This window comes from Camelus bactrianus, chromosome 35 (genome assembly GCF_048773025.1).
Source record: "Camelus bactrianus isolate YW-2024 breed Bactrian camel chromosome 35, ASM4877302v1, whole genome shotgun sequence".
Taxonomy (NCBI): domain Eukaryota; kingdom Metazoa; phylum Chordata; class Mammalia; order Artiodactyla; family Camelidae; genus Camelus; species Camelus bactrianus.
This window is the reverse complement of record NC_133573.1, coordinates 28,006,537-28,473,650: the sequence shown is the minus strand read 5'-3', so window position 1 is coordinate 28,473,650 and position 467,114 is coordinate 28,006,537. Positions and strand designations below refer to the sequence as shown.

Here is a 467,114-nt window from a genome sequence, read left to right as displayed (position 1 = left end):
TTTTATATTATTATTATTATTATTATTATTATTATTATTATTATTATTATTATTATTATTATTATTATTATTAATTTATTTTTTTAATGGAGGTACTGGTAATTGAGCCCAGGACCTCGCGCACGCTAAGCACGCGCTCTAGAGTGGGTTCAATCCCCAGTGCCCCTGCGAAGGGGGAAATATAGTACCCTTGTCTGTAAGGACTCCAGCACGCAGTCTGGCGATTAAGATGACTGAGACATCTCTAGGGAGGCACCTGTTGGAGAAAAGGAAAGGAAAAGCCGGTAAAGCCCACAGGTGTGGCTTCAGGGAGCACGGATGCCATCTGATCCCTCCAGCTGGGGTGAGCAGACAGTGGCCCCCGCAGGACCCCGGTGGCAAAAGCATTTCGAGTCATGACAATCATTTCTGATTCTAAACCTCTGTCTGACCTGCCGGGTGCCTCCCGTCCCACCTCTCCCAGCCCATGCTTTCCCCCGTCCCCTTTAGGAAGCTTTCAGGTCAATTATTAACTCACTTAGAGCCGAGTGTAAACTCTTGCCCTAGGGGTCCATCACCCTCTTCATCAGGGATGCTGTCCGGGCTCCGGCGGCCACGGGCCAGGGGGGGATGTCTTTCTTCCATTTCTGTCCCGGTCGTCTCCAGGTGCTGAGGGAGGATTTCCTGTTCCAGACCTGGCCGGTGATGACCTGCAGGTCTGTGGGAGCTACCAGGTCCTGGCCAGAGGTCCACCCAAGTTCTTGGCCGCACCTCCCTCCCTGTGCCCAGGACCTTCCTTACTGAGGCCTGGAGTGTGTGCCCGGCCCTGCCTGCCGTCCACCTCTTGTCCCCACGTGGACACCCGGGGACATTTGGGTCTCGTTCAGGCCACGTTCGCCCTGAGCGTCTCTGGACGCTTTCTCTGGCTCTCCCCACTTCTGCTGGTGCAGGATTTGTTTGCCTGACTGCTGCTCTCAGAACAGCCAGACTCCCCTAGGCTCTTCATTGTTTCTTTTTAAGTTTTATTCAGATATCTTCGACATATAAAAATTATATACACTTAAGATGTACAACTTGCTGTCTTGATAGGTGTCTGCATCATGAAAAGCTCACCACGACCGTGCTAGTTAACATCTCCACCACCCGACACAGCTGCCTTTAGGTTCTCAGTGTCTCAGCTTAACAGGGTGCTTGACCCCGGAGCAGGGGAAGGTGGAGGGGCTGGGCTCGACCCCCTCCCCTCTCCTCTCCTCATCCTTCTCAGTGAGAGTGGGCCTGGGGAAGGAAACCAGTTCTCCTGGTTGTCCCGTGCGCCCCCATCGTTTTTGCCCCACACTGTGTTTTCCTGAGGCTGAGTGAAGGTGGTGGCCGGGGCACAGAGCATGGTTTGGTGTCTTAGTATCTGACTCTGCCACAACGCAGTCCTGGACACATCATCCTGTCACACCGGCTTGGGGCCTTCTGTTGGCAGGAGGTGCTGCAGACCTGTAAGGTGAATGCACGGGGAACCTGAACGCCAGGGGCCGTCACAGACGTTTCCACCCCATCACCTTCATCTGCCTAGGCTGGAAGTCCCGCTCCCGAGTTCAGCACCGGAATCCGCACCTCTCTGGGCACGTCTGGGGAACCTGTGGGGCAGGACGCGGGAATCTGTTTGCAGTTTGGGATGAGTGAGCCCCGGGGACATTCTGGTATCTGTCTCAGATGGTTCCGTTGGTCTGGCCCCTGAGTGAGAACCTGGTGGCAAGAGGACCTACAGGCAGAAGCCGAGGACACAGGTTCGTGGAGGCCGTGGGGAGACTCTAGGGCACACGTAGCTTGTTTCAGTGCAAATACAGTCCTGCTGGTTGCGTCCTGGGGGCCCCCAAAGGTGTCTGAATGAGATGAGCTGTGTGTGTGTTGCCTGCAGGTTTGGGTAGGGCTGAAGTTCTGCACCAGCAGGTGGGGCAAGAACAGAGAATTATGAGTTATTGCCAGTTTACTTCTTATGGGGCCAGAGGGTGTTTCAGTCAGAGATCAGCCTCACTCACCCACAAAAGCAAAACAAACAAAACCCCACAACCCAGCCAGGAATGGCAAACAGAGCTGAAGTGTTTTAGCAAGCATTCCATCGGGGGTTTAATTGGCATACAGACACTGAACTTATTTCAAGTACACAATTTGATAGGTTTTGACATGGCTTCATCTGATAAACCCCAATCATACAATGTCCTTTGTAATCCTCACTCTGCCCCTCCCCTGACAGTCTGCTGTCACTGTACATTACTTTGCATTTTGTAGAAATTTATATAAAATAAATGGAATCATATGATAAATATGCTTTAAAAATTGTGACAGAAAAACATATAATACAAAATGGACCGTTTTAACACTTTTTAAGTGTGTAATTCGTGGCATTAATTACATTCAGAATATCGTGTGGCCATCACCACCACCCACCTTCAGAACTCTTTTCACCTTGCAAAATTGAAACTTTGTACCCATTAAGTAACTCACCATTCCTCACTCCCAGCAGCCCTGACAACCCGCATTCTACTTTCTGTCTCTGTGATTTTGACTACACCAAGTACGTCATGTTAGTGGAATCAGACAGTGTTCGTCTTTTTGTGATTGGCTTATTTTACTAGCACAGTGTCCTCAAGATTCACCCATGTTGTCACATATTGCAAAACTCCCTTCCTTTTCATGGCTGAGTAATATTCCATTGTGTATATACACCACATCTTTTTTATCCATTCACATGTTGATGGACACTTGGGTTGCTTCTATGTTTTAGCTCTTTTGAATGCTGCCGCTATGAACGTGGGAGTGCAATATCTTTTTGAGACCCTGCTTTCAATTCTTTGTGGTATGTACCCAGAAGTGTAATTCCTGGATCATGGGGTAGTTCTATCTTTAGTTTTTGGAGGAACCTCCATATTATTCTCTATAGTCGCTGCACCATTTCACATTCCCACCAACAGTAGTCAAGGGCTCCAATTTCTCCACCTCTTTGCCACCACTTGTTATTTTCTGTGTTTCTGGATAGTAGCCATCCTGATGGGTGTGCGGTGGCATCTCATTGTACCACTGATTTGCATTTCCCTAAGATTAGGGATGTTAACTATGTCTTCATGTGCTGCTTTTTTCCCCTCTGTGTTTTATTTCAGATGGTTTCTTTTTAATTTTTCCCAGAGGTCACAGATGTGGCTATTTTTTCCCAAGTCTTTTTTTCCCCTCTGTATTTTATTTTGGTCAGTTTCTATTGCTGTCTTCAAGTTCACCAATCTTCTCTTCCGCAGTGTCTAATCTGCCGTTAATCCCATCAAATGGATTTTTAGTCCTAGATATTATAGTTTCACATGCAGAAGTTTGATTTGAACTTACGGTTACCAGGTGGGGAAGGGGAAGGGGAGGGATAAATAGGGAGTTTGGGAATTGCAGATAATAACTATCATATATAAAATAGATAAACAACAAGGTCCTACTGTAGAGCACAGGGATCTATATTCAATAGTTTGTAATAACCTATAATGAAAAAGAATATGAAAAAGTATATATATATTTATATATACATACAAAACAGAATCACTATGTTGTACAGAAGAAACTCACAAAACATTGTAAATCGACTATACTTCAATTAAAAAAACCCCAGAAATTTGATTTAGGTCTTTAAAAAAATACCTTTCATGTTTCCACTTAGCATGTATAATCTTTACTCTAGCTTAAAAAAAATGGAATAAAGTTCTAGTTACTGTCTGAATGAGCTTGCCTGCTAACGCTAATGTCTCTTTCAGTTCCACTTTGGTTTTGATTGACTGCCCCTTACTCATGAGTCATATGTTCCTGCTTGTTTGCATGGCTGGTAAGTCTTGCCTGGGCTGTGGGCTCTGTCTTGCTGGCTGTTGGATATTTTTGCATTCCTGCAGACGTCCTCGAGCTTGGTTCAGGGAGGCAGCTGACGGCTTGGGTACACTTCGACCCCTTTGGGTCTTCCTTTCAAGGTGTGTCAGGCAGGATTAGAGCAGCTTGAGGTCTCGGAGTAGCTGCTCCCCCTGCTGAGGCAAGGCCCCTCCACGCCCTCTGCCCCGTGCCCACGAGGAAAGGCATTAGAGGTGCTTCAGCCTGGCGGAGGGGGGAACGGGCGTTACTCTCGACCCCGTGTGAGTGGGGTGAGAGGAGTGCTGCCCCTCCCGTCTCTTCCGGGACTTGAGCACTTTCCTCCCCCACGTCCGGTGGTCAGCGCTCTCCGGAAATAAAGGGCACTCATGCGGTCCTTCCGGAGCCTGCGGGTCCCCGGGCTTCCTCTCTGTGCTGCCCCCTGGGAGCTGCGTGGCCTGGGTCTCCCCGGACCCCTGCTCCATCTCCAGATCAGCGTGTCTGGTCCCCGCCTGGCTCCTCCTCCCCGCCCCACGCCTGGAACTTCCTCAAGACAGCAAGCTGGGGCCGGCGTGGGCGCAGCCCATGTGTTCCTCAAGCCTCAGGGGCTAGTACCCTTCACGGCCTCACATCCAGTGTCCTGACAACTGTCATCTCATATATTTAACCCCACTTTTCAGTTGTTTCAGGCCTGAGGGTAAATTCAGCCCCTAACCTTCCATCTTGGCCAGCAATGGAATCCTAGCCGGAGCTTATTTGATACAGGGATCCCTTCACTAAAGTGTCTGAAGGGCTTAAAGGGGCAAAATGGGAAAGGTCTGTGCTGCAGGAAGCAAGGCTTGGAGGAGCAGAGGGAGGAGGTGGCGCGGCAGGAGCCCAGCAGCGCGAGCGGCTGGCGCTGGAGGGCACGTCAGTGCTGCTGGGATGGCGGCAGATTTGGGGAGGCTGTACTGGCAGCCGGCTGCTGCTCTTTTTACTGGGGCTGCTGGAGCCCAGAACCACCCCTTGCTGATGGAGAAAGGAAGGACTGAGGTTGCTCTTTTTAAAATCTGCCTTCCAAACTCTTTCTGGGAGTTCCCATCGGCCACCTAGCCCGCAGCTGGGGCAGGAGCCTCTGGGAAGCGTAGTCTGCGAAGCTCCAGCCCCTAGCGGTGGAGAACAGGGCACGGAAGGGCAGGGAGGCACCTGCTTTGCAACACCATAGGGAAGTGGGCTCTGCCCTGCACGCCTTCAGAGGAGGAGCGGGGACAGCAGGGGCTGGTGTCGGAGATCTCTGCAGCTCTCTCCTCTGGCTCCTGACTTGGCCAGAAAGCACCGTCTTCCGGGAGCATCCCCTTGGGGGCCCATGTTTTTGGACAAGCCTTCAGGGACGCTGGCAGCTAACTGCAGTCATTCTCTGGAGATGAGTCAGGGAGCAGCCAAGTCAGCACAGAGAACTGGTGCTGCTCTGCCTGAGATACTTGTTTACCTCCTGGAGGGAAAAAGTGTTCTGTCTCTTTGGAGCCGCCCGCTGGACATTTCATGTAAGAGGAATCGTATGACATGGGACCTTTCTCGTCACGCTTTCACTCAGCGCAGTGTCTGTGAGGCTCGTCACACTGCAGCCTTCCTCAGGACTGACTGCTTTCTTCTGGCTGAGTCAGACTGCTGTCGGTTGCAGTGTGTGGAGAGACCACAATTTGCTTATCCATTCATCACTGGCGGACATTTGGGTCGTTCCCATCTCTTGACTCTCTGGCTATCAGGCTGCTATAAATGGCCGTGTGTAAGTTTCTGTGTGGACATAGGCCTTCATCTTTCTTGGGTGACATACCCGGGAGGGAAATTGCTGGCGATGCTGGGTTTAACTTTTTGAGGAATCACCAGCCTGTGTCCCACAGTGGCTGCACCACTTCACATTCCCACCAGCCACGTGTGAGGATTCCTGTTTCTCCAAATGCCTGTCGAGAGGTGCTGTTTCTCTTTCTCCCCCTAAAGTCTTTTCAGTGGGTCTGAAGTGCTATCTCACTGTGGTTTTGGTTTGCATTTCTGAAATGACCCGTGATACTTGTGAGCCATCTGTCAAGACCACTTTTTAAAAATTAAAATATAGTCAGTTTACAATGTTGCGTCAGTTTCTGCTGCACAGCACGGTGCTCCAGGCACACATGTACATACACATATTTGTTTTCGTATTATTTTTCATTCTAGGTTACTACAAAATATGGAGTATAGCTCCCTGTGCTGTACAGAGGGAACTGTATATCTATGTTATATACAGTAGTTAGTAGCTGCAAATCTCAAACCCCCAATTTATCCCTTCCCACCTCCTTCCCCGCCGGTAACCATGTTTGTTCTCTATGTCTGTGAGTCTGTTTGTTTCTATTTTGTAAACAAGCTCATTTGAATCTTTTTTTCCCCTAGATTCCAGATATAATCCTATGGTATTTTTCTTTCTCTTTCTGGCTTAACTTCAAGACCTCTTTATATTATTAAAAAGTATTGAGACGCTCCAAAACCTTTTGTTTATGTACTTACATTTAGTGATATTTGCCATCCTTAGACATTAAAACCAAGCAATTAAAAAATATGTATTAATTATTTTATAAACAACAGTAACAAACTCATTATATGTTAACACCAGAGTGATGACAGCATCACATATGTAGCTTCTGGCACCGCTCCCCACCCCGTACACTGGTAAGAGAAGGATCATGAAAAAAAGTAAATAGCATTGTGATTACAATGGGGGGTTAGGGCACCGCCCCTCCCTGCAGTAAAAAGTCCACGTGTAAGTTATAATCGGCCCTCTGTATCCCCAGTGTCTACGTATCGATGGTTCCTCTGTATCTGCAGTTCTGCCTCTGTGGATTCAACCAACCATGGATCGTGTAGTACTAGAGGATTGACTATTGAAAAAAAAATCCACATATAGGTGAACCCTCGCAGTTCAAACCTGTGTTTTCCAAGGCTCAACTGTATTATGAAAAAAATTTGGCTCCCATAGACCACCCCCTTCCCCAAAATGAGTAATGATAATTCAGCTTTACTCAAGTAAGATAGATAAGATTAAATTTTTTTTTCTAATCTGAGATTTCTCTCAATGTTAGTTTGCCCAGAAAACATATATACTCGGGGGAATGCTGGCAGTGGAATCTGATTGTACTTGGTTCAAGGTCACAGAAAGGACAGAAAAGAGTTCTTTAATCTGGAATATGGACCTGCTGACATTTGCCCTTTTTTTTTTTAAGTTACGCTTTCCTGCTTTCCTGCCCTTTCAGAAATGAAAACTGGCTGCTAGTTAAAAATTTTCCTTAATCTCATTATCAGGTGATTTTATTCAACCAGGACATCTGAGTCAACTGATTGGAGAACTAAGATCTTACACAAGAGTCTGAACAAGAACCTTCACTGACATCTCAGCACCTGACGCTGAGTTTTCCAGTAGGAGAGGAGGGCGGGTGGGCCTGGGGAGGTATAAACCCAGCGGTTCTCAAAGTGTGGTCCCAGGACCAGCTATCACCAGCAGCAGGTGAATTCTCGGGCACCACCCCAGACCTGTTGACTCAGAACCTGGAGATGGGCCGCGCCGTCTGCATTTTATCAAGGCCTCAGGTGACTTTGATTTGCTCAACGTTTGGCTAATGGTGTGAGGACCACTGGTGTGACCTCTTCCATAATTACCTTCTGTCAGGATAATCTCTGTGGCTTTCCTTACTTCCTTCTTTCTCTCCTTTCTTAAAACACTGAATGTATTGCTCCCTCATCAGTGTTTTTACAGCACTTCTTTGGCAATGTGCACGTTTGTGTCTGTCTGTAAACGTCAAATTCTTGCAGGTTAGAGGCAGAGTAACATTTATAGCCATCCCCAAGAAACTAGTTCTTAAAGAGGCCCCCGGTCATGTTCAGCCAAAGCTCTCCGACAGGAATCACCCATCATTTATCCTTCTCCCAACATTAACGCCTGTGAAATCCTTTCAAATGCTGAAGTCTGCAGTCCCAAGGCCTTGGCTGCGCTCGGTGGGTGTCACCCAGAGATGATCCCACCACGGCCTCTGTTCTGCAGAAACTCCACATTGAAGGTTCAGTGCAAGGCAGCTAGTTTAGAGGCCTGAGCTAAGGACAAAAGGTTCCCTAGTTCCCAGTCCGAGTTCTTAGAGGGCATTCCTGAAAGGGTGTGACCAGGAGGACAACCTAGTTACCCGGAGGCGGGGAAAGGATCCACAAAGATCGAGGGACGCGGTCCAGTGACGCGGGGCAGAGCCTGTGCCTATCTATTTACATTAGTGCGAGGGCTCTCCTTGGGATTTCTAAACAGGGAAGGTGGGAAAACCTTAGCATGAAGTGACTTTTCTTTATACTGTGTGTGGTGTGGAGGGACTTCCACGCTGGCTGTGCTTGAATTAACACGTATACATGAAATAAGACCAAGACTTCAAGGGTTCTTGCCCGTTCCTCCAGCAGCCTGGGACTTGCTGCCTGGACACAGGTCAGGCTCACTCGCTGATGCTACAGAGCTGGCGCCGATGGGGCTTCAGGTGCCTGGTGTTCTGTGATGTGGCTTCAGGGCTTTCCGAAACTCCCGGCACCGCAGGAGGTGCCTCTTGGATGAGTGTTCAGCATCTTCGATTTGGGTTGTGGTCCATGGCTTCGGTGGGCTGTTCTTGGCTTCTCAGCACTCTTCGTTTTCTAGATGGCTCCTCTACTCTTCTTCCTGTAGTGATGCAATCAAGTCATAATCACAAGAGTAATGTGGCCCCGAGGAAAACGTGGTCCCCACCCTACACGGACAGGGTAGAACATTCAACATAAGCCCCCATTGATTCACCTGCTAACTTAATTTTTTTAGTTGAAATACTGTCAGTTACAATGTGTCACTTTCTGGTGTACAACACAGCATCCCTGATCTGCTAACTTTAAAGTCCCAGGATATGGTGACCTTCCCACACGCTGACCTCAAGGCCTCGCCATCCCTCCAGAAGCCAAGAACAGCAGCCCCGTGGCTCTCACAGCATGTTAATTCAATCACAGTGCAGTGACGGCGCTGAGGAAGAGCCTGGGAGCTGGACGGTTATGGGTGTGGAGGCCGTGGTCTCAGGGAAGGGACTAGAGGACAGGCTCTGCCTTGGGGTGACTCCCCTCAGGGCACACTACTCCATCCTCACTTCCCGTTTCATCCTCGTGCGCAGTGACTACAGCCCCACCGTCAACACTCTAAAGCCCAGAGTCGCCCCACGTCCTAGACTTTGCCCAGCCCTTACTTAGCCTGCGGGAACATCTGGTTACCTCCTGCCTTGTGCAGGGCGCCCATGGGAGCCCCAAGAACTGCTGTGCTCTGAAATGCTTAACAACCTTCTCTGAAGTTTGCCCGTCTCCATGGTTTCCCGTTACGCCCAGTTTCAGGCTGCCAATCCCTGAACACAGAACTGGGGAGAGATGTGCAGGATGAAACCAGCACACATCGAGTACTTCCTCGATAGGGATACATGGATGCAAATCATGCTGAGATCACAGAAAGCAGCAAAATGTAGTGAAATAATTAGAAAGTGATGAATTTTGAAGACTGAAAATTTTGAAATTTTGAAAACTTTGTTTTAATATAACTTATTTAACTTCAAGTTTATGTACTTTAATTTTTAATAGTGGCTATGCTTAAGAACAGTTTGCAGAATTTCAGAAGATCTAACTTTCGGCTCTCAGGAGCCGGTGTAAGCCTGCCAGCTCTGGCCCTTTGCGGGCTCCCGGTAATTGCTCATAATGAAACCCTAACATGTAGGACTTCTGTTGGGCCACAAGAGGGCAGCCTCAGATGAAATTCGATGCTAGGAAGGATTTTGGACCAGCTCTTCCATAGAGGGGTCAATCTGAGTGTCCGTTTGTGTCTCCTGGAGATTGCAGTTCTGGGAGATCTTGTGGGAACTCACGGTTTCAGGAGTTCTTTGTTTGACAACATTAACTCCAAACCTTTACCTCTCCCAGATAGCTTCATCCCCTCTGTGTCTGAAGGCTTTGGGTCTTTAAGCTCACAAATAGAAAGATTTTTGACAGGTATCAAGTCCTGTCAGTGAAGCAAGGAGAGGAACTAAGTATTGAGTCCTGACAGCCTTGGGCACTTTACCGCATCACCTCACATAATCCTGAAATACATCCCACGAGTCAGCAGCACGCAGAGAGTGTGGTAGGCTGCCAGGGATGTGAACAGTTCCTACTCTCATAACCTAGAGGGCTTATATTTTGCATGGCAATAATCTGTGCTTTTAAATTCACATAAAACCAAGAGTCTATTGTGGGCCTGACAATCAGCATAAGAATGGAAGGAGGAGGGAGGGTACAGCTCAGTGGTAGACTGCATGCTTAGCATGCACAAGGTCCTGAGTTCAATCCCTAGTACCGTCACCTAAAAAACAAATAAATAAACCTAATTACCTCCCCTCCTCAATACATAAATGAATGTAGTTCTGCTTCTTAAAAAAAAAAAAAGAATGGAAGGACTCTGATGGTTTCTCTCTGGGTAGGCAAGATTGAGGGTCAAAGAGCTTTGGGATTTTGGGGGGTGAATCTGTGTCTTCTCAAGGTCTTCCTGGGGGTTTATGCCAGGGTTGGCAGAGTGCACTGGGGGGGGGGGTAGGGGATTCCCTGGGTAGTGGGGAGAGTCACATAGTAGGTCCTTACAGTCCTCGTCTAAACGGAGGGAGAGACTGGCCGTGTGTGTGTGTGTGTGTGTGTGTGTGTGTGTGTGTGTGTGTGTGTGAGAGTGATGATTTCACTCTATTGATTCGTCACAGTCAGTGCAGGGTCCTCCAAATTGGTCCCTGGAAACGTGCGCCAGCATCACCTGGGGATCTGTTAGAAAGTGCTTTCTCAGGCCCCTCCCTGAGCCCGCTGGGTCAGAGACTCTGGGCCGGCCCACTGGGAGAGGCTGATGCACTCAACTTTCAGAACCACCCGCCTTTCGTGGTGAGGTGGGAAGCCCCATAAAAAAGACTGGCAGGACCCCCAGGCAGGGCCACTGCTCTCCTCCAGCACCACCTGGTTCCCTAGCCCAGAGGCTCTATCTCGCTTTTTGCCGCTGAAACGGCTTACTCCTAGGAAAGTGGAACTTACCCCTAAAATTCTATTGGTTCCCTGAGCTCACTCCTGATTGGTTATTTCTCTCCCTCCTGATTGGTCCATTTCTACAAAGCTTGTTCCTAATTAGTCAACTTTTGTTATGCCTTATTTGCATATGATGTTGCAAAGTGTAAACTGGCAGCCTATAAAAGCCTGTGTAAACCTACAGACGGGGTCCGGAGTTTAGAGTGTTAACTCCGCTGGGCCCCTTGGCGTAATCAACCTGAGTTCTCCAGCTCTCCCAGTGCTGCTTAGTCGCCGGGCGGGATGCAGGTTGCTGTCACAACTGAGCTGTACCACGTTTTTCTGCAGCAGTGGGGCTACCTAAACTGATGTGTGCGTACTAGATGCGTTGGAGGAGCTTTTTAAGAAGTACTTTTTTTTTGACTGCGAATTAGTATATTTTAAACAATCTCTTTTCTTGCATCTTAAATATCATTGTGTTTGTCATCACAGGGCCACTTTTTGACTTGTCTAAGTTTCCCCGAGTACATCACTTTCATTCCTGTACCCTTTGAATCCATGTGTCATGAAGACACTGGAAATTTTATCCCAAATCACAAATATCACATTTGTAACATTTTGTTTTGTTCTCATTGGTCCCGTTAATGCTACACATGATTTCCCCAACATGACCACAAAAACACTAACTTGTAAAAAAGTCCCAGGCACAGAAGGTCAGAGGGTGTATGACTCTAGTCACGCAAACTGTCCGGACCAGGCAAGCCCGTGGAGGTGGGGGGTAAATCACGGGCGGTCAGGGAAGGGACCTGGGGAATTGGGAAGTGTGGGCTTCTTTCTGGGGTGATGGAAAGGTTCTGGAATTAGGTAGTGGTGGTGCACACGCAACATTGCTAAAAACCACTGAATTATGCACTTTAAAATGGTTAAAATGATGAATTTTATCTCAATTAAAAAAAAAAAAAGCACCGTTGTCGGGGTCCCGCTCAAGCATTGGTGTTTTTATGCTCTCTCCGGTGGCTCTCAGCCTGGGCTGAGAATCCGAGTTCCCGTAAACGAGGTCACGCAGGGGCCACGCGGGTCAGGTTCCTGGTGCAGGGGGCGCAGGTGTGCGCGTCTGGGGGGCACGCGTGGGGGACGGAAGTCGTGGATTCTGCCACCCTGTTTGCTTGGCTTAACCTGCCTAAGCGGTGGCTGTTCCAAAGGCTTCTGAGAAGACAGGTCGCTACACTATTCGGAAGGTCAGCCCCCAGCCTGGCATACAGTAGGTGCTCAATGGATGGTCGTTTCCTTGGCTTTCCCCTTTCCCCGCGGCTTTAAGTCTCTGGGTTGACTCTGGGAATTCGAGCCTGGCTGTTTGCCCTCTGCTTCTCCCCAAACGCAGGCGGTTGGCGGAGGAGGGGGAGGGGTGGGGGAGGGGTGGGGGAGGGGAGCCCTGCCCAGGTGCGTCCCAGGGCGGGGCCTCCGGGATCACGCGGGACTCACCATCTCCGCTGCCAGGTGAGGCCGCTCAGGAGGAGGATGCTGATGAGCAGGAGAACGCAGCCGGCCACTGTCCGACAGAGAGGCGGTTCAGCGCAGACCCCGAGCCCAGGGCTGAGAAAGCCAGTCCCCCGTGAGCCCGTCCCCCCACCCTCGGCAAAGGGCTCCCGGGCCGGTGAGCGCTGCGGGGTCCTTCCGTCCATCTGCCGCCCCTTTTCAGAATGCAGCTCCCGCCCCCGCAGGGTTTCTGTGGAGGCGCCCCCAGAACTGGGGTCTGGGGACTGAAAGGGCACAAGCCTTTCTTCAGGGGGCTCCGCTCTTTCTGGAGGGAGCGAGCTGACAGGCACTTTCTTTAAAAAGGTTCAGAGGCCCGGCCTCAGTTGGAGAGGCCTTGAGTGAGGCTGGCGATGGGTGCAAGAAATGTTGAAATATAAAGAGAAACGGTACACACGTTATAGCGCCTTCCGAAAGTGTTCGTATTTCTCAGATGCTACTTTCCTGTGGTCCTGGAACTGTCGAGTTGTCTGTCTGTCTGTCTGTCTAAACATCCATCACGTCTGTCTGTCTGTCTGTCTATCTTAGATGTGCCTCAAAGCCTGTTTTTCTCCTCTCCCCGCTTCACTGAGAGAGAATTGACGTGTAACATTGTCTCCGCTTAGCATGTTAGAGTTGCTTTGAAATACTTGTAAGTTGCAAAGTGAGGGCACCACAGAGTTAGCTAAAACCTCCATCAGGTCACAAAATTACCATTTCTTTTACCATTCCTTCTCTTAGCAACTTTCCAGTCTACGGGGCAGCATGGTTAACTAGTCACCACGCTGAACATTCGACCCAGAACTTACTCATCTTCTGACTGGAAGTGTGTGTCTTCTGACCAACATCTTCTCATTTGCCAGCCCCCCTCCCCCACCAGGTCCCTGGTGACCGGCATTCTACTCTGTTTCTGTGTTTTCTCTCTCTCCCTGGTTCTACCACGTCCCTCCAGCCTGGCCTCACCCCTCACAGCCAGGCGCTGGCTATTTTGTCCTTTAGCATCTGGTCAGGAGGATGGTTTGAGACCATACAACTACCTACAACCGAGTCCTGTGATTCCAAGTTATGTTACTATCTGGACTGGTCTTATATAGTGTAAAAAATTAGTTTAAACTAATTAAGCAACCAGCTCACCAACCCACCAAGTACTAGTCCCATGGTCTCTATCTGGGGCACGTTTGCTCACTACCCACCTGCGATCTGATACTCAGTTGTAAGTATGAACGACGTCATGGTGGCAGCCATGTCTGTGTGTTCTTCAAAATCTGTGCAAAAGACGGAGGGGAAGACGCTAGTTTATTCTAGTTATGGGACTGCTCGGGGCTGGGGAGGCCCTGGCTTCCCGGGAGGCTAGACCCTTGGAGGCGGATGGAGAGACTGGGGGAGTGCTGGGCAAGCTCTTCATTCTTCCGCCTTGAGGAGCCCCCCCATCCCGTCTTGTTTCTCCGCTGACACCTGCCGCATGGGAGGCCTGGGAGGTCGGATGCGGATGTGTGACCATCTCTGGCACCTGCTGGCAACTCTGACCCCTCTGCTGGGGGGAACTGTTCTGCTCTGGGTGGACTTCTTCCCTTCCCCACATGATGATTTAATGGCCAAGCTTCACCTTCAAAGAAACCCTAGTGGAACCTGCAGTACCTGTCCTCTGGGTTGTTAAGGGACGGGAAGTTTCGCTCCCAGGAGGGGCCTCGGTGCTGAGCGGAGGATCTTCATCACCTGGGGGAGAGAGTAAGGATGCTTGTGGAACTGAAGGTGGTGGGGGGTGGGGAGCTCACACCCACCCCTCCCCCCCACCTCAGCTGACCCGAGACGCACTAGCTGAGGTGTGACGCTTGGTTCTGGGCACATTATCTGGGGGTGCCACACACACAGCTCTCCATCAGGGCCCCAGGGAGGTGGGTCAGTGGCCCCAGGAGAGCAGGAGAGAGGGACCTGTGACCCCGACCCCGGCTTTCCACGGAACTCTGAGCAGCTTTCATCCTGACTTCCTACTCAACCCTGGTTTCCTTCTGCAGTTTGGAAACAGGTCGTCAGAATACAAATACCACTGAACTGTCAAACAAAGCAGAGATGCACAAAAGGATAGCTTTTCTCTGTGAAAGGTTCCCCGTTGTTGGTGGGCACGGCCAGCAGGCCACGTGGCTCACTGAGGGCGGGAAAGAAACACAGCCTCCCCAGAGGATCCAAGAAGGAGGCACGGGGTCCGGGGACCCGGGGTGAGAGAAGACTCCGCTGACAGTGTCACGTGTAAGGGACTTGCCCGGAGAAATGGTAACACGGCTTCAGAATGAAAGTAGCAGAAGACCTCAAGTTAGGCGGCTTGTCTGTGTGTGTGAATGAGTGTGTTGCTGGTGGGAAGTCCTTTGTCTGCACATTTGCACTGCGTCCAAGCTCAGGTGGGACTTGCACCGGAGGCAGGGGCGTGCTGGTGGCTGCGCAAATACTGCGCTCAAGTTGGTGCCAGGAGGTTAGAAGGGGGTGCGCGGCGCGCTGGGCTTTCCTTTTTGAAGGCAAGGAAGCCTTGGGAGTTTAGAGGAAGAAGGGGCGTCTCAGGACCAGCTAGAAAAGGGGGCAGCATTACTGCTGGGGAGGGGGCACCCGGGGTCCTCGGAAGCCCTTTCTTCCTCTTCCATCTCCTGCTACTTTTCCCTGTTCAGGGTCCGGGGTACCTCAGGTGATGGAAATCTTGCAGTTTATCTAGTCTATTTTCTAGAGTGAGAAAAACAGCGGCCCCAGGAGGTGAAGAGCCTTGCCCAAGATCACGTGGCCGGTTGTTCAGGAATTCCAGCCTGGTCTGCCGGAGGGAAGCGGCGGGGGGGGGGGGGGGGCACGGGAGCAGCCCCGAACCTGGGAACTGACTGTTCTCTGTTTCACTTCTGCACTTGAGCTGCGGCTGTGTCCACCTCATCTTCCCTCTGATCATCTCACAGATGCTCTTGGCAAGGCCTCTCCGCGGGTCCCTGAATCCCTGGGCGCACTGGTAGTGAACCGTCTGCCCCACCACAAAATGATAAATTCTCTTCAAAGATCCATGTTCCCAGGGTGGAGGCTCCTCGCAGTGACCTGGAAGAAGGAAAGGAAGTTCCAAAGGCAAGTTGGGGAGGTGCTGAGAGTGAATCCAAGGTGCCTCTTTCTAGAGACTGGACCTTGGTTCTTTGTCCTTCCCCCCTCCCTCCCTCCTTTCCTTCCTTCCTTCCTACCAACCAATGAGTATTGGTAACATCTTCATGTCAGGCACTCTGTGGAAAGGCACAAAGACCCAGTCCCCCACAAGGAGCAGACAGTGGATTGGGCGGGGCAGCGTGTGCAGGCAGAACGTGGGGAGGGTGACAGCTGAGAAACAGCTTGCTCTGTGAACACAGAGGAATGAGCAGTTACTTCTGCCAGTGGCGAGGGATTTGCTAAATGGACGGATGTGGAAAGAGTCATCTCAGCTGAGGGCTGAGGGCGGGCTCAAGCCAACTTGTGGAGACCACCTGGGTCCCCAGTGCTAAGTGAGGAAGCACACCCTCGAACTGCAGCTAGTGGTCATCTTGGGACCATGGGGAAGGACTGGGGACAAATCCAAAGCCAGGAGGAGGGGAGCACCAAGGTCGTCTTGGACAAATGGAGCCTGATCTCTGATCAAGCCATGCCTGAAGCCGCCCCATGTGAGCCCTTTTAAGGCCTCTGAAAATTCCCCATGCTCAGTAACTTTCCACTCACACAACTAAAACCAAGCCTGGGTGACCTTTAACCCCAGAGATTGTGTCCTGTTCTAATTTAATCTCAGAGTCCATGCTCTCCCCGCCCCCCAATCTAGACATGTGGAAACACGTATCTCCTCCAACCCCAGACACGGGAGGCTGCGTGTATGCTCTGACCTTCCACAACCTCCAGCACCCAACATACCTTCTAACAGCAGGAGCCCTATAACCTGTAACCCCTATAACCCCTCTGCAGCAGGAACCGAGGGTCCCGGCCCCAGCAGTCTGCTCTACCGCAGTGCCTTGCAAATCACCACCGAACCTGTGCGTTAGTCTCAGACTCAGACTGCCTGACAGCCGGCAAAATTCATAGCCATCCAAACCCATCTGAATTGGGTTTGCTGCTTCCAAGAGAAAACCTCCAAATTAAGACAGTCTGTGAAGCATCCTTTAGCCAGAGTGAGCTGGTTATCTCTTGAGTAAGGACGGCACACGCTGACCTCTTGAGAAAACTTTCAGTAATTGTGGAGGGAAATGTGGGGGAAGCAGAGACAAAGAAGCCCCTAGACGTGTCCTGAAACCTCGTTCCAGCGCAAAGTTGGAGTGGAAAGGGCTGGAAACTTCATGCTGCCCACAGCCCCTGAAATAGTCATTGTGTCTTTTTGTTTTTTAATTAGTAGAGGCTGAAGGTAAATTCAAACTAGTTTAAATAATCAGCAATATCCCTACTGGAATTTGGGAGGCCCGAAGCCTGCTTTCAGTCCTCTTACATGAGTTTGGCCAAGTCTTTAAATGTCTCTGTGCTTCAGTTTCTTCAGTGAATTGAAGTAATATTTCCTGCTCCCCGACTCACTGGGCTTTGAGGTTTGAATGCAGGCATGTATAATGTGGTGAAGTGCTTTCTAAAGTTATAAAATGAGCGTCAGACCACAGGGTCTTTGTAAGGTCAGCTGGTCCCCGCAAAGCTCAGCTCTTCCTAATGGCCTCTCTTTCTCCCTGATGTTATGTCTTGACTTCGACATCATTAATTTTGGAACATTGGGGCAGCCACTGGGTAACAGGGCACTTGCTTGCCCGCTGCCCATCGGCGGGGAGAGGTGTACCCGCAGCTTCGAGACTCACCGGTGTGGCATCGCACACTTTTCAGCCCTGTCCTGTAAGAAACATCTGGAAGTAAATTGCTTTGCTTGGAGGACACTGTCTGGTACTTAAAGGGAAAACAGAGCATTTCCTCGAGGGCAGGGACCACTGTCTACTGGGTTTGCATCTTCTGGCCGCAGTGCCTGGCACAGCGAATCCCCAGATGCACTTTTTGAAGTGAAGTGAGTTGAATTCTATCTGGCCAGCTCCCAAATCTGGAGGAAGCCCAGAGCCCAGGTTGGCTGCTGTAAGAGGCTTGAAATGCTGGGCAAACAGCCTGCAAACACTGCACACAGTGTCCTTAGAAAAGGGGACAGTGGGACAGACTCTCCTCCTTTGGGGAACGCATCCTATGCCTGCAAGGGGATGGTTGGCTCGTCCAGAGTCACCTCTTACCTGGCAGCTTAACCTGGTCTGTGGGCTGCATTTGGCCTTGCGTTTCGGTAGGTGTTTGTTCCTTCTGTTCTTCGGGTCTGGGGGTGACTTGTTTTACTGGGGAGGCTGGAGAGTATGGATGGAAGGAGGGAGATAACGTCACAAATGCGTCGAAGAGAAACTGCTCTCCCTGCGTTCAGTCACTCAGAAAGGGTGCCTTTCCAGCACCTGTGATGTGCCTGGCCACACGGGGGGGCTGGGGTTATGAAGATGAACCCGGGGGGCGGGTGTCTCAGTGGGGCACGTGCATGGCCAGCCCAGCACTGGCCTGTCAGTCAGGATTTGTGTACATAATGACAATGGCCTATACATATTTCTGAAAGAACAGAGATTTTTCTGGTGGAATTCTTTTTGTGTGTGTCTCCCCTAAAAGGACTCCTTTTTGGCCACTGACCCATCAACACTGGGCTTGGGAGTGAGTGTGACTATGATGAGGGTGATAACTCCACAGGCCACCCACCCACCCCTCTGTGTCCCCAAAGCAGTTCATTTAAAAGTTAGAGAGAAGCCATCCCAAAGCAATGACAAAAAAACCTGTCCTGTAACACGCCTCTTTGTTGTAAAGATTTTGTCAAAAAGATACCTGCACCCCAATGTTCACAGCAGCACTGTTTACAACAGCCAAGACATGGAAACAACCTAAATGTCCATGGACAAATGACTGGATAAAGAAGCTGTGGTATATTTGTACAGTGGAATACTACCCAGCCATAAAAAAGAATAAAATAATGCCATTTGCAGCAACATGGATGGACCTGGAGATTGTCGTACTAAGTGAAGTAAGCCAGAAAGAGAAAGAAAAATACCGTATGATACCACTCATATGTGGAATCTAAAAAAAAAAAACGACACAAATGAACTTATTTACAAAACAAACAGACTCATAGACAGAGAGAACAAACTTACGGATACCAAAGGGGAAAGGAGGGGAGGGACAAATCAGGAGTTTGGGGTTAACAGATACACCCCACTATACATAAAACAGATAGACAACAAGAATTTACTATTAAATATCTTGTAATGACCTATAATGGAAAAAAATCTAAAAAAGAATGTGTGTGTATATATGTGTATATATATATAAAAAGCTGAATCACTTTGCTATACACCTGAAACTAACACAACATTGTAAATCAACTATACTTCAATTAAAATATTGTGATAAAAGACTCATAACATAAACTTCACCATATTGACCATTTTTAAGTGTACAGTTCAGTACCCTTAGCTGTAGTCACATCACTGTGAACTAGAATTATTTTTAATTGTTTAGTAACTATTAGCACCGTGTCTGTCCCTCCCTCCCCCTAAAGTGTAAGTTCTCTGGGGGCCGGGTCTGTCATATCCCCTGTGCCTAGAACAGTCCTTGGAACTAGGAGGCTCTCATGACATATTTGCTCAGTGGATGACTATTCCAAGAACCACTAAGATTAGTTGTCACGTTGATGGGGCTGGCCGATTTTTGTCTGTAGGGCGGAGGGAAGAAAAGTTGAAGCTGTGTCTCCCCGTTTGCTACAGTGTTTGTCTCTCCCTCCTCGGTTACGAATGGAAACACTTACAAATCCGGTCGCACTGACATCTGTTTTCCCAGAAAGAGTGGTTGGAGTTCCCTGTGCAGAGCATGTAGGGCCGCCTGCTGCTCGTTCTGCGGAAGCCTTTCTCGCAGTCACAGTTTAACGTGGTGCCGACCTCGTACCTGAGGATCTTGAACGTGGCATTTCTGATATTTGGTGGGTCCTGAAGACAAACCCCTGCCAAAACAACAAAACAAAACAAAAAGCGAATTAAGAGTGCAGGAGCTTCCCAGCATGGGCATAGTCACCACGCAATAATCTAATCACACGTTTCCTCGCTTCATAGAAGGGGCTTACAGGTACCCAACTTTTTCCTGGAAAGAAACTAAGGCTGTCACCGCATTTCTTTAGAAACCTTCCTATCAGAGATCACTCACAATTCAACTTCAGCCAAGTTCACCTCCAAACTACAATGTGTTTCAAACTAAATGAATGGAAATGAATGAGGCTTTATTCTAAATATGCTTCATGCTGAGCGAATTTAGAAAGAGAAGGACCGAGGGCTATGAAGAAAGGAAGAGAGGAAAGCCGTGTAGATTTGATTGAGGGACAACGTGTGCCTGTGAGAGATACTTTGCAGGAGATAAAGATTGTCCAACTTTCTGCAATGAATGCTTCTGTAGGGCTTTTTCCTTTTTTTGGAGAAATATGTGTGAAGTGCTTCACTCAATGTCTGGCGAGTAGGAAATGTGTGTTTCTCACCCACCTACGCACCTCTGAGTTTACCAGATTCCTCCTCATACCACGAAGACCTGACTCTCCCTTGGCCCAAAAAAAGGTCACTGGTTTCCCACTAAAAGTACTCAAAGAAACGGCCGAGCGCTCAGCTACTGAGGGGGAAGAGGTACTGGTCTCATCAGAACGACGATTCCACTGTATATCTGATGACAAGTTCTCCTGCTTTAAGAGATGAGATTTTACGGAAAAGCCACAGGTAGGATAAGAGAAGTGGACAGGAAGGACCACAGGAAACAGGAGAGAGTGAGAATCAGGGGCCTCGCCACCCAGCACAACAGGCACCAGGTCCAGGCTGATATGAAAGCTTTATGTAAGTCTTCAGTGGCCAAGACAGTATATATGGGCAAAAGGACAGACACATAGAATAATGAAACGGAATAGAGAATCTAGAAATAGACTCACACATGTTGGGTTTTTTTTTTTTAAGAAACATACCATGGCAATTCAATGAGGGAAGGAAAAATCTCCACAAATTCTTCTGGAATAAATGACAAATGTATAGGGAAAAAAGAACCTCACTCCATGTACAAAAATTAATTTGATTACATTTCTAAACATAAAAGATCCATATACCAGATCTATACATTATAGATGTAAACATACAAGGTTAAACTATTAAGCCTCTAAAAGAAAGGCAAACAGCTTTGCAAGCTACAGACATGCCAAGATTTCCTAGAGAAGACACCAAAAGCGCTAACCATAAAAGAATATTAAATTAAAAACTTCTGCTCGTCCTAAGACATTAAGGAACTGGAAAAAAAATGAGTGACAGTGATAGACTGGGAGAGAATCTTGGCGACACGTAATCAGACAAAAAGACTTGTGTCCACATTATACAGAGAGCTACAAATTAAGACTAAAAGTCAAATAACCCAATAATTAAATGGGCAAAGACTTGAAAGTTCCCTTCACCAAAGAAGGTATTTAATTATCAGTAAGCACTTGAAAAGACGCTAAACATCATTAGACATCAAGAAAAAGCAAGTTGGAAACCACCATGAAATAGTCCTTTAGAATGGTTACGATGGATCAAAGACTGACATCACCAAATGTTGCAGAGGACACAGAGCTACTAGAATGCACATTACTGGTAGGAGTGCAAAAGAAAACCATTACTTTGGAAAACTCACTTTTTTTTTAAATGAAGTTAAATATATACCCGCCCTGCGACCCAGCCATTCCATTCCTCAGGATTTATCTAGGGGGTGTGAAAGCATGTGTCTACAAAAAGGCTAAAACAAAACATTTATAGCAGCTTTGAATAATCTCAAACATTACGTTGAACAAACGAAGACGGACGCAGAATACACACACTGATTCCGTTTACATGAAGTTCAAGAGAAGACAAAGCTAGGGTACAGAGCAGCGGGGGTTGACGGGAAGGAGGTGATGGAGACGTTGGTTACGTGGGTGGACATATGTGCCCTGATGACAAGTTGAAATGGTAATGGACTAATCATGGTTCATGGACATAAAGAAACGGAGTCAGGACTTGGTCTTGGACACGGCCCTGCACCACTGAGAACCGGAATTTTCCCTGAACTGTGTCAAACTTAAGGACACCGCCAGCTGTTTCTGACACAACATGTGCTAGCAGCTGCATCTTATGGTTTCAAGGTCTCCCCCTGTAACTGGCAACCATTTCAGACCCCAACCAACCCTTACTTAACAAGCACCCTCATTTCTTGCCAGCTCTCATGGAATTCTTGACGAACAAATCATGTCACTAACTGGAACCTTACTTATTTTGTCTTTATAAGCCTCCCCTAGTTTGTAGCTGCTGGGGATGGGGACGCAGTTCAAGGGCTTCTTAAATCTGTGTCTCCTGGGCAGTCCTGATAAACCCAAACAGATGCCTTCTTATATTTTAATCAGGTCTCCATTTCTGAAATTTTGGTTAACAGCCCAAACTTATCAAATTGTACCCTTCAGATCTGTGTGTTTTACTACAAGTAATTTTACTTCCCCAAAAAACAAAAAACAAACAAACAAAAAAAACTCAGTAAGAAGTACACTGAGCAATTCTCATGATTGTCCATGAGCACAAATAATTAAGGTTTGACCTCAGATGCCTTTGGAATCTGACAATTCAACCACAAGCCAAGAGGGTTTCTAAACATAGAAATTTGAAAAGGAAGCAGACAGATTGTCTTTTGGGCAGCTTTGTGTCCTTAACAACTATTTACGTGGTGATAGGCTAAATGAGGCCGTGGAAATTCCCAGGACCATCATAAATTAGCCTGAGCATCTCTGGAGGTCATGTGGGGACAAGGGAAATCTCCAGAACCTCTTAGTCCAACAGACTTTCCCTTCATGAAAGCATCTTTCCTGGAATTTAGAAACACTGGAACTTCCCTGGCCTGTAGCTCAGAACCGGAGAAGAGCTTGGCTGTGACCCTTTTCCCTAGAACCGTGCCGAGGGGGTTCCAAACATCTGAAGAAAGTGGGGGTCGGAGAGTGTGTGGGAGTGGTACCCCGGCGGGGGGGGGTGTTTCTTTTTAATCTAATGGGAATAAATCTGGGATTTTTTAAAAAGTGCTTCTCAGCACAGTGTCAGAAACAGCAGTACATCTTTAAAACAGGATGATGAAACACTTTTTCCCTCCTGAAATCTTGCAGCGGAGGACTGAAGGACAACTCCGTAGGTGTGACTCAGCAGGACATCTTTGCATCCTCTTTCCCTACATTGCCACCTAGGAGTTTCCTTCCCCTGCAGCCGGGCAGCTGCCCCAGTTCCCTAAGTTCCCTCTCTGAAAACTCTGAAAAGTCTTGAAATTCAGGGACAGAGGCTTTTCCTCCTCTCTCTTGCACCCAGCTTCCCAGCTCTGTCTCTGGCTTCCACGGCTGGCTCTGACTTTCTAGCGGAAACTGTCCTCCGCTCTCAGCTCTGCCCACCCCCTCGCTCACCCCCCACCCTGCGCCCCCACCCCCCCAGCTCACACCACAGTGGGTCTGGAAGCTCAAGGGGCAAACACAGCAATTTATTTTTGAAGGTGGGAAGGGAAGGGTTTTTCTCTCTGTAATTTTTAACTATTGGTATGTTTTTGGATTGGATGTCATTTTGTCTTCTGAGAGTCTTTGATGTGCGTGCCGCCTATGGAGGGGAGGAAATACTTTAGGTTACTAACCTGGAGCTGGGACTTGGGATAAATGCTCAGAGCTTGGACGGCGGGGCCCCAGGAGGGGATCCTACCACAGGCTCAGAGGAACATGGATGCAGTCTTTCTACCTTTCATGTAGCAGAGGGGAAGGAGAGCCTTATTAATCCTGACAATCCCCAGGGCTTCCACTCACACTGAGAGTTAAATTGAGCTCTTCTGAGGTTGAAACTGTTTCTCATCTTATTTTGGATTTTTGCTAGGAATTTTAATTGGGAAGACACAGGTGGGACCCCATGTGTCCCACTCCCTGCGCCCACCCCGCCTCCATCACTGTCCCTGAAACACTGTCCCCAGGTGCATCTTCCTTTGGGATAGTTGTAGGTTTGTTGCCTCCAGGAATTCATTGCTCAACCAAAGGGCAGGAACCTGTGTCTGCTTCTGGCTTCTTCAGCTGACATCAGCGACCGTAACTGAGAGCCACCTCGGTCTGGGCTGTGTCTGGGGGGAAGGTGAGTGAGGGCGAGGGACCCTAGGACTCTCTTGGCTTCTTTTTCTCTGCTGTTTTGCTTTACACTTTTCCTCCAGCGGATTGCTGGAGACACGACTTCTCCATCTCACTGCCCCCATGCTAGGGAGGGGAAGCTTAGGCATCTGTAGGACGCACAGCAACAGAGTTAGGGATTCAAACCAGCTTTCCTGCCTCCCAGGCATGTGCTCTCTCCTTTTGAGTATTAGACCAGACCATCACCACCTGCCACCATTCCCAGAGGGGCCTCTGGGCAGCTTCTGCTGCTCGGGCTTCTAGCAGGAGAGGAGCAGTGCGCTGGAACGAGGTACTCTCTTCTCTCCCTCCACGGGGCCACGTCCCACAGCAGAGAGACGGAGCAGGAGACGCAGACCAGGGGACCCCCACTGGAGCTGGAACCCTGACAGCCTTTATCTTGTGTCTCCATCTGCCCTCGACTCCACTGCCGCATAGATGGCCACCCCTCCGTGTTCTGCTGTTTTGTTTTTAGAAGGAATTAGAGCTGAGGTGAGTTTTGTGCTGAGAGATTGTGTCCCCTGAGTTACCAGACATGCCAACACCTGGAGGCCGTCAGTCCCTGAGCCAGGAGGAGGCCAGAGCCTCCACAACAGGTAGGACCCCGCTTCAGTTGTTCAGAAGCTGAGCTTCTCAAACTTTGTGTCTACGCGTCGCCTGGGGGTCTTGGTGAAATGCACATTTGGGTTCCATCGGGCGAGTGTGGAGGCTAAGACCTCCCTCACGAGCTCCCCGAGGCTGCTGGCGCGGCAGCCAGTCAGCACACAGCCCAGGCCCCACGTCCCCCGCCCTGCTCTGCCCCTTCCCAGAGGCCTGCCTCCCCCGCACTCTGTTCCCCCGCAAAGCATCTGAGAGGGTGCAGTGAAAACTTGCCCCTTGGCTGGAGGAAAGGTGGGGGGTGAAAACGGTTGTGGGCTTGGTGACTTTTTTTTTTTTTTCTTTTCTGATGTTGTTCAAAACAAGAGAGTGCTCATCAGGCCCTGGTGGCCCATGTAAGTGACACAAAAGATAAGGAAAAGGAAGGGGCTTCAAAAGGATGTGGACAGAGGCTGAGACAAGTCTTTGCTCTGTGGGTGAATCCAGGTCAAATTATGTTTACCTGTACTAGCCAGCCAGCACTGCACACATGGCCTCATCCCTAGGTCCTTCCTCTTCACCATCCACGCAGGAGAGATTGGGGATGAACATTAGACTGACTCTCCAAGCGCAGAAACTTCTAGGGGATGCTTTCCTAAGCTTTATGCATGGGACGCAGGAATCCATCAACAGCTTGGGGCACCTGATAAAGAAATGGTTCTTGACCTAAAGCCATGTGTCTTCTGTGTCAGACCTAAGAGAACCCCAAGATGTACCTAATGGCAAAGACAGTCTCCATGTTCCTTGGGGAACCCAACCAGCAGTCTGAGCCTTATAGAAAACAGGTGTTTTTGGTGCAAAAAAAACAAAAAACAAAAAACAAAAACCATAGGACATGTTGATTATTCTTCTTAATAGATTCCTAGGATCTGAGAGCTGGGAGAGACCCCTGAGATAATCTAGGTTGATCTCCCATTTTGCTGATAAGGAAACTGAGGCTGCATGTCGATCCTTGAATTCCCAAACCCGGGAATAAGACGGACCCCTGACTCCCAGTTTGTGCTTCTCCGTCCGGTAGAATTGTTGTCTTCAGGAACAAGTGTGCGTTTCACTCAGCTTTGGAAGGGTCTCTGTGGCTAGGAGGCAGAGCTATGGCTGACCTATCTGGGTCACTGGGAAGTGTTTGTGAAATGTTGTGGTTTAATTCAGATCATTATCTTTGAAGTCAGAGAACTCGGGCCCTCCATTTGGGGTTATCTATATAATAGTAACTCTGATACCTGAGTCCCGCCTGGGTGCTGCTCCTTTGTGCAGATCACCTTCAGGGCTCACTACACCCTGAAAGGTAGACATTGTCACTATGGCTTCCACAGCAGGAGACTGAGGTTCAGAGACATTCAGTAAACTGCCCCGAGTAACACAGCCCGAGGTGACGGGACAGGCACCACGAGGAAGCCCACAATTGCTGCCTTTTACAAAAATCTCACTTTAGCTTTCAGGAAATTCTTTCAAATAGCAAACTTAACTGTGTCAGGAAAGATCGAGGATGAAGAGGACCAAAGTGTAGAGAGAAGGTTTGCGTTGACCTCAGATCACCACAGAAGCTCAGAGGGTGGTGCGGTTGGTTTCCCTGCAGGAGTGAGATTCAGAATACTGAGCAAGCAGGACCGCAGGGGCAGGAACCAGTGAGAAGGATTCCAGTGTGGGATGTAGCTGAGGGTGTGTGTGTGGGGTGGGATCCCTGTGTGCCACGTGTTAACACTTCAGTTGCTGATATATGGGAGGAACCAGGGAATGAGAAGGGCCATTTGAGAGGTTCAAAGTAGCAGACATTCACCAACAAGCTTGGAAGTATTTCAGTTTTTTAACAACCAATACGGTGAAGGCAGTGATTCTCAAAGCTTTTGGTATCAGGACCCTTTTACACTTCCCCCAAATTACTGAGGACCGCCCCCCCCCCGCCCCAAGCTTTTGTTTTTATGGGTTATATCAATTGTTATTTACCATCATTATAAATTTAAACTGAGAAAGTTCAAAAGTACATATTTATTAATTCAGTTTAGGATAACAGTAGCAAGCCAGTACACTAACATAAATAATTTTTGTGAAAAATGATATTTTCTAAAACAAACAAACAAAAAACCGTAGTGAGATGAGAGGCATTTTTTTTTTTACATTTTTGCAAACTTTTAAAACGGCTGGCTCACTAGAAGAAGGTGGATTCTCACATTTCTTTCTGTGTTCAAGCCGTTCAGTATGTTGTTCTGATTAAAGTAAATGAAGAAGATCCAGCCTCTCACTGTTAGAAAAGGGAGAGGCATTTTAACAGCCCTTCAGAGAGCTGTGGGTGCTCTTTGACACCAGCTGCACAGGTGGGTGTCCCTCCGTTGTTATTTGCAGGTCAGTGACCTGTTAGACTGAAATCATCTGCTTAGCTCTTTGAGAGGATCTTGCGCCCACACCTCCCCTCTTAGCACCATGTATCAGTCATTTGGGAAAGAAATGGTTCACTGAGTTGTGCTGATCTTCCAAGTACTGACACATTCATTACATATCATAAAAAAAGTCAGATTTGTTCGTGTCACCTCTGATCTCATCAGAAAAATTTTTGAGTATTGGGAACTGATCAAGTTCATACTGGCAACACAGGTTTCCAAAATTCTCAACTTGCTCCAGTTTGATCATTTAATCAAAATTTATCATTTGTCATTGTCAAGCCTCAAAATTTACCACAGTACATCATACTGTGAGTTATTTTCCTTGAAGAGAGAGGCTCACTGTTCAATTTCAAGAAATGCTTGCAGACTATATACTTTGAGAACACAGAGGCTCAGATTGTAACCACAGACCCCTCTAGCCAAGAATGTCTTACCTTCTCCTAATTCCAAACTCACCAGCTGGCCGCATCTGGGGCCAGCCTGCAGCTCTTCTCCTAGGACATTTGGGTTCATATTCCCAGGGGGAATGATCTCAAAAGGGAAAAATAATAAACCAGTGAGGAAAGCTCCCATTAAGAAAGAAAGAACAGCAAATTGAAAAGCCGACACCTGCCAAAGAAGAAACAAAAGACCAGAAATGATATGAATTTTTAATAAGCTTTTAGTGTCCTAAAAGGGATGAGGAAGAATATGGGAAATACGAGGCAGGGATAAGAAAACCTAGAGTTTGGTTAAAGCAGCTGAAATAAAGGACTCAGCAGCTGGATTGAACACAAATATAGCAGGAGTACAAATTAAGAATTTGGCAGACTAGGCTGAGAAACTTTCCAAAAAGAATCAGGTAGGAGTAATGCCAAGTCAGGTGATGTCAAGGCTAGAAAAACGTATCTTAGTTTTGTCAATTTTTGTTTTATATATTTTGAGGCCATGTTATTGGATACATACAAGTGTATATCTTCCTGGTGTATTGAATTGTTATCAACATTACATGACCTTTGGATTTCTATAAATTTTTTTAAACTACGGAGTTTGGTCCATTTACATAGATTATAAGTACTAATGCATTTGGATTACATTGGATTATTTTGTTCGAATGATGTATTTCAAAAAGAAAGGTAATGAGCCCAGTAGGAAAGTGTGGGTGGCAAGAAGAGATGGTGAGCAAAGTTAAACTTGTGAGGGACTCTAACCCCATACTGACTGTGTAAAACCATCAAAACGTCTTTTTTGTAGGGTTAAAAAGGTATCAAGATAGAACTAAAATCCTGGAAGTCAGGAAGGTGAGTGGAATTAAAGAATACTAAGGTTATTTATTGTTTGGAAGGAGGGTTATAATTCTAATTAAATTTGGACTTTGTAAAATCTAGGTTCATGTTAAAATTTTGAAAATGACATGTAAAATGACAGAGTAAAGTGAATGCCTTACAAACTAGTAAAGAGAAAAGAATGGAATTGAATAAAAACCTCTAAGTCGAAAGAAGGGAGAAAAATGCATAGAAAGAAAAGAGAAAAATAAGCTAGTGGGAATCAATCCAAATATATTATCATATATTGATATATGTGATAGCCAATGTAATGGACTAACTCTGCAGTTAAACAAAACAGAATTTTTTCAAAAAATAAAGGAATATGATGTTTGTAAGAGACATTCTTAAAGCATGAGGGCTCTGATAGCTTGAAACTAAAAGAATGGCCATTACAATCCAAAAGAATGTTACATATTAATTAATATCAGACTTCAAGGCAAAAGCATTAGTAGAAATCCAGAACCTTGTTAAAGTTTTGATTTACCAGAAGAATATAAAAATTCTTTACTTCTATGCACCCACTAACAGCTTCCAAACATACAAAGCAAATACCAAGAAAACATAAAAACTCTTTACTTATATGTACCTAACAACATAACTTCAAAATATATAAAGCAATTGTTGACAGAACGAGGATAAATTTACAAAGCTACCATCATAATGAGAGATTTTAACAAAGCCTTTCTTTATGATGGATAGATGAAGCAGACGAGACAAAATCGGTAGCAATGTACAAAACCTGACAGACCTAATGAACAAAGTTGATATGGTGGGTAACTAAAGAGAACTACTCCAACAAGAGCAGAATCCACTTTACTTTCAAGCACACATGGGACATTAATATGGTAAGAGTGGAGCTGAAGGTTACAGAGGGGGGTGTTTTTGGGGAAATGAAAGTCTAGATCAAGAATAAAGAGAAAGAAAAAACCAACAAGAGAGGCATGTTGTGTAGACCCATGAGGACAGTGCACCATGGACAGATTACAATGACTAACTCAACTCTGGGCCTAAACATGAAATGAATAAACAAATAAGTTAAATAAAGTGAAAACCAAAGCAAAGTTTTAATGTAAAATCAACAGGTCTCCAGGGCACAGTAAGAGCAGCTCAAAAAACAGGGAGGGGTTACCTACTCTGGCATCAAAGGACGGCTCCCTGTGATGCTTTGCTCCAGCTTCCACTTAACATTGCCACTGGGGTTCTCGTCAAGTCCATCGGATGAAAGAATGCAGAGGCATGAGAACCAGAGAGCAGAGAAGTAAAGCTACGTTTGCCTGCAGATCATGTGACGGTGTATCTAGTAAACCCAAGGAAGTCAATGGTGGAAGTCATGAAATAATGAAATGCATTTAAAAGCTAGCAGTCAGCCGTGACACTGAAGAAGGGTGGCAGGGGCGGGGGAGGGAAGGAGGCACTCTTTACAGGATAATGCCTGCCAAGGGATGTAGAAAGCTGGATGGCATGGGAATTAAGTGTGGAAAGATAGGGTTGCAAGGGAATTCCTTTGAGTGAAAAAAGCCAATTTCAAAGGTTACGTATTGTGTGATTCCATTCACATAGCAGTCTTAAAACAACAAAATATGGAGATGGAGAGCCGCTTGGTGGTTGCCCAGGATGAGGAAGGAGGGAGGCAGTAACCCTGTGGCTGCATAAGGGTAGCAGGAGGAATCCTTGTGATCAGAACCGCTGTGTGTCTCGGTGATGGTGGTGAATTTACACATGGGATAAAGTTGCATAGAACTAAAGCCACACGTGCACTAATGAGTTCATATGAAATTGGTGAGATCTGAATGAGACTGATGGAGCGTATCAATGTCAACTTCCTGGTTGGGATATCATGCTGTAATGACAGGGGACACTGAACGATGTCTCTGTCGGATCTCTATGTTATTATTTACACCTGCCCATGAGTCTGTGATTATCTCAAAAAGTTAAAGTCCAACAAACACACGAACCATCCTCTGCTCGTCTTCTTTTCCTTGTTTCTCTTGACGACCCTCGCATTTCCGTGCTGTGACACTTCAGCGTCCCCCTTAAATCCCACCTCCCCTTTGCTGTCCTGTTGAATCCCTTCCCAAGAGTCGTCAGCGGGACGGACCTCTGTGGTCCGCTTGCCCTCGCCTCCTCTCGTCTCCTCTGACGCTCGCCGCTCACCTGCAGCCTTCCCAGCTGCACACCTGCCGTGGCCGTAGCATCTTAGCATTTCCCTCTACCTCCCGTCTCTCCCTGCCCCAGTATGTCTTTAAAATATTGTCAAGGCAAGCATCACTGGGTCCGTGGCACAGAACTGATGGCACTAGTGACATAGTGAGTGGCTGCAGGTGAGCTGTTCTGCACCTCTGTGACTGACCTCTGGTTACGACAACGACCACCCTCCCCCTTTTTCCTTTGATCCAGGAGGCGGGTTTGTCAAACACAGACTCAGTTTTTGTTGAGAGGTATTGACAGCATTTCTTTGCTTTACTCTGGGGATCGAGTCTGCCCATCAAATAGCAGGTGGCAGATTCCTCAGAGCCGTTAAGGATCACATGACCACAGGAGCTCCTAAGATATTCCAAGACACTGTCTTTGCCTTGCTGACTGGTCCTCAGGGCCTCCTGCGTGGTGCCGTGGTGGGGAATCCTGCCCCGCCCTGAGCCAGGGGAGGGGTCAGCCAGCTCTTGACTGTTCTGCATTTCAGGGATGAACAGGGGGTCACCTGGCATGCTCGGCAGAACAGGTCACCCAGGCCGAGGGACTGTTACGTTCAGGGGACTGTAAGTGGACAGTTTCGCTGGAGTTTGAGTTGCAAGGGTGTGACTGACAGAAATGTATCAGTGAAAATGACATAGCGAAAGCATCCTGATATCTGTAAAAATGCCCACGAATCCTGTCACCATTACGATTTACGAGCATTGTTGTTTTAGGACCAAATGATAAAATATGCAAGGTTCCTTTGTGAGGGGGAAAAATACTTAAAAATGTTAACTACTTAAAGCTTGATCGTGTCAGAAACAAGGAAATGGAGTTTCTTTTGAATTCCTCTTCTGAGAACTATTTATGAGAAGTCTGCATTAGTTCCTTCCTCTCACCTGCGTTCACGTGAACCCTTTGTCATGGATGTCACATTTATTAAAATACCGTCGACTTCCTGATCACTGCCAACCAGCTCCGCACGGTTTAGCCTGAAGATGTCCAGTCCTTTCTGCCTGTTGTTGGCCGTCCACATCACCTGCTATTTATTTAAACCATTTCCTCAACGTGGACAGCTGTAGGCACTGAGTGAGTGCTGGGGTGTATTGTCAGTCACGTCGATACTATTGTCTATGAATTCATTCGTTCGAACACACATCCATCTTTGTTTGGCATAAATGCTGAGTGGCAGAGAAAAGTTCGGGGTGACAGGGCTGTGGGCTGGGGGGATGGGGCTGGGGACATTAATGTCATCAAAGGAAGGGCACCTGCTTCCCAGGGTGGGGCTAGGAGGGGAGGCTGTGTGCTCTGGGGGAGACAGTCTCAGTGCACCTGAGCACGTTCTGCACTACAGTCTCATCCGTCATCTGTGAGTTCTGTCTGTTGTCTGACCTAGGGTTTCTGAGGCCCGGCTGAGCCTGGCGGGCCCAAAAGTCAGAGTTTCCACAGCCCAAATGAGTGACTCACGGCGGGTAAGACCCTCTGGGAGAACAGCTTTTGTCTTCATCAACACTTGTTACCAAAGAAAAAACAAGAGGTGGGGGGAACTGGTGGGGATTCAGTTATTTCCTCTTTACCTCGGAAAGGAAAAAGGGGGCTGGGAACCAAAAATATTTCTCCCAGCAGTTGTGCCCGAATCAAAACTCTCACGTTTCAGGGTCTCGAACGCTTCTGGGAGTGACAAGTTGGGCCAGGCTGTATTTTGCCCCTGGGAGTCTAGCTGACAACAAGCTTCTGCATGTGAAGGAGTTAACCACAGGCTTACCACAGAATGTCAACCTGATGAAAATTAAAGGGTTGTCAGATAAGGAAAACAAGAGGGGGAGAAACACACTCGTGTTCTTTCTCTGAAATCTAAAAGCCATTTTCCTTCGACTCTTTCAAACCTGTTTCTTGGGACAGAATAATGTTTTTAGTAGAAATGTGCTACGTTGGTGAACCCCTCCCCGCAACCCTGTCTCCCACAAGGGGAATCTTCTGCAGAATTAGAACGTGGAGTGAGATTGTCACCTGGATAGCCATGGAATTCCCACTGAGACTGTAAGGGATATCAGACGGGTAAGTGTGATGGCGGGTAGAAACTTAAGTCCCGAAGGGAAACATAGGGAAAGGGAAAAAGTCCCACGAAATGATGGAGATCTGGGGGACAAAGAGTTTCTCCTCAGAACCATTGCCCAGCCTGGGTGTCGAGCAGGGGCTGGCCACGGTGACAGGGGCCGGCCACGGTGACAGGGGCCCTAACTGTGTCAGGCACCCAAACCCACCTGGACAGAGCCTGGGGAGACCAGGGTCAGGTGTTGCCGGCAGCTGCCCCAACCTCCCCTCTCACACCCACCTCCGGGGGGCCTCCCGGGCCCCTCACTCTGGGTCCCTCTTCCTCCTGCCTCCTCTCCAGAGCCACGCTCAGTTATAAACAAGACACAAGTGTGCGCTGTCCAGATTAAAGGTCTGAGTCCCACCATCCCCAAATTCAGGTGGGAACCTGACTGTGATGGCGTTAGGGGGTGGGGCCTCTGGGATGCGACGGGCTCCTCGGGCTTGAGAGAGGAGAGAGCCGCCTCCCCTCTGCTCTCAGCCATGAGAACACAACACGGTAAGAAGGCAGCCATCTGCAACCCTGGAGGGCGCTCACCCCGCCCAGCCCTGCTGCGCTGGCCCCCTGGTCTCCCAGCCTCCCAGGCGGTGAGGAATGACGTTCTGTTGTTATGAGCCCCCCATCTTTGCAGCCTGCCTAGACTAAGACATAGGGAGACGCAATGCATTTTTGACGGGAATCAAGCCCTTCCATGGAGAATGCCCATCAGGACGTGGAAATGTGGGCCCCGCGCTGACAGAAGGGGAGATGCTGATGTAGGTTCTGGGGCTCTTGGTGCATCTGGGGCAGCCCTGATCGGCTTGTCTGCTGGGACTCGCTTAGACAAACAGCGATCAGCCTGAAGGTATCCCCCAGATCCACATGTGGGCAGGAGCTACCCCACAGGTAGAAAGAGGATAAGGACATTTCCGCATGGGTGGGTGGCAGGGTGGCTGACACAGGGTTGGGAACAGCTGATGTTGAGGGTGTCGATTAGGGTCACAAAGGTAGGGTAGGGAGGGATAAATTAGGGGTTAGGGATGAACAGACACACGTTACTATATATAAAGTAGATAAACAGCAAGGTCCTACCGTAGAGCACAGGGGGCTATATTCAGTTTCTTGCAATAACCTATAATGGAAAAGAATCTGAAAAGAAAATATGTACATATATGTATGTATATGTATAACTGAGTCACTTCGCTGCACACCTGAAATTAACATTGTAAATCAACTACACGTCCATAAAAAATTAAGAAAAAAAAGACTGTCGATTAAATGATACCCAACGCCCTCTCCTGGGCCCCAAGGACTGGCCTCCGAAAAGCAGACTCAACTGAAAGGGTTCTAATGGGTTCAGTCTGTGGGCTCAGCCTGGGCCCGTCTCCCGCAGCCAGCCCTGAAGGAAACACAGCCTTCCGTGTCCCCCAGAGCGCCCTTTAGCAGATCGGCTCTACGCCATTCCGGCCTTACCTCCACTCCCAGGTAGCGCCGGAATCATGGTGTCTGCTCATGGCGGTAGGAGGGCGCTATGTCTTTCAAAAGGCACCTCAGACTTAGAAGTATGACCACAGGGAACGGTCCTGCCAGGGGCACTCCTGCTGGGCTTCTTCTTGGATTTAAATCCAAGGTGGCTGCATTTTCCAAGGACGTGGGGACTTAAGATCTGTTATCATGACTCACCGAGAATTGCTTTGTGCTTAAGAGGACAAGTGGGGCCCATCAAGCAGGGAGCGGCTGCAGTGCGAACTAGCTAGACTGCCTTCCTTGGCGAGGACCCATGCCTCTGGCCCTGCTCGCGGGTGGGTGGGGCGCAGGCAGGGGAGCCTGGGGGGCTCAGGCAGCTCGGACAGCGCGGGGTTGAAGCGATTTTTTTGGTTATATATATACGTACTTTATTCAAGTGGAGTCAGTTTACAATGTGATGTCAATTTCTGGCTCACAGCACATGCTTCAGTCGTACATGAACATACATATATCCCTTTTCATATTCTTTTTTACCACAAATTACTACAAGATATTGAATATAGTCCCCTGTGCTGTACAGTATGAACTTGTTGTTTATCTACCTTATATACAGTAGTTAAAATTTGCAAATCTTGAACTCCCAATTTATCCCTTCCCACCCCCTTCCTGCCCTCGTAACCGTAAGTTTGTTTCCTCTGTCTGTGAGTCTGTTTCTGTTTTTTAAATAAGTTCATTTGTCACTTTTTTAGATTCCATATGTAAGTGGTATCATTTGGTATTTTTCTTTCTCTTTCTGGCTTACTTCACTTCGAATGACAATGAAGGGGTTATTTTTTACTCCATAGGATGTCAGGATGGAAAGGGGCTTCAAGACCCTCTCTACAAATCTCCTCGTGTGCGTAGAGAGTGCCCACTTTGTCCAAGGTGTGTGAGTGCCAGGCGCCGTCCAGGGCACCATGTGCATAACAAGTGGCCTCTGCTGGCCTCACAGTCACCGGGGAAGTGGGCGATTATGAATATTTATGATAATTAATACAGTGATCATTGTATATCATAACATAATTAAAATAGTAAATATATGATAAACTAAGATATATTAACAAAATCTTATAGTCTGATTAATATAATTATAAGTAAGAATCATCTAATAATTATTAGATAGTCGTTCTTATTGGCTCCACATTATAAATGATGTCAGTGAGGCCCCGACAGAGTCAGTGACCTTCCTGGAGTCACACAGCCGGTGGGCCTGAAGCTAGTGTCTAGACCCGAGGCCTCGCAGGTGGAGGCGCTCTTGACCCCCGGGCCCCCATCTTTCCTCCCTGTGTCTCGGCTGCTTCCTGTTCCTGCGGCCCCTGTAGCCTCTGACGTCCCACCACACCGTCCTGCACGTGTCCTGTGTGGTGGGAGGGCTGTCGTGGTGTCTCGAGGGTGGGGCGGGGCAATGAGCCGGAGCTCGGAGAGTGGGTCTAACCTTCAGAGAAGGTCCGGGCTGGACCCTCCGGGTACCGGGGCTTGACTCGGGGTGTGGGACCAGTGAAGGGAAAGGAAGGAGGGTCTTGCCCAGGTTTCCTGGGCAGCTGGGTGGATGGTGGCGTCTCACTGGAACAGGAAGTGGAGGAGAAAGAGCTGCAGGTCTGGGTGACCGGAGCGAGAAGCCTACGAGGTGTCCCCACGGAAAGGCGCTCTGGGCCCGGGCTGTGCAGATCAGAGGTCCAGCAAGCCATGTGTTTGGAGCGCCTGCTATGGGTACCCTCAGCAGGCTGTGCCGGTCACCCGGGGCGGGGTGGTGTGTCATTGCCACCTTATACCTGCAGTAACTGAGGCCCACAGAGGTTTGAAGAGCCTGCCTACCACCAGCTCTCACCTGGATTACTCGGCACCTGCTCCCATCCCACCGGCTGTCAGTCATACGTGTGGACGCCAGTACCAACACTCTAAAGCCCAGATCACATCCATCCTGGCCTAAGATGCTCTGTGGTACCCGCTCCTCCCAGGATGCAGTCCAGGCCTCTGTATATGGCAAAGCTCTAGACATAGCTCATGCCCAGTTTCAAAAGCCTCCACCTTTGCCCCCCACCTGAGCTCTCCAGCCTGGTGGGACATGCCGCGTCTTTTGTCATTAACCTTGCCCATCACTTAGCTTCTACCTTCTTAACTTCTGCTTGTCCTGCTGGCCTCCCTCATCATTATTTTAATCTGGAAAGGGTCTCCCAGACCCTTCTCTTTAGTTTTGGGCATTCCTCTGCCCTCCCAGGCCACCTGCCATTTCTTTACACAGTGCTTCCCACACGGTGCCATGAGATGCCACCAGCCTGCTAATGCCTGTGGAGAATGGTACCCAACAATTGTTTTAAGAGAAAGTAAAGCCATACAAGGTCAAGCCAGGATCTGAATTCACACCTGTCGAATCCCAAACTCATGAGCCCTTTCCACCCTTCCAAGATGCTTTCTAGTTGGGAAGAATTCCAAGTAGGCATGTGAGACACGGAAGATTATTCCAGTAAGAGGGTGGGTACCTCTAGGCACCAAGCTTTGAAAATGCAGATGAAGGAGCTGTGTTTGCAGGACAGGAGGAGACCTGTGGGCCAGGGGCCTGGCACTGGGGGGCCCTGTGCGCAGAGGACATGTGGACAGACCAGGGCAGAAAGAACATGGGACGCCAGGCAGAGGAAATGTGCCACATAGGCAGCGGGGAATGATTTGAGCTTTTTGGTCAGGGAAAAGGCATCATGTAAGTTGCTTCCAGTGGGGATGGGTCAAAGAAGGCTGGCATGGGAATCGATGAGAACTGTTGACCGCTTGCTTCCTTTGTACAAGGATGGAGCAGGTAGCCAGGCTCCAGTGAGGATGATCACAGTGGTGCCTGACCCGTAGGGTGGCTGTGAGGCCTCTGTGAGGCAGTAAGTGCGGAGCAGGCAGCTGGGTGCCCCTGCTGGTCCGCAGCTCCTCTCCCACGAGGAGGTGGCGGAGGGCGGGATGCTCAGGTGGCCTGGCTACTCTGGTCACAGCTCCTCTCACAAGTGCATTGCAAACTCAGGCTAGAGGAGTGAGATTTAAGAAGCCCTGGGAGAGGGAAAGTGAAACTTGATGGCCTGGTGAGTGAAAGGCATTGAAAGCCAAAAGTGAAAAATAGGCAACGGCTTGAATGCACATCAGAGCTGAGATGCTCACACTTTGCGGTCTCCCTGCTCCCCGGGGTGTCAGCAGGATGTCTGGGGAAACTGCCCTTTTGTTTTATAAAGGTTTTGGGGTTTGTAAATTTTTTTTGTAGCTGTTTGTTTTGCTTTCCACTTAAAATAAGGAGTCTGCTCTTCACAGAGATCCTTTTATTCTAAATCAAGCTCTGAAAAGAGGTGTCACTACCACAGGGGCCGGAAATAGAGACCACACTCAGCTGGGTCTGAAGGCTCTTGCCGGGCTTCATGAGCCGGGGAAGCCGCTTTGACAGCCGTGGCCGCAGCCAGGAAAGATGTCAGACGCGCAGCCTCCCCTGAAACTCCCGGGAAACTCACAGAGCCCCGCGGCAGGAAGAAGCTGACGTCAACCTAGGCTTCGGGGATTTCAAGCAAAACTCTTAGAAACGATTCTTTTGCCCTTTGCTTGCTATCACGATCTTCCTCTCTGGAGATGGACCAGTTTGCTCTAAGGTCCTCATTTTATGAAAAAATATATATATACACACACATACATATTCATAGGATATATGTACACACACATAATACATACGTACATTTGTGTATACACGTATATGATACGTATGTACTATGTATATACATATATTCATGCACATATGTATATATACACATAGTATATACGTATATTTGTGTGTACAAGTATATAGACACATACATATACATATACATAGTGTGTATATGTATATATATTTTCAAAAAGAAACATTATTGCTTTGCTTTTAAGCACATAATGACATAAGCCAGACTGACTAGGTCTGCTCCCTCCCTTCCTCCGAGAGGAAGGTCCTTCCTGGACGTCAAGAACTGGGGAATGGCTCCCACACGGATGAGGGTGAGGCTGTGCCGCTGGCCAGCACTGTGCAGGAAGGGTACTTCTATGATACTTGGGGGCTGTGGGAGCAGCCCGTTTCCTCTTCAAGAAATGTAACTCCTCCCACCTGGAATGTTCCCATTTCCTCTGTCAGGGAGTTTCTTGAGCCAAAGAAGACTTCTGCACACCCTCAGTCTGTATTATTCTGGACTTACCATCTGCAGTGTTTGATTTTAATAACTTTAGTTGCCAGTGATGACAGAGCAAAGCTCTCAGTCCTGCCTTCTGTCCCAAACACTAGTGTAAACATGAGGCTGTTCTCGACTCAAGATGTAGGGGGACTCGCGTGAGGATGAACATCTGTGTGTTCCGTTCCCTGTCCCTTTGCACTTGCATTTTAGATCTTAACTGGGGTTGGCATTATCTGTGTGATTTATTTCTGTCCTGCTGGACGGTGGGTTCCTGGAGGGAAGGACTGGGTCACATTCATCTCCTAACCCTTTACCTGATGCGTACTAGTTACTCAGTAAGTATCTGCCGAATAAAGGAGTAAACAGAGGAATGAACCGGTAACTGAAAGTGATGTTGCAGGCAACACTGTCCCCAGCGAACCTCCTGGGTCCCTCCTCCACCTGTTACACCCGTCCTGTCTGTCGATGCTACCTCGGCAGCAGTGTTTTCACTCTGAAAAACCTCACAGCAGAGAAAACTCCCACCATCACCCTTAGAGGCTCACCTATCCCCGCCGCCTTTTTGAAAAATTATTGCTGAGAATACAAAAAGCAGGCAGGCTTCTGAAGGAGGTATCTATTTTGGGCCCAAACAGAAAAGAGTGGGTGATTCTGTGGGCAGAAATTCCTGAACACGGTGGGGTTGACTCATGCCTGGAGGTGCTCAGAATTTCCTCTGTTCCGTGGGCGGCTGGGGCAGACTTGGCTTGACTCAAGCGCTTTCTTTGAAGCGCAGTCAGATGCAGGAAAGACAGCCCTCTGCTGTCTCGGGGGAGGGGGAGGGGAACGCAGGATTCAGAGAATGTAAGATGCCAAGGGCCCAATGGGCCCTAAGAGGTCAGCCCCTGAGTAGACTCAGCGCAGCTCCTGGGCATTGGGGTCGGATTCTGTCGGAACAGGGGTGTTAATTTATGCCCAACCTCAGGAGCAGCGGGACATCCTCAGAGTAGACATTCTTCAGTTTTTTAAAATGTGAAAATAAACTTCTTTATGGAGAGCAGTTTAGGAAAAGCGTCAAGAAGGCAGGTGCTGCATGGAGCCTGCCTGGCTCCAATCCTAGCGCCCTCCTAGTTGGGAACCGCGGGACAACTTATTAACTCAGGTACAAAAATGGGGATGAGATGGGGGAGGGTAGAGCTCAGTGGTAGAGCGCATGCTTAGCATGCACGAGATCCTGGGTTCAGTTCCCAGTACCTCCATTAGAAAAACAAAAAAAGGATGAGAAAAAGAAAGGGGGATGAGGAAACAGCCAACCTGATTTTTAGGATTTATGGAAGTGACGCCGCGTTTTCACATAATGCCTGTAAGAGAGCACGCGGGCCATGAATATTAGCTCCTGTAATTATCATTTGCGTTTAAAATGCTTCTTGGAACAAGACAGAAAGCGAATAAGCCTCAAAGGAAAACCTGGGGACTGGCATCAGTGTCTGGGCCGGGCCTGCCCTCGCCAGCTGCCTGTTCTCCAGGGCACAGCTCCGCCCAGCCCTCCTCTGTCTCCCGGCCTCCTGGGGACCAGCGGGCTTCCCACGCTCTTGAGGGTGAAGGAATCAGTCCTCCCGCTCCGGCCCCGAGCACTGACTTTGTATTCTTTAGAAACCTGTTTCTCTTTCTTCTTTTGGGGAAAAAGTATGAAACTGTTCTGGTCTCCGGACACCCATGTGCTGCATCTGGAGAAAGGCGGGGGTGGGGACAGCTTGGAAAGGGGGAGACAGTGACCCAGGGAGCAGGTCTGGCTGATCAGACTCACGCTGCCCACCTTCCTCCTTCCCTTGTGACCTTCTGGTCACCCCCACCAGGACATCCACACTCTGGTGCCTTGGAGTTCGCTGCTACCCGAAATCTTCCTGCACTCAGGGTGCCTGGCACTGGGCTGAGAGCTGCGGGCAGAGCGGTGGGTTGAAAGCCGCGTGAGTTGGGTGGGTGGGCGCTCAGGATGCAGCCCCTGGGGCTGTGGCCTTGTGTTGTGTGTTCAGCTGGGGCTAGGACGGGGGCAAAATTGGGGTGTAGGGGGAAAAAAGACCCTGGACTTCCTGACTATTAACCAGAGCTGTCCTGTGGTCCCGGTGACGCTGATCCTGGGACCCACTGTGTGGACCAAGTCATGTGGGTAAACACGAGAGGATGAAAACGTGACCAGGGGACTCCGGTGCTTTTTGTCAGAGCAAAAGTATTAGTTTTTAATCAGATAATCACTAGTCATTTGAGCCTCAGTTTTCTTAGCATCCACACAAAAATGAAACGTGAAATTTTTGAAGTGTGGGTCATTTGTTTCGTTGCCCTCGTGAACCCCTCAGTCTTCAGTCCGCTCCTCAAGGAGCCTGATCAGTGTACAGCTTTCGCAAAATCATTAGGAAACAGCCCCCTCCAGCCACCTCCTGATGTTTACAAGCGCAAGTTCAGAGCCACCTTCTCCACGAAGCCTTTCTGCACGCCGCCGACCACTCTGCCATATTTGATCTGTGTCTTTCCCAGATTTGGTCTTCCCATCTGAGTCGCAAGTTCTGTGTGGGCGGACGTGACACGGATTTCTTCTCTCCCATGACAGCCTGGCTACTCCAAAATGGGGTTCAGGCGCCTACAACACGGGCCTCACGCAGGACCCCGTGTGAACCAGAATCTCAGTCCCCTCCCTGACATCGTGAATCGGATCTGGGGACGTGCTGCGCTGGGGACCTACTCCGAGGGAACGGAAATAAAATAATGCAATCAGACCGGCCATGGAATCATTCTTCTGTGGATTTCAATACCAACCACATCTTGAATCATTTGAGGAGCTTCAAAATAATGTTGCTGTTATGTCCAATTCTCATCCCCAGAGAGTCTGACCTAATGGGCCGTCACGGGCCTTGGGCGGGGCTGGAACGTTGTCTGTTAAAGTTCCCCAGATGCACACTGAATGCGCACTTGGTGCTGGAACCCCTGCTCTGAAAACACTGCCTGGCCAGACTTGTGTTTTCTCATTGATGGAAGCAAATCCCAGAGGAATCTCCAAACAAGTCAAACAGCCCAAAACTTCCTGAGTAATCTCAGGGTGGAAGATACCTAAAGCACCCAGCAACGCGTACATCGTTGTTTTCCCCTAAATGGGTGGCTTATCTGAAAGCCAGGTGGGGACTCAGTGATGGCTGTTGACTCATTGACAAGCACTGCTGGCTTCCCTTGGCAAGTCTTCAGGGTAGGAGTTGCTCAGATATTTCGTCTCCGTGGTTAGGCTGTCAGCAGTTTGAGAGCAAAGACTAAAACGTTTAACATCTCAGTAATCTTAACGCATGGATGGATGAATGGATGGATGGATGGATGGAGGGATGGGTGTGAGTCACTGGGAGTCGATGGGAAGCCATGCAGGGAATACTGGACTGGAATTTGGGGGGCCTGGGTTCTAGTCCTGGCTCCCCACTTTTCTGGCTTGCCTGGTGTCCTTGATTTGCCCTTGGTACCTTTTTCTTACTATCTTCTCTAGGCACCCGGCCCCTTAGGGTGCCTTTGCCAAGCCAGCTACGGCTCCCTCAGCAGGGAGGGTAACTTCCTGTGTCTCATCCTCTGGGTTCCTGACTGCGGCAGTTCAGCTAGTAAAGGACCCGATCGGAGGTCTTATCTGGGGATTGCTAGGGGGGCTGTAACCCTGAACACGATGCTCACAACTTCATATGGGATATGTGCAGTTTTCAAAGGAGCCCCTTAACAGTGCTCATCAAATTTTCTCGAGGACTCATCACTCGAGAGAGATTAAGCTAGGTGGAGTCTTGTGCTCACATTGCTCTTCCTGTTGAGAGATTCGGGAGGTGTGTATAGCAGTGATAAGTGAGGTCTGTCTGTCTGTGGTGAGGTTCTCTGGGCCATTTTCTCTCCCCTTTGGGCTACCTGGGGGGGTGGCCGGCTCCATCTAAGCAGAGTCTCCTGGAAAAGCTATTAGAAAGGGGAGCCAAAGAGGAAGGCAGGCGATGAGGAGGCTCGTTAAGGGCCTCCAGCCTTATCAGGTACCTGCCTACATGCAGAACAAGAGGGGAGGGGCTCAGGAAGTTTAGAGACCCCCAGCCTCCCCTGGGTGGGCTGTGACGGATGCCAGGGCGACACACTCGGTCAGCGCAGAGAGAAGGACTCCTAGGTTCTAAGTCCAGAGGGCTCAGGGGCTATCCCTTCGGCCTCCTGCCCAGTTTGGGAAATCTCTACACCACCTTTGACAAAATTTCAGTAGGCTCTGCTTAAACACTCCCAGAGGAGGGGAGTCCAGGACCTCGTGGAGAGGAAAAGGGCGACGGAACTCTTGACGCCGAGCGTTTGGCTGCTGGATGCTCACCAAACGCAAAGAAACCCGTGGTTCAGCTTCTACCTTCTCAGCGGAGCCCTCACCCGGCCTCCGTCCCCTCGATGCCCCTTCCTTTTCTGCTTCTCACTGCTGCCCAAAGTTTGGGGCCGGAGAGCCGACAGTGAACACAGGCCAAGAGTCCCTCTTGAAGCCAAGAACCCACACTGGGTGCTCTTGCCTTTGAAAAGTCTGCATGTCATTTATCCCCAGTGTCATCTTCTGGGAGGGGATTAAAGACATAGAAGCTGGAGGGCAGCAGAGAATAGCCAGAATTCCACCCCGTCCATCTTCCCAGCCAGCAGGTGCCCCCTCTGTGGCCCCCCGGAGGGTCTGACGGCCCGTACTGGACCACTTTCAGGGATGAAGGGCTTAGAGCTTTTTGAAGCAATCAATTGAATTAAGGTCATATTTCCTTTTCTCAGGGAATGGCGTGGGGTAGAGAGAAGAGAAATAGGTTCCCACACAAGCAAGACCTCCCCTGTGAGGAACAAGGACATGGTTTGAGGGCAGAAATTCCCAAAGAGGAAAGAGCAGAAGCCTCACCAGCAGTGAGCGGTGTTTCTGCCTTGCAGTTGACGACTGCAACCAAGTCACAGAAGCGTGGATCACGCTTCAGCGCAACGTAGTAGCCTTCAGGAGTTGGAAATAACCTTCGGGGAGATGTCAGCCTCGGCCCTCGAAGGCCTTCAAAGGTCTTAACCCAGACCCTGCTGTGTGTGTCTGCAGTTTGGACACTTTTTCATCCAAAAGTACCCCAGCGTGAAAAGACCTTTAAGCAGAGCTGATTGCACTTCCCGTTCAGAATGCTTGACACAGAGCAACAGGACTGGAAGGCAGTCTCAAGGTCATCTCTGTCAACCTCATCGTGTAGAGCAACTGAGGCCCAGGGACGTACAGCAATTTGCCCCAAATCACGCCATTCCCCTCCTCCAGCAACGGTCGTTCAGAGGCGCCTCGGCCTGCTTTCTGTTCCCTGCGAAGTTCCCTTTCCTCCTAATTCTTCTCTCCACTGACCTCGCGCACGTGCCCCACTTCCAAAGGGACCTCTGTTCATTTTTAAGGCTTCTGCTGATCATCCGGCAAAGAGGGGAGCAGGAAGCGACCTTGAACGGCCACCGTGCTGAGGGCCAGCCTGACTCAAGGGTGCCTGTGGCTATTAAAGGGGCGACTTCAACAAGGAACAACACAGGAGTGTCCAGACTACTCAACACTTTATCCAATGACACTAAGAAGGCTTCTCTTTGAGGTGAATGGGGTCAAACGCTAGGGCTGTACCGCTGGTACATTGGTACCCTGCTCTGGAGCAACTCCAGCTGACCGTTAATGAAATCAACTCTGTTTTGTGCCTCAGTTTTCTCAGATCTGAAAAGGAGCAGATGCACAGGTGGCAAACAGCGCTGCCTGCTTACGACACGCGGCTCTAAAGAAAGTTGCAGCTGGTGTATGAATGACTCCCTAAGTTCACCAAAGCCCTGCCCCTCCCAGGCGCCTCTTAACTCCGAGCAAGGAAACAGTGGTGATAACACTTTGGGACCTAGAGAGACTGAATGATGAAATGTGAAGGGTTAATTTAAACATTTGGTGTCTTAATGACAAACGTGTCGGTGGAAATTCCAGTGTGGGCAGCAGTCTTTACAAGAAGGGACAATTACACAAAAATACCGTCTTACTGGGTTTCCGCGCTGTGTGTCTGTCTGTGTGTGTGTTTTTTTGAGTCTAGGGGATAAAGATTTGATCACAGAATTCCTAGAATGAAAGAAAGATTATCAAGGCGTAGATAAACTCTCAGAATTTCCACAGTTCTGAGAAGGGCCCCTTGGATAACGTGCCTGCTAGCAATGTCAGGAGAATTCTCTCTTTAACCACATCCCAGGACCCAGTCATACAGAAACAGAAAACACCCACATTGACTAATGCAGCCCCTGTAACCCATCACAGTTTTAAATGGTGGCTTTGGAAATTTTCAGAATGAAAATCTGCCTTATGAATCAGCTAGAAATTGCATCTGTTGACAGTCTGATTTTGTTGGCGACCTCCCCCTTCTGAGGAATGAAAAGATTTTTTAAGACTGAGTTCCTCCCGGAGGAAGAAGTCTGAGATGAGATTATTTCTAACCCGGGAGTGGTTCCTAATCCATCTGTGGATCCCGGAAACTCAGCCCAGTTTATTTTCTTTGGCCGCCAAGCCCCCATCTGCCTCTGGACTGGCCTGTTTCCAGAGCCTCACGGCCTGTCTGCGGCACCTGTCTCTCCCTGCTCTCTGCCAGATTCCTCTCTGTGGCGCCCAGACCCTGTCTGCAGTGAGTAGGAAGGGCACAAGCCAGAGAGAGCTGGGTTTGAGTCCCAGCTCTGCCCCTGCCTGTGTGACCTGAGTCTGGGGTTCTTCTTCATCTGGTGGGTTTGTGACATCCAGGTTGAAAGCGAGGATCAGAGTCCTCACTCACCCCACTGCCACCCCAAGACCATTCGTAGCTTCAGAGAAGTCACCAACGGCTGGCGAGAACACAAGTTTACTTGAAACGTGTTTCCCAGAGATGGAGAGCATGATTAATTGGGAAGACTTTTTCTATTCTGGCCTGGGTGGACCTCCCACTTGGCCGAGGCCCTGCAGGGGCAGAAACCACGTTATAAGCCTTCCGAAAATCACGCCCGCTTTCACTCTAAAGTGAGGAAGATCCTGCACCTGGGTCAGTTCACAGCTCAGTGACTCGGTCATTTCCCCTAAGCAAGCAAAAAAGATTCCTTGTGTGCATCGCCGCATTTCACGTCTTAACACCTCTTTCTGTGGCCGCGTAGCGTAATTACACATCTAGAAATTAAGGATGTGAAATTATAGACTCTGCTATCTTATCTGCCTTCCTGCCTAAGCAGGGGAAGAAGTTACTAGAAAATTCACACTCAGTTAGGAAAGGGGTTTGAGGTAGAAGTTAGTGGTTTATTTCTAAAATAACTCTGACAAAACCCATTTGAAAGGATGAATGAAACTCAATACTTTCACATATGTATATACAGACACACACATACACGCATACATGTGTATATACACATAAGAACATAAAAAGAATTAAGGTTCCAAAAGCGATATGCTTATGTTTTCTAAAATTTCTGAAAAGTTGCACAGATAAGGAGCTTTGTAGGTATTATTTCCCAAGGCAGTAACAACGTATACATCCTTGACACTAAAGTTTTCTAAGATCTTAGATGACCCCAGTGTTTTTTTGTAGGAGTTGATGGCATCTCAGGTGCATTAGCCTGGCCCTAGAGAGATTGCTAATAGATTTTTAGCATTATCTTGCAGTGCAAAACTGCGTTCACTGGAAAATAAAATTTCTTGACAAATCTGCTCATTAGTACCCTGTTCACAAATAGCACACCACTCTATTCTTCCCGGAATCAACTGTCCAAGACTTTGAGTGACAGGCGGGCCCATCATTCCAAGTTCTCTTGATAGGCCGGTGACGATTGTGGCCCCAGTGGGTCATGGACGAAGTGGCAGAACCCAGGATTCAAGCCCCTTCTTGAAAGACCTCTTTCTACTGAGGTCCCTCTCTGATTCTGTGACCAGGGAGGGTTGACACCCTTAGCCTTCCCAAGACTCCGAGGGCACCCGTGACCCCTTACCTGTCACGCAGCCTGGTACCATGAGGACTATGAAGAGCCCCCACATCCGCAAGCGTGGCTCCATCTTCCCAGCACCTGGGGTCAGCTGCCTGTGAGGGGGTCGAGAAGAGAAGGTGTTTCTTTGCAGAATGCTGGGTTTGCTGTCAGCCTCTTGTCTGCATCGTGCTGGGAGGGTGGAGGAGGAAGAGACAGGTCCGCTCAGGTTGCCCTGCCTGCTGGTCCATCCAGTCTGAATGCCAGCCAGCCCTGGCTCTGTATAAGTATTAGCCTGGTTGGTTCAGCCAGGAAACCGTGCCTAGCACGCTCTTGTGTCATCTCAAATATAGGAAGTGGTTTCAACCAGGGTTTTTTTTTTTTTTTTTTATTTCAAGTTCAGTTGCTGGGAGGTGTGGGCTGGGGTTGGTGAGAAGGATTGAAGTTCGTTTATGAATCCTTCGTTCAGCTTCGCGCAGAAGAGGAGAGGGAGATTCCGCCTGCCGTGGAGGAGAGCTGAGCAAGTGCTTCTTGGCAGTTGTCTCATCAGGGGTTTCACCAGCTGATGTCACCGTGAGACTGAGGTCCTTCCCTGGACTCGCCGCTCCCTGAGGAGTCCGCAGGTGCCCCGTGAGACAGGGGAGCAAAGCCACACCAAGGGTGTGGAAGAGCAGTCATGGCCATAGATGGGAACTTCCTAAAGCTGTCTGACCACAGATGCCTTTAAAAAGTCTAGTGGAAAAAAAAATTAAAAATTAAAAAAAAAATTAAAAAAAAAAAGTCTGGTGGGCATCGGAGTGGGGTCTCCAAAATTCAGGTAACTGAAAAGGAAGCAGCAGACTGACCCATGCTCAGAATTCATGAATAATCTCCCAAGATTTATAATCAGTACTTGCCATAATTATTTCACCATGATGTCCTGGGTTCCTAAATGTGAGCTGTGATTTTATAAGACATTTTGCCACCAGATTTGTCTTTCTCTTAAAGGATCATTACTAAAAGTGGACTTTGGTTTTAAACTTTGGGCTTTTTTTTTTTTTCTTGAAGTACCATCAGTTACAATGTGTCAGTTTCTGGTGTACAGCACCATGTCCCAGTCATGCATACGCAGACATATATTCATTTTCATTAAAGGTATTACAAGGTATTGAATGTAGTTCCCTGTACTAGACAGAAGAAATTTTTAAAATCTATTTTTATATGTACTGGTTATTATTTGCAAATCTCAAGCTACCAAATTTATCCCTTCCCACCCCTCGCCTTTTTTTTTTTTCCAAAATTGCATAGTGCTTCCTTGTTTAATGGTCAGAGCTACCTTCTGATTTTCACGCAATGGTTGACTAGGTTTTCCTCTCTGGAAATTCATGTCCACTAGCAATCATCTAGTTATAGTCAAATACAATTTAAAAATATTAGAAAGCAAGCAAAAATATTGACAAAAGAAAGACCGTCTGGGCAAGCCAGAAGCAGTCGCTGGTTCTCGTATGTGTTACCTCTACCCCTGAAAGAACGGCAACTGGCACCTCTGGAAAGAGCCTTGGAATGCTGCACAGGAACTAAGAGTGGTTTCCAGACTCAGTACCAGAGTTTGCAGAGGAAAACACGAACCGATCTCTTTCTGGGAGTGGAATGCTTACCAAAATGTGGCAAGATCACCTTTGCAGATTCCAGAGCAGGCGCTCCCGGCAGGCGGAGCTGGGGAAGACAGGCGTGCACACCCACGCCTTCACACCTGTATTTGCTTCTGTATCGATCTGTACATATTGGAACTTTGAGTTCGCACTGATACATCCCAACACCCCAGTTCCAATCCAACTCCACAGGGCTGAGTCCTAGTTTTCCCCTTGTCTGTGTGTGTCTGTAATCCCCTTCTCTGACAGCGGGAGATCTGGCTTCCGCTGGCCCTAGTCTGTTTATGTTTGGTTGGTCCCCCTGTGTGTTACCAGTCACTCATCTCTGCCACCAGCCCTTCCCCAGTGGGAACATCTTCTTCCTTCTCAGGCTCTGACTCCCTGTTCTGAGCCCTCCCTGTTCTGAGCCCATCCCAGACCCTGAGAGCACGGCCCCCTCACTGGGGTCAGGCTTTGACACCCCTTACCAGGTCGCCCTCCACCCACCGTGAATGTCCTTCGGACCCTGCCTGGATGCTGCACCCCATCCCGTGCCGCTCCACTTGGGGGTGGCCTCCTCCCCTTGCTTGAGTTCTGACCCTCTTGCACCAGCCCCAGGCGTGAGCCCCCTCCCCACCCACGTGGGCTCGGATGGCGTCTGCCTGTCTCTGTGGACCCCTCTCACCCTGGGCAGGTTCTGACTTCCTCCCCTGGGCTGCTCCCAGTGGGGACCCCAGCGGGGACCCCTGCTCCACTCTGCTTCACCCTGACTCCCCTCCTAGGTGGGTATGAAATCCAGCCAGGCTCAGAGAACAAGCACATACGTGGTGAGGAAGCAAATAAACCACAATGACCCCCAAGCGTTTAAGGGGCTTCATATTTTTCTAAACTCTGTTGGGCGAGGGGTTCTTAGGAATTAATACTGCTTCTTGGAAAGTAACAGTGACCTAAAGTTTACTAATATGATGTAAGTTTCTTTTTTTTTCTATGAAGTTAAAGTAAAATTAACTTTAATGATCTGTATTTAAAAATTTCTTGAAGATCAAAGAAATATTAACCAGGATTCATAAGGTGCACTTGAATTGAAGTAGATAGCAAACATTAATCTCATAGGTTAATTCACTGCTATATAAAATAATGGCAATTTGAATGTGACTTTTTTTGCTCTACAACAGGACCTCCCTCAACCACCCCCCACGTAATTAGAAGAGTTAAATCCACTTTATTAGTAGCAGAGAAAATAAAATGATAGCAAATAGATTAAGTATCTCTTACTTTACATTTTTATTATTAAATATAATATTCAAACCATGAAAACAAAAATAGTGGTTGGAGAGTCTTTTTAAGCAAATAGCTTTAAGTTTTACGAGTGGTGTTGCTGAATTAGTGTCATATCAGAGGCCGCATCTGATGTCCCATCCTGCACTGGAATCCTGGGGAAAAGGAGGAACGTGGAAATGGCACCCTTGCTCGAAAAATGAGCAATTGATTTACCTCGGGGACCTCACTTCTCCATTTTTAAGAAATTTCAGGTTGGAATTTTTCATTTTCACTTGGAAATGTTAGGACTTGTTGCTTGTTTAAGTCAATCCCAGTTGGACAACCATGAAAAAAATCTTCAGTCAGCCCCATTGGGAGAGCCACGTAAAGCTGTTTTAGTCACAGAGCCAAGTCAACATGACTGTGGGATATAAATGTGGAGATTCATTAACTTGAATAATATCAAACACATGATGGGATGAAAGCTGTGGTTGCAGGGCAGAGAGCGGAGAACAATAAGTAAGTCAACAACCACGCAGGACAGCTGGTGTGATGGAGACAGCCAGCAGGCCCCCAAAGTCACCCTTCCTGTCGTTTCTGGGTGAATGGGAAGAACGCGTTCCCAGGCCTCCCGGAGCAAAGCATGGTTATGTGCTGACGCGCTTGCCGAGAAATGTTAGCGGAAGTGACCATTAGTGCTTCTGCCTCGGCTGTTTGACTCAGGAGACCCTGGCGTCCCTTCTTACCTGCCGGTGGACTGCTGGGACCAGGGTGACCCTGGAAGCTGGGTGCGGACGTGGGAGCCCTGCGCTCCCCGCGAATGCCCAGAGCACCGCTCCCTGGGGCCCTGAACGTGTGCCTCAAGTTGCAGAACACTTTGTACATTCTTGTTGGGTTTTTTGTTACCGCAGCTTAGCTGACCCTGACTAATTTAATTGGTCCCAAGGGACAGATCAAACACGACGTGTTCCTGTATCAGTGATTCCCCTTGGAGCAGCAGGCTTTCTTGGGGACAGCTCAACAATTCTCAAACCTCCTAAGAACAAACATCATAATACAATAGCTTCAGTCTGACTCAATACAGATGGGGAGGGGGGAACCTCAGCCTTTTGTGAGCTTCTAACCAATAATGTTTTACCTTACCTTTTCAAAATATGGGGCTCTAAACACTAAAGCTAGCTAAATGATTCAGCATGCTATTCAAGGTTTCTCCCTAACATTGTTTTAAAGTTTCACACAAACATACCTTGACATCTGAGCCAAAACACTGCTGAGGTTCAGGTAGTTAAGCCACACCTAGCTCACTTGTTCAGCGGCAGGAAAACATTCTTTACGTATTTAATTGATGGGAACTACAAAATATTTGAATTCATATTCATGAAAAGCTTTAAGAATACCATACCACACAGCCCCCAGAGTTTTCCTGACAAAGTAAGAGGACCAGTCCTCAGAGCTAAGATGGACTCACTAAGACAAACAACTTGCTTGACTTTTACAGCTTGCACCGGCCTGAGCTTTCAGTCTTACTCTCCTGACCACCGTGAGCCTTCCCACTGAAGGCTCACGGCAGAGGCAGAGATGGAGGGAGCGGGGAGGGCCGAGCAGACTCATTTTGCCGTGAACTGTGTATAATCTACGAGGCCCCACGGGGCAGAGCTGCTGCCCTCAGGGGACTGACGACTGAGAAGGAAGGACGCTTGAGTTCCACTTCCTCCAGGAGGCCTTTGGCGATCCTTTTGACCTGAAACCCTGGGTTTAATCCATTTCACGTACCTTCACTCATCAAGGTCGTTTTAAGACGTGCACGTCCTCCGAGCACCGTGAAGCCTGAACAGTAAGATGTTCGCCTGGGCTGTTTTCCAGGAACGTGGAGTCAGCTGTGTCTGCTTCAGGCTGAGCTGGTCAGGACTGGACGGGCCCCGGACCCCTCACCTGGGCAGGAGCGGGAGTCCGCCTGCTGAACCTGTGAACTTGCAGGCGCCTGTAGCTCCGTTACACCCGCACAGAACGGTGATTCCTACACCCTCTTCCAATCACTTCCCCCCACGTTCCACACACTCCCCGCCCTTCAGACTGCCCTGCTTCTTCATTCGTTATCCCATAAGTACCCCAAGCCTTCCTGCCTTTGAGGGGCTGGATTTGTTCTCCAGCCTCCTCGTGTGGCTGCCTTGCGAATAAGCCCTTTCTTGGCTGCGAATGTGGCATCTCAGTGATTTGTCTTACTGTGTGTCGGGCAGGATGAACCCGTCTGGGTAACAGACTCACTCGATCATAGCACCTGCTCCGCTGTATCGCCGTCCACCTTTGGTCTGCCTTCTTTCTTCCCCTGCTCTGGTCATTAATCTTTTGGAGGCAGTTAGGAACACTTGAAAAGCTGATGGAATCTGTGATTTCTTCAGCACACCCCCAGCAAGTTGGTAGACGGTTTCAGGAGAGTCATGGGAACTTCAAGGACTGCAGATTAAAGATCTTTAGCCAAACCCTGGGCCTCTAGGAAGCTGACCTCATGTGACCTAATGCAGTGGGTAACATATGTGGGGTGTCCAACTGCTATTTGTTAAGACACATAAAAATGTAACCAGCATATATTAAAGCGACTTCAGGCGATTCATTGTGAGCACAGGTCAAAATTTTGTTTCAAGCCTGCTGCAAGGAGGTAATTTCCAATCAGTTCAGGTCAAAGATTTTTTTTTTTCCTGGTAGAGATTCTTTTATGAGGAAAAGGTGGCTAGATAACCTTGATAGATTGTGTTCAGGAAGGAAAATTTGGTTAAAGGTAACCGGTTCCTCCCAGGAGAGACGGTCAGCTGTGTGTGCAGAGTCTCCGTTTGTCAGGAAGTTGCTCAACACTATGATCAGAAAGGCTTGGTACTTCCCAGAAGAGACTGTTCGTCACATCAGACAACAAATTTCTGACCCAGACCGCCTTACCTTAGGTTTGAGACAATTTTGTAACAGTAAAAGGTGACAAGTACTAACGATCTGACAAGAGCAAGGGAAGTTCAGGAAGAGAGAAGCTACTGGGTTGGCGTGGTCAGGAACGGTCTAAGAAGGATGTCTCTGAAGGAGGGGTGTAGCCTTGGAGGGTGGATACAGAGATAGCAAGACACAGTCTATGGTTGAACAGGTAGACAAGGTGGTGGGAGCAAAGGGTAGAAAAGTCAATGAGATTTGGAGCGAGGTGGACCCTGAAGGACAGAACGAGATGTTTGGACTTCAGCCACCAATGATGTCTAAACAGGGGTGGGCCGTAATCCAAGTGACATCATAATTAGCCAGGCTGGTGCAGAAGAGACTGGAGGGGTGGAGATGCTGCGACGCTCTTCAGGTGTGAGATAATAAGGACCTGAATGAGGTGATACAAACTGGAACGGTGAGGAGGAATGACGCCAGACTATCTTGCAAAGGAAAAATGCAATTTTTAATACCTGGTATTTGGAGGCGAGAGGTGGAGGGTGGAAGTTGTGAGCTTTGGCAGAGGTGAAATTCATTGATGTGAGTTATATGGTTATATGTTTTCGACCCATTGAGCACTCCCTGGTGAAGATACTAGTAAACGGGAAAGAAAGAGGCCAGCAGGGGGAGACGGGAGAGGCCAGCAGAAGATGGAATCCAGGTGCACGAGGCGGAGGTTAGGTGAGCGGCTAAACGCTGGCCTGATGGATAGGAGTTAGGTGTTCACTTTTGGTGGTTCTCTCCTTCCCACTGTATTGTTGGGTCCTTGAGGGCGGGAGCTTTTTGGCATTTGTTACCCAGACTGTCCTAAGCCTCAGCTCTCCAATCGCTCCCTCCACCCGACTAACGAATAGCTTCTAGCAGAAACGGTTTCTATTTATTCAAATCTAGACTGGGCAGAGGGGGTAAAGGGGGAGCAGATGAACAAGGAAGAGATGGTGAGAAATCGACCACCTCCTTTCACTTTCCCTTCATTTACCATGGTGGCTTGCCAGTGGTCATTGCAACAATGCCCCAAGTCCCAAGTGGCACAGGTTCTCCTGCGAAAGGAAGAAGGAAATGGATCCTGAGTGATTGAGTGCAGAATTGACAAGGATGAGGGTGACATAAGAGAAAGAACGGGATAAGGAAGAAAGAGATGAGAAAGAAGGGAGCAGTGTCATCGGGGATGGGGTCATACCGGAGACTGAAGGTGCTAAGGTGAGCTTTCTATTGAATGCACATATTACTGTTTTCAAGTGCTAACACCCTGGTTCTCCAAGGCATGCTTGAAAGGATGGACATGCTTGTGCACATCAGAGAAGCCAAGGGTGAGAAAAATTGCTCCACAGAAAAAAAGAAGCAGTGAACGAATGAAGAAGTAGGGCTGAAAGAGAGTGGCAGAGAAGGGATTCAGATAGAGTGAAAAATTAGGGGGAACTCTGTGGAGAGAATAGAGAGCTCAGAAGAGATTTTAAAAAATCATTGGGAGGTAATAGTTTGCAGTTTGCTTTGAGATGTTAACCCTTTACCCCAACATTCCACAAACTCCCTGAGTAAAATTCCCATTTCTCGCTCAGGCCTTGTCGTGTTGAATTAGCTTTGAGGATGTGTTGAGACGCTGAACACGGCTTCCTCTGTGAGACTGGGGCAAGAGGAAAGCCTGTTTAGGTCAGAATCGCATGGTTTCTCTCTTTTCCTTCCTGCCGCCGTCCTGTATCCCATTTCATTTTTCCTAGCGTCTTCAAGGGAGGTCCGAGAAAGAGAAAAGGTGAGGCTTGGATCAAAGCATTTCACGTCTGCCAGGTAACCCATCAGCAGACGGTGCCTGAGCACCTACAGTTAAACAAGCACCACGCCAGGATCTGGGGGAAACCAAGAAAGGAGGGCACGTCCCCGCTCCGGGAAGGTTCGCCCTCTACTCACAGAGGAAGAGAGATGAACCCGTGACGGGAAACGCCTGACGGGCTCTGCAGGGGTCCTTACTCGCCCGGCCTGCCCCGCCCTCCCGGGTGCCCCGCGTAAACGCAGCTCCTTCCTCTAGCAGGGAGATGCGCTGAGCCGCGGTCTCGGCCAGAATCCGAGGGAGGAGAACCTTGGCGCTCTCGGACGGCGGCAGTCTCACGACCAGAGGGGGTGCAGAGGGCCTGCTGGTGACTCGCCGACGTTCCCATTCGGTTCAGTAAAGACGTTGTTGCCCCAGGCCTGCGGTAACCCAGGCCTTTCTGTCCTTAAACCCTCAGCTATGGACCTGAAATCTCCACTTGGGGTTCCGCAATTTGCTCTTTTTCATAGCTCATGCACTCTGGGGAGCATTCTTTTTTTTTTTTTTTTTTAGATTCATTCATTTTATTTTTCAGACTCCAAGTAGAAGTGAAAACATACAGTATTTGTCTTTCTCTGTTTACCTTACTTCGCTAAACATAATATCCTCCAGGTCCATCCATGTTGTTGCAAATGGCAAAGCTTCATCCTTTTTTGCGGCTGAGCAGTTTTCCATTATATATCTATACACCTGTATCTCTACTTTATCCATTCGTCTGCTGATGGACACGTAGGCTGCTTGGCTGTTGTAAATAATGCTGCTCTGAACACTGGGCTGCATGTGTCTTTTTGAATTACCGCCCTCATTTCCTTCAGCTATTCTACCCAGGAATGGAACTGCTGGATCAGATGGTAGTGCCATAGTTAACTTTTTGAGGTGTCCCATCCTGTTTTCCACAGTGGCTGCATCAGTTCGTATTCCTACCAGAGTGCATTAGGGATCCCTTCTCGCCACATCCTCACCAACATTCACTATTTGTAGTTTTTTGTTGATGGCCATTCTGACAGGTGTGAGGTGACATCACATTGCAGTTTTGACGTGCATTTCCCTGAGGATTAGTGCTGCTGAGCATCTTTTCATGTGGGGAGCATTCTTTAGTATAATTCAATTCTTTTAAAACATTTTTTTTATTGAGTTATAGTCATTTTACAATGTGTCAAATTCCAGTGTAGAGCACAATTTTTTCAGTTATACATGAACATACATACATTCATTGTCACATTTTTTTTCCACTGTGAGATACCACAAGATCTTGTATATGTTTCCCTGTGCTATACAGTATAATCTTGTTTATCTATTCTACATTTTAAAATCCCAGTCTGTCCCTTCCACCCCCACCCCCTGGGCAACCATAAGTTTGTATTCTACGTCAATGAGTCTGTTTCTGTTTCGTATTTTTTTTTTTAGATTCCGCATATGAGCGATCTCATATGGTATTTTTCTTTCTCTTTCTGGCTTACTTCACTTAGAATGACATTCTCCAGGAGCATCCCTGTTGCTGCAAATGGCGTTATGTTGTTGGTTTTTATGGCTGAGTAGTATTCCATTGTATAAATATACCACTTCTTCTTTATCCAGTCATCTGTTGATGGACATTTAGGTTGCTTCCATGTCTTGGCTATTGGAAATAGTGCTGCTATGAACATTGGGGTGCATGTATCTTTTCAAATTCGAGTTCCCTCTGGATATATGCCCAGGAGTGGGATTGTGGGTCATATGGTAAGTCTATGTTTAGTCTTTTGAGGAATCTCCATATTGTTTTCCACAGTGGCTGCACCAAACTGCACTCCCACCAGCAGTGCAGGAGGGTTCTCTTTTCTCCACAGCCTCTCCAGCATTTGTCATAGTATAACTCAATTCAATGTATACTGACTGCAGACCGAGGCGCTCTACCCAGAGTCTGGGAGATGTAAAAACAGATTTAAAAGCGTTCTTGCTCTCAAAGAGCCCACAGTCTAATTATGGGGGTTGGGGATCAGAAACGCCCCCAGTTAAGTGTAACCTTTTGTCAAATTGATAATCCCCCAAACAGCGAATCAACCAATGCAAGAGAGGCTGGAGCCCTGAGGGCTTCGATCCGTGTGTGTGAGGCGGGTGGACAGTATCTGCTGTGATTGACAGCCTCCCTCGCTGAGAGAGATGTAACACCGCTTCACCTTTTGCCCCCGTTGGGGCTATGCAAACAGTCTAATTTATCTCAAACGGTGTCGAGAGAATGCTGCTACAGATTCTATGAAATCTACAGGTGCATCCTGTTATTGTGACAGAATTGAATTTCTACCGTTTGTAATTACCACCAGATTTTTACCAGTAGAAGGGTAGTGCGGAAAACCAAAATCCGCGATGAATCAAATCCCTCTTCCCGACTCGCACGTCTAGTTTCCAAGGAGCTGGCTGCTGCGAGTTGCCTCTTCCATAAAATACTGGGAGAGAACAGCTCATGGGTATGAATGAAAAACTGAGTCCTCCCTCCCTAATGGTTAAAAGTGGACTTCGCTGTGTCACTTGGCAGCTTCTGGTGACTATTCCTGTTGGATCCCAGAGAGACTGTCGGAAGCTCAGATTCCTTTTCTCCCTTTCTCCTTGAGAGCAGGATGTGTTCGCTGGATGGAAATCAGTGAAAGGCCCCCTCACCCCTTCCGCTGGGCTCTAGTTCAGGGATGGATAAGAATGCGCTCATCTCTGAAGCCAGTGAGGATCCATTGCCAGGGGTTGCCTGGGCGGGTTCTGGGGCTCCGTCTGAGCTCTGCGGGCTATGGGTATTTGGAGAGGCCACGTAGGAACACCTGTACCTTTTTTTGCCTGGACCTCTCTCTAGCTTTCCAAGTGGCTTCCCTGACTCCAGGGGATGTCTCCACTCCCCCATAATTCATACTCACTACTTTCAGTTTAATCTTTCTGAAGAACACTGTATTTTTACCCTTCTTCTATACAAAACTTAGAATCTGAGGAATGTCCATAATGTCTGTGAATTTAAGCCCAGATTCCTTTAGCCTGGCTTTCAAAATCCTTCATAGCCTGCCCTAGCCTCCCTCTTCAACATCCGTCCGTCCTCCACGATTCTCCTTCGTGCTGTCTTTGCTACTGGGAAAAAACAAAACAAAACAAAACAAGAAAACAAAACAAAAATCATCAACCGCTCACTAATCCCCCCAAACGGCCCCCTCTTTTCTTGGTTCTCTCTGCCAAATCCATAAATTGAAACTTAACTCACTCTTTAAGATCCAGCTCCATTATTGCCTCCTAAACGAATCTCACCCAATCTCTCCACCTGGAGGTGCCCCCTTCCCCACGGCTTGGTGTTTTCCTTAATAATCACCAACGCAGATTAAACACATGTCACATGGCAGGTGAGGCACAGCATACGTATCCTCTCGCCTTCTCACAGAAAGTGGATGAGGTCTGAGCACCATCCCAATTCCGTTTTACAAAAGAAGACATGGAGTCTCACTGCGGTTCTGGAACAGCCATGCTCACAATCAGTTAAAAGTGGTGTCATGTCTGGGTCCCCAGGCCCACCTACCTCTTAAAAGGATGCCACCATCCCATCACTCACTGGCCTCTCCCGTTTATAACTGTGTCCCAGATCCCTGGAGCCACGTCTGACCATCCCCACTAGACCCTGCATGTCTTCGGGGTGAGAAACGCCTCTGTCCTCTTTCGTTCCCGGTGCTCAGTGCGGTGTCTGGCCCAGAACAGACACCCTGTAAGAATTCATTGAAAGAATGATTGCACGGGGAACGCTTTTGGAGCTCTGGTTTTGCGACACAAGATGAATACGGTACCAGTCTTAACTGGTTTTCATCAGGATAGTTCTTTGTGGAATGGGGTCTGAGGAGAAGTCATTCGGTTGTGGCGTACCATCTGAGTCCACAGTTACTCCAAGGGTTTGATTTACACTCATGCCTTCAGTTTCAGGAGGCAGGATGGTCAGTATTCTCAAGCAAGAATCCAGAGAACTGGATGCAGTTAGCCAGCTGGTGTAAGGGGCTGAGTGTGTTCTCTTCTTAAGAGCAGATGGTGAGGGAGGGGGCAGCTCAGTGGCAGAGCACATGCTTAGCAAGCACGAGGCCCTGGGTTCAATCCCCGGCACTTCCATTAAAAAAAAAATACAATAAATAAACCTAATTGTCCCCCCCAATTTTTAAAAAAACATTAAAAATAAAAAGAGAGAGAGAAAGAGTGCAGATGCACCTCCAGGAACTGAGCTGAGACCTTGTCTTCTGCGTAAGCGGGCCAAGGGTGGGGGCGAGGAGAGAGGAGGGTAACGTTCTGCTTATTAAACCTCTGAGCAGCTTGGCTCCTGCATTACAAACTCACGGTTTTCCCCACAGTTCTTTCCAGCAACTCCTAGTTTCGGAGTTTGAGACAACAAAATGAAACAAAACAAAAACAAAATAACAAAAACAAAACAGGGACTTTCTGGGTAATGAGGCCAGATTATTTCATAATAGGGAAACTTTCTTTTTTAAATGACACTTGGAGGTTTAAAATAGAACAAAGAAAGCCATCTGAAGCATCTAGCAGTGACATTAGCAAGTGGGTAAGTTCATGGAACCCAAATATCTGTTTCATCAGCCATGGCCAGATGGGGTATTAACAATACCTCGAACTGATGAAATTATTTTTTTCTGAGAAGTGCAAAACGTTTTGAGTAACCCTCCCATTTTCCCTCCCGGAACTACGGTGACATATTCTATTTCTTGTTTGAGAAATGAGATTGAGATCTGTTGAGGCTAGGTTAATTTCATCCATGGTAGAGACAGGACTAATTTCTAATTTACTCACCTTTCTGTCTCTTTCTGAAGAACCCGTGTCTTTTCTATGGTTCCCCCGTTCTCCCCCACGTGGATGACTCGTCTGTTTTATGCAAAGGAGGGAATTCTTCATTTTCTGCTGAGCTCAGTTTTTGAGCTTGTTTGCTGTTACCCCTGCTGTTTATTGAGGACCCACTCTGTACCAGACACATTGTACCGGCCTCATGGCGAGAACAAAAAAGACAAAATCCTTGCCGTTACTGCGGTGCTTCGGTTCTGGTGAGGCGGACAGACGAGAAGCAGATAAACCAATGAACCTGTGGTGTAATATCCCACGGTGGTCAGCGTTATAAGGAAAAACAAAGCAGGTGAGGAAAGCATGCTGGGGCTGGGGATGGAGAGGACGCTTCTTATGTGGAGAGGTCGAGAAGAGCCCCTCTGAGAAGGTGACACGTGGCCAGAGACCGGGAGGAAGGGTGGGAACAAGGCTGTGACTTGTGACTGTTTGGGGGAGGAGCAGGACTGAGCTCGACGTCTGGGAACAGGAGACAGGTTGCTGCGGTGGGAGAGGCAGAAGACGGAGGGAAGACGCCCTTGGAAAAGTCAGGGGGCGCTGCAGGCCAGGGCAGGGGTTTGGGATTTTATTCTGAGTTGACTGGGAAGCCACGGGAAGGTTGAGCGCAGAGGAGGGAAGCGACCAGATTAGCGCTGTAGTCCGAGTGAGATCGTGGTGGCTTGGTCTGGAGACGGTGAGAAGTGCCCACTTTGGGGGTCTGTTTTAAAAGTAGGGCCCACAGGACTTGACTGACTGATTGGATGAGGATGTCAAAAAGTAGAAGAATCAAGGATGACTCAGATCTTTGGCTTGAGTGCTCGGTGGAAGGTGTTGCCATTTACTGAGACGAAGTTGGTTTAGGGTTTGAGGGGGAGCTGGAGTCAAGAATTCTGCTTTGGTCATGCCAAGTGCTGTCTATGTGGAGGGATTGCGTGGGTGGTGCTGTAAAGGCAGAGAATGTAAGGCAGTAGCTGGAAGGAGTGATGGGGGCTACTGAGGGTTTTTTGCGGGGGGGAAATCTTTATTTGTCAGAGCAGTTATAGGTTCACAGAAAACCCAAGTGGTAGGTACGGAGATTTCCCATTTTACCCTCTGCTGTCACACAGGCACTGACAACCCCCCACCAGAGTGGGGCCTGGTTACAGGGGATGAACCTGTACAGACAGACGGACACGTCATCATCACCCAATGGCCATAGCTGACACTAGGGTTCTCTCTCGGTGTTGTAAATTCTGTGGGCTTGGACAAATGTATAATGGCATGTACCTGCCATTATAGTGTCACACAGAGCAGTGTGTCAGGCCACACTTCATATCTCCAAGGCTTTTCTCATGCTCCCTCTGTCTGAGAAGTTCCTCCACCCCTCGTCTGTCCAAGTCAGCTCATCCTTCTTTTCATGACCTTCACCCCCAGATGGAGTAGACCATTCTCTTCTCGACCTGTTGTGCCTTTCTTGAGATCACCTACAAAACACTGTGCGTCTGTCTCCCGGCTTGGGGGGGGGGGTTGCTCCCGCCCTTCCCCTGGCCTCACGTGTTCACGTGGAGGGTCTCCTGCTGGAGCGCACGGTCAGCCTCGGGTCCCACCCCCGGCTTACCCCTCTCCAAGGAGAACGGGCCCGCCTGCTGAGTGACGTCCACCCACCTCTGTTCCTTGGTTGGGTGGAGCTGACCTACTGAAGCTTCAAGAGCGCTAAAGATCCACTCTTGTTCTCTTCATTACCATTCTCTGAGCCAGCAACCTCGGGAAGACTGCAGAGTGGACTGGGTGTACTCTGCAGCAATCTTAAGCCGGAAATCCTTTCCCCTCCGGTTTTATTAAGAGAGAATTCCCTACAGCTGGGCCAGGAGGGCGGCGCAGGGAGACAGCTCGCTCCCCCTCTCCCACGAACACGGCAAAAGCTACACCTACGCACGGAGCAGACCACACGGCTGCGCGCTGAGCTCTGACGGAGCGTCTCTTACATCGCCAACACCAGGAAACCCCCACAAAACTGGACAAACAGGGAGTTTATACCATATGGCGCAGGCAGCTGTATCCAACACCTTGTAGCAACTTATAATGAAATCAAGTCTGGAGAAGAATGTGTGTACGTGTATGTGTGACTAGGACATGACGCTGTACACGAGAAGCTGACACGTTGTAAACTGACTATGCTTCCATTACAAGAGGAGCTGATTCGCAAACACATTGTGTATGTTTAAGGTGCAGAATGTGCTAATTTGATACACTAATATATTGCAGAACAATGACCACCATAGCGTTAGCTGAAAACCTCCAGTCACGTCACGTAGTTACCATTTCTTTTTTTTTTAATTTAACTTTTTGATTGGGTTATAGTCCGTTTACAATGTTGTGTCAATGTCTGGTGTACAGCACAATTTTTCAGTCATACGTGAACGTACATATATTCATTTTCATATTCTACCATTTCTTTTTTTGTGGCAAGAGCATCTGAGAGTTACTCACTTAGCAACTTTCAAGTATATAATGCAGTATTATTAACTATAATCACCAAGCTGTTCGTCGAATCCGCAGGCCTTACTCAGCTTATGACTGGAAGTTTGCACCCTCTGACCAACAGCTCCCCCACTTTCCCACCCCAGAGCCCTGCAACCAGCACTCCGCTCCCTGTTTCTATGAGTTCAGGGTTTTAGATGCCACATATAACTGAGATCATTCAGCACTTGTCTTTCTCTGTTTGACTTATATCACTTAGCATAATGCCCTCAAGTTTCATCCATGTTGTCACAAAAGTCAGGATGGGAAGCATCAGTCTTGGGAAGTAGGTCTGGTCTGTAGACCCAGCCTCCTTGGATGCACTCTTGGGAATCTAAGGACTGCCAAATCACGTCTAGATTTGGGGGATAAATCTAAAGCCACGTTCTCCAGTCCCTGCGTCAGTAATGATGCTGACAGTCTGATACCTGTAAGTCCTTTTGCCTTTTTTTTTTTTTTGATTAATTGTAAACCAAGGAGGGAAACAGAAGATTATTGTCTATTATTTATGGATTGTCTAAAATTTCACCAACTCCCTTCTAGAGGGAAATTTCCTTGAGATCTTGTTCATCTTTGAATCCTAAATGCCTAGCACAGGTCACGGCGTGTAACAAAGGCTCCTCTTTCTATTGATTTTCTTAGAAGTTTTGATAACCACAGTGGGAAAGCCTGAGAGTCATCAGACATGTACGTTTTCCGTTAGAAAGAGATATTGCAAAAAGTTCATTAAAAGGCAGGCAAAATTAGGTGGCCTAAGATTTGGAGAAGAAAGGTGGCTTTGGAAAGTTGAAAAGCTAAGACATTTAATTTCTGATGTTATCATGGCCAATAATGATGCCAAGGAGGAAGAAAATTACATGACTGAAAAAAATTACATGACTAAACAGGGATTTCTGATTTCAAAAGTACATGATAGAAAAAGAAAAACCAAACAGTGGTGAATGGAAGATGAGGCACAGGTCTGTAGAATAGTGTAGTAAAGCTAAAATCCAAACGGAGCTGAAGTTTGAAAGAAAAAAAAAAATGAGAGAGAGAAGTGCAACCAAAACAGCCTTGTAATAAATAGTTAATAGTACAGGACGTACAATGAGCCTAATTCTCTTGTTGCTTTTCTTTTTTTCTTCTGTCAAGGAAAAAGGGTATTTGTAATTTTAAGAGGAAGAGATGGCACCTAGCATCTCTTAACGAGGTCAAATCTTCTGGAGTGCGGCAAGAACTAGTAAAAAAATTTTCAAAACAGTATCACAGATCTTTAATAAATCATAGATGTTTCTCTAGCCATATAAGGATCTCATCTGTAGATTAAAATAATTGTGTCTTATTTCCAAGATTTATGCCATTCATTTCATTCTCTTATCTTACTGCTTAGTCAGAATTTTCCAAAACAATATTTAATGACAGTAATGAAAATGGGCTTCCCTGCCCAATTACTGAATGTTGATGAGAGATTTTATTATTTCATTGTTTAATGTAATAGTTTGTTATTTTTCTAAGTTTTCTTTCCATACTTATTTTTTCCTATTTCTATTTTATTTAGACGCCTTCTTGATATTTTTTTGTCCTCATAAATGAATGATGTTTTAACATATCAGTACTATCTAAAAAGCAGACCAAGATGGTGAATGGACCAAAAGCTGTTCATTTGAGCATGTACAGATGTTCAACTAAGAGAAGATGGGCTATGATACAGTCAAAAAGTGTATCTCAAAGTTTTTTAAGGGCTGTTATGTAGAAAAGGAATTGGTCTTATTCTAAAAAGTACCCGCCCCCGCCCCCCAAAAAAACCAGAATAGGAGCTGTAGGCAGAAGCTGCAGCAACATGGATTTTAGTTTTACATAAGAAACTTTCTTGAAGTCGTAACTGTCCAGAAATGGACAGTTTCTGGATAATGGGTTTCCATCTACTGGAATTACTGGGTAGAAATTGCTCCCTTCTCTCCACCTCTCACTGCCTTTTCCCCCTAAATGAGGCAGAATTACCTACCTGACTGGTGAGACGGCAAGTCTAGTAGAGGTTGTCTGTGGTCGGCGCTTCTGTGATCAACAAGGGAGTGTGTCCAGGGTTGTCTTCAGGCCCTGAAAGGGCACAAGGCAGAGCACTCCCAGAGGGCCGGGCAGTGTCTCCTGGGCACACCCCACTCTCCCCAAGTGGCCGCGGACTGGGCTTAAGCCTCAGATCTGCTGAGCTCTCCAGCTTGGCTTCACCATCAGCAAAGCTAGCATGTTGGTCCCTGTGTTCCTCCTTATTTGTATTCTGATCATCAGTTCCAGCGTGGAGGGTGAGGGTGGGGGAGGTCCCCACACCAACAGACAATTCTCAGACACCAGCTGGGTGTCCTACAGCTCAACTCAGTTCTGACACTGTCGACCCCAAGATAGTGTCAGATCCCACAGGTTAAGGGTTCAGTCCGATTTAAGACTGCCCCTCCCCAACTCAGACACCAGCCACAAGCCCAGGCTGTTACCCGTACTTCTGACCGACTGGTTATAGATCAGAGGTTCCAAAGACCCTCCTGTGGTTTGATTCCTTTGCTCAAGTGGCTCAAGGAACTCAGAGAAACAGTTTACTTAGCAGATCACTGGTTTATTTTAGAAAGATATGTCAGGAACAGCCAGATGGAAGAGCTGCACAAGGCAAGGTGCGGGGAAAGGACGTGGAGACTCCATGCTCTCCGGGTGCCACTCTCCCCGAATCTCCACGTGTCCATCAACCCTGAAGCTCTCTGAACCCCGCCCTCTTGAGTTCTTAGGGATGTGTCACTGTATTGGCATGGCTGATTAAACCATTGGCCACTGGCAATTGAACTCAATCTCCAGCCCCTCTCCCCTCCCCAAAGGTGTGGGGGAGAGGACGTGACACTGAAATTTCCAACCCTCAAATCACATGTTTGGTTCCCCTGGTCACCAGTCTCCATTCTTGGATGCTTTCCAAAAGTCACCTCATCATGATAACAAAAGACAACTTTATCACTCTCATCACTTCGGGAATTCCAAAGGTTTTAGGAGCTCTGTCCCAGAAACGAGGACAAATACCAAAAATAAGTATCTTATTGTAAATCACAATATCACACTCCCTCTTTGCTTTCTCAACAGGTTCAGAACTCAGAAGAGAGAGACATGAAATTAATTAGCACCGAAATCCCAACATGGTGGGTACAATAGAAAAGACTGAAGCACTGAATAAGGTGGCAGGGCCTGCAGTCTGTTTCAGCCCTAAGTTGGTGTCACCTTCTATAGACTGTTCAATCCGACCCGTCTCTCGCTCAGGAAAGCACAGTGGCACGAACGTGAGTCGCTTTATGAACTTTGACAGGAGATCAACCCAAGTCAGGTTTCAAGAAGGTAAGTTTTAGATTTGCTTTCTTTTCTGGAACGGTGTCCAGGAACAGAACAGAATGATGTTCAGGAACAGAACATCTCGTCTTAGAGCGGAGAAGACCATCGATCCTAGAAGAGGAAAGCAAACGGATGGAAACAAATTAAATTCTGTTTTTCAACTTTTTTTTTGTAACAGAGAGAAACTATGTTTTTGCTTAAGGAAGAGGTCTTAGCTTTTTACTTGTGAAAAAAACAATTCACTAAGCACTTCTTGTTCTGTTTCTTTGAAGGTCACAATTACAGATACTGTGATAAAGACATCCTCTTTAATGCTTGTGGTCTTTCCACTCGATGGGGGAGAAACAGCTGGCACTGTTCAGTCACAGAGCTGCCGCCTCACCTTGAAATATGGTGGAAGATAGGAGGAGGGTGGGGAACAGGAGAAACGTCTTTTTTCGTTTTCCCCAAGGTCATCTTCATCTTTCTCTAACCATAGATCTGTGCGCCACACTTTCATTTTGGTCCCCATGTTCCCTGTCAGGTAACAACCCTCTGATTTAAGAATGTGTGTTTTGGAATACGAAAGTGGACGGTGGGGAGTCCTTACTTGGAATTAAAAGCCTAGAAAAAGAATTTGCAATGCATCCTGCATTCAAGTGGGATCATAAACAAACCACTGACTAAATCAATAATCCGTCACTGAGTTTGCAATTGAATCAAGAATTAAGAGAAATTTTCCTGAAATCTTTGTCACAAAGAACATTTTTATATAAGATACTAAATAGTATTCAGGTGGTCAGTACACAAAACCCGAGAGCTTGGAAATAAATTATCTTCTGAAATAGAATTTAACAGGAGAATATAAGGCCCCCCTGGAAGTAAAATCAGAAACTACTGCCTTGAATGTCTTCGAGAATCTGGGAACACACGTCCAAGGAAGATAGTGTGTGTGTAAGCGGTGGGCAGACCTGGAATATGAATGTAGTTTTTAAAAACTTAAATCTGATAAATTTTTGGTTGCCTGTTGAAAGAATACACTAGCAGGAGGAAGGCTGTTTTAAGAGAATTTCTTAAAGAGCCCAAAGAGCAAGACTTTGCTGTCCATCCAACGTGTGTGCTTCCTTTGTGGCCGAGGACGGACACAGATCGCATTACAGGATACCTGGCCACTGACTGGCCTTACCAAAACCTCCTGGGTTCCAAATGTCTCTGCTCTAAACCCTCCTCTCATTTCCTGTCCCTTAAAAGGAAATCAGAAGGAGAGCCTCAGAAGTAGACGGAGTCTTAAGGGCATCTGGCCCATGATTTGAAACGGTGCTATCCTGACACACTCGTGCATCTTCACCTGTGATGAGGAATGGGGCAGGTGCCTAGTTACAGAATTCCTTCACCAGTTTCATAAATTAAGCTGCAGTTACCTTTAGAACTTCATTCCAACTGACTGATGTACAGCTATTCTTTTGAAAGAAAAGTGAGTGAAATGGCAGCTGGCACCCATTCCTGGAAAACCGTCTGGGTGTATTTTGGCATATTTCATGCGTGTCGTGACAGCCCCTTCAGTGACCCATATGATGCCCTTGGGTTTCTCCGCCCCACAAACCCCCTTTGTGCACCTCATTCCCATTTGCAAGTCCCCCCTTTGTCCTCAGCCCAGAGCTGAGTCATATGCTCAGTGCAGATGAGTTACTCCCGATGAGGATGGAATCCTGGATAGCTGGAATGTGCGCACACTTGTCTTTAAGTGGCCATGGCAGTGTGAGCCATCACAACAGCACCAGAAGCCATTTAAAGTCCCACCGCCGGCCACCAGGAGGGCTCAGAAGTGAGAGTCCTCAGCTCTCTTCTACTAGTTCTTAAATATTTCCAACACCCTGACCTTTGAAGCTTTAAAAAATTAGATCAAAAGTCTTCCAACTCCATGTTGTCTATGAGAAATCCATTTTAAATATAAAGACACACACAGATAAAAAGTAAAAGGTGAATTTAGTGGAAGTATGATGGGGACCACCAGCCTGGATCATTTAGATCAGGGGTCCACAAACTATGGCCCATGGGCCAACTCCATCTGGCTGCCTGTTTTTTTAAAAAACATTTTATTTATTCATTATTTTATTTTGGTGGGGGTGCAGGAAGTAATTAGGTTTATCTGTCTTTAGAGGAGGTGCGGGGGGCTGAACCCAGGACCCCATGCGTGCTAAGCATGCGCTCCACCACTTGAGCTGCACCCTCCCCCCGGCTGCCTATTTTTGTCCGTGTGAGCTAAGAATGGTTTTCACATTCTTTTTTTTAAAGGTTGGGGGAAAGAAAATCAAAAGAAGAATAATATTTGGGGATATATGGAGATTATATGAAACTCAGATTTCAGTGTCCATACATTTTATTCCAATTAGACATGTCATTTCATGTGCGTATTTCCTCTGGCTGCTTTTGCGCTGCTGCGGCGAAACTAAGCGGCTGCTTAGCGACGACGGCCTTCAAAGCCTGAAATGCGCACCAGCTCTGCTCTGACCCTTCAGCGCTTCTCTGATCTTTGCTGCTCGGCCCGCTCGCTGGGGCGCCATCTTGTTTTTGATTTTCTGTCTTGACTTGGGAGGAGGGAGCTTCAGGAGCTTCCCTTTGGCCTTTCCCACTATAAAAGCCCTCACCCAGAAGGCAACGAGCCAAGGATGCCAGTCTCGGTGACACACTCAGAGAAGATGGACCCCTGGGCCGGTCTGTGGAAGTGGAGCTTGGCTGGGACTCGATTTATTGCCTGTCCTCTTATGTCCCAGCTTGGACAAGGGGGCCATGATAACCATTCAGATCTCCAGGTGTCAGTGTCAGCAAGGATCCTCCACATTTTTTGTTGTTTCTCTCTCCCCAGTACAGCGGCCCAAGTGCCACCGGTTCCTTGGCTGAAGGGCTGGCAGGATGACTAGCATGTAGGCTGCTGGCGGTGTTGCCGGAGGAAACCAGCCTCCTCTTTTCTCAGTGGGTTCTGGGTCTGATCACTGGCTCAGATCAGGAAGTTGAGCAAGGGATCATGACTTTTAATGGGGGGGGTGATGTCTCTCATCCTCCTGGTCAACCATCCTTCATCTCTGATGGTGCAAGCTGAGTAGGACTCTTGTTCGCTGCCCACCTAGGCTCACTGATAGGAATGGGGACAATGCCCCTGTAAAAGAGGAAGGTGCCAGCTCTTAGTCACCAGATGACAGTGAGTGGAGGGTGGGAGGAGTGGGGGTGCAACTATCACAATGAGCCGCAGGTGCTGGAGAGGCAGCCAGGAAGGCCTGGCCTGCAGAGTGATGGAGATGGTTGTTGGAACACGCATCCGTAGGGGAAGTCCCTGGCCGATGATGCTGGTCCTCAACACTAGCTGGAGTCTAAAGGCTGGGGCTGGTGGCAGTGGGGAGAGTGTCCTAACTTGTGCAGAAGAGGTCTTTGCATTGGCTTGAAACAAGGCGGATGCTGGCTGGGCATGGTTCTCAGTGTTTTCCGCCTCCCACTTACTCAGGAGTGAGACCCTTTATAAGCTTCTGGGGAATTCCTCTGGCTCTCAAACCTGCCTTTCAGTTGCCCACAGATTTTTATTTCCTTTTTGTGAAACATTAGTGGAACCTAGCAATGGCCATATGCTGCGGTCTAAATGTTTGTGCCCCCCACCCCCAATTCATCTGTTAGAATCCTAACCCCCAAAGTGATGGTGTTAGGAGGTGGGGCCTCTGGAAGGAGATAAAGTCATGAGAGTGAAGCCCCCATGAAGGGCATTAGTGCCCTTATAAGGTCCCAGAGAGCATCCTCGCCCCTTCCACCATGTGAGGACACAGTGAAAAGACTGCTGTCCATGAACCGGGAGGGGGTCCTTACCAGACATTGAGTCAGCCAACAGCTTGGTCTTGGTTTTACTTACCAACCTCCAGAGCGGTGAGGAATAAGTTTCTCTGGTTGAAGACCTACCCAGTCCCTGGTGTTGTGTTACACTAGCACACCAAACTCAGACAGAGTCAGATGGATCCGGGTTCTCACCATGGTCCAGCCACTTACTAACTGTGTCACTTCAGCAAATTGTCTGACCTGTCTGAGCCTCAGTTCCTGTTCATAATCGCACCTGGCCCACAGGGGGTTTAGGGATAAATGAGATGATTGACGTTAAAATTCCCAGCACTAAGTGTCCTCTACTGATCTGTGAATGTTTTACCTCTGTGCTAAACCATCATCACTGCTCTCTGCAAAGCTTTTGCTCCACAGAGGCAGAGACTGTAACTTGAAAGGGTTACTAATCCCTCGAAACCCTCTGATCACAGATAAACTCATTTCCCGATCCTGCCACGTAAGCCACCGATCTGGCTTTGATGACCCCGATCACACACTGAGGACCACATTAAGGTTACCACTCAAAGCTGTACTCATGATCAAAGTTCTGGAGCAAGGCTTGCTTCTGCCTACGCACTCCGGGGATGGCACCAAACAGCAGGATGGAAAAAATAGCAGCCCCCCCTCCCCACCACCGCCAGCCGTCACTCACAGATCGAGTTCGTGGTCCCACTGCTCAGAGTGGAAACCTCACTGCTGGAAAGTGATAGAAGCATTTTATAACCCATTGGCCAATTTAGTGTGCATGTCTGAACTCAGCTTCTAAAAAATACCCACGTTAAAGTCATAAAACCGCCACAAAAATCATGTTTTCTGAAAAAGTATATTTCTTATTGGAAGGATTAGTTTTCAACTAATCAAAGCAATTAAAAAATTATGGAGGAGAGAAGGTATAGCTCGGTGACAATGTGTGCTTAGCATGCACGAGGTCCTGGTTTCAATCCCCAGTACCTCTGCTAAATAAATAACTAAATCTAATTACCTCTTCTCCATGCCAAAAAGGTTAAAATTTTTAAAAAGTTAGAATAAAAAATCAAAATAAATAAATAAATAAACTTAATTACCTCCCCCCAAAATAAATAAATAAAAACAAAATAAACTAAAAAAGAATTAAAAAAAGAAAATCATACTTAAAAAAAGTTATGGAAAATTTTGTGAACAAGTAGAACAGACATCCATTAGAAAACGAATTAAAACTTTTTAAAAAACTCAGAAAATTCTACATACTTAAAAAATTTACTGGTCATAAATTCAAGCAAAACAAAAAGAAAGAAAGAAAGAACGGCTATAATCCTATCTGTCTGGAGAAAACCGTATCGGTAAATATTGGTTAGAAAACTTCTCTATTTTTAGGTATTCCTAAAACAAAAATGGGATCTTTCTAAATAAACTGCGACCCAACAGAGTTCAATTTCACTGTTTTTATTATTGGGCCACTTGGTTTGTTTTAAATGTTTGCTATTATAAATATTACAGAGCAGGAATACTGTAGAGAATGACTTAGAAAGGAAAAAATGCAGGGGGAAAAATTTTTTTTTTCTGAAAGGTGGACAAAACTGCTTTGCGATACCTGAAACAAAAATCGTCCTCTGTGGAAGATCAAACGCATCACTACACACAGGGCCCCCGGGAATGACCAGTTTTGACCCGATATGCTAGCTCCACGCGAGAAGCGTGAAGCGCTTTCCTTTGCTCTGCCCTGGAGCAACACGGCGGGAGCCACTGGCCCGAGGGTCTGGGGCCACTCCCCTGTGGAAACGCGTGGACCGGGTGCTGTTCGACAGTAGCTCATGCCCCCCCCTCTTCCCCACGTTTCCTGTGACAGTTGGTCTGCTTAAGTTGAATAACTCGCCCATTTCGAGAAATTATCCAGTCCTAAAAATTATCTCTTTTGTCTAGATTTGGCCACTTCTTTGCTAAAACTGAACAATGTCATCTCAAGCTAATTTTATTTTCCTCTGTATCTGGAGTTAATCCGCCTTACTCCATGTATTGTATGTTTGTGCTTTCTTTTTTTAAAATTCCTTTTCTTTTCTTCTTCTTCCTTTTTTTTTTTTTTTTTTTTGCAAGGGGGAGGTTGTTAGTTTTGTTAGTTTTTTGATGGAAGTACTGGGGATTGAACCCAGGACCTCTTGCATGCTAAGCACACCCTCTACCACTTGAACTATATGCCTCCCCTCCCCCGTGCTTTCTTTTTCAAGCATCATCAACTTTCTGGTTTCAGCCGGCCTGGGGTCTAGTACTTGTGGTCTGCAGTCTTCACCTGGGCCCGGGGGGCGGGGGGGCGGGGCGGGGGTGTGTGTCTGTTTCCTGTAAAAACAACCGGGGAATGTGTGTCAACCCTTAAACCGAATCTTTCAGGGAACTGGGAGTGAGTCTGCCCTGGGACGGATTTACAGTCTGAATTGTGACCAGGTCCCCGGCCCAACAGCTTTTCTTTCTTTCTACATCTTCACGTTGCCCAGTCATTCAGTCTTGAACCGCCTTTTGAGACTCAGGGGAGGCCTGGGAGACTAAAGGAAAGTGCTTTTATGTCAAAGGACAGGGACCCAGGGGCTTGTATACGGTTTCAAATGTAGATGTGAAAATCCCATTTCCTCTCCCCTCCCAACCTCTGTTACACCGACTTTAAACTGTGAGGCTGTGTAACACGCCCTTCTTTCCTGTCACCTGCACGCCGCTCCTACGGTTCCTACGTCCTGCGCTTCATCCAGCGCGCCCCGCCCTCTCTTCTGCAGCATCTTCCCCCTTCATCTCTCCTGTTGTGATTTATTTGTGCTTTTGTGCATCTCGATGAACGGTTCTGAACTCGACCTCTGCAGCCCTGGATCAGTTCTCCTCCTGCCACCTGGGGACACAGCCAGGCTCCCCCGAGTCTGAAATGTCACAGCCTTGCCCCACCGCGACCCCTTCTGGCGGGAGAGGACGACACGGGCGGAGGGGCGGTGCGGGCGCAGTCCTCCCGCCGGCAGGGGGCGCGGCGGCAGGCGGGGCGCCGTAGACGCAAGCGCAGGGCGCCTCTCTTCCCGCCGCACGCGCCGTGACCCCGCGCCGCCGCGCGCCGCTCCGAGTCTGCGTAGAGGTTGGCGCCGGAGTGGTCCGGCAGTCGGAGGCTGACGCCGAGCGCGCCCTGCCCGCCGTCTCCGCGGCGCGTCGGCCCCGCTGCGCCGCCGCGGCCCGGGAGCGTCGGCCGGGCGGGCCGGGTAAGTGGCGCCCGGACCGGCGGGCGGGGGCCGGGGCGGGCGCGCCTCCTCGGGCGGCGCTGGAGGCGAGGCCGCGGCTCTAGGCCGCGCGGCGAGGGCGGGGGTCCTGGACCAGCCCCCGAGGCCCTGGCGCCTTCGCCTTAGGGGGCCCGGTGCCGGACCACCATCCGCAGCTCCCTTCGCGCCCCGCCGCCCCTTTCCTTTATCTGCCTCGGGTCACCGGAATCTCAAAGTCCTCCTCTCCTCTCCTTTTCTTCCCCGTCTGTTTGTTCCCGTTTCTTCTGGGCCGGAAGGTGTGTTTTTCCTCCCCTCCGTAGGTCATGTTTGGAAAAAGTTGCGGGGTCCTTTGGCAGGCCTGGATCGCTCGTGGCCATTTGCAGACCTCCGGGGTCGCGGGTGCAGAGGAAGGAAGCCGTTTCCTTCCCGGGCTGCAGAACGGGGAAGCCAGGTGTTGACATCTCTCAGAGATGGAGGTTTACCTGGACAGGCGAAGGGAGATGTGACTCTGGCATTACCTCGATCCTTTTCCTTTTGTTATGGAAACGACAGGCCAGCCAAGAAACTAGCACCACTTGAAGGGCTGGAGCACTCAGATTTATTATGCCTGCAGGCTCACAGGGGCTTCTGCTCCGAAGCTCTGAGCCCCTCCAAGACGTGTGCGTGCGGTTTTATAGGGTTAATTACAAGCTTGGGGTATTCGGCCAATAGGCATTGTACAGCTTTCGTAGCATCATTATCACAAAAGCAGAGGCAGGAAGGCAGCAGACTGACGTTCCAAGGACAGATATGTCTCTCTGAAAATTTAGCTGGCTAGCAAAAAAAAAAAACATGAGCAGGGAATCAGCAAACCCACACTTACTAACTTAAATTTAGGAGTTAGCCTAGCAGAACTCAGATTAGTAATCTGACACTTGTTAAACTTAGATTTACGAGTAGGCCCAGCCCGGCTTTTCCTTCACACTTTTAAAGCGGTGTTTTAGCTCTGACGTCCAATCACCAGGCATTTTTTTTTAGCATCTCCCTTTGCCCAGACGAGGTGTTAGGAACAGCGGGTGCTAGATAAATAAGCTTCTGTCCCTATGCTCTGTAAGTTTAGTTTGCAGGGGAGCAAGCATGAAAACCTGTACTGGGGTTGACCCGAGGGACTTGAATGGGGTCTGGAAAGGCTTCCAAGGGCCAATGAGGCTTATGACTAAGTCCTGGTGGTGTTTTGTTAGATGTGCAAGATGGGGGAAAGGTTCCCTGCAGAGGGAATGGGTGTAAAGATAGCAGGGGTGAAGCACCGTAGTGCATTCTGGAAATTGCAGGAAAGGCAGAGAGGTTTGAAGAGGGGTAGTCGGGTCAGATCAAGAAGGTTCTTGGGGGAGTCAGTAGAGCCGTGGAAGGTGCTTATCACTAGAGCCAGGCAGATGCGGGGAAAATAGGATATTCCGGGCAAAGGCCAAGTCCCATACATACTCAGGTGGACGAGGACTGTGTCTCCGGCAACAGGTGGGGTTTTTAAGGAATGCAGCTCAGTTTCCACGATTTGAGGGGATAAAGGCCCCAGACAGTTTGATTATAATAAGGAATTCTAAGGAATATTGGGTATTAGTAACTTAAACTGAGAGTGTTTTGTTTTTAGAACTTTTATTAAGAAAGGCGTGGTGCACAGGTTGGAATAGAGAGCGTAGGTTGTGAGTGAGGCAGCAGCAGAACAAGGTGTAATGGGAGCGTTGACCCTAAAGAGGTGTTCTGATTGTGGGGTTCTGTGAGCGCCAAGGGTAGCCTTTATGGAAAATAGGAACCTGGAAAATTGCCGTGTGTCCCCAAAGGTAATGTTATACAGTGGGTTTCTTTTTACCGGCTTGTTTAAAATTACCTTCCGGGAGCAAATGACGGAAGGCTAGTATTCATCCCCCAGGTTTTCCGTGATAGTGCAAAGTGAAGTTCTCTCACCTGCCTAGCCCGCAGGGGACTCGCGGGCTTTGTGTCCAGTGCACTCCAGCCTGTGGCGCTTTGGTAGCAATAGAGTGTGTGAGAATGGATGGAGACACTGACCTGTGACGAGGTGTTAGAGCTGGGGGCACAGGGAAACATTTAAGTTCTTCAGGAAGTCACGAATGTTGCGCATGAAGCAGGTGCCTCGTATCACCTGTGTATTTTGTGGACATCGACGAGCACCGCTCTCATGGTTCCCTTCCCGTTCCTTTCTGTATGTGCAGCGCTTCACATGTTCTGTAGGCTCATTTTTGATTTATGAGACATGAATATCTATTTAGTGATTAAAAAGTCCTTTTCTTGCCAAGCCTCCTTCCTCAGGTGCTCAGAACTCAGACCTTGACTCATTTTCAGTTGTATGATGGAAGTAGTTTTTCTCCCATTGATTGTGTATAAAAAGTTTGCCATGCTTATCTCAAATCTGCCCACCACAAGTTAAGTCCCTGAAAGGCAGATCTGCAGATCGTACTGTTCTGTAATAATGTGACTTGGGTAGGTGCTTTAACGTTTTCCACTCACTCACTGATGCATTTAGAAAATACTTACGAAGCACTTCCAGTGTTCCAGGCATGATGCTAAGCTAAGGATATAAAGATGAAGGCAGAAATGGCCCGTACCTGTGAGGGGCTTACGACACAGGAAGAGATGGAGGTGCCAGCCAGACAGCGTAACATGCGAGTGTGTTCAGGGGAGACAAGCCGGAGGTAGTTTAATGTGGGGGAGTAGTCACCGAAGGCTTCAGAGATGCACTTGAGAGATGAGTGGGTGGGCTGCTTCTGCAAAGACACCTTCCATGTTCTTTTTCTGCCAGTTCCATGTGTTTTAAAAAATACTTTGCCAGCTTATGTAGAATCTTGAAAAGTCATCATTTTTCTGGCAGAAACATGTTCGCTGTGTTTCTTTTTAAGAAAAATAAAAACACATACATGGAAAATGTGTTAATCAAAGGACGGTGTGACCATAAAAAAGAAGTAAATAGAAGGTATTTTAAAGATGTTACAAAAATCGGTTGTTTGTATTTGTATCATTTGATTCTGGCTTCTTAAGGTATATGCAAATGTTGGAAATAGTGCTACTTTTTTACTACCTGGCACCAGACTTCATGAAATAAATGTGTTATATCATCTGAAAGCATCTCAGCATTGATTAAGCTGAGGTCCTAACAGAGTCTTGTCAATGCACTTGTTACATTTCAGTGTTTGCTGTGGAGAAAATGAATGAATCGACGGCGGTATGTTTATGACGCTTAAGGCAGCTAAAATAAAGTTGTACGCACCTTTTAAGGAATAGATGTAATAAAACTGTGAAATAAGGTTATATAATAGGAGGAAAGCAAAGAGTTAATGCAAATGGGCTTTCGGGTTGTTGCTCACCCCTGGCGAGATCATGTGACTGGAACGGGGCCACGTGGGTTGAGTGTGGTTTCTTCTCCAGATCCTGTGGTGTTTTGGGTGGTGAATTCACTGGTGCTTGTAGCATTGTAGTAATTAATCAAAGCAGGCCCTCCATGTGCAGATGGATGACAAGGGTGTCGTTGCTGTGGTTAATCCAGGTCTCTGAATTTGGAGGTCAGTGACAAGGAGAAACATGAAGAAAGCTCTTCTGCATCCCCGTGGTGCGGAGACCTGATTTATAGGCTCTACGTTCCGGAAGGCGAGCAGGTGCAGCTACGGTGACGTCAGCTCCTAATATTTAAAAGTGTTTTTGAGGGTTTTGAGAACAGGAACAAGGAACTTTAAATGAACATTAGATTTTGCTGCATAATGACTTCCAGAGCTCACAGAGCCAGGCAGATCGAAGGAATTGTTGGCAAACCAGCTTCAGTCTAGACTGGAGTCAGAGAAGTGTGGTCTCGTGAGGCGTCAGCAGCTCAGCGGTGACAGCTTTGTGAGGTGGTGGTTCTCTGCTGGAGTTCGCAGTTTGTGGCACTGCTTGATGGTTTAGCCCTGACGCTTGGGAAGACGTTTCTATCAAAGTTTGCCCTTCCAGGTAGGGCCACGTCCTAGCAGCCTGTTACCTCACATGCCTCCCCCAGTGCTGCTTCTCCCCGCCTTTTACTTTTTCTTTTCTTTTTCTTTACTTTTTATTGTGGTAAAATACACTTTGCATTTTTAGCTGTTGTTAAGTGTGCGGCACTGTTTGTGACCACTAGCATCTTCCAGCTCCCAGACCTCTTGCCTCCTCTTTCCCTTCCTAGTGGAACCCGTGGGCGTGCTGTGGTCTTGCTGTGATTTGTGTGGCTAAATAGAATTTATTTAATAGTAATATTTCAGCAAATGTCTATTAAATGCTTACTCTGTGCCAGAAGTTGGAATTGCAGAAATGAATAAGCTGGTGTTTTCCCTTCATAGTTTAGTGGGCGTTTGGTTACTCTGTTTCCAGTGGTACTAATGTTATTTGTAAATATCTTTTTTGATAAGTCCTCAAACTTCTTATGAAGAAATTTAGGGGGACGTACTGTGGAGGTAGGTTTGCAGACAAACTTTGATAATTTATGTTTGTAATTTCTCAGAGGCTTTGATGTTTATACTTGTTTCCCAGAATGTGTCGTTCTTTTGCTTTCAAAAGAATAAAGATAAAGCAAATGAACCATAGTTTGTTTACTGGCTTTGGCTTGGTGACCAGTTGAATGAAGAGGGCCCCAAAAAATTAAACTAGGAAAGATGAAAGATGCATGGCCATTTCTGAAGTTCTGTTTTGAGACTCGTAATGCAGGTGACCTGTAAACGACGTGTGGGTTTGGGGCCCCCTCCCTCTCGGTGTGGTTGAAAACCCAAATAGAACTTTTCGGTTGGCCCTCCGTATCCACAGGTCCACATCCACAGATCCAGCCAACGCGGGTGCTGTACTTCCGGGGTACTTGCTGTTGGGAAAAGCCACATACGAGTGGACTTGTGCGCTTCAGACTGGGTTGCTCAAGGGCCGGCTGTGCTAAGCTGGGCGTTCGGCCTTGCTCCTCTTCGCTGTTGCTGTGAGTTTTTCAGCTAATGTGAACTTTAAGGGTATGCCTCTAGACAGGAAGGAGTCGTTCTGAACACCAGGTAGGCTGGGGGCAGGAGCGTGAAAGCCTTGGGGCTCTTTGGTGCAGCTCTTCCAAAGCTTCGTCGATCAGAAATTTCTGAGGGGATGAATGGGAGGGGTTTGCAGATGGAGCTTAACTATGCAGTCGGCTCAGTTTCCTCTTCTGCTCTAGGGCGATCATTGATCTTAGTTCTGGGGTGGAGCAGTGACCTTGACCAGCTGGAGCTAGGTTTTCATGGGGTTTACAGTGTGCATTAAAATAGTAGCATCTGATGTGGACGCCAGGGCATTCCCTACAAAACTTTGGAGACGTGATCGTTTTTTCAGCCATGCTTGGTTAAGAAATGGAATTCGTGCATTTTTCTTCATTTAGCCTCAGCGACTTGAGTTTAACGGGACAAGGTGTGGCCGGGGTCCTGAGTGAAGTGCTCACGTTGTCTGGCACTGGAGGTGGTGGCCGTCCCCGTGGGCCTCACTCTAGGAAAGCCTCTGTCCTTCCCGCCGCGCCGTGGGGGTGGGGGCCGGGAGTGGTCACAGGAGCCTTGAGGAGAGGGTGGAGGCTCCTTGAGCTTCCAGGGACTCATTGGAGCCGTCAGCCCTGTACCCTGGGCTCTGCTTCCCTCCGCCCTGCTTCTGTGCCGCCTTGGGGCCTTTCATTTAGAAATCAGAACTGAGCTTGTAGGCAGTCTGGGGGTTCAAACGTTAAGGAAGGGAAGAAACTACGAGAAGCGGCCGCAGCTTCGTGGGGCCGACTTCCAGGCCGAGAGCTGCTCTGTTCAAAACCAGAACAGCTGTTCTGAGGGAGTGAGGTGACACCGCCCTTCGCCCAGTCCCCCTCTGCCCTGGTCTGGGCTGTAACGGGGGCCTGGTCCTCAGCTTCTGCAGCAGATACGGCATTAACAGTAGATTGTTGATTATCTCTTTGTAATCAGCGTCATTAGGTTACACATTTCTGCTTGTTGGGATCAAGGAAGGGTATTAATAAGATCAAGCCCTCGACTCTCCTGCCAGCAATCATAATTTATGAAAATACGCCATCTGTGAGATCATTTCTTTTTCTTCCTATTTGTAGGCATATATTTAAATTTTTTGTTATTAAAGGGCAGTCAAAGAAAGTTAATTAACAGTACTAAGTCAGCCTGGTAATTGGTGTTTTTGTCAGGCATCTCCTTTTTGCTACTGACAAAAAAGAGACCTTTTAAAAAATCAGTTATGTGTAATAACAATGCCCTGAGTCCAGAACTTCTATCTTACCTCATTCTGTACCATCGAACGGAATGGTCTCCCTCATGAGTTACTTGACCACATGATTTATATACAGGAAAATTCATTCAAGAGGTGTATTTTTAAAATAATACACCGCTGTAGCTCTGTGTACTAGAAAGGACGCTGACGGTGATATCAGGCGTCTTGGCTTCTGTCACTGAATGCTCCTGGACCAGGTGATCTCTTCAGAAACCGTTTACCTCTAAAATTCCGTGATGCTGCATTATTTTAACATGGAAAGGTTGGAAATTTACTGCATTTTTGCATTCTTTAAACCCTCCCCACTCTGCCTCTCAGCATTAAACCGAGAAGATGTCGCTGTACGATGACTTGGGAGTGGAGACCAGCGATTCAAAAACGGAAGGCTGGTCCAAAAACTTCAAACTCCTCCAGTCTCAGCTGCAGGTGAAGAAGGCAGCGCTCACCCAGGCCAAGGTAAGATGAGGGCCCGTGTAGAGCAGGCGCCTCCCCGGGGTGGAGCGGAGTTGGGCTTAGCCCGCTCCCCTGCCTCTTTCTTGGACGGGTGGGGTTAAACATTTATGGACGGAGAGGCTGGGGTCCTGGAGGGAGACCACTTCCTTCTCCCAGCTCCTGGGACTGGGCCTGTTGCCGGGGGTCGGGGGAGAAGAGCAGGTCTCTCTGTTTCCGGCGGTGATGCTGGTTTTCAAACTCCAGTGTGCCTAAGGCTGAGGGTTCGGTTAACACGCCATGTAATACCTAGTGTTCTGGTAGATTCTGTTTCTGGGTTGGGGCCTGGGGAGTCTGCATTTTTAGGGAGCAGTCCTGCTGTTTGCTGTTGGTCTGGAAGCCGCGCTGTGAGAAGGAAGCTCCGCGGTAATTCCTGAGCTGTCATCACGGGCGCAGGTTATGCAGGCTCGGAGGGGCTGAGACTGGGTCAGGGTGTGTGGGCTGGGCTGGTGGTCTTTGTTCCTGCTGTATCATGTTGGGCGCAGGCAGCATCCTTGACCTCATTCACCGTGTAAAGCATTAAAAATACGGTTGTCCACTGGGTATTTGATGTTAAAATATTACTGTCCAGTCTTCAGGGATGAGAATGATGCTGTGGTTTGCTGATTGTTTCGGAGCACATGTCCCTGCTGGAGGCTGTATCCCCCTAAATGGGGCAAGTACTGCTTCTAAGTGGTGAAAAAAACTCTTGCACTTCTGATGTATAAAGCACAGGTATACATAAAGTACATCAACAGTTACAGAGTGAACATTGGTATTAAAATTTCACAGTTAGAGAAAAAATGTAAAAGGTTCCTCGAAGGAGGAAGTAATAATGAAAAAAAGTTGAGAAGAACTGCTTTAGAGATACATATTGAAATATTTACTGATAAAATGATAGAATTTCGGGGATTTACCTTAAAATACTCCAGGCTGGGGCGGGGGGGTTAGGGATGGGCGTGAAACAGAATTTGCTGAGAGTCCGTGGTTATTGGAGCTGAGTTACAGCGGCTTAAGAATTAATTGAGGATTCTCCTTAATGTAATGTTGAAAATTTCCATAATAAATGTTTTCTTAAAGTTGGAATGTTTTCTTTCCCTTCACTCCGTACAACATAAATACTGGAGTGTTTACCTCTGATTTCTCAGTACTGTAGAAGGTTCTTAGGGTCAGGATGCCCCCAGGTAGAGCAACACTGCCGTAAAGTTTAAATTTGTCTTGTCAGTTCTGTTGATTAGGGTTTTTGTCTTTTTCATCTATCATTACCAGATTTGAATTTTTTTATGTCAATACTGTTTCTTTTTAAAGAGAGAGAATTTTGTCTTTTTAAAACAAACTCATCCTACATGAAAGGAAGATTAACAAAACCCCTTTTTTTGTTTGTTTGTTTTAATTTTGTTAAGTTGGTTTAATTTTTTAAATCTTTCATAGGTTTCATGTAACTTTTGCTTTGCACATAAGGTATATAAATAAGGCTTTATTTTCTAATGCTGACACCACTTCATCTATTTTATCCTTGAAGGCCTGATATTCTCTTGTAAAATAACTGGCTCCTGGAAACAGTTCTCATACTTACTAATGTAAGCTCAGTTAGACTGTGAGTGGACGTAACTAGTGGGCAGCCTTTGTTCAAAGGAAGATAAAACAGGAAAGCGGAAGGGAGAACACAGAGGACATACACAGCTTGGCTGTCCTGCACCGCAAGCGTGTGCCCAGGGCATGGAGCCACAGCACTCCCTGTGAACCACCCCCACGAGGCAGCGTGTGACATGCTGCCACCGACCGGCTCTCCTGGGGTCAGAGTCAAGATCTGGCGCTTTTTTCATGTTATTTCACGTGCAAATTTAAATAAAAGTGACCAAGCTTTCTGTAAACCTTTTACAGAAATGGAAGAAATTTGTTTTGTAAAAACAAAAAGACTGAGGAAACTAGTATATGATTATTGTAATAAGTGAATTAAAAAGCTGTTGTTGTAAGATGATTTTACTTATATCTGAAAGATTTATTATAGAAATCCCCCCAGAAGCTTTGTTACAAACAGTATGAGTTTTAATTTGAAGCCCCAGTATAGCTTTGTTGTTTTTTGATGATTTTAGAGTCAGAGGACAAAGCAGAGTACAGTCCTTGCCCCCGTAATTGACCTGAAGCGGGGCGGCTCTTCAGATGAGCGGCAGATCGTGGACACCCCGCCGCACGTGGCTGCTGGCCTCAAGGTACGTGGGCCGCCCTCCTCCCGCCGCCCCCGACCTGGGTGGGATCTGTGGCTTCCCCCAGGTCGTGCTTTGCACCTGTCACTCCCAACACTTCTCCTCAGTGGGCCTTTGCAATCTAGTCAGTATCGTTTTCAATTTAAGTTTTACTTTTATTTTATCAAATTTAAAACATTTATCTGTTTAAAGTAAAATGGTTAATTATAGAAAAATCAGGAGCTGGAGATACGCAAAAAGAAAAACAAACGATTTCAATCCTACCCTCCAGAACTTAAAGACTTTCTGTTCTGGAGTGCCTTTCCATCCTTTCCCTCCTCTGCCTCTGTTCCCTGACCTGCTTTTCTAAGTATGTGTGACTGTCCGTCTGTGTCAGGAAGTGTAGGACCACGTGCCCATTGTGACGGCTTCGCTGCGCCTGTTGTAGGTGTGCTCGCTTTAGTTCGCGTAATGCTGAATCTGTGTGGTTTCTCGTTTCTAGCTATCAAAAAGAATTTTAGTGCTTATTGTTTTTATTGTGGATTAGAGTGGAGAAAGGGGTTTTAAAAAACAACAGCAACAATTCTGCCCCTCTGGCCTCTTTTATCCCAGTGATTGTACAAAAGCTTGAAAACAACAGACAGACGCGGTCAGCTCTGTCAGTGGTTAGTGAGGGTGAGGAGGATCCGGACAAGGGTAGCTCAGAATCGTGGTTAAAAGTATACAAAACGAGGCAGAAAGGAATTCAATATGAACTGTAGTTAAGGTCACACCCACTCTTCAGGCACATCTCCGAGTCCCCGGGACACTCATGTCACAGGCAGAATAGTAACTAACACACAGCACCACGCGCACGAACTGCTTGGTGAGAAATGACCGGAAGGTTAGTGATGGGTAGCATGCGCTAGTGCTCCTCCTCCTTAGCAAGGCACTCCCCCTCCCCGACCCCACCCCCAGGCAGGGCCCCTCCCTCCTCATTTAGGGGCTCTGTCCTCACGCCCTGGCTGCTCGCCCAGCAGGCGTTGGCTCTGAAGCATGCGGGGCGGGCGCAGCTGAAGCTCTTGGTGGGGTTTCTTGGCCCGAGGCGCTGGTGCTGCTCCTGCAGCTGGTCGTCCCGAGGGGAAGTTTTTTGAGGATTCTTAGTCATTTGACATTTCCCCCCGCAGATTCTCTGCCTAATTTCTTCTTGCTCCATCTAATCAGAAACTGGTTAATCGTCTTCTGTTGCTGTGTGTTGACTCTGGAACCTATAATATTGCCCTCTGCATTTAATCAGTAAGCATTTTTCTTGTTATGAAGCCAGTTTTTAATTGTAAAGTCCTCCCATCAGGTGAGCACGTGGTGATTTGCACAAGTATTTCCTCACTGGAGCCAGTGACGCTCTCATGAAACCTCTACAGGCAGCTTCCTCTGCGTTTAGTTGTTTTGTTAGGCCAGGTTTCCCGAGGTGGCACTAGGAGGGTCGCTCACTTCTGCGACCAGTTTGTTCCGGTGCTGGCCTGCTTCCGGCAGAGCTGTGTCAGGGAGCAGTTTCCCTTGCAGCGTGGGAGCCTTTGGGTTTTCCCGCCCTCCCCAGCACTGGGGATTAACATTCAGTCTAATAAAGTGAAGCAGGCTGCTTTATTCTCCATAGCATGTGGAAGAGGATGCTTCATTGTTGAACTCAGCAGGGTTTAATACAGTGAAAGTTGTTTGTTAGATTCTGATATGACAGAGTGTTAACCTCCATGCTGCTGGGGTGTTCTCTGATTTAGAACCTTTGTGATGGCAGTGTTCTGTAAATTGTATAGAAGAGAAACACAGAATGTTGTCATCTTATCCTGACTTAGTGGACCTTAAAAAAATGAATGACGATGTGGGGGAAATTACATTCCCCTGCGCCAGACTCGGCATCTGATATGCAGCCTGCCCGGGAGGGGCGTGTATTCCAGAGGACCCAGAGGGTTTTGCAGGGCCCAGGAGGATGCTTTCTGCCTTTTTTCTCTTTTTTTTTTTTTAAGTCTTAATATGTCATGTCTACATGTAATCAGAACCTAAAGTTACTCTGTTAAATGATCACGAGAATGATTGAGTTATTCATGAGTTTTTTGATAAGTTTTCATAGATGTGTGTAAAAACATTCAGTGTTTACTATAAACAATCAAATTAACTGCTTAAAATTTTAGGTGGTGGCAGCTTGTTTAAGAATTCCAGGAAAATGCTATAGGGTGTTTATGGGATTAATACTGAACTAAGAGGTGGAATTCCTGATCATGTTCTGCTGCTCCCGGGGTAGGCGTGTGGCCACGTCAAGCCACTACACCTCCCCAGGCATCGTTCCCACACCTGTGAAACAGGAGCAGACAGGTGGTCTTCAGGGCCCTGCTAACCCTCATATTCGTTGACCTTAATTCTGTGAATAAAATTCTAAGACAGAAGATGACACTTACTTTGGCGTTCTTTTCCCTCCTCAGGACCCCGTTCCCAGTGGGTTTTCTGCAGGAGAAGTTTTGATTCCCTTAGCCGATGAGTATGATCCCATGTTCCCTAACGATTATGAGAAAGTAGTGAAGCGCCAAAGAGAGGAGCGGCAGAGACAGCGGGAGCTGGAGAGACAGAAGGAAATAGAAGAGAGAGAGAAGTAAGCCTCGTGTGGGCGTGGGGATGTTTTGTGTTGGGAGAATTCACTCTCTGTGAATGAATGAGCTTTCGCGCTCTCTGGAAGGCCGAGTGAGTTTGGTGGCTGATCTGAGCTGTCATCAGGAGTCAGATGTGCAGCCGTGACATCCCGCCACCAACACAGGCTCGAGAGCGCGCTTCACGTGTAGATGAAGAAAACCTAGCGTGTACATTTTGGGTGAGTTCTTGGAAAAGTAACTTAGAAACTGATATTGAATAATAGGGCTTTTTCCCTATGCTATGACTATTAGAATCATAACTATTTAAAATTCTTAAGCCAAGAGAAATAAAAATGCCATATGATATTGCTTGTATGTGGAATCTAAAAAAAAAACCCACGCAAATGAACTTACCTATAAAACAAACAGACTCACAGCATAGAGGACAAACATGGCTACCATGGTAAAGAGGGTGGGAAGGGATAAATTGGGAATTGGAAAATTGCACCTCCTGGGGAGTGATGGAAAGGTTAGCTGTCTTGATTGTTATAGTGGTTTCATCGGTGTGTACATCTATCAAAATTCATCAAACTGTACATTTGAAATATGTGTAGTTTACCATACAGGAACCATACCACAACGAAGGTGTTAAAAAAAAAGCTACCCCCCCAAAAAGGAAAGATAGGTTAAAACATTTTTTTTAAATAAAATACTTGAAACGTTATTCGTAACTCTTACTGCTTTTGGGCCAGAGAGAGTTTTAAAAAATTCATATACATCCTTCATGTTCTTTGAAAGTACGAGTCACAAGGATTTATACAAAAAAATTTGTATTTCTTCTTTTAAAAATACTGAAGGGGGGAGGGTATAGCTCAAGTGGTAGAGCGCATGCTTAGCATACACGGGGTCCTGGGTTCAATCCCCAGTACCTCCTCCAAAATTAAATAAACCTAATACCCCCCACACTCCCCCCAATATATTGAATACTAGTTACTAGTTATATAAAATACTAATATATTGTTCCTCATTATTTATTGAATCATTTCATGAAATGAAATCATGTTCTAGGGAATTAAAATTACTTAATTAACTATTACCTATGTTGACTTGCTTTAAAATTGAAAGGTAAATATCAAGGAAACCTTTTTCTTGCTATTTACATTCATATATTCATTATATTAATATTTGCAAATTCATGTTAAATTTGTTCAGTTTATCTTGCGGGTTTTTCTCACTTCTCATACTTCTGCTACTTTAGTCTTTAACCGTTGTTTGCATGGGGCACCCCCCCACCCCGCAAAAAAAAAAAACCGGGTCAAGGTGACGACCCTGCGTTGGTCTGTGATGAACTTTGTTTTCTTGGTTGTCACAGGAGGCGTAAGGACAGGCATGAAGCTAGCGGGTTTTCAAGGCGCCCAGACCCAGACTCTGATGAAGATGAAGATTACGAGCGAGAGAGGAGGAAAAGAAGTAAGGCATGAACGTGGATACTGTGTCTCAGACCCGGGCCAGTTCTGCCATTTACTGTCATGCTCGTTTAGATCAGCAGTTCAGTTGCCACTGATTTGGGTAGTTTTTTCTCTGGAATCCCAGCCCCCTGTATTTGCATAACAGTTTTAATTTACATTAGGTTTTCACATATATTCTCCTTTGGGTTTCCCAACCACTTTCTAACATTTCCTTATTGGACACTTTGAGCACCTTAAAATAGACACACAGGCTTGTCTTTACCCGCAGCCTAGTCACTTGCACCTGTTCTCTGAACCTAGCTGCGTTTCTGTGAAGAACAGCTCTGAACTGAGAGTCAGGGCGCTTGTTTCCTGTTAACCTCGATGCTTGTACACTGGCCTTAGGGGAATTTCTTCTGTGAAACAGTTCATGCTGGTGCAGCGGGGTTTTGTAATTGGTTTTTTAATTTACATTTTATTGTTTTTGGATTGTTTTGTTGGCGATTAGGTTATAATACATATGTTAGGGCTTTTACTTAGTGAAAAATTCCCTCTGTGCTCTGCTCAGGTTTTCCCTGGTTGTCAGGGAGCAGATGGAGTCTCTACTCTGGCTCGTCTTTGTCCACCATTCTGTGTCCCGGAAACGCTAAACAGGGGTGGTGCTAACACAGAACGTTTCTAAACAGACCTTCAGTTCCAGTGGTGCGCAGCTTGGAAAGGAGCGTGCCGTGCCGCAGGGCGCTTTGGCGCCGCGGGGAGCTGGGTTTGCTGGGTCCCTGCCTGCTAGCTCTCCTCTGTTGGTTTCTCAGCTGGAAAGTGGAAGCAGTCCTACCTGCGGCTACATTTTTAATCCTGGGTTCAGATGCTGAACTTTTCCGATGTCAGCGGCGGGGTGGAGTAGCAGAAGTCTTTCCTTTTTTCTTTCTTTGGGGGTTGGTGCGATGTCACAGTCCTCGAGAGTCTGGAGCTTGAACATTTTGCCTCCTTTAATCGTGGGATTTATTTTCACAGGTATGGGCGGAGCTGCCATCGCACCCCCCACCTCTCTCGTAGAGAAGGACAAGGAGCGTACGTACCTGTTTCTTGCCCTTGCGTTCAGAGACACAGCCTTAGCCCAGTCAAGGGACCCTCTGGAACCTCTGACCACGCCTTGTGCTTCACAAGTTTTTATGCCAGGCTCTGAGGCATGGGTTTTTCTACAGTGCAATGCTTCTTTTGTTTGTTTTTTAACATAACTTACTTCATTTTCTCCAACATTTCGTATTTGGAGTTCGGTTAAAACAAACAATAGCTTGGTTTACTATTTTTGTGCTCAGCAGTCTAGAGGCTGTTAGGTCCGTGACCGTCCACAAGGTGGCAGCACCTCCCCGGGTTAGATGTGTTTCAGGGCACAGTGTGCATTTACGAGGTTGCCCCATGGGTCTTCTCCCGTGATCCCTTCCGGAGTCTTGGGGTTGGGTTTGGACGTTGATAAATCATTTGGCTCGTTTTCCTGCCCACGGGGTTCAGCCATCCCTGAACTGCCCCAGGAAATGTGCGTTTTACCTGTTGCCCTGTGTGCTGTCCTTTTAGAAGGAAGATGAATCAGAAACCCCGGGAGGGATGTAAGGGGGGGGGCAGCTCAGGGATGCAGCGCGCGCTCAGCATGCACTGGGGCCTGGGTTCAACCCCAGCGCCTCCTCTAAAAAGCACTAATAAACAAAGAGCCAACATTTAAAACCTGTTGGCCAGTGTCTTCTGCGTGAAAATACCTGGCAGACCGCGATCCCTGCCGTCCTGGGGGCGGGGCCCCGTCTGGGTCTTCTTCAGCCTCCCTCGCTGGCTCTGGTGTGTAGCGAGGGTTACAGATCGCTGCGCTGGCGTTTGGCCCCTCCCCTCAGAGGCCTTTACGGTCTGCTAGGCAAACGGGGTCATGAGATTAGCATCTTAAGACAGACGCACAGACTGCTGTGGGAGTCGGAAGGGGTGGATGGGATCTGCCGGGGTACACAGAAAAATCTGAGTGCAGCTCAGGACTCGCTTGTAGCGTTGTGCTGACCTGTTCTGTTCCATCCCGCAGTGCCCCGAGACTTCCCTTACGAAGAGGACTCCAGACCTCGCTCGCAGTCTTCCAAAGCTGCCATCCCTCCCCCCGTGTACGAGGAGCAGGACAGACCCAGGTCCCCGACTGGCCCCGGCAACTCCTTCCTCGCCAACATGGGGTAATTAACGGTCCAGGTGCTCTCACCTCGGCAGGTTCAGGAAGGACGGAACCCCGCGTGAGGCGCTGTCAGCCCCCTGAGGCGACGCGCTGTGTCTGACAGCGCGTGCAGGTCAGGTTTGTGTGTCCCGCACACACACAGCCTCCCTGAGGGCCAGGGCTTGAGTTGCAGGGAGCGACCGCAGCGTGACACTGTTATGTTTTGTGCAAGACGTAAGGCCTTGTGATGGACGTGTTGAGTGATGTAAGTGCTGCACGTTATATTCTCCAGGTAGGAACAGCTTTTGATAATCGTGTGTGTTTGCTTTCACAACACGCGAGGGCAAAGTTGCTCCCTGTGAAGTGGAGCTGATTTGCTCTGTGGTCAAAGGTGGAAGGCGTCTCACTCCCTTGATGAACGGCCTTTGCTTTGAGGTCATGGCTCTGCGCCTCTAGGCCCAAAACTCAGCCATTTTAACTATAATTAGACGTTTGTTTGCTGGCATATGAAGATCAGTTTCAAGGTTGACTTTCAGTTGGGGCTTGTAATTTTTTTAGGCCTCACTGGATTTGGCCTGCGTTTTGATTGCAAGAGTGCTTTATGTTGTTACTCTGACCTTCTCGGGCTGCGAGGGGCTGTCGGGTGAAGCAGTGCTGTGCTGAGGCCTCCGTCCTGTGTCCTCCAGGGGGACTTAGAAGGACGCTGCCGGTGGGGGAGCTGCTGTGACCTGGCAGTCACGCGGGCCTGCCCTCCCTGCGCTCGCGCGTCGGTCCTTCGCGCCCTCAGTGAGGTCGGGTTGGAGGAGGGACCACAGGACCGTTTGAGTTTCTCGCCTTCTCAGGAGCCACTGTCTAGGCCTGCGCTGGTCTCCGGTCGCTGCTGGCTGCGGGTGGCTGTTAAATTAACTGAAAATGAATACAATTTAACATGCATTTCCTCAGTCACACTAGTCTCATCTCATATGCTCAGTAACCTCACAAGGCTAACAGCTGCTGTCCTGGACAGTGCGGGACAGTGCGGGCAGGGACCGTTTCCCTTGGCGTGGAGAGGTCTGCGGGCTGCCCCAGGGTGTGTGCTGGAGGGCACACAGATGTGAAGCCATTGGTGTTTTGTTTTTGTCTTTTTCTGCTAATGAAAAACTGACTTTTTTCTGAATCCCCTTTTAAATAGAAGTTAAATCTTTTTTATGCCCAAGGAAGATGCATTTGTAGTACAGCTCATTAGTTTTCAGTCTTTTCTTTTTATCCCTAGAGCAGCTTCTTCAAAAGAAGTTTTTAAGGAAATAACAAACGTGAAGCTGTGTAGGAGCAGTTCTGGCTGAAGCTGGGTTTGTGGTCTGGGCGCTGAGGCGCAGTGGTCGCTGGGGGGCAGCCTTGAGGCTAGGGGGGCTGCTCGCCGGGCGGTCTGGAAGCTGTGGGGGTTAGAGGAGGAGCTCCTCTGCTCACAGGCACAGGAGGAATTCTCCTTGGTGCTTAAGCCCGTTGGCCAATCTGGGCCTCAGTTTCTTAATCTCCATCTGTTAAGTGCATGGTCCCTAAGCGTCCTTTCATTTTTGAAGCTAGTTGTTGGAAACTCTGCCGTCCTATTTAGGAAAATGCAGGCATCTTCATTATATGAAACCATACTTGTTTTCTCACAGGCTCAGTTTTCAGTAGACTAGTTGTGAGCGCCGCCCCCGAGCAGACACTGGCGCCCGCGGGAAGCCTGGTGTCTCCTGAGAGGCCCTCGGGAGCCGCGGCGCTGTGGCTGGTGCCCCCGTCCTCAGAGAGTCCCGGGATGCCGGGGTTTCAGCATTCCCTTCTGTCTTCCTCCCGAACCTCCCACAATGTCCACCTCATTATATGTGGCCTCATTGGAGCCCTTGTGGAATTTACACTCTCTCTTTCCAGAAGGAGAGTATTGTGATGTGAAACCCAGTTTGTGCTCTAGCCAGCGACCTCAGGTGCAAGGCTCTGTCTCCCTCCCCCCGCAGTGGCACTGTGGCGCATAAAATCATGCAGAAGTACGGCTTCCGGGAAGGCCAGGGCCTCGGGAAGCACGAGCAGGGCCTGAGCACCGCGCTGTCGGTGGAGAAGACCAGCAAGCGGGGAGGCAAGATCATCGTGGGCGACGCCACTGAGAAAGGTGGGCCCCCTGGGGGTTCCCGGGCGGGAGCCGGGCGCGGAGGCCGTCCTGGGTGAGAGGACTCCTGACCATGAGCGTTCCAGCTCAGGGTGGTGGGCACCGGGGACCCTGAGGCTTGTCTTCATAAATAGCTCAGCTGGAGAGACAGGGAGATGAGGAGAGGCCCGGGGGAGAGAAGGACGACAAGAGACTCGGTAGGAATGAACAGCACTCGGGGAGACACCCTCACGCCCGCTGCTCCCAGGCCAGGAGCCTGGCACATGGATGAGTCGTGGTTATGTCTTCAGAGCAGGAAAGGAAGGGCCATGGGCAGTGCGTCAGCGACTGTCTGCTGCGTCTCCGTCCTGCAGCAGTTCTGGTTTTCAGCCCTTTCATTCTAAGTGTGATTTCTGATTTTCCCACTGATCGATTAGTCTGTGAGACTGATGTTACTTTGCAGTCTGTTGGTAGGTGATGCCTGCTTGGTGTTTTATTTTCATTTGATGGTTACAGTCTGTTCTGTGCTGAGGGCATATTGGAATGAGTCAAACGTGACTTGACATTTTAAGCAGCAGAACTGAGTTCGCACTGAGTCAGCTTGGCTGAACGCCTTTCCCTAAAGGAGGAGGAAGACTTTCCAGGCAGCCACGTGCACGCACAGCTTAGGAGGCAGCAGCGAGCCTCACAGACTGGTACCCAAAACCGGCAGCTGCCCTGGTTTGTGGGAGTATCTGAAATTGGTCAGCGGTGGCTGCCTAGTTAACTGCTTGTTACCCTGGACTAGTGACCTTCGGCCACTGCCCGAGCCAGGACTCACTTCTGAGGGTTGTGGTCAGTGTGCTCCGTCAGCTCCTTAGGAAGTGAACCAAAGCAAAATGCAGATAATTGGGGGTATTAAAAACGTCTAGAAATTACGGTAAATATCTACACCAAAACAAAGTGATGCTTTCATCCAGATAAGGCTGCGCTTTTGCTCAGAGGCTTGTCGGTGCTTGTAGATGACCCGAGGATGTGGGTGGCGGGGACTGCTGCTGAAATCGAATTACTCATTGTAACTCGGGCTCCGTGCTCTGGCACACCTGTGTCTGACGATGTTTTCTTGTCTCAACAGATGCAGCCAAGAAGTCGGATTCAAATCCATTAACTGAAATACTTAAGTGTCCTACTAAAGTGGTCCTTCTGAGGGTAAGAAACGGGGAGAAACCTGTTTGCCTCGCTTGGATTGTGTGTCACCCACCCTGACCTGCCCCGCACGTTTCAGCCCCACCGATGACAGAACAGTTACAGGAAACTGAAGATGGGAGTGTGGGGTCGACTCCATCGAAGACTGATGTTTTACAGGCCTCTTTGACTCATGTTTCTTTGCTAAACACAATATTTAGGACTACAGTGAGAAATCACTTTAAAATACTTGAAATTGTTAGAAATTCAGCGTGGTTTATACATTTTGATGCTTGCATAGTTGCTCTTGTAATGCTTATAAAGCTTACAGTGCATTTTTGTTTATTTTTAAGAAATAGCAAGTTTGGGGTCCTGCGGGGATGAAAATTCTCTTTGTGTTATTTGGGATTGAGAACACTTGCTATCACGAGAGAAAGTTACTTGTGCATCTCTTTTGTTGTGCATTGGCAAATCGCCCTTGATACTGTGTTTCTGTTTCTAGAACATGGTTGGCGCAGGAGAGGTAGATGAAGACTTGGAAGTTGAAACCAAGGAAGAGTGTGAGAAATACGGCAAAGTTGGAAAATGCGTGATATTTGAAGTAAGAGGGGCTTCTTTTGATGTTTATAACCCAAGTGACGATGGATGGTGTACAGAGCGTTTCCTCCGGACAGAGGCAGTGTGCTGCAGGTAGCATCTTGTCCTACTGCAGAAGGTGGCAGATGCTTGTCCTCAGTGACAGCAATTTCAGACATAAAGGCGAGCAGGGCCTCACGTTTTACTTGGCGAGGAGGCGTTTCATCTTGTGACTGAGGTTTAGACTCCGTGGCAGTGTGCTCAGTACTGCAGTGCCTTGGCTGTGCCTTTGGTTTCACTCATTTGGCAGGTGTTCACTGAGAGCCTCCCACATACCCAGGACCAAATCGAGAGCATTTGGGATCCAGGAAGCGTGTTGTGTGCTCGTGGTGACACGTTCAGTTGAAGAAACAACAAAGCAAACACGTGGACATAGAGCATATCTGGTTGTTAGACTCAGCGGTGTTGACTGTCTTGCAGGAGGCAAGAAAGGCCTAGGGCAGCACAAGACAGAGAAGCTCTGTGAACAGCGTCGGATGCGAGCTGGGCTGTGGAGTGCGGGGGTGGGACCTGGGCGGGAGGGGGCAGGTTTTCAGAGCGGGGTCCCTGCTTCCGGGAGACTGAGGAGGGTGCCGGTGGCCCAGTCGGGCGCGGTGGGCGTACGGGCGCTCCTGCAGCTGTGGGGGGCTCTGACAGCGCGGCTGAGGACGTCAGCTCCACCCGGGGGACGGAGGGCAGCCCTTCCATCTCCGCTTCTCCTCTCACTTCAGCTTCTCCTCCGTTTTATGGTGCAGCTTGTTGACCGCATAATGATTTATTTACCTGTCAGATGGCATCCGACCTCCAGAGGTCAGAGACGCTCTGCTTAGGTGTGTGTTCCCCGCACTTAACGTGGGGGCCTGTCACAAGCAGGTGTTCAACAGATGTTGGTGACAAACAAATCATGCTTATTTCCTTGGTATTTGACCACTCCCTGTGTGCGTATGAGGATAATTGGAATACTGACTCTGACAGAAACCACCTGTGGAGGAAAACTCACATCCCGCGACCGCTCAGGCGATGACGCCACCTGTTACGCTTTCCTTTCTTTTCCAGATTCCTGGTGCCCCTGATGATGAAGCAGTACGAATATTTTTAGAATTTGAAAGGGTTGAATCAGCAATTAAAGGTATGTTGAATTTAAAAGTTGAATTTACGATCTTAATCTTCAAAATGTGTTCTTGCCATGCTTTACAGAATACCCATCTTAACTGTCCTTTTGTTTGCCTTTTAGCTGTTGTTGATCTGAATGGGAGGTATTTTGGTGGACGGGTGGTCAAAGCGTGTTTCTACAATTTGGATAAATTCAGGGTCTTGGATTTGGCGGAACAAGTTTGACTTTAAGAACCAGAGCCCAAGTAACCCAGCAGTCCGTCGGTGCCTTGCAGGCGGAGCAGAGAAGAGCAAGAGGACAGCCGGCCTGCATGGCTGTGGGGCGCAGAGACTCTGGGAAGGACTTCTGAGATGTGTGCTGATTGGTCCCTTTTTTATTTTGTGTTTTTTTTTTTTAATATAGTATAAAAATCCTTCAAAACAAAACAAAACAAAACAAAAAAACAATCTGTGTGCCTCTCTGGTTGTTCTCTTTTTTACGGCCACTCCTGAGGTGATTACATTTTGCTAGGATTTCATGATCATTCTCAAGTGCTTCAGTGATACAGCATTTCTTGCACTAAAAAGTCTAGAAAGTTTTGGGGTATGGGGTTGTGTTACCCTTTAGTTTTCCTTTTTTTTGAGTCATTTTAATAAAACCTGCAAGTTACTGAACTGTAGCTTCATAAATTCTATAATAAAGTATCATCTTGGCGGTCTGCCAAAGGTGAAAATGTCTGCTTTCTCTAACAGAGAAATTCTTCTTATTGACTCCAGTCATAGAAAAAGCTCTTCACGACCTGAACCAAGGCCCAAGAACTGTAAACCTACCATGACCAGTTTGGATGGATCATTTTCAGTTAGGCTAAGTCGGACTGTAGAATTTGTGGTGAATTTTGGGGTATTCGGATATAGAAATCATGAATATAGCGTTTGTTTTCAGAGATTCAAGGCTAGTCATTAGCGTAGGTCAGAAATGACAGGTTAACTCAGAACCTTGAGGGTGTATCGTAAGTGTGCGCCCAACTGTGTTTTGGAAATGGTGGGTGTTATTTTGGGGTCACATTTCTATTGGCAAAATTTGCAGTAGTGTTAGTTCTCATACGTAAGTTTAAACTTTATAAAATTCAGCCACATCAGCTACTTTAAACTGTGCTGCCACTTAATAGAGTTCTGGAATTGTGAAACATCACATCGTTGAAATGCAGTGGGATATGTGGCTTAAACATTCAGCAGGGCCACAGAACAGAAACAGATGAAAATGCTCAGTGCTAACGTTTGTTGTCAGAGCAGGAGGTGTCTCCAGAATATGCCTGTGCCCTGTCCCTTGCTTGCCCGAATGTTGCATGTGACTTACCTGAAGTGGCACCTGCAGGACATGCGCCCGCGTTGTCTCTTTGGGTCCTTATGACTTTATTAAAAGCGTGTTGTGACCCTCCACGGGGAGAAAGCTCTCGGCATTTCTTTGCACCCATGGACTTGGTTTGGAGACATAAGGAATATTCTGACCCTTTTTAAAAAAGGATTTTCTCATGTTTTTATTTAACATAAATAAAAGAATAACATTTTCTCTTCTGTGGTTTTATTTTACTGAGTAAAATTGAATCACGACTCTGCATTTGTGATAAAAGTGCGTATGTTCTGTAAAATAAGCGTGGGTTAAAGAACATTAGGTTAAAGAATCAGATAATTGAACATTTCATGGGACGTGAGAATCAACAGTCGGCCTGAAACATAAACAGGTGGACTTAGCTCCTGAGCACCAGTGAGAGCGCCGCGTCGGGCTTCAGGTGCCTGAGTGTTCACGTGACGGCGTGGTTCAGTTCGCACGCGCCCCGGTGCCCTGCAGTGTGCTGTCCAGCTGCCCTGGTGCCTCTCGCGCTCTTGTTATGCTTCATAGCTTCATTGTTCATTTGCGTGTGGTGGCTTTTCCCACCATTCTCATGATCGACAGCCAGAGAAGTGCAGGTGACTGCCCTAGCGAGGGCACGACCGAGTGAGCGTCTCTCTCCCCAGTCCCTCTAATTAGTACTTACAGTTGCCCACGGCTGCTGCAGGCACTTGGTGCGTTGTTTGCCGTGAGTTTCCAGCATGGGAACAATTTTAAATCTGCAATGTAGTGCTTGAAAAACCTGAAATTAATTTTCAGTGTTAACTAAAATTCAAATTAACTTCAATATAAATTGAAAATTAATTAAGCTATGATATAGCCAGAAAGGTTCGGTATAATAGACATCTGGCCCACCTGAGATCTGAAAGCCCTTCCTGTGTTGGAGGGTCTCCCGTGTTCACCTGCCTCCCAACAGCCGTCCTCACACTGGTGACAATGGGCCCCACGCTGTCCAGCCTTGGGGGGGGGGTGCGTGTGTGTGGTGGGGCCACTTGTCAGGCATGGCGGTATTGGGAGCAGTTTCTGGGTGTGATTTGGGAATGTCTTTATAGAACGCCTCCACGCAGGACTGGGGCCTGTCTGGAGATTCTGTTTGCTACCTGGATTTTTGGTTTTTTTGTTTTGTTTTTCTTTTTGCTTTTTTAGTAAATTCCTTTTCTGCTTAAAGAAGCCAGAGAGTTCTCATTTGCAGCCAAGAACTGGTAAGCACGTTGGTGTCTGGAATTGCAGGTGACAAATCCTAACGGAGGAAGGAGGGCCCAGTCTCCCAGGTTCACTGGTGAAAAGTTGATGAACCTTGTTATTTGGTGGCAAAACATTTTGCCAACCTGTTACTGTACCTTAGGGTCCAGACCAGACTGGTGCTGAGGGACGGGTCAGGGAGTCTGCAGGGTCACTTCTCAGGCAGCTGTGGAGGTGCTGCCGGGCTGCGTGGGTTCAAACCCCAGTTCTGCTTACTCGCTGTGTGACCAGGTGCCTCCGCTGAGGACGGACGTGATAGTCACACCTACTTCCTAGGCTCGTCAGGAGGAGGACACATACGTGGGAAGCAGTGTCGTGGCACGGAACACGCGCAGGCTGCGAGGTCCTGCAGAAAAGCCATCATGTCCCACTAACGGGAGCTGATTCAGAAGCAGAGCAGAGCAGAGAAGGAAGCATGGCCTCGCCGAGGGAAGCCTTCTGTGCCCGGCTTGCGGTCTGAGTCGACAGAGTTGCACAATGAGTTCTGCTGGTTTGGGAAAACCTACCATAACGGACTTGCCCGCGGGGCCCGGCAGCAGCCTCAGCGGTGTGGACTGGAGGCTGTGGCCTTGCAAAACGGGATGAAAGGTGTTGCTTTCCCACATCAAGTGATGGTTTGAAGTGCCCCAGGACGGTAGCTGCAGAGGTACAGGAGGGACTGGACCACCTGGAGACCAGCTGCCGCAGGACAGCGCTCAGACCAGAGGCGGCCAGGTAAGGTCAGACGCGCGGGGCTCCGCGGCGTGCTGGGTCCCGGCTGGCCCCGCGTGGCCCGGCGCTTGCCCGAGCGCCTCTCCTTCTTAGGCCTCTGTTTTAAAGGCTGGAGCCAGGGGCGGCCATGCGACACGACTGGCCAACGAGCTCTAAGTGGCAACTGAGGTGGTTTCAGAAGTGCTTCTCACGTTCCCAGGGAGGCCACCGTGCCAAGCCTGCTGGGGACGGGAGCCCCGGTCCCGCGCCGTGGGGCTGCGGCCATGCGGGAGGAGCCCTGTGAGCCACAGGACCGTGCTTTCTGTTGCCTGAAGGCGGCTTCTCCGCTTCCTGACGCAGTCTGTCTGCTTCCCCAAATGTGTGTGATACGTTCACAAGCTGGGGGCGAATTACTTTGCAGATAATTTTTAAAACTCACCTGTTAGTATGAAACCTTGCAGACTGTGATTTTCTCTTAATCTGCCTTTCTGCTAAGTCACCCAAACTGAAGGAGAGTTCAGCTCTTCGTTTTGTTCCAACAAGCACTTCTCTGTGAATTGCCACGTATACATAGGTGGTGTTTTTGGCACTGGGAATGAAAAAATGACAAGGTAGTCATCTTTGCTTTCAAAGAGTTCATAGTTCTTATTTCAGAGACAGAAGCAAAAACAACGCAAGGTGAAACGCGTGAACATAGGCCATGTCCCCTGACTGAGCTCCGTGGGCGTCATGACATCTTCAGTCCCAGCCTTGACACGTATCTCGTACGCAGTAAGTTGGCAGTAAATCTGCTGACTGTGTGCAAAGTACTGAGGTCACGGGTGACTGAGCAGATCTGTTAGGTGTGGCAGAGGGAGGTGGCAGTGAACAAGGGGCCATGTGTGCTGGGTCTTGAAGGAGGAGGAGGCATGGCCTCTGGAGAGGAGGGCCTTCCTGATGGGACTGCAAGGAAGGGCAGTGGAGCGCGGCTGCCCTGCGGCCTTCTGGCCTTGGCCTGGTTCTGATTTGATCCCCAGCTCTATTAGTTTTTAAAATGAACTGTTAATTTGAGATTTACAGATTGCTGTGACCATTGCACAGAGTGCCCTTACGTTGTCCCAGCTTCTTATCTTACCATTAGTATGGTACATTGTTACAGTTAATGACCCATGTTGACACGTCACCACATACTCACAGGACATGTATTATTATTAAGATATTTTGTACTTTATTCAGATTTCTCTAGTTTTTAGCTGAAGTCCTTTTTCTGTTCTAGGACCCCATTCAGGAGACGGAACTACGTTTAGTCTTCTTAGGTTCCTTTTGGTTGTGACTGTTTCTCGGACTTGCCTTGTTTTTTGATGACCCTGACAGTTCTGAGCACTGGGAAAGTATTTTGTAAAATCCCCCTCAGCTGGGACTGGTCTGGTGGTCTTCTTGAGGGTAGACTAGGGTCGTGTTTTAGGGAGAGGAGGGCGGCAGAGGTGAAGTGCGTTCGGATCACATTGAATCAGGGTGCACGCCGCTGATGCCGACCTTGGTCACCTGGCTGAGGCCGTGCTTGTCAGGTCTCCGCTCTTCGGAAGAAAGTCACTGTGCACAGCCCCCACTCAGGGAGCAGGAGGTCTGTTCCACCTCCCCAGGGTGGAGTAGCTACATAAATTATTTGAATTCTGCGTGGAAGATTTATCTGTTCTTCCCCCATTTGATTACTTACTCAGCCATTTACACCAGTATGAGCACATGGTGTTTATGTTACACTTTGGGGTATAATCCAGTATTACTTTAAGTTGCTCAAATTGTTCCATCACTGGCTACTAGAAACTTCTGCAGTGGTTACCTGTGTCCCTTTGGCCTTCGACATCACATTGCTGCGTGGTGTCTGTTTTTTAGGAGAGAGGAGAGAGGAACCACAGGATGCTCCAGGCTCACCTTGTCTGTTTCCTGCGCCATTCCTGGGGTCAGCCATTTCTCCAGGGAGCCATGGTTCCTTTTGCTGGGGAGCCAAGACCTGGCCATTAGGTGAGCTCATTGCTGCGGGGGTGTCATCGTGTCTAGGCCCTCTCAGCTAACAGAGCAAGGAAGACGTGTGTGTAGACGTGTAACTGCCTGAATCCGTGTTAAGGTGAACACGAGTTCATACCGGCGTCTCCATCTCTGATCCACACGAGTCATTCTAGCCTCCTCCCCTCGCTTACCTGTAACTTCCCACCGCCGTGGGGAGAAGCCTGGCGCCACCTTCAGCCACCGTTCCGGACGTTCAGTCCCAGCGCTCCTTCTGAACTGCCAGTGCCTACCCTGTGTGGGAAGCGACTCTGTCAGCTAGAGGGCAGCACTCTGTGGACAGTTTGTCACGCCGCTGGTCCTGCAGGCTCCACTCACTTCCAGTTACTTAGCTCGCACTTTATTCCCTCACCCCAGCCTTCAGGAGTTTGTTTCATATGTCTGCAGTAAATTTAGATTTGTCTGCCACATTCTGCATTTCGTCCTGGGATTCCCCCAACCTCCCATATGAGTTTTAAAGAATTTATTTACATTAAGGCTTACTCCTTGGGCTGTAAAGTTTTATGGGTTTTGGCAAATGCTTAATGTTTTGCAGTCACCATTACACTGTCGTACAGGACGGTTTCACCGCCCTAAGTAACATGCCCTGTGTTGCGTGTGTTCAGATCTCCCCCTCCCTGTGCCCGGTAGCTGCCACTCTCATCGCTGTCTCCACAGTTTTGCCTTTTCCAGGTCACGTACTGAAATCACACAGTCTGCAGGCTGCTCAGACTGCCTGGCCTTTCGTTTCTGCTGTGGCTCCTTCGCTCAGCCCTGTGCTCTTTAGAGTCATCCGAATCTTCTTGCAGCCAGAGAGCTTATTTTTTTTTTATTGGCGACTAATATTCTGTTATCTGGATGTACCAGTTTATTTATCCATTCCCCTACTGAGGGACGTCTCGGCAGCTTCCAGGTTTGGCGACTATGTACAAAGCTGCTATGAACATCTGTGTGCAGGGGTTTTGTGGACTGAGTTTGTTCCTTAGTTGGGTGAATGTGCAGGAGTGCGAACGTTGGACCGCGCCACGCCTCCCCCCGCGGTAGTTACTTTGAACTGTTCTGCTGTTGCTGCTGGTCTTAAGCTGGGGTCTGGGCTCTGCCTCGTATTTCTAAATACACGCCCACGAGGCTGCTCTCTCCTCCCTCCACTGCCCCATTCTTCGTCCTTCTCTGCCCGAGCAAGTGTGTAAGAAGAAGAATCTGAACTCAGTCTTGGCCTCCTTGATTCTCATTCACTCCTCAACCCACTGCAGCTCGAGGAGTAAATCCAGAAAGAGATGACACTGACGTGGGGACACAGGGGGCCCAACTCAGAACAGAGGGAGAAGCCGTTCCCGAGATGATGGAGAGGAAGTCTTGGCCCAGGAGCCGCGACGTGCAGGCAGGAGGCCTGGAGAACTCGGGCCCTCTGGGAGCAGGGGGGTGAGGGCTCTCAGACCGGTGTCTCCACGGGGGAGACGGATTCGATGTATTGCATACTCTGTCTGACTCAATTACGGGAAAAACTTGACCCAGTTAATTCCAGGAAAAGTTGTATAATGATGAAAATTAATCACCTTATGGAGTTGGTTCAGCTGGGAATGATACACACACAGTCTTAAAAATATAAATACCAATGTCTGCTTTGTGGCGAACTTGACGGAGTGGGCAGGGCGGGTGGAGGCGGTGCTGGGAGGCTGGGCTCTCCCGTTCTCTAGGAGGCAGTGGGCAGTTGGAGCCCTGTCCCTCCCGTGGCGGGTCTGGGTCTCCGTTTCCTGACTCCCTGTTTCTGGCGGAGCTTATCCCATAGTAGGTTCCTGAGAAAAGAGACACGGGAGATACAGTTTTTGAAGCCTTGCACCTGAAAACACCTTAATTCTGTCATCATACTTAGTTGATAATTAGACTAAATATGGAGTTCTTGGTTAAAACCCGTTTTCCCTCAGGATTTTGAAGGCGCTGCCACACTGCCCTCTTCCCGCATCACTGCTGAGAAAGTCGGTACTGTCCTCTGTGACCCGTCTTCTTTTCTCTGGAAGGGCCTGCAGCCCCGGGAGCAGTTGCAGGATTGCGCCTCTCTTCACGTGCGTGCGGGGCTCCTTCAGTCTGGATGTTTCTGTCCTTTGAACCCACACCCCAGACGTCTCTCGTGCAGTGTTTCCGTGGTGTCTCCCTCCCCTTCCTTCATGGTCTCTGTCTCCACTCCATCTCCTTCTGGAGCTCGTGCCAATCAGTGTGTCTCTGGGTTGCTCTGACTTTTCCCTCGTTCGCTCTGAGCTGAGGCACTGAGATAGGGAAGTGGTTGAGTCCTGGACTGGAGCCTGGGGTCTGGATGAATCTGAATTACGGAGCTGCATGTGTTTTCTTTTTTAAAGCAAGATATTCTAAAGATTTTTAGATCTTTTGAAGAACAATGAATTAATAATGATGTTTTATAGAAACGCACATATATTGACGATATGGGAAAATTAGCCATTTCCGTCTAGAAGTATATTCTCACTCCTCAACACTTCGTCATTAGGACGTGGGTGTCATTTGCTAAAGGAAGAGCAGCCCGTAGACCCTGTTCTGTGAAAGGCTTAGCGAGTCTTCTTTGTTTTGGTTACCACCTAGACCTTCACAAAATACATTTTTTTTTTTCAAAGTAACCTAGAACCTCTTTTAGGGAAAGACTAGGGCGCTACCTTACATGTAGAATGCCTTGAGTTCACACAACCACGATAACAGAGAACGACAGTATTGTTTCATTATTGTCCCTTTAAAAGTCACGTGTCTGCAGATATTTTTAAATCTGTCTCAGGACACTAGAAACTTCCAGATTTGGTAACAGCTGGGTCTTTTTCTTAGCAGCCACCTTTTTCCCTCCTCCGCACTCTCACGGTATTAGAAATACCTCCTGTTAAATCTCCCGTTATCTGCTTCCTGCTGCACTTTTCTCGCCCCCATGTGTGTCGCATGTGAGCAGCGAACACGTGAAGTCTTCAGAGTTGCGGGAAGTCAGAGCCCTGTCCCCGTGGGTGGCTTTGGAGCAGAGCCTGTGGGCGCGTGTGTGTCTCGCTGAAGCCGGGGCTGGTGATGGGAGGAAACGGACTGACAGGCGGCTAAGGGAATTTCATTGCTGATTTATCTCCGAGAAACAGAAGGAGTAAATGGAATCAAAGCCTGAAAGTTTGGCAAAAAATCTGAAACTGGCAAAGACACACTTTGCGGTTTCTTGCAGTTCTGTTCCTAGGGTCATAATCAAGAACTAAGACACCAGATGGTGCTGTGACACTGTCACTTCGGAAGTGAACGGACAGCAGGTCAGGAAGCCACCCTAGACGTGTGTGCGTATGGGTTTACAATGGACCGACTGTACTCATTCATTCTGAGCTGAATTTTGTGTAATTATTACCAAAACCGAGGTAATTGAAAAGTAAGTTTGGGCTGTTATTCCTCTTTTCAATTTTTAATTTTTGTCTATATGTACGCATAATTTTAAAGCCAACTAAGCTCAAAGGCTGATAGCAAACTAGACCTACCCCTGCCCCAGCCGTCCTGTTCCCCAAAGGAAAACACATTTCACTCTTGTACCTGTCATTTCATGGTATTTATTTCCCTGGTTTTAACTCATTTGCTAATAAAGCTATTTCTTTCTTTATTTTTTTTTGTTTGTTTTTTGGAGGGAGGTAACTAAGTTTATTTACTTATCATTTTAACAGAGGTCCTGGGGATTGAACACAGGACCTCGTGCATGCTAAGCACGCGCTCTACCACTGAGCTGTACCCTCCCCACTTAATAAAGCTATTTCTTGCTTTATTATTTTCAGACATCTTTCTGGTGCTTTTCTGTTACGGAGAGGATTTAGCTCCCTTAGCCCCACTTTTGGCACTTTCTCCTCCCCTGTTCTTCTAATATTACAGCAAAATTCTGTGTTAAAGCAACAGTCACTGCTAACTTCCTAGTACATGAGTGTGATTCACTTATGATCCGGGTAGTATATTATGATTATTTTCTTATGTAACTTTTGGGTTAACAATTGCTCAATTAAAAAAAAAGCTGTTTAGTGTATGTACTTAAGGTTTTCCCCTAGTTCTTCCATTGGTTTTTATGTACCATTCAGTACTCTCTCCCCTGGTCAGGGATACCAATCATTTTCATCGTTTTCCTGGAGACCTCGCCCCCAAGCCCTCTGGCCTCTACCCCAGTCCGGACTGCTCGCTCTGCAGGTCTCTGCCCAGGGCCCCCTGGAGACTTCCCTTGGTGTCTCCTGTCTCAGCACTGGGTCCCTTTTTCTTAGAGTCTCCTAACTTCTGCGTCCTTGCTGTAGCAGAGTATGTGCCCCCGGGAACTTCACGAGAATGTGGTTTGTTTCTGTATGTCTGAAACTGCCTTGACATTCTGCCCCCATCCCTGATTATTATACTTAGATGCGTGGCTGGGTTTTAAACTAATGGTCCGCCGTCAGACTTCTGAGCTATCACTCCATTCTGTTTTAGTTCCTACAGTTGACATTGACAAGTCTAGTGCCATTCTGGTTTTTCTTTCAATGTGACATGTCTCTTTCTCTCTGGAAACACTGAGGGTTTTTTTTTCTTTTTTCCCAGTGTTGAGAAATGTCCTGATGTGGTCGGCCGTTTCAATCTAGAGACTTGTGTCATTAAGGCCTGGGAAATTAATCTTGTTTATGTAGTAGTATTGCTTCATCATTTCGTTTTCTGTTCTCTTTTCCTGAAATTCTGATTAATCAAATGCTGGATCTCAAACTCTTACTGAAATGTCATTTTGATATGCTCTCCCTCCCTCCTTCCTCTCTTCCTCTTTCCCCCTAACTTTATCTCTTTAAGGACATTAATGAGGTTCTCTTCGTTTTATTATTTCAACAACTGTTTTTTGAGCACCTACTATGTACAGACCGCTGTCTAAGCACTTGAAGTGTACGTGGGACAAAACACACAGCAGCACAGTAACTGGACGAGCCTCCTGCCTGCAAAAGGCAGCTGGTCTCCTGCCCTCACACCCCTTCCCTTAGAGACCCCCAAGTTTTAACTGAACACAGAGCTGTCTGGAAAAAAGGCCACCTTCCCGAGCTGGTGTTCTGGGAAGTGAGACGGGATTCCCCTCGCTTCGTTCAGCAAACGTTCTAAAGCTCCCTGGTTCTGTTCTGAGGCCTAGACCGTACCTCCAGTTGAGTTGGTACCTCCAGTTGAGTCGGTGTCAGCAAGCCCAGAGCCACTCTGATTTTCCTCCACGTACCCGACCCAGCCCCTGCTCTCCTGCCCCCGGTGCCCCTCCATCCCCGCCTCACCATCGCCCCCCCCCCCCCCCCGCCTGCTCCCTGGTGGCCACGGAACTTCTCAGTTCTTCCACGTTCCATCACCAGAAGCCAAGAGCAAGGATCTTGCTGGTTGAGGAAAGCACCTCTTCTGCAGCAGTTACCCAGATCAAACCCCGGGGGTTCTGGTTGATTTCTTTTTGGCGTTCACGCAGCTGCATACGAAGTGCGGGTGTGGAAGGCCTGCTGACCACAGCCGCTCTAGACGGGTCTAACTGCTTCCCAGGTAGCACCTGGCCAATTGTTTCTGGGGTGGCCCAAAGCTTCCTTGTCCAGAGTGGGTGGGTCAGGGGGCAGAGAGAAGGGAGGGGCGAGGAGGGAAGATGGAACAAGAGTGAAAGAACCTACTAGGTGTTAGAAAGGGAGCTCTGCGCCATCTTATTAACTAGTTTTCCTGCGCTGCCCCCCTAATTTCAGAGGGTCGGCCCTCTGTCCCTGCGGGGTTGGTTCCAGGAGTCCCTCCCACCCCAGGATACCAAAACCCAGATGTTCAAGCCCCTTATGTAAAATGGCGTAGTACTTGTCTCCTGTCTACTTCGCATCCTCTCCAGATTACTTACAATACCTGATAATGCAAACGCTCTGCAGCTAGTTGTAAACACAACATAAATGCCGTGTGAACAGTCACCAGCACGGGCCGGTGAGGGAGGAAGGTTCTGGGCAGAGCTAACAGCGGAGCTGGTAATACAACTTCCACCTGCTATAAATCAGTGGAAATCGTCAGCCACCTGCCAGCAGATTTTCCAGTTCTGAGTAAACAGTGGCGTGAGTGTCAAGCGGGGAAAGCAGTGGTCCTGCAGGTTAGTACAGAGGGGTGCGCTGGGCCTCGTGCAGCAAGCAGGTAACGGCAGGTGAACCTGCTTCCTGGGGCTGCCTTGGCAAGTCATCCCAAACCGGGGGGCTTGAAACAACAGAGATTTATTCTCTCAAGGTTCTGGAAGCTACAGGCCCGAAGTCAAGGTGTTAATGGGGCCGAGCTCTCTCTGAAGGCCCTAGGGGAGGGCTCTTCCTGGCCTCTTCTTTATCTCCTGGTGGTTACTGGCCAGCCTTGGCATTTTCCAGCCTTTGGATGTACCACTCCAGTCTCCATCCCGTGGTGTTCTGTCTCAGTATCTCTGCTCTTACAAGGACACCAGTCATTGGATTTAGGGTCACCCAACTCCAGTATGGCCTCATGTTGACTAATTTTATCTGCAAAGGCACTTTCCAAATAGGGTCACATTCTGAGGTTCTGGAAAGGACATAAATTTGGGGGACACTATTCAACTTAGTACAGTAACTTATGAGTGCTTTTTGTCTCTCACAGAAAAGTTCCAGGATAAGTAGTCCGAGATGGGCAGGTGATGGTCCTGGGAACCCAGGTGTGCCTCTCTAATTGCTTTTCTGTCCTTACCATGTGCCTTCCACTACATGGTCTGTGAAGGCTGCTGAAGCCCCAGCCATCACATCTGCTTTCCACCTGCAAGAAGGAGAAAGTGGTGGAAGAAGAGCTTATGAGGTGAGTGCCAGCTGTTCTTTAATAACACAATCCAGCATGTCTACTCACGTTGCATCGGACAGGACTTTGTCAAATGCACAGCCAGCTTGAAGGGAGGCTGGGAACGGACCCTTTCTTCAGACAGCCTTGTGTCCTGCTAAACCTTGCAAGTTCTCTTTCTGAGAAAAAGAGGGTGGGTGGCTATTAGGTAGGCAGCCAGCAATCTTCCACAGTCAGGGCGGCTTATTTCCCCCACAGCGTTTATAGAAAGTAGTTTCCTAGATGAATCTCCAAAAGTTGCCGTGCTTGTTAAATGATTTTCTAAATGTCTTGGTAATAAATTCTCTTAAAAAGTGATCTATGTTTGTAGGAACTGGAGATGCCTGAAGAACTCCAAAACTGACTTTGAAAGGTGAGACGCAGGCTGCCGCATCACTGTGGCAGCCCGAGGGCAGTGACGGAGCTGGACGCCCACTCCTCTGCCAGCCCGGGTGTGCGGCTGCGCCCCGCCTCCCACGTCCCGCCCCCGCGCCTTCCCTAGGCTGCGCCTCCTCCCTCCGAGGCCTTCTCTGCGCACCCAGAGGTATGAAAAGAGTTCGGCTTTCTTGCAACAATCTAGTAAATGTGGACGTTACCAGAGAAAAGAAAAGGGAAGACTCAAAATAAAAGCAGTCCCTAAAAATATAAGCTCTGGTCCCGCAGGAAGTCTGCAGGAGGCCGGGCCGAGGATGGAGGAGGAGAGTTTTCTCACATCTCCCGGGTCCAGTGAGTCACCACCTTCACGCTGACTCACGGTCTCTGACTCACTGAGCTCCTGTCAGTGTGTTCCCAGGGCTCCCGCAGAGGGGAGCTTCCTGTCTGCCGAGATCGTGTCCCTCTCAAGGCTGTGCTCACATTTCTGTCCCCTCTTCTGCCTTAGAAGCACGAACAGTTGTCACTGCGCCCCAGGCGGCATACTCCGGCGCGCTTGTCCAGGAGCCGTGGGAAGGGCTCGGTCACGGCTCACTGAGTCCAGCGCTGGGGGCGGACAGGGGCGGGGCGGGACTGGGACAGGTGGGCGCCCCCCTGGCCCCGCTCCTTCCGCTGAGTTCATCCTCACGCCTCTCCGTCTCCTCTGAGGCCCCCGCCGCTGGAGTGTAACCCGCTCTGGGCAGCAGGTGTGGCGCAGGACCCCTGCACTCAGCAGCGTCTGGCCAAAGGCTCCATCCTTCTCCTTGAGATCAAAAGTAACGATTTCTCTTTAAGAAAGACGCGCTGCTTCTCTGCAGCCCCCTCAGTGGGCTGATGAAACTCGTAAGGAATTTGCCTCGGCTGTAAGAGTGCTGTGCAGTTGCCACCTTCGCTCCATTGCACTGGTGGCAGGGGTTTTATAACGACGACCAGGCAGGAATAAAGGCTGCACTTTTCCCTCCGAGCGATGAGACAGATGCTTAGTTCCTGACAACAATAAACCTCCCTCCTCACATATCCTCTCAGGCTTCCCACCAGGCACCCACACGCCCCTCATCCTGAGCCTCTAGTCCCTTCCTGTGAATGACCTTTTGAGCAGACCCAGACGTTGTTTCCCAAGGCTGAAGTGACCTTGCCAGCTGGGCGGTGCCGCCACCGTGCTGTTCCATGGCCCTTCGCGGGCTTATTTGTGTGGAAGTGTTTCATCTTCCCAGGGCTCAGAGGGAAGAAGGGGCTAGAGTAAGATGCTGGACTTCTTTTTGAAACAAGTCCGTTTGAAAATGTTGGGCAGGAGGGAAGGGGTGCCACAGCCGCCTTGTCCAGTGTTAGAGGACGCCGTCTGTCTGCCATCGCGTAGAGTGCTCACTGAAGCCAAATTATGTAATTTATTTCTAGATTGGGGTGGAGTGGAAACATATTCAGGGCAATCATATATTTTTATAGCAGTTAGCCGTCAAAGAAGTATTTCTGAATGCTTACCATTCTGTAGGCACTAAGTGTGAAAAACACATTCAGGGCTTGGAGAAAAGGGTTTTTTTTTTTTTTTCCCTTTTTTCTAGCTCTTAGAGCCACATTAAAACAAAAAATTTCAAAGCATGGACGCTTTGCTTAAGCCACAGAAGGCTCCCACAGACACCAGAACTTCAGGGTTTACCGGGCTCACTGGTCTTCCTTGCACGGCAGGCGGACCCATCCTGCCCAGCCAGAGGTGGACCAAAGTCTAGTTTCCGTGTCCTCATCTGTCTTCAGTTCTTGGTCCACCAGCCGGGGGTGGGTGCTGGGCATCCCTGGTCAGACGGCAAAGCCGTGACCCCAGACTTACCTACAAGACGTCATGTCGACGGTGAACTCCCAGCTAATCTTGGGAATCTGAGACAGTTCATTTTAGTGAAATGTTTTACAAAGCCTTGGCCCAGGATTGGCGCTTGTCTAAGACATCTGCTTTGAACAAGTTCTAAGGACCCGGAATGTCCCTCAGGGGGTGCTTCCCGCAGCTGACGTTGAACAGGACCAGAAAGCCCCCAGACACCACCCCCGCTTGGGAGCCCCGTGGTCACCCGCCGTCCCCAGCCCTCTTCTTCCCACCTGCCCTCTTCTAGGAAACACCTGCTTCCCAGCAGCTGTGTTGTGAGCCTGTCCCATGAGACGAAGCAGGGGTATCTCAGGCCTTTCAGGGAAAGCCTCTGCTTTCCTGGTGGAAGGGAAGGATGAGCTGGAGCTGCCCTTTGTCCCGGCTCAGGCCTGAACGCCGTGGACCCGGGCCTGGAGATGCGGCGGTGGCCGGACTGGACTGTGAGCAGCAAGCCCACTCACTACGGCCGGTGGGACAGAACCTGTAGACTCACCACTGGGCCATGCGCCTCTGGGCTTCCTCCACCAGAAGCAGCTGCCCTTTCTTGTTTAAGCCCCAGCAGACTGAGATTTCTGTGCCTTAAGGGCAGAAACACCCCTGACTGATACAGAATTAGGTGTCTGAAAATGGGTGGCTCCAGGATTTTTAAAAAAATTTAATACAGAGATTAGGAGGTATTGTTTAGTTAGCTGCATTTTGCCAAATGTTTACTGAGCATTTTGTGCACGCCAGGCATTGTGCAAGACCGGTGACGAAGAGGACAGGAGTAATTTAGAGTCCAAGCCACACAGAGATATGTATGGGTCCATATTCAGCAGGAAAGGTAGCCTCGTTGATTGGCTGACTCATTCTTTTAAAAATTATGTGCGTACGGTGAAGCAGGCTCTTGGAGCTGAAGGTACAAAGATGAATGTCTAAGCTTTAGAAGCACAATCTTCCGAACACCCTTCCTTCATCCGCCCGGCAAACGTTCCATGAGGACTTGCTGCGTGCCAGGCGGGCTCAGAGCTCATGATCTGAGGGGGAAAATCAGTAAACAGGGCTGCAAGGTCATTCTGCTTTTGCATAGTATCATAGGTGCCGGAAGCTGGATTCAGGAAGGAATAAAATGAGGGGCAGGGGACCCGGCCGGAGGCACTTCGGTGGGTCTGCTGGCATGGATGGTCGGGGCCCTCCCTGGGCGTGGCCAGGTGCTCCAGTGCCCGCTGGGCTGCAACCTTCTTCCTCTTCCTTGTTTTGCACCTGGCTGCACAGTTTCGCCCGGCCAGCGCCCGCTTTCCTTCAGGGTGTTTGCTGAGCAGTAAGTGCCCGCACCTCCATCCGTCTGCCCAGTGCCCTTATTGCTTCTCCTTGGCCCCCCAATCTGCCTTTCTGCCCCTAATTTAGAGGACTGTAGTCCCGGGCCTGGGAAGCCTCCTTCGAGGTCTTCTGAGTCACTTTAGAGTTGAGAAAACTGAGGCCCAGCAAAGGGAGGGGCTCCTCCAAAGTCAGCAGGTTGGCTGGTGACAGCAGTCAGCACCAGAATCTAGGTCTCCTGATTCCTGGCCCTTCCCATAGATCCGCGCATAGTTGACGAAGCCCAGGGGGATGAGCTGTTCTCCGGAACCAGGTGCGACCCTTCAGTAGAGCCCACCCCATTCCTGGAACCACTCTTCCCCAGCTCGGAGCACACGGCTCCCGCGGGAGCCCCCTCGTTCTTCAGGACCTCCACCACGGAGGGGATGCGGCCCCAAGAGCCACTGCTGTTGCCATCAGCTGTGTCCCCGAACACCGGTTGGGGGGGTGGTGGGGGCCGGTTCAGTGTGAAATAAGGAGACAGCCAGCAGGAGGAGGAGTGAGAGATGGGTGGGGTCCTGGCTGTGTACATGGTCCTTGTGCCCCTTGTCCCTGGAACACTGGCATCTTGTCCCGTGGTTTGGATGTTTTGTCTTTTATCCCGAGTAATACCACCATTCTTCTAGAAAACTGCCATTTTGCCCAGTCTCCTCTGAGTTGGACATCTGTCCCTCAGAGCCAGGCGTCTGGTGACCTTACCCCAGGGGACTGTGATTTTGACGCCAGCTTTTCCTTTAACTGTCTGCAGGCCTGTCCTCTCTCCGTGCACCTCTGCCCCGAGAAAGCTCAGCCCTGGCTCCGCCAGCACATGACACCATGTAGAATTTAATTCCCTGGCTAATTTTGAAGCCATCTTGAAGTAAGCAGCAAAGGCTTGGTAATAGCTTAAAAGCTCTTCTCAGATTCCATCTAGAAACTTCCCAGCAGCAGATCTATAATTTAGCTTTCTTTTTAGTTTTAAAGATTATATTGCAAAAATAATATAGCCCACAATTTAGAAGATACGGAAACCACTATTGTGTATTTTTGGGGGGTCTTTTTGGTCCATAAGTAACTTCAGTGCCTTGGGACAGAACCTTTGACTTCCTAGTAATGACATTCATGTATTAAGTTTCTTTTAACCCTGGAAAATTTCTGTGTAAGCAGAGGAATGTGCAGTAAATTAAACTCATATTTTTGAAAATTTGGGGTTAAGTTTAGGTGATCTGTACCTATTTGATATTTTAAGAACTTGTAATTTTAAGAGAAAGTGGCAAATTAGAGTATTCAATGGAGGAAACTTGTGATTCCAGTTTAAAATACGTAATTGAGTATTTGATGTAGACTTGTGATTTAAGCTAAAACAGTGCAGTACAATTTTATTAAGATTGTGAGGTTATGGGAACATTTCAGTGAACTTCAGATTCACCATATTCAGCTGGTTAAGAACTTGGTAAGGTTGTGAGCAAACTGAAGTCTTGTGAAGTTAATTTCATAAATGAAGGTTTAAATTGTTCAGGCAGTTTAAATCACTAAGTTTCTAAATGGGACCAGTCATCAAAGTTTCTCTTAAGAGTGACTTAAATTTTACTGTATTTTCTAAAATAAAGTTATAAGTAGAATAATCAGTTTTAAGTTAAACATAAAAGCTTAAGGAAAACCTACACTTTTTCATTTGAATAAAATGAATGAATATTACATGAAAATAGAAATAATTCAAGCAGTTTTTTTGTATATATAAAAGCCCCCTCAGTTACAGTAAAATGCTTGTCTAACATTAGAAATTCATGTATCTTTTCTTTTAAGCAGTCATTTCTCCTTACATGCGGCCAACAGCTAATGTCCTCTGTATTTCACAAACATGGCAACAGAGGAGGGGAAGAGGAGGCAGCGGCGGCCGCAGCAGCAGCACCAGCCAGCCCTCGCCTTGGTCACGCGCCCCCCCACCCGCCCCACTCGTCCACGGGTTAGTTTGCCTCTCGAGTGTCCTTATTACAGGTGAAGTGAAATCCCATAAGGAACATGTACCCTTTTTCTCCAGAAGTGATTATGTGACTCACTCCTTTCCCCCTCGGAAGGCAGCATCGTATTCTAGGACCTACTGGGGGTGGAAGGCTGCCACTGGGCCCAAGAAGTCTAGGCTGATTTCTGGGAAAGAGGCAGCTCGGATCCTCAGCCATAAATAGTTTATTAAGATGAAATGCACTGAGACTGAATGGCCCCCATTTCCCAGCTAAGCTAACCCTCAGAGGACCTGCGGGACAATAACCGCAGGAGAGAGCCAGCTCCCTGGAGAAAGGGTGTGGAGCGAGAACAGTGGCCGTGGTCAGCAGCCTCGATGCAGTCCCTGCTCTGTCCTCATCTGGCCCAGGGCAGCCGCCTCCCTGCCGGGGCCAGCTCTGTCATCCGCAGAACGGAGTGAATGCTGGCCTCTGCTTGAATCAAAAACTCGTCAGAGTGCAGTGGAAAAAAAACACATCAAAGCCCTTTGTAACAGGAGAAAAAAGCCTGGTTGTACTGGCACAGGCGTGGCTTCCTAGGGGCAGACTGGTCACGCTCAGGGCCGTTTAGGGCACTGACGTTTCCAGTGGCTCCGTCCTCAACGCAGACCCATCCCTGGGCTCAGTGGGCTTCAGAGGCTCAACTTAAACTCAGTGAACAGCTTGCCAAGGCCGACCACTGACTTTGGAGCTTCGACTTTGGTGCTTACGAAGTGCAGGGACAGTTGAGCAAAAAATACAATTGTTCTCTCCTTCCTGGGGGACATTAATCAAGGATTTGAAAAGGAGCTGTCCCCTAGACATGGAATCTCAATTTCTGAAACCCTAGCTGGAAAGAAAGGAAAGGATAATTGATGACGCTCGGCACAGGCAGGAGTTTAGAAAGAGGAGGGTTGCTAGGAGACAAAGGAGGCCCTCTCTGTGAAGCATCCCATAGCCGAGCCAGGTCAGACCGACGTGGGGGGCCCGGGGAACCCGCATCCTCACTGCAGGTAGCCCATCCCCCCCCCCCCCCAGTAAACCTGCCACCAATCCACAGCCATGTGTTCGGTCTGAGAAATTAGGCTCCGTGGTAGGCAGGATTTTCATCCTGGCCCGCCCCTGTGGACACACACTTCCCCCACTGATTCCAGCAAACAGGAGCCTAGGTACCACTGAGAAGAGAATCTGCAGATGTGATTAAGATCCCAAGTTGGTTGACCTTAAGAGGGAGATTATGTGGGTGGGCCCGAGTCCTCTAAGGCAGCGGACTTTCTCCTGCTGGTCCTAGAAGAAGAGGTCAGAGCATGAGAAGGACTCAGCCCATCCTGACTGACTTGAGCCTGGAGGAACCGCGTGGCCTCTGGTTGCTGAGAGGGGCCCCCACAGACAGCCAGCAGGAAATGGGGACCCCATTCCCACAGCCTCGGGAACTGAACTCTGCCAACGAGAAACCTGGAAGCAGACTTTCGTCCAGCGCCTCCTGATGAGAACTCAGCCTGCCTGACACCTTGAGTTTGGCCTCACGGGATCCTGAGCACAGGACCCGGTTCCGCCATGGGACCTTTGACCTGCAGAACTGCGAGCTAGTAAACTGGCGGTGCTTTAAGCCACTAAATTTGTGGTGACGCTCCTCCCTGTGCCACCTGGCAGCGGGGCAGTTGGTCACACGGCTAAAGTTTGGGGGTTTTCTCATTTAGTGAGCTTACCAGCGTCTATAGTTACTTTTAAATTTTAAAAAACTTCATTTTGAATTAATTTCAGCCTTAACAAAAACGTTGCAAAGAGTACAAAGAGTTCCCGTGCACCCTTCACTCCCGTCCCCCGGTCGTTATCTAAACACAGCACAGTGATTGAAATCTGGAAATTAGCGCTGGCACAGTCCTATTCAGATTTCACCAGCTGCCCTACTGGTGTCTCCTTCCTCGCCCAGGGCGCAGCGCACGCCCCACTTCGTGTCGTGTCTCTTCAGTGCCCTTTCATCTGGAACACGTCCTCAGTCTTTGTCTTTCGTGATTTTGACATTTTTGAAGAAGGGCTGGCAAGCTATTTTGTAGAATGCCCCTTATTTTAGGGTCTCCTGCTTCCCCTAGATTAGATTCCAATTAGGCGTTTTTGGCAAGAGCACTGCAGACGTGGCGCTGTGTCCTTCCCGGTGCGCTGTACCAAGAGGAGCACCACGTGATCCTTTGCTTAAGGCGGCTGCCAGCCTTCTCCACGGTAAAGCTGCCTTTCCCTGCTTTGTAATTGATAATTACCTCGTGGGAGGAACTTTGAAATTGTCAGTTTCCATTTCTCATCATATCTGTGCTCACTAATTTTAGCATCCACTGATGATTCTGCGAAACAGTTGCTACTCTGGTATTTGCCAAATGGTGACTCTCCTAGTCGTGTGATTCCTTCCACATTTATTACCTAGAATTCTAACAATTTCTGTAAATTCTGGGATTTGTGAGAAGGCACGTGCCTCCTCTCCCTCTTACTTGTGCGTCTGTTTATGTCAGTGTGGACTCACAGCGTCTCCCTTTGTTCTCTGGGTCACAGTCCATTTCTACCACGCTTCATCTTGTTGTATCACCACCGGTCACAGGAGTCCGCAAGGGCAGTAGAGATGCCAGCGAGAAGGAAGACACATGCGTCTCAGTGCGTGGCCTCTGGCTTCATTATGACTCATGGCAATCTGAGTCTGAGATGTGCGGTCCTGCACAGTTTATCTGACCTCAGATAAATTTGCCTTCCGTGGCAGCTAAGTCCATGGAGCAAAGTGCAAGTCCATCGGGCATCATGGTGGTGGCAGGGAAAAGGGCAGAGGGAGCTGACAGCGCCCCCAGCACTGGATCTGGGACTCCCAACGTCCGTCACTGCCTGCTCCCCTCAGGCAGACCGACTCCCACTCTTAGGTCACCATCCAGATCTCCAGCTGGGTCAACGCAACAAGTGTCTGTCGAGAAGGCCAGGGCCGTGCTCCCAAGCCAACGGACAATACGCTGTCTGGCCACTTCCTTCTCCGTTCAGCAGCGTGTGGGGGGAGTTCGGACTCTTAACCATCAAAGATAGGAGGCTAGGAAACTGATTCTGATCAAGAAAAGATTAAAAAAAAAAATCCACTGGCTGTGACTTTCCAGCTCACCTGGGTGGTTCTTTTTCCACTGTATAGAAAGTCGGCCAATTTGCATGGGTGCTTTGAATATTAGATCAGGAGATTGTCCTAACAGCATTTCTTCAAACTGCATTGTGAAACAGAACTTTTCGCAGGAACTAACACTCCTGACCGGAAGGGTGACTCGCCTCTGAGACACCTGAGCCCACCAAGTAATGAAGCATCTCTCAGGTGCGGGTCTCACAAAGGCAAAGTGACCGGTGCCGTGAGGGGCCCCTCCTCCGCTTCTCCGGGATACAGCTCTCTAAGTCTCACACTCAGGGTACTTTCTGACATTTATTGAGCTGTGTGGAGCGGCTCCCTCCAGCCCCCATTTGATTTCAGGTCAGCCTGCCACTGAAGCACTCGCCTGTGCCTGAGGACGACCAGAGTAAAGCGGGATGAAGTTCCCCAAACACTTTCGAGCATGATGTCCCGAGTCGCCCGAAGGCTTTGATGAACGAGTTGATTTTCTTCCTGATCAGGAGTTTTCTTTCCGCTCAGTGGTGTCAGGAGAGGCAGGCCCAGCTCCGGGGTCCACGATGGGGGGTCTCGGAACTCCGACCCGGGAGCGGGCGAGGGGAGGCGGCCGGCTCGCGGGCCGGGCCGGGAGCGCAGGGGTTAAGCGGTTTCCGCCAGGCCCGCCCCGGGGCCGCGCTTCCCGCTCCGCGGCGGTTCCTCCCTCCGCCGGTGACGCGCCGGCCTTTGCCCAAATATGTCCCGTTCCCCCTCCCTTGCCCGGCACCCGGCACCCGCAGGCGCCCCCGAGCCGCGGGACTGGCACTCGGACGTCGCCCGGCCTCGGAGTCCCGGGCCGGCCCCGCTGGGAGCGCCCCTCCGCGATGCCCTTCCGGAAAGGTAGGCGGTCCCCGCGGGGCGAGGCGAGGCCGGGCCGGGCCCGAGACCCGCGCGGGCCAGGTGCGCGCGCGGCGCGCAGGCTGCGGCGGTCCCGGGGGCGGCGGGGGGGGGGCGCCGCGGTGTCCCCGCCAGCCCCGCACTGTCCCTCGGATCCCGCATCGCCCCTCTGACCCGGTTCGCTCCCTCCAGCCACTCGGCGGCCGACCGCACGTGCCCGAGCGGGTGCGCAGGGCACGGGCGCGGGTCGTGGTACCCGGGACGCCCCGCGATGGCGCTGCATCAAGTTCTGAGATGCAGGTGGAATCGACGGACTGGTGATTTGGGGCGGGGTGGGGGGGGTGGTTCTACGGTGGCGAGACGTTTGCAGCGTGGAGTCCTGGCTGCGCGCTGATTGCGGTCCGAGTCTCCGAGAGCGACCGGAGGGCGGGGGTTTGAGGGCGACAGACGCCGGTGTGGAAGCAGATCTGAGTGCGAGTCCTGCCTCCGTCCTGTTCTACCCTCTGACTCTCGAGAAGTCATTTAATCTCCCGGAGCCGCAGTTTCCTCCTCTGCAAAACGTGCGCATGGACGGGGACCGCTTTGTGGGGCGGGGTGAGACGGTGCGCCGGGCAGCAGCGTAGGCGAGGTGAAGTGGGCCGGCCTACGCAGGCGAGCGCTTCCTCCCTGCGCCTGGCAGCCTGCCACCTAGCGCCCCACCTGGCCCACCTGCAGGCCCTTCTCCTCTGTCCCGGGTGCTGGGTGCACGAGGCCCGTCGGAAAGTCCCAGATGCTCCCATGGCCCCATTTTCCTGGCAGAGTGATGGAGGCCCTGCTCTGCCCAGGGCCCTGCAGAGCTGGGTCCGGCCCAGGGCCACCCTGAGGTTGGAGCCCAGAGCCACCTTCAGGTCAGAGCCCAGGATACAGAAGGAGGTTCGTTTTACTCTCCATTCAGAGCCGTCCGACTCCTGCTTTTCTTTTATTTGTGTTGCAAGGGACTTGGGCCCAGTGACCCACTGTCACTTAGACCTGGGCACCGGGGACTGGCCGCGTGACTTTCTCCGGCTGTCTCCACCCTGCCTTTCCTGCCATCTCTTCACCCTTCTCCTCATTCAGATGAATCGTCAGGTTAAACTGCAGTTGCCCTGTTACCCTAGTGGCCTCTTAACGGAGGTTGCTAACATGCCATTATGAGGTGCTGGTTGTGAAGGGGCAGGGTCGGCACTCCCCATCCTTTGGGGACATTGAGAAGGCAGGTGACAGCTAAGAGCAGGGACCAGGGGTTCTGTCCGGTCTCAGCTGATGACGTGTCGTCTCCAAGTCACCGTCCTCAATGGCTCCATTATTCCACATATAACGGGGCTGCCTTGTCTCCGGACTTTCTCCCGAGTCCCCACCTGACCTCACTTAGCTGCAGAGTGAATGGTCATTTATCTCCTGTGTCCTTGTGGTCTCTGGTGGCAAACTAGAAGGCGAAGTTGCCGTTTACCTGTCACAGGGCTGGAGGGAGCCTTATGCAGGGAGGAGTAGGTGACTGGGCTGCTAAGTAAGTTCCCCCTCTGTGCTGGCATCATGAGGTCCCCACAGGGCAGGATGTCTGCACGCTGCCAACCACGCTGAGCTTTGATTTTTATTATTATTATTTTTGGTTCTAATCTGAAGAGAACATTGTTGCCTGGAGAGGTAAATCCTGCCCCTCCATCCCGTGACTGCTGATGCCAAAGGGCCCGGGGCGTGAGGAATGGTCCTTGTCGGGTTTTCCGGAAGCTTTGGTGTGAGCCAGGGCAGGGGGCACGGAGGGCTTCCAGTCCCGGGCAGAACGCCACGGCCCCGAGGCTCAGCTTCCTCTGTGGACAGTAGCACAGCAGTGGGGGAACTGTGGGAGACGCTGCCTGGAGGTGGAAAGGCTGGCCCGTGAGGGGGACCCCACGGCACCCCATCTCTGGAAGCGACCGGGTGGTGGAGACGTCAGTGTATATATTTATATTATATATTACATATACACATGTATATACTCTTAATTTTTTGAATTTTGAACCATCTGAATGTATTAACTATTCAAAGAAGTAATTTTTAAAAAATAAGAAAGAAAAGACTTTGCTGCTCTCCCCCCAAAATGAAGAGAAGCCAGAAGGAGGGGTTCTTCTTGTAGCTCACGTCTAGAGGTGAACTGACTGCCCACCCCCTTCCCAGGCGGTGTTTCCATGTGTCCACAAGTCCGATTTAGAAGGAAACACACGGCCCTCTTGTGTCAGGCAGGTTGAGGAGAGTTTAATAAAGGGGCTCTTACAGAGGTGTGGGGAGGGTGGGGGAACCACAAGGGATGTTGCAGAGTGCCAGGCAGTGCCACCCCAGGCCCAGCGGGTCGAGGGCCAAGCAGTCCCTGGAGCCGGCAGCCTGATGGAAGCTGACCCTCTCAGGGGATGCAGAGACCCCACGTTGCTCCCTCCCTCTGACCCCAGGGCATGGCAGCTGAGGGCCCACGGGCCCCTGTGTGCACGCAGGTCAGCCTGCTGGGACCGAGATGGGTGGCTTTTCCGTTCGTGGACAGCGGATCTGGGGGGACAAACAGATCACCAGCTGAGGATTTTAGGTCCTCATCCTGTGCCTCGCCTATGGGAGAGGCTTGATTGATGGCTCTGAGTGTAACTAGGACAGAGTTCAGCGATCGGGCTCCAGTCACTCACTCACTCACTCTCACATTCATTCTCTAGATTGAGCCGCACGCTCGAAGTTCTAGGTGAGTAAGACTTGGCGGTTCCCTCCCTGCAGTCACCCCTCCCCGGCGTGGTCCAGGATGCTGTGATCATGTCCGGCAGACCGTGTGGCCTGACCAGGATGTGGGGCTGGGATGGCCGGCAGCAGCCGACAGGGACCTTCCCCGTGGATGCAATTCGAGCACCGAGTTCATGCTCACATCCACGTGGGCGTCCCTTCCTGACGGCTCCAAGGTGCTGGTGACTATAGTGGGGAACAGAGTCAGACCCTCAGCCAAGCTGATGGCATTTGGAGATGGGTTTGAGTAAGAGGGAGATGCCGTGATGTGGAACGTTAAGGAAATCCGTGAGAACAAAAAGGGGACAGGAAAAAGTTAGGCGGGACCCCTGAGGACGGTAGTGAAAGGGGCAATTAAGTCTGGAGACCAGGCACGGCTCCCTCTGGAGGACTTTAAAGATGGGCTAGATGGTGATTTTCCAGGGGCCTGAGCCATGGTCTCTTCAGAGACTGGGGTCTTAAGTTCCCGAGGTCCCTTTCGGGTGGAGGAGCTGATAAAGATGTCTCAGACGGTGGACTCGTAAGTATTCCTGCACATGCCCCCTTCAGAAGGGACAGGGGAATCTGGTGGAGGTTCTGATAATAGTAACAGTAAGAAAGCAAACGCACACTTACTGGTCACCTTCCAAGCCCGTGCTGAGTGCTTTGCACGTGTTCATTTATTCTCACAACTACCCCGGGGGCTGTTACTTCCCTGGTGAGGAGGAGGGAAGTGAAGCTTAGGAAGCTCTGCAATGAGGTTCCCACATCAGCTCATGTGCTGAGCAGAGCTGGACCGAGGCCTCAGCCTTTCCGGCGTGGACCACGATGACAGGACAGGATGTGACCTGGTGTGGTGTGTGGCAAGCTGAAGCCGTCTAGTAGGGCAGGTCTGCCGCTACGAACCAGCGGTGTCTGCCACGTTATAAACGAGCCGAGAGACAGGCTTGGAGGCTAGACTTCCGCCTCCTTTAGAGACAGACGCCTGGCACGTGTGAACAGTCGGCCTCCACCTCTCTTCTGTGGCCCCAAGGGCACAGCTGTCATGTGCTGGACTCCTAACCCCGCTCCGGTGTCTGGAGATGATAGACCAGCTGGACATCGGGCCACTGCTGTCCAGGGAGCCGGCCCGTCCCCTGCTGGGCACAGAGGCCAAAACAAGTTACACCATCGCAGGAGATGCAGCACCTTAGGGATTCCTGCAGGTGAACTGCTTGTAGCCGGAGGTCCATCGCCGTGATGTCAGTATTTTTGGACTCAAACCCGGGACTTCTCCTTCCTTTCTCTCCTCAGCAGGAGTGCAGGGAGCAGATCCCAGGAGGCTGGGCTGGCCCTTGGTCCTTCCATCCCTGCCCTGAGCTCCCGTGCTGTGCTGGCCCCGCCCTCTGCTCTGTGTCTCTGCAGGCAGGCTGTGTTCTGCGCTCTCCTCCCTTGGGGCCCGGCAGCTTGCTGGATGGGACAGGGCTCCCTGGCCATTTCAGAGGCTCTGCCCCGCACGTCTGCAGTACGATTCCCAGGGAATCACCTGGCAGCCGGGCTGAGCTGGCCCGTTTCCGAGCTGACCTGTCTCCAGGTTCCCCACTGCTGGTTATCATGGGACATCTCTGCCGATGGCGCCTTCCCAGGCCTTTGCTCCATGGGCTGCACCCTTCTAATGCGTTCCCATTACTGTAGAGCACGTCCTCTGCTATGGTCAGTGTCCCCAGCATCCAGTCGTGGCCATCAGGGCCCCTGGGGTTCTCACACCTGTCGCTTCCCCCCCATACCCTCTCCCCTCCTCGGACCCAGCCACCCTTTCTGGGGGCTCACCACCCTTCACAGAACATTTACACACACAGACACACACACTTGCACGTGCACTACTTCTGGTCATTCCTTAAGGCCCTGCTCAAGTTCAAGTCTTCTCTGCACCCCTCTCTACCTGTTCTTGCAGGCATATCCTGCCCCATAGCCGGAGTTCCACACTTACTGGGCCTCTGAAGGCTTCCTGCATGTTCATTTGTCCTCGGCTTGGGGGACAGTCTGTGTCTCATACTTCTGTTGGGCCAGGCGGTAGCAAATGCTTCATAAATCCTTGTGCTCGGTTAATTTGTCAGAAACCCATTTTCTTCAGCAGTGGGTAGTTGCACAGCGCGGACTTCTGTCAAAGCACATGATACCCTCTGTCCTCCAGGCCGGCCTGGGCCCTGCCTCTGACGTCAGGATGCAGGCATCCCTGGTCTGGGTCCTGCTGGGAGCTCCGGCCGCGGACTCCTTGCGGGTCTCCCTAGAGTCTGAAGTAATTACTGGTGGCAGGTCCTTCCAGGGGGAACCTCAGCGAGGGGCGACTGTGCTGGGCGCGGCCACCCAGGCCGCTGGAGATGTAATTCATGTACTTCAGCATCGAAGCCCCAGGGTTTCCCATGTGTGTTCAGTTGTAAACAACTTGGAAAGTGCAGAAAACAGAAGGAACACAAAAAGGGCTCATCATCTCACAGCCTGCAGAGAACAGTTCCAAGGTTTCATCCTGGTGATTCGGCCAGTGGAGGGACACCTGTAAGGGGGGACCCAGGAAGGAGTGCCCTCCACCCAAGCCCGCTGGCCTCAAACAGCACGTGGGGCTCTGAGCTGCATCTGTGCCCCAGGTCTGAGCGAGGGGGGCCCGTCCCAGGGGTATGGACGCCCTGCTCAGGGGCCAGGCAGGGGACGTCCGGAGTGGGAGGGTTTGGGGCTCTCCTGTCTGGATGTGCAGAGATGCCGATGCTTTTGCAGAAACAACCGTGTTCTTCCTGAGGGCCAAACAATACCAATGATTTGGTATTTTGACTGTTGGCTTGACCTACTGAACCCTGTCGAAGGCCTCCCCCTGAGGCCTGGGGACGTGGGCCAGTCCAGTCACAGGAAGAGCAAGATTCTGTCAGTCCATGGGGGATAGACAGGAGCTTAGTGAGATGCTCCCAAGGAAGAGTGGGCTTTGAAGCAGGGACAGAGAAGGATTTGAGGTGCTGAGCATAGAAGGACGCATTTTGATGCAGACAGACGCTTGGGAAAGCCTGGTCTGGGTACCGTGGCCCCTGCTGCTGGGGCCAGACGCACCGTTTCTCTTATTCCTGGCCCCGCACTGGGGTTAACTGGGGAGCTTCTAAAAAAGTCTGATGCGGGAACTATATTCAGTATCTTGTAATAACCTTTAGTGAGAAAGAATATGAAAATGAATGTCTGTATGTGCATGACTGGGACATGGTGCTGTGCACCAGAAATTGACACATTGTAACTGACTTCTTTTAATTAAAAGAAAAATGTAGAGTCAAATTTGGGGGGGAAAAAAAAGTCTGATGCACCAGAAATTCTGATTTAATGGTTCTGGATTGACGCCTGGATAGAAGGATTCATGAAACAATGCTAACCCTTAGGCTACAAGGTACACACTGCCATTTCCAGTCCATTCCATCTCTTTAAAAAGGATTCTGGTCCAGTTCCAAGAAACCAATTTCAAGGCCAGTCACGGGAAGTAACCCACACTCCTGAAAATGCATTTATCAGACCTCGGAGGTGACAAAGCAGTGACCGGCACCTCGCAGGCTCCCTGGCAGCTTGGATTCTGGGTGTGACTGAGCGTCTTGGGCAGGTCTGGGTGGGGCAGGTGAGGCAGGTGCTGCTCAACTCTGGGGTGGGGTGAGGGGTTTTCTGAGCCAGGGTCCTGGGAGGAAGCAGTGAGTCTGTATGAAAGGAGGGAGGCCCCCAACACGCAGCCACCTGCAAGGGCTCATCATAAAGTAAATATTTTGAGAATAGGAAAAGGAGGGTTATGGACTCGCTCGCTGGGGAACTGTAGGAGAAAGGGCAAGAAATGCACCTGGAGCCCTGCCTTGGCTGCCCACCATCTGTGATGTTACCTGTCTCTCCATAAGCCCTTCAGTCACGCAGCAAATAGCAGGTGTGTGTGAAGCGCTGGGGGTGCAGCAGGGAACTAAGCGGACAGAGACGCCTGCCCTCGGGGGCTTACGTTCTGATGTGGGGACAGACAGTAACAGACAAGTGAGTGAGCAGAGTGTGTGTCCAATGGGCATAAGTGCTGGGGAGAAAGATAATGCAGTGGGGGTGGGAGGAGGGGTGCTGTTTCAAACAGGATGATTGGAGGGTCACTGAGATGACATTTGGGCAGAGACTGAATGGAATGAAGGAGTGGACTGTGCCATATCTTAGGAGAGTGTCTGGCAGGGGGATGTGTAGGTGCAAAGGTCCTGTGGCCACAGTGGCCTGAGTATGGAGGCCAGGGAGACTGGAGCGGAGTGCATGTGGGATGTGGTTTAGAAAGGGTGGGTCGTGTAGGTCCTCAAGGCCGTTGGAAAGCCGTGGCCTCTTCCTTAGAGTGAGATGGGAAGTCCTGGGAGGGTTTTGGTGGAGACGAGGCGTGGGTTAACTTTATGTTATAAAACCATCTGGACTGCATGTGGCTGCCCTCCTGGAAACAGATCGCAGGTGAGGGGGGCCGTTGGCTGGGGTCAGGGTGATGGAGCGAGAGGTGGCCGTCAGGGGTCAGATTCTGAACAATTTTGGGAGGCAGAGACGGCAGGGTCTGTCAATGGATTTGACTGGATGGGGGTGGGAGAGCCGGTGAGTCTTGAATGTCTCCTATGACTGCCTCCTCACCAGCCTGTGCAGATCCTGAGAACACGTACTGGTGTTTAACAGCCGCACCACCGGTGGAGTGGCAGGCCCCAGCGGGCTTGGCGGGCCCTGTAACTGTCGGGTAACCTCAGGCGGGGCAGACCTCCTGAGTTGTGGTTCACTCTCTGTCCCTGGTTCAAAAGGATTGGGGCTTGGCAGGCAGCCCGCTGAAAAATCCATTATGCCCTGGGCTGGTCGCCAGGCAGACGCGTCTTTTAAGGAGAAACTGGCTTCCCAAGTCTGGGCGGGTGATTCTTGCCGCTAGCTTCGCTGTGGCACTGGGCATGGATAGTTTCCAAGCTGGGAGGGAAGCGATTGGTAGGTTTTCCATGTGGCCAGTGTTTCCTACCAAGTGATCTGTAGGTTTCCACCAATTAAATTTCTCTCCATTAACCTGGGAAGGCCCCCACCGTGGGGGAGAAAAGGAAAACCCCCCTCCAGGAAGGCTTCCTGGACTAGCTCAGTCCAGCCACCAGCTGACCGAGTGAGCCTCCTAATAGGATGACCAACTCAACCTGGTTCATCCCGGGTTTGAGCACTGACGGTCCCAAGACCCAGCCACCTCCTCATCCCAGGCAAACTGGGACAGCAGGTCACCCTCCCTACCTCCAGCCAACCCTTGTGCCTTGTCTGATGACAGCTAGATAGCCTCATTTTAGAGAAATGGGCTTGAAAACCTCATTCATGTCTGAACAACAAATAGACTCCAAGGTAATTTTATGGCCCTGGGTTCCAGGCTTGAAAGGACAGAAGATGCGTTTCAAAGCCATTCTGCCAACAGACTTATTAGAAAAGTCGAAACAAGAATTTTATCATCGACTTGCAGCCTCATCGTAACAGCAAAGTAATCTGAATCTGCAGATTACCTGGCTTCTCTGTGAAAAATCGAGAACTCAGATGTCACCCCTTTTTCATGAAAGTGAGCCGGCCGGCATCCACTCTGCCATGAATCACGTTTACTTCTGTGACATCATTTCCCAGATACAAACGTGGAACAAAGAATGGAACCGGCTTCCAGCTGAAATCATGTTTGGCACAAATCCTGGATATGATATAAGAGCTTTTCACGTAAAGTCATTTGAATGCAGCAAAAGGTCATGTTGTCACTCCTGCTTTGTGGGAAATTGGTTTCTTAACCTTATAAAACTTTTACAAGTTCATTTTCGAATGCCTACCAATAAGTAATCCACAACGTGACAGCCACATCATAGGAGGGCCAGCTGGGCCCAGCAAGGAGACCGGCCTGTGCCTCTCTGGGGCTGTGGTCCCTTGTCTGGCTTCTGCTAGAAATAACCAGGTGACTGGGAGAGTCTTTAAGAAACCAGGCAGAGAGTGACGTGATAAAGAAAAAAAGAAACGAAACCTCTTCAGGGCTCAGGAGAACGTAGATGGGGGGATCGTGGTGAAAGGCTTCCTTGCTGGCAGAAAGGAAGGCTGACAGCATCAAGTGTGGGAGGGAATGAGGACCAGAAGGGTCTCTGATACGTTGCTCGTGGGCATGTAATTTGGTTCAGTTGTCTCAGAGACAAGTTTGAAATTGTCATGCACAGTTGAAACCCACGCGCCTGCAACCAGGTGTCATCCTAGGTGTTTCCCTGAGGGAGACCTCTGGGCAGCTGGTGTTCACTCATATTCTACTGGAGTGCCTTTAAACAACCCCAAAGCCCCTGGACAGGAGAAGAATGAATTAATTCTTGGTATAGTCCCATGATGGAATATTCTGTGCAGTCTGAATGAGCCACACTTTGAAAGACAGCTACACACAGTACTGTCCATGAGTCTTTAAAAAAACCCCACAACATTGGATACAGTCAGATACTTTTAAAAATAAAATTAAAACAACAAAAGGAAACAATATGCTTTTAAGATACACACATAATAAAACGATATTTCTTTTATACGATTCAGGAGAATGGTTACTTCTGTGTGGGGAGGCAGGACCCCGGGAGAGGGGGACAGACAGACATAATCAGAGTTGGTAATTCAGATGTCGACTGGCTGATGGATTCCTGGTTGTCTGTTATATCATTTAAACAAACAAGTACAAAGGAGGGCCCTCCGGGGAATCAGTGATGGGGGGGTATAGCTCAGTGGTAGAGCTCATGCTTAGCACGCACGAGGTCCTGGGTTCAATCCCCAGTACCCCCATTAAATAAATAAATAAATACATGAATAAATAAGCCTAATTACGCCGCCACCACCACCACCACCGAACAGATGAAAAAAAAAAAACACTCTGATGGGGAGCCGTCAGCCAGGTAGCCGGTCGAGACAGCTCCAGCCCCGATCCGGCCTCGGGGTCTCTTACTGGAAGGCGCCGCCACCGTTCTCCTCGCTCCTCCGGTGCCAGCGTCTTCTGCTGCTGGCTCTCTCCTCCCATGGAGCTCAGTCCTTGGCAGCAGAACGAGAACAAAGTCAGAGATACTGGGGTACGTCCTTGGGGCTGACGCAGCAGTTGTGGACACAGAACGTCTGGTCGTATGGCTGTGTCCTTGGAACCAGGGTTCCAGTCGTGGGGTAAGAGAAACCACCTGTTTTTTTTTTTAACAGCCTGGCACTTTCTTGCCCCTGTTAGTCAGCCAGGGTCAGTAGCGAGCCTGGTCACCTCGAGTCACCGGCTGTTGCATTTCTCAACGTGTTTTGTTGTTGTTTGGCCATTTGAGAATCTGCTGCAGACGTCATGACACTTCATCCCTAAGTACTTCCGCCCGTTCCTCCCAAGATCAGGAACACTCTCTTATGTTATCCCTGTGGATTCGCGGAGTTTTACAATTATGATTGCTCGTGTTAGAATCCATTCCTGATGTGATTCGGTTTTGCTTTTTTTTAGCTGAAGTACAGCCGGTTTACAGTATTGTGTTAACTTCTGTGTTCACGCGCTCGTCGCCCCGGACTTGGCCAAGACCCTGTTGGGACGGCTGCCGAGTCTTTCTGACACATCGCCTCTGCTTTGTGAGCTCTTCCTTATTTTCTGGTACGGCCAGGTGCTCCGGGCTCTGCTCTGCTTCGTTGAGGTCAACCACTTCTCCAAGGGGCCTGGTTACTTCTACATCCTGGAGGGCGGTAGTTAACAACCAAGCCCTGGGCTCTGGTTTGCTTCCTGCTCCTGGGGAGCCACTGTTCCTAGGGCCTTTTCAACGGCCCTAGGAAGGAGATGCTTTAAAAAATCATCAATTTAGGCTCTCTCGTTCCAGCCCCACACCAGAGGGCTCTTCCTCTCCTTTCCCCGCATTCCATATTTTTTTTAAGGTCCTTCTTTATTTTTATTTTTTAAAAACTAAAAAAAAATTTTCACATATTCATTTTCATAAAAGGTTATTGCAAGATATTGACTATAGTTCCCTGTGCTCTACAGAATAAATTTTTTAAAATCTATTTTTATATATAGTGGTTAATATTTGCAAATCTCAAACTCCCAAATTTACCCCTTCCCACCCCCTTTCCCCTGGTAACCATAAGACTGTTTACCATGTCTGCAAGTCTGTTTCTGTTTTGTAGATGAGTTCATTACTGTCCTCTTTTGTTTTTCCCATTCCATATTTGTTTTATATATTTTCCCTAACAGTCTTTTTTTTTTTTTAATCTTGAATCACCTTTACTCCTGGTATTGTTAATTTAGAAAACAAAATTCCTCGTGATGAACGTCTTAATTCCGCATGAGCGGCGGCAGTGAGTAGACCATAAACTCTGCACAGGTTGGGGCTGATACCCAGTCTCCTGGGGCCACAGAAACACCTGCTCAGACAGGAGGGTCTGGAGGAGGCACAACCAGGAATACTTTACGTTCTTTCTATACGTGCCAGTCCTTTCACGATGCATGTATATTACCTGAAGAGTAAGAAACAGGAATTTTTTAAAGTCAAAATTAGGGGGTGGGGTGTAGAAGGCCCCACACCTGCTATCCAAGCCCCCCTCTCAGCTGTGGGCCTCTCCTCACCCACAGTCCCAGGAGCAGATAAGCAACCCAGAGCTCGGACCACCAAGCATTTAAAAAGGAGGAAGGAAAAAAAAAAAACAACAACAACAACAAAAAAAACTTGAGGAAAACCAACACCAGAACAGAGAAGCCGAAAGCTTAACAGCTACAACACGCAAGACACAGAGTTAACAGAAGACACAGAGGAAGACATGTCTGGTTGATGATTAACATCTTGAGAATGATTAAGGCGGAAATCATGCTGGGAAGAGACAGCCGCTAGAGCCTTGCTTCTCAAAGTGTGGTCCCCCATCGCCATGACCCGGGAGTTTATTTAAAATGCAGAATCTCAGAGCGCATCCCAGGATGACTAAAACAGAATCTGCATTTTGAGAAGACCCACGGGGTGATGTGTATGCCCGTTGATGTCAGTGGGTCACTGGAGGGCATGGAGTCTGAAATTTTGATTATTGGGGAAAAAAATAACTGGTGGACTACGAGGCAGAAATGGATTCAGCTGGATTGAAAATTAGTGAGTCGAAAGCTGCAGATGGGGTGGTCTCTCAGTACTGCCTCTGGGTCTGATCTCTCTTGGCAAAATCAGACATCGGGAGGAGAGGAAAAAACATTTTTCTTAGAATTCTATACTTAGTAAATAAACTACCAGTGAAATAAGAGCAAAACAGAGGTGCATTTAGGATGGCAAAGATTCAGAAAAGTTACCCTCGTGCCCTCTGGTGGGGTTGCTGGGGCGTTGAGGGGGGGGATGGATGATGAAGATTATCTGAAAGAATTGCGTGAAGTACAAAGAAAACAAAGAATTAATGTAAGACACAAGAAACAGCGGTGAGTAATGAAGTAGAAAACCTAGGTTAGGTTTCACTAACTCTTGATGCATAATTTAAAAATATTTATATTAAAAATACTAGATAATCTCAAAATGCAAGGTCGCAGAGGGAGGAGAGAGGAAGACCAAAAAAACCCCCAAAAAACCAAAAAACCCTACATAGATTCAATGTCAACACTTTAGTCCTTCATATCGTAGGGGAGGAAAAAGAGTTTTCCTTCTACTCCTTGGCTGAGACATCTCCCCCTCCCCCTCCCTCCCATAAAAAGATGAGCAGGAGGAAAAAAATTTTAAATGATGATAAGGGAGCCCCAGAAAGACGGGATTCAGAAGGCTGCCAGGCAGCTGGGGCCTGTATACCCTCCTGAGCCAGGACTGGGATGGGGGTCGGGGCTCCGCAGGGGAGGAAGACAGTTCCCAGGACGGTGGGGAGGAAAGGTGTGGTCCACTGTCCCCCTCCCCTGCAGATGTCTCTGGCGACAGTGCCTTCTTCCTGGTACAGACGCCCTTTCTAATGTAAATTTCCCTTACAAAAGGTGAACCTCTCCGTTTCCAGAGCTTCTCCTGTGACTGCGGTTTCTCAAAAGCAACCAGCTCAAAATAATCCTTAAGCGGAGAGGCATATTTTGGGGTGGCGCATTCTGCCGCCCTTGATACACCTGGAGCCAGGCCGTGGAGACAGACGGAGGTGGCCAGGGACCGTGGGATAAGGAGAGGCAGGCAGAGGGCAGGACTTTGCGGCGTCTCCACGGCGGCGAGGCCAGGGAGGAGCCTGCAGGTGCCCCACGCCCGACCCCAGCCGCCGCCTCCCCCTCCCGGAGATGTTAGCGGAGCCGCGCGGCCGCGGGGGAGGTCAGCTCAGGACACCCTGCGACGGCAGCGGCGGCGGAGCTGGAGGGGCGGGGGCGGGGGCTGGGGGGGCGAGGGGGCGGGGCGGGCGCGCGGATTGGCTGCCGGCGCGGCGCACGGGCCGATCAGCGCGCGCCCCGCCCCTCCCGGCAGCGCCGCACGCCGCGTTCTCGTGGCGCCGCCCCAGCCTGCCCCGCGGCGCGGCTCCTGCACGTGGGCGCGGCGTGCACCCCGCGCTGCCAGCCCGGCGACCAGTGCCGGCTCTGCGCTTCCCCTCCCCGCGGCGTGGTTTCGTTTTCCGGCCGAGGGCTTTTTCCGAGAAGGCCTGGGAGCGGCCGTGCTTTGTCAAGGCGCCAAAGGAAATAGGTCGGCAGGTGACTTGCCGAATCCCGGGTGGGGCGGGCCGGGGGGCTTGCGCGCCGGAGGAAGGGGGTCGGGGCGGCATTAAAAAGAGCCCTGAACGTGGGAACTTGCGTAAGAGCCTGCGGCGTTTTTATCTTCGGGAAGTAAATGGTGCAAGAGCTCCGTGCTGGTTTTCCCTGCCCGGCAGAAAGACGTACTAAACCCCCTGTTCTGTGGACGCGATGTTCCGTGTAGCATCGTGTAAACAGCTCACACAGCTACCCAAGATTGGGGACCTCAGTGGACCCCAGAAACTGCACCCCTGCGTTGCATGCAGGCCCAGACCCCCAACCTGGAGCTGGGAAGCTCCCCTACTCTCCACAGAGCCTGGAATGAATTGGGACCGTGGCTATATCCAGCTCATCTTTAAGAGGGTCTGGACTTAACTCGCAGAGAATGACTCAGCTTGTGGAGGGTCAGGAAGCCAAGTCATGTGAGGAGTGGTTGAAGAACTGGGGTGTTCAGCCCAGACTAGACAGGCCCTGGGGGTACGTGGGCGCAGCTGCAAGTATGTGAAGGACTCTCACGTGAAGGAGAGATTGCACAGGTCCCCTGCTGCCTGAGGGGACAGAACAGCGCAGTTTATAGCAGATGAATATCAGGTCAGTTACAGAGACAAGAAGGAAGGAGCCTTGATGGAGTTTTCTCCCGCAGTCTGGTACAGCTAGGTGTTTACCTCTGTGGGTGGTGAAACAGCTGGACCCTGTGGGGTCCTACTTGGTACAAATCCTTTCCGTATCTCCCAGTTTCTTGGTTGTAAGAAATAGGCTTCATTTAGCCTCCTAGATCTTCCGAAAGTTCTAGAGGGTAGACTCAAAACAGTTGCTAATCAGGAAAGGGAGGGAGTGCAGAGCCAAATGAGAAACAATTAGGAAGCAATTGTGCAGCCTTGGGGCAGGGTCCTGGTTCCTACTTAAGGAATACACATAACAATATCTTTTGAGTTCTGCAGGAAGCAGGGCCCCCACCCAGGTGGAGGATGGCAGCTTCAGGCCAAGGACAAGATTGCTGAAACATTGCACAATTAACCTCAGCACCAACCAATCAGAAGGAAGTCACACACACTGCAACTCTCAACCCAAATTCTACCTATTGAAATTTATATCCCCCCAAACCATTGGGGAGTTTGGGTTTTGCAAGCTTGAGCCACCGGTCCTTTCTTGGCCCTGCAATAAGCCTTTCTCTGCTCCGAACTCCAGTGGTTCAGTTTGTTTGGCCTCACTTTGTGTCGCGCACACGGACTTTTGTTCGGTAACAGTGGAGCTAAGATTTAAGCAGATCTGCTGCCCTGCAAAGGACTTGCCTTTTCATGACGCGTCTGTTTCAATGGAATGGGTTACTCTGGGAGTAGTGATAGTGCCAAAGGGTTTCTGCATTGATGGAGTGCACTGGACCAGAAGGTTCATCGAACTCCATTTAGCTGTGTCACTAATTCTCTACCTCAGATGAAGAGGGAGGTCGTCCTGGGCCAGACGAATGACAGAGGTGGGGTGTTGGGCTCTGCAGTCAGACTTCTGGGTTCAGACACCAGCTCCACCCCCTTAGCAGCTGCGAGCCCTTCGAGAAGTTTCTCCCCCTCTCTGTGCCTGGTTTTCCCACCTGTCAGTTGTGTGGGGGGGTTGTGAGGATGAAGCACAGAACACTCGGTCCTGGCTTGGCACGTGCTTGGTGCCCCCCCCTCTGCCGGTGCCCTCGGTCCAGTGATGACACCTCTGCATCCTGCCTCCGAATGAGCTTTGCTGGGTGGGAGACTGGAGGATGGGTGGTCAGCGCTGCAGCTGCCCCTGGCTCACTGGTCTTCCTGGCCTGCCCTGCAGAAATGCAGGTGGTCTGCAGTGCTGACTTGTGTCCAGGAAACTCCCTAGTCGTCCATCTGCCGGAGACATCACCTCCCAAAGTGGTCCTCACCGGGACGCCCCTCCTTCCCTCATCCCCAGAGTTCTCCAGCAGGATCCCGATCCGCGGTGGTCCATGCGCCCGGAGAAGAGAAGTTTTCCCATTCTTCCTCACTCTCAGATCTGTGGGATTGTGATGGGGTCTCTGGTGGCTACAAGCAGAGCTGGATCTTAATTTTTATGAGAAGAGGAATGAAGAGGGCTCAAGACTGGGCCACAGTCGTAGCTGTTGGGAGCGTAAATACAGAGCAGACATGCCTTCCCACGGGATCTTTGATTTTGATCTTGGGCCTTTGTGTCTGTTCCTCAGGCTGCCAGGGGGCAAGGTGTTTGTGTGTGTGTACTTGGGTGGGGGTGGGCGAGGAACAGGGAGAAAAGGGTAGTTTTCTGAGCTCCAGAGAGGCTCACACCTGTGAAGACTCTTTAAAAAGCGTTCTAAAAAATTTGGCGTCCTTAAATGCATATACTCTGGGGTGAAATCCGGGTCCCTGAGCTCTGCTACATAATTGGCCGCAGGTATCAGAGGCCCTAGAGAGGACTGGCTGCAGCCTGACTCCCAATTTTATGTCTTTATAAAGGTTTTATTTTGCGGATGTGCATTTCCTCAGCCTTCACGGGCTTCGGGGAGGCTCTGGGTCTGTATGCGAAGACTGAAATACTTGCTGGTAGTAGGTACGGCTTGCTCTCCGGGAAGATGACTTCTCTTCCCTGTTTGCATGAACCTTAATTTAGTAACATTTTGGGAGTCTATTTCTGCATTGAATTTCCTGAACTTCTGTTTGTGGTTGTTTTGAAGTGGCGGGGTTGAGGGGACGTGCCTTGGGGCCCACCCGCTGGTTCTCTAATGAGGAGATGATGGTTTTACTTTCAAGCAGGAGGACGTGTTCACCGTCCACGGAGCCCCAGAAATAGATACCCTGCCCAAGATAGGAGGCGATGTGCCTAGAAGCAGTTAACAAAGCTCTGTAGTTTTAACTCTCTTCAGACTATCTTGGGAGACTTCTTGGATTGTTTGGTGATCTAGAAATGAGAAGGAATATGAATTTTGTTCACATCAAAAGAGAAACCTGTCTTCCACGCTGACTCCCTGTCTGTTCCTTGTTTACCTTTTCTTTCCTGTTCCTCTAACGAATGAGATACACATACAGACGGACGGACATGTGAATGGGACTAGAAGCTCTCAGCCACTGATGGTGCAAATGGGAAAATTAAGCACAAGAGTGGCGGGGGCTGGTGTCAGGGGGTGGTGGTCAGGCAGGAGCGGAGTCGGGGTGGGGGGAAAGGGGAGGGGGAGCTTTCTGAAAAGCAGAGGGGATCACCTCTGCCTGGACCCCACCCATGTCCTTCCTCAGCCCCCAGAGCATGACTTTGCATGCGGGAAGGAAATATTACAACTCTTTCTACTTACTGGTTAAAAAAAAAATTTTTTTTTTTAAATGGAAGTAAGCTGGGGATTGAACCCAGAACCTTGTGCCTGCTAAGTAAGCACGCCCTCTACCCCTCAGCTCTCCCCTCCCCACTCTTTCTACATATGGTTAACTCATCCTTTTTAATTTTGAATTTTCAGGCACGCTTTATAATGTCCCTATCAGGACAGTAGCACGTATATCTAATTTATAGCTAAAGACATATCTTACTGGGAGGTGGTGGTTTGTGGGGAGGAAAGTTCGGAGGCCACTGCTCAAAGAAATGGTGACACAGCAGGGAGAGACGGTGGTGCTTCGGGAACTTGAATGCACGTGACTCATCAGAGATGTCGCTAAAATGTAAATTCCTGTTCAGTCGGTCTGGACTGGAGCCCCAAACTCAGCAGTCGAGGGCTGACTCAGAAGGAGCAAAATGGTGGTGTTCACTGCTGCTGGGTTTTTTTTTGCTACAAGATTTCATTTGGTGTCTTAGTCATAGAGGGAAACCCTGAAAGCCTGCAGGGGGTCAGGGACAGATGCTCTGGAGCCTCCTCTCTGGAATGTCCCGGCCTTACCCCCGACGCAGCAAGGAAGTCCCCATGTGGTGGATGTCAGAGACGTCCCGGCATCTGTGACCACCAGGGATGTCACTGTCCTGTGATATGTGACTTGCTCTGCTACCTTGGTCCAGGTGGCTTCAGGGGCCGCCTTCGCAGGAAGGGAGGGGGCTGGGTGCAGTCAGAGGAAAACGGACATCTCTGAAGCTCGAAGGAGGAGGAGGAGGGCGGACAGGTGCGCCCCTTAGAGCTGGTGCCGCCCCTCCTGCCTTCTGCGCTGGGGGCTCAGGTGCTTCCTTCCCTTGCCTGCCTGTCCCTCCCCTCCACCGCACAGGTGACAGTGTACCTACCCCTGCTGACGTTAACTAACATTTGTAAAGCACATTTCAGCACTGCTGCTTAAAAACGGCAGCTCCCCAAGCCTCGGAGTTTTTTTGATTGAAGTGTACGTTTACAGTGTTGTGCTAGTTTCTGGTGTACAGCATAGCGATTCAGTTAGACGTACGTATGTTCTTTTTCATTATAGGTTATTACAAGCTATTGAATATAGTTCCCTGTGCTCTACATTAGGGCCTTGTTGTTTATCTATTTTATATATGGTAATTTGTATCTGCTAATGTCAAACTCCTAACTTATCCCCACTCCCTTTCCCTTTTGGTAACCATAAGTATGTTTTCTATGTCTGTGAGTCTGTTTCTGATCTGTAAATAATTCATTTGTATTGAGCCCAGTATTCTTTTCACCACTTTGCAAAGGAGGAAACTGAGGCCCTGAGCGGTTGAGGGGCTTATCTGAGACCATGGGGCCTGGAAGCAGTGGAACAGGGCAGACTTTCTCAGCTATGGGCTGGGCTCGCCGTTCCCTGCGTTTAGATAAAAACTGCCTCTGCTCTGGGAGCCCGTGAGAGTTAAGAGGCTTGAGTTTTTGAGGACTTCAGTCCTCACTCATTCATTCATCAGATAAGTATCCATGATGTGTCCAGTCCGAAGTGCTTGTAACTCAGAGACGAACAAGGCAGTGCTGGGTCTGGAGGCAGGAGTCAGAGAAGCAGAGGCAGATCGACCAGATGTCCGGTGATGGGATCAGGTCACTGCGCTACTGGAGGGTCCCGGTGCCCGCGGCAGGGGTGGCAGAGAAGGTTCACTGGCAAAGGGGTTTAGGCTGAGACCTGAGGGTGAGTGACCAGCAGGATGAAGAGCGGGGACGCCGCCCACGGGGACTCAGTGTGCAGAGGTGGGCGGCTCTCTGCAACGTGATCGAAGCAGAAAGGATGGTGATGAATATATTTGAAACTTAAACAAGAATCCTAATGACTTATACTCATGCATCACTCTGTCTTCCTGCCGGACCGGCCCGTTTAATCCTTGTGGAAGGCCCTGCGGATAATGTTGGCTCTGAGATTCCCCTTGCTCTTCATACAGCGGCTCCCTATTCTGTCGACTCGTGTTTGCATGGTGTGCGTGCCCCATCCTTGTACGTCCCACGACCTCCCGTCTTCGTATTTAAGCTGGATTTCTTATCCTGGGGCATGCCTGGGGGGAGAAGCAGCTGGGATGGCCGGAGTGAAGGGGCCGGGAGGGGAGAAAGGCTGCTGGGAGCCCCCTGCACGGGACCTACAGTGAAGACTGAGGAGGTTGAAGGTGGTCTCAGGAGAAGTAGGGAGCCAGTGATAGCTCCCGAGCAGGGGAAGAACCGGGCTGAAGTATTGTTTTTGGAAACGCGTGTGTGAGCGGAGTGTGCCACAGACGGGAATGGGGAGGCTGGAGGAAGGGGCTGGGAAGTGACCCCTATGGTCCAGGTGAGGTCGCAGGGCTTACGTCTGCCGAGACAGAAGGGGTGAGACGAGCACACATCACGTATATGAGCGATGCTACGGGAAGTGGGGTTTGGTGACTCATTAGCCATGGGGATTGGAGAGACCTGAAGCAGGAAGTGAAGTCAGAGGAAGGATCAGTGGTCACCAAGGGGGCCTCACTCCAAAGCCCATGCTCTGTCTGCTAATCTCTCTGAGCCTGAGTTTCCTTATCTGCACAGTACGGGCGCTTGGTCCCGGTGACTCATCCTGGACTCCTGTTAGACCTGGGCTCCTGGCACAGACCTGCTGTTTACGTTGTTTCAGGGACCCAGGTCTGTTTATCAGGAGAAGCCAAGCCCTCCCCAACCTCTTCCCGTCTGGCCACATCACCTACCCTCCCCATCCGGACTGGGGGTTCTTAGAAGAGTCACAGCACCCCCAGCACGTGGCCAGGCTGTGCCCAGGCAGGGCACCTCATGGGCAGCTCAGGTCCCACGGAGCCGGGGCTGCCACGGCCCCGCCTGCCCTCCCGGGCCTGCTGCCTGGAGCTGCCCGCGGTCCCCGGCCAAGGAGGCTGAGACAGAGCCCAGCTGCCAGGCAGATTCTTGTCCCTGCCCTGGACCGCAGGAACCCAGCCCAGGACGAATGGCTTCTCATGTGGTGGGGGGAGCAGGTGGAGCTAGCCTGGCGCTCCATCGGGTCAGGCCTCTTCGGCCCTGGGCTCCGTGTCCTTCTTCTGCAGACTTTGCGGGTGACGCCCGGCCGTGAGGTCCTGGTGAGCCCCACAGATGGGCCTGTTTCTTTTCAGCTGGGATGAATTGGCGCCCAGCCTCAAACATGTGTCACCTCTTCTTCTGTTCCCACGGATGAGGGAAATAACTTCTTTTTCGCTGGGTGAAACAGGAGGCTGCTGTTAAGTGGTGATAAAGTACCGACAGATGTGGAATTTCATCCACACTGTGGAAAATCCACGTCCAGCTCTCTGCCTCAGAAACAAAGGGCTGGTCAGTGACTCCCCCAAGGGCAGGAAATGGACACAGTTTGGACAGAATCAGGACTCAAACCCCTAGTTCTTTTGATTGCACATACTATGGTCTTTAATTGAACACAAACGTTTACTAAGCCTTAGTTAACTTAAAGATCTGTAAAATGCAAATACAGGGACTCTGTTTACTGAAGAAAACCCATTGTAAGTGCACCCACGCAGTTCAAACCCGTTATGGTTCGAGGGTCAACTGTATATCCGTATTTTAGGCAGAATGGCCCAAAAGAAAGAAACCAAAGTACTGGGGAGAATTTGGAGTGACAGGAACTCTCAGGTGGAAGTAAAAATTGATATCACCGTTTTGGAAAACCATTCGGCAGGATTTGCTGAGCTGGGCCCAGCAGTTCCGCTCCCCGGCGCAGACCCGCAGGAGCGCGCGCCAAGGCCCGGGCGAGGGCGTGCCCGGCAGCGCTGCTTCCAACAGCGCCTCAGCGGAAACCACTCAGTGCTCCAGCCAGGTGGACGCACAGACTGTGGTGCGTCGCGCAGCCGAGCAGTGACAACAGAGGAACGAGGGCTGTAAGAGGCGACGTGAAACACTCGTGGTCTCCATGTTGAGTGCGTAACGCCAGCCCCAAGGGAATAGTACAGTGCTGAAGCGCTGATGTAACCTCAGCCAAACAGTCTAGCCCATGTTGTTCTAAGGCAAGGTGCTGGTTACCTCGAGGGCAGTGACTGGCGGGGACTGGGGTTCTGGTAGGTGACCTCGTTCCTGCTCTGGGTGATGCTCACGCAGGTGGGTTCACTGGGAGCTTTACAAAGTCTGCATTTTTGTACGTATGTTACACTTCAATGATGTGTCGATTTAAAAAATGACTTGGCGGGTTGGAAACCTGAATTTTAGCTGCCACTAACTTGTGCCTCAGGCCAGCCGCCTCCTTCTGGATTTTCTGTGAAATCGATGGCTTGGACCAGGTCATGGTTTGCAAATCTCTCAGGGCTGCAGAACCATCTCTTCCAACAAAACTGAACCTGAAATCTAAGTACATGAAGCAGAGCGAGCGGGTTGGGGGAAAATCGGGGATGGCATCAGGATGGGGGTTACAGCTGCTGTCTGGCCAGGGCCCGGGGAAGCAGGTGGGAGCACCGTTTCTGCATGCTCTGGTGGGACTGCAGAGCTGGGAGACGACTCCGAGGGATGCTGCGGGTCTGCGGTCCTTGCGCTTAGCCTGCAGGGAGCTACTCCAGCACTTTGTCCTGCAGTGGCTTCTTACATGACAAACTCCGACAGGGAGGGCTTGACCAACTGCTCTGGTGTTCTTCCTGGTGGACAGAAATCCAGACGCTACCTGGTGACTCAAGTGTAGCCATTCACATCCTAGTATGAATTGCTCTTATCAGATTTCCTTTCCCTACACATGAGAGAGTTCAATAAAACCCAGTTAATGGAAAATTTTGGATGCAGGGATAGGGTGAGGAGGGTTTGGGGAGCTCGGAAAACTACTGGGAGGTGGGGGCACCCGGGAGGGTGGCTGTGTGAGGTGGGGGGTGGTGTGTCGACACCGATGAACTCCCACACTGTTGCGGATGCAGCCTTGATCATAATGGGGAGTGTGAAGAATCTAACATCAGCGATTCCCAGACGTCGGGAAGAGCCCCATTTACTCAGGTCTCGTTGCTTCCGGCCTCTCTGAGTCCGCGGGCGCAGGCAGGCTGCCCGGCATGGCTGTCACCACTCATCCACGGGTCCGGTGTTTACGGGACACCTAGTCTGTGCCAGGCTTGGTTCCAGTATCGGGGCTCATCAGTGGCTGAAACAAACAAGCAAACAGAAGTCTCAGCCCTCACGGGGGACACGAGACAGTAAACAGGATAACAGAACACAGCACGTTCGCTGATGATGAATGCTCAGGGGGAAAATAAAGCAGGAAGGAGGGGACGTGAAGTGTGGGGCGCGTGTGCTAAGTCGTAAGCAGGGGGCCCATGGAGAGACGGTTTCAGCAAGTCCACGAAGTGGTGGGGGAGGGAGGCTGGTGGGGGTGAGGGGAAAGGGGATGGGGGCAAGGGGGCGGCGTGGCAGGAACTGTCTAGTGGGCAGGGCCCCCCTCCCTCCCTCGGGACCTGGCCTGACCCGACACGGGGGCCTTCGGAGGGAGGTTACGCTGGAACGTGGTCAAGTGTTACTTCTCCTGGGAGCAGGGAGTGGGCGTCTTTGCCTTGAATCTGTTTGCTGGGGAAGGGACTTAGGGCTTTGGGAGCCATTCCAGGCCTCGCAGGGCAGGTGGGGAAGTGTCTGTGGGCGGTGAGCCCTTGGGCACCCCTCCGCGTAGGGCACTTGCCTCTGCCTCGCCAGGCACTCTGCAGAGCAGGCTTCATTGCTGCTGGCCCACCTCTGACACGACTGCCTTGGGAAATGGCCTCTCGTCCCCCTTTCCTCCTCCCTCCCCTGGTGATCACTGAGAAAGCCCCCCCCCCAATCCCTGAGGAGAGCAAGGGCACCTCTGGGTTGGGTGGTTCCGAAGATGAGAGAGAATTTGTGCAAAGTGCTTAACACAGTGCCTGGTGCACTGGAGAGAAGGGAGCTGTTAGGAATTTACCGGCTAAGCAGCAGCACAGCTAGTACTCCCTGGGCTCTGTTAGCTCCCCTGATTTACCAGTGAAGCGACTGGGGCACAGAGAGGTTAAGTTCTTGGTTGGCGGTCACACAGCTGGGAAGTGATGAATTTGAACCCAGGCAGTCTGAGCAGCGGATGAAGACAGGCAGAAGCTTGGCATGTGCAGGGCACTAGGCTGCTTTTGGGCTATTTGTCCAAATCTCTTACTCTTTGCCAAAAGCTTTCTGATCATTTATCAGTGAGCAGTTTGTTCGCTTTGGTGTTGAAAGGCCACGTCTACAAGGAGAAGGAATGGGGTGTGGGGAGGAGGCCCCCGGCAGGAGGAATTTTCCTTTTCCTGCTTCTGCTCTGGGATGGCACCATCACTGGGGCCGTCAAAGGACGGTGTGGAGGCCCAGGAAGGCAACGGGCAGGAGGTGGGGGAAAAGAAGGAACCCAGCCCCCTGCTCCCCCCCCGGCAGAGGCTGGGTCTCCTGATGGTGAGCCAGCTGGTGCCCCAGGAGCCCGAGGAGGCGGGAATCCTGTTGTCTGAGCAGGTTGATACGGGAGGACTGGAGTGCAGAGACGTGCTGGATGACCCTGACCGTGAGCTGGAGCTGCCGGCGTCACAGTGTGCGGTGGGGGCACTGAAACCCAGCGTTCCTCTGGGTTTGCTGAGTTATGAGATGACCGCTGAGCCCCCAGGCGTGTGACCAGCTCCAGACAGGGAGTGTCCTTTAACAGGGACAGAGTGAGGTCAACCTAAGCCATAGGTACGACCACGTGGAAAAGATTGGACTCTTGACATTCAGCCAAAGTAACCCACTTTTAGAAATGTCTGCCATTAGCCCGATTTTGAATGAATGAATGATGTGTACATAAGTCAGCGTGGACTCCACGTCCACAGGCAGCACTCAGGCGTTCGGACAGAGGGAAGAACGTGGTCCTGTTTTTTCCCTAATGGTGAGAATAGCACAAGCTCGCTGTGGGGGGCAGGAAGGAAAGGAACCACCTGTGATTCCCTGACACAGAGGTGGCCCGTGTTGTCTCTTCGGGTAGTTTCCTTCTGTCTTTTTCCCCCCAAATAGTTGACCACATGATACGTGCAGTTTGTATTCTGACTGCCTTACTTTTAAGACTCCAAACTCAGATGTTCTACTCGGTGTATTAGTTTGCAGAAAAACAGCCAATTGTTGAATGTGTTCCTAAAATGAAGACGTATCCTGATCATATATTGTAGAGGTTGATGCTGACAGTTTTGAAAAAGAGTTTGGAAGTGGAAGCAGAGACTCGAACAGATATTTATTTGCACACACACGCTTGTAGCAGCGCTATTCGCAGGAGCCAAAAGGTGGGAGCAACCTCAGTGTCCCTTGGCCGGTGACTGGATAAATCCGCACGGTGGGATGTTATGCAGCCTTGAGAAGGAAGGACGTTCTGACACCCACTGCAACACGTGTGAACCCTGAGGACCTCATGCTAAGAGAAATAAGGTAGTCACCAAAGTGCAAACAGGTGATTCCACCTATATGAGGGGTTCAGAGACAGGAGGGGGGACGCGGGTACCAGGGACTGGAGGGGAGTGGGGACCTACCGTTAGGTCGACTCAGAGTTTCAGTTTGGGACGATGAGCATTTCTGGAGGTGATGGGTGTGCTCAGTGTCCCTGGACTACACCCTTAGAAGTGGTTAAATTGGTAAGTTTCAGATTATGTTTATTTCACCACAATGAAACAAAACAGAAAAAAAGATAAAGAGTTTGGAGCGGGGGTGCCGGGCTGCTGGTGACCCCTCCTCCCTCTCCTCCCTGCCTCCTCTAATCCCTCGCCCGTGCTCTGGGGGAGGCCAGCCAGGTTCCCACGACTCCCGCCTCTTGCTTCTCCACCCCATGTCCCCAGTGCATGCGCGCGCACGCACACACACACGCACACACACCCTGGAAGACTGGAGGTCCTGGATGCAGACGGGCCTGAGGCCAGGGTAGCATCTGCGATGTGCGGGGAGACCAAGTAAGACAGGGGAGCACAAGGAGAGGGGAGAGGCAGCTGGCTACACCCCGTGCACAAGTGGTGGGGGCTCTGAATCCTGACGTCACCCCCAGGAGAAGCAGAGCCTCCCAAATACGATCCCTTCCAGGACGGCTGTCCCTGCCGGTGCTCTGTTGGGCTCTGAGGTGCAGCGGGACTGGCAGGGCAGCAGGCTTCTGTCTCGGGGCTGGAAACAGCAATGTAGCGTCCCCCTGCTTGGCACCCCCAGGCCTTGGTCCTCCCCTAGGCTCCTGCCACACAAGGCTGAGGACGTGGAACCTTGGCCAGGGGCCAGTGGGAGCCGGTGGAGGAGGCGGCAAGATGGCCCCAGGCTCTCATTCATGGTCTCAGCTGGACGATGCCCAAAGTGAAGGTGAAGTTTGTCATCCAGTCCAGGGTTGGGGCCAGGATCAGGAGGGCAGAGGGCTGAGTATCCGTCACACAGTGCAATGCCATTGCCCCAGGGACCCCACTGGCTTCGCAGCAGGGTCAGCCAGGGTGTCTGTCTGTCCCCATGAACCCACCCTGTTGACCTCAGGCTCAGAAACTGGACATGGCTGAGCCCTGCAGCGTCTGAAGCACCAGAGCGCTGCATGCACACGTGTACACGTGCACACACGCACACACGTGCACACACACACATGCACACAGCCCCGCCCCAGGTGACTTGGTCTTCACCCGCACCTGCTGCTCTCACAGCAGGGGGTGGGGGCACTTCAGGGGTCTCATCTCTGTGGGTAAATGAGCTCCCAGGGGACTTTTTCAGCCTGGGATGGCAGGTTAGGAGGGAATTTTCTCTGGAAACTACCTAGGAGTTCAGTATCCTAAGAATGTATCCAGCCTTCTTTCAGAAGGACCATCCAGTTCTTCATTCTCAAAAACAAAACAAAACAAACAAGAATAGGTGTCAGGGCTGCTAAGTGGCCATGAACCACATAGAAGAAAACGCTGCCCGTGCGGCAGGGATTCCGACTCCGAGGGGTTCACTGAGTCTGGAGCTTTTGCTCACAAGTCTCCCCAGAGCACCCACAGACTCCGCTGCGATTTTGCTTACCAGCTGCTTGCCATGCATGTGTGTCTTGTTTCCTGGCCATGGGATAAGATACGTAGTCAGACTGTTGGTGGGAATGTAATTTGGTACAGCTACTATGGAAAACACTATGGAGATTTCCTTAAAAAAACTGAACATAGAACTATGCTAGGATCAAGCAGTCCCAGTCCTGGGCACATATCTGGAGAAAACTCTAACTCAGCAAGACACCTATGCCCTAGTGTTCACAGCAACGCTGTGTACAACAGCCAAGACGTGGAAGCAATCTAAGTGTCCATTGACAGACGACTGTATAAAGAAGTTGTGGTATATTTATACAGTGGAATACTACTCGGCCATAAAAAGAATGAAATCGTCATTTGCAGCAACATGGATGGACCTGGAGATGATCATACTAAGTAAGTCAGACAGAGAAAGACAAATATCATATGACATCACCTTATATGTGGGATCTACAATATGATACAAATGTTCTTATTTACAAAACAGAAATAGACTCACAGACATAGAAAACAAACTTATGATTGCCAAAGGGGAAAGGGGGAGGGTAGGGATAAATTTGGAGTTTGGGATCAGCATATAAAACAGATACACATCAAGGACCTACTGTAAAGCACAAGGAACTACGCTCAATATCTTACGTATACCCTATACGTTATAACCTATAATGAAAAAGAACATGAAAAAATATGTGTAATAACTGAGTCAGTATGCTGTACACCAGAAGCTAACACAACATTGTGAGTCAATTATACTTAAATTAAAAAAAAAAAGATCCTTACAGTCAGATGCCCCGTCCTGTACTTCTCCCAGTTTCTGTGTGGTGCAGAATCTTTATTTGGCTGGACACGTGGATCCCTTGAGAGGCTTGTAAAGCATTGCAGAGCCTGAACCCCACCTGGCAGTCCTGAGCGAATCACTCTAGCACAGGGCTTACACGTTGGATGATTTTAAAATGTTCTCTGGACGGTTCTTGCGTGTCCCTGACGTGGCGAATGAGGGACCTGTGTCATGGCTCAGGTTAAGTAAGCAGTTTTGTGTGGTCACTCATTTTTCCCCCCTTAGATTATCCAAGGCGATCATCCCGGGATCTCAAGTTGTTGAAACCCAGGACATAAAAAACCTGATTGAAATAGCCGGGAGGCTTAGCCTTGTTTAACAGGAGGCTCTGGTGGGAGAGTCACTTGGGTGGCCCGGCTGTAGCCACCCAACTTCCTGGTGAAGTTGCGTCACATCTCGTATCGGCCCAGGAGGACTTCCAGTTCTTCCCACGCGTCCTCACTCAACCTCTCATGGCTTTGGGAGGATTATGGAAACTGCTTTAAGTCACGGTCTACTCACGAAGCATCCCAGGTGGAGCTGTTTCTGCAGGGAGCCCACCTCATCCACTCTACCCGAAGCCGCCGCGACCAGACGGGCTGCCACCAGCCCCGGTTCTGGGGGCGCACCGTGTCGGGAGCCTGGGCCCCCGTGCACTACACTGTACGTGTGTGACACCCGGTTTCCAGTCCGGGATGAGTGAGGATAGTCTCCTGCTTGGCAGGCTCATCGCTTTAGGTGAAGTCGTTCAGACTGCACATCTTCAGGGGCCCAGAGGTCATGCTGCGATGTGGGGCCAGGCGGTCTGTTCTGTTTCCAAGGGAGAGGGCTGACCGGGCCTGGGGTGTCCCCACCCGAGACAGCACACAAGGGCCTCTCCGCTGCGGACTCCTTTGGGAGGAAGCCCCTCTTTGTGCGATATGATATGTCAACGCAGCTGAACACGTGGCGGGCAGTGTTGGAATGGTCCCTGGCCAGGCACAGCCTCGCTTGTTCCGGGCTGCCTGACCCAGCTGCCAGGACCCAGGAATTTCTTCTCCTTTCGATGCTGTTCCTCCAGCCTCCAACGTGGGGCCCCTGAGTCCCCCCACCCCCGAAAAGGAGATACTCAGAAGACACCCTCATCTATACTTGCTAATTGCTAACCTGCTAGTTGTCTGCTGTGTCCTGTTGTTTCTGTTCGTGTTATTGAACCCAAATTTGCATCGGAGGTCAGACAAAGAAGTGCGAGCCTTTGTCTTTGTCCAGGATCAGCAAGTAGGTGAGGAGGGGAGGTGAGGGCTGCCGGCCTCAGGCTCCTGCCCCAGACCTCAGGGGCCCCTTCCTCTGGGTGATGCGGGGGCTCCCGCGGCCCCTCCTGCCTGAGGCTCCCTGGCAGACCCCTACCCTCACCCCAGACCTGATGTCTTCCCCCTTTTCTTGCCCCTTTTAACCAGATTCACACGTGCACACAAACACACACTTCCTCAAACAGGGTTTCATTTCGGGAGGCCAGTGGGGCACAGTGGTTAACAGCACGGACTTTCCACCTTGTGGTCAGACACACCTGGCTTCGCATCCCTGTGGTGTGACCTGGTGCGGGGTTTTCACCTCCCAACCTGGATTTCCTTCTCCGAAAACAAGTGACACCATTACTTCCCTGACTGAGTTGTTGAGAAAATGTATGTCAAACTTGAGCACAGAGCTTGGCCCAGGGTAAGTGCTCAATAAATGGTAGCTGTTTTCGTAACGGTGACTAATTTGGCTGTTGGATAGTTAGCATAGATGGTGCTCCAGTTATTATAAAATATTTTAAAATATAGGAAGGCACACACACAAAATGAAAATGAAACTCCCCTGTGTTCAACCACCAAGATCTTTCATTTCTGATGTATAGAAACCTGTAATATATTCTATTCCATTGCATATGTACCACATCTTCCTTTTCCAGTCATCTGTCGATGGACGTTTAGGTTGTTTCCATGTCTTGGCTGCTGTAAACAGTGCTGCTGTGAACACTGGGGTGCATGTATCTTGTTGAATTAGAATTTCCCCTGGATGTATGCCCAGGAGTGGGATTGCTGGATCATAGGGTAATTCTATGTTTAGTTTTTAAAGGAAGAAAGCCCTAATGTATTCTAGAAAATGGAGATTCCACAGCATGACTTTTAGGTATAATTTCCTCGCTGCCATATTCTGCTGTTGGGAGAACACCTGATACACGGCGCACGACAGTGTTCAAGGAATACACCCTCGTTGGCAGTGACACCACCTGGGTCCCGAGACTTCTATGTCCCTGGCTTTTATCCTTTTCGTAATTCCCTGGTGATGAGTTCCTGACGACTCTCTGTGCAGGTGGTCATGGGGCGGGGTCCTCTGCCCTGGCTGTTGGTCTGTGGGGGGTGTATTCCACCTGATTCGTGTATCCCAGGGGGCCTCTTGGGACGGTGGTCCTCCTCCCTGCACGCCTGGCACCTCTGCCTCCTTCTGCGTGTCTTTCCAATACTGAGGCAGCCATCTGGGGCGGCCCAGGCCAGGACGCTGAGTGGCTTGGCCCGGTTTCCTAAAGACCAAAGCCGAGAGAGAGAGAACCCCCTCAGAGGGCGGGTTGTGAAGACCCAGGAAGAGACCAGCCCCTGGCCGCCGCGAGAGGCCACGCCCGAGCCCACCCACCTGACTCAGGGCCTCGGGGTCGGTGCCCGCCTTGCTGCCCCCCCAGCTTCCCCCTTCCCTTGAGGTCTGGGTGTGGGTTAAGTCACGGACGGCGGGAGGGGCTCTGCTCTAAGCCGCCCAGTGATCATTGACAGTTTAATGAGGAGGTGGGTGCAGATTCTTCTCTGAGAGCAAGTTAGATAAGGATGGAATGCACAGGCCGTAAATGCTGGCCACTGAGAGGGTGAGGCGGGCGAGGGAAGAAGACCAGGGCCTCAGATTTGCTCCCTCTGGTCTGTCCGTCTTCCCTCTGGTGTGGCTAGACCAGTGCTCCGTCTGAAAGTCACTCTGTGGGGCTCAGGCCTCACTTGATTTTACTAGATCAAAGTTCCTTCCTCCTTCATTTAAAAAAAAACAAAACCCACTGCGGAACCCCTTTCACAGTGATGTGAAGTGTTGCTGACTCCTGCCAAGAGCAGGAACCCTGTCCGAATTTTCGGGAGTGGCTCCGGGAAAGGGGTTGGGGACCCCTCTTGCTTTCAGGGATGCAAAGATGCCAAAATCAAAGGTGGTTTTTTGTTTGTTTGTTTTGTGGTGGTAAATGATAGAGACATAATTTAAAAATTTTTTTAAACAACTTTTTGTGGTATAATTCCTGTACAGTAAACTACGCATATTTCCGATGCACAATTTGATGAATTTTGATAGATGTACACACCTATGAAACCACCACCAGGATCGAGAGAGCTGACACTTCCATCCCTCTCCAAGGGGAGCAAGGCTCCAGCCCCCGCCTTATCCCTTCCCACCCCCTTCCCCCGGTAACCATAAGTTTGTTCTCTATGCCTGTGAGTCTGTTTCTGTTTTGTAAACAAGTTCATTTGTAAGACGTGATTTTTGGAACTGTTTTGTTCTTGATTACATTATTAGCGCTGTAATCACGTGGCTTGTATTAGTAGAATTTTGATGACGCTCATGGTACGTTTACCAGTAAAGGACTGCTTCTGGCCGTAGCTCACAGAGGACCTGGCCATCAGTGGCTTAAACCTAACGGATGTCATTTATTGTTTTCTGGTGAGAGCTGGCCACATGATTGTATCCCGACAAGTCACCTGCAAGGGAGGTGGGCTGCGGAGGGGATGGGAGGCAGTTTACCCTGAAACTGGAGATTTCCGTGCTGCCCCACAACTACCAAACTGAAGTTCAATCAGATGGAGAGAAACATGGGGGGGTGGGAGGGGCTTAGAGCAAACAGTGGGCTGTGTCTCCACCTAAACTGAAATAAACCTTCCACTTTCTGTATTTGACAACTACCATGTGTGAGTGGACTTACTTTAATTATGGACGGGAAACATGAATTTTCGACAGACGAGTGCAAGAATGGCGTTGTGCATGTGAGAGTCAGAGATGGAGCCTATCAGCATCGTTGGTTTTGTCTAAGGGCAAAGAGTAATATCTTTTCCCACTCTTTTCACGATAGACTGTGTCTCCTGAGAGGTGTTTGTTGAAAAATTGTCATTGGAAAAGGTTGCCACGGCAGAGACTGCTAGCATTCCGCCAGTATCCACGCACCCACCCCCCTTTCCTGAGCAGCAGAATCCTGGGCAGTGGGTCCGGTAAAAGATTGAGTTTCCCTTCTGCCTTTGTGGCTAGTGTGGCCAATTCCACCATGGAGTTCTGGCCAGTGAGATGACGTGGAGGTGTTACGTGGACTTCTGCAAAGTGTTTTAAAAGTGAACAAAAAGCAGAGCATCTTTGTGTCAGTGGCATTTTGGCATCTGTAGTTTTATGGCATTTAAATCGTGCTATGTATCCAACATCGCTTATGTTACACTGTTTAATATAGTGTAATACACGTGACCTAGCTTATGTTACACCATATAAAATATAATAAATGAGGAGAGACATGTTAGAGAAATTACCTGTCTCCCCCGTGGCAGATCTTCTGTTGCCAACAAATGAAAAGTCAAGTTAAATGTCATGGTCATTGCACATTAGCTTTCAACATTAGATTCTGAAATATTAGAGATGCCTTGATTTGATGAGATGTATGCAAATTTCAACCCTGGGGGACGGTCCTTTTGAGGTCATGTGCAGAATTACTACCATTTTGGGTACTAAATGAAATTAATTTTTTTTTGAATTTTCATTTTTTGTTTTGAAACAGTTTCAGAATTACAGGAAAGTTGCAAAAGTAGTGCTAAGCATTGCAGGACCGCTTTCCCCCAGATTTTGCAAATGTTAACATTTACCCTATTTGTTTTCTGTTTCTTTCTTGCTCTCTCTTTCCTCTCCTCTTTCCCTAACTCCTTCTCTGCCTGCCTGCCTGTCTCCATCCATCCATCCATCCATCCACCCTCCCACCCTAGGTGTGTCATATAAGTGGAATCATATGAATTTGTTCTTTTGTGATGGTCTTATTTCACTCAATGTAATCCTCAAGGTTTATCCATGTTGTAGCCTGTGTCAGAATTTCCTGCCTTTTTAAAGGCTGACTAATATTCCACTGTATGGACAGACCAAATTCTGTTCATCCATTCATCTGTGGACAGACATTTGGATTGTTTCCACCTGTTGGCTACCATGAGTAATGCTGTTCTGAAGCTCTCTCCTCAGGTTCCAGGCTATTTATTTCTTAGAATATCCACCCCTCACCCTGCACCGGGTTTGTCTGTTGCATTTTACAATTAGACTCAGTTTCTGCAATTTTGGCAGGAGAACCTGGAGAGTGGTGCCCCATCCTCAGGGCCTCACATCAAGATGCACGTGGCATGTCTTTGTCCCATTCCCGCCGATGTTCACTTAATCCCTCGTGCAGGCTGGCATCTGCCGGCTTCCTCCGCTGGAGGGTTACTCCTCCTTCTTTGTAATTAATAAGTATTTTGTGGGGAAGTACTTTGAGACTCTGCAAATATCCTGTTTCTTGTCAAACTTTCTGCCATTTGCCAACTCTTGTCCAAAGTAATAATAATTATTCCTGTGGTGATTCCCAAGCAGTGCCTTACAAACTCCATCGTTCCTTCTACACTAATGTGCTGGCTTCTGTGTAAGGAGACGCTGTCTCAGGATGAGATTTGAGGATTCTCGTTTTTCTTAGGGCTATCATCTATTACTATTATTCATTTTTTTTGGTCCAGCTTGTACCAGATTTGGCCAGTGGAACCCCTTAAAGTAGGTTCTTGTGTCTTTTTTGACATATTCTTACATTTCCTCATGAGCTCACATGTCAACATCATCGCTTCTTGTGGTGCCTATCTTTAAACAGCGATCAACAAGAGGTATTCATTAAATGCTAAAAAGCTGAGACTTAGTCCATCCAACACTGCAGAAGGACCACCCCCTTCACGTGGCTGGTGAGAATTCACCTGTGTGGTCGGCCAGTGAGCGTTAGGGGTACACTCATCTTGCACCCTAACTTCTGCACCCTCGACACACACTCCGATGCTCTCAAATGACTTTATTTTAAAGGCAGGTGTGTTGGCTGGGTCCTCTGGGAAGCAGGCATGAAGATGGAGTGAGAAGTGCAAAAAGCTTTATTGGGCTAATGCCTGTGAGAAGTAAAGGGAGAGGGCTGCCGGCCAGATACGTGTGCCCGGCGAGCGAGCAGGCAGTGGAAGCGGGCACAGAGGTGTAGGCCACCTACGAGAAGTCTCGGCCGGCCCCGTGGGGAGCCCCAGTGCAAGGCTTGCCCACTGTGGGCAGCACTGGCCAGGCCCTGGTGTCCGGCTGGGCTCGGTCATCGCCTGGGAGCTGCAGGAAGGGCATGGCCTCGACTCAGCTGGAGGTTCGTTTACCTGCAGTCCTCACAGCGGAGAAGCCAGTTCTTTATTAAAGGGACACCCGAGTGGCAAACCGCTAAGACTGCTGTAGGAAAAACATTTAAAGATTGTATTTTTTGATTAAAAAGTTAGGAATTTGAGACAGGACTGCATCTTTTTTTTCCCCCTAATGGAGGTCCTGGGAGTTGAACCCAGGACCCCATACACACTAAGCACGTGCTCCACCATTGAGCTACACCCTCCCCCCAAGACAGAACTATTTCTACTTGGGATGTGAACGTCCACTTGGGGTTCACACGTTCGTGGCTCGCTGAGGTTTCAGTAATCGCTAGGCAGGAAGGGCTGGTCTCAATGTCTGACTGTTCTCGGCTGGAATTCTGAACTAGAGTTTCTGATCCGTTGAGAGGGACCATCGTGGTCTCCAACTGCCCCAACGCACGTGACCAGACAGAGCGAGTCACAGCTCACCTTGTGATGCCAGCAGGGGCCTCCGGGGTGGGGAGCTGTCGCATTCCAAGATGTTTGTCAAAGGAGTGTCTCTCCGAGTCTGCGGCTCCCAGCCCCCTGGCTACCCAGACTGATCAAATGTGTTATTAAAGGCTGGGTCAGCAGCTTCGTACCCAGATTCACTTAGTATTGTGGCTCTAGACTTAGAGACTTTCCACTGAGATGCTGAGGTCAGATGCACAGAACTGTCCTGCCCCAGATCACCAAGTTGGTGTGCTGGGCGGGGGGCTCACTGCGGGGCAGGCACCCGCCACCATTCTGCCCCATTGTTGTCCCCCATCCCCTCCAGCCAGCAATCTGGTTTCTGCTCACGGGAGCAACACCGTGCAAGTCAGCTCCCTGCATTTGTCCGTGGGTGTCATTTTATCATCTTGTTCTTTATCTCACGTGGAGTTCTTTAGCTGTTCCTCCCAGAGCATGGTTTCCATGTGGCCAGAACGTCCTGATGGCCCTTCTCTGGAGATGTATGAGTTTGTTAACGTTCCCTGAAAAGGCTCCCCGCCCCACCTGCCGCCCCCAGAACAGGACGCCGGCTGCAGAGCGGTCTCAGCCCGGGCGATTACAGACCACCCTACTCTCTAACCTGAACACCACGAGTTCGTCCAACCCAGCTGCTGTAGGCGTTCCAACATCTACTTGTTTTCCAAAACCTGCATTTAAACATTTTTTGGCCTGATTTGGCTCTATTTTTAGAATGTTTTTCCAGCAGGAGAAGGAAGAAGTGTGAGGGAGAACAGAGCGGGAAAGGATGCCAGGTCTGATTTGGCAATCACGGAGCTGCACGTACCCGGCGGCGTAAGCAGGCTTGCAACACAGTGCCTGCCAGGTCCTCACTGTTCCCACCGCGGCTCCCGGAGCATCGCGGGCGCAGCAGAACGTGGGCTGGTGTCAGTGTCCGTTCTCACCAGGGTCCTGGGTCGGGAACTTCGTCGCTGCACCTCTGCGTGTGTGTGCATGTGTGTGTGCCTGCGTGTGAGTGTGTGTGTGTGAGTGTGTGTGTGCCGGGAGAGGCAGTCAACCTGTCAAGGAAACCATGGGCTGGAGACCAGATCACGGAGCATCAAAATTGGAGGAATTCTATTCGGACACCTCAACCACCACGGGGAGGGGGAGGGGGTGAGGATGGGGGTGGGGCTGGATGATTCACAAAATGCTACTCTTCATATATTTGTTGAGTACTTTACAGTGTTTCCATGAGCGCTTTTAGTCATATCTGATTTTTAAAAAATTTTTTTGTTTTATTTTGGGAGGGGGAGGTAATTAGGTTTATTTATGTATTTATTTATTTTATTTTAATTTTTTTAAAAAATGGAGGTGCTGAGGGTTGAGCACAGGACCTCAAGCATGCTAAGCGTGCCCTCCACCGCTGAGCCATCCCCTCCCCCCTCGGTCACATCTGATTTGATCCCCGTAACCACCTCTTCAGGTGCACGGGCAGCTACTGTCCTCAGTTGCCAGATGAGCCCACTGCTCGCTGGGGTGAGTGGCTCTCTGTCCCCCTCCGAGCCCTGGGGTTCCTGGAGCAGTTCCCGAGGCTACCTCCAGCCCACGGTGGGAGTGGTACCCAATCACTGCCAGTGTATTCTTTCTTCATCAAACAAACATACTGAGCACCTCCTCAGTGTCTGACGTAACAGTGGTCTCTGGGGACACCCAGATGAACAGCTGTCCCTGTTGCAAGTTGCTTATAGTATAGTAATTACCGTCCAGTTTCTATTTCATTGAGGACAATTTGAATCATTCGAAAAGTGGAGGAGGAACTTTGAGACCATGTAGACAGCTCATGGGTGGACAAGGAAACCAGAGTCCAGAGAGGGAAGTCCTGCGACCTGGGACAGAGAGGTTCAGAGCCAGGTTCAGGCCCCCAGCTCCCAGCCCGCCCTCCCCACACTGTTCTGTCTCTTCTGGGCCCCCATTCCCACCGGGGGAGCTTTGGAGATCAGACATGGCTGGTTCTCAGTAGAATCATGTTTTGCCAGTAGTTTTGAGTGCCTGGCGGTGGTATTTACACTCCACATTAACTTCTCCCTCGATCTGGATTCTTTTACCATCGTGCGTCCTGTTCCGTCTTCCAGTCAGCTTCGGGCTGTGTCATCGAAAGCTGTGTTTCTGCTGCTTTAAAGCCCAGGAGCGGGCTTCTTGCCCTGAAGAGTGCAGGTCCTTACGGGAACACGACGGCTGCACACACATGGCCGAGGACCGGCACCTGCTGTGGGAAGACGCGGCAGGCTGTGTCCGCCGCAGCGGCAGAGAGAGCCAGCGGGGGCGGTTACAGGAAGGGCCGCTTGGCTTCTTGCCCTCAAGTGGCCTTTCCTTTGCAGACACATGTCCCCGGTGTCTCTCTGTGTGTCCAAGTTGCCTCTTCTTATAGAGACATAGTCAGGTTGGATTCAGGCCCACTCTGACAGCTTCACTTAACTTACTTCTTTAAAGACCCTGTGTCCAAATATAATCACATTCTGAGATACCAGGGGTCAAGGCTCCAACGTATGAGTTTTAGGGGAACACAGTTCAGTCCACAGCAGTGATTTATCCGGGCAGCAGCATGTATCCATACCCCATTCCTTTTCATGGCTGAATAATATTCCACAGACCACGTTTTATTTATCCATTCATCTGGGTGGGCACTTTGACTTTTGGCTATTGTGAAAAATGCTGCTCCACCCACTGTCTTTTCACGTAAAGAGGCTGTTGGAGATGGGGCCAGGTGGGAGGTGTACACTGTCCCCAGACAGCAGTGGTAAGTGTCTGGGTGCAGATTCAAGCTCCGGTGTCTGTATCAGGGCGGCGCTGACCCTCGTCAAGCTGGTAGCAGGCATCTGAGAAGCGGCTGTGTTGTGAGCTCACCTTGGGGTGGGGAAGGGCGGCCGGGCCGCTTGAGTGGTTCAGGGATGTTGTCGCCTCCCTGTTGTTTGCACACTCTCCCTGGCCTCTGTCTGGCCTCGATCTATCATGACTGATGGCTGAGTGATAGCCTTCTTCCTGACGAGGAGACAGCTTGAACTAAGCCGAGCAACCGTTCCGGAGCTGACTACCTTGTCCTCAGTGTAAGTAGCCGCGTGCTATGAACGTCTTTCGCCTCCTGGGGCCCCGCAGTCCTTTTCTTATGGCAAAGGTGAGTTTTCTCCTGTTTCTCTTCCGTCTGTGATTCGGGAGAACGTGACATGCGGGACCTGGAGGACCCCCGGCAGCAGGCATCTGGGTGGCTCAGGGTTAGTTGCTGCTGTGGTCTGCCCTGCTCCACAGCGAGTTTTACCCAGAGCCATTCCGTCAGTTAATCTGGGTCTTACTGCAGCTCTGCGTGGTTTCTTCAACCTCTCTTTGTCTTGTGTTTGCATCTATAAAAGACTGTCACTGGGAAACTTTTCTGGCAAGAAACAAAGCCCTAAGTGTTCTCGGGCATGTTTCCACGCTCACAGTGCGAAGAAACAAGATTGGATGTCAGCGAGCAACCAGCCGGCTGCCAGCCGTTCCTCCCCGGATGGCTGGCCCTGTCTGCGTGGGGCCACTGTGGCCCCGGGTCCGGTCCTCAGACTTCCCTCTTTAGAAGGTGGATTTTAGCCATGTAACCAGAGATGGTGGAGCTTAGGGAGACCAAGTCACAAACCAAACTGGTGAGAGAACAGTATTGGAACCAGATTGCCCAGTTGGTGTGTTCCGGGGTGGATCACAACTACTGGTTGGGACAGAACATTCTGGTCTGCTCACCAGCGGTTCTCCGGGAGGGAGGGTCAGCGGTAGTCAGGATTCTGGGCTTGGTGGAGCAGGGAAGGGAGGATGTGATTTACTGTCACGGCCGCGCGCAGAGCCAAGGCCGCTACATCAGTTTCCCACCAGATTACCCATTTATCCATCCTCACTGAGGACGGGTGGAGGGCCTCTGGCCGAGTCATGAGGCACAGGTGCGAGTTCCCGCACCCAGTTACGGGCTCCAGCACCCCGCTCCTTTTCTGCTCACCCCCACCTCTCATTTTCAAACCTCTGAGGGGAATTTTCCAGAATAAAGGTTTCTGGCTTGCCCTCCTCTTAGCTTCTAGGGTAAATGCTGTTGGGGGAGGAGTGGAGGAGAAACCAAGTCCTTTGAAACTGTCCCCGTGCAGGGGCCGGTCTCTAGAGCTTTCCTTCACCCTCTCTTCCTTACAAACCGCGACCGGAGATTCTGGACCTTGCAGTTACTTCCGGGTCCCAAGACCATTGCCTGCCTGGGATAACCTGTTCTTCCTCTTTTTTTTTTTTTTTTTAATTAGTTATTTTTTTGTATAACGTGCTCTTAGCACAGTAAGCAGAGGCCAGTCTTTAAACAAACTGCGTGTTCAGTCAACCAGTGTTCTGGGTCCCTGCCACCAGCCCGGCTCTGTTCCGGGCACTCAGGATGGAAACAGCAGTGAAGACGAAGAAGGTCCCCCCATCCTCTTGCTCGTTCTTCTCAGTGCCCTTTGGAGGCTTCCTGCCCGTTTCAAAACAGGAGCCGGTCATCCTGACGCCTGCAAGGTGCTCCCTGACCACTCCCCCCCGTCTCATCATTCTCTAGCCCTCTCTGTTCCAACCCCATCCCCCTCCCTTCCCTGAATCCAGATCCCACGCTGGTGCCTTCCTTCTTATTTCCTCTTCTGGGACGGCTCTTACTTCCAGTACCTGGGAGGGTGATGGGAGATGCAGGCTAAGAAGTGGATTGTAGACCGTCTCCATGATTTGTTAATAACCCAGCGTGACAGCATTTTGGGTGTATGACGTTAAGGAGACCACGTTGGTGATGTTGGTTTCTCCTGCTTCTTTTTGAGACTGGAAAATCTTAAGCCACGGTCGTAGCTCCTTGGCGACAGCGTCGCCCCGGCACCTGCAGGGATGTCGTGCTGTAGACAGCCTGGCTGGGGCTGCTGCTGTCCACGTGTAACAATAGAAATATGAGGTTTCTCCAACAATCGGAATAGTGTTGCAGACAGAGGAGTATTTCTCTTTTCTTCTTACCCTTTACTAATAAGTTAGTAAAACCTTTGAGAAGTACACAAAAAGCCCAAGGCCCCCTCCGATTCATTTTTTCTTTTCTTTTTTTTAATATATTTTATTTGATCTGGGTATTTGGGGACCACATCATTAAATTAATTGTTACACTGTGGTTGAGTTGTTCAAGGGAGGGTTTTGGTAAGTCATGCGTGGACCACATTGTGAATGACTTGCCAGTTGTACTGTATGGAACTTATTTTAAGAGTTAAAGGACTGTACCGTACGCAGGAGGCACGTCACCTTCTCCTTATGTGTGTGTTTACCATATACTTTGGAATGTTCTGTGCTGGAAAGGCTACTTATATTTCTAGAACTGATGGGATTTTATGCAACCTTTTTTTCTTGAGTTAACAGCAATAAAAAAAAGAAAAGCAACAAAAAATTCAGTTTCATTTCATAAAATGGTTATCTCTTTTTAAATGGACTCTGCTATGGTGGCGACCGCGTGTCTTTTCTGTACCCAAAGGAGGAGGCTTTCCGGGTGTGAGGGCCAGCGCGCAGAGGGCTGTGCCTCTCAGATGCCAGCTCTCTGTCTTCCTGGGTTAAATAGCACTTTACATCATAGGTTTATTTGAATGTTTTTAGTTATTAATCTTCATAATAGTTTCTCAAGATGATTCTTTTTTCCCACATTATAACCACATACTAAGTGATTTAGAGATTGTCATTGAAAACACTTGGATCTGAAATTTTGGTGTTGGCATGGTTATTGGGAAGAGACTGAATGTTCTTGTTGGAAAGGAATTTAATTGGGTGAAACTTGAAAGGATACCAGCCTAGCCGGAGATCTTGTCCTTTATTCCTTGGCTTACTGGCTATGTGAGCACAGGAATTGTAATTTAGAATTACATAGGAATTAAAGTGGCTTAATAGTTCTGAGACGCAGCTTCATTAACTCTAAGGAGGAAAGTGCGTGCGTGTGTGTGTGTGTGTGTGTGTGTGTGTGTGGTGGGAACACCATGAAATTCAAAAATAAGATCATAATTCAGACAAGGACCACATCTCACTTGACTTTCGAGCCCCCAGACAGCCGGTTCTCAGTGAATCCTTATTTGATATATGAAGAAGTTAGAGATACTGACTTTTAGTTCCACGTGTTCTCTTGGACTTAGCAGAGAAACACTGGAAAACAATGAGATGGCTGTGAAATTCCCAGACAATCTGCCCCAGTTACGGGCAAGCTCTCCTTACCCTCCCAACGTGGACTCGCCCGGAGCCCGCATTCGGCATAATCTCACCTTATCTAACGCCTCTCTATTAGTTCCCTACTTTATTCGAATTCGTGTACATTTCCTTCTCTGGTCGCCAATTACAAGCGCGTGGGCTTGGCAGCTGTTTCTCAGGAACACTCGCGTGAGGCAGAGCACGGAGCAGCGCGATGACAGCTAATGTGCTCACCTGCTTCTCCTCCGGGCTCGACCTGAGATCATGGAGATTCCAGTGCAGCCTGTTCCATGCCGTGTCTGACGCGCACTCCCTGCTGTGAGCATCTAATAAATGTACCAGAAGAAGATGGACGGTGAGCTGATCTCTGTGCTCCCTTTGCCTGCGGGGAAACACAGGCTTAGCGTGGCTGTCTGGAGCCCTCAGCTCAACTCTGCAAATGTCTCCTCTTTATTTTGTGTCCTGCATGCAAATTGGTGACAAAGACTACAAACCCACTGATACTCTCCCAAAGATCTGCATTAAGCCCAGAAATAGAATCGTCTCCCCCAAAGTAAAACACAACTGGAGCTTTATTCCGTTTTTCCAAAGGTGCAGGATTCGTGCAAATTCTGTTTGTATATGTGTGTCATTTGCAAGAAGCAAAAGTGTTAGGAACACATGCAAATCATCACAGAGTTCGTGGCTACCTCTGCCAATTTCCTTCTCCCTCAGTGCCTGGATCTATACCATCCATGCTTTTCCCACCCAGAATTTAAGCCAACTGAGATATCATTAATTTTAAAATTTTGGTGTTTTAAAAAAAAACCTTTTATTTTGAAATACAAGAAGTTACGAAACAGTACACAGAGTCCCGTGAACCCTTCACCCAGCTTCCTCTAATGAAGACATCTTATATGACTGATGTAAAATAACAAAACCAGGAATTGAAGTTGGTATAAGACTGTTAACTTGACTATAGAATACTGGGTTTTTAAAAAAGCACAAGTATTCTGAAGTCATAAAATAATACTTTAAACACAGATAACATGTCTTGATATATTCGGTGAGGAGGTTGACAAGGAGTATAAAATACCCTCAAAGCTGTAGCTGGAGGTGAAACACCGAGGGGCGGTTTTAAGAGCGTGGTTCCAAGGTCGGGTTTGTGCAGTAAGGAAGGGAAAGGCCTGCAGGCATGGAGCAGCGGCGGACTGGGCAGAGGGCGATGCAGACTTGGTGGAGAGTCAGCCGGACTTGAGTTGCGACTGTTCACCCAGAGCCAGGCGGCGGTCACTGTAGCTGCCCTTACACCCGGGAGGTGGCTAAGTCCCCTTAGTTGGAGATAAGTAAAGAAAAATGATGATTTGTTTTCAAGCAGACTATTTTCTCGAGCCATTTTAGGTTCACAGCAAAATGGAAAGTGGAGGACTCATAAACCCCTGACTCACACAGGCACACTCCCTCTGTAATCAACGTCGCTCACCAGGTGGTGCATTTTTACTAAGGATGAACCTACAGGGACACATCACCGTCACCCAAAGTCCACGGCTTGCCGTGGGGTTCCCTCTTGGTCTTGTATAGTCAGTGGGTTTGGACAAATGGTTAAAGATGTGTGCCCACCATGATGGTGTCATACAGAGTAGTGTCACTGCCTTAAAAATCCTCTGTGTTCCACTTCTTCCTCCCTCTTTCCCCCCAGCCCCTGGCAACCATTCATCTTTTTACTGTAGTTGTATCTTTTCCAGAATATCCTAGAGTTGGAATCATACAGTCTGTAGCCTTTTCCGACCGGCTTCTTCCACTTAGTAATAGGTACTTCGTGTTCCTCCATGTCTTTTCATGGCTGGATGGCTCATTTCTTTGTAGCACAGAATAATACACCACTCTCTGGAGGTGCCTCAGTTTATTTAGCCTTTCACCTACTTGAAGGACATCTTGGCTGCTTCCATGTTTTGGAGATCAGGAATAAAGCCACTGACCCCCTCCAGGTGCAGGTTTTGAATTGGGTTTTCAATCGGCCGATGTGGCATTAGGTGGACGTCCATACCTGTCTTCCCATTCATGTAGGAGTGACAAACATTTTATTTAAAAAACAAAAAACAAAAGTCGCCTTCTCCCCTTGTCTTCGGACAGGATGGTGAGGTAAGGGTTTATTTCAGCCTTTTATTTGGTGTCTCACTTCATTCTCTCAGACACAGGATTGTTCACAGGAGCAAATGACGACACTTGGTGTCTAATTAGCAACTTCTGATTGCTCTCAGCCTGCCACGGCGTGTTCGCTCTCTCCTTCTCTCACTGGGGAAGAGGTGGGTTCCAGCGTAGTTTCCCTGTTCAGTCTGGCGAGCTGGCCGGGGATCGTGGAAATGGGGTTGCTTTTGGCTGTCATTACAGCCGCATCAGGGAGCAGGGGTGACTGCTGGAGGACCTTGGCTGACAGAGGGACCTGGGAAGAGAGAGGTCATGGAGAAAGCCCATCTCCCCAATCCCTTCTGAGTCCAGCCCTAGCTACCAGCTTCTCCCCTGTAAGTCAGCACCTCCGCCAGGCGCTTCTGCTCAGGAGGCCTTTCTCTGCTCTTTCCGGCCAAACTGTCCAGCTGTTCTGGGTAAGATGGTCTGAGTCACAGTGTGGTCTCTCCACCCCCTCCCCATCAGGACTCCACTCAGCACCCTGGAGTTAGGCTGTGGCCATCATAAGTCCCCTGGGAACTGTCTGCCGTCTGTGTCAAGTCCAGGCTTGTGTAACTGGCTGTGTTCCTTGACCTTTGACCTAGTTCTTCAACTATATTCTCTAAACTTCCATTTACCCATTTAAAAGGATGAGTAGGTTATCTGGAAGATTCCTTCTAGCCTTAATAATGCCTCGGACCATGGGTCATAGAATCTCCCCGCTAGTCCTTGGAGCTGTCCTGTCTGTAAAAATACCACCGTATCAGAGGCGTTTTCACATTCTCTGCTGCCTTTTCTGCAGGATGGCGCTCCTGATCACAGGCTGGGGAGCTGGTGAAAGTACTAGATAGTTGGATATAGATGGGTCATTAGGAAAATTACGGAAAGAAGTGGATGTCTAAACCAGTAATGTCTGAAAAATACACTCCTGGAGTTCAGATGTAGTTGAGTTGTTTGTAAGCGGTTTTGCAATGAAGCAATTTTCTTTTCCCTAAGGATGCTACCCTAATGTACCAAACCTGAGTGTTGTCCTAGCTGCCCCCTCCTTTATTTTAAAGTGTGAATTCATCCTTGTCCCCCACTCATTCCCCGTTTGTTTGCGATTTGATAGCAGAAGTGGGAGGGAGATTACAGGACACTTCTGTGTGCTGGCCCCCATCAGGTGCAGGATGTGGTGCGGGAGAACTTAGTCTCTGCCCTGCAGCGATGGACTGGATGCCCAAGGCCCTGGGGCGTTATTGACACACAGGCAGGGGAAGGTGCCAGGTTTGCACCTGGAGTGCGAGTGCTTAGCTGGAAGTACTGTGGAACCTCAGCTGCCTGTGCCTTCAGACACCTTATCCAGATCAGGAGACTGAAGATGTGCCTTCACCGGTGTGGATGTCTCTACCCTGAGCTGAAACCCACGGTTGTTTGCAAGCTTGGAGGGGGAAAGAATGCAACCTGGCCCTTTGCCCTGCCCCTCAGCGTATGCAGACTCAGTGGGAGAGCAGGCACTCGGGGACAGGGTCTTCCCGCGAGACGGATGTGCAGGCAAGAAGGGGTGCGGCCACCACTCCCGCACCCCAGCGGGCAGGGGGCAGCGACGTTTCTGGCCGCGCAGGCGCTCGCTTGCTGTTATTTTCCTCTTTGGATCAGCCCACTCTTATTTCAAGAGTGGAGTGGGACGCTCCCTAGGGCGTTATAGGGTGTCATCTCTGGCATTTGCTCCCACTGCAGAAAAACAAGTCCAAATGCAATGCACTCGGGTTTCTGAACAGCTGCCCGAGCGCCGAGCTCCGAAACCAGACAGTCAGCAAAGCTGTCAGGAGGGAGAGCAGGGACTCAGGGGAGGGAGGTGGGGGTGGGGGTGGAGGGTGCTCGGGGCAGGGTCGGGGCGTGGGGAGTGGGGGGAGGGGGTCAAGGGCACCCATTTGGTGGGCGACGCCAGCCTGGGTGCGGGCTAGGGTGTGGGAGGGAGAATGCCTAGGCTGGGTGGGGTGCCCGGAGTGGGGGTCGAACGGGGGGGGTGTGTCGGGGTATCTGCTGGGCAAGCCATGCTGGGCGCTCCTCGCCCCTGGGTCTGCTGGGGTGCGAGAAGGGGGGATGCCCAGGCTGGAGGGGGTATTCGGAGTGGGGGGCGGGGCGCGGGGGGAGAGGGTCAAGCGTACCCACCCGGTGGGCGACGCTGGGCTCCCCGGGCCCCTGCGCGGTCTGGGATGCTGGAATGGGAGCGGCCTGGGCAGGGCGGGGCGCCCCGAGGCGGGGGTCGAGGCGCGGGGGTGGGGGTGCTGGGTACCTGCCTGGCGGGCGACACTGGGCGCCGCCGGCACTTGGGCTGGCTGGGGTGCGGGTAAGGAGGAGGCCGGGGAGGGGAGGGGAGGGGAGGGGCGGGGCGGGGCGGGCGGGAGCAGCTTGCCCGCCGCCAGGGAGCGGGCGCCGTCCCAGCCGAGCCATGCGGTACGTGAGCGACGTGTGGCGGCCTCAGCGCCGACTGTTCGGCGGCGGTGTGGGTTTCAACGAGCGCCGCCTCCTTCCAATCACAGCGCAGCGCCGGCGCGAGCTCTGCACCTCTCCAGGGCCGGGCCGCGCTGCGAGCTGAGGCATCGCGTGCTGCAGTCACAGCCACGTAGTGCCCTGTGCCGGCGGCAGTCCCCGCTCAGAGCACCCCAGATCTTCACGGGGCGGCCACTGGCCTGACTAGACGACTGTCACATGTGGCGAGCTGATGCAAAGCTGCGAGGACTGGGGAGGCAGAAGGGACACATATACCAAAAACTGGCGAGGAAGAGATGCAATGGGGCTGTACCGGATAAGTCACGGTCTTAAGGGGTTTGCACAATCAAGGTGCCGCCTCCCAATAGTTATTCTGGGGTTTGCAGGCAGGTAATAAATTGCAGATCGGAATGGGGTCCAGTTTTATTTATTCTTCTACTCGGAGAGATAAAGGTATATCGAAAATATTTTAACTGGTGACCGAGAAAACCAAGTTGCCGCATTCCCTTTCTGTTCGGCCTCCGGGTCTTTCCCGCCCCCTCCTCGTGCCCAGCATTACGGGACCCGGGGTTCTAGGTCTTGGGGGCTAGGTGTTGGGGGAGCAATGTTCAGCACAAGTCAGAGTTTCTAAGGTATTCAGGGAAGTGGGCGGGGTGAGGACGAAGGACCAGGGCAATTCCCTCCCTGCGGGTGGTAGGGGCCATTGTGGGTGAGACTCAGGTATTATCAGGGGGTACCTCTGGCAAGGAGTGACCCCAGAGGCGCTCTCAGCATCCTCCCTGTGACTTCCCTCTAGGGTAGCAAAGACACCCGTTACCCAGTCCCGGCAACCTGTCTCCAACCTTCAACCTAAGTCCGGGTCTTCACCCAGAGCTGACCGGGAGCGCGTGTTAAGAATGAAGAGTATTGGGGTCCCACTCCCGGAGAGGCCGAGTCAGTGGGATGTGTTTTAAAAGCAGCATCCAAGGTGACTCAGCTGCGGGGCCCCACGGATCGGACTGTACGGCACCACCCCTTTCCTCTCAGCACAGCTGAGTGATTATTCTGGGAAGGTTGTGTGGATCGTCTTCAGGGAATGATAGAAGGAAACTCGCGGAGTAGGACTTTAAGCCAGGGCTGGTTTGGGGTGTCAGCTGGTAGACAGCGTTAGCGGGGCGTTTAGCTGTCGCCGGCCTGCAGGGGGCGACAGCACGCTGCCTCCTGGCTTGGCCACCCTCCTCCCACGTGAAAGGGGGCTGGAACCCGAGGAATGCGTCCCCGCCCCGGGCTGACGTGTGCATCGCTGCCGGCCCCGATTCTTAAAAGCCCAGGCGGAGCGCTGGGCATCCCAGCAGATCCGAAGAGGAGGCGAGCGGGCGGGGACCGCGGCGAATTTGAGCCGGCGCACGGGGATCGCGGCTGTCACTGCGCTCGGAGCATCCCGGGGCTTCCCGAGTGGACGAGCTCGGCCCTGCGGGAGCTGCGGGTGCAGCCCCAGTCTCCCGACCTTTTCGCAGCGCTTGTGGAGCCTCACGCCCCGGGCGAGCGTTCGTGACTTAGCACAAAGCACGTTTCCAAAAAGCCGCGCTCTCGCGCACACACTCCCACCCCCTTTTGTTTCGGGGGTCGACAGGCCGCTCTCCTTCCCAAGTCTGAATACCTCACGTGGGGCGGAGGGCCGCCGAGTCTCGGCTGGGAAGATGCCCTTGGAGCTGACTCAGAGCCGGGTGCAGAAGATCTGGATCCCGGTCGACCACCGCCCCTCGCTGCCCAGATGTGAGTGCGGATGCGCGCGGGGCCGGAATGCAGGGGAGGGCGCGCCGCGTGGAGAGCGAGGCCATTGTGTGGCGGGCGCTGGCGGGGTGCTTTTGTGCCGGCTCCCCTCCTCCGGCGCGCTCGGGCTGGCCGGGCACCGCCCTCCACGCCGTCCCCGCGGCCCGGCCCGGGCGCCCCCCGCTCCTCCCCGGCAGCCTCGCGGAGGGGCGGGGACGGCGCGGACAGGACGCCGGTGCTGGCGCTGCGCCTCCCCTGGCCGGCGTCGGGGGCGCTGTGGCCCGGCCCGCGGTCCCCGCGGTGCTCCGCTCGGCTGGCTCCGGGAGCGCAGAGGGACCCGGAAACGGCGAGCGCGCCCGGGGCGGGAGGCGCAGGGCACAGCAGAAAGCCTGTGCTTCGGGGACTCCTGGGAAGGGACGCCGGCGTTTCCCCGGCCCGGGCCACTCTCCCGGTCGCCCGCCGCGTCTCCTCGGGTCTCAACCCCGTTTCTCTGTCCATCGCTATCTCCTCTCCTCTCTGTCCCCCTACCTCCTTTTTACCTCTCTTTCCATCACCTCTTCCCCCCTGTATATTTCTCTCTCCTCTCTCTAGCTCCGTATTTCCACCCCATCTTACTCCACCTTTGTATGTTTCTTTCTATATATTTTCATCCCCTGTTTCCCTCTCCTTGTTCCTATATATAATCTCTCTACTTCTCTTTATATCCCTGTCTTCTCTCTCCATCTGCCTGACCCCCTTTCCTCTCTCTGCTCTAGTTCACTTGCTGGGGGACGACCAGAGAGAGCTGTCTGGAACGAAGCCTCCCCGCGGGTTTTTGGGAGGGTCTGTTGATCCGTGACTGCACAGTTGGCAGCGTTTCCCACGTGCGCGTCCCTGTGTGCGCGCGTCCCCTCCCCCCCAACACCGCTCTCGCCACAGCTTGGAATTTGCTGGCAGTTCACCTCCCCACCCTGTCTGTATGTCGTCGCCCATTAGTGCTTTGGGAAGGTTTACCTTGGGCTCTGTCCCCAGCTAGGGAGAGAGCCACCTCTTAAAAGGGTGGTTCCCGTGGTTTGAAGGAGACACCACTCCTCCAGGGAACCTACCCAGGAGCCCATCAGGTGGACAGTCCGAGACAGTGGTGAGTGTTTAGCTCCAGGTCAACTCAGGTTGCCTGAGAGGTAAACACGGGATTGCAGGTGCAAAACCTCCAGGTGGCTTCTAGGCATCAGCATTGCCCAGGCGCCAGATGGCCTGCTGGCCTTCCCCACTGCCACGTTTCTCAGGGGATGGTCACCAAGGCCACGGTGACAGCTCTTCTCCCCAGGCTTTGCCCAGGTGTGAATCACCTCCCTGTCCCCAGCCCTGTCCCAGAAGGTGGGGAGAGCTGGCCTGGTGCTGCTCCTGCGTCATCCTGGTGATGGGGACCTGGCAAGGTACACCGGGGGCCGCTCCTCCACCAGTCCCACCGCTCAGGTCCGGCGGCCACGGAAGCCTTAGGGAGAACTGGGCTTCTTGGCAAGGTGGCCAAGGGCTGGAAGCCTTGCAGGTCTGTGTCATGCTCCCCAGCCCTTTCAGGTATGCTCTTGCTAAACAGGCTGACCACGGTCTGGTTGTATTTCTGTAAAACCTATTGGCAGCGAGGAATGCAGTGCCTTCAATCTCAAGGGAGATTTAGAGGATGCAGACAAAGCCCCGCCCCTTTTGACTTTTGAATAAAAGGTATTTATGGAGCAAGCACTTTGCAAACTGTAATGGGTCAAATAGAGGTTTGTTCTCTAAATACCTGTATTTGCACTTACGTGGGCGCAAATGCACACACACATTTAGTAGTCCCCTGGGGTTCGTGGCAGGGCGAGGACTGGGAGATCCCGCAGGAGGGCCCTGAGATTGACTGGCATTCGCTCAGTCGCGTGATTCTGAGACACAAGTGTGTAGCTGCGCTTCCCCGCAGGCTCCTGAGACCCATCCATTAGATCCTATCAGTCTGCACGTCTCACACGCAGATGGAGATAAGCTGAAAAATCCCTGTGGGAACAATTCAGAGCGGGGTGGGGGCGGGGGGCGTGGGGGCTGGCTAAAGCTGATGGATTAAGTCTCTGGTCCCCGCCCACTCCTGGAAGCCCTGAGTGTGCTTCTGGGGTTACATTTTTTTCTTACAAAAATACCTGCACCCTGGTATTTATTGCTTACGTGCCCTGATTTTAAATAGTGGTATTACCCTTGGTTTGTATAGTCACGGTTGTCTCTCATCCAAGAGAAAGGAGGGTATTTCTTCCTAGCATCCTTCCTGATTCTCCCCCTCCCACCCCCCACCGTCTTTAAAGGCATTTGGACCATTGGACGGATTTTCTTCCTCCTGGACCTGTTACCATCTTTCTAAGTGATGTCCTAGTTGGAGGTCTACAGCAGACTCCTCTGAGACTTGTCAACTAAGAGAGGGCATGGGAACCACGGCTGTTCACGTACAAAGAACAGTAAAACAACCGGAAGCCCCAGATTGATTAGTTTGGTGGTATTTCTGCCTCTGAAGCATCAGTTGGGTGCCCCGTTGCTGCTCCCTCACGATGGTAACTGCTTCTCACAAAACCTGCGGCTTCCTTCAAGTGCAAACAGTAACTCGGGGAGGCTTACCGAGTTGGTGAATCAGCTAAATAAACAAGGAAGTAAATTATTGGCCAGAAAGAGCTGGTGAGCCTTTCTGTTCACCCTCACATAGCTGAGCGTTCAGCGTGCCCGTCCCTGTGTATTTGGGACGTGTTTTCCCTTCCTCCACGCGCAACCCAGGTTTCTCATCTATAAAGCTGGTTACGTACTGTCTCCTCGTCGAAAGGGTTTCATCCCAGAAAGGGCTTAGACCCCTTGATGGTTTTCCAACTTAAAGAGGGAAGGTCAGGGAATATTCTGGAGAAATCCTGATCTTATCTTTGGGGCGGCATTATAATTTATTGCAGTGATTCTCGGCCCTGTCTGCCCATTAAAATCGTTTGGGGGAGATTCTGGGGGAAAACAATCTGCAGGTGGAGCCTCAGAATCCTGTTTTTCAAAAGCTCGTTAGGTTTAGCCGCTGGTTGAGAAGCACCAGTTGAGGACCGAGTGCGCAAAGGATTTCTGGTGAGAAAGGCCTACGTGAGCCCCAGATGTGCCCCATACAGCTTGCACGGGGGACCTCCTGACATGTCGGTTTCCGCGTGTCTGGGATGATGAAGCTGTCATGACCGACACTGACGGAAGCTGCTGAGGGAAGCGTCTGCTCTTCCCTTGTGGTTGATCCTCCCGAGAGCTGCGTGAAGCACCCCTGCAGTTCAAAGAGCCTGAGAGAGCAAGTCACTCGTCCAAGGCCCGAGGAAGTGCCGGGGCCTGACTTCGAACTCTGCTTGGCTCTAGACCCTCTGGGCCACCATGCTATTGTGTTGTTGACTGATTTGCTAAACTGCCCAGTCCCTCACTGGCTGGCAGAGACCAAGTGCGGTTGGGAGGGCCGTTTGCTGCACAAAGATTCACTAGGCCGTGAGTTAAAATGTGCGTGCGAAGTAATGAACGAGACTGGCGTCCAGCCCATGGTACAGAAGAGCTTTTGAAAGAGGTTTTTGCTTAGCTGGGTCCTCTCCACCCCGCAGACTCTCAGCCCACCCCGCCGGGGCGAGCTCACCTAGACGCTGGTTCTTACCATGAACTAAGCAGACCCTCTGGCCTGGTGTGATCCCAGGAGAGGGTTTGTGTCCAGTGAACCACAGTCAAGTGCCCACCATTGTGTTCTGGGGCTGCACGTGGACCTGTTTCCCAGAGAGCCCTTCCCAGTTGGTGGCATCACCACAGGGTCACAGCAGGGCTTTCTGTGCAGCATTCGGTTTGCCCTTGCCCGCGGGGGAGCAGGTTGCCGTGGTTACTGTAGACATGCAGCCATGAAACTTCCATCGGGCTGTTCTGGGCACTGACTCCACCTACATCTGCAGCTTGGCCGTCTGTCTTCCATGAGTTCCCCCGAAACTTGTCGTTGAAGAAGAGCTTACCTGCTCGTAGAAAACAGTGTGAGTGACGTCTTTTTGAGGTTAACATTTTGGAGCATCTCTGGGTGCAAGAAAGCTTGCAGGAGGTACGGGAGCAACAGCAAAGTCTCTTCCAATGGTTTGTTTTATATTCTGAGCTTGAGTTGTGGAGTCAGGACGGTGGGCGAGAACAGCTGTCCTGCCTGCTGTGTTAGTGGGTGACATCAGTCAGGGAGGATAGCAGCTCAGTCGGGGAGCAGGGCTGGAATTGGAACCCTCGAATGCAGCCTCTGTCCAGGATCTTCAAACAATTGCTTCCTGACCCCTCTGACATCTGTGTATCTCCCTATCCACAAGTGCTGTTTGGGAAGTTTTGTGTTAAACTCCCTACTTACTTTCCCCGATCCCTGTGCTGTCAGGGAAGAAGAGGCAGAGGCAGAACTCCAGGCAGGAAGGTATGGGAGTTGAGAGGGTTTAAAAAGTTCTGCCGAGAAGAAGAAACTGAGGGTCAGAGGAGAACTGAGGCAGGAGCAGGTGATTATAGGATCATGAAGGCACTTGAGATGAGCTGTGGGTTTAAAAAAAAAGGAGGAGGTGGGAGAGGGTATAGCTCAGTGGTAGAGCGAGTGCTTAGCATGCACGAGGTCATGGGTTCAATCCCCAGTACTTCCGTTAAATAAGAACAAATAAATAAATAAACCTAATTACCTACTCCCCCCACCCCACCCCCTCCAGAAAAGGAGGAGGAGGGATGAAAAAGTAATACCCAAGGTTTAGCCACAGGTTTTGTGGTATCCCTGCTCTCCTGGGGACCCCAGAGCGCCTGGGCAGAGGGCCAGCTGCAGTCACTTTTGGGAGACCCCCTGGTAGCTCTTTGAATCTCATGCAAGAAACCAGAGGACTAGGGGGAGTGACTTCTGCTTTGCCAGCTAAGGGAGTAATGCTTTATTTGGGTTTGAGTTTCAATGTGAATTTTTGGCTTAAGATACTTACTCTGTTGTGTCTTTATGGTTTTTTTTTCCCTCCCAAAGTGTCTTCTGCCGGAGGAGATTTGCATATATGACGAGTGGGTAGAGAGTAATGCCCCATTTGATAAATCAGCCAGCCTCTGTCTCCGCTGCCTTGGCATGAGTCCCACAGAACTATTCCATGCATGTGCACAGCTGAGAGTGCGTGCGCGTGTGTGTGGTGTGTGTCTCTGTGCGCATCTGGATGCTCTTGGGAGCAGTGTCACCGTGAGGACATCGGATGAGACCGGGGAAAGCCGGTGGCTTGGGGGAGGGAGTATTGTTTCCAGGCACCAGCGAGGACACTTTTGCTTTCTCATGTGTCACCTGCAGCTGCCACAGTGCACACAGCAGGTGTGTCTTCTGTCCCCACTGGCTTTTGGGGAGGCTGCCTGGGGGACTCAGGAAAGCCTGTTGGTTCTTCCTGGACTGACTCAGGTGCCCACGCTGGGCAGGGAAATGCCTGCGTTTTCTAGGAACTTGTTTGTTCCCGGCCACTGGCAGCTGGGGGATCCCAGCCCAGGGTTTTCGTGGCTCCTAGGTGTCTCCTGGCCTCCCAGTGGCCCTTCTTTCTTCTCCTCACTCTGCATGGAGAAGGTTGCTGATAGTCTAGGGACAGGAGAGGAGGAACAGTCCCTGGATGTTGCGTTGCTTCCTCGTGTCCCCAGCCTGCAGCTCTGGGAGGCAGACCCTAGTAGGGCATGGTGGGGTGTTCGGACACGTGACCTCAGTTTGGTCACCCGGCCCAGGATGGGGCCGTGTTGGGGCATCCAGTTTAAGACGAGGCGCCTCCTTCAAGCCTGTGCCTGTCAGTGGCCGGGTGTCCCCCCCACACCCTCGCGCTCATTTGCTTAGAGGGAGACAGAGCCCCCGTCTAACTGGGGTTTGTGGTGCAGCCTGAGTAGCCACGCGACCCTTGAAGCAAAAGGGAGCTGTGTGACCTGAGGGTTCTGGCCTCCAGGGGCCCAGTCTCACTGGGCTGAGGTGGGAAATTTTTACAGCCTGTTGTTGGCTCTGCTGGGCGCCTCATTCATGACACTTCCCGTGTTGCTCTCCCCAGCCTGTGGGCCCAAGCTCACCAACTCCCCGACGGTGATCGTCATGGTGGGGCTGCCCGCCCGGGGTAAGACCTACATTTCCAAGAAGCTGACCCGCTACCTCAACTGGATTGGTGTCCCCACGAAAGGTGAGGCGAGGCCAGGCCAGGGCTGTCACATCGCTGAGGCTGCCCTCCTGCTTGTCATTCCCTCCATCTCCATCCCCCCCCCCAAAACGGCCCTTCCCTCTCCAGCTGTGGGGACTGGGCTTTCAGGACCACATGAGGGCGGGGCTGGCCCTGTGGGGGGGGGCCGCCTTCCTTTCTGGCTGAGCCGTCCACCACCCTCTACGCACAGCTTGCTTTGTACTGGGGCCTCTGCTCACTAGCTCCTCCCCACTGCCCTGAATCCTGCCCAGCTCAGCCCTCACCTCCTCCAAGAAGCCTTCCCTGACCTCTGCGGTCTGTGTGGATCTTTTCTTTGAAATTCCCAAAGCCCTTAGCAGTGACATTCCCCCACTGACCATTAAAAGGGCTCTGTACTGTTGACTATGTTTTTATGAACCTTCCCAACTACACGGGGGATGTCTTGAGCCTGGGGACTAATTTCTCACATTTCCTGCACCGCTCCCCCGCCCCACCCTGTGCCCAGCGCAGTGCTTTGTGCCCTGAGCACCCAGTCAGTACCCAGCACCCAGTACCCACCCTGGATGCGGGTTGCTGAGCAATGCTGGGTCTGGAGGAGCCAGGCTGCCTTCAGAACGTGGAGCCCACCGTCGGGTTTCCAGGTCTTGCCGGGATCTTGTTCAAGTCAGCGTCCCGTGCCGGCTTGGCTTCCTCTTCTGGAAAGCGCGCTCGTGGCGGGGAGCGGCCCCTTGCCGGCCGCCCGCTCAGGGGCCTCTCTTTCGCACGCAGTGTTCAACGTCGGGGAGTACCGCCGGGAGGCCGTCAAGCAGTTCAGCTCCTACAACTTCTTCCGCCCCGACAACGAGGAGGCCATGAGGGTCCGAAAGTAAGGGCCGGGCTGCTGGGCCTGGCACGGCTTGGGGCTCTTTTGCTTTGCTCTTTAATGCCAGCTTGTGAGAGAGAGGGGGGCAGCCGGCCTGCGGTGTGGCTGCCAGCCACGCACCGCCTACCCCCGCCGGGTAGCGGCAGAGCCTCCCGGCCTCTGAGACACAGCCTTCGTCTGCTCCCAGGTGGTCTGATTCCGCTGATGCGATACAGGCCAACAAGGTCTCATTAAGAATGAACAAAATGGTTTTCTTGGAAAGTCATGTTTACATCTGAAAAGGACTGTGTTTAAGCCCAAGCTGACCAGGGAGCCCCAGTGTGACGGCTGCATTTAGAATCATCTGGGAGCTTGGCACGACCCCGGTGCCGGGCCCCCCTGAGTGGGTGCAGCGGGATCCGTGGGCAGGACCTGGGCATCTGTGTTTTGAAAGCTCCCTGGGGGGATTTCACGACGCAGCCGGCACGAGACCACTTCCGGAGGCTGCAGCTGCGTGTGGGGGGCTCCGGCCTCATGGCGCCACCAGCCCAAGCAGCTTAGCAGTAGAATCGTCAGTCGCCCTGCTAGTGGGGGTGCGTGGGCTTCCCTCTCGGAGGGACCAGCTCTGATGCACTGGTTCTCCTTCCGTGTGTTGCAGGCAGTGTGCACTAGCTGCCCTGAGAGACGTCAAAAGTTACCTGACGAAGGAAAGGGGCCAGATTGCAGTAAGTCTGGGGAATAAGCCCCGTCTCTGATCCCTCCCATAGCGGGATGGGGCCCTGGATGGAGGGGATTGTGGGAGCGCAGACGGAGCCCTGAGGGGAGGCCTCACGTGGGGACAGTGCCTCTGGCCTGAGCGGCGAGGAAACAGGTGGCGAGGGCAGCACAGGGGCCCAGGAGGAAGGTGGGCGGCGGGGCGGGCGGCACGGCCAGCTGGTGCCCTGCACCACCTCTGGTGTGGCCGGCCCCGACCTCCGAGGCAGCTGCAGCCCTGGGAGCCAGTGCCCCTTCCTCCAGCGTCCTCCCTGCTTGTTGCTGTTGTTCGTCTGCTCTGAGGACTGGTCCCATCGCTCCCCTTCGGTCCCTGAGTTTGAGAGGCAGTGGGGGGATGGAGAGGGTGGGTGGGGAGGGCACAGTGTCTCCTGGAGCCCCAGGACCTGGCAGGCCTGACCTCTGGTGGTTCGGTAAATACTGGTAAGCTGGCTGCTCTTCACGGGGCTTCTTTCTCCCTGCCAGGTTTTCGATGCTACCAATACTACTAGAGAGAGGAGACATATGATCCTTCATTTTGCCAAAGAAAATGCTTTCAAGGTGAGCCAGAGGCTCAGGAGCAAGGGAAGCGCCACAGGCACGGGCTGGTCCTGGGTGTCGGGAGCGCCTGCGCTCCGTGCTTGGGCCTCCCCCTCCCGGCTGCCCTCGTGTGGCTGCCTGCAGACCGGGCCTTCCTGGCGGGGGGCCTTAGGGGCCGCTGTGACTGGAAGGGGGGAGCGCATCCCTCTGCTGAGGAGGGTGAGGGTCGGGACTGAGCGGCTGGTTCTTCCCTCTGTATTTGGGGATTTATGAGTGGGGTCCTTCCTCCTCCAGTGTGGTGATGACATCACAGTGACACCAGAGTTGGCCCTCTGTGCCCCCACATTGATTGTTCCCTTACATTTTTGTCTCGCTCCCTCCCAGGTGTTTTTCATCGAGTCTGTGTGCGATGACCCCACGGTTGTAGCCTCAAACATCATGGTAAGACCACGCGGGACCTCCACCAGTGTGGCCATCTGAGACAAATGGCCCAGAGTAGTCACTGGACCCTGAGAACGTGGTTGGTTTTGTCTGGGAAGTCAGATGTGCAGAGCAGTCTTTAAGCAGATTCTATGACCTGGACTGGCTTTATCAAGGCAGAGAGCAGTCTTTGTGGGACATAGGAGAGAAATCGGGGGACCGGGAACAGTTTCTGTGGGTAGCTTGGCAGCTGGCTGGTGATGGGGCTGCCTGGGGCAAAGGATGGCTCACCCCTTCAGATGGGAGAGGAGGTAGCAGGCTGGTCTCTTTTGCTTTTGAGGTCCCTGATGGGTAAGAGTGGTTGTGGGTTGATAGAAGCCCCTGAGACTCAGCAGACGGATGGAAGTTGGAATTCCCAAGTCTGGGAAGAAGAGGGGTGGTAAAACTGTCTTCCTGCTCCTCTCCCCGTGCCAAGGGGGAGTTGCCCAGCTCAGTGGAGGGTCATTGGCCGCTTAACTTGATTAATTCTTAAATGTGACTTGCTAGCAAGAGATCGTACACAGAAATGGTTTCTATGAAGACTTCACCACAAGTCACCTTCTCCTGTTGTAGGTTGGTTTCTCTCCAGCTTAAATACATCAGAGTCAGACGTTACCCACAAAGAAAAGCAGGGCTGACACTTCTGCAGGGGACACTGTGGTTTTGCCCCAGACACGTGTGCATCCTGTAAAGGAATGTGAGGCCTTCACGCCTGGTGTTGGGCCTTCCCTCCAGGCAAGACTGCTTGCAAACATTTCTCAGAAGTGAGTTCATCTCTCAGGAAGGGCTATTGAAATGGTGGAAATCAGTCCAGCGGCCCCAGAGGCTCAAAGTAAGAGGAAACAGGAGTGGTCATGCTCTAAACAAAGGGTTTTTCTATGTTTCTGGGGTGTGCGTCTCCCAAGTCCCCTTTGGTAGTGAAGTGAGATGCAGCTGCAAAATCATTTTTTCCCCGGTGAGCAGTTGCCACGCGCTTGGCCAGAAGCTGACCATCCAGCTCGTACTCTGGGGACACGCGCATCCGTGTGCCCTGACCCTCCGGGTTCAGAAGTCCCTTCCTCTGATTAAGCCTCAGAGCAGCTTTGCAGTTTCCAGGCCTTTCCATTGTGCTCTTTATGTGGGAGGCTGTGCTGGAGAAAGGAATCTGTGAACTTAGATTTTTTTTTAATTATGCTAAAATATATAATTTTGTTGTTGTTGAAATGTAGTCAGTTTACAGCGTTGTGTCAATTTCTGGTGTACAGTATCACATTTCAGTCATACACATACATACATATATTCCTTTTCAAATTCTTTTTCACTGTAGGTTACTACATGGTATTGAATATAGTTCCTTGTGCTCTACAGTAGAAACTTGTTATTTACCTATTTTATACATAGTAGTTAGTATCTGCAAATCTGGAACTCCCAATTTATCCCTTCCCACCCCCTTTCCCCTCTGGTAACCATCAGTTTGTTTTCTATGTCTGTGAGTCTGTCTGTTTTGTAAATAAGTTCATTTTTTTTTTTTTTTTTTTTTGGATTCCACATATAAGTGATATCGTATGGTATTGTTCTTTCTCTTTCTGGCTTACTTTACTTAGAATGATGATCTCCAGGTCCATCCATGGTGCTGCAAATGGCATGGTTTTATTCTTTTTTAGGACTGAGTAGTATTCTGTGGTAAAATATACATAATATAACCTGACCATTATGATTGCTTTTAAGAATTCAGTTCCGTGGTTCCTGGCATATTCACGTTGTTGTGCAACCATCCCCACCACCTGCCTCCGGAACTTTTTCATCTTCCCAGACTGGAAGAGTCCTTGTGCAGAGTCCCTGCCTCTCTCACGGCTGTGGTCATTATTGAGGATGAAAAGAGCACATGCATTTAAAAAATTCTGGGTTTCCCTGAAATCTGTCAGGTTGTCAGGCCTCTTGTTCAGTTACAGGGGATGGCGGGCACAAGAGTCATTTCTCTTCTGTCTGCGGCCCATGAGAGCAAACCTTGGACAGGACTGGGTGTGTGGTCCAGGTAGAGAAGCATCAGCTGGGCACCGCCCGTCTGTGGGCGGTGAAGGAAGCATCGTGCCTGGCACATGGGACCAGGGCATCTCCAGTACCTCCGGAGTGCATCTTTGCTCAAGGATAACCTCCTTTTGGTGGGGGAACTTTACAGATGGTTTAGGGAAACTTGGTTGACTTGCGGGCTGAGCTGTCTGGTGGTGACTTGGCTACTGAATCCTCGTGGGTTTCCTGTCCTGCCATTCCAGGCAGCGAGTCTCTGTCTGCCATGGGTGCCCCCCCCCCCTTCGGGGTATCATCAGGTTATGATTCAGTGCCCGGCCACATCTTTTGTTTTTTTCTCTTAAACGCTGGGTCGGGTCATCGTCACTCTGAGCCCGTCCCAGCTTTTCCCCGTTTGCAAGCCCCAAATCCTGCTTCATCTCAGCAGAAAGCCTTCCAGCGTGATTCATCAGCTGCCTCTTTGTGGTGTTACAGGAAGTGAAAATCTCCAGCCCGGATTACAAAGATTGCAACTCAGCAGAAGCCATGGACGACTTCATGAAGAGAATTAATTGCTATGAAGCCAGCTACCAGCCCCTCGACCCCGATAAATGTGACAGGTAATTCCCAAGAGGTGACGATCTGAACCACCTGCCTTAGGGCTTTGAATGTTTTCTTGACGTTCCCATGAAACGTTTGCTCCTGGATACTTTTACAAACTCTCTTTGAAAATATCTTTGAAAAACTCCTTGACTACCTCTTTGGGGTAAATATTTTAGACCCAACGTACAAGTGTGGCTATTGAACATTGATCCCCGTCTTGCTACTTTCCTTCCATACTTCCTTTGTTTTTTTTTTCCATAATCTTGCTTTTCTCTCCCTCTTTTCTGGGAGGCTGGCCAGCCCCTCTCTGCTGTGGGTACTGCAGACCCAGACCCCTGACTCTAGAGAAAAGAGGTGCGGTCTGTGCTGGAGGAGGCATTGTAGTTCAGCGGGGACTGGGTCTCTGCAGGGATTGGGGTTAGGTCTCTGCAGGGATTGGGGTTAGGTCTCTGCAGGAGGCGGGGCTGGGCCTGCAGGGGGCGGGGCTGGGTCTCTGCAGTGAAGGGATTAGGTCTCTGCAGGGGGCGGGGCTGGGTCTCCACAGGGATGGGGTTAGGTCTGCAGGGGGCTGAGCTGGGTCTCTGTGGGGGGGCGGGGCTGTGCTGTGTCGACTCCAGTGTTCTGATCAGCTGGTTGCCTTCCCGTGCAGGGACCTGTCCCTGATCAAGGTGATCGACGTGGGCCGGCGGTTCCTGGTGAACAGGGTTCAGGACCACATCCAGAGCCGGATCGTCTACTACCTGATGAACATCCACGTGCAGCCCCGCACCATCTACCTGTGTCGGCACGGCGAGAGCGAGCACAACCTCCAGGGGAGGATCGGAGGGGACTCCGGCCTGTCCAGCAGGGGCAGGAAGGTAGGTGGGGCGCGGGCGGGCGGGTAGCCGAGGGTGGGGGCTGCGTGTCCCTGCGCATGTGTCTTTGGGTCTTTGTGTGTAGGTGTATGAGTGTGTGTCCCGGTGCTTGTGTGTCTTTGTTGTATATCTGTGTCCTTGTGTGTACGTGTGTCCTTCTGTGCATATATATGTATGTGTGTAAGTCCGTGTGTGTGTCTACATATGTGTGTGTACGTATGTGTGGGAAGGGGGACTCTCTTGGGCCCGTGGGGAGGGTTAGGTGTGTGTGTATCCGTGTGTGACTGTCCCCGACGTGGGCGGAAGCCAGCTGGGCGCCGCCTCCCCAGGAGGTGCAGCACCGGAGGCCCAGCGCACCCGTGCCTCTCCCCCCAGTTCGCCAACGCCCTGAGCACGTTTGTGGAGGAGCAGAACCTGAAGGACCTCAGGGTGTGGACCAGCCAGCTGAAGAGCACCATCCAGACGGCGGAGGCCTTACAGCTGCCCTACGAGCAGTGGAAGGCGCTCAATGAGATCGACGCTGTGAGTCCGCGTCTGGCGTGGCCGCAGGGCGGGCGCGGGGGTGGGGGCGGGAGGGCAGGGAGGCCGCTCTCTCGGGTCCGCTGCGAATACCGAGAGCCTGCCCCCCCCCCCCCCCCCCGCTCGGGCTGCGCTGACCGCGTCGAGGTGGCCGTGGGGGGCGTGTTCCCGGAGTGACGTCTGGGTGCTTCCGCCAGGGTGTCTGTGAGGAGATGACCTACGAGGAGATCCGGGACACCTACCCCGAGGAGTACGCGCTGCGCGAGCAGGACAAGTACTACTACCGCTACCCGACCGGGGAGGTGCGTGCGACCGCTCGCGTCCCAGTCCCCGTCTCCGGCCGGTGATCGCTGCGCCAGCGAGTGATGGTCGGGGCGGCTGGGCTGGGCTGCGGCCAGGAGCTCCCGGTGGTCCTTCTGAGGCCCCGGGGTCCAGCTGGTGGGGGCGTGGGGGGCGCTGCTGGGGTCCAGAGGGACCTGTTAGCAGTGACTACGGGGAGGTAGGGCCCTTTCCTCCACCTTCCTCCTCTGTCCCGATGCTCGTCCTGGCACTTCTGCCTTTGAATCGAGTTTTCCTGAGCTGAGTCTTATAAACAGCTCTGAGAGGAGCACAGGTGTGTTTTCCCACGAGGAGCGGGGAGAGAGGTGTTTCTCTGATGACGAATGTAATGATGAGGGAAAGACCAGGGGTCCTGAATGGTGATTCACTGGACAGGAGGGCGCCCCCCCCCGCCACTGTGGTGACATGGCAGACACATCATCACATCACTGGTGCTGACTGCATCCCTGCTGGCAGAGGGGAGGGCTGAGTGAGCAGCTGTCCAGGGCACCGGGTCCAGGTGCAGGCAGTGCTCTGGGGTCTGCCTGGTGACACCGTCCTGTCTGTACCAGATCAGCATTTGTCATATGTCAGTTCCCTTGAACCCAGGGCACTGTCCCTAGTTTTGACCCCAGTCCTTGTTCCCTGGGACCTGGTTAGTGAGAGAGGGACCAGTGCAAGTGGGAACCTTGGTGGTCTTAAAAATCCCGCGCCACCCTCTTCTTTTTCAGTTTCCTTTTATTGAGGTAAAATTCACATCCTATAAGAGTCACCATTTTAGCCAGTTCAGTGGGTTTTAGTATATTCACAATATTGTGCAGCCGTCACCATGAATTTTAGAACATCCCTTCGCTCCAAGAAGAAACCCCAGCCTCTTAATGGTCAGTCCGAATCCCCCTCCCCAACCCCGCCCCCCCGCCAGCACGAGTGTGTGTTCCGGACATTTCACATCAGTGGAATCCTACACCCTGTTGTCTTTTGCTCCGTGTAACATGTTCAAGGCTCCTCCATGCCATAGTGTCTGTCAGGACTGGTGCCCTGCTTCCCCTGGTGGCGGACGAGGGTCGGGAGAGAGCGGAGGGCGGGTTTACGTGCGTCTTAGAGGATCACTTCTCCACATCCTTACCAACACAGGACTGTTCCCCGTTCCTCAGAGGGCCGCTGGGGTGGGTCCCCCAGTGCCCATAAGGGATGCAGCACTAACGCACCGACTGGGGGTTGACTGAGGACCAGTCGCTTGTTCTCTGGTTTATAACGATGGGAGAGGTTTGGCTGGGGATACACGGCTTCTGCTCCAACGTGGCGCCCTGTCCCTCTGCCTTGCAGTCCTACCAGGACCTGGTCCAGCGCCTGGAGCCAGTGATCATGGAGCTGGAGCGGCAGGAGAACGTTCTGGTCATCTGCCACCAGGCCGTCCTGCGCTGCCTCCTGGCCTACTTCCTGGATAAGAGCGCAGGTGCCTGGTCCTTCTTCTCCCGGTGGGGCGGGGAGGGCTGGGAGCCATCACTGCCCCGAAAGGAGAACCAGCCTCCGGAAGCCCTGTCTCCCCACATCTCAGGGGCATTGGGTCGGGTGGGGAGGAGGCAGCCCACCTCTGAGGAGCAAACAGTCTAGAAAACTTGTAAAACTTAAGTGCCTGTCTGGCCGAGGACCAGTTGGACCCGGACACACCTACATTGTCTGGGAAATGACCCTTACTCCAGCTCTCTGTGTGGGGGTTTGAGTTTGCTTCGATTCTGTCCTTTCGGGTGTCTTTTGTAGGGCCCCCGGCTCGAGCAGTAGGGCCTGTGCCCAGTGGGAGGGGGGGCGCCCTGCCCAGCCAGGCCTCTGAGGGTCCCCACATGGCAGAAGCTCTCCCTGGGGCCTGGGAATGTTCGTCCCAAGTCTCACGTCTCACTGTGGGCCCTTCCCTCCTTCGCAGAGGAGATGCCTTACCTGAAATGCCCCCTTCATGCCGTCCTGAAGCTGACGCCTGTCGCTTACGGTGAGTGTGGGTCGCAGCCCCTCCGAGACCTGTCCCCTCGCTGGGGTAGGGGTGGGGCCGTGGGCGCTCATCCCCTGTAACCGGACGCCGACCTCTCCCCGCCCCTGCCCAGGCTGCCGTGTCGAATCCATCTACCTGAATGTGGAGTCAGTGAGCACGCACCGGGAGAGGTCAGAGGTGAGTGCGAGCTCACGGCCTCCGCCCTTCACACCGCACCTGCCCTCCGTCTGGGACGGGCCCGCTGAGTGGCGGGGCCCGCGGGCGCCAGCACCTGCGAAGCCCTGAGACTGCGTTGCTTGTCCAGGCTGGCTGTGTCTGTCGGTGGATTCTCAACAGCTCGTTTGGAACTATGGCCCTCGTGACTGTCCCTCCCTTTTCTCCGTCTCTGTGTGCTCCTGCCCTGCCTGTCTGGTGGCTTCTTGGCATCGTCTTCCTTTTCTTTCTTTCCATGCCTTGTCCCCCATTTCCACCTGACCTGAGAAGTGAGCACTGAGGAGGAAGACATTCTGCTCTTTTAGACATAACTGTAGCACAATTACCGCTACCTTTTCCTCTGGGGCAGCTAAATGATTTCAAGTTCCAGAGTCACTGGTGGTAACAGGACCCACCAATCAGCTCAGCGGACCATGTGCACTTAGGTACCGAGTTACCAGGAAGGCGGTAACAGTAGAGCAGGGCATGGGGCTGGGGCAGCCCAGGTAGGGTTTGGGAGTTAGAGACGGGAGCAGTGGCGGATGGGACGTTTTTCCGGGAGACCCCAGTGCCTGGCTGCATCTGACCCCACCTGGGAGTTCTGGAATTCGGTGGTCAGCCTGGCCGGCCCTCCCAACAGCAGCAGGTTTCTGCCCAGGCGTATGTTTCACATTATGAAAGAAAGTTTGAATTTACTTTATATCGACTGTCAAACTCCAGTGCTTTGCCAGCATCAGTCCGGCCCTTTCCTTTATACCGAGTGTAACATTCCCCTCTGTGCAGGAGATGTCCCTGTACCCAAGGAGCTTGGCCAGAAGATTTTGGCGTTAAAATCCCAGCTTACCCGGCAGTTGCCTGGCTGGGTGACCGAAATGAAGGCGGACGGCTTCCCTTGGCTCTAACGGCGCCCTTCTGAGAGGGGGTAGTGGGATGTGCGTTTGCTCTCTCTCTAGGGGCAGTGGCCTCCCCACCAGACCCTCCGGCAGCCTTGTTATTGGGGTTTGACCCGAACTGGTGGCCCCTGAACAACTCACTGTGCAGAAGAGGGCAGGGGATTGATGGAGACAGACCCCAACTCAGGTTCCTGGGCCACAGGCTACAATAGAGTGACAGGCCCCGGGGACTTAGAGGTCCCCACTCCGATGGAGATGTCACTTGATCGGAAGGCTGGCGTTCGGCCCTGGCTGGCGGTTTTCTGCGTCTTTGGTGTCCTGGCAGGTTGAGGCTTGCGTTTCCTGTCCTAAACCGGGTGTAGTCACTGGGAGCAGGAGGTGCTCAGATCCTGGCTCAAGGTCAGCGGGATGGGGTCCGGCACCGACACCCTCTCCCCCCTGCCCCCCTGCCGCCCCCAGTGGTTGCCCCGGCCTCATGCCCAGCCGCTCCCCTGGCCCCGAGTCCTTGGAGGCTGGCAGCAAGGGTCCCCTGACCTCATTACCCGCTGTTGCTGCGTAACTGTCTGTGCAGAACTGTCCTGCTCTTCTTCTCTGCCTGCTTTGCAGTTGTCGCCTTTGTCCGAGTGGGTGTCTTGGAATGATCGGGAAGGGGTTCGGGGGGAGAGGACATCCCTTGTTCTTGCTAACCGCGAGACAGAGGGGAAGACGACAGCCCCGCGGTCCAGGGCCAGTCACTGGGGTCGAGCTTGTGGTCTCAGTCAATTCCAAAAGCAGAGAATGTGTTTGGTGTGGTTTTGGATTTTTTTTTTTTTTTGGCTTATTTACCTCCCCCTCCTCGTAACTGTCGCCTTCTCTCTTTTGTCTTTGTCTTGCTTAGGATGCAAAGAAGGGACCTAACCCGCTCATGAGACGCAATAGTGTCACCCCACTAGCCAGCCCCGAGCCCACCAAAAAGCCTCGTATCAACAGCTTTGAGGAGCATGTGGCCTCCACCTCCGCTGCCCTGCCCAACTGCCTGCCCCCGGAGGTGCCCACGCAGCTGCCCGGACAAGTGCGTTGACCCCTGTCTCCTTCCTGAGTCGAGTCTCATGTCTGGGTGGGGAGAGCTTGCCCGGTGGGGAGGCGTGTGCCCGGTGGGGCGGCGGCGGCGGCCCGAGACCTGAGCCTGCGTGTCGGGGTGGAGGGAGATGGCATGGGGTGCCCCCTCTGAGTGTGGGGCCCCCAGATCTGTCCTTGTCACCATGGCTGTGAGTTCAGAGGAGATGGTCTTACCCGGGGCAGAAGTGGGCAGAGCCAAGAAATGGCCAAATGTCTGTGACCCATTCACACTCGTTAATAGTTTATTTTAAAAGTTGAAGGCAACCCCCAGTTCAGGGGTCTCCATTCAGCTCTGGGCTGTTGGCTTCTGCGTGGCCCAGGGACGTCTTTTCTGTCCCCATGCTGAGCAGTTTTCCTTACTTCCTCCCTTAGCATTGCTCCCGATGGGGAGAAGCTGTTGTCAGATGGGGCCCTTGGAGCGTGTCCGGAGCCGGCTTGGCCGGGCTGGAACCCGGGCTGGAGGATGTGGAAGTAGCCACTTTCTCATATAACAAAGTAAAAAAAAACCCAAAGCAGAGCAGAAACTAGATTTCATTCTTAGACTATTTCATTCGCTATAAGGATGAAAGGCTGAAAGATAAAGGCTATTATTGGGCAGTAAGATTTAGTTTTCAGAAAACCAATTTTTTCCTCTGTGACACCTGAGAATCTTTGCCAGTATGTGAGACGTAGAAATCCCTGGGCCCAAATTTGGGTCCCGCCTGGGGATCTCCCCCATCTCCGCCCACCACACCTGCTCTCTTATACGTAAATCACCGGCAAAAGTTTGAATTAGATTCGTAAATGAGCTGGGTGCTGGCCCACAGACTTCCTGTGTTTCCCCTGAAACTCATTTAAGTCTCTTGCTGGCTGGAAATGTGACAAGTTGGGGAAAAAGGGATGTGCAGCCCCGGGCAAGTCATCAGACCTCTTCAGGCCTCAGTTTTCTTGTCTGTGGAATGGGGGAACAGCACCAAAGGCTGATCAATGAGGTGGTTTGTGCTGAGCGTGTGACGTGGTGGTGTCTACCCTGGCGCTGCCTGTAGGATTTTACTCTCAGGTCCCATCACGTCCCTGGCTTTCAGTCTCTTTATCTTTTAAAACGAGGGAGGTAGACTGACTGGAGGTATCTAATTAATGTTCCTCTCAGGTCAAAAGTCAGATTTTTTTTTTTTTATGAAAACTGAGAGCTGAAGTGTGTCAGTGACATCCTGTTTCCGTGTGAACGGTGGGGTCAGAGTTGGAAGTTTAGAGGCCGAAGTCGCAGACACTGTGGGGACCAGGCAGGGCTGGGTTGGGTGGCCTGCGAGGCCGTGCCGCCCCGGGTGACAGGGGACATTGGGCTCTGACAGGCCAGCCCTGTGGAGGATGTCCTGGTTCCAGACGGCTCGGAGCCTTCACCCTGTCCCTCGACTCACTTCTCTCTCCTGCCTTTTTTCTCTGCAGCCTTTGCTAGGGAAAGCCTGTTTGTAAGTATTTTTCTCTGACTACTTTTGCTGTTTGCATCTCTTTCTCCTTGCTTGCCAGTTTGGCCTCCCGCCTGTTAAAACGTTGACGCTTATGGCAGACAGTTGCTGTGAAATCTGCAGGATGGGGATGGGCAAGGGCGGTGGGGGGGGGGGGCGGATCGGTGAATTTGCAGAAAAGGCTGCAGGAAGTCATGATGGTTTTCAGTGCCCCCTTGTCCTCCTGCTGCCACAGCCACAGCTGCCTTCTCTGCCTCCCTCTCGGGGCCCGAGGTTACTGCGGTGGTCTGCGGCTGGGAGTAAATCTACATTTTCCCCCTTGGAGGCAGGTTTTAGGGGGGAGCTAGGTGTGTGCGCCAGCTGTGGTCTTTGGAGTTCTGGGCTCCTCCCCGCAGGAGGGCCCTTTCATTTTGAAGGGAAAGTTTACCCAGAGCCTAGTCTGCAAAACAGATAGTGGAGGACAGGTGGGGATGGAGCCCTGAGCCTCTCCCTGCTGTCCTGGCCGGGACCCCCCATGGCTCCCCCACACTCCAGGACCCCCACACTCTGGAGAGGCCCTTTGGGATCCGCTGTTCTGCTCGGTTTGTCCTGTATCAGAACCAGTTCCCGTAATGTCATGTGCAGGATGGGGGGCAGCCTTCTCTCTGCACAGAGTGTCCGATTCAGCTGGTGGATAATTCCGCGATTCCTCTGCCCCGGTGGTCCCCGGCCACAGAAGGAACCGAGGCCTTTATATCGCCGTGTTAATAACAACCACCATGAAGTATCGTCACCTCCCTAGCCCCTCAAGTCACACCTACCCCACCTTCCCTTCCACTGGTTAGGTTACCTGGACTAATTCATGCCGAAACTGAAGCCAGCAGATTGAGGCATTCTGCCTGATAAACTTGAAACATGGCTTGTTCTTGGAAAATAGGTTTGCCGGGCTGATACTGTGCTTGGATTAGGTAAAATACACTTCGTCACTTTATGGCTCACGGAGGATGTGTCTGTACACATCCCATGTCTTTGGTCCTTGAGACGACCCCAGGAGGTCGCAGGGCCCCAGATGAGGGCGAGTCTCTTGCCCACTGCCCCCGAGCTGGTCTGTAGCTGAACCAGCCTGGAACGGCTCTTCCAGCCCCGAAGGCTGGCTGCTTTCTGTCCGCCTATTCGAGAACAGCCCGGGTCCTGTTCACCTACCTGTCCCGGGCACCCAGCGTTTGCACCGCGGGGCACAGCCTGGAGCGGTCTGATTTTCTTTTTCGCTCTTGCCGTCTCTCCCTCGCAGCCGCTTCCCTTGGCTGAGATGTGTTTATTTTCATGGTGGCCCTGCCCGTTCAACTCAGCCTTAAGAGTAACAGTCCCGAATCTGTTACCCCTTGAAGCCAGGCGTTGTACCTTCAGGATGAAGAGTTCTCCTTGTGTGAGAACCAGCCTTTGTGTTTGGAACCTTATGGTTTTGCATCTATGCATATCCTGTTCCTTTTGACCTACGACCGATGTGGCCAGGAAAGAAATCTTTCTGCTGGGAGGGGGCCATTCGGGCACGTCTCCCCCATCATCTGAGGTTGAACTTGCCCGGCTCTAAAGCTGAGCATGCCTGTGGCCAGAGTCCCTCCACTTCAGCAAAAATGGATTCTCTGGATCCATCACCCTCTGGGATCCCAGCGTCCAGGTGTTTTGAGAATATGGTTGTAGCACTCAGCAAAATATCTGGCATGTGGCCAGTGCCTGGTGGGCAATAGCTGTTATTGCGGGAGCCATGGTGCCCTGTGCTTTGGTGGGGACATCTGGTGTGCACACCACCCTGTTTCCTCCTGCACAGGCCAGTGGGCTTTCCTCTCGGGAGCAGCAGCAGCACCAGGAGACTGGGGAGTGGGGCGCCCCCGGGGCCTTCGGGTTGTGGCCCGAGGATGCTGGTGATGGTGGTGTCCTGGTAAAACAGGCATGACAGCCGGGTCGGATGCAGAGCCCACCCTGCAGTCCACTCCCCAAGGGGCCGCACTGGTGTTTGCGGCCGCGGGACCCTCTGGCACGCACGATGCATCCTTGAGTTTTAAATTTCAGATGCACACTAAGAAGAGAATGCTACTAAAGATGTTTTGTTTTGTTTTTCTTTCCCAACATGTTTCTTCCTTCCCCTCTTACTATGCTTGAAAGACGAACTGTCTGTCATATTTTCTCAAAGTTTTCTCCTTACTAACCTTGGAAAGGTAAATGGCTCCGTGCATGTCCCCCCCATCCCCCCACATCGTCTCTCCGGGTCATGGCATCTCAGCCCTCCGGGCGCCTCGCTCTGCCTGAGCACTGGCCATTGTGAAGTCTGTGACTCATACACCCTGTGCCCGGGCCTTGTGTGTTTTTTAAGAGCAGCACCATTGTCTGGAGATCCTCTCCCACTTCCTCCTCTCCCTCCATGCGCCCTGAGCCAGGGGCACCATGAGTGAGTGATCTGCTGTGGCCTGTGCCTGTGGTCCCCAGTGTCCTTGCTGCGTTGCCATCATTTGTGGGTGCTCCAGCCTCGGGCGTGAGCTGTCCCGGGGGAGGCGGGCAGCCGCTGCGCAGGGACACGCCAGCGCCTCTGTCTCTGACCCTGGATTGGCTGGGTCCTCTCTGGCTGTGAGGCTGGGGGCTCTCCCAGGAGATGCTGCACCCACGGGGCTGGGCCGTCTGCTCGTGGTCAGAGGGTCAGTTACCTGGGCTCCCGAGTCCAGCTGAGAGAGGACTCAGATCAGTGCTGCCAGCCCCCCGATTCCCCTCTGTTCTGGCGGGAGGGGAGTGGGCCACGGTGACGCTTATCTCTCTGCCTGGGTTCCACTCTCCCTGCCGCCCCTTTAAGAGAGTCTTGGTGGAGACACTAAAGATGGAAGACAACACTTCTAAATACTGTCTCCCTGTTCTGTGGGGCAGATTGAGGAGGGTGGGTAAGCAGACGCCTGCTGTGCCGCGGCAGCCGTCACCTGTCCCCAGCTGACCCAAAACCATTTTTTAAAGGGGTTTGATACTGGCCAGCTTCCTACTGGTGGGGGGCTTCTGAGTGGGATCGCTTTTATTAGAACCGGGTGAGGGCTTGACTGACAGGCCTTCTCTGCCTGGCTCCCTTGCCTGGGTCCTCCCGGGCCACGCCCGGCCACGTCGGCCATCAGGCGGTATCTGAGTTCCAGCATCTGAACTGTGTTCCTAGAATCTGGGCCCCTCGGGCTGTGGTACAGCTCTGCTTGGGGCAGGCTGCGAGGAGAGTTCCCATGCTTCTCCTGAACAGCACCGCCTTTCTCCGCCTGGCGGAGGCCAGCAAGAGTGCCCCGAGTAGGGGCAAGACTCTAAAAAGCCGAGAGTGGGAGGGTCCCTAGGTGCTGGCACACAGTGCTCCCCAGGATAGCTCGGACCCACCAGAGCTGCCCGCTCCCCCACTTCCCCATACCCCCAAAGGCCGCCTCCCGGCCCTTCTCCCTGGGATCCTGGGCTTAACCTCCACCAAGTTCCTGGGCGGCCAGGCACCTTCCACCCATTCGGTAACGATGTTCTTCCGAGCCGTGTTCTTTGTGGGGAGTGGTGGGGGCGTCTCAGTGGATCGCATGGCTTTCCAAACCTCGTCCCCCAGAGTGGTAACCCGCTTCCCCCTCTTTTCTTCTGAAAGCAGAACCTGAAAGGCTCCCCGAGCGGCGCGGACGCCTCCAGGACGCACTGACGCAGCCCCGCCGGCACCGCCCCGTCCCCGCGCCTGCAGCTTAGCTAGTGCCCTTCGCCTGCGACCCCCAGGACGCCCCGCAGCGGGGCGGGCGCGGTGCGCAGGAGCGGCCCCAGCGCGCTCTCCCGGGCCTTCCGGGCCGCTGGCCCCGCGCGCCCCCATGAAGCTTGGCGAGGACCACGCGCAGGGGAGGCGGACGTCGGCGCCTCCGCGCTGCTTTGTTCATTTCTTTTCTGTGCGTTCCCGCTGGGGAGGTGACGCTGGCCCCGGAGTCCTGACCTTAAAGGGGGCCTAGATCCCGGCTGCTGAAGATTAAGGGACATGGGAGACTTTGAGGGGGCTCTTCGTGCATCTTGGTCCGGATGGTGCAGGGAGGACTCCGCACGTGCTGGGCTGGGGTCCGCGGGAGGAGCCCTCCCAGAGGTGGACCTGCTGCTCAGCCAAGCAGCGACCTTTCGGCCACCTTCCCAGGTCTGTGTCCTGCCTCTGAAGATGTTGTGGGACAGTCTGGCCGCAGAGACGAGACGAAACACTTGGCTGAAATAACACCAGGTTCTCCCCTCCCAGGGAACTCTCCCACCTGAGTCAGAGCTCTCCCACCTGGGACGTGGCGCCCTCCGGGCTGCTGGGTTGTGCACTTTTTTGTGGCAGAGCGTGTGACCTGAAAGTCACACCTTGTTCAGGAACTTAGATGTTTGGGTTTTGTGCCCTAGGGGGCTGCAGCTCTGAAACGATGTGGGAGTCGGGCACACCCACGGGGTGGGGAGCTTGGAGGGAACCGCCCCCAAGTAGAATGGCGGGGAACGAGCATTGGGATCATTGCAAGACTGACCCTGGGTGATGGCGTAAAGATGAGGGTCTGGCTTCCTCCTTATTCATCAACTCCTGTGTTTCCCAAGTGGGGACAGTGGCCCAAGCCAGGCCTTTGCTCGCGGCCACCTTCTGCAAGAGGCTGTCCACCATCTCCCGGCAGGATTCAGCTCAGTCCTCTGTTTGTACCGAGCATCTACTGTGTGCCGGGTGTGGCCCTGGGCCGCTTGGGGAATTCGGCGAAGACAATGTCCTAGCTTGCCTTCGTGGCACCTGTGGCGTTTTGGGGGGGTTCAAAGCAGGGCTTGTGGACACGTGGTTCTAAACACCTGGAGTTTCCGCCTGCTGGTTTCCCCTGTTGCCTCCTGGGGGGTGGCGGGGGGAGGATGGGGGTGTGTCTTGAGGCCCAGAAGAAACGATTTGGACTCAGCAGTAGAGTTTGTCCAAATGACCCCTTTCAGCATCTCTGAGAGCTGGTGCCAAAGGTCACCATCCTTTCCTGCCTTCTGCTTTGGGACCCAACATCCTTACCCCTTCTTAGCTTGTGAAATATTCCCTGGGGGTGACGCTGGGGGTGCGTTTAGACAGCTGGAGCTGGGAGAGGAGAGAAGAGCGGTTTTGAGTTTTGTTTTGTTTGAGAGGAGCTTTTAGAAAATGCACGTTTCTCTGGTTGAGATTAAGTGGGAAGTGGGGGTGCGTTTCGGACACCCTCCAACCAGGTTTGTGGGTTTCACACCAAACCATCCAAGTGCCCCCTTCCCTGAATCAGCCATCTGCCTGAGATGATGTCTGTTTGTCTGTCTGTCCATTCAAGACTTGGGTTACTTTCCCGCCGTCATGTCAGACTGTGTGTGTGTGTGTGTGTGTGTGTGTGTGTGTGTGTGTGTGTGTGTGTGTGTGTGTCTGAGGGTTGTGTGTGTTTAGACAGGAGCCTGCTGCTCTGTTTTTGAGAATGACTCTCCTGTGTTCTACCTTCTGGTTCCTTCTCTTTCCGGTTGATGGAGCCAACCCTGAATTTTGAGTCTTTTGGCTGATAGGAGTGGGGGCTGTATGAAGGCGCGTTCCCCCTCCCTCTGACTGCCCCAAATCAGTACACACACCAGGCAGGCTCTGCCTGACCCGGGACATCCGTTTGCAAGGGCCTCGCTGGGGAGACAGCGCATCAGTGGGGGCGGGGACGGGAGGCTGGGGGAGAGCAGAGGGCGGCCTGGCTGGAGGCCAGTGACCTGGCTTGGGGCCGGAGGTGTTGGACGGAGGGTGGGTCTCAGCCACGGTCTCGGGGCTTCTGCTGCTCCGACCATTGACTCTCACTCCCCGACCCCTTGAAAAACATCTGGGACCAATATTTTAAACTTTGCATATTTGTTTATGGGCGGGCTCAGCTCTCTCCTTATTTCTGTCCTGAGACCGTGGGCGAAGCGTTTCGTTGGGGGGGGAGGGGCGAGAAGAAAAACTGAACCACGCCAATGACGTTTTCGTTTCTAATACTTGAAATTTATTTTTTTATTATTTTGATAGCAGATGTGCTATTTATTTATTTAATATGTATAAGGGATCTTGAAGATGGGAAGCTGTATAGACTGGGTCGCGTTGACTGGTTGGCTTTGGGGCCTTTTACGTGTGACTTCTGATTTCTCTGTGATCTGTATAAATTTGTCCGAATTAATTACCTGGGACGAAGCAGTGCGAGCTTTCAAACAGGGGATGCCTGTTGGAAATTTGTATATTTTGCAGCTACCAGAACAATAAAATACCGGGTTGAAATACATGGATGAAGTATGCTTCTGATCCTTTTGGGGGGGGCAAGTGCGGGAGAGAAGAGTTTTTAATTACACTTGGGGTCAGTGCACCATGTTTCTACCACTCCACTCCATCACTTTCCTTTAAACAGAACCACAGTTAACCAGTTGCTCAGTGCCTGCTTTTGCAAAACAGTAAGCTGTGTCACTTTAAAAAAACAAATGAATAGACTATTTTTTGGAGCAGTCTTAGGTTTCCAGAAAAAAGCAGATAGGACAGAGGGTTCTCGGATACCCCACCTCCAGGCGTACGTCTCCCCTATTATTAACATCTTACATTTATGGTGCATTTTTTACATCTGATGAGCCAATATTGACGCGTTCACTGGAAGCCGTGGTTTAGACTAGGCCTCACTGTGGTGTGGTTCTGTGCGTTCTGACAAAGTCAGACAAATGTGTATCCACCATCACAGTATTCAGAATCCCCATCCACTGCCCTTCCCACGCATCCATACCTTCTCCCCAGCCCCTCAGTCCCCCAGCCGCTGTTCTTCCAATCGTTCAGACTGTGTCGGGGCCCCGGGCAGAATCACACGAAGGCATTTGTCTTCCGTTCTTGGCCCCTTTCACTTCCCCGCCCTTCCTCCAGCCCCTTGTAGCCCCTTTCAAGGTTTTGCTGGGAAGAAACTTAATCCAGCCCCTAGGACTACTTTGCCACGACTTGGGCATGTTATTTCACGTCTGCATCTCCACCCCTGCGATGCGGGGACGTCCTCAGGTGGGCACAGGGCCCAGCGAGAGCACGCGTGTGTTCATGGGGCAGTGGCGGGCGCCCCCATCGGCACGGCATTTGTGACCCGCCGGGCTCCAGCCGCGTCTGAGTTCTTGTCCATAGCCCCACTGCTGTGCTCCGGAAACAGCCCTCACTCCCTGATGAGTCTTTCTGCATCGTTTTTGCTTTCCAGCTCTACCTTTGCAAAGAGAGTGGGACTCAGCAGTTTGGCACCTCCGTTGTGACATGACTTCCACGGTTGTCACCTGTCACCTGCATGAGTGGGCTGAGTGAGAGTGCTCATTATGTTCTGGGTGCAGGGCTCAGAGAGGTGGCCTTCACAGACACAGGTCTCTGTCCCCAGATCAGGGCCAGTCTTCCAAGTTACCTACCAAGGAACCTGGGAGGCTTCCCTCGCAGAGGATGCATTCATGTTTTAAAGTCCTGCGTCTGCTTGGAGGTGGGAATCCACAGCTGTTCCCTGGCCTTTGGGCAAGCTGAGATTTATCTGTGTGACGGTGGGCCAGGGCTATTATTATTGAATAAATACTGAAGAATGAGTCACCAGGTGGACCCCTGGGGGGGTGAAGGGGTGCAGAGCACTGCTGGAAGGTGAATCCCAGAAGGACGTTCATTACTGAGACCCTAGATGCGAGTCAGACCCTGTGGCTCTGTATCTGGGACACCAGCTTGGGAACTCACCTGGAGCAGATAAAGTCGTTAGCTCAAACAGGAACAGCTGCAGCGCTGCGGGCTTGGTGATCCTACGGGATCCTCACGTGTGCCCTGAGGGGGGTGAGCTGTTCTTATCAGCCTGCTTTACAGAAGAAGAATTTGAGACTCACCAAAGGTAAGGAATTTACCCAAGGCGGCTTGGCAGGTAAATTTCAAGGTTTCTAATTCAAGTGCCTGGGACTCTACTGTCTGTGGCTTTAGCCAGAGTAAAATTTCGCCTCTGTGTAGCCCTGGTCTCTCCTCAGTAATGTGAGTTAGCAGCAGAACAGGTGAGCGGTCTGCTCAGCTTTAAGCTCCGTGGTCATCCACCTGCCACGTTCAGCTGGTGGTCAGAGGGCCAGGGTCTTCAGGGAAGTCAGCAGCGGTCCCTCGGGAGGAGGTGGGGGCCCTGGCCCAGATTCTGGACCTCTCCAGGTAATGCCTGGAATCCATCTTGGCAGTAGTTCCTCCCAGGAAATTCACTAGCACTTTTAAAAGGGAGCAGGCAGCGCTGTCACAGAGTGGGTGGCAGGTGGGGGCGGGCAGAGGGCCGTGGGGGCTTAGGGAGGTTGTGCCGTGGGAAGCTGAGCTGGTGGCATCCCTCCCGGAGGCGAGGCAGGGCCTGCCTTCTTCATGCCAGGTGCTCCCACCTGCGGGCCAGATCCATCTCACCTTGCCCTCGGCTTACTCTCCGCTTTTCCTACCAGCAAACTTGCAATTACTTAATAAACTGTACTGGGAAAACTGGCCAGCTATTTGGGATGAAAAAGCTAATCAGATCATAGCATTGCACCATCCATTTTGACCTAAGTGTTTTTTTGTTTTGTTTTTTCTTTTTGAGGGGGAAGTAATTAGGTTTATTTATTTACTTAGTGGAGGTACTGGGGACTGAACCCAGGACCTCATGCATGCTAGGCGTGTACTCTACCACTGAGCTATACCCTCCCCTTTGACCTGTTCAAAAAATAAAAGTCAAACTATTAAAAAAGGAGAAGAAAATGTTGGTTGAGTATCTAAATTTTGGGTTGGACAAAGACCAAGCTTAAAAGCAATTAAAGAAACTACAAAGGAAAGACTGAAATTCCACAGTGTAACCACTTTAAGTTCAAGGTCATCAAAAACCTTGAATGTGAGCAAAAGGAAGACAACAGGTTAAGGGATATTTGCAACAACTATGACCCCGCCCCCCCCCCAAATTATCATAAAGTGTAGATTGGAAACACATCCAGAACAGTAAGAAAAACAAGGAGACGCTTCTCTATCCCTGGACAAAGGCTTTTATTTAATCCCTACTGCAAACCTTTGCAGCTTTTAAAGACGTGGCCACTGAAGTTTGGTGGAGTTAACTTCTAACGGTTGTTTGATCAACCTCAGTTGGAGATCACATTTTTCAACCCAGCGGGAGTGGGTTTCACTCAAGTGTTCAGTCCGTGCATTTATGGCTTAGGTACAAAGGCACTGGTTTCAACCTACAGATTTTTAAAAAATTATTGGAATATAGTCAGTTTACAATGTTGTGTCAGTTTCTGGTGCACAGTGTAATGTTTCAGTCATACACACACATACATATATTCGTTTTCATATTCTTTTTCATGATAGGTTACTACAAGATACTGAATGCAGGTCCCTGAACCTACAGGTTTGCACATACACCTAGGACCGTGCTGAAAGAGAACTCCCCAAAAGACAGCAGAAGCCGAGGGGAGTAAGAGGTAGCAGCTCTTATGTAAAAAATAAATAAGCTACAAGGATACATTGTACAACACAGGGAACATAGCCAATCTTTTATAATAACTATAAATGGAGCCTAACCTTTAACAAGTGTGAGTCACTATGTGATACACCATTTTTTTTATAAGATACACCATCAATTTATTAACTTTTCATACGAAAGAGAACAAACCATATGCACAACCGATGCAAGGCAAAATTCGATTTCCGCTGTGTTACATGTAGATAAAAAGTCTCCTTTAGAAGTGAAGCAATACCATAATGACTTTTCAGGATTTTTTGTGGCGATTAAATCTTACAGATGAAGACCCCTGACAGTTCCTGGCACAGAGTGAGCCCTGAAACGGTAGTTATTAATCTAATAATGTGTGTTGGGTCCTTGAAATGCAAAGTAGATGCCGTCATCCCCACTTTACAGCTGTGAAACTGAGGCTAGGAGAACTTAAGGAGCTTGCTTGGTTTTGCCCAGGCATACGTGGGGGTAAGCCTCAGGTGGCAGGCTGCCAGATCACACAGCCTAAGAGCCGCACAGCCGAGCCAGGCCGGGCAGGGTGAGTCACCCACCTCAGGAGTCGAACTGAGTCACACGTTAATTAGCGAACAGGCTTTTGCATCCCTGGGGCTATGGAGAGGTCTGTCTGCATCCAAAAATGAATTGAGAAAATAGGATTTTTAAAAAGAGCCGTGATTCAGGGTGCCCACAGAACCTTAGAGGCCAGATGTCCAGTCTCTAAGAGCCTGCATTTTCCCCGTCCCACCTCTTCCAAACAGGACCTCGGGACCAGCGTCACCATTCCTGCTCCTCTCTCTGCCTGGATCACAAATATTTCCCTCTAAATTCCAAGTCTCACTAATCCTTTAAGACTGAATTTTGGGGGTCAAGCTTCTGGACTATCTCCCCTTCATCCTTGTGATGTGTTAATTTATGTGTTAACTTGATTGGGCCACTGCATACCCAGATATTAGGGCAAACATTATTCTGGGTGTTTCTGTGAGGGTGTTTTTTGGATCAGACTAGCATTTAAATCAGTGGGCTGAGTAAAGCAGATTGCCCTCCCTTGTGTGGGTGGGCCTCGTCCAATCAGCTGAAGGCCTGACTAGAATGAAAAAAACTGACTTCCCCAGATGGAAAGGAACCTTTGAGATGGGACATTGGCCTTTGAATTCAGACTGAAATATCGATTCTTCCCGGGTCTCAAGCTTGCTGACTCATCTTGTAGATCTTGAGATTTGTCAGCCTTTGTAATTGTGTGAGCCAATTTCTTATAATAAATTTCTCTCTTAATATATATATATATATAATATATATATATTATATATATATATATACCCACACACACATACATATACATATATATAATATATATGTACACATACACACACACTCATATGCCCTTTACCCAGCTTCCCCTAATGTTAACATCTTACAAAAACATGGTATGTTCATCAAAACTAAGAATTAACATTAGTGCAATACCATTAACAAAACTGCAGACTTTATTCAAATTCCCCCAGTTTTTCCATTAATATCCTCTTTTGGGTCCAGAGTCCCATTCCGGATCCCACATGGCACTTAACCTCCTTCAGTTTGTGACAGTTTCTCAGTGTTTCCTTTTTTCTTTAAATGCCTTTGGTCTTTTCAAAGTGTGCCAGTCAGGTGTCTCATAGAAGGCTCCTCCATGCGGGTTTGTCTCACATTTTCTCACAATAGGACTAAGATTATGCATTTTAGGGGAGGCGATTTTCTCATCACATCATATCAGGGGGGACAAGACAACAACACGACTCATTGCTGGTGATGTTAACCGGTCATTTGGTTAAGGAGGTGTCTGCCAGTTTCCACGACTGTCAAGTTAGTATTATTGCCTTTCAATCTTCAGCTCTTTGGAAATGTCACAGTTCAGCTCACACTCAGAGGAAGAGTGAACATTAGCTCTGTCTCTTGAAGGGAGGCGTATCAGAGAATTTGCAGACATATGTTCAAAGCACCAGAGTGATTGATAAAGATTTTGGGGGCGTAAACTTTGAGGATATACACATATCCTGTTTCTTCTTAAAGCTTCACGCTCAGACTTGAGCATTCATTCCTTTATTTTCCTCGCAGGTGTTATCCCTGGGGTGTCTAATGGTAACTTTCTGTTTCTCTCCTTTTCACATTTATTGCTTGTAATTCTTCTGTGAGGAAAACTTGCCACTTCTCGCTATTCATTCACGTAGTCAATCATTTATTTCCATCACCATGGCCTCATGGATATTCCTTTGCTGATGAGTTTTTAAGTTTCTTACCTGCTCCACAATTCTGTGATTTCTGGGAACGACTTGCCTTCCACTACCCAGCAAGCTCAGGACTTGATGTTCTTGATGGGAGGGAGGCGGTCATGTCAATTTCCATGCCCTCAAACTCAGCTTCATCCTCCCTTATGGTTTCCCCATGTGTCTTAACTGCTATGGAAGGTTTTTCTCGGTGTTTGGGCGGAGCCTGAAGGATGAAAACATTCTCACTGTTAATGCCCTGCAAAAAGCTTTTGGCTTTTTTCTTTTTTTCCTTCCTTCCTTCCTTTCTCTCTTTCTTTCTTTCTCTCTCTCTAATTGAAGTATAGTTGACTTATAATGTTGTGTTAGTTTCAGATGTACAGCAAAGTGATTCAGTTACATATGTATACATTTATCTTTTTCAGATTCTTTTCCATTATAGGTTATTACAAGACATTGAATATAGTTCCCTGTTCTGTACAGTGAATCCTTTTTGTTTTTCTATTTCACATCTATAGGTTTGTATCTGCTAACCCCAGACTCCTAATGTATCTCCCACCCACCCCTTCCCCTTTGGTAACCATAAATTTTTTATGTCTGAGAGTCTGTTTCTGTTTTGTAAGTAAATTCATTTGTATCACTTTTTTAGAGTCCACATATAAGTGGTATCATCTGATATTTGTTTTTCTCTGTCTGACTTACTTCACTTGGTATGATCATCTCTAGGTCCAACCATGTTGCTGCAAATGGCATTATTTTATTCTTTTTTATGGCTGAAGAGTATTTCATTGTGTGTATATACCACGTCTTTATCCGGTCATCTGTGGATGGACATTTGGGGTGCTCCCAGGTCTTGGCTCCTTCCTATTTTATTTTTAAAAGCAGATTCAGTTACGGTCCAGCCTAGAGGGGCTCATTCACTGGAAAGTGAGGTTTTTGCAGTATGACTGGGAGGGAGGCTATCCCCACCAATAAGTGTCTGTTGAAGGCGTGGGATGTGCAAGTCATTGTTCTAAGTAGCAGAGACAGAAAACGTTTTAAGCCTTGGCAACACCCTTCCTGAGCTGGTGATCTAATGGATTCACTGTGGATGCTCAGGTCCTGAGGCTTCCGGGACGGCCGAGTGGCCGTGTAGAGAAGGCAAGGGCATCAGAGTGTCTCATTTAAGGAAAAAAAAAGAGATTCCTTTACAAACCACATTGCCACTGTTGGAAATGGAGCAGCAGCTGGCCCCAGGGCATTACATCGAGCATCTTTTTGTCCAGCTCCAAGATGCGAGGGAAGCTCAGTCTGAGCCCTCTTTCCTTTGTTATTAAATCCCAGAACGCCTCAGCGGTTGGAGCTGGAGAGGAACCAGAGGCACGGAGAGGGAAACAAGGAAGGAGGCGTAACGGCACCGTGACAGTTTCTGACAAGCCCTGGGGAGCAGGGACACGGCCGTCCACACGGGTGGCCTCTGGGGCCGGATGCTCTGATCTCACCTGCACATCCGTGCCGTCAACCAGGCAGACGCTGTCCTGGGCTGCTCCCCTGGGGCTGGGGGCGTTTTCTTACTGCGGCCTGCTCTTTCTCTAATTCACTTTGCGTCTTCCCAGACAGAGTGGACAAGAGGGTGTGAGACAGATTGTGATGCATCGCTTTGTCACTCTGGGGCTTTGGAGTTAAACGGGTTAGCTGTCTGTTTCCTCAGCCCATCGAGGGGACAGCGTGGCCTCAGCTCAGCTGTTGGGGACTTTCTGGGCCTCGGGTGCCAAATGGAGAGCATGACGGCACCTCACTCACCAGGATAAGGGGGCACGTGCCTGGGGAGCGGGAGTCAGGTGTATTCAGGGAGGCTCGAGCCCTCGTGCTCTGGGGGAGCTGAACCACTGCCAGCCACCGGAAGACGAGTTCCGGCAAGAGGAAGGGAACTTCTGGAGAGACCATGGTCTCCCTGGAGCAATCGTGTTGCTCACTGTGTTTCAGAAAGACACGAACCACATTCCAGTTCAAACCAGGCCTGGGGTGTGGGTACGGTCCCCTCAAAAAGCTGTGCTTAGCAGGTGCTCCGGGTCTAAGGGGGGACTTAGCCCAGTCAAGACTCTGGGCTTTCTTGCACAAGAATAAATTCATTGTGTGGCAAACAGATTATATCTGGACAAGAAATTCTTTTTTTTTCCCGGTTTTGATTTTTTAATTTTAAAATTTAAGTTTTTAACTAAAAATCATAAACTGAGGTTGCTTTAACACCATGCATTGTTTTCCATGAACAAATAAGCTTTCTGTCCTGTTCTGATGTGTTGCATCACATTATGAGCACTTTTAATATTCTGTCATCCCTGTCCTTCTAAGATATAGCCAACCTGGTCATTATTTATTTTCAGCATACACTGCAGATTTCAAATTGCCGACATACATTTTTAGGAGCTTTGTGTATATACGTAATAGGTTCTGGTCCAGCCAACTGTGGACCCAGTAATGCAATAAAAACACAGTGCATTAACAACACAAAGTTGCGGTCACTGTAGGATAACAAGGGATTGCTTTATATAGTGGGAGACAGACCCTTGAATGACAATGTGACGCCTTTCCTTTTGCTGAAGCACACGTGGACGGCAGCTGGTGACTTGGGCTCCTTTGATGTGGTGGGTTTCTCATCCTGCCCTCTCTTCTGTGAAAACAAAACTTAGGAAGTACATCTCTGAGAAACGAGGCCAGAATTGGGAAGCTGCATCCACCTTCTGACTTGTCTTTATCTCAAATATTTTGTCTGTTACTTGTTTACTGATTCAGGGACCTGCAATGCAGGTCGCCGGCTATTAAGACTTCCGGCATCGTTCTTGGCAGTCTTTAAAGTGAAATCAAGCCTTTTTGTTCGAGCCTCCCCCTACATGCAAAGTGAAATTGGCTTATAATTATTGTTTCTTATACTGTTCTTTCCTGATTTTGACTCAAGCGTCTATCAGTCTTATAAAATTACTTGAGCATTTTTCTTTTCTTTCTTTTTCTTGTTTTGGAAGTTTAGTGTACTTTGCTAGTAAAATTACTTGGCCTTGGGGAAGTAATCCTTGCTCTTTAAAATCCACAGCTCACAAAGGACTAGGTGAATGAGAAACTGGAAAGGGCTGTTAAGGACAATATTGTGCTGCTCTTGGGCCCTCCTCACTCAGAGACGGAGCGCTGCGGGGCGAGAAGAGCTGGGTTGAGTCAGCTTCGTCCATTCATTCACTCACTTACTTTATGGACTTCCTGTTATGGTCCAAGACTGTGCTAAACGCCAGGAGGACCTTCCATAGGAGATGAATGAGAAAAGTCAGTGAGAATCGTAAATGCACTATAACATGTGATCATTTTCAGCCTTGGAAGCCTTGATGGCTCAGCCTGGAACCTTCAAGGTCCTCTTATTCCACCCGACACTTTACAGACGAGGAGACCGAGGCTCACGGCGGGGAAGCAATTTCAGGCATAAAGCGGCTGGGTCTACACCTACCTGACTCCCGATCCGGCTCTTTTTTCTGCGAGTTACTTCCCTGGAAAGAATGAGGCAGAAAACAGTGCCCCGGGAGGTGCCAGGAGCTCTGCGCGGCCCTGACAGTCTCTCAGCTGCCAGGAAGAGCTGCTACTGCTAGCTACTAAGGGGGCAACTTCCTTCCTCTCGGGAATGCTGAGCCCTCTCCCCCCAGCTCTCAGAGACGCTGCTCAGGGCCCCCCAGCCTCCTGCTTCCTTCCCTCAGTCCCCGTGCTCTCCTGGGCTCTCTGGTGCTGGCTGTCAGCCCCGCTAGACCCGACTTCCTGAAGAGTCTCCTGTTTAAAGAGTGAACTTGCCACATGACCTGCACTAAGACACTTAGGTAATGTTTCCCAAAGGAGTGACTGAAGCAGTTTACACTCAGATTAAAGCCACGGAACATAATCCTTTCATCTCAAAGCAGGCGATCACTTTAGACAGTGAGACATTCTCACTGGCGCTAGAACATCAGAGGAAAATACATCAGTATGCAAAGCTGGGCACCCGGGGAACCTCCTGAGATGGCAACAGAGAGCACACGGCTGCTGGTGGAGTTACCTTTTCCCCGTGAGGCTGAAATGCAGCACAAAGGAAGGGAGAGGGCCGAGGCCACCGTGTGGACGAACCAAACCAAAGGCGATCTTCGCTCGTGTTGGTTCACTGGGAGGAGAAACAAGACGTCTAAAGGCTTGCCTTCATGCCCTGCTGTGCCTGCGGCGGTCTCGCCTCCTGGTATTGCGACACCCGGACACAGCGGGGTGGGGCCTGCCTTGCTGTCGGGTGCAAAGCTCCGGCTCACCGTCGGCTCAGTGAAAAGCAGGCGATGCTTCTTTCATGGGGGGGGGGGGGCGGTCAAACCCGGATCTAACATGGAGAGGCCTCGTTCTCAGGCAGCCTGCCTTAATTGCTGAGCAAAGCCCTCTTCTTGTGGGGAAGACGACGATGAGGACTCAACAATTAGCCGTCCCAGAGCGCAGTTCTGCGAAAACAATCGGGAGGAAACGGGCGGGGCAGCAGTCGCCCACCCCTCCTGGCTGGCGCGGGGGCGGGCAGGCAAAACAGCGGCAAGCGCAGCCAGCTGGTTCAAGGGTTCAGCGCTGCCTGCAGCAGGGGGAGACCCCAGCCAGGCTCTGTTCCTGTTGCACTGCTCCGACCAGGAGTCTTCCAGACCTGTCCTAACCGAACCCTGTCTAGTCTTGAGCTAGCCTAGCCCTCGCGCTGTTGGTGCTGGAAGGGTCTGGGAATCGGGCCTTCAGGCAAGGGTTTAACTTGATTTTCTTACCAGAGACTATATATATGAAGACATGGCTCCTCCAAAATAAACAGAAGTAATATTTGAATGCCCACTCTGGGCTAGATGTTTAGACTTGGAACATTGCATTGAATCTTCCCCACAATTTTAAGAGTTAGTTATATACATATATATATATATTTTTTTTCTTTTTCTTTTTTCATTTCATATTGTTAAAAACAAGGCAGCGGACCCAAAATGGAATCACTTATGCTAATCTGCACATCACCAAACTCAGACTTAAGTACAGTTCTGGCTTTCCCAGAAATGGGATCTTGAACCAGCCAGTCAGGAATCACCTTCTCTGCACTAAACAGGCCATCTGCCTGATGGACCCCAGCACCCCCCACAGGGAGGTAACCTTGCAATAACCAACCCTCTGTTTGCCGAGAATAACTTTCCTCTTCCCGCTTCCTTCTGGCTGTAAAATCCTTTCATCTTGTACAACAGCTTGGAGCGCCCTTCTGTCTGCTGGATTGGATGCTGCCCAATTCGAGTCAACTTTTGCTCGAGTAAATTCTTAAAAACTTTAGCATGCCTCATTTAATCTTTTAACAATTTATATGAGAAAACTCTGGCTCAGAGGTTAAATAATTTGAGGGGTTAAATAATTTGCCCTGGATCACACAGACTGTCATGGGTAGAGGGGGCATCAAACCAGGTAACCACGGTTACCAGGTGGCCACGCAGCCAAAGTCTTTGTTATTTTGCTGGATCCACCTTGATTAGAGAAAAGTCAATGAGTTTGCAGAAAGAGAAGCAACTCTGTGGGAGGAGTCTTTTGAGATGGGAAAACCGACCTTTCCTTTCATTTGTATTGAGGTGATTTCCTTGGATTTTCCTTTGCTTCCACATTCCTGGGCTGGTATGAAAGTGTAAGGTGTGCCTTTTTCTGGCTTGGAAATGTTTTTCTCTCTCCTATATCCAGAGTGTTCAGTTTGTAGTTGTAAGAGACGCATTTTGTTCCTGGTGCTGAGTTTCTAAATGTTAACTCCCCGGGAGATAATCAGTCACCTTGAGAACCTTGATCAAGTACCTACTACACACAGACCATTATGGAGGATGCCATGAGAGGCACAGAGTTGGCCAAGAAGTAGCCTGCACCCTTAGAAGTGGGAAGGAGATAAGACTGATTAGCACATGAAATTCTAACCTAAAGTCTACGGGCTGATACGAGCGAGTGGGATCAAACCAGTGCTTCTTAATGTTGGCTGCATCCCAGACTCACCTTGGGAACTTCAGAAAGTCCAGGAGTCTGGGCCTTACCTGCAGATCTTCTGTTTTAATTGGTCCGGATGTCCCCTTGCCCTCCCCCACGGCACGTTTTTTTTAAACTTCCCTGCTAAGTCTAACCTGCAGCCAAAATTGAGAACTTTGAACTAGAACAACCTAAGCTGTTTTTCCAATTCTCAGATTGCGTTGAGTCTAAGTGGTTGTGAGTACACCTGGGATGTGCAGGGGCAGGGGTTGGGGTGGAGGAGACCGCTGGATTTATGTATTTGATCTCAGTGAATCTTCACAGGCTTATCCATCACCTCCCCTCAGTCTACGGCAGACTCATCCACCCACCCTTCCCCAGCTCAGCCGTTACCTCCGAAACAGAGCCATCTCCGTCCACAAGAAAGAGCCCCCGGCTGTCTCTATAATTTACTGCCTCTAGACTCTTTTTGAATCCTCAGGCCCCAATAGCTTTTCAAAAAATGTGTTTTTGTTGGTTTATCCAGTTTTCTTTTTCTGGTGTTGTGGGTGGGTGTGATGATCTGTTACAAGTTTCTGTGCTCCAGTCGGAAGCGGAACTCTCTCTCTGGCCTTGCGAGCCCTTCGAAGGGAGGGAGGTGAACTGGTGTGTGGGAAGACGTGTCCGCTGCCAAAGGTGGGATGAGTGAAATGTAGGGGAGCCAGGATGCGGGCAAAGGGAGGCCACGGTAAGGATGGAACAGAAGCTGACAGACCGAGGTGCTGTGAGAGAGCAAGCTTCAGGTGGTAGAGACAGATTCAAATCCGTGTCTAACTCCGAAGCCTCAATCTCTGGTCTACATCTCCTGTGTAACTGGCCTCGGCTGCGTGGCTGGTACAGAAACAGTTCTCTTTGGCTTAAGTTGCTGCCCTGGCGGATCTGAAGGGTATATTTTTGGCTCTTGGGATTCCTATAGTTGACTTCTTTTTATGAGAAAAAATTAGATGCTTCAGAAAACTCGTGCCAAAACTCAGAGTGTAATTGGTAACAGACACCTAGAACGTTCTCTGTAAATTTCCTTTGTGATTTTTTTTTGGGGTGTTGTTTGTGATCAGCAGTAGTGTGTGCTTTCTGACTGGTGAATAATGAAGCATGTAAGACTTTTGGTCTCTTCTAATTCAGTAATTTTAGCTTCTAGAAATCTGTCCTAAGACATAAATGCAGACAAATACTTGCATGGGAAGTTATTTCTAATAAGGATCAATTTAGAAATGATGCAAATGTCTTACATGAAGGCATGATATATATAATACACACACATGTATATACAGAAAAGCATGTGTGTATGATTATAAAGGAGCTGAGACAACTTAAATGGCCATCAATGTGGAACTGGTTAAAAAAATTATAATATGTTCATACTATGGAAAACTGCAACAATTAAAAATAATGAGATAAACATACTACAGATTTGAAAATATTTCTAGTACATATTATTATTAGTATGGTGCCATTTATGTCCTCATTTTTATATATAAATTATACATAATATATAAAATATTTTAGTATTTTATGTATAATTATATCATAAAATTATATATAAATTATATGTATCATAAATATAAAATTATAAATTATGTACATTATATATTATAAAGTATATGTGACATGTAAATTTAAATTTATAATATATAACATAATTTATAATTTTATATATTTTAATATTTTATATATAATACATACACTTCATAAAATATGTTTATATATAAAATTATACATAATAAATATAAAACTATAATTCATATATTATATATAAATCTTATATAACATAATTTATAATGTATGAAATATATAATTTATAAAAATATATAAATTATATATATATTATATACCAATGCATAGAAAAAGATAGAAGGATACTTATCAAGCTGCTAATAGCAGAAAGTTAGTTCTGAAGGTGAATTTGAAGTGGGGGGGTGATAACACAGGACCCTATGTTTTACTCTATGAACATCTATATTTGAATCTTTTACAATGAGAACAATTACCTCTATCACATGTGTAATTATAAATAGTGAAATCTTTAAAAGACTTGACTTTTAGTTTTCTTCCTATGTGCTTTTTCTTAAAGCTTGGCTGCTTATTGCAGGGTTAAACAACAGTGACCCTCTCTTCTGGAAATCTAAAGTGGTCGCATCAGATTTGGCTGCCTGGGCAATTGCTTTCAGGTGAACTGGCTGCCGGGGAGTTGCGCACGCGCTGCACGGAGGTAGATGGCTGTGGGTGCAGGATGTGGTCCTGACTCAGATGGATTTGCCTGGTGAGGGTGACGGTGTGTCCTTGCCCGGCTGCCCGCGGCGAGGTGTGTTCTATGACGAGTTGTCGGCTCAGAAGGGGCTCCCCCTCCTTGTTCCGACCGCCTTCTAGCCTGGTTGCCTGTGGAGAGGAGTCAGAAAAGGCTGCCAGAGCCTGGCGTGGGGGGTCCTGGGAGCAGGAGGGCAGCTGGGGTGCCAGCGAGACAAGAGAAAGAGCACAATCTTGGGCCAGCTGTCATTAAGAAGTGACACGTTTCACTTGGGACGAGGAACAGAGTGTCATTTAATTCACGTACTTTAGATGGTTCGTTTTGCCTCTTTGTTTATCCCCTTCTGGTTATCAACTCAAGCCAATCAGTCCACCACGTGGAATTTCTGGAAAGGACCCTGGGTCACCTCGTTCAAGCCGCTGCCTGGCAGAGCCACACGCGGATACCTGGAGAGGTGGCCTGAGCATCCAGGCCCAGGACTGGCACCCGCACCCAGCACCCGGGAGCCGGGACTGGTGTTTGCTCCTTTGCGGCTCTGGCTCTCTGGAAAGCAGCTCCTAAGGATAACCCAAGACAATCATGAGCCTCCAAGAGAAGGTTTCCTTGTTCCGCCACTTTCTCAGATCAGTGTCAGCTGCGAAAAATGTGAGTTTTAGTGTCTTTACGTCTGTGCTTTTTTGTGCCGGTACAGACCGATTGAAAATGATTGTTTTCCATTAACCTGGCATTGCATGCTGTTTGGGCCCCATTTATAGCATCATGGTAGGGGTTTACACCTATTTCTACTTCTTTCTGACCACCACACAAATGAAATAAAATGCAACCAACCTCTTTTTTAAAAAAATCAGTCAATTTTAATGCAAAAATGCAAGGTGTATATATATATATATATATATATTTTTTTTTTTTCTGGATAAGATCATTTCAACAGGTGTCTCCCTTATCTGATTGCATAAACTTGAGAGACGCAGCACACTTTGGGGTTTACTTTTGTTTTGTGCTCAGATCTCTACTGGGCCAAGCGAGCGATGGTTCTTTTTGGAGAGACCGTCTGGCTTTGTCGCGAGTCAGCTGGGACGGGGCAGGTTTCAGGAGGTGAAGGCTCCGGATTCTGAATGTCATCCGGCTGGCGGTGCTCCGGGTCCTGGCTGGCAGTGCTCCGGGTCCCGGCTGGCGGCGCTCCGGGTCCCGGCTGGCGGTGCTCTGGGTCCTGGCTGGCGGTGCTCTGGGTTCCAGCTCAGAGGGGCGGCCTGGGCAGGCATGATGCTGGGACTGCTGGGGACATGGGATTGCTGCTTCTCCTTTGGAACCTTTATCTTCACTGGGTGTGGGGAAAAAATGACAACAACCTTCAGTAATAATAATAATAATTTAAAAAGTAAGTGTTGGCAAGTGATTGGCGTCTTGACATACCCCTTTCATTCTCTCCTGCGTTCTTCTCGGGTTTCTGATAACATTAGCAATGCAGGATCCCCAGGCCAGACATAGGAAGGCTGCCTGCAGCCTGTGACTTTCCAATAATGAGCCAGTTTGGGGGAAACCACTTAAACTCTGAGACTTTTTTATCCCTCACCCCAGCCCCAGCTCCTTCATAGTCTGGTTCTCTCCTACCTCCAGGATTTAGCACTGGGGCCCTCAGAACTTTGTCTTTTGTTCTTAGCATCAGGACTGAGATGCGTTCCTGGAAAATATTTCCGTCCCCTCCTTGCGGATGGTTTGGCCCGGTAGGTGTTTCTCCAGCCAGAGGCCCTGAATTCCCCAGGACTAATTGAGGATTTTGGGGGGAGGGGAGGGAATGGGAAGAAGTGTGTCAGCAGGAGACTGTGAGAGGTCCAGGTGAGTCAACCTGTTTTAAATCTGTCATCCTTGATGAAAGAGAGAAAGACAGGATCTGTCGTTGCTGGGATGTGAGTGATACCCTACAGAGACGGCTCTGTCTGGACCCAGCTGGCCCTAGGGTTGTGATAATATCACGCAACCCAGAGATTGCAGCCACCCCACCTCTTTATTCACATGATGGTTGTGTATCTCTTAAGTGGACTGACTTCTCCAGTTGCCCTGCAGAGCTTCAAGAATGAGGCGGGGCTACTAGCAGGTGTATTTAATGAGTTGGAGATTTGTCATCCTGAAACTTCCTTTGGAACTATTCCATGAGTGGGAATACAGCGTCAGAGATGAGAGGAGCCTTTCAGACACTGATAGATCAAACTCACACCCACAGGGAGGGAGACGAGAAGGAATCAAACGATTTCTGCCAAGAGAACTGTGCGGAGGAATTACCACGCTGGTGATTCCCCAGAGAGTAAGAGACTTTAGCTTATTTTTAGAGGTTTCCTAAACAAAAAGGTTCCAAATAGATTTCCATATGTCCTAGCTGCTCATTTTAAGAAAGAAATACTCAACCCACCTGGAGCCTTTTCCTTGCAGAAACTCCCAGAAAATTTCACAGTAGCGTCAATAAATGAAGTCTCTCCATCATTAGGGTTTCGTCTTTTTTATTTGGAACCACCCAAGGAGTTAGGAAGAGGTTAGACACTAGGATGTAAGACCCTGTAATTTCTCAGACGAAGGACTCTACCTGTGTCATTGATCTGAAAATATGGACCCAGCCTCTGGGGAGGGTGTGTGATGATAACCATTGATTACTTAGGAGTCTGAGAGCAGGGAAGATGTGTGGGCTGAGCCATCTGATCCTAGCTTAACTCCAGGGAAAATAAACAAGCTTGCTGAGTCATTTATCTGCATGGTGGCTAATAAAGGTAGTGGATTCTTGCTGCCATGTTTACATTCTCATTTTTATGCTCTGACAGCAGGAGACCAGGCAACTGACTTGGCCAGTCCCTAAGAGTAGCCAGGTGGGGGGCGATTCAGGACCCTGTGGTAGGACTAGCGTGCAAACACATGTGCAGTGTGGTCTGGGGTAGGGGAAGCCAGAAATAACACACACATCCACTCATAGGAGACGGTGTAGGTGGATTATGGTGCATCCTATACCAAAAGGACACTTTATGAATAAAAAAAGATATTCCTGTTACTCAGGACATTCTAAAGGTCTTAGGAGCTCTGTGCTAGGAACTGGGACAAAGACTAAATATGATATTATACATATATAGTTTTTTTTTTAAGTAAAAAGAAATGTATGTGCAGGTAAAGGAAAAAGACCGGAAGGTAACAGATCCAACTGTTAGTTGTGTTAACCACGGGAGGGACTGGGGCTGAGGAGGAGGGGTGGAGCGGCAGGTGGAGACCTGCAGAGTTTATGCGTGAGCACGTTATGCTTTATACTCGGAATAAGAGGTAATGCGATGTGCGCAGCCCCTGCCCTGGGACTGAGCGTATGCCTCCGTGTTGAGCGGCTCCTAAGCCTGTGGTTCTAAGAGCCAGGCAGGAGCAGAGTGATGCTTCGTGGGTAGAGTGGGCTTCTTCCTGCAACGGACAAACCTTTGAAGACTACAATTATATACAATCCTAGTCTGGAAATTGTGGCTTCAGTGGTCTCTCTTCCGGATGCCCGGTTGTCATTTTAGGCTGTCTTAGGAAAACATGTTTTTAGCTGAGCGAACCCCTGTCCGCTGGATGTGCGTTCGCTGCACAGCTCTCCGTGGGAGACTGTCTGGGTGGAAAAGTGCTCTCTTCCTCTGCCTTCAGCCCAGATTGATAGCCCTGGCAGGATGCTTAATTTGCAGGTAAAATAAATTACCCGCTTGATGGTAGACATTATAGATCCAGGTTGATAGAAGCCCTTTCCCTGGCTAGTAAACAGGGAAGACCACGAAGGACCATGAAAAGTTCTGCGGAAATGGTCACCAACTCCCCTCTTACCGCAAAGCCTGAAGCCTTACTGTGTATGATGCGTTTTAGGCACTGGGTAAGAGGACTGTGTGGAGAAACTCTCTGTGCTCTTGGAGCTGTAAGATTTGCATCTGATTAACTCTTGTTTTAGTTTATCCATCCTCCATCCATCCATCTTCCATCCATCCGTATTTCTAATAATTACTGAGAGACTGTCATAAGCCAGGCACTGTGGTAGGCACTATTCCTCACCTCCTGGCATTAATTTGTAGCGAACACACTTAAAACTCACCTCCATTTTCTACCTACAGACTAGGTAAGAGTTAGGGGTCTTTGTCATCTCCCCCCCTCTCCACTCCCATATCTCATGGGCTCAGTATCACTTATTGGGAGACTCTTTGCCCCATTGCTCTCTGGGGCTGTTTTGTCATAAACCTAGAGGGTCTGTTTCTAGACTCTCTATTATATTCCATTGACTTATTTGTCTACACACGCACCAGTATCACCTTACTTAAGTCAGTCCCTCGATTTGCTATGCCGTTTTTAATTTGGTATTTAGTGCTATTCTAAACAAAGAAAAATTTAAATTATTGGCTTGAATTCTACTGTTCACCTTTATGTTGTGTGATGCCAACTTGAAATGCAAATATAACTCATCAGCAGAGTCACCAAAGTCACAGGGTTAGGATCTCCCAGTTCGTGCATGCGTATGTATTTTATCTTTTTTCTAAAACAATGGACTCGTCGTACAAAAGTGACTTGACTGTTTTTATTTCACTTCTTGATATGCTCGCACTCTACCAGCATTCTACCTGGGGCTCCCTGATGAGGACGGAAAGACTGAGAGGGAAAGGAGGCCTGGGTTGTCCTTTGCCTCTGTGTCATCATTTCCAGCAGATGTGGTTGGCGGCTAGAGGGGAGTAAGGTTACGATGGGGCTCCTGGGTCCTCAGCTCTCCTTAGAATGACACTGCCTTCTTTCTGCAGTCAGAGCACGTTCTGGGTCAAAGAAAACACGGTCTCTTAGGACCATACGTGTTCTCACCTACCCAGCTGTAGACATAGCACATCTTATTTGCACCTGCTTTGAGCCTTGCTGAATTCTCATGTCTCATGGGGTCAGACTTCATTTCTAAAACATCAATTCAAAGACAAAATTAAGAATTTCAAGACGGCGACAACAGAGCGTTAAACCCAGCATAGCATCTCTCTGAGCACTGCCTCCCGTGTGACTGCAGAGTTCACTGCTCTCTTATTTTTAGTAGATTTTCTTAAGACTTTCCTCTCCCACTCTTTCCTCCCAAGGTCTTGAACCCACAGCAGAACTCCAGCAAGAGCTTTGTTGCAATAAGGTGCATATTTCTCTGCATCATTTGAAGTTCCTCTATATCCTGGTAATGCTGAAAGTCTGTGTGGTTTATTTCTACTCCTTGATAATCTTAGGGGTTTTTTTCTTTTGGAGGTTGCATGGAGAGTTTTAAATTCAAGTACTTGCTGTTATCCCTCAGACTAGGGATGTTTTTGTGGTTTTTATTTGATGTCATTGTAAAAATTATCTTTTTTTAACAACAAAAAATTGTTTGATTACAAACTTTTTTGATAATACATTCATAAAGATCAAACATGAAGAGGTTAAAGGCATCATTAAAAACTTCATTTTCTACTTATTTATTGCTGTTATGTAGAAATAATAATTGTATGTTAAATAATTTCCTTGTACCTTGGGACCTTGTTACATTCACTTACTAGCTCTGATAGTTTTTCTGTAGTTTTTTGTTTGTTTGTTTGACTCTATGTAAACCAATTGTGTGGTCAGAGAATGCTAACAATTTTATTTTCTCTTTCCAATTCTTGTCAATAATATTATGTTTTTTGGTAGATGCTTTTTTAAAAAAAATAAAAGCAAGGAGTTACCTTTTATTGCTAGTCTTCTATGAGTATTTAAAAAAGCTGAATATATGCTGAATTTTATCAAGTGCCTTTTCTGCACCTTTTGAGATCTGAAGAGATTCTGACTAATTTTTGAATGCCAAGCCAATCTGGCATTCCTGGAATGAACCTAACTTGTCTGGGATGTATTAAGTTCTTTATATTTTGTTGCATTTGGTTTACCCTCCTTTTAAGATTTTTATGTCTTTGTTCATGAGTAAGATTGATTTGAAACTTCCCATCCTTGTAATGGCCTTAAGAGGTTTTGGATCATGGTTAGTCTGGCCTCAAAAAAAACCAAAAAAACAAAAAAACACATAAAAACCCCAAAACAAAAAACAAAACCGAGTTGGAAAATACTTCTTTTATCTTTTTGGAAAGAATTTGTTTAAGAGTGACCTCACTTCTCCTCTGAGTGTTTGGTAGAATTCCCAGTGAGCCCGTCTGGATCCGAAGTTTCCTTTTGGAGAGGTTTTAAGTTACAGATTCAGCCGTATTTTTCTGTTTAATTGTGCCAGGTTGGGTAAGTTTCATTTCTCTGGTGATTGACCACGCATCTGAGTTTTCATGATCACTTTCATAGAGTTGTTCACAACACCTTCTTGGCATATCGTCAGTGCCTCTGGGATTTGCAGCGCTGCTTCCCTTTTCACCCCAACACTGTGTGTACGTCCCGGGTCTCTCAGAGCTTTAAAGCTGCCCTTCTATTCTCTCTTGTTGAAAAGTCAGCTGCCATCCTATTTGAGGTCTTTGAAAGGTAATATGCCTTTTTTTTCCCTCTTGCTTGTATTCAAGATGTTACTTTTGTCTTTGATTTTCAGTGGCTTTATTATGATGTGCCTGGGGTGGATTTCTCTGTTTATCCTGCTGGAGTTCTTAGAGTTTTTTGAATTTGAGATTTGATGTTCTTCATTGTTTTCGGAATTTCCTCAGCCATTATTTCTTTCTTTCAGCCATTATTTCTTTTTCTTTTCTTTTCTTTTTTTAAATTGTGTCAGTTTCTGGTGTACAGCACAGTGTATTAGTTTTCATAGTTCATTATTTCTTAAATATTGCATTTCCCCCATCCTCTCCTCTCTCCTTCTAGAATTTCACAAGCATATATACTAGACATTCTTAATGCATACTTTATTTCTGTTACCTTCTGTGCTGTGTTTTCCATCTTTTTGTTGCTCTATGCTTTATTATGCTTTATTTTTTTCCCTCTATATTTTAGTTTACTAATTTTCTCTTAACCTATCCACAGAATTCTTTTTTGTTTTTTTAATTTGTATGTGTGCTTTTTTAAAATTTCAAAAGCTTTGGTCAAGTTGCGAGGCAAGAGAAATTTGGAGCACAGATCAAATACCCAGAAAGCTTTCTATCACACCACGTCCCTGCCAACTAAATTCTCAACGCTGAGGAGGGGCAAGAGCAGGAAGCACCAATCATTGGCTCCATGACTGGATGCCCTGAAGGCCACTTATGCCCCACAGAGGTGTCTGACAATGACATCAGGAAAAGTGGCAGGTGGTATCCAGCCAGATGAGCTTTGTACAGCTTTGGAGCTTTTGCATGCACATCCGAGGATGGAGGCGACAAGATGGAGAAGAGTGGTCATGGAAGGGCTTCACAGATATGAGAAGAGCCCGCCATATGCAAATAGCGTAGACCTTACAACGGAAGCCCAGTATGAAGGGGGCAGTGTCTTGAAATGAGTCGTTCATGTTTGTCAACGTCTAGTGACAGTGCTTAACTTTGTTTTTAATTGAAGTAGAGTTGATTTACAATGTTGTGTTAGTTTCAGGTGTACCACGAAGTGATTCAGTTATGCATGTATGTATGTACATGTGTGTGTTCTTTTTCAGATTCCTTTCCACTATAGGTTATTACAGGATATTGAATATATTTCCCTGTGCTACACAGTAAGTCCTGGTTGTTTATATCATACATACTAGCGTGTATCTGCTAATCCCAAACTCCTAATTTATCCCTCCCCTCAACCCCCACTACTTTCCCCTTTGGTAACCATGTATTTGTTTTCTTTGTCTGTGAGTCTGCCCCTGTTTTGTAAATAAGTTCATTTGAATTACTTTTTTAGATTCGACATATAAATGATATCCTATGATATTTGTCTTTCTCTGTTTGACTTACTTCACTTAGTATGATCATCTCTAGGTCCATCCGTGTTGCTGCAAATGGCATTATTTCATTCTTCTGTATGACTGAGTAATAGTCCATTGAATATACATACCACATGTTCTTTATCCAGTCATCTGTTGATGGACACTTAGGCTGTTTCCATGTCTTGGCTATTGTAAACAGTGCTGCTGTGAACATTGGGGTGCCTGTATCTTTTAGAATTAGAGTTTTTGTCTTTTCTGGATATACCCAGGAGTGGGATTGCTGGATCATATGGGAACTCTGTTTTTAGTTTTTTTGAGGACTATCCATACTGTTATCCATAGTGGCTGCACAAACCTATGTTCCCACCAACAATGTAGGAGGATTGCCTTTTCTCCACATTCTCTCCAGCGTTTTATTATTTGTAGACTTTTTGATGATGGCCATTCTGACTAGTGTGAGGTGATACATTGTAGTTTTGATTTGCATTTCTCTAGTAACTAGCAATGCTGAACATTTTTTTTTCACGTGCTTGTTGGCCATCTGTATGTCTTCTTCGGAGAAGTGTCTATTTAGGTCTTCTGCCCATTTTTTGATTGGTTTTTTTTTTTTAATATCGAACTGTATGAGCTGTTTGTATATTGAAATTAATCCTTCATTGGTTGCATCATTGGCAAGCATTTTTTTCCCATTCCATAGGTTGTCTTTGCATTTTGTTTATGGTTTCCTTTGCTGTGTAAAAACTTGTAAGTTTGATTAGGCCCCATGTAAAAATTTTTGTTTTTATTTCTTTTGCCTTGGGAGACTGACCTAAGGAAGCATTGCTGTGATTTATGTCAGAGAATGTTTTGGCTATGTTCTTCTGTAGGAGTGTTATAGTGTCATGGCTGATATTTAAATCTTTAAGCCATTTTGAGTTTATTTTGTGTATGGTGTGAGGGAGTGCTCTGTTTCACTGACTTACATGGGGCTGTCCAGCTTTCCCAACACCACTTGCCCAAGAAACGGTCTATTCTCCATTGTACATTCTTGCCTCCTTTGTCAAATATTAATTGGCCATAGGCCTGGGGGCTTATTTCTGGGCTCTCGGTTCTGTTCCGTTGATCCATATGTCTGTTTTTGTGCCAGTTCCACCCTGTTTTGATGACTGTAGCTCTGCAGTATGTCTGAAGTCTGGGAGGGTTATGTCTCCAGCTTTGTTCTTTTTCCTCAGGATTGCTTTGGTAATTCTGGGTCTTTTGTGGTTCCATATAAATTTTAGGATTATTTATTCTAGTTCTGTGAAATATGTCCTGGGTAATTTGATCACATTAAATCTGTAGATTGCTTTGGACAATATGGCCATTTTAACAGTATTAATTCTTCCAATCCAAGAGCATGGGCTATCTTTCCATTTCTTTCAATCATCTTCTGCTGACTCTAGGTTTTGTTAGTTCTTCTTTTTCTAATTCTTTCAGGTGGTAGGTTAGGTTGTTTATTTGAGATTTTTTCTTGTTTTTTGAGGAAAGCCCGTATTGCTGTGAACTTCCCTCTTTGGACTCCCTTTGCTGCATCCCCTAGTTTATGTGTGGTTGTGTTTTCATTGTCATTTGCCTCAAGGTATTTAAAAAATTTCCTCTTTCATATAATTGTTGATCCATTGGTTTTTTTAATAGCATGTTGTTTAGTCTTCATATAATGTAGTTAGTTACAAGGGAATCCCCATAAGGCTATCAGGTGATTTCTCTACAGAAACTTTGCAGCCAAAGGGAGTGGCAAGATATATTTAAAGTCCTGAAAGGGAAAAACTTGAAACCTAGTATATTCTACTCAGCAAGGGTATCATTTAGCATAGAAAGAGAGAGGAAAAAATTCTCAGACAAGCAAAAACTAAAAATATACAGTAATACTAAACTTATCTTAAAAGAAATATTGAAAAGTCTTCTCTAAATAGAAAAGAAGCAAGAATCTATAGGAAAGAAAAACTCACAATAGGAAAAGCAAATATATAAAAGGATTGTAGGTAACTTAAATAAGTTAGTTTATAGATTAAAAAATTTTTTTTAAAGTCTGTGAAAGTGATTATAACTACAATGAACAGCAAAAGAATAAACATGAAGATGTCATATAGGACATCAAAACTGCAAAATGTCGGTGAGGGAAGAAAAATTTTGAGCTTATATGAATAACAGTCTAAAGCAAGTAAGTATAGTAATGGGTTAATATACTTGAAAACCAGGGTAACCACAAATCAGAAACATACAATAGATTCACAAAAACCAAAAAGAAGAGAACTCAAGCATAATACAAAAGAAAACCATCAAACCACAAAAGGAAAAACAAAAAGGAAGAGAAAGGAACAGAGAAGAATACAAAATTAATTGGAAAACAAGCTTTAAAATGGTAATGAATACATACCTATCAATAATTACCTTACATATCAGTGGACTGAATGCTCTGATCAAAAAGCATAGAGTGACAGATTGGATCATAAAAGACCCACAATCTGCTGCCTAAAAGAGACACACTTTAGAGCAAAGGACACACACATATTGAAAGTGAAGGGATGGAAAAAGAGATTTCATGCAAGTGGAATTGATAAGAAAGTAGGAGTGGCAATGCTCATATCAGACAAAATAGGCTTTAAAACGAAGGCCATATGGCAAGATAAAAGACACTATATAATGATAAAAGGATCAATACAAGGAGAGGATATTATACTCATTAACATACAGGCGCCCAGTATAGGAGCATGTAAATACATAAAACAAACACTAACAGACATACAGGTCGAATTCTTCATTTTGGTTATTGCCAGCTCTAGAATGTCCCCTGGTTCTTTTTAGAAGAAATAATTTCCATTTCTCTGCTGAAATTCTTAGTTTTGCTTTTTATCTCCTTGAACGTATTAAGCATTTAATAGTTTGTGCTTGTTGACTGGGGTCTGTTTCTACGTTTTATTGTTTCCTGACAATTTTCAGTCATGTGGTTTTGTTTCCTCATGTGCCTTGTTATTTTTGATGGTCTTCAGGGCATTATTCTTATAAAATTCTTTGTGGAAGTAATTCACACGTTGCTGTCTTTCCCCAGAGAGTGACAGTTTCTTCTGCCGGGTGCCTGAGGGCACTAACTGCTCTGGTTGCTTCAATCCAGTGTCAGTGGTTGAGCTTATTTGAAACTGAGCAACAGTTCCATATGGTTACCCTGGGTTTTCTCGCGTGTCCTGTGTGGCTCCAATTCAAAGTGAAGGGCCATGTCCCCCTTCTGTTTCTGTGCCTAGACTCCAATCCCCAACCCCTTGGCCAGGTGAGGCTATCAGAATTACCACTCCGCCTCTTGGCCAACCCCTTTAGAATGAGCAAATGCCTCCAGGAGAAAAGAACTTCTCCACAGCACGGGCTCATCTCCACAGGCCTTCATCTTCCCTGGATGGCAACTCTTTGCTGTATTTTTAGCTTCTTACTATGCCCAAGTCAACGTTTTTCACATTTTCCCAGCCATGCTAACTGTTCTCAGCAGGGTGTTTGGTTGGAGTCACCTGCTCTCCACTGTTGGCAGTGGGGGTCTTATTATTTCCATTTGACAGATGAAAATACTGAGGCTTGGCATAAAGAACGCTCCCTAAACACACGGAAGGCTGAATTATAGCCTCGATGGTCTAGGGTGACTTAGACGTGCCTTGGGGAGTAACACACGACATTTCCTTTTCCCCCTCAAGACCCGGGCGTCTGCCTTCGCTGTGCTGACGAGAGGTTATGCTGCAGGTGCCGTGGCCCAGACTTTGCCACCGGGAAGGCAGCTCAGTTAGGAAGCTGGGAGTGCCATGGTGCAGAGAGATGGGACGGGATAAGGGCTTAGTGTGTGGAGAAAGGAGGTGGCAAAGGGTAAGCATTCCCGGGCTGATCCTTTACTGGCTGGTATTTCTGGCCGCGGGGTGAGTCATTTATACCCCCGCACCTTCAGAAGTCAGCATGTCCGATGCATAAGTGAGGAGGGTCACCTAACGTGACTAGTGATGTATTAAAAAAAATTTTTTTTTGGGTGGGGAAGGGGGTAATCAGGTTTATTTATTATTATTATTTTTTTAATGGAGGTACTGGGGGTTGAACCCAGGACCTTGTGCATCTAAGCACTCACTCTACACTGAGCTGCACCCTCCCCGCTGCTAGTGATGTACTTTTAATCTATGTTTTTGGAAGTGGAAGTCCAGAGACCGGGGAACATGGTTCAGGTGCCCTGTGCTTTAGCCCCCGGTACCTGTGACCTGGGCCGGTGGCCTTCCTTCCCTGTGTGCCCATGTTGTCACCTCTAGAGGAGATACTAATTCATACTGTTTCCTATTTTGTGTGAAAAGTGCAGCATGGCTGGTGTTACATCCTGCCGGGAAACGACGTTTTCGGCGTAGCTCTTTGGCTGTGTCACCCCAGGGATGAAGGCCCTTCGTGGGGCTGTGCTCAGGCCTGTGGATTTTTCTTTTCCTTTGTTCTTGGGCTTCGTGACAAACCCAGTGAGCACGGCTCACGGCGTCCTGGGCGGCCTGGCCCTTGCCCGCCTCCCTGGTCTCATCGTAGACCCTTCACGCCGCCATGGCTCCCCTGACCCTGCACTGCTCCCTTCCCTGGCGAGACCTCTGCACTTGCTCTTGCTCTGGCTGGTTAGTACCCTTTGCACCTGCTGTCATGTCCGCGGGGGAGGCTTCCTACTCTGGGACGAGCTCAGATCCCCGTGAAGTGCATGCAGGGGACCGCATGCCTCTCTCCACAGGACTCCTTGTGTTGGCGTGATGACTCACCAGGCTAAAGCCCCGGGGGCAGGAACGGTGCACTTTTTGCTCCTCACTCTCCCCAGAATTTAGCCCACTGCCTGGGGTTAGTAAACCCCCCAGACATACTGGTCCCATGAAGAAAGAAGAAAGGAAGGAAATCTTATTTGATTTCATCCTAATTAGAGATTTTTTGCCAGTTTATTAACTTGATTTCTGGAAAGAAGGTCGGGACCAGAAGCGTTAGGAACAGATGGTTTAAATCGTGAAGAAAGTGAAAGATGGTCTACAAATGTCCTTGGCTCCAAGTAATTAGTATTCCGCTACTTCCACCGTCTGGACCCTGGCCTGCAGCGCCAAGAGAACACGCGTTTAGAATGTTAACCGATCCTCCTGGAAACACCAGTGACAGTGAGGTTGCCGAGATCTCCAGGCTACACTGTGTGAACAAAGTCTCTGATCTTTGTTCATTTTGTTTTTAAACTGCTGGCAGGGTAGTGAGGACCTACTCGGGTACAGAGGGGACACGGGCATCTTTGAGAAGCGGGGAGAGACACCTCTCCTGCCCTTGCTTGTCAGCCGAGGCCACAGACTGGTCCTGACGCTGCTGCCTCTGGGGCTGGTGCACTTTAAGTGCCCGTGTGTCTGACACCGCAGATAAGATGGGGCTGAGAGTGGAAAAATGGTTTCGCCTCTTCTTTATTTTATTTACTTCCTGGTTCCTGTGTGACAGCCCTGGGAGTCCTTGAGCCACGGAAGGACTTGGAAGGCAGCCTGCTGGGAGCCTGGGAGCCGCGAGGCAAGAAGTCAAACTTCCGACGCGGCTGTGGGGGGGCAGGATGCACAGTGTGGTGATGGTACTGGGAGAAGGGCTGGGAAGCCAAGCATCCTTTTGAGGCAGTGAAGCCACTTCCCAGCAGGCTGCCGCGCGAGCTGGTGGATCACAGCGCTTGGATCAGCCGTGTCTGAGCTCCGGTCCTGGTTCAGCTCTTACCCGTTTCTACAGATCACTTCTGACACCAAATGTGTGGGGGTTTTTTTTGCACCCTAACCCGTCCTCTGACACCAGCTGGGAATCCAGCCTTTCTACTAAATTCTGATACTGTCTGCCGGGGGCCAGAGCAGACCCCACAGGTCCCCCCATTTCAGACACCAGTGGCCAGTCCCAGGTTGTCACCTGTACTTCTGACCCACAGGCTCTAATGCTGGGAGCTGTCTCCCTCCTCTGGTTTGAAAATTTCCTGGAACAGCTCACAGACCTCGGGAAAAACTGTCGACTTGCTATATCACGGGTTTGTTCTAAAGGCTACAATACAGGCTCACGTGGATGGAAGAGATGCCCAGGGCACGGCTGTGGGAGGGCGTGGAGCTCCGTGCCCTCTCCAGGCGCCACCTTCCTGGCGTCTCTACATGCTCGCCAACCAGGAAGTTCATCAAATCTCGTTGTGACGAATTTTTATGGCGCTCCGTCAGCAGCCACACTCCTTTCCCGGAGTAGGGCTGGAAGTTCCCCATCCGGCCACATCTGGGGGCTGCACCTGTCACCTCATTAGCATAACTCAGGTGTGCCCAAACGGGGCTCCTTAGGAATAACAGAAGACATGCCCACTACACAGGAGCCGCCAAGGGTCTTAGGGGCTCTGTCCTAGGAACAGGGACAAAGACAGAATCTGTTTCTTACTAAGCCACAAACCCTCTGAGCTGCATGACCTTGCACAGGAGTCTCCAGAATAAACTGAAACAGTGTACGCACAACCCCGGATGGAAAGTAAATGTCATAAAGGCAGGTGGGATGCTACTGGAGCCCCAGGCAAACTGGGGGCTCCTCCGGTGGTGGGGACGGGGGGCTGCAGTGTGCCCTCTGCTCCCACGCGCTGGGCACACTTTGAGATTTCCAAAGCTGAATTTAGCCGCCCTCGGGCGACCTCGGAGGGGGGACGTGTTGGGAAAGGGCATTAAGCTACCAAAGAGGCAGGTGTGGCGCGGGGAGAGGCTGAGAGCACAGGACCGGCATCTCCTGGGTGAGATCCGTGTAGAGCACCAAGAGCACGGGGTGGTGGGAGGGCAAGATACACAGCGCTCCCTGCCCCTACACTCCTTATGAGCCAGCAGGGGAGACACGTGGGAAGCAGCAATTCCGTGTGTAATTACCACGGCGTGTGAATCTGGTGTGTTGTGAAGACGTACATGTGCCCTGGGTCCCCGGGACACACGGCTGGACCCCAGCTGGTACACTCTGGCGAATGGCCACCATAGGGGCTGCTCAGAGGTGTGATCGCCTCCGATGTCTCTTCAGGGCTTGTAGGCAACTGTCCCACCTGCTGCCTCCTTTGCCTTCAAGTTGCTGACAGGAAGTGCTCATTCTGATCGTCCTGCTAGGACGCAGGGCTGCTGGCTTCTTAACTTTGAGTCATAATCAGATTTATGGATTCTGGCCACATATTGAAATAGGTCTGTCGAGGGGCCCCAGAAACAGTTTCAGCTGGTTTCCCCTGGGCTGGCTGCAGCTCCTGGAGTCAGGCCTGCCAGCAGCGAGGTGCAGATTTCACTTCGTCCCCTTGAGAACAGGGTCAGGTGGAGGAGACGGGATTTCAGATTTGGACAATCAGCCTGAGGTCAAGATGTACCAGAGAGATTCTCAGAGAGAGAGAGAGAGAGTGAGAAAGAGAGAAAGTGGTGAGAGGACCCCTCCCATTTCCCTGGGGGCTCAGTGTCTCCCAGGCCGTGAGCAGCCACAGGTGCGGGCGGCTCCCCCTGCCCCCTCACGTGCGCAAATCAGATGATCATAACTGCTAGAAAAATTAGAGGTGAGGCTGGCGGCAGCTGCCAATGGAAAGTAGAAATATGATACCAGAGTGGTCCTGTTCCTCCTCTTCTGGGGCCAAAGCACTGGCTGCCTCGTGGCCGGAAAGCTTTGCGTTCTGCTCCGGCCTTTGAGAACGCCTGCATGTGGAGAGACTGCTCCCTGCTCTCCAAGGCCTTCTTGCCGCCAATTAACCACCAGCTGTGGGCCCTTTACAGTTTATAAAGCCAGCAAGTCCTGACCGAGGCGGCGTCAGGAAACTATTAGCTCCAACTCTGGGCCTGAGCAAAGATGGAGGTGACCATACTGAGTGCTGTGCGTTGAAGTGTGTTTTGTCGTGTCCCCCTGACCCTGCTTTGCTCTGAGATATGTTGGAGTCCTAACCCCTCTGAACTGCAGAATGTGACCTTATTTGGAGCCAGGGTCTTTGCAGAGGTGATGAGGTTGAGATGAGGCCATTTGAGTGGACTCTAACCCAAAGGACTGAAGTCTTTATCAAAAGGGGAAATTTGGACGCAGACGTGTGCAGAGGGACGATGGTGTGTCCAGACCTAAGGAGAAGATGGCCATGGGCAAGAGGAGAGTGGCCTGGGCACAGGTCCCAGACTTCAGCCTTCAGAACCATGAGACAGTTTCTGTTGCTTAAGTCCCCTGGTCTGTGGTCGTTTGTCACGACAACCCTGGCAAACGATGCTCTTAAGTTTTCTCCGTGGCTGTCTGGGCTGGAATCAGGGTAACTTCTCAGGATAGCTCTTAAATGCAAACATAAATATATCAGCTTGCCCAAGAAAGCATGTTTATTGAAATACAGGTATCAAAATACGAAGCACCAACGTTTGTGATACAGGAGCCAATGTGCCACTTTAAACAGATTTTGCATAATTTTGGAGTGCTGTGGGTTAGTGGGGTGGTGTCTGGGGCCCGCTGGGGTCTGTGATTGGGTGACTCCAGATTGGTTTCACTGGGAGGCGAATGTCTGAGGCTCCACACCCGGGTGGCACTAACCCTCCAGCCCAGGCCTTGTTCAGGACTTGAAGGGCTTTATAAACTGTAAAGGGTGCAGAGTTGGAGGTTAATCGGCAGCAGGAAGGCCTTGGAGAGCAGGGAGCAATCTTTCCACGTGCAGATGATCTCAGAAGCCAGAGAGACTGGATAGAATGCAAAGCTTTTATTGCTGCTTTGGATTAAACGGCAAGAGGTAGGAGCAGGTTGAAAAACATCTGTGATTTCTAAGCAGAGATGAAGGGGGGTTGATATTTCAGGATATTTGCAAAAATCACTGTGTGACATGAGTGTATCATGGCTTTTATTGGTGGTCTGCCTACGTTCAGAATGACGATGCTAGATGCCTGCTGTGGGTTAGTGGAAGTGAGGGGTTTTTATTTTCCACTCAAGTGTACCTATTCCTGAACGATCCCCTCCTGGACGGGGTGGTGTCTGGGGCCCGCTGGGATCTGTGATTGGGTGACTCTAGGTTGATTCCACTGGGAGACCGATGTCTGGGCTCCACGCCTGGGTCGCAGTAACCCTCCAGCCTGGGCCTCGGGGACCTGGGTGGAGGCTGGTGGTCATGACCACCCCCTCCTCTTCTGCCTGTCGTTGGGGCGGCAGGCCTGTTTGGTTTCTCTCAGCTGCTCCCTCCTCAGTCACAGGCCCCGGTGCGTCGCTGCTGCTGCTGGAAATTTTTCTGAATAGTTTGTGACTCAGCAAAGGAAGCCTATTGAAAAGGGGCCGCGAACCTGTTCCTTCAGCAGAGCCACCTTGGTCACTGCTGCGTGACTCAGCCAGGCTTTCCTGATGCCCCGCACAGGCAGGAAGTGGCTGATTACCTACCCCGGCAACTGCATCCCTGCCCTTCTGATCCAGCCAGCTGCGATGAATCACAGACCTGCAGTCAGCTGAGCCCCACGAACGCACTCACACACATAGACACACACACACACGCACACACACACACACACACACACTGGCCTCTGGTCTTTCTGGGAAGTTTCCTGAGCTCTAGTTGCTACAAATAACCACACTCCTCCCTTTCCCCGCACTGGCTCTTATCTTGCAAAAAAGGAAACCTTCCTTTGGAACTTGTGTTTTGAAGGGAAGGATGACATCACCAATACACCGAAACTTATTTTTTTTCTAATGGCCAGAGGGAGCAGCCTGTTCTTCAGATAAATGCAGAGGTTACGTGATCTCAATTTGAAAGTATTTGCATGGAATATTACAGAATTTCATCGATTCTAAGGCGCGCCTTTTCATGCTTGACTATCTCTGAAATCAGGGCGCGTCTTACAATTCCTGGGTTCTAGTATTTGACAAAACGGGGTCAGTAAAGAGAGACCCTGCCAGGCTATCAGAGGACGCTGGTGAAGACAGGACCCAAGCTTCTGCGGCCCCAAGAGGAGGCTGGGGGGCCCTTTTTTGTGGGATTTTTGACCTTTGAATCAGGTTCATGGGTGGCATGTTTGATGGATAACAAATGGGATACCTCTTCAAAAAGGAGCGTTGCGTGTGAACAGAAGGGGCCGTTATTTATTTGTGGGCAGAGTTCATACATATATTTTAGCTCCTACTGTAGAAAATGCCTGAAAGTGCAAACTGTGTGCTTGTGGATCTATTTAATAAAAGGACCATGCTTCATATCTGAAGATGAGACCGTCATTTGACTGCTGGCGGGGCGGTTGCAGGTGATCTGCTGGCTTTACGTAACCATCGGCTACCGCAGTTGGAGTCCGGCCGAGGACCTGTGAGACCTCTGCCTTCGTGGGGCGACGACCGCAGGGCCAGAGCAGGGACGCCGCCGCCGCCGGTGGGGCTGAGGAATCTACAAAAAGAATACTTGTGTAGTAGTCAAACATTTAAAAACAAATTTGAAATAATTACAGATTCAAGAAAGTTCCAAAAATACGCACGGGGAAGTCCTTGTGCTCTTTGCCCAGCTTCCCCCAGTGGTGACGTCTTACATGGCTCTGGTAGCTGGAGTGCAGCGTCACCACCTGCATGTTGACATCGGTCTGCAGAGCTTGTCCAGATGTCCCCTGGCTTATGTGCATGTGCGTGCGTGCGTGCGTGCATGCGTGTGTGTGTGAATAGTTCTATGTGATATTATCACATGTGATGATGCTCAAAACTACCACTCAAATCAACACACAGACTGGTTCCATCACCCCGGGCTCCCTGGTGCTGCTCCTCATGGCCGCATCCCCTCCCCGTCCCATCCCTAGCCCCTGGCAGCCACTCCCCTTTCTCCATCTCTGTAATTTGTTATTTCAAGACTGTTACATAAATGGACTCATACAGCATGTCACCCTTCATTTGGCTTTTTCCACGGGCCACAATTCCGTGGAGGTCCGTCCTTGAGTTGTTCAGCGGCACGTGCTGATGTATGACTAGTGTTGTGCCACGCAATACCTGCGCTAGTGGTGATACCTGTACCGTGTTACCTGTGTTAACAGTTCACGCCTTCCTGTTGAGGGAGGGGGCCCTACCACGTGGCGGGAGGGCGCAGTTTGTTTGTTTATGCCCTGAAGGACATTCGGGTCGCTTCTTGCTTTTGGCTATTGTGAATACAGCTGCTATCTGTGTAGTAATTAAAAAGCGAAAAAAGGACACTGACTATTTGACCAAAGGTTTGCCGAGGACAGACTGCGCTTCATACACATTGTCATCCCCTGGTCCTCGGCGTGGGTGTGCACACAGGTGCTCAGCAACTGCTTCTTCAATGAGTGGGCAGGTGCGCTGCCGCCATTGCAAGGGGACAGTTGGGGTGGGAGGGGGTTAAAATAAAAGACTGAGACTCAGACAGGCTAGAGTGCGAGGCCTGGCTTTATCTCTTGTCCCAGGCCTGTTTCTTATCTGTAAAATGGGATAATGACAGGACGGCCTTTGGAAGGCTCTGGAGAGAACAAAATAAGGAAATGCGTGGCGCTCTTAGTCTCTGATGGGCAGTAATTGCTTAATGAACACGGCTTGTGATCACTGCCATTGGTAAGTCGATCACAGATCTCCATAAGATCATAATAACACAATAGCCAGTAACTTTTTCTTCCTTTTATTCTGAAATGCTTTTATCCTTCAAATGAAGACATACCATCAGACAGTCTACATTTAAGCATGTCTAAATGTTGTGTTCACGTGTATGCAACATTTTAAGTGTCTTAGGTGCCTTCTTTTGGAGATTGTCATTCTAAGTGAAGTCAGCCAGAGAAAGAAAAATACCATATATCGCTCATATGTGGAATCTAAAAAATGACACAAATGAATTTGTTTACAAAACAGAAACAGACTCACAGACATAAAAAAAAAAACAACAAAAAAACTTATGGTTACCAGGGGGAAGGGGGTGGGAAGGGACACACTGGGAGTTTGAGATTTGCAGATATACACTAATATATATAAAATAGATAAACAAGTTCCTTCTGTACAGCACAGGGAGCTATATTCAATATTTTGTAGTAACCTATAATGAAAAAGAATCTGAAAACAAATGTATGTATGTACATGTATGACTGAAACTATGTGCTGTGCACCAGAAATGGACACGACATTGTTAACTGACTCTACTTCAATAAAAAAGAAAGAAAAAGTTAGCACCTAAAAAACAAAACAAAAAAAGACAATTCTGGCTTAACATTACTATATTAAGAACAGTCATGGTCAAGTATCTAGCATGCGTGTGTGTATTTGTAGCAATTTGGAAGGTTCGAAATGTTCTTTCTGTGCAGCCATCTGAGGGTGGAAACGGCGCCTGCTGTCGTAAACGCGGGCTGACCAAATGTTGTCTCCTTTTTCTCATGCTATGAACTCATCTGGAGAAGCAGAAAGTGTCTTGGGTTTTTTTTCCCCTTTTCTTCTTTAGAAATCTGGGTGCTGTATGGACACCCTCCTTCCCCCTCCCCCCCGCTTGAGCGCACAGCCTGAGCGCCCGGAGCCACGCTCAGGGGCCGCATCCCTCCAGCGACCTCCTGGGACATCAGCAGAGCCCTGAGTCACACCGAGCCTCCCACCAGACTGCATGAGGCAGCAGTTAGGGACTGACCATCAACAAGCCATGGGGGCAGGAGGAGAGGGCACAATTTCCAGCTGTTGGACAAAGGCCAGTGGTACCACTGGGTATTGGGTATTTTCCATTACCCAAGCCCAAGTCCAGTGGCTCTGACTTATCAAAGTCTGCCTGCAAGGGAGGCGTTGTGCCTGGAGATGCTGGTTTGTAAAGATTACTTAGACCTTGTTCTGGACCCTGGCAGGACGTGGTATGGGTACGGAAGGTTGTTGGGGGATTCTGGGCTTTGCAGGTGGCTAGAATAGACAGCTATGGGAGAGAAAGGCCTCCAGAACTTTCTGCTCCGTCCACATCACACACTGGCCACACCGACCAGCACTTCCTGCTGTGCCATCTCTGCTCAGCTGAAATGCCCTTCGTTGGAGAAACTCTACTCATTTCTCAAGACCCAGTTCCAGTATGGCTTCCTCCATGATCCCTGCCTTACCTCTGCCAGACAGAATTATTTTATTCTTATTTACTCTGTGGTGGCAGCCCTTTATTATGATACAAAGTATGTTGCTTTATTTTAGTTAATTTGTTTCAACTTTATTAAGATATAATTGACAAATCAAATTCTATATAAAATGTTTACAGTGTGATGATTTGACTTGCTTATACTTTGGGAAATGTTCAGGTTAATTAATCAGGTTAATTAATACATGCACCATCATTTTTCTCCTTTTTGTGGTGAGAACAGAATACTCAAGGTCTACTTTTAGCAAATTTCAAGTACTCAACAGAGTGCTTACCATGCTGTGCATGAGATCCCCAGAGCGTCTTCATCTTATAACTGAAGGCTTGTATCTTTTGACTGGAGTCTTAGCCCCTGGTAACCACCAGTCTATTCTCTATGTCTGTGAGTTTGACTTTTTGTTGTTGTAGTTTAAATTCCACATACAAGTGAGATCATACAGTGTTTGTCTTTCTCTGGCTAATTTCAGCTGGCACAATGTACCCTGGTTTCATCCATGCTGTTGCAAATGGAAGTCTCTTCATTAAATAGTGGCTAATATTCTCAACACCGTTTAATGAAGAGACTGTCCTTTCCTCATTGTGTGTCCTAGTGTTGTTGACTGTATACAGGTGGGTTCATATCTGGGCTCTCTATTTTGTTCTATTGGTCTGTGTGTCTGATTTTATGTCAGAGACATACTGTTTTAATTACTATAGCTTTTCTTTTCTTTCTTTCTTTTTTTTTTTAAATTGAAGTATAGTCAGTTACAGTATAGCCAGTTTCTGGTGTACAGCATAATGGTCCCAGTCGTGTGTGTGTGTGTATTCATTTTCATATTCTTTTTCATTAAAGGCTATTACAAGATACTGAATATAGTTCCCTGTGCTCGACAGAAGAAATTTATCTATTTTTATGTACAGAGGTTAATATTTGCAAATCTCAAATAGATAAATTTGAGATTTGCAAATATCTATTTGCAAATCTATTTACTTTTAATCTGTTTGTGTGTTTATATTTCAAGTGGGTTTCTTGTAGACAACATAAAATTGGGTCTTGTTTTTTAATCTACTCTGACAGCCTCTGTCTTTTAAGTGGTGTATTTAGGCCGTTCACATTTAAAGTGTTTATTGTTATAGTTCGTTTAATATCTACCTTATTTGTAACTGTTTTCTATTCATTGCCTCATTGCCCCCGGTTCTTCGTTTCTTTTTTTTCCCCTTCTGCCCCTTTTCTGCCTTCTGGCTTTAACTGAGCATTGTGTATGGTTTCATTTTCTCTCTTCTCTGAGCATATCAATTATACTTGTTTTTTTTTTTTTTTAACCTTTCTTAGTGGCTGCCCTGGAGTACGCAGTGTACATTTACAACAACTTCAAGCCCACTTTCAATACCACTGTACCGCTTATAGACGTGCAAGTACCTTGCAGCAGAGTGCTCCCGATTCCTCCTTCCTGCCTCTTACAACACTGTTGCCATTCATCTCACTTATCCATAAGCTATAATCACCAAACGTATTGTTGCAATGATTATTTTGAACACGTTGTTGTCTATTGGATCAATTAAGAGTAAGAAAAGTAAAAGATTTCATTTTACCTTCACTTATGTTTTTCTCTAATGCTCTTCCTTTCTTCAGATCTGAGTTTCGAACCACCATCATTTTTCTTCTGTCTGAAGAACTTCTAATATTTCTTGCGAGGCAGTTCTACTGGCAACATATTTCTTCATTATTTGTTTTTCTGCGAAAGTCTTTTACTTCTGCTTCACTTTTGAAGGACAAATTCACGGGAGATAGAGTTGTAGGTGGACTAATTTCCTTGTGACACTTTGAGAGATTTACTTGACTTTTTTCTTGCTTACATGGTTTCTGAAGAGAAGGCCAGTGTCATTCTTACCCTCGTGCCTCTGCAGGTGAGATGGAACTTTTCCTTTTCTCTGACTTCTTTCAAGATTTTATCTTTATCTTTGAGTTTCTGCTTTGAATATGATATGCCTAGGTATAGTGCTTTGTTAATGTTGGTTTTTGTTCTCTTTGATACTTACGCTGCTTAGCGTTCTGAGTTTCCTGGATCTGTGGCTTATTGCATGTCATTAATTTAGGAAAACTCTAAGCCATTATTACATCCAATATTTTTTTCTGTTTCTTTCTTTCATTCTTTTCCATTACATGTGTGTTACACTGTCTGTAATCATCCCACAGTCCTTGGGTATGCTGCCCCATCCTTTCCATTATTTTTTCTCTTTGCTTTTCAGTTTTGGAAGTTACTTTTGACACCTCTTTTGACATCACTGATTCTTTCCTGGGCCACATTCAGTCTATTGATATGCCTGTCAAAGGCATTCTTCATTTCCATTACAGTGTTTTTTATTTTAAGCATTTCCTTCTGACTCTTTTTTTTTTTTTTTTTTACAGCATCTCTCTGGTTACATTACCCATCTGTTCTCGTGTGCTGTCCACCTTTTCCATTAGAACTCTTTTTAATCATTGTTATTCTAAATTCTCGGCCTGATAATTCCAATGTCTCTGCCACATTTGAATGTGGTTCTGATGCTGGCTCTGTCTCTTCAGACTGTGTTTTTTGTCCATATTTTGTCTTGAGATTTTTGTTGTTGAAAGTCAGCTACGATGTAGAAGGAGAAGGAACTGAGGTCGACAGGCCTTTGGGGTGAGGTTTAAGGTGCCTGGCTAGGTGTGAGGCTGGGTCTGCCGTAGCTGTGGTGTAGGAGGCTAAACTTTCCTCCAGTGTTCTTGTTTTTGTCTCCTCTGTTGTCTTAGATTTTCCTAGAGGCTCCTTAAATAGGGTCTGGGTTGTCTTCCATTTCTCTTAGCTGTATTCCCCTGCGATTACACGGGAGCCATGGTGATGAGGCGGGAGGTGCAGGGGAGGGGAAGCGCTCTCCAGGCCTACGATTTCGTCTCCATCTATTTGGGAACCTGCCTGGACAGTTCTCTTTTCGCAGGTCAGCTGGGTTTTGGTAAAGCCCCAGCTGGTTAGATTCTGGTAAATAACTCCTCTTGAGGGCAGTCCTTATTATCGGGAACACAATGATTTTCCTTCTTCCTTCTAAAAACAAGAGGGGATTTTTCTCCGATCTTCACAGTGAGAACCTGGTAGGATTCCTGGAGGCAACATTCACAAAATTGCGAGGACCCCGCTAAGCCTGGGTCCCCTTAGCATTTTTGATTCTCAAACTTAAACCCACTGAGCCTCCAGCAACTCGTCAAATCACAGCTTAATTTATTCCTGCAGATACTGGCTCCGGCTGTGGGCTTCTGCCCCCAGTAAGCTGTTTCTCTGTATCCGCCTGTCTGTCTCTCCAGCTTTTGGGAGCAGCAGTCTGCCCTGCAGCCTCAGTCCTCTGAAGGATCTAACAAGAATTGTCAGGCTTCAGTTTGCTCAGCGGTTTTTCTTGTTGGGAAAGTGATAATGACGCCTTCTGGGCTCTTTACATGTCAAGCTGGAAACTGGACGTTGGTGTTTTTTTATGATGCCTTAGTTTGTGGACTGAAATTGGTGCCCACTACAAACTGACCTCTGCAGGTATTGTCAGCAATGCCTTGGCAGCTCTTCCCATCGTGAAAGGGACTCACAGGGACGGGAAAAACTGGACCTCACCTGTACCTGCCAGAGGTGTCGGGAGAAGAGCAACTCGGCCTCCTGCCGCCAGCAAGGCTGCCAGGCATCACTGGGATCCGGCTTGTTATTTTAGTGCATGGTGACCCTCCTCCATGACCCAGCGAAGCATGAGCTGAGAGTCAGAGTTTGCTGAGTGCTGGAATAGTGGCCCAATTTGCGTCCCCCTCCGCCCCCACCCCCACCCCCAGCTGGCCATACATTTGCAGTGGTTGCTATGCATGGGGTGCAGGGGAGAGCCTTCCTGAGAAATTATTTTGTGCAGTTTCCTGGGAGAAACTGGAATATGCTACTTGTTCCCAAGCAAGGACACAGGGATGCTGTCTGGACTCCAGGGAGAGAGTAGGTAAAATATGGAACGGCTGCATCCGCGTGACCCGCGGATGGGAGCGGGGCTGAGGTGGGAAGCCCCATAAAAAGACCGGCAGGAACCCCAGGCAGGCCCACTGCTCTCCTGCCGGCACCGTCCGGTTCCCTGGCCCAGAGGCTCTACCTCACTTTTTGCCTCTGAAACGGCTTACTTACCCCAAGATTCTATTGGTTCCCTGAGCTCACTCCTGATTGGTTATTTCCTTCACTCCTGATTGGTTATTTCTCTCCCTCCTGATTGGTCCATTTCTACAAAGCTTGTTTCTAATTAGTCAACTTTTGTTATACCTTATTTGCATATGATGTTGCAAAGTGTAAACTGGCAGCCGATAAAAGCCTGTGTAGACCTACAGACGGGGTCGAGCTTGGAGTGTTAACTTCTCTGGGCCCACTGGCGTGATAAACCTGAGTTCTCCACCTCTCCCAGTGCTGCTTGCCCTTTCCCCCGGATACAGGTTGGTGCCACAAATGAGCTGTAACACATTTTTCCTGCAACAGGGTAGCTCCAGGGCCCAGGTGAGAGTGAAATTAGGAATCAGGAGGACAGGTGTGAGTCACTGTGCTTTCTATTCTTCGCAGGCGGTTTCTGGGTGCAGTGCTGTTGGGGGGGGGCCGGCGGGGCCGCGGCAACATCGGAAGGGAAGCAAAGTACTTTCTGCCGCAGGAGCTGTGGCAGGATGCCACCGGGAGGGGCAAGTGGAGGACGGGGTGAAAGCAGACCTGTTTCCCAGCACACGCGGAGACACGCCTCAGGGCCTTTGCGTGTGAGCCGGGGGCTTGTTCTGTGGACGAACAGTCCCTCGATGACGGTGCGTGGGAGGCTGGGGGACGCGGCAGGAGACGCGCTGCGAGCGGGCAGACCTTTCCTCCTCACCTCATCTCAGCGGGGTACTCTTTCACGTCTGTGGGTATTTCTGGCTCTACTACATGCAGCCAGTTTTAACACCTGAGTCGCAGGTGTTTCCAAAGACCAGTCCGTCTTCCCTCTGCAGACAGCGTCCTAGGGACACCGGTCTGTTCACCTGTCAAGAATGTGGATAAACAAGTAAATTACATTTTCAGACTGAAGTGGCTCTTAGTCACCGGGCTGGTACCATAAGCCATTGGGTTCTGTTTGGTTAAGGAATTTACCAGAACCAAACGAAGAGGGGGAGGAAGGAGACTTGTTGGCTAGCCATCCATTTGTCTCGTAGATCAGTGTGACCTCTGAGCAATGCTGAAAGAAACGGTGGGGCCCGTGCTATGACCTGCCTGGGGGTGCACAGGTGGAAGTCAAGCCAAACCCATGTCTGTGTTTTGGCTCCATGAGCTGGGACTGTTTCTTCCAGGGTCACAGTTACAGAAGGCCCTGGGGTGAGGCCCATGGAAGTGGGCTCGAGGAAGCGGGTGGGGGCTGAAGAGGCATGGACCTTCTGTTCATTGGTCAGTGCATCCTTCATCCTCACGTCTTTCTCAGTCTCAGCACATTCCGGCTCTGAGTGGTCCTGAATGACAGAGGTGGTCTTCCAGGTGGATGTCTGTGAGGAACCCCCAAAGCAAGGCTTCCCAAATCTGTCGGTGCCCAAAAAGAGCCCGCCATTTGTTGGCTGTAAGTGATGCTGATCATTTCGAAGCGCTTATTGGACTGAACCGACCGTGGCTCTGACGCTGCGTGCAGTGTCGTCTTCCCTCCCCCCGATTCTAAGCTCCTTGAGGATGTGTTTGTCCATCTCTGTATTCGCCACAGAGCCTGAAACCCATGCTGACGTGCACCTGTTTCATTTCTCGCCCCGATAAAGTGGAAGAACCCAAGTTGCATCTGCTGCCTCCTGGCTGCTTGACACACGTGCCTTTTAAATTCTCTTTTCCCTGGTGCTCTGATTTGTAGGCCTGGAGGTGATGGCCCGGCCAGCACTGCGGTTAGCTGAGAACTCATGGCTCACGCGGCTGGGGGGACACGCTGGCTGATGACCTGCAGGGATGCATCCTGCCTGTAATTTTCCAAGGATGCCTGTGAGACTGCTGTAATGAACCAGCTCTTGCTCTCGTGTATTTGCAGAGGCGGATAGGATTCATACGTGTGTGTCTACACCCTGCCCTGTCTCCCTGACTAGGATTTATAGGCAGGTGTGTCGGCTGATGACAGAGGGCGGCCCTTCCATGGTCAGGGCAGAGGGAGCTTCCTCAGGTCACATGGGGTCACCTCCAGTGCTGACGTGCCTCGCGGGGGTGCTGTGGCCAGGTCACGTACAGCAAGTCAAGGAACTCGAGCCCCTCCCAGCGCTGATCTTTCACAGGGATGTCCTGCCATCTCCATCTGTTACGACAGATAAAGGGTAAAAATTTACTGGCCCCAAGTTCTCTTTGCTTTGATTTCACTGCTTCTGTTTCCTAAGCAGGAATTGCTCAACCTTGGCTTCCCAAGAATTTGCCTGTTTTATCTGCTTAGAATCCCTTCCCTCAACCTTGTTTCTTTGGCTAAACTTTTACCCTCAGCAGAGATGGCACCTCCTTTCTGAAAATGTCCCCAGTTCCCAGGCAAGGTTAAAGCCTGAAAAATGGATCTTTTCTATTGTGGTTGGAAAAAACCCCATAAATGTACCCTCTTCACAATTTAAAATGTACAGTACAGTAGTCCTCACTATATGTGCACTTTCTACAGCAGATCTTTGGAACTTTCTCATCTTGCAACACTGAAACTTAACATCCACCGAGCAGTGGACACCCCCCCTTCCCCCTCCTCCCAGCTTCTGGCAAAAACCATTCTACTTTCTGTTTATGTGGGTTTGGTGACTCTAGGTACCTCATGTAAGTGGGACCATGTGGTATTTGTCTTTTTTGGGACTGGCTTGTTTCACTTAGCGTCATGTCCTCAAGGGTCATCCATGTTGTCACATGTGACGGGGCTTCCTTCTTTCTTAAGGCTGAATAATATTCCATGATATATATACCACAAGCCACACTGTGTTTGTCCATTATTCTTTGATGGCCGTGTAGGGTGCTTCCACGTCTTGGCTATTGCAAATGACACTGCGCGGTGATTAACATAGGTGGGCAAATATCTCTGTGAAGTCTTGTTTTCCACTCTTTTGGATGTATACGCAGAAGAGGAATTGCTGTATGAAATGGTACTTCTGTTTTAATTTTTGTGGTTTCCACAGTGGCTGCGCATTTTACAACCCTGCCGACCCTGAAAATGCTTTGATTTCAGACTGTATCGCATTTTTTGGCAGCTCTGTTTCCTTGGCCTCCCCCTTCACTCTTTGCTGAGCATTTTGAAGCATGAATTTTGACTGTTTTAATGCTTGTATTCCCAGAGCCTGCTTGTAATAGGCACTAAAACTTTTTTTTTTTTTCTTAATGGAGAGAGCAGTGTGAAACCCAGCTCAGGTCTCACCAAGGCTGAGTATTAAGATCACTTTAAAAATGTTCTACCTTTTCCGAATTCCCCTTGTGGTTAGAGTTAGTGCCCCTGGTTTGGCCCTGATGCCTCTCCAGGTGTTTCTGTGCCTTGTTTGCCTCTTCACGTAGGACGTGATCCTCCCCAGGGCAGATCTGTCCCCTCCAACTCTTTCACATCCTTAAGGCCTCTCTTGGGATGTGATAAATCTTTCTGCCTCTGAACCCTTCAAAGGGAAGGCTGTGTCTCCTTCACCTACTTCTTCCAGTCTGACGCAGTGCCCGGCATAGAGTAGCTGTCCAGTAAGTGTTTGTCTTTGTGGAACATGTGGGGGGTCCTAGAGCCGTGGGGTGCCCGCTCAAGGTCAGTTTCACCGGCGAGGTCCAGCCCAGTGCTCCCGGGCCGCTCTCTTTCTCTGTTCCTATCAAATGGTTTTTAGCACGTGCTGACTTGAAATGTCGAACCTGGCATTTCCAGAAAGCAACTCACCGTTACACTCCTAGGGCCAGGGCAGCTCTGAAGCTAGAAGGAAGCTAAGGGTCCTGTCTCTAAACATCTTTTCTTGCTATTGTCTTGCGAACTGCCACCCAGAAGCCCACGCTTTGGCAGAGCCAGCCTGGTGATGCAGAGTGGAAGTCAGGAGCTGTGTACAACTGGGTTTGATTTCTTCTTGGGTTTGGGTCCTAGATTCCTTTTTGGATTTGAGTTCTGGAAGGCCTGGCTTCTTGAGGGGATTATTGCATATGTGGTAGAAAGAACCCATTACCTTTGAAAGAAGGGTAATCACTCAGAAGGGTCAGGAACCTGTGGGTCCCGTGAATGGGGGGACTTCTCTGGAAAGGTGGGAAGACATTGAGGGGAGTGGCCTTGTGGTGCACCATGGAGGCTGGACCCTAGCAACCGAAGACGCCATCCAAGCTTGGCATGGAAGCCACAGTCAGCCAGAGGCCACATGTGTGTGAACAGGAGATGAATGTTTTGCTCTGTGAGCCTTTTCATAACCTTGGAGAAGACGTTGAACAGGCAGAAGTGTCCACAGTTGAACTTCTCGCTGTCTTGGTGACTTGGAGTTGACTGCGGTTTAAGGAAACACAGTGATGCGATGACCCCCGCATACCTAGGTTACGAGATGGAGACTTATTCCCAGCACATATGTGAGACATGTAGCACGGTTCCTGGATGTTCTAGGACTTGATAAAGACGTGTTCTTTCACCTTTTCTTGTTGCTAATGGTCAGTGCCCACTCTGATTGTTTGAGCTACATCGTCAAAAAATATTGAGTGTTGGTCAAAAAATTTAAGATGGACGTTGACTTGTTTTAAGTGTACTGTGTGTGAATCATGTCATTTCTTAAAGTGAAGGATTCTTACTTAAATAGAATTGTGCCAGTCTGGATTTTTCAGACAGGTTCCTTCATGCAATAACGGCTAGATTAAGGAAAGCTCTCTTTTCTTATTTTTTTTGAAAAGCACTGATTGATGTAACTGTGAGTGACCAGTTGACCCAGTGGAGTCTGCCTTAGAGAGCATCTCTGCTCAAATGTCTTGTGTGGGAATTGTCATCTGTGGTGGGGACAAGCCATAGAGGAAACGGAGCTGGTTTGCAAAATGGGCCCGGTACACAGAGGGCCAGCAAAGACCAAAGAAAGAGGCAGCCACTCCAGCTGGGCAGGTGGCAGGTGCAATAAGCAGGGGAACGTGCAAAGCTTGTGTTGGCAACCACTTAGTGACCAGAGTTCTGCCCCCACCATAATCTTAAATGGTCTCAGCAGCACCTCATTCTCTCAAGGCTGTGTCCTTGGAACCGCTCCCTCTGTGGGAGTTGTGAGCACAGTGTACATTCCAAGGACAGGGGAGGGGCGAGGAGCCTCTGATCGTTGGGTTCAGCTCGTGGGTCAACTGGTGGTCACGTCCTCTAGATGACCTCCTCCAGCACAACACAAAGAAACCCAGGAAGATGAATGAGACTTGAGTGAGCAGAGGGAGGAAGTGATGCCGCCCCTCCTGCTTCAGTGCCTCTATTCAGCGTCACAGTTACTTTTCAGGACTTTCCACAGGGAAGGCCCTGTCCTGGGCCAGGAGAACAGGGAAGGTCTCAGGACCGGCCAGAGATGAGGCTCTTCCAGTAGGACGTGGGTTCACTGAGCTGTAACCAGGACAACATTCTCAGCTCCTCAGAGTGATGGTCAAGTTTATGTGTCAACTTGACTGGGCCATGAGATGCCCAGATGTGTGGTCAATATTAAGACTCCCTCTTACCAAGGCGGCTGTCAGATATTCAACGTGCCAGCAACAGAGACCAGTGCCGAGCCCTGGACTAGGATTCTGCCTTGAGGAGACCAGCTGTCCACTTGGTGGCCAGTTTAGTACATTGGGCCCCTCCCATCATGGAAGGAAGTGGTTTGTTCTAATAGGAAGAGACACATATTCCAGGTAACGAGTTTGTCCTTTGTTCTTGCCAGGGCTTCAAGCTCCACCTCTATTAGAGAGTCCCAGGGTACATGGCTATTCCTGTGAACATTTGTGTAGTTTTTTTGTGGGACATACATTTTTTTCCCCATTGTGCCATGAGAGGCGGTGTCTGGCAAGAGATTAAATAGCTGTGTCTTGCTTTGTGCAGGTTGTCAATTTGTTAACACGTCATACTATAAAGGGGTAGCTGGGAGTGGGTGCAAACTGTGGGGAATGTGTGTGCATTGTATAGTGTCTCATGTGAACACCCACGGCCGTGCAGCTGCTCAGCTGAAGGTTAAAACCAGTTCTAAGGGGTGATCTCAGCGTTATTCACACGATCAGGGTGGAGAGACAGAGGCTGGGGTGTTGCCGGTTCACACATGGTACTTTGGGGGAGTGTGTTGACATAAATATTTATTCCTCTGGAATAAATGACCAGAAGTGCAATTTCTAGGTTGTATGGTAGGTGAAAGGTATTGTCGCTGGCTATTGAATTCTTGGTGGACAGTTTTTTTTTTTTAATTTTGGTCATGTCATTTTTAGTAGCCAAGTCGGACTGAGCCCTTAATCATGGGATCTGATGCCACCTCCAGGTAGGTTGTGTCTAAGCTGATTTGGGTTACAGGACAGCCAGCTGGTGTCCAAGAACTGCTTGGTGTGGACTTTTCCCCACCCCCGCCTTCACACACACACACACACACACACACACACACACTCACACACTCATTGGAGCTGGTGTCGGGGTCCGAGTCTGGGTTGTGCTGTAGCCATGCTTAGTACCTCCAGGGCATCACTGGCTTCGGATTTCTCCCGAATTTCCTTGTGCTTAGGTCTGAGATACTGGAGGGTTTTCCCTCTGTGTCCCTGTTTCACTCTCAGATTTCAGCTTTCCCTCTACCCCTGCACCAGGGTCTTCTGTCCCTCCCCAAGTGGCTTAAGATTTTTGCTGTGTAATAGGAGGGAGGGTTCCAGGTGAGACTGTGCCTTTCTGGCAGGTGGCGGCGGCTGAGGGCACGCAGTCCTCAGGGGAGCATCCTGCTCAGGGGCTCCTTCAGCGGGGAAGACCACTGAGGCATCTGGAGGACCCCTCCCTCTCCATCCATGTGCTCCCCGGACAACCTGCCTCTTCTCAAGCCTGGCCCTGGGGGGGGGCAGCTGTGTCTTGCAGTCCCCCACCTGCTTCCTCTTTGTTGGAGCCACATCAGGCAGAGTAGGGGGGTGCGGGGGGCACAACACCTGCTTTCTTTTGGGGGTAGGTACTCCACGATGGCCTCGAGGTTCGAGGACAGTCCGACTGTCTGGCAGTTTTATCTCTTGGATGCTCAGACCCTAACGGGGAGTCAGAAAGATGAGGTTTCCCGCCCGTCTCCGGAGACGTGCTCCAGTGTTCTGCCAGCAGACCATGGCCGGCCACATCCTGCAGCAAGCACTGTGATGCTTTGACAGAGATGCTCGTTCCGCGCTTACGCCTGCCTGCTGCGACTCGTCTGCTGTGGCTCTGTTGTGATGGTGTCACTTACTCCACGGTAGAAAAATCCCAGGAGCCTCCCAGATCAAGGGCCTGAAGGGAAGTATGTGGGAGGCCACTGACAATGAGTGTAAAGGTGGGGATAGTCCCAGCTGGCTGTCCCTCCCCGGGGCCGGGGACTCAGGCCGCTGCACGGGCTCCCGGCTTCACGTGTGTTGTACACAGAGGTTGGGAGGCCAGGGAGGTTTTCCAAGGCCACCTCCATGAGTTCATGGTCACCTTGCTGCTGGCGTGGTCCACAGCTGGCCTCTTGCCTCAGACCTGCCTTTCCCGGCCTTCTCGCAGTGTCCTTCCTACAAAGTGACAAAAGGACACTGACACGGGGTTGTTTTCCTACCTCTGTTCTAGGTATACTGTGGGCACTTAGAACTTGTTTGCCCCTTAAACACCAGTATTAACTGAAGAGCACATGGGACACTGGAAAACCCGAGCCTGTCTGCCTGCTTGTGTGACGCACCCCCGTCCCTGGGAGCGGTCAGGATATGACCCCAAGGGGCCAAGTCAAACAGTTCTGTTCTCAGCAGACAGTGGTGCCTGTGAATGAACAGCCACAACAGCGAAACACCCAATGTGTGTTATTCTGCGTTCTCTGCTTTAAACACAGGTTGCACAGAGCCGCACATCTAAGAAGGCGAGCTGTTTCAGATGTTCAAGCCCGAGACGAGGACCACAGCGTGCGGAGCGAGCTGCACTGTGCCGTGAGCAATCCCGCTGCGCCTGGGCCCACAGGCACGCTCTGGCCCAGAGCCCTTCCCCTCCTCGCGCTGCCGCCCAGCGGGCAGCTCTCCGCGTCTGCGATGCGTAGAGGGGAGTTTTAACAATTTCCGGGAGTGCTTTTTCAGGAGATGGTCTTTGCCATGGATTTTAACGCAGAATGTACAAAAGAGCTTACCAACTCTACTTTTGTCAAGCCACCTCCTTCACATCTGGGAAGATTGGATGCTGTAAAGCGAGGACCCACTCGTCCGTGAGACCCACTGTTTGCACAGCAAAGTGAAACCAAACGCAGACCCACGGGGCGGGGGCCCGTCCGCCCCGCAGCGGACACGCCGCCCGGAGCCCGCTGCGCTCCTCTCCACCTGTCTTCTCTCAAACCACAGCACAAGGGCCCTGGGCTCCAAGGGGCCCTTTGGCCATGCCGTTTCCAAAAGACACTATTTCTTATGGATTTTAGTGGACAAACATTTACAAAACGTGTCAGTGTACCCCCCCCCCCTTTTTTTTTAGCAGTTATCAGGCACTTTGGAACATCAAGAAAGTTGAGCGATCTCAAAAAAGTCCTTCTGGTCAACCATTGACGCTTTAGTGAAAAATAAAATGCACCCAGAATGAAAACACAAAAATGTCTTCCAAATATGAGCAGCCTGGCATAGAACCCTTCTTCTGAACTCTGCCTGAACTGCCTAAAATTGGGGCTACCACAGACCCCCCACCTCCCCCTCAAAGCTCATTCTTGAACCGTCTAGAGATTCACGGAGTCCAGGTTTAAATTAAAGTCCCTCTACTTGAGATTTCTGTGTGCTGCTTACAGACCCCACCACTGAGTCACTGATGGAGAGAAGGCTCTTTTGATGCCTTCCACGTGGGGCTCTGCCTCAGAGGACGGCATTTCCAGTTACTGAGCCGTCATTTCGCCCCGGGTCTCCTCCTGGGAGAGAGAAGCGTTTGACTCCCAAGGCTCCTGGCATTTCTGAAAGAGATCTAGGCCACGGCCAGCGCTCCTTTGGCAAGTCTGCCCTTGCCTTTCTTTTCCTCTTTCCTTTCCCATGGAACCCACTCCTTCCATCCGTCTTTCAAAGTCTGCTTTATAAATAGCAATTCAAGTTTTATTTTCTCTTGAATGCGCGCTCTCTGTGAAAGCCTTTTCACCGAGAAAGTGGTGTCTGAGTGCTGTCTTGCCAGTGGGTTGCACAAAGGTGCCCACGCCGGGTGACATTTTTACCAACGCGCTCGCTCATGCCTGCTCTTCTACGCTTGGCTAAAACCTACAACATCGTCGTGAAAGTAAAAGGGATGAAAAAATCCTTCCCCAAAGGAATGGAGAAATATCTTTGACATCATTTGATACAATTATTTCTATTTTGCTGCTGGTTCCTCTGGAATGTTCTAATTCAGACAGACACATACAAAGGAGGTCCTCCATCTACATGTGTGAAAACCCTACGTGATTGTGTCTGTTCAGGTTGCTGACCTTCAAGTGTTAAATTGTCTGAAGTTCGAGAAACTCAGTTGATAACTTATATGTGCTGAGAACTTTCACAAAGCCAAGAGCATAAATATTAATTGCTCCTTGTCTCCAGAGTAGCCTAAAAGAAACTAGGAAGAGCTTGGTTCTGCTTTCAACTTTTTCCTTAAGGGAATTATAGTGGATTGTTGCCCTTAGCTGTGTGTCCTCACGCCACGAGAAGTCAACAGGAAAAGAAACACACACAGCTACTGTATGTAAAATAGAGCACGGGGAGCTACATTCAATACATTGTAATAGCCTGTAATGAAAAAGAATATGAAAAGGAATATATATATGTGCAGCTGAATCGGTACGCGGTGCACCAGAAACTAACCCAGCATTGTAAATCCACTAGACTTCAACTTATAAAAAATATGCACAAGACCAGCGCCTTAAATACCACAGAGCCGGCCTGCATTCTTGCTCTTGAAACAGCAGCTGCCCAGAGTGCAGGAGCAGGAGACGGCCCGAGCCGGGCAGTTGGCCTGTGTGCATGTTCCTCAGGTCTGGGACTTTGCAGCACCGTAGCGTCAAAGCCAGGGCATGAAACCAGCTATTGTCTTCTGCTGTTCCCTCTGCAGTTCTCTCCTTTCTGTCCCCTCCTTCCATCACCTCCAAGAGAGTTACCCAGAGCTTTACACACAGGTAGAGGGTAGAGGCCGTCATCAGTGTGCTTGGAAGGACTTTGAGAAAGTTCTCCAAGCCCCACTTCTGCTGATGTGACTGAAATTCCCGAAGCTCTGTTCTCCAGAAGAGTCACACGTGCCATTGTTACCAACTACTGAAACACTCGTGAGTTTGTTGATAACTGAGCCTTTTACCAAGCCTCTGAGTCCTTCTCCATCACTCCCATGTTCCCCACATTGTCCCTCCCTTTTCCTCTTCATCACATCATCTTTATACGCAGGTTCTGGAACTTCTCCAGGAAAATCATTTGATGTAAGACTGAGTGGCCTCTGGCTCTTGAGAGGAGCCAGAGATACAGAAATGCATTCAGGAGAGTTTAAAACATAAGTGGAGGGAAGCGTGCAATGGAGACTGGACCTCCTGAGAGATGGTGACATAGGCTGGTGGGGAGGTACGACTGGTGGCTGGGACGCGGGACAAGAGGAAGGCAGCTGTCCAGGTAGGAACACCTGGATGGATGACGTTCACCTGTGCAGTTACATTCTTTCTCTGCCAGTAGTTCTCACTTTGACCACATGGTAGAATCTCAGTGGACTTTATAAGGTCCCATGTATGCCCCACACCCCAATCTCTGGGGGTAGGGCCTCTGTCAGTATATACTGTTGACCCTTGAACAACATGGAGGTTAAAGGTGCTGATCTTCTGTGCAGTCGAAAAATCTCCATATAACTTTATGTCGACCCTGTGTTTCTAACTGCAGATTCAACCAGCTTCAGACTGTGCAGTGCTGTAGTATGCATGCATGTACCAGAAACTCTGCATGTAAGTGGACCCGCGCAGTTCAGACCTAAGGTGTTCAAAACTGTATGTTTTAAGCAGTTCGGATTATTCCAATACGCCAGCGAGGTTGAGAATGACTGTTTGATGCACATTTGTAATTTACTAAGTACCTTCCACATGTCAGGTGCTGTTAAGGTGTTGACTGTGTCCCCTCTGGTGACTAGTGATGCTGGGCACCTTTTCATGCACCTGCTGGCCATGTGTGTGTCATGCTAAGCCTGTTTAACTACAGGCTAGCTTCACGTGGGCGCAGTGTGGAAGGGCCACCAGGCCAATTCCTGTGCACTTCTGCTTAGATCAGAGACCCTCTGTGACGTGGAGAGTTGTATGGGGTCACTTCAGCTGACCAAAATAATTTTCTTGACCTCATTTGATTCCTTGGCCTTAAAACAGGTTATCAGGTTTGAGGCATGGAAAGTTTGGCCCTTGCACATTTTTTTTTGGCTCTTTTCATTTCTGTTTTAATTACAGTTAAGAATATTTTGGCTGCACAGACAGGGCCATCAGGACTAATCTCTGACCTTGTCCTTGAAAATCCCTTCCTAGGCGCCAAACCATCTGAAAGCACCTCATGCCTGCTGGACCCAATTGAAAGGCAGCGCCCTTCCCTGAACTTGGTGTGGGCGAGGCAGGCCTCTGATGGAGGAACCGCAGGCAGAAAGCCCACATTAGCCTTGGCCACCCTGGGCGTGGGGCTGAAGGCGGTGCTGGCTGGTTGTAGGTTGCACAGCGAGTCTTCTGCCCGGCTGCTGGCTCGGCGCACGCTCGGAACCTGGGGTCTGGAGTCCGCAAGGCCTGCTTGCGGTGGGACCCAGGAAAGTCTCATCTCTTTAAACCAGCTTTCCCATCTGCACAGAAGGAGGGTTTTCTAATCTGTTTGCATTAGTCAGGGTTCTCTGGACAGACAGAACCAGTAGGGCAGACACACACACACACACGTATATGTACATATATGGGCACATATACATATATAAATATAATTATAAGGAGTATATATTATAAGAAACATATACATACATGCTACATATGTACACACATATACACGTATGCACACATATGCATATATAATTATAAGAATGTATATTAATTATAAAGTATTATATATACACACTATATACACATATATACGTATATATGCACATACACATATGCAAATATATACTTATAAGGAATACATATTAATTATTTTATATGTATGCATACTATATATACATATATATGGACATGTATATGTAAATATATTTAATTATAAGAAATATAAGAAGTATTTAATGTATATACACACTATATATACACATATACCATATATACATATATACACATGCACATATATAAATATATGCAATTGTAAGATATCTATATTATAAGAAATATTTTATATACATATATGGGTTTGGCTCATACCAGTAATACGGGCTGAGAAGTCTCGAGGTCTGCGTGGCAAGCTGGAGACCCAGACGGCTGACGGGGTAGGTTCTGATCCACATCTGAGCCCTAAGGCAGGGGAAGACCCACGTGCAGCTTGAAGGCAGTCGGACAGAGGGAGCGAGCAAACTACCCCTCACTCGGCCTGCTGTTCTGCTCAGGCTCCCAGTGGGTTGGGTGCGGCCCACCCGCAGTGGGGAGGCGAGCAATCTGCTCAACTAGGCCTGTCAGTTCAAGCGTTAACCTCACCCAGCGCTGCAGACTGGATGTTCGTGTCCCTTCGTAATTCGTGTGCTGAGATGTAGCCCCCAGGGAGCTGGTGTCAGGAGGCAGGGCCTCTGGGAGGTGATGAGGTCGTGAGGGTGGAGCCCCCACGTGGGGTTAGTGCCCTTACTTATCAAAGAGACCCCACAGAGCTCCCTTGTCCCTTCCCTCATGAGGTTGCGTCAGCAGGACAGCCACCTATGACCCAGAAAACAGGACACCAGACAGCGACTCTCCTGGACCTCTGATCTCAGAGCTCCAGCCTCTAGAACTAAGAAATAAAAAGATACATTGAATGCCTCATTAGAGATCTTTAGTGAAGGTACAAGGCCAAAATTTAGTGGTGAAAATGTTTCTAATTTTTGAATCAATGACCATTACTCAGGAAATAAAATGCACGCATATACAGAACAGTCTGTATTTACATTTTGGAAAATCGGTTTCGTTACATTCATGTGATTGTGTTTGTTTAAAAGGCCCCTGTTTCAGACACCTTAAAACATATACACTCTGAATTCTAACTCCTTAGATGACATGTTATATTTTTAAATTTAGAAAAAGTAATTACCATAGTGTTCTGGCAGGAATTGTTGTGGATCTGTGGAATAAAGAACAAAAACGTTCTTGCCAGGTTGAAATAATCTGTTCCTTCCATGGTGGAAAAGAATTCTATGATAGACTGTAATATTGTTCAAAGTGGTAGCTGCTCCTTTCTGGGTAAGGATTATAATATCCATCCACTGCCATCAGACTTGGCCATGAGACTTCGGCCAACAAAATCATGGGTTTTCATGGTTCCCCCTTTTTTTCTCTGTCTGAAGATAGGCAGTGTTTTTGATAGAGGCTGCCACCAGCTTGAGTTCTGGGTGTGGAACTGACCTGTGTTGGGGAGGAAGAAATTTCCTTTCCCCTTCGTGGCTCTTCTCGCTGGCCCAAGAATTAAACCGACATGAGACAGATTAACAGGAGACAATCACACAAAAGTTCAATGCTGTGTATATATGGGAGAGACCCAGAAAACCAACCCACCCAAATGGCCAAAAGCCTCTCCTTAAATACCACCTTCAGCTAAAGACAAAAGAGGATGTTGGGGTAGTGGTTTGGGACCTCAGTGGGAAAGCAAATATTTGCTGGGTCAGGCAGAGACAATGGGACCCAGAGAGGAATTTTAATCAACCAAATCTGCTGGGTTCCTTTCTGTCTCCACACCCAGTTGGGAGACAGCCCCCCAAGTCCTTTGTCTACATCCTTTCAGGCGGTTAGGGGGAAGGTCAAAGGTTCCTCCTGAGTCTTTTGTTCCTTGATTGCTTTCAGCTTGAAATAGCCCGCACGCCAAAGAGACGCATTTCGGGCTGGCAAATTTTGCTCCCCCACACCTACCATGGACGTAATGTAAGCTAGAAACAAACTGTTTTTACTGAAGGTCTTTGGGATTTTGAGGTTGTTTCTCACTGCAGCATGACTTAGCCTGCCCTGACTGTTTGGTATGCAACCCAGTATGTTCCCTAATCTGTACCTTCCATCTTCAATGTGAGGAAGAGGATTGACTCAAAGGCTGTGGTGGTTTTCCAGGGCACTGAGGATGCAGCAAGGAGGAAATGGGCTTAGCCTGGGTTCCAGTGAAGATAAAGCCCATTCGTATTAGTTATGGAAAATACAGAAGGCACAGGATTTGGGACCAGGCAGCCCTGAGTTCAAATCCCGGTGCAACCCCTCACCTGCTGGGTACCTTTTATATATAAATAAATATTTAAATTGAAGTATAGCCAGCTTACAGTGTTGTGTCCATTTCTGGTGTACAGCATAAATGTTTCAGTCATACATATACATACATGTATTCATTTTCATATTCTTTTTCACCATAAGTTACTACAAGATATTGAATATAGTTCCCTGTGCTCTACAGTATCAACTTGTTGTTTATCTATTTTATGTATAGATCAGTATCTGCAGATCTTCAAACACATCCTAAAAAGAATGAAGGGGAAAAACAGAGAGAGGGGGAAAAATCTCTATTTTCTTGTTCCCCTCTCCCGCCTTTTATGAATTGCTGTCCTCTTTTACATCTTCGTGTTTATTCTCTTGCAGCTTGTTGTAGTCATCACATTTCCAATTATGGTTTTCTCACCTCTACAGCTTCCTGCTTCTTTTCTATTTAAAGAGTAGATGTTTCAATATTTCTTTTAGGATAAGTTTGGTATTGATGAATTCTTTTAGTTTTGCTTGTCTGTGAAATTCCTTACCTCTCCTTCTACTCTAAAGGATAGCCTTGCTGGATAGAGTATCCTAGGCTGCAACTTTTTCTCATTCAGGACTTTGACTATATCTTGCCACTCCCTTCTGACCTGCAGTGTTTGTGGAGAGAAATCAGCTGAAGGCCTTATGGGGGTTCCCTTGTAACTAATTCTTTGCTGGGTAGCTTTAGAGAGTTACTCAGTCTTTGTGAGAGTCCATTTTCCTTCCCATAAACCTGGAGTAAAAATACTGATAATACAGGATTATGTGAAGATTAAATTCTATTATATATATAACACTTGGCACAGCATGGGCTTACAAGACCTAAGAGCTCAGCAAAGGCTGGTTGTTGTTACCCTTCGTGTGTGCACACACAGAGGCTTTTCAGTGACTCCGATACCCAGCCTCGATGCCAATAAAACATTTACAGATGTAGAGAGAAATGTCATCGCTCCAACCACTCACTGGTTAGCATAACTGATGTATCATATGTTCTGTTTACAGTATGGCTAGATAGCAATTTAAAATGTTCAGCAGTTATCCAACACTTGAGGAACCAAGTTGATTTGAAACTGTCTTTGGAAAGGAATTATGTTCATAGCCTGTGACATTTCTGGAGATGTTTGGAACCCAAGCCACCAAATCACTGCAGCCAACTTTAAAAAGCACGGCTGATAGGTGTATGGCTCTAGGTTGGGTTATCAACAGGTGAGGTTAAAAAAAAAAACACATGTGGTTCCTACCTCAGCTGGTTTTAATTCTGGTGATGGAAACAGGCAGGTGAGCTGCTGGTTCTGCTACGAGATGGAATGACAGCAGCATGGAGGGGAAGCTGAGGGCTGTGCTACAGCAGTTGAGTGTCATGCCAAGGGTTTACGGGAGATGGTATATTGGTCTGCTCCGGCTGCCATAAAAAATGCCATGGACTTGGTGGCTTATACCAGAGGCATTTTTCTCACAGTTCTGGAAGCTGGAAGTCCCAGATCAGGGGCCAGCGTGGTCCATGTCTGGCGAGAGCCCTCTTCCTGGCTTGCAGTTGACTGCCTTCTCCCTGTGTCCTCGCTCAGCCTTCCTTTGTGCTCTCCGAGAGAGAGAGGACGAGAGCTCAAATTCTCTGGGGCCCCTATTATAGGGCACTAATCCCATCAGATCAGGGCCCCTCCCTCACGGCCTCATCACCTCCCAGAGGCCCGGCTCCAAATGCCATCGCATGGAGGGTCAGGGCTTCAGCAAACGAATTTTTTGTGGGGGAGGGGGACGCACAAAGTTCAGTCCATCACAGATGGCACGGCATATGAACGTGCTTCCACACCAGCAGGAGGAGCTCAGCCATCGTTTTATGAAGACGAGTCCTGTCTTGTTGTCACTCTGATGGGCTTTGGCTCTGCTCCAAAACAACAGCAAGAAAAAGAACAAAAAAAAAACCCCAGAAAATAATGGGGCGCTTTAGTCACTGGGTCACGTGTTCACACTGTGGACAAGAGTGAGAGTCGGGGAGTCAGGACCTCTGACCTCATCGCCTCACACCCATCACCAGGGAGATACAGGCTGTATCATATCAGAGCATCAGGTTTGGATGGGGGGAGGCCTAGGACTTGCTGGGGAAGACTTTCCTGAGCAGGTGACATTTAACCTGAGACCCGGAGGGGAGAGGAGGAGAGCAGAAGGAAGGAAGTTCCTGGCTTGGGGAAAGGCGGCGTGAAGGTTGTGAGGGAGGGAAGAGTGTTGTGCCCTTGATTGATGGGAGGAAGACCCGAGAGGCTGGCACCAGGCTTGAGAAAGGGACTGAGTGAAACGGGAGAAGGCAGAAGGTCAGGCAAAATTCCAACACCTGTTTAACCTGCTTACCAGGCGCGATGGGAAGGCATCAAAGGACTTTAAGGAAAGACGTAATCTGACTAATATCTTTGCAAGTTTCTTATGGTTCCTCAAAAAATTAAATATAAGATTATCATTTGACCCAGCAATTCTTCTCCTGGGTATGTACCCCCAAAACCTGAAAGCAGGGGCTTTGTAGATACATGCACACCTGTGTTCTAAGCAGCATTATTCTCAGTAGCCAGAAGACTGCTACATGCTACCAACAGAAGAAAGGGTAAACTAAGTGCAGTAGATTTGTTCAGTGGAGTATTATTCAGCCATTAAAAGGAACTTCTGACACATGCTGCAGTGTGAATGGACCTTGGAAACATTCTGCTAAATGAACCAAGCCAGATACAAGAGGCCAAACACTGATTCCACTTCTGTGTGTCCTCAGACTAGTCAAATTCATGGAGGCAGAAAGTAGAATGGTGGTTACCAGTGGCTTGGGGGTCGGGGGTAGAATCGGTGTTATGATTATTTAATGGGTCCCGAGTTTCAGCTGGGAAAGACGAAGGAGTTCTGGAGATGGATGGTGGTGATGCTTGCCCAGCAATGCGCTTCTGCCCCTGAACTGTACACTTGAAAATGGTTAAAATGGTAAAGTTTAGGTTATGTGTCTTTTACCACAATAAAAGACAGTTTTTATGGTTGCTGCACAGGGGGGTGGGGGTAGGGCATGAGGGTAAGACACAAAATAGATGGCATGAGAGGCCCCCCCACCGCCCCGCCCAGGCTCCCGTGTGGCCCTGGGAGGACAGCAGGATGCCTTGGATGAGGATGGAGCGGTGGAGCTGAGAGGTGCCACCAGCCTGGGGACAGGATCGAAGGCTGTGTCTCCCATTCCAGGCGCCTGTCCCCGGGGGAGTGGGAAGATGAGTTTGGAGAGTGTGGAGATGATGCCTCATTCAGGCAAAGCAGGGCCTAGCCATATCTCAAGTCAAGCTGTAGAAACGGATCCTGCTGCTAAGCTGCCTCTGAGGAGCTGCTGGTGCTTCTCGTACCAGAGTGGAGAAAAGGAAAGTGCAGTGAAGTGGGCAGGGACACGGGATGCAGAGCCCAGCGCAGGTTGCCTGGGTTTTCAGAGGGCTTTGGGTGAAGGAACTTGGCTTATTCAATATCCGTTTTTATCTCAGACTCAGGGGACTGAAAATGACCTTAAATGTCATCTCATTTGTTTAATTCCTCTTTTAACTCACTCATCATCACATGACCCTGTGAAATTGGCAGGAGATCAACTGATTGGTCCCAAATCATTTAGCAACAGATCCCAGGAGTGGGACTGCTGATGCCAATGAAGAACAAAAACAAGCCGAGTTTGGTTTAAAGATCAATTTGGGGTGGGGGTTGCGGGGGCGGGAGAAGCGGGGGGAGGGCAGACTTGTGCAGGCAGTGTCGTGATATGAAGCTTAGCTGATAACAAGTATGCTGTAAAATGTATTATTGTATGGAGCCAATAGCTCTGTGCAAAAATGATCTAATCTCTCTCTCCAACTGCCCCAATGCATTAGAAAATGTGTTTCTTATAGATGGTGACTAAAGGGAGTTAGGTAAATATAGCAGATGACAGTGTGAAATTGGGTGTCAAAGAGGAAAATTTAGGTCCTCTTGTTTCCTCTGAGTGTTATTTGTTGGGGGGGGGTAGTTTGGGAGGTAATTAGGTTTATTTATTTATTTGTTTTTAGAGGAGGTACTGGGGATTGAACCCAGGACCTTCTGTATGCTAAGCATACAGCTCTACCACTTAAGCTATACCCTCCCCTCTCCTCTGAATGTTATTTACCCCCAAAAGAATTGAATTGTGATCAAGAGTAATGGGGAAAATTATGAGTGTAATTTTAATAAGGAAATGATCAAGTTGGAGCTGAAAATTAGTCATACTTCACAGTGTGAAATGCTGAGAACTATTTACTTTATCACTTGGGTAATTGGATGATTTACCCTAGGAAGAGATTCTGAGAAATACATTCGCTTTTTCCTCCAAAACATTTGAATACCTATTGAGTATTTCAGGCACTGTGCTAGACACTGTGTAGACAGAATCCCCACAAGAACTTTGTGCAGTGTTATTGATTGCCTCTGCTCTACAAATTAAGAAATGAGGCTAAAAATAGTTGAGTATTTGCCTAAGGTCAAAGAGGTAAAAGCAGAGTAAGATTTGATGTGTCTGTCTGATTCTAAACCCTCCACACTGAACCACTTTTCTGGGTTGGCTTATATGTCTGCGTGACAAGAGAGAACTCCCCCATCCAGAGCACACTGATAACACAGACAAAAGGTAGCTTTTATACAGACATTTATTTGATGGCCTTCCAGGTAATGTTTTATGCAGAACCTGTTCTTCATTTATCCTGTGCTCTAAAAACTTCTTTAAAAAGCCCTGTAAAGAGGTGTGATGTTCAGAGTCGTCAAATAAGTTGGATAAAAGGAAGTCATTTTAGTGGCAAGTGACTAATGAAATCACACCTCTGTGGTCAATAGAAGTGGACCCCTGCTAGAATGCGACTTACTCCATCCATTCAAATATATCCCCCTTGAAAGCCTGTCTTCACCGGATGTAACCACATAGAAGAACGCTCAGTGAACCCCTGTCTTTGACCTCAGTCCTCATCCAGATTCTGAGTGATAAAATTTTTTGTAGGGGGAGAGGAGGTAATTAAGTTTATTTTTTTAATGATTATTTTTTAAGTGGAGGTACTGAGGATTGAACCCAGAACTTTGTGCATGCTAAGCACACACTCAACCACTGAGCTATCCCCTCTTCCCTGAATTATACACTGGTTGTACTTCATAAGTTAGCACGCACTGTGGGCCTTTCACAGGATGTCATAGTTTGGTGCTCATCTTCAAATCAACACTGAGGTTCCATAATATGCAGTTATTTTGTTGCAAAAAAATGTGTTACAGCTCAGTTTTGACCACAACCTGGATCTGGGAGAAAGAACAAGCAGCACTCAGAGAGTTGGAGAACTCAGGTTTATTATGCCAGTGGGCCCAGAGGAGTTAACACTCCAAGCTCTGGACCTCGTCTGTAGGTTTACACAGGCTTTTATAGGCTGCCAGTTTACACTTTGCAACATCATATGCAAATAAGGTATAACAAAAGTTGACTAATTAGGAACAGGCTTTGTAGAAATGGACCAATCCGGGAGGGGAAAGAAATAACCAATCAGGAGTGAGGGAAATGGACCAATCAGGAGTGAGGGAAATGGACCAATTAGGAGTCAGCTCCACTTTCCAAAAGTTAGCCGTTTCAGAGGCAAAAAGTGAGATAAAGCCTCTGGGCCAGGGAACCGGATGGTGCTGGCAGGAGAGTAGTGGCCCTACCTGGGGGTCCTGCCGGTCTTTTTATGTGGCTTCCCTCCTGAGTTTCAGTTTTACCAAGGTGCCATTTTGCATGCCTTGTTGCACAGGGATGCTCTGTCCAGTGGACATCTGGGGTTACACATTTAGCTAGTGAGGGGGTGAAGGGCCTAGCAAACCCTGTAAAGCTTTTCTGGTGAGAAAAATCTCTCTTTTTTGTTAGAAATATGGATAGCATTGTAGTCTGGGAGGAAACATTAATGAAAGTTGAGAAGACAAACCGGTGGGATGAAGACGCTTCTAGAGCTATGACTCAGTGGGCATGTGACTGTCGAGAAAGTCGTATTAGTTTGCCTCAGTAACTGGAAGTGTTCTAAAGGCCTGGTGATACATCTTTTACCAGTGGGCAAGGCCCACTGCGCTCTAAGGTGGGAACAAGACAATTCAGAATTGTTGAGGAAATGGTGAGACGCTCTCATAAAAATGACATCTATAGGCATGTCTAAGTATTACCACATCACTTATTACTGTGTTGTAACTTCCTATTTTTTGTTCCTTGTGACCAACCAACATCTAAATACATTGTATATTCCCCCCCCATTTTATTTATTTATTTATTACGCTGTATATTTCTGTGGGTGGCACCTGACCACAATTCATGTCATCTCAGAACAACAAATTCTTCTCCACCAGAAGCAGCAAAAGTGCATAATAGAGTGTATTTAGATGTTAGCTGCTTTCCTCCGATAATGTGCCCACCTGCCCTCCAGCTGCCCACAGCAGAGCAAGGTGGCTCCCTTGTGCCCTGGGCATGTCTTATGTGGGGTCTCACGTAGCAGAGATCAGAGCTGCAAATCAGACAGTCAGCTGGAAAGAGGCAGTCATCTGTGAAAGAGATTCAAATCAAGAGAACAAGACCTGGGGGAACTGAACTGCACCTGGAAATCAGTGAGAAAGAACCCATTTGCTTTGAAATGATGTAGCCATTTCCCATGGCGTTGGCTCCTTCTGCTAAAATGTCTCACCCATTCAAGCAGGAGTGTTCCTTGAAACAGAGGCTTTTCTCCGGTGGTGTGACCACAGATTCCAAAGTGGATTTGCCCAGGTGGCTGGAGAGAGACCACACTCCTGATGCCAAGTCCCCAGTGCGTGGGAAGGGGGCACGTGGGCACCATCTGCCACCTTTCATCCTCGGGCTTCCTATGTACCTGGTTGAGGACCACCCGCCCCTCTCACTGTGATGGCTTGGCATCCCTAATTAAGTAAGAAAGGAAAGTGGGGGCAAGAATTGATCGGGTCAGCCTGGAGTCCTGGGCCGCCTTCTTTTCCTCTCCCTTCCCAGCGTCTGTGCTCTGTTTGAAAGTAAACTTACATTTTCTTCCAAAATGAATGATGGAGAGAGGGGAAAAAAAAGGAAAAGCCACCCAAGGTTGAAAAGTGGCAGCCCCTTACAGCTGACATCCTGCCTTGGCCAAGGAGGCAGCTCCACGTGTCCTCAGCTCACCCCTGAGGGCCGAGCCCTGTGCAGATGAGGCGCTGTTTCCACTCTGCCCGTCTGAGGCTCTCAAGTGAAAAAGAAAGAGAGAAGAGAAAGAAACCGCCGTTACCAACAAAAAAACCCCCAAGACCAATTAATTCCAGTAGATTGCAGCCAAGCAGGGGCCCTGGTGGGGACACATCCTGTTTTGCCATTTAAGCTGTCAACGCTGGTGCCAGGAAGCTCCCTGCTGAACCGTACCCGGTTGTGAAAGAAATCGGGGGCGACGACGGATTCGAAGCACTTGTGGGACAGTTTTTCTAACCTTTGGTCACTTGGAAAGCTATTTTTTTAAGGCTAATTTGCTTTGATGGGAAAACAGGAAAAGCTAACCTGAGTCTTAATGACGCCTGCGGGTCTATTTTAGAGCTGGACTAGACTGACGTTTGGTCTCGCAAGAGCCGCCTAGGCCTCCTCACGGCTGGTGGGGCGGCTGCCTGATCCCGTCACAGGAAGCGCCCCGTCCGTTGCTTCTGCAGCTGGAATACCCCGGTTTGATTTGAAGAGTCACCAGCGAAGCAACACCTGATAATTGCGTAGCCACCCAAGCCCGTGTTTTATGCCAGGGCCAGTCAGAAACTTCAGACCCAGCCAGAAAGCTTTCTTTCAGCTGCGGGCAAAGGTGTATTAAATAGACTGAACTAGTGGACGTAGGACCAGGGGACGCATTTATTTACTTTCACTCTCTGCTGCCAAGCTGACCTCTCGGGCAGATTCCTGGATTCATCCCTTTCCTGTCGCTTTCAGCCCCAAGAATAGTCTTTTCTTCTGAAGATGATTAAGACTCACATTCAGGGTTCGATGATCTGGTCCCGCCTAGCTAAGATGTCACCTCGACTCCAAGCTCCTTCAGTAAATTTGCACGTAGTTCTCTGGTGAGGCTGGTGAGACAACTAACTTGGGGGGGTGGGGGGAGAGTGAGGATGACAGAAAATGTTAGCGCTTTTTTTTCTCATTCTCTTTTATTTTCTCTTTGGCGCATGTTCTAAAATATATCTAAATTTTGGTTCAGTAGGGCGGTGTCAGTTTGTACATAAATAGAAATATACTGAGAGGTGGGCGCCAATTTTTGCACTTTACATTTAGAGGGGGCAAAAAAATGTGTGGGGGACTGTGCAGCAGGGCGGGGCTTGAGGGAACGAGACTATATTGCACAGGAGTAGCCAGGAGAGAGCGCACTAAGTAATCTGGGAGAGAGACCCTCATCACAGGAGAGGAAGCGCTGGGATCGTTGGAGCTGGTCATTGCTGGGCGCGGGGGTCTGGGAAGCGGAGATGCTGGGACGGGGGTTTGGCTTTGGCAGGGAGAGCCCTGTGCTGCTTCTGCGTCCAGGCAGTCCAATTCCACATGTGTCAGAATCTCAGTGCTCTGAGGCCCCATCTGGTTGCCTGGCAGGATGTCCAGCCTTCTCCTGGAGCCCCCTCCTCAGTCGCCCCCTCTTGACTTGTCTTTCACATCAGAGCTGTTGCCGCCCGCTTGCTCTGTGGTCCACAGCTTCGTCCTCCTCCCACGGTGCCTTTCCCGCTCGCCGACTTGGTGTCTGTGCCGCCATCCACACTGTGTCCGCCTGGAAAGCTCTGTACCTTCCGGTGCTTTTCTCCCTGCTACGCCAGCATCGCCAGGGGGCGTCTCAGCGCCGACGGGGCTTTCATACCTCTGCCTCGTCTTCCCGCGATGGGGTCAAAATAAGATCAGACTCAGCTTCCCGCTTCAGGAAACCGTGTCTTCTCCGTCGTCTGCAGTGGTCTGCTCAGACTGCCAGACTTCTCCAAAGAGTTCTTTTCTTATTGGCTCATGCAAATTAAGGGATGTGGCTGGTCGAAGAGTCCTCAACGCGCTTCAGAGGCATCAGATACTTCACGAATGTCGCAAAGCCCAAGATCGCGGCGCACTCTCAGGAGGCCGGTCCAACCTACCGCAGGGCACGGGGAGTTTTATTCGTTTTCTTGTAATGAGCTATAATGGAAAAGAATCTGAAAAAAAAAGTATGTATATGTATAACCGAATCAACTAACATTTCCATAAAACTACACTTCCATAAAAAATAAGAATTAAAAAAAAAATAGAAGACAGGTCCAGACAGAGCATGCAGAGGACCCCTTCACGAGGGTGTGGGCAAAATCCAAGACTCTTCTGACAAAGTCTTGCTCTGACCTGCCTCTCGAGACTGATACCCAAAGACTGATGAGGGCATGATAAAGAGTAGGTGTCGAGGAGAAAGGATGAGTCCAGATCTGAACAAGCTGAATTTGAATGGTGTCTCGTGGATGTCGAGACGGCAGTGTCCAGTCATTGAATTATGCAGATCTGGAGTACAGGAGGAAAATCAGAACAGTAAGGGGAAAAACTTTCCCTCTACTCTCTTAGGTTCAGTCTTTGAGGCCTGCAAATTAAACTCAAACTGACAGCTTAGCAAGAGAAAAAACAGACTTGAATCACATATGAGAGTATACATAGAAATATGACTCAAAAGGCATTTAGAATTTGGGGTTTGTATATCATCTTAATAGATAAAGGGCAGTGGGGAGAAGGTCACTTATGGGAAAATTTTAAATATTTAAACATAAAACAGTTTTCTTTCTTCTTAAAAAGATAAGTGGTCCTGTAAGAGAGTGGATAGGAGATGTGATAATTTTGTGACAGTCTATTTGAGTGTGGTGCTGACTTGGGATTTATGACAATTGAATTCTTTGGGGAGGCTCAGCTTTTAGGGAGATAGGGGATTTCAGGAGCTCAAATGCCTTCAGCTCAAAATAATTTTTATGCCACAGTGGCTTAGTCTGGACTCCTTATGCTGGAGTATTCCATTGGGAGTGATCTGATCATTAAAGGGGGAAACTGAGGCCACAGGTGAATAAAGATGTATGGATGACCAGGCGTCCTTGGATAGATGGTTGATCCAGATTTGGGTCAGAGACTGTACAAGAGGAGCCAAGAGCATCTTGGGAGCCATTAAATACGACTGGGGTCATATCAAAAGGGCACAGAAACTCCCACTGGCCAAAGATGGGACAATTTGAGAGCATCACAAAAGCTAATAACTTCAATGGATTGAAACACATTCACTGGTATAAATCCATGAATTCACACTGATATTTGAAACCACAAAACTAAGCTCATAAGTTTCCTTTGGAGGAGTCTGCCACCTTTGATTATTCTGAAAACTACTAAAATAAAGGAAGAAAAATCAAGCATTTGTTCTGTTTTTCCTCACTGTTACCAAAGAGTGGACCAGGGAAATGTCTTTCTTGTGGAAAATCCAGCTACTAAATTCAGAAGGAAAGATAGAATTAATCACCATTTTGAGACCTTCAATGAGACAGTTGAGTTGGGTAATCATCATCAGTAAGGTGACACCAGAACCAATGGGTGAAAAAGCTGGTGAGGGATTTTGTAATGTATGGATCAAGCTGGAACCACCTGAACTCACTGATTAATTTTTAACATCAAAGAAGGGAGAGCCAGACACCATGAGCTGCCTGGTGTGATATAATAGGAAATACACAGAACTACTTATGAAATGACATTGTCCCCAGAAGTGACATTCAGATCCAGGCAAGAACTACAAGGGCCAGGGGAACATGTTAAGTGACACCTTGGGGGATGCAACTTATGAAATCTACGGTGTGGGAAATTCGATTGGACAATCAACCTTGTTTCTCCAATAAATGAAATTTAAGGAGAACAAGGAGAGTGAACCTATAGGTTAAAGATTTAAAAGATGCACAATCAAACTGATCTGTAGCCCTTATTTGGATCCTAATTTGAACAAGCCAGTTGTTTTAAAAAAAATTTACGAGACACTTGGGGAAATCCTTGTCTTTTTTGTAATACACACTGAAATATTTATGGATGAAATAATATTATCTGGACTTTGCTTCAGAATAATCCAGTGGTGTTGGGAAGGAGAGTGGGGGTGGGGGTATAAGATGGGAAAACAAACAGGCCATGAGTTGGTACTTGCTGAAGGTGGATAGTGGGCATTGGTCTTTTTACTTTTGCGCATGTCCGAACATTTCTGTGATGATTGAGGTTGAGGTGGAAGGAGATCTAGGATGCAGTGCAGGGGATGAGCTGCGGGGAAAACCGGCACAGAACGGTGCCACGGAGAAGTGATGACCCCCAGGGACCTGCCAGTTTGTAAATTTTCAGCAGGAAGAAAAGTTAGCTTGAGTGACAGGACAGAGATCTTAATTTTCACTCCACGTTTGCCTCCGTGTGAGTTGTGTTTGGGAGGCTTCTGCTCCGGCTCTCTGCATCATCGTTACGGTGCATCCTCCTTCCCGTGGTTCTGCTCATTTGTCTTCACTAGTGACGGACAGGGCTGGAGAGACGCACCAGGGCTGCCTACAGCACTCCCTGGTTCTGACTCTTTAAGAGGATTGAGGTCTTGCTCGGGGACCAAAGAGGTATCCAGGCAGCCTTTTCTGTGAAGGTACATCAAGAATTATGCTTGCTGGAAACCAGGGCCACCAAAGGGGAAAGGGAGGGGAGGGACAAAGTCGGGGCTGGGAATTAGCAGACACATGTTACTATATATAAAATAGATAAACAGCAAGGACCTACTGTGTAGCATAGGGAGCTATGTTCAATTTCTCGTAATGAGCAGTGACAGAAAAGAATCTGAAAAAAATATATACCTCTATATATGTATAACTGAATCTCTTTGCTGCATACCTGAAACTAACATTATAAATTGACTATACTTTGATAAGGAATAAGAATTTAAAAAAACAAATAAAAGCACTGGAAGAAAACATTTTAAAAAAGAATTGTTTGTCAGCTTTAGCAAGTCTGAATATGATACCGTCAAGTTAAATTTGAATTTCAGGTAAATAAATGATTCCGTATAAATGTCAGATAATGAATGCATACATTTTAAATATAGTATGGAATAATGAATCATTTCAGATAAATTGGTGTATATTTTATGGGGCAACATTAACCATAATATCAGTATCAGTGCTCAAACGAAAAGAATTTCAGGAAGTTATCAGAGATTCATACAAATATCCATCCGTATCCATTCATCTGTCCGTCCGTCCGTCCATCCGTCCATCCATCCACCCACCTGTTCTCTTATCCATTCTTATTGAACTTCTTCTATGTACGGGACCCTCTTTGGGGGCTGAGGATACTATGATCAATAAGACCAACAAATTCCTTACTTTCAGAATGTTTACATTCTAGGGGCAAAAATGTCATCTTAAGAGTGTTTATGACAAACCCTTTAAGATAACTTTTGTGTCCAAGAATAAAGGAATGAATAAAAAAATGATAATGTGATGGCCTGTCATGGAACCATTACAGAAAGCATGGTTTTGAAGGCTATTACATAGCACAGGGGGATTGTTTCCCATATAAAGCCAAACTAAATAACAGCAGTCCGCCGAACTATGCATGAGGGGTCATGGAATTTTGTCAATTGAAATTACAAGGTGTGGGTACATGCTTGCTGACATCTAGGAGATGACCCAGTGGGACCACTATCTGAGTGCAGGAATTATGGATAACTTTTCATTAAATCTTTATACTTTTATTTTCTCATACACATCTTCTGCAAAAAGGTATGGATCATTTTTGTCTTTGAAGTTTTTTTTTTTTTTTTTTTTGAGGCTCCACAGCAACCGTGGAAAGACTAAAGATCAGAATGCTTTTTGACTCTGGAATTAATCCTCAGGACTGTCTTCAGCATGTCTTGTGACTTACCTGAGCCTCTGTGTGGATTTGAAATGAAGAGACTAAGCTGTGATTTTTTTGGGTGTGTAATTAAGAATGAAACTAAGGTTAACAAAGGTACTCATTATTTATGGAAGGGACCCTCATCACAGTCTTGTATGTCTTTATAAAATCCATCTATCAGCCTTGGATTCTTTTGTTTTATCTAGCTGTTATGTGGTCTGTACAGTTTGCTTTTAACTATTTTACTTTTAAGGTTTACTTTTAACTATTTCACTATAGAGAATGGTGTGTGTGTGTGTGTGTCCGTCCATGTCTGTGTGCGTGTCCGTGTGTGTGTGTTCCTGATCCTCTAAGGGGTTGTTAGGTAATATTCAAAATACCCTAGCTGAACATACCTTTTAGGAGTGCTGGTCATCGTGGAGGGTCTATTGTAAGGCTTTTGTGGTCTGTATCTCTGGTCAGTCCTAGAGGAGCCCCTAAGGAGCCTAACATATGAAGCAATTTTTCACTGGAGAATGGAGTGGAGTTCAAGATGTGTGAGTTGGCTAGAGCTATTTAAAAACACCCTTGCCTTTGCGTGAATAGGGTGTAGGAGTCGGGTGATGCTAGGAAACTGTAAACTCTGGAGTGATGTCTGAGCCAGGTACACCAATCTGTCTGGTGTCCCAGTATTAACAGAGGCTTCTAGCAACTTGGTCCCACTAGCGTGGTTGCTAAATACTGCTGCTGGAACGTGGCTACGTCTGTTTTAAGTTAACATTTCACGGAGCGGTCCGAGCCCTGGTATGTCATTGGGCTGACAGGATCGGCTGTTTTTGTGCCTACTTGCCAAAAAATAAATATTTTTACGTGTGGCAGAATGTGGTCTGGGATTTGCTGTCTGAACCACCGAGCTCCTAGGAGCAGGGTGATGGGTGATGAGACCTGTAGTTTTTGGATGTGCTAACAGTACGATAATTTTGAACAAGTGAATTGATTCAGGTCACTTGGCATGTTAACAGTAAACTTTATTTTCAGAACCCTTTTATTGAGTTTTTAAAAATTGAATTATATAACTAAGACATATTTTAGCAAAAATTAAACAGTAAATAAGAATATAAAGTATCTCACAGCCCAACTCCTGTTCCTACTAATTAGCTGTATGATGTGTCTTTTGTTTTTTGGATAGAGCTATGTCCCCTAACCTCTTTGGGAACTTTTATGTGCAGTAATTTGTTACAAATGGATGCCAGGTTTGTAAAGTGTCACCTGAATGCCGAATATCAACAGGCAGCCGGTTCTGCCTCCCTGGAGCAAGTCGGGGGAGGCTTTGGCGAAAAGTCCTGGAAATAACTGGCTTCTCTTCCTGCTTTCATTTTGATGAGTTAATTTGTGTTTATTCACATATTGGATTTCACTTAAACACATGGAAAATTTTAAATGCCAAAGAAGAGAAAAAATATTACATAGTACACATTTTTAAATGCTAAACTCAAACCACGTGAAAGCGAGGAAGCGTTGATTTTGGAAAATCCAGTTCTAAAATTGGCAGTTAACCCTGGGTAGTCATCCTGGGGGTTAAGCCCTATAATTGCATCCAGGACTGGACCCTGTGCATAAACTGGCCCCTGTAAGGGTGGAGATGTGAGGTCAATGCTGGTGACACACAGGAACTCAGACTGGGACTCAGTTTGCTGCCTGCTGGGAGCTCAGGTAAATCATGACATTTCTGTGTGTGACTCAGTCATCACCTTCAGAGCAGGACATGTCAATCTACTTCACTTGAGGGGCAGGTTCAGCAGAACCTCTCAAGGGACTTTGTAAAGACACAGGCAGTTGTGGAGGGGGTAATGTGGCAGAGTGTCCCCGCTCTGTCAGAATCTGGGCTACAACCAGTGTGACCTTGGACAGGTCACTTATTTTCTCAGCCTTGGTTTCCTCGTCTGCAAAGTGGAGATAAGGATAAATGACCTGCCCCACAGGCGGTTGTGCATTGTAAGTATACAGTCAATTCACTCGCTCATTCCGGACGGCATTCTGAGCAGCACAAACGTGTAGGTGTGTGAGACACAGCTTCTCTCTTTGAAGAGTTTACAGTGGGAAATACAATCTATAAATAAGCAAAGCATCGAGGCATGAGAAGTGTTCTCCCCATTCGCCTAGAGAGGAGTTTTCAGGGCAGGTGAACCCTGAGCTGGTGCTTTAAGGACATATGTCAGGTGGAGGGGGGACAGTATGTGCTCATACCTAATACAAAACCGTGCTGCAGTATTTCTGTCGCTATTGGTGGCGGTGGTATTATAATTGTTGTCTTTGACGGCTAATAGTATTCGGGGGAAACATGACAATTAAACCTAGAAAATGCCACGGAAACAACAACAGCAGAGCAAATCCAAGCTGGTTAGAGCTGTGCACCTGAGGCTACGGGGATGTTAGAGGGACAGTGACAGAACAGAGGACAGCATCTCCTGGACGCTGCCTAGGTGTGATGGAATATAAGATCTTTGACAGGACTTCCCGTTGAGTGTTCTTATAGATAAACCAATTTCTCAGACTGAATCTCATTCTTTGTTAAGGCTAAGCCATGGGGCTGGGGTTGGGGAGAAGGGGCTATGCTGTAGCTGAAGTCCTGGTCATAAATGAAGGGGAATAAGAGGAAGGCTGAACCTTTTCTGTCCCTGAAGATGGTGTGAAGAAGACACGGCTCTTCTAGACCTTGCTGCTAAGAGTGCGGTCTGTGGACCTGCGGCACCAGCAGCTCCGGGGACTTTGTGAGAAATGCGGAGCTTCAGGCCTCGCTCCAGACTGGCCGAGTCAGAATCTGCATCTTAACAAGAGCCCCAAGTAATTGCTATGCATCTTCTAGTTTTAGAAGAACTGCTCTGGCTTGACTGTGTGTTAGAAGGACGTGCTATTGAAGAGCAGTGGTCTGTGTGTCCAGAAGGGCAGGAAGTAGTATTGGTGAACTCGGTCATGACGAAGATGTGCTTTGAGCCCTTTACGGGGCTCTCAGAGCCCCGCCTGCCGCCCATTACAGCAGCACTTCCTTAATCCAGGAGGTGCTCCTTAGAGAAGGAGTTGAGGAAATACTGTGCGTGATATTTGTGATGGTTAATTTTAGGTGTCAACTTTCAGGGTCAGAAAGTGCCCGGATATTAAATCAAACACTATTTTAGGGGTTTCAGTGAGAGTGTTTTTGGATGCAATTTACATTTAAATCAATAGAATGAGTTAAGCAGATTGCCCTCCCTAATGTGGGTGGGCCTCATCCAATCAGTTGAAGGCCTGACTAGAACAAAAGGGCTGATCCTCCCCCAAGTAAGGGATAATTCCTCCTGCTTCATCACTCTAGAACTGGGACATGGGCTTTTTCTTGCTTTCAGACTTGAATTGAAACATTGGCTCTTCCTTGACCTTAAGCCTACCGACCTTTGGATGAAAACTGTACCCTCAGCTGACCTGGGACACCAGCTTGCTGACTCACCTGACAGAACTCAGGTTGTCAGCCCACATAATGATATTAGCCAATTCTTTATAAGAAATATTCTCTGTGTGTATGTGTGAATTTATATATACATCATATTTCCTAGTTCTCTTTCTCTGGGGAACCCTGACCAGTACAGTACTCTTGTTCGCTGCTTGGAGAATCAATGGTTGCTTCTTGCTGTTAGGGAAGCTTGTTGACTTAGTTGAAAGGAAACCAGTGACGTAAGAGCACCCAGTATCTCTTTGCTGTGATTTCGTGTATGTCTGGTTTTTCAAGGAGAAGGAGAAATAGAGTGAGCAGTTTAAGTGAGTTTAACTACTAACTTTTTGACTTTGTCCTTTCTCTAAGAGGAGCATACAGCGTGGGGGTGGGGGAGCGGGACGGCGGTGGTGGATACTTCATCTTGCTTTCCTAGGGCAGCGCCCCGCCGTAAACTTTACTTCAGGCTGTTCTCTAAGGAACCCCAGGCTTACAGGTGGGCTCAGATTGCCTATAATCATGGTGAATTTGTCTAGCTCTGTTAGTTTTTGCCTGGGAGCTAATGAGGCTATATTATTAGGTGTGTACAAATTTATAATGATATATATTCCTGGTGGATTGAACCTTTAACACCCTGGTAATGCTTTCTCCTTAGAGTTTATTTTGTTGGATATTAATATATATTGATATATGGGGGGAGGGTGTAGCTCAAGTGGTAGAGTGCATGCTTAGCACGCATGAGGTCCTGCGTTCAATCCCCAGCACCTCCACTGAAAAATGAAGTGAATAAACATAATTACCCACCCCTACAAAAAATATATATGTATATTGATATATCCATACCAGTCTTCTTGAGCATATATTTCCAACTTTTATCTTTGTATTTCTGTACCCTTAAGATACGTGTCTTGTAACAGCAAATTTTTAAACTTTTGAAAATGACTGAAAGTCTTTTTTTAACTGAAACGTTGAATTCACTTATATTTAGTGTACTAAGTAATAGTTACATGTATTTCTACCACCTAATCTGTTCTCCTTTATTGCCCTGAATTTTCTATGTTCCTTTTTCTCTTTTTTTAACAGGGAGTATTGGTTAGTGTTTTAATCATTCCAATTTTGCCCCCTTAGAGATTTGTATGTTTCCATTCTTTTAGTGCTTTCACTAGAAATTATACCACCTGCACTCGATGTGTCAAAGGCTAAGACATCATCAGCAGCTTTGTCCTCCGGCGTTCCAGATTGCATTTCCTGTTTTAACTGTGTTTGGGATTTGTTAGACACACTGAATCTGTGGATTTATGTCCTTCACCACAACAGGAGAATTCAGGGTCACTCTCTCCTTAAATGCCTCTGTGTCTTTTTTCTCTCTTTTTCTCCTGTTACCTCTGCTCCATTCTCTCCTTCTTTTTTGGAACTGTAATTAGATTAATGCTTTTCTTCTTTATCTGCCATAACATTTGTTCTTTTCTTTACATTTTCATCTTCTTGGACTCTGTGGCCTGTCTTCTGGATAATTTCTTCATATAAAGTTTCCAGTTCACTAATTCTCTTCTTACTGGTGTCCAATTTGCTGTTAAACTAGTTTATTTACCTTTGATTTAAAATATTTTTTATTTCTGGACCCCCCCCCCCCAGCTTGGTTGTTTTAAGCCCCTTGCTCTTTATTCATTTTCAATCCTTTTACTTAATGAATATTAAATATGCTTATTTCATGTTCTAACTCTGATAATTCCATCTCTTATATTTTTGGTCTGTTTCTTCTCCCTCTTCTTTACTGGCTTAATATTTTCCTGTGAGGTTAGGATTACAGAATTCTAGGATTAGAAGAAATCATAAGAGCCTGGTCTCAGGCAAAAAACTGCATCTAAACTAGGCTAAAGCCATTGATTTCCAGGCCTCGTGTCAGAAGACTTTTAGCATCTTGATCTAGAATTTAATTTAACTGCTCTTCAGTTCATTGTGCTGTTGGCAGCCTGAGATTCTATCATGACAAGTTAACAAAGACATGTCTAATGGAAGCTTTCCAGAAGGACATAAGGAATGTGGAATTGATGTTCCGGAGGAACTCAGGCTTAATTGCCTTCAGGGTAAACACATCGACCTCCTGTCCTGGGAGCGCAGTCTGGATGCGCATACCAGAGGAACCTTGGTGTTTTTACCACATCTAGACATTCCTGGATTTTCCCATAGCGGGTAGTCTTTCCTGCCACCTTCAGGAAGTTAACTCCCCAGAGTATAGACTGGTTCCAATAAAATCCAGTCTGGAGCGTGACCTGAATAAGCCTTAATCTCCCTTAATGGAATAAGCCAGTCCTCACGTACACATCCGTCCCAGATCGTCAGACACTGCCTGTCTTCGGCTGGGTAGCGGGGTGAGAGAAAGCAGGAGAACTTTGTACAAAATGCAAAGGACAGTCAGGTTAGGAAGCAGCACATGGGGCGGCCAGCAAGCAGGGCCAGGTGAGCGAGAAATGGAAGAGGAGGACACGTGGAGTCTGGGGAGGATGGCTAATACTTTCACAAGGTGAATATGATAAAATGTGGCTTCTCTGAATTACCGGAAGACTTTCCCTCTCCCCTCTTTATGCTATTTTTAACTTTTTATTTATATTATAACTATTTATATATCAGCCTGTTGCCCTTACTTAGATGCTAAGCCCCTCCCAGGCAGGATCACAACAATCATAGCGTTAACTCAAGTTCACGTGGCCATTTCATGCTCCCGATTATTAAATACACACAAAAGACGTGGCCACGGTATTAGCTACAGCTACTGATATTCACGGTCAAGTAACTATCGCTCAGACTCTCCAATGATTGTCCCAGAGGAAAAGGAATGGAAGGGGGCGAGGTTTACCGGGGAGTGAGTGACCAATGCAATTCAATCAATTTCAACTTACCGTCTTTCCTTGCACATAATAGGATTGTTACTTTTGTCCAGCTCCACTGGAAGAGGGTTTTTGAGGACATACTGTTTTGGTACACGTTTTGGGGTACTTATTCTATGTTCTCGATAAATCATGCTACAGGGACCACATCCACCACCTCAACGCTCGTCTGCTTCTGCAGCTGATTCCAGGAGAGTTCTGCATCCTGGCTGTTACCAGGTCTGATGACTCAGGTCACTGTGAACCAGAGGGGTGTCGAAGTCTCCCACTTCAAGCCTCCTTCTCACTTCCTGCCCTAAGTGACAATAATATGCCACAGTCAGTTGAAATTAATTTATCCATGTTAAAGTGATACTGGCTTAGAAGAAAGCTCCCAGACCCACTTCCTGCCAATCCAGTCTTAACCGTTCTTGGAACAAAGTAGAAACGTTGTCACTAGCCTTAAAAACATCTACTTTTTCTCCATGAAGGGACAAATTTATTTGAAAAAAATGCCGGCCGTCTCTGCTTCCACATTTCCATTTTTGTCGCTGTTTATTTCAGGCCTCTGTTATCTTTTATAGGGACTCCTGCAGGAGATGCCAGATAGACCCCAGCCACCGCTTCCATTAGTTCATGTGCTGTGTTTGACCAGAGCTTGCGCCTGAACACAGCCCCAGGGAAAACCTCCAGGGGCCACGCACAGGCTCAGGCCCAGATGTCCTCGCGTGACGTTCAGTGCTCGTGGTCTCTGGGACCAGAGCCTTTCCTGACTTTTCCTCTGGGACGCCCTCATGATCCAGTGTCCCAGTCACACTTGACATCCCACCAGTTCCCCAAAATGTCATGCTCAGGTTGTGCTTCTGTGACTTTGTCCAACCTGTTTCCTCCACCTGGATTATTACTCTCTCCCCCGTTTGCCTGGTGGAAACTCATTCATGCTTTAAGGCACGACCACGTGGAATGGAATCTGTACAAGCTCTCTTATCTAACTTGATCGACTCCGGCAATGGCTGGTCAACCAAAAGAGTCAAAGAAGGAAATTAAAAAAAAAAAACAAAACAAAAAACCAACCTACATAACCATTCTCACTTAACCATATCAAGAACATTCATTTGTTGACTGTTGGGTGTAAGGCGTTTGGGGTAATGGTTTCAGTGGTCAAAGTTTTCCATTGACATTCCTCATAAGCCACCGTTGGAAAGTTCTATTCTCTAAGTTTGGGTCCGTACAAAGGAACGAGAGTTTCAAGTTGCTTGAAAAGCAATCCGAATGCAGAATTCTTCTAGACTTTTGTGATTTCATCTCCCAGTTTTTTCCCCCAATTGTCTCATTCTTAATTAAACAGCATTAAAAATCAATTTCATCTAACAGTGCAAATGCACTTAGTGCCGCTGAACTGCACAGTGCACGTGGTTAGGAGGGTGCGTTAGTCCTCTTGGGCTGCAGTGACAAGCGCCCGTTTGCACGGCTTAAACAACAGGAGCTTATTTGCTCACAGTTCTGGAGGCAGGCAGTCCATGGGTAAGTTGCTGGCTAATTTGGTTTCTGGTGAAGATCCTCTTTCTGGCTTGTATTAGGTTGCCTTCTGTGTCCTCACATGGCCTTTCTGGGTGGGGGGGGGGAGGGAGAGGGAGAGAAGGCATTCTTTGGTGTCTCTTCTTTTAAGGACACTAACCCTATCATTCAGGGCCCCGCCCTTACGACCTCATTAACTTTAATTCCTTTGAGGCCCCATCTCCAAATGCAGCCACATGGGGTATTAGGGCAGCAATGTATAAATTTGGGGGGATGCAAACATTGAATCCATAACAGATGGTAAATTTGACATTATGTGTATTTTAGCAGTTGGAAACAAACAAACAGAAAGAAACCACCAAATGGTTTTCTAAAGTAAAAAAAAATCAATTTGCATCCTTGAGTCTTTACAAAGCATTCAACTTAGTTTTCATGGAAACAATGCTTTCTTTCTTTCTTTCTTTTTTTTTGTATGTATATATTTTTAATTGAAGTATAGCCAGTTTACAATGTTGTGTCCATTTCTGGTGCACAGCACAGTGCTCCAGTCATACATGAACATACATATATTTGTTTTCATATTCTTTTTCACCCTAAGTTACTACCAGATATTGAGTATAGTTCCCTGTGCTCTACAGTATGAACTTGTTGTTTATTTTATATATAGTAGTTGTATCTGCAAATCTCAAACTCCCAGTTTACCCGCCCGCCCCCCGGTAACCAGGAGTTTGTTTCCTGCGTCTGTGAGTCTGACAGCGCTCTCTCTGGTGCTCGTATTTCCTCACGTGATGTAAGGCTTTACTGAAATGGCCACGACGGGGTGAGAATGGCTGTAGGTGACTGGTCAGTACCCCCTGCGGTGTGGGCCTCTGGCCGTGAACTCTTGCTTGCTCTGATCAGGAGTGTGTCTCGCCAAGGACGTGAAGAGCTGTAGTCAGCCTCGCAAGCCCGTGACCTAGGGCCAGTGGAGAGCCTTCCTGCTGAACTCTTTTGCCCTCCGTGGACTGCGTGCCCCGTAGGTCCACAGACGGCTTTGCGGGCGTGTTTCCCTAACGAAGTCTTGCTTTGCGCTGGAGTCTGATGTGTGGGCACCTGGCTTCCTTAATGCACTGACCTTTTTACAGAAGAATTTAATTTTTTTTTAAAATTGTGCTAGGCTTTTGCTGCGATATTGCTGTGTAACAGAGGGCTCGGAAGCCTGGGAGGCTTTGTAACGATGATCATCTATTTCTTGATCTTGGGTCAGCAGCCATCAGTGTTCTGGCTGACCATGGAACGAGAGCAGAGCTGGGAGGGTGACCTTGAGGGGCGTTCCTTCTGACCACTTGGGGGCCCAGCAGAGATCACTGTCCCCAGATTTCATGGCTTTTCCTGTAACTCCACACCTGCCATCATCTCTGGTGACAGGCAGGACACGGAGACACGAAGCCCTCCCACCGCGGGCCCTCTGCACAGGGCACAAAATGACACGCGCCGGGCCGATTTGGCCCTTTCCTTGCTGACTGGGTGCTGTCCCTGCTGCGGACATGCCACGTGCTCCTCACGCGCGCAGCCCAGAGTGACAGCAGCAGACCCACGCGTCTCTGCAGTGACGCCACTAAGGAAGACCCTCGTCACTGAAAAGAGAAGGCTACTAAAAAAGAGGAAGAGAAAGAATTCTTTACTACCTGCTTCCCCACCTGCCTAAAATGAACACCTCCCTTTTCATAAATGTGGTGAAATGCAAATACCGTGGGGGAGGCGGTTGATACACTGATTTAGCTCCTACTGAAGCCTAAGTGATACACATTTCAGAGTCTAGTTTTCCTCCATCGTGACAAATGGGAGAATGAGGCATCAGGAAACTGAAAGTTCAAAAAAAGCGACTTGTTAAAAGAGGCAGTCTGCAGTCTACATGAAGTAAGCCAGAAAGAGAAAGATACTATATGATGGCACTTATATGTGGAACCTAAAATAAAAAAAAGGACACATTTTTGCTCGGTGCAGTTGTGTCTTGCAAACAGCGACAACCATCCACTTTTGACAGTTTCAGGGAAAAATTTCAGGAACGTTGCGATGCTCATAATTTTAGAATTTAGCAAATGACTTTGGCAAAGAGGCTCCTTCAGAAGCCACGTCGTGACTGGCTCAGTCCTCAGCTTACCGCTTCACGAACCTGCTGCTGGATGACAAACCGCCCCAAAACACAGAGGCTTAAAACAAGCACCTTTATTACCTACTACAAGTCTGCGGGCTGGCTGGGCTCAGCCGGGACGTTCTCTGCTGCTCGCTGGGGGCTCACCTGGGCTGGAACGCGCCCGATGACCCCCTCGCGTGGCTGCCAGCTGGCGTCAGTGCAGAGCCCAGCTGGGGCGGGGACCACACGGCCTTAGCTCCCTCCTCCTCCTGGCATCTCCAAGGGCTGGATCCCATGTGAGAGAATGTCCCCAGAGGCCGAGGCAGAGACTTCAGAGCTCTCTCAGCCCAGCCTCGGAGAGTGGACAGCACTCCCGCCATCCCTCTCGGTGGAAGCAGGTCACAGGCCAGCGTGGGTTCAGGGGGACGGGGAACAGACGTGTTAAAACGCAAGTGCTGATTCAGGGGGTCTGGGGCACGCCTTGGGATTCTGTGTTTCCCACAAGCTCCCAGGCTGTGCGGATGCTGCTCGTCCAGGACCGCCCTTCGGGGCCGGGGGTGGGGGGGGCACCCGCGAAGCTGCTAGAACGCAGGCTGCTTTCTGCCCCGCCCCGCCCCGCCCCCAGCCAGGGTTTCTGATTAAGCAGGTGGGGGGGGGGGCAGAGAAACCCTGCGCAGACTCTAAGTGTAGCTTAAAAAAATGGTTTGTGCTCACCTTGCATCGAATTCAGATTCTTAACAGTTAGCCCTAAGAGCGTCACCAGTCTTCTCCACGAGCTTTCAGACCCTGGCCCTGGCGCCCCTCGGTTTAAGTGGATTCAGCAGAGTCGTTGATCTCCCACGGAGCGCAGAACACTGTGCTGGAGGATGTGGGCGCGCGGGGGAGCCCGGCCTGCTTTCCCTCCCTGCAGAACGTGATGAATAAGATAAGTCAGGCTCAGAAACGCAGATCAGTTCATTCGGGATTTATTACCGCGAGATGTGCTAGGGGACTCGGGGATAGAAATAAAACCTATGCGATTTTTGCTGGGGAATTCAGTGACAGGTAGGATCAGGGAACAGGGGTTATGAAAGTCCTCTTTAAAGAAGGGTGGTTTTGGAAGAGTCAGAGGATGCGTTAGATTTTGCCAGGAGAGGCTGGAGGACGGGAGAAGGGAGTTACCCCGGCAGCCTTGAGCAAGAGGTAAAAGACCAGGCTGAGAGGACAGCGAACAGTCCAGGGGCGCAGGGGCAGAGGCTGGGGCCAGTGGGGGACGTGTGAGAGGGGAGGATGCAGTAGAAAAAAAAAAAAATTGCAGGGCACTGAATCAAGGTGTGTCTTCCATCTGGAAGATGATGGGGGATCTATTGGAATATCACGGGGTAGCATGATTTGAGTCCCGCTTTAGAATTCTGGTGACCTTTTTGTAGGGTGAATTTTGAGAGATTTCAAGTGAGAGGCTGGTCTGGAGGTTACTGCCCACCAGGCAGCCACGGGGGTTTTAAAACCCCGCTGGAAGCACAGCTGCGGTGAACGCGATGCTCCTGTGGGTGTGGGAACAGCTGGCGGGGCTGGGGGCGTGCAGCGTATGTTGATGACAAAAACCATGATTACGAAGGGTTTCCAGGTTACAAAATGCTTTCACGTAAATTGTCTCAGAATGGCCATGAGAGGGCGGTTGTAATATTATCCCCATTTTATAAATGTGTCAACTGAGGCTTGGCAAGACCCAGGCAGGATGTGGCAGAGGCTGGACCCAGACTCCTGGGCTCCGAGGAACAAGGCGGGAGATGGCGGCCTGGAGATGGCACCCGGGGCATGTGCACTCTTCACCCACAGAACCGTTTCCCTGGAGCCGAACCCAGTGTGTTCACTGATTCCTCGAGAATCACCAGTGGGGATTCTTAAACCATCCTCAAAAGCCTCGCACAAGATGGCCGGAAGCGCATCCCTCCATTTCGCTGTTCTCTCCGGCCCTCTTCAATGAAACTGTCTACAGGGAGGTCTTAGGGATGAAGCACGTTGATGCATTTTGGGCTAAACTTTACCTGTAGCAGGTGATCATCACTTTCCTTCCCACATCAGACTTCGCTTTTCTCCTTTCCCCACTCCCTCCTCCTCACTCTCCCAGCTTCGTCTTAGCCCTCCTAAGGAATCTGTGTCTGCTGCCGGGAATCCTTGCGAGGGGTTGCTGCTGGTACCCAGGCTCGTCCTCAAAGTGGCCTCCGAGCCACAGCGCCATCTGGTGGCTTCCAGGGGCTGCGCCGGGGACAATGCCTCCGCGGGGGGCTGGGGTGGGGATGTCCTGGAGGAGCCCGGACCCCTTAAGAGCTCCGGCTTCTTCCCTTGTGCTAAGCTTTAAAATATTTTTTAAAAAATACGGTTGATTTTTTTTAAGAGCAGTTTTAGTTTCACAGTAAAATCGAGGGAAAAGTACAGAGATTTCCTGTCTACCTCCTGTCCTCACAAGCACAGCCCCCTCCGCCCCGCATGAACACCCTCTACCAGACCATGCGTCCGCTACAACTGGTGTACCTACATTGACATGTCACCTTCACCCGAAGTCTGTCACCTGCAGTTGGCATTAGAGGTCACTCGATGTTGTGCATTCTGTGGGTTTGGACAAGTGCATAAGGTCATGTATCCACCATCCTAATATCACACAGAGTAGCTTCAAGGTCCCAAAAAGCCTCTGTGCTCCACCTGGTCATGTCTCTCTCCATCAGTCTGACAACCACTGACCCTTTAACTGTCTCCATAGTTTTGCCTTTTCCAGAATGTCACACAGTTGGAGTCCTATAGCGTGCCATCTTTTCAGATTGGCGTCTTAAGTTTTCTCCACGTCTTTTCTTGGCTTGATGGGCTCATTTCTTGTTTAGTGCTGAATAACATTCCTTTGAATGCACCACAGTTTATTTATCCACTCACCTACTGAAGGACATCTCGACTGCTTCCAAGTTTTGGCAATTATGCATAAAGCTGCTATAAACATCTGTAAGCCGGTTTTTTGTGTGGACATAAGGTTGCAGTTCATTTGGGTAAATACCAAGGAGCACAATTATTGGATTGTATGGCAGGGGTGTGTTTAGTTTTGTAAGAAACTGCCAAACTGTCTTCCAAAGTGGCTGTACCGTTTTGGATCCTCTGCAGCCATGATTGAGACCACATCGTAGCAGCATTTCATGTTGCCAGTGTTCTGGACTTTGGCCACTTTAATAGGTATGTAATGGACTTCTTGATGCTTCTTAAACCATCATTTAAACCATAAAACTAGAATTCCTCGGCTCACTATTTGTGTTATTGGGGAGGAGGAAGGGAACAAGCAATGCTTTTCAAGCAAGGAATTTCTCACCTGGGGGCAATACTGACTGCGCCCTGTCAGACTCGGGGAAACTGACATTCTGCTTAGGACCTGAACTGAACTGCAAATTGCAAGGATAGAGAGGGGTTCTCCATCCTTGCAATTTGCAGAGACGTGGAAGCTGGACTTCTCTGTGCAACTTCAGTGTTCTTTACATGTAAAATCTGCCATGAGGGCTCCAATTTTCCACAGGGCTGAGCCTTCCAAGGCTGGGAGGAGAAGGGAGCGGTGTCAGTCTTTTCTCCCCAGCTAAGCCGAGCAGCTCCTCTCCGTGCTGATCCTGCTGACAGCGATGTCTGCTCTTCCCTCTCCCGACCTTCCTCCCCACCTGACCCCCATCCACCTGCTGAAGACCTACCTATTCTTTAAGGTCCAACCACAGCCTTCCCTGGGCAGCACAGCAGATTGTATTGATTTCTTTCTCAGAATCCCTGGAGCTTTTTAAATTAGAAACTTCTGTGCTTCTACTTACTTTATTCTTTCTGGAATTCTTGGTTCCTCTTTTGCTGCCTGGTGAAATTTCACTCAGCTTTAAATGCACACCCAGTACGTCACCTCCTCTGTAAAAGCTCTACCCCATGCCTTAAAAGTAGGAAAATGTGCTCTCTGTTCTAGCCCCTCAGTCGCACTGTGGTGACAGTGATGTGCTGGTAAATCACCTCAAACAAACAAACAAACACCACACAACAGAAATCAAAGCAGCACTAACAAAACGCTGATCTGAAGTGGTTGCCAATTTCTGTCATGTAAATTCTCCCACGTCACTGATTTCAAGCTACATCTGTGACATTTTCTGAATGCAGAGCTGGGGAGAGATGCGTACAGTTGTTACATAGACTGTCAGAGTCTTTAGGACGTGGAGACAGTGATCACATCTGGTTGGTCCTTGGTGACTTGTGTCTGGTCCGGTGTCTGGCATACAGTGAGTGCACAGTGCATATCTCGTACTGGGTGCTTGCGATGTGAATACCCAGGTGGTCACCACATCCCTCTGTGGGGAATCTTTGCGGGGGGAGCTGTGACTGTCCTGTAGCAGTTGTTAAGCAGAGAGGGTACCCTAAAGAAAGCCACCTGCCTGCCGAGATGCAGGACAAGTGGGTTATATATGATTGTCTTTATTCTGGAGACAGGGCTAGGGGTCTGCAGACTTCCAGAGCGAGACCCTCCTACTTCTCCGCTAGTTTGCTTCTCAGGGTCTAGGATGAACATTAATCCAAAGCGTGGCTACACTGGACACTGTGGGTGCAGGGAGGTCCCACTGGCACTGTGGGAGGTTGTACAAGAGGAGGGAATGAGGGAATGCAGTGGCCACTGCTGCAAAAGTGAGCTGACTGAAAACATATTAGGCCAAACAGGCACATGAAAAGATGCTCAATATTGCTAATTATTAGATAAATGCAAATCAGAACTACAATGAGGTGTCACCTCACACAGGTCAGAATGGTCATCATTAAAAAATCTACAAATAATAAATGCTGGAGAGGGTGTGGAGAAAAAGGAACCCTCCTACACTGCTGGTGGGAATGTAATGTGGTGCAGCCACTGTGGAGGACAATATGCAGATTCCTTAAAAAACTAAAAATTGAGTTACCGTATGATCCAGCAATCCTGCTCCTGGATGTATAAATGTCCAACATTTATTGGACAACAGCAAATGACTGGATCAAGAAGATGTGGTGTATAGATACAATGGAACACTACTCAGCTATAAAAAGAATAAACTAGTGCTATTTGCAGCAACGTGGACGGACCTAGAGAGGATCGCAGTAAGTGCAGCAAGTCAGGCAGAGAAAGGCAAGTATCATATGATGTCACTTACATGTGGACTCTAAAAATAAATGATACAAATGAACTTATTTACAAACCAGAAACAGACTCACAGACATGGAAAACAAACTACGGTTATCAAAGGGGAAAGGGGTGGAGGGGAGGGATAAATCAGGAGTCTGGAATTAGCAGATACACACTACTGTATATAAAATAGGAAACAACAAGGACCTACTGTACAGCACAGGGAACTATATTCAATATCTTATAATAACCTATAATGAAAAAGAATTTTAAAAAGAGTATATACATGTATATGAATAACTGAATTGTTTTGCTGTATACTTGAAACTAACACAACATTGTAAATCAACTCTACTTTAATAAGATAAAAAAAACTTATTAGGCCAGAATCAGGCTTTAGTTCTCTGTGGAGTTTGTGACTTGGTTAACCTGCAGTGCAGCTGAAAATGATATTTTTTTCACCTGAAGTCCTCGGGGGCTGGCAGGGCTGGGGGAGGAAGGGCAGCAGACCGCGCCCCACAGAGGACGTCCGCCTGGCCACTGCCCACTCTGTTCTGCCCACTCCTTTGCTTTTCTCCATCCCTGTTTGGCTTTGGCTCGGGGTTCAGGGCTGAAACTGAGGTTTCAGGATCCTTGGCGGCGGAGCAGACGTTCAACAAGGAGACGCTTCTCCCTGTGCACATGGCCTTTGTCTGAGGCTCCACTGAGGACAAGGTGGCCTCTGGCAGCTACTTTTTTCCTTCCTGGGCACTTACACTGGAAGGGACTTGGTCAGAATTGGTCACGAGGGACAAGGGGCTGCTTTGGACAAACAGCTCAAAGAGGAGGAGGCTGGACATGCTAGCAGGTGAGGTGAGAATCTGGTTCTTGTAACTTGTCATCGTGCAGAATAAACTTGACAGTCAGTGAAGCAGTGTCTGCCTCCGTTTTCCCTTTTCCCCTGAGCCCCTTTCCCTCTATCTCTGTCAACACATTTTTCTGCTCTGGCTCCAATCTTGCCTTATTTCAGAAGCCCAGTCCTCTCAAGGTGTCCCCATGAAAACTTCCTTGCTCTATCAATCATTCACATGCTAGTATGAATTTCAGCTAACGTGTTACCTCCATATGCGACACTACATTTAAAATCTCTAAGCTGGGCACTTTCTCAGGTGCTTCCCTGGAAGCAACAAGGTAAAACCCAGCCACTCGCAGATTCTCTGACCCTGTCCCTCTATAAACGCCAGGGGCAGGAAGGCACTATTTTGAGATGACTGTGTAGAACGCCTTGTTTCTTTTACATGCAGGAAGAATATGTTATTTTCCAACTTCTACTCTTCCTAACTCAAAAAAAAAAGAAAGAAATCCAAACACCAGCATCTCCTTTCTTGAACATTTGAGAGTCTGAGGACTGGGAAGCTGAAATTTTAGCACAGACGTCTCTGCAGCTAGAACCAAGTTTCTAAAAATGTGCCCTGTTATATAATCCAGGGGAAGGGACGGAAAAGTACCAGCGGTGTGAAGCTGGAGACCTTCCTGCTGCTGACTCACTCAGGCAAAAGCTCTTGAATTAAGATGCATCTTAGAAAAGCCAAACAAAACCCATTCACTCTCCAGGGCCACCCGTTCACTAGGGGAGCTGGAGTGTCTCCATTGGACAGAGCCCCCGGGGCACAGCTGTGAAAGTTTAAGAAGATTTTTCTTGTGGTCCTTGAGGCCTGTTCCCAGGGTCTTCTGTTCCCTTTCAGGTGCCAACACCATCCTGCTGTGTCCGGCCCACACCCCTTCCAGCCAGACCGCCTCCCCGGCCCCCACTGGCTGCCCCGCACAGAACTTGCCTCTTTCCTGAGCTGTGGCCTCGGGCCCTGCTCGGGATCGTACTTGCCATGTGTTGCCATTAACGAAACAGTTGGATGGATCCTTGCCATTGGGTCAGCTCACCAAGTATAGCACCTTTTTAAAAATAATGATGTTTTAGCTCAAAACAGTGCATAGGGACTTAGGCAGGATGGAACTGTTTCTCATCTCAGGAATGGTGAGCCTGCGGGGAAGATGTTTTCCGCCCAGGAGAGCCTTTTTAAGGTCCCTTGGATCACACTAACTGGCTGGCTTCTCCACCAACAGAGTTATGGGTTGGAGCCCTGGGGCAAACTTCCCCTCTTCCCAAGCCCTCTCGCTGCCCCAGGATTCCAGGGGAAAGTACCTATTTCCATAGTAGTGCCTTTTTTTTTTCACTTTTTTTAATTGAGTTATAGTCATTTTACAACATTGTGTCAAATTCCAGTGTACAGCACAATTTTTAAGTTATACATGAACATACATATATTCATTGTCACATTTTTTTTGCTATGAGCTACCACAAGATCTTGTATATATTTCCCTGTGTTATACAGTATAATCTTGTTTATCTATTCTGCATATGCCTGTCAGTATCTACAAATTTTGAAATCCCAGTCTGTCCGTTCCCACCCCCCACCCCCTTAGCAACCACCAGTTTGTATTCTGTGTCTATGAGTCTGTTTCTGTTTTGTATTTATGTGTTTTTTTTTGTTCTTTTTTTTTTTTAGATTCCACATATGAGCAATATCATATGGTCTTTTTCTTTCTCTTTCTGGCTTCTTCACTTAGGATGACATTCTCCAGGAACATCCATGTTGCTGCAAATGGCGTTATGTTGTTGGTTTTTATGGCTGAGTAGTATTCCATTGTATAAATATACCACAGCTTCCTTATCCAGTCATCTGCTGATGGACATTTAGGCTGTTTCCATGTCTTGGCTATTGTAAATAGTGCTGCTGTGAACATTGGAGTGCAGGTGTCATTTTGAAGTAGGGCTCCTTCTGGACACATGACCAGGAGTGGGATGACTGGGTCATACGGCAAGTCTATTCCTTTTGAGGAATCTCCGTACTGGTGCCTTTGAAGGAGCTGGTTTGTCGTGTCGCTGCTCCATGACCCGGCTGGAGGGGTCTGATGGAGGCTTTAAGACACCAAATGTGACGTGGTTCCTGTTCCGCCCGGGTCTATGGGGTGGGGTGCACGGGGCCTGCATCATGAGACTGTGGGGAGGGGACACGCATTTCCAAACTGGAGCCTAAGCAGGAAGGAACGTCTTCCCCCAAAGAAATGGAAGCTGCCTCTGTTTCGACCCCAGCAGACGTCCTCCGGCTACGAGGATGTAGGACTCAGCTTCGTGGTCCCGAGTCACTGTGCGCTACCTCCCCAGCGCTGCGCGTCCCGCCGCGGCCCGCGGGAGCCGGGATGCGCGTGGCGTGCGCGCACAGCACGCGATCTTGCCATTCAGGGAGCTCCCAGTCTACAGCGGAGCAGGCCAAACCTGACACACAGGCTGGCCTGAGACGGAAAACGGTAGAAGAGAGCCAAGAAGGAAGAAAGGAAGGAGGAAGATGTGCTGCCGATTGTCTTGGAGAAACTGGGTGCCCAGCCTCCCAGCCGTGGCGCGGAGCATCATTTCCGCGTTGGAAGCCGCCCTGGGATCCTGTCCGGTCTTCAGAGCATGGAGAAGCCCGTGCCTTCCAGAACCCCTGACGCAGCCTCGGAGAGCATCGTCGGCGTCATACTGAAGGAGGGAGCCCGGGCCAACTCCCACACTCACCAGCCACAGCGAGTCCCTCGTTCCCAAGGCAGTCGCCGTGTCGGATGGATCCGGTCAGAGCCTCGAGGGGCCAGGCGTCTGTACATAAGGTTCTCCCGGAGATCCCGGTGTGGGGGCAGCGCAGGGCTCCAGCTCCGGAAGGCGCAGCGGTCGGGGGTGAAGAGGACCACAGCGAACGGCCGGCTCTGTAGATGGGAGGGCGGCCGGCTGGCAGGCTTGGGGCACGGATGCTCCACACGCCGAGAGACTGTTAAGAGGGCACTCGCCATTCATTTCACTCTCCTTTGCTGCGGTGACATCTGCCTGCCCTAGTCCTCTGGACTTCAAACTCTCCAGATCCCTCGCAAGTTACGGACAGAGGAGGGAGACAGAGCCACTCAGAAAACTGTCCATTGTGGAGTCTAATGGAAAGGGTTCCTCACCTGAATTATGGCCCTTTCCCCTGATAAATTCACAGATAGTCACTCGTTTTCTGTCAAGTCACACACACTGTTTTCTTAGGACATCATTCATCTATTTAAAAAAAAAAAAAGGTTTTCTTTCCAGAGCCTATTGGTGGATGGGTTACGTGAGTCAGTATGTATTTATTCTGGAAAGTGCATTGTCCTAGGGTTCCATTAAGCCCTGGGACCGATTTTTGCTAAATGCTGCCTTTGGCTGTTGGAAAAGGTGTCAGTTTGTGCCCAAGAAAGGCCAGAATAGAATGGAATGGAATTCCAGAGCTGGAAGGGAGCAGAGGTCATCTGGCCAAAGCCTCTTGTTTTATCAAGAAGGTGATGTCTGGAGAAGGGAGCCAGCAGCTAAGGTCACCACAGAGACGTGGGGGAGACAGGACTCCCGTCAGGTCTTCTGACCTTCGGCCCAGGGATAGTTCTGCTGTAACAGGTACCCTAGTGCCTTCCGGTTGTTAGCCATCATCCCCGAGCCTGCCTTAGACACGCTGCCGCGTCGATCCCTGACCCCAAAGACACCCATCACCTCTGGCCTTTAGCCACTCAGGCTCTCTTCACGTGTGCTAATGACTACAAGCTTGTGGGCGGAAGATTTAGAAACTGTTTCTCACCCCAGAATCCCACTTGTTATAAATACAGTGTCAGGAAGTGCTTAAAATATGAGCACAGCAATTACCCATCTGCCCTGAGAGGCTGTTCATGTAACTCAGGTGACACAGTGCAGAAAAGTGCTGAAAAGTGCTGAGCGCTATGCCTCTCAATTCTGAACCGGAGGGGTTGCGGGCTTTTGAACGTTGAAGTAATAACCTTTGAAAGTAAAGTCTTTCCTGCTGCTCAGTCACAGTGAAGTGGACTCACAGGCGCCTGGCCCTGTGGGCATCTGGTCTACCTCCGTCCTCTACGCGGGAGGATGCAGACGGGTACATTTGACGTCGCACAGGCTGTTCGTGCCCGAGCAGGACTGGAAACCCATCACCCTGACCGCCCCTGTAACTCCCTCACGAGACAGCACAGCCTCCTTACAGCAACTTCACATAATGAAGCTTATCGAGGCTTACAGATCATTGCCCAAGCTGTGTACTTCGAAGTATTTTTTTAAAAGAGTGTTATATGGTTTTTGTAAACATCCCCCAAACAAGAAGTTAGAGGCTCTGGGCTTGGGGAAACCTTTGCCTTTTACAGACCATAGTTTGCATCTTATTTTCCAGATAAAATTATCGGGGCACCTGGTCTGACCGTGAGTGCTTTGCCTTTGGATGGAATACTCAGCCTGTGGCTGTGGAAGTGCTGGGTTACGGGAAGTTCTGATGTTTAGCAGCAGGGTGCTATCGTAAGACGGCCTGGACCTGGAAGGTGCGAGGCTATAATAGATTCCTACTTGAGCTGATCTTGGAAGTGACTGTGGCTGGTGCTGAGGCGAGGAGGCGTGGGGAGGGTGAGGAGAACTAAATTTTGAGCTAGGCTTTTTTAACCGTAAGGAAGTAAAACGCATTTCACTTTACTGAGAAGGGGTATCTTGGGCTAAGTGTACGCACGTGCCTCCCCAGTTTTGCCCGGTCCTACCCGTCCCACCCCGGGGTCCCCGCTGCCTGGCCAGCTGCAGCAGCTCCCGCACCCAATCCCCAGTCCCGTGCCGGTGGTCTCAGGGTGGCCCTGGCTGCTCCCCTCACATCCAGACCCAGACGAGGGGCTGCACTGTGGCGTGTGGGTTCCCAGGTGCTAACCAGGAGGACTCAGCTGGAAGTTCACACACCAAGGCGTGAGGACAGCCTTGAGGATGTGGGATGGGGAGGGGGGAGCTTAATGCCCGTGTAATGAGCTCTGACCATTGAGATGGGAGACAGGAAGCAGCTGGTACGTAAATTCCTCTTCCTCCTCTCCCCACCTCCCTGCTGCCCCCGCCCGTGGGCTCTTCTGGGCAGTGATGCCATGTGCCCTTCCCCTGAATGTCCCACACGACTGCACCACCAGCTGTGTTTTCTTTCGAGGCCCTGACTGCTGGGCAGCACACCCCGTGTGTGTATTTGCTTTCCCGCATTCTCACTTCCCTTTCCTCTCGGTCTGGCTGCCCTGGGGTTGCACCCACCTCTCCGTAAAGCACCAGTGTGGAAGATTTGCCGCAGGTTTTGTTTCCCAGGCAGCACAGGCCATATCGGGGTTTGTTGTGAAGGTGCTCAAGGTTTGTAAGGGTAACCAAGAAGCGAGGACCGCGCCACACCCAATTTCTCTTTCTAACTCAACTTGCTTGCGAACGTCCGAGTCCGCCTGGAGAGTGAACACCCTAGTTGTCTTCAACAAAGTGCATCCACGTCTCTGCGTGTGTTTACTTTGGCCTCCTCTTCTTCCCGATGAGCCCATTATTTCCATATTACTTAAGCCAGATCTCATAAGGAGCCAAACTAATTGGTTTAACCAACGACTATCACATTCATTGGACAAATATTTTGTTCTGAGTCAAGTCACTTCTTGGGTTGCTGGCCAGCTGACAGCTGGGCGACTCTTGGGTTTGTGGTTCTCTCAGATGCAAAGAACTGTCTCCTTAAATCAGACTCACAGACACGGAGAACAAACTAGTGGTACCAGTGGGGCAAGGGATGGGGGAGGGGCCGCATAGGGGTAGGGGAGGAAGCGGTGCAAACTATTGGGTATAAAATAAGCTGCAAGGATGTGTTAAAGCCAATATTTTGTAACAACTACAAATGGAGTATAACCTTTAAAATTGTGAATCACCATATTGTACACCTGTAAATGTATAGTATTGTCCATCACCTGTGCTTCAATTAAATTGTGTTTAAAAAATAAAGTCTGTTGGAAAAACAGAGTCAGAGGAAAGGAGAAGTTGGTATGGCTTGTTCAGTAGAAATGCCAATGAGACAAAAGAGGGGGTTTCCACTGTCACGGATGGGCTACTGGGTGCCTTTCATGGGCATGTTTGTCCTTAGCTACCCGGCCTCTCACATAGCTCCCTCGTGGCTGTGGTTCTGTGTGTGGTCCAACCTCCCCATCCTTAGGCTCTTGGACAGTGACTGGTTATGCACTTAAGCTGTAGCTAAGGTGTGCTGTTGTGCAGGTGAGATGATCCCCTGTCCTAGTCTTCAGGAATTTGCTAGCTAATCAAGGGAAAATGTACAGACTCCAAACAATGAACCACAAAGTCTTAAGGAAGATGTTGATGTGGGGAGGGAACTTGGGGTGGGGGTTACCTGGCTTGTGAATGAAGTGGTATCCCAGAGGTAGGAAGCAACGTGGAAAAGACAACGTGGTGGAAAAGATCAAACATTGACAGGTTGAGCAATGAAGGATGATGAAGAGAACTGGTGAGGTGAGCAGCCCTGGGGCTGCATCGCCCTGAACTTCTCATTGGCAGCTCTGGGAAAGGAAGAGCTGATGGGGGTTGTGGGGGACACGGAGGAAGAGGAATCACCTGTAGATTGCTTGCTCTATGTCAGACCTCGACCCAAGGGCTTCATTTAGGTTATATACATATATATATATACACACACACACGCACACACATATATATATATATGTATATATGTATTTTTTTAACTGAAGTGCACTCAGTTACAAAATGTCAATTTCTGGTGCACAGCACAGTGTCCCAGTCATGCATGTACAGACACATGTTCATTTTCATATTCTTTTTCATTAAAGGTTATTACAGGATATTGAATATAGTTCCCTGTGCTAGACAGAAGAAATTTTTAAAATCTGTTTTTATATACACTGGCTAACATTTGCAGATCTCAAGCTCCTAAACGCATCCCTTCCCACCCCTCTTCCCCCGTCACCGTAAGATTGTTCACTATGTCTGCGGGTTGGATTCTTTTATTTAACAATCATAGCAACCTGGTGAGGTTTCACAGAGGAGGAAATGGAGATATTAAGAGGGGAAGTAATTTGCCTAAAGTCCCATAGCTCGGGGATGGGGGACAGGGTTAGGATTCAGACTTTCTTGAGCTGGACCACCCACTCTCCCCTCCCCAGTCTCCAAAGGTGGGAAGACTTGACAGGTGTTGAAAAGAACTCCCAGGTCACACTCGGATGTGTTTTTGGTAAACACTTCCACGGTCTCCTGAAGGCTGTTACCTTTCTGTTTAGAAACACAAGTCAGAGGTGACAATGGCACTGGCCACTTTACCGCTCTCAGTGAGTCTGCTGGTCCTCACAGTCTTGCACAAGGAGGACCTGAAGTTGCATGTTTTGTATCAGCTTTGCATTTAGAGTCCCATTCATCTGTTCAATCATCCAGCACACACTTATTGAGCACCTTCTGTATACCAGGTTCTATGATGACCTTGTACTGGGCCCTAAAGTTACAATAGTGAACGAGGCAGGCAAGATTCCTACCCTCCTGGGCGCCCAGAGAGGTGCCCTGGGAGCCACCGGCCACATCTGGCTGCTGGGCCCCTGGTATGTGGGGAGTCCCTGCTGAGATGTGCCAGAGTATACAGTAGGCACCACTGTCAGCACCAAAATAAAAGGTGCAGGCTCTCATCAGTGCTGCTCTGCATTGATTGCCTGTCAGGCCAAGAGCATATTGGACGTAATGGGTCAAATAGCACGTGTTGCTAAAATTTATATTGTTTGTTCTTTTCACTTTTTTAAACGTGATTACTAGAAAGTTTAAGATCCTATATGTGGATCGTGTTATATTTCTACTGAACAACACTGTTCTGGGGAGAAAACGGGGCCCTGGGCGAGCAGTGGGAGCAAAACGTGCTCCCGGGGCCGGAGGTGCAGGCGCGTCCACTCTGGACTGCCAAGGAAGGACGTGTGGAAAGGCACTTGTGTCTCCGGCAAATGGTAGGTTTTGTTATTTTCAGTGTCATTCCTACGGGCGGCAATCTCACTTGTGCAGCTCGTTTAAGGGATTAAGTGCCCCTTTGTCTGACCGCTGGACTCGGGCACGGATGATGATTAGGTTAGCTCAGCCCTTGTGCTCTGAAGGCCTGGCTGCATTTTGAGGATAAGCTGTCAATGGGGTGTGTGTGTGTGTGTGTGTGTGTGTGTTAAAGGGGCAGTGCTTTGTGTTAATAGTGAGAGTTAACATTCACGGAGAATTTACTGCGTGCCTGAGATATTCTTTGTTTCCTTGGGGAGGGCATCTCAAGCTGGTGGCAGACATGATTGATTTAATAGCAAACAGTGCAGTTTCAGCCAACAGAGGGAAAACATGGGGAGGTGCTCCTGTGGCCTGGGAGGCACGACCCGACCACCACCCAGGGCACGCTGAGGCTGCAGTCGGAGGTGGTCCAGGGTGGAGGGCGGTCACACTTGCAGCCTGTACCACCTCTCGGCATCAGACCTCCTGGGAGAGGGGCAGTGGGAGGCCTAAGCCAGGGAGGCAGGGGCAGTGCCACTCTCTTCCTGTCAAAAGTTGTTAAGACAGTCGTCTCCAAAACTCAAAATATCCAGCCAGGAGTCCTACCAATGAACACAGATCGGTTTTATGTTTGACTAATTTCTCTGGGTTCTCCAGAGAAACAGAAGCAGGTCAGATACAAACACATACAAACACCCATGTATTTGTATTTAAATATAGAGAGACTGTGAGAGAGATTTATTGTGAAGAATTGGCTCACACGATTAGGGAGGCTGAGGTCAACGGATCTGCAAGCTGGAGATCCAGGGAGGCTGGCGATGTGACTTGGTCCGAGTCTGACGGTCTGAGGGCCAGGGAAGCTGATGGCCTAACTCCCAGTCCGGGGACCAGAGAGGATGAGATGAGAGGTCCCAGCTCAAACAGCGAGGCTGGGGAAAAGGGTGAATTCCTCTTCCCCCCTCTTTTGTCCTGCTCAGGCCCCCCACAGGTGGGCTGACACCCCCACACGGGGGAGGACCCTCTACGTTGTAGAGCCCACAGATTCGAATGCTAAGCCCCCCAGACACACCCAGAAGCCCTGTTTAATCCGGGTGCCCTGTGGCTGGTCACGAGGACACGTGGAATTAACCTTCGCAAGCGCTCAGGGCTGTCATTCATTCACTCACTCATTCACTCATTCATCCAGTATTTACTGGGAGCCTGTTGTGTTCCAGGCACTGAGTGTGACGTTCGGGAATCAGTGAGGAGCAAAAGCAGACACTGGCTGCCCCTGGGGCTGGTGGCTCAGAGGGGCAGGCGATGTTAATCAGATAATTGGAAAGGCTGCGGATTAGAGAGATGGTTTCTAAAATTAAGTCGTTCTCCGCAGTCTTGGGCCTCGTAACTCATAAAGAGGAGAGTCACCAATTCCTGGCAGTCCAAGGGCTCCGGTTACCAGGACTTTGCCGGCTGGCTGGGGAGGCTCCTTGGTTCGGCTTGGTCAACAGCCTCACACCGAGCCAAGGTCCAGTCCCGTTAGCCTGGTGGCTCCTTCCTCCACCCCAGCCCCCCTCCCTCATCCTGGTTTGTTATTTGTTTGTTTTGGGGGGCGGATTCCGTCTTCAGCGATGAGCAGGGCTTCCTGTCACACTGCGGGGCTGATCACTGGCCTCTCCTTGGGGTGCACCTGGCTCTGCCTGCTGCCCACGTGGAGCCAGACGCTCACAGCCACAGCCACACGCAGGGCGGGGTGGGCTTCTGAGCCCAGGGCCCCCCTCACCCCCGCGCTCCCAGCACCACCAGGGCCTCTCGGGTGGATTGTGGCTCCTTTGTTTACAGAGCAGGCGCCTTCCCTGTGTCAGGCACCGGCCGGAGGCCGAGGCTCCGCACATCCAGCCGTGGGGCTTCCTGTTTCATTAGGTAGAAGGAAAAGGTGGAAAGGCCCCCCCCTGCCACCATACACACACATATATACACACACACATATATACACACATACACACATATAGACACACATATATGCATATACACACATATACACAACACACATATACATATACACACATACACACATATACACAATACATATACACACATATACACAACACGCATATATACACACATGCACATATATACACAACATACATATACACACAACATATACACATACACAGATATACACACTGATACACACATGCACACATACATACACATACACACATATAGGCACATATTACATATACACACAAAACACATATACACATAATACACACATATACACATAACATACATACATATACACACATAACATCTATACATACATACACACACACACATTAACCCCCCTCATCCATTTATTTCTCTAGTTCCCCTCGATACTGACATGCAGGGAGAAGCGAGCCCCCAGAACACAGGAGAAAGGAGCTGCCTCTGCCCCCGCGCAGGACTGTTAAAACCTGGTTAGTGTATCTGTGAAGGTGCCTTTCTGCTAGTCCTTTGGTGGTCGGTGGGCTTTGGCACAGACCTGAGTGATGCTGACTTTGACACCCTAGTCCTTCCCCGTCTGCCTCCGTGTCTCACATCTGGAGGCCTGGTCTCCAGAGAAGATGCACTGTGTCCCCACACTCTGCTGGTTCACAGGGCAAACCGCACACCATGGATGGCTGGGGGCCCTGAGCTAGACCACTCACTTTTCTGACTTGCCACTTGTCTCCTGGAGTAGCGGGGGCAGGAATTATGTCACACACACCTGAAAACGCAGGAGGGACCTGCCTCGCCATCTGTCAGCTCCAGTGAGCCTTCCCACCCCTCGTTCTGGCCATAAACACGGCTTGCGGCCCGGTGGTGGTGTGTAATCACACACAGGTTGTAAATACACGCACCGGATTGTTGCGCCTGGAACACACACTGGACACTCTGTCGAGCCTGTTGAATTAAATGACGCCAGCACCACCGCTGACCTAGGAAAGAGGAAGTTACAACCGAGAAGCCAGCGGGAGGAGAACCCATGTTGCGGCCAGGAACCCGGGCAATGCGATCACCTGTCTTCTCAAAAACAAGCGATGTGCATGTCAGAACAAGATTGGTCAAATACGTGGGACATTTTTTTCCCTCCAGAAACACCCCTTTCGTGCCTTCTTTTCATGACTATTTCCTGAAGGTCCCCCGTGCGGCAGGGCAGTGTTGCTGTCAGTGTCCCCGCGCCCCTGAGGTCCTGGCTGGCAGCGCACTGCTGAGTATGTTTTTCAGAAGTCATCCTTCTGTTTCTCCTGGTCCCACTTTTTGAAAAAGCTATCACGACAGGCCTGAAAAACCACTGTAATGTTTCCTTCATTCTCTCCATCAGTAAGATGCATGCAGACGTAACGGGCTCCCCAAGCAGTAAGACCTTCCAGATCCAGGGACAAAAAAAATTAGTGGGTATTAAACCTGCTCGATATCAAAGAGCTATCGATAGTGATGTCACTTCTGCTCTGGGAATGTGTTATTATCACACGTCAGTGGACAGTACGTTAAAAAATCATCACTGAGCATGGAGCTCCCACATCAGTTCTCCTTACCATTAACTAGACCTTAGCACCTTAGCTAAAAACATGTCTTTTTTTTCCCCTCAAGATATTTTTCGAACAACCTTTATGGACCTCTAATTCACATGCCACAAAATGTACTCCTTTTAAAGTATAAAATGCATTTTTGGGGGATGCATTTACAGAGTTGTGCAACCACCACCATCACCTAATTTTAGAACATTTCCGTCACCCTCGGAAGAACCTCTGAATGCATTTGGCGGTCACTCCTCTTTCCCCCAGTCCCCAGCCCTAGGCAACCTCTCATGTATCACCGACTACAGATTTGCTCAGGCTGGACATCTCATAGGAATGGAGTCATATAATAACTGGTCTTTTGTGACTGACGTCTTCCACTTGGCATAGTGTTTTGGAGTTTCACTGACACTCTAGCGTGTGTCAATGCTTCATTCCTTTCTATTGCTGAATCCATTGTGCGGATGGACCATGTGGTATATCCATTCATCTGTGGATGACCTTTTGGGTGGTTTACACTTTTTGGTTATTATGGACAATGCTCTGTGTACAAACCTTTGTGTGGACATATGTTTTCATTCCTTTTGGGCAGCTACCTTTGAGAGGAATCGAGCCATTTGGTAACCCTGTGTTTAACCTTTAACTGCCAAACTGTTTTACAAAGTGACTGTACCATCTTAAATTCTTATTAGCAGTGTCTGATAATTCTAATTTCTCCACATCCTTGCCAACACTTGTGATTGTCCATCTTTTTAATTTCAGCCACTCAAGTGGGTGCAAAGTGGCATCTCACTGTGGTTCCCCTACGACTGGGCATCTTCCCCCTGCTTACTGACTCTGTGTATATTTTTTTTTAGAGAACTGTCTATTCAAATCCTTCACCCATTTTAAAATTAGGTTATTTGTCTTTTCTTGTTGAGTCATAAGGGTTATTTGTATCTTCTGGATACTGGGCTTTTATTGGATATATGATTTGCAAATATTTGCTCCAAGTCTGCTGGTTGCTTTTTCTTTTTTCTTTTTTTTTTTTTTTGTACTTTGTTGATAATATTTGAATTGTAAACATTTTTAATTTTGAAGTCCAATTTATCAATTTTTTTCTTTCATCATCTGTGTTTTTGGTGTCATGTCTAAGAAATGATTGCCTAACCCAAGGTCATGAAGATGTATTCCCAAATTCTTTTCCAAGTTTTAGCTTTCTTTCTTTCATTTGGGTCTGTGATCCATTAATTTTTGTGTATGATGTGAGGCAGGGCCACAGGTTCATTCTTTTGCATGTTGATATCCAGTTGTTCCCAACACCAATTATTGAAAGGACTGTTCTTTCTGCATTGAATTACTTTGACATCTTTGTTGAAAATCAGTGACCACTAGTGAATTCTCTGTTCTGTTCCATTGATCTGTATGTCTCTCCAGATGTTAGCACATTCGTGCTGTTTGATTATGGCATCTATGCAGTAAGTTTTGAGATGAGGGAATGTAAGTCCTCTAATGTCATAGTTCTTCAAAAAATGATGCCTGTTTTGAAACAACAAATACCCATACAGTTTGGGTATTTGTAGATGCTTTTCGATTTTGAAAGATTTGGAAAAATCAGTTGATATTCTTTCTTTAGTGGAGGTCAGAAGCTTTGCATGCCCCACTGTCCAGCAGTAAGAACACTGCACATAATGTGTTTTCTCATACATCTGTAATGGCATGGGAGTTAGCCCTTGGCTGGTTGTGAAGATCTTCTTAAGGAGCCTTATTTCAGAAGTTTGATTTGTTCCACAGATGTTTACTCAGCAGCTCCCATGCGTTGTGGGCTGTGCTTGAAGCTGGGGAAAGACAGATAAATGGGGCTCAATTCCTGCATTCAAAATGCCCACAGCCTGGCAAGGAACTGGTCAGAATTTTAGCGCTGACTTTCTGGAGATGGTCAACTTGAACTCTGTCACTTTATAGGTTTGAAAAGGAAGCCTAGAGAAAGATTTGTGCGAAAGCTGTGGTGTCCACATGAGTAAACAGCTGTGAACACCGTGCTTTGCACATAACAGGCCCTCAAGAAATAAACGCCACGGTTTGCTCACTGGATGGTGGCCGGGCCAGCTCACCGTGCAGGCACAGACTCAGAAGGCTGACAAAGCGCTCCAGCCCCTCTGGGGGTGACTTTCGCATTTGAAGGTTCCTTTGTGCTCTCTGCCTGGCCCTGGGCTGTTGAAGGTTCGCCTGGCAGCCAGCTTTGCCTTGCAGGCTGCACTTTTCCTTTCTTTCTTTTTTGGCCCAGGGTGTCTCGAGACAGGTTGAATAACCACCCTGGAGTCCTGCCAGAGTCACAAGACGAGGAAGGGCAAGGAGCACAGCAGGAGACAGAGAGCAGGGTGGGGAGCGGGTGGGGGGGTGCGGAGGCGGTTGGGCATCATGTGATTTCAGTGGCTCAGCCCTGCTTAGGGGCCAGGATGAGTTTAGCCATCGAGACTTTCCGAAAGCCTGGCCCTTCCCCTTGGGGTCGTTTGCTTCCTCCTGTCTGGTGGGTTTGTTTGGCCATTTCCCCAAACTCAGCAGCACGGAGTTCTCTAGGCAGAGGCTTCATCCGTGCTGGGCAGGCAGGCAGTTCCAGGGGCCCCACGTGCAGTGCGAACTCAGCTCTGACCTAGACCAAGTCATCAGTGGTGGCCAGTGTCTGGCATGAATGGAAGCGAGTTGAAAGGACGAGTTGACTTTGCGTGCTCCTCTCTGCCACTTAATGGAGGAAATGAATTTGAATGCAGAGCAGGGTTACGTGCACATCAGAACTGAGAGAGAAAACAGCGTCGAAGTCAAAAGCAGGAACTGCAGACAGAGGGCCTCAGGTGGAATTGTGGCCGCACACATGACATTTCTGTGCCCAAACGTTCCTATCCAACACATGCAGTATCTCTTTCTTTTATCCACAGCACTATTACCTTTTAGTAGGCATGAAATATATTTATTTATTACATTTATTGTTTACTTCCTGTCTTTCTCCTCTCCCACCCTTCAAGGACAGGAATCTTTGCTTTTGTGGTTTTTGGTGTATCCTCAGAATCTAGAAGACTGAGACAGAGTAGGTACTCAAAAATATTTGCTGAATATGGTTAATAATAGTACCAACCTCCCCTGGATTGTTAGGAAGTATATGAGTTAATACTATTATACGTTCAGGGTGGTACCCACCGCATAGTAAGTGCCACATTAGCAGAGTGACCATGTGTCCCATGTCCAGCTGGCCCAGGACATCCTGCCGTTGACGTGTTTCCTGGAACAGTGCCACTAACAGTGCTCTACTTCAGTAAGAAGAACAAAGACTTGTTTTTGATATTAAACTATATGGTTTTTCTACGTATAAGTGTTTTTACTCATTTAAGACGTTTTAAAAAAATGAGCTACTATTTTACAGGTACCATGTTAGATTCTAAGAGTCGCAGCCATGGTTTCTTCCCTTCTAGAACCTTCCTTCTGTGGACTGTCACTGGGGAACTTTACGAACATGATTAAGTAGACAACCTCATGCTTGAACACATGGGTAATAATAATAATTGGATTTACCTCCATGTCTTTCTTTGCTGTTTTAGGAAGAAGTTTTTCGTTTATTAGTTCTTACATCAACCCACCAAGGCTTTTTACTGATGAAAACCTGGGGCTCTGAGGAGACAAACAACTTGGAGAAGTTTGCACAGGTGGAGAGTGTGGGTCCCGGGCTCTGATTCCTACACATTTTCCCACTGAGTCACATCGGCTGCTGAGAGGGTTGACCAGAAGACCTGACAGCCCTTTTGTGAGATGGACTCATTAATTCTGCATTGCTTTCTGATATGCAGCTTTCTTCTTATTAATTCTTTAAAAATATATAGATTACACTGATTAAAGCTGGGATACATATTTTGAATTAAGGACAAGGCAGAAGAACAGATTCTTCCGACTTTGAATCTTGCCTGATCAGTGAAGGACATCCATTGTCCCTTCAGGTCTAAGATAAGACTGTTCTGTGTGTGGCGGCGGCAGCTGCAGCTTTTCTACGTTCCTCTGCCTCCCTCTAGAGACTCCAGTCCAGCATTGCTGTCATATATTTTATATACTATTACATATGTACATATAAAACAGCAACATGTAATATAATAGTAATATGTATTATATACATGTATAATAAAATGGTCATGTAAATACACATGTATTTTCTGCAGCAGGGAGTTAGTGCAAAAACACAGAAGCTACCAGATAAAGCCAAGGCTTTATCCCTGCTTCTGTCCTGTCCACACTCGTGCCTGGTGCGTGGGAAACTCTGTAGCAAGTACTAAGGACACAAAGATAAAAGCCTGACACAGGCTTGTTTTGTGTATCCTCTTTTCCCACTTAGCACACTTGGGCAACCCCTTTTTGTACTGGGAAAAATAAAAACCAAAAAACCAAAAACCCCAAATCCAAAACCAAACCAAACGAAAAAACAAACAAACAGGATTTAAAATATCAAACCACTTGTTCCATTTCTGATCTTTCTCATAGAAGGTTAAGGGCGGTGTTGCCCTGGAAACTCCATCAGGGGCTGGGACAGGTTTTTATTCTGCGTCTGCACATTATCTCCTCACCACTGTCATCCTTTTCTTCCCTCCTCCCTGCCCCTTCCTGTCCTCTGTCCCCCCGCCCCATCCTCTTCTATTCCTTCACTAATGCTTTTGTATTTCGTCTTTGCTCTGCTCTGCCCTGCCAACCAACATTCTAGGCAAGGAAGCCAGGGACACCACTGGCAAGGCTCAGCCCTGAGGGCTGCTCTCTCGCCTAAAGAGATCACTCACCTCTGGGCTAGAACATTTTGTTTCCAGTAATTTGCGGATGGTAAACACTCAGAGGCAGGGCAGGGCAGGAGTCAGACTTCTTAATGACACTGTCATCAAACAAACATTAAGGAATCTGCTACCAGACCCGGAGTCAGAGCAAGACAGGACTGTTGTGTGGGTGATGTCTTCGACTTGGAAACCGGGAAAAAGCGGTTCTAGCATGCTCTCTTTACAGCAGGATCCAAGTGGCTTGTTCTACCATTTACTCCCCAGGGTCTAGCTTAGCATCCAGGCCTCCATCACTGCTCTGCTGCCCCAGTGTCACTGGACCAGGAGTCCCTGGGTCTCTCCCAGCTTACGGCTGCCGGTGGTGGATCTCAGATGAGATGTTTGATGGCCACAGGAGCGACGCTTCTCCCCAGGCTAGGAGCTTGAGGGAACTTGGAAAGGTATAGGGACGTCTCATATAGAATGCTGCGAGATTGTTCTCCGTGCACCTCATACTATCGGCCCCGAACTCACAGTACTGCAACCCACTGTTCCTGAAGCTACAGGGCTTGAATTACGTGGATTTATTTTTGTGTCCCCCATGCCTGGGATGTGGTTGAGCTCATTAATTGCTTATTTCAAGAATGAAGGGATGAATGAGGGGAGGGTAGAGCTCAGTGGTAAAGTGCATGCTTAGCATGCATGAGGTCCTGGGTTCAATCCCCAGAACCTCCATTAAAAAAATGAAAAAAAAAAAGTTAAGAAAGTAAATTTAAAAAGAAAGAATGAATGCTTGAATCAATGAGTAGTAATTAGCCTGAGCCATACTTTGTTCTTAAAATCGGATGCATGCATATTTATTTTTTCCTGATTCCAGTTTCTAGATCAACAGATATGTATGCTGTGAAGGCTTCTGAGGAAGGTCTTCATGATTTTGTAATCTTCATGATGAGAAATAGGAAGAAAAGACAGAAGATACTAGGCTACAAAGGCAAGGGGTAAAAAAACCCAAAGACAAACTTTCTAATAAAAGCCACCCAGAGATCTGATAGCCGAGAGACAGTCTCCAACCATCACGGCCACAGTTTTAGCAGTAAAAGTAAAAGACACAGAATTCGACCTTTTCCTGACCGAGGTTAGTTAAAGGCAAAATCTGCACCATCATTAGGGGGAGAGTGTGATCGTGTGAGGAAAACGGAGGCAGGCGGAGGCTAGAGGACTTGCTCAAGTTCTCATATAACGTTTAGGTTAAAAATTCCCTTTGCTGCCAAACTCCTTGACAGTGGACCCATTTTCTCTGTTTATCCTCGGATAATGAGCGGATCTGCTTGTTCTGGCAGTGGTTTTCCTCCTGGCAAATCGGTGGCTGAAGGCGACTCTACGTTTGGTCTTTTCTCCACTGGACTTTCAGGGGCTGTTCCTGACCGTGTCCTGCCCCCTCTCTCCCGGCTGCACGCCCCAGACGCCGGCCTCGCTTGCCCTCTTTCTGGCGGGTCTTCCAGGGACATATGGATAACCGCCTCAGTGTTGATTACCGCGTGCGACGGGCGTCTCAGCCAGGGCGCTCGAAGCCCCAACAAAACCTTTCTGATCTAGGATGTTAAGGAAACTCTCTGCAGGTGGTGACCATCCTGGGACGTACACACGTGGTCGAGTCACTGCGCTGCGCAACTAACAGGGATACAGTGTTGCAGGTCAGTTATACTTCAGAAGGAAAAAACAGCAACAACAAGAGAGACTTTCAACAGTAAAACGTGAAGCCAGGTGGGTGGGAAGGCGGCAACTGTGGAAGAGGGAGTCTGTTTGGTGTCTTCTAAACCACTCCCAGGGGATGACTCAGGTTTTCATCCTGCTTTTTTCCAAAAGGACATTCAAGTGCTTCTGGATGTGGGGTTGGGGGTGGGGTGGGGGCGCTGGACCGCTCCTCCCGGAGGCACCAGGCTCTGAACTGAGGTTGCAGGGGGACCAGCTACTCCTCGAAACCGCCCGTGTTGTCCCCCGAGCCCCTGGGAACCGTGACGGCCCCAGCACCTAGGGATCTGTTGCCACGGAGACCCCCTGGCTGGAGTGATGACCTCAGTCCGGGGGCGCCACGCCGGGCACGGCTGCACAGGGCCTGCGCGGCCAGGGTCCGTCCCCGAGGGCAGCTTGGCCGTTTGTTTTGGGCCTGTTTCGTAACCAACGCCGTTCACATTTTATCAAAGGGGAGAAAAAGCGTAATAACGGCTCTACCCTTTGAAACTGAGATTGGCTTGTACAACAGGGAAGTGCCAAGTGCCAGGTGGAGCTAAAATGCACAACATTTTAGAAGGTTCTTGATCTAGAATTAATTTACGTTAGAACTGGAAGGACCTTGGAAGAGACGGACACCAAAAGTCATCCTAAGATGGTTCTTCTAAGAGGCGGAATTGTGTTCTGGTCCAGGCTCTGTCAGCCGCTCCCCAGGTTACTTTTGTTCGGCTCTGAAAGGAACAGTTCGCACAGCGTGGGCTCCGCGTTCTTTTCCGCTGGAATCTTACGCGTCCAGAGTTTGACTGTAATGTTGACGTTAAGTCGCCCCCTAGCGGCTAACGTTATAACTGCCGATTATATCAACATGGAATTTCTAGATGCCGTAAGAAATCTAAATTCTACAAAAACAGAGCGATTACCCTTTTAAAGGAAATAACACAGATACAACAGTTGGCATCCGAGACCTCAGTAGATGGTGGGGATTACTTCCATGCACAGCCGGTCCTCAGGTGCTCCAGGGGAACTCCTCACACGTGTGAAAAGAAACCTTGACACGTGTTGACTGCAATATTGGAACAGCAAAAATTAGAAACGGCCTAAATGTCTGTCAGTATGGACATGAACTGTAAAACATTAAAAATTCTCTAAGCACGCTGACCTTCAGGCAGCCTTATTTAAATCCGGCAAGATATACATCTAATTCTCGGTTAACACGTGAGGTTATAAAATTCCTGTGGTTGGTGCTGTGTTGTTGGTCACATATTTTGGTTCCTTTTAAAATTTTAAAAATATCGTACACATCACAAAGAGTGTAGAAACTGCAAATGTGCAGTTTAGAGAAGAATAACAAAATAAATCTCCATACATCCACCAAAAAGGCCACACACTGGGATTAACTGACATCTTTTAAGTCTTGTTAAGTCTATGGCTTTATCTCCCCTTCCCCACCTGCCTTTTCCTTGCAATTTATTGAACGAAACCTTTGTTTTGTAGGATCACCCACTGTGGACCGCACTATGACATTCCTGAGTGCACTTTGATAGATTATTCTATGTTCTGTATTTCCTAGAAATCAGTACTTGGATGTAGAGGTTTCACCAGACTCACATTTGATTTATTTATTTGTTTTCGGCAAAGCTGCTTAGCGACAGTGCTCTGTTCTTTCGCGAGGCAGGTAAAATCTGATTGTCTTTCCGTTAGGTGTTAGGGGCTGCGGATGCTTACTTAACACTTAGGTCTATTAATTTATTAGGAATTATTATTTATTCGAATGTTTATGGGTATTTAGATTGTTTCCAGGTTTTTGCTGCTCTGAATAATATTGCTGCACATATTCCTGTTTTTTAAATAATATATAGTGTATATAATATATACATATAATTATACGTATACAATAAAATGTATATACATATACGATACAAATACATACACAATAAAACATAAAATAATACATATACAATAATGTATATAATATATACACATAATATTATGTATATTCTTAGCTATTCTTGTAAGACATATTCTTATGCTTTCGTGTTAGTAACTTGAGCAAGAATTTCTCCAGAAACGGACTGGCTGAGTCCGAGGCATATGCAGGTTTAACTTTACAGTCAAACTGAACTGCTTTCCAAAGCAGTTGTTCTAGTGTACACCCCCGTCAACAGCGGGCCAGCAGAGGTCTTGCGGCTTTTCTGTCTTGTCCAACTTGAGTTTTGTGCCTCTGGTGGGTGTGTAACGGTGTTCCGTCGTGGTCTTCGTTTTCACAGTAATGGAGAGGGGGGTAAAAGGAAATTAGCGCAAGGGTTTGAAGCGACCAAGGATGTCTCACCATCTAGTCTGAGATGGTGGACAGAGGACTTACGGAAGAAAGATTAAATCCAGATGTTTGTTGCTTCTCAGAGCCTCATAAAACAGGGCTTAGTACTGGTATTCCCCGCCCCTCCCTTGAAGTTGCAGCAGTTATTTCTTGTTCGTTTTACATGTGTTTTCTGGAATTTCTGATTGGCATCCCATTTCAGCAATTCCTGAAAGAACTTTCAAACACCACAGCTTTGATTCCTATAACATGTTCTCCTCCATTTGGGTTAGAGTGAGCCGGCCCGCGGAAGGGCACTCCCCAGCCTGCAGCGTGGAGGGGACAGCGTAGCAAGCACGCCGGTGCGCCGCACAGCTGTGCCGGTCGTGGACGGGGAGAAGCAGCCAGGATTAAGGCAGCAGACCAGATGGGTTCCTTTGTTCATGCAATTGCTCCAATGGCAAAATGACAAGGCTTGTAAATGTAGAAAGGTCAGTGCATCATGCTTTTGGTGAAATGTGTTAAAAAGCTGATTGATACCATGACAAACACAAAACCTGAGACCTCGTTTAACCTCGGACTGCCTTCCATAGGAAACGTCCAGCAGGAACGCCTTAGCTGTCGGGGAAGAGGTTCTGGGGCGGAGCACAAGCCAGGTCTTTACCACATTTTGGGTTCTCACTCCTCAGTAAATGTCTTCATGTATTGATTGGTTGATTTTGAGATGATTTACGTGTTCTAATTAAGGGATATTTATGGGACGATTTAACACGTTACCACCTTGGCAGGATGTGTACTTTTAAAGTGACTTAAATCCTTAAGCAAAGGAACTAGGCGCCCAAATTGGAATTTCAAGTGCCAGCGACCACGCCTGGTTCTCTGGCTGGGACTCTGCATGACACTGGCCGAGAGAGGCCGATAAGAAAATACTTTTGTCTTCAATGCCTGTTGCCTTCTCAGTAGGAAATCTAGGGCAGAGGGTGGAGCTTTATTTCTAGGTCAACAGCTGCCAGGGTTGACCCCAAACAGCTTCACAGCCAGGGTTGTAAGAAGCAGTGGTGTTTGGAAATGCAGAAGGGCATTCTTGCTTTTTCAAAATGGCCCCGGGGGTGTGGGTCGTGGGCATTACTGGCGTTTAGTGCTTGGGGGCCGGGGGGCAGAATGTCTCACAGTGAGTTGAGCTGTTCCACCCAGCAAATAATGGTTCTTCCCCAAACACCAATCACTCCCTTTGAGAAAAATTACAGACGTCTTAGAGGGAATAAATGCTTTGGTCTTTGTGTTTTATAGAAAACCCAAAAGTTTTTAGGCAATAAGTACTTTTTTTAGCTTTTAATGAGAGAGGAGTTTGAGTTCATAGCCCAGCTCGATTCTTTAATAGTGATGTGACCTTGGGCTCGTGACGGCCTTTCCACACTTCAATCTCTCATCAGAATGGAGGGTAATCTTAGTATCTATCTGATGTAGCTGTTGTGACGACTACATGAATGAGTGCCTTTAAAGCACAGAGAAAGTCCCCCGGCCCATACCGGGCACTCAGAAACGTGAGCTGTGACGATGCTGACTCTCATCACTCTTGGGAAAACTTGCCGCCGCCCAGCAGTTCCTGCAGACGCATCGCTCGGACATGGGGAATCTCCTGGAGAGGAGAGCCGTGTTCTCCAGAGGGCGAGGCAAACTCCTGCGGCGCCGAGTCACCGCAAAAAAGACAAAAGGGGTCGGTCGTTGTGAGACAGTTGGGGGACATCGTAAACAAGCAAAACTGACTTCCTGATTTTGTCTGGGGATTGGCGAGTTCTAGTCCTTGGGGACGTGGTGTTCGGCAAGTAAACCATATATTGGAACATGCGTGTGTTTTCACGTTGGCTAGGACTGCCTTCCTGTGGCGGAGCCAGGTAGCTGCAGCACAGCCATTATGGCCGGCGCAGACGAGAATATTTACTGTCTAGTCCTTTACAGAGACTGTTTCCTGACCTCTCTGGTCTAGCACATAATTCACCCTGTGATGTGGCTACTTATCACTGCCAGGGCCTTTTCTTAACATAGTTCAAAAGATAACAGCCAAGGGTTTATATCATGATAATATCACTGATGATTGTAGCTAATGCGCATTTGCTCACGATGGCCAGACATGCTTCTAAGAACTTTACAGGAATCCACCCTTTTAAATAAGCACCTGTAATAATGTCTGGCATTTTAGTACCTCCCTCAAGTGCCTTCAGGTAGTAACCGGCAAGATCTGCCTATGAACGCAGGCAATAACCAGATGTAGAGCAGAGGCTTATAAATGCAGTAAATTTATAATAAGAAGAATCAAAGAAGGCATATTTGGGCAAAGGAGAGTTTAGCTATCTTGGAATTTGCTTCACGGTAGAAAAGAAATCCATTATTCTCAAATCAGTTTATTTCAATGCAACCCCAATAAAAATATCAGGTGGGAGTTTTAAAAGTGCAGTTTAGGCTATTTTAAAGGTTTATTTGTAATAGTGTGTCAGAATGGACAAGAAGGTTTTGAAAAGGAGCAATTGCCTCGCAAGACGTCAGCATCTTATAAAGTGATAATAACCAAAGCACTTGTTTCTTGGTGGACAAATAAACAGCTCAATATATCATAATAAAAAATATTCAAAGATACGTATGGTCAAATAGAATTTTAAGCCAGTGGGGAAAGCACAAGTTATCCATCAGGTAAACGGTGCTGAGTCCCTTGGTTACCCATTTGAAAATCTGTAATGCTAGATCCCTGCCTCACACCATACATTAAAGAAATTCTCGGTTGATTAGATCAGTGCTTCCTGACCAGTGTGTCTCTGCACACTGGTAGCGTGTCAGTGGGTCACAAGTGGCTTGAGTCTTTGATCCCTTCAGCATTTAGGCCAGCTAGGCACATAGGGTGTTGCCAGCATTCCTAGGTTTGTTGCTGTCTTCCACAGTCTTTCACGAGTACAATTGTTCATGTATCCTTGTTTTCCGTAAAAAAGATGACAATTTTCTATGTGCTTCAACACCTCTCAGAAGGTTAGGCTTACTTTAGAAAACAAGAACAAATGAACTATAAAATGAAAGCTTCTTATCTGTTATGAACAAGAAAACAGCCTATCCGGCGTTCCTCAGGCCCTCCTGCAGCCATCTATTCTTCAACCTACTTAGTTTTAATTTGCAGGTAGATACAGACGTGGGAAGATAAAAAATGATGACACTCACAGATGCGAGGCCAAGAAGCACTGGATTAAACATCTAAATGTAAACACATCCCTGGTATCCACTGGGGATTGGTTCCGGGATTCCCTGGGGATACCAACATAAGCAGATACTCGAGTCTCTTACAATTGGCCTGATACCCATGGGTTCTGCATCTGGGGATTTTTGGTCTGCGGGCAGTTGAATCCATGGTTGGCTGAATCTGCAGATATGGAACCTGTGGCTGCAGAGGGTGGACGGTATTGAAAATGTTTGAGCATTTGGCTTCTAGCCAAGAGGGAGTAACTAGGGCTATAATTACCCTTCTGCCTGAAACAACAAAAACTCAGTGAAATAAATGGAATAATAGCTCTTGAGACATTGAACATCAGGTAAGAGAGGACACTGATCCCCTAGAGAAAGGAAGCAAATGAGGCAAACCTTAGCGTTCTACTCCCTGGAGAAAGTCTCAAGGTCATGGTGAGGGTGGGGAAACCCAAAGATTCTGGAAGTTTCCTTGAGTGGAGTAGGTGGAACTGGGAATCCAGAGAATCCAAGCCAGCTAGACTTCACAGGACCATGTATCAGAGAGGAGAGGGGAGCACAGAGAGGGAACTCTGGAGGTGTGCAGAGGATCCCACTCAGGTCATCACCTGAGTATGGTACAGCTCGCCGTCTGCACATGCGGAAACTCCCCGTCGCTGGCTAAGAAACAACCAGCAAGGACTGGAGAGGAAAGAGCCCACGTGAGGGCATTTTTCCAGAGAGCAAACCCTCACCTTCCACAGGACAGCGGCTAAAGGATGAAGGGTCATGCCTCACTCATTCGGTAAAACTATCCTTAGACTAATAAACATGTTTTTAGTCTTGCCTATCAGGCTTAAGCAAGATCGGAAAGGATCAGTTTCCAAGTAACTACCACATCACAGAACAAAGCTCCCAAATAGTTTTCACACTACAGAAATATCCAGGACCCAGCAAAGAAAAATTTTTAGTGCCTACACCCAATAAAAAAATCTACCAGGCAGACAAAGAAACAGGAAAATAAATACTATAAGGAGAAGAAAAAAAATCAGTTAATCAAAACTGATCCAGAAATGACAGAGACGATAAAATTAATTGGCAAGGACGTTCAACGTATTATTATAACTGCATTCCATAAATTTAACAAGCTGGAAGAAATACTGAACATGTTTAGTACGAGCATGGAAGGTATTTCAAAAAAGCAAATTAAACTTCTAGAGGTGGAAACTAATGTCTGAGGTAAGCAATACACCGATTGGGATTAATGGCAGATTAGATATTGCAGAGGAAAAGGTCTGTAAACCTGAAGACGTAGCAACAGAGGCCAACCAAGATAAAACCCAGGAAGAAAGTGACCAAAAAACCCCCCAAAAACCCCCAAAATCAAATCCCAGTAACAGGACATCAGCAGACTATGGGATAAATGGCCAAATACATATGCAGCTGGAATTCCCAAAGAAAAGGAGTAAAAAAGAAAAAATATTTAAAGAAAAAATGTCCCCCAATTTCCCAAATATGGTGAAAACTGTAAACCCACAGATTCGATAAACTCAAGGAATCCCAAGGACAAGGAACAAGAAGGAAATGACACTAAAACGTGTCCCCAACTTCTTAGAACCAGTGGTAAAAAGAAAGCCTTAAGCCCAAGAAAGCACATGTATACACATACACTCAAAATTCGCAGGACAATTCCAGCTCCTTCATGAGCAGCAGGGTATGAACGCCCTAATTTAGACCAAGAAGATGAAGGCATGAGGATAAGGTCATGGTGAGGGAGAGGGAGCGAGTCACACTGCAAACCCACGGTTACGGTCAGGGCTGTTCTTACAGTTCCCTTTATGCTGAGAGCCCCGGGACCATACGTTTCCATGTGTTATTCTGGGATCGGTGGGGTCACAGCATGGATGGAGCTCCGTTGTTGGCAGTAGCCTGATGTCTTTCTCTTTTGAAAAAGGATCAGACCTGTCTGTAGTCTACTTGGCAATTATGCCTTCTGGGCAAGTCAAATATTCGCCATGATGAACCAATCTGGAGCCTTGATGTGGCTGACCAGACATACCATGAGAACGAGCTATAAAAGCTTCTTATTTTTATTCCACCCTGGGGTTCAGCCATTTTAGACTAAACCCAGCTAGTATGATCAACTGTCCTCTTTTTTTTTTTTTTTTTAATTGAAGTACAGTCAGTTGCAATGTGTCCATTTCTGGTGCGCAGCACCGTGTCCCCGCCATGCATATACAGACATATATTCATTTTCATATTCTTTTTCATTAAAGGTTATAACAAGATGTTGAATGTAGTTCCCTGTGCTAGACAGATGAAACTTTTAAAAAAAAAAACCTATTTTTATATATAGTGGCTAACATTTGCAAATCTCAAACTCTCAAATTTACCCCTTCCCACCCCTCCTCTCCCCGGTAACCAGAAGATTGTTTACTGTGTCTGCGAGTCTGCTTCTATTTGGTAGATGAGTTGGTCGTGTCCTTTCCTCTTGAAAACGTCGCCATCACAGGTGCCAACCGTGTCATTTACTCTTGGAGAAGACACAGTGTTGGGACACTAGAGGTCTCCCCGTCACTTTACAGCAAACAGCGTCTCCGAGGAGCCTTTCAACGCACGGTTTCCATGGCAACGGCGAGGGGAATTTGTCCCTGAGAGTAGGGGGGGGGGCAGTCAGCGTGACTGTGGGGGCAGTTCAAAAATGGGTGGTTTCTACTTTTCTCTTGGGTGGATGGGATCTGTTGATGTTCCGAAGTACTGACTGAAATTTGAGTAGGCTTTGCCGGACTTAGATTTTCCGCTTGTTTTTCAGATTTATATCTTTGGTTGGACACCCAAAGCCTTCTTAAAGCCTGCAGCACTGGAAAAAACCTTGTGGTCATTGCTACAGGCCCTGGCAGAGACATTCTCTTCCCTGGTGGATTTTAAACTGACTTTTTCCAAATAACAGCATCCCTGTTGTTAAATGAATGACATGCTGCTGTTCGCGTTTTAAAGCACCACACATGAATTCTGAGAACCTTTGGGTTTATTAAAAAGGAAGGAAAGGATGCGTCTCTAAAATCTGTGAGGCAGCATCTGACTTTGACTGTGAAACATGTTTAGATTGGCAGCGTTTCTTGATATTTGCCTCTTGCTGGAGGATGCTGCAAGCTAGGAGTGGACAGGAATGCTTAGAGTAATGTCTGGTAGACGACGCTCCGTCCTCTCAGAGGTCAGCTGGGGCCTCTCTGCCTTCCTCAAGGAGGCAGGAAGAGCACTAAGCCTGGTTCCTCCTTTCTTGCCATTCTCTCCTCTTCTCGCCCCAGCCCCGAGGGTCGCCACGGGATGGAGGAAGGGCAATCTGTCTACTGCTCCTAACCAGCTGCTCCCCGCCCCTCACCCACTCTTGGCACTCAGTTCAAGAGCTGTCCGTGACCTTCTCCATCCAAATGCTGATGGCTCCATGTGAACCTTAGAGGTTAGAGGGAGACTTGGTGGCTGATTCCATTGGCCCCCATCTCCCCCCGAGTCACCAGCGTTCTGAAATACTTTTATTATGTGTTTTCATGAGGATGTTTTTTTTCATTCATTTTACTGGCATCAAAATAGTCTGTTCAAACTGGAAACAGTATTTCAGTTCTGAGTTGTTTTCTTGCACTATTTATTTCAGAACTTCCTCCCCTCCGATCTCTGTTTCTCCTTGTATCAGCCCTTTATTTGGACATTGAAACTCAGGATGGAAACTTTATTTTAACATTTTCTAAGCTTTCCTTTTGATCTATTTTCTGGGAGATTGAACTTTGTTTTTCAATCTATTAAGTTAAAAAAACTTTTTTAATTTAAATTTTATTTTTAAATTGAAGTATATTTGATTTACAGGGTTTTGTTTGTTTCAGTTGTACAGCAAAGTGGTTCAGTTATACATATATATTCTTTTTAAGATTCTTTTTCGTTATAGTTTATTACAAGAATATAGTTCTGTATGCGATACAGCAGACCCTTGTTGTTTATCTACTTTATATATACTAGTGTATATCTGTTAATCCCAAATTCCTAATTTATCCCTCTCCTCCCCTTTCCCTTCAGTAGCCATAAGTTTGTTTTCTATGTCTGTGAGTCTATTTCTGTCTTGTAAATAACTTAATTTATATCACCATTTTAGAGCCCACATATACGTGGTATCATATGATATTTGTCTCTCTGTCTATCTTACTTCATGATTAGTATGATAATCTCTAGGTCCATCCATGTCCCTGCAAATGGCATTATTCATTCTTTTTCATGGCTGAGTAATATTCCGTTGTGTATATATACCCCACCTTCTTTATTCATTTCATCAGTCAATAGATATTTAGGTTGCTTCCATGTCTTGGCTACTGTAAATAGTGCTGCTATGAAATTGGGGTGCATGTATCTTCTCTAAATAGGGTTTTCATCTTTTCTGGACCCCAGGAGTGGGATTGCTCGATCATATGGTAGCTCTATTTTTAGTTTTTTAAGGAACCTCCATACTGTTCTCATTAGTGGCTGCATCAATTTACATTCCCACTAACAATGTAGGATATAGTAATTAATTGGCTGTCATTTTGTACAGCACAGATAGTGTGCATCTGTATGATTACAGAAAAGTCTGTCGGACAGCACTGAATCACAGAGCTTGGGTGGATTTTGTTCAAGACTGTGTTGGCAGCAGTGGGATTACTTCGTCACATGCTGTTAGGAAAGAGCTGAGGTGCACTCAAGCACTCATGACGAATGAAGGTCAAATGAATCAAGACGCATAACTGGTTCTTCTTTGATGGTTGCAAGAGAGAAAAGCAGCAGGTGGACTGAGTCATCATGCCGCACGTACACAGCCATCTAACCGCGATGAGCTCAGAAGGACTTGCCCTACGGCAGTCAGGCCGTGCTTACACCGGGAGTGCTGGTGTGGTTCCAGCCTCCCAGTGTCATCATCGCGGAAAGTTAACGTTGTTCATTTCAGTGTTATCATGTTTGTAGTTTTATTTGTGTTAACTTTGACAAACCATATCTTTTCTCTGGTTTCACAGCTGTGTCAGAGCAATGCTGTGATGTTTGTGGTTTTTTCCCTCTTCATATTTAAGTTCGACCCCCTCCTTTGGTGACTGAATTTAGAGAGAATTAATTCAGAAAGAAATAATTCAGATAGAATTATTTGTTTCCCTGTGGAAGAGGTCTCTAAGTTCTTTCGGGACATATTTGTGTAACAGCAACACTGACACGTTGACAGATGCCTGCTAGAGATTAGGTGGTTCTTCTAAGTGGCCTGCACTTCTGCAATGATCTAGGCACCGTCTTCACTTCTCCCAGTGCCCCTGTGAGGCGGGCCCTGCTCTTGTCCTCATTCTAGACATGCGGGGGCTGAGGCACAGTGCCTAAGTCGCTCGTCCTCGGTTGCACATCCCGGGGTAGGGGGTGACGCTGGGATGTGAGCCCACAGTCTGACTCCGGGCCCCCCTAGCTCAGCCACGATGCTCTCTGCATCCCCTGACAGTGAAGGAGGGCGTGGGTGTTGCAGTCAAATGCTCTTTTCTTAAAAATTCTGGGCAAGATATGCAACCTTTTCAAACCTCAGTGTCCTGCGCTATAAATGGGGGCAATTGTGCTGCCCTCATGGGGTGATTCTAACGAGTAAGTGGAAAAGAGACCTAAGGCCCCTCCCACAGCGCCCAGGAGTAGCCGCCCAGGGTCTTCCGTAGGGAAGTCTGTTGCTCCCCGCTTGCCACCTAGGGGCTGGCCCGACAGCCACTTCGGTCAGCGAAGGGAGAACGTTCTAATGATGACTTTTACTGCTGAGGCTTCCTCAGCAATGGAAATGACGTAGAAGGCAGAGGACTGCCAGGCAGAAAACAGGTGCTTCCCTGTCTCTGCGGGAATGTCACTCCTTCTCCAGACGGCCCCTGGGCGGGAGTTACTCCCAGCCCCCCGCCCCTGCAGGGCGCTTCCCCATCGGTGAGCTCAGGGCCATGTAGAAACCACCCTGGGAGACGCTGGTCTCCCTGGGCTCTGGCGGTGGCGGCCCGCCTTTAACCACGGCCACCGTGAAAGGCAGGCTGCGGAGGGAAGCACCTCCGAGCAGTGCCTCCTGACCCGGCCAGCAGAGGCCCATGCGGGAGGCTGGATCTTGACCTGGGCCTTAGGGTAGGTTGGTTTGGGGGCTGTTTGCAAGATGTGGGAGGGCCTTTCAGGCCTGCAGGAGAAAATGAGTCAAAGCTCTGGGACAGGAATACACACCAGGTGTGTAGGGGCAATGAGTCAACCAGTCTGATGCTAATGGCTGTGTGGTGTGTTTTGCAAGATCTAGTTAATCTCTCTCTATCTCTTTTTCTCTCTCTCTCACACACGCACAAACCCTAGAGACACACTCAGGACTCTTTGGGCTCAAGATTTTGGGGGATACAAGGAGAAACAAGGCAGCCAGGGCTCTGTCTCATTGCCAACCTTCATGGAGACTGGATGGTGTCATTGAGAGAATGGCTTTATCCAGGGACTTAAGGTCCCCCCCGCCTGCCCGCCTTGTGACTGGGGGCTCCCACCTCTGCCAGGATGCTCCCTGAGAGAATTAAGAGTGAATTTGATGAGTTAGAGGACCGACACAGGGGTGGCCCCAGGATTGTGCACAAAACTCCCAGCAGCCATGGACTGCTCAGTAACCCAGGATGTTAGAGCCACTCCAGGTGCCCCCAGAATCGGTTCACCTTTGGTCACTATGATTGCGGTTCCCTATTAGGGTGACAGACCATGCTCCCCATCACTGCCTCTTTGCTTGGTCTCTCCCTCCTGGCTTCTGCTGTTTGTCCCTTTCACTGCCTTGGGTTCTGTTTTTTTTTTTTTTTTTAAACATTTTTTATTGAGTTATAGTCATTTTACAGTGTTGTGTCAGATGGATTCTGCTTTGATGCAGGTCTAGATCCATCCATGTTGCTGCTACCTCATTCCTTTTTTATTGCTGAATAGTATTCCATTGAGTACACACCACAGCTTCTTTATCCAGTCCTCTGTGGGGGGACATTTAGGTTGCTTCCATGTCTTGCCTCTTGTAAATGGTGCTGCAGTGGACATTAGGGTGCATATATCTTTTCAAATTGAAGTTTTCCCTGGATATTTGCCCAGGAGTAGGATTGCTGGGTCATAAGGCAGCTCGATTTTTAGTTCTTTAGGAAATCTCCATACTGTTTTCCACAGTGGCTGCACCAAATTACATTCCCACCAGCAGTGTAGGAGGGTTCCCCTTTCTCCACACCCTCTCCAGCATTTACAAGATTGTGAATTCTTAAAGCACTTAACAAAAAAATACCAAAGTGCCACAACTTCCAAACCAAGGACTAAACCCTAAAGTGCAACTTCTTTAAGAATCCTTTCTTGGGGGGAGGGTGTGGCTTAGCGGCAGAGCACGTGCTTAGCATGCACAAGGTCCTGGGTTCAATCCCCAGCACCTCCATAAATATAAATATTTAAATAAATAAGTAAAGCCTATTTACCACGCCCCCCCCCAAAGAAACCAAAAAGAAAAAAAAAAGAAGAAACATTTAAAGAAAGAACCCTTTCTCTTGGTGTACCACAGGTATAAATCTTTTTAAACCGAATGTTAATAAAATCTTCCACACATTAAGAAGAAACATATTGGCCCACATCTTGTACGTGGGAAGTACCTCTGCCCTGTTTGTCTGCAGGAGCAGTGAGGGGTCCATTAGAGCAGCCAACCTCTGAGTCCCAGTCTTCCTACAAGAAACCCTGGCCTCCCTTTCCTCAACGCCTTTGACTGCGGCCCAAGGAAAAGTTCTCATTTCTCTAGGCAAGCCTGAGTCTAGGCAGAAGCACACGATGCTCAGACCAACGCTGTAAATCAACTACACTTCAATAATAATAATAATAATAGTGACAACAACAAAGAAGTGTAGCACGAGAGAGAATTGGGGGTGCTGGTGAGAGGGCCAGACTTCCATGACTGTCTCCCTGTGCTGATTCCCCTGGAAATGGAACGGGGAAGGAAGGCCAGGTGTGCACTCGAGCCGGGGAGTCCATGAAGACAAAGTCTTCCTACTAAGTCGCAGGGATGTGGCGCTGATGGGGAAACGCAGCTGTAGCCTGGACAAAGCAGGATCTGCTGAGAGGTCGGGCTTCAGGCCTCCACTTGGTGACTTTCTATGTCCCTGAGTTTCACCTTCCTCACCTACTGAATAGATACATTAATAATCAGATTTCAGAGGGCTCCTGTAAGAACAGAATGAGGCGTATAGGTACTTTAAAATAAGTAAATATTAATATCGTTAGTCGTCCGGCAAATTCACCTAGGCACCATTTATTAGCAGTGAAACATTATTCTGGGTGTTGTGGAGGGGATTCCAGACGTGGATGTGATTATTTCTAAGACCCCGCTCTCAGCAGTGCCTCCTGCTAGGGGTCCTGTCCTGGTGGGGGTCTCTGGGCAGCTTGAGAGCACTGGGTGTCTGGGCAGGGGGTGTAGGGGGCCCGGAATGAGGGAGAGGAGCGCAGAGAGAGGAAGAAGGGGGCCCGCAGGTGCTCTCGGGTCTGCGAAGCGTGGAATCAGTGAGTGTCTGTGTGTCTGGAAAGTATTGCTCACTGACCTTTGCAGCTGCCCAGGATTTTGATTCAGATTAGAACCAGAAATGTTCGAGCTGAAAGACAGCTTAGATACCATCTTCGCTGAGCCTCCAAGACTAGATGACTTGTTCACGGTTCCGCAGTGGACCGGAAGCAGAGCCACGTCAGAACAAATGACTCGGGCATCTCTGACCCTGGGCCTGCATCCCTTCCCTGCCCTGAGCCGCTTCCCTCAGACCCTCTGTCCTCTTCCTCCTCCAAGTGGAAGTGCTGGGCAAACATCCGTGAGCGTTTTGTGCGGAGCAGGACTGCCTGTCCACACACCTAGAGACCTGAGGTCTCACTGCTATGCTCAGAGCAAAGGACCCAGAGCGTCTTCACCATAGGTTAATTTGAGGCCGGCGATGCTAACTTTGCCTGACTGCTTTCCCATTCTAATCACTTTATTGTAAAGGTTATGACCCCATCGCAGCATTACCATGGCTCTCCCTGCTTACCCTCTTCTCAGCCCAAGCTCAGACGGGTTTCCCGCAGGTTCCCACCTCCCTCCGCCTTCCTGGATGAGGCGGCGGCAGGAGTAACCAAGTCAGGGGCAAACAAGTCTTTCAATACCCTCTTTACTGGTCCGAAATGAACCCCTAAGCAAATAACCTGCTCCCGTACAGACGTCCTCGTTTCCTCCAGTTTGATGGTCTGCTGCTTTGTCTTGGCAAGTTATTTCACCTTTAATTAAGTTTATTTTCCTCTTTGTTTCATCGTGCTCAAGACTGGTCTGATTTAGAAGCATAAGACGCCGGGGCTTGCTTTGAATAGAGTGTCAGAAGAATTGCCAGTTGCATGATGAGTTAGGGTGGCCACTAAGAATCATGGGGAACACATCTTGTACCAGGAAATTCTGCCACGTGTCACAGGCATCCTTCACATTCTAAAGCATCATCGTTGACAGGAAACAAGAGATTTGATTGGAAAAATTATAGTATAATAAGACCTGCAGAAATAGGGGGGTGAACTGCTGGTAGGAAAAATCTAAGAGTGAAAGCAAGGCACACACCCCCCCATCCTACGCTTTTAATGGATCATTTGGTGGCATAGACTTTTATTGTTGTGCTCTAAAAATTTATACAAAGAGACATGGGATGGAATAATACGAAATATTTTTCTAACCGCCAAGATAATGACTGTTAAATACGCCAGAGGGCTCCTGGCTCAGGGCGCGGCCATTCTGGCCCAGGCTGTGTCTGGCAGGCGGTGGGGGGCCCTCCGACTGGCACAGCACAGCGGTCTTGGAGGAGAATGCGAGAGCAGATTCAAAACAGATTAGGAATTACAGGGCTGCTGGTTCTACGCTTACTTCTGAAAACAGCTATGGAATCTACCTTTACACGGTTTGTTAGATTCTGAATTTTAGTGGTAGGAGCGACGAAACACACAGGCCTTTGTGGCCGAGTAGGTATCATTTCTCCATCCCGTTTACGCACCATCAGGACTGAGGTTCGAGATATCCACACAGCATGGGTGGCGACCAGTCAGAGCCCACACAGACTGATGGGTGCTTACCAGCCGAAGGTCAGCCCCACGCGGGGCCACGTGCTCCTCTCTGTCACGCTGAGCCTGGCTGCAGAACACCCGGAGGACACTCGAAAAGGGGGACTGGCTCTCTAGGCTCAGAGGCCGCCCAGCGCCCTCTGTGCGCGTGCAGTCGGGTAAAAGCGAGCAACGGCAGAACTGGCTGTGTTTTATTTTATTTTTTATTTTTTTAGTAGGGAGGTAATCAGGTTTATTTATTTATTTTTAATGGAGGCACTGGGATTGGCTTAAAAATTTTTTTTCTTTCCTTTTATTTATTTAAATTTTTTGGGGGGGAGGGAGGTAATTAGGTTTACACACACACACACACACACACACACACACACACACACAGTATTTATTTATTTATTTTAATGGCGGTACTGGGGACTGAGCCCAGGACCCCGGGCCTGCTACGTGCACACTCTGCCACCGAGCTCTCCCCTCCCTCCACAAAGCTAGCTTTCAAAGGACGTTTTAACGGTGTTATTGATCCGTTCTGTCCCTGGAGTGTTGGGGTTGTAACCCGCCTTACAGTTTATAATATATGTTGTAAATGAGAATTAAAATGGAGAGAGAGGAGTCTTAAGATGGGAAGACTGGTTCACAGGCTATTAAATAAACCAGGCATGACGAGTAGGAGGGAAAAGAGAGCTAAGTACGTATTCTGGAGAGACTGCAGAGGCAGGCTCATAAGGATTCGGCTAAGAAAGAGAAAGCGTGCGGTGGGGTGGGTTAGAGAGGGAGGGGGGCTGGTCAACAGTGACTCCGTGGTTCTGAGCCTGGACGACCGGGCCTGTGATGGTGGCTTTAGCAGAGTCGGGAAATACGAGAGAAAGATCATAAGAAAACAGGATGAGTTCACAGAACCTGTGTGAAGCCTGGCAGAGAGGTCAGAACTGGAGGTGAGGATTGAGGTGCTCTGCACTGAGTGATCCTTGAAGGCATGGGGTGGAAGGAGAAAACCAACGGGAAGTGAAGGCGAGGAGGAGAGAAGGGCGTTGGAGGCATTTGGGGAAGGAAGAGGAAAAGGGGCCAGACGGGGGGTGGGAGGCGGGTGACGACAGGTGGACGGGATGAAAGAGGAAAAGGCTGTGTGAGAGCATCTCAGGGGCTGAGGTCACAGAACAGGTCTTTCCTTGTATCCGAAGCTGCAGAGACGTAGAAGGGGAACAGAACATTCCACAAGACCAGGCCAGAGGGCCGTCCCTGGAGGAGGCAGTGTCAGGAGAGAGACTGGAGGGCAGAGCTGAATTTGGGGGTTGGAGACGTAGAGGCAACACACGTAGACCAGGAGGTCAAGAAGTCTCGTGGGGCAGGGAAAGAGGAACGTGAGACCAATGACTCAAGGTTTACCGACTTTCTCGCCCATTTGGGGATGTTTAATGATTCTCAAAATTTAAAACATCACCTCAGTGCTAGCTACATCTTGATAATAACCAAAACAGAACCAGGTTCTTGGGGGCGGTGGGGACAAGAAGGGAATTCAACTATTCAGAGGCATCCTTCTTTCTTTTATTCCATTTTTACATATCCACCTCTTCATCATTAAGTCACAACATTTTACCAAAATATACAAACAGCACAGGTACTTTAAACACGTATAGCTAGAATTCTAATTAAATAAGATCGCTGCAAACAGCATGCATGGGTCCTTATCTTGAACGACGTCTCAAGAGACTTACGAGTCATCAAATCACCCGTAATGGTGTAATAAAAAGATTGCTTTTCTCTTCTCTAGTAGAATTACGCACGTCATTTTTTTTTTTCTTGTTCTAATGTGAGGATGGTGATGAGAGGCTGCCACCGATGCTGAGATCAGCTGAGAGTGGATGGACGAAAAGGTTTTATTTGCAGTAGAATGTCTCTATCTTGGTTGGACTCGAAATTTGATTACTACGATAAGATAACCAGAATAGGGCTGTATTAAACCTTCCACATCAATGACACGAACTCTCCCCACCTTCTCTCTTTCCCACGAATTTCACAGCTAGTCAGAATGAATGGATTTGTAAATCTCAAGTTACAAGCTACGTTTATTATGAAGAATTCCCATAAGAACCTGCGCAGGGCTTCCCCCACTCCTTATTTACACCTTCCAGGGATGTGAACAGAGTAAAACGGCTTAGTGGTTTCTTGTCTGTGGCAGAGTGGAAGCCACAGCCACGCCAGGCCACGTGCTGGCTCAGCCTTTCAGGAGTTCGTGCTCACGCTGTGCCTTCAGTGAGCAAGGATTTCACTGATCGGCAGTTCGTGCCCAAGGGAGGGGCCGCGATTTAGAGCGGTGTTAAGTTTTCAAATCTTTCACAGCTCGGAGAACCATCTTTCATCAAGTAGATAGCTGGGGTTAGTAATGACCTGACGTCAAGCGTGGCTGTGAAGGAAGACCCAGGGGCCTCGTTAGTGACACAGAGCTGGTTTCTGCTGCGCAGCCAGCGAGGGGCGTTGGTGGGCTCAGCCTTTGTGGTTGAGTGTTTCTTTTCTTTTCCAAGACGAAAAGGAACCCAAGAATTGTCACTTGGGCCAGTTCACAGAGGAGAGGCGGCAGATCCCTTCGTGGACCCGGGGAGGTGGGATTCAGGATATCAGCCTCTCCATCCTGGGGTTCATGAAGGAAAAGTTTCTGAACATGTTCTGGTCCATGCTGTTGATCAGAGCTCTGTCTGCGCACGACAGCCGGGGCTTCTCATTCAAGAATTCCTTGTCGAAGTTGCTGCAGTCATGCGGTGATTTCTGGATCAGAGTTGAAGGTGGAGGAGGGGAGGAAAAGGGGAGAAAATCAACCACTGAAGTCATCATCCTCACTTCCGCTGCCCAGGCTAGTACCTGTGTGTGAAAACGCGGGCATCTGCACTAAAGTAATACTTACAGATGGTCACGTGGGGCTTTTATTCAACACCTCTAAGATCCTGAGTCATCAGTTTATCAATGGTATAATTAAATTCATATAAAGGAATTCCATCATGCGTACGTTCAAATAAGGTCTAATGTTTCTAGTTAATAGCTTACGTATGAAGCAGGCTGGCAACCTTTGAAAAAGTGGAAAGCCCCAATCTGACCACTGTCCTGTTCGTCTGCAGGGGACAGTGGGAGGTGGGAGGGGGTGGAGGGTGGGAGCAAAGGGACCAGAGGAGGGAAGGCGTTTTGCAGATTATATATTCCTGTTCTTTGACCAACATCCTTTACGGCCGTTGGTCCCCCCACCACACGGCCCCGGCGCTCTCACCACTTTAGGCCTGAACGGCGGGTCAATCTCCTTTCTTTCCAGCTCCTCCCAGTTGATCTCCCGGAACAAGGGGTGCTGGCGAATGTCTCCCCTCACTCCCAGGCGGTTTTCAGGTTCCCGTACGAAGAGCTGAAAGGGGACAGAAGGGGAAGAGTTAGTTCTCCAGGGGATGAACCTGCCCCCCTGGATGCAGGCGCACTTCTTGGCGTGGGAGCCAGGACCACGCACGCTTGACTCCACCAAGGGAAAGGACCTGGTCGTGGCCCCTGCCTTCCGAACCTTGTTTTCCATTTACCATTATAAACGATCACATCAAACGGGGGTAACGGTCTCCCTCGAATGAGCCTGCTGACTATTCCAGAGTCTGGGCTTCGCCCTAGAAATGTTATCTTTTAAGTAATACAGACCCGGATTGAAATCAGCTTTGCCCTGGGTTATTCGCAGGGCCTCTGGCAAGTTCCAGAATGCTCTGGGTCAGTTTCCTCATCTGTAAGGACTAACCACAACACACACACACACAACACACACACACGCACAGGTGTGCACGAATTCCTGGTCTATGAAACACCACGGCAGAGCGTAAGGAACCAAAGCAGTGGTGGTCTGGCTGGCTGCCCAGCAATGGAGTTTGGTTTCTTCCAAAGCTGCCTGCTTAGGGTCACAGTCTTGCTCTCAGGAAAAGCTCACTTCACATGCACCATGAACTAGTCCTGACCATCAGCTTCGGATGTTGTAAGGCATCTGAGGATCCAGAATCACTCCCCACTCCTGCAAACCTGCTGGACGCTAACACTTAATTCAGATCCTCTTTAATCACCTCTGACTCGTGTGCATATGTATTTCCTTCTTCGCACTGTCCCCTCTCTTGCCGCTTTCCTCCAGGAGGTCGAAACGGACACTGGCCAGGACAGGAAAGAAACCTGAAACTCTTCAAACTTAAACAAAACATGTCAAGGGCTTTAAGGAGTGAGGAGAGTCCAGACATGTGAGCTAGAAAAGTCTTGGGTCTCCTGGGGGTCTGGAGGAGTCACCCTTTTCTTTAATTAGCTAGATGTTTACTTATGAAATAACTCGTACTTACAGGGTGTCATAAGGAGGCTATGGGTCTTGAAAACAGAAGCCAGGTCACCTGCAGTGATTTTTCCATAAAGTTCTGGCAGAACTTGGCCTCCATTTGCACCCACGGACCTCTTGGCTTTATACCGCTAATGAGAAGAGGCTACGTGCAGCCAGCCTACTGGTCTTAAAACACGGCTTTCCTTATCTGAAAATCTTCAAAAGCTCCCTCTGCTCTGCAATCACTAACTAACTAACCAACCAACTAACTAACTAACTAACGTGCTGCAGCAAAGTGTAGATTTTTTTCCTTTATTTAATTAAGAGCTTCTTCTTTTTTAAATTTTTAAATTAACAGAACTTTTATTGAGGGATCATCAGTTACAACGTGTCAATGTCTGGCGTACAGCGCAGTGTCCCAGTCACGCGTATACATACGTATATTCGTTTTAAGAGCCTCTTCTTAAAAGCCCGTGTGACACACACATGCAGCCACCTAACACAGCCAGGTGGTAAACTGCTGGCCTGGCCCTCTTCCCTCCACTATACGGCGGTCGCTGAGGCCCCTGTATGGAAACTTGGGGTTCCGAAGAACCCCCATAGAAAAACCACTGCACAGTGGAAGTAACACGAGAATGTCATCTGAGAGGCTTATGACCCAGTGGCGTGGGGCCAGTTTTCTGAGTCTCAATTTTCTCACCTGAAAAATGAAGGGTCAGACAAGGTGATCTTTATGCCCCTGTCCTGACACCCCCCTGAGCCCCGAGGCTGGCCTTCCAGGCTCTCTGTAATGCTGACGGTCATCCTTTGATTCCAGTGTGACCCTCTCTTCTGTCCAGACATGTCCACTCACTGAATACGCCACCTGCCTTTCCTATCTCTTCACTTCTCCAAGGACACTTCCATCTTGCAAGGACTTGCCTTAATCCACGCCTGCTTCTTTCTGCTCCACAACCCCCCCACCCAGCTTCCCTTGAGAGTCAGGTCTTCTGCTAGACCATCCTGATTTTAAAGACTGATTATAAAAGCGGGTACTGTTGAAGTGCAGTTGATTTACAATGTTAGTTTCAGGTGTACAGCAAAGCGATTCAGTCATACACATACATACATACATACATGTATATTTTTAGTTTCTTTTCCGTTATGGCTCATGACAAGAAACGGAATACAGTTCCCTGTGCTATGCAGTAGGTCCTTGTTTATTTTATATACAGTAACGTGTGTCTCTTAGTCCCAAACTCGTTTTGCTGTACACCTGAAACTAACCTTATAAGTCAACTATACTTCAATTAAAAATAAGAATTAAAAACAAAAGCAGGTATTTGATCCCAACTGTCAGCTGAGGAAACCAAGGCTCAGTAGCTAAGAAAGCAGCTGAAGACCCCAGGTCCAGCCAGCAGGAGCGCCTGAATGACCAGCAGCCCCTTCCTGCCTCTGCAGTTGGACGGTCTCTCCCCTGTGCTCCACAGACCGTCTCCCCTCCAGGAGAGGAATGAGCACACTGTATATGCATTTATGCTCAAAGACTGCCTTCCCCGCTAGAGTTTAAGGCAGGCATCACTTCTGTTTCTGTTTCTTGCAGAATCCAGCCCTGAGCCATGCATAAACATAACCCTCAGTACATTCTGTGGACCGTGTGAGTAAGCCGTCTTCCCCCTTTAGTTTTTCCAGATTACGTGTCTTCACTCTCCATCTTCTGTTAGCTCTGGTTTTCAGCATATAGAAAAGTTCGCAGTAACACACATTTTTCTGTAGACTCAAGACACCAGCAAGAGTCAACAGATAGAAAAGCAGATTGGCTTTTTTTTTTTTTAGAAGCAGAAGGAGTAAGTGACTTGCCCCGTCTCCCTTCCCTTGAAACGATCCTGGTAAATGACTGACTTCACTTCTGAAGGACGTTTGGATGAAACAAGATTAGAGAGAAGGGGTGAGAGCTTCAAGAATACGCCCAAACCCAGCCTCACGTGGCTAGAGTGAAATGCTGCAGGGAATGGTTAGAAGTAACTGCCTCAGGCCAAGGGCACACATGCTCGGTTTTCCATTAATTTTTCTCAGGAACATAAGCCATTTGTTCCAAGAGGACCATGACAAAGCACCTTCTGAGCCTGGTATGTATGCTTCTGAAATTAAAAAATAATTCTTTTAAAGATAAAATGTATAATGAGAAGGTAATATGATCTCCAGCTTCGAGACTCAAAATTCTTTCTAGTTTTGCACAGAAAAGTATCATCTTTTCTGCCTTGTAGCAGGTCACCCCCCCCCCCCCCAGTCCTGGCGATGCTTGGTGACCTTACAGGAGGTCGTTGGCTCTGCCGCTGAGAGGCCGCACCAAAGGAATCAATGTTCGTGAAGAAAGACTTGACTTTGTCCATAAAAGCCGTCTGAGGTGTGGTTTACATTTAGAGGAAAAAGCACAACTCTTACATCAATGGCCAGGACGCAGCTGGAGTTTGTTTAAATTTATTTGACTGTCTGGGCCAGAGAGCAGTGCTTGGTGGCTGTGGATGGCCTCCGTCCGCCCACCCGCCACTGGAATCTTTCCTCCCTCTTTAGTCCCTCCTCAGATGTATCTTTCTACAAAAGGGAGGGGCTATTTCTGTTTGAGATCATTAGTTTTCCATCATTTTCCAAAGGGACAGGACATCCTGGGTGAATAAATTAGGAAGAAAGGGGCATGTCTTTGGCAACTGTCAACTGGTCAGCAGCGTCCCAGATGTAACTCTTAATTTCTTTAAATTTTTATACATTTTTAAAAGCTTGCTTTCCATTTACAGTTATTACAAAATATTGGCTGCATTCCCCGTGTTGTTCATCCATCCTTGAGCCTGTCTGACACCCGGTGGTTTGCCCCCTCCTCCCCACTGTTAGCCACTAGTTTGTTCTCTGTATTTGTGAGTGTGCTGCTTTTTTTTGTTATATTCCCTGGTTTGTTATTTTTTTTTATATTCCACATATAAGTGGTGTCATGTAATATTTGTCTTTCTCTTACTTATTTCATTTAGTGTAATGCCCTCTGAGTCCATCCATGCTGCTGCAAATGGCAAAATTTCATTCTTTTATATGGCTGAGTAGTATTCCATTATCCATCTATCTATCTCACATTTTCTTTATTCATCTGTTGGTGGACATTTATGTTGCTTTCATGTCTTGGCTACTATAAATAGTGCTGCTATGAACACTGGGGTGCTCACATATTTTGGGGGGATTATACTATTTTTTCATTTTTCAGTTTTATTAGGTAGAATTGTTACAATTTGCACATATACAATAAGTATATTGCATATAAATACATATATACAATATACTGCATATAAATACATACATACAATATATTGCACTTTAAAAAATTTACAAACATGTACTGTTCATTGTTTCTAAGAACACTTAGGAGGTGCTCATATATTTTGAATTAGAGCTTTTGTCTTTTCTGGATACATGCCCAGGAGTGGGATTCCTGGGTCATTGGGTAAGCCTGGTTTTACATACTGTTTTCCACCTTGGCTGCACCAATTTACATTCCTACCAACAGTGTGCAAGGGTTCCCTGTTCTCCATGTCTTCTCCAACATTTGCTGTTTGTGTTCTTTTTGATGTGGCCATTGTGACAGGTGGGAGGTGACGCTGTGGTTTTGACTGGCACTTCCCTGATTAGTGATGTCCAGCATCTTTTCATGTGTCTGTTGACCTCTTCATTTCCTCTTTGGAAAAATGTCTATTCAGTTCTTCTGCCCATTTTTTAAACTGGGTTGTTCTTTCTTTGGTGTTGAGTTGTATGAGCTGTTTGTATATGTTGGATATTAGCTCCCTACCGGTCATATCATTTGCAAATATTCTCTCCCTTTCAGTAGGTCGTCTTCGTTTTGTGTGTGGTTTCCTTTCCAGCTGTAATTCCTGATGTGCATTTGCTCAGTGCACTACATGAATCCAGGTCCTCTGAGGGCGACAGAGGATGGAGTCTGGTATCGACACCACTACACTTACAGATGTCACTACATGCTGTGTTGTTTAGCTTTTCCAAAGGACCCATTGCTTCTGGGTTTCACATTATGTATAATTCCCTTGAGGAAGCTTCCCAGAAATGGTACTACTTTTGATTTTTTTTCAGAAAAGGGAGCTCAATGATATGGGGGCTGTTGGATCAAAATTACAGAGCAAAAGAGGTGCAGAGATGACACTAGAAGCCAGTCTCACAGTCAGAAAACTGCATGATGGAGGAGGGAGGGGACAGCTCAGTGGCAGAGCACACACCTAGCAGGCACGAGGTCCTGGGTTCAATCCCCAGTCCTGCCATTAAAAAATAAATAAATACACCTAATCATCCACCCGGTAAAACAACATTAAAAAAAAAAAGAAAATTGCATGATGGAAACGGATTTTTATCAGCCCAGCTCCTAAAACATGGGAGAACTTTCTTCTTCATGGACAAGAACAGAGAATTTTTATTAACTCACATGGGAAGGAGTAAGTCCAGAATTTTCCACATGGATTTAAAACCTCTTTCACCAACTAGTCCTTTTTCCTCCCCGTCTTCATCCTCAGTTGTCTTGATTTCTGCTCTACTCACTAAACTCACTTTCTGCTCTCACAGTAAATCTTTCTTCCTGCCTCTGAAACTCTGCAGGTGACATTCTTTTTTTTTTATTTTCCAGTATTTAGCCTTAGGTTTAGTTTTGCTTTTAAGCTTTTCATTTTGAAACAATTATACTGCCTTAGTCTGCTTGGACAGCTATTACAAAATGCCACAGACCAGGAGGCTTAAATGGCAGATATTTATTTCTCATAGTTCTGAAGTCCAAGATCAAGGTGCTGACGTGGTCAGCTCCTAGGGAGACATCTCTTCCTGGCTTGTCGACGGCCTTTCCTTGGAGCATGTGTTTGGAAGGAGAGCTCCCTCTTTCCCCTTTTTTCATAAGGGCATTAACCCATCTCGAGGGCCCTGCCTTCAAGATCTCACCTAAACCTAATTACCTCCCAAAGGCCTCATCTCCTATAACCATCATGTTGGAGGTTAGATTTCGACGTAAGATTTTCGGGGGGGGGGGGGCGCTGGGAGGGAACGCAGATAATCAGACCATACACAGAGAGTTACAGGAGGATGAAGAGACAGTAGAGACATGTTCTGTGTGCCTTTCACCCGGCTTCCCTGACGCTCACGCCATCTGTGATGATCCTGTGGCGTCAGGACCAGGAGACTGGCATTGACAGTGTGCGTTTGTCTTGCTCTACGGCGTCTTGTCCCCTGTGTGGGTCTGGCTACCACCAGGACAAGCAGGAAACAGAACCGCCCTACCACAGCAAAGACCTCCCTTGGGCCCCCCCCCACCTCGTACTCACTCCCCCATCCCCACGATTCCTAACCCCTGGCAACCACGGATCTGCCTTCCCTCTCCCCAGTGTTGTCCTTTGAAGACTGTTACATAATTAGACTCAGCAGGAAGTGACCTTTAGAGACTGGCTTTTTTCCCCCTCACTCTGCTTAATGCCCTTGTGGTCCATCCATGCTGTTCTGTGAAGCCACAGTTCAGGCCTTTTTATTGCTGAGTAATATTCCACACACTGGACTTGGCACCGGTCCTCCTGTAGCTAGGGGGAGCCCTTTCCCCGGGGCGGCCTCTCTCTCCTTGGAAACCACCGCTCCGGCGTCCTTCCGCAGACTTGCTTCAATGCCCTCCAGCTGGCCCCCACCCCACCCTCAGCCGGTGCCTGCTGGGAGCAACCCGGCCGCGTAGGCGGACTCAGTGTGCGAGGCCCGGCTGTTCAGCTCTAAGTGCGGGCGGAGGCAGCCGCGCTCCGGGGCCTCCCGGCCCCACAGGCTCTGCCCTCATTTCCTTTTCCTGGTAGATTTGGGTGGTCCAGGCCTTCTCGGGGCAGCCCTCGGGCTATGGATGCAACTGTGTCTCCTGAAGCCCCAGTACCGAACCCCTTACCCCCAGGGGGAGGGTGCGTGAGGTTACACCGGGCCACGGGGGGAGGCTCCGTCCTCCGAGCGCGCACGCCGCGCGCTGGCGGCCGGCAAGCAGTCGCCTGCAAGCCAGGAGGGCTCCCTGCAGGAAGCCGCCCTGCACCCTGAGTTGGACTGCCGGCCCCCACGACGGTGAGTAAACACACTCCTGTTTAAGTCTCCCCCTCGTGGTGTTCCGTTATGGCAGCCGGTGCCGGCTGACGCCCTGCAGCCAGGGCCTTCCGAGAGCCAAGCGCGGAACGGCGGCCAGCGTCCCGGCGCCGAACGCTGCCTTTACGGAAACAACATGCTCGCATTCCAGTCCTGCTAAGTTATTTCTACTGTTATCTTTCTTTTTTCTTTTTTACAATTGGTTAATTTTGAAATTAACTTTCGTTCTGTGCGTGTTTTGTTCAGTCATTAAAAGTGAATTTAATTGGCCGTTTGGGGAGTCTTCCAAGCTCATGGCTTGTCTGGGTCCCTCAGCTGAGGGGAATGGACGCGGACTTTTAAATACAATAAACCTTGTGCTGGTCTCCCATGCGCTTTGTCAGCACCTCAGACTCGAGATACTGATGCCTCGGGGAGGACCCCACAGTGGCCTCAGCGTTGCCGACAGCTGTATGAGAGAGATGGACGTGTATTTTGCCCTTTACATTCAATTCCGAGTAGTTCTTCATGAGAAAAAAAGCAGATTAGTGAAAAAAGATGGGCCGGGTAACCTGAAGTTTGTATTTCAAATCTACCGATAGTGTCTAATGTTGAAAGATCTTACCCCAGGCCCCTTTCCGTGATAAAAGCAAGGTTACAGACTGTTTTTGTAAATGATTCTTCTTTAACCCAGCTGAGATGAGTTGCCGGAAATCCAAACCCTGTTTGTTTAAAACACCTGCATTCCCCGTGCGCTTTAGATTTGGCCTCTTGGTCACTCCCGCAGGTCTCTCTTGTCCACACGGTTGCTGGGATGGCTCAGGAAACGTAGCCGCTTGTTACAATGTGTAATTAGCGTGTTGTATTGGCAAGACGTTCATTTTTCACGACTTGTTACACTCACCCTGTAGATGGTGTTTTGCATCCGCGAAAAAGGTAAATTGGGACCTTGCTTTAAGTCTAAATTGTTCATGATGGCTCCCAGGTGCTCCTTGTTCCTCTGCGTGGGTCCGCCCGCGGGCTCCCGGCTCCCGGCCAGTGAGTCTCCAAAGCTGGTTTACATTTGTAGCCCTGGACGCTGATTCTTAATTGATCCTGGGCTGTCATGGGCAGGGTTCCGACTCCTGCTTTGATGGTAAACTCTGGAGATTGCTGCCAAGAGCCTGCATTCTCAAGGTTTCAGGGTGAAAAATACATCAGTCATTCCCGTGAGCACAGGGAGGGAATGGGGCAGGAAGGAACCTCCATGCTGTTTCCCACGGTGGCTTCACCAGTTTACACTCCCCCCAAAGTGCACGGGGGCTCCCGTTGCTCCACATCCTCGCCAACATTTGTTATTCCTGGTCTTTTCAGTAACAGCCATCCTGGCAGGTGTGAGGTGGTTTGTCTCACTGTGGCTTTGACTTGCATGTCCCTGAAAATTAGCGATGTTTCACCTTTTCACGTGCCTGTTGGCTGGCCACCTGTGCGCCTTTGAGAAAGATGTCTATTACTTTGAGAAAAATATCTACTGCGATCTTCTTGTCCATTTTAAAATGAGGTTTTTGCTGTTGATTTGTAGGAGTTACTTATACATGTTGGGTATTATCCCCTTATCAGGTACACGATCTGCAAACATCTTCCCCCGCTCGGTAGATCTCACTTTGATCATTTTATTTGCTGTGTGGAAGCCTTTTCACGGTCAGAGCCCCATTTGTTTGTTTTTTGCTTTTCTTTCCTTTTGGAGTCAGATCCCGTAAAACATCGCTTAAGACTGATGTCAGTGAGGCTGTGGCCTCTCTTTTCTTCTGGGAACTTTATGGTTTCAGGTGGACTGAGATAGATGGAACAGGGACTATGGGAAACAAGCTGAGTTTTCAGCCAAAAATTGGCGTTCGTTCAACAGACCAATTACATCTCCAAGTGAGGCAATTCAGGAGTCACGGAACTGATTCCCGGGCGTCTCTTTTGTACATGATGCACGTGAGGGTTTGTCTTACACTCATTTTGAAATTCATCCTGTTGGTGCCTCAGTTAAAAAAGACAGCGAGCATCCCCTTTAAATCCGGTTCAATATAATTATGTTGACTCTCTTGCGTGTGAGTCAGAGTCTAACAACTGAATGCGAGCGCTGGTCAGAAAACCTAATCCTAACCTCACGGAAGCATCCTTGACCTCCCATCTTACCTTCACCAGAAGGTCCTTGGCTTCCTTCTCGAGCCATCGCGGGTAGAAGGGGCTGTCCATGCGGATGGAGTGGAAGAGCTCCTCCTCATCCTGCCCGTGGAAAGGCGACTGGCCGATGAGCATCTCATACAGGAGGACTCCAAAGGACCACCAGTCCACGGAATGGTTGTATTTCTGGCCCAGCAGGATCTGCGGGACCAAAGGCAAGAGACGTAATGAGTAAAAGCAAGGTTGACCTGAAAACCCTGCGTGGACTTCTTCAGACCACCCAGGAAGTAACTGAGGGCCATGGCAGGCCCCATCAACTTTGTTTTGTTTTTTTCTCAGTTGAGGTACAGTCAGTTACAATGTGTCAGTTTCTGGTGCACAGCACCACGTCCCAGTCATGCATATGTAGACATATATTCATTTTCATATTCTTTTTTCATTAAAGGTTATTACAAAATAACAATGATTACACTGAAAACTAAGCTAACGATTGGATAGAAATGAGTGGGCAGTGACGAAACAGCAAACTTTTGAGTGTCAATCTCTGCTTTTCCTCTGGCCGTCAGCAAACCAGCGGAACTGTGCCGTCAGCCCCCGTTTTCCCGTCTGTGGTGGGAGGTGGACTCAGACCTAAGACAGCTGGTATTTGAGCCCGTCAGTGCCTCTGAGGTGAACGGCTAAACTGAACCCACGTGTTTTACGGACTATGGTTCTGAGTCTTTGCAGAAGGTTTCTGCCGTGAATCAAACATCCAAAGAGGTCACCTGGCCAAGTCTACCCCCTAAACCTAACTGGTCATGGTTACAAAGAGTCAAATTTTCTGACTATGCCGAGAGAGACTAGGATGATGAGCTGTTCCAATCCAGAAATCAGATCTCCAAGGGCGATGCACAGCTTGAGAGCAGTGCTCTGAGTAGAGGGAGTCTGGTCTGTCCTTCAGGGAAGTGCATCTAAGGTCTGGAATCCCACCTAACTCATTTTTGTTGTTGTTTTTTTGGGGGGAGGTAATTAGGTTTTTATGTATTTATGCAGTTATATTTATTGTTTTATTGAAGTATAGTCAGTTTACACTGTTGTGTCCATTTCTGGTGTGCAGCATAATCGTTCAGTCATACACATACATACATGTATTCGTTTTCATCAGAGGTCACTACAAGATACTGACTATAGTTCCCTGTGCTCTATGGTAGAACTCGTTGTTTATTTTACATATAGTAGTTAGTCTCTGCAGATCTTGAATTCCCAATTTATCCCTTCCTCCCTCCTCCTCCCCTGGTAACCATAAGTTTGTTTCCTATGTCTGTGAATCTGTTTCTTTTTTGTAAATAAGTTCATTAGTCTTTTTTTTTTTTTAAGATTCCATGTATAAGTGATATCATATGGTATTTTTCTTTCTGGCTTACTTCACTTAGAATGACAATCTCCAGGTCCATCCATGTTGCTGCAAATGGCATTATTTTATTTTTTATGGCCGAGTAATATTCCATTGTATAAACATACCACAGTTTCTTTAATGGTCATCTATAGATGAACATTTAGGCTGTTTCCATGTCTTGGCTATTGTAAATAGTGCTGCTATGAACATTGGGGTGCACGTATCTTTTTGAATTAGAGTTCCCTTGGGATATATGCTCAGGAGTGGGATTGCTGGATCATACAGTAACTCTATTTTTAGTCTTTTGAGGAATCTCCATACTGTTCTCCACAGTGATTGCACCAAATATTCCCACCAGCAGTGTAGGAGGGTTCCCTTTTCTCCACAGCCTCTCCAGCATTTATCGTTTGTGGACTTTTGAATGATGGCCATTCTGACTGGTATGAGGTGATGAGACTGACAAGGGCTTAATTTTCAGAATATATAAACAGCTCATACAACTTAATAATTAAAAAAAACAAACAACCCAACCCCCAAATGGGCAGAAGACCTAACCAAGCAATTCTCCAATAAAGACACACAAACGGCCAATAGGCACATGAAAAAATGCTCATCATGTACTTATTTTAATGGAGGCACTGGGGACTGAACCCAGGACCTCGCGCATGCTAAGCATGCACTCTACCACCGAGCTTTTCCCTCCCTGCCCCCACCTAACATTTACAGAGATTTCTGTCCACTTTTCTGGCAGAAACGGCTTTGAATTCTGGCCTTTCAGCAACTTCCTTGTTTATCGTTGGAAGATAGTCTACATGTCGCTCTGTTCAATGCTTGTCATCTCAGCAAACCAGGCTGTGACCTTCTCCAAAACGGTACACAGGGCCCTTTGATGGATGAGTGAGTGGATGAATAAACTAAACGGGGTCCTTCCACATAGCTGAAAATTATTCAGCCTTAACAAGGAAGGAAATTCTGACACAGGCTACAACATGGATAAACCCTGAGGACATTGTGCAAAGTGAAATAAGCCAGACACAGAAAGACGAATACTGTATGATTCCACTTGTGTGAGGCATCTAGAGAGTCAGGTTCACAGACAGAGTGGATGATGGTTGCCAGGGTTTGGGGGAAATGAGCAGCTATTTGCACAGAGTTCCAGCTGCACAGGATGAACAGTTCTGGAGGCTGGCCACACAACTATGTGGACCTATTTAACGCCACTGAGTTGTACTCTTAAAAGTGGTTAAGATGGTATATTTTACAATTAAAACCAGTACTGGGGGGGGGGAGGGTATAGCTCACTGGTAGAGTGCACCCCTAGCACGTGTGAGGTCCTGGGTTCAATCCCTGGCACCTCCATTAAATAAATAAGTAAATGAAATAAAAAATAAAATAAACCTAATTATGTCCCCCAAGAGCCCCCTCAAAAACCAAACCCCCCCCAAATCCCAGTACTTCGTAGGAGCATAATAGCAATTTGTCAAATGGAGAAGAGGGGAAAAATCCTCGTTTTTCATGATTCTTGCTCCCAGGTAAAACGGGCAAAACTTCTTTATTATCCAAAACAAAACAGGGAAGGGATAATAGGATTGAAGGACCAAATCTGAAAAGCAAGACTGGGACCCTTTCAGGATGGACATCCTTTCCATCTTGCAATTTAAGGCTTAGCTCAGTGCACCTGTGTGAGCACATGTGTATGCTTCACACACACATGCACACACACACACACACATAGGTCATCTTACTATTAGCATTCCTTATTCAGAATGGGATTTCTCCCCTTCCTTTTTTTTTTTTAAATTGAAGTAGTCAATTACAGTGTGTCCATTTCTGGTGTACAGCCCAGTGTCCCAGTCATGCATATATATACACATATATATTCATTTTCATACTTCTTTCTATTGAAGGTTATTACAAGATATGGAACATAGTTCCCTGTGCTATACAAAAGAAACTTAAAAAAAATCTATTTTTATAGGTAGTGGCTAACATTTGCAAACCTCTTAAATGGGCCTTTGGGATGAATGGCAGACTTGCAGCACTGATGGCCTTAGGAAAGGAAAATGACACAACAGTTCTAGCCAGCCCAAGACTGGGAGAGGACTGCCTGTCCTGATGCTGGTGGACTTCTGGATGCAGTGACCATCTCTGGCCCCTTCCCCACCCCAGGCCTGTCCTTGGAGTGAGAGACACCACCACCACCACGTTGTGATGACCCACAGAATGTTGCAGTCCTACAGATGGCTTCCACCCTGCCGTGTGGTCTTGGGCAGACTCCTAACCCCTCCTGCCTCATCTGTGGAAAGGGTGATGCTATGTGGCCTGCTTATGACTAGGCAGTTGTGACTTTCCAGTGAAAAGCAGGAAAGACAAGGTGCTTCATCTTCTGGAAGTGACTCTGTTCTGTAAAAATGGGTGCCAGTTCATCCAGAGAGATGCTTGTGAAAATAAAGATCAAGTTGCAGACAGGATTTCACAATCTGCCGATGGCTTCCAGCATAAAAGCGCTATCAGCTGGCCTTTGCTCAATATTTGAATACGAAAGTTAATATTCAAGTTTAGGGAAAAATAAACTGAGCCTCAAGAAATAGTCTAAGCGTAGACCTGGGGGGAATGCCAGAGAAAATAAAGATCCACACACGGCACAATCTTAGTGCTGGTAAAGTCTCCTTAAGTGGGGCCCAGCTCCCATGCAATGCCCAGGACGTGCCACAAGGGGGAGCCCACGGCGACCAGAAACTGCTCTGAGCATCGCCTAGTGGTAAACAAGTTCATTTGGCTGGACAAACGGAAGGAAATTTGGGGGACAGGAGACAGCTGTGGTGGAAATTAAGTCTTCCAAGGCTAGGTGATGTGAATGAATAATTTCAGCCTGCAGTTAGGAGGAAGCAGCAAATGCAGATTCACAGTCAGTCACACACTGTACGAACGGAATGCCTGCAGATGTCTGCCGAGTGTCCTGGTGCTGCCCGCACTTCACGTGGGTTATTCATAAGGACCCCAGAAGCAGGTCCTGCCATCCCTGTTTAGCAAAGGGTGGTGGCTGGACCCAGGGAGGGTATGTGTCATCCCGGTCCAACCTGGTCCTGCTCACCCTAGTCTGTATTTCTAAAGAAATGGGGAGAAACTCTGGCTGGAGTGGCCCTTTTTGTCTCAGCCCCTGGTGCCTTCTGATGGCCGTGTCACCTTTGGTCCTGTTCCCGCCCCATCTTTACTCTCATCACTCGGATAGTAATGATGTTACCGCTTCATATCAGAGTCCCCCGTTCTTACAGTGAGAAACCTGCAATTCCGTCTGCCTCTCGGAGTGAGGGGGCTGAAGTCTGCACGGGGCTCACCGCGTTACGTGCACAGCGGGGTCAGAGTCGCTAGAAAACCAGGGGACCGCCACGGCCTCACTGGTTTCCGAGTGACTCCTGCTCAGGCCAGGGAGCTGCTTCTGTGTATTGAAATCCCATGTAGTTTACTAAAAGGCTGGTGTGACTAAAAGGAGGGTGTCTCAGGGGGCGGGTGTCGTAGCTCAGTGGTAGAGCGTGTACCTAGCAAGCAGGAGGTCCTGGGTTCAATCCCCAGTGCCTCCATTAAAAAATAAATAAACCCTAATTAACCCCTGAGAACTGCCCCCTAAAAAGGTAGGGTATCTCCCTATCTATTTCCTTATTCTTTGTCAAAATGAGCATCAGCCTCCGTCCAGCTATATGCTGGACCCTTGGTCCTGCAATCATAGGGCACAGGGAGGCACAGGGCTTCCGGGAAGCTGTCAGGACCATGGACTGGGGACACTACTCCCCAGTTTTGGGGAGCACAGTCTGCTTTTTGTGCAGCCTTCCTGATGCTGCTCTGAAAGGCATTTACTTTTGTGTTTTGGGTTCTCTGCCCACGTCTTTGAGGTCCCCAGGGAGAGGGCAATGGGACAGTGAATGAGAAAAAGGAAGAATTCACAAAGGAGATGGTATGTGACTGGAGCTTTGAAAGTGCGTAGGATTTTGGTGGGCAGAGGAGGGAGAGGCTAGAGAGGTTTATCGTATAAAAAGGCTCAGCAGTGGGGAAACGCAGCACACGTTCAGAGGTGGGTACATGGGGTGGGCTTTTTTCAGGGAACAGGTGGTGGCTGCTCTGAGCTGTCGGGAGGAGACAAGATGTTAAGATAGATAACTTATAGTCGCTAACTGTGCGAAATTCAGCTCATGGGGGAACTGGGTAACACGTGCGCGGTGTAGAGGAGACACAGCACAGACACAGTGCGCAGAAGCGGGAACAGCTGATTATTCCAAGAAGCCAGAAGCGTCTTTAGGGACAAGCTGGTTTAGAAGTGGGGAAAACCGCAGAGTGGATGGTGAAGGAGCATGAGAGATGCAGGCAGGATGGACGTCTCGCGATGTATTACTAAGATCTTGGCTCAGGATTTTGGCTTGTACACAGCTGATCACAGGGACCACCTGAAGATTTCAAAGCTGTAACAGGTCTTCCTATTAGACGGGTAAATCTGGTGAGGTGGTGGCCTTCAGAACAGGGCAGGCACCCCCAGGGCCCACCAGACGGTGTGACGAGACATGGGAAGAAAAAATTAGAACCTGTATTTACACGAGTTAAAAAAAAATCTGAGTGACACTGGGGCCCTCGTTTAGAGATCTGAACAGCGACTGGGTTTCCCGAGGGAGGGGTTGGGGGGTGCTGGGGCGTTCGTTTTCAGCAGCTCGTAAGGTGCGTCACTCCTGCTATGATTACTTGTTGGTCTTTTGTGTTGCGTGCCCGGTTAAGGGGGTCCGTGGGTTCTGTTTTAACGAAACTCATTTTTGCAAAATGGCAAGTCCTTAGCAAGTTATCTGCAAAGAGGCTTGGACTGGAGACCACGCTCAGTAACGCAAACATGTAAGGAGCATGAGAAAACGGCCGTGTGAGGCCTCTCACTCTGGGGAACAGTCTTCGTCACATCCCAGAGAGGCTGGAAACAACGCTGATCTCAGTGAATCAAGTGTATCAAAAACACCGTTGCGAATTCTGGCCTTACATCCACTACTGTCAACCGTGAACCCTGCCTAGGTACACATGGTAGTGCCTATCTTACAGTGCGCCTTTTCTGAGCCGTCTTTTCCAGCTATGCTCCCATAAAACCAGGAATTGAAGGCAACGAATCTGATCTTTGAGTGCCAGAAGCATAGGGTTCAATTAAGGTTTTAAAAAATGACTGAGCCTTGTTATTTTAAATAGGCATAAAATGAACCATTAATAGAATGAAACTTAGTTATTTAAGACGATTCATTTCATCTTAAGTTGGGCCTGTTCTGTTTTCCACATGCTTTCTAACACAGACTAGATTGGTTGGTGATAAAATTTAATTAATATACGTATGTTCAGGATGCTTTTTTAACTGATGAGGGAATGTGATCAGAAAGGTTGAAAATAAGTAAAGAGGATGCATGGCGGTTGGGCGGTGATGGAGAGGAAACTGGGGAGAAGGTACCACTGGGCTCCAGACCAGAGATGCTGGGGGCCTGGAGTTAGGGCAGCAATGGCAAGTGTGTGTGTGTGGGGGGGTGGCTGGAGGGGCACTGAATTAATCTCCAAGGGATTCAATGTGAGGCTCAAGAAAGAATCAGCGGAGGGTCTTTGTCACTAGACTGGGGGTGTCGAACAGACGTGAAGAGTTCTGAGGTCTCAGTGTAGAAGGTTCTGGTGTTTGGATTTGGGAGAACTAGTTTTCTGGCGAGGTGAAGGGATGGACTGATGTGTACGTGGGCGGGGTGGTGGGGGGAGCAATTTCAACACAGAAATCGGCCTTGGGTGGGACCTGCTGGGCTTGAATGGCCTGTGACGGTGAGTGGGCGATCTCAGGCAGGAACATGGACATGCAGGTCTGGAGCAAGCAGTCTGGGATGGCTGTACTGATTCTGCAGTTGAGATCCTAGCCACAGAGACGGCTGTTCATGGAGAGGGTCCAGGAGGAGGAGAGGAGGACCAAGGATGGGGCTGCGTGAAGGCGCGCAGGCTTGAAGATGCAGAGAGAAGTGGGTCTGTGAAGCTAACTTCTGGGAGATGCAGAAGGAAACAGATCAGGAAGGAAGGGCTGCCAGGGACAGGGTATAGTGTAAGGCTTCTGTAAGCAGGATAGCTAAAGGCCCTAGCTTCTTGCTGACCAGAGCCCGATCTTGCATTTAACCACGGTGAAGTCAAAATTCAGTGCTTATGCAGAGGTCTGAGCCTCCTGCCTCTCAGGCCGAGGGTGCCACAGCTGCTTGGACAATGACAGGGCTTTGCTGCTAAACTTATTCTGCCCAGGAAATCAGAGTTCCATCACCGCTCCCATTCTCACGTCTGGTTGTTCGCTCGTTCTTTGAAAAGGTGTCTGTCAGCACCGTAATGCGCTGAGCCTTGTACTGGTCCTTGGATATAAAAGTGGGTGTCAGGGCACGCGGCCCTACGCACGGGGAGGCTGCGCCAGAGCTGCGCGCCCCGCGCCGGCGGCAGCGCCCTGGCTTCACGTCTGGCCCCCAGCCTGGAAGGGGGCCCGCGGGGCAAACCGCGGACGGCGGGTGCGGGGCACTACCTTGGGCAACGTGCGGTGGATCCGCAATTATTCCAAAATACAAAGTTTTAAAAACGTGAATAAGAAACAGCTCCTGACGTTAGAGCGATCGTCGCATAGAGGAGAGAGAGTCAAAGATAAAAAGCCAACGGCGGTAAGCTGGTGCCTGGGGAGGACCAAGCGGGGAGGGGGCTGGTCTCCCCGGCGGGGAAGGGGGCGGGGCGGGGAAGGGGGTGGGGCGGGGGCGGCGGGGTGCCTTCCGAGCATGCGCTGTTCTGCCAGGGGCTCCCAGCGCGAGCGCGATGGCTTGGGGTTTTGTGTTAACTTTCACAGGCTCTCCCATGTGACCAAGCAACACAGGAGAGAAGTCTTCCCCTTGTACAGAAGAGGGCGTGTGGGTCCACGAGACCCCAGCAGCCTCCCCAGTGGCAGCGTGCAAACCACAGTCTCGGTTTCACTGGTCCCCAGTGAGAGCCCTGGGCTGACTCGGGTGGATGCCTGCGAGCCCGCCCCGTGTCCGCCTGGTTCTTGCCTCCTCTGCCTGGTCTGGGCACAGTGAATATATTTTAAGGCTGGGGGGTGGGGGCGGCGTGATGGACAGGACACGCCGAGTCGCCCGAGCCCTGGACACGTGATGACATTAGCAGGGTACCCCCCCACCCCCTCCCATAAAACACCTCCGTGCAGCCGCATGTGTCAGATAAAAGGCAAAACAAATACACATCCTGGAACATAATGCTCCAAAGTCTCCTGGTTTTCAGGGGAGCAAGAGGCAGCGGTGCCGGCTGGGGGCGTGCCGAGGGGTATGGGCCGGAGCAGCACGGCCTACCTCCGGGGCGATGTAGTCGGGGGTCCCGCAGAAAGTGTTGGTCCTGGCATCTCCTACCATGTTCTCCTTGCACATCCCGAAGTCTGCTATTTTGATGTGTCCGTCTTTGTCTAACAGGATATTGTCCAGTTTCAGGTCTCTGGAAAACAAAGCAAAATCTCACTTGAACAAATAGTTTTGTTAAAATGGAACTGCCACGTGAGGGGTGGTGCGTGTCCCATCGTGGCCTGAAGGGTCTCGAGGGGGTGCTTTGCTGGTCTTCCTCCCTCCTCTCAACCCTGTCCTTCCATCTACAACTCGGCTCGTAGGCTCAACTGCTTCTCCTCCGTCTTTTTCTCCTCGATCAGCATCTCTGCTCTGGACCCACAGTCTTTCTTGGCCCAGGTCCGCTGTCTCTGGGCCTGGCTCTGACAGAGCTCTGTGTCTTCCATGCCCAGTGTGGCACGTGGCCCGTCCCCAGAGCTCGGTCAGTATCTCTCATAGGAATGGCAGAGCAGGGATGCTTGCTTTCCCACGCGTGATCTTCTGAGTATTTGAAAAATGACACCAAGGTTTTGCTTGTCTTTTCCTGACCAAGTGGAGGAACTTTATTCCTCATTGGCATGGTTTTCAGCCTCTCCAACACTGTGGCCCCTACCCAGGTCCACTTCCTAATCCACATTCAGCGCAACGTTGGTAGCATTGAGTTTCTGCTACATCAAACTTACTTGCCTCATTTATAGCCACATACATATGTTCCTAGGAATTTGGCTGAAGTTTGGTTTTGAGGTCATCCTTAGGGAGCCAGATATCCAGAATAATGAACGTAACATCTAATATTAGAATTTATCTCACATGCATTTTATCATTTGATTCTCACAACAGCTCTTTGATCTGGAAATACTCTTGTTTTTCATATTTATTACATGGAAAATAAAGCCTCTTAAAGCTTATGCAGTCTGTCCCAGCTCACATGGTCAGTCAGTGGGCTATGATGCAAATTAAAGCTTTACCCTCTTTTACAATCCCTTAAACCAAGCTCACCCAGTCTTTCGCAGTGAACCAGCCCTGCTATGATATCCAGAGTCCGCTGTGACTGCCAAGGGTACATTGTAGCCAATTCTAAAAATACGTGTTCTCTAGGCTTCAGGCTAACAAGCTGCCTGTCCAGCTCTCAGCCCACCCTCTGAAGTGGGCCAGGTGAGCTGGAGACAAGGTCACTGAAGTGTTGAGAGATCTAAGTCAGAACAGGGAAGGTCCACAGGCCTGCCCTGCAGAGCCGGCCCCACAAGGGGAAGAAAGGGCTGAGGGCAGAGGAATTCGAACTAGAAGAGACACAGGACCCAAAGGCCGGAGTGTTCGCTGCGCCTCACACAGCTCACAGGATGCCAGCAAGGAACTTCAGGGCCCAGGTCACCTGGCGTGGCTCTGGGAAGCACCTGCCTCCCCCGGGGCAGCGCATCAGGCATCAGGTGCGAGGAGGATTCAGTGGAAGCCTTTCTTTCCGTTGTGCGGTCAACATAAGCAAAGCTTTTCCGTTTGGAGGAGGCAGAGGGGGAGCCAGAAGATCCCACTTCCAAATGCAAGTCTTACCGCTCAGCTCAGCCGAGCCGATCAGCCCCTCTCTGGGCCTCTGGTGACTTATCTGTGAAGTGGGCACAGTGCCTTCAGGTCATCCTGCCTCTTCCCTTCACGTCAGGTTCTCAGCTGTCCCTCCTCACCGTGGTTACCACACGGGCCTGCAGCCACCCAGCCAGCACCCTGTCTCTGTTACATGTAACTCTCCCCTTGATCTGCAATGAGCCGGGAACCAGACAGCTAAGCTTTTGAAGATGTGGACGCTCGGCAGAGGTCAGCTGTGCTTTGAGCAATTAAGGCGGCCGCAGTACAGTAGCTTTCCTCTAAGGGTGTGAGATGATGGTGGACAACGGGTTCCGGACAGACATCTGCTCGTGGAAGAGGGTGTGCGTGGCGTCCTGTGCACTTCGACACGGTGTGGGCACGTGGCTCTCCGCAGGTGTGTCTGAGTGTTCAAGGAGGGACTCCCCTGCTCCCCCCGCCCAAAAGGAGGACATTCAGAAAGCAAATCCGGGCAAGAACAAGAGCTACAAAGGAGACAGAAGAGAGGGAGCAGCGGAGAGACGGCAAAGGGAAAGAGTAATGGAAGGAAATGACGCAGAGGCGAGGGTGAGGGTAAGAGGGTCGGAATAAAGAACAAAACAAGGTCAGAGCTCCACTCCGCCTGAGACTGGAATTTCTCCCTTGGTTGACAGTAGTCACCATCCATGCTGTCACCGTGGGCAGGACGCCTGGGTGTGGAACTTCCTGCCACAAAGGCACACTGACCACCTCGCGTCACTCAAGCACAACGGTTAAATCACCTGGACCGGGAAATCTGGGCGTCCCAGCACCTGTCTCTGAGGAGTAAGATTTACCTGTAGACGATTCCCTTCGAATGAAGGAACTGCAGACCGAGAATGATTTCAGCAGCATAAAACCTGCGGGAAGGAAAAACCAAGGTTTCAACATGAATGTTTAGCAGAAAACCAGACCCCCCCCCCCATTTTTGTGCAAGCGAGCACTCTGGGCACCACTCAGCTACACACACGTACGCAGGCAGTTTTGCACACGTGCAGCTTTGCTGAATTAAAAGGAAGACGTTATCCGTCATCCGTTGTACACGTCCAGCTTCAGCCCTGGGAGGATGACACAGCTGGCGTCTTTGGTCCTCCCTGCATCCACTGCGGACCCTTATATTTTAAAGTATGCTCAAGCTGTCATTTTTTTTGGCTAATAAAACATAAACACTAAATGTAACAATACAATAGGGAAATAATTTTCCCTTTTATCTTAAAGTCTACTTGGAGCCCTTAGACCCGTGTGCAGGGCCATTCCACACAGACCTGACTTGTTCAAGGGTAGGAAATGCAGCCTGAGGGGGAGGAGAAAACACAGGCGGACCTCGGCGATGCCGCGTGTCCGGGCGCAGACCACCGCAATAAAGTGAGTCACGGATGTTTTTTGGTTTCCCAGTGCAGATAAAAGTTATGTCAACACTACACTGCAATCTATGAAGTATGCAATTGTCTAAATGTCTAAAAAAAATAGTACATACCTTAATTTAAAAAATGCTTTATTGCTAACCACCATCTGACAACACAGGGTTGCCACAAACCGTCAACTTGTAAAAAAACAAATAAAAAACCCTTAAGTATTTCTCAAGCGCAAGAAGGTGCCGTGCAATAAAGCGAGGTATGCCTGCATCAGCAGCCGGGAGGTGAAACCTGGCTTCTCCACCTTCAGTGGTGACAGACTCAAAGCAGCTGAGCTCCCATCATCACAACTGGGATTAAAGTCAGACCGAAGGGAGAACTTCCCGCAGGTGAGGTCTGCCGGGTCTCAGAAGAATGCAAAGACCCCTCCTGGGAGGCAGTGAGGACAGATACACAGATGTGTCTGTGATGGCCTTCACTCCTCACAGAGCGGGAGGGGATGGCAGATGCAGACAGTCCTTTCTAGCAGGAAGGTGCCCATGATTTGTCTTGCTGCAGAAATCCCATAAAACTGCCTCTGGGCACTTGGCTGATGGCTCCTGGAGCCAACGGGATCAGTGGCATGCTGTCCCCTGGGCTCCACAAAATAGCCGTTTCAGCCCAGGTTTCAGCCCAGGTTTCCGCAAGAGCTGGTGGAACAGCCGAGCGCCCCCCACCCCCGGCCGAGGTCCCTCGGGGGGAGTGAAAGACTGCTGAGCACACAGCCAAGGGGCCAGTGTGCACTGCACTTGTAAGTGTGCCTGGAGGCAGGGTTTTCTGGCTTTTGAATGTCACCAGCGGTTTGATTACTCAGGAAAGAGGGCCCACGGGGGACCGGGCCGTGGGGGTTCTGTAGGACCCAGCTGCTGTCCCACCTCGTAAGCTCCGCCTGCTCGCTTTCGCCTGCGTCTAGCTTGATGCCAAAGAAGGTAAAGATTTAGTCTTGAGAGAGAGGATGTGCCTCTTCCTGTCTCCTAATTCTCCAGCCCCCAAGGCCAAATGCTTTCCGCCTTCACACAGAGCCTCCCATTACGGGTCTCCAGCCCGTGACCCCCTTCGCCACGTGTGTTCCCTCTGACTTCAATTCAAAGGGGAAATACTGCTCCTGGGTTCAGATTCTTTAGAAGCCAGATGAATTGGGGTGGTTCCTTAAGAAACTAAGTAGTTGATTTGAAAACAGACAAATGAAGCAAAACCGGCTTGAGTTTAAGCTTCTCAGGCTGGGAAGACAGTTGCCTCATTTGATGTGTCCCAGGGTCACCTGGGCCCCCGGGGTTTAGGCTCACTGAGCGAGGAAACAGGAAAACGGCCAGGAAAACAGGACCCCAGGAAAACTGTGGGTCCTCAGTGCCCGACGGGGACGGGGGACCCAGCCCTGCGTGGGCTCTTACGTTGCTCTGCAGAGATCGAACTTGTGGCAGCTCTGGATGTGGTACATCAGGTCTCCCCCGTTGAGGTACTCCATCACGAAGAAGAGGTTCTCCTGGGGAAAAACACAGCAACCCCAACTTTTAGCTTCTTTAAAAAAAGAAAAAGAAAGCAAGGATTACTTTTTCAATAGATTCGTTATTTCAGAGGATCCAATTCTGATTTGAAATCCCTTACAAAAAGGCTGCCAACAGTACAGAAGTTCCTTAACAAACGAAAACAGATTTACCATATGATTCAGCAATCCCACTCCTGGGCATCTATCTGGAGAAAACTCAAATTTGAAAAGACACATTCACCCCAGCATTCACAGCAGCACTGTTTACAACAGGCAAGACATGGAAACAACCTAAATGTCCATCCACAGATGACTGGATAAAGAAGATGTGGCATGTATATATATATACACACACACACATATACATACACACACACACACACACACACACACACACACACGTACACAATGGGGTATTACTCAGCCATAAAAGAGAATGAAAGCATGCCATCTGCAGCAACCTGGGTGGACCTAGAGATGATCATACTAAGTGAAGTAAGTCAGAGAAAGACAAATATCATATGATTTTTTTTTGTGGCATCTAAACAAATGATACAAATAAACTTAATTATAAAACAGAAACAGACTCACAGACATAGAAAACAAACTTACGGTCACCAAAGGGGAAAGGGGGTGGGGGAGGGATAAATTAGGAGTTTGGGATTAGCAGACACACACTACTGTATATAAAATAGATAAACAACAAGGCCCTACTGTGTCGCACAGGGAACTAGACTCAATATCCTATAATAAACCGTAATGGAAAAGAATATGAAAAGGAATATGTACATAACTGAATGACTGCTGTACACCAGAAACAAAGACAACATTGCACACCAACTAGACGTCAATAAAAAAACAGACTGGCAAGAGAACTTAGCTGATCTGTAGCATTCTGAACGCCAAGGAGCCCGGGGAGCCTGGGAGCGGTGTGTGACACGCTTGCTAGGATGCTATGATTCGGCAGCTGGGGCAGAGCACGTGGAAGGGACCAACTGGACTCGCCCACCAGACAGTGCAAGGGTGTCGGGCACCTGCTGGGTGTTAACTGTATACGTACGACATTGACAGTGCAGAGGACAGTGCGCAGAGCACATGTCGGGGGCTCTGACTCCAGGGACCTTGAAGGCACTGAGCCCTGCGGCCCTTGGCAGCAGTCGGGAACACACTCTACCAGAGTGCGGGTGGGGCGCCCGTGCCTGCCCCACCCACCAAAGATGAGACGCAGCCCTGCCTTCAGGAAGCCCACAGTCAGGTCTAGTCTGCCTTCTCGCCAGCCCCGATGTCACCTGTTGCCAGCCACAGCTTAGAGCCAGCATGTCTCTCCAGGCAGGACACCATGCGTGTTACTGGAGCCAGGGCCCCTGGATGGCAGCCGTCGGAAGCAAGGCTGAGTGGCCTTCAGGTTGTGGTCAGCGTCTCAGAGGTGGTGACTTCCTGGGAGCCCGAGCTCCTCCACTAGGTGGGACCATGTGTCCTCAGTGAGGACACCTAGGAGCTGTGAGCACCCCGATTTCGAGAGTCCTCAGGAACCACAGAATGAGTCATCTGTTCAGTGTGGAGAAGGTTGGCGTGTCTGTGCATGAATTTGCACCTGAAAACCTCACCTGGGTGACTTTTTAACAGAATTAACCTTTAAGTTTTGATGTGAGGCTAACCGAGAGGCCCTGGGGCATACGAGGTGATGGTGGGAACTGTCTTCTGGCCCGACAGTGACACACACTGCCCGCCCTTGGCACTGAGGCCGGGTCTCCCCAGAACTGGGAAACCAAGTACTGGGGCAAGTCTCTCAACTGGTGAAGGTAAATGTCCTGCTTTCCCCAAAGTGGATCTTGGATCTAAGTCACTGGAGCCCACCCTTCCTCTGGTGGAAAGGCCAAAACTCTCCGCTGGCATAAACCCCAACTTAACATGGATATTTCTGGTGTAATTTGAGGTCAGCCCCTTGCCCCGTGGGCACACGCTGCTTCCTCGTTAACACACCTCACGAGCTCTTGTTCTCATGATTCAGTAGGAACAGCTTCTCACCTTCGCCGTTTTACCCCAAACTGTGACGGCCTGTCCTCACAGCCGTGGCATCTCCTGAGTGCTCAGGAGAATGAAAGGTGAGAAAGTGTCAAGTAAGACGGTTTATCACAGCTCTCAGAGGGGAGGGTCCTTTTAAGCGTGAGGATGCTTACTAACTCCTATAAGGGCTGACATTTCGGAACTTGCAGATGCTCAGTTTGGACTTGGAGAAAGTCAGGGAAGGTGACTCCAGGGAGAAGGGTAACCCTAACCTCTGCAGTGGTCCCGTCAGTTCCCGTGTCTAAATCAGACTCTGCACCTAGTGGGGCTGGACTGTGCAGTGGATGAGAACATAAGAAAGCACAGGGTGGGGCCAATGCTTGCTACCATGGGCATCCCCAAAGGACCGCGCTGCCGCGGGACTGGAGATTACACAGCAGTGGGATGTACAGCGTGTTAGGTGCCACACTTATTTCTTCTTTTTTTTATTTAGAAACAAAACATTTATTTAGAAACAAAATATTTAGAAATCCAAACATAAACATCTGGATTTTGGCCTTCTCTTGAAACATCGGAAGCCTTTGCAACTCAAATATTCTCTGATGGCAACAAACGGCTGGAGGGCGTGATGGCTGCCCCTTCAGAAGCCCGAGCTGTCCCGGCATCTTGGTCTAGCCCCTTTCACTAGTTTTTATGATCTGTTTGGTCCCTGAAGGCCACTTGTTTTCTGTGGGGAGAGTAGGGTGGGGAGTGACTGAGTCGATGGTGGCGATGGTGTCTGAGTTGATTTTTTTCTTTGTTTTCCTTTATTTATGTATTTATTTTACAATATTTTTAAAATTGAAGTATAGTTGGTGTACAACATTATATGTTACAGGTATATAATATAGTGACCCACAATTTTAAAACTAAAAAATTTTTTCCATTTATAGTTATTGTAAAATATTGGCTCTAGTCCCCGTGTTGCACAGCACATCCTTGTAGCTTATTTTGTACCTGACACTTGGTACCTCTTCCTCCTCCACCTCCGTCTTGCCCCTCCCCCTGCCCCAGTGGTCACTAGTTCCTTCTCTACATCTGAGTCTGTTTCTTTTCTGTTACATTCACTAGTCTGACAGCACACGTAAGTGATAAATTACAGCATTTGTCTCTCTCTGACTTCTTTCACTCAGCATGATGCCATCCAAGGCCATCCTTGCTGTGCACCAGAAACTAATAAACATGTACAATCAACTGCACTTCAGTTAAAAAGCAAACGGACAACCCGTTTAAAATATGGGCAGAAGAAGTGGACATTTTTCCAAAAGAGGAAATGCAGATGGATGCCACGCTTAATTCTACTACAAGATGTTATGGCTCCACAATCTTTCAAAAGTCTGTTCCAGTTCTCATGTTTGTATTAATCCAGGGGCACTGAAAAAAGCTGTTTGATTGTCTTTGGTTATTTACGGTGGAATTCTGCTTCAGTGTAAGCCTTTGGTTTGGGTGAATACCAGTGAAAATGTGGGCTTCTTAAGGGGGAGGAGGGCAGTCCACGCCTGGAGGTCCCGCTTGGGCAGGCAGGATGGGGAACCCACTATCCCTGTGGTGAGTGGGTGTTGTTCTGAGGATCCCTGCCCACTTTGAGGGGGTTCCAATAGCTGTTTGGAAGTCTTGAGACTCCATTCCTCCAGGGAACGGCTGGGTCCACTCTGGGCCCAGTGAGATGGCTCTGTGATGAAATCAGCATAAACGTCTGCACACATAAACCGGGCAGCCCTGGGATCTGGGTTTTGAGGATCACATTTTGAAGGATGGATAAACCTTTTACAAGTTGAATCCCAAACCCCAGTCTTAAAAAGTAAACCTATAATAGACTCAAACTTTCCTACATGGATGGGGGAAAAAAAAGGCGAAGGAACCCTGCAGGGACGACCAAGGGCGTCAGAAAGAAAGACCCTCTGGATCGGGTCTGGAAGAACCACACCCAGAAGGGTGAGACTCAAGGCAACCGTTAGGACCACAGGCTTTGCCCTTACGCAGACCCGAGTTCCGGGTTCCTCTGTGCAGTTGAATCCTCCACTTGTAAAATCGTAGGAGTAACAGTCCTGCTTCATAGGTTTGTCACGAGCATTCAGTGGGGTGATGTATGCAGAAGGCGTGCTTAGGGCTGGCCCTCAGCACACACTGCATGACCGGTCACGGTTGTCATGATAGGAGACAATGGAAAAGCCAGTCAGAAAGAAACAGATCCCAACAGAATGAAACACATGGAGAGAGACTCCAGGTTCATAAACAGGAAGACAGTATTATATTGCCAAGATGTCAGTTCTGCCAAGCTTGACCTACAGATTCAGCACATGCCAACCCAAACCCCAGTGAGTTACTTGGTGGGGATCTGCGAACTGATTCTGAAGTTTACCCGGCGCAGAGGCAAAAGATTCAGGGTAGGTCGCAAAATTTTGAAGAACAAAGCTGAAGGACTGACACTGTCAAATTTCAAGACTAACTATAAATCTACAGCAGTCAAGACACTAGTGGCACCGGTCGAAGAGAAGACCGCGAGACCAATGGAACAGAAAAGCCCAGAATCAGACCCGTGTAAATATCATCACCTGAGCTTCGCCAAAGGAGCAAACGCACTACAAAGCCTGTTTAAGAAATGGTGCTGGACACCCTGTGTTTTACAGCATTTCCACATTTTAAAATTTTCATTTGCATAATGTCAGAAAAACAAACAACCCTCCCCCGCCTGCTCCCTGCCCGGCAGGTACTTCTCAGAGAAAAGAACGGCACTGTCCTGTGGCTCTCAGACAACGCGGAACGCGGAGAGTCAGATCTCCAACGAGTTACTCTCCTCTAGTGTCCTTTTTTGTTTTATATATTTATCTTTTATTGAAGTCGAGTCAGTTTACAGTGTTGTGTCAATTTCTGGTGTACAGCACAGTGCTTCGGCCATAAAGGAACAGACATATATTCATTTTCATATTCTTTTTAATCATAAGTTACTACAAGATGTTGAATATAGTTCCCTGCGCTCTACAGTAGAAACTTGTAGACTCACAGCCATAGAAAACAAACTTAGGGTCCCAGCGGGGGAAGGGGTGGGAAGGGATACATTGGGAGTTGGAGCTTTGCAAATGCTGACAACTGTATATAAAGTAGATAAACAACTGTGTCGTCACTCTGTTCCAATCAGAGCTGAGAGAAAGGCAAACAGGCGAGCGAGGGGAGTGTGGCTTGTGAGCCACGTCACCAGGATGCAGACCTCTCTTTATGCTGGTGACACATTAACTGATGCAAATGACTCTTCCACGGGAGTAAGCGTCGAAGCTGTAATGCTGCTGGGGGATGGGGGTGCTCCCTGGACTTTGTAGACTTTGTCCATGTTCTCATTTCCATGTGCTGCTGAGTAGCTATGTGACCAGGTGAATCCCACCCTCCCTGGGCCTCAGCCTCCGACAAACGAGAAGGATGGGTGGTGAGGCCCTGGACGAAATTCCCCTTTCCTAGCCTAAAGACGCCCTGATTTTTGTCACCATACGTTTCATTTCTTTTCCTTTTTCTTGGGGGAAGGTAGGAAACGAACACACTATGGTCATGGAGTGCATTACAAGACCCACGTGGCGCTTCCCAGATGATAAAATTCATATCTGTAAGAGGACGCTGTAGCGTACAAGATTCTTAAGAGAAATCTTTGTCCAGAAATGATGCATATTTGAAGTAAAACGAAAGGAACACAGACGAGCCTTCCCTTTGAAAGTTCCTCCAAGGAGGTGCGCGTTACGGCTGGGTTCATGCGGGCCCACTGTGACCCCCCGAAGAAGGTCACAAAGCAGAGGTCGGGGGCTCCGTCCTGCTTAAGCTGGTTATTCTAATCGGGCTCTGTGTCTCGAGGTACCTAACTGCTTTATTATTTATTTTTTTTTTTCTTTATATATATATTTTTTATTAAAGTACAGTCAGTTTACAATGTTGTGTCGATTTCTGGGGTACCTAACTGCTTTAGTGTCTAAACCCCACCACGGACAAGGGCTGACGAGCAGAGTGGGCTAGGACAGAAGGTGGCTTCGCACCGCGCTGAGGGGGCGGGCGTGGCGGGGGCGCGACTTTCCCACTGGGCTTTGTGATCTGTTTCTGAATCAGTCGTGTGCTCCGCTCTTTTAGAACTCAAGCAGGCATACTCAGAAGAAGAGTATGAATTATTTCTGATTTCAGAAAAGAGTCCAAACAAAGGATCAGAACTCAGTAACCTCTAGGATATGTCCCCTAGTCTAAGGATTTGGCGAGTAAGATTTTTGCTTTGCCTACTTAGGCGGCAAAACCATAGCATTTTGACCAGTCGCTCCATGGAAAAGTGAATGTATAATAGGAAGGTGGCCTGCCTTAGGGTGTTTCGTCCTGCAGGGAAATGGCTAAGGTTCTTAATAACGAGACAGCAAAACACTGGGCCTATTTCCATCCTGTCAGTGAGATCAGTTTTAGCTGCGGTTGGGTAGTACAATGGTCAGGGCCACTGGAAGAAGTGATTCTCTGAACCACGGGGAGACCCTCTCACTAACAAAGCAATTGATAGCACCTCTCAATAGCATTTCCCTCTCAGCTCTCCAGTTTGCAGATACACTCACAGCATGCGCTGTTCTGCACGTGAGGCCCGTGAAAACAAGAGTCAGTTAAGTATTGCTTTGCTGGGATTTTCTGACAACTGAAGACAATAATCAATGCCGATATTCTATAGACAGACGGGGAGTCAAAGCTCTGTGGCTCTTTTTTCTTTAAAAAGGTTTTTACTCTTGCAAAATCATTTAAATATATGTATTGAGTACTTTGAAAAATTCAAAGTAGCAAAGGATTCTGTGTGTGCATGTGAACAAAGCACTGTATTTCCCAGAGCTACAAATATCTTTTCACCACTTGCGCTATGGGCTGTGTATTTTCTCCTTTTATATACTTGAAAACTACGAGAGATCACTTTAGGGGACCTCTAACATCTAAATTCCTTCGTATTTATTTCCTTTGTGAAATATCTCTGTAAAATGTGGCTGTAAAGGTGATTTATACTGGTAAAAAGGAGGAAGGTGGGGTACAAGCAGTATACAGGAATAAAAAGATTTAGATTGCGAATCTAAGAACTGGAAAAGTCATTTTTTCAGACAATAGATGTAATGTACTAATCTCAGTGGTCAAGGCCGAATCCTTTCAATCATTCTGGTCTAAATTTAACAAAGACACTGCGTTTGAATCTCGACCTTTGTAGGTGCTTCACACTATACTGATGCCCTGAGTCTGAGCTCGTGTCGGGGTGGAGGTGAGTCCCCTTCCGAGTGTGGACCACCCCCGCGGGGGTGCACACCTTCGCTTCGATTTACTGCCCCCCCAAAAGCACGGTTTTCATTTGGAATTACCAACTGTGAGAGCTGCTTTCTTGACAGCTCTGTGGTGGGGAGGTGGTGGAGGGGCACCTGTGTCGAGGAAGCACACAGCGCTGGGGTCAGGACTGCCCAAGCCAGGAGCTGACAGAGCCAGCGAGCCCCCAGGTGGGGTGGAGCTTGCATCCGGGCGGCACACCTGCCGGGCACCTGGAGGTCGGGCTCACCCAAACTTCCTGCTTTTTTTTTTTGGAGGATGGTAGGTAGTTAGGTTTATCTATTTATTTAAAACAATGTTTTCTAAATGGAGGTACTAGGGATTGAACCCAGGACCCTGTGCACGCTAAGCATGGGCTCTACTACTGAGCTATACGCTCCTGGCCACAAACCTGCTTTTACATGCACACACCACGTGATGCTCAATTTCTTAGGTAAGCTTGTAATTTAGAAGGCTGGGGCCACCCTGAATCTGGAGCACTTTATTCCTTACTGAGCTCTAAGTTAAAACATCCTAGAAAATAGGTTTATTTCCCTTTTCATAACAAAAAAAGCCCTCAAAAAGCAAACCTAACAGATAATCATATATGTACTTTCTATACCTAGAGTGTGTATGTGTGGTGGGGGGTAGGGGGGAATGGCTCTCTGCAGACCAGCAAACGCATTCACTAGGGTCTGCTTATATTTCTCCTGTAACTTCCGTTAGTGACACTCCCTGCTTTCAATACATTTATTCGTATGTGTCAGAAGTAACGTGAGTTTCTAGAGGTTTGTACCCGGACCAGGAACGTGGGCTCCGTTGGTATTTTCTGGCTTTATTGTCCCACAGGGTCGCCCGGCATTAACTAACAAATTATTTTCTTTCATCACAGAAGTACAAACAGGGATCCACGTCATGAATTTAAAAATTGTTTTCCCTGATGTACCTGGGTCTCTACTGAGAGGCAACAGAGCTGTCAGGCCGGTGGACTTGGCCACCAAACTGGAGCGTGAATCCTGGCTGCCCTGCTCAACAGTTGTTTGACTTTTGGTGCCTTTGACCTCTGTAGGGGCCACCTCAGTTTCCTTGTCTGTAAAATGGGAACAATTATACTGTCTACTTCAGAAAGTTGCTGTGAGGGTCAGATAAGCTGAAATAGGTAACGAGCCTAGAATGTGGACTAACACGTGGTAAATGCTTATAAGTGCCGGCTGTTACGATGCTTGTGTTATTACAGACGATACATATGCACATGTGTGTAGAGAAATTTATGTGCATAAGAACAGAAGGGTCTCTAGAACAGACTGAGTTATAACATAAAAGGCAAGTTTTAAGGAATGTGGTTTTGATGTGAAAATGACCTACTCTGCTGAAAATTTTAAAGTTACTAAATTATCACTGCTACAAAGAGAAAAGAGATGCAAAAAACAAGATGAAGGGAAATACTAAAAAAATCCTACCTCTGGGTGCCTTTGAATGACTGAACCAGGAACAACTCTCTCCTTTTTATAATGCTTTTAGCGTATTTTCCAACTTTTGAAGTACGTTTTGGTATAATTTTATAATTAGGCAGAATATTAATGAATTTTCCTTAAGAATTGTGAGGAGTTTTCTGTCACCTGACATTTATGTGGTACAGATTCTCAGCATTTGCCATGGGGGTCTGCAGCCTGGCATGGAAATCTAGATGCAGTGTTTGATGTAAAGTAAGATGCTCTATTTTTTTTTTTTTTTTTTTTTTTTTAGCTCACCTAAGTTGAAGCTGGCAGGCTGAAGCGTTATGATGAAAGCATGACCAGGCTCAGGGGAGTAGAGTCAAAAATAAAAATACTTTAAAATCACTTTTAATCAAAGTAATACAAATGGAGTCATTCCTTCAAAAAAGAATATAAGAAAAAGATCGAAAAAGGGAAGTGTCAGTAAAATTTTGTATTTACAATATGAAAGAAAAATGATTAAATATAAGACTAAGGTGATAGATTTAGCAAAATCAGTAGTGTAATTCTCAGAGGACTGTTTGCATACACAAATGTTCTTCAGAGAAACTAAAAGCCTCAGGGCTGTCAAAATATATCAATATTTAAAACATAAGATCATTCTTTAAGGGGACATTTTGTGAATAATCTAGAATTATTAAAGGGAAATGTAAAGAGAACTCAGTCATTTTAATATGATCTAGCTTCTGCCCTGCTTTCTCCTTAGAATGATGACATTTGCTTTTAATAAGAGAATGAAAATAAAGAACATGGAAAAAAGAATAATTACAGTCATTTTTCTAGGTCTTTTTCCTCCAAAGACTAGTAAAGTAATGTAATAAATTTTATACAAGAGAAGACTTGCGTATCTGAAGAAATACAATCAGAATAAAACTATTTATTGCAAAATGACCAAGTATACCAGCAGCCTTTTCAGAGCATCACGTGCTAAGCATACATAATAAACACTGTGACACCGAAGATCACAGTGTAACAGTATGGAAACTGGAGCGCAGACTTCAAGCCAACTGTGGGATCTGTCCTGTTGTAGCCAGTGGAAAGTGCTGGAAAGTGTGCCCTGCAGAATTCAGGGGAGCTGGTCCATATCTAAAATTAAGTGAAATAATCCACATCAAGTATTTAGTCCAGTGCCTGACACAGAGTAAGAACTCTTGACATATTCACCTTTATTATGTGTATTGGTATTATTTTGTTACAACAAAATGTGTTCTATATTCCTATATGTTCTCTATCTATATATGAAAATTATACATATACACGCACACATATACACACATACATACATATACATATGTATATAAAATCTTCTGCAAAACACCTTCATAATGACCAGGAAGGTCAATGATGAATTTAGAATTCTTCCAAATCTCGCACCAGTTAAGTGGCTACGTGGGGAAAGCACCCTGCACCCGCCCCCCTCTAGCCCCTAGCCTCCAGTTTCCCACAACAGACCCTAGGGAGATACACACATGCTTCGAGCACGGATTAGGAGTGGGGTTGAGTGGAGCCTGGTCCCTTGCTCCATGGGGAGATGTGTGGTTAGAGGAAGGCCCAAGGGTGGCTTGCCTGGTTCTAAGGTTCAGGACATGCAATGGGTAATTCTCCAGTTGAGCTGAGCTGGATTTGGTGCTTAGGTACCTTGAAATCTCAACCCTGCTAGCAGTTCTGGACTGACAGTGTGATCTAGAAGAAAGACTAGAGCGTGATCAGAGGGGCTGACTGTTGTTGGATCTCAGTCACCTTAGCTGCAAAATGAGAGGATCTGACCTGATAATATCTCTCCAACCCATTCCTACTCTTAAGAGTTTCAGATAGTCTGTCATGACAAGAGGAAAAAATGAGTATGACAAATCAAACTAGTAACCAATCAAATAGGCAACCAAGAGGCCCCTCAACAGGTGAGGGCTAAGTAAACTGGTCCATCCAGACAATGGAATATTATTTGGTAATAAAAAGAGATGAGGTACGAAGCCATGGAAAGACATGGAGGAATCCTAAACGCATGTTGCCTGGTCAAAGAAGCCAACAGAAAGGCTATTCTCTGTATGATTTCTATCTGGCATGGAAAAGCCAAAACTGGAGACAGAAAAGAGATCCGTGATTGCCAGGGGCTGGGGGTGGGGGTGAGAAGAAGAGGTGGCACACACAGGATTTTCAGGACAGTGAAACTATTTTGTTATGACACCATAATGGTGGATGTGAGTCATCCATTTGTCAAAACCCTTAGAATGTTCCATAGAAACCCTAATATAAACTATGGACTGTAGGTAATAACAGTGTATAAATGTAATGCCTCGGTGGCAGCAGGCAGACTGCACTAAAGGAAGACGCTAAAAATCGGGGGGCTGTGAGGGGTGGCGCCCCGAAGGGGAACTAGGGGAAGTCTCACACTTCCCACCCAGTTTTTCTGTATCCCTAAATCTGCTCTAGAAAAGTCAATTAATTTAAAAACTAGTAGCTACAGAGGAGCCAATGCATTAAAAACAACGCGAATGTGTAGATTAGAAGAAAACATCCTTCAGATTTCTATTCATATGGAATTCTTAAAAATATTAATAAAATAATGACTAAAGAGGATGGAGACTACCCAGTTCTACCAAATTCTTGTAACGTTTTTTCTCCCTGTGAAGGTGGATTCACGCGAAGGAGGCGGCATTGCGCCTCCTACTTAAAACCTGGAAGGCATGACTTCTAAAAGCACATCTTTGTTTTGGTTGCTAGCATCCATTTAGTCAAAACATTTGTAACTACTTTTCTAGAAATAGTTTTCTTTTTTTTTTAAATCGAGTTCCTTGGAGAATTACTGTTTATATAACGTATTAAAGAACTAGGATTTAAGAGCTCATTCAAATTCTGGGTAAATGCAAATCATTACAAGATGAGGGTGGAAGTTACGTAAGTTTTATTTTTTTTTAAAGCTTTTATTGTTTTTTAAAAATTTTATTAAGAAAAATTTCCATTCTTTTTACATGCTCTGCACACGTCTCTCAATCTTGATTTTTTTTTCCTGAACCTTTATTTTTTAAATTTATTTTATTTTTGGAGGTAATTAGGTTCACTTATTTATTTTGGGGGTAGGTCCTGGGTTCAGTCCCCAGGACCTTGTGCATGCTTAGCATGCACTCTATCTCTTGAGCTGTACCCTCCCCACTACGGAGTAAGTCTTATTTCAACTTACTTGTCTTGAAGACCTTTCTCACCTTGCCAGTGTCCATCCCTGGGGAATTTCCATCACAGAGACACACACAGACACACACACACACAGCCCCACCCAAACAGCCCCCCTACCCCCAATGGATGGCCCTTGGATTGTCCCTCCCCATCTGTGCTTCTGTGTCTCACTCCATCTTTGCTGAGCCCCCGCTGCTGACATATCGGCCCCTTCTTCTGTCTCCAGGTTCTCCGTCCCGCTCCCATCCCGCTGCCTTGCAGCTGGGGCGGCTTCCTGCTGCACTGTGGTGACGACAGTCGTGGTGAGCCCTCTCAGATTCCCTCCTCTGCTGACTTAAGTCTCTCTCCTGCCTCCTCCTCACACGTCCTCTCTCAGAAGTGACCCGTCTCCTTGTGAGGGTCTTCTGTACCCTTCATCCTAACCCCATGCTCTTCCAGAATCTTCTCCACAAATTCTTCCCTTTGGTCTCTGGCATTCTCCAGTACCTGTAACCCCTGAACCCTGTAATCAAAACAAGCTTCCATCTTCGGAAACACACTTTCTGAAAGACTGTGTCACCACTGGATCTGCCCACCTGCCACCCGCTCCTTGAGACCCTGTAACCTGACGTACGCCCTCAGCCTCCCTGTAGGATGCTTCTATTCCTACTAAATGACACAGTCAATAGGTGACCTCCTACGTGGATGGACCTGGAGACTGTCACACTGAGTCAGCCCGACAGAGAAAGACAACTATCATATGGTATCACTCATATGTGGAATCTAAAAAATTATACAAATGAACTTATTTACAAAACAGAAACAGACACAGAAAACAAAACTACGGTTACCAAAGGGGAAAGGCTGGGGGTGGGGTGTGGGGGGAGACAAATTAAGAGTTTGTGATTAGCAGATACACACTGCTACACATAAAACAGATAAACAACATGGTCCTACTGTACAGCACAGGGAACTATATTCAATAGATTGTAATAACCTATCATGGAAAAGTATCTGAAAAGGAAGATTTATGTATGTATGTAAAACTACACCAGTAACTAACACAACATTGGAGATCAACTATACTTTGATAAAACAGAAAAAAAGAAAACTGCTAAAGTACTTAAGTAAACAGACTTATCAGTTACTTACAAACAGGGACGACACAAAAAGTTAATTCTCGTCTGAGATCATGGATACGTGTTTTTGAGGATGTGGTTTATGTGGTTCTTTTTTTCCCTGCTGAGGCTGCGATGACCGTTAGCAGTCCTAACTCCGCTGGAGGGTGGCTGGATTAAAGTGCTTTTGAGAGCTTCAGTCGAGGCGGTTTCTGAATAAAACACTGGGCATTATAACCTTCCGGCGATCTGGGGTGGGTTTCACCCTCAAATGGGTAGTGGGAATATCAGAATGACATACTTTTCGAAAACCTGCCGCGCCAAAGGAGTTTTTCTTCTATTTCAAATGATAACTTGCAGTTCACCTGGCGCATTCTCCACAAAGGATTTAGACTTGTCGGCAAATGCTTTTTTTTTTTAATAAATGTTACCGTTTTTTAGGCAAAAAAGGGTCACCCTAGGTTACAAAGGAATGTGAGGTGGCTTGCTGAAAGTTACACGAAGCGTCAGGCATCAACTCGCGCTCTGAAATCATAGCTGGGACCATGGGGAGGCTGGCCAGGAAGTTAAGCTTCGCGTGTTCTAGAAACGGAAAGTGAAACTCAGCCTTCTTTGTCATGAAAGAGAAATTTCGAAGTCATACTGACAAAGGGTCGCCTGGTTCCGACCGGTGTGCGGGAGTCAGGGCAGTGCGGTGAATACATGAAGCAGCACCCGCGCCCTAACACCTGGGGGGGGTGGTCTGTGCGGCGGGGCGGGGGGAGTCTGGGCGGGGGGGGGCTTCTCCCACACGCAGGGGGCAGGGGCCTGCAGACGTGCTCCTACGATCTAGAATGTCATGGCGGTGTGAAACTGTAACGCTTCTTAAATGAATACAAGATGGGCCTTTCAGGATTCAAAGACACAGATGAAGGCAGACTTTAGTTTACTTTTCATTTCTAAAGAAAAAGTATTCCCTTAAAAAAAAACAAAACACAGGCATAGAAAACAAATTTGTGGTTACCGAAGGGGAAGGGTTGGGGGAATAAATTAGGAGTTGGGGATTAGCTACTCCTAAAATACAAACTACTGTGTACAGAACAGATAAACCACAGGGTCCTACTGTGTAGCACAGAGAACTATATTCAACAGCTTGTAACAACCTATAATGAAAAAGAATCTGAAAGAATATATACACGTATAACTGAATCACTATGCTGCACACCTGAAACGAACACATTGTACGCCAACTATACTTCAAAAAAATTTTTTTTAAAGCCTGAAGGTAATAAAGCTATAGCTCCAGAACATAAGAGAATGGATGCACCTCCAGGTTTCACAGCCAGAAATTGTGTGTATGACGTGTAAGGCATAGAAGGGACAAAACCATTACTTAAATGTCTTACTCTGCTGCCCAGATAATAAATCAGAAGTTAACTGCAAAGAATGCATACAGCTATAATAACAGTAAAATTAAAATATTACTCAAAACAAAACAAAAAAGTGTTCTCACTGTGTTAGATGCAGCTTTTCTATTTTTTTTTTAAAAAAGGAGACAATAGCCTCAAAATGAAGTTACTGGTGCTAAGCCCATCTCCCCACACTGAGACTTAAAACGTAACCTGTTTGCAGTTCCAAGCTCCGCCCCCGGGATGTAAGCTTACCCGGTCAGTCTGCAACTTCCGGGTTAGCGCTAGTGAGGTAACCCGCCAGATGGACCCCTCGCTCCCCTAGAGGAAGGGGACCTTGCCTGAAACCAGCTGCTCTTTCCTTCTCCCTCCCCGCTTGTCCCTGTCAGGGTCTTCCGTCCCACACAGCCCCTGGCTCCTTTCTAAACAGACGGCGTGACGCCCAGTCCATGAATCACTGAATAAAGCCAGCTAGAGCTTTCATTTACACAGCTGAACTTTGTGTTTTAACAGACTTGGTGATGGCGACCGGATCTGAAGGAAACTTCTGGCAGCTCTGCGGACCACAGGAGACACAGGTGAGAGCTCTTGGACTGCATCCTTCCCGGCCTTGCCGAGGGCTGTGGGTAAGTCCCCCTCGGTTCTGGGCGCCGGTCTTGGCCCTGAGTATGGATCTAACTGAACTGGCTTTCCAGCCTCCCTCTTGATTGGAACCCCTGGTTCCACACTGGGAACTGCTTAGTCTGCAGTCCCCCATCTGTTTGGGATCCTTCCCCAGATTCCGTGTTGGGAGCTGCTGGTGGCCGCCGCGGCCCCCCGTTTGTCTGGTACCAGGCCGCAGCGCCGTTCTGAGGGGTGTGCTGGTTCGGCCCCTTCCCCAGTCTCCGGGTCCACGTGGGGAATCGGTGGTGCCGCGCGAGGCCTTTGTCTTGGCCAGGCTGCGGTGACACCGTTTGGCTACTGCTGGTGTGTTAAGGCGCACGTTTGTTTGTCTTGTGTCGCGTGGATAAAGGCTGCTGCCAAGGGGAATTTCAGAGGCAAAAAAAGCCAAAAAATTGGTGCGCGTGGATCGAGCATTTCAAAGCCGTTGAGAGCACTGACCACCTAACCCAGGGACTCCTGTGTTAGGAGAAGCTGGTCACAGACTAGGTCAGAGTGGCCCCAGGTTGCCTGCCAACCTAAAAATTTCCACACAGCGGGGACACTGTGCAACACCACACAGTCCCCAACCCTGAGGCACAGCCCTCTTAAGTATTCGTCTGGCTCTGAGAGACCCCGAAAGCCTTCGCCGGGAAAGCGAGACCTTTAGACTCTGGAGTTAGGTCTGCCACCTTCCGCACACCTGCTTATTGTCTATCGAAGATTTAGATTTTGTATCTACAAAAATGGCAAAAATCTTACTGCAAATAACTTAGGGTTGTTGTTTTGGGTCTGAAGAACCTAGCTTGGCAGCCGTCAGGTTGGGGCCCCACAACGTGGCTGGACAGAAATGTGGCTGAACCACCTCTGTGGCTCAGGGCTTTCCAAACGCCGGCAGCGCTCAGGGAGGGTACGGCGTCATCGTGGGGACAGTTCCAACGAGTTGAGATCACTTAAGAAGCGCACTTGAAAGTAAGGGCTCCCAAGTCAACCAGACTGGGGACACCTACTTTAACTGGCATGCAGCAGGCTTCAGAAGGCTTCAAGATGCCAAGATAACTTCATTAAAAAACTAGTTGCAAAAGGCTAGTGCAACACTAAAGGCCTAAGAGGGACCTGAAACAAAGACGGTAAGACGGGCTTCACACGAGTCCTACTGCTCCCTCCTGCCGCCCTTTAGTTGAGTACTCGTTCCAGTGACCCTGTCGACACGGCCTTTCTAAAGAGACTACAAGACTGTAAATGAAAGTCCACCAAGTCAGTGGCCTTACGCACAGCCCCACGCAGACCCGCAGAGGGGGACCACCGTGAGGACGCCTTCCAGGATTGCCGAGGTTCTGAGGGACTTTCTGGTGAACCGCCACGCTATTCTCTTAAGCAGCTAAGGCAGACCAAACTGAAAACTAACGGAAAACAGTTGCCAAATTCTTACAGACGCTCGAGCTGCACGCTCTGCTTTAACCCCCGCTCGGAGCCTGCGGACGGGGCCCGGGGAAGCTGGCAGAGGTCGGCCAGGGCGAGGATCCTCACCGGAGCCAGCTTCCTGACACGGCAGGAAAACACGACTTTCGCTCCCTCCCTGGGGATGCCTCTCAAGTCCAAGAGGTGGTTCACTGCTGCATGGAGCATTTGCTGTCTGTCCCAGCGGAGGCCTGGCAAAATGTTTACAAGGATTTTTTGTTTTTAAAGTAGCTCAGTGTTTAAAAGTTGGTCAGAAATAAGAGGCTGCTACTCAGAGCCTCACAGGAATTTTTTCAGGCCTCTCCCCCTAAGCCAAAATAAAACTGTGCGCACCCCGGAGAGAAAGAAAAAAGCTTCTAAAGCCCTTGTGAGAGGATTGACTAAAACAGTCCAAAGGCAAACAGCTCTAAATCCAGAACATAGAAATCTTTTCATTTCTGTCTTAGCTAGAAATCTTCCTGATATAAAAGAAAAAAAGCAAATTACGGACAATCGCGTTGAATGGGATGGGCTAACCTATGATGTCATTTAGACGTTGGAACCCAGTTCTCTGGGGACTTGAGAGCCACTGTCATTATCTTACAAATCTTTGCAAAACTAGAAATGCAGCTCGAGGGGCAGTTCAAAATCCAACTGTTCCTTTTACCAACCCCGCAACCTCCCCTGTTTATCTCAAAAGGCAAGTGTGTATTCTGAAGGTCCGTGGGAGCGATTTTAAACTGAAAGTTATAAGGTCTGTGTTTGCATCTATATTTTTGTGTGTGTTGCTGTATATGCGTTATTCTATGCATGGTGTTTTCCATCTCTAGATGGTATTACAATTAATTTGTAAAAGAGCTCGATTTAATTGGGTTGAGGAGAATTAAGCATTAATATGAATTAAGGATTCCTAAAACCCTCAGAAATACACGGGCGTACCTCGGTGATACCGTGGGTTCAGTTTCAGACCGCTGCAGTAAAGCTAATGTCACAATAAGGTGCATCACACTGGTTTTCTAGTGCATGCAAAGGTTATGTTTACATTATGATGTGGTTTCCCAGTGCATGCAAAGGTTACGCTTGCATTATGATGTGGTCTATGAAGTGTGCAATAGCCTTTTGTCTAAAAAAAAAAAAAACCTATGTATCTTAATTTAAAATACTTGATTGCTAAAAAATGCTAACCATCATGTAAACCTTCAGCAAGTTGCACAATCTTTTTGCTGGTGGAAGGTCTTGCCAGGATGTTGGTGGCTGCTGACTGATCAGGGTGGTGGCTGCTGAACGTGGGTGTGGCTATGGTAATTTATAAAAATAAGACAACAGTGAGGTTTGCTCCTTTGACTAACTTCCTTTCACAAACAATTTCTCTGGAGCGTGCAAGGCTGTTTGATGGCATTTTACCCACAGTAGAACTTCTTTCAGAACTGAAGCCAGTCTTCTCAAACCCTGCCACTGCTTTGTCGACTAAGTTTAGGTACTAAGTCTTCTGTTGTCATTTCAACAAGTCTTCACAGCATCCTCACAAGAAGTAGATTCTGAATCAAGAAACCCCTTTCCTTGCTCATCCATAGAAGCAGCTCCTCATCCGTTCACGTTCTATGATGAGTTTGCAGCGATTCAGTCACATCTTCAGGCTCCACTTGCAGTTCTAGGTCTCTTGCTGTTTCCACCACATCTGCAGTGACTTCCTCCACTGAAGTCCTGAATGTCTAAGTCATCCATGAGGGTTGGAATCAACTTCTTCCAAACTCCTGTGGATGCTGATACTCTGACCTCTTCCCATGAATCACAAATGTTCTGCATGGCATCTAGAATGGTGAGTCCTTTCCAGAAGGTTTGCAATTTAGTTGGCCCCGATTCATCAGAGGAATCACTGTCTAGGGCAGCCTGAGCCGCACAAAACGCATTTCTTAAATAATAAAGCCTGCAAGTTGAAATGACTCCTTGATCCATGGGCTGCAGGGTGGATGTTGTGTTAACATGAACACAACAACAATCTCATTGCACATCTCCAACAGAGCTCTTGGGGGACCAGGTGCGTTGTCAATGATCAGTATTTTTTCTGAGCAGTAGGCTCACAATTGGGTTTAAAATACTCTGTAAAGCATGTTGTAAACAGATGTGCTGTCACCCAGGCTTTGCTGTTCAATTCATAGAGCACAGGCCGAGTAGATCCAGCACAATTCTTAAGGGCCCTGGGATTTTCAAAATGGTAAATGAGCACTGGCTTCAGTTTAAAGTCACCAGCTGCATTAGCCCCTATCAAGAGGCCAGTCCTTTGAAGCCAGGCGCTGACTTCTCCTCTCTAGCTATGAAGGTCCTACATGGCATCTTCTTCCAATATAAGGCTCTATAATCCACACTGAAAATCTGTCGTTGATGTGGCCGTCTTCATTGGTTATCTTAGCCAGATCTTGCTAAGATAAGTTGCTGCTTCACCTTGCACTTGGATATTATGGAGATGGTGTCTTTCCTTAAACCTCATGAACCAACCTCCGCTAGCTTCATACTTCTCTTCCGCTTCCTCAACTCTCTCAGCCTCCTTAGGGTTAAGGAGAGGTAAGGCCTTGCTCTGGATGAGGCCCTGGGGATGCTGTGGTCTCCATTATCAGCAATAAGGCTCTTTTGCTTTCTCACTATTCATCTGTTCATGGTAGCAGCACCTTTAATTTCCTCCGAGAACTTCTCCTTAGCGCTCACACCTTGGCTAATGGTTGGTGCGAGAGGCCTCGCTTTTGACTTCAAGTCAGAGATGTGGGGGCTCTTCCTTTCACGGAACACTTAGAGGCTGTTGTAGGGTCATCAATTAGCCTACTTTCAATATTGTCATGTCTCAGGGGATAAGGAGGCCCGAGGAGAGAGACGGGGGAATGGACAGTCAGAATACACGCGTTTGTCAATTAAGTTTGTCGTCTTATATGGGCGTGGTTCATGGTGCCCCAAAACAATTACAATAGTAACATCAGTTATCACAGATCACCATAACAAATATAATAATGAAAAGGTTTGAAATATGGCGAGAATTAACAAAATGTGAGAGACACGGAGTGAGAAAATGCCGCTGGAAAAATGGCACCAAGAGATTTGCTCAGTGCAGGGTGGCCACAAACCTTTAATTTGTTTAAAAAAAGAAAAATGCAGTATCTCGCGAAGCACAATAAAATGAGGTCGGCCTGCAACAGAAACGAAGCCAAACGCTTCTGAAGTTCAGAAGATCTGAGATAACCTTTGGTAAGTAACAGCTAATTGATGTTTGTTGCAAGTATGTCTTCAGAATGATCAGTATTAAAAATACTGCGGATGTACAACTTCATTCTGCTTGGTTTATTGGTCAAGTAAATCCATGTTAGCTCCGTTACAAAGGTTTTCAGCAAGAAAAATAGCCCGGGATGGTGTCTGGCCTCGTCCAATGTCTCATGACATTTTTGCGGGTGTCTAAAACATGATTATTGAGGACAAATGATTTAAACTGATGTAAATGGGAACAAAAGGTTTTAGATAAACTTCTAAAGAGGAACTAAATATATCTGGGTCTATTAGAAAATATTTTTAAAATTGTTTCCTCTGAACTTTTTGGTGTCCTGAAATCTTAGTTTTGCTAAGTTAAAGGATGGCTAGTCATTGAATGTCTAGATCATTTCCAAATAAGATAAAGTACTGAAAACCTAGTTACTGAACAGAGCTCCATCTACTTTTGGCTTCCTTTTACAGAGGAACCAAGTATATTTGGGTCTATTAGAAAATATTTTTTTGTGACGTACTGAAACTCTTACTATGAGAAAGCATATGTTCAAGAAATTTTTAAAAGTATAAAATGCATCAAGCCATAGGATGCTAATATAAAAAGACAGTTTACAATTGTTCATTTTCACTAAAATTAAGGGTTTTTTAAAAAAGGGTTAATTAAACATGCTTATATATATAATTAAAGCTATTAGAAATGATAAGGACAACATCTCTGCACGCAGGGAAAGTAGGGGGTGTGGTTTTGGCAAAAGAAGTTATGAGGAATGGAGATGCATTTTTATCGAGAAAAAAGAAAGGAATTTCGTCTTTAAGTGAGACTGGTTATTTCAGAACGGTAAAAAGGGAAAACACAGGACAAAATCGAGGAAAGTTTGTGGGGAAAAGAATCTTGGGAACTGAATTTTATGCCCGGGCAAGCTGGCTAAGATTGGAATGAATTTAAGTGAAAAAAAAATTTTACTCAAAATTAGAATTGGTTTTCTCTATGTTAAAAGTTTTTTTTTTTTGATTTTTGGTCTACTTCTGATAAGAGATTATGAAAGGTTTTTCCAAAATAACCTCCTATGATTTGGATTATCTTTATCGGATCTTTGATTAAACTGAGCCTTCTCTATTAAGAGAGTTCTTTTGAACAATTATTTAACTTTCTATATTTACCTGTGAAGTCTTCAATCGATCACCTTGGTTAACTGGATAACTACTACTTCACAGTGACCTAATGTTCCTATTTGATCAAGTGTTTTTAAACCTTTTGATTTTTTAATTGAATAACAGTTGATAACCTTTTTATGTTTTTAATAAACCTAGCCCAAATCAAATTCTAAATGAAGCCTTTTTGACTGTGAACAAACTTTAAGATTTTCCAGAGGGTCCCTGGAACATTTCAAAAGATTTGTTTTCTCTCCTTATAAAATGAAAGATGTTAAGCTAATTTGGGTTACTTGACGTGTAAATGTCATGGAAAGCACTGTCAACACCAAGCCTCTTTTATGTTGTATTTGTACAGAAAATCGTGTTCTCAACATTGATGTGTCCTGGTATCATGTAATCAGTCAGAATCCGGCTGTTACCTTAAAATGTACATCAGAGCAATAACTACAGTTCCTTATCAAATGAACTCTCATCAGGTCTTCAGCCACGGGCATCTTAAGTCTTTGTCATTTACCAAGAGTTACTGTCTTGCTTAGAGGCTTTTGCAAAAGTGTTTCTTCAAAAGGGCTTCATCTCTGAGGAGATTCATGGAAGGGGCTTTGGCAAACACAGGTTTATGTTAACTTTAAACTCGTAAAACTGACCTGGGTAAAAATTTCCAGATCTAATGGAAAAAAACTGGATTTAAGCAGAATAAGCATTAGTAACACAGGAATGAACTGATGAGGACGATGATTACAATTTTTACGATCTTCTGTTTGAAACATTGCTGGCACTTCAGTGTGTTTCCCTTTCCAGATTTGAGATTTCTCTTGAGCTGTCATGATTGGCAACAATTTGGTAAAGTCTACCTCTGTAAACAAGGGTAAACGTTTACTTTTTTTCTTTATCTGATTTCTCCAGAGACTCTTGAGTACTCCCTTTATGGCAAAACAGTTATTTACATAAGGTCAGTGAGCATCTGCTCTCCTGGGAACAGAACTCAGTTGCCTGTATTCGCCATATTACCAAGGCTTTGACTGGAATTTCACATGTGAGAGACGTGGGCGTAGACTCAGATGTGACCAGACTAAGCTTTAAAGAACTAAGACTGACTTTACGGAGCCAATCAAGTCCCTTGGAAAAACTGAACTCTCACTCTGGTACCAAGGCTCCCAGGGCCTTACCAGGTGAGTGTGAAAGGTGACTTCCTGGCAGGCCCGGGAACCTCAGGACGCGTTTTGGACCTCAAGAGAGGAATTCATCCAAACGTACAGTATTGAAGGGAAAATCTGATTCCAAGGGTTTGGCTTGGCTTCCTGTCCTCAGACTTTAGAGTTCAACATGACATTCTTTACAGCGAGCAGTCTTTAAATGTGCTTACATGGTCACTCACTATTCTTTCTGCACTTATGTAATTAACCAGGCCCAGTTTAATGCAAATTCGTTTTACTGAGATTATCTTTGATAAAATAAATGCAAGTGATTGTAGAGAAAAAAAAAAATGATGCCTGCACCTCTGTAGATACTAGATTCGAATCCCGTTAATCGTTTTTGAGGTTTTGTTACATAGCTGTAAACTGGACTGGATCTTGACTGCTTCCGGTTTGCTCAGTTAACTAGCAATGACTCTGCAAACCGACATTTCCAGTTTCCTCCCACCCTTCTGATTTGGAACCACTAAGAACAAAGACTGCCCTTGGGTCTCTCTGGAAGGGACTAAGCCAGATTTTCCTCCCTAACCAGATGGCAGCCAAGCCACAGGGACTGGGATCCTGGGTGTACAGCTCACAGCTGAAGGCATCCCCCCCTGACCTCTGGTCTGTGGACACCGCCGAGGGCCTCGAGAGCAAACTGACCGAGAAAAGCAGCAGCCTGCCATCTCACTTTAAGTATGAAACCCTCTCTTCAGTTTCTTTGGTCTGGCATTGGCCTGGGACGATGCCCCCAACACCCCTATCTCCCAGGCCATTGCTAAGTGCGGGGGTGGGGTGGGGTGGTACCTTTTAGATTGCTGGATTTCTCATCAGAAAAACTCTGATCTCTCCATGATAGGAGGGAGCCCCTGGTCTGTGTCCCTTTCTCTGGTTAACAACCCCCAACTTGGGGAACTTTGCATTCAAGCTCTGTACAAAGAAAGGGACACAGTGCAGGTGACCGAACACTTCCTATGCCAGGGCCCTGTTCGTGAGCCGCGGTGACCTGTCGCACCTGGATGAACACTTTTGAGGAAGTGGAAGCTCAGTTACATAAAAACACTGAACAAGCCATTCGGCTTAAAGAGGTGACTCCTTCAGTGGGGTGTTTCTTTCCATTTTGATTGGCTTGGGTCCTGCGGCTGAAGAGCACTCCAGACATTGTCCCCAGCTACTGTCCACCGAGTAAATGACCTCCCTAAGAGGAGAACTTAAGAAAGGGATGAAGAGAATGGCCAGCTTAAAAACGGTCACCCCGAACTCTGTGGCCTGTGAATGCCACACAAAGGATCATAGGAAACAGAGCTTTGGAACTGCAGTTGGGAGTGGTACTAATGCCTTAAATTTTGATCACATCCCTCAGTTAAGCTGAGGGTCTGATCAAAAGATGGGGGTGGGTGATTGTTTAAAAAAAAAAAAAAAAGAGATAATAGTCCCACAATGGAATCATTTATGATAAACCAACATCTCCAAACCGGGACTTCATGCCTAACCTAACTGCAGTTCCAGCCTTCCCCAGGAACGTAACCTTAACCGGTCAGCCTGGAACCCCCTGATCAGCACTAGTGAGGGTCCATCTGGCAGACCCTTTCATCCTCGAGAGGAAGCTTCCCTTGTCGCTCCCTGCTTCCTGCCTAGAAAAGGCTCCATTTCACACAGCTCCTCAGAGCGCCTTTCTGTGTGAGAGATGAGATGCTGCTCGAGTCATTAAGTGTTGAAAACAGATAACTGGGTCTCTAAATTTACTCAGTCGGATTTTCTGTTTTAACACTTTCCAGACCCTCTGGTTTTCCCCTGGTGGTGTCACAGATCAGAGAAACTTTGGGTACTTGAATTATTAATATTTTACTCTAGCATAATTAAAAGGAGAGGAAAGCTATTTTTCTGTGTTTTTTCCTTCCTGTAGGTGAACATTTAGTTACCCACGAGATGACATGTCACTAAGACACTTCCGTGGTATGGGTGCGTAGGAAGCACTATCTGGACAAAGAAGTAGGGTAAGGCTGAATGCTCTTCCCCGTTTCCAGCTGGGAAGGTTCACCTTTCTTAGCTTCCATTTTCCCATAGGTAAAATTGAACAAAAATAGCTACTTCACTGGGATTAACAAAATTAGATATACTTAAAGTTCCTAGGAAACTATCTGGCACAAGATAGGCTCCCCAAAAAGGTAGTTTTAATTATATTTTTCTTTAAAGTATGTTGGAGCAGAGATGGCTGGTTGCCTATCTTTCTTTCTTAGTAAAAAAAAATTTATTCTGGATGACAATGTGCCCATCTGAAAGATTCAATGTTCTAGCTTTCCTTACAGCTATAGAAGAGTCAGACAGATGTAAGCCAAAGTTTTTTGTGGGCGTTATGGAGAAGTGGTTTAATGAAGAAGAGTTACTCTCTCTTCCTCCTGCTTCCTGAATAGATTGTGGCTATGAGGGCTGGACTCCAGCAGCCATGCTGGCCTGTGGAGTACCTCTGAAGATGGAAACCTAGTGCAGTAGATGATGGAACAGGGCAGATGGTTCCTGGATCTCTGACATCATAGAACTATCATACTTGCTTTGAACCATATATGTGTTACTCCGTTTATATGAAGAGAGAAACACTTCCATCACATTTAAGTCATTATTATTTTGTGTCCTGTTACTAGCAGCCAATGCAATTTCTAATCAACATACACATTATTTCACATTTATTCAATTCTGAAATTGGGAGATGGCTTCTAGTATATAGTTTTAAAATAATTTTGTCTATCAAGAAAATAAGGCATCTAATTATTAATGGTGTCTTAAAGGAAACAGATTATTCTTCCAAGTTAGGACTTCTTTTTTCCTATTTACTACTTAGAGAACGCTTTCCTTTTCCTACCTAATTCTAATTTAATCACCAGTTTTAGAGTCTTATGAACAGTAGGTCCCCAAGAGACGTTTGTTGAATTAATTTAATAGCAACCTTCTAAAGAAAGTAGTTTGTGAAATGTGCTTTCAAGGTTTTATGATTAATTTATATTTAAAAGATTTTAATTTACTTGTTAGCAAAGTTAAAAGATTCCACCCAAGGACCCACCGATCTACACATGAAACAATTTCTCCTGAAAAGCTGATGGAACAGCTTCTGCACGAGAAATGACAGACCATGTAGAGCTGAATAAGAGGTATGGAGACCCTGCATCAACAGGAACTACCCGTGACACAGTGATTTAAAGGGCACTTAGACTACGTGTGAAGGAATCCACTTACTAACCCCTAGAGCATCTGCCAAACACATGGGGAACTGCTGGGACTCACGCCAGGGTTGGAGTTTTTGAGGACTGTAATTTTTTGTATCCCCTCCACCTTAATAGATGGCTAAGAACAAAGTCCAGACACTCTATAGCCAGCCAGCCTGCCAAGGCTGCCACAGCATGCCCCACGTCCAACCAGCATGGCCACGGGACACCCTAGCTCCAGCCTTTCTGTGAAGGCAGCCCCAGCATGCTCCAGACCCCCACAGCCAGCCAGTCTGCCAAAAACCCCAGAAAAACTCCTAATGAAATAGAGAAAAGTTAGTTACCTAATTTAAGAGTTCAAAGTAACGGTCATAAAGATGCTCACTGAACTCAGGAGAAGAATGAACACAGGGAAAACTTCAACAAAGAGTTAGAGCAAATCAAAACTGAGTGATATGATAACAAATGAAAAATACACTACAGGGAATTAAAAGCAAATTAAACGATACAGAAGAATGGGTCAGCAATCTGGAAGACAGAATAGTGGGAATCACCCAACCAGAATAGCAAAAAGAAAAAATAAATAGAGGCTAGCTTAAGTTACCTCTGGGGGACAACATCAAGCCTACTGACATTCACATTTTAGGGGTCCCAGGAGGAGGAGAGAGAAAGGGGCTAAAACCTTCCCTGACTTGGGGATGGAAACAGATATCCAGGTCCAGGAAGCACAGAGAGTCCCAAACAAGATGAACCCAAAGAGATCTGCATCAGGACACACTATAATTAAAATGGCAAAAATTAAAGGTAAGAATATTAAAAACAGCAAAGGGAAAAAGCAAATAGTCACAAATAAAGAAACTTCATCAGAAACTTTTGCCAGAAGGCAGTGGCATGATATATTTAAAGTGCTGAAAGGAGAAAACGTACACCAAGAATACTCTACCTGGTAAGGTTATTCTTCAGAGTTGAAGGAGAGATCAAGAATTTCCCAAACAACAAAAACTAAAGGAGTTCATCACAGCTAAACTGGCCTTACAAGAAACGTTAAAGGGTCTTCTTTAAGTGAAAAGAAAAGGCCATACCTAGAAATATGAAAAAAAAAAATCTCACTGGCAAAGGCAAATATATAGTAAAGGCATAGGACAGCCACTTAAAAAGCTAGTATGAAGGTTAAAAGAAAAAAAGTAAAATGAACTATAACTACAAAATAAAAAGATGTAAAATATAATGTCAAAACACACTGGGGAGGGGAGTACAAATGTAGCTTTGAGAATGCTTTTGAGCATTCAAGCTTAAGTGACTTTGAACTTAAAATAAACTGACATATAAATATATGTTGTTGAGACACATGGAGCTCATGGGTAACCAAAAACCTATGATGCACAAAAAATGAAGAGAAAGGAACACAAGTGTAACATTAGAGTCACTGATCAAAACCACATGGGAAGAGACAAAGGAACTAGAGGACCCACAAAAAGAGCCAGAAAGCAGTTAAAATGGCCGTAAGTACATACCTAGCAATAATCACTTTAAATCAATGCTCCAATCAAGAGACACAGGGTGGCTGGATGGATAAAAAAAAAAAAGACCCCTCTACATGCTGCCTCCAAGAGGCTCACTTTAGATCTAAAGACAGACTGAAAGTGAAGGGACAGAAAAGGATATTCCATGTAAATGGAAATGAAAAGCTGGGGAAGCAATATTCATTTCCAACAAAATAGACTTTAATACTGTAACAAGTGACAAAGAAGGGTATTACATAATAATAAAGGGCTCAATCCAAGAAAAGGATTTAATATCCATAAATATCTATGCACTCAACATAGAAGCCCAAACATATGTAAAGCAAGCATTACCAGGCACAAAGGGAGAAACTGAGAGTAATGCAGTAACAGTAGGGGACTTTAACTTCCCACTGTCAGCAATGCATAGATTAGCCAAACAGAAAAATCAACAAGGAAAAGCTGGCCTTAAATGACACATTAAACCATAAAGATATACAGAACATTCCATTCAAAAATGGAATACAGATTCTTTTTGTACATTTTCCAGGTAAATCATGTTAGGGCACCAGAAAATTTAGACTGAAATCATATCAAGCATCTTCTCTGACCACAATGGTATGAAACTTTCCAAAATCTATAGGATGCAGTACTAATAGGAAAGTTCATGCCTACCTCAAGAAATAAGAAATATCTCAACCAAATTTTATACCTAAAGGAACTAGAAAAAGAGGAAACAAAGCCCCAAGTTAGTAGAAGGAAGGAAATAATTAAGATCAGGGTGGAAATAAGTAAACTAGAGACAAAAATAACAGTAGAAAAGATAACTGAGACTTAAGGGGTGGTTCTTTGAAGAGATAAACAAAACTGATAAGCTTTTAGCCACTTTCATCAAGAAAATAGATGGCTCAGATAAATACAATCAGAAATAAAAGGGAAGTTACAGCTGACACCACAGGAATACAAAGAATCATGAGACAACCTCAAAGAAATGGATAAATTCCTAGTAATATTCAATCTTCCAAGACTGAATCAGGAAGAAATAGAAAATCTGAACAAACCCATTACCAGAAGTGAAACTGAATCAGTAATAAAATAAAACTTCCAATAAACAAAAGTCCAGAACTAGACTGCATCCCAAAGGAATTCTACCTAACATATAAAAAAAAAGTAATGAAAAGTAAGGAATGCTTCTAGACTCATTCAACAAGGCCAACATTACCATGATGTCAAAACCAAAGACACCACACAAAAAAAGAAAATTACAGGCCAGTACCTCAGATGAATATAGAGGTAAAAATCCTCAACAAAATATAAGCAAACCAAATTCTTTCAATATATTGTTCAAACACCACGATCAAGTGGGATTTATCACAGGGATGCAAAGATGGTTCAATATCAGCAAATAAATCAGTATAATACACCATGTTAACAAAACGAAGGATACAGATGATACAAAGCATTTGACAAAATTCAATATCCATTCATGATAAAAACTCTCATCAAAGTGGGCACAGAGGGAATGTACCTGAACATAATAAAAGCCATGTGTGACAAACCCACAGCTGGCATCATATTCCACGGTGAAAAGCTGAAAGACCTTTTCTTCTAAGATCAGGAACAAGCCAAGGACGCTCACTCTCATCACTTTTACTCAACATAGCATTGGAGGTCCTAGCCATAGCAATCAGACAAGAAAAGGAAATAAAAGGTATCCAAATTGGAAAGGAAGTGAAACTGTGACTATTTGCAGATGACATGATACTACGATCCACAGAAAACCTTAAAGACACCACGAAAAAACTATGAGAGCTAGTAAATTCAATAAAGTTTCAGGATAGGACATGAAAATACAGGAATCTGTTCCACTTCTATACACTAATAATGAACTATCAGAAAGAGAAACCATGAAAACAATCCCATTTGCAACTGCATCAGAAAATGAAATACCCAGAAATAAATCTAACCAAAGAGGTGGAAGACCTGTACTCTGAAAACTAAAAGACACTGACACAGGAGATTAAAGAGGACACGAAGAAGTGGAAAGATATCCCATGTTCATGGATTTGAAGAATTAATATTGTTAAAATGTCCATACTGCTGAAAATAGCCCACAGATTTAATGCAACCCCTATCACAATACCCATTTTTCACAGAACTAGAACAAATTATCCTGAAGTTTGCATGCAACCACAAAAGACCCTGAATAGCCAAAGCAATCTTTGTTCTGTCAAGCAAGTCCCACACTGCTTAAATCCTCGTTGTTATATAAATTAAACCAAATTGCAAAAAGTAAGCAAGCAGATAAAAGAGTCCATAAATAGGGCCCTTTACCAACTGACTAAGTTAGAGAATTACTCGGAGTGAATCATCATTCATGTCAGTGGCTGCTTTTTACACTCACCAGTGGTATTTGCTTACATACAAGGTCTGAATGAGAAATCAGGGCATCTCAAAACAACTCAGCGTCCTTCAGAAAGTGTAATGCAAGCTTTGCCTCCCCACCATCTCTTATTTCTAAAAGGACTCAATTCTTTGAAATCTAAGGAGTGAGACAGTCATTTTAGATTTGATGTGTGGATTCTCTGCCACACATCTGCTTCTCTGGTTTTGGTAAAGCGTTACAAAGGCTTGGGACCTTAAGAGCATTTCCTGTAACAGGAACAAAGCAAACACTGCCTGAGATGGTAACTGACAAGCAGAGGCGGAAATATCCCCGTTTTCTGCAAAGCGGGATTCAGAACAGCCTTCCCCGTAAAATGCAAACATACAAACAAACATACAAAAACCGTGGGGAAAGATGCCAAGTGAAGCCGGATTATATAATGCCTCCTAGAAGCCTGGTCTGAAGTGTATTTAGCCTTCTGACAAAAGCCTCGCAATATTTCAAGAGGAAAAGTGGACAGCAGGTCTAGAGCGCAGAGCAGGAGAGCGGGGCCGAGTTCCTTACTTTGCCGTTTGGTGACGTACCTGCACCATCCCAGAGCAACAGAGACTTTTAATCTCCAGGAGGAAATTTCTAGCAGGGAATTTCTCGAACCCTCATTATCAGAAATTCCAAACTCCTTCCTGCTGCAGAACATAAGCCTACTTTCTCTTAAACAGCTTCTCCTAATCCTTCTACTCCTTAATGCCTCCTGGTTGCAGCCCCTCCACCCCTCTTGCCCAAGACCCTTTCTGCCTATTCAAATTCTAATTTCTAGTTTTTCTCAGCTCTGGTGCTTAGAGCCTACATTCCTCAGTTTAACATTACTCACCACCTTTAGAAGGATCATTCTTGCCTCTTTTATCAGAGTATGAAATTCTCCAGGTTAGGAACTGTATTAGATGCTCCTGTACCTTTCACAGTGCTTTGAATACACATATGATCACTGAGTGCTTTTTCACAGTCAGTTTCTCTTTATTTTAGTTTAGTGTATTGATCATTTAGAGGTCCTCTGTAACTTACACACATACTAAGGTAGGTCATTATCATCAAGGCTTGAAACAGAACAAGAGAAAAAAATCTTCACCCTCTTTCGCCCTTAACCACGTGGTCCCACGTGGGTCCACTTACTTATTCTAAGTTACACTCAGCGGGGATTGGATCAAGAAGAGCAGAGAAATAGAGAGAGAAAATCATAAAGCTCGTCCACGAGGGCTGATCTACAAGGATGTTCATTTCAGTGTTATTTAAACCAGAACAAAAAGTTAGAAACATTCTGATTAGATAAGTCACATTGTCTTAACATATTTAAACCTAGAGAGTGTTACAAATGCAAGTTATGGAACAATATGTACATATAGTGGGTCGCTATTTTTATTTTTTAAAATCTAGTGGCTGAAAAATCTAGAAGGCTAAACTTCAAAGTATTAATAGTGATTATATCCAAATGGCGGAATTATATATGCTTTTGTTCTCTGAGCATGTAAGTACCTTCCAAATTTTGTAAAATGATCCCAAATAACTTTTAAGTCAGAAATTTTTTTTTAAAAAATTTTTAAGGAAAAAGTTGAGGAGGAGAATCTTCCCAGAACAGGAAAGACACTTCTGACAAAAATCACCCTTTTGCCTCACTGCTCAGGACCTCACTGATCCATGCTGAAGGATGACCTCCTACTGTCCTTAAAAAGGACAATAACAGTGCATGCACATCTTGATCTGTTTTTTCCAACTTTTGTCTCTTCAAATACACGTATGGTAGACGAACAGACAGGTGCCACACCCTGTCTCCCCCCTACAAAGCACTGCTGTTACATAAGTCACACACTGCTTAGAACCCTTGTATGTAAGTTAAACCAAACTCTGCAAAACAGGTGAATAGACAAGTTCAGAAGGAAAGGAAGGCCCTTTACCAGCCAAGACATTAAAAAAAAAAAAATTAACATGTCAGTGGTGTTTAGAGGAAAAGAAACTTGTTTAAATAGATGGAAGATGGACTCAGATAGAGAAGAACTACATGGAGACAGCACCCCACATCTCCAAATGAGGGCTTCCAGGGGCACCCAGCTTTACTGGGTGAGATATGGATGAAGGGGTGTTGGGGTGGAAGCCTTACCTTGGTCTGGAACGTGCAGAACATGTGCGTTAAGAACGGATGCTCCCAGGCCAAGGAGAGAACTCGCTTCTCTACCATTGTACACTCCACATCGTCGTCCATCAAAACCACATCTTTCTTTAAGGCTTTTATTGCAAAAAACTGATTGGTTTTCTTGAACTCTGCCAGGAAGACCTAGAAGGAAGGGGAACAAGTGACTTTATTTTAGACTTCGGATTCACACTCATTAAAGAAGAGCCACAAAGTCCTTCTCCGATCCTCCGCCATCCCCTTTTTATGGAGGCAAAACAGCTTGCTGGCGTGGGATGGTATGAAACAGTTCCATCCTCTCTGTACCTTTCAAAGGGTTTCACAGAGCTACTGTGCACATGGGATGGGTTATTATCAGCCCCTGAAAAATTCTATCTAAAAAAGTGTGCCCTGTCTGCCCAGGGACCTGAGTACGTTTATTTAAAAAATTCACAGAGACAAATGTGCACTGAAGGAAGCAGCAGCAAGTAGTGGAAAGGAGGACTTGACTGCTCTTGAAATATCACTGAAAATGAGCGTACAACCTTACTCCAAGTTTTACCCACTTTTTCAAGGCAAAAAAGAATGTGTGAGGAACAGAGGTGTCCTGGTGTGCTTAAAGAATGCATCGCATTTCCTCTGATGGTACAGACGCCAGTACCATCTTCAGGACCTACTATGTGCCAGACATTCTGCTGTGTGCAAATTTTATTGTCTGTTTAATTTTTAGCTCAGAACACTCTGCAAGAGATCGTAATTAAAAAAAAAAACAAAAAACTAGGCTCAAAGGATAACTTAACTTCTTCAAATTCATGGGGCTACTCAGTGGAAAATCTGACTCCGAAGTTTACTTTTGCCCCTTGCTTTCAAGAACACCAGATGGCACATAATGGAGAGTTTCTCCAGCTTTCACTTTTGCAAATGATGCAGCAACAGACAATTGACAGCAGTGAAGACGTGGCATTTGGAGACAGAAAGCTCCAGCTCAGGCCTCATTTTGCAGATGCTTTACTAGCTGTGGGAATGTGGGCAAACAAACTAGCCTTCCTGGGGCTTCAGTTTCCTAATGTGTAAAAGGGTTAACTCTCACTGCATTGCTGACTTACAGGACTGCTGTGAAAATCAAAAGGGAAGTGATTTGTGAACTACAGAATGCTTTCTAAATGACAGTGGTTGGAATCTAAGAAATGAAACGAATTTATATAACAAAACAGAAACAGACTCATAGAGAACAAACCAGCGGTTAGTAGTGGGGAGAGGGGAAGCGGGGAGGGGCAAGATGGGGGAGGGGATTAAGAAGAACAAATTATTATGTATAAAATACATAAGCAAAGGATTCTATTGTACAACACAGAGAAATACAGCTATTTTGTAATATCCTTTAATAGAGTGTAATCTATAAAACTATTGAATCACTATGTTGTACATTTGAAACTAAATATTATAAATCAACTCTACTTAAAAAAAAACAACAAACCCTTGTCACGTGTTTCTTTTAGTAACTTCTAGGGAACGTTGAAGTCAGTGACGCTAAACCAGTAGTGAAAATGCACATGTCTATGTTTAAAATAATATAGTGTGGACACATAGCTTTGGGGTAGTTGGCTCAATAGAGGGGATAAAGCCCAGATGAGAATTCAGGCAAACAAGTGATGTGCGTATCTCCAGAAAAACACGTAGTTTGTTCTCCTGGGCCTCAAAGTCAACGCAGATCCAAAACACAGAGGCTGCCATATTGGTGAGGAACCATATTTTCCATGTAGAGTGAAAAGAAAGAAGAAAAACAAGTGTTGGAGTATTTTTAGTGTTGTGAGAAAAGGAAATAATGGCTGTCCTATTCTGCTTCAGTGTGTCACCCCCATCACCTTGGGCCCCACGTGCAGTCCCCTGGGAGTACAGGGACCTGGGGTTCTGATGGTGAGGAGCTTACTGCTTTGGACATAGAGCAGAGGGTACGTGGAGCTCTCAGCTGTCCCTCGGGTTATTTGCTAAGGCATACAGGTTTAACTTAATGCCTTATTAACCTTGCTGAAATGGAGAAATCCGCACGGGAACAAAGACAAACATTTCATTAACAATTAGAAGTCCTCTTTCGGTAATTGCTTCTTTCAATAAAACATCCCCAAACCAGCCATAAACTAAGAAGCTGAAAAGGCAATTTCCATCTCTGTAATGTGCTTTCAATTTTTGGTAACAGGTTATAATTGCACATTAATTGATGCTAAATTTTAATGAAGACTGGCTGTAAAATTGCCTATTACACTCAGATTAACACCAAATGCGCCTGCTGTGGTTCACGTCATTGTGGAAACGAACTAAATGAGCTAACAGATATCAGCTACGGCCTGCAGGACAGAGTGGATTTTGCCCAAGGCGATGCCTTGGTATTTAAATCCAAACCCCAATTGCAGCACAATGTCACTCAACCATGGCAATGCCCGGTTGCATTTTTGCTTGTTTATTATTAAGTAAACCAGGTAGGTTTTGCAGCCAAGGTGAGCAGGTGCTGAGCGTAACACTGGCCTTGACTGAACAAATTCATGGACCAGTAGTTTCCATCTAAAATTCCCCTAAGAGTGGCATCCAAGAATATAAGACGACAGAGGTTCCCGTGAATACTGAGCCTTATTATCCAACAACCTTAAAGTCTATATTCCATGACACCCCTCTTTACCGTCACTGGCTTGAAAATATTCTCTGGTCACCAATAGCTGATTATTATTTCTCAGATTATGCCTTCTTCTTCCCTGTCCTCTCCTCACCCTCTGTTGACTGACTGCCAGCCATGACTTGAGTGAGTGGCAGGAATAATTGAGAGGAAGGACCTGCTCCGTGAACCTTTTCCCAGGGCTCAAGCTACAGTCGTATTATGGGCTGAACTGCGTCCTTTCCAAATAAATCCTATGTTAAAATCCTAACCCCCCAGCACCTCAGCGTGTGACCATGTTTGGAGGCAGGGTCTATTCACAAGGTAGTTACGTTAAAACGAGGTCATCAGTGTGGGTCCCAGTCCAAAATAGGGCTGGTGTCCTTACAGGAACGGGAGATTGCGAAAGACGTGGAGGGACGACCATGCGAGGACACAGGGAGAAGACAGAGCTCACAAGCCCAGGAGAGAGGCCTAGGCAGAAACAGCCCTGTCCACATCTCGGTCTCTGACTTCCAGCCTCCAGAGCTGGGAGAAACACATTCCCACCGTGGAAGCCCCTCGGTCTGCAGTACTGGGACACGGTGGTCCCAGCCAGCGACTATGAGGCTGAGAACACTCGGGAGGGAAAAAAAAAATCACACAGAAAGTAAAACCACACCCCAGCTTTGAGAAGGGAGCAAAACAACAACAAAAAACACCACTGAAACAAAAATATCTCTGTGAAAGAGGAACTGGCTGAGGCACCTCACTTCTTTGGTGTCTAAAGATAGCAAACTCGTAAACTCGTGGGATGGACACCTGACCTGAGAACCCTGATTCCCCGGCAGCAGGGGCTGACTTCCTAGGGCCTCCGGGTCCCTATTCATACACTTCTCTGTCTTCTAACATGTATAATATAATAAAGTAAGTATAATATAATATAGTAAGTATAATACAATATAATACAATCTAATCTAATCTAATCTAATCTAATCTAATCTAATCTAACAGTTCCTGACCAGGAATGCCCTCTGCACACGCACACGTGGGTTTGGTCCCACCGGTCCCCTAGTTCCACTGGCCAAAAGTTTGCTCTGCAATTTCTGGAAGTTGGTCCGCAGACTCCTACACGCGGATCCTACCTTGCCAAAACTTCCTTTCCCCAGCATCTTGTGCAAGATGAAGTCCTCGATTTTTAACTTCATATGTAGAGATGGTCTTTCTCTGTTCAGTCCAGGTTCTGGACGGTGGCACGCCTTCTCCACCTCATCCAAGGGCGACTCCCAGGAGATTCCCTGAGGCTCTGGAAATGGCAAGCCAACGGTTAAAAGGAAAGAAGGAACCGTGGAGGGTCGTTCTAGCTGCTTGGAGAACACGCTTTCCTTTCCACGTCCCACTCTGAAGCTCTGTTCACAAAAGTGAAGAAAGGTTCCTGCGGTGCAAAAGCATCACCTCCTGCCTGTGAGCCTGGCGTGGGGCGTGGGGCGTGTGGTGTGGGGACCGTGTCCCTTTTTGCAATAGACCCGGAAAATGTTCAAGTTAGGAAGCATTCCAGTCAGCGTAAAGCCATGTATGCAACAGGAATGGACACTTTTTAATAATGTCAGATCATGGGCAAAGAGGAATTTTAACCAAATTTGAGGGAAAATGATTCTTTCCTGCTTGCATGGCTCGCAGACACCGTGGCGTCAAGTTCTGTGACTTACCACGTGGGGGAAGAAGTAACAGACAGCAGGTCATTGAAGATCCAAGTCGCATCCTTCACCACAGGCTTCAAGTCAAGACACTGCCTACTCTGATCATCCCTGAGACACAGTCTACTTCTCTGCCTGGAGCAGCTTTCCAAATCTAATCTAAACCTTTCTTTAGAAATTTTTTCAGTCAATTTATTCCTCACCCCATGCCAGAGGAAGTGCAGAAAAACTTTTTTTGGAACCTTCCTCCCACCCCCTTATAACGGTTCTTTTTTAAAAATTGAAATACATTTGACATACCATGTTGTGCCAATTTAAGGCGCGTAACACGCTGAGCGATACATTTATACACCGTGATGCCACTGGACAGTTAGCACCTCTGTCACAGCACATAGCATTTCTCTTTTGTGGTTGGAATAAAGACATCTATTTCCCAATCTCTTGGTTTGTCTTTCACGTTCTCCGTAAGTCCCAGGAAAAGAAGTACTTTATAATGATGCTGAAGCTACCCAGGTGCCAGAACCACACGGGCACGTCTTCCATGAAGGACTCTGGAACAGTAGCCTGGATGGACTTCCATCGCATCATGAATGTTAAGGACGCCGGGCTTTTCTTCCTCCTCCTAATCTTAAACGTCCCAGAAAAGCCTCAAAGGTGCGGAATCAGATGGGCTGGGGTGTTCCTACTCTTATGGTGGATTTGTTCCTGTAAAACCGCTTAACTGTGGCAGGCAGTGACACTGCAACCCTAAGGAAAGGTCTGCCGTTGTTTCCTCCAGGCCATTCCATCCCCCCCCCCCCCCCCCGCAAAGGCTTCACTCCTAAGAAGTAGGAACCTCTTAAGCTGGGGCTAGATCTGTAACCTCTAAATAGCAATGAATCATTTACCGGGCCAGGTAAATGGAGAATCTAAACCCAGAGGACTCAGGCCTACCAGGCTTCGCTCCGGACCACGACCCTGCCGCGGGGCAGGAAAGCGCGTACCTCTTTTCCCCGGAGCTGGAACGTACGGCAGCCTCGCTTCGTCTTTTATGGAGCACGGGAGACCAATTTCGACGGGACCTTCTCTGAAGATGTGTTCAGAATCTCTTAAGCAGCGAGCCTAGGTTACAAATAAAGAGTGAGACCACCGGGCACTGACTGGACAGCTCCGCCTGCCGTCCGAGGGCAGGAAGCCGCTGAAGATCCTAAGTGCACAGGATAACGCAGCTCTCCCGTCCCTCGGAACTCTCAGGTCCCCACATCCTAGGAATGTCTGCCGTATTTTATGCACCAGCAGAACGTGTTTGCTCCTTCATACTTTTCCGGGGGGCTACCTGACTTCTTTCATGCCATCTACATCATTTGGCCATCATTTGAAGACCGACGGGAGGGGAACTAGCTTACACAGACAATGCTTAGTCTTAGAAAGGGTTTGTTCTCGGATGTGAGGCTTCAGCACGGTGCTAAGCGGCAAGGCAAAAGCTGCCGTGGACTCAGTGTTCTGAGGATGATTCTCAGGATGATTCCAGCAAATAAATGTTCCCCCGCCACCCCCGGCTATTAGATAACCCTCGTATATAGGTAGAAAGCTGGCAATACATCCTCAGTATGTTTCTGCCCCTGCTCAGTCTGTGAAGGAGTTAAGATCTTATAAAGATCCACACAATAGAAATGCATTAATTAAGTATCACGGGGGTGGGGATTAGGGCACCAGGATGGAAGTCAGGGTCAAGGCAAGTGCTCAGAAACAGACCTCATGTTGTCCAGTAGGGCTGCTACAGTCAAAAAAAAAAAAAAAAAAAACAGAGGGCCTGGGACAGTCCTTGTTCAGTTGAAACTGCATGAACTTGTCACCTAGAAAGCCTTTCCTACCTGCTGAGTGCTCTCGATCATTGCCAGCGCTTCAGCCATTAGCTTCTGGTTTATGCCACAAAGGTTGGCCACCTTTGTCTGGCACCTGTGATGTACGTTCATGCCACATGCTGAAAGGAAGGAAACAACACCTTGAGCAAGAGCGACAGGACCGACTTCCGTGGACTTGGCACGTGGTCTGTCGTAGGGGCATGTACGTCAGAGGAATAACCGGCCAGCCCCCGCACCGTCCTCTCAGCAGAGGGAGACACTGGAGACGAATAAATGGGGGCAGTGCTTCTACGATGTCCCTGTGCGTCCATCTTCCCTTCCCCAACACACACACACGCACACACACCCACACCCCCAGGTGCTCCTTGGTGTGATGCTGGAAATGACTCCCACCCAGGCGGGACCAGAGCCTCGCTGACGGGGGAGGAAGGTTGCTGCTGGAATGCATTTAGACTGGGCCATCGCTGAGAATAAACAGATGAGTTTGGCTCTCATTCCAGGGCTGATTCCATATTAGCTGGTAGTGACGTGAAATGCTGGGATGCAAGGTCATTACTCCCATGCTAGCCAGGAACCCAGGTATCCCCTGTCCCACGTGGGCTGCCAGGGGCTCCTGTACCCTCTAGACTGAGCACAGGCTGCAGCTCAGCCTGAGAACTGGAAAAGAGGCAGCGGGGTGGTCCCCGTATACGTGCGGGGGCCGGGGTGGGCGGAGGGAGAGCGGTCTGGAGACCACGTTCTCACCACCCGGGGGAGCTGGGCTGTTTGACTAAATGACCTATAGCGGCTTCTAACTCTGAGACACCCCCCTCCCCATTCTGGAGGAGGGTTCTGACTCCTTAGTCCTGAAAACAGCACGACAAAGGTCTACGCTCCACCTACTCCGACTGTGGGAACCCTCTTGTATGGGGAGGGTGTGCACCTGTGTGTCTGCATAAAGACAATTCTTGCTTTGTGTTGTCAGTCTTAGAAAATTCAAATTCTGGCTTATGAAACATCACCGTTATGACAAAAGAAAAAACTAACAAAGATGTCTAAACACCGGCGGTTAGAACCCCAATCTCATGTCCTACTTGCTTCTATAAAGGTCTATCAGCAGGGACTGTTAGAGCGGAATTAGGCAGGAGAAACGATAAAATCACGCTGTTTTGATCTTCTTACCGTATTATCAGCCCATGTGTGTGCAAAAAACTTGGCACAGTGGCGACTCTCAACTAGGTGCTCGCCAAACACAACTTGCTTTCATCTATTAATTTGTTGGGATAAAAATCTCATTGAAATATTTTAGGTGAAATTTTAGCAGTCTTCACCTTTAAACTAGATAAATGGTTCATAATAAAACAAGAAAACAGCATTTTCTACATAAATAAGTATAAACTGTCACTTGTCCCATTATATGTGCATAAAGTCATAAAAATCCATCTGAAATGAAATCTATTTTAATGTAATAAAGAAACTGCTTATAGTGACTTCTCCCCGCTGAATTCTGCAGTTTGCGCCACTCATACTTGGACCCGTGGGGTTAGCATCACCTGTGGGGTCAGAGTGAGGGGTTAGCACCTTGCTCTTTAAAACTGTAGCAGAGCTAAGCTCCTCCTGGAGAAGGAAGGCCCCGTGCCCACTAGGAGAACGTCGCTGAGTCTCTTACTAACCTAGTAGGTGATAACTCAGTCTCGGTGAGTGCAAACAGTCCCTTCTGATGACTAATTTCATGTGAATTTTAGTGGAGAGAGAAAGGAGACAGGGTCAGGATGGAGGGGCCCTAGTTACAAAGGAGGCTTATAGGAGAGCAAGAAGAAGAGAGGGCGGGAGGCGGAGAGGCAGACAAGGGCATGGGGGTGGGGGGTGAGGAGACCCGCCCCGCGGGGTTTACAGGAGGAACAGAGTGGCTCAGGGAAGGAAAGGGAGGGGAGGAGGGGGGAGGGGAGATGTGAGATGTAGGAGGATGAGGACTGAGGGAAGAGAAGGGAATGGAGAAGAATGTTGGAAAAAGACAGAACAGAGCAGGGCGTGGGGACCGGGAAACAATGCCAAGGAATGCTCGTGGAAGTTCTAAGCTCGGAGGCATAATCACACTGTTGGGACCAGCCTGGCCGCTGCAGGTGGGGCACCCAAGCTCCGGGGAAAGAAAACCTCAACCGTGAGACCATCGAGACCATTGTGGGATTAGAGGCGCTGTCAGATGGGGACTGGATTATTCCTCTCCTGTCTCTGTCCAACCAGAACCCTCTGAGATGCCCTCTCTCCTGGGAATGCTAATATAGTCTCTACAACGCCACGCCCTCTTGAACAGGTGTAGAGGAGAGCGCGCCGTGGTGCTACCGAGGGATCTTAAGGTGAACTTTGACTACATGTGGGTTTGCCTTCAGGAATGATGTGAAACCTAACCCGACCTGCCTCCAACAAGATGTCACTCCAGGCTCCACCAGACACGTGGCTGCCGCTGGGGTGGGGACGAGGCACTGCTAGAGGTGGCCTTCCACCTTCAGCCGTCACTTAGGAGATAAGACATGCATCCGCTGGGGGGCACACATTAAAATGGGGCCGGCACGAAAATATAAAGTGCCTTCTATGTTTAACAATGTTAAATAGAAAGGTCCCTGCCGAGCAGGACACGTCTGTTTTGAATATGTGACCTGGCCGCTCACCCTCACTCAAAAAAGCAGAAGTGTTTTGTCCGTTCTGGTTAGAGTTTTCAGTCCTGACCCCCTAGTCCTGGTGTAATAGCAGCTCAGTTTCTAAAGGTTATTGCCTTAGCAACCTGGATTTTTAGAGCAAGCAAGCTCTTTTTTGCTTTTTCTCAGAGTCGGGTTGAATAACTCAATGGGTTAAGGGCGGAGGCGTGGGCTCTGCTGTCAGGTTGCCTGGAGGGAACGATCAGAGAGTCAGAGCCTCTTACTGAGTGGAGTTCACAGCACCCTCTGGGGACACGCTCTGCAGCCTGAGTCGTGGAGTTCTGTGCAGGACTTCCCACCAGCCAAGCAGACATAGAGGCTTGTTCCTTAATGGAGCCACAGACAGACTCATACTCGCTGGTGCAAAGGAGAGGGACAGGGGCAGGTCCAGTGAACAGGACCAGTCAGGGGAAGATGCTGCCTTCTTTCTCGCAGGGACCAGGTACAAGAGAGGGCATTGGGCCAGGAGCCTTGACGTTGGACCTGATCGATTGTGCACTCATCTGGGATACAGGAATGGGCAGGTGAGAGTGGAGGAAAAGATGACAGTGGATTATTGTCTGGGAAGTTCTCATGCACGATCACGGGGCTCTTCCGGGCTGGCTGGAGAAGTCAGTCATCTGGTCCCCATCCTCCCTCCCAACCTCGTCCTCTCCACCGGTGGGGGGGTTCCGCGGGGTTGGGGCGAGCTCATTTCCCTGGGACTCACCGTCACACTTGAGTCCTTGCCTGGCCAGGCCCCACAGCAGGGTCCCACAGTGCTCGCAGAAGGTTGGGCTCTTGTAATTGTAGACCTTAAATCTATGTGGCATGTCGATTTTGAACCTCTCCTTGTGGAACTGAAAGAGGAGGAGAGTGTGTCACCGCAGGCACGTCCCTGGGTCCCCGACTTTTCATGCTGTAGCAGATATTTTAGCATAATTAACAGAATAATAGAGACATTGCAATGATGTGTGTTGTAAACCTAATTTTTACTTGTCAAGCCTTCAAGTCGTGTTCAAAGAAGGCAGGGAGCCATAAGCTCTTCTAGGTCAAGGGCAAGGGTGTGATGTGCACCTGTCGAGTGACCTGGACACGGCTGAAGTCCGAGGCATTCGCACAGACAGGCTAATGTTTCAGGAAGAGGAGGCCAGGGTTATTTATTTAAATGGGCGCTAAGTAAACGTACTTCCTTTCCTATTTTAATGTAATATATCCTTATCTCTTTTGACCTCGAGCTTTAACCTTTGGAAGATGTAACATGATGCCTCCTGTAGAGGGAACATCGCTTCGGGTTTGCTAGTGCGGGAGCCCAAAGAATAAACCATTTTCACACCTATTGTACCTGAACTGGGGCGACAAGGGGTGAACACTTCCTCCAGGGGCTGCAGACAAATATGTCACATGTGTTACCTTTTACGCGTGTGATAGCGCATATAATCCTCAAAACACCTCATGTGAAGTAGCCTCTGTTAGTATCCTGATTTGACAGATAAGGAGATTGAGCACAGAGAGGGCAAGACGCTTCTCTAGGACACACAGCCATTGACTGAGCTGGAATATCTCTGGGCCTGGCAGTCAGACTCTGAGCGCATCCTCTTACAGCACCCCTCTTCCCTCTCAAAATAAATGTGGTCATTTAGCGGGTGGGGAGAGGGAAGAGGACCAAGGGATGCTGGCAGTAGATATAGTCAGATTTTTACTTACAGTGTTCCAGAGTCTACATTCTCTCCTTTAATCAAACTTATTACGTGAACAACGAAAAATCAGGCACTTTGATTCCTGGTCAGAATACCAATATTCTTGTGCAGTATACAAGAATACAGTGTACTTACTTGAGACTTACCATCTCCATAGAAGTTTCTAATTAAACAATTTGTTTGAGAACATGTGTAGTAAAGCCGCCTTATTCACTGAAGTGGCACATGTTCCCGCTGTGGATACCGGGCAAGACTGGGTCTTTACAATGAGTTTCAAATGGCTTGAAAGTCGCCCAGCACTTACTCGAGACATTCTCAACCAAAAACTAACTTTCAGAATTCTTATTTTGTGTAAACGTTTTCATGTAAAAATAGACGAGGTCCAGACTGGATGACTTCTATGTCAAAGCTTGAACCCTAGCCCAAATGGTTCAAGGTGCATCTGGGAAAGATGAGATATCTGTACTTTCTAACACGACAGTCACCAAGTTGTGAAAAGGTGTGCTGTGCATGCTAAACACACACTGGACTTGGAGAAGTCCTATAAAAAATAATGTAAAATCTCTCAATTTTTATATTGATCATATACTGAAATGATAATATTTGGGCAGACTGGGTTAAAGTATATCATTAAGATTAATTCCACCTGTTGCTTCCTGCTTTTTTAATGTGGCTCCTTAAAAGTTTAGAACACTTGTGACTCATTCTACTTTTACTGGACATTAGCCATCGAAGTTAACAGTCACGCTTACAATTTGTGATTTTCCCAGGAAAGCTGAAGGCATCAAGGAAAGGGGAGCAGGAGGGTGGGCTGGAAAGTGGCAATTTGATGTAAACAAACAGAAACATCGGCCTGTGAGACTGAGATCTGAATTCCAGCCCCAGCTCTGCCACTCGGAGGCGGCTGACCTGGGCAGACTACATTCACCTCTCTGAGCCTTAGCAGTCACTTGCAATATGAGGTTATCCCCTTCTGGCTCTCAGTTTTAAAAGAAATTCTACTCTGGAAAAACTCAGCCAATTTGCTTCTCTTTGCCCCTCTGCTGGAGAAAATCACACTCCTGGGCAGGTGGATGCCCTCAAACTCGAATGGACTTACGACGGCTCCGCAACCCTACCGCCTTTCTCCAGTCCCTTGCTTTCCCATCTCTCAGATAATGATTTTACAGACCCTCCTTCCTCCTGAGAGCCACTGGTTGCCTTCTTTCTTCCCCCAGTCCTCAGACTTCACGGAGGACACAAGCCACCCAAGAGAAGCTCCTTCATCTGTCCACCCCAAACCTACAAACCTACCTTCTTCTGCGATCATGTTGTCCTAGCCCCTCCCTGTCCCATCAGAGACTCGCCTCCACGTGGCTTTGGACCTCTTCCCCTCTTGCCAGGATTGACTGCTTTGATGGCCCCTCTCTCTCTAGCTTCATCCAACACTCGTCTCTCCCGAGCGATGGGAGAATTTCTGTCCCTTGTGTTTTATCTCCTTCCAGCTACTGTTCGACTCCAGGGATCTCCTTCCTGGCTGATCTTCTTGATAATATTAATACATAGGTTGCTTCCATATCATCACCTTCCAGGAACTCTTAGTGCTGGCCAGTGGGCTGAACACCTCTACAAGCCTCTGAAGCTTCTCAGATGGAGGGCTCCAAAGAGCTCCACGTGGCCCTCCCTTTTCTCTGCATCTCAGCTGCACTGAACACACACACCTCTTCTCTCTCTGGCTTCTGTAACTTCACTCACTCTTGGTGTGTGAAGAGGACTCTCTGAACCCTTGTTCTCAGTCTACCCCAAGCTCCTTCTCTCATACCTAACGGCTAATTTTAGATTCCTCTGGGGTCAGCTCTGAGCCCTCTTCCCCCTCACTAGGTAATCTCTCTGGCAGCTTTAAATTCCACCTGTATGATAGTCACTCCCAAAGGAACAGATTTGGTCCATTGGCTCATGTAAATTCCAAGCACAAATAAAATTGTCCAGTTGGTACCTCTGCCTGGATGTCCATAGGCATCTCAGACTGACCTTGTCCAAAACTGAGATATGAATTCCTCCCTCCAGCTCTCTCCTTCCTGTCTTATTCACATTGTCGTGGCTCTGCTCTCTACCCCACCACTCAAGACAGAAACCTGGCCATCATCCATATCACTCCACATCCAATCCATCAGCACAGCCAGCCATTTCTAACACAGATCACCTGGAGCTCTGTTCACTTGGCCCCATCTCCACTATCACCACCTTGGTACGAGCCACCAACCTCCCACCCTGGTGGGACTCCGTCAGTCCCCGCCAGTTTCACTTTCACATCCCCACCCGCAGTTTCCCTACAGCCGTCACAAAGCAACTTCTCACTACCAGTTACATAAAATGCAACCAGGGGCTAAAAGATCCCCGCCCAGTCTAGGTCCTGCCACGTCCCCAACTTCGTGTTTCGTTCTCTCTCTTGTCCTGGCTGCTCCGGCCATGCCAACTCATTTCATTTCCTGGACACGGTGGGCTCCTCCCCTCGGGCCCTGTCTGTGTGGGGGCTCCTTCCCCCTGCTGTTCACAGAGCGGGCTCCTGTCACTTCCAGCTCTCAGCCTATGTGCCTCCTCCCTTGGGAGATCCCCTGACCTTCAGTGCAAGGAGGTCACCCAGTGATTTTCCATCCTCACACCCTGTTGGCTATTTTCATAGCACTCAACGTAAGTGGAAACTGTACGCAGCCATTGGTTAATTATCCATCTCTCCAACTTCATGGTAAAGTCCATGGAGGCAGGACCAGGTCTGTTTTGTGCTCTGCAATACATTGTACCTAGTAGCGTATCCATGTATTCGATACACAGCAGATGTTTGCTGAACCAAGAAGGAAAGGGTGGGAGAAAGAAATCAGCCTGACTTTCCAGCTCCGCCTGCCTCCCCCACAGAGTGAAGTCTAGCTTGTCCCCAGATGATACAGCTCAGAGTTCATTCTGCAAGAAATACTTGCATCTCAACCTAAGAATTATACTTCTGTTACCATCCCTTGTAAACACTCTTATTTTATAACCCTTTGCCTCCACTCTTTAACTGTCAGATGCCACAGGAGTTGTCCTCATATAATTGATCAAAACTATGCTTTCTGGCCACTTTCTATTATGTGTTCCTGGAAAAGGGAGAGTCATTAAAATTCTTCTTTTGCCTTTCTTATTCATCCTCTAGTTCTGGATCTCAGAAACGATTATCATTGAAGAGGAAAGGGTTTTAAGGAGACTGATGTCCATTGAAAAAATTAAGGATTCAGATTCAGGCATTATTAACAAGAATCAGTGGGCTGTAAAATTTAATGTCAGGATAAAACCATCGTGTTTTAGACAGAGAGGCATCTAGACCCCGTACCATGGTTTCCCGGCTGTTGACGGCTGACCCTGTGCACTTCGCTATAACTTTGTCGATACACTTCTTGTGAATGGCTGCGTTGCATTCTGAAAAGAAAAGATGACAGCTTGAGATTTTCAGAAGTTAAGGAACGACCCAACGAAAAGAATGATGATAATATGACAGCACTGCTCACTTACGTCGACACTGGTAGCCCTGTTTGTTCAGACCCCTGCAATAAAGCACATGTTTGAATATTTACGTGGATGTTTGAGTCAACAGCAGTACCCAAAACATTTAAAAGATGAACGAGATCTCATGGCTTCTACTAGCACAGAGCGTTTTCTGATCAGCAGCCCTACTATTTGCCAGAACTTTTAATATTGTTATTCATTCATTCATTGGTTAATGGAGGTACTGGGCATTGAACCCAGGACCACATGCGTGCTAAACATGCGCTCTACCCTTGAGCTGTACCGCACACTCCACGTGTTTTTTGTTTTAAAATGCTTTGTTAAAAGTCTGACAAGTAATTGAGAAATTACTGATTTCCTTGTCACTTGCACAGTCTCCACACAAATGTGTAGCGATGAACACAACCAACCAAAAATGGGTCACAGGCTCCTGGTAGCAGATTTCCACGTCTGTGCTTAAAAATTCAATGTATCACTAATCTCAGCATGGGTTAGCAAAGATATCTGCGTAACGTGTCGTCTCCTCTTTCTGACTATCTGAGAATATTTGCAACTAATAAATTCTCAAGCTTAAGACTGAGTCCTGGGCAACACTCACTATTAGGAAGGAAAGAGATTCAAGCCGCTGGGTGAAGACAGTTGCTGGAAAGCCACCAGAAGGCTCTCTGCCCTTTGGCTTCCCTGGCTGAGCTGGGGGTGGGCATTAATGGAGTCTGCATGAGCCCGAAGGGAGGAACGCCCCCTAGGAGGCGGGGAGGCTGAGACCAGAGACAGGAGTCGTGTCAAGGGTCCTTTCTCCCATCGCCCTCGCTGTGTGGTTACTGACGCTGGACTCCGTTTGAGGGCTGTTAAGACACCCAAGAGCCTTGTAAACATCTAAACCCATCAGTTCCAACAGGAAAGTGTTGCCTTTTGCAGACATTAGTCCCAGCGCAGCTGGGCTGTCAGGGTGGTGGCCGTTTCGACTGTAGAACTGTGCTTACAAGAGCGGCATCTCCCTCTTCAGTCCCTCCCACTCACCCCCATAAGAAACGGAAGACCTTGGAACCTTTCCCTAAGGGAGCTGACTGCTTCACTCCACAGAAGCCACGTTATGGAAATATTCTATATTTTCTCTATAAGCCTTCGCAGTCCAGGTGAACTCTCAAGTACCACCTGTTCCGGCACGCTCCGCCAAGGCGGACGGAACACGCTGGGCCTGGCAGATTAAGGAGATGTGACAAGATGCATAACCTGAAGCTTGGAGTGAAAGGGCATTACCGTACCACACAAACTCGTGGCAGACGGAGCAAAACGTGGGCTGTGGGAAGAAGGTGGCAGTGAACTCATGGCACTTGACGTGGTGCACTTTCGCCTGTTTGATGGCTCCTCGGCGGTGGTGCAGAGCAAAGAAGCCTTCAGGCTCGAATTCACTCATGTCCTTTGTGTCTGCAGGAAGAGGACAGGGGACAGAGTCACATTCTGCAATATGGCTGTCACAGCTGGGGGCAGGGGGGTGGGGAAGGGACAGAGGTGGATGAGGCATTAGACAAGCACTGAGACCAGTAAAAACCCAGGCACTTAGTGAGGTCGGTACAATACTAAGTGTCTCTCCTTAATTCCAGAATTATCAGAGGATCATAGGACTGAAACAATGAGGCTGGATTCCTGGCTCAATCCTTCACGACACTGAGCTTACCTCTTTCAATTTTTAAAACCAGAAGTCAGAACTTTCAAGGTATTTACCAACCTCTCGTGCTCACTGCCAATGGTGAGTCAGCCAGACAAGGCAGGAAGTGGCCAACACTTCTGCCGTAATTCTAGAGAATAACGTGGTTACTGACAGCAACTTGGACGCAATTTTTTCTTTTAGGTTCCAGGACGCTTTACATCTGGTTGTTTAGGACAGAAGAGAGTAGACTGGAGGGAGCTGGCCAGGCTCGCAGGGGCAGAAGAACTCTGGGAAGTGGCTTATGTTCTGGTTGCCGACGCTCACGTTACTCAGCTGTGCCAGCCGCAGACGCTGCCAGTCAGTGTGGAAAGGGCCAGAGGTGAACAGATCACTGCGATTTTTTCTTTTCATGTCTAGGTAATTCTGGATGTTACCTTGTTAGCTACATCAAATCATCACATTCACATTTCTCCTGTTTGCCTGGGCTCTGGATGCCAGTGAAGGCACAGTGCCCTGCACCCAGATGGCATCTTCCCCCAAAGCTGGTAGAATTCTGAGCCTACAGCTAGGATGCCAGCCCCGGCCGAAGCCCAGGCCCACAGAAAACACACACCAGCAAGGGGGTCGCGGCGAGGCAGCATGATGGAGGCTCCAGCACGCGAGAGGGAGTGACACGGTGAACAAGAAAGAACAAAAATCATCATCATCACAAAAAAAAGGATAATGGACGTAATGGTTCTAATTCCTAGGACTGCAATGTTTACGTAGCTTCAAGATTCTTGGATTACTTATTCTATTTCTTTAATTTTTCCAAGTACAAAAAAAAATGGAGATTTTGGGAGACTAAGGGGCTCATGTTTCACAAATGTAAAGAGTTAACAATATTTAAGCTAAATTACTTCCATTCTGGCTAAGCTGTGGCAGAGGCTGGACAACACACTGGAGGCACATGTTACTGCAAAAGACCCTATTTCCCACACCCCTGACAGCGGCCAAGCCAGAAACCCACTGGGTGGAGAGAGGCGGGGTGTACAGCTGGGGACGTGTCCCCCAGAAGCCCAGCCCAGTCCCAGGACACACATTCTAGGACTAAAGCCCTCGCCACAGTGGGCCACACACCTGCTCGACGGAAACGCCAGGCTCCCGGAGGAGGAGCGCTCCTCTTAACCATCCAGAGAGCTCCTGAGGCGGGGCTTCAGACTTTGCCTGATACTTCAAGGTGCGGCAGCTTAGGGCTTTTTACTAGGACTGGACTGGAAATAAGTCAGGTTTGGTGGACAAGAGATTAAATGTAGGGTCACTGAGGCCAGGGCCTTCTTCTGCAATTTCCGGTTTAAGTGTAGAGCTCACGTTACACCTTGTGACTGGGGCAGCAGGCCGTTGGTCATCAGGATTTGACTCATTTCTATTTTGGTCCAGATGACACGAAAGGAAGCACAGAATCGCTTCTGAATTCAGGGATGGGAGTGAATTATCTGGGAACTCTATCTGTCTTACTGTAAAAAAATTATATGTATATAATTTAATAAAAATATATAATTAATTTAAATATAAATACACTTTAATAAAAATATATAATTAATATATGTAATTATATATTATATAAATTTATATAAATATATTATATATACTTTTATAAAATTTTATAGTCTAATACTTAGACAATTAAATATATATAAAATAGTGCCAACTATCCCTATGTGACTATATGTATACCATAGTCTGTGTGGTGTAATACTGTACATTTAAACCCATCAGTGCTAGAGACAAACTAGTTCCCTTGCTCCTCCCTGTGATGTCCTTTATCCTCTAACCATTTGAATCATTACAAGAAAGAAAATGTATAAAAACTCAGAACCCAAAAAATTCTGCCTGCTTTTACTGCTCATTTCTGAGGCAATTTGCTCCTCTGCCTATTCATTGGCTTGGACAAGCTCATTGGTTTTTACATGTTTGGTGATTCCTTTTATAGCACTGGCATCTGTTTATTCAGTTTAATCTATTGCTTGCTTGTGGTCAGATGCTTTCCGGGCAGCTCTGGGCAAGCTGCTGCACTGAACGTGCTGAAGAACTAGGGGCTGGTGCCCGTGCCTTCGAGCGGCTACCTGCCAGGCCAGCGAGACACGGCGCTTACACAGAGAGGAGCCCACGATGGTGGGGAACAGGCTTGGAGACACGCACATCTGTGTTTTAGGAGGCAGGAAAAGGAATTACAAAAAAAAAAAAAAAAAAAAAAGAACAGGAAGAGGCAGCTAAAGAATTAAGAGGAAAACTTGAGCAATATGACATCGGGCAAGCCAAGGAAGAATGTTTCTCAGCACTGACAGATACAGAGAGGACCAAGGAATTGAAGGTGAAGAAACACATTTGTTTTGAAGGTTCATTCTCTTGCAGAAAGACATTTAGCAGAATGGTTGAAATATAAACCAGATTCTCAGGGTCTAAGGATTGACAAGTAGTGAATTAGTAGGGACTAATATACTGAGCTGCTTTTCCAAGAAATGTATCAGGGAAGGAAAGGAAAGAAAAACTCATGGAGGCAAAACGGTTTTTTTTTTTTTTAAAGATCTGTTTTCAGATTGGAGAAGATGGCTTAGTTACGTATTTCTTGGCGACGAGGTAGAAACCAGAGAGAGAAGAAAAGCTGAAGACGCCAAAGAGAAAGCAAGGCTGACAGAGCAGAGCTGCGAGGATGAGAGTCGGGAGACCATGAGAGGGAGGGACGCTCTGTGAGGCAGAGGAGCAGCAGGAGAACGCAGAACGCAGCAGGTGTGTTCTTCCCTCCTCTCTCGACTGCAGTGGAGGGAAGGCCGACCTCCAAGACTAAGAAAACAGAAAGACACCTTCAGAAGCCGAGGAGTATGGGAATGTTTGGGATAGCCATTGTGTGGGCATCAAAAGAAAATAAAAGTAATGTCTAAACGCAGAGTGAGTCCAACCGAACAGTTCTGCAAACACCCACTGAGTACCTCCTGCGGACCGAACATGCCACCTGGTGCCGGAGTTAAAAGGTGTGGTCCAACCACGGCTTTCCTGCCAGGAACTGAGAGTCCAGAAGGAAAGACAACTGAGGTGGTACATGTCAGAACATAAGTATTCACGGAATGCTATGGGACCACAGAGGTGAGAATATATATATTAATTATATAATTTATATATTTATATCAGCAAAAACAGGTATACACAGGTGGAGGTGAGAAAGAGGAAAGCTGGACAGAAAGGTCCTAGCAGAGATGATTCCTGAGCTGGGTTCTAATAATGCACAGGAGAAGGACGCGCATGGTGCCGTGTGTGGTGGGGAAAAGCCACAGGCGCTCTCTCTGGATGGGAGAAAACGAACAAGGGTTCAGAGAGAAGGTATCTCAGGACATGAGGATTGCTAGTGTGGAGCAGAAAATGTCAACGGCCGCACCCAGAAGATGTGCAGGCATCAGATTGTTCTGAACATTTCCCTGTGGATAATCTGCAAACACCGCAAGGCTGCAGGCGGGCCAAGGGGCAGAACGAAGGCATGACAGCTTCAGAAGGGAGCTTTACAGAGTTCACTTTGGCAGGTGGTAGGAGTGATGGCGATTCAGCAAGAGGTAATGACAGAGGAAGGTCTGACTCCCAGCCCTGGGTGGTGGGGAATTCTGAGTCACCATCTGTGGGGTGACTGGGGGTCACTGAAGGGACAGAGAAGAGTGTAAGAAAGTGTGAAAAGATGAGACGGGGGAGACAACCAGACAGGGTTCGAAGCCACCAAGAGTGATGGTCAGACAGCAGAGGAAGAAGAGAAAAAGTGATTTCAGCACAGAGAACCCCTGGTCACAAATGGGGATTTGAATGAGGAAGAAGGGGGAGATTCGTGTGTGGAGAGCAAAGAGCCGTTTACTTCCCTGCAGAGAAGAGTCAGTTCACACGTCCACTCTGAGGCTGGAGCTTTTACGAGCAGTAGCGTTGGATTCATTGAAACGGCACTTTGACGACAGAGATACACGCAACAGGAGGAACTGATGGGCTGCCTATAAATGTGACTTCTGTGACCGACCTCTGGGTGTGACACGGAACTGAAACTCTCCAGTGATGCATTTTTTTCCCCTTCCTTGTTGCTAAAGGGATTGGAGGCGACTAACCTGAGGCGTTAATATTTCGCCACTCTAGTGTTAGGGAGAACGCCTGCTGGTTTCTTATTTATTTCGTATCCTCCTGGTAGGTGTGACAACTTTTAAAGTCACATCATTTACACACAGACGTTGTGTCCACACACACTGACCCACAAGCAGAGGCTCTTGCATTTACATCAAATTCCCAAAGGAAAACACAGATGGACTCGGGAAGCACCGATGAATTCACGCCACGTGAAAACGAAGGCGTGTTCTCTGTTTCTGTGTTTATCTGGCCCCACGTAGTGTATTTTCAACTCATGCGTGAGCGCCCCTGGGAATTTTAAGACAACTCCCCATGCTTCCATTTCCTCCTAATTCTCTGCTATTGGAAAAGGGGAACAAGTTGCCCATCAGAAGAGACATGCCCACCTCACCCCAAAAACAGGAATAAGAAATGCCACTTGCCACTCATTTCCAGAAAGTATCTCGCGTTCATTAGCATCCGGCCTCGAGGTTTCAGCTCTAACTGGTTGAAAGAAGGAGAGAAAAAGGCGTCAGAATGTGGGACAAGTGCTGAGCTGAGTGACGCCACAACGGGCCAGGTTTCCCGAGCAAAACCCCAGCACGGTTTCCGTCCGTTTTACTCGTGTTCTCACCAGCACAGCACAGCGTCCGGGAACGCGGCCGTCCTTTTACTAAAGCCCCTCACCAGCTCGTTAACTGGAGCTGGAGCTCTAAACTCCCTTTAGGAAGAAACCAAATCCTAACACAGATTCCAGCTGAGCCCCTCGCCCTGCGCTGAAGAGCCGGGATAGGGCGGACTCAGATCTCGATGGTGACAGGAGAATCAAGGATGCTGGGACCAGCTCACTTGGAGGACGAGCGGGTCCCCTTTGGAAGGAAAGAGGAATTCTTTTGGGGGGGCCGACACACACTTGCCTCCAGGGAATGAAATAGGAATGGCCTCTCTCTTTCCCAAGGAGGGACCCTTTCCTTTGGGAAGTGGCTGATAATCTGCGAAGGGAAATTACAGATTGTTCTGGGAAGGGGTACAAAATATATTTCAGTGTCATCATGTAGCAGGGACCAAAGTGACCTTTTAGGAGATGGTGCAGGAAATCATGTGCTATGACGTAAGGGGGAATATGGCAAATCTGAGACAGCCTGGCCGCCATCGATAATTCACTAAACCATGACACTATGGCCAACGTGCCGAAAAGCAAGGGAAGTAAACAGAAGTTCACTGCTGATCATGACACCCATGGGTAACCAGAAACAGTAAGAAGCGTCTTTCTGAACTCAGGACTGAATGCGAATCATGGCTCAATAATTCACTGGTTGTGTGACCTTGTGCCCATCACCAGACCTTTAAAGATCACTGGGCAACTGACATAAGAGACTTGCCAAGTCACAGCATTACTACTGGAATTTTATGCCGTGACAAGCTGGTGCTGCTTGGTTAACTACACACCTTCATGCAAGCTTAGAGTCATGAAAAGGGACGTGCTTTTGCTATTAAGGGTATATACCATCGTCTCTGGTTTATGGAATAAGTAATAAATATGGAGGCAAAAATAAAACTGCAAGACCAGGGATGAGGGACTCGTTCCCAAATGGAGCAGCAAAAACTCAGTACCAGGGGACTGCAGCATTATCAGTTTTCAGGAATTAGTGGTGATGGAGGAAATTAAACCAGTTAGCTACTGGAAAAATAATATCCCTAGAACAGTCACATTCCGTCACGTTTTTGAGAGTGAGGAGGAGAAAAACACGCCGACAGGGAAAACCCTGGGGAAGCAGAAGGGAAACCTCAGTGTGTGGAACCTGGACGGTGTCTGCGGAGCTGAGCGGCCACTTGGAGAACGCAGTTTTTCTTTTTTAAGATACAGAAACTAATTGTAAGAAAGCAGATTTCAATAGAAGCAAAGGGAACCATAAGCCCAAAGCAGCCTGTTGAGCCTCAAACATTAGAAACTAGCCTTGAAAACAACAAAGATGGAAAATGTAAGAAGGTTGCCGGTAATTCAGTGAGGATCTGGGGGCCACCAAGGGCTTATATCTTAATAATCCAGAATGCAAAAATCTGAAAAGTCTGGTAATGATAAAAATCAGAAAAAGTCTAGGCAAGAAATCAAATGCAACTTTAAGAGATAAACATAGAAAAGCAACCTGTTTGTCAGTGATGCCTACAAAAGAATTCTTAAAATAATTGTCATTTCATTAACTGAGAAGGAAATTAAACAGCATGGTACTTTAAAAACCGGGATTTAGTGACGCTTCCCTTTTTTAAAAACTATAAGGTGGAAAACAAATGGGAACGGGGGAAACACTGAGGAAGACTTTCTCTGGTTTCTCTCTTCTTTGTCTGAGCCTCGCCAAATGCTCCCGTGATTCTGATGTAGCTACAGGCTCACCGGCTCACCTTCCTGGTTTGTGTAAACCTTTAACACAAACTTGCAAACCTATGTGACTGTGACGTCATCCACTGATTTGCCCTCTTCCTACTCACAGAAGCAGCTACCCAGGGGGAATTCTGCTCCCACGCTCCTTTGCCCACGAACGAGGAACTGCCCAACAGGTTCGGCTGAACCAAGTTACCTAAACACATCTAAGCATGGGAACCTGAAAAAAAATCTTTATGTATTTCTATCTTTAAAGATTAGTGACACAAGCAAAGATATATATATATATATATACATATATACATATATATATATATATTCCTGAAAAGTACTTTTTTGAGGCCAAAAATACGCAGCTAACACAGAAATCTACTTTTTAGGCTTGTATCATTCCCATTTTGAAATCTCTGATTTGAAAATCTTTTGGCTGGAGTTTTAAAAAAATCAGAGTTACAGGAAGTAAAACGCAGAAAGTTAAGATTCTCTGCCCTTACATAAATGGTGCAGGCATCTGAAAACATTTTCTGGGTTTTAGATCATGCAAAAGCAATTTTTACTAGAATGTTTCCTTTAATTTTTGTACCCCAGAAATTTTCATTGAATTTTTTTTATGCTTTCATATTTTACTTTTCCCTTTACTATTGCTAAACACTTGCCACCAACCTAGTTATAATGTAAGTTTTCAAAAACTTGGTGTGGTAACATGGACTGTGTATGCTGTACTAAATTTTTAGAGCAAAGCAAGCTAAGTGAACACATCCTGGCTTAAAAAAAAAAATTAGAGGGACTGAGAGACCAAACACTACATGGAGTTTTGCTCTACATTCTCGGTCACCTACCCGTCATCTTATGAGAGTTCTCTTATGAAGAAGTCTACATGATATCCTGATAAATGGACGAGAGTTAGGTTCCCACGTTAGGGGGGATTTGTGACATTGCCAAGCTTGCTTTAATGGTTGTAAGTCAGTACCAGCTCTCCATGGTCTAAGAGACCTTCTTCCCTTACGTAAGAGTTAAAGAGATTTGAGTCTGTAGTGAATAATCACTGTCATTATCAAACATGAGTAAGCGGCAGGGAGTCAGTCTACTCCAGGCCCGTGCGTTGTCCCTTAGGGGTGACACCGAAATGCTGAACTGGGCTTCAGTTACCGTGACATGTATCACTTAACGGAACACACACTTCACACAGAGCCCCCGGCTTGGATTCTTACCCAGACTTCCGTCTTCCCGTTGTTCTTCCTGCATCTCTCGGCCAGAGAGTGGAGCTCCACGGTGGTTTCAGAGATCAGGTCCACGTTCTTGCCCTTCACGATGATCTGCATCACTCTGCCTTTGTTGATGTGGGCGTCAAACGTGCTGTCCCAGGGCGGGTACATGGTCGGCTTCTTCTGGATATACATCTGCCCGTTCTCTGGGGACAGAAAGAGATGTTCTCATTACTCCTTCAGTCGGCTCTGCGGGACAGTTCACCTCAACAGTGGCCCCCATTCCCCCTGCTCTCTAGGACACATGTCTGTTGGGAAGAACAAAAATAATGCATAAAAGAGTCAGGGCCACTACAGGACAGAATGAGACAGCTCCGAGGTCTACACGCAAGGTAACGCACTGAAACTTAAACGCCAACCTGGATAATTTACGCAACAAAAATCTGACAGTGTCTTGGTAATGCTCTTTTCCTGTTCAACAGTTAGTCGCTTCTCTCTGAGTGTGAACCCCTGAGCAAGTACAAAGAACCCAGGAGCTCAGCCTGGTGTGTCTGGTGGGGTCCAGGGACCTAGATCCCACACTGTACAGGTTTTACACTTCTATGCTTTTTGAGGTCCTCCCTTGTTAATCTGTAAAGGGTGGACCCATGGCTGATTAATTTCACCGACGTCTAGTAAAAAAATAATGGCTATGAAACCACTGTGTGTTGATCTGAAAGACACGGAGGCGTAATTTCAGGCTTATAACGAGTGCTCCTTTGAAAAGGGATTTAAAATCTTCCGTTTGACACACATCTACTAAGAGGCAGAACCTTGAAAACATCACAGCCATTATTTCCTTCTCCCTCATTCTCCAGCGAGGGTCCATTGTGTGTAAACCATGCATTCTAAGCAAAAACTGAGGAGCAGCCCAGAGGGGTGGTGATTGTCATTCACAGGAAGCCAGCGGTAGACCTGCGGGGCGGTGGGAGTCGGAGGAGGGTCAGGACCAGGAACCCAGGTCAGGATGACAGAGCTCAAAGGAAGCCTTGCCGGCGCCACCAGGTGGTTGGGAAAGCGTTTCCTGGTGGGATGTAGCCGGGCCGCCACGTCTTCTGTCCATCTTGGACCCTCTGTACTATTTATTCTTTAATCATCTCAGACGCAGAAAACTGCGGCCGTGTTTCAGTGTTTTGTTTCTTGTGATCATAAGCATGTTAAGTGGCAGAGCCAGCAATTCAGAGATGTTGATAAAGCAAAAGGGAAAAATCCTTGTGAAGCGGGGAAACAGAGCAGCTCTGACTCCTGATGGTCCTCTCTCCCCAGTGCACGATGCTGAAACAGAACAGGCAGCCAGCATCTGCTGAATTACTTTTTTGCGGGGGGCATGAAAGGATTTGAATACGGTGAAACTAAATTTTAGGTAAACCTGGCTAAGAGAGGTACAAACTCGGACAATACGGAGGGTGGAACAGGAAGGTGAAGATTTTCATGGCTTGTTTTAAAAAAATTTAACCGAGGATTGGACTTTAAAAAAAAAAAAAAACAGCAATATTAATGATCGAAGCAGCATCTTACGTCCTCAGACTTGAAGTCATCCCTGATCGTTCCTTCCAACCATAACCACTCACTCTCCCCACTCTGACCAAGCACAGAAATGCCCACATTTCTCACACTTTCATTCACTGGGTTTGTAATCATTTAAAAAGAAGACCAGAACTCAAGATGCTACAGTTTCCAGTGAGTTTGACCATTTTCAAAGGCTCCCAGACCCAGAGCTCTGTGTCCGGTTTGTCCCCCTTCTGTTGTCTTTTCATGTAAAACGCAGCCTTCCACCCTCAAGACTGGAATGTGCTGAAACTCGACGGGAGCAACACCTGAATTCTGACGTTCAGGGTGATTTCTTTCCAGAACAAAATGAAAACAGAATCAAAAACAAAAACCCTCCAAACTCCACAAGCTAACCTTTTGGAAAAAATAAAGTCTCCTTTATTATTTTATCGTGTTCCCTTGCTGCACATGGCTGATCAGACCAAGTTCAAAGGCAAGGCCAAAAGAAGAAGAAGAAATAATTTTTAAAAAAAGGCTCTCAGGAGGCAAATGTCAGTGAGACCTATGGCTATAAAGGGAGCTGGGTCCAGGAGACCCATTAAGTTGAAAGTGGCTTTGAAAAACTCAAGACATTTCACACTTCAAAGATTTCGGTGACATTTGGAAGGTTTTAGATTGGGAGCAAGTGCCATTCTCACTTTCAACTAAACAGGAGAGAAATCCGGGCGGAAGGGAAATCGAGATGATCAGACGGACTCCTCCGCTTTGATGTGCCCGGGGTGGCTGCAAGGATGGAGGGCGTCCACCGCGGAGGAGGAGTCTTTTAACCCTCAACAGAGCAGGACTTGGAACCGCAGGATTCTGCGCTGGAAAATCCACCCAGAGGTTCTCAGCTGCAAAATCAGGTTCCTCGTGCGTCTGCAGATGTCACTCCCTTAAAGGACTACTCTGTACAAAACAAGTATCTCGCCATCTCTCTCTCTGGCCCCAGCACTTTCCTCTCCCCTCCACCCGGCTCTGGTGGCTTCACTTCACATGACTCACCAGATGGCACTTTTGTTTCTTGCCCGTCTTCCTCTGCTAGGAAGGAAGCTTGAAAGGAAAGGCACTTTTTCTGACCCAGCATACAGTAGGCGCCCCATAAATACTTTCTATAGCAATAAATTATAATGGCTCCTGCTGTCACCGTGACCCTGCGTCGGTGGCAGCCAGGCTTCCCTACAAAGTGTCTGCTAAAACCAGAAATGTGTGTAGGGAAATCGGGGAAGGCAGTGAGGCTGGGAGGCCCTTGGGGTGTCAACTTCCTCCTACTTTTCCTTTAGAAAATCCATAGAATCTTAAACTACAGGAGCAGCGGCAGCAGATGAAGTGATCGCGTAGAGATTCTGGATAGAACAGGATTATTTTAATGGAAAGATCTAAGTCCATAAAGGAATCTCGGCTCCGTCACCCTCTCCCCCTCACCGCGGACTTCTTAGGAACATTTAAATTTGACAAAGCATGACAATTCTTTCACTCCTCCAGGGTCTTAGTAAACAAAAAGGTACGTTTTCTGAAATTTGGACTCTAATGGCTAATCACACATCCTCTGTAACACGCACCTAAGCTTCGCCGAAGCAGCAGCAGACCGTGTTTGGAGCTGGCTCTAAGACCGTGCAGACTTAACCCACCTGTACTCACTGGGCGCGGCCAGGCTTCCCACTGCCGTGTTCTGCTTTAGCTCACGCGTACGTCACTCCCTCACGGACTCCCACACAGCGTCCTCAGCGCGTTTCTCCTTTCCCTTGTTTATGTGGGGAACGGGACCACGAAGCAGGGCACGGGGCAGGAGGCCCGGGCCTGGTTCAGAGGCTGTGACTAAGCCACGTGCCCCCCAGAAAGCCCTTGGCTCCCCTGGGCATCAGTTTCCTGAGCTGGAGAATGAGGTTGAACCCGATGACCTCGAAGACCGCGGAAGGCCTTGCCTCCCAGGTCACAGCACGCTCCTCCTCCCCCGGGCCCCAGCACCCACGCAGGCCTACCCGATTCCACGTACTCCTTGACGAGCACGGCGCAGTAGGGGTTGACGGCCTCTCCCTGACACGGCTGGCAGGACCCGCAGTCGAAGTTGGACAAACCAATTCGAAGAAATGGTGACATGGTCGCTCCCTGCAAAGCAACAGAAAACAGATACTGTTTGGGGGCTAGAAGACACATTATTTTGGGGGTGTCCCATCCCCACCTACCCAGTGCTTTATCTCTGACAGCCAGAGCCTCACAGGGCTCGACCCTCCATTCAGACAAATGCGTTACTTCCCCTCTACACCACACACTCTGGGCTCGCCCCACATCGCAGGCCGGCCAGAGAAAGGGGCTTGTGGGAGTGGGTGCGCTGAGGCCTGCGTCCCACTCTCAGTCCAGTGCACTTGTGTCTGACAGCTGCCGGGAGGGGCGGCGGCGCGCCACCATCTCAATCCCTTCTACCATTCAGGTAGGCCCCCGGGAAACCACACACACCAGCAAAATGAGTTTATAAAGAGTGAGGCCCTTCTGACTCACACCGTGTAAACATGACACCACAGAATTCTTCCGTGGGCTATTTAGGGGCGTGAGGGGCCTGGCTCGGGGCATTTACTTAGCAGCTGATCTCTGTTTACTTTAGACACACACACAAACACACAGACACAAATACATATACACATATACACAATTACATGTACATATATACAAACATAAATACATGTACACATACACACACAAATACATGCACATATGTGCAGATGACATTCTATATATAAACACACACATATACACATACATGTATATGGAGATGACATTCTATATAAACACATACATATGCATATATACACAAACACACACGTACATATATTATATATATATGTAAAATAAGCTTTTAAATATTATGAACCACTTAAAAACCTTAAATCACCATAAAACAGCACTTTATTGTGGAAGGGTAAACAAAATACTTCATAAAAGCCAAATTACTGACTATTACACTTTCCTGGAGACACAGGTGAACGTCACCGCAGTGCTGGCTGCAAGTTCCAGGATTCTCGTCTGATCCTTCATCTCCTGTTTCTTGCCTGTCCTTGTCTGGTCACTTACTTCAACTAAACGCCTCCCTCCCCCTTTTTTTTTCACCCTACTTTCCCACGAGGTCCCATTAATCTGAAACCATCAGCTGGGGTTAGTGATAAAGTTACTTCCTTGCTTCCTCTTGTCTCTTGAACTCATTTCTCCCCATGAATTTCCCCGAAAGTTCCTAAGCCAAAGGTATCAACAAGAAAGCGTCAACCATCTCTTCCACCTTTGTGTTAAGGAGGAAAACTGCTCGGGATGACAGGACCCCAGGTGTGAGAGTCAGTGACACAACTGGAAACCTGGGCGCCGTCATCCTGAACCCAGCGGCGCCATAAAAGACCGCCCGTCCTCTGGAGCGCTGGCGGTCTTTGGGTCATTTTTGAACCTACAGAGAGACACATTAGGGGATCTTGACAACTGCTGTTAATTTCACGGACATTAAGAAAGTCCCCATTTCTTTTCTTTTTAAACTGAAGAATAGTCAGTTACAATGTGTTGATGTCTGGTGTAGAGAAAAAATAAAAAGAAAGAAAAGAAGGAAGAAGGAAAGGAAGGAAAGAAAGGGAAGTCTCAATTTCCTGCAGTGCAGCTGGTTTAACTAAAGGAGACGGTTGTGGAATCACCACGACTCGTCGGATGGTCTTCGCCACCAAAACACATTCCGTACATATCGCACTGCAGAATTAGCAGCCAGATGCTTCCAGGGTTGTCTTTAGGGGCCCCCCTTCACCCTCTGAGCTTAGAACTCTTGGGCAGCAGTCTGGCTAAGAACTGGGAATTCTCTGGAGAAAACTTCTGAGGTCCCCCCCCGTTCCTGGGCCAGGTAGGACTTCCAGACAAATCTGTCTTTCTCTGCTCCTCAGGAACAATCACCAAGAACTATCACCATTCGTGGGAGTATGTACCACATGTGGACATATCGAAGATTCGCTCAACACCAGTGAAGGTAAACGATTCATTCTGACCGGAGCCTGGAGGGATCACTGACGCATAACGTCTGAGTCACAACCACTGTGACCTTTACTGACGGGTACGTCGCGCTGCTGTTTGCAGGCTGGGTTCAGAATCAGGCACCAGCAGCTCCACGTGCACCTGGGAGCGTCCATCTGGGGAGCAGACGGAAGGCTCCAGGGCACCCAGGAGCACCCTCCCCTCCCACAGGGCTTGCTCAGACATCCGCCGTCCTCCTCCTCCTCAGCAGCCCGGACTCGCCGGCCCTGTCCCCTCAGCCGCGAGCATTCGGACAGTTTGCCCGAAGCATGTGTCTGTCTGGTAGCACTGCCCCTCTTCCGAAAGGTCTAGTTGCAGTGATGGAGCTGACATTTTGACATTCAGAAGGCAGAACGTGGCGTTGAGTGCTTCACCTCACGCATTGTTCAGCAAAGCCTCAACTCAGGGGTGCCTTTTTAGGGCAAAAGGTAGCATTTTATTCCTGAGCGACTCAGAATGTCCTCCCCTTCTGTGACAGGACTAGGTGATCATCATGAAATGAAGAAAAGACACAAAACTGGTAAAACTCTCCTCATAGTTCCATCAACAGAAGCAAATTGCAGTCACTATTTGGATGGATTTGTCTCCAGTGTTTTTTTAATGAACGGGTGTGGGGTTTTTGTTGTGTGTGCTATAGTCATGCTGTGTGTACACGGTTATATTTGACTTTTAATTTAATATTTCACCATAAAACCTGTCCTAGCTACTATGTCATCTTTGTAACCTTTTAATTCTTGCATAATATCCTATTGAGAGTCAGGATATGTGTGATCTGCTTTACTAAAGTCTTACAGTTACTTACACATTTAGATTGTGTCCAGTGTTCCCATAATAGAAGTAATGCTCTGACAAGCACCTTCTGCAATTTGTTTTTAAATTTAGGGAGATTGACTCAGACAAGCTCACTAGAGAACTCTCGTATTAATACGTCAAGTGATATAATTATTTCTTCTTCTTTTTTTAAAAATTATAGTCAGTTACAATGTGTCCATTTCTGGTGTACAGCATAATTAATATTACTATTTCTAAGGTCTTAGACATTTAAGGAAAATAATAAAATGAAAAGGCAAAGACTGCAGATGGCATTATCTCATTCTTTTTTTATGGCTGAGTGTCACTGTGCTGTACACCAGACACTAACACAACATTGTAAATCACTACACTTCAATTAAAAAAGTTAAACTTAAAAAAAAAAAAGAGGCAAAGACTTAGAGAAATATTTATGGTAAATGCAATGGACAGTAAGTTGGCGTCATTCTTATAGAATAAGCATACACAAATTTGTAAAAACAAACAAAACCAAACCCCAAACCCACTACTCATGCCCCAATTAAACAAGTGGCAATGATATAAACCATACAAAATACAAAAAATACAGCTGTCACTATTTATGTGGGAAATGTTTAGCCTTATGAGCAATTTAAGAAATGCAAAACAAAGCAGGATACTATAGAATCACATTTCTATGACATTCTTGAAAACACAAAACTATATGGAGAAAAAAACCCAGTGGTTTGGGTAGGGGGCAGATTATGATTAAAGGGACAGTATGAGCAGTTTAGGGGGAGACTGATCTGTTCCATGTGAGTGGTCACAGAAATCTAGACTTAAACTCGCAGAATTATACACCAAAAACGAAAGTCAGTTTTGCCACATGGTATTTTAAAAACCCAAATACAGAAATATGCTGTGAGCATTTCAAGGCATAGATTAATTCAGAGGTTATATAAAGAACATACAGTAGAAAACTGAGAATTCATAGAATAAAATCTTAAATTAAGATCTGAAATAATCAAGGGTAGCCTCAGTTTACTAAAGAGCAATGGTCAGAGCCTCAAAAAAACAGCTTGTACTCTATAGTACTTAAGTGCTTCTGAAATTTTGCATTTTGGTGCAAATCGCTGAGAAAAAAACATAACATTAGAATTTGATCATGCATTTCCTTTGAGGATCCATTAATATATTAAGTTGAACTTAAATTATAATCATAAAAAGAATTAAAATATTTCAAACATAAAACAATTTTTTTTTAGCCATGCAATTAGCAAATAACTTTGAAATACTCTTACCCAGCACTGGCAAGGACAGCATGAATCATCCAGTGTCACACAATGCTGCTGTCAGTGTAAGTTTCCTCAATCCTGTTGTGTGTGTGTGTGTGTGTGCTATATGTAAATCTCAAGGGCCAAGAAGATGTGTAACAAGCACATGAGGATGCGAAGAACATGAAAGACTTCTGTGGGCTGGCTTTTTGTGCTCGGAGCTGATGGTGAGGGAGAAGGGGGGTTTCCCCCGGGTCTAAAATAGGAAGGAGAATTGCTTGTGTACAGAAATACACGCGCTGGACTCGCATCTGTCAGGACTGTCCTCCCCCCCATCTCTCTGGAGTGTAAGTTTCACAACTCTCTTTGCTGCCAATCACAGTGGCCTCGCCCTTTACAACAAACAGTGTGTGTGAGACTGACCAGCTAGTGCGGAGGCCAGGTCCCTCCACACGCCTCGCGTGCAAGCAATGAAAACACACACTCAGTCTCTCCTGGACAGCTCCCAGGGACCCCCGGCCTGCCAGGTGCAAAGCGGACTCACTGTCTTGCCTTTCAAATCTGCCCCTTTCTTCTGTGTTACCAGCTCAGTGACTGGTACCAGGACTCCCAGCCGACATCCCCGGTTCTCTCACCCACCACAACCAACTCACTCTCCTTCTGCACCTCCTCTCGCTCCTTCCCTGGGGTCTTGGCTTCATTCTGCATCATCCCTTGTTGGGCCCACTGTAGCAGCTTACCCCGTCTCTCCCTCCGGTCCTGTCACCTCTCACTACCAGTCAGAGCTCCAGGCTGCTGCCCAAAGGATCTCCCGTAGGATCACACAGAGCAACTGCCATTCCTCCAACTCGTCATGCTGTTCTGTAGCCCTGGGCTGCTGGCAATACTGCTGCCTCCCTGGACCGCCTTCCTACTTCACTCCATCCTCCACCTGCCCCCCGCCCCCAACTTGCTCATCTTTCAAGTTCCCGCTCAGTCTCTACCTCCTCTGTGAAGCCTCTCCTCCCTCGCCTCCATCACCCTCCCTCCAACACATCTTGGTGGAATGTACCCGGCACCCGCAGGCCCCGCCCCCTCAGCTCCAGGGCACCCTGAGAGACCTGTCGTATCTATTTGCCTCCCCTCTGCCATTTCAAAAGTCTGAGTAGGGTAGACCCTGTCGCTCCACTCTCTGTCTTTGTCTCTGGCTCTCAGTTCCCAAATGTGGGGGACAGAGTAGAGCCCCATGTAATCCTATGTAATCCTTGAGGCACTTCATTTACTCAGAAGCGGGTGGGACTCTAACTACAGGAGTCCGTCCGGTTTTATCTGCAGTGTATTTAGCAAACACCCTCCGGAGCGTGTGCATGTGGGTGCCTTGGCAGACCCTCGCCGAGATCAAGGCTTCTCTCTCTTACCGCATTCGGACGATTCAGCCAGCTTCTCAGGCTGGGGAGGAGACCACGCGCCGGTGCACACAGGGCCGTATTTCCCTGTAACACACTGGTTCCTGCTGGTCTCCCCAAACAAGACTTTGGGCTCTGAGAGCAGAAACCACATCTTAATCTTCCATGCACCTCCAGGGTTAATCCCTCTGTGTGATATTCAGCAGGTGCTCAGTGCCTCTTTGCTAAAGAACTTAATTTTCAAAAGCAACATTTTACAGAATCTCAACCTCCACGTACTTCTACTGCAGGAGGGCACGACGGTCCGATTAGGCGGCAGACAGTGGCCGAGGAAGTCAATACAAAGGAAACGTCCCCGCGTTGTTACAGGCAGAGGATCAATAATGGGATGAGCCTGGCTGCAGGCGTCGTCTAACCTCCCTGAGTCTGTTTTCTCATTTGGAAAATGGTGATAATACCATTACGTGTCTCAAAGGGCTGCGAGGACCAAATGGGAAGACACGTGTTGGTGCTCAGAATGGAGCTGGCGCAGAGTAAACTCTAAAAATGTTAGTTGTTGTCGTTGTTTTATTATTATTATTACTACAACTCTGATAATATTTTCCAGCGCCCTTTACTGGCATGATTAGTGTGTACTGAAAAAGGGCAGGGAGAGGGTGGAAATAGTCCTTCCAGAGCACACCTGGGCACATCTTGTCTGTGCTCTGCCCGGAGCACCCGCAAAACCCCGCACGCCTCTCTCCTGCGGCACTCCCTCCCTCTGCCAGTCCCCACGCCGCTGGCCCTCGCCGTGATGAGCCTGTCAGGGTGTCCATCCAGGCATCTGTGCTTTTGCTTTCTCAGCTACGAAATATCATCATAATATGCTCTCTAAATTTGTAGAGGCGCCTTACCCGTACAGCTCAGTGTTTTTAACCTTCAAGAGTGACCCCACCTGTCTCAGGCAGGTAGCCGTCACACAGGCACACGGTCAAGTATAATTACCCAGCGGCGTGCTTCAGGGCACAGGCGGTCAAGTGCTGGGAGGGGAACTCTAGCCTCCTGACTCCCTGGTGCGGACCCACCTGCTTACCTAGACTGACTCGCCTGCCCCGGCTCAAACCCACCAAACACTTGCCAAAGCGGATGGGGGCAAATTCCATAGAAACAGAAAGCGATGGAAGTTCTCTGCACTCTCATTAAGACTTCTCTTCCTCTGCTCTGTTTTATTGCTGTAATTTAGTATTTCTGATTTAGTATGACAGTGTTGCTACATTTTATCTTATTTTATTTAAGGAACCGTCTCAGGGACAGAGGGAGAGTCTCACAGAAACACCAAAACCTTTAACACGTATAAGAGAAAACACAGATGAATTAATAGCAAGCTTGGGAATGAGAAAAAGACACATTCAATGGGTTCCAAATGTATCAGATCAGCCAACATTTGGTAAATTAAACATCAGGCCAATTTTGGCAAATTAAGCTAAACGACCTAGTAAAAACAAAGTAACCTTCACTGAAGACAGTGAACTAGTGGACGATCATGTCATGGAGGAGTGTTTTATCCCATTGCTAAGATGTCAAGGTGGTAAAAAATCGGATTAAATATTAGCCTCTCGCCCCCTGATATGACCTCAAAAGTGAATTAAAATATTAAGTATGAACTGAAGATAATATTTTAAAATAACCCCAACAGTATGGGCTGCAATGACAACAGAAAAAAAAAAAAAAACAACAAAACAACAGCCTAACTTCCGACCAGCTGTTAGAACTAGTGGGGAAGGGCCATTTACGACAGGGGCGGTGACACCTTCCTACCTGCAAAGGCTAACAGGGCTCCCCCAAGCCCAGTTATGGAGTGAACCGTGCCCCCCTCCCCAGTTCAGGTGTTGAGGCCCGGCTGGTCTCCCCAAACAAGATTTTGTGACTGTATTTGGAGGTGGGACCTTTAAGGAGGCAGCTAAGGCTGTATGAGATCCTAAGGGTGGGCCCTAACCCAACAGGACGGTGCCCTTAGAAGAAAAGGAAGAGACAGCAGAGACCTTTCTCTCTCTTTGCCACCTGAGGACACAGAAGACGCTCTCACACACCAGGAAGAGACAGCGCGCGCCTCAGAAACTAACACCTTGAATCTGCAGCAACGCGGATGGCCCTGGAGACCGTCATTCTAAGTGAAGTCAGCCAGAAAGAGAGAGAGAAATGCCGTATGGTATCACTTACATGCGGAATCTAAAAAAGAAAAAAAGACAAACGAACTTGTTTACAAAACAGAAACAGACTCACAGACATAGAAAATAAACTTATGGCAACAGGGAGGGAAGGGAGTGGGAAGGGATAAATTGAGAGTTTGAGATCTGTAGATACTAACTAATATATATATAGAATAGACAAACAACTCCATATTGTAGGGAATTATATTCAATATCTTACAGTAACTTATGGTGAAAAAGAATATGAAAAGGAATATATGTATGTTCATGTATGACTGAAGCATTGTGCTGTGCACCAGAAATGGACACAACACTGTAAACTGACTAGACTTCTGTACGTATATCTATACATATATACATGCATAGATATATATACACACACACACTCACACATAAAAAAAAAAGGCAAGCAACACCTTGACCTTGGACTTCCAGCCTCCAGAACACTGAGAGAATAAACTTCTGTCCCATAAGCCCCCATCTGTGGTTCAGCAGTCTGAGCAGACTACTATAACATACCCTCTTCCCCACCAAAAAAAAAAATAGTGTAGAAATAAAACAAATACTGAAATATAGACAAGAAAGCACCTGGAATGGCATTATCAACATGCTGACACTTAATTTTAATGTGTGACCTGGACAGTCTCACGAAAGCACAGTTCTGATCGACTTAACACAAGTACTCAGGAAAATTGTCGCAGTTCTTGCTGAATCGAATCGTGCCTGTTAACCTGTTGTTTAAAAGCCTCCACGTGCCCTCCCCACACGCACAACCCAGCCTAGCTCGACCTCTGTTTTCTGGGTGTGCCCGACTGCGTCTCCAAGGCTCTGTTTACACCTGCCTTCTGCTCAGAGGCTGTATCCATCTCCATGCAGGCCCAGAGGCCACCCTTCAATCCTTCTCATCTTTCAAGGACCTCACTTCTGCACTGCCTCATTCAGAAGTTCCTTCCTGCTGCCTACGGGAAGAGGAGCGATTTATCCAATGGATGAGTTTTAGGAGAATAAACTGCTCGCCCAGTCCATCCAACCTCCCCTCTTTGGCGAGGGTCTGCTGGCTTTCAGGGACCATGTTTCTCCGCTCTTCTCTGCCACCACCTAACCTGCCAGTCCGGGGAGGCCACTGTTGTCCAGCATTGTCTATGACACTGTGAAGGAACAAGGGCCAACCTATCTGCTTGGACACTTTGGCCCCATCCACCAACCCAGCCTGTATCACCAAGTTGATGTTTTTTCCCTCCATCTCCCTGACTCCTGATCTGTCTCTCCATCTGTTCCACCCGCATGCACAGCCTGGAGGGTTATTTATTGTTACAATTCACCAAACTTTGCAAGAAGCTTTCCATAGTGTATATTATTCAACCTTCTTATCAAGCCCGTGAGGGAGGTGTCATGACCTCCATCTACAGATAAGAAACCTGAGGCTTGAGTGAGTGAGTGGCTCGCTGAGGATCCCACAGCTGGGAGGTGGTGGAGCCTGGGTCTCAGCCTTGGTTGCTAAGTGTCTCCACCCAAACCAGCCAATTATTTCTTGTTAGATAATGCCTTTTAAGGTTAGGTCAGGGAGGAAGTGAAAGCACGAAGGTTTCCCCGTAGAGGGTTTCCATCCTCTCAACCAGTCCTGAATTAGAAGGCCCTACCTGGAGCTGTCACACCGGCCTCCCCGGCCGTCTCGGGGCTGCCTGCGCGCTCAGTTACCTTGGGTACTAATCTGACATTACCTTTTGTCAGAACCTGTGGTTTAATGACCTGTCTTCCTGCACTATGGCTACGATCTGAAGAGGTTAAGAGTGGGCAGTATGAACAGAGTTGATGTTTCTCGGAACAAATTAAGCTCTCGTGTGGAAGCGAGGTCAGCACTCTGAGCCGGGGGTCCTCAGCTGCTGTCCCCCTCCGTGCCTGCTCCGCTCACGCCATGACCGTGGGCTGGCTGGTGCCAGTGAGGGTTCCTGGGGCCGATGTCCAGGGCAAAGCTGACTGCCTCGTAGAAAGCTGGTCTCCTTGGCACTACTTTCTGCCCACAATAGGGTAATGACTTACTGAATCCAAAGATGCTGCCTCATACGGAAAGTAAATTTAATTATGGGTCTGTTCACTGGGTCAAATTTTACTCTTAAAACCCACTCTTCTCTGTTCACACAGCCAGAAGGGAAGAAAGGTCTCTCTTTTGTTGGGTGAGAGAGCTTCATGGAATTCTGCACCAAATATTCTAGCCCCATTGGAAAGTCTTCCTCCCCCATCACAGTTCATCTCCTTTCTTATATAGAAAGCACATGCAGGTACCATCTGACTTCTGTGTACCAAAAGCTTTCTTAAAGAATTGAATAAAAGGTTATCACAAAAAATTGAGCATAGTTCTCTGTGCTACACAAAAGAACCTTTTTAAAAAAATCTATTTTTATATACAGTGGCTAACATTTGTAAATAACAAACTCCCAAATTTATCCCCTCCCACCCCCTTTCCCTGGTAACTGTCACTGACTGTATCTCAATAATAATAAAAAAAAAATTGAATAAGAGATTAATTCTGTTTGAGTCTAGTGCCTTAGACCACTCGGCCATCCTGACACACGGATTAATTCTGTTTGAGACCCAATATAGAAAGTTTTTAAAAAGACACTCTTCACCACAAAAAAAAAAAAAGAAAAAGAAAAAGGTAACCATGTGAGGGGATGGGTCTGTTCATCAGCTTGACCGTGCTGACTGCTTCACACTGTATATGGAAATCGAGTCATCAAACTGTACGCCTTAAATACACATCCAGTTTTCAGCTGTCAATCACAGCTCAGTGAGGCTGGGGGCAAAGAGGCAGTTTTCTCAGTGACTCCACCATCTGACCAACCCCGTAGCTCTGATGAGACACAGGATGCTTCGGAAACTTACTGACGCACCAGAGGAAGGAGTTCTTCCTCCGTTAAGTCAAGCGCTCGGGGAGGAAGACACTCCACCTGGGTGTGGGGCGTCCGTTCGGAGCTGGGGCCCCGGCGCCTGGACTGAGACGGTCAAGGCGAAGTCGCAGGACACACGGCCCCTCTCCCCCGGCCTCGGCACGGCGGTACATACCAAAGGGAAGGAGAAGGCACAGGCAGGAGCTCACAGGCGTGCCAACGACACGGCCATCGTACAAAAGCCAGCTCTCCCCAACCGCACAGCCTTAGACGAGTGGCCTCGCCTGTGGGGGACTCTGTTTCCTGGTCTGCAACATGGGGCCCACGGCAGACCTACTTCACCGTGTTGTCCCGAGGGTTAAACGAATCAGCCATTCAATGAAATGCTTACAACAGTGTTTGGTGGAAAAGGTGGCTGTTAACATCACATAGGACTTCTCCAAAGTGTCCTCAGAAATTCTGATTCTGAACGAGATTAGCTGCTGCCGTCTGACCTGGCCTAGGGCACACCCAACCCGCTGGCAAAGGAAACGGGGTGATGGGGACCGCTGTTCTTCGTCACTGAGCATTCGCTAAGCCTACCTACTGGGCATAAACGCCGTGCTGGATCCCCAGACGTGACAGGGTCCCTGTTCCAAACAAGCCTGGGGACCTCAGAATGGGGGAGACCGCTCTCATCCAACAGGGATCAGAGAGGGAGGCTGGGAGAACCTGCAATTTCTCACCATCGATCCTGTGGCTAAACTGACGTGGCCAGTTAACGGGGACTCGGCACCAAGAGACAGAAAACAAGAAAGGGCGACGTGGGCTGTCACTCCTGGGGACGGCAGCAGCAAAACACTCCTGTCCTCCCAGCGCTGCTCTAACACCGCACCCCACTTCCTCCTGAGGGTGTGTGACTCTTTTCAAAGAAAATACAGTATCTGGTAGTATCAACAGAGCGAGCGGAAACAGCAACCTCAGTCCGGCGATGAACTAACAGGCCTGGGCAGAGTGACGCACACGGAGCCCTGCGTGCGCCGGCCGACAGGCGTGCTGTCCGAGCTGCTGCTGGAGACGGGGGGCCGGGCGACCGCGGCTGGGGACCGGGAGAAGGAAGAGGCAGAGGCAGAGCGGGGGTCAGTCTGGGATGGATGTGTGGGTGCAGGTCCGGGGGGCGGCCCACAGCAATGTCCCCGCCCTAGAAGTGAGTGGCTTGTAAAAGCGTGTTTGCGATTAGAGCTTAGGATCCGTGGCAGCTGAAACGAGATACTATTCAGGTCCCCAGAAAAGCCCATTAACACCCCATTTCTCTATTAATCCCGAATGAAGTCAAAATTACGACACGAAGCACCTGCGGGTCGTGGTTCTGGCTCGGGGGTCCTCTGCTTGTCTTCCTTTCTGTGACATCTCAGATTTATTGCGGGTTGAGTTGCTCATTTAGGGTCTAATTTCTCAATTTAAAAACCGCAGGTGACTCTGATTCTAGGAAACACTAGTTTACTGAGCGAGGCGAGGACGTCTGTGTTCTGGGTCACAGCTGCAACGGACCCCCTGCCCGCACGACGGGCCCCCACGGGCTCAGAAGCTCCCAGAGCGCGGTCCTAAAGAACCATCATCATGAGCAAGGGGCGGGGGGACACTGTTCAGAAACACAAACCCTCCAGCCCCACCTGGACAACTGAATCAGAGACTAGGGGAGCAGTCTGAGTCCTACCCGGCCCTCCACGGACTGCACGTGTAGGTTCCAGGAGCACTGCCCTAGAGGGAAACCCCACAAGGCCAGGCTGCGCCTTTTCCATCTTTGCTCGGCGTCTAGCACAGTGCCTGGCACTGGGGTGGTTCTAAATCACTGGTTGTCAGCCAGGGTGACCTTGCCTCCAGGGCACACGTGGCCAAGTCTGGAGACATCTGTGGTCGTCACCAGCAGCGGCAGAGGGTGGGGCTGGCATCTGGTAGGTTGAGACCGGAGATATTGCAGACAACTTACAAAACAGAAAAAAGACGCTAATGAACTTAATCTGCGAAACAGAAACAGACTCACAGACAGTAAACAATCTTACAGTTACTGGGGGAAGGGGGTGGGAAGGGATAAATTGGGAGTTCGAGATTTGCAAATATTAACTAGTATGTATAAAATAGTCAACAACCACCAGTTTCTTCTGTAGAGCACAGGGAACTACATTCAATATCTTGTAGTGACTTATAATGAAAAGGAACGTGAAAATAAGTGTGTGTATGTATATGGATGACTGAAACACAAAGCTGTACGCCAGAAACTGACACACTGTAGCTAATTAAAAAAAAACAGCTTACAATGCACAGGACAGTGCCCCCCAGAACCAACACGTCAGTGGTGCTGACACTGAGAAACCCTGATCTGCGTGAGTATTTTAAATGTGGGGGTGCCAAGAGGATCTCCCCTGTTCATCGCTCCCTGTCTTTCATCACTTCCCCGTGCTCAGTGAATTCTAGCCCCACAACGGGAAGGGAACCCAGTGACTCGGGGGCATGGGTCTCTCTTTTCCATGCTGCCCCCTCACTCCGCGGCCAAGAGAAGCACCGTAACCGACAGGTACCTTTTGAATATGCAAATGGATACGTGAGTTATGACTGAATCCATCCGTGAACACATCAGCTTGTTGATCTGCTCTTTTTTCTATTTTTTTTTCTCTTTGAGAGCGGAAAGGGCTCTTAGTGACCAAGTGGTCTGCCCTCTCCTGTAACAGACGAGGACACCGAGACGCAAGAGAAATTAAAGCAGGTGATCAAACCTGCCTGCGTAATTAGGGGAAGAAGTGTTAACCGAACCCAGGTCTCCTAGGTCCTTACTCACTCCTCTTCCCACTGGGCTGTAATTGTGCTCTTGCAGATATCGCTCAGGGAGGAACAGGACTTGAACAATGACCAGATACACGGAAAGATTACCTGCACCGCCAGAGGCCAGACCCTCCGCCCACTCACACTGGTGCTTGTGACCTGTGCTCGTCCCACTACTTCTGGGCGGCGCAGCAGCCTCACGCGCAGCAGTCAAGCACTCAGCCAGGGAGTAAACCCAGCTAACTGCTGATTAGTCATATTCCAAAAGGGGGCGGGGGCTTTTCTGTATTCATCATCCACATATAAAATATGGACAGAGGAAGAACTTTGTTTCTCTGAAGAAAAAAAAATGGTAAAAAGAAAAAGAACTATTTGATTACGGGGTAGATCTCTTGCAAATGCCAAGCCTTGGCCTTGAATTTTTAGGGAGCTCTCGATTATTTTGCAATCAGAGCTGTCGCGTGAAATGGGCTTCTGCCTTTTCTTGTAAGATGGCAGCCTCTTAAGAGGACAGCACAGCATCTCACAGCAGCATGTTCACTGTTCTCCCGAGAAGAAGGTAGGTGGAGTCAGTAAGTATCTTCATTTTGACAAAGAATCCACTATGGACTGGTGGCAAATAACTAACACGCGTGGAGAACTGACAGTTTACAAAAAGCTTTTCAAAGATGAGGTTAAGAAAGAGGTTGCTGGTCCTAATAGATACTAGAAATTACTATTTTTTTAATGGACCCTTCATCTCAGAATTTGAGAAGCATTATTCTGCGGTACCTGTTTCTATCACAATACTTACTAAATGCAGTCTATCTACTTTGTTTTTTTTTTTAATTTAAGTACAGCCGATTACAACGTGTCAGTCTCTGGTGTACAGCACGATGTCCCAGCCATATTCTAGTTTTCTGTTTATATTTTTATATTCCCCCCTTAAATGTAAGCTCTATATAGTTTCAGGATTAATGTCTAGTTTGGCTTTTTTTTTTTTTTTTTTTGTAAATAGACTTCATTTGTGTGTGTGTGTGTGTGTGAAGCAGTCAGATTCATAGCAAAATTCAGCAGACAGGACAGAGACTTCCCGTATAAGGTCGGCCTGACCTGAGCGCAGCCTCCCCACCATCAACACCCCCCACCAGATGTACATGTGTTCCTTAAACAGATACAACATCGTCACCCAGAGCCCCCCGCTTACATCAGCGCTCACTCTTGGTGTTGTTACTCCGTGAGTTTGGACAAACATATGACATGGATCCATCATTGTTGTATCCGACTAAACAGTGCCACTGCCCTAAAAGTCCTTCTGTGCCCCACCTACTTCTCCTTCCCTCCCCTCTAGCCCTAGTAGATTTTTTTTCTTAATGTAATAATGTGGAGACAGTGTGGTGCTGGCAGCAGAAGAGCTGAACAGATCAACAGGACAAACTGAATGTCCTGAAACAGATCCAAGTATTTATGAAAGTCTGTGTACGATGTTGACAGTCAAGTCAGGAAAAAAGGAAGGATTGTTTGATAAATAAACTGTGCACACTGGCTAAAACCTACACTAAAGCTGACATCAAAATAAAATTCAGATAGATTGATGATGTTAATGTAGAAATAAAACTTCTAAATTACTAAAGGAACTAGATATGTGGAGTGATGATTACACCCTTTGTAATTAGGATTTCTTAAATATGATACCATAGACAAACACTGTAAAGGAACACACTTCTACCCTATTTTACCTAAAAACTGGTACTGAACATTATCAAAGTACCGGACACATGGCCAACTGGGAGACATAACTGTAAAATACATGGCAAAATCTTTGAAAAATACGTGAAAATCTCTTAACTATCAATGAAAAAGTCAAGCTTGGCCATTAAATATTATTTGCCTAATTAAAAAAAAAGCAGGCAGAGGCTAAGAGCAGGCCTTTTACAAAAAAGAACATGATCATATTGCAAAAGGACTAAGACATGAAAAAAGTTCAATTTCACTAGAAAGAAATGTAAATTAGCCACTTCCATGATCCTGTCTTTGCGATTTCAGTCCACAAAGCTCTGAAAATAGAAAAACAAAATACGATTCTGTAGTGTAAACTAATTTTGTAGCAAAATCTGATGTTGGCTGTTTATGGTCTATTTAATCCCACTGAACATAATTGTGCTCCCCCCGCCCAAATGCACAGCTTGCTGGGAATATTTTGTCCTACGTAGTGTATAACTTTATCATCTTTCTCAAACGTGAACTGTGAAACGGATTTGGCTATCATAGTTGCGAGAAGGGACCTATCCACTCTTTATGGAAGAAAATGTGTATTACATGGCTTTAAAATAATCAGGCAAAACTGAAAAATAGTGCTCTACACTGGAATTTGATACAACCTTGTAAAATGACTATAACTCAATAAAAAAAGTTAAAAAAAAGGAAAGAAAAACGATAAGGCAAATAAATGAAGGTATGTAAATATGAATGTCCACTGCAGCACTGCTTAATACTACTACAACTGGGAACAGCCTCGATGTCCAAAAATAAAATGTTATTTAAATATACTATGGCAAATAGCAGCCATGAAATATTTTACAACCAGTAGATTGTTACTCACTAAACTTACAGGATATAGTTAAAAAAATGTGAAAAGGAAGATGTGTATGTATGACTGAAACATTCTGCTGTACACTAGAAACCGACACACTGTAAGCCAACGATACTTCAATAAAAAAAACAATAGAATATTTAAAAATAAAATTAAAAAACAGAAAAGAGATGTACTAACCATAGTGAATATAATAGGAGCTCATTTTAAAAGATATAAATTTACACACATAAATCGTAATGGGAAAAACTTTGGACCAAAATGCTATCTCTGGGTGGATTGGATTTTAGGTGATTTTTATTTTATTTTATATTAATTTTTTTATTCCCTGTGCTATACAGTATGAACCTGTTGTTAATCTAGTTTATATATATTAGTTAGGATCTGCAAATCTCAGATTTTAGGTGATTTTAAATGGTTATTTTTGAGAGGTTTGCAATGCTAATTTAAAAAAATTCTTTGTAACAAAAACTCACTTTTCACACCTAATAATTTGGGGCAGTAGGATGGTCAGTTTCCATCACAGAGAAGGGAGAAATGGACGCGGGTAGAAGTGGAGACTTTCTTCAAGGCTACAGGACTTGCAGGTCTCGGGACATCTCCTGACCCTAAATATTATCTTAATCTTTTTCCACTGCAGGGCCTCTGGGCGCCTGGCCCCAGAGGATCTCCTGGCAAGCATTCAGATCCCTAGCTTTGATAACATTTGGTAATTTAACAAGTCACTCTCATTAATACCAATTCACTGTGAGTTTAGTAGGTGGAAATCACTGGGGGACAGTTCTTGGGCGCCGAAATCACAGCTCTGGATATCAAGAATCCTTCAGTCCTTATCCTAGGAGATTCCCGGTGCAGGAAACAGCAGTGGTCCACAACTGCATTAACAGTTTGTTTAGATCAGAACATATAATTTTTTCCATAGAAGTGTTACCTGTGATGTTGAATCCACATCTCACATTTTTTTTTACATTTTTTTCCCTTTCTTTTTTAAATTGAAATATAGTTAGCTTACAGGGATAAAATGGGAGTTTGAGACTTGCGGATACTAACTACTATATATAAAATGTATATACACATTCTTTTGAAGACAATGGTACTATGAAACCACCTACAATAGAGTTACGATAGATTTACTAGGAAATGCCTCCCAAACTCCCATTTGGGGTTTAGGAACACATCCTAGAACAGTAGAGTCAGAGATTCTTCTCCCGACTGAGTCGTGGGAGCGGGTCCTCCCCCTCCCCCTCCCCCAGCTCCAGGTCCCTTGAGGGGCTCCCAGGGCCAAGGGCGGTGAGGAGTAAGGGGCTCTGGGGAGGTGGGCAGGAGTGAGGGAGACACGCCCAAGTGATGCGGAGTGTGGGGAGCAGAGCGCAAGCAGGAAGAGGTGACTGGTGGCAACAGATAGTTCAGGAGTGGGGGAGGGATGGAGACACAGGTGTGGCTGCAGAGTGATGCCAAGGAAGGTGAACCGGGAGGAAGAGGAGGAGGGAAGAGGACGGGTGCAAGTGGCGGGCTCCATCAGAGGGCGTCTGAAGGTCGGGGCGGCCTACGACACGGACTGTACCATGGGCACAGAGAGCTCCCTGCACTTGGGCGTGGCCAATGGCAGGTGAGCCCGGCTGATGTGTAACTTCCTGGTTGGGACCATCTGCCTCCTGCCACTGGCTAGAACCTGGAGGTGGTGGCGCTGCATCACCTTGGCGACCACCATGGCGATGTCCTCGACCACCTGAGCCTGGACTCTCAGGTGGGAGGGGATTGGAGCCCTGTGACAGCAGCAAACACACAGACTAACGAACACCACCCTCCACAAGAAACGAGTAAGAATGCCCTATGACCCAGCAATCCCACTCCCGGGCTTATACCCAGAGGGAACCTTAATTCAAAAAGATACATGCACCCCAATGTTCATAGCAGCACTGTTTACAACAGCCAAGACATAAACATCCATCACAGATGACTGGGTAAAGAAGTTATGGCATATTTATACAACAGAATACTACTCAGCCATAAAAATAATAAAATAATGCCATTTGCAGCAACATGGATGGACCTAGAGATTGTCACCCTAAGTGAAGCCAGAAAGAAAAGAAAAATACTGTATGATATCACTTATATGTGGAATCTAAAATAAAAGACAGACAGACTTATTTACAAAACAAAAACAGAATCACAGACATAGAAAACAAACATGGTTACCAGAAGATGGGGGGGGAGGGATAAATTGGGAGTTCGAGATTTGCAGATACTAACTACTATACATCAAATAGATAGACAAGTTCCCATTGTAGAGCACAGGGAACTATATTTGATATCTTGTAGTAATTTATGGTGAAAAAGAATATGAAAATGAATATATGTATGTTCCTATATGACTGAAGCATTGTGCTGCACACCAGAAATTGACACAACACTGTAAACTGACTAGACTTCGATAAAAAAAATATATAACCCATGGCATAGAGGATTGTCCTAGTAACAAAATACAATTTTATCAGCATACTCTAAAGTCCTCCTCCTCCTCCTGCCCCTTCTTCCTCTCCCGGGCCCCACCCCCCAGACTGACCAGCCAGTCCTCCGTGTCCTGCTCACAGGAAAAAACAGAAAGGATGCGACATTGGTAACCAAATGGGGCATCGGGTGTCAAGGCCCTACTCTCGTCCCACAACTGACAGCACAAAACAGACCCAAACCACCTTCTGGGCACAGATGTTTTCCTGAGGTTTAAAAATTTGAAATTCAAATTTGTTTGCCCGGGGAAGAACTCTGGAAGAGGAAGCAGAGGAACCATGTGGCCGTGCCCTCAGACTGCAAGGGGGCAGAGGCTGAACTCAGGGCGGCAACTTTTGCCCCTTGAAGACAACAAAGCCAACAGTATCTTGGAAATGCTCCCCCCGCACCCCAAATTCTCAACGTCTCCCAACCTGGCCGCTCAGAGAGAAGCGAGCCCTGGCCAGGCTGCCACGGGAACAAGCTAATGATGCTTAAGGGACAGAGAGGCAGGGGCTGAAGTGCATGGGTTCCGAGGGGCGTGGGCCCGGGCACGTGGGAGAAAGCTCTGCACCGAGGGCATCTGTGAATGGCTGGAGGGCAGTGGGAGATTCTTTTCCTTTTTTTTTTTTTCTTTCAAACAGGTCAGAACAGATTCTTTTCCTTTCTTGCTTTTGCTTGTTTTTAAAACTAACATCTCATCTTGTTCTAAAAAGGATGGAAGGCAATACGCTACTTTGTTCATCTGTACCTCAGTTTACCTCTTAGGAACCACAACAGGTGACATTTATTCAAAGTGCTCTTCACAGAGGTTTCCTCCATTTTCATGCCACGGTCTCGCGACATCCAAGGTGATACAAGCACCCATTTATTTTACAGGTAAGGAAACAGGCTCAGAGAGGGTAAGGACATGCATCCAAGGTTGCACAGCTAATGGTGGTGGAGCGGGGACTGGACTCCAGTGCCACAGGTGCCAACTGGGGGGCTCTTTGCTGCACCGTTCTCTTCCTTCCTGGGGTCTGCTCTGAAAGCACAGGGCTCTTTGATCTCCTGTACACTGAGTTCTGTCCTGTAATTATTTTTAATTGCATCTGACAGGGTGAGTTATACTGACATCTTTGTCAAGAACCCTTTGGGTTCCCCCCGAGTTCCCCGTGGCTGGCCGTTACTGCAGACGCGATGATGAAAAGGTAGCACTCATCTCTCAGGCTTCCCCAGGGCTCTCAAAAGACAGTGCACCTCAGTTGCTCCTGACTAGAGAAGCCGCACTTCTTGTCTTTGCAAACTCGGGTCAGGAAGGGCTGGAGCAACCCTGCCTTTTTCGGGTTCCTCGTCCTCGGTGCCTCCCTTTCCCCACACTTCCTCCTCTCGGGCCTCTGCAGTTCAGGGCTTCCTCCTTGGTGATGGAACTGGAATACAAGCCAAGTGACGGAACAGAGCATCTGGCCTCCAGGCAAAGAGGAAGGAAGACAGGAAGGAGTGGGTTTGCTTCCCTGCACCGTCTCGCTCCGGGAGGAACGTGCACGTCGCCTCCAGGAGCAGAGGGGATGGGGCTCCCACCAGCTGCCCCCGGGATCTGCCCCCAGCTCCTGCTGAGCTGCTTAGTGTCTAAAGCAAGAGTTGCTTTTCCAGGGTGACAGTCCACTGTGCTAGGCTCCAGCATCCAGCCTCTGGGGCCCCCAGGACTGGGACCCGGGGGTGACGGGCTTTGGGGCCGCAGGAAGTGGGTACATGCAAGTCTGGCGCAACCTAGCTACATCAAATCCAGCTATTTCCTTGCTGGGCTTTCGGTAAATTCAGGATGCCAGGCTGGTTCCGACTGGAGGTAAAGGACTTTCTAACAGGAATGACTTCTTAGCAGAGGGAGAAGAAACATTGTATAGAGGCTTCTCCCCTGGGAAATGCCAAACCAAATTCTGAGTTTAACATCTACAGTCGGCATGACTGGGTTTGAAGGGCACAGGGAACGGCTCTGTAAAACCAAGGCTCTCCCCACTGGTTCCTTCTGCTTTCGGAAAACCCAGGCAGCACTGGAACAGCTGGGAATGTCCTTGCTTAGCTGTGATGTCACGGTAATGACACCGAGGCGACACAGGCCTGACAGTACGGTTCCCTCCCTGCCACTCTGGGAAGTCTGAGTTGGAGTCAGACCACACCTCCTAGTTCAGGTCCTAGGCTGTCAACTTTTGACTTTATTTCCAAACGACCCAAAAGGCAATAAACTACTTTTATTTTTAATAATTGAAAGTGACATGGTTCAATATCAAGTTACGGTTCTCTAGTACTAGGAAAGAAATATTAGTGACTTTAATCATTAGAGCCCCAGTTTCCTTTCTGCTGATCCAAATTATTTTGTTTTACTATAACTTCAGGACTCATCAGCCCTGAATGAAAGTAACATACGTTAGAACTCAGAGGATATTGAATTTTTCTAAATTTACATACATTGACCTTTTGGATAATCTTTCAGTTTAGCACTCTGAATCACAAATTACACACAAGTTCCTTCTAGAGAATACTGTGACCACTCAGATGTGCATTTAGCTATAAAAATCCCTTTTAAAGAAACAGAGTTCTAGTTGGTTAGAGATTTTGTTCCTGTACTGAAACTCACCTCCCCAGGTAACACTTCCCCCACCGATCCTGGCTCTGTCACCAAGGGTACCCTGAAAAAGCTGAGTAAGTGTAACGCCTCCGTCCCAGCAGGTCCTGTCAGCTAGCCAAGGGCAGCTGACATACCACTGTCTTTTCTTCTTGGTGATAAAGCTCCCCTGTTCCTTAATTATCGTTCCTTATTATTTTCCATCTTTTCTGAGAGTTTCTAGACACATGGTCTTGGTCACCCTTTCAGGGACACAATATGCTTTTTGTTGTTGTTGTTGCCGGGAAAATTAATGCCTACTTAAGAGCCTTTTTACTGTAGAAAAGTAACTACAACATAAAATTTACCATCTTAACCAATCCAAAGTGTACAGTTCAGTGGCATGAAATCCATTCACATTGTGGTGTAACCATCACCGCCATCCACCTCCAGCACTTTTTCATCTTCCCGAACTCCATACCCATTAAACGATAACCCCCTCTCTCCTCCTCCCCACCAGCCCCCCAGCCCCCCAGTAACCACCGTTAGACTTTCACTCTCTACGGAAGTGCCTATTCCAGGCATCTCACTAAGGGCAAGCGTACAGTATCTGTCCTTTTGTGTCTGGCTTATTTCTCTTTATGTAACATTGTTGTCAAAGTTCGTCCACACTGTAGCACGAATCAGGACTTCATTCCCTTACAGAGCTGAATAATATTCCACTGCACGTAAAGATCACACTTTGTTTACCATTTACCTGTTGATGGGCACCTGGGTTGTTTTCATCTTTTGGCAACCGTGAATAATGCTTCTATGAACATTTGCACACGTGTAACTGAGTCCCTGCTTTCAATTCTTGTGGGTACATATATACCCAGGAGTGGAGTTGCTAGGTCCCATGGTAGTTCCTTGTTTAACCTTTTAAGGAACCATCATACTGGCTTCTACAGCAATTACACCATTTAACATCCCTGCCAGCCACGCATGAGGGATGACACTTATTTTCTTTTTTTTCCCCTCATCCTAATGGGTGTGACGTGTGTCTCATTATTGTTTTGATTTGCATTTCCTTAATGACGTTGAGCGTCTTTTTGTGTGTTGATCTGCTTTTTAAAACATGTCCAGAATAATCAGTATCCTCCAGATATTGTCAGATCAGCAGAGGAAAGGGTTCTGTGACCTCCTGGAGACCCCTCAATGCAGGGTAAGAATAAACTGACTTTTGTGGAAGCTGCATTCTGCTGTCACCTCACACAGAAATACTGGTCAAGCTCCTGAATCTTTTCAGTGTAATGTTCTAAAGCCAGATTCCCCCCACCCTGCCTTGCGCTCGACCATTTAGGCTGTTGAATCCACAAGGAAGCATTTACCAAATTCAGATCTCCACTGGGTCCTGGCCTGGCTTTCCAGTCCAGGTGATCATCTGACTCTGATTCTGTTGACCGTTCCGCTTTGCGTGGTCAGCTGTCAACCTGGCCCGACTCCTAAGTCTTCACTAAGGTCATTTATTTCTACACATCCCGATGACACGAACAGAATCAAGTTCAGACTTCTGTGACCTGTCACTAAAGCCCCGTCCTACTTGAATTTGAAATGAGCTGTGGCCTCCTAGGTATTGTTCGTATTTTTAACAGGAGTGTTATGAGACATTCTGTTAAGCATCTTACTGAAATAAAAATTTTCTCTCACTCATCTAGTGTTTCGTCATCTGGTAATGCTACAAAAATGGAAATGAGGCGTGTTTGGCATGAAGCTTAGTCTCTACTGAGTCCTTCTAATCACTTTTTTTTCCCCTTTTGCAACTAAACAGAAAATGTCCTTCTGGACTATAACCCTATTTGTCTCTTTTAAATGAAGACTGGAAAGTTACTAGTTAGGACACTCTTTTCAATGATGCTTCTTATGCAGATGCTACATATTAAAATCACCTCCCGGTCTTCTCTCTTCCCTGTGCAGTGACAGCTTCTCTTCACTCTTTTCTCCAAAAAGTATTCATATTACAGTTTCAAATGGTCCCCCCCTCCCCGCCCCTTCCTCTTTGGAGAGTATCTGATTTCTAGATGAACTCATGTAAATGCTGAACCCAAGGGCATTTCTGTACGATTGCATTTAAGGTCCAGGGAAGAAACCGCATCTTTTCAGCATGTTCCTGAGTGTCAGGGCCGGGAGCCGGGGCTTGCAAGGGGCCCACGGTTCTCACAGGGGCCAGCCCTTGTGTTCTAAGAATGGAGAGGCTGGATGAGGAAGGAGCGAAACCGGGGAAAAATCTCTTCCCCGCTGTGGGCCTCAGCCTCTTTGCCTATAAAATGAGGGAGCAGAGACTCAGCTCTCGGGGCTGTTTTGGTCCCCAACTCCCTCCAGCGCACGAGGGTGTCCAGGCTGGCGGGCTGTGCTCGCTGTGTTGCTGACAAACCTGCCGTCTGGGAGAAATGTCCTCGAGGTCTGGTATTATGGGAATAACACACAAATGATCTGTTTAACAGTATCATTCACACAATAAATACTCACTAAGCATATATTAAACGTGCTTCATGCTCGAAATGCTTGCATTTTAGTGGAAGCAACAAAACACGAATACGAGCGCTGATGGAAAGCGTGGAGGTCAGTAAGGCAGGAGCAGTGAGTGCGTGTAATTCAGCAACTGGGTTGTCAGGTGTGGGTTCCCACCCGTTTTTAGGTGTTTGATTGTAGCAGTAGGGGCGCACGTGAGAAAGTCAAAGATCAGCTTAACATGGAAGAATCTGATGTTACAAGGTCACCTGCCCGCCGTGCGCTTCAAATTCCTTATCTAAAAAGAATGGAGGCGATAAAGGCTGCCCACATCACGGCTCCCCTAGGTATTCCTAGAAATACACTGGAAACATATATAATCCATAATGTGCAACGTATTCAAAGCCAAGTTCGCATTCTTTTCATTGTTTCTGCCAAATGCAATAAAATAATTTTTTTTTAAGTTTTCGTTTTCCGCTTGGGTGCAGAAGGTCCCAAAGTTGGTGGCAAACCTGTTTGCCAACACGCCCTTTCCCTACGTGGGGTCCCTCCGCAGAGCTCGGAGAAAGGCCCCGGTCAGGAGTCAGCTCCTCTCCCCGGGGTGCGGGAACACAGCCCTTTAGACTCCTGGCAGGGGGGCGGCCAGCTCCTGCCACTGTCCTTTGAAGTCGCTCCTTCAATATAGCAGCTCCCGGATTTCTGTGTGCTCAGTAATTGGTGTGCACGCATCCTGCTGGCTTTAGTTTTAAAAAGAAAAGGAAAAGTCACACAGGTGGTATCCGGGCATCGGAAAGTACTGCCAGCGTGGCCTGTGCTTCCCGATGCTCTGCTGAGCCCACTCTGGCTCCTTTCTATCCCCAAATGGAGAGGAAAAAAGAAAAAATGTGTGTGTGTGTATATATATAAATAAAATACTGAATCACTTTGCTGTACACCAGAAACTAGCAATACTGTAAATCAACTATACTTCAATTTAAAAAAAAAGAAATTATGTGGAATCAGTGGAAGATATAAATCAATAAATGCCTTAAATTTCTTTTAAAGAATGGGAAAGGGTGGTGTTGGGGAAAGGTGAGAGAGGAAAAAGGACGCGGTCTGCCATGACTGAACTCACCAAGCTCAAGCTCAGAGTAAGACTTCGGGCAGCAGTGCCTCCTGCCACTCTTATCTGTTACAGAGAAACTAACCGCTGCTCTGTGGTTACATAAGAAAAGCAAACACACACCTCCACACACTCAGAACGCCGTCATTGATGATGAAATATGCTCACTCCTAATGGTGATTTCTGACAACGCTCCTCCGCCCGCCGGTCTGCTCTCCAGGGAAAACCGTGCCAGCGCCGGACCGAAGACCAGCCTGCGCAAACCCGGGAGGCGCCATCCGCTCTCCACCCCCGTCCCTCCTGTTGCCTATTCTTCAAGTGCATCCTTCCTGGATGAGATGACAGAGATCTTGTTTGTCTTACACTTTGTGTAGGCGGTTGTCAGGACTGGAAACCAGCATGCCAGTCCCCCCACCCCAATTACTGGAAGGGGAGAAGTCATCTCTGGCCCCATAATGCTAAGAGGGTTACCATTTTTTCAGATGGTTTGCTTGTAGCTTCAAAGTGAGTTTCCGTTTTCCCCCCAGGTAACTAAAATGGACGGTATCATTTGTCTCACTGAACAGCTTGTTAATACAGTCCACCCCTCACCCCTGATTAATCTAGGATGTGCGTAAAATTCCACAAGGAAGTGAGAGACTGAAATGCACTTTTGGGAAACACATTTTGGGGAATGTTGGCTATATACCAAGACAATTTTCGGTGCTGAGTTGAATGTGTTTAAGTGTATGACAGATTTTTACAATGAAAATATGAGTTAGATGTGTTTAGGATTCATTACTGTTGCTTGAGCACCTACTGTGTGCTGGATGGAGTGCTCTATACTCCTCTAAAAGAATGCCCAGAGCAGCTCTGCAACATAGAAATCGTCATCCATAACCTACAGGTGAAGAAACTGGGTGCAAAGGTTAACTACCTCCTGCAAAGATTTACAACAAAGAGGGAAAGGAGTCCTGATTCGGCACCTGAGTGCCCTTTCCAACACACCAGGCAGCCAGAGTGTCTATTTTTAAAGGTGGGGGCCCCCAGACAACCTAGTTTTTATTTTAAATTATTTTAAAATTATTTTAAATTTAAATTATTTTACATTTAAATTATTTTTTAAAATTTTAATTATTTTACATACCCCCAATTAATCAAATATCATTAAAATAATTTGTTTATTCCGACATTTCACTGATTCACACTTACTTTCCTTACAATTAGAAACGGCCAACAGGCACATGAACAAATGCTCAACATAGCTAATCATCAGAGAAATGCAAATCAAAACTGCCATGAGGTATCACCTCACACCCGTCAGAACAGTCATCATTCAAAAATCCACAGACGATAAACGCTGGAAGGGGTGTGGAGAAAAGGGAGCCCTCCTACACTGCTGGTGGGAGTGCAGTCTGGTGCAGCCATTACGGAAAACAGTATGGAGGTTCCTCGAAAGACTGAAAATAGATTTACCATATGACCCAGGAATCCCACTCCTGGGCATGTATCCAGAGGGAACTCTAATTCAAAAAGATACACGCACCCCAATGTTTACAGCAGCACTATTTACAATAGCCGAGACATGGAAAGCCTAAATGTCCATCGACAGAGGACTAGATAAAGAAGTTGTGGTATGTTTATACAATGGAATACTACTCAGTCATAAAAATATAAAATAATGCCATTTGCAGCAACATGGATTGACCTAGAGATCGTCATTCTAAGAGAAGTAAGCCAGAAAGAGAAAGAAAAATACCGTATGATATCACTCATATTTGGAATCTAAAAAAATACAAAAAAAAAAAACCCACTATGAACTCTTCTACAAAACAGAAACAGACTTGCAGACATAGTAAACAATCTCATGGTTACCAGGGAAAGGGGGTGGGAAGGGGTAAATCTGGGAGTTTGAGATTTACAAATGTTAGTCACTACATGTAAAAATAGATTTAAAAAGCTGCTTTTGTCTAGTACAGGGAAGTATGTTGTAATAACCTTTAATGAAAAAAATATGAAAACGAATATGTCTGTATATGCATGACTGGGACACTGTGCTGTGCACCAGAAATTGACACATTATAACTGACTGTACTTCAATTTAAAAAAAAAAAAAGAAATACAAAGGAGTTACAATACCTGTATATTTTAGAAGAAAGGCAAGACAGCAAAATATCAGTACCACGTGAATTTCTGTTTTATCGTTATGTGTGGGATGGATCTAAAGATCTGAGGCACTTCTGTGCCCCCACCCACCCCATCCAGGACCAGGGCATCGAGCACTGCTGTATTTATCTCCGAAGCAACTGCTGCTTAATTGCTAAGCGACTCCAACCTTTGGGAAGCCCTGTGTAACCATTAAGGACAAGATCCTGGGAAGAAAAGGGAGAATGAGTTTGTTTGCACAATACTGTATTTTGCTATACTTTGCTTTTTCTCTACTTTTAGACAGACCCCCCCCCCCCCAAGTCTGTAAGACCTACAGAGTATCTTGCTCTTTGGGTTTCAAATAGCATAAAGAAGGCATCCTTTATTTTCCAATCAGTTATGGGGTTGGCCTCTCTGAACTATGCAGTGTTTGCTTCTAAGATATGCAGAAGCCTACTCTGTAACACGGGTGGCATATTTACTTTCAGAAAACTGGGAAAGCTATATTATTTTAGGTGCCTAATATTCACAAACTTTTATGACTATTATTTTCTACATAGTAAACTTATTGCTTCCTCTAGATTGGCAAGGTTCATTTAATAAACTGTAGATTTCAAAACAACTTGACTTTTCTCCTCAAGCTTATTTCTACTATGAATTGGGCGTGGAGTCATTAATTCATACTAAAGGAGAAAGAAATTCTCAAGACAAACAACTTATGGATTAAGTTAACATTTGGGGGGAGATTCAGAGAGAGAGGTTTGGAGAAAACAACATTTTAAGAATCAAAAGAGAACATAAGTAAATTTTTTCACGGGAATTTTACCAGTATGGGGAAAAATCAGTCTAAAAGAAGTTAACCTGTTTGTCACAGTTTTAATTCCTGCCATTTGACATTTCCTGCCAGAAAGTTCATGGATGGCTATATGTTTCCACCAAAATCAACCCCACTCGAGATTCTTCATCAGATTTGCCACTTTAATGACCCACACTGACAACGTAAGTGCCAGTTTGCCCACTCGGACAACACAGTGACCACAGAACAAACTGGTGACAGCAAGCAGAGATGCTGTGATTAACTCCACAGGGATGGACTCTTACTGACTCAGGACAAAGGAGGACGACAAGTTAACTGAAAACCGGGCCCTGGCTTCTGATCTGACTCTTTTCAGCATGTCCTCAATACCTGCGTTTATCAGATAACGGTTCAGCCTCCTCTCTTACCCATGAGAGACCCATTCCCACCATGTATTACACCAGCTTCATTTTCCTGAGCGACAGGGGTCTGCCGTTCCTGTCCCCACGTTCCTGATTTACGGGTGGTGGGGGTCGTGGGGATAGTGGCAGGAAAGAGTGAAACAGACAATCGCTGTTGCAATCCTGGGGCCCTGGGAGCAAGCAGATCTCTCATTTACTAAGTAAGGAGATTCTCCAGTGCAACTAAGCATGGTAATAACTGTGCTGTCAATAATGTGTGCCATCAGGAACTAGGGAAATGAGAAAAGCATGTTTCTTGCACCTGGTCCTCATGAAATTTATAACTTAGGAAGGGAAGAGAAGGAAGCAAGCGTGTATCATGGACCAAAGCACTGTATGCGTCACCCATCACTGTTCATGACTCATTAGATCCTCACACCAACCTCTGAGGAATGCGCTACTGATCCCATTTTACAAAGGAGGCAACAGAAGTCTAAAAAGGTTGAAGTAGAATATTATTCAACCCCATGTTAGAGCATATGTCAGAATATCCTTCCTTTTCAAGGCTGAATGATATTCCACCTTTTGTATATATCACCATTTTGCTTATCCATTCGTCTGTCAATGGATGTTTGGGTTGTTTCCACCTACTGGCTATTGTGAATTGTGAATAATCCTGCTGTGAATGTAGGTGTGCAAATCTCTCTTTGAGCTATTGGATCATACCAAAATTCCATTCTTAATTTTTCTGAAGACCTGCCATATTGTTTTCCATCGTGGCTATACCAATTTACATCCCCAACAACAGTGCACAAGGGTTCCAATTTCTCCACAACCTTACCAAAATTTGTTAGGGCCTTGCTGTGCAACCATCACCACCGTCCACCTCCAGAACTTTTCCATCTTCCCAAACTCCGAGCCCAGTAAACAATAACCCCCTCTCTCCTCCTCCCCACCAGCACTGGGTCATCACCACCTGCACGCTCTGTGAAATTGACTAACAGTGTCCTCATGCAAAAATGGTGAACACGTGAACTTCAAGCAGATTGTAGTGACCTTGGGTTACATGACTCACACACAAAGCAACAGAGGCCAGTAGGTGACGTGCACATGGATTTCTGAAGGAGCTGCAATGCTGAAGAGAGGAAACTGCATAGTGGCAACTTTAGGACAGAAATGAGGCTCAGAGAGGGGAATCAAATAAACGGCACTGGAATCGGATGATATGATATAAGGGCGAGGTAGGGAAGCAATATGAAAATCGTCCCCCTTTTTGACAGCTGGGTCAGCGGTATTTAGAGGGGAGGCGGCCAGCTCCAGGCCTGGGGAGGAAATGCCGTGCTTGATGACAAGTCCCTAGCGTAGAAGGCACTGCGTGAGGCCACGCCCACGGCTACAGGAAGAGGCACAGCTGGGCTCCCACCAGCTCTGGCTGAGGGATGACTGGCTGCAACACCAGATACTCCTCCAGTAAGTCTCTTATCAGCATTTACTTCCCTTGGCAAGGAAAAGCATTTCCATTAAAAAGAGCTGAGTCCAACGCCTTCTTGATTTATTTGCGTCTCCTCTTGAGGGTCTGTTCGTGTCGCCTGTAACTGACCCTAAAGCCCAGTGGCTCTTTGTTCACATGTCTCAGCAGCAAAGCCTCTCATCTCTCTACGTGATGCATATACAAAAGCTGTTTTTAGGAACTCCTATTTCAGACAGAGTAAATTCACATGGATAAAGCAACGCTCTGAAACAGATGGCTAAACAGAAAGATATTTACCAAACCGCGATTCTATGCTCTCACTTGGATGGGAGAAAAAAAGACATCCGTTGTTGTGGACGTGTGTCGAAAGTAAACATCAAGGAAGAACTGAAGGGGTCCCAAAGCAAATCGGAATGACTTCGCAGCTAACGCACCATACCAATTTTATAACACTGTCGTGGGGTTTCACAAGTGGATTCACAAAACGGGGGACGGTTTAGGAATGACCTCTTCGTCTACTGAGCATTATAGTTAGAATTATTCCCTTGTTATCCCCCCTTTTCTTATTTTATGGACCATGCTTGAGAAGCAACCAATAATATGAGAAATTCAGAAAAGGCAAGTTCATGGGCACAGAAAGTGGAATGATGATCACCAGGGGCCGAGGGGAGGGAGTCACGTCCAGACTTTCTGCTTGGGAGGATGAAGGCGTTCTGGAAACTTGATAATGTGAAGGTCGCGCAACACGGTGAATCTAATTAATGCCACTGAATTGTACACTTAAAATGCTTAAAATGGAAAATATCACGCTATGTGTATTTTTACTACAGCAAAAGCAACAGATAATGTAAGCACGTGATTTATTACTGAATCTGCTGACAACAGTAACTTAATTTTTTAAATCTCATTCCTGGTCTGCTTCGTTTCCTGTTTCCTAAACAGGCTGCCTCACACTTTTTCTCCTTCTTCTCCAAAACCATAACTCTGCCTTCTCCACCCCCAGCAGATAAGCTTGTCTATTTTCACCAAAAAAATGGAGGCCACAAGACAGACATTGGTTCAACGTCCTTCCCTCTCGCTCAACTTACCTCTTCTCCGCCTCTTATCCTCCCCTGAGGATCCCATGTGAGCGCGGCCCTGGGCACATCCCTGGAACCGGAGCCCTTATTTTCCTGCCCCGCCCCGACATCCTTGCGATTTCAGCCTCCCCCACTCCCACTCGCCAGTGCGCTCACGGCGCGCATCCCCTGGGAGGCCGACACCGCGTCTCCCGCAGGCGCGGGGTGTGGCTCTGCCTCCTCGCCCCCTCCAGCGAGCTCCCCTTGCCGCCTTCCGTCTGCTTCCCTGCCCTGCCCGCCCCCCTGCTGCCCCTGCGGCCCGAAGGGCGCGGGCGAGGCCCGTTTCCAGACCCCGGCTCATTCCCGGTCTCCTCCCTCCGCGCCCTGCGCCCCGCCAACTGCCCTTCCTCCCTCCTGCCCTCCCGCCTCTTCGCTCACTCTGCAGGCTGCCCTGTGGGTTCAGCTTTCTTTACCTAACCCTGACGGAACATGTCCAGGTGTTGACTGCTTTCTGGCTCATCTCGGCCACGTGGGCGGCCCCAGCGACCCTCTACTTAGCAGCAACTGGAAAAGTACATTCTTCTTGAGCTACGCTTACGCGTCCTTCAGCCCGGAACGTTCATCTACACGCTGGGCCTCTCCAAGGTCCTCAAGCACAACCGAAACAAATGCGGATTCTGCCTTTTCCTCAAGGCCCCTGCCTCTGCTCCCCCTCCTGTTTTCATCCGCGGAATTACCATCTACTGAATCGTCCAGGCTAGAAGCATCAGAATCACCTGTGAGGACTCCTTCATTTTCATCCGTCACAAATGACTGTGCGACAAGCCCCATGAATTTGACCTGGTCGTTTCTTTCACATGTGATCCTTACTGTTCAGTCCTTTAGCTTGAGAACGTCAGACATTTTCCCCAGATGCTTACAATAGATTCCTAATTCGCACCAACCCCCTTGTCTGTGCGCTGCCTACCCCTCCTCTACCTTGGCCATAAGAAATGTCTTTCCAACTCTTCCATGTCGAAAAACATCAAACGCCTTCCCTTTGCCTAAATCATTAAGTCCAGATTCAAATGCCACGCGATTTCTTCATTACAGACAAACTTCCAAACTTTAAGGGAATTCGACTCCGGCTGAAGAGGTAGCTTACACAGGGCATTTAAAAATATTTTGGTTTCTGAAAATGCGTTCTGCTAAATAGCTCTGAATTTGTTTAAAAGAACCTTAAGCAAAACAAATCTTCCCTCACACAACTGTCAAGATGAAAACAGACATAATGTTAGCGCTTTTTTTTAAAGCTTAGTAAACACATGGAGGAGATACATGCAGAAACCCACAACTGATTTAATTTGCAAAACCACAGCTTTAGCTCCACTAAAGTAAAGATGACTTAGATAAAATACAACCAGAAAACTGAGATAAAAGATACGGGGTAAATAAGTTAAGCTGACGACTTAGCAAGCAAGCCTCGTGGGTGGAGCATGAAGTTCTCGGAAAGCTTTGGACGAGAATGCCGTTAGACTGACCCCAGGGAGCCCCTGGGAGCGTCATGCTCCCCAGGGAATCCCTGCTTGCGGGAGGACCACCATCTCCGGGACCACAACCCCGCCTGCTTGTGAGGATACGGGCACCTGGTGTCAGGAGAAGCAAGACTTTGGGGTTGAAGCTGCACTTTTGAGGTTGGCGAAGGAGACTGTCGGTACATGTTAGGGCTGTTTCAGAGCCAGAGTTAAATCCTGGACGTCACGAGGCCTTCGGTGTGGTCTTCACTCCACCACCAACCAGCCGCGACAGCCTGAGTACCTCCTCTGAGCCCCGGGCTCCCCGCCTTCAAACTGAAGGGTCTGGAGAGAATAACTCACATTTATACTTACTAAAATTTGACATTTTACTATTTTTTATCTTAATATGATTAAGATCAGGGCAAAAGTCTAAGAGCCAGCTTTTATCCTCAGGGTGAAAAAAAAAGGAGAAAGACTATGTTAAAATGGATCAGCAGTATTATTCCCTGTTCAGTGAACGATTTACAGCACCACGCGCGTCCTCCAGCACAGCGAGGCGTGCTCCCTCCGACGGGGCGTGTGTGGACGTTAAAAGGAACAAAGGACGCGAAAGCACGGGAGCCCTGGGCTGCAGGGATGGGAAGTCATCGGACAGCCCTTTAGTTTCCTTCCACTCGTTTGCCCACCCGCTGACATGGCAGCAAGAGGCCATAAAAAGTCGCGGAGGTTTTTTAAAAAGGTACAGCTCCTCAGTACTCATCAGAACCGTCCTAGTCAGATCCCACATATCGACTCGGACAGCAAATGCACACACTGACCCCCTGCTAAGTCTCAGGAACGTCGCAGCAAAGCAACACAGCGGTGACGAGGGAGCCGACGGCAGACCTCGTGGAGGAACAGAGACAAGGACCACAGCCCACTCGGGGCCAGGGGAGGGCAGAGCATGCCTTTTCCATGTCACCTGGTGAGCTGTCTGCACCCTCCTCTGTCTCTCCTTCCCTGACCATGACTTTACGGCAGTGAGTGTCCATTAGGTGTTCTTCCTGTCCCTCACTCTCCATCAAAAGCACGCACCTAGGAATCTAAGAACAGGCCTTGTCTCTTCACCTCTCCATTCTCTTTGCTGTAATTTCATACAGTGCCACAATCTAAATGATCTTATTTGCACACTGTTTAGTTTTGTTTTTGAAGTAGAGTTGATCTACAATGTTGTGTTAGTTGCAGGGGTACAGCAAAGTGATTCAGATACATGCGTGTATATATATCTTTCTTTTCCAGATCCTTTCCCATTGTAGGTTATCACCAGGTACTGAATATGGTTCCCTGTGCTCGACAGTATAAACTTGTTTATTTTTCACATAGCAGTGTGTATCTATTAACTTCAAACTCCTTATTTACCCCTCCTTGACCCCCTTTCCCCTTAGGTAACTGTAAGTTTGTTGTCTGTCTTCGGTCTATTTCCATTTTGTAAATAAGTTCATCTTTGCCATTTTTTTTTAAATTCCACATACAAGTGGTATCCTACGGTATTTGCCTTTCTCTGCTTTACTTCACTTAGTAGGATAATCTCTAGAGCCATCCATGTAGCTGCAAATGGCATTATTTAAAAATACGGGGCATTTCACGAATGTGTGTGTCACCCTTGCACAGGGGCCGTGCTAGTTTTATCTGTATCGTTCCAATTTTAGTGCACATGGCGCCAAAGCGAGCACCACGTACCATTTATTGACCGTGTTTCTCCTCCAAAAGAAAAGGAAAGTAGGCCTCACGCGGGCTGGGACCCTGGCCTCCTCTGCTCCCCTGTATTCCCCACACCCGGGTCAATCACTGACCAACGATCAATGACGCGTTTGATCAGTCAGTATGTGCGGACTGAATAAATCCCAGCCGGCCCCACCTCCATACAAAGTCCCATCTCCTCTCAGTTACTGACGAAGCTGCTCCAGCGTGCAGGGAGCGTCATCTCAGCATTTATTTGCTTGCATTTATTTGTAAGAGGACCTGTATGTCCTGAACGCCCGAGTTGGCAGGATTTCAGGTATCGGAGTAAAGCGAAGTGTGGACTTTCCAGCGGGGTGACGGAGGGTATTCTCAGGTCACACCAACGGTGGTCACCCTTTGATTTGCTGGGACGTCTACTCCAAGAAAAAAACAGGTTCCTCTATGCTGGCCACAGCCTCCTCCCTCGCTCTCTGGCCAAATCCATAAATCCTCTAAAAGTGGGGCGCTGGGTGGGCAGGGCCCCACGAGGGTCGGAGGATGAGGTTAAAACAGAGGCCACAGAAAAGAGGAGAAACGTCGTTTCTGCCCCCAGGAGAATGCCTCAGGGGTGTCCTGTGCCCTGGTAGTTACTATCATGTTCCTAATTCATTCATTTTCAGCTAATATTTACATTCAACCTCTGAGAATGGCCCATTTGCTCAAATATGGAACATCTATTTATTTCTGGTTGTTATTTTGCAACCCAACCCCCAAAATAATAAAGTTCTTGAGATTAAAAAAAAAAAGATCCTTTGGGAAATACTGGCAAAAGAAATGCTTTCTTGAATAAGGATATCGCTTTGAACTTTTTGGAATCCCGGGCTTCAGGAATTCATCAAATAAAAACAATTAATAAATAACAGACATAAGAGGGATCAGAAAGTTCATCTGGATCTTATCCGTGATTCACAGATACTAGAACAGACTAAAAAGCAAATGACAAAGTGACCTCTGGCAGGTACTGAAAAACAAGGTGTAACAATGGATCAATTCCCCCCATTTCCAGAAAGACCTCAAACTTCTAAGTTATTACCAAAGAACGTTAATCTGGCTGCATTCCTCACTCACTTCTAATTTAACAAACTTTCTCCTCCACAGCTCTTTGCAAGTTACAGCAGGCAGTATGTACGTGTGTGTCCACCTATGACAGACTTGGCCATTTTAAAATGTGCCCCAAACAGTCCTTGAGATCTAAGGAGGGAAGAATGTCTCAAAACTCATTCCTTACAACTCATACCGCTGTCACGTAGTATTTTAAAAAAAAAGAGTCAGTAGGCACCGTATATTGCCAAGTTCAGGCTAAGCCAAGTGGAGCATTAGAGCATAAACTCTGGCGTCACACTGCCCGGGTTCAAATCCCCGCTCTGCTGTTTTAGCAGCTCGGTTGCTTTGAACGAGCTGTTGGACCTGTTTCCTCATCTGCAAAATACGGGGACAGCAGTAGGGCCCACCTCACGTGAGTTAACAGATGTAAACTGATCAGGGCAGCACCAGGGCTGCAGAAGCAGCTCGGGCTGAGTTATGACTCTCAGTCCTGAGTTCATACACTCAACAGAATCAAAGAAACGATCATACTTTCTTCCTCCACTGTGAGCAGAAAAAGCATTTTCTCACGACAATTACTTCCTTTACAGTTGTTTTGTTAAAACGGTGGCTCTGGGCGCTTTCAAGGTGGGGCTTCCTCACTGGGGACCAGACACCCCCTCGCCTCTCCCCAGCGGTGCCACTTCCCCTGAAGCTTGTCACTGGCGTCAGGTACAGCCGTCAGTTTCACTTTCACATCATTCTGTCAGTTTGGCTCAGGAGGAAAAGACACTCAACCGAGTGAAAAAAGCGCCTTCTGGGATCTAGGAGTGACAGCCCCAGTCTTCTCAGGAGTAACTGGGAACTTCTCTCTGCCCACATTCCCTCTGGTCCTCTAGGCCGGGCAGTCCCCTGTCGAGAAGGTGTGCGGAGGGGTGGGGGTCTGGACTGTTTGGAATCGGGGTGCCCTGCCTTTTAATTTCAGGCCCGGGATGCCCTCGTGGGGTGCGACTCCCACCTCTGCGTGGACGCGCACGGCTGGGCCTGGGGTCGGTCTTATCTCTGTGCCTTCCTCCCTGCCCAGAACACTGCGCTGCGCTCTAGCTGAGCACTCCTTTTCGGTTGCTGGGCTGGGCTCCTGTCCTGTGTGTACCTAGTGTGTTCTCTCTCTCTGCGCTTCTGCAGACCTGCGCCCATCACTTTGGGTTCTGTCCCACGGCTCACTCTTCACAGCTCTGACCCTCCTCCTCATTGCACCCACCTTCTTCCTGTTTGGGGTTTTCTGGTCTTCCCTCCAGGTGCCCGTGCACGCAGACTACACTCTCAGCACAGTTGCTGAGTGCTTGCTGTGTGGGGGGCGAACTCAAGGCTCGACTGCAGAGAAGGAGACTCGATCCCTGCCCTCAAGTGTGATGGGGAGAGAGGGGGTGTATCACCACTGCTGAGGTAGCTTCCTGTGCTTGAAGCCAGGGCACTGGGGGAAGGATGTGTTAATACAGCGAGGGGTGCAGAAGCCTTCACAGGGGAGGTGATGTCTGAGGGGTCAGCCAAGCGAGGGTGCGACAGGCCCACGTGGAGCCGTGCTAACCAAGAGGCAGCTGAAGGACGATGCGGTGTTCAGGTCCTTGTGAGACGGGAGGCTGGAGGGGCAGGCAGGGGACAGACCAGGAAGGACCTGGCAGGCCATGTGAAGGGTCCTGATTTTATTTTGTGGGTGATGCAGAGCAAGGCGGAGAATGGTGATCAGATTTTTGTTTCCAACAGATCCTTCTCGTAGCAGAGTGAAGAGTGAGACTAGAGGTTCCATGTCAGAAAATAAATGTGGGGTCGCCTTTATGAAATGTCATCACATAACAGCCTACATGTTTGTGCACAACTGTTTTCCAAAGACGGCTGCACGAGCATCTCCTGTTCCAAAGCTCTTCTGCAGGGGGCAGTCGGCAGCCCCGCCCTGTGACCCTGGCTAGCCTGGAACTTGCTTTGACCAGTAGAACCCGACAGAAGTGATGCTCTGTGAATTCTTGGTTTGGCCCTTCAGGTGTCTGAGCTTTGGCCAGTGTGTGCTGGGAGCACTCCCTCTTAGCATCTGATCACCAGGAGAGGAAACCCGAGGCAGCCGCACAGAGAGAAAGAGAAGGCACGGGCGGGGCTCAGTCTTCTGGCCGTCGCCACCAACCACAAATCTGAGCGGTCCCATCTCAGGTCTGTCCATGGCCTCGTGAGAGGCCCCAGGTGAAGCCCCGAGGAGCAGGGCCGGCCCAAATCCCCCATCCGCAGAATCATGAGCAAATAAAATGGTGTTGTTTCAAGCCACTTAGTTTTGGGGAAAGTTTGTTACACAGCGATGAACAGCCAAAGCAATACTCCAGGTGGAGTGCATGGTACCTACAGCCCTGGCTGTTTCAGGACAAGAGCACTGGCCCACGGCCAGCACGGGATAAGCGGTACTTCCCTGAATCACTTATCCCCAAATCTTACTTCAAGCCTGTGTCACACCTAACTGATTAGTGCTCAGGCTTCTTAAAAAGCGATTCTTAGAAAAGGTAATCCTCTGATTCCACCTCGCAAAGAGCCAAGAAAACACCGTGCGTGGATTAAAATTCCCGGGAATTCAGTCTGAACATTCCTATTGGCAGTTTTTTTTTTTAGACAAACATCCAAGTAAATATGTGTCCCACTTCTTGGACCCGCAGAACGTTTGATGACTCTTTATAATTTGTCTTCTTAGCTGTATTGCTACGCATCTTGAGAGAGACCAGGACTTGAATAAACGGTGTCCTCTCTCTGGGTCTAGAGATTTAGACCCGGAGGCCTAGACTGTTTTTCCACAAGAAAATATTTACAATATTTGCCCAGGAGAAAACTGATTTCATATATTTAAATGACGATATGTTCTCTCTGTTTTGAAAACCTCTAATCTGTTCTTGGAAGAGGAGCGCTCGCCCTTCTTCCTTTCATTTCTACTGAAATCATAAAATTCAAACCCAATGTTACGTGTTGACAGGTCTCTACTGGCTCCACCAATGGGAAACGGTTAACGGGTAGGTTTGTCTTCATTAATTCCTAAGATTATGTGCTAATTTATGTTTAGCAATATTGGCAATTTTGGGGTCAAGTAAACTTGCATCTATTTTATCTTAATAAGTAACACAAAGTCTTTCCTACAGCTCAGATGGCTTTATCTCCTAAAGCACTTTAAGTCACAGACCAAAGGGTACTAGAAATATTAACAAATCTCAATGAAAAGAACCCGAGTGGTAGAAATCCTTCTTTTTGCTGAGACGGAGGAAGGAAGGTTAAAGTACCTTGTGCTGCACCTTTGGCAAAATTTAAGCTGCCTCTGCTTCAGAACCTGGCATTATGCAAGTTATTTCTCACTGAATTATTTCAGCATTAAAAGGATTTTTATAAAACCCTCCAGGATTGGCTTGGTTGCACGAAAGAGGCAGAGTAAATTCCAGTTCCTCTTATGAAAGAGTTTATTTATGGCCACTGTTAATACCAACCCATCTGTACAGCCTAAATATGTCCTAAAGTACATGCTAATTGATTTTTCTTTTCAAATGACTGATGCAGAAGAATTAAAAGAGCCCCCATTCCTAGAGGGGAGAAGACTGTCTGGCTGCTATTCCTCACCATCTTCCCTTCCAGACACGAAGCCCACTGGGGAGGTCAAGTTGTTCACTTTGGAGAACCAGCGTTTTTGAGAAAGCCTGGTCATTACCTTTCTTGTGCTACCATCATCCTTAACACAGTAGAAGAAGAAAAAATGTGCTGTTGATGTCATCCTATGAAATTTTAATTTGCAAAATCTAAACTGTATATCGTTGAATGCTTTCAGTGTTTGGGCGACTGCACACCCGTTTACCGGGGAAGGGTTACACATCCCACTCCTGGTGATATTCTCTCGTCTTCACCCACATTTCTGAATGCGCTGGCTGCAGCCTGGGATCCATGACATGTATCCAGTACTGTACCACCCCCGGGCCCAGGTGAAACCCTGGTCTGACTGGCACGTGTGGCTACCAAAGGAGCTCCCCCTCAAACAGCTACAAAATGTTAGGGTCAGGAGGCACCCTAGACCAGCCGCCGTCCAACTCGCTCAGCTTACAGTCAGTTTGGCAAAACAGGAATGAGACCTTGGTCTCCTAGCCCCCACTTCTGTGGCCCTTCTCTCTGCCTTCTCGGCTGGGCGGCTCTGAAAGGCTGGCGTGGTCACCAACAAGGTGGACCAAGGCAGGGGCAACGATGCCACCAGAGCCGAGAGCCACTCTCGCTCCAGTCTGTTCTACCGAAAAGGGCAAACTATCTGGATCCTTAACCCCTCTGTGTGCCAACTTCCATGTATCCTCACTCACTGCAGGGAGACTGGAGAGCAAGGCGGGGAGGCTGGCACCCGGGCACCGGGGAGGGAAGGGGAGGGAGGCAGATGAAAAAGTTTAGAAGCCAACCCAGAAGCTACACAGAAGTCAGCGCCTCCACGGGCAAGGATGTGCGCAGCCCTGCGAACCTCTTCTCAGTCAGACCCCTAAAACGCACCTTAGGAACGTGGGCAGACATTGCAGAGATCAGGGCTCTTACGGCCTGAAATACATAGCAGTCATAATCAGAACCCTTCATGCTGGCAATTAGAAACAAAAATTAAATACATTCCCTGACTCTGAGAGGTTTCTGTGAACTTCCTCAAGGTGCAGTCTGAGCTCTGCGCCTAGAGTTTAAGAGAGAAAAGAGAATAGAAATAGAACAGAAAGTAGAGACTAGGCAATCGGGGACCTGGTGTATGCCCTGAGGTGGGCATCCTTAGGAGATCATAATTGAATTAAAATATGATCACTGAGCTCTGGTTCTGACCTAGAAACTCTAAGTCCCAGAGACACAGGAAAGCGTAAGAGGGAAGGCAGACACGTCACAAGCTACCTGGGAAAGGTGTACCAGGAAGGGACGCTTGTGTGGGTAACTGCCAAAGGGACTCTGGCTGAGAAGGGGTGTGGACAGGGGCCGCCTGATTTTATCTCCAAAAGGAAAGCGGGACACGTGGGTGAGAACCATCAGGCTTTAGGAAGGCAGGGGGGTTGAGTCTCCTACAGGCAGAAGCATCTCTCTTACTTTGCAGACACAGGTGAGCGTCACTCTTTGGCTGCCCTTATGGAAATGTCACAGTGGGACTCAGTGCTTTTCCCTTGAAACCTCATGCCATTCACGCAGCAAGTGTGCCGTGAAACCCATCTCCACAAACCCACTGAGGTCGCGCGGGCTTTTGAGGTGTAAGCCCAAAATCTAAGCTCCGGTTTTAACATTGTTTTAAGCTGTGGCTTAACTGCCGTTGGGAACCGCTGCCAGTGCCCATTCCAATTCATTACTGCTGGGGTTTATTTTTAATCTTCTTTAAAAGATTATGTTTTTCTCCCCTTTGGTTTCATATTTTTGGTTATTCTACCTTTGAGTCTGTTAAATGATTTATTACTCTTTACTTTCAAGACATTTTTCTTTGAATGCTCTCAATTATTTAATCTTTGGTACTTTATCATCTTAACTCTCAAATTTAGTCTTACTTTTTATGTTGCTTAATGAATTTTGAGATCATTATGATTTTGTTCTGAAGAATCCTTAAAATCCTTCATCGTTTCATTAAATTTTTTGTTAACCTTTTATCCTTTAGTATCTTCTTTTTATTAAAATAACTTTTGCACTCTCTGCACACCTGTACTGAGCAATGTACCTACTGCCTCATCCATTTGCTTGTATGATGGTTCAGAATATTTCAATATTACTTTTTATTTCCTGATCATTCTTTTTTTTTTCTTTTACGGTTGGCATTATAAAGGTCAGCAGAGTGAGAAACCGTAAGGGTAACAGAGACAGAAAAACCAGAGACGCGGAGATGGAACCTCTCCCTTGGAGTGAGTTGCCGCTTAGCATTTTTAAATGTTTCCCACCACCTTCAACTCTGCCTTTCCAGCAGAACATGTCTAGACAGTTCTGAGGGCGGCAACGGCTCTGCTCGTGCGGACGTTTACACTCCTGGGCTGGAGCCTTTTCTCTCATTACTCAGCACACAGTCCCTTCGACGTGACAGCTGCTAAAACACACGGCTCGTTTATCTATTCCCCTAATAGCTGAGTTCCTACTAGACATTGGATATGGCACTAGATACTAGGGATTTGGCCAAGAATAAAAGAGGATGTGCCTTCTGCCCCCGTAGGGTTTACAATCTGTTGGGACTGTCAAAAGGCAGACAGACAACGGCAGGACATTGTAAGCGCCCTGCCAGGGAGCACGCACTGATTCACTGCCACACGTGGTGCTGCGCTGTATATAGAGGACCTCGTATGTGCTTTAAGAACACGTGGGGGAGGGTACAAAATCCTAATTTGGAGGGCAGGGAGAGTCTTCCAGAGGAAGCGATGTCTAAGCTAGGCCCTGAAAATGCAGGGAACAGCCAGAGGAGGGAGAGGGCGAGAGGCTGGGCAGAAAGTTCCAGGGGGCAACGGGACACACAGGGCACTAAGAAGCCTAAAGAGGCTTGGATGTGGAGGGACGCGATGTGCGCGGTGCTGGAGAGAGAGGCTGGAGAGGCCAGGGGCGTGCAGACCAACTGGAACCTTCTAACTCATGCTGAGGAGTCTGGGTTTCCCTCCAAGTGCACTGGGTAGCACCGGAGCATTTAAAGCAAGGAGGCTCAGCTCTGGGTTCTAGAAGGATCCTGCCCCCTGCAGTGTAGAGAATGACCCTCAGTGACAGCGACCAGCCCGGAGGCTACAGCAGCAATCCAGAAGAGAGATGGTGGCGGCCTGCAGACAGAGTAGGGAGGGGTAAGGCGGCGGGAATCAAGAGACACGCAGCGGGTGGAACTAACAGACCCTGGTTCGGGGTGAGCGGCGGAGGCGAGGAGTCATGAAGACACCCAGGTTTCTGCTTGTGCAAGGACAGGTGATGCCAGTGCCAGATTCAGAAAAGGACGGGAGGCAGGTATCTGTGGAAAGAGAAAGGGGAAGTCGAGGCATGCAGCTCGGGGCACGTGGTGTTGGCTGCGCCCATCAACCCGCCGCAGAAGAGGACTTTGGAAAGGTTTCGACTGGGCAGTGGTCAGCGAGGAGAGGGCTGTCAAGGTCAGAGAGGGATGAGGTACCCGCGGGGTGAGAACACTGAGGAACGCCAACCTTCCAGGGGACAGAAAGGAGAGGAGGAGCTCACAAAGGAGGAGAGACGAAGGAAGGAGAACGGGAAGTGGGGGAGGCATGCGAGGGAAACGTTGCCCCAAGGGTGCGGAGATGCGCGGACTCAGTCTGCCGCAGAGAAGACAAGGGAGAGAGGAGCGGAATTTAGCAAGAACTGGAAAGAGCGAGCGTGAATGTGACAGACGCCCGGAGGCAGAGCCAGCTGTCTGCGGCCAAGACGTGGAGAGAGGACACAGGGCAGCGGTGGAGAGGACAATTTAAGGAGTCCAGCTGTGAAGGGGAGGAAAGAGAAGAAAGTGGCTGGAGGAGGGCGTGGAAGGACGGCCTTTCTCTTTAAAGCTGGGAGGGGTTTCAGCATGTCTGTGCAGTGAGAATGGGGCCAGCAAGGAGGGAAGGGAGGAAAATACGGGCCCGAGAGGAGATAATCAAGATGGAAGGTGAGGAAATATTTTTTCGCTGTAACAGACAGGAAAGGTGGGAGGGTGGGTCCAGGTGGAGCTGGATCTGCAGCTCTGTGACCGCAGGGTGAGGTGGCCTTCATCAGGAAGACTTCCATTTTCCCAGCAGAGCAGGATGAGGGGATGGTGGTGACAGGTGGCGGCTGGAAACAGCTGCTGCAGAAAGCAAACGGGAGTGGAACAGGCGAAGTCGGAGAGCCTGGCTGAGGCTGGAAATCACGGAATCACAGCATCGTGAATTTGCATAGCTGCCTAATTCTGTCGAGAGGAACTCATCAGCCCGGGGGCACACCCTGGGAGAAGTGGAGAGGTGGACTCTGCTCCCGCCCCACGCACTCCAGCTTCAGATAAAAGCACATCACCTCACATGGCACCGAAGATGCGGTCTCCTCCCCGTGGCAAGGAGGACACTCCAGGGGGAGGAAGGGGCGGTGGCCACTGTCATCTATGTCAACTTCAGTTCAAAAAATCAATACTATTTTCCTTCCTAAGCGATTCAGTTCCTTAGGAAGCTGATAGGGTAGACCCCAAGATTCATATTCTTCTTAACAAACGTGGACCCTGGTCACAACACTCTCCCTGAGAAAACGTCTTCCCCAGTCAACTGATGAACAAATTTTGGGAATACAACCCATGGAGGCATTGAAAGATTATATTGGGAGCCAAGAGATCAGGGTTCCTGGCCAGTAATTTGTGTCGTGTGACCCTTCTCTTGACGTCTGCAAGCCTCAGTGTCTCCTCTGCAAACTGCGACCCATCCACCCAATGAGCAGGACTTCGGGAGGACATGACCCCATGTAGCCAGGCCCCTGGCACGATGCCAGCCAGCTAACACGCCTTTCCTCTCCAAGTCTCCCACCTCCCTCCAGACCTGAGCTTGTGTGACTTAAAGGAACACTGTGGAAAACTAAGTGTCACAGGTGTACAGTTTTCAAACTTTCAGGTAAGACACATTGTCCCGAACTCCATGACCCAAAATTTCATGAATTACTCTTGCCCCATGAAATGCGTTCTAGTATTTTCCATTCCGTTCTCTTTCACGTGTACAGATACGCTTGGTACAACTCAACGAGTTCATTTCAGAATCCAATAATGGATTGTGTCTTGCGGTTTGGAAAACACTGGGTGAGGCCTGTTTTTGAATCACGGAGAACAACACATGAACGGACCGCAGAGTGGAAACTGCTGACTACGGCCCTCAACACACAGCTGACACGAACTCCTCCCCAAACTGCGAGAAAGGCGTGCCCGCTGCCTTTCGCGAGCGACTTGGCTTCTTGCTCCCCTGGGATGTGAAGAGCCGTCTGCACTGACCATGGACTCACAGCGCTCAGTTTGCTTTGGAAACTCACCCTTATCTTGGCAACACCCTACTTCCTAGATGCTTATTTTAGCATCTACTCGGGGTGAACGACCCACAGACGGGACCCACAGAGATGGGAAAGAGGATAAGATGGCCGAGGGCAATGAAGAGCCTGCTCTTTGTGCTTCCAGCTGAAGACCCGTAGTCATGCCAACCACGCCTCCGAGCGGGAGCCTCCGGGCTCACCCCGCTCCCTTCACGCGCTTGCTACGCTCAAGCCAGGCTGTGTTCCTTTCTCTCACTAGGACATATTCTCGCGTCCTCAGGCCATCCTAAAATGTGGTTCCTCTCTTCCAGAGCATCCTCACTGCCACACTCTCTCACACTTCCTCTAGGACATCTTCTCAGACACCCCGGAGCCACTGGTCCCTTGGCACCACGTACGTTCCCCGTACTTACACATTCATCCTGCACTGATTTACTGAGGGGTCTCTGTGTGTCAGCCCCGCCGTAGTAGCTGGGAACACAGCTCCGGACAAATGCCAGCCCTCGTGAGCTTCGATTCTCAAGGTGGACACAGACAAAGCAAACAAGCCAACATATAACACAGTTGTGCACCGTAATATTACCAACCGACACATCACAATACACATACATGCTGGAGTCACCATGCTTTGCTGTAACTTCCTCTTCCCCTGGCAGCTTCTCCCCCACGGGTTACACACCAGAGTGTGTGGCGCTGAGGCTCACAACAAACGCTTGATGAATGAAAGCACAGCCGTGCACTCTTTGGTTCTGTTGTCCTGGGAGTCTGTCTTGTTTTGATCACACGCAGGAGATAACGCAAACTTTAACTCATCTGCGAAGGGTCTGGGGTGCACATTTAAAGTTTGTAATACTAAGGCCATGCCTATGTGATTCTCGACAACTATTCATTTGTAAATCCCGGGGGCCTTCCTGTAGGAAGGGGCAGCCCTCCCTGCAGAGACCTATAGTTATCTGTTAGGAGGCCTCCTGCCCGTGGCTTCCCTAGTCCTTCAGGGATGCTGGAGTAGTAACTCCTCCAATTACTCTGCACTAGAATGCGGGACATAAGCACAGGATGAGATGGGGAAAAAAAAAACGAATTCAGGAGCAGAATCAGTCCATAGACCTCCGATGTCAGGCATCAAATGGTTCGGTAAAAAGTTAACCGGTTATCATGCCACACCTGTTAGGATGGCCACAATCCAAAAGACAGCAGACAACAAGTGCTGATGAGGATGGGGAGACACTGAAACCCTGTGCTCTGTTGGAGGGAACGGGACGGGGGGAGCCGACATGGAAACAGTACGGTAGGTCATCAAAAAAAAAAAAAAAAAGAAAGAAAGAAACACAGAATTACCATTTAAACCAGCAATTTCATTTCTGCATACGGAGCCAAAAGAATTTAAAGTGGAGATTTGAAGAGAGAGATTTTTTTACAGCCATATTCAAAGCAGCATTAGTCGTTAAGCCCAAATGTGGAAGCAAGTGTCCATGAACAGACGAATGGATAAACAAAATAGGACATATACCTACTGTGAACTATTACTGACCCTTTTTAAAAAGGCAGGAAATTCTGACACAGGCCACAACATGGATGAAGCTGGGGGGCATGAAGCTGAGCGAGACGCGCAATTCACAAAAAGACAAATACCATATGATTCCATTTATACGAGGTACCTAGAGCAGGCAGCTTCAGAGACAGAAAGCAGAATGGAAGTTTCCAGGGGCTGGAGGAAGGGGTGAATGGGGAGTTATTATTTAATAGGTGCACAGTTTCAGTTTTGCAAGATGAAAAGGGTTCTGTGGATGGACGGTGGTGATGGTTGCATAACAATGTGAACGAGCTTAATGCTACTGAGCTGTACACTTAAAAATGATTAGGGTGGCAAATTGTATGCTATGTGTACTGTACCACAATTTCAAAAATGTAATTAGTAGGTGATCCACCTCTGTGGTTTATGGTCACTGCCTGGTGGTCATACAAACCTGACTTCACCACTTACCAGCTGTAACATCAGGGCAAGCGACTTAACCTCTCTGAGCCTCTGTTTCCCCATCTGGACAATGGGGATAATGATGATGCTATTAATTTATAAAAGCTTTGCAAAGATTAAATGGGACGGTAATGTTTGTCAAATACAAACAAAATTGAGCATAGTATCTGGTACATAAATTATAAATAAAAATGCATGGATAAAACCATGCCTTACTGCTTTTGTTAGTTCCGTTACTACCATCAATATTATTAGCTTAATTCAAAAGTTAACACCAATCTATAGAAGTACGTGTGGCCAGTGTGTGCCTTTAAATATCTGCCAATCTCATCCCAGAGCAGAAATCTATGATTCCAGGCTTGAGGTGAGCCAGTCCTAGTTTCCAAAATCCCTGGTTCCCGTTCCATCCCAAGGATATTTTTAGATGACAGAGCAATGTGAATTTGTGTATAAATGCTCGACAGGTTAAAACAATGAAAGATGTTTCCATTACTGCGAGGAAACAGCTTTTTCATCTTTCCGCTTCAACATCATGTTTTTCTATAAGATTCTCCTGATTCCTGCCTTAACAGCTAGAACAGGTATTAAAAATCAAAGCTGGGTGCATTCCTGCCTGAAAACAAGACGCTCAAAGTTTTAAAACAATAGACAGAAACAGAGAGTTAAAGGCTACGTATGTCACCACAAGACTAGTTCCCTTACTTTCAATTACAATTTGATTTGGGGCAATAAAATGACATAAAATTATATAAAATCAAATGATACATCTATGTTCTCTGGGATTTTTGACCATACAACAATTTTTTTATTTATTAAATGATTTGTGAAAACTACTTGGAAAAAAATAGATAAAAGATTGAACCCTATGAAAAGGAAGCCCCCTGAAGTCAAAAATACCCTTATTAACACACAGTCTCATTACAGTACTACATTAGCAATACTTCCAGGGGCAAACAAGGTCATCAGTAACCCTAGACCATGAAATGCGTTAAGGGCAGGAAGTACTGATTCCTACTCGTATTTTGAAAGAAGACAAATGTCCTATCATCAAATTCTGCACTGTAAGAAGATTTGTGGAGATTAATTCCTGAATGCCAGTTACAGATTTGTACATAAGCCCACATGCTCAGAAGAAAATCCTAGAGCTAGTCCACACGGAATTTTAGATAAAACATCAAATTCATTACACAGACGAATTTCGAGAATATATTGCCGCAGAATGAGGGACTTTTAGAGAAACAGCCAAAGGCAAACAGGCTATTCAAGGGGGTCTCCAGGACCTGCCATAACAGAGAAAGCTCACATCTGTGTTGAAAGGGGTCTTTGAGACTCTGAGAAGGACCGAGGTGTGGCTAGCTGAATAACATCCCTGCACACCTGAAAGACAAGTGACCTACCAACAAAAGGAAGTTCAGCTGCTGATCCAGGTGCCTTCCAAGCAGACTCAGTAACGAAGCCTCTGTTGGAGGGAGGTGGGCACCGGAGGAGGAACGACAAAGAAGTTGGTGCAAGAGCTTCTTGCCGTCCGCGAGCCACTACCTGCCGCACAAGACGCTGGCGGAAGTGAACATGACAAGGCAGAGGGTAGAGGCAAGAGTCCTCCCTGGAAGTTTACGTTTTAAAAGTTTACAAGAAAAATCACAAGAGGCTGGAACAAAGGCTGGTGACGCCGAACAGGCGACTCTTGAAATCAGAGATAAAAGTTTATGAGGCAGGGAAAAAAAAAAACCCAAAACAAAACAACTTAATTTAGACTTAATTGCTCACTTGGAGGAGTTCCACAGCTGGGGCTTTGAAGCTTTTAGAAGCTCCTCCTATGCTGTGTCTTTAAATATATGTGCGTTCAATCAGCAGAAGAAAGACTCACAAGATACGTCTGCGTCTGCGGCAGACACCTGCTTCAAACAATGGACTGATCTCCGAGGGATGTTAAACAGCTGTGCATGAACTTCAAAAGTAATTTGCAACCAGATTAGTAAATGTCACCCTCCCTCCCACCAGACACAGCATTTTTTAAAAGAGATGAAGCATCCGCGGTAAGACTGCCATTTTACAGGACTTAACAAAGATCGGTTAGGGGAAAAAAACGAAGACGGAGATTCACAAGGTTGGGGTGGGGGTGGGGCAACGCGGAACTTACGAATAGGGCTTGTCTATTAAATATCCCCCTCTCCACCACCACCAGGAAAAGCCAGTGATGGGACAATGCAATGGGAACAACAAAACCACCAGACGTGTGTCCAGAAAGGGCACTGCACCTGAAGGACCCACACACTCCTTAGGGATGGGTCATTCTCTCCACGGACAGGGACAAAGCAATGCGTTTTCAGTCTTCTCCCCTTGTCATCACCCCCCTCCCTGTCAGCTTGGGCCATCACTCCATCATCTTTTATTAGCACCAGTTTGAGCAGGACAATCCCAAAGACAGAGCAACACACTAGCGCTCTCCCGGCAGAAATCCCAGCATCTCCAAGCGCGCCTGCCTCGGGTCTCCCCTCGTGCATCCCCGTGGTGAGTGCCGAGCCGTTAGCATCCATTTCACACTGATAATCTGAGCCCCAGTAAACATCCAATAAAAAAGGCATTAACTCTACTTTCTTAACCTGTGGCCCTCAAAGCTCAAAAACAAACACTCTCACCCAAGGTCACAGGACTGAGCACCAGACTTTTTTCGTTATCCATCAAAACCCGCCTCGCCTTGCCCCCAGCCCCCTGAAAAGAAACTTGGTTTGTTCGGAAGCGTTCATGCTGGCAACTCCGTCCGCTTCTCTAGCAAACGCCAAGAAAACTTATTTCACTATGGACAGGTTGCCGCTGCACCAAACAACTCTCCTTCCAAATGTGTGCCGAGAACTTAAAACTCACCGCCGCCCTCTTCCCTTCCTCCCTCCCTCCCTCCGCGTTAGTTCAGGTGAGAGAAAACCCGAGAAGGGAGAGGAGGCGCCCCGGCCCCAGCCCCGGCCGGCCCCCTCCGGGCCAAGGTCCGCGCGCATCCCGGGCACCCCAGGCACCCCACGCGCGAGGGACCACGGAAACCAGACCCAAAGTTTGCGGCTCTTGTCGCTCTTTCCGACTCCGTGGTCATCCTGCTCGCCCCTTCCTGGACCGGCTTCCCCTCCACCCCGATCTCCGCCCCAGGCCCCCCGGCGCCGGCCCTCTCCAGCCGGCGGACCGGCGCGGGGACTTACCTGCCAGCAGCCGCGGGGGCCGAGCGCGCGGCGGGGCGGCGGTGGCGGCGGTGGCGGCGGTGGCGCGGGAGCGGGCGGCCGGCGGGGTGCGTGCGCCCGAGGGCGGCGCCGGCCAGGGGGCGCTCGTCACCCCGCGGCCCCGCCGCCGAGCCGGCTCCCCGGACGCCCTCCCCGGAGCCGCGGCCCGCGCACCGCCCGCCGCGCGCCGCGCGCCTCCAGGTCCCGCCCCGCGCGCCGCCCCGCGCTCCCGCCCGCGGCGCCGCGGGTCCGAGGCCAGGCCCCGTCCCCGCGCCGGGGAGGCTGCGGCGCGCGCCGCGCGCGCGCGGGGGAGAGGGGCCCTGAGACCACATGACTCTCCATCTGACCAAACCGAAAAGCGAAAACGAGCCTTCCCACGGGAAGGAGCGAGATCATTAGGCAAAAAGGGCTCCGTCTGTTTTGCCGGCTTTTACACCACAAAGGATTTGTGAACGGAGCTCTTTTAAAATGGCCCAGCTGAGGAGGATTGAGTGCCCTTCTGTCCGCTGGAGAAGCCTTCCTAAGTTCTGTCTCTGACTTCAATGGTTTGTTTCTGCACACTGTCCTGTTCTACATCATTTCCAAAGTCGCACTGCTTTAAACTTGGCAACCCTTGCGGCTGCACTGAGATGTCCCACCCATGCACTTGTCATTTGAAGACTTTCACGCCTGGTTGGTGGTACTAATGGTGCTCGTGGTGAGGATAATTGGGGTGCTTTTCCCTGTACTCTATACGGTTAATTGTGTATTCAGGTTAGAAAACCTGCACACTGGTTACCAGTGCTGCTGCTCCCTCTCAGCTGTGGCCCAGTGGTTAAAATGCACTTGGTCAAGGCGTTTGCTGCTGTGACGTACTAAGCCCGGATTAGTCTGGAAAATAAATAGTCCTTTTTCTTTTCTTTATTCTCTTCCTTCTTTCCTCCCTCTCTTCTTTTTTTTCCCTCCCTCCCTCCCCTCCCTTTCTTCTTTCTTTTCTTTCTTTCAATTAAAAAGGTACGAAAGAGCCAAACCTTGGATTAGCAGGCTTCTGATTATGGAAATATAGACCGTCAGCTGAAAAGGACCTCAGACTACACCTAGCTCCAAACTTTTAAAGATGAAAAACCGAGCCCCAGGAGGGTTTGATGACTTAATTCACACTGCTGCCTTGTGGCAGGCCTGTGCTGGGAAACCAGAGATGGTAACTCTTTCCCCTAATCTGTATGAATTCAGCAAAGCAAACACACTTGCCTTTTAAAGATAAAAATATGTTCTCTGAAAGTTATACCCCCACCTCCCTCTGCATTTATCAATAACTAACAGCACTGAATGGACCCTCAGGCCAGGGTCATCCAGCAGAGAGGCTGCCACCTCTTGGAAGATCATAGCCAGGAGGTCTGAGCGTGGACCGACCTCCACGTGCTGGCTCGCAGTAGGCACTCACTGTATATTTGCCATTGTGATTTGGTGGGAAGATATGTCTGTGGCTGAGAACAATGTGGCAGAGCTGGAAGGAGGACCCCTGCTGAGAAGGCCCCGCTCCTCTCGGCAGACTGCGGAAGAGAAGCCTCCTGCTTCCAGGTGCCTTCCTCCTTTTCCTCCTGCCGTCCTTAAACAGAGCCCATCACACGGAAGAGAGACGGCAGACTGTGATTGCCCCAGTGCCAAGGAGACAGCAAACCCAGTCATTCCTCACTGCTGGGGTTTTCATGGATTATTTGAGAAGGTTAAGTACATGTAGGGGCTCAAGGGAAAAGTCTTATGTCCTTTTAATTTACTCAATAATCAGTGGCTTTTATGATATCACTCATATGTGGAATCTAAAAAAAAGGACACTGAACTCATCTGAAAAACAGAAACAGATTTGCAGACTTAGTAAAGAATCTTACGGTTACCAGGGAAGAGGGGTGGGAAGGGATAAATTTGGGAGTTTGAGATTTACACATGTTAGCCACTGTATATAAAAACAGATTTTTAAAAAGTTTCTTTTGTGGAGCACAGGGAACTATGTTCAATATCTTGTAATAACCTTTAATGGAAAAAATATGAAAATGAACAGATGTCTATGCATGACTGGGACACTGTGCTGCACACCAGAGATGGACACATTGTAACTGACTGTACTTCAATTAAAAAAAAAAGTCAGTGGCTTTTAAAACATTTCCAATGGTGATGGTCGTCATCATATTCGGAGTTCCTGTCCACTGGTCACTGCGATGAGAGCTTCCGATGTACTATTCATTGAACCGCCATAACACTCTTAAGAGGTAGATATTATATCCTCACCATCACCTCTGTTTTAGAGATGAGAACAGTGCAGTCTAGAAGGATTAGACAGCTTGCCCGAGATCCCGCATTTGATAAAGTACCACAACCAGGACTTAAACTGAGGCCCGCCTGAAGCAGAGCCCTCGGGCACTGTTGAATACTGCCTGCGTCCTATAACCAGACCCTCCACTCTCTGCCTCTCTCTCTTTTGGACAACTGGTCTCTGGAGACCCATGTTTCTCTGTAACCATGTGGTCCTACAATTGGAAACCCATTAATCTGAAGACTGGATCTTGTAAAACAAATCCATCATATGTCAGGAAAGAGTTTTTGTTTTTGTCTTGAATTGCATCTAAAAGGGGGGAAAAAAATCCCAATTTGTTCTTGTTCCTGCTGGGTGTTAGGGAAACCTGACCTTTCCGACCCCAGCGTCCAGTGCAGCCGGCCTTCCCTGCCCCCCGCTACCCGGCATTTCTGCTTCGCATCAGACATGGTCTCATTGTTTTATAAACATGTCTGCTGCTCAGAAGTTCTCCACACCTTTATTTCCTGGAAGAGGAAATTGCATTTCCTGAAGGGGCTTATGTGGGTGGTGAGGTTCCACTCATTCTTTTAAACACACCCATACTTTCAGTTCTGTACTTCTCCCCCCTCCACACTTTCAGCTTCTGCCCTGAAGTTTCCTGGAATCGCGCTGAGGACAGACTGGGGGGAGCCGCTTCGGTTCACTTGAGCTGGGAAAGACGCGCTGCCTGCTCTCCGTCCAGGGCTGGGGGACGAATGACTCCCTGGGATCTCGGCTCTGGAAACATCGCAGTCCATCTTGCCTCAACTTGGGGTTTGCTGAAGGAAGCCTGAGATGTCTCTTTGGCTTTAATTTGGCCCTACTTGGCGATGATTCGCTACCTCCCCAAAAGACCAGCTCTGGCTACCCTTCTGTGAGGCTGACCTTCCACAAAGGACATGGGATTGGAATGAAAAAGAAAGTGTTCTTATTATGAGCCTCAATTTGGAGAGAAATGGTGTTAGGGGAGAAGCAGGGTATGACCATACTACGGGAACAAAGGATCGTTTCACATGGACCCTTCCATCTCTGCAGAAAGTCACCACTTGGGGGAAACCAGCTCGGACAGTTTCATGAGACGTTGGACTGTCCAGCTGGCTGCTTTTCCACAGGCCTGGCAGAGTGTTTATAAAGCGGTCCACCTGAATCCCCAGATGAATTGGCTTGGAATTGGAAGACCACGACCCACCCTAACCAAAGATTTGAGAAGCATGCTGAGTCTAGTGTAAATTTATTCAGAAAAATGTCAAAATTATTGTAGGATCTCTGGACAAAAGAGGCAGAGACAAACAAACAAACAAAAAAAAACCCAGGTATTTTATTGTACATTATTACATAGTAACTATAAATGGAGTATCATCTGCACAGTTTTTGAATCGCTGTGTTGTACACCTGAAAATAATATAATACTGTAAGTCAACTGTACCTCAATAAAAACACCACTGCTGCTAAAAAACAGGTCTTTTAAATTCACAATCTGGACACAGGAAGGAGAGTTTTTCTTCTTTTCAATCCATCTTTAGACATCCAGGTGGGGAACAAAAGGATAATTATAAGTTAGAATATTTTATTGCCAAATGAGAGCCCTAAAACCCTGAAGCAGAAATTGGTTCTCCTTTTGGAGAGTAAGTAAAACTTGACTACTGTTGATAGTAAGGTTTTCTGTTTGTTTGTTTGTTTGTGTTTAATATTGAAATACAGTTGCCTTAGGGAGATTGTTATCAACTTCCAGACCATGAGTGCGGTGGTGAAAGGTGAATGCAGATTTTACCCTGATGTCTGAAAGGAATAATGTTCATAATGTGATATTTTTGGAAGTTCTGTTGTCATTATAAGCTTAGTAATGTTGAGCTAATTTTAAAATCTTAGACAAGGTAGGGGAGGCCGGTGTTACGTCTTCATTTAAGAAAGAGATTATGAGTGAACCTCATACTGGCTAAAACTCACTGTGCGTTCATGGCTTGTGTCTGGGCATGGTGACAAACACTTTGTTTCAATTATTTCATTTGATTTTTACAACAAATCCCTTGAGATGAGTCATGGCAATGAAAAGAAAGTCCTAATTGTTAGTGATGGGAAATGTAATAAAATTTGCACCTCCTACTCATTGCTAAATTAATATAGTCACTGGTATAAAAATTCAAATACTCTCAAGGAAGTCGTATACTGAGGGCACAGGAAGACCTTGACAGTCATGACTCTCTTCTCCGTGTGCAGCTTTCCTGACTACGCCATAGTTTCAGCCATTCACTTGAAAGTAAATATTTTGTGAAACGAAAATATAAGTAATTTCTTTTTTCCTTAGTGGTGAGAACACTGGCCCAAGGAGGCTAAATTGGCCATATTTGGCTCTTCTATGAGTAGGTTAGATGTGCTCTGTCCCATGGTCCCGTTTTATCCTGTGGTGCAAGCATATCACCCTTGAAATGGTTTTTCAGCAACAAATGTTTACCCTCGAGTTTGGTTATTTCTTTAAACTTATATTGGCTCGTATGTTGTGAGTAGATCCCAGCTGACTTTTTTCTTTTTTCCTTTCCTTTCCTTTTCACTTTTCTTGTCTTTTCTTTTCCTGCTGGTCACTAGGCAGTCAGCAAACAAAAGACTAAAGTCTTACATTTGGGATTCAGCACAGCATTCAGAGAGCAGATGTTCCATCTCCATTTTATACATCACACACACACACACCCATACACCTGAATTGCCCAGTACTTGAATAAAATAACTCTGATGATTAAAGAAAAATCTGTAATATTTAACCATATCAGTAGCTTATATTTGTACATTTACACAACACAAAAAAATAAAGAAAAATAAATTAATTCTTTTATATCTCATATTTGAACTTGATGGAGATATGCTCAAAAATCAGATATACATTGTATTGTTTTAAAATTCATGAAAAGGGAGGCTTTCCTATTACATCTGGCCAGTTTCATAAGGCAGATTGAGTAGGTAAACCTCTGAACTACTTCGATCCCTATAAACCTTAAGAGGAGAATGTTGTACTTTGAAAGGTCAATTGCCCTTTGTAGAATGTCTGTACCATTTACATGTGTCATCTTGGTTAGCCTCATAGCAGTCCTGTACCAGGGCTGGTGTTACTTCCACTTTACAGATGTTAACATTGAGGCTCCAGTGGGTTAGTAGCTTAATCACACAGCAAGTGAGCGGTGGGGGCAGAATCAGAACCCAGGTGGGGCTCACTTGGACCAATGCTGAACTGTGTCCAGAGAATTCTGGCCACTAACGAAAGAGGCTAAACACAGAGGTCATATTCTGCATGCAGAGTTTGAAAAAAATAATGTTTATAATTTTTCATATGGTAGAAGTTATGCATTTATATGTACGCACACACATCTAGAAATTAGAGAAAAGAAAAAAGACAAAACAGATTACCCATAACTTCACAATCCAAAGACAATAAACATTTTGGTATATTTCCTTAACATGATTTTATCTATAATTTTTGGAATTATTTTATTTTTAGAATAACTATTATATGTTGCCTCATTGTAAACTGATGAATACTAAGTATAGAAAATTTGAAAAATATTTAAATGTATATAAAACAAATTTACAAACCCTAGTAATCTCAAAATATAAAGATCACTGTTAATACTTTGGTATCTTGTTCTAGTCTTGGCTGAGAGCACGTATCTTGAGACTGAAGCTGAAACCATCAGCAGCCCACAATTTATAGTTTGCAGTCTGCAATATCTGTTTAAAAATTGTTTGATTTTTATTTGATTTGTTGACTTTTATTTGTCGAGGAGATGCAAATATGACTCTTAGGGAGATGATTAGAATGTTCTGGTTGCTCTAAAAAGACCAGCTGCTTTGCTTTTTACTAAATGACAAAAATTACTCCTCCACACACAAATGCCTTAAAGGATGAATAATGATGCTGCTTAAATTTGCCCCGTAACTCCACAGAATGGCTTAAAAAAATTTTTTTTTCTTCAAATGTAACTTGTTTTAAGCAGTTTCCACTGCGCAGTGAAAGAAAACCAACTCCCTGTTTACCCATTGGGTCACGCACTTTTAAACCAGAAGAAAAAGCTTTTGGTCAGGCTAAAGCGATTTGTACTAAGTTGCCAGATTAAGTAAATAAGTTTGGGTGTTACATCAATTCAGTAGGGCTGCAGAAATGCAGGCTACATTGTAATCACACTAAGAAAGTTTCTCCCCCAGCAAAAAAACAAGGAAGCCATTGATTGAGAAGCTGCATATCATGTGACCTGACCTGCCAGGAGAACTTAAAAAGACTTAAGAACTTAAAAAAGCTTCTGAGTGAAGCAGCTGAGATGCCGCACATTTTAGCTGCTGCAAGGTGATTACCGAGTTCCCACTGTTCCTGGGCAGGGAGTGAGGACCAGAGCCAACGAATCCGAACAACGAATCAATGGAAAGTCTTAAAACATGGATTTTTGAGATTATTACGGCCTTTTGCGTGCTCCGTAGAGTGTCAAGGCACTGAAAAGTGTTTTTTCTAAGAAGCTACTGTACATGCATTTGTTTTCCTAAATCTCTACTTCCGTTTTGCAGACTCTCTTTCTTTCCCTCGTGATTTCCTTTGGATAGAATGGAGACTTCTTCCCTGGTTCTAAACTTAAATTCTGCCCCCCTTTTTTCCCCCTTAGCTAAAAAAGAAAATCTCCCAGATTCCATAATCTACTTTGTAACTCCCTGGACATAGTGACTCCGTTATGTACATTATGGGGAGGAGGCGGAGAAAGGGGAGTTCTCGTGCAAATTAGTCCAACTTTGGGAAACTTGTAGTAGCTACTAAAGCTGAGCATGTGCAGACGCGGACCCAGGCGTTTCATGAGGACATAACCCACAGATATGTATATGGACGTGCACTGAAAGATGGGTACCACGTATTTATTGCAGCACTGTTCATAATCACTCCACGCTGGCAACAGCCCAAGTGTCCACCAAATGTAGAATGAATAATTAAATTGTGGTACCTCAGTCAGTGGACACGATGCAGCAATGAATTTTAACAAACTGCTGTGGTCTGAACAAATCTCATAATCGTAATGTTGCGTGAAAGAGGCCAGGTCCAAAAGAAGACATGCTGTGTGATTTCATTTCCACAAAGCTCAAGAGTGAGTAAAATGAATTCCTGCCGTGAAAAGTCAGGAGAGCGGTTGTTACGTTGTGGGAGGTTGATGGTACAGCGTCTGGAAGTGGGCATCAGCGTGGCTTAGGCTGCGTTGGTAACATTTCATCGCTTGACGCAGGAGGGGGTTACACGGACATGCCCACTTTGCAGAAGTTCATCTCACTGCACGTACGTGGCTTGTGTACTTTTCCCCACATGTCAACCCCAATTAAAAAAAAATTATTTGGAAGAGACTAGAAATAAGTGTTGGTGAGGACTGGAGAAAAGGGGACAGCTGTGCACTTTTAGGGGGAATGTAAATTGGTGCAGCCACTATGGAAAACAGTATGGAGGCGCCTGAAAAAACTAAAAACAGAGCTACTATGTGATCCAGCCATCCCCCTTCTGGGCACATATCCATGGGAAATGAAATCATTATCTCAAAGAGATACCTGCACTCCTGTGTTCACTGCTGCATCATTCACGATAGCCAAACATATCCATGGGAAATGAAATCATTATCTCAAAGAGATACCTGCACTCCTGTGTTCACTGCTGCATCATTCACGATAGCCAAGACAGGGAAGCCAGCTAAGTGCCCATTGATGGATCATTGGATAAAGAAATAATAGTGTGGAATACGGAAAAATATTCAGCAAAAAAAAAAAAAAAAAAAAAAAAAAGATTGAAACCTCGCCGTTTGTGACAACATGGACAGACCTCGAAGGCATTATGCTGAATGAAGTAAGTCAGAAAGAGAAAGACAAATACTGTATGATCCCTCTTGTACGTAGAACCTAAAACCAAAAAGCACTAAGTCCATAGACACAGAGAACAGGTTGATGACCTGGGGGGGGGGCAGAGGTAGAAATGGGCGAACGGTATGTTTATCAGCTTAAGTAAATTGAATATTGAAAAGTTATTTGAAAATGAAATGCAGTATCATATTCATAAAGTCCTTTCTCTGTAGCCAGAAACAGGGTTGGTGGCCCAGGTGACGGACGGCTCATTAGCCCAGTGAGTGCAGACCGTGTGGCGGAGGGGTTAATTCTCTCTTCCCTCTGTCCCGCCGTCCCTGTCTGCCTCTGTTTTTCTTTGTCTCTCTCTTTCTGTTTCTCTGTCTCTGTCCCTCTGTCTCCCTCCTTATCTCTCTCCCTCTCTTTGTGCTATTCAACATGGCAACAAGGTAAGCTTAATGCCAGTGTGACCTCAGACAAGTCACGAATACTTTCTGGGTCCTTTTTTCTTGTTTGATGCCTGAAGGAGTGAGACATAAGGTGCTTCCAGTCCTTTTGGCTGCTCACCGCTCCAACTCTAGGCTCCTCTTCCTCTGGGAGGCTCCCCTGCCCTTTGATTTTCCTAGCAGCCTCTCTCTGAAATCCTACCACGCACCTGCCCACTGACAGCCTCTCAGCCTCAGATCTGCGCTTGTGTCTTTGTCTCTGTCCCTCCCCTAGTTCCCTACTGCTGCACCCTGTTCAATGTAGATAATATAAAATATTTGTTCTAGAAAGGCAAAATTTCAGTAAAAAGAATCTTTGAAGTCCACATTACAGTCAGTGGGTAAGTGCCTCAAAATTTTTAAAAATAGAGTATTTCCCAACTTGGGTGAAAGGCAGTTCGTGACAATTTCCAAATGCAGTCTAATCAAGAATGTAAGTACAAAAAAAAAAAAAAAAACCCAGAAGAATGTAAAGTACAGATGGGAGGAGGTAGCATGTCTCAGATTTAAACATCATGAAATAACTGGCATAAAATATAAAAGCAATCAAGAACCACCAGGTACATTTTTACTTGAGATAATTAAAGATAAGGTTTACAGTGATAGAGAGCTTGAGAGATGATAAAGAATATTAAAAAGGATGGTTAAATTTTGTCTGCTTGTCTGCTGAATCATTCAAGTGTACTTAATTGTACTTTTTAACTTCAGGAGCTGAAAATGTTCATTTCAAAAGATGTGTTCCTAAACTGCAGAAGGATAAGGCTTGATTAACTTGATGAAACATCCTTTTGACAACACCCGCCTTCCTCTATCATAGTGTTTTCGAATATTTCTTTGCTCATGAAGAACCCATTCGATCTGTGGTTTCATCTCCTGATTGATCGGATACTAGTTATCTCATGCGGTGGACCCTCCGTGATGGTGGTGCGTGTTTTTGCATCAGAGATGGATGACCCAGGCAAAACTGAGTTTCTACACCTGCCGAGTCCAGGATCAGGTGCTGGAACGGAATCTTTCAAGGAGCAGCCACGCCAAGGCACCAGGTGCTGGGCTGAGAGCAGAGAGAGGTGTAGCAAGAGAGAGTGCGCTGGACAGAAGGAAGGTCCATGTGGTCCAGGTTCAGATGGACTGCAGGCTCCCGGCTTGTCAGCCCACCCTCTGCCTGCAGCCCTCGTGCAAACCTGCGAGTGTTAGGATGTGTCCTGTGACAGTGGGTCAGCAGGGTCCTGGGGGCATCTCTGGTGTTGCCAAGGAAGCCAGGGCAACAGGGGGAATTTGCAAGCCATGCTTTTAGTAAAGCGTAAATGCTAACATATTTGGTTTCCAACTCTCAGCCTTCGAGAAGCACCATCACCTTTTTCTTTCTCTTCAGTAGCAGCTAAATGCTGATTATCAAAGTCTTCTGATGACACAAACTTCCTGCTCACATAGTAGGTACTCAGTGCATTTTACAACACTTCTCTGCCTCCAGTCACCTACCTCATAGGGAAGAGTTAGTTTAAATAAAGTATATGGAAGTTGCCAAGTAAGCCTTCAACATATATCCCCACGCCTTTCCAGTATCTGCTGTGCCGAGAGGCAGGGTGGTGTGTGCAGAGCGTACGGGCTTCAGAGAAATGCAGCTCCAGGGCTATGCTCAGGCTTCAGCGTTGACAAGCTGGTGGATAAGGGCGAGTCTCTTCATCTCTCTGGACCGCAGTTTCCCCAGCAGTAACATGGAGTGATGAGTAAGTGACCATTCCTTTCAATTTTAGAAGTCCATAAGGTACAAAATAACCGAACTCTGACAAGTAGCTGTTTTTTTTTTGGGGGGGGGGTGCGGTTTACTCTGGATAATTAAATGTGGTTTGTATTCAGCTGAGACTGATGGACGCAAAAGTTCCATTGTCAGCTTACCAGAATTTCTTGCAGCAGAGGAAGCTGTCAGTAATGAGACATTTTCATTTCCAGCGACAGGGACGCAGTGTTTTAAAGTCTTCTGTTTCGTTGTTCTCCTTCATGCTTTCACTAAAACACAAGTGGTTTTCAAACACAGGAAAGAAAACATGGTAACCTGTGGTTATGATTTCCACTAGAAAATAGAAAAAGTGTAGCTCAGAAAGAGGGTTTGTGAGGAACGCTTTTAAATGTGAAAAAAAAAGAGGTTTTTTTTTTCTTTTTCTTGAGAAGAACACTATTGTTATTTTTTTTAATTGAAGTACGGTCAGTTACAATGTGTTGATTTCTGGTGCGCAGCAGTGTCCCAGTCATGCATAGACATACACATATACTCATTTTCATATTCTTTTTCATTAAAGGTTATTACAAGATATTGAATAGAGATGAACACTGTTAATTGTTGCAAGATTCAAAAGCTGTTGGAAAATAGAGCCTGACTGCACCTGTTGTCACGACCAGAACAGAGTTGCAGACACACAACTGCGGTGGTGACAGTGTCTCAAACATTTTCAGTCCTCCAATATGTGTTCAAGCAGCCTCTCTTCTCTTTTAATTCAAATTCTGGGAAACTTGGGGGAAATATCTTTCCAGGTAACCCTTCCCATTTCTCAAGGGCTCTAAGTGCCCCTTATCAGAGCCCACCTTGAAGTGAGCTGGCTGCTCAATGCAGCTCTTCCTCTAGCATTTCATCTTCAAGGTTATTTTCAATGCGGGTTCTGTCTTCCACTGCGATCAGTTGAGTTTACTCTATGTCTGAAATTAATGAATCCTTCGGGAATATGTGTAAAAGAACACCAACTAAGCTTAGGATGTGAGCCTGTGTCTGAATTTCACAGCGAATCAGAAGGGAATGCAAACAACAAACCAAAAAAACAAAAAACAAAAAACAAAACCGGTTTTTGAATTTCCTGAAACGTACCCATCAAACACTATTAGAGATGCAAGTAAGTTTTATGTAAATTCTATTTTCCTAAGACACTGTCATTTTTGACCTTGGAAATCCTCCTTTCAGATGGTTGAGTTACTAGCAGTGAAGGGAAAACCACTCTTGACTAAATCTCAAGCATGGGTTGGAGAAGCCATCTGCTGAGACTGCCAGAGGGAGGTGCATACGAGGAGGGAAAAGCACACAGTAGGCTAATTTTTTCCCTCTGCTGCCCACCGACCACGATCGAGTAAGAACATGGTAAGTAAAGCTCTTTCTTGTGTCAAGAGGAACTGACACAAGTGCTTGTCACATGTGGGTTCAGTCTGGGAGGGAACAGCAGCACATGTAGAAGGAGAGGCAGTGAGCGGCTCTGCGCCTGCAGGCGCTTATCTGCCGCAGGGGGAGATGTTATCGGCGTGTGTGCGTTTATCCACAGGCACAGGTGCGTATGGTGAAACCTACACCCGCGTCATTGCAGGACAGCCTTGGGGAGACCCTCCCCTGCAGCCTGTCCTCTGCACGGCGACCAGAAGGACCCCGTTAACACCCACATCCCATGCAGCACTCCTCTGCCCCCGCCCCCCAGGGGCTCCCTTCTCTGACATCCGCCCCGGCCCCACTCCCGGGGCACCTCTGTGAGTCATCTTCCTCACTCAGCGCCAGCCACACCGGCCTTGTCATGCTCCCTGGCATGTCAGACAAGCCTCAGCCAGGACATTTGCACAAGACCTCCTCTGGGTCTTGGCTCCAGCATCAGTTTCTCAGTGAGTATTTCCCTGATCACGCTACTTAAAAATTGCAGCCCCTAAAAGCCCCCACACCCATCCATCCATACCAGTGTTCCCTCTATGTCCCTAGTCCCCCTCCCAGTTAATTTTATCTCTCTGGAGCATGAGCTCCTTGCCAGCAGGGACTTTTTTTTCTGTTTTGTTTCCTATCATTTCCCCAACAACCTGGCACACAGAAGTCACTGAAACGGTATTTGCTACACAGATGAATTAATTAAAGGTAGCTAATCACAATACACTTACACGTGTATGAAACACATTCACTCATACATTTATGGTAAAGAAGTGAATGGACGTAGATTTAGTAAACCCTTACTTATCACAAGACGTAGTGAATCTGGTGCAGCCATTATGGAAAACAGTATGGAGTTTCCTGAGAAAACTAAAAATGGACCTACCACGTGATCCAGCAATCCCACTCCTGGGCATATATCTGGAAAAGATGAAAACTAATTAAAAAAGATACATGCACCCCAATGTTCATAGCAGCACTATTTACAAGAGCCAAGACATGGAAGCAACCTAAATGTCCACCGACAGATGACTGGATAAAGAAGTTGTGGTATATGTACACAATGGAATACTACTCAGCCATAAAAAAGACTAAAATAATGTCATTTGCAGCCACATGGATGGACCTGGATATTGTCATTCTAAGTGAAGTAAGCCAGAAAGAGAAAGAAAAATACCTTATGATATTACTCATATGTAGAATCTAAAAAAAGGAAAAAGAAGACACTAATGAACTCATCTACAAAACAGAAACAGAGTTGCAGACATAGTAAGCAATCTTATGGTTACCAGGGGAAAGCGGGTGGGAAATTTGAGAGTTAGAGACTTAGAAATATTAATCACTATATATAAAAATTGATTAAACAACAAACTTCTGTATAGCACAGGGAACTATATTCAATATCTTGTAATATCCTTTAATGAAAAATAACATGAAAATGAATATATGTGTGTGTGTATATATATATATTTATGTCTGGGACATTATGCTATATAGCAGGAAGTGGCATATTGTAACTAACTATACTTTAAAGAAAGAAGTAGTGAATCCTTGTACAAATAAAAACAAAGAGCAAATGCTTTTTAATTTATGTCTTTATTTTCCCCCCCAATTTATTGAGGTGTAGTTGACAATTGAAAATTGTGTGTGCTGAAGGTGTGCAATATGATGGTTTGGTCTGTGTATACGATACCATATTGTTAACTATAGTTATGTTGCTATACACCAGCTCTTGAAAAACTGGATTCAATTAGTTCTTTCATGTCGTAAGAAGTATTTAATATGCTTACAAATAAAAAGAAAGAGCAAATTCTTTACTGAATGGAAGTCAGAAGAAGCCCTTCAGAGAATAAAGAGGATTTTAGGCACTTGTTTCTGGGTTCCCTAATCCAACGAGAGGGCTGGTATTTCCAGAGTGTGAGATGGACATACCTATCAAGGCAAGTGAAGCTAACTTCAGCTCACCTTTCAGACTGACAGGACTGCTTGCTGACGTCTGCTGTTTGGGTGCTGGCGGTCTCTGTTTGGTGTCTGCTCTGGGGAATGCCAGGTAGCAGAGGAAGAGCCACCACGTGGAGCAGACACTTCTTTATTTGTCTTGAAATGTTTGCCTTTAAAAAAATCAGCTTTGCAATTAGCAAACAGTGAGACTATTTCTAAACATTTTGATTAGAAGAGGGTGGGGCAACATTTCTGTCATCACTTTTAACTCTTCACTACTTCACTAAATCCATTGCCTAGTCCTTTCCTCATCTCCAGCTTTGTTCATTCAGTAAGCACTTACTGAGTATATATTGTGGAAATGAGGCTCAGCCTGTGATTTGGGGGACTTACATTTTGGTGGGAGGCGCTAGAAAGGTGTATTCGTTCTGCTAGAGCTGTCATAACAAAGTACCACACATGAGGCGGCTTCAACAACAGAAATCTACTTGTCACAGTTCTGGAGGCTGGAAGTCCAAGATCATGGTGTCGGCGGGGCTGGCTTCTCTCCCTGGCTCGTACATGGCCACTTCCTCCCCGTGTCTTCACATGGCTGTCCATCTGTGCACGTCTGGTATCCTAATCTCTTCCGCTTATAAGCACAGCAGTCTCATGAGACTTGAGCCCACCCGAGCGACCTACTGAACCTTAGTTACCTCTTTAAAGACCCTGTCTCCAAATACAATCACATTCTGAGACACTGGGGTGTTAGGACTTCAACACATGAATCATGGAGGGGGGAGGGGACCCAAGCCTATAACACAAGGTAAACGACTGCTCTGGAACGTGCCTCTCGGAGGCAAGGTGTCTCGAAAGCCTTCGGAGGGGAGATAATGTAAGAGAGATCAGGAAGAATGCGTCTGCTTCCTCCAAGGGGAGAAATAAACACAAGTCATTCCAGGAGGAGGTCACAGCCTGAGAAAGACAGGAGGCTGGGCAAGTTGGCAATGCGCCTGGGAACCGTGGAGACATCCTCTCCGAAATGACTAGCAGATGGGAGGTGGGGCGCGGGGGACGCTCAGGCCCAGGGGGCATTGCACGTGGGGAAGGAGCCTCACACTCAGCGGGGCAGCCCACGTGGTCTGATTGCATCCGCATTCAGAGCCCATCCTGCAGAAAGGAGCTCTCGGCAGAGTCGCCTGCTGTGCTACTCTGGTTGTTAAATCCCCGCCCACCCCAGCGGATGGGCTTGCGGAGAAATTCACAGTGTTGCTGGTATTTGCAGCAAGTTGGTTTGAACAGTGACTGCTTTTGCCTTTTGTGACGAAAAGACCTGCTTGCACAGCATCCTTGGAAGGAGACACTATGAGGTCCAAATCTTGTTGTTGGATGCCTCAAACTGCTGACAGAAACCACATTTTGCATGTTCCTTTGCCCTGCTTTCTAGCTGATGGGGACTTGTCAACTGTGGGTAAATGTGGTAGATTTTCTTCCATTTTCAGACAAAAATAGCTCTTGAAACTAAGGCTATCATCTTTCTGGTGTGCTTTTTTTGTTGTTATTTTTCTATAAGTAAAAAAATACACCTGGTACAGAAATTGACATATTGTAAACTGACTATAACTCAATAAAAAAAAAAAGAAAAAGAAAAAGAAATACACCTGCTAATGTCACTCAGGTATTTTCCCAACACGCGCGAAGCTTTTCAGTCAATAGAAACATCACCACAGTACCACCAGAGATAACAGACTTATTAACGAGTGTCGGGGACTTTGCAAATTTCTGGAATTTTTTATCCATTTTGTTGTCTCAGCCGAAGGAAATTGAATTAGGTATTAAAATGCTTTTTGCCAATGATCAGTTGTAGAAAATTTTAGGCTGAGTTGCTAATGTAACAGAATTATAATGCTCGTTTACTAAAAGTTTAAATAACTGAATCTTGAAGAATGGAAAGAACAAGATAAAAGCTATGGCATCTTTCAAGATTGCCTGAAAGACTTTTTAAATGAGAAAATAGAGAGCAGGTGTCCCAAGCGATTTGCATGGATCACATGAAACAACTTTCAGTTTACTTTCTTCTCGAGTCAGAGGGGAAACAGCAAAGCTCAGTTCATGGAGCCTGACGTGGCCACCCCTAGATGAAAAGTGAGTTAGAATTTATGGTCCCTGCAGAAATCTAGAGATTTAATGGAGACATTTAAATTCTAACCAACGTCCCTCCTTTAGACAAGAGTCTGTCACAACTGCTGAAATTATAGCCAGGAGATTCGCTGACACCCCATCACCCAACACTCATCCTCCAGTATTTTTAGGATTATATGGAAAATGAAACTTTAAAAAATTTAAGCTTCCTTTAATCGGTCACTTACTATAGGTATTTTATAGACATAGTTATTATAATAGACTATGAGGTGGATGTCATTTCTCCCATTGTACATAGAGAGAAATTGAGGGCCAGAAAGTAGATGTAATCTGCACCAATCCTATGGTCAGAAGATGAAATTGGATGCACCTCTGACACCAAGCCTGTGTTCTGATAGCCTTCCAGGTTAAGCATTCAAAGAATATTTGTTGAGTGAATGAACTTTTTCAGGAGAATGAAAAATATAAGATTAAAAAAAAGTGAAATAAATTAAACTTTAAAAGAGGCAGCTGAGTCCATCTTCCCACTGCAGATTCTGAAGATTTTCTCCTGCCCCACCCTGACTGCCTAATCATTTTATCATTGAAAGGCTTTGGCTGTATTAGGGGGTTAAGCTTCTAATGCTTTGTGAACATCTTAGAAGCATCTTCTAAGTCTTAGAACCTAGAGGCAATGATTTCTGTAAAAATCAATGACTTTGTTCCAAAAACCCCCAGGTTTGGAGGCTGGAAGGTTCAGGCTTAGATCATAAGGAGGGCCTTGCCCCTTGCCTTGAATACAGGGGTATTCAAGCATTATTCAAAATTCCTGCATTGACTTCTTACTCTTCCCAAGATCTGGGGGAGCAGTCGTGTGGTTCAAGGGCAGACTGAGGTTTCCTTGCTTGTGTTCCACTGTGTGACCTTTCTTAGTGCTCCTGGTCTGAAGGCGTCAAGTGTGACTGGTAGCAGCTTGAATCGACGGTCAAGAAGACCCTACTGCTGGTGGAATAAACATCCAGGTTTCTTATTCTGAACCTCTAGTCCCTCGAATTTCTCCCTCTGTTTCCATAAATGTCCTCTCCCCTAAACCAGCTGATCTGTCATTTCCTGACCACGCCACGCACAACCCCATGCTGCAAGCTGAGCCCTGACTTAGGCTCAGACCAGTCCTCAGCCTGGAATTCCCTGCCTGCAACTCTGCCTGTTCAGACCTTGCTGCATCCAACTCACGCTCCCCTGCTCCCCTGAGGAGTCACTCTAAAGCTATTGATCTGTCCTTTGTGCCATTTATTTAGTTCTTAGAAGATACTATTGCGTATTATTATTTTAACGTTTGCCCTTATCTTTTATCATTTACATTTTAGTCCTGCAAGCAGGGGTTTTTTTTTTCGCCCCTACTTGATCCTCCCCAAGACTTAGATCACATTTTGAAAATGTGCACACCTAGAAGACACAGCCAGACAAGGTTATTATTGATGAAGATGAGGATGAGCAATTTGTCTTGACTTTTAAAGATAATGAACCAAAGCTCGAACTTGAGGGTAAAACACATGGCTGCTTCCAAACCTTACATGATGACAACAGCTTTCAGCTGAACAATCATCATGGCGTTGCTGTGTTACTGATCAGTGTTTAAATCACTACAAAGGATGGAAGAGACAAGGTGTGGCAACCATGTGGCTTAGAGCTTAACTCCCCATGAACCCTTCACTCCCGGATAACCCCAATAATATAGCATGGTGTTTTTTTCTCACCTTGGATTCCACCCCCCACCAAGGCAGAACTAGGAATAAGAATTCTTATGGGAATAACTTACTTCGAGAAGGGGTTTCAGAGGATAGGAATGGGGAGGTGAAGAGAGTGTGAGAGGGAAGGTGGGAAAGCCAGCCCATGGATGCATCACAGAGGTGGTTACTGCTGTGGGCAACTGGGGCTCAACCCCAGGGACCACTTGAGGAATGGTGTACAGTGTTCCTCAGAGTTGCCTGTCCAAGACAGAAATGAAGCGCTAAGCCACTGGCTCCCACCCCACAGTCAGGGGTTGTTCCAGCAATCTGCCCACTGGCGCGGTCCCTGCAGACATCCCTCACGGAAGAGGCAAAAGCGTGCCCGGACAAAAGGCAAAAGATGCTCAGGGCAGCTGAAGTGAGGTGCTGTCAGCCCTCACCTGCGCGCAGGTGGTTGCTGCGGCATTGGCCAGAGCAAAGGATGTGAGACGAGGCAAAACGGTGCCTGACACACGTTCTTTCCCGGTTAAGCTCACATAGGACCTCACAACCCGCTCCAGGCAGTGTCCCAGGGGTCTGTTGTTCATTCACTGGAGATGGCGTGTGAACTAAATCACTGTGCCCCTCCCCTGAATAGATGATCAAAAACAGTGTGGGAGCGAGTTTTTGCTTGTGCCTGTATGAAAAGCACCAAACGTGGCTGGCTCATCTGGTACTTACAAAAGATGTGGACTTCCTAGGTGGGTTTTCACTGGAGTCAGTTCTTACTCTGGGAGGATGGAGAAACACGGCGCTCCTCGCAAGCCCAGGTAAGGAAGCCAGACCAGGGAAGGGGTTCTTGCCCTGGACATGGATGCTGTTTGCAACGGAAGCTGCTGGTGCCCCGGGAGGCCCCCCGGAGCTTCTCCAGGGAGGCACCAAAGGTGACCACCTGAGAACATGGAACAGCTGAATGTGCTTGAGTAGTTTATGAGAATCAATATTTCAATATTTGAATTAGTTTATTGAGTCGGTTACAATGTGTATCAACTCCCCTTCGTCTCAGGAAAGTTTCTTTTCCCCCAGTGGCACACCACAAGCAGATGCGGCTCATTTCCTGCTTACACAGGAGAAATCCATTCGATAAATACTGTCTGCAAAAGACAGAAGTGAAGCGAGAAGCAGAAGAACAATAGAATCGGTTATTCAGAATAACATCCGTTCTCCAAAAAAGAAGTTAAGATGCACAATTGTACTTTAAATGGCCACCGACAAGGTGCTCCGTGAAGAATTCCTCTCTGGAGCTGTGCCTTAGGCAATAAACACAAGATAACGTGCTGACAGATTACAGGTTAATCAACAGCATCTTCCTGGAGAAGGAAGCCTTTAAACGGGAGGCGGAGTCACGTGCTCAGCCACACGCACTAGTTGTGCAACTCTTGGAAAGTCTCGTGTCTACCACCTGATGTTCAAGGCCCGGGGAACCACGCGGGTTTCAGGCTGGACCCACATAATTGAGAGAAAAGTTGGGTGCGGGTGTGTGTGTGTATATGTATATGTATACACACACACACACATATATATGTGTTTATATATATTCTGAGATTACACATATTGGATTTCTACAAATGCCCCACTTTACTTTTACAGCATATTTGGCTTCTAGACTGAGTAACTGGGGGAAAAAAGGGAGATGGTTTCTTACCACGGTTTGGGTTTGGAGGCTCAGAGCCAGCTTCTCTTTTAAGCTGGCAAACCTCCAATACACATTCAAGTAAATGATAGCAAACCAGCCTTGGTGTGAGCTGAGAAGAGCCTGTGAGTGGACAGAGCGAGCTGGTTGGTTTCTGGTGGCCGGGGGGGGGGGGGGGAATGTTAAAACAGCTCACACAATCCGTTTCGGCTCTGATGGAATATTGGCCTTTCTCTGGCTTTGTTAGTAAACTTCCGAGGTAATTAGGTGATTTCAGCGTAGAAAAACAGTTACAGTTTAAAAACGCTCATGGGAAAAAGTGGGAAAAGATGCAGAGAAAACAAACTTGCCAACAGGAGCTGCTCCGGGTCCTGAGGGACTGTTTCTCTTCTGGAAATCAAAAGGCCCCAGGTGTTCAGTTTGCCAGCAGCACACACATTCTCAGGCTCACCCACACAAGTGCACCCCAGTTTAAATGTATTATTATTCGATTCCATGTTAAATGGTTATTCTTTGTAAGTCCTCTTAGGGATTAATTGTGCAATTCTAGGAGTTAAAGGCAGTCATAATTGAAAGTCAGATCTCTTCATCTGCAAACGCTGTTTAATTCTGCGTAACGAAGCATCATCATGTGAAGACGGATGGAAACTTCATAAAGCGGACATTTTTCATGCAGCTGTGATCAGTGGGTTTCTAGTAGTGGAGAAAAACAGAATTTGCATATGCAAACCAGCACAGCTCCAACAGTGTCTTAATTGTTGTTATTTATAAGAGGGGTAATTAATCAGCATTCATACAGCATGCTAGCTCTCAGTTAACTGTATAGATCCACCTTTCAAAATAAAAACAAATTCATATTTCCCTCTCATTTGCCAAATTCAACATAAACTGAGAATTCTTAAAGCGAGAAGCTTGTCAGAGGGAATCACCCACTGGTAGGACCCATTTCTCTCTTGCTATTTTTCTGGCTATCTTGAATATAGTAATCTTTTTTCTCTTTCTTTCTGAAATAAAATTGGAGAACTTTAAAAAATATGATGGAAGTAGCTCCGATGAGAACTCGAAAACTCCACAGCACAAGAAGGGAACAATGGAACGCAGTTCAGAGTTCACATTTCTGACCCAGGTCACATGGGCACGGAGGCTGAACTGCCTTCCGCGCTTGTGAGACAGCTGGTCCTCCGTCCTCTCGGCTTGCTCTGACTCCCAGTTTGTTTGCCAAGAAGAGATTCCTGGCAAGTCCCAAACACCCGTGCAGCCACTGGCACTGCATCATTTCCCTTAACGGTTCTTGGTGGTACTTCATCTAGAAATCCTCGAGGGACTTGAGCCAACACTCTGGATCGGTGTCTTCGCCTGCCTGTCTAGAGCGGAGGCTGCAATGCTAAAGGTTTCATCTCCTAGAGCTCCCATGCAGTTAGGTTTTCCGGGTGTGATTGAGGTCTGGTGAGCAGAAACATTTGCTTGGGGCTTGGATGCGAGAAGGGCAATGAGTATCCTCTCTGTTTGGGTCCTAGCTGCGCTAGTGCGGTTCTGGGACCAGAGCGTGTGCAGGCCGCTCTCATCCCTGGGTCGGACGCCCCCTGGAATCGGGCTGTGGCAGAAGCAACAGCTCTCGTGGCTGCCAGAGACAGCAGCGTAATTTAAAGTTGTTCCTAGACGTAGAGCCCAGGGTTTGTTTCTGCAGTTTTCCTAATGATTCTGGGACGTGTTTAATAGCCCGTGATAAGGGTCTTTTCTTTCTTAAATCAGCTACTGTGTGGTCTGTTCTCTGCAACTGCACTTTTACCCTAATAATAGTTTCAGAATTCCCAAGAAAACGGGGGCATTTGGGGATGGTAATCTTATCCGGTTGTATTTGAAAATAAGGATACCCTACTACAGAATAGGAGCTGTTTTTCACTCTGCCAGAAAGCTTAATGAAAATAGTATAAGATGAGTTCAGCGATTAATACCTTTTTTTTTTTTTTTAAAGACACAGAGGACCAAGGAATGTCTATGGATGTTCTAAGAACATTTCTTATGTCTTATAGCCACAGGCTGATGCAACTAGAAATCCGATGTGTTCTGCCTTCCTGGGTTGCTGAATCACATCAAAGATTGTCCACTTCCAGCCTCACACTGCTGTGTGCGTGTGCGTGTGCGTGTGCGTGTGTGCGTGTAAATAGGACAACTCTGGGGAGAGGGGATTGGAAGGAGCATGTCTGAGCAGATTCCAACCTTAATGAAGCTCCCTCACCTGCAGAAGCAGACCCTCCTCCCCTGTGGCTTAATATGAAGCCCTCGCCCGGGGTGACGACCTAACCAGGGGATGGCCGTTCTCTCACTGCCTCCAGACTCCTGATTTCTCTATTCGGACAATGCTGGAGTCAGGCTCCCAGCCAGACTCAGGGAGCAAGTTTAAAGCCTGGCCTGGGAGGCGAAGCCTCAGACACTTACTGAGTTGCAAAGTTTGCTAATTAATACCAGCGGAAAGCAGGGAAGAGCGGGTGGGAGTGGGTGCTAAAGGGCATAACCAGGAAGGAAGGAACACACTGTTAGACGAGGCTGAATTTAGCAAGTAGGGGCGCTTCCTAGAGATTCTGGATTCTGTGTGTCAGCTTGAATAGCTGAAAATAGTTCTCGATATTTGCTTGGAGGGTTGACCCAAACGTGGACTCGGACTAAAGTGCTCTGAGATGCCAGAGTGCCGTGGCTTAAGGCAGAGGAAGGAAGCAAAGGCCTGAAGGAGGCAGAAAAGCTGCGGCGGGTTCACCGTGTCCAACTTTCCCACTCACCCCCGTATCACTTACCTGCTGCTACCGTAACAAAATCTGCATAAGCTTAGTGGTTAAAACCAGCACGAGCACCTCGCGTCGCGGTTCTGGAAGTCCGAAGTCCTGAAATCAAGGTGTCGGCAGGCTCATGTTCCCTCTGAAGGGTCTGGGGGAAAACTTAACCTTTTCCACCTTCTAGAAGCCACCGCATTCCTTGATTCGCGCCTCCTTCCTCCACTGTGAAAGCCGGGAGTGTTGCGTCTGCCAGTCTGTCTCACGCAATGCACATCTCTGCTCTCCTCGACACAGCTCCTTCCCCAGCTCTGAGCCTTTTGTTTGCCTCTTGTAAGGACGCTTGTGATTGCAGGGGCCCACCTGGCAATCCAGGACACTGTCCGCATCTCAGAATCCTTAATCACACCTGCGGAGTCCCTTCTGCCTGGCGAGGCTGACACAGGCACGAGTCCTGGGGATTAGGGTGTGGACATCTTTGGTGACAGTTACTGTCTACCATACCCACTAACGACGTCCCCTGAGAGGGGCCAGAGGGTTTGTCCTTCCCCAAGGCATTGAGAAGTGTGTAAATGAGGGAAGGGGAAGGGGCTTTAAAAGCCACGGAGAGGGGCAGGCCCCTGGGAAAAGGGCCCCAGGAATCTGGAGCGGCTGACAGAGGTGGCGCCTAACGACAAGGCGGGCGCAGTGACCAGGAGGTTTTAAAGGAACCTAGGAAAGAGCTCATCTTAAGAGGTGACAGTAAGGGACGTACATATGATCTAGAAACGAAACTAACCTTTGCTGGGAGGTGGAGCAGAGCTCTGTCACTCCGACCCGTTTCCCAGCCCAACTTCCACGAGTGCTCAGAAGAAAAGGGGTTGAAAATAAACATCAACAAATCAATTGAAAAACCAAAAGGAAACAATAATGACTGGGAGAGGCATTTCTTTTTTTTTTTTCCTTTAAATTCAGGGAAATGTGTCGGGAAGGGCAGGGCACGCACCGCTGGCCGGCGGGGCTCTCAGGGATGCCTGTCCTCGATGCCGGACCCAGCAGAGCCCCAGCTGTGGTGGGTGGAGGTCTCAGAGCCATCGCAGTTGTGTTGATGGATTTAGGGGCTTATTCCGTAGCAGGAGATGGGAGAAAACTCATAGAAATAGATAAGAGGGCAGACTTCCAGGAGGACTGAGATTGTGGCAAAGAATGAGAAAAGATTGTCCCCGGAGAAATATTACTACCACGACGTGACACTGATCACTTCTCACGTGCCAGCCTGGACTAAGCACTTTACATAAATGACACAGTTGAATCATGATTTTCTCAATTGCGGGGAGCAGGTAAGCGAGGCTTAGAGAAGTTAAGTGCTTTTGTTGATAATCCCCAACTGGGGAGTGACCATCACTGGGTCCTTCTGTGCGAAGTCCAACCACGTCATTCCACTTCCCCTGACGGCCGTTTCCCTCAGACCTGCACAGCCCATGGACATCAGGTTACACTCTACGTGGGAACGGAGGCTTGGGAAGGTGAGATAACTTGCCAGAGGTCCCGTGGGCTCTTATGACAGACCTGGGGCGAGAATCAAGGTTTCTGACTCCCAGCCCACGGTTTCAGCACAGTACACTGTGTGACTGTAAACTGACGTGTGAACGAAGCTTAGAAAATGAGGTCAGCCTTGTCTACAAGTGATAAAATGGACCACAGATACCCCAGCCCGGTGGCATCCGGATGAACATTCACCCCGAGGCGAGAAGGAACAAAGACCTGTGTGTGCGGTGGGTCCTCCGCTTCCCCACCCGCCAGGCTCACGTGACACGGACCACGTCGTGAACCAGCGGCTGCCCCACGTACTACTCACCCGAGGGATCAGATGCTCACTCAGAGCTGCAAATATCCATGTGGATAATGACAGTGTCACATTGAGAAGACACAAGTGAGTTAAAGATAAATCCACACATGATATAACATATAAAGTTGAAAAAAATGTCAAGCAATGCTATGTGGCTTTAAGAGTCCCTGCACACATAGTTCAAGTATAAAGAAATGCCTGGAGGTGATACCCCTCCTGTTGAAGAGGGTGGCTCTCTTGGGTTGAAGCTGGCTGAGGGGACGGAAGCATAAAGGGACGAGAAAGCGATGATAACACTGCCCTGAATTCATAGCTGCAAATCCGATGAAGAGTTTGGCTCTTTCCGGACAGTTTTATCCAGGGCTCCAAGAGCCATTTTTGGTGTTGGGACCAGTAGGGGTGGGGAAAGGGGTGGAAAATCTTGGAGGCGGCCCAGCTGTGTCTAGATAAACTGGAAATTTGCCCTGACAGTTTTTCCTCTATTGTGCAAGGCAGGGCCAAGCGATGTCATCGGGACACGCAGATGTCTCTGACCTCTTCTGTGACTGGTGCCAAGAAAAATGATCTTTGCAATCAAGTGATGCTCCTTCCCCCAGCCCAGCCTCAGCTCTCTACCATTTCTATTCCTGTGGCCACAGGCCAGATCCCTGGAAACTCAAGAAACCTTTTTATTTAGAGAAATCGTGTCCTGCAGCTTTTAGCTTCAAAAGGGAGTGCTGGCTTATCTCCAGGATATTAGAAAGGCTGTTACTAGGGGGCACACCCACACAAAAAGCAAATTAATTAATTCCTCCCTACCTTTTTTTAGATTCATTTATGCATTTGTTCATTTAAGGAGCAAATATTCATTGAGAGTCTACCAAAAGACTGCAGAGACAGAGGTTAAAGACGCAGCTCCTGCCCTCCAGGTCACTATAAACAACAGAGGAGACAAAGTGGGGAACAGACAGATATCACACAAAGCCGTGACACCATGGAGATAAGAAGGCAGGAAGATGGGAGCCCAAGAAGGATCACCTAACACAAAATGGAGGAGGCTTGTTCCGGGACAGCTTCAGAAAAAGGGTCCCATGAGATAAGTCTGAAAGGATGAGTGGGAGTTAGCCAGATGGAAAATGGGCAGCAGCAATTTTGGACAGAACAGCAGATAAAAAGCCAAAGGGCCGTGAGAAAGCACGAAGCATTCTGGGAACTGCCGGAGCCAGGTCTCAACAGTGATGATGTGAGATGGGTCCTAATTGGGACCATGCAGATGCTCAATTCCCCCGGAAATCAAGCACATGATGAAAGCCGCTGTACATGAAGTGTCTGTCATATGCTGGGCATTGTGCTTGCAGTTTACACGTATTCACATTTAATTTCTACAAAACTCCATTTTATAGACAAGGAAGTGGTTTGGACAAGATTTAACCCTGATTTGCCAGCCTTCTATTGCTCTCTTTCCATTGTTGCTACATGGGAATATAAGATTCACGTTGCCTACCGCACAGATATCGTGATGATCAAATGATACAGTGGGTGAAAACACCTGGAGAAATAGAGCTACACAAACTTTTAAGAAGAAAACTAGAATTGGTAATAATGCACTGATAATTCACACTGTGCTTACATGTAGGAAATAATTTAACCAAGACTTAGAAATGAGAAGGAACTAGCCAGGCATAGGTCTGGCATGGGAATAGGGAACACACTTCCAGGCAACGTGTGATGATCTCAAGGCAAGAATTTGTTTTGTGAATCTGAGGATCTGAAAGTTAGAATGACCGAAGCATCGAGAATCAGGATTGAGGTTAGAGAGGCAGGCGGGATCCAGAGGACACGGGTGGAAACAACAGTATTTATGGATGTTGAGCCACCAAAGGAGAGGACTATTCTGGTTATTATGTGGTTATTTCTTAGCTTGAAAGCCACCCTTTCACACTCATTTTTTTTTGATGCTAAGATGGAGAATTTTCAAAACCATACTTCTGCTTTGTCAGCTCCCAACCTGTTAAGCTCTGCTGAAAGGAGACACTAAAGGGGAAACTGGAAAGCTGGAGGGATAAGAAGGGACCTGTTCCTTCCTGTTCCAGCATTGCTCTAGCAAAGATTCTGCACCTTGGTTGTGACAGTGAATTTCAATTCACATTTTTCCTAATGATCTCCTATTCAGTTTCATTTCCACTGCATCCTGACCCTGAAATACTGGCAACAGCTAGCTGGTGACCCCTCCTTAGATTTCTGCCCCATAGAATGTCCCTTCCACACTTCTCATAATCCCAAGCTTTTAATAATTCCAACCATATCTGTCTGCTTAGCCCTAGAGCAGTCGCTGTTTCCTGCATGTACAACTTTTGTGATATCTCAGTTTTTCCTTTTCACATTCTCCAACACCTGGTTAAAATTCTTATATTAAATTCTTTCTGTTAAAGTGACTAGTGTGGCTTCTGTCTTTTGACTAGATCCTAACTGACATAGATAAAGTTAAGAAAAGGAGACAAGAATAATTTCCATCTTTCTAGCTTAAGTTGGGTGAATGAACATACTACTGATTGTGATGGGAAGACTTGCATGAGAAAGCTTTGTGGGAGAAGCAAAGGTTCAGTTTTGAACATGTAAAGTGTGAAATGCCTATGAGACAACTAAGTGAAGATGCCACAGAAGCAGATGGAGAGACAAATTTACATCCCAGATCCATGGCTGGTAGAAACAGATGGACCTACATGGAAGACAGGAAGTTTGGAAAAAAATCAGGAAATTTTTATGGTCTGAAAGCCAAGAGAACAAGGTGTTATAAGAAGATGTGTGGTACTGGCAAAAGAAAAACCCTATAGATTAAAAGAAAAGAACTGGGAACCCAAAAATCAACCCTCACATTTATGGTCAACTGATTTTTAACAAGGTTGCCAAAACTATTAATTCAGTGGGGAAATAATAAGCTTTTCAATAAACAGTGGTGGAACTACTGGATATCTATATGCAAAAAAAAAAAAAAAAAAAAAAAAAGGAAGTGGACCCCTACCTCACACCATATATAATGTTTAATTCAAAATGGACCTAAATGCAAGAGTTAAGACTATAAAACTCTTAGAAGAAAACACAGGAGCAAATCTTTGTGACTTCGAATTAGGCAATGGTTTCTTAAATATGACACCAAAAGCATAGGCAACAAAAGAAAACAAATAAATTGAACTTCATCAAAATTAAAACCTTTTGTGTTTCAAAGGACACCACAAAGAGAGTGAGAATACAAACCACATAATGGGAGAAAGTATTTGCAAGTCATGTATCTAGTAAGGACTTGTATCTCGAGTATATAAATGACACTTACAATTCAAAAATAAATGACAAGTAACTCACTTACAAAGTGGACCAAGGATTTCAATAGACATTTCTCTAAAGTAGACATAAACATGACTGATAAATGCATGAAAAATGCTTGTTAGTCATCAGGGAAATGCCATCAAACCCAGGATGACATACAGCGTCATACCCACTAGGATGGCTGTAATCGAAAAGATGGACAACAAGTGTTGTTGAGGATGTGGAGAAACTGGGACCTTTGTTCATTGCTGAGGGGATTGTAAAATGGTGCAGGCACTTTGGAAAACATTCTGGAAGTTCTCCAAAAGGTGAAACATAGAGTTGGCATTTGATCCAGTAATTCCACTTTTAGATATATAACCAAGAGAAATGAAAAATAAATAAAATGTGGTATATCCACTCAATGGGACATTATTTGGCAATTAAAAAGGAATGAGGTACTGATACAAGCTACAACATGGGTAAACTCTAAAAATGTGCTGTGCAAAAGAAGCTAGCACAAAAGATCAAATGTTGTATAATTTTATTTAAATGATGTATTTAGAATAGATAAATCTGTAGAGGCAGAAAATAGATTATTGTCTGCCTCAGGCTGGGAGAGGGACTGGGGAGATCAGGGAGTGATGGCTAGAGTGCAGGGTTTCCTTTGAGGGTAATGAAAATGTTCTAACAGTTATTGTGGTGATGGTTGCACAGCTCTGTGAATATTCTAAAAAAAAATTGAATTCCATGTTTTAAATGAACTATTTGTGTGGTATATAAATAGCATCTCAATAATGCTGTTACAGAAATCACTATTCTTGTAGCAAAAAAAAAAAAAAAACAACTAAAAAACTGGATGGTGAATTGCAGAAAATGCTGCTCAGAGGATAGAAAATAGTCAAATTTTTGGTCCCCTGGTAGACAGTGGTCACGTGGACAAGCGCAGGCTCAGTGAAGTGACAGGCATGGGAGTCAGTTTGGGGTAAACTGAAGAGTGAGGAAGTGGAAACAGTTTGTGGAGAGGGACTATTTCAGGTGGTTATTCTGTGAAAGGGGCCAAAGAGATGCTTAACATCTGGAGGGAGCGATAAGGTCAAGAATTTATTTCTCATTTTGCTTTTGAGATGAGAGATGCTAGAGCATGTTTTCATGTTGATGAGAGAGAGACTGGCTGATGCAAGGGAAAAGGGATGGCACAAAGACGGAAGTCTGTGAGGGGCAAGACCAGAGGGAGCCAGACCACACGCAAGGAGGCTGCCTTTGATAGAAGAAAGGGCACTCCTTTCACGATAACAGAAGGCAAGAGAGGAAGGTGGAACTCAGCTGCAAATAGGTTTATAGATTTGGAGATGAGGATGTGAGTGAGTTACAGACGAGGGGAGTTATCCAAAAGTGCGTGCGTTAGGGAGGAGGCAAACAGGGAGGAGAGGGAAAGAAGTATGACCCTGTTCCTGGGGGAGGCTGGCACAGCAGGCTTCCCAGGGGGGCCTCTTAGAGCCCGCATGCCGTGATGAGTGTTTACTTGAGATTACGCTCGTCGGTTCAAAATGAGACTTCTCCGTGAACTCGGCCAGACCCCAAAGGTTGGCCTGGGTTGAGAAGCTGGCAAAAATGATGATTTGGACCTGCCTAAGGTCACTTTCACTTTGTTTCACTATTTTGTCACCAAAAAGGAGAAGCAAAAGAGATTTTAAGAAGATAAACATTTTGTACCGAGGAAGGCGATCACAGCTTCCTGGGGCTTCACTTGTTCTTCCCAGAGACGAACTCAAGCACCCAGGAATCAAGAGCCTCCAGGTGGAGGCCTTCCTCCCTTCTTTGGACTCGAGGAGGGGGACGAGGGGTGATGGAGAGGCCAGCCCACGTCGCTGGGGCCCAGCTTCTGGGTTCTGAGCTCACAGTTGCTGGGCCCCTGGTACACAGCCAAGTTCGCTCGTGTTTTACTTCTCGCCTTACCTTTGCGTCTGCTTTCATGGCATCGCCTGTACCCCCTGCAGCCCGGCCGTGGGAGTTCCTTCAGAAACACTTAGGTGCCTGCGGGCGACAGTGGGGAAGCGGACGATCCATGGGACGCTCTCTGCTGTTTCCCTTTAAAAGCGCTTCAGCACAGGCAGTAAGATACATGCGTGTTCACTGAAGCTCCCTTCTAGCACCGAGCTTCTCAAGTGGGAGCCTGTGGGATGTCGCTAGTGATTCTGCAGAAGATGGTGAGTGAGGTAGTCACCAGTTTTTGAACTTGACACACAAAGCTAGTGTCCCAGGGACCCAGCTGGAAGCGTTTCCTCCAGCCGTGTTGCTTGGCAGCAACACTGGGATCGTGTTCGTTCATTTGCGTCCATTCTATTTTCTGTGCAAATTCGGGAGGCTGTTGCTAATTGGTGAGCACCACACTGCGTGTGGTGGAGGAACTTACGCTGGAGATACGAGCCTCTTTCTCAGGAATCACCTCCCTTGCAACCCTCCCACATTCCCGACTGACACGCCGACTGGAGCAAACAAGTTGTAGCCGGTGCAGCAACAGGACAGTGCAGGGAACTTTCAGCGTAAAGAAGGGATTTTTATGTGCTGCCACTGAAGTTTCCCTCCCGCCATCCTGCTGTCGTAAACACTGCGAGCTGTGGATTATGCAGGTTAGAGATCATTTCATTGTGACATCTTCATTTTTTTTTTGCAATTTCATTTCAGTTGTTATACGCCCTGTGTTATAATTTATTGCATTTATGTTTTCAAAGATGTCTGAGGTACCATCTGGTGATTTTTGAAAATGGGATGTGAGACAGAAGAGAAGATTTCCAGATCTAGGTCTACAGACAATTCTGATAAAGAGACGAAGTGACAAAGAATTGCAATCTTCTGAGTCATTTCATTGCATCAAAGGTCATGCAGGAAATCTGTTTGTACAATGAAAATGCTTATCAATGGATTTTGTGGGTCAGCCAAGGCGTCCTGCCCCATTTTGCATTCTCTGTGGCAAACCACTTACAAAGGCGGCAATGACTCCAGCAAAACTGAAAAATACTTTTATGTGAAATCTGACAAGTAAAGGTACTTACTATTTAAATAGCCGTCGGAATCTCAAAACAGGCAGTATAAAACAGTCATGGAGCAGGGTCTCTTTCAGAAAGATGGCTCAGAAAAAAAAGGATAAAAAAATAAAAATAAAAAAAAGATGGCTCAGGAAGCAAAAAAAAATTTTTTTTTTAGTAGCAGAACTTACTGCCCCCCAAAGGATAAATGATGCCCTTGGTGAGAGCCAGCACATAAAACTATACTGAGTTAAATGCAAGGATAATTTACAGTGTAAGAAATGGAAACAGTTCCAATCTCACACAGTATGAGAAGCTGACATACTGGTGACAAGCCACGGGGCACTGACGAGGTTTTGTACGATAAACTGATAAAAACAGCATCTTCGTCTAGCTTGACACCGAGTCATCTGTACGGCGTGTAAATAATGATGAAATTCAAGAAGTCTTGTCAGCTACAAAAAGCTGCTCGAAACAAACCGAGGCCAAGATACAGTTTCTGTTTTGCCTTCTTAGCTTGAAGTAAAACACCGCCTTTGGAGGAACCGTGTTGGAACCTGTTCTGATAATCTCTGTGGTCCGCTCTGTGAGCAGCTTTCCTTTTCAGTAAAACAAGAAAATTCTGACCTTGTGACAACAAACTGATTTGTTAATCAACAGGTGCTTGGGTCGAGATTTCCTGGGGAGGAAATGGAAAAAGTTTTGGATGATGCTACAAATATCATTATTTTATTAAGCAAAGACAAATTCAACACAGATTTTTTTTTTAATACGTGAAAACTCCAATAAAGAGACATAATCATCTACAAACAGAAATTTCACTAGTGTGTTTGGGGGGGTCCTCTTAAGGACACAGAAGACCAGATCTTGTAGAATGCTTTGAAGATGCAGAATGGCTGCCCTGACACCAGCCAAACGGGCAGACGGTTTTCATCAAGGGAATCGGTTGAACAAGTCCTTGAAAAACCCTGGCGATACTGTTTCCCCTCCAAATGTCAAGATTTTTGGATTTAGAAGGAAGCTGAATTTTGGGGAAAAAAAGTGTTGCAAAAGAAAATCTCAAGATGTTTCTCTGTGCTTCTTGGGCCTAACCCAATCGACAAATGTCAACTTTACTGAAAAGAACCTGTAAGAATGCAGAACAAAACTGAACCATACTTCCCCTCTCGGTGAACACAAAGCACGCAGCCAGGCAAGGGAGGTTTTCGCTGAGTCTTGCTGGGGTGAGAACACAGTCCCAAGGGAAGAAAGATGAATTCTGTGAGCTGCAGCCCGATTGTACATTCTAAGTGAGGTCTTCTGTCCCCGGAGACTAGTCCTGGGCTTCTGTGTCAGAAGCACGTCACAAGGAGGCAATGGCCATTTCGCCGCAGTTTTTAGTTCCTCACACAGAAGAGCAGGCTTTGTTTTGTATCACAAGCACCAAAAGCGAGGGCGAAAATCACTGCATTTCAGTTGAAAATGAAATCTGGCTCGACTCAGAATTGAATTCTCATGCGGCACCAAGCACGCAGAGTTTTCACATTAAAGAAGTAAATTTCATCCTTTATTTTCAGTTTCAATTATAATGTTTTTAAAATGCATATATATATATGTCTATCAAAAAAGATGAAGAGATCAACACATAATTTTGTAATTGCCTATTTTTGAGCCTGATTATATTACTCTGTAAGAAATTCTTTTTTTCAAAGTGTTGCATAAAATCATTTCTTAAGCAAAAAAAATCATTTCTTAAGCTGTGTTTTTATTCATATTGCTTTGGCTTATGGTTTGAGCTTTGCTATTTACTGTTTTTCAATAAGTTTTCATGCTGTAGATAATATTCATTAAAGAAAATTTATATAATCTTTGAATAAAATCTATTGAACAAATTTAGAAAAATTAAATTCTATTCTGGCTTTAGTCAGTTATTTAACAGAAGTTCATTAGATTTGTGTTACGAGTGTTTTGAAAAAGAAAGGAAGAGCTTAATTTTGAGGAAGGTCAAAAACTAAGCATAACTGTTTTTCCTTTTTCCAGCAAAGATAAGTTAAAAAGTCATTTTTAGTTTTAAACAAGGGAAACAAATCTCCATGTGCATATACTACACACCATGTAGGTCATGCTTTTTTGACATCTGATACCCCGGAAATTATTTAAAGGGTCCCCCCCCCCGTCAAAATGATCGAGAAAGCCTGCTGTGTGGGGCAGTCTGTTGTTGTCTTAGAAGTTCATGCCATGAACACTGGGGTGCAAGTATCTTTCTGAATAAGTGTTTTTGTTTTCTTCAGATACATTCCCAGCAGTGGAATTGCTGGATCATACGGTCGTTCTAGCTTTAGTTTTTTGAGGAACCTCTGCTCTGTTTTCTGCAGTGGCTGCACCGCTTTGCAATCCCACCAGCGGCGCACCAGGGTTCCCTTTTCTCCACATCCTCGCTGACGCACGTTTGTTATATGTGGTCCTTTTTTGATAATAGCCAGTCTGGCAGGTGTGAGGTGATATCTCATGGCGATTTTGATTTGCATTTCTCGATGATTAGGGCTGTTGAGCATTTTTCCATGTTGGCCACCTGCACATCTTCTTTGGAAAAAATTGTCTTTTCAGGTCTTCTGTCCATTTTTTACTTGGGTTCTTTGCTTTTTTTTTTTTTTTTTTTGATATTGCATTGTATGAGCTATTTATAAATTCTGGATATTAACCCCTGATCAGTCATATCATTTGTAAATATTTTCTCCCATTCAGTTGGCTGCCTTTGCATTTTGTCAATAGTTTCCTTTGCTGCAGATAAATGGATAAAGAAGCAGTGATACAATGTCATATTTCACAGCCATTATAAAGAATGAAATTCTGCCACTCGGAACAATGTGGATGGACCTCGAGAGTGCTATGCTTAGTGGAAAAAGTCAAACAGAGAAAGACAAACACTCGATGTTATCACTTATACGTGAAATTGAAAGAATAAAACAAATGAATGTATTTTACGAAACAGAAACAGACTCACAGGCATAGAGAACAAATTATCAGTGAGCAGAAGGAAGGGGGAAGGGGCGAGACAAAGGGAGGGGATTAAAAGACAAAAACTACTACGTATAAAACAGACAAGCAACAAGGGTATATTGTGCAGCATGGGGAAACGTGGCCATTATTTTATAATAACTTTAAATGGAGTATAATCTATAAAAATATTGAATCACTATGATGTACACCCAAAACTAATATGATGTTGTAAAGCAGCTATACCGCAATCATTTAAAAAAGTATTTTTTAAAAAGAATCTCTCAATTTCCCTAAGGTTATATGACTAAGAAGGAGCAGGGCCAGGATCCGAACCCTCGTGACATCCTCAGAGCCCACCTTTTAAACCACTGAGGCTCCTTTCTAATCCTGGTGGACACGAACCGTTATCGACCGTGGGGAAGTACGCCTGCTGGCATTTTCTTCTTATGCGTCTTCTGGTCTACACCGGGCGGGGGGGAGCCCTGCCCAAGCGCTCCCTGCTCTAAGGCTGGAAGCGGGCCCACCGCCGTGGCAGGGAGTGCGTCCCCAGGGGCAATGCGCGCGTCGTCGGTCCTCCTCCAGGGCGCGCGGGGCCAGGAGGGAAAGGGGGAGGCTGGCGCCGACCGCCCCCCGGTCTGCCAGCAGCCACGAGCTTGCTTTCACTTAGAGCAATGCACAGAGGGATCCGTACACCTCATTTCACGTGTTTCACCAAGACCTTGACTCATAGCTGCAGGATGTAGAATTAGTCACCTTCATCAAGCAAGTGACGGCAAAATGCTTAGTAACGATGTCTAACCGGGGCGTTTCCGGGGGACCTTTGCTGTTGAATGAGGAGATAATGGATGACGGCATGGAGAACGCTGGGGTATAAAAGGCACTTGGGTGTTAATGCGCTTATGCCTGGTTCAATACGACGGCTTTTTAAGTCAACTATTCAAATAAATTGACATCATTATGGTGTATGAATTTAAAAGGGGTCATCATTCACTAACTAACTGTATTTTAACACATACTTAGGAGCAACCAATGATTGGTGCCAGGGCACAACAAAAGGTGCCTGGCGAGCAGTGCTCTGAGTACAAAGGATGAGGTCTGTTACCACACCTATGCCTCCACTTACCCACCGTCTCTCCCCACGGACTCATAGGCTTGGAAATGTCCTTTTTCTTATGTATGAAACACCGAACCATTAACCTGCAAAAACAGTTCTGTATTATTTCTAGCTGAAGCTCCTTTGAAAACAAATGAACAGCCTGTCCTCTGACTGCGTTTGTACCACATTTCCCCCCACCCCAAAGGTCATATTCAAATGTACATTTCAGTTTGGGTGTTTTAGTTGAAAGTAATAGAAAAAGCAAAAGCCCCGAGTATCTTAAACAAACAGGGAGATTCACTGGCTGGAGGCAGAGCAGGCCTCGCGGTACGATCAGAGGTCTGGTCCTAGTCCCAGAGACTTCTCTGCACTTTGTTCTCTTCCGTAGATCAGTTCGTCCTCAGCCTGGTTTCTCTCACTGGAGAGAGACGGTCAGAATGATAGCTGAGCCCCATGGCTTCTAAACAGAGTGGTGGCCTCTCACCGCTGCCCAGCATCTCACCAATTGGTCCACACTTGTGGATCCTCATGCGCCCACCGGCTAAGACTTGGGGTGTTCGAACCAAGAGAGAAGGGACTATCCCGACTGGCTCAGGCCCATCAACTGCCCCATCACCACTGCCCCC

General features: G+C 47.9%; 4 protein-coding genes and 1 non-coding gene across 21 annotated transcripts; 2 read left to right on the top strand and 3 right to left on the bottom strand.

Annotated features, from left to right (window-relative positions):
• Positions 1-6,391: 6,391 nt before the first annotated feature.
• IL2RA (interleukin 2 receptor subunit alpha) lies at positions 6,392-46,113 on the bottom strand. 2 transcript variants are annotated; one of them, XM_074358168.1, is made up of 8 exons: positions 45,819-46,113; positions 19,226-19,417; positions 17,628-17,732; positions 15,253-15,468; positions 14,044-14,121; positions 13,599-13,670; positions 12,376-12,442; positions 6,392-8,533 (listed from the first exon to the last, which is right to left on the bottom strand). In XM_074358168.1, exons 1-8 carry the CDS (start codon positions 45,880-45,882, stop codon positions 8,509-8,511), a joined length of 819 nt encoding a protein of 272 aa, XP_074214269.1. In that variant the 5' UTR covers positions 45,883-46,113; the 3' UTR covers positions 6,392-8,508. The 2 variants fall into 2 exon arrangements, with proteins under 2 accessions (XP_074214269.1, XP_074214270.1); XM_074358169.1 differs by lacking the exon at positions 6,392-8,533 and adding an exon at positions 11,813-12,007.
• Positions 46,114-70,949: 24,836 nt separating this feature from the next.
• RBM17 (RNA binding motif protein 17) lies at positions 70,950-92,773 on the top strand. 3 transcript variants are annotated; one of them, XM_074358162.1, is made up of 12 exons: positions 70,950-71,107; positions 77,672-77,809; positions 79,918-80,034; positions 82,461-82,627; positions 83,977-84,074; positions 85,064-85,120; positions 86,112-86,211; positions 88,205-88,356; positions 89,447-89,520; positions 89,999-90,097; positions 91,168-91,240; positions 91,346-92,773. In XM_074358162.1, the coding sequence occupies exons 2-12, from the start codon at positions 77,687-77,689 to the stop codon at positions 91,447-91,449; spliced, it is 1,164 nt and encodes a 387-aa protein (XP_074214263.1). In that variant the 5' UTR covers positions 70,950-71,107; positions 77,672-77,686; the 3' UTR covers positions 91,450-92,773. The 3 variants fall into 3 exon arrangements, with proteins under 3 accessions (XP_074214263.1, XP_074214262.1, XP_010960168.1); XM_074358161.1 differs by having other exon boundaries at positions 86,112-86,253; XM_010961866.3 differs by lacking the exon at positions 70,950-71,107 and adding an exon at positions 76,036-76,058 and having other exon boundaries at positions 86,112-86,253.
• A 19,806-nt stretch (positions 92,774-112,579) lies between these two features.
• PFKFB3 (6-phosphofructo-2-kinase/fructose-2,6-biphosphatase 3) lies at positions 112,580-386,400 on the top strand. Of its 9 annotated transcripts, none has more exons than XR_012504194.1 (16): positions 112,580-112,910; positions 164,925-165,050; positions 165,816-165,912; positions 166,547-166,613; positions 167,125-167,199; positions 167,563-167,619; positions 170,119-170,243; positions 170,876-171,083; positions 171,456-171,602; positions 171,797-171,901; positions 173,244-173,373; positions 173,839-173,901; positions 174,014-174,078; positions 175,864-176,037; positions 340,043-340,107; positions 385,294-386,400. XR_012504194.1 is itself a non-coding variant. In XM_074358155.1 (16 exons), exons 1-16 carry the CDS (start codon positions 112,595-112,597, stop codon positions 181,156-181,158), a joined length of 1,785 nt encoding a protein of 594 aa, XP_074214256.1. In that variant the 5' UTR covers positions 112,580-112,594; the 3' UTR covers positions 181,159-183,777. The 9 variants fall into 9 exon arrangements, 8 of the variants coding, with proteins under 8 accessions (XP_074214256.1, XP_074214254.1, XP_074214255.1 ...); XM_074358155.1 differs by lacking the exons at positions 340,043-340,107; positions 385,294-386,400 and adding exons at positions 177,510-177,532; positions 181,152-183,777; XM_074358153.1 differs by lacking the exons at positions 340,043-340,107; positions 385,294-386,400 and adding exons at positions 177,416-177,532; positions 181,152-183,777.
• Positions 300,786-432,385, bottom strand: PRKCQ (protein kinase C theta). 6 transcript variants are annotated; one of them, XM_074358149.1, is made up of 18 exons: positions 432,240-432,385; positions 383,368-383,494; positions 379,823-380,022; positions 376,675-376,735; positions 371,736-371,898; positions 370,477-370,508; positions 370,298-370,383; positions 365,985-366,114; positions 362,610-362,719; positions 361,740-361,857; positions 360,205-360,365; positions 356,425-356,598; positions 324,951-325,042; positions 322,963-323,025; positions 320,549-320,687; positions 311,831-312,019; positions 302,519-302,647; positions 300,786-302,025 (listed from the first exon to the last, which is right to left on the bottom strand). In XM_074358149.1, exons 2-18 carry the CDS (start codon positions 383,483-383,485, stop codon positions 301,870-301,872), a joined length of 2,121 nt encoding a protein of 706 aa, XP_074214250.1. In that variant the 5' UTR covers positions 383,486-383,494; positions 432,240-432,385; the 3' UTR covers positions 300,786-301,869. The 6 variants fall into 6 exon arrangements, with proteins under 6 accessions (XP_074214250.1, XP_074214251.1, XP_010960109.1 ...); XM_074358150.1 differs by lacking the exon at positions 432,240-432,385 and adding an exon at positions 413,842-413,978; XM_010961807.3 differs by lacking the exon at positions 432,240-432,385 and adding an exon at positions 387,490-388,130.
• On the bottom strand, positions 416,913-417,020 carry LOC123619111 (U6 spliceosomal RNA). The gene has a single exon (XR_006727651.1). It is a non-coding gene; the product is annotated as a U6 spliceosomal RNA (small nuclear RNA).
• Positions 432,386-467,114: the final 34,729 nt, after the last annotated feature.

Bases quoted from the DNA above. Each gene is read 5' to 3' on its own strand.
- IL2RA (XM_074358168.1), bottom strand. From the start codon at position 45,882: ATGGAGCCACGCTTGCGGATGTGGGGGCTCTTCATAGTCCTCATGGTA. The intron at 13,671-14,043 runs GTACTGCAGGTT...TCTTTTGCACAG, and splicing joins CTTAACAACCCAGAGGACAG to ATTTTGAAGAACACACAGAC. The intron at 12,443-13,598 runs GTGGGTAGTGAG...TCTGTCGGACAG, and splicing joins AACTGAGTATCAGATCGCAG to TGGCCGGCTGCGTTCTCCTG.
- RBM17 (XM_074358161.1), top strand. From the start codon at position 77,687: ATGTCGCTGTACGATGACTTGGGAGTGGAGACCAGCGATTCAAAAACG. The intron at 86,254-88,204 runs GTAATTAACGGT...CTCCCCCCGCAG, and splicing joins TCCTTCCTCGCCAACATGGG to TGGCACTGTGGCGCATAAAA. The intron at 91,241-91,345 runs GTATGTTGAATT...TTTGCCTTTTAG, and splicing joins GGTTGAATCAGCAATTAAAG to CTGTTGTTGATCTGAATGGG.
- PFKFB3 (XM_074358153.1), top strand. From the start codon at position 112,595: ATGGGGGGTCTCGGAACTCCGACCCGGGAGCGGGCGAGGGGAGGCGGC. The intron at 170,244-170,875 runs GTAATTCCCAAG...CTTCCCGTGCAG, and splicing joins GACCCCGATAAATGTGACAG to GGACCTGTCCCTGATCAAGG. The intron at 176,038-177,415 runs GTGCGTTGACCC...GGGCTCTGACAG, and splicing joins CCACGCAGCTGCCCGGACAA to GCCAGCCCTGTGGAGGATGT.
- PRKCQ (XM_045522114.2), bottom strand. The intron at 376,736-379,822 runs GTAAGAATCCAA...TCTTTCAACCAG, and splicing joins ACGGGAAGACGGAAGTCTGG to TTAGAGCTGAAACCTCGAGG. The intron at 302,648-311,830 runs GTAAGATGGGAG...GTCCCCTTTCAG, and splicing joins CCAAGGACCTTCTGGTGAAG to CTCTTCGTACGGGAACCTGA.